Source organism: Engystomops pustulosus, chromosome 3 (genome assembly GCF_040894005.1).
Source record: "Engystomops pustulosus chromosome 3, aEngPut4.maternal, whole genome shotgun sequence".
NCBI classification, from domain to species: Eukaryota; Metazoa; Chordata; class Amphibia; order Anura; family Leptodactylidae; genus Engystomops; species Engystomops pustulosus.
In genome coordinates, this window is record NC_092413.1 from 172258460 (window position 1) to 172770966 (window position 512507).

Consider the following 512507-nt stretch of genomic DNA (forward strand, 5'->3'; position numbering starts at 1 on the left):
GACAAATTTGAATATTTTAAGATTTTTTTTATGGGGATCCTGAACAGAAGGATTTATGACAGAGGCATAATTATCTTATTGAGAACATGACCTAACGGGGGGGTAATTTTATTTTGAGTGATAGATTTTAATCTTTTAATAATAAAAAGGGGATTAACTGGACAACCTTTGAACTCTGATTGAACAAATAGTGTAATAGCATAGAACATTTTATTTAAAAAAATATAATAATTCTGGATATTTAAATGTCCATTTGTTTGACTCAAAAACACCCTCTGCACCCTCTCAAGTCACACTCACACCGTTGGTCCCTCCCTTTTTCTCCTCTTTAGGGTAGCTTTAATCAAATAAGTGATTCACATTCATAAGCTGCCTCTGCCAGGTATGTATGAAATGGAAAAAACAGAAAATGTATAATGCAAATGCGCCAAAGATGCTTTGAAACTGGCACAGAATGTGTTGGAATAAGGGATTTTGTATAACTGTGGTCTGTAGACTATGAAGAATATTTTGTTTGGTTCAATGGTGGTTTTATAAATTGCAGGAACCCACATAGATACAAACCACAGTCTGAGCTTTATTCATTTCATTCTCAGTTTTCCAGTAAACTGACCTAAAACAAACAGTTAAAAAGCGCGATTCAAAAATTAAATGAAAGTAAAATTCACATTTTAAAAACATTCTTGATACTAATATCCAGCTGACGATTTTTGCACACCTTCTTGTTTCACTTTCTTGTATAATACGTCTAGGACTGCCAAACCTCATAAGTTTGTGGGCATTCCTAATTATTGTGGAGTTTTGGTCACAGTTTCTGGAATACATTAAGTGTATCCACAGCTTATTTATTGGCTGTGAGGGGGGAGGGTTTTAACAAATTTACACATTGGTTCTATTTTACATTGAGGTAGATAAAACATTATAATATTGTGGGCAGTTCAGTTGCTGTTATGTCAGGTTCAGATTATATGTGCACTATGCTAAAATTTTACTAGGACAATAGGCACAATATTGCTATATAATTTTATGAGAGGTCATACCATGTCTGTAGCAAGAAACTGTGATTTATTTTTGTGAAGTATTGACAGTACCAGAGTTGGATAAACTTATATGGACAAATAAAGATAATAGAAAGAATGAAGTCTGGAAACTATAGTTACAAATCTTTAAATGGCACAATGTCTGATTCATATTATACTAGCACTGTATTACTCTATAATCAACCATGTCTAGTTGATATCAAATGGACAAGTATAGATACTATGGGTTCCACAGGTAAGCACCAGCTACTGTAGGATGGTTGCCAGCATATCTTGTATTAAATGTATTAAAAATTCACAACTGATGGCATGTCACAATACAATGCACTCACATACACCGGGAAGAAGATGGTGAACACCGGCAGACCTCAGCGGGGAAGCGAAAATGCAAAGTAAGACACCTTCAACAGATTTGTGCATAGAGTGTATGTTATAGGATCAATATAAAGTATTGGAGACTGGAGACATTAGAAAGGTCTGTCTTCCTCTAATGAGCATAAAGGTTGAGATTATAGTTAGCTATTACTTTCCATTATAGCTACAGTATAAATAGGTATGCAGATCCTTATGGCATTTCATTACTGAATTGTAGTCCCTCAGAGACATCACTTTTAGAATTAAATAGACTTATAATATGGCATCTAATGAAGCATACTCCTATTTATATGTAGAAAATCTGTATGCCTGTAATGAACAGTGGTTGTTTCACCCTGAGCTACACTTAAGTGCGCCATTCCAGTGATTTGGTGGTTTTCACAGTTACACCTTTGTATGTGGATGTGAACTTAACAGGCACTACCTTTGGGAGCAACCATACGCAGTAGGAAATGCTAATGAGCAAAGCCAAGAGGCAGTACAATTAGTTTTGATCAGACCCGAACTGCAATGTTTGGGTTCTTGCCAAACATTGTGGGTTTAGATCCCAGAACCCACAATTCAGCCAAAAGTTCAGGATCGGGTTTGGCTTTGAGTCTTAATCCAAACCTCTGCCCGATGACATTACTGATCACAAGTGTTGCCGGAGGACGAAGCGTTTAGGTCTGAGTTTAAGTAACCAAAAATTTGTTCAGGATTTCGCCAAACTCAGCGCACTCAAACCTTCTCTTGTCTCCTCAGCAATAATTAAACCATCTAAAGTAAAGGCACAGGGGAGCCTTCTATGTATAAACCCCATATCACTGTTTTATAGGCAATACTGTACTAGTATAAACCCATGTTCCTATTGTTACTGCAATAAACTGGACTAACAAATATTCTTAGTAAAGTTTTATTCTGTATATATTATATATGCAGTAGAATAATAATATATGCAAAGTGTGTATTTTTTTACTGCGACCTTCAGTTTCTGACCATTCAGGTTGGATAATACAATCCATGAAGGAGTATACATTATGAAATTATTCATCAGCTATTTATATAGTGGATTTATCTAAATATAATAATTTTACACTACAATACAATCATTTTACACTACACGACAATAGTTTTAGTTTTTTTATGAATCAAAATTAGGATTTATTTATGATTTGTAGTTAAAGTGAACCTTTCACCAGGAGACCCATTTTTAGCACTCCCCCAGTCCCCACAGAGCATAGTACATACACTGCCAAAGTGTTTTTGTATAAAAAATAGGTTTTACAGAAAAAAAGATATGTTATATTGTACCTTTTATTAGCATCTGCTGAGTGACTAGGAAGTTGCCAATTGGGAGGGGCTGGAAAGAAGCAGTTCCCCCCCACCCTTGGGAAACATGTGACCTTTTCAAATATATGAATAACTCCCCTCACTCGGGATTGGCTGTAGAGGAGCAGGGGGCGTCGCTAAGCCCAGTGATGGGTGTTTTCAGTTATTTGAAAAGGTCACGTGGAGGAGCTGTTTCCCAAGGGTGGGGGGAACTGCTCCTTTCCAGCCCCTCCCAATAGGCAACTGCCTAGTCATACAGCAAATGCTAATGAAAGGTACAATACAGTATAACATATCTTTTTTTCTGTAAAACCAATTTTTAACACAAAAACACTTTGGCAGTGTATGTACTATGCTCTTTGGGGGCTGGGGGAGTGCTAAAAATGGGTCTCCTGGTGACAGGTTCCCTTTAAAATACTATGGAATCCCATATTTCCCACAATATTTAGTTGGATTGTGAATCAGAAATCCTTATTTCATTAAATATTATGCGTTTAACTGCATTTATATTTGTAAATAACATAGTTAAGATTACATAAGGCATTGATATGTTCTAAGGTCTGCTGTTATTACATAGTCCCACTAAAAAAACAGGGGGTTTTGTCAGGATTTCTGTACCACAGAAACAGCTGCTATTCATGAAGGCTCTGCAATGTTTAATAGACTGTAATGTGTTATTGAGGTTTTATAAACCCTAGTACTCTCTAAATAATGGAGGAATTTGCCATTGTGTAACTTTTAACCTTAACCCCATGTTTTTCCATTTTTGCCTTCTGATTTTTTACTTCTCTCCACCTAAATGCCACAATGCTTTTGATTTACCATTTACAGAGATGTTTCTGTAAAACAAATTGTACTTACTAGTGGTGCAGTTTAATGTAGTGCAATGTACTGGAAAGCTGGGGAAAAAAATACTTCCAACCCTGGTGAAATTGACAAAATAAAATGTATTTGCACAATTTTACTGGCTTCTGTTTACCACTGTACAGTCCAAATGACACCTTGACTTTGTTCTTGGCATAATCATGGAGACACCAATCTCATCTAGTTCTTATTAAAATACAAAAATTTGGCATTCTTCAGCGTATGGAATCTTGGAAGGTTTGCTGTGATTCAGGAATTTGGATATTTTTTGGTTACAAGGTTTAACATATGGGATGATCATGTTTATGTTTTGTTAGAGTGCTCATTTTGAGATTCAGGAATATGTAACATGTTCATTATTATCTTTGCTTCTCATCCACTTTTGAAAAAAGAGGATGTTGCAAATGCCTTATTCTAAGGCTCCTTGCCCTTAGTAGATATCTGTTATGGGGAGCATTAGGGTGAGATTTTGCCTTGGCAATATTTGGAAATCAATGGCAATTATGCAACATAATCCATAACAAATGCATGTTTTTTTTAACTGCACACTTCCATTGGAACCACTGCACAGAAGATCATTTTAGTTCCAAGGGATCACAAATGTATGGTGGCTTCAATGGTTTGCTCCAACTCTATACTCATACTACATGTGAGAATTATCTGGGACTTAGACCAAAGCTGGGACTTAGACTTAAGCAAAATTTGTTTAAAAATTGCATCGTTTCAATTAAAAGAAGGCAGTTTTATTTTTTATTTTGACTTATTTTAATCAGCAATATCACCATTGATACCACAACTGATGGTGGCTTGTAGATGAGTCTTATTGATTCCAACTTGGACCATGTGCAAACTTCATTCTCGCTTTTATCTGCAAATACAAGGGGAAGGATGGTTAAATCTAAAACACGATGGGGCAGATTTACTTACCTGGTCCCATTGCGATCCTGCGGTGCATTATCCGACGAGGATTCGGGTCCGGCACGATTCACTAAGATCGTGCGTCCAAGTTCCTGCATGTGTTGCTGCTGCGCCGAGGTACGCTGGAGATCACCTGCTTCTTCCTGGAGCATGTGAGTGCTTGATCTTGCAATATGAAACGTCTTTTAAATTCCGCGGTTTGTCCGAATCCTTCCGGTTGTCCGACGACCACGCCCCCTGATTTCTGTCATATGAAAGCCAGCACCGATGCGCCACAATCCGATTGCGTGCACCAAAATGCTTCATTTGTGGCACAATATGGGTCACGGGCCCACCCGTGCCCCTCGCCCCCCACAGGCGCAGCACCACACACCTGTCCTCGCTCCCGAGTCCAGGCCTCGCCCCATGCGAGATGCTCCAGCTGTCTTCCAGGAATGTTGTGGTCTACTTGGGCAACATCTTTGTCTTCTCCCCGGACCTTAAGTCCCACCAGCCTTATGTTCAGCAAGTTCTTGGCTGTCTACAGGATAATCACCTCTACGCCAAGCTCGAGAAGTGTCTGTTCCACCAATGAAGCCTACCTTTCCTCGGTTACGTCATCTCCGACAAAGGTCGCCAGATGGAACCAGCCAAACTTTCGGCATTTCTGCAGTGGCTGCATCCAGAAGGTCTTCGAGCCATCTAGAGGTTCCTGGGCTTCGCAAACTACTACCGGAAGTTTATCCCCCATTTCTCTACTCTGGTCTCCCCCATCGTGGCACTCACCAAGAAGGGCGCTAACCCGTGCCTCTGGCCTTCGGCGGATTAAGAAGCCTTCACAAAGTTAAACTCTACCTTTGCCACGGCTCCTGTTCTCTCTAGACCCGATACTGAGAGGCCATTTATACTGGAGGTGGATGCATCTTCTGTAGGTGCAGGGGCGGTGCTCACCCAGAAGGGGCCTAAGGGCCCAACGCTCACGTATGGCTTCTTTTCCAAAGCCTTTTCTCCTGCAGAGGAATTTCTCTATAGGGGATTTAGAACTTTTGACCATCAAAAACCACAGATCATAAGAACCTCTCGAACCTCCAGACAGCTCAACGTCTTAAACCTAGGCAAGCCCGTTTGTCACTCTTCTTCTCCCTCTTCAACCTGATGATCCACTTCCGACCTGCAGAGAAGAATATCAAGGCAGATGCCCTTTCCGATGCCTCAGATGTAGTTGGAGAAGAGCCGGTTCCTCAGTATAACATCTCTCCGGAACAGTTGGTTGCTGCCGCTCCGGTGGATCTTCGGCGGCTTCCACATGGCAAAACATATATCAGACCTGCTCTGTGGAAGAGGATTTTGTTGGGGACCTTTTTCATGCCTGGTTGGGCACCCTGGGGTGCAACGTTCCGTGGCCCTCATCTCCCGCTACTACTGCTGGCCTGACTTGGTCAAGGATGTTCGGAACTTTGTGGGATCCTGCACCTCCTGTGCCCATAATAAGCCTTCCCGTCTTAAACTGGCTGGTCTCTTGCTTCTGTTGCCAATACCCAGTCGTTCAGTCGGTCTACCTCTACACATCGTCTCTGATCGGGGAGTTCAGTTTTTTTCCCACTTCTGGCATTCTTTCTGCAGCCAACTGCAGGTAAAGTTGGATTTCTCCTCAGCTTACCACCCTCAGTCCAATGGACAAGTGGAGAGGGTTAACCAGACTCTGGGATGTTACCTCCGCCATTTTGTTTCTGCCTGTCAAGACGACTGGTCAGCTCTGTTGCTATTGGCGGAATTATCGTATAATTCCCTAATCTTCTGGCTCCACTCCTTTCTTCATTGTCTATGGACAGCATCCATGACCTCCTCTTCCTCTGCCTGTGTCCTCGGATTTCCCTGCTGTTGAGGAGTTGGTACGAGATCTGAGATCTTTCGAAGTCCTGGCTCGCATTGTCCTACACAATGTGCCTTCCTCCCACCTTGTGCATCCCTAACTCCTTCCATGTCTTCCTACTCAAGACTGTCATCCTGAACCACTTTTCCCGGCAAGTATCTCCTCCACCCGTGACTGACTCTTCTGACATCTATGAAGTAAAGGAGATCCTCGATATGAAGACGGTGAAGGGTAAGCTGTTATTTTTGGTTGACTGTAAGGGGTTCGGGCCAGAGGAGAGATCTTGGGAGCCTGAGGACAACATCCTGGACCATGATCTTCTGCAGAGATTTCTTCAGCCCAAGAGGAGGGGGAGACCGAAGGGGATGGTGGTGCCACGGGTGTCGGCTAGTACCACCTCCCGCATTGTCCAGTGGATCCATGCATCTCCAACTCTGACAATTTGTATCCATGCCTGATGAAGGGGCCTGTGTGCCCTGAAAGCTTGCAACAAATATAATTTTTCGGGTTAACCAATAAAGGTATCATATTGCACACAAACATATTTTCATCAGATTTTTTATTTTTCCTGGCTAACACGGTACTTCTATAATTTTCCCATTATACAGGCGGTCCCCTACTTAAGAACACTCGACTTACATACGACCCCTAGTTACAAACGGACCACTGGATATGGGCAATTTATTGTACTTTAGTCCTAGGCTACAATGAAGAGCTATAACAGTTATCACAGGTGTCTGTAATGAAGCTTTATTGTTAATATTGATTCTTATGACAACCCAACATTTTTAAAATCCAATTGTCACAGAGACCAAAAAAGTTCTGGCTGGGATTACAATGATAAAATATATAGTTCGGACTTACATACAAATTCAACTTAAGAACAAACTTACAGACCCTATCTTGTATGTAACCCGGGGACTGCCTGTACTATGACATTAGACAGGCAGTGACTCTGGTATGAGACAGTTTGAGATTAAATATGCAGTCAAAGTCCCTGTCTGTCCCTGTCTCCAGCAGCAGCCACCTTCCCTCTCTGTCTTCTCTCTGTAATGTGGCTGGGACATGTGACCCTAACTCTTAAACAATAGGGTCACATGTCCTGCCTGGCCAATCACAGCTATGTACAGTATGGGCATGCCTCTGGTTGCTAGGGGCTAAAAGCTAGCTGATTGGTTGCTCAGAAGCCAACCAGCTTTTTTACCGTGTTACCCAGAACTCCTATCCTGGACCCGAATATCTGACTGAGGTTCATGTTCAGGTCTGTAAACCCAAACCTGCTTGACCAGTTCTTCATTCAATTCCAATCAGCTGGTAAATAGCCATCATTGAGGTCCCAAAGAAGTGACAGGAGCTCTGGTGGAATATGAGCACAATATGAGCCCATTACTGGGTGTCTCACCAGTCTATCCCATCATTCCCTATACTATGGGATTAGAACACGTGTATATAGTGGGAAAAGCTCTCCGAGGTTATCACTAACAATATAGGGACACTGTCATGGACTGTATCTGGACATTGCTATTTATTACTTCACAGATTAGGATTAAAATGACAGAATGTAACAACACGGTGTAATAGTCAGTACATTTTCTGCTGCTGGCGCGGTGGACTGCTGTACTAGAAGCTCTGCCCAGACTGTGTGTTATACGCCGGCGGTCATAACGTTATAATCAGCTTATAGGATCTGGAAGTGATAAAACAAAACCATATTTGCAGCATTTTTGCTGAATTTGAGACGTGACTGGTGGGTCTTACTGTAGATTGTTAAAAGCATTTTCTGTCAGGAACATTTTATCCAAACCCAACCTGGGTAAAGCATCATCTCTGAATGTGCGTTTTCCATGTACTCGCCGTGTACGGATAATCAGAGCGGGCTCTTGTTTCACCGCAGACTGGGAATATTTACTAAACTCACTGACTAGACTCCCTCAATGTCACCATCCGGCTCGCCTCACCAGGATGTGTCGCATACACTTTCATCACAGCGCACTTTACAGCTTTTTCTTATTTTTTTTCACATTTCTCAAAACATTCTTCATTTCTAATATCACAAATGTAAAATATGCAAGTCATACAAACTAAATTCCTGTTCTGACATGAAGTGGATTGTAGCTTCACCTTTATTTATCTTGAAAGGGGTTGTCCATCTCAACTGCTTTAATGTAACATAGTGTTAAAATAAGTAAAAAATAAATACTTGACAGCATGTGCCATATGCGGTCAGATCACCTCTACTCAGGGCCGATGCACGCATTGGGCATACCCGGCTCAGTGCTAGGGCTGCTAGGGGGCCCACATAAGAATGTACTTAAGAAATCCATGGGGGGAGGGGGCCTTATATATAAATAAACATGTGGCGGCTGTTTGGTATGATAAACTAGGGAATATTTTAGGGTACAGGAGACTGTTTCAGTTTCTGAATTTTTTATGTTACCATGTGAGTTCACTGCAAAGGGGCCTACTGAGGCTCTGTCGCCCAGGGGCCTACTGATACCTGGAGCCAACCCTGCCTTTACTGGTAATAATTCATCTCAATAGACATCATGTCACTGCTGAAGTCAACCCATTAAGTCACAGCTGAGACCAGTGATTGGCTGAATGGGGGAAAAAACGTCCCTTTTGCCTATAGAAACCAATAACAGCACAATTTTTATTACAACTCTGCTGTGATTGGTTAATCTGAGCAACAACAGTTTAAAAATCCATGTGTGTCTATTGTTACATAAATTTGTGTATTTTTAGAGCAAAGGAGAAGACACACAGGTGGCGGGGACATTTCTCCTAGAAATAACCAGACATGTGTCAGTATATTTTATTATGTCATGCCTGGAATACTCATAGACCGCCATCACTGGTCTAGGCAGGTGTTCAGTTTCAGTGAATGGAAATGGTCCTAAATATGGACTGGACCAACGGAAGGACACTTTCATTGATAAATGGCCAGAATGTCACCAGAGGGACTAGTTTCCTTTGTTGATTTTGACACATATCATACATCCCATAGTAAAGTAATTTTCAGTACACAGAGCATATGCTTGCTATTATATTCTATAGATATATCCTCTAGAGTGGGGGACATTTAACATTGTATAGTCATGAGATCAGACGATAGAAGAAGATGAAGAGTCAATTCTTAAGTATCTGCCACTAAAGATTTCTGAGCAATGACCGCACCGCAGTCCCATGTGCAAAGATAGTTTGGGCAATAAACAACCTCAGTGGTATCTTGAGTATTCTTGTAAATTGGTGTCAGCTACACAATTCAATGAAAATGATTCGACCCTTCACTATAATAAAATAGATATTTTAAAACAATAAACTGAAAAGATGTCGGAACACAATGCTACTGCGTTTTTCTCTCTGCCGTGACAAGGTGACCTACGATATTGCACATGTACAAGGGGAGACTTGTTTCTTTATTTAAAGAAAACAGACTAAATAAGTAAAATAAGGTCCCATTGTTATTTTTTTACCGCCCCATTAGAGATAAATACAACAAAAAATTATGCTAATCACAAATTAAGTGATTATGTAATGGTGATTATACACACTGTAACTTAATACCAAATTTTGTGAACAAAGATAGGGAATAACCAAAAATTTACTTCAAAATACCTATATCCTGATGTTTACCTATATTGGGACGGCCTAACCAGTTACTCAATTCCCAAATTAACACCAACCCCTTGGTTTATTTGATGCAATATAATGCCTAATGTATCCCATGAATGGGAAAATGAAGCTCACCCATGTCACTGGCGATGGCACCCATGTCCCGTCTGGGGATGAAGGCTATTCTAAGCCAAAACGTGCATCCGGGACACAGTTACCCTCGATACCCAAGTGCCATCGCCAGTGACATGGGTGAGCTTTACCTCATTTAGGTTTAAACTATAGTGAAGAGTTTTGTGTCTCTTTTTTATGCACATGCATCTTGGTACTGTTTCCATATATGGTGCTGATCACTTTACCTTTATTTGGACTGCAATAGAGACTCATGTATGAAAACATTTTGTTGTATGTTATTACTGCATTTTGTGGCCATCATTGGGGGGTATTACCATCTGCTATTTTAATGTTTTTTAAATAAAATAAATACTAAGATTGTTATACTACCGTAATTTATTGTCCGTTGGCTTTAATAGGCATTACGCTGTAACTAAACCAGAATGTCCGAGTAAAGACTCTCAATTGCGACTTATCCAAGACACAGAACAGAGTTAAAAGGAAAACCAACAATAACAACACTTATGTTGATAAAATGTAATCTTTATTCAACAAAAGTACGGCTTACTTACGGGATAGGTAGGTTTGTTCTTAAGTTGAATGTGAATGTAAGTCAGAACTATATACTTCATAATTGTAACCCCAGTCCAAAAAATTATTTTGGTCTCTCTGACAATTGGATTTTAAAAATGTTGGATTGTCATAAGAACCATAATTAACAATAAAGCTTAATTGCAGACACATGTGATAACTGTTTATTGTAGCCTAAGGCTAAAATACAGTAAATTACCAACATCCAGAGGGCCATTTGTAACTAGGGGTCGTCTGTAGGTCAGGTGTTTTTAAGTAGGGGAATAAAAAAAGATACATCCACACAATACATGACATCAGGTCCTACTTTAGTTTGCGCACTCCATGGCATTCAGTCAGCGTTGCAGTGTCAGTGGCAGCTTAGACTCCACTACAAGAAACAAGAATACCTTTACACACATTTACAAGTCTTCAGGTTTGTCTAGGCAGCTATACACTGTATGCAAATTGTCATTTAGAGTTCCTTATTAATAGCAACCAGATGGACATTCCCTCTAATAAATTTGTGCTGAAGTAGACAAGTTTGGAGTAGTTACTATTCATTATACACAGACTTTAATACCATCTGTAATCGGTGGTTCTTAAATGAAAACATTTAAGAACTTTCAGAATTGGCAGCGAAGATTTTTGGCATTTCCAATTCTTTAAAAAATATCAGGCTAAATTTCGGGAATAATGGCAGAATAGCTCTGCCTGCTGCTTATAACACAATTAACTTATAACTGAATAAACTCTGTTACTGATTTTCGACTTCCCTGCAATGTGCCCTCCATATACAAAACCAAAAGATAGACAAGAGGGACAAAGGCATAGCTGGTGAATAGCAGTGGCAATAGTGGTTGTTTTTAGATTAGGCCTTGACCCATTTTTCATTTTTACCCATATTTACATTCTGTACACAGGGCTTCCATCTGAAACTTTGAGGTCTCACACATCATCCCAGAAAATTCCAGTGTACCATGTAAAGGATATATCATTTTTCTTATACACTAGAACAGTGATGGCAAACCTTTTGGAGATAGAGTGCCCAAAGTACAACCAAAAGCCACTTATATGTTGCAAAGTGCCAACATGACACTATAAGCAGTAACTTATTGATCCCTGCTGTATCTCAGGTTTCAATCGTATTGTGTCCTGAGTTCACCAATACAATAGAAAGATGATGGAGAACTTGGATTCAGCGTTCCCTGAAGAGGAACAATCAGGGTTCCTAGAGCAGGCGCTCCAACAATAATCTCTGTCCACACTTTCTTGTTCCTCCTGTAGCCCTGGCAGCGAAGGATGTTGTTTTAAAATGGTCATAGCACATTGTGGGCTGTATTGGCCTGCAGTCCTGTCTGGCAAATTCTATGTTGGGGTTAAGGCCTGGGTGCCCACAGACATCGCTCTGAGTGCCACCTCTGGCACCCGTGCCATAGGTTCGCCACCACTGCACTAGAAGATTAGTAATCAACCAATTTATAGATCTAGCAACCTACAGGCAGAGCCACCATTGAGTGGGGGAACACTGGTTTTCGATTAACTGATAGTTAAAATGACAGCCCCTGTAGCCATAGTGGCTAATGTGTAAACATTGTTACTAGATCTAGGGGGCTCTGTGACTATATTGGCTACAGTAGGGCCATAATATTGATCTCTATGGGAGCAAAAGAATGATAATGCACAATAATAAATATATTTATTCACCCCGCCCCTCACACCACAATGATTATGTATTTAGTGCCCCATTGTGAATTATAATTTATTTGTAGTTTCCCCATTATAATTTGAGAATACCCTATGTAGTGAACTATAAAATGTTAGATTGTTATCAGTAATGAATTATATGTACAGTAACCACCCAACTAGTAATAATTAGATACATTGCCCATATGGACCGATCTTCAGCATCTTCCAGACAGAATTTTGGTAGAAGCCGTCATTCAAAAGAAGGGACAGCTCCCTTCGGTAGCAGACTATTATATCAATTCCAAGTTGAGATGCATTGCATTGGTGATATTATATCTTTAGCAAGTTTGGAAAAACCCTAGGGAGTTGGGGCAGGAGAGGGCAGTGGGCCTCCCCTGTTATTTGAATTGAATTTATTATAGTAATTGGGGCACCTTTTTACTCCTACTTCATTGGTATTGATCAAAAGTTAAGTTTTAGATTTGGTTTCTAATATTTTGGTGGAATAGTCCATATAGAATAAGAATTATCTAGAATGAACTGGACGGCTGAGAACAAATACAGAAGAAGAACATGACTACCATACAGAATATTCCTCGAGCTTGTGATCTTGCTCATAATGTAGGTTATTTTACTTGTGTTGTACCAACGCTGGCAGTGTTCTCGGTATTGATGGTAAGAAACATCTGTAGTGCCAAAGGTCACCACTTTATGCTTTATACTGACCAAGTACTTAAAGCAAAGAAAAATTGTTTGATGGCGCATGTACAAAGGCGTCTTTTAGAGAAAAACCTGCATATATTACGCTGTGGGGAGCAAACAAAGCTCACTTCCATGATTAAAATAGCTTGGTATGCAACGGGAAAAAGCCATATGTGGAACCATAAAAAAGCTTTTTAAACCCACATCAAACGCGAGGACAGTCTTTACTACATTGTAAGTGTCACTTTTGTCAGAATATTATAAGCTGGATGGCTCCCTATATCCCAGGATGAAAGCACACGACTTATCCAAAGAACCCAATTTTTTCTCCATAAAAATGTTCACACTCTGCTTAAATATTCGTATAAACCAGTGGATGTTTAAGTGAATGTTTTAGTTTTATATCTGATATGTGTATTTGCTTCATAAATATAGCATGTCTAATAAGAGGCAGATTGCAGACGGATACAGAATTAGACTGAACAAGATGAACGGCTCCTATCCTCCCAGTTGAAAGTGTCAGTGTTCTCCTCCTTATGCTGTGCAAAGAATTACAAGCAGAAATTTAGAAGAGTTCCCCAACCAGGATGTTTTTTTCGAATTTTTAACAAAATCACAGGATTTAGCATTTCTGGGGACCCAAGGAAAGTGATGTCATTATACATACCGGTATGTATACTATACAGAATTGTGTGAAGATAATTTTTCATAAATGTAGTGATATGGTCCCTTAGAAACAAGACTGTGTTCTCAGATACGGCCACCTCTGCTGGAGGGATTGCACAAAGAAGCAAAAGGTTTTTGTATATGAAATGTCTGGGAGTTACTACATATAACATAGCCATCCTGTGGTAATGAACCCTGATTCCAGCTGGTCAGACAGGGCTCAATAGTGCATGTCTGGCCACTGCTGACAGAGTGTCTAAGGGACAACATGGCTACATTTATGAGAAATTATCACAGGATTTTTTTTTTTAATAACAACCAATGTAACAAATGTTTTCATATGGCAAATAATTTAAATGAAATGTGAATGCCCATATGGGAATACCCCTTTAAGTCAGATACACAGAATAGCAACAAGGCAATGGCACTACATGTAGCAAAGAGAAGCCTATAGGGATTGGCCAGAATATAAAGGGAGTAATGGACACTACCAGCACTGACTGGTTCAGCCGTCCATCACTCAAGCCACAGCTGCAGCCATAACAAGATCCAACACACACCCAGCTTTCCCAAGGAAAGATCCTGAAAGAGAGCTGACAATCACAGGCAGCTCTGGGTCTGGTTCTCAAGCACAGAAGCCTGAAATCTGATCCCATTTGGAACAATTTACAAGTTCTGACATGTGTGATATATATATATATATATATGTATATACAGACAATCCCCGGGTAATATCTAAGATAGGTTCCGTAGGTGTGCTCTTAAGCTGAATTTGTATATAAGTCGAAACTGTATATTTTATAATTGTAAAAAAAAAAATTTGCCCCAGTGACAATTGGAGTTTTAAAACTTTTAGCTGTAATTGAACAAAGGATTATCAATAAAGCTTCATTAAAGACACCTTACAGCTGATTATTGCAGTCTGGGACTATAGTAACATCCAGAGAGCTTCACCTGAGGTCACAGTGGGCAGAGGGGCCCGTCTTTAACTAGGGGCCATCTGTAGTCAGGTGTCCTTAAGTATATATATATGAGTATAATATCATCATAAAAAGTAAAAAAAAAACAACAACAACATCATCTTACAGTTTTATGAAACAGAAGTTTCATGTCAGTGTTAGCTTTTAGCATAATGGTGTAATATGTGAAATTAGTTTCTTAAAAACTGTAACAGGAAAGATGTTTCAGCTGCTCGATAGGAAAATGATTGTTTCTTCACATCTAGTGAATTTTTTTCACTTGTTTATTAATCCAGATAATTAGAAACATTTAAACTTTTTAAAAAAGCACATGCAACACTTTAAAAAGCCTACTTCTGCCATGGCTATTGTCTCTGTCACAAGCTTAGCTCACATGTTCCACACACTATTATATGTTAGTTGTATAAAATACCAATATCAAATAGAATCAAATATAAATATTTATCCTATGAGAAACATTCACATAAGAGTATTGGAGAATACATTTGGGCACATTTACTTACCCGTCCCATTGACGCAGCTGATCCAGAATGTCCGACGAGGATTCGGGTCTGCCGCGAATCACTAAGATCGTGCGTCCAATTTCCTTCATGTGTCGCTTCCCGCTGAGGTCCGCCGGAGTTCACCATCTTCTTCCCGGTGCATGTGTGTGCATGGCTTGCGACACAATTTGCGCAGTTTGTCCGAATCAGTCAGATTGTCCATGCCCCCTGATTTGTGTCACATGCAAGCCGGCATGCAAGCAGGGCAATTCAGGGCAAATCTGAAAAAAATTGCGAAACCCAACGAAAATGCGGTAATTGGTAAATGTGCCACATTATGTCCAATAGTGTATAAATAAATATGATAATGGGACATCACAAATACAACATTTTGGAATAAAAGCCTATGTAAGTCCGTAAAAAAGATTTGAAAGGAATGTATCACCGTAAAATAATTTATTTTGTATATTCAGATTTTAAGTTAAAAAATAATTTTTACACTATTTACATTTATGAAAAAGAACTATCAGGCACCGGGGGTAGTGAACCCACTGGACCACTGCGGACGATGATGTAAACCGACACCTGGGACCGAAGTGTAAGTGGTACCTCATTTTTACCAGAACAGGTTGGACTTGTTGCAGTGTGGTACCACCAGGTCGCTCGTACAGCGAAGTACAGAATCAGGGACAGGCAGGAGTTTAAGACAGGCAGCACAGGATCAGAGTGGGAGACGCAGCGGTAGGTCAGGACAGGCAGCACGGGATAAGAACCAGGAATGGAATCAAGGTCACAATGGGAAATCAGTATAATTGCAAAAGACATGGAACAAAGCTTTCTCTCAGGCATAGAAGCACAACGATCCGGCAGGGGACACAGGGGCTGGGAATTTTTCAGGGCAGGTGGCCGGCCAGCACCAAGTATTGGCCCACGGGAGCCGCTACTGGGGCCAGTAAGGTACCGTGTAGGCTGGATCCGGGGGCACAGGGAGGAACATGGATGGGCCTGCGACCCAGGATATGGGTCGCAAGAGCACCCGTCCCCGTGACAAGTACTATATCATAGTTACATAGTTTATACAATAGAAAAAAGACATAGGGGCACATGTATCATAGTTTCAGCTAGGCAAATTGTCTTTTTTTTTGCGACTTTTCCTTGTTTTTGCAACTTTTTTTGCAACTTTTGTTGGCGCCCTTCAAATGCACCTCGGTCTGCACCTTTTGCAGTGTGCCTCATGTATCTTAACTTTCGAGATGTTCCGTGCGACTTTTCACTTTTTTGCGACCTTTGCAAGTGCAAAGGAAGGTTTTTTTTCGTGGACCCGATTTTAACTTGAAATTATTGTAAATTGGAATTATTTCACATGCTTTAACTGTTTAACATTTTGCACAGTAACCTCTTTCGTCAAAATTCTTAATTTTTTTTTTTTATTGGTTACTTCTAAGGGTGAGGTCACACTTAGCGATTTAATTGCACTTTTTAATGCATTTTGAAACTAATTACAACAGCGGAGGAGAGGTGATTTGCCTTATTTCATTAATGTTAACATTTGTTTTTACAAAACGCAATATAAACGCTACGTTAATGCTTGTGTTAACATAGCGTTTACTATGCGTTTTGTAAATTCAAATGTTAAAAGTAATGAAATAAGGCAAATCAACTCCTCAGCTGTTGTAATTATTTTCAAAATGCATTAAAAATTAAACGTGTTAAATCCCAAATTAACAGTAGTGTCCACTCCTGTATATAACCCCCTCACATTGCTTGTGTCCATGTGGATTTGAGACATTTGCAACAAAAGTCTCAAAAAGAAGCCAAAATTTGCACATGCCAGGATAGGAAAAACTGAAAATGTATCACAAGTAAAAAGACAGGATCATACATAAGGTGCAAAAACTAGCTGCCAAAAGTCTCTAAAATTCACTTCAGAGAGACAAAACTATGATATGTGCCCCATAGTGCCTTGTGGAAGTATTCGGCCCCCTTGAACTTTTCTACCTTTTGCCACATTTCAGGCATCAAACATTTCAGGCATTTTTTTTGTAGAAGAATTAACAACATGTGGGACATAGTTGTGAAGTGGAACAAAATTTATTGGATATTTTAAACTTTTGTAGAAAATAATAAACTGAAAAGAGCGGCATGAAATATTATTCAGCCACTTTACTTTCAGTGCAGCAAACTTTCAGTTCAGTCTCTGATCTCTGAATGATCCAATGTTGTCCTAAATGACTGATGATGATAAATATAATCCACCTGTGTGTTATGAAGTCCCTGTATAAATCCACCTGCTCTGTGATAGTCTCAGGATTCTGCATCATGAAGACCCAGGAACACACCAGGCAGGTCCAAGATAATGTTGTGGAGAAGTTTAAAGATGGATTTGGATACAAAACTTTATTTTATAATTTTACATACTTTAAACATCCCAAGGAGCCCTGTGCAAGACATCATATTGTAATGGAAGGAGTATCAGACCACTGCAAATCTACTAAGACCCGGACGTCCCTCTAAACTCAAACAAGGAGAAGACTGATAACTCTGGATGAACTGCTGATCTACAGCTCAGGTGGGAGAGTCTGTCCATAGGACAACAATCAGTCCTACACTGCACAAATCTGCCCTTTATGGAAGAGTAGCAAGAAGAAAAAGCCATTTCTCATAGATATTCATAAAAGTCTTGTTTAAAGTTTCCCACAAGACACCTGGGAGACACCAAGCATGTGGAAGAAGGTGCTCTGGTCAGATGAAACCAAAATCAAACATTTTGGCCACAATGCCAAATGTTATGTTTGACGTAAAAGCAACACAGCTCATCCCCCTGAATACACCATCCCCATTGTCACACATGGTGGAGGCACCATCTCCATTGTCACACATGGTGGTGACAGCATTGGGCTTTAGGCTTTTCATCAGCAGGGACAGGGAATATGGTTAAAATTGATGGGACGATAGATGGAGCCAAATACAGGACCATTCTGGAAAAAAACCTGTGGGAGTCTGCAAAAGACCTGAGACTGGGTCAAAGTCAAAGTCCAGAGCTGAATCCAATCAAGAATCTGTGGAGAGAGACGAAAACTGCTGTTCACAAACACTTTCCATGCAACCTCCCTGAGCAAACAATTTACACTCTAGATGCTAAACTTATTGATAGACTTACACTTCTGCATGGATTTTTATTGCAGCAGTCACTTCATTTACATTATTGGAAAGACTTTACGATAGAAGATTGCAACTCTATAGAAAACACCATAATTTCATCCACTACTGACAAGAGCTGATGCCACATCTTATCTCTGCATAGAACATGCCTAGAAAACTCTCCATAGTCCTACATGTGTCTGGTCCACACCACTGCGATCAGTGTCACTGGTTTCAATAAGTAAAAAAGAACTTTCTAATGGACTTTTTTCGGTTGTTTCTTCTCCATCATTGTAACATTACTCTGAATATTTACTGTACAAGTACTTCTTGTTCTGCTTCTGGTTATAGCTGCAAGTGCATGTACTCTAATCAAGTGGAGAAGGATGGAACCCGGAAAAGTGGGTCAATGGCTGGTTATGGTCAATCAGATTATTTACATGGAATATCTAACATCCTTGCTCACATATACTTATGACAATGGTTTCTTAAGACCTGGTATTCCTGAAAATTGGCCCATCTGACCTGCTGTGGTTGGGGTCTTCTGTACAGTTGTCCCTTGCTCCCTTACCTCCCTTCCTTTTAACCAAACCTTTTTGTTGTCTGTCATACACCTTCTTCCATTATCCTATTTACTGTACATCTTTTTTCATCTTTCCCCCACCTTTTCTCCATATTAGTTATGACCCTAGTGCATTGCCATGTTACCTAAAGTTACTGTTCAACATCTAGATCTGAGCTGTGCACCGATGTTGTTTAGTTATTTTACAGAAGTTTTATTTGTAATTTCTTAGACAAAAAAATCTAATTAGCTTCCAATAAGCTACTAACTAAGCCAGTTCAGCCGTGCCATGTGTGTAGAGGTACCTCCCATCTAGAGTCTTGGTAAGGAATGTAGGAAACAATAAAATAGTATTTTTTCCTGCATATGGTTCCTGTGCACATACATGGCTAGCTGTAATGGAATTGATGGTGGGACCATACACATGCATAAAGTGATGTCTCCAAAACAAATAAATATGTAGACTCATCTCTGTCCCTAGAGAACTGGAAGACATGATGGTTCCTGTGCATGTGGATGGCATCTGGATTGGGTCAGCGGTCACACAATGCAGGACAACAAACAATGGTGTTATTATTAGCACTGGAAAAAACTTCCACATCAGCAGATCCCTTCATCTGAAGAAGAATCCAGAAGGCAGAAGTGGCTTTCTGTGTATGCTGAAATAATGTGAATGTTGAACTTTACATGATCTATTCATATGATAACTCTATAAACATATACACTAGGTATATAATGATGTATATGATCAGTTACAGTAATGTCCCTTTTCACTGTAACCATCATGGATACATGATACACTGGGCTGTATACTTTATGAATAATGCATATGGTATAATGGGCAAATGCACATATAATGACCAGCATACCCTAGTATAGGGCTATACAATATAGGATTAGCATTATATAGGTTAGTATTTCTAACTTTCATATGAGCTTTAATAACTTATGACTAGACTCTATAGTAAGGAATGTTGAATATTCATATGTCTTATTCATGTAGTAAGTAAATGTCTAAAAAAACACAACTACCTCTTTAAAAATAGCTGTCCCCCATGATCCGCTGTACAGCCTGAGTCTGAGCTTTCCAACCCTGATGATCATTTGTTATCACCAGAGTTCTGTTAATCTGGCCATAGAGTTTTCTTATATTTCAAATTATATGAAAACCATTCTGGAGAAATGGTGACCAAATAATTCAGTATATGGTTAATTTGGGTCCATCAGAGCAAAAGCAATGACTCAAAATAGTCATTGTCTGTATGACTGTATCAGTCTCGCACATCGTTCTAGGGGAATTTTGGTCCATTCTTCTTTATATTGTTCCTTTAGGTGATAGAGATTGATGGCCATTCCTTTTATGCACAGTTGAAGTCAGGGTTTAGACTGGACCGTTGTAACACCATGATTCTTTTTCTTTTCAGCCATCTGCTATGGATCTGCTGGTGTGCTGGAGACCATTTGTAGTATAATGAGCCCCAATGCCCCTTAATCATAACTATTTTACATTTTTTCTCGGCATTGGACAGCCTGAACTTCGGACTATTTATTTCAATGAACATTCCTGGTTAGATTGTTATCTGCCGTGAATGTTTTTCACTTGTTAACAATCTGTTTTACTGTAGAATGTATGGAAATTGATTTATAACCCTTCACAGATTAATGGACAGCAACAATCGCAATCATTGCTGATGTTGGCATTGTCTTCACACAAGTCTCAATTCCATAATCCAGCAGACTGCAGTCTGCTTTTCTAGAGGTAGTCACATTCTGATGATCAATTAATCAATAATCAATCATTATCATTTATCAGCACCTAGTTGCTACCTACATACAATAGCAATAACATACATATGTTTGTCACACACCATGCTTCTACATTTTGGCATAGTTTTGCTTCTCATGAATGTTCTTGAACTATACTAAACATTACAGTTACTAATAATAATAATAATAATAATAATAATAATAATATTAATAATATTTATATAGCACCTTCATATTCTATAGTGATTTACAAATCATAGAGGACATATACAAATAAAAGATATAGGGGCACATTTACTTACCCAGTCCTGCGCGTTTCCCCCGGAGTGTTCGGCGAGAATGCACTGTGCCGCGATTCACTTACATTGTGCGCCCGATATCCTGCATGTGTCGCTTCCCCGCTCAGGTCTGCTGGAGTTCACCTTCTTCTTCCCAGTGCGTGTAAGTTCTTGGCTTGAGACACAAGTTAAATCTTGCGGTTTCTCCAAATCCGTCAGATTGTTCAACGGCCCGCCCCACACAATGCCCTTCTAAATCCCTGTCCGGGTGTTGCAATCTCCGAAAAGTCGGAAAACCCGAAAATGTGGCCAAGGGACCCTTAGTAAATAAGCCCCCTAGAGTACAAACAGTCATATGGAACAACAGGAGTGAGGGCCCTGCTCCCAAGAGCTTACAGTTTATGAGGATGAAGGGGGTGAAAGAAGAGGTAAAAGAGGTTGTATAATGATCCAGACATTCTTTATAAGGGAACAGAATAAAATAATTTAACAAATAAAAATTGCTACTGCTTATATACAGTCCAAAGTCAATTAGACTGCAGTGAAACCTGGAGCTTGGTCTTTGGTGTTTGTCGGATAACAGACGGGAGGAGCGCAGTTGAAGTTGAACAGAAAGTTGAAGTTTCATGCAGTTATGGAATGTGATAGTGTAAAAATAGGGGTTTTAAGAGCATGTTTAAAGCGTTGGAGGTTGGGGATTATTCTGTTAGTGCATTCCATAGAATTAGTGCAGCTCAGGAGAAGTCCACGAGACATAAATGAAACGTTTGAATTAAGGAGGATAAAAATCTAAGATTACTGGTAGATTAAAGAGCAGGGGTTGGGCGATAGACTGAAATAATAGAGGAGAGGTAGGGAGGTGCAGCATTGTTCAGACCTTTGTAGATAAGGGTCATTTACTAAAGGCCCGATTCGCGATTTCCCGAAGTGTTACCCGAATATTTCTGATTTGCGACGATTTTTCCTGAATTGCCCCGGGTTTTTGGCGCACACGATCGGATTGTGGCGCATCGGCGCCGGCATGCATGTGACGGAAATCGGGAGGCGTGGCCGCACGAAATCCGGACGGATTCGGAGAAACCGCCGTATTTTTTTTTAAAAAAAGGGCCGCTGGACACGCGCTTACCTTCACCCAGCAATGGATCGTGGAAGAAGACGGGCAAACAGTGTAGTGACTGGCACAGACTGGTGGCATCCATGTAGCGTTTTGTCTGAAAGACAAGCCTGGCAGCTGCCTTAAAAAGAGGAGAGGGGAGAGTTTAGTGAGTGGAAGACCGATTAGTAGGGGTTACAGTAGTCTAGTCGAAAGTGAATCAGACAATTAGACAATTAGCATTTTAGGTTTCAATTGTAAAAAATGGCGGATTCTAGAGATGCATCTGAAATGCATGTGGCAAAAGCAAGGAAGAGATTGAACTTGTGATGCAAAGGAGAAGTCAGAGTCCAGCACAACCCTGAAACATCAGGCCTGCTGCCTCAGGGTTATAGTGATCCCACAGACAGAGATGGAAAGGTCAGGGTTGTGTCATTAAGTAGATGGTAAAATGACAAGAACTTCAGTTTTACAAAGATTACTTTTCAAGAAGAGAGAGGACATGATGCTAGAGACAGCAGAGAGGCAGTCAATAGTGTTCTGAATTAAGGCAGGGGTGATGTTAAAGAAGTTATCCGAGAGTTATGAAAAAAATAATGCGGCCGGGAGGGGGCTGCTTAAAAAAATAAAGATGTACCTACCTTCCAACGGTGTCCCGCGCTGCTGTCGCTCCGGTCTACGCACAAACTGTAAACAAACATGCCCGGCGGAGCAGTGCTGGATTCAGCTTCCGGCCGGAACCCGACAACCTTCTGGCCCGCATACACAGTGCGGTGAATAGGGACGGATAGGCATGGGCAGCTATGTCCGACCAGAAGCTGAATCCAGCACTGCTCCAGCGGCCATGTTTGTTTACATAGTGCGCAGACCGGAGCGACAGCAGCGCGGGACACAGTCGGAAGGTAAGTACATCTTTATTTTTTTAAGCAGCCTCCTCCCGGCCACTTTTTTTTTTTTTCATAACTCTCGGACAACCCATTTAAGTGCAGAAGTATATAATTGGGTGTAATCAGTAAAGAGATGATACTGGAAACCATATCTGCTGATAGGACTGAACCCAGAGGAACCCCGACAGTGAGTGGAAGAGGAGAAGAGAGAGATGCAGAAAAAGAGACACTGAAAGTGCAGACAGACATACAGACAGGAAATTGTCACTTCTGCTATTAAAGTGCACATAACAATAAATGGACCTGCAAAAGCTTGCAAGAAACCTCTAGACAAGATAAAGACTTTCTTTTCAAACCAACTTGGTTAGTGGGGGCATTTTAGAATGTCTAGATTAACATGTAAGATGTCATTATCTCAACCCACAACCAATCTCTAACCTTGGAGGCAAATATACAGCAATTCGAGAAGCTGAAGAACCCAAGAATATTTTCTTGAGGATTTCTAAAGTATCAATTAATGCTGGAGCTGTGGTCAGTGTGTTATGACAACAGATTGTGGACAGTTTAACCCAGATCATGATGGACAGAAACATAAAATACAATAACCAATAAAAGGGCAGTGAACCTGACATTGTCATACTTCTATGAGTTTTGTTGCTTTAAGGCCCATGCACACAATCATATGGGGGCCCATAATCCGCTACACAATTTGTGGCCAGATTATGGCCACCATAGAGGTCTATGGCACCAGATCACAGTATAGTAAGCTCACAGTGTCTCAACATGACCGAGCCGACCGCTTGGCTTTCAATGGAGAAGGAAGGACCACTCATTCCCCCTCCCTTCTCCACCCGGCTGTGTTATAAGCCCAAAATCTGGTTGAACACATGCCCTCGTGAAGGACTTTTAAGTATGACAAAAACTACAGGACATGACATATTCGGAAAAATTTACTAATAAAAGTATTTACTAAGATTTACAGTAACTGTCTATCTACAAAGCAAATAAATGTGGCAGGACTCCAAGCTCCAGTTAAAAACATGGTGTAGTGGTTTATTCACCGGTGACCACACAATGGGGCAGATTTATCAAGCTGTCTGAAAGTCAGAATATTTCTAGTTGCCCATGGCAACCAATCACAGCTCAGCTTTCATTTTACCATTGCTCATGAATATTTTAAAGGGGAGCTGTGATTGGTTGCCATGGGCAACTAGAAATATTCTGACTTTCAGACAGCTTGATAAATCTGCCCAAATGTTTCAGCTCCTGTGTGTGTGTGCCATAACATGGCTCTGGTCACCTGTGAATAAACCAGTACACCATGTTTTCAACTGGAGTGCTGCCTCTTTTTTTTGCTTTGTATCTGGAGGGTTTTTGGCATGTGTATTTGATCAACACTGCTTTTTCTTTTTCCTTTTCATCCATTACTCTATCTCTTATCTGTCATCTATGGCTTATCTATCATCTCCAGTTGTCTTCCATCCATTTTGATCTTTTATTAACCCTCTGAGTTGCAGAGTATTTCTGAATATTTGCTGATGTTCCCTGTCTGCGGGGATTGAGCTGGTTTAGCACATTCTTTACACCAGTCATTACAGGAGTTAGCAGCCATTATCACACTCAAGATCATTACACAGCTTGTTAGTGATTTATGGCCTGCTGAGGGGGGCCGAGACCACCAGGTGGATAGTGACTGCTATTTCCTCTGCCACCCTTACTGGGAATGTGACTACAAAACACAGCTCATCATGAACAGGTCACAGGCGGACATCCATAGATCATAGGACTCTGACCAGACTTAAACCAATTTAGCAATAAGATTTTAGGATGGCTTTTCAGTTATTAATCGACATACTGCATTTCACGTGGTTTTCAAATGAAAGGAACTCAAAATCCTTATTTTTTCAATAGCCACACACCAAAGCTTGGGACATTACTGCTCTTTGTGCCATTTCACAAGCTCCAACATACATTGATTAAAAATTACAGGGCTTTCTAATTGCTTTATCTGAAAACCACGGTGACTTCCATTTTTGTAATGTATCTGTCCCAATGCTGGTGGCCCATTGCAGGCTCCTAACTGTTGTCAGATATCATGCTGTTTGCATCTAACCCCAGCAATGACCTCTAGACCCAGGGCACATAACTTACTGACCTCAGCAGTCACCTGAAAACAGGAGCCATAGAGGCAGGCTATTATTTAAGAAATTATTATTATTAAGAAATCTATAAAATATTGTTAAAATTCCGTCTGAAGTCATTTGGGGGGGCTATGATTCTAGGGCATTATCTTGACTCCCACCAGACTTACGATCCACCCACCGCCCCATTCAGACCACTGATACCAACATCACTCTTGTCTGTTTCCCCAAAATTATTCAGACTGATTTCATACATTAATAGCGTATAGATTTCTAAATCTTTGAGTTTAAATAAGACTACCCCTTTAACATTGCATTAAGAAGTCATAAACTCTGCAGTAGCAGGCCAAAACTCTTATTTTATCAGTCCTAATGTTTTACTCTGTCAACACAGTGGGGCTCATTTACTAAGGGTCACGCGCTGCACTTTTGTTGGACCGCGCACCTTCTTCATGGCTAAAACGGCTTTTACAGGTATTTAAGAAGTGTCTGCGCTGGGATTGTGTGACACATGACCCTTTTGTGGCGCAGCTGCCCTGGCCTCCATACGACACAAATTAGGTGTCGTGCCGCCTGGCGATCCGACTGATTCAGACTGTGCGCCGTATTTAACTTTCAAATTGTGTTGCACGCCCAATGTTAAAGTGCACCACAAAAATGATGGTGAACTCTGTCGGACCAGTGCTGGGAAGCACCAGATTCATGATTTCTGGTGCACAATCTTAGTGAATCACCTCACTCAGAATTATAGATGGGCAATGCACTATTAGTGAATTCGGGTGAACTTGTAAGTAAGTGTGCCCCTAAATCTGTAGAAGAAAATTTATATTTAGAACTTAAGCAGAGAAGACTCATCCTCTTATAAGAATTGTATCATGTTTGGAGGTAGCAAACGCAAAGCTTTCTTTTGTGCACCATGGTATATCATTATAGGCCTTCCACATGGGGCATTATCATGTACAGACGACCCATAGTTACAAATTTACTGTAACAGCTGTAACAGTTATTAAAGGTGTCTGTAATGAAGCTTTATTGTTAATCTTGGTATTTATGACAAATCCATTTGTCACAGAGACCAAAAAAATTTGACTGGAGTTACAATTATAAAGTATACAGTTCCGACTTACATACAAATTCAATTTTTGTCCACAGTGACTTCATAAACCCAAGCACTCTTTCCTATTTTCATTCTTTATGACATCCTGAAAATTTCATTTGTCAGCATTATATCCTTTCATGTAACCATCTGCCAGTCATTAGCAGACAAGAAAGGGAAAAGAAGGAGTAACAAGTGACCTCAAAACTAACCAACCTTCCCAAAAAAATCCATACAATTCTTATATTCTTATATATAATAATACATTTTTATTATTATATCACCAACATATTCCACATCAATGTCTTTCAAATGCCAACAGTTGATTATATGTTATAGGACATTGCTATTTATCTGGAAAATCACAGCTTGGCTGATACTGTACACCATGACATGGTTTGCATTATCCGGAGAGAAATCCTTGGAAAAAGCGAAATATTTATCATGACATAAGGGAAATGTAACATGAAGAGGAGAATAGCTGGACTGGTCACCTGCAAAGGAGATCAGTTGGAGGGTTATCATTATCCTACAAAACGAAATCCTACAAGATGATTGTTGGTGACTTATTCCTTCACTGATACACAAACACTTTTATTCTGGATTGACTGTAACGCCTTGAGCTGACATTTAGAAGGATGCACATACATTGTGTTACCAAAAATACAGGGGCATATCGGGTGTCAGTGACATCAGATGCTGTGCATACCCTGTGCTCACACTGCTGTGCGCTCCTAGCATGGGATGCTGTGCAGCAGCTCCACTCTCTCCAGCTCACAGGGAGACTCCAGGGGGCAGAGAGGAGACACAGACAGATGACTCAAGAAAGGAATTCCAAAACTATATGAAGAGATAGAAGGACAACTACTGCCTTTACAGGGAACAGATGGAGAGAGACCAGTGAGGAGCAGAACTTGTGCAAGCTCTAGACAGGACCCAGAAGATCCCACAGGTTGGATGCAGATTTATCCCAAGGAAACAAATAAGAGGCAGAAGTGAAGTCTGTGCTGCATGTAACACAATGCCTGGAGGAGCCTTCCCTGCACATGTCTCTGGGTCATTATGGAGATGTTTAGAGCCATAAAAGCAAAGAAACCCCACTGACATCTGGAGGGGATAACAGCATCATTAACCTGTCTTATTGGGGTGGACAACTACCTGCCAGGGTCAGTTCATCACAAGAGGGAATCCTGCAACATCCAAGTACCAGGTACTGATCTCACTCAATGCATGTGCATGTAATCACTTATATCTGGATATCACTGGAATCACTAGTTTATCCATCACTTACACTTATAATAGGGAATTCATATATACTGGAGGTGAAGATATAGCCCAAGTCGCAATTCCCTAATATATTCTAATAGATTAGTGTTATGCAATTATTACGAGTGTGGAGGATAATCTGTGGTTTGTTGATGAATTGAAAGGGAATGCACATGGGTTATCCCCTGCAGGATAGTCACAGAGCTCCTTCTAATAACAGTATTTACTATTAATAATAGTAGTTACTAGTATCCTTGATTTGTGTGGATGGGTTTGATGCCAGTTTCACAAATTTCTATAGTTGTGTGAGAACATAACTATACTGTATATATATATTCTGTATATATATATATATATATATATATATATATATATATATATATATATAGTAATGTTTTACTGAATAACAAAGATTGTAACGCTCCCTTTTCATCCAGTCGTGTTGTGGCTTATAAAGGCAGGTATAGAATACTGATTGTGTATATTCACAGTCTGAACGTGGCCATAAGTTGTGGTTCGCCGACTGTATCAGGGGGAGGGGCACATACATTAGAGAAAACATGCCAGAACACTGTATAAGCCCCTCGCTATCCACACGATTAAGGGTCTTAAGCAGAGATGGTCATAATAGAAAGGCACTGTTAAGCATATATTCACATATTACAGATTTGTTGCATAAACTGCTCCTTACCAAAACCACTTCCATTTACCTAAAAGGATTTTCCTCATTAAATTAATTGATCCTGAATCCAATGGGACCACTGGGACAAATGGAGAACTGATCAGCTCTATTGATTTCTAAAGGACCTTTGGGATGGTTGTATAGGATGGCCAATCCCAAAAAGTCCTTATGGAGCAGGTCAGATGGAATTGTGGTCATTGTGGAAGATGGAACACCGCAACTAGACATTTATCTCTTGTCCTGTTTGTGATGGTTGATGATAGGTCAAAATATGCTAATTTTTCCTAACCTGGATAAATGTGACTGCATAGTAGGGATCCCATGTGTATATATGATTGATATTCCTCTTCTTCTAGTCATCAAAATTAGGCAGATCCTATAGTTTTTTGGACAATATATTACTTTTGCCTTGCTGTTCTAAAACCTCTATACACTATGTGGTCAGTTGCCAATCATCCAGCCGATCCCATCCCTAACTCCATCAGTAAACCTCTATATACGCAAAGGTTTCAGGTTTCATTTACAAGACAGAATAGTGACTTGAACCCACGTTCTGCAGAGGAGGGGAGGAGAAAGTCAATGAAATGATATCAGCATATTTGGAACCCTACCTTGCCAGGGTTATCCGTCTTCTCCTTACAGTTAGTTTTCCTTGGAATGCTTGCTTGGCAACCAGGAAGCTGACGTGTTCTCTGGCACCGCTCTGTGCACAGACAATTTCAGATTGTTGTTAATGGATGAAACATGTTTAAATACTACAAGTGTTGGGGTTACTCTGGTTCGATTTTCATCACAGCATTTATTCAAGTGACATTTACCCAAAGTTACATATTTTACTTATGTCTCAATAGTGCAACCAATAACACTGCTGCCCACCATATTCACGGTAACGATGTTGGATGGTTGACTATTGTAGCCCTACACCTGCTGGTTTCAAGGGTTGTTAGATCTGTTCATCTCAATGCAACTTCAATGGGAATAAATGGGGGTCATTTATCTTATCTCTGTTGGTTTTGGCTAGTTTTTGCCTGTCGTTTTTCTGTCTGCTTCTTTGGTAATTTATGAAAATCACTTTTGCCTTGTGTTAAATGGGGTTTTTTTCAGATCTTTTTTTGAGACATTTGTTACAAATGTCGCACAAATGTCGCAAGTAATTTCTTTCCATGATCTAAGTTTTCCTTAAGTATAGTTTTGTGTGGAGTTTGTTACTTCAAATTTTTTTTAAAAAATTTTAGACAATTTAAATGATAAATGTCATTTGTGACATTGAGCATAGAAGATAGAAGATAAATGTGTCTTACTGACGAAAAACAAACGCCTGGCGGATATTTCAAAATGTCCCCAAAAAGGCACAAAAAATTGCAATGCGCCAAGAAATGTCTCAAAAAGACAGAAAAAGCAGGAAGAAAAATAAAGATAAATGACCCCCAATGAGTCTAAAACCTCAAACTGAACACCCACTGAGTATGAACAGGAGAGAGGACAAGTTGTAGAATTCCACCATTGCGACCCCCAACAATCATGAAAATAGCTGTGCCTTGTCCCTATGTGTGAATGGAGCTACACTTAGTGTAGTGACAGCCAAGCACGTCACATGCTATCTTTGGCTGTCTCATATGAATAAAGCCAGTAGTTGTATGTCTGCTCCATTCAGATGGTAGGAGCTTGGACCCCACTTCATGTAATCAGTGGCGGTATAAACACTCCCCACATAAATGGTTCTGCCTATAGATGGTAGTTGTATTACTGGGAAAACTCATTTTATGTCCTTCATGTGATTTCTAAGAGCACAGGAAGATGATGAGTAGAAAGTTTGAACTGCATGACCGAAGAAGTCATGTTTTATTTGTAAAAAAAGTCTAAAAAAAGATGCATTATTTACTCTTACTTTGTCTTATAACTTCTCTCCATTATCAATACATTAATTTAGGGAATGTTTTCATAAGAAACAAATTTCCTACCAATACATATTAAGTGGCCATAACCTCAATAACCTTGAAGCTAAAAGCCAAAGTTTGCTAATAATTTCCAAGCAGGATTTGCAGTAATATTGAATGAGCCCTTAGACTTTTTGTTACTTATATTAAAACCGACACTTCATTTTGGATTTTGGGGTATTTGAATTTGTCAGTTGATGAAGAACATATTTTCTGTGGTATGTAGCTTGAGAGGCTGCAGAAATTGTGGTCACACCCCGGCTAGAAGGCCTATATGGTATCGCTTCCCAATATGAAACACCACACCAGTTCTATAGATGAGAAATCATTGTTAAGGGGTTTGGTCCAGATTGTGCATTGGGGCTCACCAGTTTTAATGTATTCCTATGATGATTTTCTTTCCTTCTTTTCTCCCCAGGGTGATGCTGCTCTAGCATAACCATCAGAATGCAACCAATAGAAAGACGTCATACAAGTCTACCCGGCTGTTTCATTCTCCTTTGGCTTGCTCTACTTCCTACACATGGCATGGCATGTCCCCAACCCTGCGCCTGTTATGTCAAGACAGAAGTCCACTGCACTTTCAGATATCTCAATGTCATCCCTAAACATATCCAACCACACGTGGAACGCATCAATTTAGGGTATGTCCCATTTGGTCAAAAACAAAACATATACAAATACACATCTGAAGTATCTCCAATTAAATTTAGTTTAATTAGGGCTTTATCATTTGGATTTCCATATGTATACAAAATAAAATGATACATATATCTATGGTCCTTACAATGTGGAAACATAATTGTAAGCTGATTTACAGGTGTAGTAGTGCTAAATGAGTATCCCTCCCCATCAGTAGTTACATTTTGGGATATTGTGGGTTCCACTACTGGGACACCCTCTGGCCCCCAGTAATGAGTAAGGGTATGTTTAAAAAGCTTTATGTGGTCTGTGGGAGTCCATAGTATTATACATTTATTACAGTTCAGTGGATACATCATGTTATCTCTTTGGCTTGTTTGTGCAGTGTGGGAGCTGTATAGATAGAAAGCTTCTCTGGGAAACGGTTATCTATACTGAAAACATATCAGGGTCCTACTGCGGTCATGACTGGTTTTATCTGTAACTAGCCTCTATATATTCTAGAGAATGTCTGCACAAACTGTAATTACATATTGTAAAAATCTCAACTTTGCTGTAGATCACTGTATAATCTAGTGTTTAGTTCCTTTAAACAGGTCACTTTAAAGTATATAAATTCATTGATGAATTATTTGGTGCTGATAGTGTGGGTCCATCAATGGAGGTCTTTAGTCAGGTCCCCCCCCCCCATCATACTAAGGTTACATTCAGATGGCCAGGTGCTTGCCCGGACCGGGGGAGCATAGGACTGGAAGGAGGAGGTGGGAGCGCTCTTCACCACTCCTCCCTCCATAGGCAGACAAGCAGCTGTGGTAACTTGGTGACGGTGCAGTGACACACCGTGTGTAACTTGGAGCCATAGAAGACTATGGGGGTCATAAATTGGTCGCATATCATGCAAAACAGATCAAATGAGCTCTAACATCCACCATATGTATGGATCTGTAAACATGGCACGGCAGAAATCCCTAACCAAAATTAAAACTATAATAAGAATACTAGTAGTTTTATAGTTATTAAAATCTGACCATCAGGCCATGCCTCAGGCATGAAACAATAGCCAGAAGCTCATGAGCCTTAGGATCCTCTGTCATAGTAAAGCATCAAGAACCCATAGTGGTAAAGAGGAAATACACATTTGCCCTCAATCAAACATCTTTAAAGGGGTTATCCACTTTGAGCAAATAATTGATATGGTTTGTGTAGGGAAAAGTTATACAATTTTCCAATATACTTATCAATTCCTCAGTTTTCTAGATCTCTGCTTGCTGTCCTGCTATAGAAAGCTTTTATGTTTACTTCCAGTGGATAGAAACCTGTCCATGGTCACACAGGTGCACTGGAAGTAAATAAAGAAGCTTTCTATTGCAGGAAAGCAAGCTTAGCTTTTGAAAACAGTGAGGAATTGATATAGAAAGTATATTAAAAAATTGTATAACTTTTCCATCAATTATTTGCTGAAAGTGGACAACCCCTTTAATATTTCATCCTACACCACAACATCTATAGTGTTGTGCAATCAGCAACCAATTACTGTGGTCTCTGATCAGCTCTGACTTTCTGAAGAAGGAAAGAAGGATACATTTTTCCCCATTTTTATAATGCCCCTTTTTTTGTCTCCTATTTGTTCTAGAAAATGAACAACCTAAAACACACCTCTCCATGCAAATGCCAAAAGAGTTTAAAAAAACTGCTACCAAAGCACGTCTAGTAATAGACTGAGCCAAACGGCAGCAACTCCACTGTAATGTAATGTATTGCACATATATAGTGGCTTACCCTTTGGTGAACTGGCCAGTGTGACTTTGCTAGAGCTCCCTTCTTCTGTTCCCATAACACCAGACATAGTCAATTACCACTAATCACAAACAATTCATTAGCACAGGTGTCAGGAATTTCCTGCCCGGCCTCCGTTATGTATCATAGCTCTCTGTTCCTAACCTCAGACCACTATGCACATACTCCACCGAGCTGCCACCATGCTTTTCTCGTGATCATGAACCATAGCGATTAACCACGCTATTTATTTTCTTACCCACTCGCAAAGAGAATTTCAAATGCACATGGGAGAGAATGTTTATGAGCGCACTATGGGGCCGCTGCTACTTTAATAACATGAAAGACAACCTCCTCCGGAGAAAGAAATAAATAAATGTCTCACTATGAGGGAAATCGATTTGTAAGCGAACAGAGGAAAGCTAAGAGGGGATAATCATCTCCAGATGTCCACATTTCCCTTTCCCTTGAGCGCAGAAATAATATTGGTCTGCCAGTGATACTCTAGTACCTGTCTAATGTACATACAGTAGTATAAGGCTAACTATGTACCAGTTGTAAAAACACAAAAGCACCTACAAATACTCACCTCCATTCCTTTTCATCTTGATGCCGGAGCTGTCCTCTGCTAGTCACCTAGAAAAGAAACTTCTAATTAGCAACACGGAGCACGGGGACGAGATGTCCGGTACTGCAAGCTGCTAATTATGGACACCCTCGCACCTCTCTCTCCCAAACTGAGAGCACTGGAGAGTAACGTGATGTCACACGCCCTTCACGTGACATCACCTCCCTTTCCTAGCATGGGAGAGGGAGTGTCACAGTCTATGGGGATTAGTCCCCTAGGACTAAGTAAGTGGACTCCCTGGACCACCGCAGGAGATATCAACCTTAGACGCACCTGGGAACGGAGTCTAAGTTAACTCCTGGGCTTCGCCAGAGCCCGCCGCAAAGCGGGATGGTCTTGCTGCGGCGGGGAGTTACCAGGTTGCTCTGCGGGTGCGACTAGGGAATGCTGGGAATCGCCAGGCTATATAGCAGAGCCTTGATGCCAGCACCAATAAGGTAAACGCTGGCCCTTTAAATTCCTGAAGAGCCGGGCACGCGCACCCTAGCATCGGGAGCGCGCGGCCTCGGCAGGAAGCAGGAGCGCGGCCTCGGAGGAAGCCGGCCTGGGACCTGTATGGGATCGTCGTGGAGTCCGAAGCCAGGTGAGTTGAGTATGGACCTCGGGGAGTGGGGACCCCGGCAGCACAGCGGGACATGGGTGCCCCCGCGATCCGAGACATGGATCGCCTGTATGGCACTACACAGTGGCTCTTATGGGTAGAAGTTGCACCCCAACTTGTTTCTGAGTAGTGTAACATTTGTGGCCCAAGGGTTATCCAAAGTAGCCAATTAGTTACTACTTTCCAACATTGCTAAATAAGACATCAACTCTCTTCATTATTTGACCATATCTATATTCATAAAGCCATTTTGTGTACATGTATATTTTCCTGACTGTAGCTTTTCAGTATGTAGAAATATCACAGCGCCCCAGACTAAGTTATTGTTAAGCGATAAAACTGGTGGAAAGAATCCAGCAAATAAGAAAAAACACTTGTAAAATGGGATGTAGCATGCACGATTTCCAAGAAAATTAAGTTATTTTCTAGGCAAGAAATCTCTCTGAGGTATTCTTTATACTGTAGATGATCTCATACTCCTGGAGACAGACACCCTGTAAAATCCAGAATATTATTTTATTTCCATGGATTTCTATGTACATAACATGCTGACTGCTGTTCTCTATCATCCCTTGAATGATAACAGGTACAATAGCCTGAGCAAGCTGACAGAGACCGACTTCACCGGCCTGAAGAAACTAGAACTTCTGATGTTACACAGTAATGAAATCCAGACCATCCATGAAAATGCTTTCCAGGACTTATCTTCATTGCAGGTATGAGCAGCCGTATACAGCGCACAGGAAGAGGAGGTCACTGAGCAAGACAGGAGCTGAGACATATATTTACAGTGGATAGTGTACAGGTGGATCCTATCACAATATACTGCTCCTAAATATACTTGTCGTGAAAACAGATTATGGAAATAATACTTATAGTTTATGTAGGGTCACCAGGGTCAATTTTATTAAAATGTCATACATGGTATAATAACCATGGTGATGGTAAGATAACGGAGAAATGTCCATCCTCTGATTAAAAAGATGGAATAACTTTGGCCAAATTAAAAAAAAAAATAGAACAATGTTCCCGACACTAAGACCCCTCTTATAAAAGTTCCTTTACCATTTGGTATGGTTAAAAGAACCTTCACCACTGTGCACCTTAGTGCAACTTAGACGGTCTTAGCCCTCATGCACACAAATGTGCTAGCTGCTGTTTCTATGGGCTCGTACACATGGCCTTGCAGTCCTATTCCTGCTCATCTTTGTGGCTGAGCAGGGCTTTTCAATTATCACTGGAAGGGTGACAACAATGACATTTGTACATGTTCATCTAACCTGACATGATATGAGATAAGATTAAAAGAATTTTTAGTCTGACCTTCTGCTACGGGAGACATTTATCAAAGCCGTTGCTGTGTGCGCATGGCGTATGATAAAGCCCCCGTTCACCGGAACCGATACACCATGAGGCTTCGGCCAAGTGTGGATTAAGGCTGCTGTTGGGCGTACCCCCTCCACGCCCACATGGCAAAGAAATTGTGATTATTTCAGTTTATGGCGTAGAAGCACTGATAAAGCACTCATAAGGGGGGATTTTTTGTGCTCAGTGTTGCATTTTTAACCACATCCCTGTCACCAGTAAACCCATTTCTACTTAACTGCACTTTCCTTTCAGATGAGGCGGAACATGTATCTGAAACAATTAATGTTTTTACAGTAAGACATGTACAGTTTTTGGCATAAGCTACTCCAAAGCTGTTACTCATTTTCATTAGTACCTCAGCTGGTTTTGTTCAGACGGTCCTTCTTTAGTATGTTATCTTTTATCCCATGCCCTAAGTGTAACAGGTTTTACGATATGCCCTCATTTCACCTTTTTCTGAAACTATTAACACCTCATGTAATGTGTTCAATAGGAAATGTATTTTCTATTTTTACTTTAATGTTTTGGGTCTTTTGCCATGAAGATTTTCAACATGTTGTAATTTTTATTGTAGGTATTGAAAATGAGTTACAATAAAGTAAAAACCCTCCACAAGAATACATTCCGTGGTCTGAAGAGTATGGTCAGACTACACATGGATCATAATAAACTGGAATTCCTATCCCCAGATTCATTTTATGGGCTCACTTCCCTAAAACTGGTGCACTTAGAAGGAAACGAACTGCGGCAGCTACACACAGACACCTTTGTCACTTTAAGGTTTATACAAATATTTAAGACGTCATCTATCAAACTCATCAATCTGTCAGATAATCGGTTATCATCATTGCCAAAAGAGATGTTCTTATACTTGAATGAACTGGAAGGACTTTACCTACATGGAAACCCTTGGTCCTGTGACTGTAACCTTCAGTGGCTCACAGAACTAGGACAGGAATCTAAAGGTAATTTACATTGTTCATCATAGTAAATAAGGCTGAATAAGGTTGCAGGAGGCAGACTACAGTATAACAGCATAACTACAACTACTATATGTATTGTCAGGTCAAGATTAATGCTTCTAATGTAGGTGAAATATAGATTATTGGCATAATTAAAAGTTGTTGGTTTTACAGATTTTCAGTTTTCTAGCAGTAACAATTAAACCAAAATTAAAAGTATTGTTCACTTAGGACAATCACCTTGTGTTGAGCATGCCACCCTTCAATAACCCTTTAATATGATTTTAAGGTTTTCCATTTAAATTACCTCCAAAAGTCAGCTGTAATCGGTGCAGAAATTAAGTATCCAGTGCTCAATTTCCCTGCAGCTCCCCCACAGGTTAATTGAGGCATTGTCCATGTTATGCACAAATGTTCTTTGTGGCTGCTCTATCTTCTGATTAGAGGCTACAGATTTAGAGCACAAGTTTACAGATTCTGAAATTTTTTGTAGGATATTTAGAAATTATTATCTATAAATAATTTTACCTAACAATTTAAACTTTAGAACATAAGAAACCATGTCCAAATTCCATTTATTCTGCACACTATGTACAGTGGTAAAACCAGATATTAATCCTTTCTGAGACACATGTTTAAAATATTGACAGAGGTACTAGTACAAAACAAATCTGACTTTTTTGTTTATGAAAAGTGTAATCGGAGTTTAGAGTTTTATAAATTTGCCTTTTTTATTATTTGTTAAAACCAAAATTGCTGGACACTGAGCCCAGACTTCTGGCTCAAATTTACTTTTGTGGCGTCAAAAAAACAATGCTTCAACATTTTGTAAGGATCAGATAGCTAAAGGACCTCTTATCCAGTGCTGCATGGTCTGTTCCTTGGGGCTGAACAACTGTTCTGTCAGTCATGTGACTATTCAGCCAATTATTGCTTATATAAGTCCAGTAAATAGTGGTCATTTTAGGTACTACTTTAGCGGGAAACCCTGACCTTGTATATTTTTTCAGTATTCATAATTCAAAAAATCCCTTTGAATGCACTCAAATATTTTAATAATATCTAAATTATATTTATTTAAGCACAGCCTTTAAAGGAAACCTACCATGAAGAATATACCATCAGAAATAGACTTGATGGTAGATTCCTCCTACCAGTCTCTGCCCTAATCTCTGCAATATAATTATCCTGGAACCTAACTTGTTACAAACTTTATTTTAGTAAACTGTAAATTAACTGCAGAGGCTACTGGGGCGTGTATAGATTCCTCATGGTAGGTTTCCTTTAACGTTCATGTCACATGGGCAACTCAGTGAATAAGCTAAATATTCAAACAGTGCATCATTCTAATTTAGTTCTTTAATTTATACAACATTAAACATTGTAAAGAACATTACAGAAAATGTGGTTATGAGAACTGACTTTACAATCCTTTTTAACTTTTTTTCTCATAGACTTGATCAAATGCAAGAGAGATCGCTCAGGAACTCAATGCCCTCTATGTTCAAGCCCAAGAAAGAATCAAGGGAAATCATTAAATGAAATATCATCTCAAGATCTTACATGTGTTAAACCTACTATAGAGAACATCTACAAGTTCAAAAACATCTCCACCCCAGATGAAGGAAGCTATACTGCTATATCAGCCAAAGACTTTGTAGCTCCAATGGGAACTCTAATTATAAACATGACAGACCAGGCCGGGAATGAAGCAAATCTGGCTTGTACTGTTCAAAGACCAACCAAAATGTCTCAGATAACATTGGACAAACAGGAAGAATACACAGTCATGAAGACTACATTTTCATCATTCCTGGTATGCAACATCGACTATGATCACATTCAGAAGTTATGGGGAATATTAGCAATGTATAGTGATTCTGCAATGAAACTTAAAAGAGAACTCTTGCTGACTAAGACACCTTTTATCAGCTATAAATATAAGCAAGTGGGTTCTGGTGAAGATGTGTTCACTGATATTGATGCAGAAATTCGAGCAGAACCAAACTGGTTGATGCAGGACGTGGTGACTTTACAACTCGATAGGACAGCTACAACTCTCAGCACATTGCACATTCGCTACTTGACACATATCCATATGACAATTCCCAATTCCATAGAATACCCTTCAAGAAACAGTTGGTCTATGATCATCAAGAGCAACCAGACAAAGACAGAATATTCTGCTGTATTAGGAGGGACAGTAGAGATGGATTGCCAAGTTATGGGTGATCCAATACCAAATATTGAGTGGCTTCTTCCTGATGGAACTAAAATTAGAGCACCGTATACGAGTGAAGAAGGAAGGATAACTCTTACAAAAAATGGAAAGTTTACATTGAAGGCAGCTGATAGCTTTGACAATGGGGTTTACCACTGCATTGCTACAAATTATTTGGATGCTGATGTACTTCCATTTAGAATTACTGTGGTAAGTAGTGATGTCGAAGAAGAAGCTGTAAATGGGATTGAGCTATCAGTCAATAATGGAGATGCGCTATATCTTCCTTGTGGTTCACATGGAGTTCCTGATGCATCTGTAAACTGGATTTTACCAGATCACACTATTCTCCATGAAACCTCAAAGAACAAGATTATATTCTCTAATGGCACATTAAAAATCCAAGAGACAACACAAAGAGACAGAGGTCATTTCAGATGTCTAGCAGCAAATCATTATGGCCTTGACATGCTAACACACAGAGTGTTGGTGAAAGATAGAAAAAGCAACAAACTCATGAAAAAAATACAACTGGACCAAAAAGAAGATGAAAACAATGAAGGATCAGGCACTGAAGACATTAAGGAAAACCTTCAGCCTGGTAAAGGTAAAGCCATTGAACATAAAAGATACCCAAATAGACGTTTACCCGTCAAACCTGATGGGCAACAGAACAGAAATACATCACCAAGAAGAAACAGAATAAACCATAGATATAGAGGACATAGGAGACAATTTAGTAAAAACACAAGGAAGATTGATCCCCAACGTTGGACAGAGATATTACAAAAAACAAAACAAAATTCAATTAGTAGCAAATCAATAAAAGAAGTCATGACAACACCCAAGGAAGAAAATGATATAGAAAGTATATCAGGGGACGGAGAACAACCATCTGGTGAAGAATTCATTCCAGTGAAGGAAAATTTTTTAATAGTAACAGAAAAATATTCAGGTGGAAGCACCATATATGCTGAGCCAACAGTGTCCTTGATTCATTCTGATAATATTAAATTGAGTGCAAATAAAATATCTACAACACCAACCACAGAAAAGTTCACAGAAATTCCAGAGATACATAGTTACATCACATCGAGTGGTCAGGTATCAAGCACAACACAGTCTTTAACCTCAGGAGAAAACCCAACTATAACCAACAATTATGAGGAACAACCTACAACAATAAGCATTTTAAACACATCGGTGCTGGCAATATCAGATCCCCCACCATTTACAAGTGATTTGGACAGGTTACCAACAGATGCTACAACCAATCTAGTGCCGAAACCTACTCCTCTTACTAAATATGGAAGTCTTGAAACTGATAATATTTTTGTGACTACAATAAAATCATTAACTTCAACCCCGCAATACGGTATTGTAAGTCCAAAAACTTCTGACAGCGATCTTCATGACGATTACCAAGAAAATATGACTCCTTCATTTACTACAGAAACAGATTTACATTCTACCTTCACCAATGATATTTCTAACCCTATTCTTCTGGAAAATGGACTGCAAACAACAACTTGGTATGATTATTCCAATGCATTTACTACATCTGGTTATCTGAACAGCATGTCTGAAAATGTGGCTACTATCCCCACACTAGAAGAAAATTCTATTAGTAGTTCACCTCCAAACTTCATAACTAACTCCACGGCAACATCATATGAGTCCCCTGCATCACAAAATATATTTAGGGATCAAACAACTACATTTAGCTATTTTCCTGTAACTCCTATGAATTCTCTTAGTAGGCCACCACTGCTTGAACAAATATCTGCTCCACCAACCAGTTCAAGTACAGGAAATTCTATCATTTCTGCAACCTTTGAAGAAGGTACTAAGCCATCTATCATAAATTATATCACAAATCCTCCAACATCTCATAAGAAATTTATTGTAAATTCAAAAACAACATCTTTACCAACTACTACTACCCAGTCAACTGTTGTTTCCAGGACTGAAGACACTACAAAGAGTTATTCTCCAAGTAAGTTACAGACAACATCCGACAATTTACATTCATCTACGTCAAAGATTCACACTTCAAGGATTCAACATTATTCTGAAGCAAAGCATGTGGAAGAGGAAGTTGATACCTCAACCAAGTCAAATGCTAAGTTGTTCCTCTCACAAACGGACATTGGACCCATCTACTTTCATAGCACTCAAAAGATTATTACTCCACGGCTTCCAGCTGGGTCCACTATCATCACTCATCAACAGATCCAGATAGGTAAAGATGTGACACCATTTGTGCCAACTTTAAGAAGGTATGGTCGCAGAAGAATCCCAGGAAGAAGGCGCATTGTGAGGCCAGATCGTATTCCAATTAGAACTCATCCATTTAAATTTGGAAAACTAGAAAACATTAATGATATTACTGAAAGCACAACAGCATACACCACGACGTCTGAAATTGTTAAAGATAAGCAGATTGTATATAGCACAATACCATCAATGACAAATAGTCCATTAACAACTGAGCAATCCTCTATAACAGCTCCAGAAACAGAAATTGGAGAGTCTACTACTCTGAGAACTGCACCTTTCGAAAATGTTGTTAGCACTGATAGATTAACTAACACCTATATTACACCATCACAGTATGTAAGTGATAACATTCCAAAAACAAGCAGCATAGACATGTCTATTTTGGAGAAGCTTACAGTTGGATTAAGTTTTACTCAAGGTGCAATGACACTTATTCCAACAACAATGTCTGTAGTTGGAAACAAAAATGTGCTAGTGTCCACTTCTCCCCAGCCCTCCACCAAACCCATGGTAGCCTCCAAAATAATTAGAAGAAAAATTCCCTGGCATAGACTGTTTGGAAACAATCCAAATATTCAAAGAGAGATCCTTAAAAAACTCCGAAAAAATTACCATCTAACTTCTACAATTACTCCTCCACTTTCAACATCAAATCCAATTGTTACAAAAAGTCCTAGAACCACAATTCCATACACTCAATCAACAATAGATAATTTACAGGCAGTGACTAAAGTACTTTATACAAAGGAAGAGAGTACAGTAAGTGGAAATCCAAGTAGCTCTACTGTAACTACAGTAGATTACCCTATGAGTGTTGAAGCTACATCTCAGAAACTTCATAAAAGTAGTGAAAAAGCAACAATAAAACATTCAACAACTGATACAGTTGAATCTACAACTGTTCCTACAACCACTTTTAAAAAAGAAACAACTACCAAAAAGACAACAATAACCACAGCTACAGTACCTGCAACTGTACAGGTTCCAACCACACCAAATTATGCTGTAACTAAAGTTCAGCCGACAAGTTCTAAAGCTGAAAATACTGAAGTTTACTCAGTGAATACTCCTGGGATAAATGCTTTCAGAGAGGTGACTGTTATCCCTACTCCATTTTCTACATTAGCTCCCAAAACATCTGCTTTTGCCTACAACAGGCACAGGTCTCTAAGAAGAAAACGACCGAGAAAAAAGAATTTCTTTAATGGCTCCGGCTATACTCATAAGCCATCAACGACTATCAACTTGTCAACTACTGAAGATACTACAACTTTTACTAGAATTATGTCAACACCTAAATATTCAGTTACTGTTACTACAAGACCACCAACAACATTATCAACTTCAGTAAATGATATACCTCTAAAAATGGTGACCAAATCCTTTAGGGCTAATTTGGCAAAGGATGATAAATCCACACAACCATCACTTAATACCTTAACTACTCCATACTTAAAACCATCAGATAGAAATGATATAACCACATCTGATCAAGCTCTCAACAAAAATACTCCACATGAACATTCATTTGTCAAATCAAGTCCTACAACTACCACAGCTTCACCACTATCAGTAACATCTAATGTTATCAACAGCTTTACTAGCCCTGCAACCTTAAGGCCACCAAGCACCACTCAACCATCATTTGGCCTAGGAAAAGAAAACATGGGGTTCCCCAAAACATCTCAAAAAAATCTGCACACAACAGCACATGCTTCAACTATTCCAAGGACCCCTTCACGATATAACTTTTCCTCCACAATAATACAACAAACTGAAAAGAAAGCAACTTCTCATAAGACTGGGGAAATTACATTTAATAATGTTCGCTCAAAACCTCGCATTTTGGGGGGTAAAGCTGCAAGTTTCACTGTCCTCGCTAATTCAGATGCCTTCATTCCATGTGAAGCAACTGGAGATCCAACACCCACCATATTATGGACAAAAGTAGCTTCAGGTGAGGATAATATTTTCCACTTTGACCAGACATTTCTATGCAAAATATTTTTATATTTCAATTTTTTTTATACTAATTAGTGATTAGCAGACCTGTAAAAATTCATCTTTACCCAAATTTTAATAATCTGTTTTGATCCGGGCACTGAACCCCGACCCCCAACAATGACACCCGCGGTTGGTGCTGGCATTGATCATGGGTGTTAACAGATGAAATGCTGCTGGCAAAGTCTTTGCACGCTGCCATTTTGGGAAGGGTTGCCCTCCCAATAATGTCATGGCATGCTAGTGGCAACTTTTCAGCAGCATTTAAAGAGTTTTCAGGGGGTTACTTTGCTGAACCTGGACCTGAACTTTGCGGTTAGGGTCCGCTAAACAATAATACTGATAAACTTTATTAATGATATGTGAGGTTTAACATACACAAAGCTTATCCTCTATACAAACCAAAAGTGTGAAAGATTAACCCTACAATTGCAATGACAAAGGGGGAAATATTTACCTCCTTTTGCTATCTCCGTGCCAAGTTGGTGTGGAGAGGCGTGAGGGGTGTTGTGTAGGGATGCAGAGACTATTGTGTAAATCTATGGCAGGTGCCGCCAAGCAGCACAGCCAATCGCTGGATTTTTAATGAGGCTGAAGCCTCCTGATAGTTCTGGGTAAATCCCCCTATGTCCTAAATCTATAGCTGAGTCTTTAGAAAGTCATATTGTTTTTGTCTTTGTTGGTTCTTTACACATTTTATAGCATGTTATTACCATAAAACATATACATTTGCAATAAGATGCATATGTTTTTAGGCATTATATTTGGTACAGTCACACTTAGTACAGTACGGTATTCATTCAAAATGAGGTGGAACAAGAAATTCCACTGTTAAGTTTTCATCTATTAACTGAAGTCATGTTTGAACACTTTTTATATTTCTCACTAAAGAAATCATTGCTTCCTTACCAGGAACTTTCGTGTCAAAGACAAGAAGGGGAAACAGGATGGAAGTCTTTCCAAATGGAACACTCTCTATTTCAAGTGTAAGCATCCAGGACCGTGGGCAGTATCTTTGTGTTGCTAATAACCAGTATGGCTCAGACCGGCTGCTTGTTACACTTTCCGTTATTACATATCCTCCAAGGATTATACAGGGAAGATCAAGAGAGATCACAGTGCACTCTGGGAGTACAGTAAGTATAAAGTGCCAAGCAGAAGGCCGACCATTCCCTACCATCACCTGGATCCTCGCCAATGAGACCATTGCATCTGAAAAATCTGACAATAGTGAAAAAGTATTTGTTCTGTCTGATGGGACTCTTACAATTAGAGAAGTAACAATTTATGACCGAGGAATTTATAAATGTTTTGCTACCAATATTGCTGGATCAGATACATTCACTGTAAAAGTTCAAGTGATTGCTGCCCCTCCAGTGATTTATGAAGACAAAAGACAAACAGTACTTGCACTTCCAGGAGAGAATGTAAAACTTCATTGCACAGCAAAAGGAAACCCTCAGCCAAGCGTTCACTGGGTGGCGTTTGATGGTACAAAGGTGAAACCATTACATTATGTAAATGCAAAGTTGTTCCTATTCTCCAATGGAACACTCTACATAAGGAATGCAGCAACATCTGACAATGGAAACTATGAGTGTATAGCAACCAGCTCTACAGGCTCTGAAAGAAGGGTCGTTACTCTCAGGGTGGAACAAAATGACATTGTCCCAAGGATTATCCATGCATCTCCAAAATCCAATGAAATAAGTTTTGGGGAAAAATTGGTGCTACATTGTAGTGCAAATGGAGAACCAAGGCCAAGAATAATATGGAGGCTTCCATCAAAAGCTGTGGTAGATCAATGGCACAGGTAAGAAAATATTTTTGTTGCATTGTTGTATACTAAGACATTAATTTCTGCCAAAATATTTAGGTTTACTAAAAGAACCAAAAGTGATATCTGCCAATCAAAATGTAACCTTAACTTCCGAAAATTTTGCTCTAAACTTAAGGAAATTGAGAGTTTAATATTACATTTTGGTGCATGCTTGACTGCTGCTCAGTATTGTCTTCACTGCAATGCTGCTCAGCATTCTCCATCCCATTTCTATCTCGATTCTAGTGAATTGTGGGAAGTCCAATAACACTTTGGGGCACATTTACTAAGGACTGCATCAGTCAGACTTTGCGCTTTAGTTTTAGTGCAAACTGCTTGCCCAGGTATTTAAGAAGTGTCTGCACCACATTTGTGTCGCACGCGAACTGCTTGCCCAGGTATCTAAGAAGTGTCTGCACCACATTTGTGTCGCAACCCTTTTGTGGCGCGGCTGCACTAGGCATCATGTAACAAAAATTTGGGGATATGCCTTTGCCAGATATAACATGCAAAGTCCAACAGAATTGTGTCGCATGCCCCATGTTAAAAGTGCACCAAAAAAAAGTGCACTCTGTCGGGGCAGTGCAGGGAGGGCCAGATTTATGAAGAACTTGCACCACATATAATGAATCTGGCGCCCCCTGTACTAAACACAAGCAAACCGCATTTAGTGCAGTTTGCACTGTTGTTAGTAAATATGCCCCTTTGTCTGGTTTCTTGTGCTTCTTTTAGAGACTTTTGCTGTAGGTGAGGTATTTTTTTGGTCTCGGTTCAGACTTTTTAGCATAAGAAACTGGGAAACATCGATTCTGTGGATAGTTTTGCAGTATTGTAAATATCATTGATCACGTCCTAAAAAATTGCCCTATTCTGCATGTAGTCCTATACATTTTTGTTGCCTCCTTTACCCTTCAGGAGTAACATTTACTCCAGTCTCTCTTGAGCTTTCTCCTTGGTTTAAATATTTACTTTTCTTCTAATCCTCTACATTTCCTTCTACTGGATTCAAGTGAAGGAAAATAAGCTAACATGCATCTCTTTCCTGCAAGAAAGGAGCCTTTGTAGTTTTTGGGAATATATGATTAAAAGTTTCCAAAAGTCAATAGGAGTTCAGATATTTGGATGAATATATTTTACGTAGGAAGTGTTTTTTCTTCTACCTCTCATTATGAAATCGGTGCAGGTTACATAAATAATTATGGTTTAATAAGCGCATAATTGACCCAAACCTTGCTCCATGCTTTTCAAGCATAGTTTTTGACTTGTTTGCACAGGGTTTTTATTCCTATAAATATATAAAAATGTGTTCTGTAGTGTAGCGCATATTGTACACAGTCGTGTGCACTGTACAGGGAAGGGACTATTCATAGAGCGGCTTATGCTGTGTAGGTGCATGAAAATAGTTACTATTACTGTGGACAGAATGGACAAAAATTCATTTAGATGGGCTCAAAGGGAATTTTTTAAATGTAAAACAAAAAGAGCTGCTATCACTACACTTTGAGGACCAATAGAAATCTCCTTGGTGTACAGTGCAGAACTTTGTAACATACCACTGCTCGTTAACATTTTGAATATCTCTCCATATTTCCTGCAGAAATCCAATGCGTTTACTTTAAATGAAGTAAAAGGGGATGAACCAATAATAAGAAAGTATGTGTAGTTACTCTTAAAGGCATCCCTTCTTTGTGCAATCGACCTTCATCCTATACATGTGTGAGGCTGTGCTTCCGGTGCTACCATTGTTAGTCAATGTCCAACCTATCAAATAAGGCTTGCAGAAAGCTTTTTGGGTTGTTGCCCCTAATAAGTGTAGAGCAAAGTAGTGGTTGGTGGTGGTTCAGCCTGTGCATTTTTACTCCTTACACCCATTTGCAGAGTAATACATCCCAAATACACAAAAGGGTAAATCAAGCTCTGTTAATTAGATTTATGTCTTAATGTGTTCATGCAAAAATTGTAAAAGTGAAATAAATTATTTTAATACATTTTCTTTTTTAGAATGGGAAGTCGAATACAAGTTCATCCGAATGGCACGTTGGTTGTCCTTTCTGTAAATGAAAAAGATGCTGGAGAATATTTGTGTGTTGCAAGGAATAAATTGGGAGATGATGTTATTATGATGAAAGTCACCCTAAGCATGAAACCAGCTAAAATAGTTCAAAAACAGCAACTAACAAAGCAAGTTCCATTTGGCAAAGATTTCAAAGTTGATTGTAAGGCCTCGGGATCTCCAATACCAGAAATATCATGGAGTTTACCAGATGGTACAGTGATAAACAACGTTCTACAAGCGGATGACAGTGGCAGGAGAACTCGGAGATATGTTCTCTTTGACAATGGTACATTATACCTTAACAAAGTAGGGATGTCTGAAGAAGGGGATTATACATGTTATGCTGAAAATACATTGGGAAAAGATGAGATGAAAGTACATATCAGTGTTGTAGCTGCTGCTCCACGTATTAAGTTGAATCCTAAAACAAAGTTTGAAGCAAGAGCTGGATCTCGCACAGTTCTCGATTGTGAAGCCATTGGAGAACCAAAACCAAAGATATTCTGGCTGCTTCCATCCAGTGATATGATTGCAACTTCGCATGACCGATATATATTGCATGAAAACGGATCTTTGTCTATCAACCAAATCAAATTATTAGATGCTGGAGAATACGTATGTGTGGCACGCAATCCAGCAGGAGATGACACAAGACTTCTCAAATTAGATGTTCTTTCAACTCCACCAATTATTAATGGTTTATATACAAATAAGACTATAATTAAAGATTCTGCTCTGAAACACTCTAGAAAACTAATTCACTGCAGTGCACAAGGGACACCTCCTCTTCAAATAATGTGGATCATGCCTGACAACATATATCTGACTGCACCATACCACGGAAGCAGGATTATGGTACACAAGAATGGGACATTGGAAATTCGGAATGTGAGGCCCTCTGATACAGCTGAATTTACTTGTGTTGCTCGTAATGATGGGGGTGAAAGTATGTTAGTGGTCCAATTGGAAGTTCATGATGTCCTTCGAAGACCTATGTTTAAAAATCCTTTCAATGAAAGGGTTATTGCTAAACCAGGCAAAATGGCAATACTCAATTGCTTTGCAGATGGTAATCCCCTTCCAGAAATAACATGGCTTTTACCAAATGGTTCCAGATTTGTAAATGGGCAAAAGTTTTCAAAATATCATGCAGGAACAAATGGAACCTTTATAATATATAGCCCCACCAAAGATGATGCAGGAAAATATCGGTGTGCAGCCAGGAATAAGGTAGGCTACATTGAAAAGTTGATTATTTTGGAAGTAGGTCAGAAACCTGCTATTCTTACACATCCAAAGGGTACGATAAAGAGCTTAATAGGTGAGACGTTATCTCTTCATTGTCTTTCTGATGGAATACCACGACCCAGTGTTACATGGATCCTTCCAAGTGGATACATAATAGATAGACCTCAGGAGCATGGAAAATACTCATTACTGGAGAATGGCACATTGGTCCTTCATGAAACAACCATACATGATCGTGGAAACTATTTGTGCAAAGTTAAAAATAATGCTGGAGAAGCGGCTATTAGTGTCGCCGTCATGATTGTAGCCTATCCTCCAAGGATTACAAATAAGCCACCTCATAACATTCACACAAGAGCAGGTTCTCCAGTTCATCTCAGTTGCACGGCTATTGGGATACCAAAACCAGAGATATCTTGGGAGTTGCCAGACTTAACCATATTAACAACGGCTAGTAAAGGACGAACAATGGGGACCGAGCTTCTTCATCCACAAGGGACACTAGTTGTGCAGAATCCAAGAACTTCAGATTCTGGAATGTATCGGTGCATTGCCAAGAACCCTCTAGGGACAGATAGCAGCACCACATATTTAAAAGTCATCTAAAGACATAAATGTTACAGTATAAAACTTTAACTTAAAAGGTTAAAAAGGGAAGAGACTTCTGATCAGTTTTACAATTGTTCCGTAAAATATATTGGATATTTATCAGCAATTGCTTTCTTCAAGGCACCTTTCTGCAAGCTCCTTTCCATACTTAAACTGTGAACAGATATTGCATTATATATATAAAAAAATATATATTTTTATTCAGAATTATACGACGGACAATTATTTTTCTGTTATATTTCTTTACAAACCAATGTGCTGTTTTTTTAAAGATCATCAATAAAATAGAAAGAAATGAATTTCTTTTTTACTTACTTTTCTATGTCCTATTTTGTTTGATGTTGTTTGTCTTTGTAAATAACAGAATCGCATGAGATATTTTGGAAATCATTTTTACCGTTTTATTGACATACTGCTCCAGCAGCAGCAACATGGCAGTACAAGCATTATTATTGAGGAATTGTCTAAAATTACAAGATTTCTCTAACACATTAGTTCCATATTGTATCGGTCTAAAAAGAGCTGTCTGCTAAACTTTTCCATTGGTCGAAGATTTATAGAAACAATAAAAATGAAATAAAGTTTATGCTTGAAGCATGAAATCCGAGAATATGTTGTTTAATGGAATGTGTATCGCAAACACTGAATTGTTCAATACCAATATCCAAGGATGTGTATGGGAAATATCTTTTTTTGTTATTTTCACAGCAAGTTCTAATGATCTCAGAGGAAATGTATGAATTTTATCCCATTTCCAGAAACCAATGTTTGTGTAGGTTGTGCTGTACTGTACACGCTATTGTTATAGCTATATTTTATGATCAGAATATTGGAAGCCCAACGTAAGGGCTTGTTCAGACTGCCATATTTGATCCAGGAAACCTGGTCTGTATGAAAGATGAATAGACCAACCATGGCTTGGATAAAGTGAACACGCTGAATCAGTAATTTATATGGCTGTGAATTCCATCCCAACTTCAGCTCTACCATCCCACACTCAGCCGATATTGTGTTTATAGGCTGAAACTCACAGCATTACAAATGATGATTTTGTGTGTTTAGCTCATCTGAACTTTGGTCAGCCCAGGAAATGCAAAAACTATGTAAATTGTCTCCTGGTCTAAACATGGGAACCTGAATTGCCCTTTAGTATATAGGCCACCAAATTCAGAAAGACTGGGTGCAACTCTCAGCAACCCCAAATATGCAGCTTACAGGTGGACGCACCAATGAAGGGGTGTCAAGAATTTCCAATTTGGCCATGAGTATACTGATCCTAAAAATAGTTTGTCTATGTGTGATGTTGCTTTGGCACAGTTTTTGTGTAATTGCTGCTTTGTGACTTTCAATTACACCAAATGAACATAGGACAGTGACAGTCACTTTGACATAAACCCTCTTACGCCAAATTTATTAAACTTCCATAGCCCCAAGTTTTCACAGCAGGACTGGATTCATGTTTTGCGACTTTCCATTTGGGCTCAAGTGGAATCCAGTCTGCCCCTTAGTCTATGTGCTACAACTTTTTATGTGACTGTCACAAACAACCCACATAGCAGAAGAACACTGCAGACAGATTTATCAAGGGCCAAAAGTCACTGAAATGAATCTGAAGGCCAGAGAGCTCCAAAAACAGACATAGATCTGTTGCAAAAAGCTGGATCCATGTATGCAAAGAGAGACACGCGAAGTGTTCGGGTATGGCCATTCACACAGCAGGCAGTACGGGACAAATTGCAGCCAAAAAACAAAAGTAAAACTTGGCATGCACTAATTTATTTTTAAATTCTGTGAAAGAAGACTCCCGTAACTAAAGAGGATTCTCATAGAGCCGCAATTTGAATAATGGGAATTTCTCATTTACGACAATCACTTTCTTTTTAGCCATTTTGTGTTACTAGAAGAACGGCCTATTGTGGATGTAAAATGACTAGACATAGGCAACATGTTAGGTGGACCTATCCATTTTGAAGGAATTTTTTCCATCAAAATTGTAGGGAGACCAGGTGAAAATTAAAAAAAAAAAAAGTTGGAATTCTGAATTCTGAAACAAAACTACTGAATTTTGACATAACCAAGTAAAGCTTGATTTTGTTACATAATTTACACTTTTTTTGCTTACATTTTTGTCTCAGAATTGTGCTTTTTTGTCAATGTTTTCATGAACACGTGAGGTGGTCTATAAAGGATGAATGAGAATAATTACAATCTGTAGTACTAGGTTTGGTTGCATCAGATAGGGTTTGCACTGTGCTTTTCCTGTACTTTGTGCATATGTGGTCAGCTCATAATGGGCATAACCTTCACAAGGTAATGTGAAATGTCTAAACCAACAGAGTGACAACCTGTAAATGTATCGGCATTAACAGCCATGTCTATTAACATTACATCTCTCAGTTAACATTACAATGGAGATTTTACAGCAACAAGTGAAGAATTTTGTAATAATTAAGAGCATGAACCCTGAATCCTTAGGTTAAAGGGATGTTCTCCTCATCAGCAAACATGGCAGAGAAGAGAATAAGAAGAGAATAAAAGTTCCATAACTTCCATAGAGGTAAACAGGAATTACAAAAATAATGTTGTAGATCGAGCAGGGAGTTACAGAAACTGTGAAGCTCATGTGCTTTGTGGAAGCCATTTATGCAGGCAAAGTCAGGTATTAGACATTTGGGGGAAACAGTAATATCTTTTTCAATCTATTTCTAGTTTAAGCTTCAAAAACTACAGTAGAGGCCTGAACATGTGTCCTCCAGCATGAAGAGTGTTGATTGCTTTTCTGTAAATGGTGTTCAATTGATGGTGATCATGTTAGAACCAATCTCCATAATAGTTTATTTTGCTGCTTCTAAGTTTTCCTCCACAGGACAGTAAAACTCCTAATTGAGCCTTGTAATGGATTGGTGACCCTGCAGGAGGGCTAATCCTTTCTAAGGTTTTATGATGTTACATGACCCCTCTAACGATTTTCTGTGAAGCCGTAGACAAAGGATAGAAGGCAATCAATACACACCCTGAAATGTACATCCAGATAACCCTAAAAGGCAAACGATTTCTATAAAATTAGGAAGATAAGCAGATGTCAAACAAGCCACTGCTTTGGGCAGGGGTTAAAAAGATATCACAGGGAGAAAAAGAATCAGACTTTCCTAGTTTTTTACTTCTAGGATATGCCAGTGGACCATAATGTGCATCAAATAGGTATTTCAAGGATGAAACTAATGTGTGGACATTTAAGTTGACTTAAACGGTAAGTGGGTTTGTGAATAGAAGCAAGTAACACATCATTGGTGTCTGACTACATACAGGGTCAGTTTGTAGTCAGCCTTGACAACACTTGATTTTGTTGTTTGTTGTGTAGATCTATTTTAGATTTATTAGAATATTACAGAATTGTTGGAAATAACTTGTAAAGAGTAGCTCTTCCTAAATTTTAAGGTAATATTTCATCTAACAGCAAAATGATCTCATATTAGTTAGTATGTTAATAACTGTTTAAGGTGGACCTTTGTTTGCAGTTTTTTTGGATGTATCAATCCATTTTGCAGGCTCTGGGATCAACTACGTGTGTAAATCACTTTCAGTTGCATGCATGCAATGTATTATGGGTATTATTGAGTCAGCACAGGCAGTGTTGTACAGGGTTAAAATATAGGAACTGGGGTCCCAATAAAAAAAGGGCCAATCTTGACCATTGACTATGTCTGGTATTATACTGAACCCAATTAACTATAATGGGCCTTAGTTGCACTACCAAGCACAGCCAGTGGGAAAGAGTGGCGCTGTTTCTGGTAAAATGTAGAGTCTTGTATAAACATAACAGCATTACTACAACTACATAGATGCATTTTGTGCAATAATTATATGTATGAGAATGTGAAATGATCCCTGAGACAAAGACAGTATAAGCAGTAAAGCAATATATTGCATTACCATTTCCAGGAAGCGCACATTTAACAGTATAAAGTATTGGCTTCAGCACAGCATTGTTATCTATGCACAATATACTACTCCAATGAATCTGAACAGCAGAATGCAGAATATGAGCAACGCTATGAGAAAAAAACAAAAGCATAACACGTAAAAGCTCAAAGGAAACATCTATGGGCTATCATAGGAAGGTACAATAAAGTCTACCACTACATACAGCATAGGAGCCCATATTGTGTTAAAAATCCAAGAACTTTTCAGTTCAGTAGTTTGGTCTTTATCATGTATTGTACATTGTACATTCACATTCACAATGTCCTTATTTTTACAGCAGCAAAATGAATATTAGAAAACACAGACTACTGTTCTTAGTTCTCCAAGGAAAACATTAGCAAATTCCAAAAACATCCTCTTTTGAGCCTAACACACAAAATCCCCCCCCAAAAATCATTATAATGTGGAATTTCAAAAATGCACATTGTGGAGAACACAAGAAGTCTATAGTTCAGGTCTTCATGCTTAGAAACTGGAAGGCTCTCCATATAAATTCACTGTTTGTTGTGGCTGGTTACCTAAACGATAAAAACATAAGGGAAGATGCGTCATTTATACAGAAACATATGCACATACCTAATCACTTAGAGTTCTAAATCTCGAATATGAATCCTTACTGAAATATAAGTACAGATTCCTTTTTTCTTTTATAAAATGTATTGTAACTTAAAGGGTTTCTCCATCATGGCACCCTTTCAGTTCATTCTGCATACACATAACCAGGCTGATTGTTCTGCTCATTATGTCCAAGTAATGTGCAAGGGAATAGGTGACCACAGGATTGAGAGGTCAACAAGTCATAAAAGGGGTTGTCCGCTGCCAGCCATAATAATCCACCACCAACACCCCCTCCCCCACCAACAGTTTATCAAGTCATTCACTGTATTGAGATTGGTAACATGAAGTAGAAAGCAAAGAGGATGTAGTAGGGATTAAAACAGCCCTGCATTATTTTAGGGGAAAAAGTACCCTACTAGACTTTACTAATTTTCACACAATTCACTTCAGGTTGGGGGGGGGGGTTCAATTTATCAGAAGAATCTAAGAACAGAACTGTTCTAGATGACCATGGCAACCAATCAGAGCTCAGTTTTCAGCTCACAGCTGTTTATAAAGATGATCTCTGACTGGTAGTAAATCACATTGGCCCACATTTATCAAAAACAGTGCAAATTGCACTAGGTGCAGGGTGCGCCAGATTCAGGAATTGTGGTGCACATTCTTGTGGTGCCACTGGTGCAGAGGCTTTAATAAATGTGGGTCAGTGTATTCATCCATGTACGCTTTGAATTGTGGGAACAAACATGCAAAAATAGGAAGAACATACAAATTCCATGCAGATTATATGCTCATTTGGATTCAAACCCAGAACATCAGTTCTGCCAGTCCACACTGCCAACCATTACAGCATAAAAGCAATATAGAGAGAACATTGTTCTCCCTTCTATTTGAACATGTAAAATGATAACAGTTTTGGACACTTTATAATTAAACTAAAAAGGAGTCTTATTTAAAGAAACATTGTCAATTTTTATTTCCAAAGTAATTATCACAATTTTACACAATACTTATGATCTCAGAATAATACATAATGGGGAGAAAGGGGCCCAAGATGGAAGGGGCCAAAAATGCATGTGTCTAGAATTATGGACCAATGTCCATAAATCGTAAATAGTATAAAAAGGCAACAAAGCTTGAACAATGTGACAAAAACAGTCCGGATGTACCCTCCAGCACATACAGGTATAGAATAAATCATAACACAAGCTTACCTGTAGGCATTATATAAAATACAAGGACAGAGCAAGGGAGTTCAAAGGAAAACAAGCCCGACGCGCATTTCACACTCACTGCTTCGTCAGGAGGAACATTTTTATGGAATAAGACATCCCCTTTTTACTTTAAATATATTTTGATCAGGTTTTTTTTGGTGTTTTTGGTATTTAGGGATAATTGGCCATTTTGTTTATTTTCTATTGGACACTTTATAAACCCACTATCTATATAACCCCTAAAATGGACAGTTACCTGCTTGTAAAACTAAAGGAGAGTATTGGTGTGAATGTTGGCTTTCTATTTGTCACGTAGTGTAAATCACTACTGGTCATAATTGAAGTTATAATGGGGCTCATTTACATATGCGTCCGCTGGAGTTGTCCAACGATAATGCACTGTGCAGAAATTCAATAAGATTGTGCGCCGGATATCCTGCATGTGTCGCTTCCCCACTCAGGTCTGACAGAGTTCACATTCTTCTCCGTGGTGCATGTAAGTGCATTGTCTTTCGACACAATTTGAAAGTTAAATCCAGCGCTCAGTCTGAATCAGATCGTCAAGCGTCACGCCCCTCGATTTGTGTCTCATGAAAGATGAAAAACTATTGCGTATGCCAATCCCAGTTCAGACACCTGTTAAATACCTGTCCAAGCCATGCAATCCCCGATAACGGTGCATAGTTGGACTAAAGTGCGATTTGCGACCCTTACTAAATGAGCCCCAATGGGCAAGTTTAGCAATTATACTACAGCAGTGATAAAGTAGCTGTATTAAATCAGTATATAGAAAATACAGAATATCTTAATGTCTCATTTTATTGTAAAATAATTCTGACGATTATTGACCAATCAGATGAGCACACCACGTTCAGCTGTAATACTGAAGTCTGAGGTAAGAGAGCAGTAAAGTGGTAAATAAACACATTTACAAGAAGGAGCTGTGTCTTCACATGGAAAACTATGTGTATACGTTCCAAGCAAAATAACACACATCGAACAAACTCACACAGGCCTGTTACATAACTAACTTAAAGAGAGTCTGTGGTTTTCTGTCCGCTGGTAGTATTGAACTTTCCTATAGTATCCTTCACTAAGGTTTCTGCAATGTCTACTGTAGCGGGTAGCTGCCACTGCAGCAGATGTGTGTGCTAATTGGGGGAATTCATTAAGACTGGCGCCCTGACCTGCAGAGCTTTCTGCTATAGTCTCTGACAGTTTTCTAATGGAGACAATAGTAAACCCGGCAAGCTCCGCTCCGACCAATGGTGGATCCTCTTGTAGGTATGGGCGGGCACCTGGGCCCTATATGAAGATCCGCCACAAGTCTTTAAAAAAAATCTGCTGTGGATATTTCATTTAAGGGTGGCATCTGCTATGGACTTTTCATTAAAGGGGCATCTCCTGTGGACATTTTTTTAAAGGGGACATCTGCTGTGGAATTTTCATTAAAGAGGGGATCTGTTGTGGACACTTCATTAAATGAGGCATCTCGTCAGCACATGGTGAGGTAAAGAACCTCTGTTTAGTGCCGGAGAGGTCTAGGATTTATTTTTCTTTATTCATATTACTGCTAAATATAACTGGGTGAGCTCTGTTACACCGAAGTCGCATAGTGTGGACCATTACTTATGTGCTGGTGAATTGTGCCTGTCTAGCACAGGAGACGAGGTTCCCAGACCTGATCCCTTACACAACTTATAAGATTTTATAACAGAAGATCACCATCTCACAGATTTATGCAAGCCCACTCATCGGAGCAATGCAGAGAAAGGTGGTCCCACTTTTCGTAATGGGTGGAGCAGTCAGACTAAAATGTGTCCTGTGGCTCTATTCAAATGTGTGTCCGTGTTGGAAACTGCCAAGCACAGTCTGCTGTCTATAGTACTACCATTTACTATGTGATGACAGAGATCGGTGAGTGCTGTATTCTGCACTTTTTGATACTCCCATAGTATTGAATAGAGCTGCAGGATTTATTTGTCACCTGCCACCCATTGATGAAGATAGAACCCCTCTTCTCCAGATCACTGGGGGCACAGCAGTTGGACCCTCACCGATCATCTTGTTATCACCTATCTGCAACCACTTTAACTAGTCATGGGGGCGATGAGCAGCTTAATCTATGGAAACACTCATTACACTATATCCAATGATATTTATCTGGCAGTCAAAGAGCACATCAGGCTGATGTCAGACCAGGAGAGACATGAAGATAATCCCTCACTGGGTGTGATATAGTGGAACGACAACTTAAATATATGAAGCTGTTACCTGCCCATGTGACTAATTGCAGTACATTTGCATATGCCAATGTAAGATTTTGAAAGCTTATAACAGGGGGACACCCTAAATCTAACTCTACACATTCTGGAGTCAGTGCAGGAAAGAACACCCAAGAATTTCCTTTTAAGAAACATCAGATGTAATAACCTAGATAAGAGAAATTTAAATAGCCTTTCACAGGAATGAGAATGATAAATGAGCACTGTTAGAAGCCAGGAATCTCCGCGTATGCCCTAACAGACAGATTTTATTTTTTTTCTTACTTAAGCAATTAGACAGATCTCAGTTCATTCACATTTTTCTGGATGCACTGTAAGAAAAAACCTTCACCCAATGGAAAGTTTCCATGAACTCTGTGTGTTTTTGCCAAAATACACAGAATGAGGAATCTTAAGACAAACCTCATGTCCTAGTTTTAAGTCAAGCCACTTGATATTCTCTTCAATAGCAAAAACAATCTAAAATATAGAAATTAACAAGATATAACTAGAGAGAAAAAAACATATCCATGAGACTGATAAACTAAAATGAGGGTCATTTTCTGCTTTTTGTACTGGTTTCATATATGACTACAGTCCCTGGGTTACATACTGTATATTTTATCATTGTAATCCCAGCCAGAACTTTTTTGGTCTTTTTGTGACAATTGCATTTTTAAAATGTTGGGTTGTCATAAGAATCAATATCAACACTAAAGCTTCATTACAGACACATTTGGTAACTGTTACAGCTGATCATTGTAGCCTAGGACTAAAGTACAATAAATTACCAATATCCAGAGGTCCGTTTGTAACTAGGGGTCGTATGTAAGTTGAGTGTTCTTAAGTAGGGGACCGCCTGTAATAGCAATATAGGCAAAATGTAACACTTTCATATAAATATCTGGAAAACTTTTGGTTATTCTCAAAATGGATCCAATTCTCTTCTTCATCTAAGAATGGTGAATACATTCTAAAAAAAGTTATATTAGGCAAATGAAACGCTGGAAAAACAGCCCGGATTACACCTTCTTTATAATATCAAAAACTTTACAAGCATTGGCAGAGAGGTTTCCCAAAATATTTTGTAAAATCTTTGCAGTCTAAAAGCTAAAAATGAGAAGTAACTTAACCTTCTAACATAATTACAACCCAAAATGTATATTCAGCAAATGAAAAAGATCAAAAAGATTTCAAAAACACCTTTAATATTTCTGTCCATTATGCCCTCGCCAAGAAACTCCCATTTTAATCTGTATGCTAATAAGGCAGTTGGTGCATCCAAAGAACTACTTTTCATTATTTTAAATGTTTATTTTAGCAATTTTCAATATAAAACAGAACAAACACACACAGGACACAGGACAGAACACAATCAGAGAGCAATAATGAGACTGAAATTCAGCATTTCTTTAAAGCTGAAATATGTGTTCTACCACCAGAATCAAGGATTATAAACCAAGCACACTGACATACTGATGTGTGTCCCCTCTGGCAGGATCCATTCATCTTTTAACTTCTTAGCTTCCCTGGTGTTTAGAAAAAAATGCCTTACATATTATGCAAATGAGCCCACAGGGCTCTGGGCTCCATAGGTGTTCACTGACCCTGAAGCCCCTTAGGCTCGTTTACATAATTATTAAAGCCTTTTCCTTTAAAAACAAGGGGATAAGAAGCTTAAAGAAGAGCAGATCCTGCCAGTGGGAGCACACAGCGGTATATCAGTGTGCTTGGTTTATAACCCTTGATCCTGGTGGTAGAGGTCCTTTAAGGGCTGCACAGATATGTGTGGTAAGAGATAACTGACATTTTAAAGATGGTATTACTTCAGGATTTGTGTCAATAAGTGATTGCCTATAGCTGTTCATGTGCAGCTAAAATACAGAAGTTTAGGGATTTTGGTTGCATTTTGAACATTATAGCTGAGCTGAGGATGGACTCATGCATACATGGACATATTTAAGGTGACGTAACTCTGGTAAAACAAGTTGTCAAGGAAGTAGTGCATTAATATTGATGCTAAATTTTGTAAATAAGTTACAGTAAAGAAATTATGGGATTCCATTTCATAACATTGTGGCCAGGGGCCTAACTTGAGGGGGTGCAGAGGTTGCGGTCGCACCTGGGCCCAAGAGCTTTAGGGGGCCCTTATGGTGTCACTTTCCCATATGAAAAGACTATTACTATAAACCATACATTATAGTCGGGGCCTGGCACAGACTTTGTACTGGGGCCCATCAGCTTCTAGTTACGCCACTAATTGGGCGTACTAGTCTCCTTATGATTGGTAATCACACATGTGCCCTAGTGCCCCATTTAAAGTTGATGGGACTGAGGTAGAAAAGGGCTATCCTTGGATATCACTCTCTCTTCAAAACAAGTTAAATGTTACATCAGGGCAGGACCGGGCTTCATTCAAACAGAAGAATCAGGGACCACTGTTCTTATGAGGGTCCCAGCTGTAGGATCCTCATTGATCAATTAAGCTGTTGTTTTGGTAAAACCCTTTAATGACAAAGATGCATTATCCCATTGTTTGTATCACATAACAAGGAAAATAAACAGAAAATGACAAATGAACAATTGCCATGTGAACAGGGATCTGGAATAGATACAATGAAGTCATGTACTCACTTGAAAGCTGTTTCTGTAGCTGCCTGACTAGGGCTGCCGTTTGCTGCTGTTGCTGAGTCTGCTGTAAACCTTGTCTTGGGAACTGGAAAATAGATTTTCCAAAACAGTTTTACTATGTGATGTATGAGATGTGGTATTTGCATTACATTTCTTATGTACATGAATCAATATTTGTAGAAATAAAAAACCAAGGAAGTATTTAACGTGAAATGGAGAATGCACTCGTCTAAAATTACAGAAAAACAATCATAATGACTCATGTTTGGTTTTAGAATGGAGTTAGAGAGGAGTTTAAGCAGTTAGAAGGAAACATTCTTCATTCAGATACATAAACAGTATGTTTTTAAGTGTTTTTTCTGTTAAGACAACTAAATACAGGAGACTCGATAGACAGACAGACAGAAAAAAAGCATTTTGGGCATTGGAAAATGCAGAAGAAAAACACTGTAAGGCCCTATTCACACGAACGTATTTGTGGGCGTCATCTGGCCTCACAATTTGTTGCCAGATCACGGCCATCATTGACTTTGATGACACCCGGTGAGGATGCAGCTGTGTCTTCATAAATAGGGTTACGGTAGGTCCCTTTCCTGACACGAGGCTTACAATGGAGAGGGGAGGGGTGAGGAGCACTCACCCCATCCTCTTCCTATCATGGCCATATGCTTTTCCGGAAGATTTTGGGACTTTCTGCAGATTTTCAGTATTCACTATATATCTTATAGAATAGTGGCAGCTTTTTGTAGAGGATTTCAACTATTTCAATGCACCCTGTACAAAACAATGATGTATTTGGTATCTTAGATTTCAAACATTAGGAAAAACCAGAAAGATTTGAGTACAAAAATAAAAATAAAAACAAAACTGCAGTACTCATCAACCTTTAGGTTTCCTAGTTCCAGTGTCAGCTCTTTGTTCTGTAGTGCCTCCTCTCCAATCAGGGCAGAAGTGGTGACATCTCGTTCATTCTGCTTATGGTAAGTGAGCAAATCATTGGTCTCAGCAGTTGTATGTGCATGAACAGCTGAAGTACATTGGGGCCAGTGAATGGCTAAGCCATCACATACATAATGAACATGATATCTACACTTCCAGCTTGAGCCAACTAGAACCATAGATACTAAATAGGGGGATACTGGAATTATGGACCTGCAGAGAGGTATGTGGGATTTTACAAAATATAGGTTGGATTTGCTCCCAAAACTGGGCCACAAACTAGGACAAGGAGTTCCAAGTAGCCTTTAGCAGGGGAACCTATTCAAGGGATGAACCTGGAAGCATAAGTATCCGCAGTATGGCAGCTTTGCTGGGTACTGAAGTCCCTACTCACATGGGGATAATAATCGTTTATGGGTGCTGAGGGTGCATAATGGGTTTTGTGCATGTCCTAGGCACCTCCACAATGTATACAGACTAGTACACAGACACTGGAAACACAGTATAGGTGGGCCTACGGATTCTGATGTATTTTCTAGGTTTACTTTTGGGAACCAGTCTTGTACATGATCATGGTGAACTACTATACACATATTCACACTAAAATATTTCATGAAGATATGGATATTCCATATTTTACTCTACGTATGAACTTGGTCTATACACAAATACTGTTGAATGTCAGGATAAAAAGGCTGAATTATTATTGTGCTTAAGGGGAAAATGCAGGGGAAGCGGAATGATCAGATGTAACATGACATCCATAAACCTGTTACAGGAAAGATTTATTGCTCACTCCATCTATTATGTATTAATATGGATAATAGTCATGAAAATGAAGCCATTACTTTATATAGAAATATAGATTTGTGGACAAATTATACTTTGCTTAATGCAGTAACTTTCTATGGCAGATAATATTTTATTAAAATTTACCATTGCAGTGCTGCGGTGTGTCACTGCATAACTAGCATACACATAAGAGTCTGTTTTAGCAAATATGTAAAATAAAGAAAGGAGAAATATACAAAACTAGCAATTCTGGACAAATTGTAGAACTTGCCTAATGTCATTCATGCTGACATTGTATCATCAGCTCTGTCAATGGCAGGTTATTTGGGATTTAACTTCTTGACATGGGAAATAGTTACACCTAGTTGTAAATATATTCAAACTCCATCCTCCATCTTATCCATCAATTTCCAGGAAGACTTTTGGTCATTAGGAAAACCATTTTATTAACTTTCTTAATGGTCTAGTCCAGTTCGTCTTGTAGAATAAGAAGCTGACTTAAAGGGATCTCTTGGAGATGGGATTTTGTAGTACTGGAATGATGACATGATGATGAATAGATGGCACCGGGGAATGAAAGAAGAAACTGTTACCCTGTCAGGGACCCCTCTTAGTAATGACTCCTGCAATATGTTACTTTAAATCATCTCCTTCCATTTCTAGGGTGAATGTGACACCCGCTCATTAGTTATGTCACACTAAGCATAACTGACGTAAAACAATGCAATCCAAATATTTGACTTTCCTTTTACCTAATTGCAGTTTATCTCAGTAATATGGAACAGGTTACACATTTTCCTGGGGTTAGAAAAGGGTCTCAAGGACTTCATGAGGGAAAGGACTCTAGAAACGGCAACTTCTTACTAAACTTGTGTTCCTTCTAAATTTCACATCGAGTTATTAGATATCACATGTCCATCTAATTATACACAAGGGGAAGATTCATTTGCCTTGTACAAACATAACATTGGTATGCAGTCTATCTGCTAGCAAACTGTAAATCTCACTACCTGCAAGGAAGCTTTCACAACATCCATTATTGTCAGCAAAATCTCTTACCTAAGGAAAAAGTACTGGATTTCTTAGTTTTACCTTCCATACATTAACCACTTGTCTACACTTAAAAGGGCCCTCAAGGAATATTCACTTGGCAAAGCCCAACCCTAAGTGCACAGCAAGACGTGAAATATAAGTCATGGAGAAGTCTGAAAGACCCAGACTGAAAGAAAGCACAAAGTACAGACGTACACATACATGACGGCCGCCGTGCTCATCTGGTGAGGGGTGATCGAAATGATAAATTACAGGCAAAACCATCAGGACAGGAAAGCTGTGAACACATTATTCTGTGCAATGTAGGAAACTATGGGTAATTCATTGGGACTTCAGAAAGAAATTATATGTTTTCCTTCCTCCCTTTTATGTTTTCAGGTGACTGTAAAATTTAAATTTTTTTTTCTAGGAAGACTTATGTATTTTTAAGTGATATGGTGAGGCAGAGATTGAGGGGGGATAAGAGCCCTTAAAGGGAACCTGTCACCGCTGTTTCAAAAAAATGAAACTAAGACAGGTTCCCATAGAGCCCTTTAGTCCTAAGGGCACCCATTTATCAACTAACCCTGGCGATGCATAGAAAAGCAAAAAATCACATTTTATTCTGTACCTGGTAACCAGGGAGAACCCAGCGAGTCCACGTGGGAGGATCACCACGGCTCGAGTCCTCGCCCTCCTCTGTGCACATCAGCCAGCGCACGCCTCCTGTATGATTTTTTCCACATCGCACAGCCGAGTTCCCACGCACGCGCACTGGTTGCTCTCAGCTGTGTCAATGCTTATCAGCGAGCAGGAAGCCAGGGAGCCGCATGACGTAGGAAAGATGGAGGTGTGCGCTGGCTTATGTGCACAGAAGAGGGCGAGGACTCGAGCCGCGGTGATCTTCCCACGTGGACTCACTGGGTTCTCCCTGGTTACCAGGTACAGAATAAAATGTGATTTTTTGCTTTTCTATGCATCGCCAGTGTTAGTTGATAAATGGATGCCCTTAGGACTAAAGGGCTCTATGGGAATCTGTCTTAGTTTCATTTTTTTGGAACAGCGGTGACAGGTTCCCTTTAACAACCACAACTTTCTAACAGGTTCTTGTCCAGTATACAGCTCTGTTTTTATGGGGTGTGGCTAAGTGGTACCAGTGGGCAGGGTTTATCCAGCAGGGGGGGCCATCTTATCTACAGAACTACACTTTTAGGGCACATTTAAGCGGCCGTCAGTGGGGATGTGTATGCGGCTGCAAATTTGCAATGGCAACCCGGTGGCAGTACATGCAAGCTCCATTTTTCCCCGTATGTATGGGCAGTGTGCTGCTTTCCTCCTCCTCTCCAGTGCACACCCAGCCCCCCTCCGCTGTGTGTACCCTAACAAGTATTCTTAGAAGTGTGACCAAATTTGGTCTGCATGATATTTGTATAGTGTGATGATTTTTGTGTATGCCTTGTATATATGCTGTCCCCACGAGCTTTCTGAAAATTGAAGTTATAAGATTTTTAAACCTTTTTGTATATTGTCATATGCAAAAATACCTTAAAGGAGTTTCCCCAGGGATATGGGGCAACAAAAGAAAGAACAGAAGAGATACCCTGCTACAGCTCAAGGGTCCTGCTTTGCCCTAAGTACTTCAAGACCTAAAGTTTTGTAACACAGGGCATCACTTCCGTTTTCCAGCAGAACTGTGATTTACCCTGAGGAGGCCACTCCTTGGATGAAGCAGGTTTTGTGATTCCTTGGAACTTCCAAATGGATGCAGGGGCCAAAACCAGAAGTAATAAAGCAATGTTGGATCTCGGAGCCAGAGGGGGAGCACCATGGGTTGGTATACATACATGTACATTACTTCCAGGGCATGATGTAGAGCCATGACTTGATGAAGCCGTTGTGATTAAAGGAGTTTTGTTTTATGGAAAAGTAAAGAGTCACATCCTCTAGTCATGCAGTTATTGCTCATGTCCTGAGAATGATAAACTCAGTCAACTCAGTCCTTAAAACTTGACTTTTCAAAAACAGAAAGCTTAGTAAGGGGTAGAGGTCAGTTTGTGATGTTACACATGCCACAGTCTTTATGGGGTGGGAAATCTAACTCACAGGTTCAGTTTAAATACTCAGAAACACTGGTCTAGGGAACTCACAGTAAAAAACGTGCCAACCATATTAATACAGAGCTTTAACAAGAAAACTCGAACTTTGAGTAGATTTTCACATGGTTTATACACAGATCATGGCCCTACTTTGGAGGATTTGTATTTTTTTAGTACTGTACTATTATACTTACCAATGGCTGCTGTGCTTGCATTGCCTGGAGGCCCATGGCTTGCTGATTTTGCTGTTGTTGTAGCTGTAATACACAATATATCCGCAATTGTAGGATTATATCTACACGGGACGTATTTACTGCAGTTTATCGTTCGTTTAATCATGAGAGCAAAATCTGTAGCATTTACAGTATCAGCAAAGTATATGAGAATACAAAAAATGACAAAAAGAGAATAAAAATAAAATTTTTTATAAAAAATTGACCTATATGAGAATTATACAAATCTCATTCACGCGATACCAAACATCCAACACACAATTCAATCTACCCCTTAGGGTGGAATGTTGGGTAAATAAGCAGAAAACATGAACATTTACATGAAATCTGTAACAAAAATTTTTTTCTTTGTCTCATCTGGTCAATGTTATCACATAAAATTTTGCTTCAGATGTGAATTAGACAGTGATCTGTAAACCATACGGATTTTGTGAGGCTCTGTGACTTTTCTGCTATGGATGGATCATTTGCTGTTACTTTGTATACTTGACGTGTTAACAATCTGTCAGTTTATCGTTTCTACCTGTACAAGTCTCTGCTGACGAATTTGCTGCTGTCTATGTCTCAGCTGCTCAGGGTTCAGCTGTACAGAACTAATATTTGTATGTAGAACTTGCGCGGCTAGTGGCTCCAGACCTCCTCCGATCAAGGGATTCTGCTGCAATGGCTGATGAGGAAACCTGAAGGAGAAAAACATGTCTTGTAAATATGTGAAGAGAGACTTGCTCTAGGTAGCTTTCAGCAGAATTTATGTAGGTTGGTGTAGAACATGTCCTGAGACCATACTGCAAGACATTTCCTGGAAAGTTCTCCCTCACTTTCCACATTGTGTGTAAAAGAAATGTTGTCCAAGAATATAATACTGTACAATGGATCCCACTTTTTAGGTAGGTATTGTGCTTACCAAGAAAGCTTGGGTGTCTAGGGTGCACTTACATTAAAGGACAGTTACCATCATCAAAAGACTGCAGTGTGCCCCCGAGTTCCATAGGTTTTAATGGAGCCCGGAGCCCCTCAGGCTTATTTGCATACTTTTTAAAGCCTTTTATTCTTAAAAACAAGGGCATAAGAAACTTAAAGAGATGTGGATCCCGCCAGATGGTACACACACCAATATGTCAGTGTGCTTGGTTTACAATGCTTCATCCTGGTGGTAGATGTCCTTTAAGGTCCAGGAGCACTAGTAGACCTATACTGAGTGTTTACCAGTATGAATGCACCAGTACCAAAAGCAATGCATTATAGTTAGAGGGTCTGGTTTGCATTTGGTGTAGTCTCCATTCATGTCTCCGGCTATAATCATGCATTGTAGGGACCTAATTATAAGATATTCTTAGGAGCATAGTATACAGAGCTCCCTCAGCCTTAAAGAGTAAAGGTTTTTTTTTCCACAAATCAATAGCTTTTGGGATGTAAAACAACTTTGCCTATTTTCTTTGTTAACTATATTCAGTAGTTTATTTGCTATACCCCCTCAGATTACCTCAGAGCTGCAGTAGCTGCTTCCTCTCCATGTGCTTATAAGCCCTACGAGTCCACAGATTTGTTTATCTGATGTTTATCAGATGGTTTCATGGTAAGGGAGGGGCTGCTGCTCCTTACTCACAGATGAGATGGTCATGTGACAGACTATGAAGCAGAGCTTGATGTGTCAATGCAGATGTCTCTTGCACAAAATAGTGAGGTACAAGATCTCCCTGTTACCTATCAGTCCTTCCTTCCCAGTTCTGTGATTCTAAAGAACTTTCTTTGTCTCTCTCTGCACCTTATGATGCCCCCCCTCCCCACCTTGTCATCAGCTGTATCAGCTCTTTGCAGATAATCTATTAACCATTAGTGCTCACACAGCACAGGTTATAGAATTCATGTACTGATGATTTCTACCACTTATTACATGTTCCCTCATCCTGCATGTGATGGAAGCTGCCATGCTGTCACCATGTACATCCTGTATGTGCACTGTGCAGTGTTCGGTGGATTTACCACTTCACCTCTAGAATGAGCAGCACAAAGTAGGCATTTTTCTGCTTGTTTTCAAAGGGGGAGTCACATATAATAATTTGGGAAAATCACTATAGCGTTACAGTTACGCTTTAAAGGAAATCTAGGCAGTAGCTCCCATTCCTCTGCTGGTGACACGCCTGCAGCGGGGGAGCTCCCTCTGTGCATGGACAGAGCTCCCCTTCTACCTGCAACTCACCTGAAGAACAGAAGAAAACAAGCAGGTAGGAAGATCTGCAGGGACTACTGGGGACGGAGAGTAGCCTTCTCCCTTGTAGCGCGCTGCAGTTATTTTGACTATCAATATAATTAACATATACCTGGTTAAAGCTAAATAAAATAACTATATAAAAAGGGTTTAGGGTTAATGCAGGGAGGGAGAATCTACCTTGGGCGCTAGTTCAGAAAGTAGATTCCTGATGGTAGATTTCCTATCAAGCAGTCAAGCAAAAAAATGCTTTGAGCTAGTATAAAAACATACACTTTTCAATACACTTTATCACAGTATATCAGTTTTCAAGATCTCTGCTTGCATTTATTGAATAGTAAGTGTCATTTTGTACTTCAATTGCAGGTAATGCATTTTAAGCCAAACTCACCGTGGATTACTTGCCATTGGCTGTATGAAGGAAGCTCCTTGTTGCATATATCCGGAGGGCTGTTGCTGGATCTGCCGCAGCCGTTCTATAAGAGCAGCACTAGGATGGGCTGCAGCGCTTGCCCTTGGGTTATAGCTAGGGGTAAGCAATACACTTCCACTATGATGCTGCTGGACAGGCTCCTGAGTACCGTACATTGTATAACCATGAGGAACCGGCTGTAACAAGAAGAAGCCATTAAGAAGAATATCAATTTTATATTCCTGCTGGGGTTTTTTTGCCTCCTGTATAAAGCCGAATTCACACGACCGTGTGGGGGATGTATGTACGTACGTACAGGACATACCTTGAGGAACCCATAGGGAGCATATTTGAGGTTTCAGTAAGGAACTAGTGAATGAGAATGTGATAATGACGGTTCATAGTGTCAGGTAAGTCTGTTGTATGTGCTCAGAGCAGCAGTGGTAGCTACAGAGCACCAGGCGCCACAGCAGGTTCATTAGCATAATTGTGAACCCCTTTTTCTTCATAAAAACAAAGGGCATATGAAGCTAAAAGAAAAGTGAATCCTACTAGAGGGGACAAACACCAGTATGTAATTGTGCTTGGTCTACAATCCTGCATCCTGGTGGTAGATGTCCTTTAAGGCACTAAAAGTATTGGCTGATCAGTTTGAGCAGAAAGTAGAACCCCTGAGAACGGACTGAGTGATGGACAAAGTGAACCACAAGTTGTGATATAAAATAGATATCCTTGTTGGATAATGGAATGCCTAACAATAATATTTCAGTAAGCGATCCTTGTACACGCAGTTATATTTTAGAGACAAGAGCAATGGCGATACCTGTGCTTGCTGGATGCCAGGGTATGCTTGGGAAGGTCGTATTTGCTGAGAAAATAGAGCAGTCTGTTCTATTGCATGACCCTAAACACAAAAACAAAAGATGTTTTTAGTCATAAGTCAAAATTTTACAACCCCTGGTCTATTTTCTCTTAAATTCTCGGTATTTCATCATTTGAGGAATATTGTAACAAGACACTTGGATCTATTAAACATGTCTATTATGAAATAATATAATTAGTATTTTAAGTGCCATAGAAGACCATATACACTCTAAGGCAGTGATGGCGAACCTTTAAGAGCCTGAGTGCCCAAACTTCAACCAAAAGCCACTTATTTATTGCAAAGTGCCAGCACAGCAATTTAAGCAGTAATTTATTTCTCCTTGTTCTTTGACAAATTTCAATCGTTCAGCCTCCTAAAGACACCAACGCTGAAAGGAGGAGGGCAAATTCGCCTATCATTGTAGGAAGATTCTTTGAGTCCTGTCTAGTGAACTTCATGCTGGAGTGATAGCCTGGGTGCCCACAGAGAGGGCTCCGAGTGCCGCCTCTGGCACCAGTGCCATAGGTTCGCCACCACTGCTCTAAGGCATTCTATGTTTATATAAAATATGTAACTGCTACAATTTCACGATTTTCTGAGACCAGTCCCACCACTGAGTCACCACCATTCATGAGATCTGGGTTCTTGTGTCTCCTATTTGAGATGACTTTGACTAAAGTGGTTGTATGGTCATTGCTCCATTTAAACCAGGAACATGGGACTTTTCTGAAATAGCCTAAAAGCAGGGGCGTAACTACAGGGGTAGCAGCCATAGCAGCTGCTATGGGGCACACAGTGTCAGGGGGCCACGGCATCTGGGGTATTGGATTTTTTCTTTGCTCTAAATGTGTATGCTTATGTGATGTGTATGTACTGTATGTCTGTGTATATTTTGCATGGGTGTATATGGAACTGTATGTATATATGTATATTTGTGGGGCCCCATTCAGAAGTTTGCTATGGGGCCCTGTCTCTCCTAGTTACGCCACTGCCTAGAAGAAGTAGGGACCTGTATAGTTGGGGGTTTACCTGGACTAGGATTATGAGTCCTATCCTAGACTGATCAGATCATTTTGATGGGTAGGGCTGAGGGATGGAGAAAATTGTGAACTGATAGGAACCAAAAAAAAACACATTGTGGTTCCACTGTCTGTGCTTATGATGTATGTGTGGCCACTCATTAGTAATGTGATTTGTAGCCTGTCAAGGATTTGTTGCAACATTGTATTTAATTCATTTCTTGAGAAATTAAAGACTTTAACCAAATTCCCTATAAGTTAAACATGGACACAGGTCTCTATTCTATGAATCATGCAGATTTATGATGCTGTCAGAGCTGCGGTGCTGTGCCCTTACCCAGAAATTCTTTCCCCTTTTCTGTTATCCTCCACCTGCTTATCTCGCCTCTAATAACAATCCAATTTTTACTACACAATAAATCCCATATTTTTGTCTCGCATAGAATAAAGACTTAGTTAACTGCTGTGAAGTGAACTGTGGAGTTGTTCCCTATATATTCCAGCACAATAACACGACCAGCGACATTCTTGTGCCTGTATATTGTCAGTCTCGTGGGAAAGAAACCTCCTGCTCCAGGGAAACCTCCATGTTGTGTGAGGTTGTTTTTAGCAGCAGACACGTGGTTTGGGAATGCAGACTGCAACTGAGATAATACCATGGTCCTGCTGCTTCAGTGACTGCTATGTTATCTGTCAGCTATGTTGGTGGCTGCTACCCTCTACTCACGGTAGTAACACATGCTTGGCCGCACAATCTTGCTGAGAATTCCTCAAGTGATGCTTTCCTAAAGACCAAGGACCCGCCTGACACTTATTTTCATGATAACACCTACTGAGTCCTAGGAAAATAATGGAAGCAGTCTATCGAAGAAAAATGCATAGACTACTCCTGTCCAAATAAAATAGTGGAGACAGTCAGCAAGGAGAATCACAAGGCCATAAGTCAGACTGTCATAATATTTTCTTATTTTCCGAGGAAAGGGGAATGAATTATTTTATATGAGTGTTATGAAAACAGAGCTCTTTGTGTCTTACATGATGAAATGTTTTCACAGTTTGTCTTGCTAGACGTGACATCTGGATTCTATGTCCTCGCACACAGCTTTAGGTTTGATGTCGGTTATGAAGCAGTACAAACATTGTCATTATTACTGTTTACCAAGCCGTAAAATGCATAGGGGTCACTTCATGTCACACATGTCCATATATTTATGTAGCTTGTCCCCTCTTGTGTATAGCCTTCAATGGAGGCAACTACAGCTAGTTTGGGGTTGACAGAAGTTCAGAGGTTAGCATTAGTCCCAGGAGAAATTAACGAGGCGCGTAACAAATTAACGCAATGTATTTGTGCTAAAGGAATAGTATGATCATTCCAAAAAAGATTTAAGATATAATAGCACAGACGTTTCTGATCTGATTTTTTCTGTATTACAAGATAAATTAATATTTTCCCTGGACAAATACTGATAATTCATGTCGGGGGGTAAGAATCCTGCCCTCACTAACCTCATTCAAATTTTCATATAAAAATTTACAATGCAGAAAAGGCTTTTATTGTTGCAAATTTTTAATGCAGTTTTTGATCTTTTGTAAGGACAAAAGCCAGGCCAGCCACACACAAATTATAGCTGAAAGCTATGGTGGAAATTCTAAAGTGGACCAAACCTGTTTATCCCAGGCAATACGTAGTTTACCTAAAAGGGAGGCACATGGCCCTTCAGAGCTTATAGAGGTTGTTCCATGTTTGATTTTGATCCCCTATCCAAAGGATAGGTGATAACAATATGATGTAAGAGAGTGATCACAAGAAGAGGACCCCAGCAATCAGTATAATGGGGGTCCCATTCTCACTAACTGATCCAGTAGCAGGTAGGGAATGGGTCCTTCCACCCTATTCATTGCTATGTAAGCATTTTAAATTGCTGAGCACAGGGCTCGGCTATCTCTGACACTCCCATTCACTGTCTATGAGTGGCATAGATAACCAAGCAACATGCTCTGCTATTTTCATTGCTCCCATAGTAATGAATGAAGTGACAAAATGCTGAACCTGCTGCTCCTCCTATAAGTGATCAGCGAGGTCCATTCTTGTGACCAGACGTAATCTCAGCAATTTGACCCTCAATTATTTTTATTCCTTATCCTGTGGACAGAGAATAACAATTAAACATTGTACAACCCATTAAATAAATGACAAGATACCAAATCACAACTACTGTCACTTTCACTGATTTATAGCGATTTATGCTACAGTACTACTGTACTACAGTACAGCGCTCCTGTTGATGTGTCATAGCTTTATAATTGAGTAGCAGGGTATATGCTTGACTGCTGCTGTGGTCTGGTGTGCCGGCAACCCCCACTGCTAGGTCATAACTCCACTGACTTAACTATTGAGTGAGTAGGTGATAAATCCATCTGGATGCTATTCTGCTTTAATTACTCTTAATACTGGATGAGACACATCTGCATCTAATAAAATAACCTCATTATAATGACTATAGGATGGCAGCAAGGCCATAAATGACTGGGGAGTAGGTAAAGCAGCTGTTGTGGGCTCCCATTGGAACACGTAGTGATGATAGTGAAAATGCTTTATCATTGATATCTATCACTCTTCTAATGTATCAATTCACATTATCCTGTGACATCACTGCATTATTGCAAGACAGTGTCATCATTATTTTCAAACAATATACATGGTCTTCATTATTTGTAATTTTAGAGTTATGTTCCACTGTGTACATTATCCTTGCACTATTAAAATACTTTGTGCTTTATTCATGAAATTACAATAGAGCCACATGATGCTGACTATAATTAAATTACATTTATTTAAATGGAGTGCAAGGGTCACTTGCTTTCCCTGGAAGATCTATGGATGTACATTGCTGTGCAGAAGTTTTTTTTGCTGTGGGAAGAATTGCCGCAAAGTAAGAATACTCTTCAAAAAAACGGGACGTGATAAATATCTAAAGACCCACAGAATACAGTCAATGCTATTAAGAAGAATATTCAGCTGCAAGAAGAGCAAGGAGTCTCAGAGTGCTCCCATTGATTACAACATCATCTAGTCTCTCTGAGATGATGTGAAAATTATAAAAACACATGATGCTCCGTACTCCACTAATGTGTAGAACTGTCCAAAAGATGCTTATGTGTTAATCACCAATTACTGGTGGGAAAGTAGCAAAGACAAAAAAACGACAGCGCTCATTGAGTAGTAGTCCAAGATCAGGTGTGTGGTGTCATTGGTTGGTGCTCACCTGCTGGAGTTGTGCACAATTCTAGTTAGAACGTGTGGGGTAGTGGTCAGGGGTGCAGGTTGAGTTGGTGCACTACCACAAAGGGCTGATCACAGAAGTTAAGGGTAACGGTCAGTTCATTGATTAAAGATGGACAGCCCGTTTCGAGCTCCCTTTCTCAGGTCCAGTTATATACACACAGTGGAGCAGATGCATCATTGTTCTATTTGTCTATTTTTGGCTTTGAGAATTTCCATTGAGCAAAATGAACTGGGGAAAGTCACTTTGACACAGACCCTGCTTCACCAATTCATTAAACTTCGGAAGTCAAGATTTCACAATAGGACTCGATTTCTGAATTGTAATTTCCATTTATGCACAAGTTTTGGAGCAAATTGACTCCAGTCCCAATCATGGTCTATGTTCTGCGACTTTTGATGTTTTTTGTGACTTTTTATGTTTCTGGCGCAAACCCACATAGCATACACTGCCAACACACTGCCAACATCAAGGGCCAAAAGCAACTTTAATAAATAAATCTGGCAGCAGCAGAGCTTCCAAGACAGAGCCTGCCTAATGATACATTTCCCCCAGTGTGTCCAAGTAAAATAGAGTGACTTCCGATGGTAGGGGAGATGCTCTTTAATGAATAAAGGGAGGCGGTTCCAGAGTCTGGTGTACACAGAGCGCCGGATAACATGAAATAGACAAAAGGATTTAATGAAAATGCACTGTATGGAACAACCTTCCAGCTGTGCACAAGTGTGGCTAGAAGAATTGATGCTATTTTGAAGTTTCTCTTTAGTTTATTGATACAAATAAACTGCTAACACTTCTATTTATGAAGGCATTCTTACTTTCCATTTTTTGTCCACTCATGGCTAAACTTTTTCCCCATACTGTACATGATAATAACAAAAAGCAGCATGTCTCTATGGCTTATAGCTATTATGGCTATAGCTATTTGGGCATTGTGTCAAGGATGATTGTATACTGTTTATACTGTATACTTTAAAATGATTGTAGAGGCAAAGTACTATAAAAACAAATTAGAAATAGAACTCTAGTATCTTTATTGTATCTCTCAGCTCATACTAGTTTTAATAAAGATAATAAGACAAAAAATCTCACAGGGGAAGTCTATAGGGACTACAGTCCTTTTCAATATTCTACTTTCTTACAATAATTTTTATTTTATGGCCTGTTGTTACTAAGTACAGGAGTAAGATGTATTATTTTAGCTAAATTTAATGTTTGTCACAGACAGATGCAATATAATAATGTATATATGTGAATTTAATTAGGTTCTAGACTGTAACATCATATAAGCCATAAAAGCACATTAAATCTCCATTACCACGATGACATGTGTACAAACACCACTGGAGTTATTGTTCCTCTAAACATCCAATTTGTTCTGCCCATTAAGAAAGAGCACAACACATGTGGAGAGGGGATTAGGTAAGAATGTACCCTGTGTCTTATCATCTGGAAACATGTGGATAACATCCCCCATGGTGGGGTCATCCTGGTTTTTATGCATCACTCATAAAGGAACAAAGCCGAAACACTGGTACTATATGGGGAGGGCTATTCCCGTGTACCTGCTGAAGCGTTCTAGCTTGCACATGCTGCCGAAGAAGCCTCTGCTGCTGCTGCTGTTGCAATAGTTTTAGCTGTAATAACTGCTGCTGGGGAGCGATGACGTGCATGGAGGGCGGCTGCATCACTGTTCCCGAACGTCTCTGGAGCATGTTTGTCAGGGCCTGCTTTGTGTTTGTAGGAAGAAATTGACCCGCTGGATCCAGTCTGGAACCGGCTATGGTAGAAGAAAGATTAATATGTTAGATGCAGCTATTTATCTGTTTATTTTGGGCTTAAGTGGCCAAGCCATCTGCACTCACCGATCTCTGTCAGCTCCATAGAGATTAATGGAGCAGAACGGTTATGCGCGGATGTCTGCTCCATTACTCTAATGTAGCGACAAGGGGTCCAACGGAAGTACGTGGGATACCATAGGACACCTCGTTTTCGTGATCTGTAGGGTCTCATCTCTGAGACCCCCACTGATGAGCAAGTTAGGCCCTATCCTGTGGGAAATTCGTGGGAAAACCCCTTTAACTGATATGTAACATACAGTTACATTACAGAAAATCTTCTATTGTATTCTGAATACCAGCATATGTTTATGAAGAGATTTCCTCTAGTACTTTAATTATAAAAACAACTTTTATTTGTTGGTGTCACCATCCGGGGCATCTCTGGCACTTACTCTGCCCCCCTAAAGCCCTTGTAGATGCCTCCCTGCTCCCTTGGCGCTTCTCATGATAGCACAGAGTAGTAGGAGTTTTATTCATGGTAGATTTTGAATACAAATTATCTTAAATCTCCGGGTTAAAACGATTACGGCAATACCAAGTCAAATTTTTTTTTATAGTTTATGTATTATAAATTTGTTTCTGTGTTATCCCCTTCTGAAACTGAGGCAACAAAGCTTGTAAGATCTTGTTTGTTGCAGTAGGAGTTGTTCATTTTATTGGCTCCTATTGCGATTGTGGGTTTCCAATAAGAGCAGAGATAGATCCCTCTCCCTAATAAGGCATGTAGATGCTGATGTCATCATAAACTGAAAGGTTAAACAGTCCAGATCCTATCATCCTGAGACCCAGACTGTTAAAGAAGGTTCCCAGCTGTCAAGACCGTCAAGCAACTCCTCTGTTTGATCCCCATTGACCTCCACCAATTTGATATTGGTGATATATTCTGGAACATCCCTTTTGGCCGGGATAATGGCTTGGCTAACCAATTAAATATTGTGTGCCAAAACTGTTCTGGTGATGAAGAAAAGTACCTTCAGTTGCTATACAAACCTGATATAAGGGATGAATTCTGCAAGTAAAAGTTTGCCTGCTGCTGTCCTGCCATGTTGTAATTCCATGAAGTAACTGGGGTGGGATGTAACATTTGAGATGACAGGGGTGAAAAATTAGGTGGCGCCCGATACATATTTTGAGGATATTCCTATGGAAAACAAAAATATGAAGACATTTTTACATGTGTTGTTTATTTAGTGTGATATTTTTATTATAAATTGAAGGGTCACATGAAAAGAATTGTTCAAAGTTACGTTGTTCTTCCCTATCCATGGGAGATAACAATTGTACCTGGGGGTGGGGGTACTGATCATTATATAAGAAAATAATAGTTCATAGGACTTGTACTGTTCCCAGGCTACGCACTTTCATCACTCATATAGCACATTGCACATTAAAGGATTCTTTAGCTGAAAAATGGAATTCACTGAAATGAAAATGTTATACTGTACTCAGCGCCTCCTGAATAAATGGGCAGGTGGTGCTGAGATGTTGTGATAGCCGTGCACAAGAAACACATTAAAACCCTGCAGGCACATAGCTGTATCCACACATGTAATGTTATACGTAGAGGTTTTGTCTGTTCATACAATACCACAGCACACAGAGTAACCACATCTTGTGTTGGCTCAGTTACACTACATGTGTTCGAGCATGTGCTGTTCTTTCATCCATGGTCTACCTTTGCAGTCTATGGGGGTCATTGATCTTAAGAGTTTCTCTTTATTCCTCTTATATTTGCAACTGTTTTGGCAAATTTGTATATTCGACTTTTCCACTCGCCTACCAAAAATAATAATAATTTGGAGCAAATCCTATTTTAATGGTTGCAAATAAACTCCAGTCACAATCTGGAGTAGAAAAAACTTTAGAAGGGATTGCAGAATGCAATCTTGTCTGAAGCCCTTGAAGGGTCATTTGATTGTGTTAAATAGCAACTCATCCACAAATATAGACCACCTGTGTGGAATCTGTATTTTATACTTTTCCGTAGACTTCTATGGGAAGATCTGAGCCACAAACATGGGCAAGAAGAGGACCTATTCTGAGTAGACTAGACTAATAGCAAAATATGAATATACAATCTGAAAACGTGTACCATCACATCTCTGTGCAGTGCTAAAGAATATGTAAGTGCTATAGAAGCAAATTAAATAAATACTTATAGAGCGCCTTTCACCACCTTATTTGGGGATAAACATACATTAATGTAGGGGCTGCTACACACCGATTCAGGAGCACTTTGAATTTTCTTTCTAGCCCCCACTGTTGCTGAAGTATCAATCCCAGCATCTAATCATTGTAATCATGTCCACTGTCAGAGAGGAGGTGCTGGAGCAGAGAAGGGGGTGTGTCTCAATGTTTATCATAGCACCCCTTTTCTGTAGCACCTCCTCTCTGACAGTAGAGAAGATTACATTAGTCAGATACTGGGACTGATATCTCAACAACTGTGGGGGCTGAAAAAAATACAAAGTGCCCCTGAAACCATAAAGCAACAGCCAAATCATGGTATGTGACAATGATATGTTACCAGTATGTGAGGTGGTGAAAGGTCCTCTTTTGACAAATAAATGAGTCCATTTATTAAAATATCAGGAGAATGGACAAACTGTCTATAAAATAATAATCTGCCATTTCCATTACTGTCCTCCAGCTATGAAAACAGACATGCGGCCACCACAGGCAATCGCTGGCCATAGTACCCACCGCTAAACTTACTGGGAAAAAAATGGAACTACAAGTCATTCCCCATTTAAGAACTCATGACTTACAGACAACTCCTAGTTACAAATAAACCCACTGTGACCTCTGGATATAGATAATTGACCTTTAGTCCCAGCTTTATTGATAATCCTTGTTCCCTTGTAAACCCACATTTTTAAATATACATTTGTCACAGGGACCAAAAAGGTAATTTGGCTGGAAATACCTGTTCTGACTTACATACAAATTCAAGTAAAAACACACCTCCAGAACCTATCTTGTATGTAACCCGGGGCCTGATGTACTGGATAATCCCTTTAACTCATCACAGACCTGCTTTCTTCTCTCTATGCATCTTCTTCGTTAACAGTTCGGCATGAAGAGCTAACAAGGATCAGATGAGGCACAGACTGGTAGTCTATGTATCATAATACCAGGCTTGTTACCTGCCAGTACCTGGAGGATTGTAGAGGAGTATGTAACCCCTATCCCTGTTTCCTATTAAGAAGAACTGATTTCAAGATTTGTCTGTGGAAAAAGATTTGTGGGTTTTTCATTCCTGGTGTCCCCTTTCACCTCTAGCCTGGGGAAGCAGAGATGTCTATGTGGTTGTAGGGAGTTTAGAGTCAGTGGAGGGGAGTAATGTGATACATGTGTCAGCCTGAGATCTTACAGTATAATTGGCATCTTCTTGCTTCTCACTAAATGCACATGTATGAACATTGCAAAAAAATGTGCTCAGATATTTCACAACTGTTATTCATTTTAATGTCCTGCCGTCTCATCCACATTCACTTCACATCGCCAGTCACTGACTTTCAGGGACTTGTTCATCTAAATCTGACAGAAAGAGGTATAACAAGGAAACATGCGACCCCAGGGGAGTGGTCCGAAACCACCTGGAACACCAGAAACAGCAAGTCCAGGTTATGAAAAGCTTATAATTGTCTTAGTTTTACTTGTGTCTTTTAATGAGGCATGTCACAGGTGCTCCTGCGAACCATATCTCAGGTCGCAGGAACACTCGTGGACCCCCTGTGTACCTCATCTCAACAGCCGCAGGAATACTCACCCAACCACGCGGCAGCGACAGCTCCTGTGGTCCGGCATGAGCGCCTCCACCCCCTAGAGCACGTGCGTGCTGGCTGGTTAAAATTTAAAGGGCCAGCGCGCCCTGGCCGGTGTCCGCCTATATAGGCTGCCTCTTTTTTTGACCCCTGCTGGATCTTTGTGCCTCAATGCCTAAAAGAAAGCTTCTTTTGAGGCTCTTGCAGCTATCTTTTGTGACCTCTGTTTCAGTTCCTGACTTCGATTTCCTGCTGCCTGTCCTGACCTGACTACGACTCTTATTCTGCCTGCCATTTCTATACCTCGCCTTGGCCACTACCATGAGCAAAGTTGCGCCTGTGGAGCATGGACGTCCCTCTTCTCCCTGTGTATGCTTTGTCAGGATCGGTGGTGGTGGGCCCACTGAACCACCACAAGAGATGAGGTAAGGCAATACCTGGAAGTTGAGTCTAAGTGGCACCCGTCATTCACCAGAGCCCACCGCAAAGTGGGTTGCACTTGCTGTAGCTGGCTCTGGTGAATACCGGGTGCCACTTAGACTCTGCTCCCACGTATTGGCTTACGTCATTGCTCGTGGTGGTTCAGTGGGTCCCCTACCACCAATCTTGACAAGGTATACACAGGCAGAAGAGGGACATTGATGAAGAGTGTATGACCCCCTCAATGGCGTAATTACAAGCTGATGGGCCCAAGTGCAAAGTCTGTGCCCGGACTATATTGTATGGTTTATGGTAATAGTCTTCTCATATGGGAAAAAGACACCATAAGGGCCCCCTAAACCTCTTGGGCCACAACCTCTGCACCCCCTCAAGTTACGCCCCTGGACCCGCTCCTCTCTATCAGTGTAGAGCAAATGCTTTTTAACATTCCCAATCAAGGTACTGGAACGCAAAGAAGTTATTGGAAACAAGATTAATATAAAACACACATTTCTGGGGAAAAAAATTGTGAAAAAATATTTAAATGAATTGTGATCAAATCAAGCAGAGACACTTGCTCCTAGATCCAGGCACCGTGACTGTGGTAATCTTCTTTTATTTGTTATTCATGGCCTACTTCCTTCTAAAATAATCAACTTTTAAAATTATTCTAATGAACCTGAAGAGCTCTCACTGCAGCAGAATAGGTTTCTTCACACAGTCGTATGGGGTGGGGGGCTCCTGCACTGTGTAACAGTCTTTGAAGCTGCAGCACAGAGGGGCTATGGTAACATCCCCAGGAGATCTGCAGGCTCATTAGCAAGATTTTAAAAATTGATTTTATAATGAAAGAAGGCAATGGATAACAAATATAAGAAGATTACCACAGTGCTCGGTGCCTGGATCTATGAGTGAGGGTCCCTGGTTTATCATGACGGATTTTGATGGTAGATTCCCTTTAAGTCTTATTGATCAGACAAAACTGTGTGCAATTCATAGCCTCCCTATACAATTTGGTCCATGTAAATTGCATCATTTATGCAGCCTAACAATCCCCAAACTAGCAGTGCAGGGTTCTTTAGTTGGTCAGGATGAACATAGTTATCATAACTGGAATTTGATTTGTGAAGTGTTGCAGAATATGATTGCCTTACAAAAATAAAGATATTATTTACCTCTTTAACCGAGGACCTCTGTCTCTTCTCTGGAGCTCCGGCAGTAAGCTGGGAGTTAGGCCTCATTCAGACGGCTGTGTGTGGGGATGTATATGGGATGTATATGCATATACGTCTCCATAGATGGCAGTGGTGGCACGTGTCTGCGGGGAAAGATAGAGTCTGCGGTATGCCCGCCTGTGAATGTACCCTTATTTTGTATGTGCGGAGACTTCAGAGTTTACAGGGGTGTGGAGTAGCCTTAGTTCCCGGAGCTTACCCGCACTACTCGACGCCCCAGTAGCCTCTGAAGTTCATTTACATAAATAAAAGCTAAAGTTTTTAGTTAAGGGAAAAAGATTATATAAAGACAGTGTAGGGCTTGGAAGAGAGAAAGGAATCTACCATCAGGAATACCTCAATTAGTGGATTTCTGCTGTTAGGTTTCCTTTAATTTTGTCGTTAAAGGAACTAAAATAACTGGGGAATAGTTGGTCGGAGTTCAATGATGGAGAATCATTTCATCTGTTTGGCTTGTGAATATATCTCAGTTGCACACATGGGTTCTATGTTTCAAGCATATAATTAATTTGGCTATAAATGTATTAAATGTTGCGCTTCCCACTTTGTAGTCTAGTTTTTTCATGTTCGATCTTGATGAACTGCTCATCAAAGGACATAAAGTACACGAAAACAGCTTTTGATAGAGCAAACAAAGGCAAAAATAACTCAAAGAACTATGGTCAAAATCTGGAACTTGGAAGAGCTACAAATTACAAGCACACAAGGAAATAAATGGTAACATACATCTGTTCGCTGGTTGGCCTTGCTCTTGCGCTTTCTGCTTTTGGATTTCTTTTCTTCATCAGTTACTGATTTACCAGCATCGGAAAAGTCTGTTGCCTTCCCCTCTGGGTCTGCAGACACTGGAGTAGCAGCTTCTTCTTCTTCATCATCGTCTTCTGGAGGAAGGGGCAAAGGTTCAAGGTAGTAACTTGGAGGTTTGGGCTTTGGGTGTGTGTGGTAGAGAAGAAGGTGATGCTGCTCTTCATATTTTATAGCTTTTCTATCTACACGGACAGTTCCAAACCAGGCCCAGGAAAGAGGAGATGGGTTTTTGTGACCCTCAAACAAGTCCCAAGGAGAGACCTTCTGTTTAGTTGAAACCTGAAGGCCCTATATAAGAAAGTAAAGACTTCAATTACTTCAATAAAACACAACAATACTACTAATAATAATATTAATAATACAATGTGGTCATAAAGTGCTCAGCCTTGCCTGTTTCTTGTCTATAGAGTCGAATCCAGCTATTTTGTTTCCCTTTGTATCAATGAGAGATCCCATTGGTTCACAGGTAATGATATCACAGGTCTGCTTTGGCAATGGCAAAAGTTGGCGAACCTTATCAATGCTCTCCGACTGTTTATCACCAAGTTCTTTCTGAATGGAGATAGAATATAGTGTCCATCACATGACAAGACACGTTTGGCCTCACCATAGCAAATGTATATCAAGATGATAAACCTTTACAATGACATTTGTCTTTGAGACCGATTTACTTACGTTGTATCATAGTGTATATTATACATACATTGTTATATACTTTATTAAAGTGCATCTACCACTATATGCATCTACCACTACATTCAGATGAGCCTGAGGGGCACAGGCTCCATAGGTTTATAATGGAGCCTGGAGTCTATACAGTTCTTCCTCCTGGTGGTAGATGTCCTTTAACGGATATCTACCTTGAAAATCAAGCATGGATATAGTAGTAACACTCAGAGACCATGGGGGGTGTTACCTGAGCCACTCCATGCTTTGGTTTCACAGGCTATTACACTGAGCAGGAGCACTTATCCCCTTCCAACGTGTGCTGAAACATCCTCTGCTGCTGTGAGATTGCATCAGACAGAGGAAGGGGGAAGTGCCTAAGGAGCAGAGGGAAGGGTGAGACATGGATAACAAATATAAGAAGAATACTATGATCTATGATCAAGTGTCCCTGGTTTATTTTAAGTAAAGAAGCTTTTCTGTGCCTTGTTTCTCCTGTAGTGAGCAGTGTATCTGAAAACATTCTGGGGACCATCCGCTTCAGATGGATAAACTTTTTTTTATATGTAGAAAATTTATGATACAGCTATGTAGGGATATAGCAATATCCAGGGGCTGTTTGTAAAGAGTGAAGACATTAGTTAAAGAAAATCTACCATTTGATTTGATGCATTATGAACCAAACATTCCTATATATACCTACATAAAATTCAGCATAATGGGGCAGATTTACTTAACCGGTCCTGTCACGATCCCGCGGTGCGTTGTCCAATGAGGATTTGGGTCTACCGTGATTCACTAAGATCATGCGCCCGAGTTCCTGCATCCGTTGCTTCTGCGCCGAGGTCCGCCAGAGTTCACCTGCTTCTTCCTGGTGCTTGTAAGTGCGTGTCTTGCGACACAATTCTATATATCTTAAATCCCTCGCATTGTCCGAATCCGTCGGGTTGTCTGATGGCAATAGATAGATAGATAGATGGATAGATAGATATGAGATGGATAGATGATAGAAAGATAGATATGAGATGGATAGATGATAGATAGATAGATAGATAGGATAGATACAGTAAGAAAAAAATCCAAGCAGCACTATCAAAACACAGTGGGGGACATTAATCATAGTCTGTTAGACTGTTTTGAGCGTCTTTTAGCGCAAAAATCTGGCGCATCTCGTTTGGTGCATTTTCTGGCGCACGGCAAAGTCCGGCACTTAGTTGTTTTGAGTTCCTGCGCCTTATCTGACATAGTGAGTGTGTCCTATACAGATGTTTTTTTCACGGGATCTATCACTAATTTGCACCTAAAAAGGCGCAAAATAGGCGCCAAAATGCACCTACTCTGAGCAGGTGCACTTCCAAAAAACTTCCCTTTTCATTACTAAAAACATACATTTTAGGTTCCCAAATGAAGAATAACCTCTATGCAACATGGAAAATACTTCGGAGCAGTTTTAAAATGTAAAATTTCTCCAGTAACGACTTCATCACTTTCTATGGCAGTGATGGCTAACCTATGGCACGGGTGCCAGAGGTGGCACTCAGAGCCCTTTCTGTGGGCACTCAGGCCATCACCAGAGATGACTCCAGGTATCTTCCTGCAGTTCCAGACAGCCCAGGACTTGCTGCGCACAGAGGTATTTTAAAGCGACAGCACTACCTGGGACTACTGGAGGAGTGGGAAGGTGTGGACAGATGTTTGTGGGACCCTGGAGGGAAGCTGCAATGATCATCCAAATTTCTTCTATTTTCTGCTTTATTGTTGTCCTCAGGGGGCTGGTATCAATCACAAATTACATTTCTGTGTTGGCACTTTGCGATAAATAAGTGGGTCTTGGTTGTAGTTTGGGCACTCGGTCTCTAAAAGGTTCGCCATCACTGTTCTATGGGATCATCTCTGGGAGTGATTATTGTCTTATTGTACAGATCTGAGAATATTATCAGGCTCCATTTCATGTAAATTACAATAAAAAAGGAAAAGACTCATTTCAGCAAGAATTTTTGTAACTTTTAGTCCCTGCATTTGCATCATAATGATAGTTTTTTTGTGCAGAGATGAAGCCCTGAACGTTCTGTCATCTTTTCTAAGTCTCCTTTCATTATTGCTCACAAATGAGATCTAACAATTTGCGCCAAATTTGGCGCTAATTTAGGCGCAAATGAATCGGACATGCGACAATTCCAAATTTACTAAGGCATAACTAGATCCATCATAGATCTCAAGCCAAAAAGAAGAGCAAACCAGGCACAAAAATAGGCGAACCTGAGACCCACTATAATTAATGTCCCCCAATTTTTTTCCCTTTGTCTAGATAGATAGATAGATAGATAGGAGATAGATAGATAGATAGATAGATAGATAGATAGATAGATAGATAGATAGATAGATAGATAGATAGATATGTGATAGATAGATAGATATGTGATTGATAGATAGATAGATATGTGATAGATAGATAGATAGATAGATAGATAGATAGATAGATAGATAGATAGATAGATAGATATGTGATAGATAGATAGATAGATAGATAGATAGATAGATAGATGGATATGTGATAGATAGATAGATAGATAGATAGATAGATAGATAGATAGGAGATAGATAGATAGATAGATAATAAATAGATAGATAGATAGATAGATAGATAGATACTCAATGAAACACAGCCTAAGACCTTGGATCATTAGTACTGTAATTTAGGACATTTTAGTTCTTAACCCTGTAAGTCATGTTACTAACATAGACCACATACAAGGCATTTAGAGCTGTTCTACTCTTTCTGTGGATAATAAATGCAGATAACTCACTTTATACATAGATGAATCTTCCTGTCAGTAAAAGCACTTTCACATGTCTGACACTTGTCTCACTTTCATTTATCACGTTTGAAGCAACAGCTTAGAAATCCTACAGTAACTGCAGCTCATGTCATGTCAGTGCTGCTGAGTTAGCAAGAAAATGGGAATGAGCACGGCTCAGTTCTCAGCTGACTCCATTGTAAATTCCACCAAAAACAATGGATAACTGTGTGGGACAAGACTCCCTGATGGGACCTGTTCTGAATATTAGAATGTGCACCTAAACTCTACAAATAATACATGGAAGCTGGATATGTTACATCTCGATTGCATGCTAAAACTCCAAAGTGGAGCTAAATGAGAAAGACGTGTTATCATTAGAGATGAGCGAACATACTCGTCCAAGCTTGATGCTCGTTCGAGCATTAGCGTACTCGAAACTGCTCGTTGCTCGGACGAATACTTCGCCCGCTCGAGAAAATGGCATCTCCCGCCGTTTTGCTTTTTGGCGGCCAGAAACAGAGCCAATCACAAGCCAGGAGACTCTGCACTCCACCCAGCATGACGTGGTACCCTTACACGTAGATAGCAGTGGTTGGCTGGCCAGATCAGGTGACCCTGGAATAGACTAGCCCCTGCCCGCGCTGCTCGGATCATTCTGTGTCTGGATGCCGCTAGGGAGAGAGCTTAGTGACACACATATCCACCTCAAACACCAAAGTGGGACAATTTATTAGGGGTTTGAGTAGAATTAGGCAGTCTGCTGATTTTTTTTTTTTTTTAGCTGTATTTCATTTTATAGCTCAAACTCATCTTGCAAAGCAGTGTGCTCTCATTGTAGGCTACAAAATAGCCATAGGAGAACCCCAACGGCTTACTTAGGCCTACAATAGCGTTATAATTTCCTTTTTTTTGTCTGCTTGTGGCTGGGCTTGCTGGCACTAGTAGTGCAGCTAGTACCATACTGTGAGGAATTTGCTGGGAGACCTGCGACCGTTGTGTTTAGCTCTTAGTGACACACATATCCACCTCAAACACCAAAGTGGGACAATTTATTAGGGGTTTGAGTAGAATTAGGCAGAGTCTGCTGATTTTTTTTTTTTTTTTACCTTTATTTCATTTTATAGCTCAAACTCATCTCGCAAACCACAAAATCCAGTTGTGTGCTGTCAGTGTAGGTTAAAAAAACTAAAAAAAAATAAACACAACATTTTTTTTTTTTCAAGTTTACACTTTAATTTGGAAAATGTTTAACCCGAGGGCTAGGGGTAGAGGACGAGGGCGTGGACGTGGGGGTCCAACTACTGCAGGGGTCAGAGGCCGTGGTCCTGGGCGGGGTGAGACACCACCTGCTGATGGGGGAGCAGGGGAACGCCGCAGAGGTACACTCCCTAGGTTCATCATGTCTCAAGTTACTGGGACTCGTGGTAGAGCACTGTTGAGGCCAGAACAGTGCGAAGAGGTGATGTCGTGGATTGCGGACAATGCTTCTAGCCATTTGTCCACCAGTCAGTCTTCCACGCAGTCCACCCATGTCACCGAAATCGGCACTCCTCCAGCTCCTCCACCTCAGCCTCCTTCCCCCCAGTCTGCCCCCTCCCAGCAAAATTTGGCATTTGAACCGGCATACTCTGAGGAACTGTTTTCTGGACCCTTCCCACAGTCACAAACCACTTGTCCTGCTGCTGCTGAGCTATTTTCCGATGCCCAGGTTTTCCACCAGTCGCAGTCTGTGGGTGATGATGACATTATTCACGTAGTGGAAGAAGTGTGTAAAGAGGTGTCGGACGATGAGGAGACACAGTTGTCAGACAGTGGTGAAATTGTTGTCAGGGCAGGAAGTCCGAGGGGGAGCAGACTGAGGGATCGGAGGATGATGAGGTGACAGACCCAAGCTGTGTTGATAGGCCGGGTGAACACAGTGCTTCTGAGACGGAGGCGAGTCCTATAGCAGAACAGGTTGGAAGAGGCAGTGGTGGGGCCAGACGGAGAGGCGGGGCCAGAGCTGGTGCATCAGCGCCAAATGTTGCCCGTAGTCAAGCTCCCGTGGCGAGGGCTAGATTTTCAGAAGTCTGGAGGTTCTTTAAGGAAACACCGGATGACCGACGGACTGTGGTGTGCAACCTTTGCCAAACCAGGATCAGCAGGGGTTCCACCACTACTAGCTTAACTACCACCAGTATGCGCAGGCATCTGAATGCTAAACACCCCACTCAATGGCACCAAGCCCGTTCACCTCCGGCCGGGCACACCACTGCTCCTTCCCCTGTATCATCTGCTAGTCAGCCCCCTGCCCAGGACCCCGGCCCAAACACCTCCCGTGCGAAAACCCCATCTTCGCCTCCACGATCCTCCACAGCATCCACCAGCGTTCAGCTCTCCATACCCTAGATGCTGGAGCGCAAAAGGAGGTATAGCGCAACCCACCCACACGCCCAAGCCCTCAACGTCCACATCTCCAAGTTGCTTAGCCTGGAGATGCTGCCCTATAGGCTGGTAGAGACCGAGGCCTTTCACAACCTCATGGCGGCGGCCGCCCCTCGGTATTCGGTCCCCAGCCGCCACTACTTTTCCCGATGTGCCGTCCCAGCCCTGCACAAGCACGTGTCAGAGAACATCCTCCGTGCCCTGACCAACGCCGTTTCTGACAAGGTCCACCTGACCACGGACACGTGGACGAGTGCTGCCGGGCAGGGCCACTATATATTGCTGACGGCACATTGGGTTAACTTGGTGGAGGCTGGGACCGAGTCTGACCCTGGGGCTGGTCATATACTGCCGACGCCGAGGATTGCGGGGCCTACCTCGGTCCAGGTCTCAAAGGCCTACTATGCCTCCTCCTCCTCCCACCCCTCCTCCACCTCCTCCTCTGAATTACCATTCGTGGGCATGGCGCCATCAGTCGGTAGCTCTAGGCATAGCAGCAGTGCCATCCCTAAGCGACAGAAGGCGGTGCTCAAACTGCTGAGCCTAGGCGATAAAAGGCACACCGCCCAAGAGTTATTACAGGGCATCACGGCGCAGACTGATCTGTGGCTGGCACCGCTGAACCTGAAGCCAGGCATGGTTGTGTGTGACAACGCCGTAACCTGGTGGCAGCTCTGCAACTCGGCAGACTGACACATGTGCCATGCCTGGCCCATGTGTTAAATCTCATAGTTCAGCGTTTCCTCAAGACATACCCCAATCTGTCTGATTTGCTCAAGAAGGTGCGCCGCATCTGTGCGCATTTCAGGAAGTCCAGCACAGATGCTGCCACTCTCAGGGCAGCGCAGCGCCGCCTCCAACTGCCCGCTCACCGACTGTTGTGCGACGTGCCCACGAGGTGGAATTCAACACTAACCATGTTATCCAGAGTTTACCAGCAGCGCAGAGCGATTGTAGACTGCCAGATGTCAACTTCCACCAGAACTGGTAGTCAGGTCAGTCAGCTTCCTCAAGTCTACAATGAGGAGTGGACGTGGATGTCTGATATCTGTCAGGTGCTGAGTAACTTTGAGGAGTCAACACAGATGGTCAGTGGTGATGCCGCCATCATCAGCCTCACCATCCCGCTGCTTGGCCTGTTGAAAAACTCTCTGGTCAGCATGAAGTCGGAAGCTTTGCGCTCGTCACAAGAGATGGGGGAAGAAGATTCCCTTGTTGATAGCCAAAGCACCCTTAGGTCTGTTTCTCAGCGCATATCGGAGAAGTTGGAGGAGGATGAGGAGGAAGAGGAGGAGAATGTTGGCGAGACAGAAGAGGGGACCATTGTTCAGTCCTTCACTGTTCAGCGTGTATGGGCAGAAGAAGAGGAGTTGGAGGAGTTGGAGGAGGAGGAAATGGACAGTCAGGCCAGTGAGGGGAGTGAATTCTTGCGCGTTGGGACTCTGGCGCATATGGCAGATTTCTTGCTAAGCTGCCTATCCCGTGACCCTCGCGTTCAAAGAATTTATTCCAGCACCGATTACTGGGTATTCACTCTCCTGGACCCACGTTACAAGCAAAATCTTTCCACTCTCATCCCTGGAGAGGAAAGGAGTGTGAGAATGCATGAATACCAGCAGGCCCTGGTGCACAAGCTGAAACAGTATTTCCCTTCTGACAGCGCTAGCGGCAGAGGGCGTACTTCTGCGGGACAAGTAGCGAGGGAGAGTAGGTGACCAGGCAGCTTGTCCAGCACTGGCAGGGGTACGCTTTACAAGGCCTTTGCCAGTTTTATGTCACCCCAGCAAGACACTGTCACCTGTCCCCAGTCTCGGCAGAGTAGGGCTGATCTTTACAGAAAGATGGTGAGGGAGTACGTAGCTGACCATACCATCGTCCTAAATGATCACACAGCTCCCTACAACTACTGGGTTTCAAAGCTGGACATGTGGCACGAACTGGCGCTGTACGCCTTGGAGGTTCTTGCCTGCCCTGCCGCTAGCGTGTTTTCCGAGCGGGTTTTCAGTGCAGCTGGTGGCATCATCACCGATAAGCGTACACGCCTGTCGACTGACAGCGCTGACAGGCTGACGCTTATCAAGATGAATAAAGCCTGGATTTCTCCGCATTTCCATTCTCCACCAGGTGAAAGAAGCTGAGCCTGAATAATGTATGCACTCCTCCTCCTCATTGTCCTCCTTCTCCTCCTCTTTGTACACTTAAGCAGAGGAAACTGGCTATTTTTTTGCCAGGGCCAACTGGCTTAGGCTATAGTACTCTATGTATTTAATTTTTCTGGAGGGCCAACTACCCTGTCCTCTGTTTTAAACAATTTTGGGGAGTGCCACATACAAGCACTCAATCTATGTAATTTTTCTGGAGGACCAGCTCCCTGCTCCTCTGGTTTGAAAACTTTTTTGGACTGCCACATACAGGCACTATCCAAATTAAATTGTCTCCATAGCAGCCTCCACACGTCGTCTTTTTAGTTGCCTTCACACGTTGTCTCCATTGCTACCTCCACACGTCATCGCCATAGCTGCCTCCAAAAGTAGTCCATATAGCTGCCTCCATACATGGTCCCCTTATCAAATGAGCTGTGTCAGGCAGAATTTTGGATTGTTTTCATGGCTTCCATGTTAACTTTGTCGCCACCCTGCTGTGTAATCCACAAAATATACTAGCAAACTTTTATCATTTACCAATATTATTTCAGCGCTTCTTGCGCATCTGTTTACATTCCCCTCACCCGCCAGAACCCAAACTTATAAGAACGCTACTACACTTGATCTTATACAAAAGGTTCTTAGAAGTGCTGTTTGGGGAGTAGCCTAGAGACAGGGGCTTGGATTGGCGAAAGCTCGCCTGGCAGCGGAGAGCCAGCTCCATCCCAAGATCCAGCTAACATAGTTTTAACTGCAGCACCTTTAATCTACTACTAGTTCACTGCCTCCATACATGGTCTCCTTATCAAACGAGCTGTGTCAGGCAGAATTTTGGGTTGTTTTCATGGCTTCCACATCAAACTTGTTAACTTTGTCGCCACCCTGCTGTGTAATTCATAAAAAATATACTGGCAAACTTTTATCATGTACCGATATTATTTGAGCGCTTCTTGCTCACCTCCTTTGGTTCCTCTCTGCCACCCATTGGTTTGAAGCCTGAGTCCATTTAGGGTATGTCGCCATGCCACTCTCTAGCCTGCCGCTGCTGCCGCTGCCTCTGCATAGTCCCCTATAGTGTCAGGGTCAATTATTGGATGTTTTAGATGCTATCTAGCATCATTCGGTCACTCTGTCATTGCAATGCTGTTGCCCATACTTTTGGCATAATGGTGCATTTAAGCAGCCTCAGAGGCATCCATGCATGCTGCCCCTGCTGTTTCCTGTCCATTTCCGTGGTGTTTCCATCCTTTTCTGAGGTTCCCAGGTGCTTGGTCAAGCTTCCCTGTGCAGAGTCTCCCATTGACTTCAATGGGGCTCGTTATTCGAGACGAGCACTCGAGCATCGGGAAAAGTTCGTCTCGAATAACGAGTACCCGAGCATCTCTAGTTATCATTATCAGCATAGAATCTGCATGGAGAAGCTGATCATGAAGTAACTTGTAATTCCATAGAACAGATCTACCTACGTAACCCATCAGCTATGGATTTCCACACATTTCTTTTTCATTTTTTTTTCATACTTAGGACCATCCTCATGACACTAAGGGGGTCGTTTATCTTATCTCTGTTTCTTTTGGCTAGTTTTTGCCTATTATTTTTTGGCTGCTTCTTTTGTACTTAACACTTTTTCCTTGTGTTAAATGGGGGATTTTTTGAGACATTTGTTACAAATGTCGCAAATTTTCACACAAATGTCGCAAGTCACATCTTACCAAGTTTTCCTTAAGTATGGTTTAGTCTGGAGTTTTTTGTGCCCAAAAAATGACAAATTTTAGACAATTTGAAATGATAAATGTCATTTGCGACATTTAGCACAGCTGGAATAGAAGATAAATGTGTCTTACTGACGATAAACAAATGTCCGGCCGGCATTTCAAAATGTCCCCAAAATGGCTCAAAAATTGCAATGTGCCAAAAATTGTCTAAAAAAAAGACAGAAAAAAACTAAGCAAAAATAAAGATAAATGACCCCCTATGACTGTTTCTATCAGTTATTCCCAACCCTCCATGTGTGGCTGTGTGTAAAGAGAAAGCTGTCAATCACCATAAGAACTGCCCCCATAACTACTGCTCAGAAAAACCAAAGATATAAATAAATGGCAAAATATACCTACTGTTGTCCTACTTCACTACAGTATATAGCAATCAACTCATCTACTCCTACTCTATAAAATGTTGTCTGCAGATAGGACACTATGTACAGCCTGCCCGGCTGCTTCTGCTCTATAACAATTATGGAAGAAGATTACATGAACAATCTGGTGTCTTTATTCACTTTATCATGTGACATCAAGGAGTCTTTATCATGCATAATCATACCCTTAATAAAGACTGCCTTGGCGGTCAAAATGCTGCATGATGGATGAATAAAGACACCAGATTGTACATATAATCTTGTGCTGTGTTGCTGTCTTTCTGCTCTATAACATGATGACTGCATGTATAACACTACGTAAAACCTGTTCTGCTCCTTCAGCTTTAGAACATGCAGCTTGCAAATAGAACATTATGCAAAATATTTTCATCCCCTCTACTCTATAACATGCTGCCTGCAGATAGGATACTATGAACAATCTGCCCAGCTCCTCCTGCTCTATAACATGCTGCCTGCAGATAGGATACTATGAACAATCTGCCCAGCTCCTTCTGCTATATAACATGCTGCCTGCAGATAGGATACTATGAACAATCTGCCCAGCTCCTTCTGCTATATAACATGCTGCCTGCAGATAGGATACTATGAACAATCTGCCCAGCTCCTTCTGCTCTATAACATGCTGCTTTTAGATAGGACAATGTGCAATCTACTTTTCTCCTCTTGCTTTATAATATGTTTTCTGGAGATAGGGAATTAAATAATGTACAATATGCTCAGCTCTGTTCTATAACATTCTACCTAAAGATACAACATTGGGGCATATTTACTAAGGGCTTTGACGGCTTTGACTACAAGTTCTTGTAGGCTAAAACGGCTTGCACAGGTATTTAAGAAGTGTCTGCGTCGCACACGTATCACACGCAACCTTTTGTGTCACATGCTGCGCTTGCCTCCATGTGACACAGACTAGGGGCGTGCAGGCGGTCGGTCCGACTGATTCGGACCGTGCACCATATTTAACATGCAAATTGTGTCCCACACCCTATGTAAGTGCATCACAAAAAAGTTGGTGAACTCTGTCGGGCCATTGTGGGGAAGCAACACAATAGCGGCACAGACACTTCTTAAAGGGAATTTGTCACCAGGGACCTCATTTTCACTAAAGACAGGTCGCAGAAGCCCATTACACCTGCAGTAGCAAAATGCCTCTCTGCCTTTTATAAGCATTTCCATTACAATATAATTGTGTGTTATAACTTACCATGCACCCTGACAAAATCCTGGGGTAGTCACTGGGGCTGGGCTTTGCTTTGAATGCATTTCAAAACACAACATGTAGCTTGTCTGTGCTGCAGACTGCTCAGATCTTAGCCCCCATCCTTGTGCTTCTGTATAGTTCCTCCCTCCCCCACTGATGTCATCTCACCAGGCTGTGAGCTCTGTGAAGGAGCAGGAAGGAGGAGCTGTACAGGAGCACAAAGGTGGGGGATAAGATCTGAGGAGTGAGTAACACAAACAAGTCACATGTTGTTTTTTGAAATGCATCCAAACCAAAGCCCAACCCCTGTGACTACCCCAGGAGTTTATCAGGGTGCAAGGTAAGTTATGACACACATATTTATTGTAATGCAAATGTTCATAAAAGACAGAGAGGCATTTTTTCACTGCAGCTGTAATGGGCTTCTGAACCCTGTCTTTAGTGAAAATGAGGTCCCTGGTGACAGGTTCCCTTCAAATACCTGTGCAAGCCATTTTAGCCTACAAGAATGTGCAAAAAAAGTGCACCGCACAACCCTTAGTAAATGTGCTCCCATGTCTCCAGATGGGACACATGTATAAAATTTTAGGCTTGCGTTTTTCTTTAATTTTTGAGACTTTTCTGAGCTCATTTGTGTTTATGCTTGTGCTCATTTGACTTTTTTCTCCCTTTGAAGTTCGCGATTGTCCAGTTTTCTGCAGTGTTCCCTGAGTTATCACCTAAATACAGATGTGAAAGCTGCAACTTTCTTAAAAAACCACAAATTTTGGCGTAAAATCTAAGGCTGCCCCGACCAGGTGTAGAAACTAGGATACTATGTAGAAATTGCTCAGACCCTCAGCTGCCTACAGATAGTACACTACACTTTATACAATTTGTCCAGCTCCTCTTGCTTCATTCGTACTACCCACAGATTAAATTGCATTTTTATGGTGACAGGTTCAAATCCAAATAAAGATGGATCTTGCATGACACTTTCACTAAAAAAGGACCTATTAAGTGTCCCTCATGATTCTGTTTTTTTTTTTTTCAAAAACCAATAGATCCGAGGTTGTGACTCCAGCCTCGATGCCAACGTGTATAATGATGCAGTCCCATGTAAGTATTGAGAAATAAGCCTATGTTTTCCATTAAAGCACATATTTTACTTTCCTTCTGGATACTGTCAGCGGCACGGTAGGACCCAGCATGCAATAATACCTTCAGCTTTTTCACCAGGTTCATATAAGCCCTTTTGTTCTCCTCTGAACTTCCCTGACAGACACTGGAGAGATCAGAGGCAAGGCTTCCATTTATAAGGACACCCAGCATATCAAGAACAGTTGTGAATAATTCACTGTGAAAGGAAGAAAAGACACATGAGCTTTTTTCATCACTCTGAAACAAAATAGTAACAAGTGTGCTTTGTGTTACGCCTGTCCTGCCCACGGGGAAATCATCAGGCAGAAAATTGGAAATTCTACTCAAAATATGAGTTAATTGTTTAGTTATTGAACTGGTTCCAGATGTTCCAAGCCTCAAATTTGTTTATTTAATCCTAAATTTTGATCAAGTTTGATTGGTTTCGCAAATAGATTTTAGGCTGATACTATTCACGTGGATCACATAACAGTACAATGGTACAGTACAGTCTGATACAGGACAGTCATACACAATGCAAGTCTTCTAAAGACCACCCTGCCCATTCATACCCACAGTATATAAACCTCCATTGTATAAAATGAAAGAGATCACAGAGCAGAATCTGTACACAAATAGAGACACTGACAAAACTTAAAGGGGTTGTTCAGAATCAGATTTTTTTTTTATTCGCCCCAAGCAGGTAAAAGTATTAAAGAACTTACCCTGGTCTTTATGTCCAGTCCAGTACAGGGACTCAGCATTGACACCACGTGGAGTGCATGAAAACCACTGCAACCCTATACAGGCCGCTGCTGCAGGCTGTAGTGGGTGTGGGGGTGACTGTGACATTACTGCTGAGAATCAGTGTAACCTCAGATTCCAGGGGTGACTGGAGATAAGGACCAAGTTAAGTATATGTCTTTTTTTTTTTTTACACCACTTGGGTCCAATAAAAAAATTCTTATCCCAGACAACTCCTTTAAACTAATACTAGATCACACAAATAATTGCAGAATAAGACCCCCAACCAAATAAAACCTTAACCACAACTCATTAATATAGACCGCAAATAAGATTTCCTAAATGCAGATTCCAGACCACATCCCTAGAAATAAACAGAGACCTCAAATTAGATCCTGTAAACAAATTTAGAGCCGGACTCAATATATTAAACTAAAATGGACCAAAACACCCTAAGGGGTCACCAGATTTTATAACACTATGTATAATATTTTATTATAAAACTACAAGTCCCCTCAGCTAGGGTATGAATTTCCTTTTTAGAATTCCCTCTTTTATGTTAACTTTCACACCTTTAACTAAATAAAAAACTCTTTCAAGGTCATATGCAAATGAGCAGAGAAGAGTCACTTTTAGATACTAGAGGGTGGGCAAAATGGGGTGCCCCTCATTGGTCATAATATACACATAACCATGTTTTGGTGTCATATTAAAGGGGTAGTCCCATTTCAGAATATACATATTGCTGTTTGTATATCCAAATTAGAAAAATGGAAGCAGCACTCCTGAAAAAGATGAAGTTTATTCACCCAAAGTACAGGTGCAACGTTTCAATCTCCAAATGGAGCTATTTTCAAGCATATTATAAGGTGTTACAGGGAGGGCATATATATCTCCAGGATGTGACATCATCAATTACATCATTGTTCAAAGTTACAGAAGTGCAAAAGTTTACTTATATAAATGTTCAGGTCTTGCAAGGACTACGTTGACTACGTGCAATACAGTTATGAAGTGAATAAAATAAGTATAATTCACAAAATAAACATATAAAATATTGGTAAACTAGTCTACATGCCGATTGTTTATTTTTGAAGTTAGATGCTACATTGTTTATGGTGGTATCCAAGCAACTAATTGATGCATGCACAATCATTATTCAGCACCCAAATCATGATGAGTGTTAGATAAGATAAGATAATCCTCTATTAGTCCCACAGGGGGGAAATTCACAAGCCCATATTTAATGTGTTTATTTTGTGAATTATACTAATTTACTATTTACATAGGACTTTGACAGCTATTTTGTGTAGGTTAATTGTCGATTTCACATGAAAAGGGGAATTTAGGAAAGGACATTTCTTGCCCTACCTGAGAGGGCTGTATGTATCAATGCACTTGATGTGCGCCTAAGGTGAGATACAAAAAGTTGCAAAACTGTTCATTTATAATAGGTAAGTAGTTAAGTTGCAAAAGATGAAATTTACTGTTCAAACAAAGGAAACTGCTTTAAAAATGTTAATGGAAATAAAAAGGAGGACTTGTGTGTTTCTTCATGTAGAATATACTCATGCTAGAAGCACAGCCAGTAAGTAGTTAGAGAAACTTTGCACCTGGTAGTAAAAATTATCATCAGAGTCTCATCTTTCCCGGTTTGGCAATGCACCAAAAATAATATTTCCTAGCATATTTTGTGCATGAGACACTGTAACCCTTTAGTGACATCTGCTATGTGTATAGTGGTTGTATAATGGGACAATATGACAGAAGCTCAGGAGCTTAGTCTACTACATAAGCAGCAGGTGGCAATATAACAGTATTTCAGTATATTGTAAAGTCGATCAACTGATCACATTTCAAGTACTTGAAAATAGAGGTGATCGTAGCACATCCAACGGTGTATAAGTAGGCACATTACACCATGAGTAAGGCTTAGACAAGCTGAAACGCGTAGGTTTTTATGTGCCTACTTATACACCGATGTATGTTTTTTAAGAATGAAGAATAAAGTGTTTTAACTTCGTTGGGTGTGCTACGATCTCCTCTATTTTCAAGTATCTACAAGTTCAAGCCAGAATCATGTGTGCACTCCATGCATCTAACTTCCACCACCATTGGGACATGGTGGGTACGTGAAACTTTTTCTTATATGGTTTTTTTCTCTGCTTTTCCTGATCACATTTCAAGTTGTGTATTAAAAATGTTAAAAAAATTTGAAATTGAAAAATATTGTATCCTCAACATTGCATTTTCAGAAAGCAATTTTTGTTACCTTGCTTCCCAAAAAATGTATTAGTTATTCATCTTGTTAATTAATTCTTTACACTACCAATAACCCCCCTTCCTTTTCCACCCCCACCATTTCTGTAGCTTGTTGCCTTTTTTTTCCTCTAATACATTTTTTACATTTCCTCATTAGAAAAAATCCTTTTAACTATTGGTAACCAATATGTTCTCCGTATATCTGGATTACCTATGTTATACACTTTATTTCTATCATCCCAGTCCATAAAAGAATATCTTTCTACTGCCTTCTAATCTGGATCAATGTCAGAAGATGTGCACACAGCCATTCTTCCATTAACACTTTTTTTTACTGCAAGCATCTATCAATGTAAAAAATCTTGAATTTGTTAAAAATGGTCAAAGTATTATGTGTCTCAAAATAAAATAGAAAGACGTGACATTAAAGTGACACAAAATAACAAAAACCTCTTTGGGGTATCAAAACATGGATTTATAAAGAAATGTTTTACATTATTTGTAATAGTAAACCATTACATACATTTCACAAATGGCCTCTTTACATCATGTTTTCTGTAATGTATGGAGGGCAGGATATTAGGTAATTTACTAATCTGTCAATTAAACGTTCTGCATTACTTTCCTAATATGTAAAGTGAAGCCCCCGGTTCAGGCATATCTTTCATCTCATCAGCTGTCCTTCCTGTCCAAAAAAGCAGATGGAGGGTCATGTGATCCTGAGTGTCCATGTCCAATCTGTACATGCTCTTCCTTTGGGTTTCCAACGGGTCCTCCGGTTTCATCCCATATTCCAAAAAAGAACATACTGGTAGGTTGTTTAGATTATGAGCCCCATTGGGGACAGGGACCAATTTGGCAAGCTTTGTGCAGCACTGCATAATATGTAAGCACTATGTAAATAAAGAATTATTATTATTACCTTCCAGGACCTTAATGTAAGATAGTATTCAGTTTTGCTACTGTCATCACCCCATACGGCAGAAAAGGAACACCCTTTGATTTAGTTTATCAACTCACTTCTCCCTTCACAGCTGAGCCTGTTACTGTCTTAGTGCAGTACATGAGAGTGACAGTAATGAGACTGAGTCCTCCCATAAGGTCCTGGAAGGTATAGCATGCACATACACATTTGGGATCACACGACAAAAATGGAAGGCTATTGAGGTAAAAGACATTTCTGAACCAGGGGCTTCTCTTTATATCAAAAGAAAGCGGTGCAAAACTTTTAATACTTTTTATATTGCTACGTTACCTTATATTCTACCACTAACTTACATTACCATTACAAAAACATGAGAGGTAAATTGGACATCTTTAATGTTTCATCTTCAGCACAAAGTAAAAACTGTAATCATAAAAAAAAAATACTATGGTAGAATACAAATACATATATAAGAGAAAAGGAAAAAAAAAGTTATGGGTATATACGTTTATAAGCTGTACGTGAAAAAATAAAGAACTGGTTGTGTCCTTGTAGCTATCTCCAGTAGTCTTGTGAGGAATTAATATAGAACCATTGCATGTGATTGACCTGCTGCTTCATGGAGGCGGTAGTTCAGGACCCGTTTCTCATGATCAGATGAGATCCAAGTACACAGCCAATCACTGATCAGCAAGTTGTTTCTGATTTTGGAAATATAGATAATTGCTCAGAACTTACGTATTTTTCTGTATGTCCACTGTCCCTGAAGTAATAATCTGAAGAAGCAAAACAGCCCAGTCAGCAGTCCATTGTGTGCTTCTCTGCACGGTGTCGAACATCCCACCGACCTATGGTCAAGAGAGCAGACTACATCATAAGCTAGAACAAGATTCTCCGCTGTATTGATGTACCCTGAATATTAAGCTTTGCTCAAGTTTTATACAACCCAAGATAAGAAAATGTTAGTTGAAAATATATCAAAGTTCCATAGTTTTTCAAGATGTATCATTCCTATAATCTCCTCTATATTAAAGGGAACCAGGAGACCCATTTTTAGCACTCCCCCAGTCCCCACAGAGCATAGTACATACACTGCCAAAGTATTTTTGTATAAAAAATTGGTTTTACAGAAAAAAAGATATGTTATATTGTACCTTTCATTAGCATCTGCTGTGTGACTAGGCAGTTGCCAATTGGGAGGGGCTGGAAAGGAGTAGCTCCCCCCTACCCTTGGGAAACATGTGACCTTTTAAAATATATGAATAACTCTCCACACTCGGGATTGGCTGTAGAGGAGCAGGGGGCGTTGCTAAGCCAAGTGATGGGTGTTTTCATATATTTTAAAAGGTCACATGAGGAAGCTGTTTCCCAATAGTGTGGGGGAAACTGGTCCTTTCCACCTCCTCCCAATAGGCAACTGCCTAGTCACACAGCACATGCTAATGAAAGGTACAATATAACATATCTTTTTTTCTGTAAAACCAATTTTTAATACAAAAACATTTTGGCAGTGTATGTACTATGCTCTGTGGGGACTGGGGGAGTGGTAAAAATGGGTCTCCTGGTGACAGGTTCCCTTTAAACACAGCTCCCTATGTTACTAAGATTTCCATATAAAAGTTAATTTGCTAAATATAGATTGTCGTCATATATCATGACCTTCATCTCTATTGATCTTGACATGACACCAGTGCTATTTCAAGTTATAAGAAAGGAAAGGTTGAAATAGTTAAGTGGTAGAGCTGGGCACCATAGACTTCCTATGATGCCACTTGCTGTGTACTGTAAAATGTGGCAAAACTGGCTTACATGGATGGTAGACAATAAGAGACAAGACAAAGAGGTTAATGTAGTCTTAAAAAAATGTAGTAGGGAGCATAGTACATATCACTGTCTCTCTTACTAATGCAGAGCTGAACACAAGCAAGATGTACTATAAGAATATTGCACATACTAAGGATCTCAAACTATAAGTACAATCAACTTTTCCTTTAAAGGGAACCTATCACTACAATCCCCATTTTTCACCATGCACATGTTCCCAAAGCTTAGAACATGACAATTGTATAGTTGCTTGTCATGTTTGAGTAGTATAGGTTCACTATAATCATGTAGTGTATTTGACCTGGCTTTTTTTCCCACGCCGAGTTCTGGGGGCAGGAATTAAAAATTAAAAAGGGACACAAGCCCCTAAATCTTTTCCCAAGCCCACACGTTTTGGTCTGTCCCTCTGATGTCACAGATGGGCGGGAGCTAGGAAGCAGGCAGGACGCTGGTTCGTAACTGTAGCCCAGAGACATCAGAGGGATGGACTGAAGCGTGTGGGCTTGGAAAAAGATTCAGGAGCTGAGGATTGATTTTGAATTCCTGCCCTAGCAGGAGCTTAGCGTGGGAGTCAGGTAAAATACATTATATGATTAAAGCAAACCTATACTACTAACAAACATGACAAAAGCAACTATGCAATTGTCATGTTATAAGCTTTGGGAACATGTGCATGGTTAAATGGGGGTTGTGGTGACGGGTTCCCTCTAGCTAAATGGATCTACAATGGTTATTATAGTTTTCAAATTAACGATCTAGTGTCCAACCTGTATGTAGAGCAAATGAATATACTGGCACAAAAAGTCATGAAAAAAGCTGTTACCAAATTAAGCCGTAACTGAAGAGCTTCGTGCATCATCTGCCGGGCTTTCACATCATCCTGGTATTTCTCTTCTCTCCAGTTACTTAGAATCTAAGTTTGAAATGAAGCACAAATAGTTACAGAAGTCCTCAGAAAACAATGGAACAAAGACCTACTGTAGGCAGATATTGGAGACGTTACACAAATTGAAGTCAGGTTCTGTTGTCGCTGTATATATATTGTATGTGCATGGTTATATCCAATATATACTATAGAGAAATGGAAAGCAAAACTAGTCTGGTGTACACCACCAATATGAGATGCAGTTTATCTACAAGCAGAAGAAAGGGAAAGATGAAAAAAAATAAAACTTTATTAAATATTTAGTATATTAAAATAGAGATTTGTCTTTTACATAAGGTTTTTTTTTATTATTTTTCACAACACTCGTACAACACCCATCTTTCCCCTTCTAAACATACGCGATTATTTCCTACGCAATTTTACCCCTATTTTATGTATGTGTAATTCCTTGTTGTACTTTATGTGTGTTTGTGTACGCATGTCCTGGATCTGCCTCAGGCCTCAGCGTCTGCACCCCCCAAATTGTGTTGCATGAAAGCCAGTGCAGCTGCGCCAAAAAAAGGGTTGTGTGGGCACAATCGCAACGCACTCTTTTCTTAAATACCTGTGCATTTTACCATTGAAGAACGGGCACAGTCCTTGTAGCTAAGCGGCACAAATCCTTAGTAAACGTGCCCTATTATCTGAACATTGGTAATGTATTGTTATACCCAGACCCCGGGTCTGCAGATGACTAGTTGTTGGTGTGTGGCAGGTCAGGCAAACACAAAGTTGAATATGTGATTGCTGAAATACTTTCTGATTTACTGTGGCCCTTTAATAATGCCGTTTCCTTCCTTGTGATATCTCCATACACCTTTTGGCCCTTCCTGACTTCACAATGCTCAGGCCTGTAACCCGCTGCTGATGTTACAGTATTGCAAAGGGCTAGGTGAGGTTTGGTTATGATCCTTAGACTGGTTTTGGGGAGATGATCTCAGAGGTGTGGAGACTTTTGTAGATGAACCTCTCCTGCTCTTCCAGATGATGACAGAGCTGCTTAGTTGCTGCCCGGACCAGACTGTCTCCAACTGAAGAGACTTACATGCTGACTGCTGACTTACATGGTCCTCATATAACTTACAACCCCTCATAAGTGCTAGAACTTTCCACTTGTATTCTCTGTATACTGTGTTTACTAATCATCTTTGCAGGTTTTTCGCTTAAAGAAACTTTTAATTACAAATGCCAGTGCAGGCAGTCCTCGGGTTACATACCCAATAGGTTCCATAGGTGTGTTCTTAAGTTGAATTTGTATGCAAGTCAAAACTGTATAGTTTATAATGGTAATTTCAGACAAAATTTTTTTTTTGCCCGAGTGATAATTGGAGTTTCAAAATTTTTTGTTGAAATGGGACCAAGGATTATCAATAAAGCCTCATTGCAGACACGTTACAGCTGATCAGTGCAGTCTGGGACTATAGTAACATCCAGAGAGCTTCACCAGAGGTCACAGGGGGCAGAGAGGGATATCTATAACTAGGGGTCTACTGTAAGTTGGGTGTCCTAAAGTAGGGGACTGCCTTTACATTGTCCAGTATAAAGTAAAATTCCAATTATTTAACATTATAAAACAGCATAAATCCAGAAATATGGCACAGAAGAGCAGCGGGGGAGAATACGGCACTACTCTAAGGGGCTGCAACATAGCAGTTGGGCTCCGGAGACCAGTGACCATAAAAATGGAGTGGATGGAGGTATCTACACCATTAATAGATATCATGCAGGACAGAGAGGAAAAATGATATATGACACACTACAAACTGAGTGGCCCTGAGACTATAGAGCTGAGTGAATACTAAGTCAGGTGTAAGTCAGGGGTGTATAGCTGCACCCTGGGAACAGTAACTATTACTGTAACAGACATGGAAACACAGTTTTGGTGTATTTGTAGGTGTGTGCATGTGTTTTACACAGGCATTGGCCAAAAACTGCTTCAGGCACATTTGTTTTAAGCTAAACCTTGTCTTGTATTGTTTAGGCTTGTTCATGCTTCTAAGGGATAGCACATGAGCTTTTCACTGTCTGATAGCAGATAACTGGACTAAACCAGGAATAACTCTGCATTAAGCAATGGTCCTTATATCCATAACCCCCATTTTTATGCCGTTTGTATATTTTGTAAATGTACAGTATGAGCTTAATGCAATTTATATAAATTCTAATTAGTATGGATTAACTATAAGCGGCGGAGAGTTTTCACTGTACGTATCAGTACAGGCGGTCCCCTACTTAAGGACACCCGACTTACAGACAACCCATAGTTACAGACGGACCCCTCTGCCCACTGTGACCTCTGGTGAAGTTCTCTGGATGCTTTAAAATAGTCCCAGATTGCAATAATCAGCTTAAAATTGTCTGCAATGAAGCTTTATTGATAATTCTTGGTCCTATTACAGCAAAAAAATTTGAAACTCCAATTGTCACTGGGGCAAAAGAAAAAAAATTGTCGGGAACTACAATGATAAAATATACAGTTTCGACTTACATACAAATTCAACTTAAGAACAAACCTACAGTCCCTATCTTGTATGTAACCCGGGGACTGCCTGTATTTCTAGTAACGATACATTGGCTTTATTCCATTATTTCAGTAGCTTTCATAGAATGTGCTGTGATGGTATCTGTAGGAGAGGAAACAGCTGGCGCCTGCTTGAAATATTTGTCTAATTCTGTACAAACCGTAATGTGACGTATATACACAGTGCCACCTACTGGCCACATTGTAGAATACACAGAATTATTTTATTTTGAAAAATAAAGTACTAAAAAGAAACGGGCGAGAAGCTAGCTGCTATTTTACAAATCAATAATCAGAGCCCCCCCAAGTACTGTAGGTGGGCTGACTGTTTGTGCTGCAAATTGTTTGCTATCTGCAAAGTGCACATGTCTGTGTGTATGAGGACTTAGATATGTAGTGCACGATTTTTTTAAATCATGATTTTGTGATATTCTTTTACAAGGTGTCTGTTTTATATGTTTGTATATGTACAATTGCTTGTGGCCTATCAAACATTTTACTAATATACTTTGTTACTTGGATGAATTGGTTACATTTGAAATCCTTACCAAATTAAAGATAAGGTGAGATATGGGCACATCTGTATAAAGAAGACAACTCTGTTCTCTCTGTAGTGACCTGGTCACTGCAGATCCGCTTGCATTTACTTGAATGGGAGCTGAGCCGGTTTCCTCAGCTTGGCTACCACACAGAGAAGTGTGATGGGGGTGGGGTGACCTAGGATGGCAGGGGTGTGGAGTCAGTCAGAGGGGATTGAAGCGAGTCCATGTAATGAGCCATAACCAGGTGCAATATTGAGGCCTTGTGTCAGTGACTGGAAGGTCATCATTAGCTTGAACTCCCAGGCTGTCCTTTTTCTGTTATCCTGAGGGTACATTCAGACGCCCGTCCATGGGGACGTATATGCGGCCGCAAGTTTGCAGCTGTTCTGTTAGTTGTCTCTCCTGTATTGGCTTTGCACACTGGAGTCGATCTCAGACTCTTTATTCATCAAGTTGCCATTACACATGTCACAATACTAGTGTCTGACTACCAACAAGTCTGACTACATGCTTTACTGTACACACACAGAAGTAGTGAGGCCCCTAGAGGCCAGAACAGCACATAACATATTGCTACATACTTTGTCTTTTAAATGGAACAATAAATTATAAGAAAACTGTTAAACATGAAACAATTAAAAAAAACGTAATCAGCCTATTTAGGTATAATACTTGAGGTGGGCTGGCTTTTTTTTTATCATCCTGCCAGCTCGTGTATGCCAGAACAGAATATAATATATTGCTATAGCGGCCGCATATACATCCCCATAGACGGTAATGGCGGGCCGGAGGCAGTACGGTGCCACACATGTGCCATATACCGGGAAAAGATAGAGCCTACTCTATCTTTTAGCAAGTGTGTGTCCGTGCACCTCCTCCTCTCCAGTGCATGGCGGTATGCCCGCCGTGTGAATACACCCTTAAAGACACCGTTCAGTATTAGGACCATTAATTCTTTCTCGCTGTGGCCTGGTCTAGAAAAGTGCTTTCCCACAGGTTTGTCCATCCCCTCGCTTATGGTGTGTCTGTGAGAATTCATCCTGCTCAGAAGTTTTTGTTGAGTCTCCCCAATGTATATGTTATTTGTGTGACGCCTCATGCACATTATCAAGTACACAACATTGGAGGATCTACAGGAGAATGTTTCCTGGATTTTATAGTCCTGCTGTGTCTTTGGGATGTTAACTGTACTTGATGATAGAAACTCGGCACAAGTCTTCCATTTTTTGTTGTTGCAGGGAAAGAGCGCGTCTGTGTTGGTGGTGAGAGGGCACTTCTAACCAGAAGATACCACATACTTGGTGGCTATGTGTAGGCAAGGAACGGTAGGTCTGTGGGAATATGTCCTTATGGCATAGAGATCTGTTGCAATATTCTTCAAGATTTTCATTTGTGGGTTGTACATGACCACTAGGGGCACTCTGCACTTGTCCTCTTCTTGTTTGAAATCCAGGAGGCTGCTACTTGGAATCCTTCTAGCTCTGTGGATCTGTGTATCTATAACCAGTGGGTGATACCCCTGTTGTAAGAATGTTCTTCTTAGTGATAGAAGGTGTTGTTCTCTATCCTAACTCTCTGAGCAGATCCGGATGTATCTCAGAGCTTGGCTGTAAACAATGGATTTCTTGATATGTTTTGGATGAAAACTGTTTCACTTTTGACATGTGGGTTTTTGATAAATTGTAGTTTATATGATATTGTCCTTAATGCATATGGTTGTGTCCAGAAAATCTACCTTAGATTTAGAGAAGTCCAGGGAGAGTTTTATGTTAGGATAGAATTTTTTAAAACTTCTGTGGAAAGAACAGTTCATCCTCAGATCCTGACCAGATAATAGGAAGGTCATCAATGTAGCGGAAGTATGCTAGAGGTTTAGTGGTGCAGGTTGTTAGAAACGCATCCTATAATTTGGCCATGAACAGGTTGGGACATTCTGCTCCCCATGGCACTCCACATACATTGCAAGTAAATGTCCTCACCAAAGGATAAATATTTGTGATCTACTACAAACCGGATAAGCTGTAGGAGAGGTTCTGTGTAGTATTTTTCATCCCCAACACACAAAATAAGTATAAAATCCCGGGCACATTCTCCTGTAGATCCTCCAATCTTGTGTACTTGATAATGTGCATGAGGTGTCGCAAAAATAATATATACATTGGGAAGACTCAACAAAAACTTCAGAGCAGGATGAATTCTTCTAGACACACCATAAGTGAGGGGATGGACACCCCTGTGGGAAAACACTTTTCTAGACCAGTCCACAGCAAAAAGGTCCTAATACTGAAAGGTGACTTTAAGGATAACAGAGAAAGGAAAACCTGGGGGTTCAAGCTGATGATGACCTTCCAGTCACTGACACAAGGCCTCAATATTGCACCTGGGCTTAAGGCTCATTACATGGACTGACTTCAATCCCCACAAGAGACTGACTCCAGACCACTGCCATACTAGGCCACCCCTCCCCCATCACCCTTCTTTGTGTAACATAACCTCCAGTTTTATTGCCCGGCTGATCTTAATTGTGTCTCACCATATGTACTTATCATCTTAGTGTAACATCCCTCAAATGTGTTTTTCTCTCAGTGCTACATTTGTATCCATGCCTGAAGAAGGGGCCTGTGTGCCCTGAAAGCTTGCACCAAATTTTTCTGGTTAGCCAATAAAGGTATCATTCCTTAAGCACTTTTGTAGTTTTTGCACAAAACTATTTATATCAGATGTCTGAGCAGTGAGGAGAGTGAGAGACTCCATCTTAGAGCACATGTCAGCTCCAGTGAACAGAGGAGTGAGTAGCTCCTGCATATCTGGCAGTGTATAACCTTCCAGTGGACCAGCTCTCCATAACTCAAACTGATTTGCACAACATTCCCTCGGTATAATCCCTGCATCACTACCACGGGCTTCCCCATCCATCACCAAGGGATTCATCCTACAGATACTCAGGGTTGCCCCAGGGAGAACCAGTACATCAGCCTCTCCCTCCTTATTTCTTTCACACACCACCTGCTGGAGACCTGCCAGGCTATAGGACAGCCCTCCGGTCCCCATACCAAGCACCGTGACCACAGCGTGCCCAAGGCCGCACTAGCCAGCCACTCCGGTATTCTGGGCCCGGCTGCCTCCAGGCCCCAAGAAAAGGCTAGGCCCCGGTGATGTTGCAGATGGTAGAAGCGTTTTTTTAATATAAATTCCCAGGATAACCGACCTGATTGACTTGGTTCTGCAGAGATGTAAGTAGTCCTTCCCTCTGTTCATCTTGTCCTTTTAAGCAGGTGAGCACCAATGATAGGAATGGATGCTGGCTTAGCAAAGACATGCTTCATGGAAGATACAAAAGAGTTATTCAATATGCCTTATTAATATTCTGTATCTGTACAGTACAGAAATTAAGGAAACATTGCATGCAATATGTAGATCAAAGGAAAATATTTTAACCTTTATTGCCAGGAGAGCTTACAATCGATTACATTACTATGATGAATTCAAAAATAAGGTTCACATGAACCAGCTATTTATTTATCTTCAGTGTCTGTGTTCTTATATCACACATAATACAACAATTCTCACGGCATCTCCGTACATCAGGATAGAAAAGAGAATGTCAGGGCTACTTACCTTTTTTGCTTTTGCCGATCTCGTTCTTTCTTTGAAGATGACCCCAAGTGCTGTCCCTTCTCCAGCTCTTCCCCTGCTGCCTTCAGCACTCTGCCTTGGACTGAGGTAGGTAATTTAGCAATTAAAGGTGCCACAAGCCAGACACCCCTACGTTCAGAAGAGCTGCAGCCAAAAAGTAACATAACATCACTTATTCAAACCCGTAATCCATGATAAAATGTATTATTCAAGTTGATGAATTTACAGATTCTTTATCTAAGTCTGGTTAGATTCATTTATATTCCACGCGTCACTGTCCTGCTTACTGAGTAAATGTCTTTTTTCCAGTCCTTTGGCTATATCTGATAAGTCACAGTTCCATTTATGTCTGGGATTATTGCGCATATAATCACAATTGAAAAAAAACACCAGCAATTGTGACAACTCTGAGACAGTCCAAAAGATATCAAATAGGAGAATAAGGGAGAACTACTGTTACACCAACAACAGGAGTCCTTCTGCTTTTCTCTTTTGGGTTATCGCTGGAATCCGTGGAACCAGGACCAACAGGTGTCGTGGTATCAGGATGTTGTTACATCATTTACTGGAATTCAGATCAGGGATTAAAGCAGCAGCCACTGTGGTATCATAAAATGCCCCTGTAATCTGTAATCTGTGATATAATCCTAAAAAGAAAGAAGCTAATTTCTCAAAACTTCTATTTGATCATTTGACTTTTTTTTAAATTTGCCATGGAATTGGCACATTTCTTATGGTAAGACTGGAAGATTGTGGAAGTTCTATCCGACCTCCATGAGTCCTTTCTTCCATGGTCTGACACGGAAGCTCTAAAAGATTAGCTGCCCTACTGGAAGCCCTGACTCAGTCAGGGGTGAACTGGATCCTTTAGCACCCAGACTTCCAGAAGGGGATATGCTCATTGAGAACTGCAGCCCCGGCTCTCCACAAATGGGAGGACCCAGTTCCCCCAGACCGATTCAGGAATGCTGGGGGAGTCTCCTCACACTGCTGTCCTCATAGTGCTCTGCATTAAATTTTTCCACTTTCCTTCTTTTGCTCTGAATTTTCTAGAGAGTTATAGGTTTAAAACTACAGCAGTAACTCATAGCGTTACGACATCACCAAAATGGAAAACACTTTAACAAATAAAAAACACGTTCTCTTGTAACATTATTAAAATATAATTAAAATATATGAAAACACTATTACAACATAATTACAAATATGACACGGTAGATGACATTATTTTATGTTTTAACATCACTTATAAAACAACTTAAGAAACAGCTATTTCTTATGGCTGGATCTCTGCAATGTAACTGCACCACCTGTATCACGGAGAGATTTCTCTGCTGCGCCCCTCTCCAAATCAGTGATACAATATCTGTGTCTAAAGGCTTTTGTCAGGTCTTTACTTTTGGTGGGTCGTCACTAGCGAATCAGTATTGCTGAAGCTTCACTGAATTTTTCTCAACCTATTCAGTCCAAACCAATGTTGCTTTAATCGGCCCTGAAAATTGGCACATGACATCCTCTAGTTCTCTTAAAGATGGAATTTTTTTATTGGAAAATTTATTGTTAATTTTCAGAAAAACACTAATAACAGAGCCTTGAAATCATCCACTGATATCGATGAACATTTTTTGTGGATTCATTAGACTTCTATCATCAAAATATATACAAGATTTGTCCAAAGCAAATCACTGAACTGTACTGAATCCATAAATCAAAAAATCGATTTTCTCATCTTTAATCCATACATATGGGGTAGAAACCATACCTTTTGGACGACATTCAAAAAATTTTAATGGACCAATGATATAAAAGAAAAAAAATGGACCTGAGGTTCTGTGCACATTATAAAGCCATGGTCCATTGTTTTCTGCCTGTGTGTCGTCCCGAGAGAGGTCGGTCTGCACCTCATGGGCAGTAATAGGACCTGCAATTTCTGCGGTTGTGGCTCACAAGCAACAGTAAAATCTGTTTGCATGAGGCCTAAAAATTGTACAATTCCCTGTAAGACCACAACTTACCTGAGGAAGGCTGACTTCACACTATGCCTTGTGTTGTTTGTCTCCGCATGTGCTGCACAGCTTGCATTGAAGAGACCCCCGGCAGGATTACTGGGGCTGCTGTTCAGATCGGCGGACTGCTGGAAAACTTCTATGGTGGCCTTTGCAATATTATCCAGAAGTGCATTCATCTCCGTCACCGAGCTGGAGGCCTGGAAATGCATGACAAGAATGGTTTAATAATGCTGCTTTCTGAAAAATCTAAGTAATAAAAAGTCATGATCTCTATTACATACAATGTTATGTGGAGTCTAGAGATAAAGTACTAACAGGTTCCTTCATGCATTGCTTGATCATCAGCTGAATCTCCAGCCACGACTGCCTGAGCGTCCACTGGTCGAGGTTCTAGTAAATGGAGAAGACACAAACCATTATTCGCAGTGCAGACTGTGATGTAATATACCAATCCCCACACAGTTAGTAGTTGTAGCTTGTGTATTACTTTTCCATATTGGAATTGGTAGCATTACACTGCATGTTGGATCCAATCAATGGGCATCTATGGGGAATCTATGTGTGGATAACTTTTGAACTACAAGAGATATAAAAAATCTGCTTGCAGAAATTGACTACCGACCAAATTCTGCTTTTCTATGATATACTACATCACCATCTTCCCATTGGGTAAACTGGCGGCCATGTTCTGAACATAGCCTAAAAGATTACTCTCTCGCCTATTAGTTGTTGGGGTATTAAGATGTAATTTTCCCTTTAATATCTGAAATAAAAGGGTGTCCTGGGACTTTTGATTTGTCTTGTATAATATCAACACAAAATCTCATCTATATGGTGCAAAAGATGCGGCTTTCAACCTTTCAGCCATTAAAGGAGATGAGTAGCTAATCCTTAACGATTACATGTCATTAATATTACTGGTCACTTCAAATAGGACAGAAGAGATAGCTCCTGCACATCCACCACTGTAATACCTGTAAGATATGCTTAATATGGAGCCTCTGGATGTTGTCTCCCTCAACTGAATTATTTACACCATGCGGATAACAGATCAATTGTAGAAGTTTCCGGGCTTGTTTATTTGAGAGGACGGGGTCCAAGATCAGGTCTTTATCAGTACAAAGTCTTTCCGGTTCCTTCAAACAGTGGTCTCCAACCCATTCCTACACCACAAGGAAAGATAAATGGTCACAATCTAGGGGAATCGTTCTCAGCTCCAAAAGATGCAGGGATTAGAAGTTTTGGTTTCCATGTACCTGTTGGCATATCGTTCTCAGCACATACTTGGCATATTCGCTCAGACTCGCTGTCTCAATAACAATTGGTTTTCCAGATGATTGTGGAGTTGATTGAGACTCCGGCATCGTTTCCTCTGATGCTTGTTCTGTTATATCAGCCTTAATGTGTCTGGAAGAGCTGATATTACTATTACCAATGTCAGCGTCTCCTACAAAATAAAATGGAATTAAGACAAACGAGTTTACATATAACCACTAGATGGCAGCTTGTACATTCATTATGGCTCTCCTGCAGCGTAGGAAGACCACACTGTGTTGTCCTACAAGGTCCGTGGTCCATTGTGCACTAAGAGGTTATGTCAGTGATGGCTACGTAAATAACTACTGAAGAAGACAGACTTTACCTTCTGCTGTATCGTATGCACATCGCTATTGTGTTGTGCCAAACATATTCCTACAGTCAAAAGCATATAAAAATACAGAACCAAAGGTCCAATTAGTCTATGTAAAAGGGGTTGTCCACTTTCAGCTAAATAATTTAGTTATATAATTTTGCAGTATACTTTCTGTATCAATTCCTCACAGTTTTCTAGATCTCTGCTTATTGATAGAATTAGCTGATTCTAGAGGAAGCTTCATTGTTTACTTCCTGTGGACACAAAAACGGTCTCTGGTCATGTGATGTCACACAGGTGCACAGCTCATCATAATACTGTACAATGAAAATCCCAAATGTCTTGAATACTGACTGGGTTTATTCTAATTTTAACAGACAAAATTGCAAACGGGCATATTTAAAATGATTTCTGTCTGATTACTCTCTGTGTTATAACGAGCTGTGCACCTCTGTGACATCATATAACCAGGAATAGTTTTTTGTCCACAGGTAGTAAACAATAAATCTTCCTATGGGATGACAACAAGAGGAGATCTAGAAAACACTTGGGAATTCATAAAGAATGTATATTGGAAAATTGTATAAGTCATTATGCAAATAATATCAATTATTTCCTGAAAGTGGGCAATTCCTTTAAATGTCCGACTATAGCTCTGTACTGAAGTCATAAAATGGACTTTTACAATTTTGTTGATCAACATGTAAACTGTTAATATACAAATGTACAAATATTTTGGTGTTTAAAGGTAACTAGTTATTTATTTCATAGCATCACATTTCAGAAGTGAACAGAGCCTATTCACTGGTTATAATGTGAATATTATAATACCCTCAAGTACAATATAACTTGATACAACATATTGTAACTAGCAACCATTGTAAATTATATAGGGAAATGCCTTATTAGAACATACCCAGCATTAAGATGGCTTTGAGGACTGCAAACACAGCTCCCACTTCAATGCTGTTCTGGGCAGCTGCCAAAAGATGTCTGTCACATGAAGAGCATAATCCAGGTGCTAGTTTCTCTACAAAGAAAAACTATTTTCAGGAAAACACGTTGTGGGAGATTTATAAAAAAAAAATAGTTTGATTAGACAGTCTAATACAACCACAGATGTATCACTGTATCAAATGCTGGATGATAAGTCTATCATATTATTTGAGATTACACCAGGAAACTACATTATTTTTGGTGAACAGGCTTTTTCCAGGAAAGTCTGATAACAGTCAGACTCCCTCATCAAATGTGGCACAATTTTTTTGGGCCCAAATTTCTACAAAATTCTATTGTAGACAGCTTGATAAATTTCCCTGTTACTTCCATCAACCATAGAAGGTCACTTAATTTGTTGTCTCCAGGTCCTAGGAGGCGCTTATAGGCAAACGTGTTTTTCTAATCCCCCAGAACTTCTGGCTTGGTGCCATGCCGAAAACCTGAAGTACTGGAGTTGTGAGACATGGGAACTGCAGAAGGATATGTACAGTGGGGCACATTTACTAAGAAGGACAGAAACTGCACTAAAAGTTCTCTTTCCCTGTATAATGCTGGGTGCGACCGAATCATTAAGAACGTGCGCCAGAAATCAGGAATCTGTCGCTTACCCGCAGTGTTCTGACAGAGTTCACAAACTTTTTTCGGTGCACCTTTAACATAGGTATTGCAACACAATTTGCATGTTAAATATGGCGCTTGGCGAGACTTAGGGTCACAAGGTCCAACAGATATGCGGGGGAAAGCCCTTAGCAAAATGTGCCCCAGTATGTTTTCTTTTGTTCCCCTTCCATGCCCTTTCACCTAGGCTTTTCCCAGATTACTGATAAACCCCATTAAGGGGGTCTGTTAGGGGATAATAGTATATGAATAATGCAGATGGAACTTATTCACCTCGTTATGTCACATTGGGGCACATTTACTAAGTGTCCGAACGCCGCACTTTCATCAGGTTTCGCGATTATTTCCGTTTTATTATTTCCGGCTTGCATGCGACAGAAATCGGGGGGCGCGGATGTCGGACAACCGCAGAATTTAAAAACGGAATTGTGCACCAGGAAGGAGCAGGTGAACTCCGGCGGACCTTGGCGCAGAAGCGACGGATGCAGGAACTCGGGCACACGATCTTAGTGAATCGCAACAGACCCGAATCCTCGGGTCGGGATCGCAACAGGACAGGGTAAGTAAATCTGCCCCATTATGTTGGGAAATCACCACATACGTATGAGCGAAATTAAAGAACTACTCCAGTCAATACGAATTCTATGAATAATACACGGTACAGGGTCTGTTTTATGGGGTCTGTTCTCGGTTTACAGGAGAACTTCTATCTTGTTTGGTGCACATGACCTCGCACCCATAGTGCACTGAAATGCTCATTTACATATAAATTAAATGAGGATCACTCTTCACTCAGGGTACGGATTTTCACAAGAAAGGCATAGTTATGATTCAGAACACTTCACCTGCAAGACCACATTGGAGAACATGGGAAGGTCATTCAGGTCCCTTCTCAGAAGCATCAGCTCTTTTATTAGAAGCAGGCACATGCCTTAGGGCTCCTAAGTGTGCAAAAACATAAAAGCAACTAGTGTGCTGCTGCCCTGGAGCCGAGTTTAGGAAAACTAATTACAATTACAAATAGAGCCTGTAGAGACGGAAATCTGCCAAAACAGATGATAAAGGCGACATTGTTGTCCAAAATGCTGGCACTTCTCAAGCGCATACATGGAATGATTTCTCGTGAAAGTTCTTCTCCAATAATAGATAAAAAGTTGGCAACCAGGCATAGACTTAACAAGAGAAATTATTATCAAATGCACCTTGAATTAATTAATTTTAAAATAAAATCATAGGGCTTTTTCAAACCGGCGCACCATTTTTGCAACTAAGCGCCAAACTAGCCATGCAGCAAAAATAACCATGTTTCCCCCATTTATCTTACCAATCTAGATGTTTTGCTGCGCCTAATAATATTCATCACTTGCAACTTTTCATTCAGGCGCAAAAACACTCCAGCCCGAAGGTGGCGTTAACTGAGAAGTAAGCACTGAGCCCCTGTGCAGAGCAACTTATCCCCAGCAGCAGAGCTCAGCCAGACACTGCAGACAGGAGCTGCAGAATCTATTTACAGTTCATTACCTTCTATTTACAAAACATTCTGCTAAATCCTCAGCTCACACCAAGAGAGAAGAGAAGTTTGCAGAATTTTGCAGATACTACAGACAAGTGTCCCCTGTGTAGCAGGATGATCAGCACCAAGTTCCAGGAGAACCCACGGCTGAGGAGGTAACTGGGTGCTGGGTGTCACACACCTGGGTGCTGCTGTGAGTATTTTCTTCATTCTGGGTGTGGGAGAGAAGCAGAGAGGAGCTTGTAGGAGGGTCACATGTAAGAGCCCAAATCTAACATTGCACCTATATTGCGCCTAAACTGCACCTAAACTGTGTTAAAGTACAGAGATTAATAAGAGGCAGGAACTTATCCTATCACAGATGGTAGTAGATTGTGATAATTCTGGCACAACAGTGCACCAGAATTTAGGTACAACTACTACACTACTACACATGTATCACAAAAGTGATACATGTGGATCATAGTCTTTAATGGGTCAAATTTGCTTTTCAATAATACGCCATGGAGGTGTAATTGAACTAAGATTTGGAGACTCTGGTAGGCTAGCCATTCCATCATGGCTCGGAGGTTTATCTTCTTTAGAAAGTTTTAATAGTTTCAGGCGAGGGACATCTGTACAATGACTAATTTTTATGCTATTGGCATTATACATCAGCTATACTTAGGGATTCACCCAACCCCCTGACATTTCAAAATTGGAAAGTGTCAGCATCATAAGGGGAAGATAAGTGGAAAAACTACAGGAGATGTCAGTGTGCAAAGCACATATTATATATTGCTATACCTAGTACAGACATCATAATAAAAACCTGTACAATCTGTCTCATACATGTGAGGGCCATGACAAGTGGAAAAGATAAATGTGGCTCCTGATCATACACCTGTCCACTGCTCTCAGGTTTGTCTCCATCGTTTCAAGTCATAAAAAACCTACTAAACATGTCGTGAGCCTGAAACATTAACTACCATCTAACACAAGTGCATTTTATTTTACTGGGGATGTCATAAAATAGAAAAATCGACAGCAATAGAAAAGTATAACTTGTCACTTGCACATATACAGACGTCTCCATGATAAGTGAAGTTCTTTCCTTTCAGTAATGCACATGTTTGGGACTAAATCTCTTAAAGGGAATGTGTCATTATATTTGGGGCCAATAAACCAGCAGCATTGTGTTTATGCAACTGGGACTAAGAACCTCAAAACTACTGACTCCAGTCCTGTATTCTGCAGAGGTTAATTATTTTAATCTGCCAGGGAACCGTCACAACTTCAGTACAGGGATAGAGCGAGAAATGTAAACCTTCCCCAGCAATAAGAGCACACGGCACAAGTCAGGGAGGAGGCATGACTCGTCTTTGGAACAATAAACTTTGTAAATCCATAAAAAACTCCCATGGATGAGCTCTGCTGATGTAAGCACTGCTTTATGGGCTCTTAAACTGGTAAAGGTTTCCCTTTAAACAACATGAGTAAAACTGTTAAATAGAGATGTGCTAATCTATTTGTCGATTCATATATTTGGTCCGAATTTGGTGATTTTTAGGCACCAAATTGAATCTGAATATTTTCAGAATAATTTCAGTCTTGTATATATGATAAAAAACAGAAGTCTGATCTATCCATTAAAATATCCATTGGTTTCTAGTTCGGCTTCCGTTATTATTGTTTAAGCGACAAATGAAAACATTTATTAAATATTTCTGAGAGGAGATGGGATTATTTGAATTTAATTTTGAAAAACCTGTGTTTTAGAGGACTAAAGGGAATTATATACCAATTATCAGAACAGTTAAAGCAGCATCAGTTCATACCAAATAGTTGGGGACCTGAATCGAATCTTTAAAAAAATTTTGCAAAGCTTCAGCAAAGATGCATCACTGCAGTGGAGGGGGGTCAATTGACATGGTCGTATCTTTGGCTCTATAGTGCCTAGAGATATATTTCTAGAAAAGAAAAGACTCTGATCTTTCAAGACTGCATTAGGATTGTAGTTCTGAGAGCCAGATATATAGACAGTGAAAGTGAAATCTGAGTTTGAAATAAAAAATCCTGCCCTTTTCTTTAACTGCAATTCTTATTTTTTATAAACATGTTTCTGGGTACTACAGAACACATGATCTGGAGTGACATTTACCCTTCAGCCTCTACACTCTCAATCTCAAAAAAATCACCGGCCACTTTATTAGGTACACCTGTCCAACTGCTCGTTAACACTTAATTTCTAATCAGCCAATCACATGGCGGCAATCAGTGCATTTAGGCATGTGGACATGGTCAAGACAATCTCCTACAGTTCAAACCGAGCATCAGTATGGGGAAGAAAGGTGATTTGAGTTCCTTTGAACGTGGCATGGTTGTTGGTGCCAGAAGGGCTGGTCTGAGTATTTCAGAAACTGCTGATCTACTGGGATTTTCACGCACAACCATCTCTAGGGTTTACAGAGAATGATCCGAAAAAGAAAAAACATCCAGTGAGCGGCAGTTCTGTGGGCGGAAATGCCTTGTTGATGCCAGAGGTCAGAGGAGAATGGGCAGACTGGTTTGAGCTAATAGAAAGGCAACAGTGACTCAAATCGCCACCCGTTACAACCAAGGTAGGCAGAAGAGCATCTCTGAACGCACATTACGTCGAACTTTGAGGCAGATGGGCTACAGCAGCAGAAGATCACACCGGGTGCCACTCCTTTCAGCTAAGAACAGGAAACTGAGGCTACAATTTGCACAAGCTCATCGAAATTGGACAGTAGAAGATTGGAAAAATGTTGCCTGGTCTGATGAGTCTCGATTTCTGCTGAGACATTCGGATGGTAGGGTCAGAATTTGGCGTCAACAACATGAAAGCATGGATCCATCCTGCCTTGTATCAACGGTTCAGGCTGGTGGTGGTGGTGTCATGGTGTGGGGAATATTTTCTTGGCACTCTTTGGGCCCCTTGGTACCAATTGAGCATCGTTGCAACGCCACAGTCCACCTGAGTATTGTTGCTGACCATGTCCATCCCTTTATGACCACAATGTACCCAACATCTGATGGCTACTTTCAGCAGGATAACGCGCCATGTCATAAAGCTGGAATCATCTCAGACTGGTTTCTTGAACATGACAATGAGTTCACTGTACTCAAATGGCCTCCACAGTCACCAGATCTCAATCCAATAGAGCATCTTTGGAATGTGGTGGAACGGGAGATTCGCATCATGGATGTGCAGCCGAAAAATCTGCGGCAACTGTGTGATGCCATCATGTCAATATGGACCAAAATCTCTGAGGAATGCTTCCAGAACCTTGTTGAATCTATGCCACGAAGAATTGAGGCAGTTCTGAAGGCAAAAGGGGGTCCAACCCGTTACTAGCATGGTGTACCTAAAAAAGTGGCCGGTGAGTGTAGATATATATATAAAAAATGGGTGAGAGTTTACAAACAAGAAGTAATGCTAAAAATGATTTTCTTCCCTACCTGAGGATGCTGCTAGTTTAGTCGTGTAAAACCCAATTACACTGTCCTTTTAATACTTTTAAATTAATCTACCAGCTTTTCCAGAGAGGCAGAAAATTGACAGATGAACATGTGACTGGTATGTATAATATAATGGCATGTATAATGTGCCGCAGTTCTCTTAGAGGTAGGAAAAAGTCTGTAATATATGTATGTATTTTCGATAACAGTTCTACTATACTAAAAGAATTTGTAAAACCCAATAATATTTACCACCTGTGGCTCCACATGTGCTGATTTGTGGGGTTCTCAGGAGATGTAAAAGGAGGCGGCAGGTCATTCTGGCACCAGGTTCAGCATCTGGGTCCCCACAGGCTATAATAATAATAATAATAATAAAACATAAAGCTATAATTAGGAATGTTAGTATTCTACTAAGGTGATCATCAATAGCAATGTATCATTTTACCAATAAGTCGATAGTACAGAATAAATCTCATTATGTATATAGAGTCGTTTACATATTTGGATGTATTTTTATGGAAGTTTGGTAAATATTACTCTCTTCTGGTAAGCACAGCAACATGTAACCACTTAGTATATTACAAGATTAATAGCAGCATTAAAGAGTGTGTGGTTTTTGTGGGGGAAAGTGACCTTTACACACACAGCTGCTGGAACTGAGTTGTCTAAAATACATGGATAAAATTAAAGTGATAAAGCTTGTGATATAACTTATTTCATATGCTGCATAGTAAATAGGGTACAGTTACTTATGTCATTTTCTGCTGTAAATAACATCTAAAATTTTGATAGTCTCCCCACATAAAAAGTGTAGGGGGCATGTGCTTTGCACAGGATGAAGAAAGGGGTTAGACTTTTTGGAATAATAATTTAGTACATAATACTGCCATTGTTTTGTGTTCTGCCACACAGACAGCTAGCGATGCATCATAGTTATTAGGATGCACACACCTCATAATTGTGGACTATCTGATACCTAGAGAGGACCGCCACATGAAATGCCCCAGCAGAGTATTATGCACCTACAAGAAAGATTGAGCACATGCGCGGAGAGCTGTGAAGAACATATACTGGACTGTTGACCATTTATAGTAAAATTATTTAATGTAAAACTTAACAAATATATAAACTTATGGGGGCCTCCAATTTTCATGCAGCCCAGGCCCCCGGCAGCCTTAATCTGCCCCTGTGAAGATTATTCTGTTTATAGATTGTGGTGTCATCAACCTTAAGCCCAGATGCTACCTGCAGCCAGTAGAGATGGAAGAGCAACATGCTGGACCACGTCCTCCAGTGAAAAGCAATGCCGTGCTATTAGAACAGCCACAAAAGTGGCCAAAGAATCATGGAATGAGAGGTCACTAACCTAGAAGAGAAGAGCAAAGTCAGGATGGAGAGGAATTCCAAATGGATTTTTATCACTGAAAAATCAAGAATAACAGGGCTACAATGATCATGTATGGTAAATACTCTCATATGATTGTTAGCATAAAATAGAACTTAAAGGGTTCGCCCACTTTTCCTCAAGTTTTTTGTAATGTGTGTATATATGTTGGGGCAGGATATGAGGTAATTTACCATTATACATCTATTAATAGTCCTGCTCCGCTTTCTTGATATGTGAAGTGAAACCTCCTGTCTTTTACCTCATCAGCCGGACATTCCTGATCATAATATGTCTGCAGATGGAGGGTCATATGATCTCTAACTGTCCATGAACAATGGTCCTGCCCAGACCTATATCTTATATTCATAATGAGATCACATGATGAGATCACACGATCCTCCATCTGTGGCCATTTTTTGGACAGGAATGTCCGGCTGATGAGGTAAAAGACAGGAGGCTTCACTTCACATATAAAGAAAGCGGAGCAGAACTATTAATTTTTTATTATAATTACAATAATTTAAATTTTTTTTAATTTTCCTAAATTACCTGATATCTTGCCCCCCACACTTACACACACATTACAAAAAATCATAAGGTGAAGTGGCCAACACCTTAAACTTTACAAAGAAACAATCGATGGATCTGGGGTCATAAACTGACATAACCACTTGCTCTTAAGATCTTCTTATTAAAGTAAATGCATATGCTTTTTGAATGCATTTCAATATATAAAAGGGCACAGTGGGGCACTTTTATATAATCGTAAATGCTAGCTTATTGATAGCACTTGCGATTATTTAGCTTAATCCTCCACCTTCACACCAATGAGGCGTGAAAGAGGTGAAGGGTGGGCGCAGCGGGCCATGTGGAGGGCGCGGCCGGCGACTTTTCACATGTGCAGGGCCTGGCATAGAAATAAACACTGTGCAAGACCCCGCTGGATACATCAAGAGGCTGTGCAAGAGCAGCGACAGGGCCATCATACCGGCACACTTATGATATTTGCCCCAGTATCTCTATGACTGAACAACCCTTGTTATCCACCTATTACTTTCACTCTTACAACTTAAGTTAAATATTTATCTTTTTCTTCAACAGATTTACTGAATTTACTGTGGTTTATGTTTAAGAAGAAAACATTAAAGGGAACCTGTCACCAGAATGTTCATTTTCTAACACTGCCAGGTTCCCAAATTTTCCCATGCTTTACAGTGAGCATAGCTCTCAGTGCAAGCGCAAGGAATTTCGTGAGTTGACATCAGCAGGAGATGGGATCAGGAGAGAGCCTGTGGGAGAGAGACGGAGGGCCTGGAGCGTGTAAGAAGGGAGGAGGTATCCAGGAGACGATGGATGTTTAGGTTTGAAATGCCTCCCTTCCCCGGCAGTCGATTCTGGCAGGGAGCCAGGTAAGTTTAAGTAATTTATTATAAAAGAACTATACTATTTTGAAACTTGACAAAAGCAGCTTTAGAATTATTATTATTATTATTATTATTATTGAGGTGTATAAACTACTTACTCCTACATGAAAAAGTGTAAAATACAGTTCCTCAGTATTACAGCAAAGTGGACCCAGGCTATGCCTTTATTATATGTTATTTGGACTCTGTCTGAATATGCTTTTGCAAGTTAAAGGGTTTTTAACCCTTTACTTCACAATTTTACTCAGTTTTATTGCTGTTTTAGCTCCTATCACTCAGTGATGGTCAGTGTAAGATTCCAGGGTGTGGGCGGGGACTCTCTTAGCAGACACATTATGCTCCATCTAGTTCTGTGAGCTGACAATGTGGTTAGGTTATCAGGGTAAAATGTTTATATTTACTTTAATTTACCTTCTGAACATTGTACTAGTATCTGACACATAGAAAGAGAGATGAGAAAGATGTTGAGATCCATGAGATTCCTATTACACACAATGACAGTCAGCTCTCCAAAATCTATTCCACAGACAAGTTTCTTATATGTACTCAGGATAACAAAATAACACATTCTCTAATTCACTGTTATTAACAAAAATACAGCATTTCACAGATATAAGTCAAACCTGTCACTATCAGTCCTGGTGTACACAATTTCATTGCCCCCTAGACATGATCCTGTAACTTCTGACTTAGGGTCGGGGAAGCCATCTTGGCTTTCTGTGTGATGGCCTGTAGGTAAGTCTCTCTTTCTCTCACAACTCTCTTCTCTTTGCTCTCACAACTCTAGCCCCACCCCCTGCAGTCCATTACAGAGCTCACTCACTAACACATACACTGAGGTTCTGCCAATAGTGATGGGAATTCTTCTTAGTGAGCCAGCTCTTCTGGCTCCTGAAGGGCTCTCTATTACATGTATAACAGGGAGCTGCTGGCCAGTCAGTCACACCACACCACTTTTAACCCAATTTTATCAGGGTAAAGGGGGTGTGGTGAACGATTTAAGGGCAAGGTTTAGTGAGCTATCGGCTCACTGAGGTAATCCGGCTCACGTTGTTTATGCAAATGACTCACTTATTTGTGCTGGCTCATTCATGAATGACCCATCACTATTGCCCACAGCAGCAGCATGAGGAGAACTACAAGCTACAGACACATCAGTTCTTTGTATGGGGAGGAAGGCACAGCAGATCTATGTGTTGTGGAATACCAGAGAGGTAGGAGAGCTGACTGTGTGTAATATGCATCTCAAGTATCTCATAATCTCTGATCTGTCTCATCTCTCTTTCTATGTGTCAGATACTAGTACAATGTTCACAAGGTAAATGAAAGTGTATATAAACCTGTACCCTCATAATCTAACCACATTGTCAGCACACAGTACTAGATGGCTCATAATGGGGCTTATTTGCTAAGGGTCCCGCAGCCGCATTTCCATCAGGTTTTCCAACTTACAATGACCATCACTGAGTAATAGGAGCTAAAACAGCAATAAAACTGAGTAAACTTGTGAAGTAAAGGGTTAAAAATAATCTTTATTGTAATAACATCACCAGGGGATTACTAGGAACTTATATGTTATGGTTTTTATTAGGCAATCACATGGGGTGGTAAAGATGTTTCACCCAATGGATGGAGATGGAGGCAGACAGCTCCAGCCATAGTGTTGTGGCCATCCTGACTCACTGCAGTGAGCAAGGACTGGAAATACACAGTGGATGGAGTTTTCCATGTTGCAGTGATATACCAGTACCTTAGCTTATCAGTCTACATAGTTGATTACTTCTGCCCTAGTAGAAGTGGTAATATGATTTCAGATTGGGATGTGGGAAGACAATACATTAGTAAAATGACACTTACATCCACACTGCAGAGTAAATCATTGAAGCCCCATACATGATTGGAGGAACAGCATAGGGCCTTCAGCACTCCCAGCCATTCTGAGCTCAATATTGTACAGCAGGCGGTAAGCTCAGCACACAGATTAGATATATCATTGATCCTATAGAGATAAGACTTTACATTAGCGCTTACTGGACAATAGGCAGCAGGAAATTGATTTCACAAATCAATGTTATAGGAAGGTCACTTATTAACAGAACAGTGTAAGAGCATATTCACAACACATTAAATAGGGAATAATTGGGGCATTGAGTTCAATGGGTGACAAATAGAAAAAAAAATTTGCAGGCGAGATCCGGTCTAACTCTACAACTATAAGAGCCTGCATTGTACTTATCTGAACATACAGGTTTTTAGCTTATCTTATTTTTGGAACTGTTTCTTGCCAAGTATTATTGGATTCAATGCCTAAGATACAAGCTGAGTTAATAAGATCACTTTTCCTGGAATGAAACACAATAAATTCATTGAGAATTCTGGCAAGATGAACCCAAATCAGGCACAGGCCAGTATCTGAGTGCTGTTTATAATTAACTCTATAATGTAGGGTGTCACCTATTCACATACAGGTGCATCTAGTTTCTTATGATATGTAATATCTGTGCTGGCATCATCCTCAGTCCAATAAGTATGGCTGAGGATGTAGAAGTGTCACGTTGTTCCATTCTGTGTGAGCTAGTCTGAACACTTGTGTACTCCTTTCCTAGCAGTTAATCTGTTTTATGGACAGAATGTCTCTCTATTGTCATTTTTGGAAGAAAAGAATATGATTGGAAGAACTGTTCCAATCATATTCTGGACCTGGGGTCTGGCATCTCATAAAAGGGGTTGTGGACTCTAGTTCTTGGCATGATATAGTCTGGTACTGCATTCTACAGTATACAGTAGGGTATCTGACCCTTTTCCTGATTCTTTGGGTTCTGTCCCATATTTCACAAATCACAACTATTCATCGTTGTATCGTCTTGTCTTGGTCACTGTATTTGCACTTTAGCGCAGGAAGGGAAGGTCGAGTAGTTGTCTCCTACCACTTAGAGAAGTAAGGGAAATTAAGCAGGTACAGCTGGGAAGGTGCTTTAGTCTTAGGGCTAACTATTTGTCTTTATTTCACCATAACATGGTAATTAACTGCTATAAACCGGAAATGACATTACACAGCATTTTATTTTCCCTACCATGATACTATCGTGGGATTTATTTTCAACAGTGAGTGTGATCATCTCCTGGATGCAAGTTGAAAAGGGAGATCTTCAACTCTTTATTGGCAATGCACCACGGGAAGCGCTAACCATGTGTTTTGTAGTGTAACATTATGTGATTGATAAGATATTTGGAAACCTAAATAAAGAACTGTAGGGTTTCACTATTATTTTTCAAAAAGTTTGCACAGAAACACTTGCTGAAAAAAAACGGGGAACCTGCTATAGTATACCAATGGACAAACAGTAGTCAGATTATAGGGAATTGTTTGATCTCTTCCTTCTGTATTAAAAACTGATAGCGACATGAAGAAAAAAGGAACTATGAAAATCCGAGTGCCGATTTTGAGTGCAGCTCATGTACTCAAAGAGTAACTGTTGGGGAACATATGTAGAATAACTAGGGTAGAAAAGTGTATCTATTCTTTCTAATAAATCACTTGTTACACATTCTATCCTTTTATTTCGAGAACTGGGCACAGAGCTTACCTCTCTGCATCTTGGTGCCCCATACAAACATTCATGAGGACATTACAGACAAAACTGTAGCGATTTGCTGCATTTTCACTGAGGATCTTTCCGAGCATCAGGTGATTAATATTATGAACAGAGGGGTTCTCTATAAAGTCTGCCATGAAGTCTGGATCCCACAGGACATTAGAGTTGGAGGGCTGCACGCTGCTGTAGATTGTCTGCTTTACCTTGGAACAAGCGCTACTGGAGAGGAAGAAACAATGTGAATGGGAGGTTACTTCTGTTAGAATGAATTATTCTATTAATAGGAAGGAACTGATTGTTCTGTTTACATAAGTAATAACATTGTGTCAAGGTGATCCCTGAACCTGGCATAAGGCACAGTGACCATGAATGATAGCTCACAGCGGAAACACAAATATGAAGAGATAGTAAGTAGCTGGCTGGAATCACATTAATGTATTGATTTATGTTTATGGAACAGGTGACCATACAATTTAGCTTAACATCGGCCAAAACCAACACCCAAATATTGGGGCAAGATGGATCTGCACGTTAGACTTCAACATGCATAATCTTTCATTTCACGTGAGATTTGCCACCACCAAATGTACTGATAAGCATTCACAAAGGGGGAGGTCAGGGGTCGCTGAATTCACTTTCTTTTATAATGATATGCTCCTCTATTTGAAATCCTCCAAACCATACGTAGACCTTCCTTACAGTATGCCAGTCTACATGTGGCAGATCCCAGTAAGCGGACTATATTTTTTCAGTATAGCCGCTAATGTGTGTGATACCAGTATTTGTGTTTTTTAAGGCTCTTAGTTTGCTGGGTACAGCATGTCAGTACAGAAGTGAAACCATTGGGTGGCTCAGTGGTCAGCACTATAGCCTTGCAGTACTGAGTTCAAGTCCCATTTAGGTCAACATCTGCAAAGAGTTTCTGTGTTCTCTCCATGTTTGGGTGGGTTTCCTCCGGTTTCCTCTCACACTCCAAAACATTCTGGTAGGTTGATAGATTGTGAGCCCTATTGGGGACAGGAACTGATTTGGCAAGCTCTGTGCAGCGCTGTGTAATCTGTGTGCACTATATAAATAATTATTATTATTGCTGCTGATTTTTGCATTTGAGGGACCGAAAGTATTGATCAATGTCAAAAGTTATGTTATTTCAAACAAAACAGCAAATTCCAGACTGAGCTAAGTTCAGTTAAGGACATTTGCTTGTGGTGAATGTAAATCTGTTATTAGGATTTACTAAACAGCTGGAGATGCTTTACACAATGATTTGCTTTTACCAGGTATTATGGCAACAGCAAATATAGTAAAGCACAAAAATGTCGGAAGGTGTTTAATTAAGATCTGTAAAGCATGATATCAGGATGGAAATGCATGTCTGCTTGGCACAAAATGGAAACATCCCCCTTACTGGCATCAACGGCAAGTGTCAAGTACATACATATAGTAAGAAAAGGACTGTGTAGATTAATCAGTTGTACATCTACTTTTACATAACATGATTCAAAAAAGGACAGTAGTCTGCAAACAGTGACTCAAGCAAACAAACATAGTACAGTTTATAGTGCAACTATAGAGGGAGGTGAATATGAAATCTCATGCAGAGGTACACAAAAACACAAACTAAACATTCCTTGTTATATTAAAATTTCACAGTGGCTGAGTGGGTAGCACTTCTGCCCTGCAGCACTGGGGTCCTGGGTCCGAGTCCCACCCAGGTCAACGTCTGCAAAGAGTTTGTATGTTCTCTCTGTGTTTGTGTGGGTTTCCTCTGGTTTCCTCCCACACTCCAAAACATACTGGTAGGTTGATTAGATTGTGAGCCCCATGGGGACAGGGACCAATCTGGCAAGATCTGTGCAGCGCTGCGTAATCTGTGTGCGCTATATAAATAAAGAATTATTTATATATATATATATTTATTTATACTTTCATACTTCTACTCTCTATGGCACGAGTGCCAGAGGAGCCCCTCAGGGCCCTCTCTGTCGGCACCCAGGATGTCACCACAGCACAGATATCCACAGACAGAAATCAAGGCTTCCTCCTGCAGTCCTAGGATGCCCAGGACATGTTGTGCTGAGTACTATTTTTTAAAGTGACATGTACTTAACTGCCTGAGACTACAGGAGGAGCGAGAAGGTGTGCACTGAGCTGGATTATCATTGGATCTTCTGCTCTGGGTCCTTTATTCTTCCCATTAAGGGGACCCTGAATATAAGCTGCAATGATCAGCCACATTTCTCCTTCTGCTTTCTTGTTTTCCTCAGGATGCCAATATGATTAAAAGTATAATTTAAACAATAATTTACTGCTTAAATTGCCAAGTTGACACTTTCCCATAAATAAGTGGGTTTTGATTGTAGTGTGCATTTGGTCTCTAAAAGGATCACCATTAGTCCTCTATGTAGTGACTCCTTACCCACTGGAAAGGAGACTGCTACTATGGAAAATTTAGGGAAAATTTGCAAAACCTAGATTTTCATCAAGACATCATAAAGATTTTTTAAGAAACGTAATTGAAGTCATTTGCTGCCCCAAAAAATGATATGAGACCTGCATAATGTATATTAGATTAGCAAAATCTTGTTGACATAAATTGTATTGTATGTACTGCAGGTTTTCTGCCAGAAAATTCATACAGAATAGGGACTCTAAGGGCATTTACCCTTACATAACCTAATATCAGAAAAACACTGATTGTGATGGATTACTGGGCATAGTCCTACAGACACAGGTCTCTATCCAGGTAAGTTCTGTCACTCCCTATGCTGGTGATGACACTGGCGCCGTGAGAAAAAACAAGTTTCGAATCTAACTGATTCTTAGTCGTAATGTAAATACCTTGGATGGCGTTCATGTATAAAAAGTCCGTCAGAGTCACATCATCCAGTACAATCACATGTGTCACAAATACTTGTGGTAAGTAGAAAAATGTTCATATATATATATATATATATATATATATATATATCCTTTTAGCTTCTTATGCCCTTGTCTTTGCAAAAAAAAAAAAGGTTTTAAAAAGCATTCCAGTATGGGGGGCACACACCAGTATGTCAGTGTTCTTGGCTTACAATCCTTCATCCTGGTGGTAGATGGCCTTGAGTAAATCTGCATTAGGTTAGATCATTGCTATAGTTGAGTCCCTGAGGTATGTGTGTATACAGAGTTAAGATCCAGAAAGTTTCTCTGGATCGTAACTTACATGTCCAATCCCCACCTCTTTTTGGTTTAGAGACTCGTTCAGTGGGAATAACAGACATAGAATTGATGATGCCCCAATGTGTTTCCCTGAAATATCTGGAAGCACCCGATAGGTTGCTGCAGACAGTCAAAGAAGACGTAGCTCCGGTGATATGTTCTGCATTACAGAGTGCGAAGTGAAAAAATATTTTTATGCATCTTGTGCATCTGAGGAGGAAAATTGTTTAGTGATCTCTATATATTTAGACCTCTACATTCAAAACTACCTTTTGTATGGAGCCACATAGGTTTATTATCTGTGACAGACTAAGGAGATAATATGGAACCTAAAGATTTAGCATTTCTGGAGATGGATCAACAACCATTGTTCAGAATCCCAGAAAGAACAGTGTCCTGAAATAAAATAGGTCAATGTCTTTGGGTTATTTTAATGATGTCATTGCACTTCCAATTCTTTTAGAGAAAAATACATTTTACTCTAGCCAGAGCTCCCAAAATACTTTTTATCCAATCTCTTGTACTATTCAGTCTCTGTGTGCCAATGCATCGCACCAGTTTAGACAGATCCTTCTGACAAAGTTATGGCCCAACTGCAGACTTGTCCCGCTACTAATGTTGATAAGCCCCTTTTAACTTTTTACCTTGTGAGTATGATGAATTAAATAAATGTTAAACCTGTTTGAACATACTACACCTTTGGCTGGCATATTCCTTCCAGCAATATTGTCCTATAAGAACAATTAGAGGAAGATGGTGAATAACGCGATGGTGCTGGTCTGAATTGGGACATACCGTATATACTCGAGTATAAGCCGACCCAAGTATAAGCCGAGGCCCCTAATTTTACCACAAAAACTTGGTAAAACCTACATTTTTTTTTACTCGAGTACAAGCCGAGTTTGGGTTTTCAGCACATTTTTTGTACTAAAAAACTAGGCTTATACTTGAGTATATATGGTAACTTTATCAGAAGGATCTGTCTAAACTGGTGCGATGCATTTTACTCCGACTAGAGTAAAATGTATTTTTCTCTAAAAGAATTGGACTTACATTAAGACTTTGTGGACCGGTCTTGTTCTGTGAGTAGCTCCATAGGGGCGAATTGTGCACCACAAATAACTGTTTTTATTTAATTGTACTGTCTGCAAAATAAGTGTGGGGGCAAAAAGATCTTTAGTGTGTGAACATCATTAGGGGTTTATAATTTGAGAATCATCTGTGTAAATAAGAAGTGTCTTTGGACATTTACAATGCCTTGATGCTGCTGTGTTCCAATCACCTATAAAGACAGCTTGCTACCTTATCCCATCCTATTTTATTTGGCAAGCTTTCCGCACGTTTCCAGGTTTCCTGGCGCCGGTCCATTACATTTAGTTTGGAATTACTGTTGATTACACAATTATAAATAACTATTTACTTGTGTAAACACTTAATTGGACATGGTTTTCAGGACCGCTGCATGCAAGCAAAACACTTTGACTCGGTTGCTTAGTCAGTCAATTAGTGAGAAAATCCAACAGGGCTTAAGGAGAAAAGGGTGGAGGTCTCTCCTAGTAGTTACCGGCTATTGATCGGAACTATGGATTGCCAAGTGGGAGGGAAATGTCAAACACTCCATCCTGGAACTGGAAAGAAATGAGATGCTCAACATAGATCTACAGAGGAAGGCTACACAAAGGGGAATGAAGGTATTGTCTCACCATATTTACTACTTTGGATCAGGGGGAGGTTTATTTAAATTAGTTTTTTCTCTATATACTTTGGTGTGAAGTTTTTTTATATACACAGTTTGTAGTTACCTGAATAGATCTCCAAATTTACTCCGTAAGTGACTACTTGATACGTAGAGGTCGTACAAATAGGCCAAAATACAGCGTTCTGCGGAGGAGCATTCTGATGGATTGACTACATGTTTGACCACACCGCACAAACTGTAAAACAAAGCAAACTGTACTATTCACATGATACTATATAATAACCTTTATAGATTCAGGGTATTAATGTTCCATCTTTTTTTTGTTCATGTACCTAATGGATTTCGGTCAAATAAATATGGTTTATATATGTAAATATGCGTAAATTGGTAATTTCCAAAGAATCTTTATAAACACTCTATGAGAATTCAGATAATACTGATACAGAGAGCATTTCATGTTTCAAACAGGTTGAATAAAAGGTAACATTAGCATCTACATACAAATGTCATCCATGTGCTGGGTTCCAATTTTTACAAAATGTGACTCTTGTAATATGCAGTAGCTGCAGGAGTATAGCCACAAGGGCAGCGGTACCTGGTGCTCAAGTAAAGTCTTTGCCTCTGCTACAAATTACACATGTTAATGAGGGGACTTTAATGTAAAGATATTGACTGGAAGCCCAGGAGTGTCAATAGTATAATTGCTGCTGAATAATGTATGTGCACATTCAGTAGCAACAGGAACACTATATATATTCTATAGAAACTACTTCAGACTGGTTACTGCCTAAAAGATTTATAATATAGCATAAAACATGGGCATATATTTACATTATCTTTTGATGGGACAAAGAGATAAATCCAAAAACAGCTTTAAGCTTAAGTGTTATGTGGATCTTCAGCATAAAAAAGGACTCATTTTTATGATATCTTGTTTTTTTTGGAAAGGATGGACACTGAAAGCTGCTCGATGTAGTGTCACATAGGGATCCAAGGATAATGTACTGTTTGTCCAGATGTTGCCAACTACTTGTAAACATGTGTGAATTAAAGCATATCTTCCATCAGATTTACTGACTGCCCAAACTGACATGCTCATTATGTCTGCCAGGGGATGGCACCATTTTTCTTAAAGAGGACCTGTCACTCAATTTTTCGGCACTAGGAGCTGCTTACTAAAGTAAGCAGCTCCTAGTGCTCGATCAAACGCCGCAGTGTTAGAGTGATAGCGTTACCTGAAACCTTTGGTAACGCTATTTAACACTGTGGCGGGCTACAGTGTAATTGTCGGACCGCTCGCAAAGCTGTCCGACGTATTCATGAGGGGGCGGGGTTGGGGCATGGCTAGGGGCGGTGACTGCCGCCTAGCACGCGGCAGTCACTGCCGGCCTATGCGAACTGTCCGATGATTACATTGTACTCTGCCGCAGTGTTTGATAGCGTTACCGGAGGTTTCCGGTAACGCTATCACTCTAACACTGCGGCGTTTGTTCAAGCACTAGGAGCTGCTTACTTTAGTAAGCAGCTCCTGGTGCCAAAAATTTACTTGACAGGTCCTCTTTAAGGCCAGGAATAGGCGGATTCTTCTAAAAAAGACATTATAAGTATGGAAATGAGCCGGAGGTGCTCCTGCCTATGCCACCAGAGCACCTCTTGTCTCTACTGTCTAATCATATATACACCTCCCACTGTCTAAATTTTAGCTTGGTCCCACCTGTTGATCGTGACATCACCAGCAGTCTACGGACCAGGCTAAAATTAAGAAAGAGGGGGTGTACATACATGATCGGACAGCGGAGCCAAGAGGTGCTTCAGTGACTTAGAGTGGAGCGGCTACGGTTCATTTCCATATTTTTTTTTTTTTTTTTTTTAGAAGACCTAAGAAAAACAGGCATGTATGGTTGTGAAGTCTACCATCAGTAAATATCATGGTTGATGTCCATTAAGTTTTACTATGTTTACAACTTTAAAGAGGTTGAAAAACATTTAGTCTCCAGATCATGGGTAGTGTGCTGAAATCACCTCTATACAGATGAGCTACAATTCCACCACTGACCATGGTCAAGTGTGGCACTGTTTTTGAAGTTGTGAAGTCAGAATAGAAAGTCTTATCATTCAGCATTGACAAATCTAAAGTAGTTTAGCGCTCTCCGATCTATAACTATTAGTAAATCTGCCCAAAAGTAGGATGCAGTATCTCCAGCCATATGGCTTCAGGGCCTTGCTATGTACATCACAATTCATTGCTTTAGCTGTAGGTTTAAAGAATATGTTACAAACCCTTCAAAAACTTGTGCCGTTTGCTCAGTATTTAAAATTAGACAAGCATGATAGCGCCGCAGCACTGCCACAATGTACAGACAGAGACGAGTTGTGTAACTTCCTGCCAGGCTGGATGATTTCAACAGTAACTCCGCTTCCACCACGCTGAGTTCATTTAGGAGCTGAAAAACATGAGATGCCCTGGTTAAGTGCATATCACAGCAAATAGCCAGATGTTCAACTTTATGTGTCGGACTTCCGCACTTGGGTAGGTAGAGTTGCCAGGTTGCACTTCCTCAAAACATTTATATTTGAACCAAGGACCTTCTTCCCCAAACCAGAAATATATTTCATGTGAATAAATAAAAGTTTCCGTAAGCAATTTCAAGTGCATTATGGTAATATTCTGCCCAAACCACAGTGATACAGGAGCAATGTAGTGTTTACACCACACCACACCACAAGAAACACCAAGTATATACAAGACTGTAGATAAGCTTCACATACTCTTCCCATACATTTTGTCATGTCCATTGCAGAGCCCACATTTATTCATCAGTTTATGGTCTATCATATGTCGCCCCATCCCTTAACCGGGGCTGTGAAGTTGGAATCGTGAAGTCGTAGACTATTTTGCTGCAGTCTGATAAAATAGTCCTGATAAAAATGGACCAACTCCAATTTCACAAATATCTAATAAATTATTTTAAAATGTATGACATTTTCTTTTAAATGACTGTTCTGTTCCTGATCTTAGGATTTAGGCCAGTGGTGAGCAACATTTGTTGGTCCATGAAACATATTTTCATACTGCTCAAGTTTAAGGAGCTACATCGGCCATCCAATACCCGAGATGCACCAACAAAATGCCATCCCAGAAATTACAAATATCACAGTACAGCAATAGATACTACCCCAGAAACCAAATACTGCATTCAAAGCAGACAATCATAGTGTAGGACCTCAGAGCAAATAATAATACTTAAGACCCCCTAAGCAGACAATTATGAATACTGGACACCCCCAGAGCAGATAAAAATTAATAATCCTGGCTCACACTGTTCTCTGCTCCAAACTGTAGCTTCTCCTCTCCTCCACTTAGCTCTGTGTCCCCTGTTGAATGTATGCACTGCCGTCAGGACCATTCCTGAGTCCATTCTAGGACCATTCCTGGGCCTGAGACCCATGAGAACATCTCAGCTCCACCAACCGCTACCCAGCCTCATGCACCAATAAACACTTCAATAAGTTATGGAAGTGCTCATTGGAATATGACATTCAGCAAGGTGCAGGATGCAACCCCAGACTTGACAGGCCACATGTGACTTGTTAGCTGCAGGTTGTCCACCCCTGTTCCAGGCTTTTAGTTGAGATAAATGTGTGCTGCACTTTATGTACATGCTCAGTATTGAAGCTCCTCTGCTACAGATCAAAGAAAAAAGACACTGGGAAGGAATGCCTCCTGTCATGTTAGAACTGCTTGTGATCCGGAAAACAAGGTTATGGAGTCAGAGTCATGAACTCGGTGACCGTTTTGGTGGAGCTGGAGTCAAAGTCGTAGTTAGGGAAATGTTGGAGCTGGAGTCAGAGGTTTGGTTTTATATCTCCACAGTTCTGCCCTTATTAAGTGACTTATTAGGTTCCTGCTGCAACCATTCTCACACAAGCACAAGTGGTAACATTTAGGAATGGAAAGATTTTGATCCTGGTTGTACAGCCCTTTAAACACTGCTGTCAACACGGACCATGGTGTCTTAGTGGCTTCAGAGGGAGGGGGCTCCCTTTGTCACCACCAGCCTCTTCAGGGATTGAGAGATGCTAATGGCCTCCCAATGCACCTGGGGTCTATTAACCCCTTAAGGACGCTTTTGTGTTTTCATTTTTCACTCCCCACCTTAAAAATTCTATAACTATTTTATTTTTCCATGTAAAGAGCTGTGTTTGGGCTTGTTTTCTGCATAACAAATTTCACTTCATAGTGGCAGTATTTATTATTCCATGCCATGTACTGGGAAGCCGGAGAAAAATTCTGAATGCAGTGAAAATTATGAAAAAACGCATTTGCGCCATATATTTGTGGACTTGGATTATATAGCTTTCACTGAGTGCCCCAAATGACAAGTCTACTTAATTCTTTGGTTTAATTCTTCTGTAAAAAGAAAAAATTATTTTTCTTTGCCATGTTCTGGTGCTAATAACTTTTTCATATTCCAGTGTACGGAGCTGCAGGTGGTGTCATTTTTGGGACTTTTGATGATATTTTTAATGATATCAATTTGATGACTTTTGATCACTTTTTATAGAATTTCGCAGCACAAGGACGATATAGTTCTTCTTCGCTTGCGAATGTGTTATAAAGGACCTTCTGGGGGTCATTTATCTTATCTCTATTTGTTTTGGCTAGTTTTTGTCTTTTTTCCGTCAGCTTTTTTGGTAATTTATCAATCTCACTTTTACAAATGTCTCAAAAAAGTTGCAAAAATGTCTCAAGTTTTCCTAAAGTATGGTTTTGGCTGGAGACAATTTGCATTGATAAATCTCATTTGTGACATTTAGCACATCTGGAACAGAAGATAAATGTGTCTTACTGGCGATAAACAAATTTCAAAATGTCCCCAAAAAGGCGCAAAAATGGCAATTCGCCCAAAAAAAAGTCTAAAAAGAAAAGACAGAAAAAAATTAAATAAATATGAATGACCCTCTGTGTCTTCCATTGGCACATTTCTATTAGGTCATGCCAGAGACAAAAAGCAGCTTGGTCATTAGGGTAAAAAATAGGTGCGGTAATAAGGGGTTAATTTTAAGGGTTAATAAGGGGGCCTCATTTTGCAGAACAAAAATCCTTAATGCATGATGACTGATAGGCTAAAATGAAGTGCCACATAATGTTTCATATAAAACTATTAATGCCAAAAAAACTAAATGTACGGTACCTCGTCATCTTATCTCACCCTATACCTCACCCTAGTGAATCAGTGTAGTTTCTTAAAGGGTTAAAACCTCTAGATAATCTAATCTATGAAATATACATCCCTGACAAAACCTTAGTAGTGAAAAAGGGAAACCTGTCAGTACAAAAGACAATTGTGTTGAAACACACATATGAAAAAAGGTAGACTCCATTTCATGAAATTATCTTTAAATCATTTATATCTTTCATCAACATGTCCTTTGTTTATTCTCTCCTTTATGATCCCAGAGCCGCCAGGTTAATGATTTACCAAGACTAAAACTGGGCATAACATGATTTATATGTCTACGGGCTGTAGTCTCCAGCAGCTTTTAACTAAATGGAAGTTTCTATTACATTATAGGGGCACATCTGCATCATTCCTCACATCCTTACTCTTTTCTGCCTGGCAAACTTATTTGCATATTGCTTACCCTGAATTCCCAGTGGAGGGTGCACAGCCTGTAAGTTCAAATAAAAAGGTACATGGCACTTCACCTTAAGAAAATAGTTCCTAATATTGTCTGTAGAGGTATATATTGCTTTGGAAAATACTTACTAGTTTGGCTATTATCCTACAGTAGGTCACTATAGCACTATCCCCCCCCCCCCTGGAAAACTAAGGTGACGGAATGCGCGGGGCATCACGACCCCCTGGCTGTCTCTGGTGTTGTGGTCCAGTAAACTGCTATGATTCTACTTGTATATGGGCTATATGCAGCGTTCTATACTTTATGATTATTGTTACATAGGAGAGTTTACTGTGCCATTGTGATAGTATGCACTTTATGTAGCTGATTCCTTTTGGAGCTCTTATTGTATTTACCTATTGACACCAGAAATTATTCATTGCAGTCAGGGTGGTTTCCTTGGGATGATCCTACAACTTTCATCCCATTGAGTCTTTTTGTGTCTGTGTACCTGTTACACGTTTTAAGTGTTTTTAAACTGGTCAGTGTTTGTCAAAATGTTTGGTATGTGTAAATAAAGTTTGATATTTTGCTTATAGTTTGTTTGTCTTGACACGCTTTTTCTTGTACATATTTGATGGTATTTTGTGTCTATAAAGCAACCCGTATATATTTGCTGTGCAGGACCCACACCTTTTTGTCGTAGATTAATATAAGAAGATTACCACAGTCACAGTGTCTGGATCTATGAGGAAGTGTCGGATAATGACGGATTTTGATGTTAGGTTTCCTTTAAAGGGAACCTACCACCACAAATCTACCTATAAAGGTAGATCGGGTGGTAGGTTGATCAATGGGACGTGAGGAGAGCCCTTTTAAGGGCTAATCCTCACGTCCCCGCACTTTTTTGTTAACTTTTATTAGACATATATTCAAATTTACTTATGCGGCTACTGGGGCGTGGAGTAGCCGCATCTGAGGTTACACGAGGCGGCTACTCCACGCCCCGGTAGCCACTTTACCCCTCCTACTCACCATCTTCGGCGCACAGCTGCTCGTAGCTGCGTGCCCTCGTCCGACGATCCTACAGTCTGCGCATGTGCAGAACAGCAGGCCCGCGCCTGTGCAGCCCCGGCTTCAGAGCAGTGACCGCGCAGGCACGGGTCTGCTGTTCTGCGCATGCGCAGACTGCAGGATCGCCGAAGATGGTGAGTAGGAGGGGTAAAGTGGCTACCGGGGCGTGGAGTAACCGCCTCGTGTAACCTCAGATGCGGCTACTCCACGCCCCAGTAGCCGCATAAGAAAATTAGCATAAAAGTCAAATAAAAGTTACTAAAAAAGTGCGGGGACGTGAGGATTAGCCCTTAAAAGGGCTATCCTCACGTCCCATTGATCCACCTACCACCCGATCTACCTTTATAGGTAGATTTGTGGTGGTAGGTTCCCTTTAAAGAGGACTTGACATCCCCACCAAAAGATCCCCATCAAATATGCCCCCCTTTCAATGTATACCATTTTTAAAATAATTTATGTTGGCCATATTCATGAGGTGGCCGGCCGACACACCCCCACCACGCCCCTGTCGGGGACCTGTAAGAATAGCCGGCAGCAGCGCATATATTGTGCAATCGCTGCAGGCGCTGTGAATAAGCATGGTGCGGCCGCTTTCAGTGCGGCCGCATCGGAAAGAGCTGGCAGAGATTGTACAATATATGAGCTGCTGCCGGCTATTCTTACGGGTCCACGCGAGAGGGGTGTGGTGGGGAGTGTCGGCCAGCCCCCTCATGAATACGGCCGACTTCAGCGCCCAGGAGACGAGGATCCAACTTCATATTTTGTAAGAGGTAGGATCAATTAAAGGAAACCTACCACTTGAAGTGGCAGGTTTCCGATGGCAATACCGAGCACCAGCTCAGGGTGAGCTGGTGCCGGAGCCTATTTTAGTTAGTGTTTTAAACCGCAGTATCGCGGTTTAAAACACTTTTTAAACTTTATGGCCGGCGCAGGCAGGTACGCGCTCGGCGCTTACCATGCGCACGGCTCTCCTTCACTTCCTATGTAGCCGCGCGCACGGTAAGCGCCGAGCGCGTACCTGCCTGCGCCGGCTATAAAGTTAAAAAGTGTTTTAAACCGCGATACCGCGGTTTAAAACACTAGCTAAAATAGGCTCCGGCACCAGCTCACCCTGAGCTGGTGCCCGGTATTGCCATCGGAAACCTGCCACTTCAAGTGGTAGGTTTCCTTTAAAACCAAGTTCACCAACATAAATAGAAAGGGGCTGGGGGGAGGATTATGGGGGCATAGTTGGTGGGGGTCTTTTGGTGGGGTGACAGGTCTATAAGTACCAATTACTTTACTAAACCAAGTTATTAAAGGGGTTCATCAGCTCAGTAGATTTCCTTTTAGATGCCAGAAAAGGTGTCAATTTGTCAATAGGGGGAATGAATCCCTTCCTGAACTTTTCAGAACAGAAACATTCAGGTTAATGAATCTGCAGATTTAATCTGTAAAAGTATCTTCATTTTTTGTCTGTAGCTTTTCTTGAGTGCTTGTGTTTTGCTCTTTTTTCGGACGGTATGTATCATTTGGCTATGGATATCCCCTTTTGCTTTGCAATGATACATTAGGAACACTACAACACACACATCAGAAAATATCAGAAAATATTCAGGTGTAGGCACAAAAAAATGTGTGAATGCTCCTGGAAAGGTGGAAAATAACAAAAAATGTGTAGAAAGAAAAGAAGAAAACAAGCCAAAATAAAGATACATGTCCCCCAATGATTGGAATCTGTCATAATCTCCACCTGTCATGTATTTCAGAGTCTTCAATTTTGTGAATAGACTTCTCTAATTCACTTATTTAGATATTTTTGGTACCAGTTCAACTAAAATGTCTTGTTCAGACAAATGCTTATGATAGTTGGATGACAGGATTTGAGTTGCTTTTCATGGATGCAGTAAATAGCGCTAATCCGTTTTCATGGTTGTTCAGAATGGCCATGGACACTAATGGAGCATATAATCAGTTCAATGAGACTACAATTAAAATGTTCTTAATGATTTTGCTTAAGAATATAAGAAGCAACAATGAATAATATATTTTCATATCAGAATTCATCAACAATTGTTACCAGTATGTATACAAATACAGTGGAGGCTTCTATGTTTTTGTAGTTTTAGACTGTATTTATTTCATTTGTAGCCACTTTTATTTGGAAACATATATAAATACTCATATACTGAATTAGAAAAACAAAATTTAAAAACACATGAAATCCTTATATGAGTAAGGCTTCTTGCACACAAGGCTTCTTGTAGCGGTTAGGACCCGGGCTTAGCACATATTCTTCTGGAGAGGAGGAGGGATGAACGCTGCTCACCCCATCTTCATACAGAGATGGGCTTTGCTGCATATTGCAGCAAAGACCCATGACTATCACCCGTGGTTGGTGCTTGCACCAATTGCAGGTGTTAACCTCTTGTATGCCACCGCCAAAAACACCGGCGGCACTTAAAACGTGGTGGCACATGGGCGCCACCATCTTTCTTCAGATCATCGCTCCTCCGAACGTCATTGCTCCGTACAAGATGGCAATTTTCTTTTTCTTTTTTGTACACATTCGTTTACATTTTGAAAATGTATTAAAACACAATTAAACCTACATAAATTTGGTATCACCGTGATTGAATCAAACCAAAGAAAAAGGTAGAGGTGTTTTTGGAGCGAAGAGTGAAAGTCATAAAAACTGAGCCCATAAGAACAAGACGCACATGCATTTTTTAAAATTTTTTGCACATTTGTAATTTTTTTCCAGCTTCCCAGTACATGGCAGGGAATAATAAATAACATCACGGGAAAGTAACATTCGTTACACACAAAATAAGCCCTCACACAGCTCTGTACACGTAAAAATGAAAAAGTTATGGATTTTTGAAGGTGGACAGCAAGAAATGAGAGGAAAAACCCTGCGTCCTTAAGGGGTTAATAATAGTAAGTTATACCAAAACCATACATAACTAAGGTGTCCTCTTAGTTAATACAGGCGTGAGACTAATGTAGGCCTATTCCTGGGACAATTTCCTACATATACCCACTTTGAGGTAATCACCCTTACTCATATGAGGATTCCATGTATTAAAAAAGTTACATTTTATTGTTATGATATGGGAACAATTGATTGCTCTCACAGTCTTTTGGTGTGAATTAATTTTTCAAAGCCCCTACCAAACAGCCCCTGGTCCACTTTTCTGTAGTGTTATGGTGTAGTATAGTTATTAGTACTTAAAGGGCACCTACCACCACAAATCTACCTATAAAGGTAGATTGGGTGGTAGGTGGATCATTGGGACGTGAGGATAGCCCTTTTAAGGGCTAATCCTCACGTCCCTGCACTTTTTTGAGAACTTTAATTTGATATTTATTCAAATGTACTTATGTGGCTACCGGGGCGTGGAGTAGCCGCTTATGAGATTACACGAGGCGGCTACTCCACGCCCCGGTAGCCACTTTACTCCTCCTACTCACCCATCTTCGGCGCGCCGCTCTGCGTAGCTGCGCGCCCTCGTCCGGCGAGCCTGCCGTCTGCGCATGCGCAGAAGAGCAGGCCCGCGCCTGCGCGGTCACAACTCCGAAACAGGCGCGGGCCTGCTCTTCTGCGCATGCGCAGACGGCAGGCTCGCCGGACGAGGGCGCGCAGCTACGCGGAGCTGCGCGCCGAAGATGGGTGAGTAGGAGGAGTAAAGTGGCTACCGGGGCGTGGAGTAGCCGCCTCGTGTAATCTCATAAGCGGCTACTCCACGCCCCGGTAGCCACATAAGTACATTTGAATAAATATCAAATTAAAGTTCTCAAAAAAGTGCAGGGACGTGAGGATTAGCCCTTAAAAGGGCTATCCTCACGTCCCAATGATCCACCTACCACCCAATCTACCTTTATAGGTAGATTTGTGGTGGTAGGTTCCCTTTAAAGAAAATCTACCATCAAAATCCATCCTGATAAACCAGAGACACTTACTTATAGATCCAGGCACCGTGACTGTGGTAATGTTATATTTGTTATCCATTGCCTGCTTCATTCTAAAAATCAACTTTTATATTTATGCTAATGAGTCTTTAAGGCTCTGGGGATATTAACAGAGCATCTACGTTCTTCAGCTTCAAAGCTGGTTACATTATACTGCCTCCCCCTCTACCTCCTCAGCACTTCCCCCTCCATCGCTTCATGTAATCTCACTGCAGCAGAGGACCTTTAAGCACTAAGTGGGAGGGGGAAGTGCTCGTTGCACACTGTAAAGGCCTGTGAAGCTGAACAACAGAGGGGCTCCGGTAGAAACCCCTACCCCCTTCCCAGAGCCCTTCTGGCTCATTAGCATGATTATATAGGTTGATTTTAGAAGGAAGGAGGCCATGGATTACCACAGTCACAGTGCCTAGAACTATGAGTTTATGAGCCGTTTTTCATGCTTGATTATGGTAGATTTCCTTTTATCTAATCATATAAATCATACTATATTATGTGCTTTCAAAGATCTGCAAGACAATCATGTAATGTGAAAGTTAATATGGTAAACTACAGTATTAAAGCTGCTACAAGCAGGGGGGCAGGTGTAAATATTTTATAATGTATTACATAACAATATTTCATAGCTTTTTGTATTATTGACTACAATACTCATAGAACTACATGGACTTGTACCTTTATATTTTTGACATGGTCTTTAATAATGTATGGTGCCTGCACAGTATATCATGTGCAGCATCAAAGAGAAAATACAGGCATATACTAAGCTATATACAGCATCAGTAATTGTTTTACCCCATGTCCATGAAAAGGACCAGAGCAGTTATTAGGAGCCAGATATCTGACTGTCTCCTTGACTGAGCAGTATATCTAAGAGAACACAGAATTGGTATAGAACTGCTCTATTTGCATGGTAACACAATGAGATTAATGTCTGGCTCCAGGCACAGTCTGTTTAATAAGACAATCTCCAGTGCTAGGCTGCTATTATTTACTGCCCTGGAACAACACAGCTTTCCGGTATCTCCATTCACCCAAGAACAACATTCGCCTGAGAGAAGTCTCTGTTGTTACCTGGACGGCAAAATCAATGAGACCATTGATGTTGAGGGCAGGTTCCATTAAGTCAAATATAAATTGGACATGATGAGCCAAAGGAAGGTGGTAAGAAGTCCCAGAAGCGAAGCTTGTAATTTGTTCCAGCACATTACAAGATATCTGTGAAGAAAGTCCAGAAGAGTCATTCATCAACAGCTAGTGATATCCCAGGATCACACATCCTCTCTAAGTAAGTATCGCTCCTCTAACTATGGGCAATTATCTTACCATTTAATATTTGGTATTAAAACTTTTACTCCTTTGCATATTGGTGATAACTATTCAGTTACAATCTGTTGTATATTTGGTGGCTGAGTTTCTAAATTACCTTTAGAAGACTTTTTATCCTTACTTATATGACATACAGTGTGTTATTTGACTCATATTTTAGATTGCAATATCATTATTAACTGTATGTATTATGCTGTATATGGTCTAAACATAGGATAGGTAGATTGTCTTGCAAGTATATAAGTCCTGAAGTTCTTTGTTATCAGTGGCTTAGATTATACAAGTTCTTGTGCATGTTATATTGTGTAGATTAGAGATAAACACATTAAAGGACATCTTCCACTAGGATAAAGGATTGTAAACTAAGCACACTGACATAATGGTGTGCGCCCCCCTCTGGCCGGAGCCACTGTTCTTTTAGCTTATAATTCCTTTAAAAAAATTATTTTAAAATTATGCAAATGAGTCTGAGGGGCTCCAGGCTCCATAGCTTTTTAGGTTTAATTTGCATATTTGTTTAAGCTTTTTATTGTTAAAAACAAAAGCATTAAGAAGCTTAGACTTAGAGTAAAGTGGATCCGGCCAGAGGGGTCACCCACCTGCATGTCAGTGTGCTTGGTTTACAATCTTTCATCCTGGTGATAGATGTATTTTATTGTGTACATTTTCATTTTAAAAGGGTTTAGCAGCAATGAATCTACAATGTACTGCATGCAATATGTATCTTGGTGCCATCCTTCAAGAGCACTGCATTACTTATATATTACTTATATTTGCAGTGCAGTAAGGAAGAATCATTTTTATGAGTTTACGCATGACTGCACGGTGCAAACATCCTAAAACCATAAGACTAAATGTAAATAAACCTTATAGTGCACCAAAGTCTCTTAAAAACAACAACAAAACAACTAAATAGAGAAATGAGAAATAACTGAAAGTGATTTTTTTTAGATTGTTAGTCTGAAAAAAAATCTTCACTCCACCAAATTGTGACCCAACATCAAACAGGGATACAAAAACAGATCTAGCATGACTTCCAATGGATATAGACCCACATGTAGATTATATGTGGATGCAAGATGTTTGGTACAGTTACAGACAAATAAATGTATAACATAAGACAATATTTAACATATAACATAAGATAATAGCTTAAAATATGGATGTCCCCCTTATACTGTATAAATACTGTATAAATCTCTGGTGGATATTCTCAATAGGTTGAAACCAATGGCAACTACACAACATTTTTAAAATCCAATTGTCAAAGAGACCAAAAAAGTTCTGGCTGGGATTACAATGATAATCTATACAGTTCCGACTTACATACAAATTCAACTTAAGAACAAACCTACAGACCCTATCTTGTATGTAACCCGGGGACTGCCTGTACTCCCCTGATTTATACCTGTCCTGTCTGCAATACAACCCTGCAGACTTCTCTCTGTCTAGTAAACATACACTCCAGCTAAGGTTATGTATGATTTTAATGGGGTTAGAGGAGAAAGCTGCTATTAGACAACTCTTGCTGTGATTGATCTCCACTAACAAGATTTTGGAATTAAAATTAAAATGGACACAGTCATTTCAACAAGTCTACTGTATACTCATATGACCACCTATGTAATTACTTTATCTAATTTAAATTACATGCCCCATAAATTGCTCTAAGGTGTCATTTATTAGGGTCTACCTTCCCTTTAACTTGCTGTCAAGTGAAATCCATCTCCAGCCGCATTGAGCTGAATTCCAGGAAGTAGGTGGGTCTCTGGCTGCCATGCATTAGCTAGACCACATAAATCCTCTGATTGTCTTCTTCATATCACATCATGTTCTAAGAGCTCTTCTGACATGTAAGTCTCTTTTCCAATTACTTATTCTAGATGTGCACTGGACATAAACAATACAGGCGGTCCCCTACTTAAGAACACTCGACTTACATACGACCCATAGTTACAAATGGACCTCTGGATGTTGGTAATTCACTGTACTTTAGCCTTAGGCTACAATAAACAGCTCTAACAGTTATCACTGGTGTCTACAATGAAGCTTCATTGGTACTCCTGGTTCTTATGACAATCCAACATTTTTAAAATCCAATTGTCAAAGAGACCAAAAAAGTTCTGGCTGGGATTACAATGATAATCTATACAGTTCCGACTTACATACAAATTCAACTTAAGAACAAACCTACAGACCCTATCTTGTATGTAACCCGGGGACTGCCTGTACTCCCCTGATTTATACCTGTCCTGTCTGCAATACAACCCTGCAGACTTCTCTCTGTCTAGTAAACATAAAGGGCATCTAATTGTTTGACAAAGCTTGCCGAAATCAGTAATCCAGTGTGTGTGTATGAGGAATTGATTCTGGTCATCAAGAAACGTGTAATCTTGATTTTCTATTAGCTCTCATTTCTGCAGTATCTGTCTCTGAGTTTACTGTGCACTTTGCTCACTTCTCCCCCTTCCACCTCCATAGAGCATCAATGTAATCTGATACCTCTGGGACCTTCTGTCTTGCTGCTTGCAAGAGGGAATTCACTGAATTCAGGTAAGGAGGAAAGATGGAGGATGTAAGAGGATTGCTCTGATTATTACAAAGTTTTTTTGTATTCAGTTGCACTCCTGATTTGAGTAAAGTTTATAGAAAAGTTAGTGACTTGTTCAAGATGTCAAGTACGTGCAGCAATAGGTCTCCAAAGTTTTTATGGATGGCTTTGTAACCCTTGTGTATAATGTTTAAGTGTTTTTTTCTGAGGACTGGAGGTGGTAAAGGTAATAGAATAAGAGTGGATACTGGATGGTGCAGGTGACTGCAAGTAAGGAAAAGGATGTGGCAGTATGTAGAGTTAACACATTGTCAAAAACACTATTGATATAGTTAGTTGATCCTATGAATACAGTCAGCCTTTACAGTATGGGTATGGGAGTGTTACTGGTCAGATAACTGGTCAGATGGGAGTGTTACTGGTCAGATGACAGATAACCTGTCATCAGAGATTGGTCCAATAAACCACTACCAGTATGTTGTCATGCACTTCAACAGCTTCCCGATCATGTTTCTCTCAAGCATCATAATGGCATCATCCAGAAAATCAACTTTGAAGTGAGATGAAAGTTAGATGTATAGTCAGGGAGGCAGAGAGTTTAACACTGAAGTCAAGCTCTCCCTGCCTATAAACACCTCCTCAAGCACCGGACTTCAGGAGATCATCAATTACAGTGAAGTGAGCGTTCTGGGACAGGGAAAGTTTAACTTCAGTGTTAAACTTTCCGCCCTCACACCAGGCAATAAATGAAACATGATCTAGAGGCTGCTAAACTGTTTGACAACATATTACTACTGGTTTATCAGATCAATTTCTTATGACAGGTTCCCTTAAAACAAATTCTTCTTTTATTCTTGGTGTATTGGCCATATAAAAGAGTTCCTCAATACTGTAAATAACACAAATACATTGGCAAAGTTTTTCTCTGTACGCATCTACTTGTCCTGTAATATGTACATATATAATAGTAATACCTGGGATGTTACATGATGTTGGTCAAAATAGGACAAGTGCTGCAGCCTGGAAAATGTGCTTTCTAAAGAAGGAAATGTTTCCTGCTTGGGCTTTCTCATCCGTTGTCCATCTTCTCCAATGAAAAAGAAAAGAGATAATAATTTATTCATTGTGCAAATTGCTAATCCCTAAAATATAACTTTACCCTAAAGCATTCACATTGTTACATTGGCTTTTAAAAGAAGTTGTTGAGGCCTGTGATCCCACACATTGCCCCATGTACACATGACTGGTGATTGAACAAAACTAGAAATTTGTTGGGACTTCATTTCCTTGTGCAAAGTATTTGAATGGGGTCAGAATGGAGGATTATACATCAATCATTGGTCAATCATTTGTCTAATCAATTGAAAGTCTATCTGAATAATCCACACTTAAAGTATCCTGATATGATATTTTTCACTCTTATCCACTATCCAGAAAGGAAAGGAGATACAAATGTTTGTTCACTGAAGGTTCAAGGGAGAACAAGGGACTAACAGTCCCCTACTGAATAAAGTGCAAGAGCGCACGCTCAACCTTCACTTCATTCCTCTCAGAGAGCAATCCAAGAGGGTGCTTAGGGTCCATTCTTCTGATTGGATCCTAGTGGTTTGGCACCAAGTAATCAGACATGTTTCCCCTATTTTGTTGATGGGGGGAATTTGTTTAATAGGGTAGAACCTCTTTAGAAATCAACCATATTCATCCACTGTTGGATGTTTTTCTTCAGTGGAGAAGATTTCCAAGCATTTCTTGGGTAGCTCTGGTGATTTGCACTATGGGAAGTGTAGTCTGAACACATGGCACAAGACAGCAAAGTGATAGAGAAAAAAAAATATTTCTCTCACTGAATTATAAACTTTTGACAAAGCTGATGTAAATATTACCCATGATAAACTTATTTGGGGCTCTGATATGTACTAAATGCAAAACATACGTTTTCCATATAATACATGCTCCCCTTTTAAAGATCTCCAAGACTTTTGATTTTGAACATACAATTTGGAACACTATAGGTACAATCTTAAGTTTCTTCTTCGTAGAGTGGGTGCTCCATGCTCTAATCTATCTTAGAGGAAATCAATTACATGGATTTTGTGGTTTTAACCCAAGCATACTTACACACTGTCATGTGGCCCCTGACACAGGCTTCATTTAGCTGTTAATGACTTATATCTAAAAGAGCCTCAGGGGCTAAGTCACAAGCCCTTTCCAGAGAGTCGGTCAAAATCGTCAGTGCCAGAAGGGCTTCTGTGACCTACACAGGAGCACCTGAGGCTTATTTGATTATTTTCAAAAGTCCTTTTTTGTCAGGAAGCCATTAACAGCTCAATGTGGAACTGCTAAATGTTTCAGGTGGAAAATGTCAGTGTGTAAGTATGCTTGGGTTAAAACCCTTAAATCCACATGGTTGATTTCCTTAATGTAGACAGTGCAGAATTTTAGGTTACAGTCATTTTAGGTTATGTCTTTACCCTATATGGACTTTTATGTCACTTCGGAGCGCACCACCAAGTGAATTTGCAGACTTAGCATTTGTCCTGGTGTACCATTAGTGTGAAAGAGACATAGTTGCCTGCTAACTTTTCCCTTCACTGTGTTTTAGGGTACAGTCACTATCTAAAATTACTTTTGTTCCTGTATTCCAGTTATGTACAGAAAAGTGTCATTCTAATTGAAGTTTTCGCATGTATCCATAGTCAGCAGTAATTTAATGTCACTTTTTACTTCTTATCATTTCCTAATATATTCTCTATTGCTGTAGATGGATTCCATATCTGTGATTGACAGATGGAGCACCTAACCTTATTACATCAGTACAATAATGGGATATTTTGAATAATAATCATTAGAAAACAGATGGCTAATTGTAATTTGTGTACCCGATCTGGATTAATTTCAGGATGCTCCATGATTAGTTGCTGCTCTATAGAGTAATATCATTATCCTCTATAGTACATTCATCTTAAGACAACAGTGCACTGTAAAAGACTAATTTTACCATAAAAAGGACATCTGTTCTCCATGATGTCACTAATGTTCTGTAAATGCTCTAGTAGGAAAGACATGTCAGACGTGACAGTCCAAAGATGGGTGATAAGAACAGAGTTAAGATTGCCAGGTCAATACCAACATAAGCAAGGATATTATAGATAATGACCAAAATTAGTACATTATCTTCTTTGATCATAACATTAGCAATTTGTTTATTTAAAGTGAAATGATATGAGGTTTTTCCTGGTTTTGACCAGAGCCCACCGCAAAGCAGGTTGGACTTGCAGCGGAATGGTATCACCAGGTCCCTCCACAGTTGCGACTTTGTCTGCGGTGGTGGCCAAGACGAAGTACAGAATCTTGAGGCAGAGACGGAGTCGTGGGACAGGCAGGAGGTCAGGACAGGCAGCACAGTATAAGAGTTAGGGACATAGAGGAAGGTCAGGACAGGCAGCACAGGAGCGAAGTCAGGAATGGAATCAAGGTCGCAACAGGAAATCACTATAAACGCCCAGGACATAGGGAACAAGGCACGAGGCTCAAAGATACGGTGGGTGAAAAAGGAAGAGGCCGGGAATTTATCAGGGAAGGCAGTCGGCCAGCACTAATCCGTGGTGCACTGGCCCTTTAAATTTTAGATGGCAAAGCGTGTGCCCTAGGAGTCAGACGCGCATGCCGGAGTGAGGAGACCGTTGCTGGAGCACGGCAAAGTAAGTGAACCTGCTGCTGGCTTCAGGGGGCACAGGGAGGCCCACTGGTCCACCTGTGACCCAGGACATGGGTTGCAAGAGCACCCGTGACACATACTAAGGAAAACTTATCATACAGAAGCCACATTTTCACTAAAATTAATGGAAAATACAAAAATCTACTTATAAGGTGAGTAATAAAAAAGGGTTGTCCACTTCCAGCAAATAATTGATATAGTTTGTGTAATGAATAGTTCTACAGTTTGCAATATACTTTCTGTATGAATTCTTCCTAGACCTCTGCTTGCTGCCTTTCAACAGGAAGCTTTGTTGTTTACTTCCTGTGGATAACAACCAGTCCCTGGTCAAATGATATCACACAGGTGCACGGCTTGTTATATCACAAAGCTATAATTTCTCTCTGTGATATAATGAGCCGTGCACCTGTGTGATAGCACGTGACCAGGAAGTATTTTTTTTCCACAGGTTTCCTATAGAAGGACAGCAAGCAGAGATCTATAAGACAGTGAGGAATTGATATAGAAAGTATATTGGAAAATTGTTTAACTTTTATTTTAATATACATTTTATTAGTTTTTAACATATAACATGCAATACAAGTCCCACAATCTAGCCTGGCGGGCTTTGTTACAATATTAGTCATTACTAATGCATGCAGTATCAATTATTTGCTGGAAGCGCACAGCCCCTTAAGGAAGTCAAATAGTATAAAAAGGTTCGGGGAGTTGAATTCCAACTTGTCTGGACCTTATATTCCCTGAAAGTCAGAAATGTCAGGAGGCCCCATAAACATTAGATAGTCGCCAAATTCACAAAAATCTTAGTATTTGGCGTTTCTTTTTCTAATGTAAATGGGGGAATGGTAAAGTTTGGTTGAGTAAAAACAACTAAGCAGAAGGTTTTAGATCCTTCTAATTTATGTCAAATTATGTTTTTGGAGTAAAATTTTAGCAGTAACTTTACCATTGAGTTAGTAAAGTTAGTGATACAGTAGGTTGTTTATGAGGCTTACAGGAAATCACCGCTCTTAACAATCTCTGTTTAACCCCTGGCTTCATGTCACATTGCATTTATTGCCCGATACATTAGCCTTAAACATGCTTATATAGCTATATTGCTGTCAGTATTCTTAATGGGTATGGAAGTATTGAACTAATTTATGGGTAAAGTACTGTGTTTTCTGTGCAATTTATAATCACAATTGTAAAGCATGAGTATATGGCTGGTAAGGGCATCTACAACAAGTAGATCATTGACTTGAATAATGGAAAAATATGGATGACTTAAATATCAATTCCCATTAACTGTAATGTGTGTGTTTCTCAGTTAATAAGGAAAAAAAAAAACTTAAGGTTAATGTATTTGTAATGTAATAAAAACCAGATTGGCATTGGTTATCAATATACAAGTACAAAGAAGGTTACAGAGTGCAAAAGGTTACAAGTTATTGTAGATGTACCCTCATATGGGTTATATATATCATGTCTCCAAAGGGGAACTTACACTGTTCTCAGTCTACTTTTTAAATAATTTTCTGAAATTTTACAAAATTAGGTTCAAAGCTTAAGGAAAGGACCTCCAATATTATTCTCTGGAATTCTACCAGTGCCATGCGCTACACAGAGCAGACAGCAGGAGCTCAGGGAGGTTACAAAACAATAGTGAGGATATATGTGCCAGTAAGATTACTATAAATTAAATAAATAACTATGGAAAATTAAAGTGTATTGCAGGCAAAATTGATTGAACTTTAGGCTCTGGTATTAGAGGAACAGTTAGATGTTGTAGCGGAGACATGCGTCGATGCATCGCATGATTGGGGCATTAATATTCAAGGTTTTACACTCTTTCGGAAAGACAGGGCAAATAGGAGGGGAGGTGGTATATGTGATAAGCGAGAAGGTGGTGTATCTCTGTATGTCAGAATAGACTTAAATGAAACCTACCATTTGATTTGATCCATATGAAACAAGCATACCTTGAGAATGCTGTAGCTACACTGATGCAGGATCATATCTTGGTTAATCCCTGAGTTGAGTGGTTTTGCTGAAAAAACACACATTCAGGACCTTGGGAAAGCTGGATCAAGCTGGCTGACATAAACACATTACACACGGGAGCTTGTAATTACAAATGAAGGTTAATCAAAACATGAATAATCAACCTGAGCTGGCCTTCAGGCTCAACCCAGTGATTACGTCATCCTCTCCTGCAGAGAAAAACTCATGTGCTAGGAGAAATGCTGAACCAAGCACTGAAGGAGCCATAGAAGGGACAGAGCTTCATTATCAAAATGTTTTATCTATTTTATCAGCAAAACCACTCAGATCAGGGATTAAGATATGATCCTGCATCAGTGTAGCTACAGCATTCTCAAGGTGTGTTTGCTTCATAATGCATCAAATCAAATGGCAGGTTTCCTCTAAAAGTCCTTTTAATGAGACAGTGGTCTCAGAGGAGTGTGAGGAGGCTGAAACTTTGCAGGTTGCCAGGAGAGCTTTGAGAAAATTATTCTTGGTGTATATTTGAGATCATGGGAGAACTTAACTTTCCAAAAATAAATTGGGGTCAGGGTGCTTCTTCTCTGTGAAGGGGAAACATTTAATCAACTTTCTGCAGGATAATTTTATGCAGCAGTAAGCTGAATACATCAGCTCCTCACACCATAGCACTTTTGGTCTGATGAAGGGCACTGTCCTCAAACATGTCACCATACCATTGGATTGTTTACCATTTTAACTATATTTCACAAATAAAAAAGAGGTGGTCCAATTGATGTATCAATCTCTTAAAGACTCCCCTACTATATCAGGTTACAAGCGCACCCATTAAGCCCCACCTTTTTCCTCTCTCATTCTATACTGATGGCCAAGGCAGAGCCTGAGCATGGTCGTGATAAATAAGTAGCATTCCTTATGGACAGGCCCGCTTCTGATTAAGATGTAACTACTCCTGGTACATAATACTGATGTTCTCAATAACAGAACTTACCAGCAGATTCACTTGAGCCATTTGTATTCAGGATCTTTAGGAGATCTTTAGTAAGTTTTCGGAGTTGGTGTCGGGCCTCATCTCGCTCTCTTCCTACTCCATATAGTAGAACCATTCTCTGGTTACATTCATGACTTGAAGATGCCTCCTAAAAGTTAAAATAGAGTTAAATTAGCACAGTAATCATAGTCGTTTCTATAGTTATAGTTATGGGTTATCATTTCTTACAAACCTGACTGTGAAAAGCATAATTAACCAGAACATATCAAATGTGGACTGGTCAGGACACTCTTATCCGTGAGATTTTGCTGGTACTGACAGTCAACCTCATTTGCTTGACATATCAAGAGGCAGATATTCACTCCTGTGAACATTGTTTCTACAAATCTACATTCTACTAATTGATATTGAGCCAAGAAAATCGCTCCATGCGTAGGAGGGATGTCCCGAACCTCGTATCACTGGACCGAGATGACATGTTGAATCCAGTCTAGTAATACTAGGGTCAATCAGGGAAATCCCTCAAGTGCATGGATCGTTTTTTCTTGACTCCACTCATTTTTACTCAAGTGGCCTTAAAGCGGTCCTACAGCCTGCCGGGTTGCTTTCACATTTCTCATTATGTATCACACATTGTACAAGAAATGCAAATGTTTAATCAATTCTTAGAATGGAAACAGGTTTCTTGTAATTGTATTTTGACAGCACAACATTCCAACACATTTTGCAGCTGAATAGACTGAAGTATTAAAAAGTTACAAGTATTAGAATATGGTGATCCACAGAAAATGTTTTTATTCTTTAATAGTATTAAAACATAATAAACAAAACAATAAACAATATAAATTTGATATCCCTGTGTTTGTACCCTCATACAGCTCTGAAAACATAAAAAATAAAATAGTTCAAGCTTTTAAAAGGATAGAAGTAAAAAAATAGTAAAGGCAAAAAACCAAAGGGACTTTAATGTGAAGTGCTTAGATGAACCATGACTGAAAAAACAATTTCACTTGCCCAATGGACCATTGAATGTGAAAGGAGTATCCCAACTATTTTACCCTCTTAATGATGAGGCTTACAAAGGGATTCGTGATCAGGCAGTTTTAGCTACATTTCGGACATGTTGGTTTAACTGCCATTTTTCACTTTTTCACTCAGTTTTATTTGGGTTCAAAGTAACAGTAACAGAAAGTGGAAAAACTATTATTTGCAATGTACAGAACTTTTTTAGAAAATTTTAAATTGACTGAACGTGACCATTAAAACTGTAAACCATTAAATAAACCCGGTCTCAAGAAAATGCAGCAACTATGGCAATATTCCATATTTCATTATATATATATATACTATGTTATAGAAAAATATTAATATGTATTTTTATTTATACATATAGTGTGTGTTTTCTTACTGCATATGTTCCTTATATGGTTTCTTTAGATTTTTCTTTCTTTTTACGTTTTCCACTGTAACAGTGGAAAGAGTTGTTACAGGGAAAACCAGCTCTCTGAGTCCTCTGATATTTGGGACATAGCTGTACTTGATTCTATTGGACCCATCAGGTCTGTTTACTCTTTCCGACCCATCGATCATGTGACCACAGGGTCTATAGAGCCAACAACAGTGTTGGCTTCTGTATTCACTGCATAGCACTACTTTAGTGCTACACTTTTTGCAAAGTGATTGGGCAGTCAGCATTGAGTTAAAATTCATGCTCACAGAAGACAAGTCAAAGAGTAAGCAAAAGAAAATCATTAGTTCCCCAAAATATTTGATGTTACCCATGATTTAACAATTAGATTCCCTTTTCTAGGTTAAAGGATATTGCACAACATATGTAGAGTTATTTCAACTACTTTCTTGCTGTTGGTGCACATAATAAATATGGAGAAGTGATGGATGAAGAAAATGTTTTTTAGGGCAGCTTGTTAGGGAATAGTGTGTAAGTGTGGGGGGCAGGATATTAGGTAATTTACCAATATAGCTAATTTACCAAGCTTCTTGTTTTTACCTCATCAGACAGACATTTCTGGCCATAAAATGGCCTAATTTGGAGGGTCATGTGACCTCTATCTGTCCATGAACAATCGCCCTGCCAGGACCTTATGATAGTATTCATGCATAGTACAGCGATTTGTGGACAGTTAGAGATCACATGACCCTCCATCTGCAAACATTTTATGGACAGGAATTTCTGGCTTATGGCGTAAAAGACAGGAGGCTTCACTATACATATGAAGCAAGCGGAGCAGAACTTTTAATAAACCTATATTGGTAAATTACCTATCATCTTCCCCCACACATGTTCCTGCCATACGGTAGCACTGTGGGCACACGTCGGCACCGGGAGTGGAGGAGGAGGTGAGTGCCCTCACCACAGGGATATATGATGCACAGTGCCGTATGCCGAGAAAAGATAGTACCGCTCCCGTACGGTGCCGCGTGCCTGTTGGGGTCTATGGGGCCTATACGTCGCTGTATATACGCCCCCTATACGGTCGTCTGAATGTAGCCTAACTCACACATTGCCAAAAAACATAAGGTAAAGTGGCCAACCACTTAAGGACAGACAACTTACAGAAGACTCCTAGTTACAGATTGACCTATGCATGTTGGCAATTTATTATACTTTAGCCTCAGGCTGCTGTAAGAGTTATCAAAGGTGTCTGCAATTAATGTGAGAATCCTGGTCTTTATGACAACCCAAAAGTTAGAAAATCCAATTGTCACATATACCAAAAAATTCTGTCTGGAGTTACACTTACAAAATATACTCACATAGAAATTCACAAATAAACCTAAATGACCTATCTTGTTTGTATGCTGAGAACTGCCTGTATAACAAATCCACCTTATTTAGTTAAAATTAATCTTCTAATAATTGCCTTTATGATACTTTATGTGACTTCATGTTATTATATCCAGGGAAGGAAGAAATCGAATGTTTTTCAGAAGGGATAATGTTAGCTTTCACACCAGAATGGTGCTGCATAAAACAGGAGTCAACAGCACCCTAGCTAGTATCTATTTGTCCAGCAGCAATAAAGCAACACTTGAGCTGACATTATAACCCATTGTTAGGCCTGAGTAATTCATGATTGTTGTTGAATGCCTATTTTCAAAGATAAGAAAAGCCTATTTGTGTATCGTGTAAGCCAGTAGATATTACTGATAAGAGATGATCGTATTCCTTCATTGCTGCCTTTATTGATGCTTCAGTCATTTACAAGGGGTTAAATTTGCAGACCGTGTACTGTAGCCGCCCAGGAAGGTTGTGATTTAGAGCACTCTGGTGCTCTGGTGTAGGAGATTTCTTCAATGCACATAACCCTACACCTCTGCTATAAGTCACTGCACTTCTTCCCATCCAATTCCCCTCTGCTTTGAGGGCTGTTGTGGCTTCTGTTTGACTACTACAGCAGTTACTTAGGAGGGAAAGGTTATGCTGTGTTTAATAAAGAGACCAATGCGCCCCAGTGCTCTATGTCCGCCTACAATCCTGCAATATAAATGCATTTTTTGACAATCCTTTTGCTACACAAAAATGTATTGTTATATCAATTTCCAGGGCCAATAAATAAGCCTGTTTGAAGCTTTGTATGGGCAATTACATGTAACTGGAAAGATGGTAACAATAGTGAGCATGTGAGACCCATTACCATGCCTAAAGAAGAGATACAACTGATATTTGAGAGGCCACACAAGACAGAACCTGTCACTTCTGACATTCTGAAGACTTCTCCCTTAAAAAATATACATATTTATACACTCACACACATTTACATTTATACACAAACATATTCATAGCATAAACATACATAAAGTAAATACACACCATATATACACACCTACATATGCACTCATGCTGCAATTACACAGACATACAGCATATACCCATCACATATGTACCCACATACAGCAAATATACACAAATATGCAATATCATATACAGACATACAGTATATACACACACATACAGTTTATACATACCTTACACATATACAGCATATACACACCCAGTACCCCAGATGCTGAGGTCCCGCTGACTCTACGGGTGCTCTAACAGCTGTTATTGTTGCTGCCACTGTAGTGTCCATGCTGGAGTATCTCATTGGAGCATTATGTTGTCACTCTTTACTCCCTTTCTCGCGAGAGTTATAACAAATGGATAACTGGTTATTGCCTTTCCTCCTCAAGCATGTGCACATCTTCTTAACAGGTTTCTCTAATAATCTTCTGTTACAAAGACCAAATACTGATGAGTAAAAGGAAACCCTTTCATTACCAACAACTCCCATAGATTTGTTCACATCTTCCATTATTTAAACATGACAAATAACACTGTATCCCACAGTATTTAATCTTTTATATGATCTTCAAAACAGAAGGGCAGAAAAGAAACCAGTTAATAGATACATAAAGCAGAGGAAACATCTCACACGCAAATGTATTGATACATTTCTAGGAAGAGTAATATAAGAAAGACACAACATTAAAATCTTCGCATTCTAATACATGAGTAATACTCCCTGAAGATGGCAGCCAGGTTTAAAGCAGAAGTTTTGAAGTCATATTATATGCACATGCTCAGCCGTTACCTCATTAGTGGAGTAAAAGAATAAAAAAGAAAAAATAAAATCCCTCTATGTATAAGATACCAGACTCCAATGGTGCCCCAAATACCCTACTGACCATAATGGGGTCCATTGAATTTATTTCCGGGTGTCTGTATGAAATAAATCTTGCATTCTTAATAGAATCTTCAACAGAACTTGGATTTTACATTACAACATGAAATCATTAGAACACAGCACTGTTGAATAAATTGTTTGATTTTAGAAGAATATTAATAAGAAAAAAGCCTTACGAATTGACACCCATAAGACAACCATATGTATGAATATTTATATAAACGGGATTATGGCATAATTTGCTCAGTTGAATTTCTCTTCCAAAGTAAACACATGCAGCCTAAGTATGTAAACACAGGCCAATAGCATCTGCAATTAACTCTTCTGTAGCCTGGGGTGTCATTCTATAATGAAGTATTGTGCTTTATTTGGCTAGAACAGAGGAGCAGAAAGTACTTGCAATGCAGTCTACATTCCCAATAATAAGTATAAAATATGACAAAGCGTCCAAGTGCAAAGACGGCAATCGGAAAACTATAGCCTGTTCATTGTAAGACTTTTATGATCTAATGATACCTGACAATGTTTATCTCTGTATTTAAGTATTACGAGCACACATATATCTTTCAGTAATTACCATCACATTACTACTACTACTACCCTACCGTATGGTAGCTGCTGGGACTATTTAGTACATAATACAGAAGACAATTTTTTATTCATCAGGATATTATGACTGCATCATTGCATACATGTAAGTATATGCTCACTAGAGATGATTAGATGTGCTATACAGGGAGTCCCCGGGTGACGTACAAGATAAGTCCTTTAGGTTTGAACTGAAGTTAATTTTGTATGTAAGTTATAATTGCAACTTCAGAAAGACATATTTTTGTTGCTGTGACAAATGGAGTTTTGTGCTGTCATGAGGACAAGGATTATCAACAAAGCTTCATTACAGACACTTAACAGCTAATCATTGCAGCCTGGGATCCAGAGAGCTTCACCAGTGGTTACAGTGGGCAGAGAGGTCCGTTGGTAACTAATGGTCGTCAGTAAGTCAAGTGTCCTTAAGTCGGGGACTCCCTGTAGTATATTACTACAGGGTTTGTGCATTGGCTTATTTATACAGTTTGTCAAGCAACTGATTGTGATCAGTTAGAACTTAATATTCCTTGGTCTGTTGTTAAAAAGATTGTCTATAGATGTAAACCCTTTTATTCTGGACCTTCCTCATATGTTCCAGAATTAAAAGAAGTTCCTGCACATCCAAGCCTGACATGGATGTCATGTAATGCTATTATTCCCGCACAGTAAGAGAGGAAATGTATGGTTACCCATGACTTTGCTCCGGCAAAAAAAAACTCAATAGGAATGGCAAATGTGATTTTTGAACGTGTTCTATTCATTATCGCCATAGTTGTTGGAGCAAATTAGCTGTAACAAGTGAATTTGTCTTGATACGTTATATGGTTTGATTCCACTTCTATCACTTCACAAAACAGGGGATCCTTGTCTTACTATCGGGGTCAGACCATCTAGAATCTCATATCATTTTAATGCTCGTCTACGAGTCCTTTAAAACAATAATATGCAAACCAGTGGACATTGATAAGTCCATCAGCTTTGATGGGATAAGTAGTAAGTGTTATAAGTTTATTCTGCATAAGCCAATGGCATAAAGAGGAACAAGGAGTCCTGGAAGTGATGATATGACCCCCACTCAGCCTTATCTTAATATTATAAAGACTATCTGAGATTGCATGAAGAGACTGGAGGATTTCAGCACGCCTATAATGGATGATCTTTGGTTAATTATCCAAAATGTCTGGAACAACCCTCCTACTGAGTTCCTTGAAAAACTATATGCAGGTGTACCTAAAAATGTTTTATTTGTGTAAGAACAGTTTACTGATTTCTAGATTTATCTTTTGTTTCAGTTTTGCATTTTTATTGCTAATATTAGTCATTAACACTTTTGTTTTTCAAAACATTCTTACATATCAGAATTTTTGCTTGCAGAGTACTGTAACAGTTATATTCCTAACCATTGGAATGTAATAATAGCAGCTGTAAGGAAGATGATGCAATGGTTGTGGTGCTGGTACTTTTGTTTTAACAGTGGTTTCCTTCTAAGGTCTTTATGTGCAAAAGTATACAATTTTTAAGGAGACATGTTTGCCTCTTTCTTACTGGTGTCAGCTCTTTTTTTTATAGATAAAGGTCACAAAGTCAACCAGATATCACTACTACTTTTACCATGGGTCTTCTGGTATTTTTAATCAAGTTTTTTTTTTTATATAAAAGGGAACCTCGACCAGAGGGCCATATTTACTTGGGGACAGGTTCCCACAGAAACAGTACAGTATATTGCATAGATGTTTTTAAAATAGCTGTGTGTTACATGGTTAGTGAAATAAACAATAAATAAACCACATGAAAATCTACCTGGCTCCCTGCCAGATTCCTAATCCAAGTCCCATGAAGGGGGGAATTTAAAACCCTAATATTCAACTGCTCCAGAATCCCCCGCTGGGACTCAGATAATGAATCTGGCAGGGAGCCAGGTAAAGTTTAGTATTGTTTATTTCATTAACCATATAGCACATAGATATTTTAAAAACATGTATGCAATATACTGTGCACTTTCTGTGAGAACCTGTCACAGCTAAAAATGACCCTCTGGTGACAGATTCCCTCTAATGAACAGTATGTGACTTCTCCGTTCACAAGACTTTTCCCTTTGCAGTGATTACAAAAGCGCATTTGATGTTCACAACATTCCGGAACTTATTGTACTTTCTCAGGTTTTTTTGCAGTTGTGTAAGTAAAGCAGAAGTATTTATGTCTTCATCTTGAACAGGAACGTTAAAGTAACACTCATCCCTATGCTTTTTTATAGGGTACATACCTAATCTGAAGCCGAAGTTCTGTGTTTAAGAGTCTGAACCCTATGGATAACTCGTTCTACTATCTTCACTTTATGGATATTTGGATTAAAACTGATGGGAAAATCCTGACCCTATGACCAACATATAAACCTAGCACAAAGTGAAACCATGGAATATTCAGGTAAGATGTTTTGGTCTAAAGTTCCATATATTCATTTCTAAAACAGCTACATTATCCCTTGGTATTACTCTTTATGATATTTAAATAGGTTTATACTCTAGTAGTTTAAAATCTGTTTATTCAATTGTAACCAAAGGTATAAAACATTATAGAAGATAATATTAAACATTCAAGAGGAAACAAAATTATTTATCTGTATTGTAATTGGCTATAGAGCACTTGTGTCCTAACCCTATAAATATACTCTCATGTGAGGAGTTAAGATTTTCTTTCTATATATAGCTATAATTGTTTGGCTCTTTCAAATGATTGTACATCCAAGTTTCACTTTGGCGAGTTGTCGTAAAACTAAAAGGGGTTGCATTTTTATTATCATTTTTATGAAGCTTCCTCTTATTTTCATGGCAGACCATATGGGTTACAGTAATAGTAGCATCTATACAGAGCATTATTATATTCATTACTGGCTAATTAAGAATGTCACAGCTTATCTCCTCCCTTTACAATGATCTCTATATAGATAACACTGACCCATCGTTACATCACTACTGACAATAGATGATGTCACAGCTTATCTCCTCCCTTTACTATGATCTCTATATAGATAACACTGACCCATCATTACATCACTACTGACAACAGATGATGTCACAGCTTATCTCCTCCCCCTCCCTGTACAATGACCTCTATAAAGATAACACTGACCCATCATTACATCACTACTGACAATAGATTATGTCACAGCTTATTTCCTCCCCCCCTGTACAATGACCTCTATATAGATAACACTGACCAATCATTACATCACTACTGACAATAGGTGATGTCACAACTTATCTCCTCCCCCTCCCTATACAATGACCTCTATATAGATAACACTGACCCATCATTACATCACTACTGACAACAGATGATGCCAAAGCTTATCTCCTCCCCCTTCCTGCAAAATGACCTCTGTATAGAAAACTCTGCCATCTCTCCGGTCCGTGTAAACAAACAGGAGTATGTAAGTGGAATCCAGAGCAGCTTCCATGACCATGTTTGTTTACATGGGGCATGGACTGGAGAGATGGCAGAGCAGGACACCGGGAGGGACCACAGTGGTAAGTAAATGTTTATTTTTTTAACCAATCCCTCATATCCCCATAAATCTACTTTATGCTATCTTACCTGGCATCAAAGGGGGCATTTTCTGCTCAGCTAGCCCTCCCATCCACTCCTTCCTATGTCCCATGCCTCTTCTCAGCATACAGCACTTGTCATGTGACCAGAGTGATGACATCTAAGGTCCTTTACCCAGTAACATTTGCAATGTCTACCCCATATATGTATCTGCTCACATAAAACATAACAGCATGCCTCCATGGATTTCTACTCCTTCCCATCCTCCATTGACTTCTACTTCTCACCCTCCAAGAAGGCTGCTGTGATTTCATGTGATCAGATACATACATGGTGTACACCTTGCCAATGTAACTGGGTGCCACCCTGGTCACTTGACACAAAGTGCCCAATGAGGTAACAGAGCTCTCTCTCAATGCTCCATACAGTGGCATGTCCTAGCAGTGAGACCTGCCAATCAGCAATAGGAAGGCAAGGCTGTGCAAGTAAAATTCAATATGCAGAACTCAGGTGAGTTTCAAATAAACGTAGAAACTGACTTTTGTAACATCGAAGGCGTGCAAATAAACCGCTGATATAAAGACAATGCTTTTTAATCATAGTTGTTAATGAAGTATTTATTTTGGGTGGGTTGACTTAAATGTCAGGTTCTCTTTAACCACATCAGATTTCTATTTCTGCTTTCTAAAATAATCTCTGAAAAGTACCTTCAATCTTTTGATAATAAAGGATTGTAAACCAAGCACACTTTCATGCTGGTGTGTGCCCCCTCTGGCAGGATCTGATTTCCTTTAGGCTTCTTATGCACTGAATTTAACAAAAAAAGATTAACAAATTATGCAAATGTACCTGAGAGCCTCTCAATCTCATTTGCATAATTCTAAAAAACTTTTTTTGTAAAAATCAGGGCATGAGTAGCTAAAAGAAGAGCAAATCCTGTCACAGGGGGCACACACCAGCATGAAAGTGTGCTTGGTTTACAATCCTTCATCTTCGTGGTAGATGTCCTTTAAAGAAGAAGAAACAAAACTCCATGGCCATGCATGCTCTGTTGGGGATTCTGTTAATAAATTATGCAAATATGTCTTCCGGGGTGGGTCAGTGCTCTCTTAAACAGCAGCCCCCTTTAAATCAAGCATGACTTACACTAAACTCAGTGTCATCTGTGTTACCATAACTTTGTAAGTGTTAGAAGCAGCAGGGCTGTGAATAGTGAATTTATACTCCAGGATTGCTGGACTTGGATGAGTCCCCTCAGACTGCTATATTATTTTATCTCTGCATACACGGTCAGCTCCAGGTTTCATTAGGCCCCAGGGCGACAGAGCCTCAGTTGGCCCCTTTGCAGTGAACTCACCTGGTGGCATTAAAAATTCAGAAACTAAAACATTGTTCATGTTCCTTAAAATATTTCCTAGTTTATCATCCCAAACAGCCCCCTCATAGTTATTTTATATAAAGCCCCCTCATGGTTTTTTTATATAAAGCCCCCCTTGCTCCATATAGATTTATTAGATTCAGACCCCCTCACCCCCATGAATTCCTTATGTACAGTTTTATGTGGGCCCCAGCACTTGCTCAGGTGTGTCCAGTGCTAGCGCCAGCCCTGGCTGCATACCAACTCATACCCAGCTTCTGCCGTCTGCTGCAGTATTTAATAATTCCTTTATTTATATAAAGCTCACAGATTACGCAGCACAATGCAGAGCTTGCCAGATAATTAACAAGAAGCCTGATACTGCTCTTACTCAGAGCATAGGAAAGGGCTGTTTTATGTTTAGTAAAGAGTGAAACCCAGAGCTCCAAGTCCAGCTACAAACCTGGAAAATTATTGTAACAGCACACACCACACAGCTTTCTAGATCTTCTAACTAACATCATGCAGATTTGTATGTTTAAAACAGCTGGTCGGTTTAAGGTGCTATTTTGAGGATGTGCCCTTCCCTGAAAGTGGCCTTTGTCACTGTATAAGCTGCACATATGGTCTGTTAGAGCTGTCCTGGGAATTTCATGATTAAAAGAAAGGATGGAGTATTCTGAAATCAATATTTTCAATCATAGACAAAAGGAAACAATTGTATTTGTCATTTTTCTCAAAATTTCTGATAATTCATTGATGTACTATTTTCTTTTAGGATTTGGAGAACTGGCAACGACCATTAAGCAAACCAATATTACTAGCAATGGCAGTAATATCACATGCTCAAGGGACAGTCGGATCAACCAAATTCTCTTCCCTGTGGCTTACTCCATTCTATTCATTGCTGGATCGCTGATGAATGGCTTAGCAATTACTGTGTTTTTCCAGTTACCAAGTAAATCTAATTTCATCATTTTTCTGAAAAACTCTGTCATTTCGGATACTCTAATGATCATGACATTTCCATTCAAGATTCTCGGAGATGCAAAACTTGGACTTTGGCCACTGAAAGGGTTCGCTTGTCGATTCACCTCTGTGGTGTTTTATTTCACCATGTACATAAGTATTATTTTTCTTGGCCTCATCACCATAGACCGATACAAGAAAACTGTGAAACCTTTTGACAACTCATGTTCCAAAAACCTACTTTCAGCCAAGATCTTGTCAGCTTGTATATGGATCATCATGTTTCTCCTTTCATTACCCAATATGATTTTAACTAACAAGCCATTGACACCTAAAAGTGTTCGGAGCTGTGCACATCTTAAGTCTAAATTTGGACTGATTTGGCATGAGATTGTGAGCTACACATGTCTGATCATCTTTTGGGTAACATTTGCTGTCATAGTAATCTGTTACCTCCTGATCACCAAAAAGCTATTCCAGTCATATAAAAGGACTAGACGGGAGCCAACACAAAGCCGAAAACGGGTAAACATGAAGGTGTTCATAATTATTGGGGTGTTCTTTATTTCTTTTGTTCCATATCACTTTGCAAGGATTCCATATACACTAAGCCAAACTCGGGACGGATTCCGTTGTGTCTCTCAATATACTCTTTTCTATGTCAAAGAGAGCACTTTGTTCCTGTCGTCTATGAATGCCTGCTTGGACCCCTTTATCTACTTTTTTCTCTGCAGATCATTCCGAAATTCTTTGATAACCATGTGGAAGAAAAAACAGGCGTGTCTTTCAGCATACACAAGAAGGAGGGCATCTAAACGATATAACATAAGTAATACTGAAACAAAGATATAAACTATCAAGCCATGAACTTTGCAGCTTTATAGGGTAGAACTCTAAGAATGAATAAAATACTAGTTTTCTGTAAAGCAATGCAATTTTATGCATGAATAAATAGGTACACGTCCAATTATTTTTGTTTTCAAACATATTGGGGTCAAAATTACAAGAGATAATATACCGTAATCTAAATATAAAAGATATTTTCCTGAGAATTGCCTCTTGCAAGGGCCCCCCATGACTCCAGTAATACATCTTAGTTTTCTGGGGCTTCCTATCCCATGGGACTGGAAGCCAATCCCTGGCCACCACAGTCTTGTGCTGTTTATTGAGATGGGGCAGCACTTCTGGTTCAACAGGGCAAAAGCAAAAAGATTATCTGTTGGAGATGTGGGAAGAGGACCCTATTGAAAGGTGAACAGTATGAGCAGTTTTTTTTCTTTCTATTTTTATACAAAACGAGGCCCTCTAGGGTTTTCCCAAATTGTATGGACAATTATAGAGAGCATACCCATGACTATGATTAGCCAGAGGTGTCACGTTGGCCAATGACAGCCATGTTTAATTGCTAGGGGCCTTAATTTGCCAGATTGGCTGTCTTGCAGCCAATCCATTAATAGGTTGCCCAACCCAGTCTGGTAAGTGCAGGGCGCACCAAAACCAAATCGGGAAGTACGGATCCACTCATCCCTAATAACTACTCCTATTCTTTGGTCCTCCATGACGTTGTTACTTATAAGGATGAACAACTGACTGATATGGGAACAGAAACTCTTCTTCTTTGAGATCAGTTTATTTGAGTTATTTATAGTGTGCATAGTAGCTGTGAAAACTGACATACAGTATTTAGCTGTGTGATTCAGGGGCCTGCTGGGACTACAAAAAAGTCATATAATGGCCAAATGTTATGCTACTGACACAATCTATCCTTAAAGAGGACCTGTCACCCATAAAAAAGCACTAGGAGCTGCTTACTAAAGTAAGCAGCTTCTAGCGCTATCTCCGATGCAGCAGTGTTACAGTGCTAGCGTATCAGAAACCTCCGATTACGCTAGCAAACACTGCTGTGGAGTACAATAGAAACACTGGAACGCTCACAAAGAGTATTCATAAGGGGGGGCAATCCGAGGCACTGTGTCTTCCTTGGACCACTCCGCCCACTCCATAGGGCAGCGGTGAGTGACACATGAAGCTCTGCAGTCACTGCCGGCCTATGGAGTGGGCGGGGTGGTCATTAATATGCCAGACTGCGCTCAAAGTGTTTCTATTGTACTCCGCAGCAGTGTTTGCTAGCATTATCAGAGGGTTCCCATAACACTAGCAGGGTAACACTGCTGCATCGGAGATAGCGCTAGGAGCTGCTTACTTTAGTCAGACAGGTCCTCTTTAAAGGACACCTGTCATCAGGTCTGTGTCACTAGTCCTGTCACCACTACCTGTTGGAGCAGCTCACAAGGATCCCATCCCAGCCTTTATCTAGTTATTTCATACATTAATCATTGTAAAATCATCTATTCTTTATCATGTAAATGAGGCTGGTCACATGGTCAGAGGCAGTGATGTCACCCCTGTTTCCCCTCTCCTCTTCTCCCCCTGTTCATGTCGGTGTGTAATGTATAGTAAAGCATGGCTAGTGTGTGCTGCATCTGCTGACATGCTGCATCCTCCTAATATACATGTGAGAGACACAGACATCAGCTACACATGAATCTGACATGTTCTGCTGTAACATGGCTGCCTGGAGCTGCTGTATCTCTCTTAAACACACACACATGCACACACAGGCTGCAGGGGGCGCCAGCACCAGGAAGCACATCATTATACAGCCTCACATCATTATACAGGCTGTCAGTCATGCACTGGGGGTGTGGCTGTGCCTCCCACTCATGAATAGAGTGGACAGCTTGAATATGCTAATGCTTCATTGGACATTTCACAGGTCATTTGCATACAGCTTTAGGACCTCATTGCTTAGGTTTACAGGCATGTAGAGGGACAATGAAGGGATAGAGGCAATGCTCTCTAATGGCAGTTTATGAAAATATATTTAGTTTAGGGGGTTATTTTGCATGACGGGTTCTCTTTAAAGAGAACTTGTCTGTAGGACATTCATTTTCCCCAAATGACAGGTTCCCATAATTTTTTTTAATACTTATAATAATAATAATTGTTTATTTATATAGCACACAAAGATTATGCAGCGCTACACAGAACTTGCCAAATTGGTCACTATCCTAATACTTATTTAAATGCTTGTTTTTTAAAATTAACATTACTGGTTACACTTATTTTTAAGAGTATACTAAAGTACAGCAAACAGCATTGAGTCATGGGGCATCAATGTCCATATGTCATCATCATTATCTCCTCACAGCTCTCCTAGCACTAGTAGCTTTCCCTCCTTCTCCTTCCGTCATGCAGACATGAGCTGACCCCATGTTGCAAGCAAATCTCTGTCAACTCACATCAGCAGGGGGAGGAGTGAGAGCTGTGAGGAGATAATGATGATGACACAGGGATTTGTAGTCTTGCAACAACCCCCCTTCCCCCCAGACTTAATCCAGTTTGCTGTCACGGAGCCAGGTATACTTGTATTCACTGTTAAAGGATAAAAATGTTAATTATAAGAGCAGATTGGGAATTAGTATGAAAAATGCTATGGAACATATCATTAGGTAAAAATATGAAATTCTCATGACAGGTTCTCTTTCAAAGTAGCTAAAAAAATCAGGTACAATTCTAAAGCAAAATCCATTTTAAATGCAGAGAACTTTGCAACCATGGTCTCTTTTCTCTTTTCTTTCTTTTATCATGGTTAAATTTTAGTATTTTCTACTTTGTGGATTTTATCTGCACTGATTTTGCTTATATGATGCCTGGTCATGTGGTTTGTTTCCCTCCTGCTTATCAATCAGATCTATGCAGGGTTCTTTTCTGTAATTAAAGAACTTCTTTCCATTGGAAAATCAATCCTTTACACGAGAGTCGACAATCAATTGCATTTTCCATTAGAAGAAAAAATACATACCATCTGCTACAATGTGATCAATTTGCAACACTGAGCTACTGTAACTCATCAATCTAATGTTACTCATCAAAATAAAATACAAAAAACAAGGGGCTTCTGGTGATACTTTTCTTTAAGTCAACCAAGCATTTTATTTCATTCATTCATATATCTTTGGCTTACAAATCTGGCTCCATTGTGCCACATCTATCACTACTATTGTTAACCGATTGACAGAAAACCTGGAACAGCACTCCAGTACTAGATGCACTGAAAGGGTTCTACCCCTGATAGACCGTTAGGAAATCTAGGCACACTTGAAATGATTTATACAAAAATGTTATTGCTTATGCTGCAAAATAAAATTTCTGTGCAACATTTCGGCAATCTCTCGCCTTTGTCAAGCACAAACACCGCTATGCAAGGAGGAAAGGAGATAGTGGATATCAGAGTACCATATTTTTCGGACTATAAGGTGCACTGGACTATAAGGCGCACCTTTGATTTCTGAGAAAATCAAAGGATTTTTTGTGCGCCTTAAAGTCCGAAAAATACAGTAATTGGATTCAGTGCTCGGTGATGTGCACATCTGTGTTAGTTGAATCACGCTCAACTCACGTGCGAGTCTGTGACGAACATTGCAGGTTTCGGTACCTGAACTCAGACTTCAGCAGGCTCCCCGCTGCCCAGAACACCGGGCATTGACCCTAGATATGCCATTCAATGGCACTTAAATGCATGCACACTACCACACAGCGGTATTTAAAAGCCGGGGGCTTGCAGGTAAACGTGCATTTTGATTAAAATGGTGTGTGGATGAATTTGCAACCACCTAAAATGTCACCTTCAACAGTTTTTCATTCAACAAAACATGTAATTTTACAGGACCACCAACAATGCAGGGGCAATAAGGTTCGCTATATATTGGACAGAGAGATTCTTGTACTTGCATATTTTCAACTGCAGAAAACACTTTAACCTAAATATAAGAATGTAAACTCGTGATAATTTAATGTGTACTTGGAAGTCAGTGGCTACCAAACCTGATCCGGTACTTTGGATGCCTTTTGATGATGGGTGGCTTTAATTATTTATGTATGATATGCAAAATAACAACAAAAAGAAACATCAATTTAAAGAGGCTGCCCACCTATAACAACCTTTATATGGCTCAGGGAAAGGGAATGGGGTTGTCAGAATAAACATATACAGCTGATACTCACCTTATTCAGCGAGTGCACTGCCCGCCATTGAGAAGGCTCACAGATTTTGATGTGACATCACAGCTGTATAATAAGGGAGGAAGTGCTGGATATTGGATAAGCACTGCTTCCTCCCGCTTAATTATACTGTAGCCTCTCGTCCATCTTTCTATACAGAATTTCCCTATACTGCCTCCCCTCTATGCAGAGCAAAGCCTTTACAGTGCTCCCAACCTCTATACAAATCTCCTCTATATAGTGCTGTATAGAGTGCTGTTTTTAGGTGTGGCTGGAGGGACTGCTGTATGAAAGAATGTGTTGTATAGAAGGGAGAGTAGGGGCACTGTATAGGAGAAGGGACTGCTGTAGTTGGGGGTACCCTATATACATTTATGAGGGGGAACTGTATATTGTGTTGCAGTATAGCAGGAAGGAGCTGTATATAAAGGAATAAGAATTGCAAAAATGAAGAAAATAAGGGTACTCCCACTGTCCTAGATACGAATCCAATGCAAACTCAGACAGGAACTATGCAACAATAGTTGCTACAACATGTGATGTCCAAATGAGGTGATGGGGGTGATGTAAATCCAGTCATGTAGTGCAATATAGTGTCACACTAGTGGCATGTAACATAAAGAAGAGAAAAAACAGATGGGACTCGCCGATCTTCCAAATAGAAAATTTTCTTCTTTTATTGTGTGAATAGATATACATATTCACATATAGGAACAGGGTACAAGTGGGAGGGAGGATGTGCAGGTATCCCCAAATTTAAATGCCTCTGATGCGCTCTGCACTGCCCTGGCAGAGTGCATGTCTAAAGCCGGTTAGGCTGAAACGCGGAGATACATGTGACAGAGGGATCTATGTTGTATGCCTTAAGATGTCTTTTATTCAAGTTTAAATAAAGAAAATATTGGGACACATTTACTTACCCGGTCCTGTTGCAATCCCCGAGGTGCATTGTCCGACAAGGAAGAAGTCCGGCGCAAATCACTAAGATCAGGCGCCGATATCCTGCATGTGTCCCTTCCTCACTCAGGTCCGCCGGAGTTCACCCTCTTCTTCCCGGTGTACGTAAGTGCATGGCTTGCGACACAATTTGAATTTTAAAACCTGCACTTCGTCTGATTTGCATGAAAGTTGGCGCGATTGCGCCAAAATCAGATCACATGCACCAAAAACCCCTGTTAAATGCGGCGCAAATCAGAAATAGTCTGGGAACTCGACGGAAATGCAGTGTGCGGACCCTTAGTAAATGTGCTCCAATATGTTATAACCCACTGAAGATTTTGCTGGATCGTTGCTTTTTTGCCCTGGCAGAGTGCACCAACTGTTAAACAATGTTAAATCCGGCGCACGGTCCGACTAATCACCAAAATGCCCCCCTAATTTGTTTCGCAATGTGGTGCAGCCAGTTCTTAAATACCTGTGCAAGCATTTTGCATCTAAAAGAATGTGCAAAGTCCGACAGAAAAGCAATGCAAGTGCCTTAGTAAATGTGCCCCAATATGTTATCTCAGACATCCTCAGGGGCATAACTAGGAGAGGCCGGCCCCAAAGCAGATTTTTGAATGGGCCATCTTCCCCCTGAAAACAATATACATACATGTATATGTGTATGTACACTTTTACATACAGTATATACACTTTAAATATTATATATATATATAAGCCGTACATAGATCCAGGCAAAAAAGATCCTCCAAATAATAAACGATGAAAAGGCTACACACAAAAAAAATTAAGTTGAAAAACAGTGTTTTTTAAAATCCTTAATAGGCGACATTTTGGCTCTTACAAACACGAGCCTGTGTGCTGCCTTTTCATCGTTTTAAATATATATATATATATATATATATATATATATATATATATATATATATATATATATATATATATAAATATATATACACTCACCGGCCACTTTATTAGGTACACCTGTCCAACTGCTCGTTAACACTTAATTTCTAATCAACCAATCACATGGCGGCAACTCAGTGCATTTAGGCATGTAGACATGGTCAAGACAATCTCCTGCAGTTCAAACCGAGCATCAGTATGGGGAAGAAAGGTGATTTGAGTGCCTTTGAACGTGGCATGGTTGTTGGTGCCAGAAGGGCTGGTCTGAGTATTTCAGAAACTGCTGATCTACTGGGATTTTCACGCACAACCATCTCTAGGGTTTACAGAGAATGGTCCGAAAAAGAAAAAACATCCAGTGAGCGGCAGTTCTGTGGGCGGAAATGCCTTGTTGATGCCAGAGGTCAGAGGAGAATGGGCAGACTCGTTCGAGCTGATAGAAAGGCAACAGTGACTCAAATCGCCACCCGTTACAACCAAGGTAGGCAGAAGAGCATCTCTGAATGCACAGTCGAACTTTGAGGCAGATGGGCTACAGCAGCAGAAGACCACACCGGGTGCCACTCCTTTCAGCTAAGAACAGGAAACTGAGGCTACAATTTGCACAAGCTCATCAAAATTGGACAGTAGAAGATTGGAAAAACGTTGCCTGGTCTGATGAGTCTCGATTTCTGCTGCAACATTCGGATGGTAGGGTCAGAATTTGGCGTCAACAACATGAAAGCATGGATCCATCCTGCCTTGTATCAACGGTTCAGGCTGGTGGTGGTGGTGTCATGGTGTGGGCAATATTTTCTTGGCACTCTTTGGGCCCCTTGGTACCAATTGAGCATCGTTGCAACGCCACAGTCTACCTGAGTATTGTTGCTGACCATGTCCATCCCTTTATGACCACAATGTACCCAACATCTGATGGCTACTTTCAGCAGGATAATGCGCCATGTCATAAAGCTGGAATCATCTCAGACTGGTTTCTTGAACATGACAATGAGTTCACTGTACTCAAATGGCCTCCACAGTCACCAGATCTCAATCCAATAGAGCATCTTTGGGATGTGGTGGAACCAGAGATTCGCATCATGGATGTGCAGCCGACAAATCTGCGGCAACTGTGTGATGCCATCATGTCAATATGGACCAAAATCTCTGAGGAATGCTTCCAACACCTTGTTGAATCTATGTCACGAAGAATTGAGGCAGTTCTGAAGGCAAAAGGGGGTCCAACTGTTACTAGCATGGTGTACCTAATAAAGTGGCCGGTGAGTGTATATATATATATATATATATATATATATATATATATATATATATATATATATATATATACACACACACACACACACACATCATATTATTACACTTGCAGTATATACATACTATATATACACACATACAGTACCATATACAGAAATACAGCATATGAACCCACATACAATATATACACCCCACCCACCATATACAGCATAGACATACTTTCATCTTATACACTCTGTATATGCACACATACAGAATATGGACACATCCATACAGTACCATATACACACATAAAGCATATACACATCATATAAAAAAGACATACACATATTCACACACATATGGGGCATAAACTCATCAGATATACACACAAGCAGGACTGTCAAGGGATAGCGTCTGAAGAACTGTTGAGATGTTGGTTGCGAGTTAGACCTGGCGGGTTGCTAGGACTTTTAACGTTATGTTTTGGAGTACGTGTGTGGGGATGCAATGCTGAATGAGACACTCCTATAGGGTATTTTGTTTAGTGAGTGGGCGGAGGGCTGGACCTGCAGCTCAGTTTTGGTCCAGCAGCAGTTAAACTTCTGTGATGGACAGACCTCTGCTCCAGTCATCTGGAGTTGAGGCTCTCTGGTCACCTATATAGATCTTGTTCACGCGCGACCCGGACAAGATCGGGTTGCCAAACACACAATCCGGCAAATTAACGCCCCTAGTAAATAAACATGGTTATGATTGGCCAAGCATGTTCCCTCACACTTCTCACACGCCAATCACACTCATGGCTACAAGCTAGTGGTGTAAATTCATCCAGTTTGGTAGCCAATCCGGCAATATGTCCTGATTGAGGGGGGCACACCCGAAGGGGAAGATCAGATCCTCTCATAGCTGATGCTATCTTTGTTTTTCAAATTAGAAAAACAAACATACAATAATTTTCCAACATATTTTCCAGAACATAAATTAACCAAAGTTTGGTACCCTAGTGTCTACTTTTGGCTTCCACCTGGATCCTGTAACTTTTAACAAAAGGGGATCCTCCAGTTTCTATTATTTTTACATTGTGTTCAATTTGTATTCCATTAGAAACAACTGCAATATACTTTGGCACTAAATAAACAAAAGCTTCTTCTAGAAACAATAGTTTAATAGATGAGACTGAAGCAAATGAGAGACTGTGCCAAGTTCTAGATAAACCGTCTCCATTCTACAAATGTCTGATTCTTCTTTTCTACTTTGCTGTATTGATGTGTTATGTGTACACATATGATGTGTGTTCTGAAAACAATGCACTAGTTCTTTGAATTTAGTTTTGTACCACGGGAAAGTAATTCGTAGAATGGTGTCTCTGCATTCCAGGTAACAGTATATTAAAGTGGATCTGCCAAAAGCAAACAACACTTCTCAGCATTAAAAAAAAATAAGTAACCACTTGTGTTACAATATACCTAGTAGAAAGATGAATGTATTGTTTTTTTGCATTCATCCCATGCTTTGAGCTGCTTCTTACCCCTACCGAACCTATGGCAGAGGTGCCGGAGGTGGCACTCAGAACCCTCTCTATGGGCACCCATATCTACACCCCAGCGCAGAATTTGCCAAACAGGGCTCAAGGCCTCTTGCAGACCCTGGAAGGAAGCTACCATGATAAAACAAACGTATCCTTCTTTCTACTGTATTGGTGTCCTCAGGTACCTATACGATTTAAACCTGTGACATAGCAGGGAGTACTAAGTTACTGCCTAAATTATTGCTTTGGCACTTTGCAAAAAAATATGTGGGTTTTGATTGTAGTTTGGACACTCCGTTTCTTAAAGGTTTGTCATCACTGCCCTACACTGTGCTATGTGATGTCTGTTAGCTGCTATAGTCTAACACATAGGCTACCACTACAGAAGATCTTTCCTACACTGTACTGTGTTGTCAGCTTTTGATATGTTTACCCATAATGTGTTCTTCACTTATTTTGCTGCTATAAATGATCTTCCATATACATTGAATTGTCCGTGTGCTTTTGTAAAGTATATTACCCCTCCATTGTGTTGTTATCTGGCCAACCAGTGATCTCACAAATAATTAATATAAGGGGCAATCACATGAGAGGAGCTATAGTCTAACCTGGCAGGGAACTTTGATGAAATATTCTGCGTAGAAAGAAAGTAAGAAGTTTCTATCCATGGTAAAATATACAAGCTACAGAAGAGATTAGTAAAGTAAAAGAAAAGTAGTACATTGGCCACAGAAACCCTTAGGCTGTGTCCACACGTGGCATTTACATTCAATTTTGAAACGCAATATAAAAGCTCTAAGGAGAGGAGATTCACCTAATTACATTGCTGTTAACATTTACATTTACAAAATGTAATCTTAACCCCTTAAGGACGCAGCCAGTATAAAGATTAAGGCTCAGCCCCATTTTTTGTAGTTTGACGTGTCACTTTTGAACACTTTAACTTACCAAAGTGATTTTGAGACAGTTTTTTATCATCGGTTGAACTAAATATTGGGGCACATTTACTAAGGGTCCATGGACCGCATTTCCGTCGGGTTTCCCGACTATTTCCATTTTGAGTTGCATTTAACAGGGGTTTTTGGCGCACTTGATTGGATTTTGGAGCAATCGCGACAACTTTCATGCAACACAAATCGGGGGGCATGGCTGTTGAACAACCCGACTAATTCGAACTAAGCGCGGGATTTAATATTCAAATTGTGTTGCAAGACATGCATTCACATACACCGGGAAGATGAACTCTGGTGGACCTGAGCAGGGAAGCGACACATGCAGGATATCGGCGCCTGATCTTAGTGATTTGCGCCGGACTTCATCCTCGTCGGACAACGCACCTCGGGGATCGTGACAGGACCGGGTAAGTAAATGTGCCCCAGTGAGATTATTTATTTAAAAAAATTCTAAAATGTCTGGATATTTTATTTTGATGTCACGCAGCTACAAATCGAACATTGGTTTTCTGTATTTTCAAGGAGATTTAAAAACTGACTTTTTTGGGCAACATTATTGTTTGTAATGAGATTTGAAATACATACAGGCGGTCCCCTACTTAAGGATACCCAGCTTACAGACGACCCATAGTTAAAGACGGATCCCTCTGCCCACTGTGACCTCTGGTGAAGCTCTCTGAATGCTTTACTATAGTCCTAGACTGCAATAATCAGCTGTAAGGAGCCTGTAATGAAGCTTTATTGGTAATCCTTGGTCCCACTACAGCAAACAAATTTTGAAACTCCAATTGTCTCTGTGGCAAAATTTTTTTTTATCTGGATCTACCATTATAAAATATACAGTTCCGCCTTACATACAAATTCAACTTAAGAACAAACCTACGGACCCTATCTTGTATGTAACCCGGGGACTGCCTGTAAAATTAAAAACCCCCTAAAGATCACTCCATTTTCAAATCTGCACCCCTCAAACTAGTAGAAACAGCTTTCAGGAAGCTTGTTAACCCTTTTAGATCTTCATAGCAATTAAAACAAAATAGACGTGAAATTTAGAATGGTCCAGTTTTGTTAGTAATGCGTCCATTCATCCCTAAAAGTACAAAAAAGATAAAAAGAGAAAATCCATCTTAAAATTTGTTAGGCAATACTACATATCTCAGCTTATTTCTTGCCTGTGCTTTTTATTGATATTCTATTGCTTATCCTGGTTATCTGATCTTGGCTATTGTATGCTCAACTATCCCTTCTGGACTCCAATTCTGTACTATACTTGCTATCTCATTGTGACCTTGATTCCTGTGTTTTTCGCTGTTGGTCTTTTTTTAATTTCTGCACTGTGGCTTAAGTTGGGCTTGTCATTGAGGTTGTCCTGCATCACATAGAACAGTGGTGGCAAACCTATGGCACGGGTGCCAGAGGTGGCAATCGGAGCCCTTTCTATGGGTACTCAGGCCATCAGCCTAGGACAGAATTCACCAATCACTGAATCTTTCTGCAGTCAAAGGCAAATTGGGAGCTACTGCTTTCAGTGCTATTTGACACTTTGTTGGCTGTTTGGAGCTGAGGGAAAAGTGAGAAGGTTTTGACAAAACTGCATTATCTTTGGAGGTCCTCCTGCTGGACCAACCATTCTTCCTCTACAGAGAGACCCTGGAGAGAAGCTACAATGATAATCTGAATTTGCCCTTCTTTTAGCTGGTGGCCTCAGACCGCCAATACAGTTGAAAGATGTGAAAGAACAGGTAGCAGTAAGTTACTGCTTAAAATTTCATGTTGGCACTTCATGGTGAATAAGTGGATTTCGATTGTAGTTTGGGCACTCAGTCTCTAAAAGGTTCGCCATCACTGACCTAGGACAATGGAGGCAAGTAGGTAGGTGACAGTTTTGGGAGGCTCAGTTTAGGGCTTTCTGTCCTCCAATGTACCCCTTCTTACAAATACCCTGCAATACTGATGCACTGATTCTGTGTCTTGATTGACTGAGCTACTTTTGCCCTCAATGCTCTGGCCTCACTGACCTTAGCTAATGTCACCAACAAACAGGGCCGGTTCTAGACAAAGTGGGGCCCTGGGCAAAAGTAAAAGTGGGGCCCCAAAATAAAGCTATTTTATGACCAATCACAGTCAGCAAGAGGCTCCCTTTAGTATGGTAAAACAAACTGTAATATGGGAGAATTTTATAGGAGATAGATAGATGATAGGGAGATTGATGGGCAGCACGGTGGCTCAGTGGTTAGCACTACAACCTGGCAGCGGTGGTCAACATCTACAAAGAGTTTGCATGTTCTCTCGGTGGGACAGGGACTGATTTGACAAACTCTGTGCAGTGCTGCATAATCTGTGTGCGCTTTATAAATAAAGAATTATTAATTATAATTATTATGATAGAAGATAAATATGAAAGATGAAGAGTTTTGATTCAAACTGAAACATTTTATAAAAAATACCTAAAATTTGACTTTGATGGTAATATCTGCTTTTCAGCTAGAAATTTTAAGACAGTCCCAACCTGGAAAATATAGCAATAAAACAGATTAAAAAGTAAAGGCGCCATAAAACCTATAGAATTTTGAAAGCAGACAACCAGACGATGCATTTGGCAATTAACATTTAAAATTTCCTCTAAAATATTTACAAATCCAGAATACTTATATAACGAAAATATATTTTCCAAAAACAGTAAGATGCAAGGAGAGGATACAGACCCCACATGTGTATATTCACCAAAATATGCAGCAAAGCGAACGTTAGATCCACAGGAGACACCAAACACAGATCTATCATTGTATCTCCCTTACACAATGGTCATCCAAATAAATAACTATATATCCATAACCCAAGCTAATGAGATAATAAAAGTCACGTTTAGATGTCGTCATTGTATTAGCAGCACAATAACAGATCCCTCCGCGCTTCATAAGAATGAGAACCTCATAACATAGTTGTAAATAATGGAGGATGGTGTTAAATAAAAAGTTAATTACAGAACATTTGTGTGTTTTGGTGTAACACATATCTTTATGGACATGTTTTGGGTCGCGGTGTTAATATATAATAGCGACATTAGGCGAAGAGGATCAAATGTGCTTCATATAAGTCAATTTTTGCAAAATAAAAAACTAGAGAATGTGTGTTCTTAGATAGTTCTGCATATAGAAGGCTTAAAAACATGAATATTAGTTGATATTATACATTCTCAAAATGTAGTAACATATAAAGTGAATATTTCCATTATTTGTGAGGTGCAGCAGCTCTTGTGTGCAGCAGATTCTCCCTGTAGCCTGATGGCTAAGAATCTGGAGGGGGGGGGGGTAGCACAGTTCAGGGGGCTGTATCTCTGGCTCTGTGACACATAGAACCTCAATCCTTTTTTCATATGAAAGAAGAGAGTCTCCTCTTTTATATAAATTCAAAAATAGTTTTTCTAAGTGTCAGGAAAACAGAGATATTAACTGTTAAACTGCTGTCGGGAGTGATTTTTATATATAAAAATGGCTCCTGATATTCTCATTTTAAACCTGAATATCTCTGGATCCCTGACACCTAGAAACAAAATTCAAGTCTTATTGGAAAGAAGAGATTGCCCACTTTGCCTACCCATAGCGCCGGCCCTGCCAACAAAAAGTCTCACCCACTTCAGGAAAAGCTGAGAGGATTTTATAACCTCATGTATCTATTACCCCTACATCTCAGGATAGGAAGAAGCCAGTAGCATAATATAGGTATCATTGGAATTGATGTAAGAGACTCTCTCCAGCTGTGTAAAAACATGTTTTGTGTGTCAAGAAACTTTATATTTACGATTTAAAATTGATGATTGCTGTTTTTGGTCATCTTATCTCTAAAATAATGAAATATAAGGTGTTTACAATGTAGCATATACCTCTGAAAGGTACCAATGAAATCACAAAAACACAAGCCCTCAACGCTATTGATAAAGAAATATAAAAGACGATGCTTTTCTAACAAACAAATCACACATATGACACAAACAATGTTTACTTAGTAGCAGTGTATATATTAGTAAACAATTTTAAGCCAATTATTTCAGTTAATACCATGTTTACCTATCAAAAATGCTTAAATTATTTCATGTTGAGTAAAAAATTATGAGATGCTGTAAGTTCACATTTGTGTCCGATGGAAATTCTGAATTCTGAATTTGGAAAGCCCTGACACAGATGTAAACTGGGTTTTATAATTCACACTTCTAAAACAAATACCTCTACAAGTGCAAATAATGAAGAAAATATGGTAAATTAGGAAAATAAGAACACATGGAGGCGCATTAATAATAGCTACATAGAAGAAGTAGCTGAATGTTGCCCGATAACAATGATGTTGCTTCATTCTCAGAACATATAGATAGATGTCACAATGTTTCAAGGATACACATATCACATATAATAAATACAATATTCCTTTATCTCGACTTTTACTGTAATAACGAACAGATTTTTCAAAATAATTTGCCAGCTTCCTCCTAATGAAACACATGTCCTCATTGTTCTATGATTACATCTTATTGTTGGCTCCAATTTAAGTTTTTGTTCCAAACATTTGATGCCTTTGGTGAATACGCCAAAGTCTATCACTGACCTATTACTTAAAACTTACAGCAGGGTTTAGGATGGGATAGAGTGTCAAAATTCATTCCACAAATGAAAGTTTATTTTTTCTAATAAACAACTTTGCTATGTGTTTTTAATAATATTCTAACAGCAGATGTTTTATTGTTTTCTTGTGCTTTGACTCCAGTGTTGACAATGATCAGCAGAGCTGTAAGGGCACATGATGATTGTCAAGATGGGTGGTAGTGGATCCTCTGGACCACCGGGGACGATGACGTAAGCCAAAACCTGTGAACGGAGTCTAAAGGGTACCCGGTTTTCAGCAGACCCCGCTGAAAAGAGGGTTGGACTTGCTGCGGCATTGTACCACCAGGTCGTTACACAGGTGCGACTTTGTCCGAGTCGGGCACGTAGCTGTAGGTCAGGGCAGGCAGCACAGGATCAGAGTCGGGGACGTAGCAATAGGTCAGGACAGGAAGCATGGGACCGGAGTCAGGAATGGAATCAAGGTCATAAACGGGAAAACAGGAGAAGCACATAGGGCATGGAACAAAGTTTTCTCTTAGGCACAAAGATCCAGCAGGGTGTACAGGGAGAGGCAGGTTTATATACATAATTATGGGAAATGACGCGTGCCCTAGGAGACAGGGAAGCACGGCCGAAGGAGGAGAAAAAGGAGTGGGGACAGGAAGAATTGCGGGTGCCGCGCTAGCAAACACGGCGAGGCACGGGTGAGCCCACGAAATATATCTCGCGGGAGCACCCGTGACAATGATTCTTAAAGTGTAACTAAACATTTTAATAAACTTTTGTAAGTGAATAGTTACCATTGTAATATACTTTAGTACAGAAATAAGTTCTTGTCTCTTTTCTTTTATTCCTTATTTAAGCAATTTGTGTTAATCAACTTTCTGTCCTTTATCCACTGACAGCTGAGGACCTGATAGAGTGTCTAAAGATGTCACTCTTTACAGACAGTCCCTGGATAGTCTAATCTTGTTAGAGATCTAAATCATCAAGGGGAATATTCTCTAGGTATGGAAAGAGTTAATCATTAGCCTCCTTATCTGTCTGAAATGGATAGACCTCAAAAGGCTTTCAGAAACACGAAAAAATTTTAATATTTCACTGCAGAAATAGGCAGAAACAAGATACAGATATGCTGCTTTACTTAAAGGAAAGCTACCATTAAAGCAAAGCACACTTTCTGATACATCCAGGCAATATGACTGTGATAGTCTTCATATATTTGTCATCCATGGCCTCCTTCCTTCTAATATCAACAGTTAAAGTTGAGCTAATGAGCCTGAAGGACTCTGGGGGTTGTTTTAGAGACTTTCACTATATACAAGTAAATGGTATATACTACAAATTTGTGATCGATGTTAATATGGTACAGTATATGAGATGGCTTTTTGCTATTGGACCAGGGATAACACATCTGATTTACACTCTGCTGTATCATTGGTATTAACCAAGTAATGGACACATTGGGGCAGATTTACTTACCTGGCGCGATTCTTCAAGATCGTGTGTCCATTTTCCTGCATGTATTGCTTCCCCGCTGAGGTCCGCCGGAGTTCATCTTCTTCTTCCTGGTGTGAGTGCATTGCCTTGCAATACAATTTGAATTGTAAATCCTGTGCTTAGTCCGAATCAGTCGGGTTGTCTGTCTGCCATGCCCCCGATTTGTGTCACATGCAAGTCAGCGCCAGAATTTGATCGCATGTGCCAAAAACCCCACTTAAATGCGGCACAAATTGGAATAGTCGGGATACCCGGCGAAAATGGCGGAAACCCGGCGAAAACCCGGCGTAAATGTGCCCCATTGTTAGCCATTTACTCCTTTACATACTGGAAGAACCTGAAAGCTTCATCTCTAATCATTATTCTTAACCAGTTACAACATTTCAGACCACAAAAAAATCATATATTTTTCTAGTCTTTCACCTTGAAAGAACAACCGATAAAATGTAGTATCCTAGGTATCTTGGCAAAATGAACTCATAATAACTATGTTTTTCATAGAATAAAAGAAGAACAATATTTTACACAGACAAAACTCGCACTTATTATATAAACTTGGCAATACTAAAATGATAAAATGTTCTACAATGCCAACATTTTCTGCAGGAACAATAAAATATCTGGCAAGCAATGTGTGGCAGCGGGTCAAATCACTGGCAGGTGATTTGTTTTTATTACCACATTAAATATGCAGGTTTTTTTCAAGGAAACTTTATAGGTATAATTGTGCACATGTTGTCATTTCATGTACTCTTTGTCCTGTGTCATTATATAGTGTTACCAAGCTATACACACAACTAATACCCCTATTCAGTACACGGAAATAACACTGCTTTCAGGTGACAAAGAAAACACAGTAGATTTTCAAGCAGATTTTCCAATCCAATTCTAATCTTGAAGCTCCGCCTATGACATCTGTAACACCGGACCTTGCAGCCACAACCAAATAATAATAATAATAATTATTATTCCTTTATTTTTATAGCACACACAAATCAGTTCACCAAGATGATCATTTGCATATCATGTAAAGATAAATTAAGACTTCACTTCTCTTAAAAGGTCAAATGCTTAGCATATACCGTATATACTCAAGTATAAGCTGACCCAAGTATAAACCGAGACCCCTAATTTTACCACAAAAACCAGGGAAAACCTATTGACTCGAGTATAAGCCAAGGGTGGGAAATGCATTGGTCACAGCCTCCCCAGTATATAGCCTGCCAGACCCTGCCCCATAGTATATAGCCAGCACCTGCCCCCCAGTATATAGCCTGCCAGCCCATATCCCCCAGTATATAGCCAGCCCCCTGCCCCAGTATGTAGCAAGCCCCCTGCCCCAGTATATAGCCAGCAGCAGGGGAAGCCAGAAAGGTGAGTTTTGATATTTTTTTTACTCGAGTATAAGCCGAGTTTGGGTTTTCAGCACATTTTTAGTGCTGAAAAACTAGGCTTATACTCGAGTATATATAGTATGTTACTGGAATATGACAGAATCCCTATGACATGGTTAAAATCAGGTGTAAGACTCCAATATATTATTAAACCAATTTGATACAACACCAGAAAAATGCAGAACCCTTGAAATGATACAATTCAAATGGCAGAAACTGTAAAAAATAGATTTTTCAGGACCTTTGATGAGCATGTGTATAGGGTAAGTTTATGGTATCATGTGTCTATATACAGTATGTGTTTATCCCGTTTATGTCTATATGTGCATTGCAAAGCACTACTACATATAACTTTATATAATAGCACTGCATTGTACTGTTACTTCTACAGGCAGTCCCCGGGTTACGTACAAGATGGGGTCCGGAGGTTTGTTCTTAAGTTGAATTTGTATGTAAGTCGAAACTGTATATTTTATAATTGTAGATTCAGACAAAAAAAATTTTGGCCCAGGTGACAATTGGAGTTTAAACATTTTTTGCTGTAATGGGACCAAGAATTATCAATAAAGCTTCATTACAGACACTTTACAGCTGATCATTGCAGTCTGGGACTATAATAAAGCATTCAGAAAGCTTCACCAGAGGTCAGAGGGGTCTGTCTGTAACTATGGGTTGTCTGTAAGTCGGGTGTCCTTAAGTAGGGGACCGCCTGTATACTGTATATTTGGAGGAAGCACAGCAATATAACTTACATCTTGTTTATATATGCTCAGAGTACTACTACTCCAGTTTGATTATAAAGGACATTGCATAGCACAGAAAAGGCAATCCCCGACTTACAGACAACCCCTAGTTACAGACGGACCCCTCTACTCACCCCTGGTGAAGCTCTCTGGATACTTTATTTTAGTCCCAGACTGCAATGATCATCTGTAAGGTGTCTGTAATGAAGCTTTATTGTTAATCCTTGTTTCTTTGACGTTACAACAATCCAATTCCAATCCAAATCCAATCCAGCGACAAAAAACATTTTTTTTCTGTATTAATTTCGACTTACATAAAATTCAATTAAATTACAAACCTAAAGAACCTATTTTGTACGTAACTGCCTGTACAACTACTCGTATCCTGTATATATGGGCATAGCACATTACTTCTACGCTTTTTCTTTATACATGGACATGGACTACTCTCTTATCCTACTCTTACACACCTTTAAGGCTGGAGCTTCCCTTGGTTTGACACCTAAAGCTGTATCTATACAATCATGATACTTTGCAGCCATCTATTGCCCAAAGAGAGTATTTGTACAATTATGTTTTGCTGTGCCGTTATTAATGGGTAAAATTATTTTGTTTATCTTATGCCTGAGGTTTATGTAACTTTTCTGCAGCAACATAGGTGATTGGTTGTCAGCTAAGAAGGCTTTGGAATAAGCTCTACAAGAATCAAATAGGTGCTAAATTCCAAGGTTCTGGGTCTTTGTCTGTTCTTTTTTGTGATGGTTAATATATTTGTCCGACCACTGGTCCTAGGCTGAGGCACTTTCCAAATTCCTGTTCCACAATGGAACCATCACCACAGAGAACCAATACACCGCTTTATGTGGCTGCGGGAAGAACCATTACCAATTTTGTAACTTTCTGTGCTTTGGGTTGTGTCTGCCCTAAATAAAAACTGTGAGTTTCCTGCTGTCCAGTGTGATCCCTGGCCTGCTGCTAACATCATGTGTCTCCCCTTCACCATCTGCGCATGCACACACCTATGTTGCGGCCTCCCCCTCTTCTTGTTTCAGGTGTGGACAGAGCCTGTTCCTGTGGCCTGATGAAGAGCGCCAGAAATTTGTTGCCATAATCTCATGAAGTGGATGTCCATGATGTCTACTCATTAAGGAAAGAAATGGACTTTGAGGAGACAAGGGAGGATTATGCTGTCTGTTCCCTGTCCTGATTGCCAGACCGTGACGTCTGAGGTCAGATCCTGGCTCCCGGCATGAGATGAGGATAGGCTGGAACAACTTTAAAGCTATCTGATTACAATTAAATTACAGGAAAATATAATTTACTGCAATAACTACAAAGTTACGCCCATAGTTTTGCTGTAATTACTTAGTAAAGTCACAATAGGAATAGCCAGCCTTAAAAAACGCACATCGGCTTCTGATATATAAAGTTGGGGTGTTCTGTGATAACTGTAAACACATTTTTTTTAAATTGGGGTAAATATGTGATATGCAAAACTAGGCTTTTCCAGTATTGCAGTCTCCTGTCTGCAATAAGGTTACAGGGCAGCACGGAACAGGGAGAGCTCCCGCATCAGCCTCACAGAGTATGAGTCCTTGCTGCTACACTCAATGTCCTAATGCAGCCTAATAGTGAGACCTCCTGTGCAGAGCCTAAGGAGCGGACCCAGATCTCTGCAGCCTGGATTTGTTACAGGAAGGCTGCTGCCTCAACTACCTGGCACTGTCCGGCTTCAGTGCCCTGCCGATAGACTGTGGGGCTCATTTACTAAGGGCTCTGCGGCCGCACTTTTGTCTGGTTACCCGTATTTTTCCGACGGAATTTGGCGCAAGCGTTCGGATCTTGGCGCAATCGCGTTGGCTTTCACGCGACAGAAATCAGGGGTGTGGATGTAGGACAACCCAACGTATTCGGAAAATCTGCGGAATTTAAAAAGCGAAATGTGTCGCAAGATCAAGCATTTACATGTACCGGGAAAAAGAAGGTGAACTCCGGCGGACCTTGGCGCAACAGCGACACCTACTGGATATCGGGCGCACAACCTTAGTGAATCCCAGCAGAACCTGAATCCTCGCCGGAGAACACGCCGCGGGATCGCGACTGGACCGGTAAGTAAATGAGCCCCTGTATGTCCCTCTTTTTCATCCAAGCTCAGTTTTCGTCACTTCACCACTCATAATTGACATCTAGTGCTGTGCTGTACTGATGAAGACAGTGCTAGAGGAGGGTGTCTTGTCAAACCCCCCACCCACCACCACCGCCAAGCCAAAGCCCTAGGCAATTACCCACCTCTGCCTACCTCTTGTCCTGGTACAAAGACATCCATTCATTTAAAAAAAGAGGAAACTTTTATAACTGTACTACATTTTTTACATCTAAAAAGCTGCCATTGCATATTTTTGGGCTACATAAAGACAAATACAGTAATTCATCCCAGCACACATTACGGTTTACTATAGTGTACCATAGCACATACATATACATCAATAGAAGGTTAGTCACTGATCACACATGGGTAGAAGTGGCATCCATCAACTTTCTGGTGACAATTCTTTTCTATCAGGTACAGGACTTCTTGACAACTTCTTCTGGCTGTAAATTATGGCTGCAGAATTCGACCCACGATACCTTTGACTCCTTGTATTATATCTCCACACTGAGCACCTAATACCCGAGTGACTTAGAGTAAAATGTTTGTTAAATAACAACACCATGCTCCTAAATAATATACAGGTACAACACAACTCACCCCTGTGTGCCCCCTGCATATACATTGTGCCGGTGATGCCTGTCTGGCTGTGATCAGGCTCCTCGTGGCAGTAAGTACTTATGTTAGTGCTCTTATGGTGGTACCGACTTACTATATAGAATATTAACTTCTGGTTTGTGTTCATTTTGTGCATTTAGTTTTTTTTCCAGTAGAGGGAGCTCCTTGGAAACCAATGTAGTCAATCTACCATAGCAACAACCTAGCAAAGAATATCATGGCATATACATTGTTCAGACATTGGTAAGAGAAGCTAATGCCCCTGAATTTTAATCTCCAAAACCGTATTGTACATTACATCTTATACATTCTTATATAGAATCCATGGAACAGGATTATACTGTAGTTTATAACATAAGTATAATCAAACAATGTTAGTGACACTCCTATTACGTATCTTTCAGTCTCCTCTCTAATCTGATAAGCTTTTGCTACTTTCAATTTTACTTTTCAATCCTTGACATTATGTGACATTTACAATTCCCCAGTCATTTTCAGAAGATTAAGTGGTAGAATTATGATCTCACGTTGTTCAATTACTTGTTTACTGTAAATTAAAGGGTATTATTGAAGACAGGATTATGGGTAAGTGTTTCATAAATTAATGCTCGTTACATTGTATTCTGGTATAGGAGGTGGGAGATAACATTTAGAATTGTAATTATTGTGAATTTTTAACACCTGAACACTCCATGACATACATTACCTGTAGAAAACATAAAAAACTGTTATTCCCAGGAGTGAACCCTGTAACAGGAAATAGCACCTAAATGCCCAAAATGGCAATTTTTTTGCCATTTTGCAGGACAATTGGAATTAAAAGTGATCAAAACTTTGCCCTGAATATGCAAGCAAAGGTTATCTTGCCCCACAAAAAATGACATAGGTCTTAACATTGAATTTTAAAAAGTTTAATATGGGAGAGGGAGAGAAAGAGAGGGAGAGAGGGAGAGAGAGAGAGAGCTCTGTTTTAACAGCTTTCACTGTGTGCTCCAAATGACCCATCTCCTTTATTCTTTGGGTCAGTACAATCACGGGAATACCATATTTATATAGGTTTTATTGTGTTTAAGTACATTTCAAAAAATAAAAACTTTGTCCAAAAAAATTTTTTTTTTTTCACCATATTCTGACACAGATAACTTTTTCATACTACAGCGTATTGAACTGTACAAGTTGTCATTTTTTGCAGGATGAACTGATGTTTTCCTTGCTACCATTTTGGGGACAGTGTAACCCTTTGATCACTTTTATGTGTTGTGAAAAATTGATGTTTCGGTCATTTGGCTGCTATTTTCTGTTACATGGTTCACCACCAGGAATAACCGTTTTAATATCTTGATTGATCAGGAATTTTGGGAACAGCGATACCTAACATGTTTAGGATTTTATTTATTTTTTATGGCTGCTAGGGAAAGGGCGAGATTTGAACTTTTAGGTGTTTTATTTTTTTTTAACTTTTTCTAAATGTTATTTTAATACTGAATTGCAGTATGTGGAGAATTTGCTATAGATCAGTAAAAATGTGACGCGAACACACTGTTACAGATCCTACGCAATCATCGTTCATGGTAAAGACTCTAGACCAGTGATGGCGAACCTTTTATAGCCTGAGTGCCCAAACTTCAACTAAAAGCCACTTAATTATTGCAAAGTGCCAGCACAGCAAATTAAGCAGTATTTTTTTCTCCTTTTTCTTTGACAATTTTCAATCATTCAGTCTCCTAAGGACACCAACACAGTTGAAAGGAGGAGGGCAAATTCTCCAATCATTGTAGGAAGATTCTTCAGGAAGATTCTTTGAGTTCTGTCTGGTGAACTTCCTTCTGGGGTGATGGCCTTGGTGGCCACAGAGAGGGCTCCGAGTGCCGCCTCTGGCACCAGAGCCATAGGTTCGCCACCACGGCTCTAGACTGTCATTGTTGCTCCCTGATGATGTAACAGGGAGCGACAATACAATCAAATATGCTTGCCTCCAATGAAATGGTTAACACTAGAGTTGAGCCCGTTCAAGAAAATGTCATCTCGCGGCGTTTAGATTTTTGGCGGCCAGAAACAGAGCCAATCACAAGCCAGGAGACTCTGCAGTACACCCAGCATCACATGATACACTTACATGTCGATAGCAGTGGTTGGCTGGCCAGATCAGGTGACCTTGGAATAGACTAGCCCCTGCCCGCGCTGCTCAGATCATTCTCTGTTTGGATGCCTTTAGAAAGAGAGCTGCTGCTGGTCAGGGATTGCATTAGGGTGCTAGTAGATTACTGTTAGGCAGGAGTGATTCTCCAAGAACCTTACTGCTAGGCAGGAGTGATTCTCCAAGAGCCTTACTGTTAGGCAGGAGTGATTCTCCAAGAACCCAACAGCCCTTGTGTTTTTCAAAAGTTAAAGTGACACACTCAGTCACAGCACAAAATCCTTTTGTGTGCTGTCAGTGTAGGTTAGAAACTAGCCATAGCAATCATCTTCTGTGGTTGCTGTCTGATTTCTTCTGCACGTTTTGTTCTATTATTATTGGGTGTTTTAGATGGGAAAAGTTTGACTCGAGTAACGAGCACTCGAGCATTTTAGTGCTCGCTCATCTCTAGTTAACACCAAGCGATCAATACCAGCACTAATTGTGGGTGTTACCTGTGGGTGTTTGCTGCAAATTTATATAGGTTTGATTATGTTTGTACAAAAAAAGTTTTTCATTCTGCCATATAAAAAGGTTACATTTTTTGTGAGATGAGATGACATTTTTAATGATACCACTGTGGGCACTGTAACACATTTTCATCACTTTTTATTAAACTTTTTATGTGTTGCACAATGGCGAAAAGTGGCAATTAGGACATTTGGGCGTTATTTTCTGTTACAGGGTTCACCTGGGAATAACTGTTTTGTAGTTTGATAGATCCGGTACTTTGTGATGCAAAGATACCTAACATGTTTATGATTTTATTTGTTAATTTATTTATTTCTATATCAGTTCTAAGGAAAATGGGGTGATTTCAGATTTTAGGTTTTTATTAAAAATTACTGTATTGCAGTATTTTCTTACTTATCTACAATAGTGTACCAATGTGTTGGGTGACAGGACTGGGAATCTCTCATCGACTTCCGGCTGTCACGTTATCTATTGTCGACCCTGATGCCATCACGGTGCTGGAAACCTCAGGATAAGCAGATGATGATGATCCCAGATATGTTGACCAAAAATCTAAAAATTGGATTTATGACCAGGTTTTTTTTTAAGTATTTTGTCATGTTCTTAATTAGCCATTTTAAGACACATGGCTGAAGCATAATGGACTTGGAGCCACCAAGTATATACAAATCACAAAAGGTAATAAGGCAATAGGCAACTTCCTCTGGAAAAGAAGGGGTGTCATAACCCATAATTTATTACAGAATAAAAATCTGGTTTCTGTTGCAGATTTATTTTTCACATTGTGGGGCTTATTTACTAAGGGTCCCGTGGCCGCACTTACCTTGGATATTCCGACATCTTCGGGGATTGAGCTGATGGGAAAGGTATTTAGAAGGGGATTTTGGCGCACACGATCGGATTTTGGAGCAATCGCGCCAACTTTCATGCAACATAAATTGTGGGGTGGGCTGTCGGATGATCCGACAGATTCGGACTGCGCGTGGGATTTAACTTTAAAATTGTAAGACAATGCACTTGAGTACACTGGGAAGAAGAAGGTGAACTCAGGTGGACCTGAGCGGGGGATACAATCAGGAAATCGGGCGCACAATCTTATTGAATCGCAGCACAGTGCATTGTTGTTGGACAATGCACTTTCGGGAAATCCTCCGAACAGGGTAAGTAGATGTGCCCCTGTGTCTTAAGACACTTTTTAAGACACTTTTTTCAGATCAGGTCAGATGCAGTGAGGGTAAACAAAGATTTTATAGCTAATTTACCAATGGGTCCCATGGATCGGGGTACAGGAGGGAGTCTGCAGGGTGGGATTTAATGGGTGCAAATTAAAAAGGACTCATGCCTCAGTTATTGGCAGATTTAGTGTCCAATTGGTCCTGGGCTGTTGCATTGAATTTTAAATGGTGGGACCAGTATACCGTATATACTCGTGTATAAGCCGAGTTTTTCAGCACAAAAAATGTGCTGAAAAACTTCACTTCGGCTTATACACGAGTCAAGAAAAAAATAAAAACCGTAATAATACTCACCCTCCGGTGTCCCGATCTTCAGCGCGGGTCCCGATCTTCAGCGCGAGGCTCCCGATCCTCGGCGCGGTACCAGGCGGTGGCGGGTCCTCTTCTCTCTTCTGTAGTCGGCAGATTGCGTCCATGTGATCTGCCAGCGGGCGCACAATAAGATGCAGCGGTGTCGCGGCTGATGACGTCATCAGCCGCGACACCGCGGTATCCTAGTGCGCGTCCGCCGGGAGATCACATGGACGTGATCTGCCGGCTACAGAAGAGAGAAGAGGAGCCACCGTCACCGCCTGGTACCGGGCCGAGGAACGGGAGCCTCGCGCTGAAGATCGGGACACCGGAGGGTGAGTATTACGTTTTTTATTTTTTTATTCGCTGGGCAGGGGGCAGGCTGTATACTCTATGGGGGCAGGCTGTATACTCTATGGGGGCAGGCTGTATTCTCTATGGGGGCAGGCTGTATACTCTATGGGGGCAGGCTGTATACTCTAAGGGGGCAGGCTGTATACTTTATGGGGGCAGGCTGTATACTCTATGGGGGCAGGCTGTATACTACATTGGGACTGGCTGTATACTACATTGGGACTGGCTGTATACTACATTGGGACTGGCTGTATACTACACGGAGACTGGCTGTATACTACACCCTCGGCTTATACTCAAGTCAATAGGTTTTCCCAGTTTTTGGTGGTAAAATGAGGGGTCTCGGCTTATACTCGGGTCGGCTTATACTCGAGTATATACGGTATACCACAGATAGCAAGCTATCATATAGCTCTGTAAATGGAAAAAATAAAAAAGAGTTATGGCTTTTAGAATGCAGAAAGTTAAAAATGGAAAACAGCCCAGTCCTGAAACTGATAACTACCTGCTATCATGGAGTTTTGCTGAAAATGTGGCATAAAGTGGTTCAGGCAGCAAACAGCATGTGACATAATGGGGCACATTTACTTACTAGGTCACTGGAGTTCACTGAAAGTGCATTGTCCATGTTTAATGCTGCGTGTGGCGATTCACTAAGATTGTGCGCCCGATATCCTGCATGTGTCGCTTCCCCGCTCAGGTCCGACAGAGTTCACCATCTTTTTTGTGGTGTATTTTAAACATAGGGTGTGCGACACAATTTAAAAGTTAAATACCGCACTCAGTCGGACCGTACGCTGCCACGCCCCCTAATTTATGTCACATGGAAGCCAACACAGCTGCGCCACAACAATGGTCGCTTGCTCCTCAATCCCAGCACACACACTTCTCAATTACCTATGCAAGCCGTTTAAGCCCACAAAAAGGTGCACAGTCCGACAAAAGTGTGCACCTTACTAAATGAGCCCCAATATGGCTAGGACCCGATTCATTTCAGCAGGTGGTCTTCCAGGCACCAGGATAGTCCAGTGAACTATTCTGTGAATTCATTCAATCCCCATGTCAACATCCCGATTACTAGATCTGCTGTAGACAAGTTATGTGCTAGGGATTTTATGTGGTAGCAGCAGTGCCACTGACTGGTAAAACGAAGTAATCTGTGCCACGGATGAACACATTTTTGTAACGGGGGTTTGGGCAGCCATGGGCCCCCAGGAATCAGGGGCCCCAGGTGACCACCAATATGAAGATTCACTATTAGCTGTAGCTCTTGCTCGTATGATGTGCAGGCAGCAGCTTAGATTCCAACCCCACCCTTGCAAAAACAACTTAATTCACAGTCACTGACCTGATGGGGCACAGAGGCCTCGTATATTTCCTCTCTCCTCCAAATGTAGGGGAATAATTATTGGTGTGTTATGAAACCTGCTGCAGTAGTGGATGATCATAAAGGGGGTTTGGATGGTAGCCCATGGCCCAAGTATTTTACGGGTCCCATGGTCACCCTTGGTGAGAAAGGTTATGGGAGCCCATGGTCACAAAAGTAACAACACCTGCTGCTTCTTCCCTGAGCTTCTGCACAGGATGACAGAGTAGACTGTTACCAGTAGTGGATCACTTTATAGGCAATATGGGCGGTAGCCCAGGGCCCGAGCCGTTTAGGGGGCCCATGGTCACCCAAACCACCAACCAAATATTATACTGAGAAGGACCTTCACCAAAGAAATCCTCATACATCTGTTCCAACTCTCAATACACATGTACCCAAGAACTATTACATGACTTTTGAAGGTCCTCCAAAGGTCCTGAAACCACATATAAAAAGCAGGCAGAAGGGACGCATCCTCCATTGCCCAAGAAGATTGATTCTAGTACCATATGTGGACAGGAAATTTCAGACTTCTAGGGACTATGATACTCATACAGCCCAGGGCCCAGTCTTAATCCATGCCTGACTGTAACAATCCACTGTGTTCTGCTGCAGTGGTAGCTATTTCAGCCACAGGTCTCTGGCTTATGCAGGTTCAGCAGGATTATTAGATTATATTATAATCTGCAGCTATGTTTGAGGCCCCCCTGTCTCTAAAGTGGTGTGATCCCTAGTGTGATCCCTAGTCCCATGGGAGTGGCCAGTGAGGAGCGGTTCCCCCTACCAACCTACGGAAACTGCTCTGTCATGCATCAATTTCAAATAAAAATAATCTCCCATGTTCCCCATATCTCCTCCCTCCTCACACTCTGCACTGGCCACTTCCATGGGATTAGGGACAAAGCTCTATATACAGAAAGGTAAACTTTGATCTAACAGTTTTACTATAAATGCTTTGACAGTGTACTGTTCTCTACGGGGTCATGGGGGAGCTCCTGATGACAAGTTCCCTTTAAGAATACTGTATGTTACTCAAATGGTGACTACTGATATAAATCTACAGGATGTTTCTGGCTAGAGGCTGCTTGTGACATTGGCTTTTGTTAGGGTATGAGAAACACATTAGATAAGCTGTGGTATATTGATAAGAAATGTTACAGGTTTATTAAAGTTACAATGCACAGGTAAATACAATTCATACACAAACTAAAAGAGGACAAAACAGCCCTAATAAATTATTATGAAGGAAGGGTGTAAGGCTAGGATGGAAGGATGAAAAGCTGGGCCACATGCATAGGTGGTGTTTTGGATGCATTAGTAAATGCAATGGAAACGCAATGGGGCACATTTACTTACCCAGTCCTGTCGCGATCCCGCGGCACGTTGTCCGACGAGGATTCGGGTCTGCCGGGATTCACTAAGGTCGTGCGCCCGATATCCAGCCGGTGCCGCTGCTGCGCCAAGTTCCGCCGGAGTTCACCTTCCTCTTCCTGGTCCACGTAAGTGCGAGATCTTGTGACAAAAATAGTTTTTTAAATTCCGTGATTTTTCCAAATCCGTCGGGTTGTCCTACGGCCACATCCCCCCCATTTCTGTCACGTGAAAGCCGGCGCAAATGGGCCACAATCTGATTGCATGTGTCAAAATCCCAGGGCAATTCGGCGCAAAACGGAAATATTCGGGAAACCGGACAAGCCCCAATGTCTCAAAATGCAATCAAAAAGCCGTGTGTGAACGCAGCCTCTGAAACTGTGACCTGTACAAACATCACAGGTATTTGCTGTATTTTACTGCAGACACCTGTGTCTCTAACAGCTACAGTTGATCCCTGCCCTGATTATGGCTGTTAACCCCTTAAATGCCATTGTCTTCTGCACTTGAGGCAGGGGCATTGAAATTTTGGTGCTTATCACTTCCCAGAATGTCTTTGCTTTCTAATATATTTTATGGAACATTGAATGCTGCAACTAGACCATCCGATAACAAGCGCTCATAAGGCTCTATAAACAAAAATAATAAGACAAGGAGTAAAACAATTGATGTTACTGATGAAAGATGGAAGACTATCCTGAAGCGTCCTACAAAAGTTCATAGATGAATAACTCAAAAGCCATGGTTTGGTCTTGAATTTAGTCGGCAATGCACTGTATGTAACCTCTTACACATAGTTACATACATCTGTGTAACAAGAACATGCAGACTGCTTGCACATGTATTTATAAAGTGTCTGCGGCAGTTTTTTGTCGCAGCTGCACTGTGTCCGACAAGACATAAAAAATGTTCACCTAGAGGGGTGTGTTACTGTTTAGTCGGACCATGTGGAATAATTCTGTGCGATGTGCGCCACAATTCTGTCTGCACCACAATTATGCAGCATGAACAAAGTGCTCCAAAAAAAAAAAGGTGCATTCTGTTGGAGCAGTGCAAAGGGCGCCAGATTCATGAAGAACGTGTTTGTGCCAGTTTTCTTTCCGACTTTGCACTGAAAAGTTCTTGCAAACTGCATGCTGCGGACTTTACAAGAAAACTGCATATAGTACAGACTAGTTTTGATAAATGTGGGCTAATGGGGCTCATTTACTAAGGTGCACTTTAGTCGGACTGTTCCTGTTCTTCATGGCTAAAACGGCTTGCACAGAATTTTAAGAAGTGTGTGCACTGCGATTGTGTCGCACTCGATCCTTTTGTGGCGCAGCTGCACTAGCCTCCATGCAACACAAATTATGGGGCATGCCATTAGAAGGTCCGGCTGAGCGTCGTATTTAACTTTCAAATTGTGTCAAAAGCCCTATGTTAAAGGTTCACCACAAAAAAGATGGTGAACTCTGTCGTACATGTGCAGGGAAGCGACAGATTCATGATTTTTGGCGCACAATCTTAGTGAATCGCTACACGTAGCATTATAAATGGACAATGCACTATTAGTGAACTCGACTGACCTTGTAAGTAAATGTGCCCCAATGTGCCCTCAAGATACCTCAACGATTCAACTAGAACACTTCACAAATAAAGGGATCCACAAAACGTTCATATTCAGATAAGCCAAAACTCCAGAGTACAGTAGTTCCAAATGCCTGAATGTGTGACCTCTGGTGATGACAGTCAGAAAGCAACTCGATTTTCTTCTCCTTAATTTTAATGGTTACTGGATTATTGGACAATGTTTTAGGGACACTGAATCCTATGCTGCCTGAATAATTGGAGGCCTCACAGCAAGTTGTCAGTGATACAAGTGACTAGCAGAGCTCTTATGTAATCCATCCCGTGCCCGATCATTGGAAGGATGGTTCAATTGTAGTCATCTAAAATATTCCCAAAATTACAGCTGACACATAGGCTGCAGCATTGTTTTGTATCGGTGCTATCTTTTTAAAGATACATATTGATACATAAAGATTAAAGATAAATAAAGAAACATATTTTTTAGGGGATAGGTTACATCTGAAAAAAGGAAGCAGTGAAATGAAGAAGTGTAAGATTTCAGAGAGAAAGACCACAGAGGACATTACCGTGAGTGTGACCACACAAGAAGGTATGTACCCTGCATGCCACAGAGAATTATTATAGATGGATGAAATGTTATGTACACTGTCATTATATCATTTATGTAATATAATTATATATAACTTTTATAGCCATTGAATGTGATAGACACAATCTTATCTTATCTCTGTAAGAAATCAATTTTGCTTTTTGTAAAGCTTTGTTGAAAACAAAATCATCGATGTTGCTATTAAAAGATTATTATTAATGCAATCAATGGGAGCAGAATTGAAACGGTGCTGCAATTGTTTCATCATTTTTCTGCTAAGTTGTAGAGCAAAGAAAAGACAAATAGAGACATTTATACGTAGACAATGTATATTTCCTACAGTTATGGGCCACAATAAAACCACTAGGTTATTATCATTGCTTAGCTCTCTAATATAATATATCAGTCTACAGGTAGTCGCAGGGTTACATGATACATGATTCTTTAGGCTTGTTCTTAAGTTGAATTTATTTATATGTATGTTGGAACAGGTTTATTTTTTCATCGTAACTCCAGGCAAAATGTTTTTCATCCAAGTGACATTTGGATTTTTAAAATTTTGTCATGGGAACAAGGATTATCAAGGAAACTTCATTGCAGACACTTTACAGCTGATCCTTGCAGCCTGGGACTAAAGTAAAGCATCCAGAGAGCTTCACCAGAGGTCACAGTGGTCAGAGAGGGATATCTATAACTAGGGGTCGTCTGTAAGTCGGGTGTACTTAAAAGGGTTGTCCGCTTTCAGCAAATAATTGCTATGTTTTGTGTGAGGAATAGTTATATAGTTTTCCAATATGCTTTCTGTATTAATTTCTCATGGTTTTCTAGATCTCTGTTTTGTTGATTGATATCCCCCCAGAGAAAGCCTTTATATTTACTTGCAGTGGATAGAAATCTGTCCGTGGTCATGTGATGGACATGCACAAGTCGCTAGTATCACAGAGAATAATCAGAAATGTGCGATACTAATGGCTTGTGCACCTGTGTGCCCATCACGTGACCTTGGACAGATTTTTATCCACTGGAAGTGCAGGAAAGCAAGCGGAGATCTAGAAAACCATGATGAATTGATACAGAAGGTATAGTGTAAAACTTTTCCTTACACATACTCATTGGGGCAGATTTACTTACCAGTCCCTGCGCCATCCCAGAGATGCACCCGATATCCTGCATCTGTCGCTTCCCCGATCAGGTCTGCTGGAGTTCACCTTCTTCTTCCCAGTGCTTGGCTTGTAACACAATTTAAATGTTAAATCCTGCCTCCCAATTTCTGTCACATGAAAGCCGGTGCCGATTTGCCAAAATCCGATTGCGTGCGACACAATCCTCGGCACGTTCCCCGAAAAGTTAGGAAACCCAGCGAAAATGCGGCCACGGGACCCTTAGTAAATAATCCCCAAAATATCAATTATTTCTAAAGAGTGTACAAACCCTTTAAGTTGGGGACCACCTGTAATCGGCTAAAAACCCTTCATTCACTACTACAAGGCAAAATTTCTGGTATTAGTGACCATTGTCTCTCTAAATAACATAGTCAAAGCTTTTCCTCTCATTTTACCTCTCTTCAAGTCTTCCATGGAATAAATGGAAGGAAGTCTCTTTATCAGTCTTTTAGATCAATGAAGAACACTATGGCTCTCAGGGTCATCTTAAATGAAAATATAAAATAAAAATTCTGGTTTAACCACCGTCAATCTCACAAAAAAACTCCTGAGAGGGCTGAGATCTAAAGGATTCTGTTGTCACCTCTTTTCCGCACCATCTTCTAGCTACAAGTCATGTTCCTATATCTTAGGGTTGATGGGAGATGTACTTCAGTCCCCTGCTGGTTTATTGTAAAGCAGAGAGCTAACCAATAAAGTATTCAGTCTTCTATCAATTGTTCATGTTATGACTCCTCTTAGGCTGCATTCACACTTTGTTTCTTTATAATATACATGTACTAGCAGGTGGAGGCCTAGTTTACGGTGAAGGCACAGGAAGCCGCATTTTTCCATCTGACTCCCTCCTGCTTAATGACATATATACGCTCAGCGGAGGCCATAGAAGTCAATGGGGGTTGGATGCAGAAGTACTGCTCTACCCCTGGTCTCTGCTGAGCGTATGAGTGACATCTTTAGATAAACACCCTGAACATCGGCAGCAGCCAATCACTGCTCACTCCCGATTTTCAATCCTCCTCCCACAGTAAAAGGGGAGGAGCAGGTACTGGGTGACACACAGGTAATTTTTCCAAGGTGTCCTTACAATGTAGAGAAAAAACTAGGTGAATCTAGCCTTATTATTATGCCCGTTGTTGCTTGGCATGTGTGAAGTTGATAGCAACACTTATATTTAACATTTTTAGAAGCTTAAGGTTCTATGTTTCCTCAGAGAAAGTAGGTGGGGAAAAACTGCTATGATACTGTGTCTTGTACAGAGAAGATTAGAATCTGCTGATCTTACTCTGTCTCTATACTCAGAAGCATCAGCAGGGTCAGATAGGAGATTATAGAGAAGAACTGCTGTGAGTATAGTATTTGGAGGTTGATACAAAACTTGCAACACATATTATCTTATATCCTCCTGTACTACAGATTTACATAAAGTTTGGAGAACATAAAGCAGGCTCTCTACTGCCTTGCCCTGACCACTGGGACCACTAATCAGGGGGGTCTCCGATTCTAAATGTGTGGTATTGTAGCTGTGATGGCCTCCCACAACTCTCACACTAAAAAATTGTAAGTATTTCTATTTATTTTATAACTCTGGTATCTTTCAATCTACATAACAAAAATGTAGATTAGAACATATTTACTCATTAGTTGTTTTTGATCTATTTTAAAGTTATCACATGTCTATTTTGCTTTTTTTGCTCTATATTAAAAAAAATATAAAATGCGCTTACTCTATGACAAAATGTATGTAATGGAATGTACTGTAAGTAATGAACAACAGACGTTCAATTTATTCAAATTTGAAACTTTAAAAAGTGCCTGGTCAGGAAAAACTGCTTCTGGTCAGTCCATTCTTGGTCAGTAATTTGTTTTCTTCTCAAATACCATATATACTCAAGTATAAGCGGACCCGAGTATAAGCCAAGACCCCCAATTTAAACACAAAAAACTGGAAAAACGTATTGACTCAAGTATAAGCCGAGGGTGGGGAATGCATTGGTCACAGCCTTCCCAGTATATAGACAGCAAGCCCCCTGTAGTATATAACCTGCCAGCCCCCTGTATTATAGAGCCTGCTAGCCCCCTGTGGTATAGATCCTGCCAGCCCCCTGTAGTATATAGCCTGTCAGCCCCTTGTAGTATATAAGCTGCCAGACCCCTCTAGTATATAGCCTGCCAGCCCCCTCTAGTATATAGTCTGCCAGCCCCCTCTAGTATAAAGCCTGCCAGCCCCTCTAGTATATAGCCTGTCAGCCCCTGTAGTTTGTAGCCTGTCAACCCCTGTAGTATATAGCCAGCACCTGTAGTATACAGCCACCAGACCCCTGCAGTATATAGCTTGTCAGCCCCCTGTACTATATAGCCTGCCAGCCCCCTCTAGTATATAGCCTGCCAACTCCCTGTAGTATATATCCTGCCAGTCCCCTGTAGTGTATAGCCTGCCAGCCCCCTGTAGTATATAGCTTGCCAGCCGCCTGTAGTATACAGTGTCAAGTCCCCGATAATATATAGCCTGCCAGACCCCTGTAATATGTAGCCTGCGAGCCCCCTCTAGCATATAACAAGCCAGACCCCTAGTATCACGATGCCTGTGAGGGGCAGGGACACAGAGCCGATGCCGGTCATTTGCTCACAGTCCGTTCTATACCAGTCTGAGAATTTTTTCAGCTGTAACTGTCCCTCCAGGCTAGTGCCTTGCCTACAGAAGATAAACCACCCTGGTAAGGGTGAACCCACTATTGGGAACCTGTTAACAGACCCTGAGAGACCATGCTAGGTGAAAGGTAAAAACTGACTTTGTCTGGTAGCTAGTGAATGGTAAAGTAGACAGGCAACAGGGAGTCATAGTTTCATAGTTTCTACGGTTGAAAAAAGACACTTGTCCATCAAGTTCAACCAAGGAAGGGAAGGGATTTGATGAGGAAGGGATTTAGGGGAAACAATTCTATATAACATAACCATCTATGTTATTTAGGTGTAAAAAGGCATCTAGACCCTTCTTGAAGCTATCCGCTGTCCCTGCTGTGACCAGCGCCTGAGGCAGGCTATTCCACAGATTGACCGTTCTCATAGTAAAAAAGCCCTGTCGCCTCCGGTGATTAAACCTTGATTTCTCCAGACGGAGACAGTGCCCCCTCGTCTTTTGATTTGATCTAATCTGAAACAACTTCCCACCATATTTTTTGTATGGACCATTCATATATTTAAATAAATTAATCATGTCCCCTCGTAGTCGTCTCTTTTCCAGACTAAATAAATCTAGTTGTTTTAATCTTTCCTCATAACTGAGACCCTCCATACCCCTTATCATTTTTGTGGCTCTACGTTGAACCCTCTCCAGCTCCAGGGCATCCTTTTTATGGACCGGTGCCCAGAACTGGACAGCATATTCCAGGTGTGGCCGAACCAGTGCCTTGTATAGTGGTAATATTACATCCCTATCACGAGAGTCCATACCACTTTTGATACATGACAAGATCCTACTGGCTTTAGAGGCAGCTGATTGACATTGCATGCTGTTATTCAATTTATGATCTACTAGTACCCCCAGGTCCTTCTCAACAAGGGACTCACCCAGATTTACTCCCCCAAGGACATATTTTGCCTTTGGATTATTGGCCCCCAGGTGCATAACCTTACATTTATCCACATTAAACCTCATTTGCCAAGTGGATGACCAAACATTCAGTTTGTCCAAGTCACCCTGCAGCCTATGAACATCCTCCATAGACTGTATTACACTACACAGTTTGGTGTCATCTGCAAAAATAGACACAGTGCTATTAATTCCTACCTCTATATCATTAATAAATATATTAAATAGTAGTGGGCCAAGCACAGAACCCTGAGGTACACCACTTATAACTGGTGACCATTCCGAGTAGGAATCATTGACCACAACTCTCTGGATACGATCCTTCAGCCAGTTTTCAATCCAATTGCAAATGATTTCTGCCAAACCAATAGCCCTAATTTTACCCATCAGGCGTCTATGAGGGACAGTGTCAAATGCCTTTGCAAAGTCCAAGAACACAATATCCACAGCTGCTCCTCCATCCAGGCATCTGCTAACCTCTTCATAAAAGCAGATAAGGTTAGTTTGACAACTTCTATTCTTAGTAAACCCATGCTGGCTGTCACTTATTATACTATTTGATGTCACATACTCCAGTATGTAGTCTTTTACTAACCCTTCCAATACTTTCCCCACAATGGAAGTTAAGCTTACAGGCCTGTAATTGCCAGGCAAAGTTCTAGAGCCCTTTTTATATATTGGCACCACATTTGCCTTGCGCCAGTCACTTGGCACCACACCAGACATTACAGAATCCCTGAAGATTTTAGCCAGCGGTACAACAATAACAGAACTGAGTTCTTTAAGAACTCTGGGGTGTAACCCATCTGGTCCAGGAGCTTTGTACACATTGATTTTATTGAGCTTAGATTGGATAATGTCTACATTTAGCCAGCCTAGTATATCACAGGATCCATGACCCGCACTGACACCACCCAAGTCAGAAGTTCTCTCTTCTATTGTATAAACGGAGCTAAAAAACCTATTAAGTATCTCCGCCTTCTCCTGGTCTCCAGTCACCGATGCCCCATTTTCAGAATAAAGGAGTCCAACCTGTTGTGACCCATTTTTTTTTTGCATTGATATACCTAAAAAATTTCTTGGGATTTGTTTTGCTATCTTTAGCTACCTGTCTTTCATTTTGTATTTTGGCTGATTTGATTTCTTTTTTACAGATTTTGGTAAGTTTTTTGTAAGTATTGAAAGCCTCAGGTGACCCGTCAGATTTATATTTTTTAAATGCCCTCTTTTTCTCATTAATTGCCCTTTTAACTGTAGCTGTAAGCCACGCGGGGTGTAATCTAGCCCGTCTATACTTGTTACCTATTGGAATAAATTTAGAAGTATAAAAACCCAGGATAGATTTGAATTTCTCCCATTTAACATTAGTATCACCATGTGACAGTATCTGATCCCAGTCTATATCCTGTATTGCAGCCCTGAATTTTTGGAAATTAGCCCTCTTAAAATTCAAAGTTTTCGATTTTCCCACCTGTTTCTGCTTTTTAAAGTTTAAGAGGAAAATAATTATATTATGATCGCTGTTTCCAAGGGGTTCCCTGATACTGACATTTTGGACAATCTCCTCACTGTTAGAAATCACAAGGTCCAACAATGCGTCACCTCTTGTGGGATCTTCTACAAGCTGCACCATAAAATTATCCTGCAGAAAGTTGATAAAATGTCTCCCCTTCATAGATGAAGACGAGCCCTGACCCCAATTTATATTTGGAAAGTTAAAGTCTCCCATTATCACTACGGTCCCCTCCTGTGCAGCCCGCTCCATCTGTTTATATAGGTGACCCTCTATTTCCTCAGAGATGTTAGGGGGTCTATAAATTACACCAAAAATAATTTTCTCAAAGCTCTCTTGGCTTTGAATTTCAACCCACAAAGTTTCTGCCTCCTCACACTCTGAGACCACTGACTCATTCACAATCGCTTTTAAGTCTCTTCTGACATACAGACATACACCACCTCCCCTCCTATTTGCCCTGTCTTTCCGAAAGAGTGTAAAACCTTGAATATTAACAACCCAATCATGCGATGCATCGAGCCATGTCTCTGCTACACCAACAACATCTAACTGTTCCTCTAATATCAGAGCCTCAAGCTCGCCCATTTTGCCTGAGATACTTCTGGCATTTGTGAACATACACTTTAATTTTCCACAGTTATTTATCTGATTTAAAGTAATTTTACTGGCACATATATCCTCACCACTGTTCTGCAACTTGTGGATCTCCTTATCCACTGCCTTAGGCCCCCATACACAGCCCACATCACCACCCACCAACATAACCTGCCCCCTCTCTGACCTGTCTACCCCTTCAGTGTCTTCCTTTTCCTCCTCCCCCGAGCCTAGTTTAAATACTCCGCCACCCCTGCTAGGATCTTCTCCCCCAGCACAGTAGCCCCCCTGACATTTAGGTGCAAGTTATCTGTGGAAAACAGCTTGTACCCCAATGAAAAGTCAGCCCAATGCTCTAGGAACCCAAATCCCTCTGCTCTACACCAGGATCTGAGCCATGCATTTAACTCCCTGAGCTCCCGCTGTCTGCTCTGTGTAGCGCATGGCACAGGTAGGATTCCGGAGAATACTACCTTGGAGGTCCTTTCCTTAAGCTTTGAACCTAGTTCTTTAAAATTATTCTTCAGGCTCCTCCACCTACCATCTATTCTGTCATTGGTACCAACATGGACCACGACAGCTGGGTCATCCCCAGCCCCTCCCAGTAATTTATCCACCCTTTCCACCACATGCCGAACCCTGGCACCAGGGAGACAGCAAACCATTCGGTTGAGGCGGTCTTGGCGACAAATTATTCTATCCGTCTTCCTGATTATAGAGTCCCCTACAACCACTAGCTGCCTTGGCTTACCTGCACTCCCATCCACCCTACTACTAGCTGGTCTGCTCCCCCGGCTGTGAGGGAGAGCAGGATCCGCTAGGGCTGCCATTTCTGACACTGACGTCCTTACATCATTGCACAATTTTGCAATTTTGCTTGGATGTTCAGAGTCAGAGTTGGCCTTCCTTTTCTTTGACCCCTTCCTACCCCCTCTAGTTACAGTAACCCAGCTACCCACCTGGCCCTGCTGGCTTTCCTCTCCACCCTCCACTTCTACCCCGCTTATTGCTTGCTCAGTGAGCAGCATACTCCTCTCAAGATTGTCATTTGCTCGCAGCCGTGCAATATCTTCCTCCAGATCTCTAACACGAGCTTCCAGTAGAAAAATATGGGCACATCTGTCACAGTGGTATTCACCCTGGAACTCCTGCTCCAGCAGTGTATACATGCGGCAGAGTGTGCACTGGAGCATACCACCAATCTTGCTAGCCATATCCTAGTAACAAAACAGTGATAAGTATATAAATCAAGAGATATAAAATGTAGGTTACTTACAGTTCTGTGGACTTCTCTTTTTCAAACTCCGCTTTTTTCAACTCACTTAAGTTCACTAGCCACTTAGAATCACAAGCCAAAACTGAGCGAGCTCAAAAGTGAGTTGCTAGACCTTAACTTATCAGGTGTGAACACTAATCCCTCCTCCCAATTAGCAGACCAGGCAAAGAAAGGAAAAAAAAAAAAAAAAAAATCTATTTAAATTGTGACACTAAGAAAAGTGCTATTACCTATATACTCAGTCCACAATCACCCAAACAACAGATTCACTCTTAACACACACAAACTCCGCTTTTTTCAACTCACTTAAGTTCACTAGCCACTTAGAATCACAAGCCAAAACTGAGCGAGCTCAAAAGTGAGTTGCTAGACCTTAACTTATCAGGTGTGAACACTAATCCCTCCTCCCAATTAGCAGACCAGGCAAAGAAAGGAAAAAAAAAAAAAAAAAAATCTATTTAAATTGTGACACTAAGAAAAGTGCTATTACCTATATACTCAGTCCACAATCACCCAAACAACAGATTCACTCTTAACACACACAAACTCTGCTTTTTTCAACTCACTTAAGTTCACTAGCCACTTAGAATCACAAGCCAAAAGAAAGTCAGATACAGACCAGTGTATACAGACCACACTATAACACAGAAAGGCAATAATCAAACACAAGTCTGAGTCAGGGAAAGGGGGGTTACATTGGGAGTGACAAGACATTGGTGGCGAACAACAGATAATAGACAAGCAAAGTCAGACAGAATGGGTCAAATGTAGGATGTGGGCGAGGCACAGAATCGAATAACAAAAAATTGGTTGTATAAATGTAGCTGAGGTGAGACACATAGGGGCACATTTACTAGGGGTCCAAACACCGCATTTTCATCAGGTTTTGCGATTTTTTCCATTTTGCCCTGAATTGTCCTAGGCTTTTGGCGCACGCGATCAGATTGTGTCGAATCGGCGCCGGCTTGCATACGACACAAATCGGGAGGCGTAGACGTCAGACAACCCGCCTGATTTGGACAAACCGCAGAATTTAAAAAGCAAATTGTGTCGGCACTCACATGCACCATAAAGAAGAAGGTGAACTCCGGCGGACCTGAACAGGGAAGCGAGGCGCACAATCTTAGTGAATCGCGGCAAACCCGAATCCTCGTCGGACAACGCACAGCAGGGATCGCGACGGGACGGGTAAGTAAATGTGCCCCAAAGAGTAGCAATCAAAGAAGTAGCACAAGATATAGACAAAATAAAAAGACTGTATAACCAGCAACCTCTGATGGAACTGGGCAAAATGAAAAGGGAATAAGGGACACATTACTCAAGCCACAGCTGCACACAAAACAAACTCAATCTCACACCCAGCTTTCCCTAAAGAAAAGTTTCTGAAAGTCAGCTGTCAATCAATTGCAGACCTGGGTGTGGTTTTCAAGCACAGAAGCCAGAAACCTGATCCTATTTAGAGTAATTAGAGTATCATAGAGGTCAGAAGAGTCAGAATGGTCAGAAGGTCAGAATGTCCGGCAGCAATTTTTCCCCCCAAAGTTATACTTAATACGGCTATATTTCTTAACTTTAACATGTGACAAATAAACTTTACATCATTCAGTTTTTTCAGAAGTCATAGACTCCGTTATTACTTGATAAAAAAAGGGTTGAAAAAAATGTAACTAATTTATTAGTATTTTCTGGGGATACTGACCATGTTTAAACAAGAGTATTACGGTATCTTTATAAAGCAAAGAACCAATTACTGACACTTGCCATCCTGGGTCTTCTAAGATAACCTTATAATTAGTGATGACCAGGTCAATCAAAACTCAGGTTTGGATGAATTTAAACAATCCACCCAAATGCACAATCATTGCTGGCGCCGATCCTGGGAGTTAGCTGTTTAAATTTTGTTGGGAACGATCCTCCCCAAAATGTATTTCACCCTCTGCGTGCATGGCCAAAGTGATTCACACTTTGCCAGAGTTAACACCGGGATCAGTTCCACAATCAGTCGAAAAGATTAATAGTAAATAAGGAGAAGGAGCAGTTTCTTATGGTATTTTATAATGTGCCTATTACATCTGAGCATCACTTCACAAGCTACTAAAGCTTGAGGTCTCAGGAAAATTCTGCAATATTCTTTGTGTTTTCACTGTAATCTCTAGATCTGATGCAGACATCACTTATGATCTGTGATGGGATACTTGGGTTTGATGTTTCAGTATTATGAAAGGTTGTTGTGTAGCCCTGAAGTTAGGAAACTATTTCCTCTTCCATAGAATGGCTGGACTTAAAAAGTTCTTTTGGCCCCATGGTTATTCTTTTGCTTTTCTGAAGTGGCCCTGATTATTTGTTGTAGGTTTTATATTGTAAATCGCTTAATACATTGTGAAAACCATAGAGCCATATTTTCTGCTTTCTTTGCCCTATTTAATGATGATTTAATGAATACACTTATATTTATCAAGTGGTCATCATGTATCAATTACTCCTGTGTCCTTTATTATCTGTGCTCTTAGCTGTACATATTGTGCGCATGACTAAGGGTATTTTGACCATTTCAAGGTGTTTGTTATAATGTTATAATATGTTTGTTATTGCTTTAAAATGGTTTCAATTCTGGCTGGATGGCACTTCTGATTTTAAAATACTTAGTTCCTTCCCCATTGAGGAGATGGTGAGCCATCGCCACACGAGGTGCTTGTGACACCTCCATAGGGCCGGTTACATCAACACTCAGCACTTCCTCCACATCCTTCCAAATGGACCCCACAGCGACAGGGTGAAGTTCTGTTTCTATATTCTCCTTTCATCTATGTAAACTGAAGCACTGCCAATGCTATCTTACACTTAATTGGGCTTAAAATAGCCCAATAAAACATTTTGTATTTTTTATTCTTGTGGTGTGTGAGGCATTTGTCAATCCCCTACCTCCTGAATGTGATTTGATTGTCAGTTTGGCAGTAAGGAAGGGGCCCAAATTTTTTTGAGATTTATACCTACTGGTTTTGCCCACAAACCATTGCTTTGGGCAACACTAAGGCCTAAGGAGATGAAAAAGTTTCAGGATTTGTCTTATAATGAAGGATTCCATTAGATTTCATAAATATTTCAGTTTATTCCCTGCAGATAAACAGTGTAATGTGATGCTTTGATGCAGTGTTACTTACTGCTTTGTCAATTACTGTATACAAACCTCAATTCTAATTAATGGCTTCCATTGCTTCAATGCTAAAACGACACAGACAACATCCAGGAAATCGGGTTAAATAAATTTGATTTTGAGCAACTTTGGGTGAATCTAGTAACACTACATATTATACATTTATATGTTTGAAATGGCATCTTTGGCTTTACTTCACATTTTTTAATTACTTTAGGAGTGATAGGATTCGATGAGAAAATCCCATCTGTAACACGTGTAGTAGCAGCATGGAGCACAAGGAGTGCAGCAACATACATAGCAAACCTGTGGAACACTGACTGTAGGATGGAAAATAATATCCTGCCTCTCTGAAAACACAAATCAAATCAAAAGAGCAAAGAAAAGAAGATAGTCAACAGAAAATACTACTGATAAAGGGCAATCCGGTGATGGTAAGAACGAGTTTAATATCTGTGTGATGATCCATATTTGACTTTATAAAATTTTCTGTTAACCTTCACTTGTAGATATAATCATAACGTAGAAATAATTTCAGTGGTATAATGTTCTGTAGTTCTATAAAAAGTAAAATTACCTATAAAGCATATTTCTATATTCTAAACATATTAGACCGGGTCTCCTTTCTTCACCTGTGCATCTTGTATTCACTCTTAGTTATATTAACACTTTATTCACTCTTGTTCCTTTTTGCTGCTGAATAAACACTCTACCAACCCTGCTCAAAGATAATGTCCAACTTGTTATTATCACCTATCAAGCATCATACACTGGAAAGCACAATCGGCCAGAGGTCAAAAATACTTCACCGGTCATGCAGATGAAACTGTACCAATCATACGTTCCTCTAGGGTAGTTCCAAATCTTATTTTAGCAAACAGACCCCAAAGAAATTGTGCTGAGAGTAGAAACAGACTAGGAACATACACTTTGGGCATGATACCATGTCACTGTATGGGGAGAAAAGCAGTATGATAGGTAGATCTAGCCTGCAAATAAAGTACACCTCTTCATTCCAATGAACACATAAGGAGCCATGTTGCTTTTTCTATTTCTTGGAGTGTTTTGGGTCCTGGCAAAATGGACTTAAGTCTATGTGCAATGGGATCATTATAATGGACCGTACAGGGTAATATTGGGAGAGCTGTCTGAAAGATGTTGTAAATGGACTGGTGGCCATTTATTTCTCTCCTGTACCATCTTGATTTATTGACAGAGTAATTAATAACCCTATATCTCAATTAAGAGTCTACAATATTGCTAGCCTGTGCCCTCATCATCACCCACTGTGACTACTGCAACATCCTTCTCTGTGATCTACCAGCAAACTCTGTGATCCATCTGTCTCCCTGCTTCACCCAAAACCTGAAAACCCACCTGTCCAAGATCGTCTACAATAATACACAATAACGGCCCATCTCTGCTCCCTCACCTCATGTCTACCTTCCCACATAGATTTAGAGCCCTCACGGGCAGGATCCACTGGTTTCCTGATCTCTGTAGTTTTGTATTTTGTACTTGTCTTAATGTAATGTATGTGAACCCAGTACTGATTGTATAGCAGCATGGAATTAATGGTGCTCTATAAATAAATAATAATAATGATGCATTCCTACACTGCGGTTCTGTAGTTATAGTTAAGCTCCATTGACTTACAATTCAACGCGGTAAATAGAGTCTGTGGTGTGCTAATGGATGTGATAAGGAACAATTAACAAATGCAGCCATGAAAGGCAGGAAAAGGGTGAAAGCACAAAATTAAGTTAGATATGGAAATATTATAGCAATAAGTTAAAAGCAACATGATGCTCAATTATTCTGCCAATGTGATAGTGATATGAAGGAAGGCAGACTGCTACGCATACAGTAAGTGTGGAAGTTTTGGAATGTCATTTTTATTTTACAGTCTTTAAATGGTTCCTGGGCAAAAAATAGATGAGCACTAATATCTAAAAAATGTAGAATTTCAATTGCTGGAATGTATGTACACATGTTGACATGTTGTATACAGTAAAGTATTTTTTTATTACAGGTATGGGATCAGAAAATCCAAATATGACCTCCGTAAATTGCACTGATGTTTCGACAATCACAGGAATAGTCTTCCCTATTTTATATGCTGTCGTATTTTGTCCAGGAATTCTAATGAACTTTATATGTGCATGGATATTTTTTAAAGTGCCAAGCAAAAGTGTTTTTATTGTTTACCTAAAAAACACAGTTGTGGCGGACATCATTATGACCTTGACGTTACCCTTCAAGATCTTCACCGAGTCAGACCGAGCACCATGGCAGATGAAAAGTTTTTTTTGTCGCTATTCCGCAGTCATATTTTTTGAAACCATGTACATAAATATTATACTACTGTGGCTCATTGGGCTGGACCGTTTTTTCAAGATTGTTAAACCATTCGGTAGATACTGGATGGGCAGTGTGGGTCTGGCGAAGAAGATTTCTGTCGTGGTCTGGATAGTTATCTTCCTACTATCTCTACCAAATAGTATTCTGAGCAGTGAGGCCGTAATGATACAAAGTACTCAGGAATGTGGCCGTATGAAGTCAGCCCTCGGGAAAAAGTGGCATGCAGCCATTATCTACATCAATATGATCATTTTTTGGGTTGTCTTCATTTCTATGACTTTGTTTTATACAATAATCAGCAAGAAGATTTATGACTCCTACATGACATCCAAGACTAAATTCAGAGCTTCAAGAAAGAATACTAGGTATAAGGTTTTTCTTGTGGTTGCTGTGTTTTTCCTATGTTTTGCCCCCTACCACTTTTTGAGGTTGCCCTATACATTAAGTCAGGTAGGAATCATAACAGACTGTCAGCTGAAAAACAGGCTATATCTGGCTAAAGAAATCACTCTATGGATCACAGCCACCAATGTGTTAATGGACCCACTTATCTACGTCATGCTCTGCAAGCCCTTCAGAAAGATGATGCCAGGATTTAAAAGTTCTAGTTCTTCCCTAGTTCCAACATAAATAAGGATCAAGTGCAGCATCCATAAACTTCACATTCATATTAGTTGGAGGATATACTGCATTGGAGCTGGAGGATATACTGCATTGGAGTTGGACAATAGGGTATGACTAGATGTAAATGAATTGGTAAAAACAAAAAAAGCTTGCGAGACAATAATGCTTTCTGCGTCCCACAAGCTGTTGTTGTATGTTTATATATTAGAATCATATTCATAGCGACTCTGCATAGTAGGAATATAGTTTTACCTATGACAAACTATGGGTGTGATATTGATGGGGATATTGGATACTTATACAGAGATGATGGGAGAATATAAGTATGCAAATTAGCCTATGTTAGCCAAAAACAATGATTTTTCTAAATGGAAGGAAGACAGACTCATCTGTAGACCAATTTGTACACCCCTCCAAACACGGTATGGTATAAGAAATGTTCTTATTACTCTCTGTTATATGATAACATGTATATATATATATATATATATATATATATATATATATACACGTAATATGTTTACGTATGTTATGATCTATCCGTGATTGTTTTAGACGCATGTAAACTGATTCTTATGTACCTTCATTTTATATCATGTACTTGCTTTTATGATATTGGCATAATAAAGAAATGATTAATGTTTAAGATCAGTGCATGTTTTTTGTAGGCGTATTAGTCCTGCATGGATATCTAAGTTCTACTTTGCTAAATGCTATATTCTTCATCTTTGGTAGCTAGATTTTAAAAAATGTAAATCTTCATTACGAAACAAAATTTCTTTATTAGAGTCAGAATATGGTCAAATAAACTTTGCAGGGTTAATGCTCACGATTATTGTTATCGATCGATGAACACCCAGTCTGTATGGAGTAGGCTCAGCCCGTTAGTGGCCCTGTGATGTACTATTATGTTACAGTTCGTGGTTAAGAGTCAAGTTTGGTGGAGAAATTGAAAGGTCTACTTTAAATGGTACAGATACACCAAGGTTAAAGTTTCTGGCAGAATTACAATAGTTTAGTAGCTTTTATACATTTTACATTTCTTTTAAGGGAAATATACAGAAAAAGAAAAACAGCATAAGGCTACATTCACACTGCCGCATGGGGACGTATATACGGCCTAAGTATATATGGTCGATATTCGTCCCCCACAGACGGCAATGGGCACATGGCGCCCTGCGGGAGCATGTCCTATCTTCTCCCTTATTACGGCGCCGTGCGCCATATATCCCTATGGAGAGCGGCGGGGGTGAGAAGTGCTCAACTCCTCCTCCTCTCCCTGTGCGCTGCTGTGTGCCCACCGTGTTACGGTACGGCGGGCAATGCAGTGTGACTCTAGCCTAACAGTGAGATTGTGTCCAAGGTGTCTTATGGTCCTTTCCTAAACCTTCTGTACCTTTATAGGTGTAAAAATAAGATATCTTTTATCACTTGCTCTACCTGTTATTAATGGGATTACATTAACCTTTTGTATTTAAATATCCAGAATCCAAGGGGTTCCTGTGACTGCTTCTACTCTCACTAGCCCAAAGTGCTGCATATACTGTAGCGGCCATACAAACCAGTGTTGCAGAAAAACAGTGTGGCAGCGAGTGGGCTGCAGGAGAAGCAGCTGCTCTCCAGTTTTACTTTTCCAACTGTACTTGAAAAAGCGCTTTACAGCACCAAATGCGGCCTATAATCTTTGGATTATAACGTTTCCTACTTCATGGATAAGATAAGATTGTCTAGATAAACTTTCATGCAAACCCAGAACAGTAGTGGCCCATATTCTAATTACCAAATTATCAGTAATAACAAATATAGGATGTTACCCACATCCCCATCATGTACAAGAAGTAATTGGCTAATCAACACCAATTGGACTTATGAGAGAGCTGTATGCTTAAAACAGGGACAGTTTTCAAAATATTCAACCCAATGGGCCATCTGGATTAATATACTCAGGGTACCAAAATAACACATTCTCTAATTCATTGTTATTAACAAAAATATAGCATTTTACAGATTTAATTTCAACCCGTCTCTATCAGCCCTGGTGTATAAAATCTCAGTTTCCCTGGTATCCAACTGTAAATTTTCTGACTTAGGGTCGGCATAGTAGATTCATCTCATGAATAGCTTCTCCTTTCTGCTTGCTGCAGTGTCTCTCTGCATCAGCCCCTCACCCCATGCATTCCAAGACAAGCTCACACTGATACACTTCCTGTCAGCAAACAGCAGTGTGAGGAGACTAAATCTACAAGCTACAAATCTACAAGCTACGGACAAGATCTTTATAGCACGGAAAGAGGTATAGCAGCGCTAACAGTGTTTGTTATAGCTCAGATGTAGCAGAGCTGAAGTCATTGTGCTGTATATCCATCTCATGGATTTCATCATCTCTCATGACTTTGATCTTCTCATCTCTCTTTGTTTGAGCAAATCGCACATTGTAATTGATGGTGTAAAACCAGACAACCTAGGGTCTTTGCTTGACCCACGGCTATCATAATAACAGTTGACCTCACAGTGGGGCGGTGATAGAATCCAATATGGCACCTCCTGGATTTAAATGACTCAGGTGTATAACCCATTCAGGGACGCAAAGTAATGGAAGATGGAATTGAAAGATTGCATATTTTGAATATTATCAGAAAATAGAATATAAAATAAGTGAGCTATGGGAATACATATGCCTTCCTTTTAAATAAATATTTGAACCTTCAACCTTTTTTCCATTGCTTCAATGCATATACAATTCTGCGAACGGAGCAGAATATAAATATCTGGAGACATTTTTGGGTCTAGCCGCATGTAGTTTTAAATCTCCAAGGATATAGATTTAACACATCAGGCAGTTTTAGAAATAGTTACAGAAAGATAGTTGCTCAGTATCTTAAGCCCCCAAAATATCTGTCACATTACTAGACTGCCTATTCTAACTTTACATCTGTAATTTTATTTTTTCAGCTCTCTGCGACGCAACTGCAGGGTGCTAAAAGAACGTCAAAATTAAATGCTAAAAATACTTATATTCATTTTCAACAATAAAATTGTAAGTATAATTGTAATTGCAGGGTACAAAATGACCTGAACTACAAAATGATATTATAAAAAACCCTACAAGGTTAAATGGTGTATAATAAACTAAATACACACAATAGGAGTATTTATCATATGCAGTTGCTCCTGCACTGGCATATAATAGCCCAGGTTCCCCTCTGGCACATCCGGATACATGAAGAGGCTTAGGCCTCTTGATGTATCCAGCGACTGGCTGCACAGCTTTTTATTTCTAAGCCAGGTGCCACCAGGTCCATGTATGAAAAGTTGCTGGCTAAAGCGAGTGTGCCAGTGTGGGGACAGGAACCCCCACGCTGGACTACTTCCCTGCCAGTCGCACCCAGTCTTTTGCTGGCCACGCCCCCTTCACAACCATTCACGCACCCCTGGCGTGGAGGTGACAAAAATTGGAAAATATTCGCAAGTGCTAGCAATACAGTATTATTTCAGGGCTTTTATGCCCCCCTATAAATATCCCCCTATGTCATAATTACTTTTTCCTTTCAAAAGAATCATGAAAATATGTCATACATCATGTATCACCAAATCACCAAAATTAAAACAGTAAAAGCAACAGCTCTTTCTGCAAGAAACAAACAAAGCCAGAAACATGCCTTGAAACTTTTGGAAAGTCTCATAGTTACTCCATTCCCTTGCTGGTGTATGTGACTTTTTATGTATTTTGAGAGTTTTTTGGGACTTTTTGAAAAAAAAAAATCTCAGACAGATAATAGACCATGAGGCAAAGCCACTTTAACCGGTTCACGACCGGGTCGCGCTGTATGGAGAGCGCTCACGGGCTGAGCCCTCTCCATAGCCGGTAAGTCTTTGCTGCATATTGCAGCAAAGGCTTACCTGTAACACCCGCGATTGGTGCTAGTGTTATCACAGCGATGGCTGCCGGCAAAGCTGCCGGCAGCCTCAAAAAGATAGCGGCGCACGGGGCCCGTGACTTCATCGGGGAGTGGCGATCCGTCTCTATGGTAGCACATTGTAATGAATGAGGAGGAAAATCCCCATACACTGCCATACTTAGTATGGCAGTATGTGATAGGATAGATCAGACAACCTAGGGTTAAAGTACCCTAGGGAGTCTGAAAAATAATAAAAATAAAAAAAAGTAAAAAAAAAAATTATAATAAAAAAACCAAAAATTTCAAATCACCCCTCTTTCCATAGAACTGACATAAATATAAATAAACAGTAAAAATCATGAACTCATTAGGTATTGACGCGTCCGAAAATGCCCGATCTATCAAAATATGATAACGGTTTTTCAATACGATTAACCCCGTACCGGAAAATAGCGCCCAAAGTCGAAAATGGCACTTTTTGCCATTTTGAAAAATATAAAAAAATCTATGAAAAGTGATCAAAAGGTCGTACAGTCCTAAAAATTATATCATTGAAAATATTATCAAATTTCTGCAAAAAATGACACCACCCACAGCTCCGTACACGAAAGTATAAAAAAGTTATTAGCGCCAAAATCAAAAAAATAATTTTTGTACAGGAGGTTTTAATTTTTGCAAATGTATGAAAACATTATAAAACCTATACAAATTTGGTATCCCCTTAATCGTACCGACCCAAAGAATAAAGTAGACATGTCATTTGGGGCGCTCAGTGAAAGACGTAATATCCAAGCCCACAAGAAAATGGCACAAATGCGTTTTTTCACCATTTTCACTGCATTTGGAATTTTTTTCCCACTTCCGAGTACATGGCATGGAATATTTAATACCATCTCTATGAAGTGCAATTTGTTACGCAGAAAACAAGCCGTCACACAGCTCTTTACGTGTAAAAATAAAAAAGTTATAGATCTTTGAAGGTGGGGAGTGAAAAATGGACATGAAAAAACAGGAAAGGAATCTGATGGGCGTCGGAGCTCCAAAAATAGACATAGGGGATATTTATCAGGACCTCTGCGCACCGCCATTGGCGCAGAGGCCCTGAAATAATCGCAAATGCTAGCTTATTGCTAGCCTTTGCGATTATTTTCCCCAATCCGCCACCTTCACGCCAGTGGGGCGTGAAGGGGCGTAAAGGTGAGGGGGGGGGGGGGCGGCCGAGCGGAGGGTGCGGCCGGCCGTGAGTGGGCCAACGCGGGGCGTTTTACGTGAAAAGTCGCCGGCAGCCTGGCGTAGGATAAACGCTGCGCTGCTGGCAGCCCGATACATCAAGAGGCGGAAGCCTCTTCATGTATCGGGCTGCAAATTTGCAGCGGCGGGGCGATCATGAGCGCCAGCGTATGATAAATATCCCCTATAGAACGGTCCTAATGAGCCGCCTTATAATAAATAACCCCCTTTATGTATAGCATTATACAATGTTTTGACTATGTTCACATATGTGAGATTTGTTACAGAAATGCAGGAGTCCAAACACACGTCCCTACTCAAATGTATGGTAGGGATTTTCAGTTGCAGAAATATTTTTAATAAATCTCTCTATCCATATAGAATAAATAATATGGGAAGATTAATCAGTCATTCTACTTAAAGTTTTCTGCAAGAAATTGCAGTTATTTTTGCACCTATGGCACCTCCATGTCACCACCTCCACGACTGTGAAAGGAGTGGGCTGGCACGGGGTGTTCCTGCCCAATGTCTGCATAAATTCTAAAAACATTAGTTTGCAGGTTTTTGCACAAAACTAAGTCAAGTCGGACCTGGCATAGCTTTTTCTGGCGGCACGGCTGCCTGGTAGATACATCAAGAGGTCTATGCCAACGGGGGCAAGACCTTTATCATACCCCCAAAGTATTTTTACTCTGCAAAATTAGTAAATCATTGTATCCCATAAAAGTACTGAGCCATAGGAAAAAGGTAACATTGTGCTTATTTTGAAGGTTACTAGCTCAAAAATAACAGTATAACAATGAAAAAATAGCATTTTTATCCCAAGCCCAGCCCCCCCCCCCTTTCTTAAAAAGGTTAATCATATAATTTTTGTTCTAGGATGTTAAAAATGACCATGTGATTAGATCCATTAAAATGTATCAGCTGTAATGTAGCTGTGTGATCTCACAGCATACAGTCATATATATACATATATATGGTGAGTGTGCACATTAGATACAAGGGTGAGCTGGCTAGTTACTCTTCTGCTCAAACCCTGAAACTAATTTTCCACATTAGTAAAGATGAAAAATAAGAACCATTGACAGAATTAAATAGCAAACATATTAACCTGCTGGAGAGAATGAAAGTAGATTGTAGCTTTCCACTGTCTACTCTTCTCCACACATGGCCACCCACAAATCTCACTTATTATTAAGGATGACACTCCCATACAAAATATAGGCTATGTTGCCAGTGAATTCAAACATGTTAATGATAACTGCAGTAACTTGATGTAGAGCCAACTGCAAGAGCTGATATAAAGTAGAGCCTCCAAACAATGGAGTGACTGCTACATGTGTAGAACTATTGTATAAGTTAACAAGATAGGTTTGAGATGATTAAAAGTGGATATCGTCACCAGGGTCAGCTCCAGGTTTCAGTAGGCCCCTGGGTGACAGAGCCTCAGTAGGCCCCTTGGCAGTGAACACACCTGGAAGCTTTCAAAATTTAGAAACTAAAACAGTCTCCTGTTCCCTAAAATATTCCCTAGTTTATCATACCAAAAAGCCCCCTCAAGGTTATTTTATATGATCCCCCCTCACACCCTATGGATTCATTAAATACAGTCCCATTTACCCACGTGGATTCCTTATGTACAGTCTCACTATACTTTTTCATATATTCAGAATATGTGAATCCACTGGACCACCGCGGGAGGTGGTACTAGCCAACAACTGGGACCGAAGTCTTAGTGGCACTGGGTCTTCAACAGAGCCCGCCGCAAAGCGGGATGGACTTGCTGCGGCGGGGTACCATCAGGTCGTTCCACAGGTGCGACCTGCAATATTTGCTAAACATTTATATTTATTGAGGCATATAAAGTGAAAGAATAAAAATCATTAGAATAAATAGCATAAACCTGGTGTAAAACCAGACCTGGGGAACATAGTTGTGGGATGGATGCAATAAGTGTGACAAACACGGTCACATGTGACAGACAGGCCACAATAACTGGTCAGGAAGCAACAAGAAGAACAAGTTGTTTGAAAAGAGTGCAACCATAGAAAGAAGAAAGAGAAAAAAGCATAGAATGGAAACCGAAGAGAGAAAAGGAGGGTAATGGAGAAGCTTTGTATTCCTGTGCAGTAAAATATGACAATGGTATCTAGAGGGAGAAGAGAGAGGCTGCACTGCAGGAGGAGGCAGAGTCCCAACACGGGGCCCAAATCACAAGAAGTGTATCATTATTTAAAAAGGCGTCACCTTTTCATTGACTAGTTCAGCCAATGCTTAAGGGGTGTTCTCTTTATTTCTCAAATAAATGTTATTGTTTGTGCAACATCCCCCACCGGGGCCTAGCCTTTTCTCGGGGCCTGGAGTCAGCTGGCGGTTGCGGCCCAGGCACGCTAGTGTCACGGTGCTTGGTATGGGGAACCGGAGGGCTGTCCTACATCCTGGCAGGTCTCCAGCAGGGTGGTGTTGGCAAGAAATGATGAGGGAGAGGCTGCTATAGCGGATCTCCCTAGGGCAACCCTTTGGTGTCTAGAGTATGAGTCTCTGTGTAGTAGACAGGGTGCCTGTGATGAGGGCAGCCGTAGTAGCAGGGACCAGATGGAGGCAGAGGTTGAACGAAAACAACTTACAGTTCTTTATTGGAACCGACAGGAACCGCAGCAACGTGCCTTTAACAGAATGGTGGAGTACTGAGATGCAGTTGGAGGAAGCCACAGGAGGTAGATCGCCAGCCTGGATGCAGAGGGCAGGCTGGGAGGTAGCTGTGTCCTAATAGGAAGCTTCAGCTTGTCCTGGAGTGCTTCAGGTATCACCCTTGAAGGTAGGATGATACCCCTTTCCTCACTAACTCTTATCTATTCGCTCCACTCTTCAGGCAGGGGCTAGGCTCTTCCTGCTCTGGTATGGTATGCTGGCTGAATAGAGTCTGGACTGGGACAACCCAGGCTGCTTCTTCTGATCTGAGCTAGGCTAAAACTAAACTCTTCTGGTGTCCTGCAGACCCTCAGGTCTGACTAGAACTGAGCTCTTCTCCCTCCAGGGAGAGACTGCTCTCTAGAACAATCCTGGCCAGGGGTTTTGTAACTCCTCTGGTCAGGTGGTGGCTGCTCCTCCAATTACATCTCAGCTTACATTAGACAGAATGCAATACAAGTGATTGGATGACAGATCTTGAATCATACAAAACACTTAACTCCAGCCAGGCAGGAGCTACCACTGCAATGTCCCCTGTGTGATGTGATGACATGCTGTGGGACGTATTCGCAAGCACTCCTTCGCCATTGCATCGGCGAGGGTGTTGCATTTGTATAATAAAAAGTTATACAATTTTCAACTATACTTTTTGTTTCAATTTCTCATGGTTTTCTAGATCTTTGTCATTCTATAGGAAGCTTCTATGTTTACTTCCAGTGGACAGAAATCTGACCATGGTCGCACAGGTGCACAACTTGTTATATCACACGGCTCTGATTACTCTCTGTGATACTAACGAGCCGTGCAATGAGGGGGACATAAAGAGCTGGACAATAATGAGTGGGGACAGTGAAAAGGGGCAGGGGAAAATGAGGGGGAAATAATGAGCTGGAGAGTAATGAGGGGGGACATAATGAGAGGGGGCAAAGGGCATAATGTGCAGGGACATAATGAGAGGGGGCCATAATGTGCAGGGACATAATGAGAGGGGGACATAATGTGCAGGGACATAATGAGAGGGGGACATAATGAGAGGGGGACATAATGAGAGGAAGCAAGGACATTATGAGACTGGCCATAAGCCAGGCAAAAGAAATAATTTCTTAACCCCTTAACAACCTGGGACATATTAGTGTGTCACAATTCTATTTAGGGAACACAAATGCGGTGCGGACACTTCTTAAATACATGTGCAAGCAGTTTGCAATGAAAAAAACATGCAAAGTCAGACAAAAAATATTTAATAAAAGTGGGCCAGTGTATTTGTGTGTATATTATTGCTGTGAAAACCATTGAAACAAACCACGGCATGTATTGCTGCGCCACTAATTGGTAATCTAATTTGCATTATACATAAATTTGTGCATATTCCTAGTATTACAGCTGTTCTCTGTTCTGTTTCTCTTAGTATTCAGTTCAATCTATGCATTTGACCTTATAATGTAAGGTGCAGAAACTTAACCCAGTAGGTGAACAATACACTGCAATATATTGTAGACACCATACCCATTGCTAATATGCAGGGTAAATAAAACAGCACATAAACTAAATAAGAGATAATATGTTATAATTGGAATAACTGATGATATAATATAATTAGTGCAAAAATTACCATATTAGGATGCTGCCATCATTACCAATAGAAGCTAGGGATAATTTAATCATACATGGAAACCTGGCACCATGCATGAGACCATGCAGTCCATAATATAGTAGAGTGGCTAAACATAACATGTCTATTCAGACCAATCAAATAAAAACTGAAGCTGGCAGAGTAAGTATGGGGATGTCTAAACCGACTGTTTCTTTCCCATAGGTTCATTTTAGATATGAAGATAAGGAGTTATCAAATTTGTTTTGCAGATGCTCCAATTACTACAATTATTAAAATTTGAATTCTACATAATTTTTGGTTTATATATGATTCCCATATACCGTGGGTACGGTACACTCTGCACCCAATCTTGACAGAAAAAACAGAAATGTAGATATTTTGCTTATTTATTAAACAAGAAAAACTGAAGTATCACATGGTCATAAGTATTCAGACTATTGCTCAGTATTGAGTAGAAGCAGCTTTTGAGCTAGTACAGCTATGAATTTTCTTGGGAATGATGCAGTAAATTTAGATCCTCTCCAGGTTCCGCAGATGGAAGGGTGAACGTTGGGGGAAGCCATTTTGAAGTCTCTCCAGAGATGCTCAATTGGGTTCGGATTAGGACTCTGGCTTAGCCAGTCAGGAATGGTCACAGAATTGTTCTGTAGCCACTGCTTTGTTATTTTAGCTTCTTAGGGTCATTGTCTTATTGGAAGGTGAACTTTTGGCCCAGTCTGAGGTCCAGAGCACTCTGGAACTCTGGAAATGACATGCATTGTGAGCTGTGAGGTCTTATATAAACAGGTGTGTGCCTTTCCTAGTCAAGTCCAATCAGTTTAATTAAACACGGCTGGACTTCAATGAAGGAGTAGAACCATCTTAAGAAGGATGAGAAGAAAAAGGATAACTTGGCACTCCTAAATGTATTGGTAAATCTCCTTTATTATAATATCATAATAGCAATATACAGAAATAATGTGATGTTTTGGTCGATTAGACCTTCTCCATTCACAGGATTGAAGAGGTGAAGGTAAAGTACAGACAGTCCCTGTGAGGCTGTAGGCGCAAATGAGTAGTGGCAAACACTGCTGGAGATTGGCGCACATTTCCAGAGATGTGCAGGGTGCATCAGATAATTGAAGACCCTGCGCCAGTATTCAATAATATGAGGCACCCTGCACATTCGTGAAGCAAACTGCACTTAGTACTTTTGATAAATCTGGCCCCGTTTATGTTAAGATCCAAGGCCACAAACCATAAATTATTAAACCTGTAACTCTTATGATGCAGTTACATCCATTATATTAGTGCTTGTGGCTGGCGTATGATATAGGCCAAGCTCCCGCATCCTGGCAGATACATCAAGAAGCTTAGGCCATGGAGGATCTTCATATAGGCAGTACGGGTGGGCCCTATATGAAGATCCGCCATCAGCATAAAAGAAAAGAAAATCTATACTCACCTTCTGGCTTCTTCTCCCCTGCCCCGTGGCACTGTCTTCTGCTCTTCCAGCCTGGGCGCATCACTCTGCTTATTTGACAGTATTTGCAGTATGAGGAGGAGTTCAGATACAGGGCACACAGAGGCCGGGCCAAGGGCAGCATCCACATCTCCTACACTGTCTGGTCTGGACAGTAGTCGAGTGGAGGGTTTCTTGCAGTTAGGGAATGTGATTGGCTTTCCAGATAAATGGGTTATAAGAGCAGGTTTGAAGTTCATCATTAAATTACTTTTATGAACAGTACAAGATTAAGGATATAGAGTACATAGAGGATATAGAGTACAGTAGTTTTAACATGCGAGCACATGTTGGTTTGGATGCTGGTGGGGTCCTAGTCATGTGAACAGCCCAAGTTCTATGGAACACTTAATCCAACACGGAGCTTAGGCCTCTTGATGCATCTGTCAGGCGACTTTGCCACCAGGCAAAACTGTACAAGGTCCGACCTGGATTCGTTTTGTGAAAAAAAACTTGCAAACCAATGTTTTTAGAATGTATGCAGGCATGGGACAGGAACGCCTTGTGCCAGCCCACTCTTCTGGCGGCCACATCTACATGACGTGAAGGTGGCATAGGTGCATATCTGCAATTTCTTGCAGAAAACTGGCATAGAATCACAGATCTCCCCCATTGTATCTATCCTTTATAGATAAACAGAGGTTTATTACAAAAGTTTCTGCAACTGAAACCCTGGCCACACATAGAATCTTAATGAAATCTTGCCAGTGCACAGTCCATCCTATAGTTACATAACTATATATTATTAGTGATAGTAAATCAGTTCCACATTGAGATAATTGCCGACACCCAGCACCCCTACTGAACAATTTCCAGCTAACCCAGAGCATGGTGTTGGAGCACAGCTCTATTCGCTGTGTAGTTGTAGTGCTGTAACACTGCCGCTAAGCTCGCAATTGTACTGTTGGCTATTGTAAATAGCTAACTTGTTGGGTTGCCAATTATTAGACCTTGACTGATCTCATATCAATGGGTCTGCAATTACTTTTATCAGAAAACCCCTTTAAGCACTACACATCTGGTAACCACTGAAGTTGTACGCCTATTGCCTTTATTGTGCACTGAAAGTTGGCAAAAGATGTTGGTTTTTGGAAGGATTTGACAAAGTAAAGACAAGTCACAAAACATTTCTAAAGACAGATCTGAAGCCATTATTCTATGCACATCCGCCCCATTAAATGACAAACACACCTTTCTAGGCTGTTTAGTTTAAGAGGAGATGTTGAGACTTGAATAAGCTATTAATTTCTAGGTCTCCTTTACACTTCCCAGTGAGTCACTGTCATTAATGAGAGATGCAGGTTCTTTATGGATAAAAAGATTTTAGACTCTCCCAGCAGGTGCCCAACACGGTTTAATCTCATCTCCTCCGTTCTGCTTCAGATGTAAAAGATTTGACTCTTTTAATCATATGCCATCAACCAACATTATGGGCTTGGGTACACCTTCAGAGGTATCTACAGCAGGTTGCCTCTGCATGGAACAACCAGAGATGTGCTCCATAGAACAAGGTAAAGTTATGAAGTGTGTGGTACACTGTTACAGTATCTTGTTTATTAGTTTTGGAGAACATTTGTTTAGTCTGCCCTTCTCCATTGTATTAGCAATTGTAATTTATTAGTATTGTTATTGGTATATAGTATTTTTTATTATTTGCAATCTTTTATATTATTAACTATATTTTCAGAGAGATTTTAGTCTAAATGGTTAGGTTTGGTCTCTGTGTCAGAGCGAGAAATCTGGGCCTATAATCCAGAAACTCCTCTGAGACTGACCCACCACAGTTCCAGAGGTTCCTACCCCTTTTATACCCCAGGAGTCCAAATTTCAATTTTGAGGCTGTTTTTCATACTGGTTGATGGAGGACTCCCAGGATAGTTGTATCTGATGGGCCCAAGGGACCACAGTCCAACAATGCACAAATGTGATTCTGTCTTAATCTTATCAATTTCCCACAGAGGTTCTGCATAGTACATGTATATGTTATGTAACCAATACCGTCCACCTCCTGTGCTAAGAATGCACAGTCATAGGGACTGTGATGATCACTGAATGTACATACATCATTGCTGTATCACTATTTTCCTATCCAGTCCATGTGCAGGGTCCCTAAATGCAATTCCTCCAGGGGAAACAGTTCTATAAAATGATGTTAACATCAGGGGAGTTAGTGGGCCTGCCCGTTTGATTACAATTGAAGCCCTCCTAAGGTGCACTTTGGTTATGCAGTGTTATACCATTGGGTCAAACCAGAAGAGTTTCACCAGGTCTACTATTTCTGCTCTTTCCATATGTGATGTATGTATCACATGATGTATATGCTGGTAGTACTAGTCTATGCACAGCAGAATTCATGTGGAGTCATAATATATCCATGTTCATGAGCACTAGGAATACAGCCAGAATTTATTTTACCTGTACTGTCTTGTACTGAAGAAACATTTACTCCAATGTGTATGTTGTATGATATCATTTGCACATGAATAGTTATAGCTGTTTTTGGCTTTGATCATTGGCTATCATTATCATTGAGGTAATATTAAGATTCCATTAATAACGTGTTCAGCTTTTCCCATGAATTTGATGATTATAGATGATTTTGCGTTGTGCAGAGTTTTGCTGTTAGACAAGTTCAGTCATCTTTAATTCATTGGTCTGCAGACTCAATGTCTGTTGTTTTCTCATCTACTGTAATAACAGAAGATTTTCATGAGCTCATGCTTTTCGGTGGGAGCACATATAATTCAGCTATTTATCTTTAAGTTCCTACATCCCATTATCTTGTAACATCCCATGGCCGGGCATGTCTTTCAGACTTATCCTGCTGCCTTCATGTTTAAACCCGTAACTGTAGACTTGTTGGGAACACAAAAGATGTACAAACAATTGGGAGCTATACATTTGCTCCGCTCCAATGGATTTCTATGTATGTAATTGCTACTACGTCATGTAAATACATTGTATTTTCTCTCATATTAGACACTGCTGCATACTGAGCTTTAAAGGCATCTCCATGCAGAAGGTAAAGGTAGGTATTTTTCTATTTTCACTTATTTATGAAGCTTTGTGCATATTATAAAGCACATTAGATGTACATCCGGTTAATGTGTAAGCCTGGATTTTATAGCATTTCCCCTGTCTGTAAATATTATATGCTATTCATTGCATTAAGTATATAACGTAGCTTGTGGTGTCTGTAAATATCCTCTAAAGGTAGGAGGTTTTTTTTTTCCTGTATTTTAGTAACGGTAATAGTCAAGTCCTTTATAGGAATTGAAGTGGTATTAATATCTTTTTGACTACACAGCAATGTGCCTAAGGAAGTTTCTGCAGCACTCAGAACGACAAGTATTGATGTTCCAGTCTCAGTATAATTACTGTATGCACAGAATTAAGATGTAAGGGACCATTTATAACATGATGTATCTTTTATTCATCATGTAGATGTAAATATGATAAGAATGGATTGCAGCAGCACAATGTAGGATGCAACCACAACCAAACAAATTCTCAAACACCAGATAACATTTGCAGAAGTTATTTCATTGTCATATCGGTTCCAGTAAGACTGACGCTTCATATTCTTCATAGCTGACATCTAGTCACAGAGGTAGCAAAGTTTAGTTTGACCCTGAGAGAAAGTTGCTGCAAACTTTTTGTTGTTTAATATCACTGGAGCATGATAACAGATTGAAGTCCTAGTCTACTTATTTCTGCCACAAGTCTTGATTCTAGTTTTATGTAAAAAGATGAACTTATCAGTAAGAAAAGAATTGCATGGAGTCCTATTAGATGGTAATTACTAGATGGGTCACTGTACATAAACACTCCTTAACACACACAATGGGGCAGATTTTCGCGATCCAAGCTGTGCGTTGTCCGACGAGGATTCGGAGCTGCCGCGATTCACTAAGGTCGTGCGTCCAATTTCCTTCAAGTGCCACTTCCCTGCTGAGGTCCGCCGGAGTTCACCTTCTTCTTCCCGGTGCATGTAAGTGATTAATCTTGAGACACAATTTCTGTTTTAAATTCCGCGGCTTGTCCGAATGAGTCGGGTTGTCTGACGGCACACTCCCCAATTTCTGTCACATTCAAGCCGGCGCCAATGCGCCACAATCCGATCACGTGTGCCAAAAACCTGGGGCAATTCAGCCCAAAAAGGAAATATTCGGAAATGCGTCCGACGGACCCTTATAAATGTGCCCCAATGTCACCTATTGATTAGTGATGAGTGGCCCTGTAAGAATTAAAAAAAAAAACCTGTTGAAGAATTTAAAAAAACCTGTTCGGGTCCAGGTTTGGTTAACAAACCAGGACCCCAACCGGTAATATCCGCGATCGTGGGTGATAATTGTTTAAATGTTGCTGAGAAAATCACTAGCGATATTTAAATGGCTGCAATATTTAAACAAGCGCTCTTTAAATGGTGCTAACTTTTTAAATTGAAAATGTTTCAAAATTTTAGTGTTTGCGATTGGTACAAGCAACTATTGTGGGCATTAACGTGGGGGGGGGGGGTTGAGCTGAACTCAGCTTAACTCAAATGTTAAGTTTTGAGTCTGTTTAAGACTACTATTGATGGAGCCCTTATGAAAACAAACATTGTCTTTGTCCGTGTGCTATCCTTTGATCCATCATATAACATATAGACAAACGCATTTCTATAAGCTCACACACAACTGCGGTCTCAGCAGCCCCGTATGTGAGTCAAAGCCTCAAAACTCAACGTAGATCTGATTTAAGGCCATGTTTGAAGCTTGGCCAGCCTTTGTTGCCCTCATTGGTTAATGGACCTTATTTGCCAATGACACATGGGTAGCAAACAGCGGTTCCGTCGTTTGCAGTCCATAAGAGTAAACAGTTTGTGTGTATGAGGGTTAATAGTAAGAGTAACCCAGTGGCCCTTGAAGTCAATACCAAGGGTAAATAACCTGTGTCCACAGGTAAGTAGAGTTTTGGATATGTGGCAGCCAGATCACATGGTCTTACCCTAATAATTTTTGATTTCACGGATGTATCTGCATTTTGCAGCCACAGGGAAAATGAATCATCCCCTGCCAATTTCTTTATTTTTCCAATTTGCTAGGACATGTTTATAAGCAAGAGGGGGAGGGGATATTTCGGATAAAAAAATATTTAATACGAGAAACTTGTAAAGCAATTACTTAATATATCATCATAAAAAGTGTAATATGTTATTTGACTCTAATTGTAACAAATACATGTCATTCTAGAGCTGACAGTCCGCACACACAGTATTAAATGCTTCAAGTGTATTGTGGAATCCTGCAAGCACAATGGATGCAAACCTGCATGTGAACACGCCAGGTAAGACTATGGGATAATAGTAATGTAAGTGAGACACCGTTCTGTGCATATACATTCATTGCTTATTCTCAAATTCCTGGATTCACAACCTTTGCAATAATTTGGAAAATCAAACAGCAACTTTTTATAAAAAAAAAACTCCCCATGGCCGCTGTTCTTAGTGGAATACACAGTTATCATTTACAGATGTAGTGTTCTTAGAGCATGTCATGTCTTAAAGGGGGTTACCAAGTTAGCAAGTTATCTCCTATCCACTGAATAGTGGATAATAACTTGATTGGTGAGGATCTGACTGCTGGGAATCTGATTCTCACTAATGTGTGGAACAGCAGGTCAACTATGGATCCTGCCACTCCATTATTAGTATAAAAATTAGGGAAATAGACAAGCTCAGCTATCTTCGAAACTCAAGACAGCTCCTCCCATTAGTGAGAACAGGGCCACCGTTCTTCAGATTTCAGTGGGGGTCCCAGCATACAGCCCCATAACACTCAGTTTGTTATAGGGGATAACTTTCTAACTTGATACAGCCTCTTTAAGTGACTCTATTCTGTCTCATGTGAACACTTATCTCAATGAAACATTGGATAGGATAGAAGGAAAAAACATATTCTTTTTTCTATGATTTGGCTTGATACTGTAAATTGTCTACTGCAATATTTTCATACACATCTTTTCAGGAAATAAACATGGAACTACCAATTAAGCCTCTGTTCTTTACCTCCAAAAAAAGTAGAGAACGGAGGCTTAGCAAATCAGTTAAAAATCCTATTGACATCAATGTGAATTTTATGTCATCCGTTCTGCATATGTATTTTGGACAGAAAAACGTATGGTGACTTCAGTCATTTTTTTCCGTTTGCATGTAGAGCTATGATGTTATAATTATTATTAATTTGTGGGGATCAATTTAGAATATCCGAATTCAAAAACAAGGGTAAAAAAGATAGATCTTTATCACATATCTGTTTTGATGTAAATCTTCTTTGTCTCTTCTGGAGACTGGCTACTGGAGATTCATGTATAAAATTTGCCAATTGGCAATAAATGTACCTAATTTCTTTTTTTCATATTTAAATTTTTATTAATTTTTTAATAACAAAATAACAAAAAAGTGCGAAAAGGGAGGGAGGAGGAAAAGGGGTAAGCACTTAAAGTCAAAGAAAGTACCATAAAAGCAGATGGCACATTGGCACATTAAGTTTAATGGATCCGTACACATGAATGTTTTTTTTCATGGATCCAAGTTGAGATTGCAGAAAACTCCGATGAGATTCTATTCCTGTCTGTATTTTCAGCTCAACCTTCATATAGAATTCTATGGGGATTTGATAAATACAGATCCCACACGGATGACGCATGTCATATTGGTCTACAACATTCTAGGGACTGTAACACAATCATGTGACCCTTCAAAAGCTTAGGACCAGCTAGTGACATCTACCAGTCTTCTTTTTTTTATAGTGTGAATCTGCTAAAACAGTTTTTACAGTCATTTGCCTTTCCAATAGATTACACACTGATGACACAGACCGCAAAAACGGAGCACTGATCTGTTGACTGAGGCCATACAGAGCAATGTATTCACAGGAAATGTAAAGGCCCGTTCATTGTGTTTAAAAAATAAATATACAGGTGTCCTGGGGGCTACACTAAAAATGTAATTATACATTTAAAAAAAAAATTCCATAATTACAAACTAGCAAATACAAAAGTTGGCAGCCCTGGCATACACTCCTCCAGGTATCGGTTACATAGGATTTAAGCTGACAATATTTCAACATTACCCAATGTCAGCAACAGAAAAAAGCCACCTACGTTTTTCAGTAATGTAAAAGAGGAACGCCCTGATGGGTTGCAACATGATTTCCACTGTAGAAGAAATGACTTCAAGGCATCGGGGCTTAGCTGCCTTTCAAATCTCTGAGCGTAGAGTAAATGATATAATCCTTAATAAAGTCTTATATCCCTAAGATAAGGCGATAACAGCAGGGAAGTATAATTATCAAGGAATTATTTCATCAGTCACAGTGAGGATTTGTGACCAAGGTAAATGACTTCCTTACAGCACAATGTCTGGACATGCTCAAGAGGGTAATGGGCAGTATAAATAAATGTAACAGAACCCAGACACCACCGTATTAACCTGCCGATACAGTATCACAATCTCCGAGAAAAACTCCTAGAAATAACAGTTGGGCTAGGTTCACATGGTGTTTATGTGATTTGCTCAGTTTATATGCCAGAAAGCTCCTGAGGTATACACTAACATGTACTGGAAGACAGAGGTATAATTTTTGGATACATTAAGCAAGTCATTGTAGGCAATGGGGGATGGATGCAAAGTATTACATCCCTCCCCTGGCCTACGCTGAGTGTGTATGTCGCTCAGCAGGAGGAAGCAGGAGCAACCAATCACCAGTTGCTGATATTCACTATACTAACTAGAGTCCATTGGTCCCCGCATCCTAATGTATGTCATTGTCTATAAGACAGAAGGGGTAGTAGTATTGGCGGTGGTAACGGTTATTGAGGAGGGGGCCCCACTAACTGAGATCACCGCCAATACTATTATCCCTTTCTGTAATGAAATTGTGTGGATGGGGGGGTGCAAAAGGTGGGTAATATTTTTTTATTAAAATGCCTATCTTTAAGCTGATGTTGAAAAAGCGGTCCCTCACTTTGTGAGGTGCACCCATCTGTCTATTACCTAAATTTGACAGATGCTGGTAAACCCCCAAACCCCCCATAAAAAAATATACCTACTGCACACATAAAACATATACACACATATTTCATACACATGTATCCACCATACGCACACATATAATATATACTCAGATTACAAATAAATCTATTGTGCACAATGAACATTACTCATACATGCGGTACATATACTTCACACATTATATATCTATATATGTATGGCACACATTCCTGAAATAACATACTGGAAATACACAGACATACAGTTATTGGGGGACATTATCTGTAGGATATAAGCCCCACCTCCCAGCATGAGTTGGATATAGCAGGAGATCCTGGTGGGTGGGTTTGGTGGGAGGCTGTGCTTGTCGACTTGGCAAAGAATTGACTTTTCTGCACAGACTACACCTAGTATTCAGACTGCATTGCATCATATTGGTCCACTTTGCTCATGGCCAAAGACACAGAAACCCAGAAATAATCCCAATGCCTTGCGAACCACGAGGCAATGCAATTATTCCATGTGAAGAGAGTGTAGGGGGCGCAGCCAGGGAACCTTTACTTTTACTAAAAGTTTGCAGCCTGCAGCATATATTGTATGCCAAGTAGGACTTTTTTTTACTATTCATTTATTTTTATATCAGTTCAAGGGCAAGGGGGTGATTTGAACTTTTAGGGTTTTTGGATTTTTTTTTTTTAAATGTAACTTTTAAAATGTTACTGTATCAGGGGGTCTGATCACTTATACAATATACTGCACAACTACAGTACTGCAGTATGTTGTAAATTCACGGGATCAGTAAGAGAGGCTGCTGACAGCAGGATCCTGTACAGATCCTGCTATGTTAGGGTCATGGCTATATTAGCAACCAACTGCTGCCTACCATTGACATCAGTGGGGGGCGCCATCGAGATCCGAAATTGCACGTTTCATGGTGGCACTTAAAGGGGTTTGCCCATGAAAGAAAATTCTCAAATCTCAAACCCCTAGTGACGTTTACACAATAAAGATCATTGTTAATCCTTTCCTTTACAATTTTACTCAGTGTTATTGCTGTGTTAGCTCCTATCATTCAGTGATGGTCAGTGTAAAATATCGGAGTGTGGGTGTAGACTCTCTAAGCAGACACTTCCTGTCCCATCTAGTTCTGTGAGCTGACAAAGTGGTTATATTATCAGGGTCCAGGTTTATATACACTTTCATTTACCTTCTGAACATCATACTAGTATCTGACATAGATACATAGAAAGAGAGAGGAGACAGATCAGAGATGATGAGATCCATGAGATGCCTCTTGCTACATGTAAGATCTACTGTGCCTGTCTCCCCTCCACGCATAAAGAACTTATCTACCTGAAGCATCTAGTTCTCCTTGCGCTATGTACATTGTGATGTGTCATTCGCGAACAAGCCAGCTCTAAGAGACGGCTATTTTATGTGAACGAAGGGAAGCCGAATCCCCTCAGTGAGCCACTGGCTTACTTTACCCCACCTCTAACCCACTACAATTGGGTTAAGAGTGGTGTGGAGTGAGGTGACTGGCTGGACTGCAGCTCCCTATTAAACATGCAATACGGAGCCGTTCAGGAGCCAGAAGAGCCGGCTCTTCTTAGTGAGCGAAGCTTAATGATCCAGCTCACTAAGAAGAGCCGTAATTGCCATCACTAGTGCACATGCTGGCAGGAAGTCAGTAAATGTGAATCAGTTAGAGCTCTGTCCTGTAATGCAGGGGAGGGGCTACAGTGCAGGGGGCAGGGCTAGAGTGCATGGAGCAGAGAGAGAGACAAGCTCCCTGAAGCCTCAGACAAGATGGCAGCTCACCCTAAAGTCAGAAGATCCAGGGTTATGTCCAGGGGCAACTGAAATTGTGTAAACCATGACTGATAGAAACATTTTGGACTTATATCTGTGTAATGCTGTATTTTTGTTAATAACAGTGAATTAGACAATGTGTTATTTTGTTATCCTGAGTACATCTAAAAAAAAACTTGTCTTTGTGGGAATACCACTTTAAGGGATTAACACCCGGGGGTGTCATCATTATGCAGCTAACACCCCTGTGTTTTGGGCTCAACCCTTGAGCCTGTTCCATACATCCTTAACCACGTCACATGTCATTAAGAGGTTAATATCTGTGTAAAGACGTTCAAAAACACTTCTCACTGCTGGAGAGGAAAAATTATCCTAGAGTCAAGTGTGAATTATTCTAAACTATGGACCTATTGTCACGGCAGGGATTAAATGACCACTTTTTGCATACATACATCCGCTCTAGGCAGCGCAAGATTACCCATATCCGGACAACCAACGTGATTATAAAACGTCACTTTTATTCATGTAATTATTTAAAAAGTAGTAGTAGTGCGACTACTGATTGCTCAATCTGAGAAAAGGAAAATATTAAAACCACAGGTGCCTCAGGTTAGAAAGCAGTGTAGGAGAACCACTAATGTTTGTGGTATACTGAAGCTGTAGCTATGGGCCCTTGATCCATCGGTTAGTGAGTCAGGACTGCAGGGTATAAGACTTAGTGGTTGTCTGGTAGTATGTATTCCCAGGCAAATAGGTATATGATAAAGTGTATCGCGTCAAAGAGCAGAGACCAGAGTCAAGGAGTCTATGCAGGCAGAGTGACTATGTGGTATGCCTGGAAAGTAATGCAAAGGGTTATTATCATCTAAACCCAGTGCATTGGGTACTGTGATCGGAGATCAGACACGATCCCAGTTGTACACAGTCCCTATCCAATGTGTGATGCAGAAGGTTATTATCATCTAAACCCATTGCATAAGGCACTGTGATCAGAGATCAGACACGATCTCGATTGTACACAGTCCCTGTCACTCTGTTCATAGTATAGATGGATATGCACTTGTTGCTGTGTGAAAGATCATGTGAGTCATGTGTAGAGCCAGCTGCACAGTAAGGTGTTCAGCCTGTGGTGACAGACCTGCACCATATAGTGTACAGTATATGGCAGTGGTGGCGTACCTATGGCACGGGTGCCAGAGGTGGCACTCAGAGCCCTCTATATGGGCACCCTTGCCATCACCCCAGGGTAGAGTTTGCCAGACAGGACTCAAGGCCTCTTGCAGTCCCAGGCAGCCCAGGAACCTACAAGGAAGCTACAATGATAATCCAAACTTCTTCTCTTTCTTTCTACTGTATTGGTGTCCTCAGGAGCCTATACAATTTAAACCAGTGAAAGAGCCGGCAGTAATAAGTTACTGCTTACATTGTCGCATTGGCACTTTGCAAAAAATACATGAGTTTTGGTTGTAGTTTGGGCACTCGGTGTCTAAAAGGTTTGCCATCACTGGTATATGGTAACTGGTAAGCTACATCCTTAGAGAACCCTCCCATAGAGTAACTAATGACTCCCTCATCAGATAAAAAAAACTGGGTGTTAGCATAATCTAAATGAGTTGTAGCAGAACATAGCCATCCTACCAATTTCTTCAGATATGCCCAGATATAGAAATCAAAATAATTATTATCACTATTACTACTACTTAGTGTATCAGTGTCATACTTTGTATCATGCAGCTCTGTTATTATATAACCAGGACCTTTACAATGGAATGCTGACGTATACATTAGCGTGTTACAATTGTGGAAGTCCTATGAAACACAACATAATACATATTTTGTGTCTCTAGTATAAATGGATTGTTCCACTAAAACTTGAGATTTAATTTTTAGATAAAGTTTGTTCGTTTCTATAGTTTACTTCTCAAATTAGCAGGGGAAGTGGTTTTCATCAATAATAAAATTTGAAACCCCTATGGACTCAGCAATATGGAGGGAAGGAGAAACTTTTTACATTAAAAAGAATACTCTATTTTTATACAATTAGATCCATTTAAAAGCTTCTCTATTTATATCTACCACCATGATAAAGGATTGTAAACCAAGCACACTGACATACTGGTGTGTGCCCCCTCTGGCAGGATCCTCCCTACTTTTAGTTTCTTATTCCTTTAAAAAAAAAAAAAGACTTTAAAAATTATGCAAATGAGACAGAGGGGCTCCAGGCTCCATAGTGGTTAATGGAGCACCTGCATACTTTTTAAAGCCTTTTTCTGTAAAAACAAAGGCATAAGAACTTAAAATTAGAATGGATCCTGTCAGAGGGCGCATGTACCAGTGTCAGTGTGCTTGGTTTACAATCCTTCATCCTGGTGGTAGATTTCCTTTAATACCACAATAGTTTGTAAATGTTGGTAACAATGCAACTACTTGTGCAGCAAACGTCACATGTTCCTGATTTGCGATAATGCTTTTAGTATATTTCAAAGTAGAGGAGCAGTATGAGAAAGGAGCGATCACATGAAGGAGCCTGCTGAGCAGCCAGAAACTCGCTGCCTAACTACTTTCAGATGTTCTCATTCCCAGTATGTAACACTGCCAAGACCCAAAATAATTTCACATGGTGGCTTGTCGCCTTAGAGAGTGAAACTCATGAAATTGGTATATTATTATTGAACGACTTATGACATTTGAGTATCAGTTTAAAGTATAAGTTTATGTGGGTCGCAACAGTTAAAGGGGTTGTCCAGAATGAAAGAAAATATCCAAAATCTAATCAAATACTAAGAAATAAATCATCCGGTTAATCCCCCACCACTTCAGTGCTGCTGTTCTCTATTACCTGTAGGGTTGTTTCACATCACAGAGTGCGGTTCCTAGAACATGGGCAATGTGCTGGCCACAGGGCTGGGACAAGGGGTAGACAATCGCCTATGGTGCAACATCGGGTGTGGAGTAGTGAAAAATGGGGGTTCTGCTCTGTAAAGAGAAAGAAAACCTGAAGATGCCGACTATGTAAGGAGAAGGTGGACATATGGGTGCCTGCTGTCTGATGAGTAATATGAGAGTAGGATGCTGGCTGTATAAAAGGAGGGAGGCCTGGGAGCACTGGATGTGTGGTGAGGAGCAGTGGCATAACTAGAAGTTGATGGGCCCCAGTGCAAAGTCTGTGCCAGGCCCCCGACTATAATGTATGGTTTATAGAAATAGTCTTCTCATATGGGAAAGTGACACCATAAGGGCCCCTAAACCTCTTGGGCCCTGGTGCAACCACAACCTCTCCACCCCCTCAAGTTACGCCCCTGGTGAGGAGGATGATAAGAGGGTGCTGGCTGTAGGAATAGGAGGGGCTATGAAGAGAACAAAGACATAGGAATGAAGGCCATATGAGAATGAGGGGGACAGACTGTTTAAGAAGGTTGTGGGAGAAGACTGGGGTTAATATAGAGGATTCCTATTTTCAGACCCAGCAGATCATATCTCAGAGTTAGGCTACATTCACACTAACGTATGGAGGACGTATATACGGCCGATATACGTCCTCCATAGACGGCACTGGGCGCACGGCACCCTACGGGAGCGGTACGGTGCAGCACACACCGTGCGCAATTACTTCCTATGGAGAGGGGCGGGGGTGAGCTGCGCTCACCTCCTCCTCCTCTCTCCGTGCACTGCCATTGCCCGCTACGGTACGGTACGGGCGGGCAACGGCAGTGTGAATGTAGCCTTAGTAGTAATAATGAGGAGTTGATCCGTATTTCATGTTGATTTTAGTTAGAGAACCATTATACTGCTATACAGAAAAGGAATTTTGCTGCTCACTGTTAGGGGCGTGCAGGTGCTCTGGAAACAGATACAATCCCTTAGTCCTTGTAAAGTTATAATTCCAGTCACTATTCTTTTGAATTGCAAAATTTATTGGAATTTTTTAGTAAACACCATGTGACATTTTGGTCTGGGTTTTGGACCTTCTTCAGACACAGTTTGCTAGGAGAATACAGCATAAACTATCACACTATCATAAAAGGTACTTTGTGCCGACCCGGTAAAGCAAAACTGCTGACAACCACTAGAGCGGAAACACTAAATTGATTAAATGAATAATGATATTTTTATATATTATACTTTATATCATACATAATTCTCTACTGAATTCTTTGGATGATATCTTATGATAGTTTAGAAGTGGAACAGAATGGGAAACAAAAATTAGATTATGGTGGACCTCTCTGTTGGTATTGGAGACTTTTCTATATAAAAGAGTGGTATAAACTCCTTCCTTCCAAGCTGGAGTCATACTGCACAACATAAACAGTCTATCCCTTAGAGGGACATTTCAGATAAAATTAGAAAAGGGGAAAATCTGTGACTGAGGCAGTTTAAGGACTTTAAGGCTATTTATAATAATAAAACACAGAACTTTTATGTATAAATAGTAAAATGAAATTAGTATTTGGAAATATATTTTGAAGACATTTGGCTTTCTGTGTATTTAGCATTTGTTCTGCATAGAAGGCGAATTTTCATGTCTCTGAGACTTCTGTAAATGAGGTGGTACAACTGATAAATATGTCAAAATATGACAATATTACCCCCACATTTTGGGGGGATAAAATATTGTTGATAACCTATCCGAAAGAGGGGGTCCAAACCCAGAACCGGAAAGATCAACTGTTCTAAGTTCAGGCGGTCCCCTACTTAAGAACACCTGGCTTACAGACGACCCCAAGTTACAAACAGACCTCTGGCAATTGGTAACTTACTGTACTCTAGTCCTGGGCTACAAGAAACAGCTATAACAGTTATCATAGGTGTCTGCAACTAAGCGTTATTGTAAATCCTGATTCTTATGACAATCTAATATTTTTAAATTCCAATTGTCACATACACTAAAAAAAAAATTGGCCGCGGTTACAATGATAAAATATACAGTTCTGCCTTACATACAAATTCAACTTAAGAACAAACCTACAGAACCCATCTTGTACGTAACTGCCTGTATCTGAAACAGAGAACGGAACAGGAAGTGGACAGCTCTGTTCTCTGTATGGTGGTTTAACCAGGTCGCGGTATTCTGCAATGAATGCCCAATAAACAGAGATTTACCAACTATAACTTTGCTTATCTCACAATAATATTCCAAAACCCTAAGGAAAGAAATAGTACAAACTATTGCAAACATTAATCTTACAACTGGAAAAAAGGAAAACACAAAGGGGCAGATTTATCAAACTATTTGTGACAGAATTCTGTCACAATTTGCACCAAAAATATGTCTAAGGCACCTTGCAGCAGATTTATCAAAAGGACAGTTTTAAGACACTTTTGTGACTAGTGTGGATAATGGGTTATCTTCTGGATGGAACGGCAATATTAAGGAGATGTGGCCTTAGTTTCAACAAAAATGTGGATCTGCGTCAGTGTCTACAGCATTCTCAAAGTATGTTTGGTTCACAATGCATAAAAGCAAATGGTAGATTCCCTTTAAGGGGTTGCAGAGTGAAATCTGCTATGAATCTGAAGCACCATTAAGACTATATACAGTACATCTCACACTAAATAAATCCACGTTTGTTAGCCTCTCTTTAGAACCGAGACCTCCCATACCACATCTGAAATTTTGGTCTCTCGTGTCTCTCTCCAGCCCTCTGACTCGTATTCTGTGGTCTCACTAGCATTTTATAGAGTAGTAATGCTAATGAACAGTTTAGCATGTCAGTGTTTAGATGAAATGGCAATGACTGTCATAGAATCTTATTATCTTGTAATAAATCTTGTACTCTTGCAATAAAAATCCTGTTCAGCCAGGTATTTACCCTGCTGTCTAGTTGCATCACAACAAACATGATATGTCAGATGGGAGTTTCCAGCACTTGACTATATCCTGTTTGCTACTATAAGTGGCTGTCCAGTGGTCATTTCTGCAGGTTTATGCTAGGGGTATGCTAGGCATCATTGAACTGGGTTTCTAAAAAAATTAAAACCTTAAATCCAAATCCAACCTAGGGCTAAGTTCACCCAGGTTCCATTACACTGTCATTTATTTATAATAGAATAATAGTGCAGACCGTTTTCTCTCCGCTATAAGTAAGGATATGAAATATGGGCAGCATGGTCGCCCCGTGGTTAGCACTACAGCCTTGTAGCACTGGGGTCCTGGTTTCTAGTTCCACCCAGGTCAACATCTGCAAAGAGTTGGTATGTTCTCTCCGTTTTTGCGTGGGTTTCCTCCGGTTTCTTCCCACACTCCAAAAACGTACTGGTAGGTTGACTAGATTGTGAGCCCAATGGAAACAGGAACTGATTTGGCAAACTCTGTGTAGCACTGCATAATATATATGAATTATTATTATTAATGGAAGGTAACAGACAATACACTGGAGTCTATGGGAAACAGACGGTGAATAGAAGACCTTCCTCTCACATTCCATTTTTTGTTTCAGTTGCACTTTATTTTAACCCCAATACAGGTTTAAACTGGGACTACGTTAAAAGGAAGTTCTATAGAAAGAGATAAGGGGAGAGAAAAAGGGTGCTCCTATAGTGTAGTATATTAAAAAGTGCGATGGTTAGTAATGATGCATAAAGCTGCTAACCTGACAAGGTTGTGCAATGAGGCACAACACCCGTAGTCGTATGTCTTTAGTTCCTTGTCCTCCTACTGCCAATGCTCTTGTGGTAGTTCCTTCTCCGGGATATGGAGAACTTGTCACAAGCGAAGAATCCTGGATCTGTCCGTTGGACTTGAAATTGAGCATTTTTGGGCCGGCGCTGGATGACTTCAATGCTTAAAACTTTTCTTTAAAAAATGATTTTGTTACCATAAATTAAAATATTCATATATGAATATTTTTATTTATGGAAATAAAACCATTTTTTAAAGAAAAGTTTTAAGCATTGAAGTCATCCAGCGCTTGCCCAAAAACGCTCAATTTCCAGTCCAACGGACAGATCCAAAAGGAAGTTCTATTCATTTAAAGGCAAATTGATGATCAGTGGGGATCGATGACCATCCACAGTTGATTCCAACACTCACTGAGAATAAATAGAGAGCTTGCATTCATGAACAGTGGCTGCCTTTGTTTGGAAGTATAAGGGAACTGTTTTGTATAAGGGAATTGTCATCAGTGCCAGTATAAAAAGTCAGAACCCCAACAATCAATAACTTATCCTGCATTCTGTGGATAGATGATAACTTTGAATTACGTGGTTAGACACATCTGTACCATCCTTGTAGTATCCTTGTCTGTTATCAGCTATGTAGGTCTATGTCAATATTATGGAAAAGTGGTTCTTTGTGCAGAAACCTTTACCAAGCGACCTGTCATTTTTTTAAATAATTTCTCTTTTGTTTTGCACAGAATACATAAGTGATGGCTTTCACAGTAACATCACAAATCATGGAGGAAATGCTACAACTATAGCAGATTTACTAAGGATCATCTTCCCTGTGTTATATCTCGTCATCTTCCTTGGAAGTGTCATGCTCAATGGTCTCGCTGTCTGGATTTTCTTTCAAATCAGAAGCAAAACAAGTTTTATTGTATATCTGAAGAACATAATGGGCGCTGACCTCCTCATGACAGCATCCTTCCCATTTAAAATAATACAGACTTCTGGGATTGCACAATGGAATTTCAACTTTTACCACTGTCGGTACTCCAGCATTTTATTCTTCACAAGTATGTACATTAGTATCATCTTTCTAGGACTTATTAGTATCGATAGATATCTAAAAGTGGTAAAACCATTTGGAAGTTCAAAAATGTACAGCATAAAGTTCACAAAGTTGGTGTCAATGGGTGTTTGGGTGCTCATGTCTGTACTTGCTTTGCCAAATGTGATCTTGACAAATGCCGAACCAACTAAAGACAATGTCAACGACTGCATGAAACTCAAGAACTCCCTTGGAGTTGCGTGGCAAACAGCTATTTCATATCTTGATATGTTCCTATTTTTTACTGTGATGATTGTACTTATTGCATGTTACATTTCAATATCTCGACACATACAGAAATCCAGCAAACCCTTTGTCAGTTGTTCCAGTCGGACAAGAAGACATAACCAAAGTATCCGTGTAGTTGTGGCTGTATTTTTCACATGTTTTTTGCCCTATCATCTGTGTGAATTGCCCTTCTTGTTCAGACACTTGGACTCACTCCTGGAGCAAAATATGTACGTTATTCTACAGTACTGTAAGGAAGGTACTCTGATTCTCGCTGCCTGCAATGTCTGCTTGGATCCTATCATCTATTTCTTCATGTGTAGATCCTTCTCGCACAGGCTGTTTAACAGATCGAGCATCAGATCTAGAAGTGAAAGTATACGATCCCTACAAAGTGTGAAGAAGTCTGACGTGCGGATATATTGTGACTATACAGAGGTATGAAAATGTTATTGAAGATGACTGTACATATTAATAATAAAACTGTAAAACCAACCATATGTTTTGTGTTATTGATTCCCTATGGTGGTAGACCGTTAGGGTTCATGCACACAGATATATTTAGGATGCATATCACCTATATCTGAAATGATGGCGACCATAGTCTTGTATGGACCATAATGTACTTCTCTATATAGGTGGTCCCCTACTTAAGAACACCCGACCCCCCAGTTACAAACGGACCTCTGGATTTTGATAATTTACTATACTTTACCTCTACAATAACAATAGCTACATTAAATAGCTATAACAGTTATCACAGGTGTCTGCAATTAATCTTTATTGTTAATCCTGGTACTTATGACAACCCAACATTTTTGAAATCCAATTGTCACAAAGACCAAAAAATATTTGTCTGGGGTTACAATATAAAATATATAGTTCCGACTTTCATACAAATTTAACTTAAGAACAAGCCTACAGTACCAATCTTGTACGTAATGTGTGGACTGCCTGTATATCATTTTGAAAAAAGTGTTAAACAATCCATAAGAAACAATACATATTCTCCCCTAAAATCATTGCTTCAAGTGGAGAATATACTTCCTCATAGAGATACTGCATATCAGCATTAAGAGTGCAATACTGACACATGGATTCAAAGAACTCCCTGCACTGAGCAAAAGAGTGTACATCTCTTCCTTAAGGCATGGCTAAACCTTTCAAGCACTTTTTCTGCTTATTTCTCTTGTAGTGAGCAGTGTATCTCATGGCCTTTTGAGCTCCATCCACTTCAGGCAGATAAGGAGGTTAATGATTAACTCTTTCCATACCTAGAGATTGTTTTCACTTAATCATACAACTCTCTGTTGAGATTAGATCATCCAGAGACTGTCTGCAAAGAATGATGTCAGTAGACACTTTATCAAATTCCTTTATCTCTCCGCTGTCAGAAAGATGATTCATATAAAAAGTTTGAACAAAGAAAAAAGGCAAGAAAAAAAAACAGATTTGTTTAATAAAGTATATCACAAAATGTACTTTTTTCATCTCCACAAAAAGTTGTATAAAGGGGATATAAAATATATGTATGTTTTATTATGTTTTAATAGATATAAAAAGTTAAAAACCTTTTGTGGGCCATATTCTGAAGCTAAGAACATTTTCATGCTAGAACATATGGAGCAATGAAAGGTGTACTTTTTTGTGGGAGCAGATGAAGTTTTAATTGCTACCATTGTGGGGACTAATCATTTTTATATGTGTTTAACTGTATAAAACTCTTCTTGTTCTGTTCTTTGGAGAAAAGGGGTTTGGGTTTCCCACACTCAATTATTATGTTTTAATAGATATATTAAGTTAAAAACCTTTTGTAGGAATTTTTTTCTTTGTTTTTCCATATTCTGAAGCTAAGAACATTTTCATACTTCAGCATATGGAGATATGAAAGGTATAATTTTTTTGTGGGAGCAGATGAAGTTTTGATTGCTACTCACTTATTGTGGGGACTACTCACTTACTACATTTTATACGTGTTAAACGGTGTAAAACTTTCCTTGTTATGTTGTTCTATGGAGAAAGGGGGTTTGGGTGTCCCACATTTTTTTAAAATATTTTATTTCAGCATAGATGGCATATGTGGCCTCAAGGAGAAATTGTAGCGCCTTTGAGAGATGAATCGAGTTAAGTGTTGGAGAAAAGGATTCTATCTTTATGCTTTTGGAAAGTGTGGAACTTGCATAATAATTGTAGAAAATTGGTGTCAGACTCCAAGGGTAGTGGACCCACTGGACCACCACAGACGATGACAAAGCCGACGCCTGGGACTGGAGTCTAAGTGGCACCCAGTTTTCACCAGAGCCCGCCACAAAGCAGGTTAGACTTGCTTTGGGGTGGTACCACCAGGCCGTTCCACAGATGTGACTGTGTCTGCAGTGGCGGCCAAGGCGAGGTAAAGAAACAGAAGGCAGGTTTGTGGTCGGGGACAGACAGGAGATCAAGACAGGCGGCAAAGGTTCCTGGTCAGAGGCAGAGCAGAAAGTCAGGTCTGGCGGAGGAGGAGCGTAAATGGGAACAGGTCCGGGGTCACAACTGGAAATCACACTAATGGCAAAGGTCATGGGAAAACAAGCTTTTTCTAAGGCTGTGAGGCACAAAGACCAGCAGGGTGTGCGGGGAGAGGCTGGGTTAAATAAAATTCTGGGTAAGTGCAATAACAATTAGCGGCGTGCTGGCCTTTAGATCTTGTGAATGCATGCACCCTAGGACACGGGGATGGCGTGCGCATGGTGTACATAATCGTGTGTACATAATCACTAGTTCAAAGTGAGGGCATCTATGAGGGTATAGTCAAGCAAATAGCATTGGCTTCTATCTGGATTCCCACAGGCATGATGAGAGGAAGCCATGCGGGAGCTAGAGACATCTGACCTTAGGATAGTTGTGGGTCACATTTATGATCCCATAAATTTACCATGAATATATAAGATGATCCCATAAATGTACCATGAATATGTAAAATGGGATTACCCTATTATTCCTAAGAAAATTGGCTAAATGTTAAAATATTACATGACACAAGATCTCCAGGACCCTGCTAGCCCTAGTAATCCTGAAACATGAATCTATACCTCTATCCTGTCATTCACATTATAGTATATTATAGTATAATTTTTCTCTTTTGTACTCCATAAATATTGTTCTTTCGCAGTCATCTGGTCACACACATGATTCTTGAACTCTTACAAAGCTGCCACTTTGCGGGTACAAAATCTGTCAACATTTGCTTTCATTTCCTTTTCCTTCCATAAATGTGTCTCTCTAGACATGCTGAGCTAAAGACTTCATGGTAGATGTCTCCAGTTTGTAAAATGCAGCTTCATCTAAAATAAGACAAAATAAAACCTGGAGGAAAGGGCTATATGTATACATTTTCTATCTTCTGTCCACCTATGACATATGGCTATTCTTATACTGACATCATATATACATCTGGAGATGTGACTATTATACAAGATTTTGAATGCATTTGGATGGTAACCAGTTCCCCTAAAGCAGTGGTGGCTAACCTATGGCATGGGAGCCAGAGGTGGCACTCAGAGCCCTTTCTGTGGGCACTCGGGCCATCACCAGAGATGACTCCAGGTATCTTCCTGCAGTCCCAGACAGCCCAGGACTTGCTGTGCACAGAGCTATTTTAAAGTGGGACTACTGGAGGAGAGGGAAGGTGTGGACAGATCTGGATTATCAGTGTAGCTCCTGTTCCGGCCCCGACAATTCTTCCTGTTTAGGGGACCCTGGAGGGAAGCTACAATGATCATCCAAATTTCTTCTATTTACTGCTTTATTGGTGTCCTCAGGGTGCCGGTATCAATGAAAGCTGTGACAGAGAATGGAGTATAAATCACAAATTACATTTCTGGGTTGGCACTTTGCGATAAATAAGTGGGTCTTGGTTGTAGTTTGGGCACTCGGTCTGCCATAAAGAATAAAACCTGTAATTTATCCATTTATACTGTATTTCTGCTCTGTGTTGAAAAGAGTGCATAGGTATGCTCATTTCCTCCTGCTCTACATTTTACCTGCAGATAGGACACTTTGTACAATTTCTCCAGCTCCTTCTGCTCTATAACATGCTTTCTGCACATATGACATCATGTATAATCTGCTCAGCTCCTCATGGTCTATAATATTACGCCTGCAGATAGGACACTTTTTACAATCTGTTCAACTCCACCTGCTCTATAACATGCTCCCTTTAAATTGTACTACATTCTTAATATGACCGGCTCCCTCTTCAGGCATAAATAATGCATGGTGATGTTACTATATATGTTATATTGTACTACATATTAAAATTAAATGTAAATAATAAAAACTGAGCAATATGTTGCAAATAAGGATTACACAGCACTTACAATAATATATATATATATATATATATATATATATATATATATATATATATATAGCAAATTTAAATGGGGCTATGGCTATAACTATATTTTCCTAGTCAGTGCTTTCAAGAGCAATAGCCTTTATTGCTCAGTGGAAAACATCATATGTTGTGCAGCAGTGAGGCCCCTCCGTCTCTATGTATTCTGTGCGCTCAGCTGCAGAGTATAGTAAGAAGAACTGGTAGTTTCCAGATAAAGCTAATAGTTTAACCAATTCAATGCGTCCATGATAACATTATAATGTCCTTATCAGCAAATGAATTTATGGTTACTCAGAACAGAGATGACTTAAACATGGCACAAAGAAACCAACAAAGAAACATGGCAATAAAAGGCTGTCATATAACAGGCACATAATATAAACTGATACATGTACAATGCCCCATAGAAATACATATAGCATATTTAATATATGGGGGCACTAAAAACAGCTGTGGGGGTAGCATAAGGAAACAAGCACTATAAACACCTATTTTGGGGAGGCATTAGAGCTCTTGTGGGTGCAGGCACAATAAATATTATGGGGCACTATTTTAAAGATACAGTGGGCACTTTAATAAAAATCAGTGTCTGGGCTAAATTTAAAAATTAAAATATTAAAGAATGGATTTCATGTACAGGTGTAGAACTAGTATTTACCACTGTATAGAGGATATATCTGCATTTGCATAGTAGATGCTCATTAGCATGCTAGTATTATTCAGCCTCTATGGAGCGACAGTGGTGCTGGTCATCGTGTGACGATAGTATTTACACCGTGTACAATGGTATTACTAGTAATATTGTTTGGTGCATGGTGGTTCTGGATTCAAAATCACTTTAATTACTGTGTGGAGGTAATATAATGTATAGAGATAATTGATAGAGAGATTTGGTTGACTTTTTTGAACAGACATCTATGTAAAATGAAAAACAATGTAAAGTCTTAGTTTTTCTCAAAATAAGTCAGTAAACATGGTAAGCAGTACTGTATCTATGTATTTAAGCTGGCTCAGGAGCAAGTAAGCCTTGCTATGGTGCTGTATTTATGTAAACTTGGTAGTTGGTTCTTGTAACATATATAGGTGATAGGCTTAGTTTTGGTAGAGTATGTAGTAATTTTGGTATTAGTACTAATATATATATATATATATATATATATATATCACCAAAAAATAGGCAGCACTCCAAGATTGTAGTCCAAAAAACGAGCATGCTTGATAAAGGTGGATTAAACCACCGAAACGTTGCCATGGAATAAAGTTTCACCCTCGTTTTTTGGGCTACAATCTTGGAGTGCTGCGTAGTTTTTGGTGATATTTACAAAGGACTGCTTGCCACGGAACTTATGGCTTTGCACCACCTTACCATTTAACCAGTAGTGCTGCTCTGGACTTTTTCTTTAACTAATATATATATATATATTTTTTTTTTTTGTAAGCTTGGTACTGATAGTATATCTATGTAATAAGATTGGTTCTTGTCCCATCTCTATAAGGTAAGTTGTGTTCAAGGTACAGTATTTATGCTTGTTTCTAGTACTTTGTCAATGCAGTTGCCTTGGTTTTGGCTTCCTTTCTATGTACATAACTTGATTCTCGTACTGATTCTATACAGAAACTGATTCTTGTACTATTTATATGTATTTATCTTGCCTCTGACATATAGTTGAAAAAGACATATCCATTAAGGACACCCAAGCTACTGGTTCTAGTACTTTTTCTTTGTAGTAAGCCTGATTCTGGTACCATATCTATGCAGTAATCTTGTTCTACTCCTGTATCTGTGAAAACATTTTGATTGTGGTACTGTATTTGTGTAGTAAGGTTGGTACTGGAACAGTATTCTTTTACTACTCTTAGTTCTTGCATTCTATGTAGCAAGCTTGGTTCTGTTACCATATCTATGTAGTAAGCTTGATTCTGATACACTATCTAGTTAGTGAGCTTGGTTCTGGTATTGTATCTATGTAGTAAACTCAATTCTATCACTGTTTCATTTATTTAGCCAAGAACTGATGTTGCCTTTATATCAGTTAGGTTCTGGAACAGTGTGAAATTTTCATGTTTTATATCATTTGAGGAAACCCAGACTGTAGAAGTTTTGTGCTCCTAGCAACGCCCCTGCTCCTATTACAGGACAGGATAATGATAGCCTCCACATAGTTTTAATCAAGCTAAATATGTCAAAATATTGTTGAAAAGCTGAAAAAATGTTGACTTCTTTTCCGATTCAGTTTAAAGTCTTCTAATTTCCCTTTGGATTTTACGTGACATTGGAACATTGCATCTTTGGATATTACAAATAACAGTACATGTAACGAGTGCCAATGATATTTTAACATTGAAAGGCATGAAACCAGCACTGTGAAACTAGGAAGTAATTTGCATTGTTTTAATATCTTGGATTTCCCTACATGAGGAAACAAGTGAATACACATTTAAGAACACAGCACTTGTTATTTATGAAACCAAAACAAATAAATGAATCAATTTCAGTTCTGTATCATATCATATGTTACCGTAAATGTATCAATGTGAAAGCAGCATGTCACAGAATACAGTCAACCTATCACAGAAACAATATTTATGTGAAATATACCTTATCTCAGCTATAGACCACAAATGTAAAGAGTTAAATCTTGATCTGATACCTGTGTAGGTCTAAAGCTTATAATAGAAAATAGTCATGTTTCTAATTCTCTTGTCATTGTTTGCCAAGCAATAATATTTCTAGCTGAGTTCATCACCGCAGATTTTGGATGATCTACAAACGATTTTTATTGGACTGATAGTTAAACACCAAGAACAGATTTGTATCATGTAGCTACACCAGCATTAAGCAAAAGGGGAGGACCCAGGCTTCAGACTGTTCTGTATCTGGACTGCACCGCTGAGTTTCCTCTTGTGATCATGAAGGGGTGGCTAAACATCAGTATAGAGGATCACACAGTGCTAGAACAGGTAAAACACTCTATTTTCTCTTATTTTAGTGTATGACGCTTCTGTAATATTGCTATCTGATAGCTGTGATTGCTAAGGAAGCTCTAAATGTATGTTAATAATTTTAATGAATTCTTACAGCTGAGTTTTCCTATGAACTTATTCAATTCTAGAACATTATTGAAAGCATAAGTATAAATACATCTGTTTCAAGTTTATTGCTGAAGTTTATTGCTGAAAAAACTACTTACGAACAATAATTTTTACTAATAGAATAGGAAGGCATTTGAATAATTCTATTTGTGTGCCATCTAGTGGTATTATATCACTATAAATCTGGTAAAATGTATTGTGTACTTATAATAAAGGAATAAATGAGATGTGACCAATATAAAAGCTGGATGAGAGTCAGATGCAGACTTCCTCATCTGTATGTGTACTATATGATCATGTACAGGCAGTCCCCGGGTAACGTACAAGATAGGTTTGTTCTTAAATTTAATTTGCATGTAACTCGGAACTGTATGATTTCTAATTGTAACCCCAGACAGAATTCTTTCAGTCTCTGTGACAATTGGATTTTAAAAATGTTGGCTTGTCATAAGAACCAGGATTAACAATAAAGCATAATTGTAGACACCTGTGATAACTATTATAGCTGTTTATTGTAGCCTTAGGCTAAAGTACCGTAAATTACTAACATCCAGAGGTCCGTTTGTAACTAGGGGTTGTCTGTAAGTCAGGTGTTCTTAAGTAGGGGACTGCCTGTAATATTGTAGATGTCACAAAAATCACAATATAGAGTAGAATCACTCAGCTATACCTACAACATATTAAAAAGTATCTCCCATAAAACTGGTTAAACCTGAAACTTGTTTCCCGATTTTAAAGCCAAGTAAATAGGGCAATGTTAATCTGTAAATACCATATTTAATTACCTTGGAACATCCCCAATATGTACAGTGTAGACTAACACCTCAGATTTACTACTGTAACAGCTGCCTGTTGGGGTTAAAGACAAAGGATGGTAAAAGCATCAAACTAAGTGCTTCTTAACTAGGCTATAGCCATCAGAGTCTGGTGTATGTGACTAAGATGGCAAGCTGTCTGCTGCCACTTCCTTTAAACTAGACGTGGTAAACCAAGACTGAGCTCTTCCAGAATGTATCATTTTATCTTGTATAATATGAGTAAGCAACATCCTTACTGAGTAAGTAGTTCGCTTCACAAGTCATTTGGGTAAAATTGACCCCCATTCTCATGATCCATGGTGGTCCAATCACCAACCCCCCCCCCCCCCCACCCGATCAGCAAATTATTTAATATCCTGTGGATAAGGGTTACCTAGCTATGACTGGACAATCCTTGTTAATTGATAAGGGTAGGAACCCATTGAGGGCCAACTCCACATGTCCACATGAAACCAGAACCACACAGTGGAGGACATATCATTGGCTTCTCCTACACAGGGTCCCAGTACATAATATGAACCACTGTCACCCTAAAGCCGAAAGCCATTTCCTACTCACTAGTAGATTGTATGTACATGTCTCAGCTAATATATATATATCATTGATATGGTGCCTTATTGTAGAAAATTAAAAAATAACAAGATCTGCTCTGGTAAATGGTGTTGGTGTTGCGGGAGAGGGGGGGGGGTTGAAAGAGCTTGTTGATTGGTCAAAAGATTTTGTCAAAATACTGCTTATTCCCTAAGAAATGGGCAAATGATTAACATTACTCCTAATACTTTCTGTAGCTTTATGTGTAAAGATACTGTATTACGACAAATCATGCATCTGATCTTGCTATATTAGATTCCAGCCCATCGGATATAGGTGGGGTTTCAGCACTGCATGTTCTTTATGTACATATTAATTGTGGAAAAAACCCTTTCATTAATAGTAGTTATCTGAATCACATTGAAATTTCCCTCTGACATATCAGGTCACATGGGCAGAAAAGACCCGACATTGTGCAACTGATGAATTATACGGAAAGCTGAACAGAAGTGCAGCATACAATGTGTGTAACTGGCAGTGGTAGTGGTAACCCCTGGTCTGAGCCTAAGGGGACATAAAAGAAGACTATTACTATAGGTGATGCAATATTTGAGGGGCCCTGCTACAGATTTTGCATTGAAGTCTAAAAGCTTCCACCTGTGAATGTTATACAGTGTGCGGCTAATATCAAAATCTGGATTTTATATTCTGAAAATAAAAAAGAATCCTAAAAAAGGGAAATTGTTTCAACTTATTTTCATTGTTTTCAAAACTGGATCACAGATGAAACACTTTGGGTCACTGTCTTGCAGAGAAGGCGTATATAGAGCCTTATCTCTGGCTGTTTCTGCCCCACAAGCCACTTTTGGCATCATGGGGCGGGGAGCATGCGGTGGTGTGAACGCCCCCGCCCGCCGTGTCTACCCGTGTATCTTCACATGACTGCCAGAGGCGATTAATTATATGCATGGGTGTGAATTCACATGCCAAGAACTATTTCTGACTATGCAGGACAGTGCTAATCTGTGTAAAGATGACCTTTTCTGCTTATACAAACTCCCTTTAAGCAAACCTGTATATACACACCACATATATACAGCACTATATACACATTACATATGCACACACATAAAGAGCATATACACATCACCATTTGCATAAATACAGAATGTACACACAAATACAGTATAAACATACCCAATACCCCAGGTACTTGGGCCCCCTGACACTGTGGGCCCTATAGTAGCTGCTATGGCTGCATCCCTGTAGTTACAGCCCTGGGTGTTGCAGCATGACTCAGCTCAGCTCATGAGCACCCGGCTGACTCAATTCACAGCATTACATTGCAGAGTGCAGGGTTTATTTTATACTTCACAGGAGCCACTGACTCATTTCAATGTTATCATGCAGAGCAACTCAATACAGTAAATGAGGTAGGACCTCCGTATTGGGGGCTAGATGTGCCTGACAGGTACCCCTTATGAACACTGCTTATATTACTATGATTAGTGAGGCACCTATGTAACTATATGGAAATGGTGTGGCTACAGTGGGGCTGCTTGATAAGGGAACAAAAATCCTAAAAATGAGTAAAATTGATTTTTGATCATATTTATGGTAGATGCTGAAGTTTTCACTTTTGATACAATGGAACAGGGGGCCCTATTGTGGATATGGACCAAACGAGGGCAGTTGGAGTGTATTGGTTCAGGAAATGTGTAAAGAAGCATTTCCTAGTAAACAATAGAAAAGAAAAAAAACTGCATCAGTTCAATGAGAACAATTTTGCTAAACATCTGGCTTCTAACAGTAAACCACAGGTATGCAACTCCATTTTAAAAAGCTCCAAAACATGTGTGCCCCAAACCTGATGATATAAATCTGGTTCTGTATTCTGGAATGTATCTTCTGTACACCAGCTGCTCCAAAACCTACAGAAGTTCCTGTAGTCGTCGACATGAAACCCATCTGATCAAAAGCTTCTTATCCCTCTATAGGCGTATACCTTTTGGTAGTGAGGTGTTAGTATCACCTATCCACAGGATTTGTGATACGTGTCTGATTATTGGTCAGGGTCCAACCACTGGGATCTCCTGGGATCATGAGAATAAGGATACCATAGACCAATAAATGGAACAGCAGTCTAGTAGAGATGAATAGAACAATAGTGTGTATACTCAAATGGAGAACTAGCAGTGTGAGTGCTCGACTGCCAGTCGGCTACCAGTCAGCTGTTACTCATGTACTGTAGCCTGTGGATAAGTTTACAACTTGGTACAACCCGTCTTCAAAATAAGAATCTGCAGAACGCCTTCAAAAAGGAAGATGTTTTTTTTTTCTTTATAGCTGTTTATAGGTTATTTGTGTTCAACATATCTGATTTCTAGGAGCAGGATTAGTATATGTCATAAACCAGTGGGACAGATGGAGTTGTATCACTCAATAAAAGATAATGGAATTCACTGTACATAAAAGAACCAGAATAAAACACTAGATAGCACCTAGAGGTCTCGTCCAGGGCTTCTGCTATCTATATGTCATTAATTAGAGTCTTTCAGATTTATAAACTCCAAATAAACTTTTCCTCTTCCATGTTTTAAAACCTCCGTAAAAAAATGAAGAAATTATGTGTACATTCCTGTTTTGATATGATAAATTAAAAATGATCCTTTCTTAAAATGAGGCCAGCGTGGCAACCAGAGTCTCACCATGAGTCTAGCTTATTTTATTACCAGTGGTTAATGTGGGAGAAGCCATGTCTAGACCAATATGGCGGACAATGCCTGGCAATGTAGATATGGAAGAATAATGGACGCTCTTTCATATGGGTTCTCTATTCTCTATTCTTTTGAGAGGATTCGAAGCCCTTGTTGATGACCTTAATATTCCCTGAATTATGCCTATGAGACACATTTTCTAGACAGACAAAAATTTTGTTGTATATAGAATATTTTTTTGCAAATCCTTTAGGGAAGGCTTAAGACTTCTTATAGGTCTGTGTTATAGTTTTTGGGCCACCCAGTCGATACTATATCATTAAAGAAAATCTACCATAATGCATGATAACATTGATGATGATAAACATGATAAAACAGGGACACTTACTCATAGATCCAGGCACCGTGACTGTGGTAATCTTCTGATATTTGTTATCCATGGCCTCCTTCCTTCTAAAATCAACTTTTAAATTATGCTAATGGACCAGAAGAGCTCTGGGGGTGTTTCAAGCGCCCCTCCATGATGCAGCCTCACAGCCTGTCATACTGTGCAGGAGCACTCCCACTCTCTATTTCCCCACTGTGTCCTGTATGTTGCGGGATTTGAGGGGGAGGGGAGACAGTGTAATACTCCATTTAGATGAAAACCCATAGGAACCCTTTGGCTCATTAGTATATTTTTAAAAGTTGATTTTAGAAGGAAAGAGGCCATGGATGACAAATATAAGAAGATTGCCACAGTCATTGGGGAGGATGTATTAATGCACTTGCGCCACAATTGTGGTGATTTTGCGCCTAAAACACAGTGTGAAAAGCCTTACACCACATTTATCAAGGCTTTTTAGACGTGTATTTAGCCATTTTCCGACTTGTCCGACTGAGTTGGCGTGGCCTTTGAAAATGGGTTTGGTCTAAAAGGGGCGTGGCCTACTTGGCAAAAATCTGGCCAAAAATTGTGGCGCAGAGTTTAGACCGCTTTAAAGTAGGTCTTAACTGGAAACTGACAGTCTTTTCCTGCACATGATTCATTAACACAGTGATAAATCTGGCGCAGAAAATGACTAGGGTTTTCCTCCACTAAATTCCTCCTTCAATTAATACACTTTATGACTTGAGGGGATCTATGTTATATAATTTATATATAAGTTATATATAAGCTATATAATTGTAAACAATTAGGAGTGGGGATGCTTTATATAATAGAATTCATTTTGGAAGTCCTGTATATATTGTAATGCATTTATCTAAGGGGAATGTCATGGATTTTAATCTGTCCAGAGGTATTAATGTATTTTTTTTTATATGAAGGGAGTATTGTTGATTTTTTTATATATACTTTTCAACAGAATGATCGGTCATGAGTTGTATTATTTGTTTTCTTTTTTTTAGGAGCACAGTGTGGAGCATGGTTTTTACTCAGGAGATACTGTAGCTGTTAGCAAAAGCAAATATAATTTTTTATAAATCTATAAGTTTAAAACAGACAAGAACTAGAATATCAACAGTATTAAAGTTGGCAAACATAAGTCATTTCTCTTTTCTGTCTGGAATGGGTATTAGTATAGATGTAAAGAGAATTTATATTCCTATAACTGCTAAGGAAGTTCACAGCCTGATAATAATGTTCCTTTTGTGAAACCTACCCACTCATATACAGCAGCTTCTGCTTTTATGGCAAGAGCATTTATGTGTGTAAATAGCAAACGTTGCCTATCTGTTTGCTTTCTATTTCTTTGTACACTTTATTGTGTCATTTAAGGTTAAGGTATAAAGTAATACAACCAATTCTAAAAGCATTTAACTAGTTAACTTGACTGAAAGGGTCTTAATTTAATAAGTTATCACACAAAAAGGATGGTACCCTGTAGTTACCAACACTACTGACTGTGATAGATCATCCAATGTCTAGTTTATGTTTACACCAACAAACCGATTAGACAAGATTTGTAAATCTCTGAATTTGAGGGAATCTTTCATCAGTTTTGATCATGCAAAACAGTCCAGGAGATGTGTGTAATCGTAACTTTGTGTATGTTGTTAGTAGCGGCAGGACATTGAAAATTATTTACTGTATATGCCAGGATTGTAGCTGGACTTGAAGCATATCTCTTCCCCCCATCCCTGAGTAACTGCTGTAGTATTCAAACATAGGCCTTCCCCTATAGTGACTCATAAAAGAGGGGAGGGCTAAGCTATAATATTAGATAACATTCGATCCTAGTATAGAATTTACTTTCAAGATTCTCCTTTTAGAACTTGTTGATAGTCGCTTTAGCTCTTTAAACATTGAACCATTCCTGTAGTGGTCCATAATGAAATATTTAATTTTTATGCAGTGGGAGGAATTGTCATTTCCCAAATTTATTAAATGGTTGTTATGAAAAAATCCAGACTCCCAATATCATTAAATACAGATGACTAGCTTAACCAGACATAATGACTCATAATAACTCTTCTACCCAGACAAAATGTTAGGTAAAACAAAGAATTGCCCTTTTTGTAAGTAAACAAAATAATTCATGCACTTTAGTTTTTTAGACCACTGAGACATTTGTACAATGACTGTCATGAAACAATTCTCTCTGATAGCAAATACAAGCCGACAGACACAACTCAGCTGCTGAACAGTAGATAGACCCCTCTTAACATGAAGGCAGATGACTCCATCTCTATACTGTTGCCAGATGTCTTCTTAAGAATTCTTAGAGTGAAAATAAAATCTAAATTTTACTTTTCTGGAAAATGAACAGATCTGACAAAGACTTAATTTGCCATAAATCTCAAATTGTGTAATACACATGAAAAGCTATTAATACCCTTTTGGCATGTGGAGACGTGTTTCCTGCATAGAATGATCATTTCCATTCTTTGGATATAGAAGACATACTGTATGTTAATGTAAACAAGGGGATTTCCATATTTCTTAGAACTTCCTGTAATTTGATATAAAACTGTATATGAGAAAGGTAATAGAACGCTGTATATAAAAGCAGTTCCCACTGCTTATCTCAGCTGATCCATTATATATACTTTTTATCCTGTATTCTCAGCCTATGCAAGATGTACCTAGTAGATACATACCAAGTGCTTGCATGTATCTTCTGCATATTGCTATATTACTGTCATCTCATCAAATAATTCTAAACAATTTTCACATTTTCATCTATTATTCTGCATTCTTTTATCCCCAGAAATAATGTTCTTATTGCGCCACCTGCTGTTTCTATCTGACAGCCTTTCTGTGTCCACCGCAGTGACTACGTGAGTGTGATATACTCGAGAAGTCTTACTGCACTGAATCTATAGAGGATCCTTACTTGTTGTGAAACACCAGCCACTTCTGAAGCTGTAAAGTGTTATTTGCTTCTTAATGGAGATGCTAAGCAAGTACAGTAAAAATAAAGTGGCAGTAATACGGTCACTGAAGCTTCAGGACCAAACTTAGGATTCCTCTGCATATGCTAAGAATCATGTCACATGTAGTAAAGTGGACACACAAATAGATATTCATACAACAGGTAGTGTTTTTCTAATATACCATATACACTTGAGTATAAGCCTAGTTTTTCAGCACAAAAAAATGTGCTTGGGTTATACTTTGGTCGTCTTATACTCGAGTATATACAGTATTCCCGAGATATCTGCCAATACATGGGAAGAGCCTCTATTGAAAATTCCATGAAAAAATCAGACACAAAAAATCCAGACATGGAAAATGATGGAGATTTGTGAATTTCTGGCTTGGTTGGTGTCATATTGATCATCCATCACCCCATTATCTACTCACATAGATTATAATGAATTTGGATGGCCACCCTGGGCCACTTTGTTCTCTACCATTAAAAGTGCTACTAGTGGCCAAAATGGCAGAAAAAGGCACAAATACAATACCGTGTGCCAGAAATTGTGACTGCTTCATGGCCTGCACAGCTGAAAACTGGCATTTAAGACATGATATATATTGTCATTGTTACGTTTTTGTATTATAAGCCTTTAATGTGAATTAATGACCACTACTTCGAGAGCAATTCTATTTCATTTTTTAATCCACTAACCAATGCTGCATTAGGTTTTTACAGCACCCCTACAGCCTTAAGCTACATTCACACGACCGTATAGAGGACATATATATGGCATATATACATCCCCCATACACTTCTATGGCCTCACGGCGCCGTACGGGAGCAGTACAATATTGGGCACACATGTGGGGTGTCTCCGTACTGAAGAGAAATTGCATTACAAATTTTACAAGGGTTTTCTCTTTATCTTTTTTAGAAAAGTGTACATTTTAGGGCTAAATGAATGTATTACCGACAAAATTAGACCATTCAAAATTTTATCTCCATTTTGTTTTAATTACTATGCAATGCTAAAAGGTTTAAAAATCTTCCGAAAATCTGTTTTTAATAGATTGAAGGGTGTACTTTTAAAAATGGAGGGATTCATAGGAGGATTCTAATAATTTGATATTTCAAGTTCTTTTAAAGCAAAAATGATTGCAAAAATTTAAATGTAGAGATTTTGGGGGGAAAAAATGCTAAACTCTGTTTTATTTGTAAGCTGTTTAATGGGAACATGGGAAATGTTCCCATGGGAAATGTTAGCAAGTAACTTATTTGGGTGGTAAAACTGCCTCAAAAGCAGATAATTTCAAATTTTGAAACTTAGAAATAATTGAATAAATTTAGCAAATTTTAGGTTTTTTTTTTAATAAATAAAAGCAAACCATATAAACCAAAATTTACAACTAACATGAAGTAGAATGTGTCATGAAAAAACTATCTCAAAATAATTTTGGTATGTTAAAGCGACACATGCCAGATTACAAAAAAAGAGTCCTAACATACAAACTGCCTGCGTCTTAAAGGGGTTAAAAAACTTTTTAAATCCCATGTTTGTAAAAAGGAAATTCAGGTATTTGCGCAAAAAATAATCGCTCACGCAGCTACACTGACAAAATTTCCAAATGTTATGGCTCATTGAAAGTCACAATGCATAAAGATTTTTTTTCCTCCAAAAAGATTTCATTTGAATTAATGTCATTTAAAGAGAACCCGTCATGCAAAATAACCCCCCTAAATATATTTTCATAAACTGTCATTAGAGAGCATTGCCTCTATCCCTTCATTGTCCCTCTACATGCCTGTAAACCTAAGCAATGAGGTCCTAAAGCTGTATGCAAATGACCTGTGAAATGTCCAATGAAGCATAAGCATATTCAAGCTGTCCACTCTATTCATGAGTGGGAGGCACAGCCACACCCCAGTGCATGACTGACAGCCTGTATAATGATGTGAGGCTGTATAATGATGTGCTTCCTGGTGCTGGTGGCCACGCCCCCTGCAGCCTGTGTGTGTATATAGGAGAGATACAGCAGCTCCAGGCAGCCATGTTACAGCAGAACATGTCAGATTCATGTGTAGCACACACACTAGCCATGCTTTACTATACATTACACACAGACATGAGCAGGGGGAGGAGAGGGGAGGGGTAACAGGGGTGACATCACTGCCTCTGACCATGTGACCAGCCTCATTTACATGATAAAGAATAGATGATTTTACAATGAATAATGTATGAAATAACTAGATAAAGGCTGGGATGGGATCCTTGTGAGCTGCTCCAACAGGTAGTAGTGACAGGACAAGTTACACAGACCTGATGACAGGTGTCCTTTAAAAACAAACAATAAATTAGGTATTGTTGTATGTGTATTGGCCCAGACAAAAATATATTATGCTATTTCTATTGCATGATAAATGCAGCTATTTTGTGTTAGAAAAAAAATACTTCTAATTGTTCAGAAGCCTATAAAGAATTCCCACCCACAACTATTTCATTTTTATGGTGTCCTTATGTTGCTTTGTGTATTGTGTCATTTGCTTTGTGAACTGAGGAAAATTATTTCTTGTCAACATGAAAACAAATCACTACAAAGTGATCTACAAAACTCATAGGAGGAATTGTACCTTAAACACAACCACCTACTGGAAAATCTCCAACTATTTGGAATGCTATTGAGATCACTTAAAGAACATCTACCACCAGGATGAAGGATTGTAAACCAAGCACATTGACATACTGGTGTGTGGCCCCTCTGGCAGGATCTGCTCTTCTTTCAGCTTCTTATGCCCTTGTTTTTAAGAAAAAAGGCTTTAAAAATTATGCAGATGAACCTGAGGGGCTCGGTGCTTCATAGGTGTTTATGGAGACTGGAGCCCCTCAGGCTCATTTGCATAGTTTAAACACCTTTTTTCTTAAAAATAAGGGCATAAGAAGGTAATAGAAGAGCAGATCCTGCCAGTCAGAGGTGACCAATGTTGTCATCTCAGAAGCAGGGACCACGTTGACAATGTTCTATTAAGTGGCACTAACCAAACAACAACTTTTTCGTAATAGGTGCCATCTGGTACCTGCTATATCCAGAAAAGGCATATTAAGATGTATGTGTAATTGCAGAACCTCAGAAGTGTTTCATTTGCTCAATTTCTGGATTTGGAAGCAGTAATGCATAAACTTTATGTGCATTATTAAATACCACTGGCTATTAGAAGATGGAATACTTCTATCAGGAAGATGTTATCTATGTCCAGCTGTGGATCGCTGTAAATGTACTGAAGTACAGATATGGCCAACACTTATCTCCTGCTCTAAGTGCTGTTTGTTTGTATTCTGGTTAGAAACTGGAAGTGGTACAAAAATGCTTTTGTTAACAATCTTCCCGCTTGGGGATTTACATTGCTATGTATGGGCAGCGCGTCTCAGAGTTTATAAAATAACTGCAGAATAGTAATTCAAGTATTGCGTATGTGCCCAAATTACCAAAAATATAGTCAAATACTGGCAGACGGGGGCATCAGTTTGTCCGGTATACATTGCATATTTTGGGAAACGCAGGATGGATAGATGTAGCAAGCTGCATCCTTTAATACTGCTCCCAAATGCTGAATGTATACGCTCAGCGGAGGCCATTGGAGCCTATGGAGGATGGAAAATATTGCATCCCTCCCTGGCCTCTGCTGAGCATTGCACAGCAGGAGGGGAGTCCCAAGTGAGGTCACTGTCCATATGAGAAAACACCCTGAACATCGGAAGCATCCAATCACTGGCTACTACCTATGTTTGCTCCTCCTCCCTTTCTCAAGGGGGAGGGGGAAGAACAGGACATCTTATTGCACTGTATGTGCCTACAGTGGAAATGGTCTTTGCCCTTTGTTATATGGACACAACAGGAATCTGACAAACATATCCTTAAAACAGAGGACAAAAACGCTAAATGCAGCCTTACTCAAAGAGAGGTAAAGATTAGGCAGGACTCTCAGGCCAGCAATGCACATAGTCACATCAGAATCTAATTGAAGAAATACATTTCCTGTTCTTGGTTCAACATATTTCAAGAAGTATAATGTAAGATGACCAGCACTTTAAAAGGACATGATATTGTGATACTATGGAGATTTACTGTGTCTTCTCTGCTGGTTTTCTGGGGGAGAACACATGCAAATCTCTCAATCTCCTACTGATCGGGTGCTTTTCCACGCGGCCCGCCATATTTACTATAGTATTCACCAGAAAATTGATGGAAACTATAGCTGAAGTCTCCACCGTTGGATGGCGCATGCGCATCTACTAAGAGCCCGGAGGCTCCAGGGGGGAATATTAAGACTAGCGTTTTAAACCCTCTGTCTCTAAACTTCTATCCTATGAGTGTGTAATGTGGGCACAGATGTGGTTTGGATGGAGGATAATATGTATAGAATGGTGCACATCCTCCATTCTTTAGTGTGTCAGGTCAGATGCCAGGGTCCCCTGACACCGTGGGCCCCATAGCAGCCACTATGGCTTCTACCGCTGTAGTTACGCCCCTAACTTTTTGCTGTGAGATATATTACACTTATATAATTCTATATTCCTATTTATTGCATTTTAGACTCAATTATACTGTAAATTTTTTTCACTTTCAATTTTGCTGAACTCTCCTCCAGTTGTTTGCTGGAAATCTAAGAAAGTCATGGGAATGGCATCTCTGCTATCAAGTGTTGATTTTTCAAAATGCTTGATAGTGAGGCCAGACATTTTTAATCAAGTGTTTTAGCATAAACATTCAAAAGATTTCCTCCAAATGGGAGCATCGAGAGCTGGCACTAGGCTGCTGGAACTAAAACTAATAGTAAGGATGAATTTACCTGCCCTATATTATTCCCAGACCAGGAACACGCAGGGCACATTCACCAGCAATAGCACACAGAGATTTACACTTCCAGCAAATACAAATCCCATCCTTATACTGCAAAGAAAAACTTTACAGCTAAAAATCTGAATTTCTGCTTTGGAAAAGAAAAACTGAGATTTAAAAATTGGGTGTAACCTCCTGTTGCTGCAAAATCTAAACTTAAAGGGAATTTGTTGGCAGTGTTTGCAAAGCTGCAGATAGTTTTAGCCATTGTCCCTGCAAATGTATGTAATAATACCTTTGTGTGTGTGTTGATAGTACCAGCAGGATTGTAAAAACTTTATATTCTAGAATTGTAGCTGCACTACTGGTACATTGTGTGTTTGAGATCTCTTCACTAAACACAGTAAAGCACCTCCTCTCAGAGTCACTAGTGTAGCAGGCTTCTGTTTGAACATCACACACACCAGTGCAGCAGAGTGCTCTAAATCCAGCTACAATTCTATAATTAATGCATTGTTCACAGTCCTGCTGCTACTAACAACACACACACAAAGGCATAGTTACTCAGATCCCCAGGATCAATACCTAATACCTGACACCTAATTGCTGATAGATTTTCCTTAAAGTCGGATTAGAAACCTGCTGTTTTTTCTGGTTTCCACTGCAATTGTTTGTCGCCTAAGACGACTTTGTGCATAACTGGGGTAACCACTTTAAGTGTTCATCTCTTTCCTCTTTTTTACTAGTGGAGACCTCTGTCAATCCAATATGTGTAATCTCATTGTAATATGCGTGGCTTATTGTTTTCTATCACTTGTGTGTTTTTATTGTTTTATGCTTCTTTTTATATGAAGCTTCCATTTTGGGCTTATTATTCCAACCGAAACCCAAACTTAAAATCTTATTCAGTTTAAAATAACAACATTTATTTATCAGCCACTAAGGAAAAACACAAGAACAGTTTGAGTGAAGTCAGGTCACATGAGACTAAACAGCTTAGGAGTTCACAGCAGTCTCTTGGCCCATATAAAACGAATCACTTTGTTCAGATTGAATGGAAAATCCCAAAAATGATCAAAATTCAATAAGAAACTTTATAACTAACAGCGAGCCCTCTAACATGTTGCCAGTATTTTATGGTTGATACAGAAAAGCCAACCAGATCCAATATTAAAAAAATCATTTATTTAATTAGGTAAAATGATTATACTGTAGCCATATCTATTTTTTGCCATATTTGGCTTTTATGTTTTTTATAACCATATATAACTAGGGCTGTAATAAAATCTTAGTTTTGAGTAATATTCAGTCAGCTGTACCATTATTGCCAAAATTTCAAGCAATTGTTTTGCACCACATGCAGTCTCTAATAGCTACATAATAAACTTAAAGGGAACCTGTCACCAGGGACCTCATTTTCACTAAAGACAGGTTGCAGAAGCTCATTACAGCTGCAGTGCAAATATGTCTTTGTGCCTTCTCTCAGCACTTGCATTACAATACAATTGTGTGTTTTAACTTACCTGGTGTCCCGTCAGGATACTCTGGTAAGTCACAGGGGCTGGGCTTTGGTTTGGATGCATTAAAAAAAAAAAAAAAACATGTGACTTGTCTGTGCTGCAGACTCCTCAGCTCTTGGCCCCACCTTTGTACTCCTGTACAACTCCTCCATCCTGCTCCGTCACTCAGGAGGAGCTATACAGGAAGCAGAAAGGTGGGGGCTGATAGATGAGGAGTGAGTGAGCAGCACAAACAAGTCACATGTTTTTTATTAAATGCATCAAAACCAAAGCAAACCCCAGGATTCAGCACAAGATTCTGGCAGGAAGCCAGGTAAGTTAAAACACACAATTATATTGTAATGCAAATGCTGAGAGAAGGCACAAAGGCAGATTTGCACTGCAGCTGTAATGAGCTTCTTCAACCTGTCTTTAGCAAAAATTAGGTCCCTGGTGACAGGTTCCCTTCCCATTTCAGTAAATAAATGTTATTGTTTATATAATAAAAGTGATACAATTTTCCAATATACTCTCATGGTTTTCTAGATAACTGCTTGCTTCTTATTGAAGCTTCTATGTTTACTTACAGTGGATAGCAATCTGTCCCAGGTCATGTGATGGCACACAGGTGCCCGGCTTGTTATAACACACAGCTCTAATCTCTATGATGAGCCGTGCACTTGTGTGACATCGTATGAGCATGGAGAGATTTCTAACAATTGTAAGGCTGGGTTTACATCACTTTTACAGTATATGTACACCATATAAGTCGGGAAAGCTCCCAATGTATATGCTAAGTGTACCCATTGGCAGACGGAGACGTAGTTGATACCTCCGTCTGTTCACTCCTCTCCTCACATGCAAGTCACAGGGCGACATATCCCACTGTAGTCTGTGCCATACATTGTAAGGAGATGTCGGGAATCCGCTCCATGTATCCTTAAAACGTATGGTAAAAATGTGTGTAAAAAATGTGAACCAAGCCTAAGTCAATATCTAGAGGTTTCATGTATGACATAATGACAATAAGCAGATCTCTACGATAATCCAGGATAATCTTTGAATTATATAAAAATAAAATTACTATTTTGTCACCTATTATTGAATGCAGGTAAGTTTATACTCGAGTTTTGTTTAGTAAAATTTATGCTAAAGAAATATTAGATTATGAGGGATGAAATTGTGGACAGAAATCTGGACTTCTGTAGAAGTTACTATGTGATGCAGAACATGTGAGATAAGGTCATGAAGAGAAGTGACCACAGAAGCAGAAGGAAGGAGCTGAAGCGACAGGAAGGCAGACCGTCCTACATGTTATTTCAGAACAGAAACCTTTACCACTTTTTTAGTCTATAACCACAGTCTGCTGACTGGACCATCTACACATACTGTGCAATTCTGAAAGCCAGGAACACATGGGGCTGGACTACTGTAGGCTGGTGGTTTCTGAGCATTCATAGCACTGTGCCTATTCTGGCTATTCAGTGCACTAGACCTGCATTAGTAGGAATAGGTGCATTGTAAGGAAGGAATTCTGCTGTCTATTTACATCACTATATTATATCACAAATATTGTACGGATGAGTTGAGAAAAATGTACTTAGTTAAAGGATAATGTAATCCTGTCCTAATCAGCACAACAAAAACTGGTGCACAACAAGATTATATAAAAGTCAGCCACATGTCCTGGTTTCGTGACCATAGTACATACAAGTATATAACTAAGGCATTGACTATAATTAGTTCATTTGTGCCATTGCAAAAAGCAAAGCCTTTCCATGACAAAATCAGAACCATCATTGCAATGCACAAAGCAGTCAGGTCTGCCAAGTACAGTATCACTCGCTTTCTTAAAACCATTTCTCCTGCATGAAGAGGAAAAAGCATTAACAGACGGATGTTAAATAAGATCTGATAGAACACTGTATTACACTAGCAGTGAGGGAGAAGACCGCATCCTCCAATGTGATCTGTGGTTAGTTAGGAAGTCAATTCAACAGAAGTGTAGAGGTCAAGAGCAGACATGGGAAAGAGATTCTACATTTTGCTTCTTTCAAGGCTTGTGGGCTGAACCGTTGGACTTATCTTCACTATAAACCCAACACAGGACCCACGCACCCAACGCCTCTCGCACATCTGTAGTAGTTGACATTTAAGACACTACTTGGCAGACGTTTCCAAAAGACTCTCTTTTTAATCACGCAGATTATTAACTGCTGGAGTATTCGGAAGACGTCCTCCTGCTAAGTCCTAAGAGAGGAAACGGAGCTTCATGGATGTGTGGATTACATGAGAAGTGCTCACATGTTCCAGGGGGTTCAGGTTAGTAGCAAAGTAGTAACTTTCCTCTTAAAGACTACATTGTGCTTTATGCCTGGTGGCTTCCACCTCTCTGTTTAATACTTTTTTTTTATCATAGCTTTCATTCGTGACGGCTACTTGTGTACAGTAAATTTGTATTTCCAAAATAATTGCCTAACTAAGAAGGCAGCGACCTGAAACACTGCAATTGCTTCCATATCAGATGAAGGATTGGTAGGTATTTGCTAAATATACAGGCTATTCCTGCTGCAAAAAACGCTGACTCATCACTTGTATTTCTGTATTGCATATTGTTAAATGCAGTTTAAAAGTTCTTAAATCACAGCACAGATATAACCAGCGTTGTGCATACTCTTCCTGCTTTCTAGTGATCTGACATTTTTGCTTACAATGAAGCAGTCATCAGTATGGGAAATGCACTTCAATGCCTTTCTGTCACTCTTCCAGACTCTCTATATCTGTTACAACCTGCTGATCAAAACTATGCAGAGGAAAGAAAAAATTGTAGGACAGTGCTTCATGTAATACAGAAGGAGAGGGTTCAGCTATATGATGACCAAGACACAATGTCGGGGGAAATTCAATAATAATTATCCCCCAAAGGGAAACTGCTCACCTGTAAGATAGTAAACTATCACATATCATAGATACTGAGGGTAGCAGCCCTTCATCATCTCTAGTATGGAGGATTCCCAATGGCAGTAAAAGTATTACATAAAGAGGATAAAAAATCAGCTGGTACAACACTGCCAAGAGTGACAAAGGGTTCTTGTTTAAAATTTGTTAACATTGTGTTTTCTTGGGTATTTAACAGTTTTCAAAATAAAGCCTAGATTTATCAAAAGTAGTGCAAACTGTACTATGTGCAGTTTGCCCAACTAATGTTCAGGGAGCACCAGATTATTGAATACTGGTGCACAGTCTTCATTAATTTGGCACACCCTGCACTGCTTGGGGTGAGTGCACCAACTTTTTTGGTGCACCTTTAACATAGAGAGTGTGACACAATTCTGTTAAGTCGCAGTAATAAATGTGGTACACAGTCCGAAATGGAACAGAGCACCTCTTTAATTGCAGAATTTCGTGGAGTGATGGACACAGTGCACATAACTGGCACAAACACTTCATAAATACATGTGCAAGCAATTTGCAGGTTCTTTTCAGTGCAAAGTCAGACAAAAAACTGGCACAAACACATTAATAAATGTAGGTCAATTTTAACTGACTGTTAACACAACATATACATATTTTGGGAGAGATGTATTTAGCCGTTTTTTCCAAGCTTCTTGTGTAACAGTTTAGACCAACTGCGCCAGTTGGTATAGGTTAGGTATAAACTGCGCCAGTATTGAACGTTAAAGTGATGTACCTGGTACAGCAAAAAACTAGTGATATCTGACTTATCACTGCCCCACCCTGCGGCCCATTGATACATCTCCCCAATCACGTTTACATTGTGTTTTGTAAACACTAATGTTAACGCAATTTAATAGGCAAATCTTCATTCCGCAACTGTTGTATTGCGTTTCCAAACTACATGTAAGGGTACATTCGCATGGCCGTGGCCGAGTGAGCACAGGCCTGGTAGAAGGAGGGAGAAGTGTAAGTGCTCTTTACCCCTCCTACCTCCATAAACAGATGCCAGATCACAGACCCTCTAAAGGCCGTGTGAATGAGCCCAGATGAATGCAACCTTACGACATGTTGATCAACTGTTGGGTGTCATCTTTGTCTTATGATGTGCAACATCCTCCACCGATGCCTAGCCTTTTCTTGTGACATGGAGGCAGCCGGAGCCCAGAATATCGGAGTGGTTGGCTAGTGCGGCCTTGGGCATGCTGTTGTCACGGTCCTTGTTATGGGGACTGGAGAGCTGACCTACAGCCTGGCAAGTCTCCAGCAGGTGGTGTGTGCAAGAAATATAGAGGGAGAGGCTAAAGCAATGGTTTCTCCCTGGGGCAACCCCTGAGGTGTACATAGGATGAATCTCTGGGTGATGGATGGGGAGCCCGTGATGGTAATCAGCGTTATTCAGGGATTAGACATCGGCAACGTTGTACAAATCCACTTATAGTTCTTTATTCAACTTTAAACAACAGTCAACGGTCAAACAGTAGAAGCAGATTCAGCAAGCTGGGGAGATGATGGGAGATAGTTGGTCCACAGGAAGGTTGTTCAAAGCCTGGCAGTAGCTTCAGGCTAGGCTTGTAGAGATGGAGCCAAGTCCAGATGGTGGACCTCTTCTCTGGGTCTTAAGTCTCCTGACTTGCCCTAAGGTATCAGGCAGCAGCCTGAGGTACCTCTTCTTCCTGGTAGTGGGTCTGGAGGGCAGCTCGGAATGAGCTGCACACTGGACCTTATAGAATCCAAGACCAGGTGCTCTCACACGGCAGGGGATTTTATACTCCCTTGGTCAGGTGGTAGCACCTCTCCAATCAGCTTCCAGCTTGCTTTACAATATCACAAGACATATCATTGGAAAAGAATATTTCACAGTGTTAACTCTTACCAGGCAGTGGCTACAGCTGCAATTACAAAGTTTACTTAGCAGTAGCTTCTGGATGAGTTCTGCAGGCTCACCAGATAGATCCTGACAAGGAGAGGGCACTATTCGCAACAATCACCTTGCCTATGCATTGGCAGGGGTGTTGCAGATGTCAAACATCTGTTGTATATTTTGCCGTTAAACTTCTTGTTAGAGAACAGAAAGTTGTGCAAGAAGTCATGAAACATTTAACAGTTGGACAAGTGCATTAAACAATTTAGAGAAGATCACAGTAAGTTCACCTGTAAAAGCTACAGTGCATTTTAGGGCAATCCTGAAATATCACCCACAAGCCAAATATCCCTAATATTTTGTAAGTAGTATATATCTGGAAAGCTTATAAAGTACCCTACACCATGCTAGTTGTACTTTTGGGGCGATTTTGAAACAGGTAGACTCACTTGTTTCTGGGAATATAAATGAAATAGCTGACAGACAATATAGAAAAGTCATGTATTACAATACCTGTACCTATAATATTCTGATACTGCATTGTGCACTTTTCAATATTAGTCAGTACAGAAAAAAAGCAGCTTGACCACATTTTGTTACTATTTCTAGCCAATTTTGTTTTTGTTGGATAAGCAAATGTATCCACATCCTGTTGTACGTTTCCAGAAGCTACATATACATTCACAGGCAACCAAAATAGAAGTATACAAATTCCTACAAATATAGTTGCAAAGAACTGTAGAGTGTTCCCCGGCCTGATAATAATCACCCCTATACTGAGATCTGGGAAAATAATATACAAACTAAGTTAAAGTGGGAGTCTTAGCAAACTAAGATGTCTTTATGTAACTGATGTAGTAGAAATTATATTTCCCATAGGAAAAAAAAAATCTTGCTTATATTTCCGCAATTGTGCAGCTCCACTGTTATTCTAGAAATGTATGAACTAATTGCAAGATAGAAATCTAATAATAGATGTTCCAAAATTATCTCATGGGAAATATAATTATTTACTATAAGACATATATGGAGTGGTGACATACAATTTTATGATATTTGTATCAGCTACTCTTGTTTTTTTTGGGAGGATGAAAGATGTTCAGGTCATGAGATGATCATGCAGAGGAAAAGCTCCGTACAGTTACAGGGCCGCTCTCATTACAACCCCTTGACAGCCAAGATGTATTTAGGTACATTCATTCTTAATTGCTATTATTTCATATTACAAATTATGATTTAAAAGAGAAACCTTTTAGGGAATGCATAATAGAAATCCAGGACTGAGTGATCACTGGGACACATGACATTCATCCTAAAAGGAAGTTGCTGAATAAAATCGACCCGCCATGGGATTACTACTGAACTGTAATATGGCAGCCTATGTTATTTAAAGGGTAGACCAGGAACAATGCAATGTGATAAAACTTTTCTATAAAAAGTGCAGTTTCAGTTTCATCGCTACTTCTTCATTTCCACTTGTTGGGTTCCTGTTTCTCCTCGGTTTACTTGATGACATAATATTGTGACATCCTTGGGGAGAACATGTCATATGGTCTGCTCTGGTGACATCACTATGGACAATGCATCAATGAGTGGCCTATAGGACTGGCAGGAAAACCAGCAACAGGGGAGTCATGGGACTGGCAGGAAAACCAGCAACAGGGGAGTCATGGGAAACCTATCTCTATTTAACTCTTAAAAATCTCTGCAATGACCGTTCAGTGTTGTCAAAAAGCCCCAGGACACCCTTTTATTTCAGTAGCAAAAAGGGAATATTACATATCTGAATAACCCAGCAAGTAGTGGGTTTTCTATAAAGCTATGTCCAGAAGATCACCACCATCTTGAAAGTTTCCATATTGTATCAATGTAGTATATCAAAGACCAGTATTGTATCAGAAATCAATTGCCCCAATCAGATTTACAATATATTTTGTTTTTCAAAAAATATAAGCAACAGAGATTCTCCATAGCTTCTCATGTGTCCAAAACAATTGGATCCTTCATATTTGTGTCCATGAGCATGGACAACACACCAAATAGCTGTGCATCAAAGGGAATATTCCTGTTGTTGTTGCAATTTTCTGTGTTGATATAATACATAACCGCTTCACATGGGAAAAAAAAGGTATTTCAAGATGGTGGCCATGTTTCGGTCATAATTGAAAAGATATACCCCTTCACTCTTTGGCTGTTGGAATCCTTCAGTAATTTGCACTTAAAATGCTGACATTTTTTGTGGGTTTTAGCCCATTTTTCCAACTTGTCTGGCGATGGCCATGTCCTCTGCTTAAAAAGGTGTGTGGCCCTGCAGAAGGTAGCCCGTCCCCAAGAAAATTCAACTAATGGGAGGTGCAAAGTACAACTCACCAGTCTTGTACTACACCAGATTATTCACCCAGCATCAGACACAATGATTGATCTGATGGAGCAGAGAACTGTCTAGAAGACTGACACATTACTAAATCTCCCCCAATGTATTTCCCCTAATGTGTCAAAAATAAAAGGGTGGTCTGCTCCCTGGACTTATAAGCAGTGAACAGTATTTTCTGAGAGATTTTAAGGAAACTATACCTCGACTATACTCTGAATGGAGCAAAGTGTAAAATACAAATTCTGTCCTCTAAATCTGCAGTTCTTGCTTTTAATTGTCTTTTAATTTAATTTAAGTACTAATCCAAAAAAAGAGGAAAAAACAAAAAAGAGGAAAAACAAAAACACATGGCATTAGTCTGTGCATAATATGTAATATAGCAGCATGAGCCAAAGTAAATGGTTTCTGTTTGTTGAGATATTTTGTGGTATTTTATGATATTTAAAGGAATTTATGGCACGGATGCTGGACCTTAACATTTTATTCGCAATATTCCTCTGAGAATCATCATATGAAACACACTGTAACCATTTCAATCAAAGAAAAGACTTTCGTGATGGGAACTTTCAGAGGGCTGCTGTATTATAGTAGGCTAGTCACCTCTCCTGACTTGTCAGTATTGGTAAATACTTGTGTTCTCTATAATAAAAATAATTCTCTTAATAATTATTTTCAGGGGTGTAACTCGAGGGTGTGCGGTCGCAACTGGACCCAGAGGCTTAGGGGGCCCATAAGGTGTCACTTTCTAAAATGAGAAGATTTGTCTATAAACCATAGATTATTGTTGGGGGCCTGGCACAGACTCCCTTTATTCTTGATGTGATATCTGTTTTCTCCTATGTACATCCCAATCCAGTGCTAAATGCATTAACTTGTTTTGTGCTTTCAACATGCATAATGTCCAGATATACTTTAGAAATGTGATTGGATCACAGCAGTAGAAAAGAGAAGTGCCCCTTGTTTTTAGTTGACATAGTGGCTGGATTCAATAACATCATTGATACTAGGGTATAATAATAGTACTATTATCACTATCTGTACAATGGTTGCTTAGCTTATTGGACACCAGCTGATACAAAGTAATTGCTGCTGATAAAAGGTCATTGCTGCATGTGTCACATGTAATGTACATTTTATCTGTGTAGCAGTTCAGTTGCAAGGGACATTATGTACATACTGTACTGGCAACATCATTTTATTATATACAACTGCTGTTTCATGACCTTTTTGTAGATCTATGTTCCCCATACACGTTAGAAAAGTAGGATAGGTGGAGGTTCAACCCTAAATCCTGAAAATGTTCTTTTTCTGTGTAGAGGTGTCTTCACATTTATGCTCATTTTACTTAAATATCTGGGGAGCGATGGAAACTACCTGCTTTTAATAACTGAAAACTTGACACTCATCAATCTGACTCTAAAGAAAGACACAATTTAAAATAGTTTATATGGGAAGGTTCCTGCTCTGCCACTACTGTGTGCACACTTCATGTATAATCGTAATATTTACATGGCAGCTGTAGTAGATAGTGGCTGACTGTCTCTGTAACACAATTATGACTATGACTTATGAACAAGGCTTATAAAAGCTTCCGCGGGAGACCAGTCAGCAGATCACACTGGGGAAGTTTAGGATTTCACCACTAATTTACTTAATGAAAAGATAGAAGACTCCCGGGAGATGACCCTTGGCACCGCTCAGAGATCTCTGCTGGGCATCGCACAAAATGCAGAGAGGAGGCATGGGATCTGATCTGATCATTCTAAGCAAAGGGACAGTAAAATGCGTTTTATTTGAGCAATTTGCAAGATTTTTAGTAATTGAAACAAAGCAATACAAGATGGCATGAAGTCACACAATATAAATGTAATAATGACAGGCTACTCCAATTCAAGTTATATTTGTCAATGTGGTCAATGTGTGACCTACAAGGTTCTGTAACTACAACCAGAGGTCCAACATAATTGCAGCCCTGCTGGATTATCCGTGCAACTGTCTTGATTGGCTGCATGGCAGCATGACCTCTTAGATCTAAAGTGGTCATCTCCTATCCAAATGAACGATTATTATCATATTGTAGATGTTAGACACTAGGGACCCCCCATTAATTCAGCTGATCAGCTCTGTTCTCTGTGTAGTGGCTGGAACTGAGCACTGTAGCACAAGTTCTGGTCCAGTAGACAGGGCTAAGCTGTAGTTTTTGAGGCCTCCCCTACACAAAGAGCAAAGCTAGGCATCTGAGACCATTCTTTGTGTTAGTTTTGGTTCCAGAAAACAACTCTTCTTTAAGAAATCAGTAATAACTATCTATGTAATCTTGATAAGATCCATGAAATATTATTGCAGATTTCATACATAAAGTATAACTTATACCCTGATGTACAAATTAGAGTCTATAAGGTACTATACATTGTACTATATAAATAACTATATAAACTGAACTTCTATCTACAGCTGTCTTTTCACTGGAAGCATCGCGGAATCTACAAGTGGGCGAGAAAGATTGACCTGGAGAATGATTTAGCCCATGAGGGAGTGAATGGAGTTCATTAAAGTAAAGATCCAATGTAAACACCTGACAAAAAAGTTATCTAAGCAATTCCAAACATCAAGAAAGAAACTTTTGTTCCATGTAGCGATGGTTATGGATAATTGCTTCAAAAAACAACAAAAATGGATTTTCTGAGGAGTTTCGCTCTATAAAAAAACAAATCAAAACAAGGCTAAATTACCGTCACTTCCACTTTGCTGCTGTGTTTCCCGTTAGCTGCACCTTTGCAAGTGAAAGCTTACAAATTAGATTGCAATCCATTAACAGGAGACATCGACACCCCTAATCCTGTCTCGGGATCTTGTAATTGCTGTAATAAAAATAGTCAATTATACAACGCACTCATCCAAAAATTAAAAATGAGTAATCTGACTGGAGAGATGAAGGAGAATCACTCTGAATGTGTACCCAACGCGGAGGTGGTCACCAAAGTTCTGCCTACTATGTATTCACTTGTCTTCATCGTGGGACTTCTTTTAAATGGACTAAATTTATGGATTTTTTGCTTCATTCCCAGTAAAAGGAGCTTCATTGTCTACCTGAAGAACATAGTGATTGCTGATCTTTTAATGATCCTCACTTTTCCGATGAAGATAGTTAGTGATGCAGGATTTGGGAATGAACAATTGCGTGTGTTTGTGTGCCGCTTCTCCGCTGTGGTTTTTTATCTGAACATGTACATCGGAATCATATTCTTGGGCATTCTGGGATTCGATAGATACTTCAAAATTGTGAGACCATTGAATGCTTCTACCTCTCTTCAGAGTGTCTTCTATAGTAAGCTCATATCTGCACTGGTATGGACACTTATGGCCTTGATTTCTATTCCTAATATGATCCTAACTGACCAAGAATACGACACAACGAAAAAGGTATCATGTGCCAAACTGAAGAGCGAGCTAGGCGTAAAATGGCACAAGGCATCAAATTATATCTGCATAGGAATATTTGTACTTGTGTTCTCCTTGTTGATCATATTTTATGTGTCTATCTCACGGAAAATATACCAATCCCACCAGAAGTTTAGAAGGGGCTCAAATGCCGGCAGAAAGTCCACCCGCAACATATATAGCATTTTGATCGTATTCTTTGTCTGTTTTGTTCCATATCATCTATGTAGAATTCCATACACAATAAGTCAGACTGGAAATGGTTACTCTTGTCAATACAGAAAAAACTTGTTCTATGTCAAAGAGGTGACTTTGCTTCTGTCGGCTGCAAATGTCTGTCTTGATCCTATCATTTATTTCTTTATGTGTCAACCCTTCCGGCAAATGTTATTTAGTAAGTTGGGTATTGCGGACAAGCATCCAGAAACCGAAAAAGTATCATGTAAAGTGTCATCCTCACAACCTGCTTTTATTTAAGGTACAAGTAAAGTATAAAAATCCTATAGAAGATAAAACCATCCATTATATTCATAGTTTATATGGCCTTAATCCAGTAAATTTATAGCGCATCAACTGATCGGTGCGGTTCTCAATGATGGGACCCCCACAGATTAGGAGAACAGGGGTCCAATCGGGTCTCATGTAACCCGTGGATAAGGCCTTAATTGCTTTGTGGGAAAACTCCTTTAAGACCTTTAGTGTCTATGGTTCCATAATATGGAGCTATATAATTCAACTATACATGTGCGACCATATTTAGTGGCATGGCTGGTGGGGAACAATGGCATGTGGCCTGGGTGCTGACGATTGAGGATGCCAGCATGTAATGAGTATGCAAATAGGATAGTCTAACCTTTGCCATGGGTTCAGAAAGCCTAGCTGAACTGTATTGTTTGATATTTAAAAATAGTCTTAGTAGGGGTAGATTCAGACATTTTCACTGAATTGGTAATGTCCCCATAGGAAAATATATCTTATTTCCCCCAAAAGCTAAAAAATAAGATGTTGTGGCTACCATATATAGATATTAAAGTTTCAAAAATCTGTCCTCTTCTGTATAGGAGCCTCAACAGCAAGAGGTACCCAGTATACCCTTGAATTTTTATGGGTGCAATATCATAGATTCATAAAACATGGGCATTGAATATAGCTATGAGTATCTGAGCTAATACCTTACTATAAAGATATAAAAGAAGAGCCTCAACAGCAAGTCTGTGTTGTAGTCTGTGATGTAATATACTTAAAATGTGATAACATAAATGTATTATAAAACTGTTTGCTTTTTGAAGGGCTATAAGTGTTTATTCGCTGTGCTCCACGGTTTTAAGTGGTCATCATTTCTGATTCTAAAAGGTGTACATTCAGCACATAGAAAGTGTAACATGCACTTTGCCTAAATATCAGATGCCGCTCTGTGGGTTTGACCACTATTCCCTGGAATGGGATGCTGGCTGTAACCAATAAACATAATGGGGCATATTCATCAGGGCCTCTGCGCCACGTTAGTGAAGTAGTGAAATAATCGCAAATGCTAGCTTATTGCTAGCACTTGTGCTTATTTTCCCTAATCCGGCACCTTCACAACAGGGAGTGGACCGGTGCAGGTCGTCACTGTTCCTACAACTGCGCAATCGCTGCAGTCAGCGACTTTTCACATGTAAAAGGTCGCCGGTTGCGTTTATATATCGGACTGCGAGTAGAAGCGCCGGCATATGATAAATATCCCCCAATGTTTTTATTTTTGTTTTAATAGTTCAATGATTAAAAGTTTGATTGAAACTTTTTAAAAAAAAATAAAAACACTATTGAGCTGTGGTTACTTGTGAAATTGTGTAAATTGCTATTTTTAAATTAAAAGTAACTTTCTGTCCACCAGCTAATCTCAAGGATAGATGTCATTACATTGTTCAATATTTAAGGGGACTTCTCTGTAAGCAAAAAGAATCTTTTTAAGCTATGGGGGGATTGTATAACACAAAAAACTATAGGGGGAATTCAATGGGCCTTTTCCACCAGTTTTCAACTGGACAAGACATAAAAGCCCCAAATCCAGGAAAGGGGAGTCAAAGAAAACCAGACTATAGATGAAATCTCTGCCAGACATGGTCTCAACTGCTTTAAGAGCATTGCAGGAGAGGGAAATATTTACCACCTATGTACTTATCTGTTTTCATCCTGGTGTTCCAACACCACTGCTCTGCGGCTTCCAGCTGATAGTTGTCTACACATAACAATACATGACTCCCCCAGCCAATCACTAGGTAAACTATCACCAGTGTTTGAGAACCAGATATCTCTTTTTCCATTTCTCATTTACATAATGGGCAAAGATGAAACAAAGAAAAAAATCCCACTAGTCATAAGATATGAAAGTTTATAAATTATACTAGCCAAGAGGGTAGTAACCTTGTATTGTCTCTGTGGGTCTCTATGTGCTGATGAAAATAAAAATACCACATTTATCATCAGGCGCACAATGGCAATGAAACAGTGATGCTGGCATTGGAGCCAAGTTTGGGCTGGAACTTTCAAAAATCACTATATTGTAGTGATATTTACTCAGCCAAACCAGAGCTGTGTCCATCACATAGACTAAACATACTGACCCTCATTTACTGAAAACAGTGCAAACTGCACTATGTACAGATTGCCTGTGTAGTCCTTCTTCATGAATCTGGTGCTCCCTGCACTGCTCTGACAGAGTGCAAACTTTTTTGGTGCACCTTTAACATAGGGTGACTGACAGAATTCTGTTGGACTTTGCATGATAAAGCACCAAGACACCCCTTCAGAGCAGAAATTTGTGTTGCATGAAGAATAGTGCAACTGCGCCACAAAATGGTTGCATGAGCCACGAATGTGGTGCAGACACTTCTTAAATACCCATGCACGTAGTTTGCACTCAAAAGAGCGTGCAAAGTTCGACAGAAAACTGGCGCAAGCACCTTAGTAAATGTGGGCCAATGTATATTCCTTCAACTTATGGTAGATTCACACGCCGATATGTCCGCTGGCCGGGCATACCGCCATGCGCTGGAGAGGATGAGGAGGTGACCCCTCCATAGAAACTGCAGTGCATGGCCGCACACACAGGTAAAGATAGAGCAGATATACGCTGCCGCATATACATCCCCACACACGGCCCTCTGAATGAGGCCTTAAAAATGCGTCCATCTGCTCTTCAGATGCAGGCCACATGATAAAAAAAGATAAAAGAGTTTACATACTAAATATTCACAGATATTGTTCTGTATGTTAAAAGCACAAAGGTCCCTGAATGAATATTGCCACTAACTAGCATAGCAGGAAGGGAAAACGTAAGTACATAGAGAATTTCTATATAACTATTAGTATAGAGAAGAACAAAAACAATTACAGCTGAGGTTAGTAAAGTTGTCACTGGATGTTATGGGCAACTCACTGGGGGAATTCATCTTTACAATTTGTCTTTGACTTCAATTTTCAATTCCCTTTTTTTTATCTGAATTGATCAAGCAATCTATGTATGTTGTTGCATTTTTTTTCTTAGTTTGTCTCTTTCTTTTTTTTGTCGCATGTCCCTCTAAAGAGCAGCTAGTCTTGATAAATTTGGTAGAGGATTTTGTCCTATTTCTATGCCGGGAGTCATTTTGCGCCCAATAATGCGCCTAATAAATCATGTTTATGTCCATAAAAAATTTGCGGTAAATCGCAAATCATAAATTTAGTTCTGTATTGTGAAATGTAGTCTAAGTAAATAATGAATTTGATGAATTTTAAAGTGACTTTACACAGTCCTATGTTCATTTGGCGCAATGGAAGGTTGCGAAACAGGATTTGTACCACAACTGATCCAAAGCAACGCCAAACATAGAAAAAAAGACAATGATGAATCCCCACCCCCCCACCCCCACTGTTTTGACTCTGATATAGATCCCTGTGTTCTTTACACAGTAAATCCACTATTAGTTCTTCAGTTTAGGAAATAATGATACCTAGAGCGTGAAGTGAGGCAGCGTCAACCTTCCATTGTCTGCGGTGTAAATGAGAGGGGTAATTTACAGGTAAACACCCGCTGCGTGGAGAAGCTTTTCTAGTAGCAGCAAGGAGTGTTTTGTTTTGTAGGGTTATGCTCTTCTTTGGTCTTTGGCTTCATGAAAAAGAAGCAGGTCCAGAGCAAACACAGCTGCGAGGACACAAAGCTGGCTGCTCCGCTCATTGTAGGGAGAACATGATGGGGAGTTACGGTTTTCTACTTCTGACTGAATTATGAGGCCAACAAGAACAAAGAAAATGTGATGAAATAAGAATAAGCATTGATGGTTACTGCCTGGCTGACAGTACTAGAAAATACATATACACATAAGCAGCAATGATACGTATGCAGTATATTATACATACAGCAGGGTAAGAAGTCCAGCACATTCCTCAAGGTGCTGCTTGAGAAGAAGTGTCTGAGTAGATTGGTCACAGTATCACACTACTAAGAACAGTTTTTCAAAGAAGTGCAACGTTTTTGATATATAGGGCTCTTTCACAATGGCGTTGTTTTTCACGTCTGTGGTTCAGTGATTTCCACAGATGCCTCACAAAGTAGGTTGAGTTCTATTGGTGTTTTCACATTGGTTTGTATTTTCACTGATCCATTGATGGTGGAAAAAATGATGAAACATGTCCTATTTTTTTCACTGATGCGGATCATGGAAGGCAATAGAAGTCTATGGGTCCGCAAGAAATATCACATGAAACATCTGTAATTATTTTTACTGATGAGGCTGAAAAACCCGGAGTGATTTTGCGGGCACAGGGACAAAACGGATGCATCATGGAGACAAAATGGAAAAAAAAAGTAGAGACCGCAGTGGATGCACAAATGAAGCTGAGCACCAACGCAAATGTGAAAGAGCCCTAAATCAGGGTTCAGCTCTAGATTAAGAGAGATTTACTCATGAATATATTAAAAGTAAGTGACATTCTCATAGAAAGATGATTAGGTGCTTTGTATGCTGTGACACTGACTGCAGACAAAACTAAGCTGATGATATAGCATCGAAGGTTAAAACAGCATCAAGAGCCAAATGATCACTAGATGAGATACAATTAATAGAAGACCACCAACAGCTCCCGTCCAGATGTGCTGGTGGTCATCCTCTGACCACACAGCAGGCTACATTACATTATAACCCTCAAGTATTGTGGAATTCCAGATGAAAAGCTCAGGGTGTGTGTGGGAAGAAAGGGTCAAGGTAACTAGCAATCCAAATGTATGGATAGACTGGATAATAATCTCATTGTCCAGCCTCAGAGATGACAGCAAAATCTGGCTGTATAGTTTTCTCTATTAATATAGCGAAACAATATTAATACAATTCTGCAATGTTTCTGGGAACATTTTCACCTCCTAAGCTTAAGGAGTGTTTGGATAAGAACAGGCAGGGCCACAAGGAATGTTAAAATTCCCAAGGCTGCACTGCACATCTAGAGAAACAGATATTGCAAAAACATAATTCACCAAAACCCACACACCAATCTACTGCAAAAAAGCCAGGCACAGATGGCTCAGTTCTCTGTATAGTGGCAATGCACTGTAACTGCAGGCTTGGCTTTTACTTAACGGGGTTGTGCCAAGCTTGAAAGTTATCCCCTACCTACAGGACAAGTTTTTGGGGGACGGTTCGACTGCTGGGACACCTACCATTGAAAAGAACCCGATCCCCAGCTATCCCCAGCTGTACTCACTTATGGATGTATTGGCAGTGTCCTTTAGCTCCATTCAGTAATATTGGAGTATTGGAAAGTTCCATGTACAGTAATCAGCTTTCCCAGTCACTAAGAAAATTCCAGAGATAGCCGAGTAATATCAACCTACTCAACCTGCCATGAGTGAGACAGAATCCAGATTCTCTTGATTGGTGGGGGCCCAGCAGATACTTATCAATCAGTGTGTTATCAATAAGGAATAACGTGCAAACTAAACACAACCAATTTAGATAAATAGGAGCAGGAGTATGATGCCTGATCACCACACAGAACTTGGTCCCTTCTATGCACTGTTTTGCAGCTGATTGGTGCAAGGAGTCAGGTGTCTGTTCCCACTGATCAGATACAGATAATCTTTTCCATTAATAGATTTTTGGACAAACCCTTTAATTTTAGATCTAAACCAAAAAGAAAACATTATGTTTGACGCAAAATATATTTGTAACATTACTCAACTTTTTGTGTGGGTATTAAGTTGTTGTGAGTCTGATGCTTGTATTTACTGCCCTTCAATTGGATTACATAACTGTATATGGATGACATTTCCTCTTCTATTTTTGCACGTTGCTATTTGTGTGAGGAGTGTGGCGTGTACATATTGTATGTTATATTGTATACAATGAGCCGTACTAAATTATTCATACAGTATAAAGATGGATGAAGAGATTTTCAATAACCTGTGACTTTATGTAAAGGCTAAGCTTATTTTTTTTACTGTAACATATTTATAAATGTTGTAAAAAACGTTTCATTTACTATTAGATGCATGTTACAATGTGATATAATGTAAATAGTTTATGTATAAAATTACAATTCTGATTTAATGTCTTGTTGTATCATTGTCTGCTTTTACAAGTGGGTGTATTACAGGTTCCCTTCATAAAATGCTTCAAGTTTTTTTTTTTTTAGAAGAGTTGGAAATCAACAAGGGTTTCCACAAAATACATTTATCCCTTATTAACACAGGTGGTGCAGTGGTGTGAAGTTGATGGACCCCGACTATAATGTATGGTTTATATTAATAGACTTGTCATATGGGAAAGTTACAACTTATGGGCCCCATAAGCCTCTTGGGCCCAGTTGCGACTGCACCCCCTCAAGTTACACCCCTAACGTTCAGTTGATACATGTATGATAGAGGAGGACTCCATAAATTCAATCCCCCACAGATGCAAAAGTGCATTCACAATAATGTGCACTTGCCCAGCCATAGCCCGGGCGAGCACACGTCGCCAGACTGGAGAGGTGGAGGTGAGCCCTGCTCACATATCCCCTCTTCATAGAAAATAGTGCAGCATGGGGAAAGATAGAGCATGTACGGTGCCGAACAGTGACACGGCCATCCAAATGAGGCCTAGTAGAGTTAGGGAGTAGCTGTAATAGACATTGCAACATTGCTCCTTTTCAAGTCCATGATTCTGGAAGTAACAGTCTTTGACATGTGGGCACTGTAATTTCTTTTTCATTTTTTTTCTTGTTCATGATTTATCAAAGCTGTATAAGGCTAACTGCACATCCTAATAACAAAGGGTGAAAAAGGGCACAGTGAAAAAGGGATCCAGACCCAAAAGACCTGACCCAAAGAACACTAAAAATAATCCAACCAAACTCCAGCAATATTTTGGTAGTAAAGTTTCTTTTTTTAGCCATAAAAAAGATACAATGGTTCAGCACAAATTGGAGCAATTTCCCATTTTCTTCATTTTTCTTTCTTGTTCATAATCTATCTGCGCATTATGGGAAGGTTACACAGTGGCTATTACACAGCCATTCAGCAAGCATCAGAAAATAATTTTTATGCCACGTTTTTTCAGCAGGATGGGAAAAGTGACATGATGCTAATTATACTCCGATGCTGCAATTCATTTCCTCTGCAGATTGTTTAGGTAGTGTGTGTATGGGATTTGGATAAATCCTACTCAATACTATTATATTCCATATAGATGTTGGTGCATAATGCATAGCAGACCTAAGGGTTTTCAGCTAGCTGAGCTGCAATTTGGATAGGCAATACCCAGGCATTTCTGATCCCACTTTGAGAAAATGTTGGCTGACATATGAAGTATACATATACAACAAAAACTGCAACGTTTTTTGGCTCTCAACAAAGTATCTTGAAGATTTTCGCATTCCATAGACAGCATACCTACTTTTCACTTAATTTTGTCAAATGAAACAATTTGCAAAAACAATGTCTGCAGTTCATGCTAAAAACTGCTGCAAACTACTTAAAGGGAACCTGTCACCAGGGACCTCATTTTTCACTAAAGACAGGTTGCAGAAGCGTATTACACCTGCAGTGCAAATCTGCCTTTCTGCCTTTTCTATGCATTTGCATTACAATATAATTGTGAGTTGTAACTTACCTTGCTCCATGACAAAATCCTGGGGTAGTCACAGGGGCTGGACTTTGGTTTGGATGCATTTCAAAAAACAACACGTGACTTGTCTGTGTTACTCCTCAGAGCTTGGGCCCCACCTTTGTGCTCCTGTACATCTCCACCTCCTGCTCCTTCTCAGAATGCACAGCCTGATCAGCCTGACATCAGTGAGGGAGGGACAAGCTGTACAGGAGCACAAACATGGAGACAGCCTGCAGCTCAGACAAGTCACATGTTGTTTTTTGAAATGCATCCAAACCAAAGTCCAGCCCCTGTGATTACCCCAGGATTTTGTCAGGATGCAAGAGTAAGTTATAACACACAATTATATTGTAATGCAAATGCTTAGAAAAGGCAGAGAGGCATACGTACACTGCAGGTGTGATGGGCTTTTACAATCTGTCTTTAGTGAAAAATGAGGTCCCTGGTGACAGGTTCCCTTTAAGAAAGAAAAGTCTTTAAAGGAAATCTACCATCAGAATGAAGCATGATAAACCATAGATCCAGACACCGTGACTATATTTGTTATCCATGGCCTCCTTCCCTCTAAAATCAAATTATACAATTATGCTAATGAGCCAGAAGTGCTCCGGGATGCATTACCAGTAGCCCTTTATGCTGTAGCTTTAAAAGATAGGTTACATTGTTTCCCACTCCCCCTTGCTCACTCTGCCCTCCCCCCCCCCGTGACCCATCCCTGCAGCAGAGGAATCTTCAGAACAAAATGGGAGGAGAGGAGTTCTCCTGCATAGTGTAACAGCCTGTGAAGCTACAGCATGAAGGGGCTCTGTTAATACCATCAGCATACTTTTAAAATTAGATTTTTAAAAGGAATGAGGCCATGGATAATACATGTAAGTAGATGACCACAGTCACAGTGTCTGGACCTATGAGAAAGTGTCCCTGGTTTATCATGTTTGCTTTTGATGGTAAATTTTCTTTAAACAGAATCCCTCACATGCCTATTTTTTCAAAAACTTCAAGAAATATCAATCTTTAGCAACCTCTCCATTTACATGTATACAATTGATTAGCAAAGAGTTGCAGGCAAAGATAGGTCTGTGAAAACTGCCTGCGCACACTCTATGATGTCATTAGGTGATGCCAACACCGCATCATACAGTGTACCTGGATAGAGGGGCTCTGTGTCTGCTGCACATTTTATTAATGAGGGGAGACTGCAGCCAGACATTTCAATAATGTAGAGAGGATGCTGTTAGACATTTTAATAATGAGGGGAAGCTGCTGGACATTTCATTAATGAGAGAAGGCTATTGGAAATTGTATTACTGAGGGGAGGCTGCTGCTGGATATTTAATTAATGAGGGGATGGTGCTGGACATTTCAATAATGAGGGGGACTGCTGGACTTTTCATAAATGAGGGGATGCTTCTGGACATATTATTATTGTGGGAAGGCTGATGGACATTTCATTAGTCCAGGCTGCTGTCAAAATTTTTTAATGAGAGGAGAATGCTGAATTTCATAAATGACGGAAGGCTGTTGCTTTAAATTTAATCAATTAAGGGAGTTTGCTGGACAATATATTATTGAGGGGAGGGTGCTGCTGGAAATTTCATGGATGAGGGAAGCTACCGGACAGTATATTTTTAAAGAGAGACAGCTGCTAGACAGAGACAGTATGTTAATAGGGATTTTGGAGAAAGTAGAAGGGGAGCTGTTGTTTGACAGTAAGGGGGCTGCTAGTGGACAGAATATATATGGTATATGAGTATGGTGCTGTGTGTGTATACAGTGCCTTGCAAAAGTTTTTGGCCCTCTTGAACTTTTCTACCTTTAGCCACATTTCAGGTTTCAAACATAAAGATACAATTGTATTTTTTTGTTAAAGAATCAACAAGTGGGACACAATTGTGACATGGAACAAAATTTATTTAATATTTTTAACTTTTGAAATAAATAATAAACTTAAAAGTGGGGCATGCAATATTATTCACCCTACTTAAGTTAATACTTTGTAGTGCCACCTTTTGCTGCGATTACAGCTGCACGTTGCTTGGGGTATCAGGTCTCTATCAGTTTTGCACATCGAAAGACTGAGATTCTTGCCCATTCTTCCTTGGAAAACAGCTGGAGGTCAGTGAGGTTGGATGAAGCGTTTGTGAACAGCAGTTTTCGTCTCTTTCCACAGATTCTCGATTGGATTCAGGTCTGGACTGTGACTTGGCATTTATAACACCTGGATACGTTTATTTGTGAACCTTCCATTGTAGACTTTGCTTTATGTTTGGGATCATTGTCTTGTTGGAAGATAAATCTCAGTCCCAGTCTCAGGTCTTTTGGAGACTACAACAGCTTTTCTTCCAGAATGGTCCTGTATTTGGCTTAAAATATCCAATAAATTTGGTTTCACTTCACAATTGTGTCCCACTTGTTGTTGATTCTTCAGCAAAAAATTACAATTTTGTTTATGTTTGAAGCCTTAAATGTGGCAAAAGGTAGAAAAGTTCAAGGGGGCCGAATACTTTCACAAGGCACTGTAGCTGGTATGCCATGATGTAGTTAAATACCTCATTCTCCTTTATACATCTTCTGTTTTCTATTATCAGTTGGTGGAGCTATTCTCCCCCTTGTTTTGGAGAGAGATGTATTTTTCAGAATACACCGCTTGTTGTCTCTTAAGGTGATAAGGCCATATTCACATTACCTGGGTCACTGTGTACATTTCTATGTAAATTGATCACAGTATGATCAGGTATTTTTATTTTAAAATGTATGCACTTTTATGCATTTAAGAATACTTATTGAAGTTATACTAGTGCTGCTATGCCATTATCATTATGTTGACTCCATTATTAGGCATATACACTTTATTTATCCAGGTTGCAATTGTCCTATGAGAAATAGTATATATTTTTTAGAATATGGTATTTTTAACATCTTTTAAGGTCATCCTCTTTACACAATGATATGCATCTGCCTATTTGTTGTGATCTGTAGAATTTCATGTTCATGTTTAACATGTCAGTCATGTTGTGGTGCTTTTCAAGCTAGCAAAAAAGGCATTGTTTTCCTTGTCCCATCCTGGAAAACATATTTGCATATTTCCCACTAACAGAGCAGACATGATATTAGACAGCAATACCATAACATGTCCACTAGATGGCGCACAAAAACAGCCACAGCTTATACATTAATATAACTGCAAAGAACTTTTGAACGTTTGCATTCTAAAATAAAACGCATATAAAAGCTGTATCTGTGATTTGGTCCTAACTAGAGATGAGCGAGCACTAAAATGCTCGGTTGCTCTTTATTCGAGACAAACTTTTCCAAATGCTCGAGTGCTCGTCTCGAATAACGAGCCCCATTGAAGTCAATGGGAGACCCAAGCATTTTTTTTGCTAAAACACAACAGTAAAAGAACAGTGCTTAATTAAATATTCTAGATGTTTCCTGATGTTTTGCTTGTAAGAACACATTGAAATAACACTATTCTTCACTTTACAGATGTGCACGCGTGTCTCCCGCTAAGTTAGGAGATGTTCGGAACATCTGGAATGTGAAGAATATTGTTCTTTCAATGTGTTCTGCACTTAAATGGTCCTGTATTCACTGTTTTTAATGTTTTAATTCTATTCTTCACTTTGCAGATGTGCGCGCGTATCTCCGAACCTATCGGAAGACGCGCGCGCACGTCTGCAAAGTGAAGAATAGAATTAAAACATTAAAAACAGTGAATACAGGACCATTTAAGTGCAGAACACATTCAAAGAACAATATTATTCACATTCCAGATGTTCCAAACATCTCCTAACTTAGCGGGAAACACACGCGCACACCTGGAAAGTGAAGAATATTGTTATTTCAATGTGTTCTTACAAGCAGAACATCAGGAAACATCTGTAATATTTTATTAAACAATAAAAACACTGTTCTTCACTTAATTTAATGCTCGATCGCGAGCAGGGGAAATACTCGTCGGAGCAGTATACTCGGACGAGTATACTCGCTCATCTCTAGTCCTAACATTTTAGTGACTTCTGTTATTTTTACACACATCCACTACAAATTATATACATTCCTGCACTTTGGAGAGAGTAAGTTCTATGGTTGCCAGAACAAAGTTGCAGAACTGCACTGCAAAAATGTGTTACCAGCACTGGCACTTCACTCAAGCCTTTTAGTGTATATGGGCGCCAACACCGCCAGTTCAGTTCTGTAGATCAGGCCTTAATTTTTTTTCATAGTCTCCACCGGTTTCCCCAAATTATTTTTCAAGTATATAAACGGCAAGAAACTAAAAACGGAGAGTTTGGGCCCTCTACTGAAAGTTTGGGGTCATGGTGGAAGGAGATGAGGAAAGGGCCAATCTACTGAATGTCACCTTCTTGACTGTCTTTACCCAGGAAAATCCCCTGGAGGAAGAAATGATGAGGAATGATGTAAATTCTCTTTTGAATGTCAACAGTTTAACCCAGGAAGAGGTACGGCGCCGCCTCGCAACAACTAAGATAGAAAAATCACCGGGGCCAGATGGCATACACCCCCGGGTTCTGCATGAACTATGTACGGTGATAGACAGATCGTTATTTTTAATATTTGAAGAGTCACTAAGGACTGGTTATGTCCCACAGGACCTTATAACCCAGCATCACCATGAGTTTATGAGGGATCGGTCCTGTCAGACTAATCTGATTGGATTCTACACAAAGGTAAGTTCTAGTCTGGATCTGGGGGACGCTGTGGATGTTGTATATGTGGACTTTTCAAAGGCATTTGACACTGTGCCGCATGGGACTGCTGGGACTAGGGGAAAATCTGTGTTAGTAAGTGGCCTAGTGGTAGAAAACAGAGGTTCGTCATTAATGGCACATTCTCAGATTGGGTTGACATTACCAAAGAGTACCACAGGGGTCAGTATTGGGGCCACTTCTTTGTAATATTTTTTATTAATGACCTCATAGAGGGTTTACACAGTGAAGTTTCCATATTTGCAGATGATACTAAGCTGTGTAAAGTAAAGATTCGAGTCAAAAAGTATAATATTACAAAGAGTCTTGTGTAAGCTGAAGAAATCAGAGGCCGTAGTAGACATCCCTGCAACTTCCCACCAAGGTCAGAACGACAATGCTTAGTGAAAATACTAAAACCTAAGAGGTCTTAGACACTACAGGCCTCAGTTAGTTTGTTATATTATCAAGTTCATGACAGAACATTATGAAAAATAAAAATGGATATAGCTTGTTTATAAGGATTTCCAAAAGAAAGTTTATTCATTGCCGGACCTTATTCCCATTGAAATATTTTGTTGCGATCTTGTAAGAGTTGTACATAAGCAATTCCCCAAAAGCCATAAGCCCTTCCCAACAGATCCACGTAAATATGGAAGATAAATGTTAAGGGTGTATGGAGTGGGCCCAAGGGCTGAGCCTTCTCCATGCAGGGCAGGTGTCTGCTGTAGTATTCCACAGACAGCTGCCATCAACTGAAAAGGTTAATTAATTAAAGCTTATTGTAAATTAATATCAGCCAAAATTCCTACAGAACAATTTGAGAGACTGAGAAAGTCATACAGAGTATTATTACTACTTATTATTGTAGGTTGAGGTGGTTTTACAGCTATTGAAGTATGGTCTGGGGTCTCAGTCGTTCCCATATTGCTGGTTCCATTTTGACAAGGTGGTATTTGTGAGGTCATATTTACTTACATTTAGGAGTTTAAATGTTTTTTTTTAATTATGTTCCGATACTTTAACCATATATATCAAAGAAGTTGTACTTTTCTTTTTCTTAAGATTGTTTGTACATGATGTATGTAGAGTGGGGTTTTACATGAACTATCCATATGGTCCGCTGCTTTGTGATTGTATGTATGTTTAGTTTCCGGCTGTAATATTTTTTATGTGGTTTTCGACTAATGCAGAGGTTTTCAGTTCCTCCTGCGGCAATGACGTTGCTAACAGCCCGTCTACCAGTTCACCTCTGTTATACTAGCTAGCAGCTCCTGCCGTCATGTTCTCATGATGTTTGTTGTACCTCACTACCTCTGAACAAGACATCAAAGGAAACCGGTAAGTGACCATCCCTTTTATTATCACACATTATATTGACATGCCATCACATCACTGATGTTATATATGGATCTGTAGATGATAGATGAAATGTTACTTGGACACTTTTACTCATATCTGGATTAATAATATCACCGATATGTAACATTTTAACCACTTGTTGTAAGTGACACAGATATGACTGCCTTTACTTTTTCTCCTGTTTAGAAATGTACCACGATAAGTGGCAGAAAATGGCATGGTCATGTCAATATAGCTAACTCCACTGAGATAAGGTCACTCTAGGACAATTATTCAAGGCTCTGAAACAATCAGTGTAGTTGAGTAAGAAACTAATTTACTTATTCATTTATTTACTAATTTTACTTAATGGTCCACATTATATTGGTTGAATGCCATGTAACATATTCAATAAATTGAAACATACAATTGCTTCCCTTACCCAAGCTCTAGTTTGGTTAATGATTTGGGTAAGGTCTCCAATTCAATACAATAGAGCAACACGCTAACAATACTCTGGAAAGGCTGCAACAACAGAACCCCAGGGTTATCACATCTGGATACATCTATCACTTTCAGACACAATAATACAGCCAAACACAGGTATGACAGATATCGGGGTCCTGCCTTTCAGAACATTGCTATAAAATTATAATTAGTGATAAAGGCTAATAGAAATGAAACACAAGCTTTAAATCAGACATTAGTAGAGTAAATGTTGCAGAGCTAATCGTTGGGGACTGTTTTCACAATCCCCAGAGAAAAAAATGGAAAAACTTTTTTTTCTAGCTGTAGTTTCATCTACGTCAATAGACATGCTGAAGTTAAACCACTAAGACCACAAAGCTGCATGTTACTTTCAAAAGGGGGAAAAGGGGGGGGAGGGTGTATGAGAAAATAGGATGACTAGTGCAGTGCAACCTTATCAGACACCCTAGTAGGGCAGTCGCCCCAGCCATTGCCACTTATACCTGCTGGCTGCAGGAGCACAGAGGTCACTTTGTTCAAGAAAAATGATCTGTTCTGCTTGTTTCAAGCTTTATTTCACAGTATGAGACATATTATAAACAGCGGCTTAAAGAAACAAGCTTATGGGGCTCATTTATCATTAGGCGGCTCCTTGGGACTGTTCTATGTCTATTTTTGTAGCTCCACTGCCCATCATATTCATTAAAGTGTCTTTGGCCCTTTAATAAATGTTCTTATGCTCTATTTTCTGTCTGGGATTTTTTTTTCAAAAAGTCTCAAAATGCATAAAAAGTCTCAGCACATAGACCAGCAGGGGACTGGAGTGACTTTATTTTTGTTGAACTAGCAGTAGTTCTATGTTTAGGCCAGATTAATGAAGAGATGTATATAGTCCTGTGAGACTTTTTAGCAGTGAAAAGTCTCAAAAATCCTCAATAGGACCACTTTGAGACTTTTTTATGCCAAAAAAGCCCAGGAAAATCAATGATAAATAACCCCCAATAAGCCTATAAGTAATCAGAATATCAGAAGTTTGGGTCTCCTTTGAAACTGATTGATACAGACACATAGATCACAGTGGAAATGAAGCCTTTTCATATAGCTATGCATAAATCAATAGTAATGTGTGATTACATATCTGGCCATGGTGTCTTTCTGCATTGGTCTGGTGGGTGGAGACTAGCTGCTACAATGGGGGATATTTATCATACGCTGGCGCTCGTGCGATAACCCCGCCGCTGCAAATTCGCAGCCCGATACATCGGGGCTGATTGCAGCGCAGCGTTTATCCTACGCCAGTCAGGGCCTGGCGTAGAAGAAACCGCAGCCGGCGACTTTTCACGTATGAAAAGTCACCAGCAGCAGCAAGTGTGCAGGCGCGGGGACAGGCGCTTGGCCGGCCGTGCTCCCCCTTCACGCCCCTTTACGCCCCACTGGCGTGAAGGTGGCGGATCGGGGCAAATAATCGCAAAAGCTAGCAATAAGCTAGCATTTGCGATTATTTCAGGGCCTCTGCGCCACTGGCGGTGCGCAGAGGTCCTGATAAATATCCCCCAATGTCTCCCTTGCACTGCACACAGAAATTATAGGAGATTTTTCTTATCTTGTTTAGAAGCATCAGAACTGTTCTTTAAGTCATTAAACAAAAGTACTAAAAAGATAAACTTGGGGTAGGAGGGGTATTAGACGCCTTTCTAATTTACTGTTTCCAGCTGAAGTCATTCCAGTGAATGTGTGGGAAGAGGGAAGATTAAGAAAGGAATTTGTGAAGTGGAGAAAAAGTCAGGTTTCTATGTTAAGAAATATAATAAAGTTTCTTGTAGCCATTTTTACTTGACTTATGCAAACTTTGTTAAAAAGTTTGTGACTTTTTAGATCCTACAAGTTGCCCTACCAAACCTTCATATTCAGGTATGATAAATAAGGGCTTGGTATTGGATGTGATGTTACATATAAAGATACTATTCTGTTTTTACTTCTGTTCCTTAGGTTCTATTCCCAGCTGACCACAGGTCTCTTTCACAATGATGGACACCAGTAACAGTAGTACCGGTACTCACTTTACTTGTGAAGTTAACAAAGACTTGGAACCATTCACATATATCTATTGGTTGATATTTATGGTTGGATTTTGTGGAAGTTGCTTTGCATTGTGGGCCTTTACTTGGAAAGACAACAATCAGAAATGTTTAAGCGTGTACCTCATTAACCTGTTAATAGCTGACTTCCTTCTGACATTGGCCTTACCATTTAAGATAGTCGTAGACATGGGATATGCATCTTGGAACCTAAAGATCTTCCACTGTCAGGTAACAGCTTGTATCATTTATATCAATATGTATCTTTCAATCATATTCCTGGGATTTGTGAGCATGGACCGCTGTTTGCAGACTATACAGAGCGCTAAATTGTATCAAATTCAGAAACGTGGATTCGCAAGAATGTTGTCAATAGTGGTCTGGGCTCTTGTTCTGTCCATAATGTTACCAAACATGCTGATACCCACAAAAGACATCCCAGAGAGAGAACATGTGGGGTGTATTGACTTCAAAACACAGATCGGAAGAGATTGGCACGTTCTCAGCAACTTCATCAGTATTGCTATCTTTTTCAACTGCTCTGCTATTATTTTAATCTCCAATTGCATTACTATTAAGAAACTTTACAGCAATAAGGATGGCGAAGAAGCCAGCAACATCAAAGCAGCTTTGATAAAGATCTTTCTTGTAACAGCAGGATACATTATATGTTTCCTTCCTTACCATAGCGTTCGAGTCCCGTATACCTTGAGTCAAAATGATGTTATCACGGACTGCAGCCTGAAGCAAGTGCTCTTCCATGCAAAGGAGTCCACCCTTTTACTCTCAGTATCTAATCTTTGTTTTGACCCTATTGTGTACTACTACTTTTCTAACAACTTCAGGTCTAAAATAAGTAAAACATTTTCATTAAAGAGACACGAAACCGTCGTGATTGACAAAGAAAATGCTACTGAGACAGCAGTATAACACAATGAACTATAACATGACAAGACTTTATCTTTGGCATAATAAAAGATATGTTTGTATCAAGTTCTGTTGTCAAGTACAAGTAATGAATTGCTAGAACATAAAGTCATCTATTTATGTCTATAAATGAAAGACTGTATTTTATGTGAGAATAAAAGTACATAAATAAAACTATGACATCCCAGTAAAGCAAAGATGCAAGAGACAATTTCTAGTTGAATGATGTAGTACAAAAAGACCACTTAATAAATCTTTTAGCAGTTTTAGGCAAGGTTCACATTATGTTTCAGATCTATGGTGTAAGGATACGATGGGAGGATTCCTTAGGTGTCCTTACAATGGATAGCAAAGACATATCCCACTTTATACTGCGATACACACTCTTGTTCCACCCCTTTACGCAGGGGAAAAATCTAGCCTCTCTGTTGCCAAAGGCAAACCATTAAAAAACATGTCCCCCGTCCCCCTCCTGGTCTAATAACTCAAACCATTTGTACAAATTCTTCATTTTGCCAGATTCAGACACCAATAACTTTTTCAAAATACTTCAGTGTATGGACCTGCGTAAGGATTGCAGAATGAGATGACATTTTCATTGCTACCATTTTGGGGACTGTATGACCTTTTGATTACTTTTGGACATTTGGTCTTTAATTTCCGTTAAAGGGTTCACCACCAGGATTAACTGTTTTTTATATTTTTATAGATTTGGACTTTTAGGAGGGGATATCTAACATGTTTAGGATTATTTGTTTATTTATTTTTATATCAGTTCTAGGGAACGGAAGCAATATGGATTTTTAGGGTTTTTAAATTTTTTTACTATTTTTTAGAACCCCCCAAGGGTACTTTAACTCTTGAGGTTCCTACCATATACTGTAGTACTACAGTATTGCCATATATGCAGAATATGCTTGGGATCTATAACACTGTGCCACTGGTACACTGTTATAAATCCTGCCAAATGACAAGCAGACTCCAGCAGATTAAGCAGAGCTAAAGGTCAGATGTAGCAGTGCTGGAGGGAGACAACCTGTCCACCTGAACTTGCTACATCTGTCCCCCTCAGTTCTGCTTCAGTTACATCTGTAGGGGAGAGAATGTAACAGATTGAGGTGAAGAGATGTAGCAAGGTGAGGTGGACACTTCATCTCTACACCAAGATGTAAACCTCTCAGAATTGCTACATTTTCTCGCTCTCTGCACTGCTACATGATCTACAGTGTAACAGGGTTGAGGGGGCAGATCATGCAGGCAGTGCTGATGGGGCCAAATGTAGCATAGCTGAAGTTCATACCTCAGCTCTGGCATTACATTATCAGCTCCAGTGCAGATTTAAAGAACTGGTTGTGCTGAGCCTGATTCTCACGGAGCAAGGGACAAGCCGTGAAAAATGCACTTTGGGCTGGCTGGACGGGGATACCGACTCTCTGCGCTGACACACATGCTCATGTGACCCATCAACATCAAAAGGTAGGCACCAGTGGGCAAGCACTTTGCGAGACTGTACTGTGCAGCAGCATATGCTACGAATTTAGCGCTGTTTGGACAGCACAGTTGGCAGTCATTACGCCTAGCCAGGACATGGTTATTTTAACTTGACATTACTGGCCTCAGAATCTTGCATAATGCCGGCATGCCACCCCCAATTGTCCACGAGGCGAGATTCTCAGCTCGTCTCATGGGTGGAAAAAGTTGCATCTGTAAAGCGGCTTTCCATTATGGCTCATTGATGATGATCCAAAAAAAGGGTAGCTCCTAATGTTCACATGTCCTAATATAGAAAAAAAACACTTTCACAATTTTGCCCACAAACACCTTTGTTCCAACAAACTCGCTCCATGTGCAATGGGATTTCCTGGACCAAACGTACAGCTGCTTATCTGAGCTCAGCCTCTCAGCTTAGTTCAGTGATGTTGGTAAATCCTGCATGAAAAGATCATGTTTGTCAGGTCAAAATTGCTTGAGAGCAAAAGGATAGGGGATAACTACCTAATCGTTCCGACAGCTGAGACCCCCACTTAACATGAGAATGGGACACCTCAACAATCAGAATAACAGGGATCCCACTCTCACTATTGAGTGGAGTGTCAGGCATGCATCCCCCTGCTCCATTCAGATCTATGGGAGCAGAAATAGATAGTTTCCATCAACTTCCATCAACTTCCAACCCATCACCCTAAAAAAAAACTCTGTAGGAGTTGCTTACTAGAGAAAGCTGCTCCTAGCCCTACCTCAGTAATAGCAGTGCTAAACTGCTACCTTTTCTGAACCTTCCGATAAAGCAAACACTGCACTACATAGCGCTCCAATGCCGGACCAAGCTCCCAGCATTCTCAGGGTATGGCAGTGCAGTGTTTGCTAGCTTCCGAAAAGGTAGCAGTTTTCTTACTAAAGTAAGCAGTGTGGTAGTGTTAGGAGCTGCTTACTTTAGTTTTAGTGTTTTTTTAGGATGACAGGTCCTCTTTGTGTACATTTTTTCTGAAAAATATATTGGGTCTATGCTGAAATATGCAGCAGAATAAAATGTGCTTGTCGTCTCCTCTGGAATGTCTTTCAAGAAAATACTTGTATAACTCATGAAATAACGATTCTAGAAAATATTTACTTAGGACCACACAGAGACCAGGACCATTCACAGGGTGGACTCCAGAAAGCAGGAATTAGACGCCTTCTAAATGAATGACAGCTGCCAGTTGCTTCTGATCCATTTCACTGTCTGGGCTCTGAACAGCTGATCAGTGTGCGGCCCTGGTGTCTTCACCCCACCAAACTTCTAGTCTAACTTGTGGGCATGGAGCAATTAACTTACATATGTATACTCTGTGGAGCATTGGAAGGACAAGTTTTAGGTTTCAAGAAGCAGTAGACTCGGATGTTCGAGGGGTAAGGAGAAATATAGGACAAAAGCAAGGTGCTAGTGATGCTGGGAACACAAACACTATCATTGCAGTTTACTATATGCATATGCCGGTTAGGCCAGACTTGTTCAGTCGTTCTGATAAGTGGGATCCTCACACACCTTCACATAATATGCGCATCTGCTACTGTGGCTTTATTTGGCTACTTGCCGCTGGTTGCTAAGACAATTGTATCCTGTGGCTGTCTTATAACCATCCACATCATTCATATTCCCTAGTTGGTACACAAGCAAATACATTGTAACTAAACTGACTATTATCAATAGGACATCTCCATTAGTTAAAGGAGTCCAACTAAGGCACAAAAACAGACAAAAAGTGATTTTTAAAGCATTCCGTAGTCCCTTAGTGAGACGCATCCGATGAAACTGTTCTCACCAGAATAGCACATGGTGTCAAAAAGTTGCAGAAAAGGGTATTTGAGACTTTTATGCTAATCATAAGAAATTTTGAGCTGATGTACGCTTGATCCATTTAATGTGTTAAAGCAAATTAAAAAAAGTAAAGGTTAACACTATTCAATGGCTAAATAAAATGTAGCCTTAAGAAATAATAGAGATATATCACTGGCCATAAATGAGTAACAAAGGCAGAATATGTCTTTTAGCTTAATCTGAAACAAGGGTGTTACCACAATTCAGGGTCGCACAGCAGGGATGGGCCCCCACCACACACTTGAAAGAAAACAAACTACAACAATATACATAGCAGCATAACTATTCTTCCTTTAGCAGCAGGAGATGTGTAAAAGTCAGAAGAAAGCCACCACCTTGTATTCACCCACAACAATAGAATTCTACCTGTACCTGAGTTCCCTCCTAACTATCATAGAAATCGATAACAAACACCAAATTTCATAAAGTCTTCTCTAAGCTTGACAAAACAGGATCACCTAGGAAAAAGTGGGGATGTGATGTCCAGCCATCCGAGCTGCTAATTATGCACATCACTCTCGCGTGACATGCAGAATTATCAGTCTTTTTTCTTTGTGATTCTGACATGTCAAGCTTAGAGAAGACAAGCACTGGGATCAAGATGAAGAGGAGGACAAGTGAGCATCTGTAGGGTTTTTTTTACTTTTTGGTAAAGGTAGATTTCCTTTAAAGAGATTTCCTCTCTAATGTCACTAATTCTGTATTCTACAACATAGGGAACACGTGTTTAATTATTGGGGGTCTTCCATGGAAGTAAATAGTATGCTGGTCGAGCATGAAGAACTGGAGCACCTGAGGTTCATCAGCCAGGACTCAGTGCCTCCTCCTGTATTCACAGGTCAGGGCAGCCCAGGATAGGCCATGCTGAGTGCTATTTTAAAGGGAACCTACCACCCCGATTCTACCTATAAAGGTAGAAGGGGTGGTAGGTGGATGAATGGGACGTGAGGATAGCCATTTTTTGGGCTAATCCTCACGTCCCCGGTGTCTTTTAGAAAACTTTATTGCAGGAATATGTAAATTTTTTTATGCGGCTACTGGGGCGTGGAGTAGCCGGACATGAGGCTACTAGTCGCGGCTACTCCACGCCCCAGTAGCCACGTTACTCCGCCTACCATTTAATCTTCGAGTCCCCCGGCATCTGCGGCCTTCTGCGCATGCGCAGTAGCTCCAACCCCAGAGCCGCGGCCGCGCAGCCGGAGGCCTGCGTTCTGCGCATGCGCCGAAGATTAAATGGTAGGCGGAGTAACGTGACTACGCCCCAGTAGCCGCATAAAACAATGTACATATTCCTGCAATAAAGTTTTCTAAAAGACACCCGGGACGTGAGGATTAGCCCAAAAAAGGGCTATCCTCACATCCCATTCATCCACCTACCACCCTTTCTACCTTTATAGGTAGAATCGGGGTGGTAGGTTCCCTTCAAAGCAACACCTCCTGGACCTGCAGGAGGAGCAAGGAGGTACAGATAGCATTAGATTATCAATAGAGCTCCTATTCCAGCCAGCACAATTCTTTCTGTTTTGAGGGCCCTATAGAGGCACTACCATGAGAATCCAAACTTTCATTACTTCATTCAACCACATTAGTGTCCCTGGACATCAACATAGTTGAAAGCTGCGGCAGCACAGGAAGCAGTAGGTTACTACTTAAATTTCTGTTTTGGCATTTTGGCTTAAGTGGGTTTTGGGTTGCACTTTGAGCATCACTTCATATACAATAGTATGACCAGTAAATTTTGCTCTGCTTATGAAGTGCACTGAGAAAAAGATTTAGATATTGTTCAGTAAAGTCTACAGTTCTGTATCTCATAAAAAAAAAAAAGTGGTAAAAATTAGTCAACACTTAGAGAAGGGCTGCAAAGATCCACTGCAGTAGCTGTATGACTAAGCAATGAGAACATCTGAAAGCTAAGAAAAAAAGGGCTTGACATTTAATAAAAAAACATTTATGACGGTATAGAAGAAAATGCCGGTGTAGGAAGAAACAAATATTACCTACAGGCAAATGTCCTCCCACTGACAGCATATCAAAGCACTTACCAGAGGAATGGGAAAGTGTGTTGCATACTGTAAATGGCGCACAAGCTCGTAAGTAGAAGGAAAAATTATTTCACGTTTTACTGATTTTTCACTGGAAGCAGAAACTCTTCTATGAAGTGATGGAGAATGGTTATGATGGCAGTCTCCAGACACCGGCGAAAATATCTAAGTAATAAGACACATATAGACAAGTTATAAAATAGTTTAGAAGCCTTGATCACCTCCATTGCAAACCAATTCACCTTTATCAAGATCTTATCACAAGAATATTTTATTTGTGTGTTGTGGTTTTCATATTATTTCTATACATACATGCAGGCGGTCCCCTACTTAAGAACACCTGACTTACAGACAACCCCTTGTTACAAATGGACTTCTGGATGTTGGTAATTTACTGAACTTTAGCCCCAAAATACAATAATCAGCTGTAACTGTTATCAAAGATGTCTGCAATTAAGATTTATTGAAAATCCTGGTTCTTATAAAAACCCAACACGTTTAAAATCTAATTGTCACAGAGACTAAATTTTTTTTAGCTGGGGTTAAATTAATAAGATACACAGTTCCAACTTACATACAAATTCAACTTAAGAACAAACCTACAGAACCTATCTTGTACGTAACTCAGGAACTGCCTGTATAATGTCTCCTTTCTTAGCTTAACAATGTACTGTGTATCAGTACAGGAAAGGAGGCACTGATGAAACTTTACTAAATGTGGTCACACATATTAGAATACTGCTTGAATCTAGTCCTTTTGGAGGTGGTGGCCATCCAAATATTATGTATGATGTTCTCCTAGCTCTCCCTGTACAGTATAGTATATATTGTGAGTTTCAAGCAAGTTTTATTTGTTCTCAGAAAGATAAGCTGCATAACCCTCACCCCATCCAAAGCACATGGGTGCTTAGACAATCCAAGTGTGCATGTGTATGGGGGCATTGAGTGAGATAGTCTACTGCTATCTAATGTGTATGGTTGGCCAATTGTTCTCCCTCCGTTAGTGCTTCTATCTTACTTGAGATCTAACATCCCATAAATCCTGTGGAGTCTATTTAACAAGACTCGAAAACTGGATATAAACAATCTATATCATTTTATCTGAGCAGTCATGAGACATTTACAGAAATTAAGAGCAGTTATTTTACTGTACATGGTCATACAGTCATATAACACTGTATACACAATAACTTTTACACAGATTAATTTGTGATTTTACAGATAAACCTACTGGAAACTCTGAGCCAAAGTCTGGTTTAAAGTCATTTTTCTCAATGTCGTCAAAGAGGTGGGCTGTTCCTGAGTCAATCTCCATTTGGTCTCCCAAGCCTTGTTCCTAGGGATAACATCAGTGTATATGATTAACTTACCATATCTATAAAAGCATGATACAAAATGACAAGAAAATTGAAAATCTGGACTGTTATAAGTGAACAGAAGTTCTTAGTTCTATTCTGTCACTTACCTCTAGCTTGACACTGAGTTCTTTAGGGTAATGATCATCTAAAGCTTCTAAACTCGGTGAAAGAGATCGGTTACTGGACGACAAATCTCCACGTGATATCAGAGTGCACATGTAGGCATCGTGAGAAAATATATCATGGCGAATGAACTCGCAGAAAAGGAAAACCAAATTAAGAAATTCTGTTTTTTCATGTTCATTGTACGGGTCACCTACAAAATAAGTTTGATGTAAATCATCATGAATTAAAGTCAAGAAAGTTCAAGATACATAGAAAAGTCATTACTTGTGCTTGGTTGGTTTTATCACTCAAAAACCCTCACACGTTAATCTTTAACTACATGCCAAGCACATCGCTATACCGTATACTGAAAAGCTCCCAGGTTTGGTCATTTGAAAGGGAATGGTCTTCAAAAATGTAATTTGACCAATTGATGTCACTGAAGCGGAAGCGTTGCTCACTATAGTATCACTGCTGCTTAAAATGGTCAATTGTTGGACACCCACCTCCAAAAAAGAATATCAATGACCTATCAATATCAATAAGTTATAATAAACTGTGAATATTTTATTTCCAGAAAATCGAATGCATAATTGGAAAAAGCGTACAATTTATACAGCCACTGGTGATGAATATATAGAAGAATATATGTAGGGCAGTGCATTACACATGTAACCACTATTCCTCACCTCCCCGAGCCTTATCCTGAATACATGCTGGATAGTTAAGATAATTAACTCCAGCGAGGTGCAAGTCATTTTACACATTGAGTAAACTCAATGGCATCAAGAATCTTCATAGAATTCCCTCCGGAACTACAAAAATAGCACATGGGCAACAAATTCATGTGTCAGTTATAGAATTATGGGCCACCACAGCCAGATACCAAATACATTTCTGGGATTGGGGCACCGGGGCAAATATGTACCGAGTACTCAGTCTATTCCAGGGACTTCGGATGAGGAGATAAGCAGAACTCTCCAAGGTTCTTGGAGCTGATCCAAGTAGGAGGAATACTGCACTCCTCTAAGGGGGGAGGCGTTGTTTACACAACCGATAAAAGCAAATTGTCCTGGGGAATAATTACAACACAAGATCACATCAAAAAGCCAGGAAGAATCAGAAACTGCCAGCCATCCTTCCCCATTGGGACAGCAAAAGGTAATTCACTTTTATTGAATTGCTTTTATTATATTTTTGAATCCCCATGTCTGTGTCTCAGTTACGCTACCTGAGTTGACTTCTGGCCAGTTATAATCCTGTTAAGAACCAGGCTTATATCTAACGAGAGTTGGTGGCAGACTACTGTACTGATAAGTCTGTTTCAATGAGGCAACTGAAAGTCGTGTGCCATACTGTAGGTTGTGTGGACAACTCTCACTTCCTGTGCCTCCTGAAAGCTGTGGGGCAGATTTACTTACCCGGCCCATTCGCAATCCAGCGGCGCGTTCTCTGAACAGGATTCGGGTCCGGACGGGATTTATGAAGGTAGTTCCTCCGCCGTCCACCAGGTGGCGCTGCTGCGCTGAAAATCAACTGAACGCACCGGAATACACCGAGCTGGACCAGGTGAAGGTAAGCGCGTCCCAAGCGACACAATTTCGGTTTTTAAATGCTGCGTTTTTTCCGAATACGTCGGGTTTTCGTTCGGGCCCGCCCCCCGATTTCTGTCGCGTGCATGCCAGCGCCGATGCGCCACAATGCGATCGTGTGCGCCAAAATCCCGGGGCAATTCAGGTACAATCAGCGCAAATCAGAAATATTCGGGTAACACGTCGGGAAAACGCGAATCGGGCCCTTAGTAAATGACCCCCTGTGTGTTCAGGGAACGGTGGCTGTGAAAAACAATAACCAAGTGACACTAGCCCTTAAAAAGAACATAAAATCTCCCATTATAGGTTTTTTGGACTAGTTGTAATAAAAATAAATGGATACTTTATATGTACGTTTATTTTTGAAATTATGCATTGTATTTCGTTTTTTAAAACTATTTATTCAATATAATAATACATAGAGGCTGACTGGACTGAACTCACTGAGAAATGGAGCTTGTGAATCCAAAAATCGCAGTAGGATATTTTGGAAGATGGGCAAACTGGATCCAGCAAGAGAAGTAGAAGATATAGATTCCTTTTCATCCAAGACCTCAGACTCACTGCATCGCTGTAGAAATTCACAAAAAAGCCATTTAAAGAAGAGCAACCCAATGTTTAGGAGACAAGTGATACGTTGAAAGCCACTCTAGAAATTCATATAGTACAATTATCCAAGGACTTCCCTTCCTAACATCTTGCAGAAAAGGACTTATTGTGGGGTATTTACCAAGGCTTGTATGCCAGTTTTTCTCTCACTATACCACCTCTATTCCATGTAAATGGAGAGTGGGTGGGGAGTATTGGGGAGCATAGAGGTTCCTGGTGCAGGTTTAAAGGAAATCAACCACTTAAAAAAACAACAAAAGGCTAACAGTAGTCACCTCTGCACTTAGCATGGGAGAGCTACAGGGGCGTGCATAATTAGCAGCCCAGAGAGCTGGACATCTTTTCCCCGTTCTTCGGGCTGCTAATTATAAGTTTCTTTTCTAGGTAATCCTGGCAGGTCAAGCCTGGCGAAGACAAGACCTGAGCCTCTTAGTACATCCAGCGCGAATGGGTGTAGATGCACCAGATCTTGAAAAATTCCTTTCATGGAGTTCTAGTTAACAATGTCTTACTAGTTTTGGCACTGCAGCTGTACCAGGAATTGTGCATACAGCATAACAATGGGTAACCACACTAGAGACTTGGAGAATAAAATAGGGAGGCATTAACTATGACTTGTCCGTCAGCTTTGTTGGAATTCCAACTCTCTCATGCCACTTTGGGTGTAGTGGGGTGGGTAGGAGGTGTACAAAGGCGTGAATGGCACATGGAATTTTTTTTGATCTAACATTTTTATTAAAACATTTTTTCATCTTTTGAGACATAGTAGGCACAAGACAGAAAACACATTCCATGTACATAAAATAGACATAATTTGCCTCCCCTCCACTCCCCCCAATTGTGCAGGTAGAGCGAAATAGCAGGATATACATGCATATGTACAGTTTGGTTCTGAATTTTGACATAAGAATGACAGTGCTTGCGAGCATACATTCATATATAGTAATTTGGTTTTTTTCCCAGAACACAAGGGTGACCATTTACTGCCCTAAAGCCGACAGACGATAGCTAAGACTTAAACGCAAATCTAGAAATACCATACCTGCTAGGTCTGGCGTATCCAGCCATCTGCCCCACCATTTTTCAAACTTTTTGGGGCATTTTCGTTTTAAATACACACCCCATTCAGGTCTAATGATGTTATTAACCTTTTGTACAAATTCCCTTTTGGTTGGAGGCAAACTCTGCATCCACCTGCCCGCTATAGCCTTATGGGCCAGATATAATAGTTTTAATATGCATTGTGTAGTCACCTTGTCCACCTCCTCCAATTCAATAATGCCTAGTAGGCATCTGGCTCAAGATCAACAGATAGGACTGTTCTAATTACCTGCAGTACCTCCCTCCAGAATCTGCCCAACCTCCCACATTCCCACATCGTGTAAAACAGATTGGCCTCTGGGATGGAACAGCAGTTGGAATCTGAACGAACTCCTATTCTATTAAGCAAACTTAATTGAAGCAATTAATTAAGCAATTTATATACTCTATGTAAAAAGCCTCCGATGGGGATAACAAGGGGACATTCTCCAAAATGTCTTCCCACTGCTCCTCCCAGCCCACAGTATTTACTATAAAGTTTTAATAAGTTATAAAGAAGCTAAAGGAACCTGCCATTCTCTTTATTATAACACAAGCGCTGACAGATTCTCTTTAGACTCATACACACACACCAAACAGAGGATCTCATTTGCTATTCTTTAATAAAAGCTTATGTATTTTAAATATAAAATATAGGCAAAGTTATTTTCTAAGAATTAACTCGTCTGCCCAAAATACTCTACGTGACATTGGATTATAAATATAGACTTCAAGGCTCACACACTAGAATTAAATTATGTTTATTTTAGAACTAAGGTCTCTAAGTCACCCCAAGAAGACCTCTCTATGGCTTCCTGTATTACAAACAATGATTTCAACACAATTGTTAGGAATAAAGTGACATATGGGATTCTTTGCTCAGCAAAGCAGTAAAAACAAACTCCTACTAGAAGTCCCATTACAACAATAATAGTACACTGGTATCTAATGGGTTTGAAACAGGAAATCTCCAACAATATTTTATGTTTGGTAAATACTATGCCCAGATTTTCCATAAATGAGGAAAACTGTACTGTGTGCACTAATGTGCTTCAGATTATTGAAGACATGTTTTAAGCGAGTGCACCAGTTTTTTTCTGGTGCACTCAGTTTAACAAGCATGCAGCACAATTACCATATTTTTGGACTATAAGGCGCAATAAAAAATCCTTTCATTTTGTCAGAAATCAATGCGCCTTATATATGAACCGTACTTACAAACAACACATACTTTATAACGTTTAAGAGCTCCGGGCCAGCAATATCCTGCACCAGCTCACACTGTACACCGGGCAGAATACCCCACACTGGCACGGCCGGCAGTACTACCAACTCCATAGTGCCGACCATGCACCAATCCTAACCGGCCGCCTGAGTAATCAATTTTACCCCTAAATCTGCCAGCCCTGCAACAGGGGAAAGAGAGGGAGCCACAGGGAACCCCACAGGACTAACACCCTGCCTAAGGGGGGAAAGGGAAGACAGAGGGAGACAGCTTAACCCCTGCAGCATCACCCTTGCAACATTAACCTGTAACAGCCCATAGCTCTGAGATCTGAGCTCTGTGCACTGGAGACACGTTTCCCTGGAACTGAAGCTGCCTTGAATTGTGCACAGGTCTGCCACCTGGTGGTCATATATCCTTATAATCAGGTGAGCCTTATAATTCGGTGCGCCTTATATATGAACCTAGACGTTTTAGCAGGCATCTATAATAAAATATATAGTATATGTGTATGGAGGAATATATATATATATATATATATATATATATATATATATATATATACTATAGTACCGTATGTACAATCTATTCAGCTGCTCCTACTTTATAATATTCTAACCATAACTTATGATGTGACTGAATTATTCTATGATTGGTTTGGATGTCTAGGGATATACAACTGCTGCATTACTACAAGTACATGGATAAACCACTCACCTCAGCCTCTATTTCCAGCTGCTTCTTTTCAAGAAGTTTAGCCACTACCATGGCTCTGTGTTTTCCAGTTCGCTTGCAGCTAACAGCCCACTCACAAAGTAAAGAGACCACTGCTTCATCACTGGGAGGCACCTATTCAAAGATAAAAATATAAAACATACACAATTAACATCAACATATATAAATACTAAAACAAGAAAACAAGGATGCAACATTTACTAGATCACAACCACTTCCAGGTATGGCTGCTGTAACTATGAACTAGATATTTCAATAGACACCACCTACTAAAGATATGAGATGGCTCCAGGGTCAAGGTCCTTCTAGAACTTAATAGTATTTGGAGCCATCAAAAGCTAAAAGCTATATACGTGGTAATGAAGATTCAAGAGTGGCTTCTAATCCATTAGTCGGGGATAACAGTGTTGACAAAGGAATTGGTTTCCATTATAAATATGTTTAACACTTCTGTGGATTATGTCTTATACTCTATTGAGAGTAAAAGAGAAGTTTTTTTTGAGTGGCCATTGGAGATAACCTAAAAACCTGATACAAAAAAAATGTAACTTTCTGCCCTTCCTTTGTGTTTTAATGCCCTGGATCTTAAATTTTAGCTCCCAATGCACTTGTCCTGTTGCCAATATCCACTTCACATGTACAATTTTAATGCTACAAATCTTCTGCTGAAATGAAAAGCATTAATATGCATCGAAGTGGGAATAAAGGACAAAAGTAGGACAAACTAAATATTTTCAGTCATTGACTTGATTGATGCAACCACTTTAACATTAGTAAATAACATATTAAGTAACAATGTTATTTTTTATATGGTTAGAATCTTATTATTTCATTAAATGACAATGCAGAAGGGTGGGGGAAATCCCCTGTGTGAGACATTTCTGTATTTTGTAATACACAAAATTCAGTCATTGCAGTGACTCATACGTAACCGGCATAAGTAGGTCATGTAGAAGAGAAAGTGAGGACCAGTGTACCAATGTACAATGGCTAGAGATTCCTTGTAGATCAAAATCTTGTAATGTGACAGCAAGACAGCAAGCTCCAGCCCCTCTGTATGCAGCCTACAAAATGTGTTTCCTTGTGATATCAAACAGTAGAACAGCTACAGGTATAAAGACATTTATTCAAGCTAAAACATTCTACTAGATAAGAAGTCTTCAAGGGGGATGTATCTTTCAGAAGTCTTTTTCCAAAATCAGTGTGTCTCTGGACCACCGCGGGAGATGGTACTAGCCAACACCTGGGGCCGGAGTCTAAGTGACTTCTGGCCTTCACTAGAGCCCGCTGCAAGGCGGGATGGTCTTGCTGCGGTGGGGTACCACCAGGTCGTTCCACTGGTGCGACTAGCCCACGGTGGTAGCTAAGGTAGAGATGCAGGAGACAGTAGGACTCATGTCAGGAATCTGGAGCTGGCACCCAGAGCAGGAACACAGGACGGGTGGAGACACAGGACCGGTGGAGAATAAGGGACCGGTGGAGAATAAGGGACACGGAGGAACACTGGTAACGCTGGATTCACAAGAACACAGAGGAACACTGGTAATGCTGGAGACACAGGAACACGGAGGAACACTAGTAACGCTGGAGACACATGAACACAGAGGAACACTGGTAACACTGTAGACACAGGAACACGGAGGAACCCTGGGGCTTCTCTTCACAGGAATGGTTTGAAGATCCGGCAAGGGTCACAGGAAGAAGCAGTAACTTATGGCAGGCCAGCACCAATTATCAGCGCGCTGGCCCTTTAAATCTTTGTGAGTCGGTGTGCGCACGCCCTAGGAGAGGAGGACGCGCGCACCGAGCCGCGGTAGCATGTGAAACAAACCCGACCAACAGTATTAGACACTTTTGTGACTAGTACGAGAAAAGGGCATGGTCTTATGAAAGGGCATGGTCAAAATATTTTGCAAATACTCCAACATTTTGATGCATAAACCCAGCCAACTAAAAAGAGACAATAGCCTAGACTAGATTTATTATCTTTGGACACTTTGATAAATCAGTTGTAGTAGAAAACTAAGGAATAAAATTATCAAAATTGTTGCAGGATAAGTTGGTGCAGAGTTTGGCCAGACAATCTGTGCCAGATTTATCAAAGTATCTGATGCTGGACAAAAAGGCTGGTGTAGTATAAGACCATCTAGTTGTACTTTGTACCTTCTATTAGTAGGCTTTGTTCACGACCAACGCTTTGTGCTTTTCTCGTGGATAAATCTGTCCAACACTGCACTGTTTCTTATCCTTTCTAGTGCTAAATTTAGAAAAGTATCTCGTACGATGTAACCAACTTTGCTTACATATCTGTCAAATGGGATCATCATTTTTCTGGCTTATGGTATGCCTAGAAAGTGTCACACATACACTGATAAATCTTCCCCTTTCTGTCCAACTTGGAAGTGTCTAACTTTTAGAAACTTTTAAGAAATGTGCACCCAATGTGTGATGACAGCCCACGGTAGCCCCAATTACACATTTTGTATTGGTGCCGAGGAACTTTACATTACAAAACTGGTAATCTAACTATAGTTTATGTTAACCTGTTTTAGGAATTTAGACACACATCACCAAGCTGCATGGTAAAAGGATCACAATGATGTCCCTCTATGTGAGATTCAGCAGTACACAGAATGGAAATGATAATAAGGAAATAATATCCTAGGGAAGAAGACATCATAAACCACCCTCAGTAGCTGAAATCCAGCAGTTGACATGGGATTATGTACCTAAGCTAGTATCCCAGTATGACTCTTCTCCACCATTATGATTCTATATAGGCCATTTAAAGGAAATGCATCATGAAGAAAACATACCTTGAGAATGCTGTAGCTACACTGATGCAGGATCATCCTTGAGCTGAGTGGTTTTGCTGAAAATTATAACTTTCAGGACCTTGGGCAAGCTGGGTCAGGCTGGCTGACCAGATCAACACATTGAGCTTGTAATTACAAATGGAGGTAAGTCAAGCATGACTAATCAACCCGAGCTGGATCACTCATACACAGTAGCTGGAGGATGGTACAGCAATTGCTTGTTGTCCCCAACCTAGGGATAATATCACCCTCTCCTGCAGAGAAAAACTCACATTCTAGGAGAAGCACTTAACCAGCCAGAGAAGGGACAGAGCTTCATTATCATAATATTATATCTGTTTTATCAGCAAAACCACTCAGCACAGGGGTTAACCAAGATATGATCCTACATCAGTGTAGCTACAACATTCTCAAGGTATGTTTGCTTCATAATGCATCAAATCAAACGGTAGGTTTCTTTTAAACAGAAATCACAGATTTTTTTTCTCTGTGAATTTCCCTGGATAATAGGTTGTGGGCCTATATCCTTATGATAGGTTTCCTTTAAATAATAGACATATAATCATGTATGAAGAATCTTTCACAGGAAGATTGAATGGGGCTGCATTAACCTTCAACTTGGTTGAGTATTTATGACGATCTTCTACTGATTGGGTTCCCGGAATTACACTGTTGTTTATTTTTTCTGAAAACAGAACAAGTATGGCACATCTGCTGAGATGAACTGGTGGGAATTGTTTCCCTAGCAGACAGATGCAATGATGGGCCATAATGCTCAGGAAGGGGTAGTCCTTCGCTGGAAAACAAGAGAAATGTGGAGTTTGCCTTGTAGTTAGAATGAATCTATATTTCACACAGATGAACTGTACATGAAGTTAAGAATTACAAAGCATTAACTTTAATTATCCGGGGGATTAGGGTTGACCTCTAAATCTGGCTACCAGCACTGACATCACAAATATTCCATATAAACATACAACCTGCGTTACATTATGTTCTTTAGCATCCATAAATTATAGCTCAAATTACTATAAACTTGTTTAGACTGGATGTACACAGTAGGGCAGTGATGGCTAACCTATGGCACTGGTGCCATTGGTGGCACTCAGAGCCCTTTCTGTGGGCACTCAGGCCATCACCAGAGATGACTCCAGGTATCTTCCTGCAGTCCCAGACAGTTCAGGACTTGCTGTGCACAGAGCTATTTTAAAGTGACAGCTCTACCTGGGACTAATTCTGCTTTATTGGTGTCCTCAGGTGCCGGTATCAATGAAAGCTGTGACAGAGAAGGGAGTATAAATCACAAATTAAATTTCTGTGTTGGCACTTTGCGATAAATAAGCGGCCCTTTGTTGTAGTTTGGGCACTCGGTATCTAAAAGGTTTGCCATCACTGCAGTAGGGGATATGTATTGAGCGGAATTTAATTTCTTACAGTTTCATCTTGTAGGCTGTTAGAACAGCGATGTAGCAGAGCTGACAGTGTAAAAGTCTGTCAGCCACTGTCTGTCATGTGTAATAGGTATCTCATCATCACCACTCTGTCTAATCTTTCTTTCTATGGGTCAGTGTGTAAGTACAATGTCAGAAGCCAGATGAAAGTGTATATACACCTGTACCCTGATCTTTTGACGGAGCCACGGATCTCCTGGATTATCTGCCCCGCTGCCCGGGAGATTCCTTCACTCTCTCATCACAATCTGTGTCCCCTGCAGGACCTAGCCACAGGCTGAAGGACCTGTGATGATGTCATGATCACATGACCTGCCGGAAAGCAGTGCACAGAGCTGCATCAGTGAGGTGAGGGGGGCTGTGTGAGGACATTACTTACTGGGGGACTGTGTGGGGGCACATTACTTACTGGGGGACTGTGTGGGGGCACATTACTTACTTGGGGGCTATGGGGGCACATTACTTACTGGGGGCTATGGGGGCACATTACTTACTGGGGGGCTGTGTTTGGGCACATTACTTACTGGGGGGCTGTGTGGGGCACATTACTTACTGGGGGACTGTGTGGGCACATTACTTACTGGGGGACTGTGTGGGCACATTACTTACTGGGGGGCTGTGTGAGGACATTACTTACTGGGGGGCTGTGTGGGCACATTACTTACTGGGGGGCTGTGTGAGGACATTGCTTACTGGGGGACTGTGTGAGGCACATTACTTACTGGGGGGCTGTGTGAGGCACATTACTTACTGGGGGACTGTGTGGGCACATTACTTACTGGGGGGCTGTGTGAGGACATTACTTACTGGGGGACTGTGTGGGGGCACATTACCTACTGGGGGGCTATGGGGCACATTACTTACTGGGGGGCTATGGGGGCACATTACTTACTGGGGGGCTGTGTGGGCACATTACTTACTTGGGGGCTGTGTTTGGGCACATTACTTACTGGGGGGCTGTGTGGGCACATTAGTTACTGGGGGGCTGTGTAGGCACATTACTTACTGGGGGCTGTGGGGGCACATTACTTACTGGGGGCTGTGTGGGCACATTACTTACTGGGGGGGGCAGTGTGGGCACATTACTTACTGGGGGCTGTGGGGGCACATTACTTACTGGGGGCTGTGGGGGCACATTACTTACTGGGGGCTGTGTGGGGGCACATTACTTACTGGGGGGCTGTGTGGGGGCACATTACTTACTGGGGGGCTGTGGGGGCACATTAATAACTGGGGGGCTGTGTGAGGCACATTACTTACTGGGGGGCTGTGTGGGGGACATTACTTACTGGGGGACTGTGTGGGCACATTATTTACTGGGGGGATGTGGGGGCACATTACTTACTGGGGGGCTGTGTGGGGGCACATTACTTACTGGGGGGCTATGGGGGCACATTACTTACTGGGGGGCTGTGTGGGCACATTACTTACTGGGGGGCTGTGTTTGGGCACATTACTTACTGGGGGGCTAAGGGGCACATTACTTACTGGGGGACTGTGTGGGCACATTACTTACTGGGGGCTGTGGGGGCACATTACTTAGTGGGGGCTGTGTGGGCACATTACTTACTGGGGGGCAGTGTGGGCACATTACTTACTGGGGGGTGCGTGGGCACATTACTTACTGGGGGCTGTGGGGGCACATTACTTTCTGGGGGCTGTGTGGGGGCACATTACTAACTGGGGGGCTGTGTGGGGGCACATTACTTACTGGGGGGCTGTGGGGGCACATTAATAACTGGGGGGCTGTGTGAGGCACATTACTTACTGGGGGGCTGTGTGAGGCACATTACTTACTGGGGGGCTGTGTGGGGGACATTACTTACTGGGGGACTGTGTGGGCACATTATTTACTGGGGGGATGTGGGGGCACATTACTTACTGGGGGGCTGTGTGGGGGCACATTACTTACAGGGGGGCTGTGGGGGCACATTACTTACTGGGGGGCTGTGTGAGGCACATTACTTACTGGGGGGCTGTGTGGGCACATTACTTACTGGGGGGATGTGGGGGCACATTACTTACTGGGGGCTGTGTGGGAACATTACTTACTAGGGGGCTGTGCGGGCACATTACTAACTGGAAGCTGTGTGGGGGACATTACCTACTGGGGGGGCTGTGTTGGGGATATTACTTACTGGGGGACTGTGTGGACACATTACTTACTGGGGGACTGTGTGGACATATTACTTACTGGGGGGTTGTGTGGGCACATTACTTACTGGCAGGGCCGGCTCCAGGTTTTAGTGGGCGACAGGGCCCTAGTGGGTCCCTTTATGCGCCGCCCTCCAGTGGTCACACTGCCCCCCCCCCCATCCCCGTGTACACATTCCTCCCCTCTTCCTGTATACACACTGCCCCCCTCCCCCTGTATACACACTGCCCCCCTCCTCCTGTATACACACTGCCCCTCTCCTCCTGTATACACACTGCCCCCCTCCCCCTGTATACACACTGCCCCCCTCCTCCTGTATACACACTGCCCCTCTCCTCCTGTATACACACTGCCCCTCTCCTCCTGTATACACACTGCTCCCCCTCCTCCTGTATACACACTGCCCCCCTCCTCCTGTATACACACTGCCCCCCTCCTCCTGTATACAGACTACCCCCCCTCCTCCTATATACACACTGCCCCCTCCCCCTGTATACACACTGCCCCTGTATACACACTACCCCCCTCCTGTATACACACTGCCGCCCCTCCTGTATACACACTGACCCCCTGTATACACACTGCCCCCCCTCCTGTATACACACTGCCCCCCTCCTCCAGTATACACACTGCCCCTCTTCTGTATACACACTGCCCCCCCTGTATACACACTGCCCCCCTCCTGTATACACAATGCCCCCCTCCCCCTGTATACACACTGACCCCCTGTATACACACTGCCCCCCCTCCTGTATACACACTGACCCCCTGTATACACACTGCCCCCCTCCTCCTGTATACACACTGCCCCCCTCCTCCTGTATACAGACTACCGCCCTCCTCCTATATACACACTGCCCCCTCCCCCTGTATACACACTGCCCCTGTATACACACTACCCCCCTCCTGTATACACACTGCCGCCCCTCCTGTATACACACTGACCCCCTGTATACACACTGCCCCCCCTCCTGTATACACACTGACCCCCCTCCTGTATACACACTGCCCCCCTCCTCCAGTATACACACTGCCCCTCTTCTGTATACACACTGCCCCCCCTGTATACACACTGCCCCCCTCCTGTATACACACTGCCCCCCTCCCCCTGTATACACACTGCCGCCCCTCCTGTATACACACTGCCCCCCCTCCTGTATACACACTGACCCCCCTCCTGTATACACACTGCCCCCCTCCTCCAGTATACACACTGCCCCTCTTCTGTATACACACTGCCCCCCCTGTATACACACTGCCCCCCTCCTGTATACACACTGCCCCCCTCCTCCTGTATACACACTGCCCCCCGTCCTGCATACACACTGACCCCCTGTATACACACTTCCCCCCTCCTCCTGTATACACTGCCCCCTGGATACACACTGCCCCCCTCCTCCTGTATACACACAGTCCCCCTCCCCCTGTATAGACACTGCCCCCCCTCTTCCTGTATACACATTGCCCCCCTCCTCCTGTACGCACATGGCCCCCCTCCTGTATACACACTGCCCCCCTCCCCCTGTATACACACTGCCCCCTCCCCTGTATACACACTGCTCCCCACCCCTGTATACACACTGCCCCCCTCCTGTATACACACTGTCCCCCCTCCTGTATACACACTGCCCCCCTCCTGTATACACATAGTCCCCCTCCCCCTGTATACACACTGCCGCCCCTCCTGTATACACACTGACCCCCTGTATACACACTGCCCCCCCTCCTGTATACACACTGACCCCCCTCCTGTATACACACTGCCCCCCTCCTCCAGTATACACACTGCCCCTCTTCTGTATACACACTGCCCCCCCTGTATACACACTGCCCCCCTCCTGTATACACACTGCCCCCCTCCCCCTGTATACACACTGCCGCCCCTCCTGTATACACACTGCCCCCCCTCCTGTATACACACTGACCCCCCTCCTGTATACACACTGCCCCCCTCCTCCAGTATACACACTGCCCCTCTTCTGTATACACACTGCCCCCCCTGTATACACACTGCCCCCCTCCTGTATACACACTGCCCCCCTCCTCCTGTATACACACTGCCCCCCGTCCTGCATACACACTGACCCCCTGTATACACACTTCCCCCCTCCTCCTGTATACACTGCCCCCTGGATACACACTGCCCCCCTCCTCCTGTATACACACAGTCCCCCTCCCCCTGTATAGACACTGCCCCCCCTCTTCCTGTATACACATTGCCCCCCTCCTCCTGTACGCACATGGCCCCCCTCCTGTATACACACTGCCCCCCTCCCCCTGTATACACACTGCCCCCTCCCCTGTATACACACTGCTCCCCACCCCTGTATACACACTGCCCCCCTCCTGTATACACACTGTCCCCCCTCCTGTATACACACTGCCCCCCTCCTGTATACACATAGTCCCCCTCCCCCTGTATACACACTGCCGCCCCTCCTGTATACACACTGACCCCCTGTATACACACTGCCCACCCTCCTGTATACACACTGACCCCCCTCCTGTATACACACTGCCCCCCTCCTCCAGTATACACACTGCCCCTCTTCTGTATACACACTGCCCCCCCTGTATACACACTGCCCCCCTCCTGTATACACACTGCCCCCCTCCCCCTGTATACACACTGCCGCCCCTCCTGTATACACACTGCCCCCCCTCCTGTATACACACTGACCCCCCTCCTGTATACACACTGCCCCCCTCCTCCAGTATACACACTGCCCCTCTTCTGTATACACACTGCCCCCCCTGTATACACACTGCCCCCCTCCTGTATACACACTGCCCCCCTCCTCCTGTATACACACTGCCCCCCGTCCTGCATACACACTGACCCCCTGTATACACACTTCCCCCCTCCTCCTGTATACACTGCCCCCTGGATACACACTGCCCCCCTCCTCCTGTATACACACAGCCCCCCTCCCCCTGTATAGACACTGCCCCCCCTCTTCCTGTATACACATTGCCCCCCTCCTCCTGTACGCACATGGCCCCCCTCCTGTATACACACTGCCCCCCTCCCCCTGTATACACACTGCCCCCTCCCCTGTATACACACTGCTCCCCACCCCTGTATACACACTGCCCCCCTCCTGTATACACACTGTCCCCCCTCCTGTATACACACTGCCGCCCTCCTGTATACACATAGTCCCCCTCCCCCTGTATACACACTGCCCCCCTCCTGTATACACATAGTCCCCCTCCCCCTGTATACACACTGCCCCCCTCCTGTATACACACTGACCCCCCCTCCTGTATACACACTGCCCCCCTCCTCCTGTATACACACTGCCCCCCCTCCTGTATACACACTGCCCCCTCCTCCTCCTGTATACACACTGCCCCCCCTCCTGTATACACACTGCCCCCCTCCTGTATACACACTGCCCCCCTCCTCCTGTATACACACTGCCCCCCCTCCTGTATACACACTGCCCCACCCTGTATACACACTGCCCCCCCCTGTATACACACTGCTCCCCCCTCCTGTATACACACTGACCCCCCACCTCCTGTATACACACTGTCCCCTCTTCCTCCTGTATACACACTGCCCACTATATACACACTGACCCCCCCCCCTCCTGTATACACACTGTCCCCTCCTCCTCCTGTATACACACTGCCCCCTGTATACACACTGCTCCCCCCTCCTGTATACACACTGCCCCCTCCTCCTCCTGTATACACACTGCCCCCCTCCTGTATACACACTGGCCCCCCCTCCTGTATACACACTGTCCCCTCCTCCTCCTGTATACACACTGCCCCCCTCCTCCTGTATACACACAGCCCCCCTCCCCCTTCCCTGTCATGTCTCTCCCTCCCTGATGCAGCTCTCTCTGTGTGGTCACTGCTTTTCCCTGCAGGTCATGTGACCATGACATCATCACAGGTCCTTAAGCCTTCAGCCTCTGGGGAAAGCAGTACGTTCAAATGTTCTCATTCTCTCATCACAGATCGTGATGAGAGAGGGAAGTACAGGCGGTCCCCTACTTAAGAACACTCGACTTACATACAACCCCTAGTTACAAACGGACCTCTGGATATTGGTAATTTATTGTACTTTAGTCCTAGGCTACAATGATCAGCTGTAGCAGTTATCACAGGTGTCTGTAATGAAGCTTTAGTGATAATATTGATTCTTGCGACAACCCAACATTTTTAAAATGCAATTGTCACAGAGACCAAAAAAGTTCTGGGTGGGATTACAATGATAAAGTATACAGTTCCGACTTACATACAAATTCAACTTAAGAACAAACTTACAGACCCTATCTTGTATGTAACCCGGGGACTGCCTGTAATCTCCCAGGCAGCGGGGCCCTGGCACTTGCCCGGATTAGCCGGGTGCTGGCGCCGGGCCTGCTTACTGGGGGGGCTGTGTGGGCACATTACTTACTGGGGGGGCTGTGTGGACACATTACTTACTGGGGATCTGTGTGAGGCACATTCCTGGAGGGCTGTATGGGCACATTACTCATTGTAGGGCACATTACTGGGGGTGATGTGTGGGGCACATTTCTTGGGATATGTTTACACATGGCACTAGGACAGGCCTCAGTTTGATGCAAAATAAACGTGTGAACACAGACTTGCAGTATTTGGGCAGAGTGTTAGGGGCAGCAGCAGGATAACACTTCCAGGGAACCAAGATGTAGGGACAATGAGGAACATAAGATGTATAATGGAGAAGATGGAGGACACGTCACCTGCAGGCACTGGATGTAACCTGTAGGGATTCTTCCGGTGCTTCTGTAGCTGTATATACCAGAAGTAACCTTGTTATTTGCACAACCTCATGTGAGGGCGATATGTACAGGAGGGGGCATTACTGAAAGTGCGATACATGTGCATTGGGGCCCGTGCCCCGAATCTTTTACCACCCTAGCAACGCCCCCTGACCCTGATAATCTAACCACACTGTTAGCTTACAGAGAGATCTACCAGCACAGCCAGACTTTATTCCCTACACCCTTCATCCAAACCTTCCTGGTCACACTTGCAAGAGCACTATAAATGTCAGGTTGTCACCTTGTACAGCCAAGTTAGCTGTTATGGTTTGTTTAACAAAACTTACAATCAGTATTAGGCTAGATTCACATCACGTTATTTCCCTCCATTGCAAGGGAGGATTCCCTAAGTATCCTTACAACAAAGGGCTTAACCATATCCCACTACATCCTCATAAAGTGTGATACATCCTCTGGTTCAACTACTGCCCCCTGAAAAACTGAGGAAGAGTGAACATCAGCATCAGCCAGTCATTGGCTGCTGCAGATATTCAGAGGGTCTCCCAAATGTCCTTATTTGGACAGTACAGTACTGGGGACTTCCAGATTGTGTGCTCACTGTTGGCTGTTGGCTATTATGGCCTCCTCTGAGCATATACTATGCTTTCCAGCAGAAAAAGAATGGACAAACGCAGCTCAGATAGAAGCAAAAGGACGCCTCTCTGTCAGTATAAGTCTATGGACACTTTAGCAAGTTTGTTGGGGACTTTTCTGGCATACACACTAATTGTGTGCAATAATCATAATGGGGCTCATTTATTAAGGGTCCGAAAGCAGCACTTTCATCGGGTTTCCCGAATATTTCCAATTTGCGCCGAATTGCCCCGGAATTTTGGCGCACGCGAACGGATTGTGGCGCATTGGCGCCGGCTTTCACATGACAGAAATCGGGGGCTGTGGCCGTCAGACAACGCCACGGATTTGGAAAAAACGCGGAATTTAAAAAAAGAATTGTGTCGCAAGATCAGCACTCACATACACCGGGAAGAAGAAGGTGAACTCCGGCGCATGATATCAATGAATGCCGGCAGACCCGAATCCTCATTAGACAACGTGCCGCGGGATCGCAACAGGACTGGGTAAGTAAATGAGCCCCGATGTGTACCCTGCCATACTAAAAGTCACAGAGGCACATTTACTAAAAAACAGTGCAAACTACATTATGTGAATTTTGCCTGTGTAGTGAGCAGAAAGTTCCAGATTCATAAAACTGTGGCTCCCATTCTGCATGAATCTGGCGCTTCCTGCACTGCTCTGATATCGTGCACCACTTTTCTGGTCCATGTTTAACCTTGGCTTTGCGACACTCTTCTGTTGGACTTTGCATGTTAAATGTTGCACCCAGGCCGACTGTGCACCAGAACGCCAATTTTAATGATGAAATTTGTGTCGCCGCAACACAAAAGGATTGGTCGCGACACATATGTGGTGCAGAAACTTCTTAGATACCTGTGCAAGCAGTTTGCACGTGCAAGAATGTGCAAAGTCCACCAGAAATCTGGCGCAAGGTCCTTAGTAAATGTGCCTCGCAGTGTACAAAATTTGCACACATTGGGGCACATTTACTTACCTAGTCCGAGGAGTTCACAGAGGTGCATTGTCCAAAGATAATGGACTAAGCCACGATTCACTAAGATTCTGCGCCCGATATCCTGCATGTGTCGCTTCCCTGCTCAGGTCCGACAGAGTTCACCTTCTTCTTCCTGGTGCATGTGCTTTGTCTTGCAACACAATTTTACACTTAAATCCTGCGCTCAGTCCGAATCAGTCGGATCGTCCAATGGCACGCCCCCTGATCTCTGTTGCATCAAAGCCAGTGCAGCTGCGCCACAATCCGATCGCGTGCAACACAATCCCACCACAAACCCCTGTTAAATACCTGTCTAAGCTGGGCAAATCCCGAAAACAGTGAACAAACAGACGAAAGTGCGAACTGCGACCCTTAGTAAATAAGCCCGGTAAAAGCCCTCCTGATTTAGGAGATGCAGAAGTAGAGAACAATCTGTGCACAATATTATTATCTATGTAGGTTTATAGTCTGCATGGGTAGATTACCTCCTGGCTGTCCTTATTTTGATTTGTGCAGAATATCTTATGGTACAAAGAATCCAAAGAATTACTAGAATCCAATCTGTCGAAGCAATGGCGATCTAAAACCTCCAGTGTGTGCAAAACTCTGCTAATAGTAACACCTGAAAAAGAAAGAAGAATAGGTTAAGGCTCTAAATAAATAACATATACAAATATTGCAATAAGTGATAAAGCATGACAGATCTTCTATACTCCTCAATGTAAGGCAGCACTGGAGGAAGGGCTCGGCTGATGTTGGCTGTATTCAGTAATTTATCCTTCACAGTGTTTGATCTTTCTACTAAATGGATTAATGGATGCAGTTATTTATTCTAGATTTGTACATGCACTGCCGAATTCACACTGATGTATCCCTGCACGACTACGGCCAGGTTGGCATATGTCCGGCGCACTGGAACAGAGGAGGGGTGACTCCTCCCCTCTCCATAGAAGTGTACAACCCGACATGAACTATCTTCTCCCTGTGTACAGTGGTACAGTTGTTGACGGTCTATGGAGGAGGTATGTATGGCTGCAAGCTTATATACAGTATTTTTCGGACTATAAGGCGCACCGGAGTATAAGGCGCACCATCAATTAATGCCTGCTAAAACGTCTAGGTTCATATATAAGGCGCACCGGATTATAAGGCGCACCTGATTATAAGTGAATGACCAGCAGGTGGCAGACCTGTGCACTGTTCAAGGAAGCTGTTGTCTGTAAGTACGGTACATATATAGGGCGCACTGCACTGTGAGGTGCACCTTTGATTTCTGAGAAAATTAAAGGATTTTTTGTGCGCCTTATAGTCCGAAAAATATGGTATTTAATTGATGCTTTTCTTATATGCTATTAAGGTCCACCATATTTTTTACCTAGCTGTTACATAAATTTTACCTGCAGATACAGTTTATTAGGTTGTGTGAATGGGGCCTTAGTTTGGTTGGAGAAAAAGTGATTTTCAAAACTACACAAAAATACATGATGTCAACCACGCATATGTGTAATTTCTGACAAATCAACTGACAGTTTACACTCACCGGCCACTTTATTAGGTACACCATGCTAGTAACGGGTTGGACCCCCTTTTGCCTTCAGAACTGCCTCAATTCTTCGTGGCATAGATACAACAAGGTGCTGGAGATTTTGGTCCATATTGACATGATGGCATCACACAGTTGCCGCAGATTTGTCGGCTGCACATCCATGATGCGAATCTCCCGTTCCACCACATCCCAAAGATGCTCTATTGGATTGAGATCTGGTGACTGTGGAGGCCATTTGAGTACAGTGAACTCATTGTCATGTTCAAGAAACCAGTCTGAGATGATTCCAGCTTTATGACATGGTGCATTATCCTGCTGAAAGTAGCCATCAGATGTTGGGTACATTGTACTCATAAAGGGATGGACATGATCAGCAACAATACTCAGGTAGGCTGTGGCGTTGCAACGATGCTCAATTGGTACCAAGGGGCCCAAAGAGTGCCAAGAAAATATTCCCCACTCCATGACACCACCACCACCAGCCTGAACCGTTGATACAAGGCAGGATGGATCCATGCTTTCATGTTGTTGACGCCAAATTCTGACCCTACCATCCGAATGTCGCAGCAGAAATCGAGACTCATCAGACCAGGCAACGTTTTTCCAATCTTCTACTGTCCAATTTCGATGAGCTTGTGCAAATTGTATCCTCAGTTTCCTGTTCTTATCTGAAAGGAGTGGCACCCGGTGTGGTCTTCTGCTGCTGTAGCCTATCTGCCTCAAAGTTGGACGTACTGTGCGTTCAGAGATGCTCTTCTGCCTACCTTGGTTGTAACGGGTGGCGATTTGAGTCACTGTTGCCTTTCTTTCAGCTCGAACCAGTCTGCCCATTCTCCTCTGACCTCTGGCATCAACAAGGCATTTCCGCCCACAGAACTGCCGCTCACAGGATGTTTTTTCTTTTTCGGACCATTCTCTGTAAACCCTAGAGATGGTTGTGCGTGAAAATCCCAGTAGATCAGCAGTTTCTGAAATACTCAGACCAGCCCTTCTGGCACCAACAACCATGCCACGTTCAAAGGCACTCAAATCACCTTTCTTCCCCATACTGATGCTCGGTTTGAACTGCAGGAGATTGTCTTGACCATGTCTACATGCCTAAATGCACTGAGTTTCCGCCATGTGATTGGCTGATTAGAAATTAAGTGTTAACGAGCAGTTCGACAGGTGTACCTAATAAAGTGGCCGGTGAGTGTATATTACCATTATCTTAAAATCATTTTCTGTCTCCATCATTTGCTATTGACACTTTATTGCAGCAGGCAATTACTTTATGGTCACTCGTCCAATGTAGAATAAAATTACCTACCTGCTAGATCTCCCTATTACTTCTAGATTTCTTTATTCCTAAAATCATTCCATTGCCCTTCAGTCCTGTCAGTGGTCAATTCCTTGACCTGCACATACTCTCTGGAATACTATGTAATAGCCTAACCAACCATGCAATGTTAACAGATTTAGGCCTATTTCCCACAGTTCATGATCAGCCTGTAAACGTCCAGAGTCCTGTGTCACGTGTTGCCCTCACTACTGGGTACAGGATTCATTGCATCATATTGTTTTGTGATACAAGGAGTCCCTGCTAAACAGCATTACCAGCACTGTACCTGTACTGTTGCTTTGCAGAAAATTGGGGACTCCTTGAATCATAGATGGGTAAGATGCAAGGAATCCTCTGTCCAGGAGCCTGGTCAGCCTGAGAAACAGGACCCTGCACGGTCCATGATTACAGGTTGCTCACAGTCCGTGTGAAATAGCTCTTAAAGGTGAGCTATTAAACATATATTTAATTGAGGCTTTTCTTGTATGCTTTTTAAGGTCCACCATATTTTGACCTAGCTGTTACATACATTTTATTTGCAGATACAGTTTATTAGGTCATACGTTCTTGTTTTGGTGGTTTCACAGAAAACCTAGGTACGTGTTTGCATTATTGTCCCCCAAGATGTAGAATGTATGAAGTGTATATTGTGTAATTTTATACATTTTACAGAACAGGTGACTGTTTATCTGTTAAGTTGTGGAATGGGAGCCTGCGGAGCTGGGCGGAGAGCGGGCATGACCGGCTTGGCAGGGAGGGACGTATAAAACGTGGGTGGCTTTCTATTGGGGGAGGAAAATAACAGCGTTAGGGATAGGGGGATTTATAGTGGTGGGAGGAGTTAGATGGTATTTAGGTAGCTGGCAGGAAGGGGTGGCCTCATTCTGGCCAGAAAAAAACACACGTGTGTTTTTTGGGGGAGTAGGGATACAAGTAGAAAAGATTCTTTGACAGGTGGGGTTTAGGTCAGGAAGTTAGGCAGCATGGTTTGTAAGGTGGGGGGTTCTTGGCAACAGCCAGTGGTGCATTTAAAGTGTGGTTACAAATAAGATAGCCACGAATTATCAGTAAGGTGATGTTATTGAAGTGAGGTGTTGGTGGTTTTTTCCCTTGGATCATTATCCAGGTGGAATGGTTGTTTTCATTGTCTCAGAGTTGGTTGGTCTAGGGCCACATCTTCGTTCGCCATTTTGCTAGGAGGTTGGCAGCAAAGTGGAGCTGTGGGTGTGGTTCTCGTGCGCTGACCGTGCAATTTATGGTTTATGGAGACAATAAGGAAAACGGTGGTTTGGTTATGGTTTAATTTCATGCCAATTAGGGTTGTTGCCAAGAACTTTGCTGTCATTATATGTTTATGTATCTTATTGTTATGTTAATAAATGTTTCTTGTTTTTCAGATTTACATCCAATTTGCAATAAAGAGCTGTTTCCAATCAATAAATGTGTCTGTGTTTTATTTGTAGTTAGGTGGTGGTCAGGCTAGGGGGTATTGTGGGTCCTTCCCTGGGTGCCGAACTCGGCCATTGCCTGGTCATGCACTTTTTTCTTATTTAGTACCAATAGCATCGAATAACATCATCAAAGGTAAGCCAATGTGCCGTACACTTACTCCAAAGCACTATACATGTCTTCCACAAAAAAATCCCATATAAAATTGTATAACTAATAATTAGGAAGGAATTAGAGGTTATTATAGGGGTTGTCTAATAAAAGGTGTTATCCTAATCAGTCTTGGCAGAACGACACTCATTGCTGTGTAATATAATGCTTCCTTTTCCCTGCAGAGAAAATGATAGTGCTTACACAGAGATTCCCACAGCAATAAGAGCTGAGCCTGTAAATTACTATTAACCCCATCTCTGATTGTCTGGTTTATTTTACATTTACAAGGTGTTGCCTAAAAAATGTCTACAAATCCATATAGAATACAAAAATGCTATTTATGATGTCATATAAGACAATGTTTACCTGCAGCCGATTCTTGGCACTTATCAAATGACCACCGGACCTCCACAGCCTGGCCCCTTTGTTTAATTTGTTGTTCAACTTCATAAATTTTAGCTCGGACCTGAAACAAATTCCATATTTTTGGTTGGAAATTTCAAGAATAATAATTAGTATGTTATGACCTTCTAGAATAATGATTTCTGCTTCACTTGTAATATGTAGTTCCCAAAAGTGACCAGAAATATTTCTAAACATAAAAGGGAATACATGCAACAAATTCGGGTAGCAGAACAATGGCAAAAGCTAAAAAAAGGTTAAAGGGGTGTTCCCATTACAGCAAATAGATGTTATTGTTTGTATATACATTTTTCCAATATACTTTCTGTATCAATTCCTCTTAGTTTTCTAGATCTCTGCTTGCTGTCATTCTGTAGAAAGTTTCTATGTTTACTTCCAACAGACATAAATCTGACCCTAGTCACACAGGTGCGTGGCTCATTATAACACAGAGAGTAATCAGAGCTGTGTGATCTGACATGGTCACACAAGTATATTGGAAACTATATTGAAAACTTTTTTAAATAAAAACAACATTAAAGAACAACTACCACCAGGATGAAGAATTGTAAACCAAGTACACTAACATACTGGCCTGTGCCCCCCACCCCCAACAGCATCTGCTCTTCTTTAAGCTTATTATGCCCTTGATTTTAAGTAAAAAGGCTTTAGACATTATGCAAATGAGCATGAGGGGCTCAAGACTTCGATTAACATATATGGAGCCTGGAGTCTCTTGGGCTCTTTTGCACAAGCTTTTTCTTTGTAGAAACTAGTGAATAAGAAGATAAAAGAAGAGCAGATCCTGTTAGAGGGGGCACACACCAGTATGTCAGTGTACTTGTTTTACAATTCTTCATCCTGGTGGTGGATTGCCTTTAATTTGCTGTAAAGGGAACACCCTTTACAAAACATGTTGAAGGAATTGCTGGGGATTCATACTGTATTGTGTGCCAGCACCTGATGTTAACCCTGCCTGCAGGTTGTGCTGGATATACATGGTATAAGAGGCTCCAGCCCTGCCTGGCATAAAAGTGCACTATAATCAGGCTATAGCATCCCCACCCTGTGCCATCCCACTCTACAACCTAGCAAAGCCCACAACATGCTCCTCCATGCTCACTTGGCATGAAGGCGGCATAAGGGGGAAATAGCTGCAGTTCCTTTACGTGCAGCAGGAATTGCATTTTTATCAAGGCTTGTATGCCAGGAGGAATTGCAATCGGCAAGATACGTCTTACATTGACTCATACCTGTTGATTAAATGGTGAGTTTCCACCAGGCATAGGCAGGCTGGATGGGGCGACCTGAAGGAGATCCAGTGGAGAACCTGGATTTGTGTTTTTACTTTCATTTGTGGAATAATTCCACACCAAGGCACTTGGGCAGCAAAGAGTGATAGTCTGCAGAAAGTAACACAATAGTGAAATTAAGAAAGGCCATCAACATAATAATTGACATCAACATTAAAGTCCTGAAACAGGCTTTTAATTGAGTTAAATGTCCTTGTAGGTAATGATAACATGTCTGCTTGGAGGCTGCTGGGAGGTTTCACGCCAGCATGACTCTTCTCTGATACTGTGACGATTTACATGTCATTTATATAAAGCAATTAAAGTTCTATTTTTGCATAATGTGGAATCTCCTAGGACAGTGATGGCGAACATATGGCACAGGTGCCAGAGGTGGCACTCGGAGCCCTTTCAGTAGGCACCCAGGCTGCCACCCCAGGACAGAGCTCACCAGACAGGACTCGAATCTATCTTCAGTTCCAGGCATCTTGAGATGCTGCTCTCAATGCTTTTTTGAGGTGACACATCCTTGACTGATTGGAACTGCAGGAAAAGTGAGAAGGTATAAACAGGGCCAGATTATCTTCCCCTTACTGGCCCCATGATTCTTCCTGTACAGAGAGAACCTGGAGAGAACCTTGTGCTTAAAATTGTGTTGGTGCCCTCAGGGGGACAAAACAATCTAATGTGGAAGAACGGGGAGCAAAAGGTTACGGTTTAAATTGTCATGTTGGCACTTGATGGTAAAATAGTTGGACTTGGTTGTAGTTTGGACACTTCGTCTCTAAAAGGTTCGCCATCACTGTCCTAGGACATTAATATAATACGGCCTCTGGTTACAGGTTGGTTACGACTTGTGGTCTCAAATCCACACGACTGGTTCCCTTTAACTTGTTATCAACTATCATCAATTATGATACTTTGATAAGTAGTCACACAGAGGAAAGAGAATTCATACTCTTACCCACACAGCACCCACAACATTAACGCAGGGTCTGATCATGGCCTCTAAGTCTACCAACTATGGAAGCCTGTTAGGCCAAGCCTTGACTAAGAAAATATTAAGTTACTGAACTGAAACTTTGAAGGGCATTAAAAAGAAGAATGAAATACTATGCCTACTATGCCAAAATTGCCATTATAGTTCTTCCAGCCTCCCAAAAAGTGTACAATAATAAAAATTAAATTAAAAAAGGTACAGCTCACATATGTGGTGTCACATAAAGGAATTCATTTTTAAAAAGGTGTTTTTTTGTGGCAAAGTGGTAAGATATTTGATAACTCCTTAAACACACTAACCCGTACTACCCTACAGAATCATTTCCGCATAATTTTTTTATACTGTAGAGTAAACTAAGTAAAAAATGTTATTAAAAAACAAGTGGCGGAACAGTAGTTTTATTCAATTTATTACTATGATAGTTTTAATTGGAAAATAGGTATGAAAAAAATGCTTTGCTAAAAACCCAAATAGTGCTCAATTGGTTAAAGATAAAGAGAAATTCTGCTTTGAGCCGCAAAGACTGTATTAGCCACTTTTATTAATTTTGTTGTTTGAGTTTACAGCAGTGAGAGCTGTGAATGGACTACTGCTGCACACAAGCCTCTTCATTATCATACACAGCATTACATTACACCTATAGAAAGTGTCACCTACTTGTAGCATGCAGCTGAGACCATATACTAATGGCCGGTGCTGGGGACACGCTTGGAAGTCAGCACAGGGCAGATGGACAGAACTGACAACTGGTCCGGTAGTATTAGGACTTGCAACAGAAATAGGGGGGTTGTTCGGTCCCATCATCACAATGGGCGTATGTGCAGTGGCAGGACTAGCGCAATCACTCAGCAGCGCAGAAAGGCGTCTGGAACAGAAGTATGCAAGGCGTCGTGACAAGTACGCTGATTGTACGAATTCCTCAGAGTGCTGAAAAAAATATGAAAAAAATGATAAACCATTATTACTGTATTTTCCTTTATATATTCATAATAGACATAGAGGGCACCAGATTCCTGATTTGTGGCACCCGTTCTTCATGAATCTGCCACTCCCGGACCTGCACCGATAGAGTGCACAAACTTTTTTTGGGGTACCTTTAACATTGGGTGTGCTACACAATTCTGTCCTACACTGCATGATAAATGTGTTGATTGACTGTGCATCGAAATGCGCCCCTTTCACTGCAGAATTTTGTGTCGCATCAGGTATAGTGCAGCTCCGACACATATGTGGTGCGGACATTTCTTAAATACATGTAAAAGCAGTTTGCACATAAAAGAATGTGCAAAGTCCTGCAGAAGACTGGCACAGGGGCTTTTAAAAATGTGGGCCTCTGTCAGGGGCGTGGCTAGGTCAAAAGATCCGGGGCCCATGCCCCGGATCTTTTGTCCTGTGCCCCGGATGTCTGTGGATCATTAGGACACTTCTGCTGTCAGCAGCTTTCTACATTCTCAACTTTATCTATGCATTCTGGACACAGACAGAGGTGAGTAGTCAGGGCCAGCGTTAAGGACTAAGCTGATAATAGGGATAACAGGGTCAGGGAGTCCATTTGTGCATCTTAGCAGCATGTGAAAGCCAGCTGCAGCTTACTGCTTCCAGCGGAAGACGCTTTCACTTAGCAGCTCTGTGTAGCCTCTGTGCTGCACTGTTCTGCTATTAACTCCAGCTCCTTCTATAACTGTATACCCCCATCCCCCACCACTGCTCCCTGTGCCATCTAGCCCCCACCACAGCATCAGCTAATCACTAGCCGGCACTTGCTGTGATTCATTATCAGATTGTCGGGACAGAGAGACTGGGGAGGATACATACAGCAAGTGTGAGTCTCCATGTCCTGCTTACTGATTCCTCTGAAGTTACAGGCTTACCAAGCAACTGAGTTGTGTGAAGAATGTATAGAATCTTTTGCAATGTACATGGATAAACACATGCTATGAAAGTGCTAAGGTGTGTTTATATGTATATTTGAGCAGGATGTTTACCTGTGTATATTGTACACTTTTACACTGACCATTAAGTGTCATGATTCTCTCACTCAAGAACTATTATTCATCTGTGAACTGACAAAAATCAGTAATAAATCCAAATATGTACTGAACATTGCACTTGAATTATTTCACTGCTATAAAGTTGGTGCTGTGCTCACAATGTTATTACTTCTATTGTTCTGATGCCTCAGATAATTACAACAGACATTGAAGTCAGGCTGCATTCACATTAGGCTCGCATACAATGGCGCACTGGAGAGTAGAAGGGGTGAGCAGCTCTCCATAGGAAATGGCGCAGCCCAGCCATACACACGGGGAGAGATAGAGGATGTTCCATCTTTTTCCCATGTACAGTGGGCGTGTGGCACAGTACCACTTCCGGGTTGCCATGGCTGTCGAATATCCAGTCGCAAAACTGTGAATGCAGCCTTTCTTTCAGGACCAGGTTTTTACAGGATTTAGGATCCTTACTACATATTTTTTTAGATTTTTCTGTATACATAACTCTATGGGGGCTTGTTATCTGTTGGACACATATTATACTCTACTGAAATCATTTATATTCTATGTCGTACTGGGAACTGGAAAAACTATACAGAAAAAAGGTTTGTTTTCACTGTACGGTCCAAATGACACCTCCCTTTCATTCATTGACTTAGTACAATCACAGAGATATTACATTTATATCGTTTTGTTACGTTATGACATTCACATTTTCATGGGTGGGAAAATTGTGAAGAAGAGCCAATTTGAAAATGTATTCTTCTTTTCTGTCCCAGCATTCATCATTGAGGGGCTATTAGGTGGTTGACACTTTGAGGGGCCAGAGGAAATAGGTAGCAATCTCCTTTGTGGTTTCTGTAGCTGTATATGATAAGTACTGTTGTTATTAGCACAAGCACATGTGAATTGGGGCCCGTGCCCCGAATCTTTTATCTTTGCAAATGATTGGTCAGAATAAGGCCACTCCCAGGTCTGATGACAGGCAGCCACTCCTTCTTAAGGGATACAACAAAGAATCTGTAGAGTAACAAGGAGTATAACTTAACACTATGGGGGTCATTTACTAAGGGCCCGCATCACGTTTTTCCGGCGGGTTACTCGAATTTTTCGGTTTTGCACTGATCTTCCCTGAATTGCCCCGGGATCTTGGTGCACGCGATCGGATTGAGGCGCATCGGCGCCGGCACGCACACGATGGAAATCAGGGGGCGTGACCTACGAAAACCCGACGGATTCGGAAAAACCCTGCATTTAAAAAAAAAAGTGTCGCTGGACACGCGCTTACCTGCACTCGGTCCGGCTTGGTGAAGTTCAGTGCATTCCGAGGAACTTCAGCGCAGTAGCAACACCTGTGGACGTCGGAGGAACTACCTTAGTGAATCGCCGGAAGACCCGAATCCTCTGCAGAGAACGCGCCGCTGGATCGCGAAAGGTCCAGCTAAGTAAATCTGCCCCTATATTCTATATTTCATTCTACTGTGCCTTTTGGGGACCCTATCGCTTTTAGGCCCAGGTGTGTCTGCAAGCTTTGCACCAACTCAAACTATACACCTGAATGCAATATGGGGGTATAGGATCCCAGAATACTAGAATGAGGGTAAAATGTGTACATTATAACAGGATTTGAATATTTCTCTTTTTTCAGACTTCCAGTAGCATCCTACATCACCATAAACAACTTCAAACAATCTTCATTATTAATTGTCATTATAAAAAAAATGCAACTTACAAAAAATCTACAAATTTACAATATTATGCATTAAGGAGAATAATAATAGAAAAAAAAGTCAAATCTCCCTTTAAAGAGTCATATGATAGGAAACAGCTGTCTTCCTGTTTGATCTATAGTGTACTCTTCAGAGACAACAGGCGAAAACTATATGTGTTTAGAAATAAATCTTCACAACAGTTTGTAGATTCCTGCCACAGAATGAGTTAGTAAATTCATATTATAGAAATAATTTGGGATACAATTTTATGTACTGTGCCAGGTTTTCTATAGATCCAAAAGAGTAATAAATTCCAGTATATAAATTCTAAATAAGTTCAGAATTATTCCATACAACATTATGTTAGTTTATAAAGGGATGCTAGTCTCTTAAAGGGGTTATCTGGAAAAGGCGTTGGGACAATACAAAACAACAAAAAGAGATTATACTTACCTTTCTCCTCCCATGCAGTCCAGCATGGGAGCTTCCATCATCCCAAATCCCTGTATACAGAGGCTAAAGCCTATTACTGCTGCCTATCAATGGACTCAACTGTGTTCAGATGGGAGCTGCAGGACTGGACTGCAGAAAAATTATAAACTCACTTGTTATTTCAGCTAATAAAATGCCCAATAATTTTAAAATTCTGACCACCACTAAATGTAGAATTATAGTATCTCCATTAGTTAAACCATAACTAAACCTTTGATGTTTGATCGTTTCAGTAATGTGGCAGGGGTTAATACTAAACTTTGTAATATACTTCAATTGGTAAAGCATATTCTCCGGGGTACCTGTATCAAACTTTTGCCTTGCCTTTTTCTTCAATTTTTGAGACCTTTCATGATGCTTTTGCTCATTTGCAACATTTTTTCTTCCTAAAACTGTCTCCTTTCAAAGTTCGCCATTATCTGGTTTTCTGCAATATTCCCTGAGTTATGTGAAAGCTGTGACATAAAAAAAAGAACTTTCAAATCACAAATTTTGGCGCAAATCTATGACTGCTCTTGACCAGGCATTAGGTTTGAACTGATTGCGACTTTCGTAGACTTTTTTGTTTTAAAAAGTTGCAAATTCACTAAAGACCAGACGCCACATGTATCAATATGGAAAAACCACAAAGATACATCTGAACAGCAGAAAAGACAAGAAAAGTCCTAAGAAACACAAGGACAAAGCTGGACTTATGATACATGTGCCTCTTTGGGTCTTTTTCTGCTGTTGCTCCTTCATGGAGCAGTATATTTGAAAGCACTGAGCGCTCTGAGGAGATTAGACTATCCAGGGATTGTCTGTATAATGTTAAAACATAGGGAATATTATAATTCCTTTATCTCTCAGCTGTCGGTGGATGCAGGACAGAAAGCTGATTTACACAAAGTGCTTAAAGTGTAACTGTAAAGCTATAGTGATTTTACCAAATTTTTATATGCGATTCCCTCTTTAAAAACAAGAAGAACAATGCCTACTTTGCCTTTTCTCTCCAAAGTTATGGCATTTTCTGTTCTGAAAATTTTTGACAAAAATCTTTCTTACCAGAAGTGAAGTGGGCGGAGACTAATGTCTGTCAGTCTATGCCTTCAGGCTGAGGCCAGTTAACTTGCCCACATACCCCATGATGCCCTGTGTTCTCTCTCAAAGTAATTTAGCATTAAATCCATTTAGTTTCCCACAAGTAAATCCACTGAACACTGCTTAGTACACATAAAGTATATATATGGTGACTCACAGCTTTCCGACACATGGAAGAGCAGAAAACATGTACAGTGCACATAAAGAATGTATATGGTGACAAGCCTGGCAGCTTCCATCACTTGGAGGAGCAGGGAACATGTAATAAGTGAAAAAACATAAATAAAACAGTTACATGAAGTCTATGCTTCAGCCTGTGCTGTGTGAGTACTAAGGGTTAATAGCTTATCTGCACAGAGCTGATACTGCCGATAACAAGGTGGGATAAGGGAGCAGCATAAGGAGAGGAAAGAGACAAAGAAAGTTCTGTCTGTAGAATCACAGACTGGGGACTGATAGGGAACAGGGAGATCTTGTACTTCACTATTCTTTGCAGGAGGCATCTGCATTCACACATCCAGCTCTGCTACATTCACTACATGACCTCTTTCCCTGTGAGCAGGAAGCAGCAGCTCTTTCCTTCCCATGAAACCGACCGAGAAACAAAGTACGGATTCACAGGGCTGATCAGAACATGGAGATGAAGCAGCCATTGCAGCTCTGAGGTAATCTAAGGGGGATAGCAAATAAACTTCTAGATTTAGGTAGCAAAGATAATAGGCAAAGTTGTTTTGCATCCTAATAGCTATTGATTTGTGGAAAAAACCTTTACAGTTACTCTTTAAATAAGGACAAAAGGCAAAGGACATAGGAATATGTTTCTTTCATAAAGTATATTACAAAGTCTACTATTATCATATGCACATTGATTTAATGAATTTTGCTGGTTTAAGAAGTTGTTGACAATGTCCTCCCGATAAGCTACAGCCACTACTCAACTTGTTTTGGAAAGATGGTTGTGGATGGTGCAGAAACAAAAATGTTGTGACTTTGTATTTGCCACTGTATATACAGGCGGTCCCCTACTAGAACACCCAACTTACAAATTCAACTTAAGAACAAACCTATGGAACCTATCTTTTATGTAACCTAGGGACTGCCTAATCCACGTTTACACCACACTAAATTGATGATAGATATGTCCAAAGTAGGTTTCTTTTTTCTAGTAGTTTGGAAGGGTCTTGCACTGGACCTTAAGAAAATGACATGCTAGAATTATATTTCAAAGTCCTGATAAATAATTTCTATGTACCGGTTTCCTATATTTATATTCATCATGCCCAGCACCCATCTGGTAGTTTACTTCCTGCTCATAATTTTCAGAGGTGAAGGTCGTGGCTTTTGTCATGTACATTCCCTTTAGATGATTAATTACTAAAACAAAAAAAAATTGAAACCCGATAAAACGTCTCTTTGAAAGACATGTTTATATGGTGTATTGGCAAGAAATGAAACAACATTCCCATCAAGCAACAAATGTGCGAAATTCATGAGAAATTCAACCACTCTGTGTAAACATCCTGCAAACAGTAGCTCATATTTATTTGAGATCCTCTAACAGTAAGGAAGCTTTGAGCAGCATATTTGTAGAGCATTGTAAGAAGCACAAAAATGGACTGTGGATAGTGACTTACTGTCAGCCAAGACCTTCACAGCTATGGTGGTAACTTTTTGAGCTAGTACAGGCATGAGTCTTCTTGGGAATGATGCAACAAATTTTCACACCTGGATTTGGGAATCCTCTGACATTCTTCCTTGCAGATCCTCTACAGTTCCCTCAAGTTGGATGGTGAACGTTGGTGGACACCATTTTCAAGTCTCTCCAGAGATGCTCAATTAGGTTTAGTTCATGGCTCTGGGTGGGACAGTTTACAATGGTCACAGAGTTGTACTGAAGCTACCGCTTTGTTATTTTAGCTGTGTGCTTAGGGTCATTGTGTTGTTGGAAGGTGAACCTTCGTCCCAGTCTGAGGTCCAGAGAACTCTGGAAGAGTTTTTCATCCAGGATATCTCTATACTTGGCCGCATTCATCTTTTCTTCTTCATCTTTCCAGTGAATCTTATTTGTCATAGTCTGGGAGTCCTTCATGTGTTATTTTGCAAACTGTATGCGGTTTTCATATATCTTGCACTGAGGAGAAGCTTCCATCAGTGCAAGCTGCCATAAAGCCCCGACTGGTGGAGGGCTGCAGTGATAGTTGACTTTGTGGAACTTTCTCCCATTTTCTTACTGCATCTCTGGAGCTCAACCACAGTGATCTTTGAGTTTTTCTTTACCTCTTTCACCAAGGCTCTTTTCCCACTATTGCTTAGATGGCCAGGTTAAAGAAGAGTTGTGGCCGTCCCAAACTTATTCCATTGAAGAATTATGGAGGCTCAGAAATTCTTTTAGAATCCCAGCCATATCTGTGCCCTGCAAAAATTTTGTCTCTGAGCTCCTTGGGCAGTTCCTTAGACCTCATTATTCTCATGTGCTCTGACATACACTGTGAGCTGTGAGGTCTTATATAGACCGGTGTGTGCCTTGAGTCCAATGGGTTTAATAAAACACAGCTGGAATACAATGAAGGAGAAGAACTATCTCAAGTAGGATCAGAAGGAAATTGACAGCATATGAGTTAAATATGAGTGTCACAGCAAAGGGTCTGAATACTTAAGACCATTTGATATTTCAGTTTTTAAAGCTTTTTCTGTCTAGATGGGGTACAGAGTGTACATAAATGAGCAAAAAAAAAACACTTTTTTGATGTTAATGATTGGCTGCAATGAAACAAAGAATGAAAATTTTAAAGGGGCCTGAATACTTTCCATATCCACTGCAGGTTGGGTCATGGTGGTTGAGGTGATGTGGCAGTTCAAAAGTGTCTACAAGTAAAACACAGCCAAGTCAGACGAGACGTCTTATGTTGCGCCAGATTTAATAAAGTGGATACTGGATAAAAAAATTGTCTCCTTGATAAATGCGGTGCAGGAAATTCTGGTGTAAATTATGAAAATTCTATAATTAACAGATTGATAAATATGTCCCATTATATGTACCTTTATTATTATTTTTTTAGAAAAAGGATTTTGTTAGGAAAACAGTGATATATTTTTTTTAACTGCATATTTTTTTTAACAATTTATTGAAATTTTTAACAAGTCTTCTACATGTGATCGTTTACTTCTATAATGCACTGCAATACTTCTGCATTGCAGTGAATCCTATTATACCCCTCCTCTGACCCTTCCTGAGGCCATTGTAAGACCTCTGGCTTCTAAACAAACTATTAACACTATATTGCCACTGTATCTCTTATACTGAAAGGGTGACAGAGAGATGCCCATCTCTCAGAAACCACTTAGATGCCACAATAATCACTGATAGTTGCATCTTAGAGGTTAAAAATTCTGAATTACATCTTCACAAGACAGCCAACAAACCAAACCAATCATAGGCTTAGAAAGTAACAAAGGGGTTGACATCGAATTGTTATTTAATACATAATATCATAATCATTATAATATAAAATATCAGAATTTATTAATTTCAATACATTTTGCAAACTTAAAATGCATCTCTCCATGTAGGTTATTCAGTCTTTGCAGTCAGTGCTCAGTCACTGGGCATATACAGTAGGTAGTATACATTCTACAAGTAAAAGAACCATATGTAGAACAAGTTATAAAATCTGACCACAAACCTCATTAACTCAAAACAATGAAAAGACATGCTTGTGCTAGCATACCAGGAAATTGAGGTGTTACTTTAAGATTGTCAGCTGATTTCTTAAAATGACCAATAACCATAATTCCTGTAAAAAAAATAATATTCTATGGGGTTTTGTGAAATGTGTGTAAAACCACAATAGAAAAAAACTGAAATCCTACATTTTTACATCACTGAGGCTTTAACTTGAAAGACACTTCTGGGCTCTCTTCAGGAGCTAATTATTATGTCATCTTGGGGGCTACCTGTATAGTGAGACTGTAGGGATCATACCTCTTAATATGTTAAAAGACTACAAGTACAGCCATGAAAAAGTCGCAATTCCTGACGCACGGTCAGGAATTGTGACTTTATTTCATACTACATACTATACTAATTGTAGGCCTACAATTAGTTGTAGACCTCCTGTCAGTTGGGGTAATGTATCAAGGTGATGTACTACTTCCATTGCCATGCCACTTCAAGTAAAATGTCCAGTTCTTTGAACTGAAAGCTCCTCTGCCTCTCCCCTCTGCTCTATGTCTCTGGACACTTACAGCAAGCCGGCGGTGCTATGGAGCTTTCAATACCGATGGCCTCGGTCACTGCACATGGGGGGATTACCTCCTAGGCCAGTGATGGCTACCCGATGGCACACATCAGTGATGACACAACAAGATGTTTGCTAATACGCAGCGAGCTGACAGCATTCGGAGGTGGCGCAACTCGCCAGCTGTGAGTGTGACACAATGCCCGTCACTAATAGAGGTAAGATCGCCAATGTTTGTGCCACACGCTCAGCAGGAGAGTTGCTCTGCCTTTGGATGCTGACGCTGTCTTCTTGCTGCTCTGGCTCCACTACTGACAGTGTCAGTATCCGGAAACAGGGCAATTCTACTGCTGAGATTGTGGTACAAACGGCAGCCATCTTAACTCTGTTAGTGATAGTTAGTAAGGCAGTGAAGCCAGAGCTCCAACTCACACTAAATTTATTGTGGACTAGAACTATGAACCACAGTTGTCCTGTCAATGGCAGATAGCTGGACCAAGGTCCATTCCAATGTCTACTGGGGTTTGGGGAGAGTCATCTGAGGCATGTGGGCTGCTTACACCCTGACCGTTATCTTAAAGCAGCTACCGAAATATCACCTTGCTGCCTGTGTAACCACCACAGTTACCGCTCAGCAATACTAATCAGAGACAGTTAACAATGCCAAGACCACTCTGCAGCCACTGTACCCCTAACACAGTTACTGCCCAGAAATTCTTATATTTTAAAATATAACATTTTCATTAGAGCTACAAAATATCACAAAATTATGGATTTTTCTAGAAGTGACACACCACCTGGGTTATGCTTGTTTTTGTTGTTTGTTTTTTTACAAATTTTAAAACACCAAGCCCTAAAGGTTGGCAATTACAGTCCTAGGCACTTAGCATCACAAGCTGGGGGTATTCAACCATGGATGTCTTGGTCAAGCAATCTATATCATGTGCAACACCCCTGCCAATACATGGACAGAGAACTAGTAGCAGACAGCGCCCTCTCCAGGTTAGGTGCTGTCTGAAGTCATGAACCTTTTAGTAAGTTCTAACACTGGGTTATTATGTAATCAGCAGCTGTAGATTCTGCCTGAAGAGGCAAGGGTTAAGTGGATGCAATTCTGTCTACCAATTGTATTGCGGCATGTACACTGGAGTGTGATTGGAGAGTAAGCCCTCCGGTCCCCATATCAAGCACCATGACACAGCGGGCCTAGCCTGAACCGCCAGTATTCTGGGCCCCGGCTGCCTCAAGGCCCCAAGGAAAAAGTCAGGCCCCGGTGGGGGATGTTGCACATGCATCTCATATGACCATAAGCCGCAGTATATTTGCACTTCTTTTCCCGTACAATACACTGGAAGCCCTGTCAGCAGTTATGAGCAATCAATGCTGCTGACAGTGGTTAATAATCACTTGTGAACTTCCTCTGAACCTACAATAGTTGCACGTTATAATCAAAGCATTTCTCCTAGCTGGACTCTTACCAGAAAACATGTCTTGTTTCTCAAACTTACACTTAATTTAAAGAACATTAATCCACCCTAAAATCAGTTTCATGATTTTATTCATTATGGTGTATATGTATATTCAGAATACTGTATACTTGGACCTGTCTAGTTTCTGTAAATTAACATAGTGATTGTGTGAAAATATAAGAGGAACTTATATATTTTAGCATCGACCATTGAACAAAAACTAAACAAACTCTCATTTCCTTCTTTGGCCTGAATAACTGATACGTACGAGTCTGCCCTTCTTTAGCAATAGGTCCTTAGTGTATTTATAATTCTCTCTACCTTGTAGTTTACTACCATATCTACAGATATTATTCTCAAATTAGGAGAAGAAAGGAGAAAGTGGTCCAAAGGGTAACATTTAATGATACAACATCACAATCTTGAGTACTGTGAATTGCACTACAAGACAGACCACTGTAGAGGCCACTGATACCAAGCATATCCAAGACACGTGAAACCAACCTAAGTTAACAGTGCAAATTCACCAGCACCATTGAGATTCAGTGGTTTAGTAGATTTCCATCTATAATCCATTGGGACTCCTTGAGCAACAATCTGGTATCCCAATTATATAATGTAGGAGAGGGACAGGTTCCTTTAATCTTACCCCATGACACCCTCATACATCACAAGCTTTTCTTCAAGTTATCAGGAACACAACACCTTGTACCTTGCAATTTAAGTGGTTGTCTCTATTTAGGAAGCTAAGAATAGGGTATAACCTCCTAGTTGTTGTGGTTCCAACGGTTGACCCCACTGATCATGAGAACAGGACCCACCAGCTATTAGGAGGACAGGGAGAGGCTTGCTGCTCCACCTCTTAGTAAGAACAGGAATCCCATTCTCCTAATAGCTGGGGGTCTCACTTTTAATGATTGATGGGGATCCTAGCTGTTGGACCCCCACAAATTAGGAAGTTGTCTTTTATCCTGTGTAAAGAAACCCCTATTGGTATAATTGTATGAACCACATAAGGCACTATGGGGGAATTTATCAAAAGTGCCTGAGAGCAGAACTGTTCTAAACAGCTGCGGTAAAATAAAAGCTGAGCTCCGATTGGTTGCCATGGACAACTTGAACAGTTCCGCTCCCAGACACTTATGATAAATTTCCCCCTATATTTTTACATTTCCATGTGTAAAAGTACAGGATTTGTAAAAGGCAGTCACAAAGTCTCCAACCCTTTCTACGGGTCAGAAATTGAGGGATATGAATATGGTAATCCATCTTAGACTAGCACAGTATGCTCTACACCCTTTTACAAATGGGTTATTGTATAGATGCCAGTAGTTGCATCTTATGGCTATTATCTTGCTTAGGTTGATGCAATTGCCTCTGAACCTCTTGTGGAATCTCCCTATAATTTTCTTACCCTGAATTTCTTGGAGAAAGCAGACACTTCGCTGACATGAAAATTGTCCATTTAGGTAACTTTTTTACATGGGTTTTCAGGGAAGAAAATTTAGCACATTTTAGTACAGAAAAAGAAAGCCACTTTACATTGGTAATGTGTCTTTTTGCTCATTTATGTGCGGATTTCTGCTTGTCTAACTGGTTACAACCTCTGTGATGTAGAGAACCTGGGAGGGGTGAAGGAGACCAAAGAAATCCGTCAGCGACTCCTTGCATCTATCACATAGCTGTCCACATCACAGGCTGGGCAGGGGTGGACTGGAGCAATGCAGAGAGAACAGGGGGCTCTGAAATAATTCGCTTCCCAGACTGTCTATCATTGATCTGCAAAGTGGCAGAATAAGCAGATGACATTGACTGAAGCAGTGACCCAGTGTGTGGTGATCCTGCTTGTAAATTGGGCAGGTAAAACTGCTGGTAAATTGCAAGAAAAATGTATATTCCTTGATTGGTTTGTAATGCAAAGCTTAGGGGGTAGGAATAAGTACAAGGTAATAGTTTTGTTTTCTAGTAATGGTCTAGACGTGTCTTTTAAAGAGGACCAATCACCCTAAAAAAACGCTCTAGGAGCTAGCAGTGTTAAACTGCTAGATTTATCAGAACCTTCCGAAAAAGCTAGCAAACTCTGCACTGCCATACCCTGAGAACGCCGGACCAAGCTTACAGCGGTCCAGTGTATTCATGAAGGGGCAGTCCGAGGCGCTGCTTCTTTCCCGGTTCGCCAATCACACACCGGAGGTCGGTAGTGACTGCCAGGCTTCATGTGGCAGTCACCATCTACGTTCCGTCCACTCATTATTATGCTGGACCGCTGTAAGCTTGGTCCAGCTTTCTCAGGGTATGGCACTGCATTAAACTGGTGTATGCAAGCTTTATCGGGAGGTTCCGATAAAGTTAGCAGTTTAATACTTCTACATCTGGGGAAGTAAGCTGCTTTAGTAAGCAGCTCCTAGAACGTTTTGTCAGGGTGACAGGTCCTCTTTAGGACATGATAAGGTGACTTTTAAAGTTTTCTTCCCTAAAAGGAACCCATCACCAACTTTTACTTCACCCTCACCTTATCACAGATAAGAGCCATCTTTTGCTTAATAATATTAATAATTTCTTTATTTATATAGCTCACACAGATTATGTGCTGCTACACAGAACTTGTCAAATCGGCTCCTGTCCCCGATCGGGCTCACAATCAACCTACCAATATGTTTTGGAGTGTGGACGGAAACTGGAAGACCCGGAGGAAACCCACGTAATCACACAGAGAACATACGGACTCTTTGCAGATGTTGACCCTGGGACTTGAACCAAGGTACCCAGCACTACTAGGCTGTAGTGCTTACCACTGAGCCACTGTGCTGCTTTAGAAGAAGCTCTCATTTATGCCCCTGTCTTGGGCTACATAAGCCCTAGAAGCTAAATAACACAGTTTTAGGTATAAAGCATGTCTTTTTAACAAGGAACAAAATACTACAATGGATATTTGATACAATACCTAAGGGTACTAGTAGTTTAGTGGAAAGTGCCCCTTTAAGTAATACTTCAGAAAACCCACAAGTAAAATGAAGTAGAGTGTACAAAACCATTGTCCCATTGAAATTACTGTGCAATAATCTGGTTTGACAAAAATGTCACACAGGTAAACTTGCTAAACATTTGGAAATCACATTGCTTTTAGCCCGTACTTTTCTGTGACTGCTGAGAGCAGTTAAGTATACATACATACCTGCAGAACAAGGGGTAACAGTATTTTCAAAAGCTCATCATCCAGTGGGTGGACTTTTTCCAAAACCTCCAGCATCCATGTTAAATATTCATGTCTTTCTAGTAAACCTTCCTGGAAAAATAAAACAGTTTTCAGTTTTTTCCCCAATGTGCACTGCCCCCTTGTGGTACGTGTTTGGGACACTTTGCGGAAAAACACTAATTCGAGAACCACTGATATATTTCACCTTAGAGATTCTGCAGAATACTGAATCCAGAGGTTATTTGAAAAATATATAAAATGCAATGTTTTTATATTTGAAGTCTCTATATGACTCTTTTGTATGTTTTTTACGGACAATTATGAGATTTACACTTTTGTTATTGATAGCGGAAAAAAATAGCACAGTATTCCACGTAATTTTTTTCCTCCTATAAATTACGGAATTCAAAAAATTTAAAAATTTTAGTGGGAAAAATGAATAAAAGATTTCTTTTCACTTTTTTAGTTGTAATTATGAACATAAACATGTGATGAAGCTAGTGTATCAAGTAAAAAGTGTTATGTAATATAAAGTTTGCAGTTATATGTAGTATAGAACTGCAAAATAAAACCTTAATATTCAGGTACCAATGACCATTGTCTTGAAAGGGTTAAACAACACCCGCCTATTAGTCATACAGTCTTAACTATGTTGTGTTGTACCATTACCGTGGTAAAGGCCTTTTCACAAAAGCGTTTTTCATGCACATATTCTGAGATTTGCATTGAAGTCTAATCGATTTGGGAGCAGTTATCATAAGTTTGGAGCTTAGTGCTAAGTGTGCCAGTGTATTATGTTGCTCCCAGTACCTGAACTGGCGTAGAACAAAGGCAGCGTGAAGGAATGCCCGTGCCAGCCCACTCAGCCACCGGTTGCACCCCCTTCACAACTCTCCATGTTCACTTGCCTCTATTTCAGGGCTTGTACACCCGTTTTCATACTAGCCTATAAATGTGCTCTATTGTATTCAAGGGGTTTGTCAGACACAAACTTTTTAACACGCATGAAATTGCTTGTCGAAGGGTTAGGGTTCGCACTGTAACACTAATGTGAAAGGGCCTACGGTAAGTGTTTAAATCAAAAATACAAATTTAAAGGAATTGTCCACCTGCAATAGGGAAACTATGTAATTTGTCACCAACCTGAAACATGTAAAATGCCAATTTTTCATTGTATTCCCAGTGTTTTACGGCCTGTTCCATATCTTGTGTTACCACCAACGGATTGTTGCATTGGCTAGAATTTGCATGGTAAAAATCTGCAATCTTCACCAATTGATCTCGGAGATATTTTGTTAATATTTGAGTCCATTCTGCAAAAAGGCATTAAAAAGACAATATGAATAAATTTTAAAGGTGGCTGTCGTTTTCTGAGTGGGTGTTACAGGGTGTTTGTTTTAGTGTCTGGGTCAATAATTTGTCAACCCATCATATCTTATACAGATACAGAACAGATATGGTGACACAGGTTCACATATGGTTTAAAATTGGCACGGATATATGGCCAAATACGGCACTGAAATACATGACTGAAAAAGCATATGTTCATTTGAATGGAACCTTACAATCTTGGGCCTTAAGCACACGAACATATGTTTCTGTCAGTATTCTACCCGTAGACGAGGATTCGGGTCTGGCGTGATTCACTAAGATCGTGCGTCCGAGTTCCTGCATGTGTCTGTGTTGAGGTCCGTCGGCGTTCACCTGTTTCTTCCTGGTGCATGTGAGTGCTTGATCTTGCAACACATTTCCTTTTTGAAATTCCGCTATTTTTGTCCGAATCCGTCGGGTTGTCCGGCCATTCCCCCCGGTTTCTGTCGCATGCAAGCCGGTGCCGATGCGCCAAAATCCGATTGCGTGCGCCAAAAACCCGGGGCAACTCAGGGCAAAAGAGAAATATTCGGAAGATTTGGGAAGTTTCCTTATGTCAAGGGGATAGAATACTCTTCCTAAGGTCTGACAAAACAATTGGGCCCAGCTGCAACCGGCCTCATGAAGTCCATCCCATTTTTGCATTTCTTTGCAATATGATCTTTCATGATGTTTATTATTGGATATGATATTTAATATACAATAGTGGACATACTCTTTTGTTATTCAGTGACCGCATTCTTATATATGAATATATTTGATATAATATAGCAAAAAACTATTCAAAATAACAGGTAAGAGACTAGACAAAAATTCCATAATGGAGCACATGGAAAGCTTTATTTTTACTTGATGGTTTCTCTATTCATTAATATCTTACCTATATTTGGATCAGTTGACTGCCGTTTCTTTATTTTAGCTTCTGAAATAGCAGCATAATATGCACAGGTCGTCTTCACCAGCCAGGTAGCCCGTAGAAGTGGTACTGAGTATTTGGCCAAGTAGCCAAATATATCTTCTTTCTTACTGAGTATAGGTACCTACAGTACAAAGAAATAGAATGTTAGTGGTGAGATATTATAAGTGATTCCTTCTAAATCACTATATGCCCTAATCTGCATGATTGCATTGCATGAATGTATGTTGCTATTTTTCTATTGTGGTGTCTAGGCTCAATACATGTTGACACGTGGTTGGTCTTGAAGGAATACTGGTTCTGTATGGTATCCTGTGGCACATTGGCCCACAGATATCGGAGCTGGACTTGTTGATCCTGCACAGTCAGAGATTGCTGAAACTGATGTCCCCAGACCATTGTACCATCAGTTAAGGGAAAATGTCACTCAGCAGCACTGGCAGAATTGAAGCACATTCAGGAGGTCTCCATACCTAAACCCAGCCCTTATTAGATCATAAGCAGGCCCTGAAATTCTCACTATAGACAGTATGGTTTCAATCCGCAACAGGCCATGTTTTTGTTCACTATACCACTGGACACAAAGTGATGGTATCTAGATGACAGTGGCAGGACTTTCCTTCTGCTTACTGCCTTGAAATGATTGGAGCACAGATAGGGGTGTGATGACAACGACACCTGCATCTGGATGGTGGCCAACAAAATTGTACTTGATGTTAATGCTTGCTAATAGATCAAAGAGTCTTCTCTCTTGGTGCAGTATCCTACCCATTCCTGTTCACAGTGTGTGTACATTACCCAAAAGTAGCTTCTGACATCTTTTAAATAGAGCCCCCTATTGTGGCAAGACTCAGTGTATATGTGTATATACAGGCAGTACCCTACTTAAGAACACCGACTTACAGATGACCCCTAGTTAAAGACGGACCCCTCTGCCCATGTGACCTATGGTGAAGCTCTCTGGATGCTTTACTATAGTCCCAGGCTGCAATGATCAGCTGTAAGGGGTCTGTAATGAAGCTTTATTGATAATCCTTGATCCCATGACCGTACAACATTTTTGAATTAAAATTTTTTTGTCTGGAGCTACAATTATAAAATATACAGTTCAGACTTACATACAAATTCAACTTAAAAACAAACCTAAAGAACCTATCTTGTATATAACCGATATACATATTTGTCACGAGTGGTCCCGCGACCCATATCACGGGTTGCAGGCTCACTTGTGTGCCCCCGCTCTGCGGCCAATGCAATTACCCCTCCTGCTTCTGGGTCCTCGAGCGTGTACGCACGTCCCGCATCCTAGGGCGCGTGCCGGCTTCTCAAGATTTAAAGGGCCAGAGCTCCGTTAATTGGCACAAGACTTACCCAGAATTCTATTTAATCCACCCTCTCCCCACACACCCTGTGTGCCTCGTGCCTTAGAGAAAGCTGTGTCTTATGCATTGTGCTGTTATTGAGATTTCCAGTTGTGACCAGGTTCCTGACTCGCTGCCTCCTGCCCTGACCTGTTGCTACGTGCCCGACTCTGATTCTGTGCTGCCTGTCCTGACCTCCTGCCTGTCCCCGACTACGAGATTGTTCCTGTACCTCGACCTTGCCTGCCAGTCCAACTGGCTTTACTCTGGTGGAAACCGGGTAGCACTTAGACTCCGATCCAAGGTGTTGGCTTGCGTCATTGTGCGTGGTGGTCCAGAGAATCCACTACTTCTGAGCCTGACAATATTCTTGGTTATAAGGTTAATTCATTTCCAATTTGATTAAACATTTTTGTGACTGACCTTTTTAGCTAAAACAGTCAGGTGCTTGTTACCCGCTAGCTCTGTAAACCAGCTGTGAATAGCCCCCTGAGAACGAGCCGTCACCAGCCAGTAATTGTCTTTGGCATTTATTTGTGGCTTTTTCTTCCCAGTGTCTTGAAAAGTGTTGAGTTTTAACTTTTCAGCAAGAATACTACTGAAGTATGCTCCAATCTAGAAAAACATAAGACATATATAGTAAATGAGTGTAAACAGTATAGTAAAATGAGAAAATCATCAGATAAACCCTGGAAACACTCATCTCCTGTCTAATGCTTAGTGCAGCAGTACACAAGTATGAAGAGAATTTTGTCAACATGGATGCTGTCAATTCTAGAACTAGCCCATGACCCTAAAAAAGAAAGATAGCCCTCAGGCACTACTCTAGGTAAGACCTCATGCAAACAACCATATATGGGGCTGTGAACCAGCCACACAAATTGTGACTAGGTCATGGCCTCCATAGAAGTCTGTTGGGCATAATCACGGTAAGGTCAGCCAGCCATGTATCACCACTCCACGGTAGCCTCTGATATCCTCACAGCGCCTCCCCTCCATACATTTGCAACATCCCCCACCAGGGCCTAAGCTTTCTTCAGTGGCTGTAGACAGCCAGGGCCCTGAATACCAGAGTGGCTGGCTAGTGCAGCCTTGGGCACACTATGGTGACGGTGTATGGTATTGCAACTGGATCATGGGCCTACAGCCTGACAGGTCTCCAGCAGGTGAAGTGTGCAAGAAAAGTACCAGCTTTCCAGCAGGCTGGAAAGCTGATAGGAGATAGCTGGTCTGGATGAAGGGTTGCTCACAGCCTGGTTGTAGCTTCAGACTGGGCTGTTAGATAGAGCCAAGTCCGGACAGTGGACCTCTTCTCTGGGGCGTAGTCTCCTGACTGCCCTGAGGTGTCAGGCAGCTGGCCTGAGGCACCTCTGCTTCCTAGCAATGTGACGCACTCTCCTGTCTTCTGCTTCGACTGGAGACCATGTGCTCCCACCCACAAGGGGTTTTATACTCCCCTAGTGAGATGGCAGCACTCTCCAACCAGCTTCCAGCTTGCTTCACAATAAGAACACAGGATATATTTGGTTATAGACAAATATGGTTCCAGCTGCAATTACAAAGTTCCCCACTTTTGGAGACCTCCTTGCGGTCTGGTGGTCAGTCTCCCTTGGCAGCTCCTAACATGGAGAGGGCGCTATTCGCAACAACTACCTACCCTATGCATTGGCAGGGTTGCTGCACATTTGTCTCCAGCAGTCAGTATAATGTCACAAGGAATGTAAGCACAACTATCTTCTTACCTTGGATGGATTTATGACAATGTTCCTGGCTGACCCATACTCATCTCCAGAAAAAGCTGGTTGATTACTGAATCCTTGTTTTACATTTATTGCAGTTAGTTCATCCTGTAATGAGTTAAGAAAAAGCAATTAAAAGCTATAAATGCTAAATCACACAATGCAAAACTTCAAAAAGCAAGATATGCCAATGTATATACCTTATAAATTGTTTGCAAACTTTTTAAAGAAAATCTACTTTCTGAGTGATTCTCTATGGTAGATTCCCCTTCCGGGCAGCAGCTGCATCCCCTTTTTTACCAATTCAGGGATTCAGCTGCTGCAGAAGTAAAGTTTAATGCTTCAATATGCAACTTAATTTGTAAGGCCAGTATTGACCCGCATCTCCCCCGCATCTCCCCCCTCCGGCATCCGTTGAGCTCTGCGCAGAATCTCCCATTCATCTGCTTGCAGCATGCCGCAGCGAGCTACTGTATTTGACCAGAGCTCAAATGATGACGGAATGGGTAGATGCATCAATCAAAATGTTTGTTTCGCTGTATGCACCAGAGAAGATGGTGGTCTGGGATGGTGGTAAGCAGTCATTTTTAACTTTTCTTTTTTTAATGGTTTATGTGCAGAGTTCGCACAATACAGAGTTTATGAGGGGATACATCCTGCCACCGTTAATAAGGCGGTACTGCTAATGAGGGACGTTAAAATAGGTAAAATTTAATTTTAGATATACAGGGATCCAATACTCACACTGATCGATTCCTTTATTTATATAGCGCAAACAGATTATGCAGCACTGCACAGAGCTGCCAGATCAGCCCCCGTCCCCATGGGGCTTACAATCTAATCAACCTACCAGTATGTTTTGGAGTGTGGGAGGAAAACCAGAGGAAACCCACGCAAACACAGAGAGAACATACAAACTCTTTACAGATGTTGAACTGGATTGGACTTGAACCCAGGACCCCAGCGCTGCAAGGTTGTAGTGCTAACCACCAAGCCGCCGTGATCATACTGTTAACCCTGATCCATGGGAAAGGGGTAACAATATTACATATAGGGAACCTGTCAGCAGTTTGATGTAAATTTGTTTTATAAAGTCATGGCGGCCAAGAGATAAGCACTGGTGTCAAGCTCCCCCCAACTCATAAAGCCCCCATGGCTGTTATTTAAATATTTTCCAAGACTTCTGATGATCCAGCCAAGATGTTTCTGTACTTGGTGCCGTCTGTTACGGTGAAGTGGCCATTCTTAGGCAGAGAGAGCTTGACTTCACTTATAAAATCTCCATCCACATGACTTTATAGAACCATCTCACTTAGATTTTCTGGATGATGCCCCCACATTAGGTTTTTAAGGAAATATGCTCTGAAAAGTATTAACCTGCATGAAAATATACTGGTAGTGGCTTATTAGGTCAATTTCTGCTGCCAGGTTCCCTTAAATACAACCCAGTGATGCAATTTTAGGAATATTTTAAAATAAAATGCCAAATATAAAAATATCATTAAAATGCATATTACATATACCGTAATTAATCATAAATTATTTACATTCATTTTAATATATCAGTACATAGAAGGTGCCATTATACTATCAGATATGCTGTTTAGGACAGTTTGTAACATTTCCCTGCCAACATCATAAGGGGAATATGCGTAGAACTGGTAGGCTTGTATTCCAATTCACAATGCTGCTACTTAGCCCAACAAACAAATCCTCGTCATTCAAGGTGTAGGATGGCTGATTCCTGTACATACATACTAATACCATTAACTGTCAATGGATGGGAATATTAGACATCTGATGGCGGAACTTCTGGGATGTTCCTAGCATGTAATGGTTAAAACTAGTGATGAGCGAGTATACTCGTCCGAGCTTGATGCTCGGTCGATTATTAGCATACTCGGACCGGCGCGTTGCTCAGACGATTATTTGCCCTGCTCGATAACGAGCATTTAATTTAAAAAAAAAGTGGCAACATCTGCAAGTTGTTCTCTACACATATTGTTCTTCAAATACTATTGCGGAGAACACCGTTCTGCGCGCGTGTCTCCGGAGCAGATGGCAGATGTTCCGGAGACACGCATGCAGAACGGTGTTCTCCGCAATAGTATTTGAAGAACAATATGTGTGAAGAACAACTTGCAGATGTTGCCAAACATCTGCAAGTTGTTCTTCACACATATTGTTCTTCAAATACTATTGCGGAGAACACCGTTCTGCATGTGTGTCTCTGGAACAGATCGCAGATGTTCGCGAACATCTGCAATCTGTTCTGCAGTGTTCTTTCACTGTGTTCTTTCAGTGAAAACATCTGCACTGAACAGTGCTCGTTCAGTTTGTAATTTTTCACATTCCTCTCCATCCCATATAAGGAATAAATCGTCTATGTATCTTTTGTAATATTTGATGTTCGCAGACCAATCAAGTAGCTAAACACAATAGTACTGCTTCAAAAAACGGGGCAGGAGGGCCGGTAGGAAACACCGGACAAGAAAAGGAAGAGAGAATGAAGACGAGACGCGGAGCCACATCTCAACCGAAGAAGCGGACCTAAACTCCCCAGTTCTGAACCTCTCAAGTTACATCATCCCGGAGGATCACATGAAGGTTTTGAGCAAAGGTTTCAACTTTTCCCCCTCCACGGACTTTGATCTGTACAGGACATTATTAGACGTCAACAAATTCGTAAGGAATCTAACAGTGAAAAATCACTTCATAAATAAAATGACCAGTCCTTCGGGGGATGAACCTATTGGGGAAATTGATATTTCGCCCGCGAGTGTCGCTCCAGAGATCATTTATACCCAGAATTCAGAGACTGATATTGGGGTAGTGGATTTTAGGGATCAAATGAATATTTTCAATCTTGAACTTTTGGTGAATGAACCGTCTGTAATCAATGATCACATTGCTAAATCATTCAAAACTAACAACCCAACTTTTTACCCCTTAATGTCTAGGTGTGATTACATGGATAAATTCCAGGATCTCGTGGAGAGAGAGCTGACCGAACTCAAGTCTAAAGGCAATAGCACACCTAAAAGACATAATCTTACTAGTTCGGAGAGACTCTCCCTACGAGATCTTCGGAACAATAGGGATTTGACAATAAAGAGTGCGGACAAAGGTGGTTCCATCGTCCTTATGAATGCATCTTTATATAAAAAGATAAATGAGGAGCTTTTGAATGACCCTACGACATACCGTAGACTTTCCTCCAATCCAACAAAAAGTTGTCAGATTAGCATGATGAAACATCTGGAGGAAGGTATAGCACTTGGGGTGTTGAACGAAAAACTCAAGGATTTCTTATTTGTCAGGTTCCCGGTCATGCCTATCTTCCACTCTCTCCCCAAGGTCCACAAAGGGGATTTCCCCCCGCCATGTCGACCGATTGTCACGGGCATTGGGGGCCTTGGGGAGAGACTGGGGGATTGGCTTGACCATTATTTGCAACCGTTAACCTGGGTTACACCCAGTTACCTTCGGGACACTAAGCACCTACTCCAAAAAATTGAAGCGTTTAAGTGGAAGAGCTCTTATGGTTGGACGTCTTGTGTGCTTTATATTCATCAATTCCCCACAAAAAAGCTCTCATTTATTTAGCTAAACATCTAAACGAATTTAGTTCATATTCCCCAGAACTAAAAGAATATATCCTAATGACAACGGAGTTTCTCCTGGCAAACAATTTTTTTATGTTCAATTCCCATTATTATTTGCAAGTGGAGGGGGCTCCTATGGGGGCGAAATTTTCCCCCTCCCTTGCGAACATTTACATGATACAATGGGAGAAACACTACATCTTCTCTGACGGTAATCCATGCAGGTCGTCTATAGAGTGGTTTGGCCGCTATATAGACGACCTGTTATGGATTTGGAATGACACCCCACTAGAATTTGAGAAGTTTATGTTCTACTTGAACTCAAACGATATGAACTTAAAGTTCACTCATCATTTTGGAGGTACAAGCATAGATTTCTTGGACGTCACCCTAAAAGGGAAAGGTGACACGATTATAGTGTCCCCTTTTCGGAAACAAATATCGGGAAATACCATTCTGCTGTCCACGTCGTGTCACCCTAAACACGTCGTGGATAACATCCCTTTTGGGGAACTTATTCGTATCCGCAGGAACAGCTCCACAGATATTGTATTTAACCAACACAAAGGGAACAAAGGTTAAAAGAGAGGAGGTACAGACCTAAAATTTTGTCCTCAGCTAAAAAGAGAATGAGCAACATACAGAGATCCACCCTTTTGGTAGATAAACAACATAATATCCCACAAACAGGGGGGGATGATCTAACTCCCATTTCCTTTGTCACGACTTATAGTAATCAATTTCATCAGATCAAAAAGATTGTAAATAAATACCTGCCTATTTTAGAGCAGGACAATGATTTGAAAACTTGCCTTAAGCGAGGTGTACGTTTCATCTCTAGAAAAGCCCCGACTATTGGGTCTATGGTGTCCCCTAGTCTCTTCACATATACTGAAAAAGACACTAACAATTATTCCTGGCTGCATCATGTGGGTAACCACAAATGTGGCCATACAAGATGTTTAACATGTAGCTTCCTATCTACAATGAACACTTTTTCATCATGTACAACGAACATAAGCTACAAGATACAAACATATATCAACTGTAACACCGCTTATGTCGTATACCTCATCACATGCACCCTTTGTAATAAACAATATGTAGGATGCACCACGAACCCACTTAAAGTAAGGATCAGAAAACATCTTTCAGATATTAGGAACATCAACCTTACAAATTTATCTGCGGCTTCTAAACATTTCCGGGAAACACACCATGGTGATACTAGCTCCTTCAAATGGATGGGAATAGAAAAAGTAAAAAAACCAACTAGGGGTGGCGACCATAAGAAAAAACTGATGAATAGGGAAACCTATTGGATGTTTACTTTAAAAACTACACAACCATTTGGCTTGAACCTCAGACAGGATTTAATTCTGTGCTATTAAGTATCTAGGTAATAAGCGAATTATAATTTCTGTATTGATGTTTACCCTAGATTATTTATGGCTGTTTATAAACACACTACTATTCATAAAATATTATGTTCCTTGCAGTAAAGCTACTAGATCTGGGCATTAACAGCTTTTTGTCGGGATATGTATTGTTATACTTTATATGTGAGATCGTTACAGACATATATCACTATTTACCTATGTATATTCCCCTTTGGGGGTGTTTGCCATCTGGTTGTTTTTTGTAGGTCCTTCAGCACTGTTGGACCATATTCACAATTGTCCCCTGTATGCAGTTTTCCCGGCATTTGATCTAAAGGGTTAACTACATACATCTGTATATACCACTCTCGTATCTTGGTTACCAAACTCTAAGGGTTAAAGTGCCGTGCATATATATCTTTTTGATGATTCAAACACGATTAGTGATTATATCTAGCCATTAACACTGTTCTAACATAATTGCACTTTATTGTCTCCTCCCATGTAGTCCTTTCTAGATTGTTTTTAAATAATGAGAATATGTTTTTGACTCACTGCGGTTTTTCTCCTGTTAGGGGGTGTGGCTGTCTCGATCATGTGGTCCAGACGCGTGACCGCTGTTAGGTCATGTGTCCCGAACACGTGGTCGTGACGTCACACGCCCAGGAGCAGCGCGGAGTTTAAATAGAGGTAAGCTCTTCTTGTATATGTATCCATGACTAAGCTCACCTGAGCGAAACGCGTTGGACCTACCCCGTGTATCCTTTGTCTGTGCACACTGCCGTGATCTATGTTTTTAAAGAGGATCGAATAAAGAAAATTTTCGTATTTTTACACCACAACTGTTTCCTGAAGCGCTGGTCTTTCTTCAAATTCGCAGACCAATTGTGTTGAGAATAAATGAATAGGGACTCGAACCTCCCCATAATAAGCATAACTGGGGGCGGTTCGAGTCCCCATTGCGGTCCCCCGTTTTTGGAGGTAAAAGACATCTTCAAATAGAAACAGATTGTGTTCCAATATAAATTTTAAACTGTTGATCAAAAAAGAGATTTGGTTATCAGGTAGGGACGTCTGGTTCTTTAGATACCAGTCAGAGGCCTCTAACCCCAAGTGATGTTGAATATTCGAATATAGAGAAGTTATGTCTAGGGTCAAAAAATATAGATTGTCTTTCCGTTGGAAGTTATGTAGATCATTGATCAGAGAGGAGGAGTCACGTAAGTAAGACAGTAGGTCGGTGACAATTGGTTGAAGGTACAGATCCAAGAAGTGTGATAAATTGCAAGTGAGTGAGTCTATACCAGATATTATTGGACAGCCAGGTGGATTTGTGAGATTTTTATGAATCTTCGGTAAGTGGTAAAAGATTGGTATTGCAGGATTATCCACCGACAGGAAGTTTTTTTCTTTTTTATTCAATATTTTCTGGTCAAATGCTTCCTTGATTAGGGTATTACCTGTGCCTCTGATTATGTCATATACCTGATTAACTGCGCATGCAGGCTACAATATGTGGGTGGCACCATCTGAACCCTAAGGGTAAGGATGAACGGCCATAGACATAAGACCAAGATTGGATTCCTGAAACAAAGCCTGTCTAAACACCTTACACTGGAAAATAATTGTACTTTTGAGAAACTGACCCTTACCCCCATTGAGCAAATATCTGAAGAATGTAATAACAGAATGAAAACCCTCAACAGACGTGAATCCTATTGGATTTTTAAACTAGGGACATTACATCCAAACGGTCTAAATGCCATGTTAGAATCCACCTAAACTCTCATATATACGCCACCCTTTCTAATTAATTCATCTATTGCATATATTTTCACAACTTACCTACTTTTCCTCCCGATCCTGATAGACTCTGGAAATACGAGCGTCCTTGTCTCTAACATCGCGCTGTATAAGCTCCGTTTGAAGTTTGGCCCCTCCAGGCTTCCGTAGAACTCCCACATCACACCAAGCGTCTAGTGTCACTTAGCAACCCGCTGTCAACCACAACAGTGTACTCTGGACAGATCGACTTCCCGCTTTTACGGTCCCCGTTCTGACTCCCCGGTGAGATCTCGAACTTCAGTTTATAAATACTACATTTAAATACATGACAATACCTAGTTAGAACCTCATTGGTGTATGTTCCCCTGTTTTCTATGTATTTTGATTATTGATTTCTGTTGTTTAAATTGGTTACATAAGCTTGTGACGTAATTGTCTGTGTTTTTTCCCGGGATTACCCCGGTGTACTCATTATCATCCATCAGTCTTTGTATATAAACCTGTCATCCACCATGCAAATTCATACCTGACGAAGGCTCATGTACTGAGCCGAAATGCGTTGTATAAACCATTTTTATTATTGTTTTTTAATTTTCATTTTATATGACAAAATAAAAAACCTTACTTTTTGGAACTAAAACCCGTCGGTTGCTAGAGGTTTTTTTGCCTTTCTCCCCAAGCGCCGGATCCACTCCTGCCTTCCACTTGGGAATCCTATTATACTGCTTTTACAAGCCCGTACTCTGGCCCGGTGATTGCATACCATCAGGGGATCGTCGGCTGTTACATGGGACTATATATGCCCTCTCTATCTGGAACAGGGTGAGAGCAACCTTTCATCATCATTGACCATTAAATCCATTACATATTTCCCGAGGTCAGCACCTCTTGTCTCTCCCTCTGCCCTCTCTATATCCTTCTGGCTCAGCGGACTAGCTCCGACAGACCAGCGACATAGAGACTCTCCAGACTTTCTCTGCATAGAACCTAACACAGGTAGTTAAAGGAAAGATTCCCTTCATTGCCTACCAAGGCTCATTAATGCAGACAGCGAAGAAATCTGGTCACATGGAAGAGATATTAATACAAATTTCCATAAAGGTTACTTTTGGCAATGAAAGAAAGGTGTTAAATACAGAGTATCATAGCTTAGCTTACTAATAAATCTTACAGCATTGTCACATTTCTCATCCTGACCTCTGTCCACTGCCAAAAGTGTCTACTCAGAACAACAGAAATGGCCCATATGAAATGGAAAAAGTTGGGGGGTTTTTCTGTCATGGCAATGGCGGGATACCTGTGGATACCGTGATGCTTCAGACTTCTGGAAAATCTTTAGTCCTGACATACTTGGATGTTGCTTTGATACTTACCACATACATGAACATTGTTGTAGAATAATTACAACACAGTAATATTCCCTAATCAGCAGGACAATGCCTGCCACATTGCAAACATTGTTCAATTAGCTGCTGTTCTTCTCCATAATACGTCTGATGTTCTCTGACCCGTACCGGCAGTTAAGCCTCTACTTATATCTACTTTTGGAAACGCAGGACTCATGCGGAGGCATGCCAGACTGACTGATATTTAACCACAATTCAACCATGGGATGCAATGCACTATAATTCTAAGGACACATTGCAAAGCCTTAAAACCTTGCAGTGGTATTTTCACTGCAACATGGAAGTTAGTACCCAAAACGAAGAAAAAGGGATGAAGTAGTTTAAGTTCCAAACAGCAAAATGCAGGACTAGATAGTGTCCATATTTTATAAGTGGGCTATGACCCAGTTTTAAACTGTTTCGAAGAAACCAAAAGGTGATGGAACTGTGATATACCAGATCTACCAGATACCGGATAACCATTCCATAAACGGGGCCAAAGGACAAAAGCTGGGTGGAGATGGGGGGTGAGTGCTTCTCACCCCTCCCATCTCCACAGAAAGGCGAGAGGCTTGGTACTGGTGCAGTGAGACACATTGGGGCACATTAATTAAACTGGTTGCGCCCGGTTTCGCACCGGTTTCCACATGTGATATGGACTACATATAACGCCAAATGTTGCACTTCTATGAGGTAGCCCACAGAAAATAAGTAGCTAGTAGTAAAGTACTTTACCACACTGGTCAAAATCTAAATTCTGTCCAAATATTCTTCCCACTTACTAATGGCTATGGAATGTTTTAATAAATGTTGTTTATCTCCAGAACACCCGTAGAGAAATGGTAAACTTGTCAGGTCAGTATGTACAATGCAGAAGAGACTGCTGATTCACACACACCACAGTACAGATGCTTAAATGCCCACCCGGGACCTGGCAGTGGTGAAGGTATTAACAAAACATAATATTACCTGAGGAATCTGCATGTTCCCAAGAGCTTGTAATTATGGTGTTGGTTTCCAGGGAGCTATCTTTATTCATTGTACTTATTCCTATTGGCCCACTACCTCCTGGGGGGCTTCCCCTTTAAGCCTACCTAAAAGATGCAGTTCTATAGGTGGTAGCATGTGAGAGCAGGTGATGAAAAAAATAATCAGATCCCCCGTCACTTGTAGTGTGTGACAATTATACATCCAGCCTGTAATTAGACACAGCACTGCCAAGAGTCTATGCTTTACTGAGCCAAAACTGTCATGTGTCCACAACAGAACTATCTTTTTATTTTACTTTCTCATTAGTTAAATATTTATTTAATCATCTAAAATAATTCTTTTGTTCCAGGCTGTTTTCTGCAGACTGTTTTTAGCGCAGGTTGTTATATATCGGATAAAGCTGGTGGAAGTGGAAAAGCTGGATATTTTCCTTTAGAACTCAATTAATAAGCAATTATTATCCACCAGATGATGGTCAGGTAATGTAGGAGCCTCTATGCTTAGTTAGTGCTGGAGAGGTGTAAGAGTTTATTTTTCTTGTTTTATTTTACTTTTAAGTAGTCGTGTTAATAAAACAGACTGGGCTCAGTTGCCTCACAGTGTGGACTGTGAAGTTACCTTTTGCTTGTCTACTGAGGAAAATCAGCATTTTTGGGTAGCCCCTTGAGAAAGCGACCGCGAAATGAGCGTCAGAGTTCAGTGGTGGTGTGGTGGCACCTCTGGTCCAATTCCTCATGCAGTCTGGTTGGTATGCTGTATGAATATGTATATGCATTTATATCTTTGATACTGTGTTATTTTGGAGTTACCAAGCGATGATCTTTATATTGATGTTGATCTCTTATGTGGTGATAGTAGATACTTTATGACTGTATGCTGGAGCATGATGTGCAACACATTGGGACACATTTACTTGCCCGGTCCCCCGGAGTTCCAAAAAGTGCATTGTCTGACGACATTGCACTGTGCCGCGATTTACTAAGATCATGCGCCCGGTATCCTGCATGTGTCGCTTTCCCGCTCAGGTCTGACGGTGTATGTAAGTGCATTGGTTGCGACACAATTTTAATCTTAAATCCTGCGCTCAGTCCGAATCAGTCGGATCATCCGACGGCCCGCCGCACAAACTGTGTTGCATGAAAGCCGGGGGCAAATCCATAAAAACCATGAACAGTCTGACGGAAGTGTGATCCGCAGACCCTTAGTTAATATCCCCATTGTCTTTACCTTTTGTGATACTGTTTTTAACGGGTGTTTTGAAGTCATGGTGACTTTGAAATTGTTTGTAAACATAATAAAATATACATATTTTGGAGTGAATTAGTACTGATTCTGTTGTATTTTTTGGTATGAAAAAGTGCATAGTCTACTTGTAGGTATTTATTTCATGATTTTTGTAGGCCTTGCTTAGGTAATTTAGTATCTGGTTTGTAGGTATTTATCTAAACATTCAGCTTGTCCAAATGGGGATTGTGTTGCCAGAGGTCATGAGTACCGCACACTAAGTGGACAGATGTACTTTATAAATGGGTAACTAATCTCAACTCAAGCACACAACTCAAGCACACAACCGTAGCTGTAAATTGGCCCCACAAACTGCTCATGGCCGCCATTGACTTGCATTATGCACGGCCACAGTGCTTACATTGTAGCAACATCACATTTAGGCAATGTCTCCAGCAAAGCCCCCACTATGGAGCCTCCCACCAATGTTCCCAGTAGTGCTTCCCCCAATGCAATGTCCCCAGAAGTAGTCTCCCATAAATGAAATGTCCCCAGCAGAGCCCCGCCAAATGAAATGTCCACAGCAGAGCCCCCCAAATGAAATGTCCCCAACGATGGCCCAATAAAAAAAAAAGAATTTTCAAAACTAAATCAATGAGGGACATTGTGCTATATCCTGCGACCATTCAGGCCTGAACTGTTGCAGGCTATAGTGAATGCGCAGGTGCAGGGCAGGAACGCCCCCTCTTCACACCTCTCCATGCCCACTTGGAAGAAAGGGGTAAATAATCACAATTCCTGTTGGTACGCAAGAAATTATGATTATTTCAGTGCCTAAACTAAAAACTTCTGTGTTGACTCTGTGATCATAGTATCACAGAAAACTAGTGTACACAACCTAATAAACGTCTCGATTAACCTGATTGATTGCTGCTCTGTTTTGACATTTGCTAACAGTTTTCTGACATTACTCTTATTACTCAGAGAAGTTGTTTCTGTCATGTGCTTCTTTTCATATGATAGATCTTAACTTGTTTCTTTCTTCATCTGAGGTCCCTAAAGATGGCCAGAACTTGTACCCCTGAATCAGTGGAATGGCTGCTCACACATAGGCAGTGCTGTTGCATTCACATCTATGGGTCTAATGAAAATAGCTGAATACAACATTTGTGCTATTTCAAACTTTCCATCAGAGAATCATTGCAGTGGCTGTGCATATTTGGGGGTCCCCATTCCACCAATGTGATACCCACTGGAATCCCCAACAATCATAAAGTTATGGGTTATGGGTTAACTCGATTCAGTAATTATCCTTCAAGTCACCAAGATTTACATAAAAACATCTTTACCTCTTTCTGCTTAGGGTCCTGTGGGTAAACATCAGGAGGTCCAAGTCGAGGTCTTTTAAGAGGTCTTTGCTCATAGCTAAGAATTCCCAAAGCAGCCATGATCTTTCATGATAACCTGCTGCAATGAGACAGAGATACAGAGCCAGAAGACTGGACAGTTCCTTACCAAATCTGAAACAAAAGAAGACAAACAGGTTATCACCTGCACTGCCATTCATACCATAGTAAAGTATTTGCCAGAAGTTTACTATAAAAATATATATTTAACATCATTCTAGATCAAGATTCATCATCTTAGTGAATATTTCTCACCATGATGTGGTGGAAACTTTTATAGAGGAGCATTTGTACTAACATTGGAGAAAAGCCACTTTCAACCTGATGTTCCACATGAATTTCATCTTTGTGAGCCTTTTTCTTATTGTTGGATGATGAAGTATGGCATTAGCTGTATTCAGGAGTTCTTCGGATGTTCTTTGGATGTTCTTTGTGATTTCCTGGAGTTGTCACTGTGCCCTTAAGCAATTTTGGCAGACAGGTAACAGTGTTACATCTGAAAATAATGGCTTTCATTGTGGTTCAGTGGAGTCCCTGAACCTGATTAGCAACTTTGTAGCACCTTCTAGGCAGAGATATTTGACAAACTTTTTTATGAATTTGCTATTTGCTAAATTAATGTGAAACTGCAGAAATTCTGACCAAAATAGTCAAGTCACTACTGCAACTGAAGTATGAACAGACCAGAGGGCAAAAAGTAAGTGGACAGCAGCGGATTCATCAGGTGAGTTTGGGTATTTTATATTACTATGCCAGCTCAGTCTGGGTCCCATTGCAGATTTCCAAATAGAGTCTCCCTTCCTCTTAAAGGGGTTGTCCAGTGAAAACAAGTAAGCCAAGATCATGGCTAGCTTGCTGATCGGTGGGGGTCTCAGTGATGGGAGGTCCGTTGTACCCCATATACGCCAGATGAACAGAGCAGCCAGTTGTGCATGTGCCAGCTGCTCTATTCGTCTTTTTGATGCTGAAGGAGTCAGCAATCAATCAACCCAAGAGATCTCTCTGTTCAAGGGACATACAGCAGGTACCAGACTGTGTGTAACACTGGCCCTGTTTCAGTGATCTTCAGGACGAGTATGTTCATCCTGATGTCCTAAAAGGGTTGGATATAAGGTAACGTAACAACATACATCTATTCTGATGGCAGTTCTGATGGCAGCAAATGGAGGGTCATTTGATCTCTGTCCATGACTAACTGCCCTGTCAGGACCATATAATAGTTTTCATAAACATAAGATTAAGGCAGGGTGATTGCTCATGGACACATAGAGTTCACATGGGGTATAAGATAACAACAATTTATAATCAGTTGAATGGAGTATGTTAAAAGGTTGGATCTGCAAATTGCAACAGGCAAGTTAAAAACTCAATTTCTTTAATTGCAGGTTATTAAAAAAATATTCCTGTTTGATGATAATTTCCCTTAAATGTAGCCATGTTCTCCCTTAGAAACAATATAGCTGTCCCTGGATACACACTCTGTCAGCAGTGGTCATACATGCGTTATTGATGATTGCATGATCACCCTGATTAAGTGTTCATTAACACAGAATGGCTGCGGGACATGCAGTAACTCCCTGCAGTAATTTCATATGCAGAAATTATTTGTTTCTTTGTGTAATCACTCCAGCAAGGATGGATGGTCGTATCCAAGGACATATATGGAAAATTATCTTAACACAGGAACAGTTATAATAACATTCAATTAAAGCAATGTATCTGTATGGCAGATTAATTAAGTTAAATGTGAATGCCAAGATGAGAATACCCCTTTAAGGTTTTAGGTCTCTACAAATTCTATGCCTCCCTATGTAAACAGAGTTACCTGTATTCATTAACAGTAAATCGAACAGATGGTATAAATACAGAGGAATTAAAACAAGTGCATACAATACCATTATTAAGATTTAATATAATGACTCCGCATCACCAGTGCTTCTCTGTTGGCAAACAGTGATGGGAGGCACCCCACTGAACCGGAACCAGAGAAAGGTGAGTATAGCTTGTTTTTGTTCAAACCTTCTACCACTCTGCGCCCATATAAGAAAAAAACCCAGCATTAATAGTTATGTCCCTGCTTGTGACATTGTATTGTGAAATCATGTTGTATCTAAAAGCTGATCATCTTGTGACCCACATATGTGGCCTTAAAGGAATGGTACAGGAGGACACATCGATGTTGCTTAAGCTGTTTAATTTGATACTTGATTTAGTCTTCACATGCAGCCTGTGATTTGTAGAGTGCTGTGGAATATGTAAGCGTTACTTTTACTATTTTTAGTGTTGTACTACAGCAAAAGTTCCAATGGCAGGTAAGGACACATGACGGCCTAGAGCAGTGCCATGTCTAAAGGTAATTATGGAAAAAAGCATCTTCTCCCAGGAAAACAGACATTAATTGCCTACATATATATGACATAATAATCCTTGATATTTAGACTAATATGAAATGGCCTAATTTTGCAATCAGGAAATTGCAGCATTTTGTCTTATCTATACGTCTGAATGGATAAACGATTTCAGCTCAGCTAATGCAATGACAGGGTTAATAATAGAGCGCTACTTCACAGCTTTATTATTCTCTGGCCTTATTGTAGTAGTTTTTTGACTGCAGTTGCTAAGCAGAATTTTAACTTAATTTTATGCAGCCGGCTGCTGGATTGTGTGTGTGCACTTTTACTTGCCTTGGCCTCAGGCTATGGAGAACCGGTATCCGGCCCGTTGGTGGTGTGAAGACCTCCTAGGCAGGCTTCTTGTAGGTGTCACCGGTGATATGGTACATGGCGGGGATGCTGGCACTCCTGGACTGCTATTGCTTTCATCAGGGGCAGCGAGAGAGATGACAATGCTTGCAGCTGATACTCAGAACAGGTCAGTGAGTAGAGCTGTGCTGCAGGTTCTGGGAGGGATCCAGTGAGTGGTGCAGTGCCGGTCCTGACTCGTCTCATAATCACAGCACCACCATGCACTTGCTCCTCCAGCTGCACAGGCTGACGTCTGTCAGGCTGCCGGCTTCCAACCCACATCACAGCTGGCCACGTCACAGGGATATTAAAGGGAAAGGACGCTGATTTGTGTCGGCGAAGCTCAATCAACGATTCCCATGGGAATGTACAGTAATTATTCTGCTCTCTCTTTGTGGTGAGATGAATGTCATAGATGCTGGGTAAATCTATTCACCATGCCGAGATTCATTTAACCTCTTAAGCACCCAGCTCCTTTTCAACTTCACATTTTTCAAATCTGTCATGTGTCACTATATGCAATTATAACTTTAGCTTTAACTTACCAAGGTGATTTTCAGGCTGCTTTTTGTGACGTGTTGTACTTCGGCCTTAGTGGTATATTTTGGTTGAGATTTATTATATGCAAAAATAAAAAAATTGGTGAAAAGTTTGAGAAATGTGTGATTTTCAGATTTTTAATCGTTATGCTTACAATACAGTTATTATAACCTCCCAAATAGGTTACAAACCAACATTAACCATATGTCTCTATGTTGCAGTAAATTTTTTTATGTTATTTTATTATGTTAGGAGCATTTTTCCAGATTTTACAAAAATTTAAGATGCCTGTTCATATTTATAGGGGTTTTAAATGTTTTATCATACACTCCCCACAAAGCCCCAAATTTGTAAATTGCACCCCTCAAACTATTCAACCCTCAAACAACCTCAAACCCCTTAGCACTCTGTGTCCAATACATCGGATGCAGAGCGCTGGGCTTTAACACTCAGTGTCCGATATATTGGACGCAGAACTGATGACGTCCCAGCTCGAGATCGAAGCTAAGCAGACATCGGGATACACGGGGTGCCGGCTGTAACTAACAGCCAACACCCCAGTGTAACACCCGTGGTCAGAGTGGGCTCCAATTGCGGCAATTAAGCTGCCTGTAAGGGATCTCTGCCCCACAATCGCATCCGAGCACCATCTTCGGCGGGCGCTGATCATTCCCATGACGGACCCCAGGGCTGTCCACAGGCAGTGCCTGTAAGGTGGCATCTGTGATGTCATCTTAAAGGCGCAGCGTCAGCCTATGACTGCTAATACCCTGCAACACATCAGTATTACAGAGTATTATTATGAGATCATGAGATGATTGCTTGTTCATGTCCCATGGTGGAAGTAATAAAAAAGTAAAATAAAAAAAAAAGTTGTTCAATAAAAAATAATTAATTAATTAATGAAAATGCCCATAAGCACCAAAACATATAAAGAGACATATAATGCACAAAAAAGTCAAAATAAAAATCATAACACAAACTCCACATATATAGTATCACCGCGTCCGTAACAATAATTAAATAATGATTGAACCTGCATGATGAACGTAAATATAACTGCTAACAACATGCCACAATTTATCATTTTTGCGTATTTAATCCCACAAAACATGCAATAAAAAGTGATAAAAAACATATGTACTCCAGAATTATATTGTTGCAAAGTACAGCATGTCCCGTAAAAATCAAGCCATCAACCAGCTCCATAGCCAAAAAAGTAAAATTTTGTGCCACTTGGAAGACGGCAATGCAAAAATGATAGATTTTTCCCCACATTAGGGTTTTATTTGGCGAATTTAGTAAAACATAAGATGAAATATTCAAGTCTGGTATCCCCGTAATCGTATCGACCCATAGAATAAAGATAACATGTTTATTAGGCTATACAGTTAAAAAAAAACAGTACAGAATTGATGCTTTTCTACTCCTGCCCTCAAAAAAAAGTTCATAATTTTTCAACAATTGGGGATCCCAATCCCAAAATGTAACATGGCCCCACTAACGAAAAACCAAAAATTTTATAGCCTACGAAAGGGGCCAATGAGAAAACTAAAATCCTGGCAGCTACAGGTCCCACCCCTTCCGCACCTTGGTGTGCGCCCATAAAAACTAGTAACGGCCACATGTGGGGGGACTCTGTACTAGGGAGAAATTGCAGAACAAATTCTAATTCCTCCATTTTGATGTAATTACTAAGGGGTTAACATTCTTCCTAATAGCTGTTTCTGATAGTTTAAGGGGTGAAGATTTGAAAATGGGATGATATATAGGTTTTTTTTAATGTTAAATATTTTAAATTTCATTCAAAACAGTAATTATCCACAAAATAGTCAATTCTGAAAATATGGAAAAGCGGTATGCGTGACATCAAAATAAATTATCCAGACATTTCAAAAATTATGAGCATTGCAAAACTTATCAGCCAAAATTTACCACTAAAATGAAGTACAACATGTGGGGAAAAACAATCTCAGAATCGCTTTGATAAGTAACAGTGTTCAAAAGTTATAACCATATTCAGTGTCGCATGTAAGAATACAAAAAATGGGGCTGAGCCTTAAAGGGGTTTTCCCATAAACAAAATGTAGGCCCTATCCACGGGATAGGGCCTAACTTGCTGATCAGGTGGGGTCTCAGTGCTGAAATCACAAAAATGAAGGATCCAATGGGGTCCCACGTAACTCTGTCTGACCCCTTCCCCCCCCCCGGTTGCTCAGCCGTGCATGACCGTTCCCTATGGAGCTGATGTTGGCATTTTTTGTTAGGTTGGATGCGCAAAATCCTAACTTTTGGTGTGTTTTTTTTAATAATTTTTTTAGTCCCCCTGTCTGTAGTAGGGCAGGAAATGCTTATATATTGTTAGTGGGGGAGGGGTTTTGTGTGTTGTGAGTGGTAAAGGGGGCTTCTATGTTGTGAGTAGGGCAGGAGTGCTTGTATGTTGTGAGTAGGGCAGGAGTGCTTGTATGTTGTGAGTAGGGCAGGAGTGCTTGTATGTTGTGAGTAGGGCAGGAGTGCTTGTATACTGTGAGTGGGGTAGGGAGGCTTGTGTGTTGTGAGTGGGGGAGAGGGACGGTCGAACTCTATGAGACCATAATTGTTGCGCAGCTGCCCCTGCATTTTGGGGATGGGTTTTTAAACTTATGCAACAGAATGCATGCGTTTTACATGTTACCATGTATTTGGCTGCTTTGAACATTATAGCAAGTGTAATGTGTGGGACGATGTGGAAGTGCAAATTTAGGTATATGGGGCCCCAAACCAAAGTTTGCATCAGAGCCCACTGGTGTCTCGATACACCACCTTCGGAGGGGAGCTTGTTTGTGTTGTGAGTGGGGAAGGGGAGGCTTACATGTTGTCTATGGTGGAAGAGAGTGTGTGAATCGGCAGTGGGGGAGGAGAGGCTTATGTGTTCCATTAAACTCATGCAATTGGTAATAAGCATTCAGTTAAATGCAAGACACTGGATGCTGGTTACCAATCACATGAATTTTATATGGAATTTAAATTTTTTTCCAGGGCCATTTTAAATTCCCAGTCCGCCCCTGATAGCAGAGTATTAAAGCAGCCAGCCTATGCATGTTATGCATAGTGACCGACAGGAACTGTCATTGTGCTGCTGATAGCAGCTCTGAGGTCCCCGTCTGGACCCCTGGGCTACCATGGAGTCGGAAACTGGTGTGTGTGTGGGAAGGGGGGGGTCGATCATGGCGGGGCACATGCAGAAACCCTTTATACATGGGAAGTCATGTTTGAATGTGGTGTCTAAAACGTGGGATTGTAGCTATCAAAATCCCAGCTGTTACTGCGGGAGTCCGACTATTGCATTCAGGCGAGTGCCATGAACCATACACTCAGGGAGTACCATGGGCCTTGGGCTGTATTAATATTATAGCCCCTACAAGTCTGACCTGACATAGTTTTGCATAAAAATCACATCCCTATTAGGGCTCCTAATCTCTAGTCACACTGTTCATTTGGGATTTGCATACGCAGAGCCTTATAGTCAGACATTGTGACTTTTGTGGGTTCCCTTTTTATTGATACATGTTATTTCGGCAGGTATAATTAAAGACGACACCCGCCTTCATTGTACTTGTGGGTCCTCTCTTACTATCCAGGTCTTTAGCAGGGCCAGGTATGCAAGGGAGAGGTACCTGAGGGGATGGCAGCCTTATAGGGCTGCGGCCCTTTTAGAGACTTAGGGCATACCAGTCTCCGTTTTGGGAGAAAGAGCAGAAACAGGAATCATCAGCATAGTCCTCCAGTGATTCCCTTAAACATCTGCTGTTACTTACTCTGCTCCTAAACGCTGCACTTTCGTCGGGTTTCCCGAATATTTCCATTTTGCGCCGTATTGCCCCGGGATTTTGGCGCATGCAAACAGATTGTGGCGCATTAGCGTCAGCTTTCACACGACAGAAATCGGGGGTATGGTCGTCGGACAACCCGATGGATTCAGAAAAAACACGGAATTTAATAAACGAAATTGTGTCGCAAGATCAGCACTTACATGCATCGGGAAGAAGAAGGTGAACTCCGGTGGACCTCGGCACAGCAGCTGTTGGATATTGGGAGCATAATCTTAGTGAATCCCAGCAGACCCGAATCCTCGTCGAACAACGCGCCGCAGGATTGCGACTGGACTGGGTAAGTAAATGTGCCCCTATGTCTTTTCTCTGTGAATCCTCTTAACATAAGTTAACATTTGAGTCTGAAGTAGTTTTTTTTTACCTCATGACTTATCCAGTCAGGGAAAATTATGACGAGAGACACATTGGGGGACATTTACTAAGAACAGTGCAAAGTGTACTAAATGCAGTTTTCCTGTGTAGTGGGCAGGGAGTGCTAGATTCAGGATTTCAGGTGCGCGTTTTTCATGCATCTGGCCCTCTGTGCACTGTGCCGACAGAGTGCACCAACTTTCAGGCTGTGTAACACACTTCTGTCGGACTTTGCATGTTAAATCTGGTGCACAGTCTGACTAATTTGTGTTGCATGATGCTTAGTGCAGCTGCGCCACAAAAGGGTCACCTTTTTTTGGTGCAGACACTTCTTGAATACCTGTGCAAGCAGTTCGCACCTAAAAGTCTGATGGAAAACTGGTGTAAGGACCTTGGTAAATGTGCCCCATTGCACGTAGTTTATTTTGAGTTTTAATGGAAATGCAGGTGGTCCCCTACTTAAGGACACCCAACTTACAGACGACCCCTAGTTACATACAGACCTCTATGTCCACTCAAATTTTGCTGTATGCTTTACTTACAGGCTGTAATGATCAGCTGTAATGTGTCTGTAATGAAGCTTTATTGATAATCCTTCGTCCCATTTTAGCAGAAAATTTAGAAAATCCAATTGTCACTGGGACAAAAAAAATTGGTCTGGAGCTTCAATTATAAAATATACAGGTCCGACTTACATACAAATTCAACTTAAGAACAAACCTATGTAACATATCTTGTATGTAACCCGGGGACTGCCTGTACCTTAAATAGGTATGGGATTATTTTTATTTTGTACTAAAAAAAAAATGATATACACATAATATAAATTAATATTAACATAACATAAACCTTCAAATTACCAGCTCCACTGTCTTAGCTTTAATTAAGCTAATCCAATTAAAAAATACAGTTATATGTTGGAAAATTTTATATAAAATATAATTATATATAGAATTTAGATTTTATTCATATGAAATCCGAACAGACAAACAGAAGTTAAATCAAGATAAAATACAATCAATATTAAAAGAAATTATTAACATAAATGCATCAATAAGTCACTGATAATGCATGGTCTGGGGTGAGGGTGAGGACCCTTGTGGTGTTTGACACAAACAGCAGATGTCAATTGTACCCAATTCCTTAGGGTCTCATATCTAATATTTTACAGTTTAGTACATGTCCCCATGAGGGCTTAAAAGGGTTTGTCCATAAAAGAAAATTCTCACATTTCAACCGCTAGTGATGTTTACACAATAAAGAACATTTTTCACCCCTTTTTATTGTAGTTTTAGCTCCTATTACTTGGTGATGTTTGGTGTACTTTCTAAGCAGACACTTTGGGGCACATTTACTAACAACAGTGCAAACTGCACTAAATTCTGGCGCACGTTCTGCATGCTCTCTGCACTGCTCCAACAGAGTGCACCACTTTATTTTTGGTGCACCTTTAACATGGGGCGTGCAACACACTTCTGTTGGACTTTGCATGATAAATCTGGCACACGGTCCGACTGAGCACCAGAACACCCCCTAATTTGTGTCGCATGATGCCTAGTGCAGCTCCACCACAAAAGCACATGTTTTTGGTGCAGCCGCTTCTTAAATACCTGTGCAAGCAGTTTGCACTAAAAAGAATGTGCAAAGTCCAACAGAAAACTGTCGCAAGACCCTTAGTAAATGTGCCCCATTATGATCTGTTTAGTTCTGTGTGCTGACAATGTGGTAAGATTATCAGGGTCCAGGGTTTAACTACACTTTCATTTATTTACCTTCTGAACATTCACTAGTATCTGACACATAGAAAGAGAGATGAGACAGATCAGAGATGAAAGATGATGAGATCCATTAAATGCATATTACATATAATTACATTCTCAGCTCTACTATTACGGACAAAACATAGACAGCTGTGCTGGATCTCACCAATAACACATACTGTCAGATCTGCTATGCTTCCCCCTCACCTGGATACAGATCTTATCAGTTATCAGTCTGTAGCTTTGCTGGTCGGAAGTCAGTGTGTGAGCTGGCCCTGGAATACAGGGTGGGTTCTAGAGGGAGGGAGCACCTCATTGCAGAGTCAGACAGGATAACAATATGTCTGCCAACCCTAAACTCAGAAGATACAAGGTATGGTCTAAGGGCAACCAAAATTGTAAACACCTGGACTGATAGAGACAGGTTGGAATTATATCTGTGAAATCTGTATTTTTGTAACAGTGAATTAAAGAATGTTTTAATTTGTTATTTTAAGTACATTTGAGAAACTTGTCTTAGAGTGTCCCTTATAATACTGAACCATCCACAATTAAATTAACCAGTGACTTTGCTAAACAACGAACATGAAAGTTTGGACAGTCTTCCCTCCGTAAATCTAGTAGATGTCCTTTATAGTAAAAAGGATGCATTTACACAATTTGGCCAATAGGTGGCGCAGAGAGAGAAGAGGCACAATTATAAGTTTATGAGTTCCTCCTGCTAAATATTGGAGGACAAATAAGCAGCATTATACCTCTCTTATTTTTTTTTATAAACATTAATGTTTTCTATTTTTTACAGGTTTTGAGACCCTTTGGATTATTTTTCAACAAGAGGATTTTATAACATATAATAAAATGTCAATCAGGGGTCTGGGGGAGTTTTCATTTCAATCAAATATTTTTTCACTTTATATGAGTTTTTTTTTTATTTTTACCACATTGAAGACTTCGTAATGTTCACTATTTTATAGGCAGCGACCATTACTAAGGCTGGGGCTTAGTGCTAGCACCAACCCCCAAATAATCACCCTGGCACCCAGTGCCATCAGGGGTGTCAGGAAGAGCCGGGTACCCACACTGAAGGCTGTACATCTACACCGAAGGCTGTACATACGTCCTCCATACGTTTGTAAATCTTGCATGCTTAACCCATAATACTGGTGCTCTAAGGGTTAACAAAGGCAGCAGTGAAGATCCCTGCCCCACTGAATATGCCTTCCTGTCACAGGCACCTTCAGTAGGGCAGAGATAACCACTCCTGCCTTTGATAACCCTTAGAGCACCAGGGTTAACCATGCAAGATTGGCATGCGCTAAGGCTGCATTTACGCAAATGTATGGGGGAACCGCGGCCATTAAGCTGTGCAACTATAAGATATAATGCCGCGGCCATAAAGGGGTGCAGGTATGCAGCCGGGCAGAGGCTTGCGGCGGCAGCACCGAATTAACTATAGTGGAGGGAGCAGCAAGGTGAATGATGATTCACCTGTGTGCCGCCCCTTAAGGGAAAAGACATCTGCCACCTGACGCAAGATTCTCATTGCGCCTCATGGCAAATGCAGCCCTGATTACACCTTTTAAGCTGGGATGTCTTCTTTGGCGTTATCCTATGTTTTTCTTAAAGTGTGTTAGGGCAGCACGGTGGCTGTTTGGGTAGCACTTCTGCCTTGAAGCGCTCAAGTCCCACCCAGGTCAACATCTGCAAAGAGTTTTTATGTTCTCTCCATGTTTGCATGGGTTTCCTCCAGGTCCTCCAGTTTCCTCCCACACTCCAAAACATACTGGTAGGTTGTGTAGATTGTCAGCCCCATGGGGACAGGGACAAATTTGGCAAGCTCTGTGCAGCGCTGCGTAATCTGTAGGCGCTATATAAATAAAGAATTATTGTTATTATTAATGTGCAATTAAAGAGTAGATAGAGCACTTTTGTCTGCGGTTTAACCCTTTAAGGACACAGACCTTTTTCATTTTTGCATTTTTTTATTTTTCACTATCCACTTTCAAAAATCCATAACCTTTTTATTTTTTATTATAAAGAGCTGTATGTGGGCTTATTTTCTGTGTAACAGTGGTACTTACTAGTGATGCTTTTAATGTTCCGGGCCATGTACTGGGAAGCTGAAAAAAAATTCCAAATGTGGTGAAATTGACTGAAAAACACATTTGCACCATTTTCTTTTGGGACCCGTAATTACGACTTTTATTAAGTGGTCCAATTGACACCTCTCTTTTATTCTTTGGGTCTATACGATCACGGAAATGCCAGATTTGTATAGCCTTAATTAGTTTTTAGTAGATTTAAAAAGATTTAAACTTTTTGTACAAAGACAAAAATTTTCATTTTGCCATATTCTATTAAACATCAGTGTATGGAGCTGTGTAAGATGTAATTTTTTTGCGGTTACATTGATATAATTTTGGAGACAGTATGACCTTATTCTTCGCTTTATATTAAAAATAATATTTTAAAATGGCAAAAAAGTGGCGTTTCAGACATTTGAGTGCTATTCTCCGTAACAGGTTTTACCATTTTTATATTAATAGAGCGTGACTTTTAGGAAATGGCAATACCTAACATGTATAGGATTTTTATTATTTACTTATTTTTACAACAGTTCTAGGTTGGGCGCCACAGTCGCTTAGTGGTTACCACTACAGCCTTGCAGCGCTGGGGTCCTGGGTTCAAGTCACATCCAGGTCAACATCTGCAAAGAGTTTGTATGTTCTCTCTGTGTTTGCGTGGGTTTCCTCCCACACTCCAAAATATACTGGTAGGTTGATTAGATTGTGAGCCCCAATGGGACCGATTTGGCAAGCTTTGTGCAGCTCTGCGTAATTTCTGCTCTATATAAATAAAGAAGGGAAAGGGAAAGTGTGTTTTTTTTTTTGCTATGTTTTAGTCGTCCTAGGGTACTTTTAACTCTAGGTTGTCTGGTCCTACCATACACTGCTATACAAAAGTATAGCAGTATATGGTTTATAAAGAACCCCCCTGAATGAAGAGGGCTCAGTCCATGCGATGGAACTTATTGGTGAGGCATTCAAAGATTCTATGAATCACTGTGTAATATCCCTTACCCGGCAGAATCCTTGCCCCCTGAAACTAAAACTAGATTTTGATTTATTGCAATCCTGCCTGGAAGCAGCTGAGACTCTACTTGCTCGATTCATAGAGGAGAAGTTTGACAAATTACCTTCTAGTATCTCCTCGGGAAAAAATCCCGGCCTGGATGGCTTTCCCATTTCCTATTACAGTGATGGCTAATCTATGGCACTGGTGCCAGAGGTGGCACTCAGAGCCCTTTCTGTGGGCACTCAGGCCATCACCAGAGATGACTCCAGGTATCTTCCTGCAGTCCCAGACAGCCCAGGACTTGCTGTGCACAGAGGTATTTTAAAGTGACAGCTCTACCTGGGACTATTTTCTGCTATATTGGTGTTCTCAGGGTGCTGGTATCAATGAAAACTGTGACAGTTTTGCGATAAATAAGCGGGTCTTTGTTGTAGTTTGGGCACTCGGTCTCTAAAAGGTTTGCCATCACTGTCCTATTATAAAATATTTCAAAATATAGTGATACCCCACTTTATGGGCCTTTCTACCTATTTGCTACATGGAGGGTTCCTATCTAAGCAGGCACAAAAAGGCCCACATAACCTTCAACAGGGTGAATTGGAAATTCCTCTATGCTACGCTTTCCGGATTTTGGATCCCATTACCTTACATACATGCCATTTCAATGCTCTACCATCCCCCCAATGCAAGGGAGAGGATTAATGGGTCCCTGTTGGGCTCATTTTCTATAAAAAAAATGACAGAGGTGGGCCACCCCTTTGAATGGGCACATGAACTTGTGCAGTCGAGCTGCATACACGGATCCTCCTTTATTGTAGTAACATCACATATACAAGACAATTGTGACGTGCACCCTCAGCCGACGCGTTTCAGATGGTGTCATGGCATGACAATTTTCACAATTGTCTTGGATATGGGATGTTACTACAATAAAGGAGGATGCATGTTTGCAGCTTGGCTGGACCATGAATTTATTTTCCTGCACTAGACAGGGGTCCCCGCTTTCCCCTCGCTCTTCATGCTAGTGATGAAAACATGTGGCATAGAGAGGGACCACCATTGAGGTTGTCCCAGATCATTTAGGATATGCAGAGGCAAGCAGACAGTGTATTTGGGGGGGCTGGAGATTAGGGCTCCATGTCCTGCCTTGTCTGTCCTCCCTCAATCCAACCCATCAACTATCATGCAATATTTATGGAAAGAAATGTTCTGGTCCTACATATATATTTACATAAGTTGTATTAAGACCCACAACATTTTAAAAAATCCCTTAGAAGCTAGCCAATCGTATTATGGACTACTGATGGGGATTTATGTTTGGAAGGAGACTCAATTTTGTTTTTAAAATGGCTATTAAAATCAAGTTCTGATCCATGGACACGAGTGCTGGATCTACTCTTGAATTTTAGTCTATCCTGTTGCTGGCTTGCCCTTTTCAGACCTGCATAACTATGACAAAACCTATTAGGCTCCCAAGCCACAAAATAAAGACTACATCTGGTGTAATGATGGGGACTTGTCTATGAATATTTTTTTTTTGGAATATACCTAATTACCTATGAACCAAATTTAATATCTAAGAACCAGATTTTTTTTTTATCCTAAAACAGGGCATAAAATTTAAAGATGGTGCACATTTCCTTCTAATGGCCTCATATGATTGAGTTTATTCTATTAAGTGATTTCACAAGAAATTGTTGTGTATAACCAGCTGTCGAATGAAGAACCTTCATGTCCATATAAAACAAACCAATTAAGCCAAGATATATTGTGTAGATCAGTGCAGACACCAGGCACTGAGGAGATGCATGAGGCTGCAGATCCTGTAAACTTGAGATGAGTGTGTACAGAATCATTTCCATAAAGATTTATGGATCTCCTGGGAAGCTGGAGAAAGATTTCTCCATTTTCCAATAGAGGGTGGATTAAAATGGGAATGTTGCCCATTTCTGGAATTTCATCTCCGCCAATTAGACAGAATGCGTTGACTTGGAGAGGAAGCATCTATCAGGTTACACAGAGGATCCATCTGCTGCCTGACTCATCAACTCAAAGGAAGAAATAAGGAATAGCACTTTGTTCTTTCTGCTCGCTCAGAGGATGTGATGTTCATAGATAAATCCTGGTACCTGTGGAGAATATCCTACTTTCTACAGTGAATGATCTATATGGCTTGCTTGTATCTTCGGTGAATTCAATCCTCCTCCATGCCCTCCAGAGATAACTGAAGACTCTTGGTGCAGCCATGCCTAAACTGCAGAAGAAAGTTCTCTTTTGTCTGGCTGGTACACTTAGCTTTGCCTGTGCCCTGGCAATTGCAGCAGCATTAGGTGTTCAGCTCTGGGTAAAAGGAACAGTTTTGTGTAAGACAGGAGCCTTGTTAGTCAATGCTACAGGAGACGAGCTGCAAAAGTTTATTGGGGAGATTGAGTATGGCCTGTTCTATGGACAGCGTGTAAAGCAGTGTGGACTTGGTGGGAGACCTACAAAATTTTCATGTAAGTACCTTACATTGATTGCTTGTTTGTTTTTTAATTATATTATTTTAGTTTTTAGCTGATTGCACATTTGCCCACTTCTCCATTCATCTCTATGGTGCTGACGGAAGTAGCAGAAAACCGCGCTTGCCCATATAAGCCAGGACCATGAAGATGGATAGAGAAGTGGGGGCATATGTGACCTGGTGTTCTATTTATTTGAGGGTATAGCGGACCACCCATTCTCTTATTTCATGGTGGTCTCACCACCGGGACCCCTTAGAACAGTGGTTCTCAACCTGCGGGTCGGGACCCCAGCGGGGGTCGAACAGCCAAAACCGGGGGTCGCCTAAAGCCATCGGAGCCGCAATTTTACTGTGTTTTTACTGCGAGTTGCATGGTTTGGGGTCACCACAGCATGAGGACCTGTATTGCGGGGTCACAGCATTAGAAAGGTTGAGAACCACTGCCTTAGAACAACAAGTTATTTCCTATTTTGTGGATATGGGGTAACTTCATATAACTGGATACGTTTATGGTGGATACGTTTTGCATTGTCTTATTATAGAGCCACTGTAATAGATACATTAACTTATTTTATTTGTGCACTAATGTGTGTTTATTAAATGTGAAATCTTAATGTTCCCATATACCTCTGTTCACATTAGTTCTGGGACTTTTGCCAAAATGCTGATCCAGAGAGCACCCAACAGACTTTATTCAATAAGGTCCTTTGACATGTATGCTGACAGCAAGAATAGTGTTGCATGCTACATTACTGTACTACACATCTCCATTGTACATATCGCCCTATAACACTATGGAAGCTGGGATCAATGCACACAGAGAATAGGCTGCTTTCTCAGCACAGGAGAATCGAACAGTAAAGACAACCCCTTACTGAAGAATATTGATCCAAAAAGGAATTGCAAATTGTTGTTAAATTGGTCATTGACCGCTTGTTGAGAGCTTTTATGTGAAAAACTGGACCAGTTCTTACATCCCAGTCATGAATGTTTCTTTTCTATTTCATTTATATATTATTCTCTGTGGTAGGATGAATATCACGTATGTAGCACCTACCTTTACTCATTACTTATTAAGCGTTCCCGAGGTTATGCAATGCTAGTTATCTATAGACTAGGAGCTGGGTCTCCTGTAATAGGATATGGCTTAATGAAACTTTATTCAGTATATAAACTGGAGGTGATATAGTAGATCGTTTTTCATTAACCCATTATTTTTATTTTTACAGAATAGTTATCTGTCATTTTAGTGAACCTAAATAGCTACAGGCTTTGCATTGTTATTACTTTATGTACAGTACATGAGTGTAACACTACATGTGTAACATACATTGATACAACAGAACCCAAGAACCTTTTATTTTGTAAGTTGTATTACAGCCAATAATGTGTCTGTACACAAACATAATATGATTATATGTGATGTAGTTACTTTTAAAATTATGCTTATAAGGAGTCTATAAGAGAAGGACTCTGGAAGGATATTACCAGAGCCCCTCTGTGTTGCAGATTCACATGCTGTTATACTGTCTTAACCTCCTCCCGAAGTACTTCTTGTTTTCCTCTACCTAATGCACGCTTACACAGTGGGAGGGGGAAGTGCTTTTTGCACTTTTTAAAATTTTAAAAGTTTATTTGAGAAGTAAGGAGGTCATGTATAACAAAATAAGAATATTACAACAGTCAGGGTGCCTGTCTCTATAAGTAAGTGTCCCTGGTTTATCTTGCTTCATTTTGATGGTAAATTTCTTTTAAGGAAGAGAATTACATAATTCTACATGCAGTATATACATATTTAATATGCGGAAAAGGGCCTTCTGACTCTACCCTAATGTCAGGCAGAGAGGAATTGAACTGTAAAATTTCAAAACGCCTTAACCTTTTGTTCTTTGAGATAAGCCACTTGCAGAGAAGTATGGCATCAGCTTCTCCCTTTGTCATATTTACAACTTTTACTCACTTGGTTAAGCCAATTCTGATTGCCTGTTAGGGGGTTAGAAATAGACAGCCTATAAGAGGTCTAGCCTGTTCTGATTGATGTCCAGGGAAATTATTAACAAAACAAACTGTTTGCATCATATTTTTTGTCAATACCAAAAATTGTACAGGCTATATTATTCTAATCTATCAATGAAAACAAAAAAAAACAGGACACATAGTAAATAAAGTTAAAAAAAGACCACTATCGACTAAGTTCAACCAACGAAGTAATGAAAATGGGCTGAAGGGACGGGATGTAAGGGAACACAGTTCTGTATTATAATATAACCATCATTGTGATTTTGATGTAATTTAGTTTTTTATATTTTTGAAGCTATCTGCTGTCCCTGCTCTGACCATCCACAGATTCACAGTGTAACGGCCCGCCCAATGCTGGCCATCATCAAATGCTGTCCTATTAGATTACATGTGTCTCATAGAGCCTGATCACCTCTGTGTGCCATCTACTGTCTATATTTGGTATTGCAGCCACATAACACCTGCATGGGAAGGAAATGTGCACATGTTGACCAATAGGATGCCATTTTTATTGATTGTTAATACTATATTGTAAAAAGGTCCCTGGTTGGATAATGGAACTTGCCACCTCCCAGCGTGTTGTGCACCATTGTGGGGGTTATTACTGTACTGTCTGTTAATTGATTATAAAAGGAAGAATAACCAAGGAAAAAAAACACTGTATATTCCTGGTATAGCTAAATCTTCCCAAGTGGCAAATGACTTTATACTTTGTACATTATACACTTGTTGAAGCAGACATACACATATTCAATTGCCTATATGTAGGACATATTAGTACCATACGTTATCATAGATGTATACTTCATGTTTAGGTTAGATGATTCAGTTATGCTTTTACATATAGTAATGATGCAGCGGTGTTATTACATCTCTCCCATTAACCAATCTATCTCTCTTAATTATCCAGGAATTTGCTTGTCCTGTAAGCCTGATTGTTGTGGGGAAAACCCATCTGCCTCAGCTACTCCGGCAAAGTGCCATCAATTTCTGGGTCATCAGTTTATTTTCACAAAGGTCATTGACATTCGCACACATAAGACAATTATTCATTATTTTTTCTGCTGCACTCATTTTTTTTCCTGGCGGATCATCGGAGTCACATGTAAAATTTTAATGATGTCTTTGCTGAACTGCCAATAAAATGTCACTCTGTGCCACATAAATAAAGGAATCCAATTTGCAATCCTACACCAAGCATGTGGCTGCTACTGACTGTAAATGGGAGAATCAGAATTATTTCTTAGAGTGGCATAAAAACAGCAGCAGAGTGGGGCGATGTATAAGCTGTAAAGGGGGAATTCACGCTCACCGATAACAGTGATATCATAGTATAGGAGGAGTTTACCACAAATGGAACTGTTACCCTCATAAAATTGTTACAACCAAATATTAGCCCTTTCTTTTTATACAAATATTATTCACTGTACTTTTAATTCAATGTGCAAACAACTTAAAAAAAAACATAAAAATACAGTGTTAAAGAGTAAGTGTAAAGGTTTTTTTCACAAATAACTAGCTCTTGGGATATAAAGCAACTTTGCCTATGATCTTTGTTACCTATATGCAGCAGTTTCTTTGTTCTCCCTCTCAGATTACCTCAGTGCTGCAATGGCTGCTTCCTCTCCATGTGCTGATAAGCCCTGTGAGACAGTATCTTGTTTACACTTTGTTTCTGGTCAGATTCATGGGAGGGGAGGCGCTGCTGCTCTGCAGCACTCTGGCTGCACTCTGGACTGCAATTATTTATGCAATCTCGCACCTCCCTCTCCCATGCTGGATTCACGCCTCCAGCAGGATAGATGCCTCCTTATCTTATGTTGGAGAAGGAGGTAGCATGAATAATTAGCCCACCCTGCGGCCTGCTTTTTAAAAGTGTTTTTTTAGGTGATCCTGGCATGTCAAGATTAGTGAACACCACCGCTGGGATCAAGATGAAGAGGAGAGTAGGTGAGTATTTTAGATATTCCTATCGGAAAAACTTGGCCTTATTCCACTGTGAAGGTTTTAGAGATGGTGGTCATTAAAAATAATTTTGTACCCAGGTGGGTGGAGTAACCATGCAATACAGTTTACTCCAATTTTATTACTGAGCTAACCTGGTTTTCATGGTGCTGTTTATTCACCGATGTTCTCTTACAAACCTCTGATGCCTTTACAAAATAGTTGTAGTTATAGTGAAAATTAATTGCATGCAGATATACTCTAATTACAAATCAGGAGACTTTATATGGCAATTGGATTTTATCCAAACACAGGTTTCTGAATGCATACTGTATAGAGGCCACACTTTTAATTGGTAAACATTTAAAGAAACACACATAATTTTTACACACTTGATACATTGGGGCAGATTTACTTACCCGGTCCATTCGCGATCCAGCGGCGCGCTCTCTGCGCTGGATTCGGGTCCGGCCGGGATTTATTAAGGTAGTTCTTCCGACGTCCACCAGGTGGCGCTGCTGCGCTGAAAAGCATCGGAACGCGCTGGAGTTCACCGGCTCGGGCTGAGTGAAGGTAAGTGCAAGCTCCGCGACAGATTTTTTGTTTTAAATGTGGTGGTTTTTCCGAATCCGTTGGGTTTTTGTTCGGCCACACCCCCCCGATTTCCGTCGCGTGCATGCCAGCGCCGATGCGCCACAATCTGATCGCGTGCGCCAAAATCCGGGGCCAATTCAGGGAGAAATTGGAAATATTTGGGTAACACGTCAGGAAAACGCAATGACCCCCATTGTGTTGCTCTATCACATAGAATATCAATAAAATATATTTAAGTTTATTGCAGTAACAGTTTAATAGGAGAAAAAGTTCAAGGAATATGAAAAAATGTGCAACCAACTGTATAAAGCAATACAGGGAAACAATTCTATGTTGCGCTGTATACTATTTCATTACCTGGCCCGCTGCCAGCAGCATGGGGTGAGTCCCGAGGGATACTGTCCCATGCCTGCTCAATTCACATGACAAAAAATGTGGAGGGAGCTGGATGAGAGGAGGCACAAATGTGCATCTAATCATGACTTACTGGATGCTGGCAGGAAGCTAGGTAATGTGAAGAAACGTTTCATAAAGCACTGAAACTATTTAGAATCCTGAAACATCATCATAGGCTATTGGAACTTGCTAAACCAGCTAAAATGACATTCCTGGTGATAGGTTTGCTTTAAGTGTAGATGTTGGCTGCATACTAAGCTTTTCATCTGATTTTTTTAGGTGATTTTGAGTAAATTTGCAGAGGTATCAGATATGATAAAATAATTTGTCTTTCCATCTGACACATCACAAATATTTTTTCTCTTTTCAGTTTTCCCGACCTTACTGAATGCCATCCCTGCTAGCGTGCATGTCAGTGTGGTGATATTCACTACAGCACTCATTGTGTTTGCTCTGGTGGGAACTGGCTTCTTCATGTTCAACGCCTTTGGAAAACCATATGAAACTCTACATGGCCCGGTAGGACTATATCTCTGGTGCTTCATTTCATGTAAGTGATTCTATAAACCTTGCATTTACCTAGATTAAAGACTTACAATACTATTATTCAATAAGAAGTTAAGGTTTATAGTTGGGGAGTAAACGCGTACATGTAGAGGTCCTTTTTAATGAGATCAGATGGAATACATGGTACTGTATGTAGGAAGGAACCATCATTTATATGATCATACACCCTATACACACATATGCTGATGACAAATGGTGATGTGTGATGTGTACATACAAGAAACAATCAAGCAATTGCTACTTTAATAGTATTGGCAGATATATTTACATGGGGCAATGATTCATAATGAAAGTTAATGCCAGTGATAACTTGGGTGATCAAGTCTAAAAATTACAACTTGTGAGTAGAAATAAAAAAGAAAACACGGTGTGTTCATAGAGCAGTAACATCTGTTACTTGTACTTGTGCTTGTATGCCCACCTTGTGCTGAGGGCACAAATCCGATAAAGAGTGTCTTAAAAGGAATCTGTCAGCAGAAATTGACCTAATAAACCATTACCAATATAATGTGAATAACACATTCCAGATCATGTTTCTTCCATGACTCAGTGTGGTGGCATCATCCAGAAAATTTACTTTGAAGTGAGATGTAAATTAGTGGTATAAAGTCAAAACCCCCCTTCACTGTAATTGATGGTCCTGCATCCAGACACATCACTAACCAGATCTCCTGAAGTCCGATGCAGGATGTCAATCACAGTGGAGGAGGTGTTCATAGCTCTCCACCTTGACTTAAGTGTTATACTCTCCGCCTCCTTGACTTTACACAACAAACTTACATCTCACTTCAAAGTTGATTTCATGGATGATGTCACCACCATGGTCCATGAAAGAAACAAAAACTAGAAGGTATCACGCTGCTTGACAATATACTTGTAGTGGTTTAATAGGCCAATTGCTGATGACAGGTTCCCTTTAACCCCTTAAGGACGCAGGGTATTTTCGCTGATTTCTCGCTCTCCATCTTCAAAAATCCATAACTTTTTCATTTTTCCGTGTACAGAGCTGTGTGAGGGCTTATTTTGTGCGTAACAAATTTTTCTTTCCCATGATGTTATTTATTATTCCATGCCATGTAGTGGGAAGCCGCAAAAAAATTCCAAATGTGGAAAAATTGAAAAAAACTGCATGTGCGTCATGTTCTTGTGGGCTCAGTTTTTACGACTTTCACTCTGCGCTCCAAATAACATGCCTACTTTATTCTTTGGTTTGGTACGATCGCGGTGATACCAAATTTATATAGGTTTTATTGCGTTTTAATAAATTTTCAAAAATTAAACGAATGTGTACAAAAAAGAAAAAAAAATTTTTGCCATCTTCTGACGCTAATAACTTTTTCATACTTTGGCGCATGGAGATGTGTGAGTGGTCATTTTTTGCGAAATGAGCCGACGTTCTCATTGCTACCATTTTGAGGACTGTGCGACATTTGGATCATTTTTTATTACATTTTTTATGTCATCTAAAAAGGTGTAAAAGTCGCATTTTGGACATTTGGGCGCCATTTGCCGTTCCGGAGGTCACCGCTGCCCGTAACCGTTTTTATATTTTGATAGATCGGGCATTTTGGGACGCGGCGATACCTAATGTGTCTGTGATTTTTACTATTTATTATATTTTATATCAGTTCTAGGGAAAGGGGGTGATTTGAACTTTTAATATTTTATTATTTTTTTACATTTTTTAAACTTTTTTTTTTCTCTTTTTTTCCACTGTTTCTTAGACCCTCTAGGGTACATTAACCCTAGATGGTCTGATCGCTCCTGCCATATACTGCAATACTACTGTATCGCAGTATATGGCATTTCTGCACACTATACATTACAATGAGCCACAGGCTCATTGTAATGCATGTGCAGAAGCCATGTATCCTCGGGTCAAACGAAGACCCGAGGCTACCATGGCAACCGATCGCCGCCCCCCGATGACGTTCGGGGGAGCGGCGATCGGAGGTAAGATGGCGGCGCCCGCGGGTGATAGCAAGCACCGACCGCGGGTGATAGCGATGGGTCTTTGCTGCGATATGCAGCAAAGCCCATCACTGTATGAAGAAGGCTCAGCCCGTGAGCCTTCTTCATACAACCTTCACAGCTCCGTGGCGGATATATCCGTCACGGAGCGTGAAGGGGTTAAAGGTGGTATGCTGCATTCCCTGTGGTCTTGTTATAGGTAGGCCAGACATACAGAGATTTCCGGAGTAGGACAAAAAACACAAGAAGTTTAAGTACTTTTTATTAATCCAGTCATGGGGGTTATGAAGCATAGATAGGTTTATCAAAGGACTGAACGTTTCAGAAGTTTACCGTCCTCTTCCTCAGGTCTAACTTATCAGGGCTCCTTCAGTGCTATTGGTTCTGCACTCTGAGCAGTCCTTCCAGGAGCTGGACCTGTCCCCAAAATGAGATGTGAACACAACCTAAAACAGACATGTTAGTAGTGATTTTTCAGCCACTATAAGACATGAAGATTGATGAGCCCATCTCTCTTTGTCCAACTACTGAAAGGAGTGAGAACATGGCTCCATTCAAGGGAATAGCTATTTGATGCATTTTAGTAGGACTGTCTCATAAACCAGGATGCAAAAAGTACATTTCCAAATCTTTTATTAAAAAGCACCTCCAGTGTTGTAAGGGGTATAGCCAGGTGCTGGGATGGGATGTCATTTTTAAATGTCAAATGTGATTAAAATGTTAGTAAGACTGGTGGAAAAAATGCCTTAAAAGAGCAAAGTGCTCATGCACACAAATGTTGTTTTTGGAAATCCCTATGTACTTCTTTAGACTCATACACATGGCTATGATTTCCATGGCCGACTGTCCCAGCAGTCTTTTCTCCTGTCATCGACATACAAGAGGATCTCACACGCCAATGTCACATCGGCTGCAAACAACAGACTACAGGACAGTTGTTTGCAGCCTGTTATATGTGTGCATGAGGACCTACTATGTGAATACTAAGCCATCATGCACATAAGTGTGAGGTTCCTTGGGCAGCTTACAATGGTCCACGGAACCGGGGACAATAGAAAAAGACTGTCCGAGTCAGGAATAAGACCTGCTCTATCTTTTGTGGCTTGCACGGTCGGCTCACGCACAGGGCCATGGAATAAGCACGTAGAAGTAAATGTGTGCATGTGCTAGCCGCTAAAAAGTGCCGCCTAACACTTCATTTATACACATGTTCTTCTATTCCAGGTTCCTGTGGCTGTCTTGTCCTAATCCTCTTCTCCTCTGAAGTGAAGATGCATAATTTATCCGAAAAGATAGCTAATTACAAAGAAGGAGCATTTCTTTTTAAGACTCACACCGAACACTTTGGGACTTCATTTTGGATTGTCCTGGTTTGCACTCTGATACACTTTTTAAACATGCTTCTAATTCGATTAGCTGGTTTTGATTTTCCCTTCTCAAAATCAAAGGAGCTTGATACAAGTTCTGGAGCTATTGATTTGATGTACTGAGATTAGTTCTGCATAAAACAGGAGGACAACACACATTGGTATAATGCGGAGAACATAACTACAGATATTCAAATGAAACATTCCATGTATCAGAACCGAGTTCTGATCCCTGCCACCATTCTGAAGGATAATCTCCAATGCCGTCAGTAGCAGGAGAGCATTAAAAGAGAATGTAAAAAGCACAGCGGAGATGGATTATACAGTGTGGTGAGAGTATAAACTTTTTTTTACTTTTTAAGCCATCCATTGCAGAAGAATTAAAAGCATGCAAACAGCAATTTTCCAGTTCTGTAAAAGGAGATGCCTCCTTGATGAAAATATAGAGAACAAATTATGTGATTTCACAGTCTATTCTGGGACTTTGGTTGGAAAACTTAAACTATAGCTGCCAAGAATAGGAGACTATATGATATTCCCATCAAGAGTTAGCCTTAGTAGACACTCAGCGCTTAGGGTGAATACCAGTGATTTTAAAGTAGTTTTAGACCCTCCCACACCATATGCCGGCGGTGACTGCCAGGCTTCATGCAACAGTCACCGCCTCCTCAGACCGCCCCCCCCTCCCCCCAATGAATAAGCCGGACCACTGTAAACTTGGTCCAGCGTTTGGAGGGCTATGTACGGCAGTGTTTGCTAGCTTTGTCAGTATGTTCAGATAAAGCTAGCAGTTTAACACTGCTATTACTAGGGTAGGGCTAGGGAGCTGCTTATTTTACTTACTTTAGTAAGCAGCTCCTAAAGGGTTTAGTCGGGTGGCAGGTCCTCTTTAAGAAAAAGCTAAAGAGAAACTAAATATTTGAAGTTGTTTTGCCTTCAGAAATGAATAGAGCAGGTGATAATTGTTGTTCATAATGTGATTCATTCTCAGTGCTTTATTTTTGCTTATTCTCCTTCAGTGAGCAGTGTATCTGTAATCATCCATCCACCTTAAACAGATAAGAAAACTAATGATTAACTCTTTCTATAACTAAAGCATATCTCCCTTAATAATTCAGTTCTCTGCAGTGATTGGACTATCCAGGGGCCATCTGTAAAGAGTAGAGTTTATGGAAACATTATCAGGTTCTTTTATCTCTCAGCTGTCAGTGGATACAGAACAGAAAGCTGATTTACAGTAACTGCTTGAATAGGGAAAAAAGCTGGAGAAAAGAAGGACACAAACATATTTATTTAATAAAGTATATAACAAAGTTTATTATCATCTGCACTGTTGAATTACTAAATGTTACTGAACATTTAGATACACTTTAAATTTCAAGCACAATGAATAATGGTCATATATTATTAATACATTCAGAGCCACATCTTGAATCCACTAAAGCATTTGTCTCACATTACTAGGTCTTTTTAATACATAAAGGTTACAATCAACTACCACTTCTACCCTGCGGTCAGACGTTTTGGCCGGGGGTATTCACAACCAAGCATAAATCATCCCTTCGTACATAAATCTATTCATAGAAATAGCGGATTGGAGAATACATGGATGGATCAAATCAATGTCTGACATCAACATGTATTGGAAGGGCACATATATAAGCAGCCATCGTCTTGGTTCTTGCTTTGGTAGTAACATGTCACTATCACTTTCAATCGTCAACATTTCCTGTTTGCAAAAATGGTAGACATAAAAGAAGTAAAAACATTTTTTTTCTGAATATTTACTAAATTCTGATTCTCACCCTTACTTCTGATACATTCAGACATGCAACTGTAAGCTACATTTCCTCAATATAAGCCATCAATATTAGATTGGTCGGGTGACAACACCTGGTTCTCGGACCAATCGGCACAACACAGAGCACGGAATTGGAAGCAACGTGTAGTGGCTGTAACTACTGAGAGTAGGCCTTCAATATAAAAGGGGACAACCCCTTAAGGTGACAAATGGAAATTAAATTTTAGTCTCCTTATGTTGCTGATAATGATAATGACTGTGCCAAACATTTTGGTAATAAGCATGTTTAGATACCTGGTGACCAGCATGTTGATTTATTAGATGAGCACAAAATGTAATAATAAAGACAATAAATATTTTAACATATGTTCGCTTTTTTGTGATTTTTCTGCACTCTTCTATTGAAGAATGATACCTATGACTATCTAGGTCCAGTCTTAAAAAACCTAATGTCACGGTTCTCTGCTATAATGCAAAATTTGTAATACTTTGATAATACTGTCCGATAATACTGTTGTCTTCTTATGTGTAAAGGGTGCCCTTGGGTTCTTTGGTGACAGGGATCTCGGCGCCTTACTCATTAAAACAATCTTCTAATCCTACTGGAAAAAATAGTTTTAAATAAACAAAAGAAGGGCATTACATCTATTGGATATTGCTGGTGTATTACGCAAGAATATAAAAAAACACCAAAGAGATAAGCTCTTTGCCACGCACCATGCTGTCCCTTGGGTCCTTTCTGGAGTTTTCCTTTAAAGCTTCACTCAAAAACAAAAAAATTCCATATTTGTAATTGACATGGAATAATTAGATGTCCAGCCAATCTTCTTGGTGAGCTATCATGCTCAGTTCTGTTCCTATTGTCCTTATCCATGTCACCACACTGTGAATTTCTGAATCATAAAGCTTCATCACTGCCTCTATACAGTCTCAATAACTTCTGGCAATATGGTTGATATACCGTATTTTTCATACTATAAGGCACACTGGATTATAAGGCATACCATCAATAAATGCCTGCTAAAACATCTAGGTTCATATATAAGGCGCACCTGATTATAAGGATGAATGACCAGAAGGTGGCAGACCTGTGAACAGTTCAAGGTGTCAGGCTTGCAGGTGTGGATCCTCTGGACCACTGCAGACGATGACGTAAGCCAATACCTGGGACCGGAGTCTAAGTGGTACCCGGTCTTCACCAGAGCCTGCCACGGGTTAGACAAGCTGCGGCGTGGTACCACCAGGTCGTTCCTCAGGCGTGACTTGTCTGCAGTGGCGGCCAAGGTCGAAGTACAGAGACAGCAGACAATCTCGTGGTCGAAGTCCAGGGCAGGCGGCAGAGGTGCAACGTCAGAGTCAGGTCCAGAGTCAGCAACAGGAGGTCCAAGCAGGAGGTTACGGGAACACAGCACACAGGACAGCAGCACGGAGGAACACTGGTACACGGGAACACGGAGGAGCTCAGGTAACACAGGAACATGGAGGAGCTCAGGAAACACTGGAACACGGAGGAGGTCAGGTAACACTGGAACACGGAGGAGGTCAGGTAACACTGGAACACGGAGGAGGTCAGGTACACAGGAGAAACAGGAACGCAGAAGACACAGGAACGCAGGAATCGCAGGCAAATCGCAGAATAGCTTTCTCTCAGGCTGTGAGGCACAATGATCCGGCAAGGGCTTGCAGGAAGAGGCAGGCTTATATAGAATTAGCTAAATGGCCAGCGCCAATTAATGGTGCACTGGCCCCTTAAATCTTAGCGAGCCGCAGGAGCAGCAGAGGACGCCACGGGAGCCGGGGAAGGTAAGAGATGCCGGCCACCGGACCCCGGGGAGGCACGGGTGCACCCGCGATCCGAGACAGGGATCGCGGGAGCACCCGTGACACAAGGCAGCTGTTGTCTGTATGTACGGTTCATATATAAGGCGCACTGGACTATAAGGCGCACCTTTGATTTCTAAGAAAATCAAAGGATTTTTTGTGCGTCCTATAGTCCGAAAAATACGGTAACTGTTGTCTGGGATGACATCCAATTCCATAGGGAATGGATGTTAATGGAGGCCTCAGGCTCATTTGCATGTTTTCTAAAGCCTTTCTTTTTTTAAATCAAGGGCATATGAAGCTTAAAGAAGAGTGGATCCTGCCAGATTGGGGAACACACCAGTATGTCAGTGTGCTTGGTTTACAATCCTTTACCCTGGTGGTAGATGTCATTTAAGAAGGCACACAATGGCTTGCCAAAATTGTCTACCGTTGGTGCCGCAATCTTGGATGGCCGATCGGCACCCCTGTGATAATATCGGAGTCTGCTAATTGGTTGCCATGGCAGCCTACAGTCTCATAGAGACTCGTATAACTGCCATGAATAGTTATCTCAAAAAGCCTTAAAAAAATTAAAATCAACCCCTTTTTCCTAGAACACATATAAAATTAAAAAAACAGTACAAATTACAAACATGTTAGGTATCACCACGTCCCTAAATGGCAAATATGCAAATTACATCAAATGTTACTAGGGAGTGGAGTACCCGCGCTGGGGAGCAGAACTCAACTCCACTCCCCAGTAGCCTCTTTGTAGTCCTCCTACCCTATCTTCAACTCGCAGCTTGATGAAGCTGTGCACACACGTCCGAAAAGCCGATGGGTCTGCACATGCACAGAGCACACGCTCAAGGCTGCATGGCCTCAGCTCCAAAGCCGCGGCTACTGGGTATGCACAGACCCATCGGCTTCTTGGACAAGTTGAAGATAGGGTAGGAGGGCTACAAAGAAACTACTGGGGTGTGGAGTTCTGCTCTATCAGTAGCCTCTTCATGTACTTTTCCTATATACAGGATAAACTTTTTATCAAGATATCGGCCACTCAAGATTTTGAAATAAAAAGTATAGGACTTGTTCCTAGTAATGGAACCTGCCATCGGATCTTACTTATTAGGTAGATCCATGATGGTAGGTTTCCTTTAAATTGTGCCACTAAAAAGTAAAAATTGTCCTGCAGATAACAAGCCCACGTACATTTCTGTTAACAAAGATATAGCTTTTGGAATGAGGGGAGCAAACGACGGCTGAGCGTTGAAAGGGAAAAACAGCACCCTTTTAAATGGGGGGCCTACAATATTAATAAAGCTCACGGTGTTAATTAACCCCATGTTGTCCTTGTGTCATCAGTGCTCCATTCACTTCCAAGAGGCTGGAAAATGGTGATTTTTAGGAGCCCTGTAGAAATAAATGGGGTCATGTATCTTTATTTCTGCCAGTTTTTTTCTTTTTGTCACTTTTCACTGCATACTCTGTTGTTTTTCATGTACACCTTTGTCTGCACGTTGTGCAGTGTCTTATGTATCTTTATTTTCCAAATGTACCCTGCGACCTTTCAATTTTTTTTGCTTATTTTTGCGACTTTTTAGGCCCAAAGCTGCACATTTTAACATGTAAATTGGAATTTTTTTCACATGCTTCAAATGTTTACAATTTTTCTCATAAACCTGTTGGGCACTGAAAGTTTGGGCAGTTTTTTTTTATATAAACATTTTTGCATTAAAATTTTATTGAAATGTATTAATTACTTCTAAGGGTGCAGTAACACGTGGCATTAACACAGTTGAGAAGAGCAGATTTGCGTTACTGCATGTGTTTTGTAAATGCCATGTTTACAGCCATGTAGACATGCATGTTAACACTGCGATAACACACATTCTGTTAACATGTCGTTAACACATGCATTTTGTAATCACAATGTTGACAGCAATATAATTAGGCAAATCTCCTCTTCTCAACTGTAATGATGTGTTTGTAAACGCATGCGTTAACACCACCTCAAATGACTGCAGCCTCAAATATCAGCATCTCCCTGCGGTGTGACTAGTGTGCTTAAAATGCAGGCCATGGCCTTAAATCCAAAATTTACAGTGGTGTCCACTCCTGTATATAACCACCCTCCCCTCTTGCATGAATTGTGCCCATGTGGATTTGAGACTAAACATGTATCACAAGAAAAAAGACATGATCATACATCAGGCGCAAAAAAGACCTGCCAAAAGTCTCAATTTTGCACCTTAGAAAAAAAACATGGCCCCCAATGAGTTATCAGTCAGATTTTAGTCAACCCATTCTGATTACTGAAGGTCCCAGACAACAGACCCAAAGGGATCTGTGACTTAGGGTGATGGCACACGAGGCATTTTGAACGCGTTTTTGCAGTCCGTCAATAAACGCATGCGTTTTTGACCAGTTTCAATTAAGATTATTGGTCAAATCAGTCAAAAAAGCATGCTTATCCTGTGAATACCGAATGAGATGCATTTGGGGTGGGGGCATAGCCGGCGCCAGCACCCGGCTTACCCGGTCTCAGAGGGGCCCACAACACACATCGGTAAGATAAGAACACTCATCGGCATGCTTATTGCTGATGTAATTGAGAGATGCGCCTCATTCACACTGCCGGCGCGGCTGACAGGGGGCGGCACCGCAAGTGGACCCCCGCAGAACATAATTGCATCGGCGTCGCCGATGTATTTCTGCCGCACAGCGCCTATTGCTGTGCAGGACGCTGGACGTGATGACTTCACGCAGCCAGCGTCCCTGGTGCTGCACAGTAGACGCTGTGCTGAAGATGTAGCAGAAGAGCGGCGAGCCCCAGAAGAGATGAAGAAGAAATCGCATGCAGCCCTTGAGGTAAGTTAGCGTTTATTTTTTTTCCTGGCCACTAATAATGTGTATTTAATTAGTTAATGGAGCCTGGGGGGGGGGTGTATATTAATTACTGAATGGATCCCGGGGGGTATATATTAATTAATGGAGCCTAAAGGGGATGTATATTAATTAATGAATGGAGCCTGGGGGGTATACATCAATGAATGGAGCCTGGGGGGTATATATTAATTAATGAATGGAGCCTGGGGGGTATATATTAATTAATGAATGGAGCCTGGGGGTATATATTAATGAATGGAGCCTGAGGGGTGTATATTAATGAATGGATCCTGGGGGGGTGTATATTAATTAATTAATGGAGCCTAGGGGGTATATATTAATGAATGGATCCTGGGGGGTGTATATTAATTTATTAATGGAGCCTGGGGGGGTATATATTAATTAATGAATGGAGCCTGGGGCGTATATATTAATGAATGGAGCCTGGGGGTGTATATTAATTAATTCATGGAGCCTGGGGGATATATATCAATGAATGGAGCCTGGGGGGTATATATTAATTAATTCATGGAGCATGGGGTGGGTTTATATTAATTATTTAACGGAGCCTGGGGGGGTATATATTAATTAATAGAGCCTGGCGGGGTATATATTGATTAATGGACACTGGGGGGGTATATATTAATTAATAGAGCCTGGCGGGGTATATATTGATTAATGGACACTGGGGGGGTATATATTAATTAATGGAGCCTGGAGGGTCTATATTAATTCATGGAGCCTGGAGGGTGTATATTAATTAATGGAGCCTGGAGGGTCTATATTAATTCATGGAGCCTGGAGGGTGTATATTAATTCATGGAGCCTGGAGGGTGTATATTAATTAATAAATAAAGCCTGGGGTGCTGTGTAATGAAGCAGTGGGGGGGGGGGGGTAGCTGTATATTAATATCTTAAGATTCTGCGTTTTTAATGCCACCACATTTCACTGCTAAGGGGCCCACTGAGGCTCTGTCGCCCAGGGGCCCACTGAAACCTGGAGCCGGCCCAGGGTGGGGGAATGACTTTGAGCTAAAGTTACCTCTAACCTATGTGGCACAGGACTTCCAAAAGTTTTGTTAAATTCATCATCTGCTCTTTGGGGGTTAACATTTGTCCTTAAAGATGAAACTAGTCGGAACCACTGATTCTATATATCGGAGGCTGCTCAGTCACGTCCTTGAAAGAGTTCAGTGCTCACGTTTTGTCATGTTTCATGATTCATAGCAGAACAAAGACAAACTAATAGCTGAAGCATTTGTGTATCCATAGTGACAGTGGGAGGGACACGTTTCAATTCACTAACATATACTGCGACATTAACTCCAAAGTCACTCCATAACCCATTGTATTCCATGGGAAGGAACATATGTGAACTCCACACAAGATCAAGCCTTCCTATACCCACAGAAGCGCTGATGATGAAAACAATTGTCTCCTAACCTACACAGTGTCACATCCAAACCTGCAGAAAGTGTAAGTTAAATGTTATCATGTATAATGTCCTTGGCTGCAATCCTTCTCTGTGTATGTAAATGTAACGTGCAAACGTGAAGGAATAAAGCATTGTCATAGTAAGAATGTTACATGCGAATACATATCACAGCCCGGTCATTCTTATAAAGAAGCAGCATTCCATAGTATAGTATAGTATAGTAATGTATCAAAAGGCAGACTGACAGCAGAATAATCAGACATAAAACATACAAGAGATTTTTGGTATGTTTCATCTGTTATGGACAGTATCTCAGGAAACCATGTCTATATGGACACAATGCAGTGGATATAACCTAAGGAAATATAACCACAAATACCAAGAAAATACTAAGCAACCATATCAATAAAAAATTGTATTCAGGTGATCACATTTGAGGGACATTAATTGATTTTACTAAGAGGAAGAATGATATTAAATAAATATTAATTATCAATTGTACTACATGAGAAGCTAAAAAGTAAAACATTTATACAATAACCACTGTCCATGAAGAATGGAGGCAAAAGGTCTTTCAATTGTATGTAGATGGAGAGATAAGCAGACAGAGAAAGTGAGGTAAAGACATGAGGATGTTGGTAGATCTTTGTCTGCCTAGGCCTGTGGCAAGGACAAGGGGGTATCCTCTACGCCTAGAGGAGAGGTGGTTCTACTATCACCATAGACAGGGGGCATCCTCTACACTCGGAAGAGAGGTGGTTCTACCATTACTATAGACAGGGGGCATCCTCTACACCTAGACGAGAGGTGATTCTACCATCACCATAGACAGGGGGCATCCTCTACACCTAGAGGAGAGGTGGTTCTACCATCTCTATAGACATGGGAAATCCTCTACACCTGGGAGAGAGGTGTTTCTACCATTACTATAGACAGGGGGCATCCTCTATGCCTAGAGGAGAGGTGATTCTACCATCTCCATAGACAGGGGCATCCTCTATGCCTATAGGAGAGGCAGTTCTTCCACCGCTGTAGACATGGGGCATCCTCTACACCTAGAGGAGAGATGGTTCTTCCATCGCCATAGATATGGACATCCTCTACACCTAGAGGAGAGGTGGTTCTACCATCACCATGGACATTGATCATCTGCTCTGCCTAGAGGAGAGGCAGTTCGTGGGTCTGTGTCTCTCGCCCTATTTTTTGCTGCACCCTGTACCGGATTCACTTCTCATACCATGCATTGATTTTTTATAGGGGCAGTATATGGTAATGGCCACTTGGACTGAACTTCATTCATCGTTTTACCTACTTTGCACCATATGTCCTTGATTTAGGTCTAGTATTTTGATTTATAGCTCATTGTTTACATTGGCTTGCACTGTATAGGATGGGTTCTGGGCTTAGCTCTGTGATTATCCACACAGTCACATCTGTGCCTTTTTTAAGTGTTTCTTCATGTGCCCTTATATAGATAATATTATTAATAAAGATTACTGGTTTATCCGCATCCACCTGATTCTTCTGTTTCTTGCATATGGTTTTTAGATGCGTTGACCACCATACTTTTTGTAGTGCCTTCCTCCCCCCCTTTTTTCGTAGGCAGTTCTACCATCACCATAGACATTGGGCATCCTCTATGACTAGTTTAAAGGCAGTTCTACTATCACCATAGACTTGGGCATCCTCTATGCCTAGTGGAGAGGCAGTTCTACTATCACCATAGACATTGGGCATCCTCTATGCCTAGTGGAGAGGCGGTTCTACCATCACTATAGACAGGGGGCATCCTCTACACCTAGAGGAGAGGGGGTTCTATCATCACTATAGACAGGGGGCATCCTGTACACCTAGAGGAGAGGCGGTTCTACTATCACCATAGACAGGGGGCATCCTCTACACCTAGAGGAGAGGTGATTCTACCATCACCATACACAGGGGGCATCCTCTACACCTAGAGGAGAGGCGATTCTACCATCACCATACACAGGGGGCATCCTCTATGCCTAGTGGAGAGGCAGTTCTACCATCACCATAGACAAAGGTTCTTTACTGTTAGAGACGTGAGACTATGAAAATCTCTGCCACAAGATGTTGTTATGGCAGATACTTTGTACATGCTCAAGAGAGGCCAAGATGTCTTTCTTTAGAGCAAAAATATCACAGGTTATGGGACAAAAAGCTATTTGTAATTAGGTGATGTTGATCCAGGGAGTTATTGCGATTGCACTTGGGGTGGGTGGGAAAGGCGCTTTCCATATTTTAAGCTAATTGTACGGTGCTTTTGGCTTCCTCTGCATCTACACAGGATTTATGGGTAGGACTTGATGAACTGCTGTCTATTTAAAAAAAAATGATACCCTATGTGTCGCAAAACTGTAGTACTACAATGCCATTGTAATGCAAGGCCTAAAATTGCTGCCTTTTTAATATTTATTTTAATTGTCCGCTACCTACATAGCAAATAATGGCAAACCTTGAATATAAACTCTGTTTGTAGCTGCTGTAACAATGTGAAACATTGCATGCACAGCGTGTTAATTATTTAATGCAGTATCCTGTATTTGCAAGTTGGATACTTTGTTACTTGCTTCTTTGTTTCCTAGTAACAGAAATCTTTGTTGAAATCTAATACATTTGGGCAGCCTGAGTACGGCCAACAATGTGTCCATGAATGAAGAACTGAGCTTTAGACGCTATTTATGTGTAATACGACTATAACAGCCGATAACTTCTTCAATATGGATCATTCGGAAGAAATGTGACAACAGCAAGCTCCCTAGGTTCTTGTTAAAATATCCTCCACAACATTGCATTATGTAGAAAAACAAACTATTAAAAAAGATATAAACTCTACCCTTCAATAATAAGCAGCAATTACCCCCGCTGTCTACTAAGAGACACGAGCCTCCGGGATCTTAAAGCTTGTCTGACCTAGTGGAGATTTTATCTATAGTTGCCACTAGTTTGCTGGCAGAGACTATAGTAAATACAGCACGCCATATAAATACTCTTGCCTGGCATATGGAAAAGCCTTAAAACACACAGGAATGGGGTGTGTTATATGCCTAATCTGCCAAAATAACTGCCCCACTATTTGCAATCTTCTCCTGCTCAAGAACATGCTCCTAGCAGCTAGGACACTATGCAAAATCTTCTCAGCTTCTCCTGCTCTATAACATGCTGTGTACAGTTAAGACACTGGCCCACATTTATTAAAGCCCCTGCACCAGTTTTTTGCCTGACTTTGCACGTTCTTTTCAGTGTAAACTGCACATCAGATTCATTACAGTGGCTTTGGCTCAAAGAATTTATTTTTAAAAAGTCCTAAAAAAGTCTCATAATGCATAAAAAGTCTCAGCATATAGACCAGCAGGGGACTGGAGTAACTATGGAGTAAAAATGTTTTATGAAACATTTTGCCAAAGTCCCAAGTCATGAATCTGGCTTTGCACGGTGTAGCACTAGCAGTAGTTCTATTTTTAGGCCAGATTAGTGATGTGACTTTTTAGCAGTGAAAAGTCTCAAAAACCCTCAATGTGACTACTTTGAGACTTTTTTACACCAAAAAAGCCCAGGAAAACCAATGTTAATTGATGCACTCTGTGGGAGAAGTGCACAGGGCGCCAGAATAGTAAAGAACGTGTGCCACAATTCCTGAATCTGACGCACCATGCACCCTTCACCGGCAAACTGTACCTAATGCAAGTGAATAGCAATAGTAGTACACAGGACCACATTAACCAAAGATCACAATACATGAAACAATAAAATACAATACGCACATTTTATTCCCACAAGGTAACCAAAAAGGACAAGACAATTTAAAAACATCACCTAAGATACACAACAACAAACACACATAAGCGGTGGTGGTCAATTAATTCACAAATCCACCTCAGTAGGTATAGGAGTAAATATAGAGAGCACAATGCATATATTTGTATAGATACCAAAGCCCAATGGTCAATTTGCCCAAATGAGAAAAGAGGGTGTTACATGTATAAGTGCCTACCACTCTAACACAGGGCTCTCAAGACCACCACCGCAGCACCCCGATGTACGTTTCGCCGTCGCTTCCTCAAGGGGATGTGGATGCAGTTTGCACTGTTTTTGATAAATATGGTCCACTTTGTAATTTTTCTCAATAGAATTCACACAAGACACTAACTATGTACGATCTGCTGAGTTCCTCCTGCTCTATAACAGGCTACCTGCAGATACGACATGCCCCATGTTAAGGGTGCACCAAAAAAAAGTTGGTGCACTGTGTTGGAGCAGTGCAGGGAGCACCGGATTCATGAAGAACATGCGCCACATTTCATGAATCTGGCTCAACCTGCACTATACAAAAGCAAACTGCCCATATAGTATAGTTTGCACTGTTTTAAATAATAATAATTCTTTATGTATATAGCGCACACAGATTACGCAGCGCTGCACAAAGCATGTCAAATTGGTCCGGAGGACCTGGAGGAAACCCACGCAAACACGGAGAGAACATACAAACTCTTTGCAGATGTTGACCTGGGTGAGATTCAAGCCCAGGACCCCAGTGCTGCAAGGTAAAAGTGCTACCCACTCAGCCACCATGCCGCCCTAGTAAATATGCACCACTGTGTACGGTATATTCTCAGCAAATCCTGCCCATGCCATTCTTCCTGCATATAGGACAATGGGGGTCATTTACTAAGGGCCTAAATCCCTATTTGTCGCCGTGTTTCCCAAAAATTACCATTTTGCGCCAAATTGCCCCAGGTTTTTGGCGCATGCACTCGGATTGTGGCACATCGGCGCCGGCATGCACGTAACGGAAATCGGTGGTGTGGCTGTTGGAAAAACCGCCGCATTTTTGAAAAAAAATGTGTCGCTTGACACACGCTTACCTGAACCCAGCAACGGATGGTGAACTCCAGTGTACTCCGGCGGACTTCAGCGGAGCAGCGACACCTGGTGGACATCGGGCGCACTACCTTAGTGAATCCTGGCCGGACCCGAATCAGCGCCGGAGAACCCGCCACTGGATTGCGACTGGACCGGGTAAGTAAATGTGCCCCAATATGTACAATATGCTCCGCCTTTCCTGCTCTATAACATGGTGTCTGCAGACAGGAAGTTATGTACAATCTGCCAAACTCCTCTTGCTCTATAACATGCTGCCTGCATATACAACACTATGAACAATCAACTCAGCTCCTTCTTTTTAACAAGCAAACTGCATTTTCATGATAGAAGGGTCACTTTAAATTGTATTGATATTTTTCAGGCATATCTACTTCTGTGATTCTTAAACTTCTTTTTGATTTTACATTTATGATAAAGTGGTCATTTTGTCATCAATTTCAGCCTTTTCTGTCCTAAAGGTTTTTGATCTTTTGAAGAACGCTATGATTTTCTTTTCACAGAGGATGTTATTCTTGTCTTTTCATCCATCATTTATATGACTAATTGAAAATGAACTCTGGTTCAAGGGTCTTTCCAGTATTACATGTCTTACATTGTGTGCACCCCCCTATGGGATAATCATTAACATCTGCAGGTAGTATTGGGCTTATAAGTCTTCTGGTCTTTTCATGGTGTTTAGTTTGTTCCTGTGGTTTCTCCTTGATTTTTGGGCCCTGGGTGCAGGTAAATTCTGCTTGCTGCTACAGTACATGTGTATTACCAAACTACAATATTGTGTAACAACATATATCAAGATGCATAATACAGTAAGCATTATGGAGCTACAACACAGGCAAATAAAGACAGCCAGGGCCCTGTGAAATTTGTTTTGGTGTCATATAACTAAATATTCAGAAGCTTTCACAATATGTTGAAAGATAACAGAGAAGAGGAAGTGCAATATGAGAAGCCATTCGTGTGCAGACCTTTGTTAATCTGCTTTTGTCCTCTGGCATTATCACAGCTATGACAGACCTGAATACAAGCAGGGCTAAAGGTTTTAACTGTAGCAGATGCCACCAGGGAGCCAAACATTCCTGAGAACCTGTGTTACATTGCCATGGCAGGAAGACTTACCTTCACCAGGTTCTAAACAAATCCACCTATAGTTCACCCTTATGCGGATGGGCCCCTTTCATCACTTGCTTATCTAAAACACAATAAATTCACTAAATATTCACTTGTCTTCTGTCATGTAATAAACAAGTCATTAGCATTATCAAATGCTATAATATGTTTTCATTCCACATATAATGCTTGCGACTGTGCAATTCCTTTCATTATTTAGATTCCATTTGCCTGTATTATATTCAAGCATTATGCACAGAGTAACCAACCATTATACCGTGCTGCCTCTGGCAGGGTGTCATGGGGACCTTAAAGGAGTGTTCCCATTTCAGCAAATTAATGTTATTGTTTGTATTATAAAAAGTTATACAATTTTCCAATATACTTTCTGTATCAATTCCTTACAGTTTTCTAGATCTCTGCTTGCTGTCATTCTATAGAAAGCTTCATTGCTTACTTCCAGTGGATAGAAATCTGCCCATGGTCACACAGGTGCACTGCTCGTTATATCACACAGCTCTGATTACTCTCTGTGTTATACTGAGCCGAGCACTTGTGTGACCCTGGTCAGGTTTCTGTCCACTAGTAGTAAACATAGAAACTTTCTATAGCAGGACAGCAAGCAGAGATATAAGAAAACCATGAGGAATTAATACAGAAAGTATATTGGAAAATTATTTATATTTTTATAATACAAACAATAACATTAATTTGCTGAATTGAAAACACCCCTTTAACATGGCAGGCCTGTGAGCCTTGGAAATGCTTCTGGCTATTGTGGCAATTGATCACTGCACAGGCCTGCCCCACCTTGGCAACGCTGGTGGGGAGCAACAGCGCATGCTATACCTGTATGCTTTGCATCAGTAAAAAGTTAAACCAGCACTATTACTCAAATCAATCAATGATTTTGGAATTCATATCAACTTGATATAATATATTAAAAGGAATCCTTCATCAGTTTTGACCCGAAAGTGCTTTGTGACCATACCTTTGTACATGTTGTTAGTAGCAGCAGGACTGTGAAATTGCCTTTATATTCTATGATTGTAGCTGGACTTAAAGCACTCCACTGCACTGCTGTTTGTGATCTCTTCACTGACCACAGCACAGTCCCTTCACTGTGTTCTGAGTCACTACTGGAGTACATACAGAAGACAGCTACAGCAGCTCCTCGTAGCAGGGAAGGGCAGTGCTGTGGAGCACCAGAGTGCTCCAGTCCAGCTACCATCCTGGAATATAAATACATTTTTCTCAGTTCTGCCTCTAAACTAACATCACACAAAAAATTGCAGTCACACTGATCTCCATAGCTGATGCCTAACACCATTTGCTTCTTTGTATGGTGATAACTTCAACAGATTTCCTTATCACATTTACTTTACCACAACATATTGTGCATATTGTGCTATCATCTGATTTCATTCGATTATAGTGTAGGTGTATTAAGGTCACAACGGATCAATCTTCATTTTCATTTTGTAATGGTGAAATGGAACTCAATAAGACATAAATAATCTCTTCTGTGAGCACAATTCACACATTTAAATTATTCAGATCCAGAGGAAACAGATATTTAGTCCCAGACAAAATTAAACCTGTGTTTTGTTAAAAAAAATAGGTTGATGCTCTATATTTGTAGTGTGAGGGAAAAGAACAGACAAGTACGTCCATCTCTGATAAAAGTTTAATCATGAGGTGTCGGTGTGAGCTTACATCCCTCTCTCAATGCTGACACTTTGTCAGTAGCTTTCTCTGGCTGGCTTTTGTTGGGGATGCAATATCAACCTTTTTTGTCCATTATAAAAGAAGCACCCACTTATTCTGCTTCTCTATGTTCCTACCAGCTTCACATGGAGCGGAGACCATTGGGCAGAGAACGCAACTTGAAACCTATGGAACTGGAAGAAATTGCAACCAAAATTTCTGCACTGGACAAATGGAGAGCAATATTTAGTTCTCAAGGGTGAGGTGATCCGTCCTGTTTGGAGGGTAAATGACGCAGCTTCTGATTTGCTGTTCCAAGAACACTTTGCAATATGTTTGATAGGTTTTTTTTTGTTGTTGTTTACAGGTTGAAGATCCAAAATCCAGGATTTCAGGTAAATCAAGTCAATTTTTGTGGCAATCTTTATTTCTGCAGATTTGGTGACAAAAATGTATAACTTGTAAGATGTTCAGCAGTCATATCTGTTTATGTGATCTAATCTTTGGTAACGCAGATTTTTATCTAAAAATCTATACATCTATGCATTCATAGCATAATATATAAGCAGATATATCTAGCCCATAAATTTAGAGGAGTCTCCTTTTCCGGTACATAAACAATGGATGTGTTTGTGTAATACAGGCAATCCCCGGGTTACATACAAGATAGGTTCTGCAGGTCTGTTCTTAAGTTGAATTTGTATGTAAGTCGGCACCGTATATTTTATAATTGTGACCCCAGCCATAATTTTCTGGTCTCTGTGACAATTGGATTTTAAAAATTTTGGATTGTCATAAGAACCAGGATTAACAATAAAGCTTCATTACAGACACATTTGATAACTGTTAGAGCTGTTTAATGTAGCCTTAGGGCTAAAGTACAGTAAATTACCAATATCCAGAGGCCCGTTTGTAACTAGGGGTCGTCTGTAAGTCAAGTGTTCTTAAGTAGGGGACCGCCTGTATTATACAATATAATGTTACAATAACACGATGTGAATATATTCTATCAGTTTAGACTAAGACAATGCTATGTGACCGATATCTATAATATGTTGTCCCTAACATTCATTTGACAAATATTTTATCTTCACATACCAAAAATTTTCCCTGATGGCACAGATAGGCTTTACCTAATAGAGGTGATTGCATGCCATGCTACAAAAATATACCTCATTAGAAGCAGTGCCAGACGACAGGGTACAAAGGCCTATATAGATCTCTATAATAAAATTTTGTACTAGAAATTGTATACACAGAAAACAAGAGCATTTTAACAAAAAGAACCCGGAGAAGGGTTTCCAAATGATTCATCAGTGATTCCAAGATGCTGTAGAACGGATAGAATTGATAGTAGGGTTATTATTATTATTAGCTGAATATACAGCGAATAAAGAATTAAATTCCCCCCCATTGTCTTGAATATGAATGAACTCATAGAATTAACACAGTAAGATCATATTTTCCTTTACATAGCAATCCCACGAGATCCTTCTATATTATTTACATGAGTTCTGGGCAATGCATATTAGTAACTAATGACAAATGAGCATGGGACAATTCCCATCACTATCTGGGAATCTGCTTGTAACATTTTCACAGCAGGACATTGTGCAGAGAAGCATAACTTATAATAACAGATGTCTGCTTCACACAGAAGTTACAAATGGAAAGATGAAAAGAGAAGCCAGCCCAATGTTTCCGAATGTAATTACATCTGCTTTCAGGCTTTGTCCGTTCCCTGCCAATATTCAGCGATGCTTTCTCACCAATTACCAAACATAGCTCAATGTTCTTGAAGAGAGATGCGGATCTTGAAACTTAAAAAGCAAAAGTTATAGGCTCATGAATGGATTTTCAGCTTTCTATAGATGAAATTGTTTGGCTGACAGTAACTGCACAATTCTGAATGGTGCTGGAACCTAATTCTTCCAATGCCATTTGCAAAGTAATTTAAATTATCGGCAGCTGCTGGCATCGGCACCAACCAGCTGGCGGTGCAGGGTGCTGCCATATTGGGGAGGATCGCCACTACCCAATGACCTTACCCAAAATGGCGGTGTGCAATGCTGTCAGCTTTTAAACAGCTAACAACCAACAACACTTCTGAATTTCAACGGGTTCACTCATCACTGATAATTAGTATTAAAGGGTTTTTTTTCCAAAAAACAAGTTAGGTCCTAATTTGCTGATCAGTGGGGGTTTCAGTGATGAGACCCCCACAGATCACAATAATGAGGGGGTCTATGGTACCTCTGTCGGACGCAAGTCCGTTCTGCTCCATTAATCTCTATGGAACTGACGGAGACTGACGAACACTGCAATAAAAGTGGCATGTGATTTGTCAACATCTGCAGTGGATTTGCAACTTTTTTTTTGGAAAAGTCACACGAAAGTTGCAAATTTTGATACAACTAGTTTCTCGGTAGCTGACTTAACTACAATGATACATTCCCTTGTTTAGTCAAAGATGATCTCCTCTGATGTCCGTAATTTACCATGATCTATAACAACAACCACACCCACAGAAAAAGAAAAAAATCAAGGTGTTACATTAGCCCAGTCACAGTTCCCACCTCAATCCAATAGTGTGATCTAAAATGGTTTGGCCACTCTTTTACCTAGGTTGCCCAAGTGCATTTACTACCTTAATAATAATCCGTGAATATTCATCAAGTGATTCAGCAGTCCAGAATACTTTGGTGCTGTCTGTAAACTCTCCATGGATCTCTGTTTAATTGTCTGAACACTGATGAAAAGGAGGGGCTGAAGGATAAGATTATGACTCATTCTGCTCACCCCCATCCCCTCTCCCTGTGTCTGTCAGTGAGATAGACTATAAGAGAGAGAGGCACAGTGGGTGACGCCATGAGGACAGGCTGTAGCACTGAGAGACTGGAAGTTATACATGCAGAGGGCAGCATGGTGAGAACAGAGAAAGGCTAAAGCCAACACATTTCAGAGAAGTGCGCATAAATGTAAGCACAAATAGCTTGTTGTTAAGTAGAGAGAACTAAACATTTCTATTAAACCATGTGAGAGATTGATTTTATCATACAGAATACAATGACAAGTTATTGCTGGTAAATGTGGTTCTTCAAGCTAGCAGTTTCAAGAAGCAGTTACTTGATCACAAAAAACACAGTTTACAGAGCTGCAATGTGTGTTTTGTTCTTCATTGCTTGCAATAATCTTTAAGATCAGTGTAGAGGAGGAAGGAGATGCTGAGCCTTGTGCATTGTTTTTTTGGAGTAAGTTGGCACCAGGTATTAGTTTGCCCCTTTAGAACAAAAGAACTGCTTTTGTGAATCCCTGCGGTTCCCTAGACCATTGGGGATGTAGACATAGCCCTCTTCCCTCCCCAAGACCATCAGTTTGACATTGTTTACACTTTCTATATCTAAACAAGCACACATAATAATATTAAACAATTCAATATACAAGGTTACCTAAGATGCTCATGCTAAACCATTAAAGCGTAAATTACCTCTTAGATGATTTTTGATATATTTCATTAAGAAATTCTCTTTAGTTTGTAAAGAAACAGGCTGCAACATGCCCCTTAGTTACATACAGTGCTATGGCAAATCTGCCTGCAGGATTGAAGACAGGTCTCTCTCCCCTCTTGAGTTTGTTACACAGCTGTAACTGTTAACCATTTCTGCTCTCTTCCAGGCAGTAGTATGCTATGAGCAGAATTTTCAAATATCAAGTTGAAAGTGAAGGGGCTAATTTTCACTTCTCAGAGCTGTTTAGCCAAACACAGGGAGATTAGGTGTGAGCTAACGCAGCCTCCATGAACAAACACGGTAGCGGATGGAATATGCATCTCCATGGGAAGGAGTAGCTGAATTTTTTTAGTAAATGAGGTATATTATAAAAATGTTCCCCACATCCCTCCACCTTAGCTATTAAGATCACCAGGCTTGCAAACAAACTCCTAACTGTTAGAATATGGGCAGTGTAAAGAAGTTTTGTAGACAGCCTATGTAGCAGCACCTAGATATCTGTATACATGGGAATGCAAATTGTTATACAAAAGACAAAACTGTGAAAAAAACACACTTTTTTACATCATAATGAAATCAAAAATGAAATCTTTGAGGCATAAAAGTTCAGTTTTGCATTCCCTGATTTATCAGCATTCCTTTGGTGATTTGAGTTTGGAGCTGCATGAAGCAGTCTTGTTAAATACACCTGCATCCATGGCTCAGCTTATCCATTCAACAAGGTTGAAAGTGTCCTGTTATCTGGTAATCGAGAAGAGTCGGGAAGGCAGTATCTTGGCAGGCACTGGGAGAACAGCCATAGTTTCACTATCAGTCATCACCAGTGCTTCCATCTGTGACTTCTTCTGTTACACTGTTATTATGAATATTTGTGCAAAGGTCCACCTGAATGGAGACACCTCAAAGTTAAGTTACATTGAATTACTGCAGGAAGACATCAGGAAGAAACCAATTGTAAGTGACAGCTCACGGTATGAGCAGGTTAGTATTCATTCAGGTTCAAGCTAAGTAAATGTATGGGTTTTCTTGCAATGCAATTTAAAATGTCTATAAGGATTGTGAGGGTTTTGCTTATAGATTATTGTAATTGCACTTCATTCCAATAAATATATTTAACATGTATGAAATTAGTTTGTCTGAGGAACAGGAACAGGAACATTTAGCTATTATATTACATTTTTTGTTATTCCAAATTGCTCCCTTGAAAAGACTTGAACGTTATCACCGGGACTGTAATATGAAATTGAACAAGGAAAATGTGTCCCAAATGCAAACACATTTATTATCTCTATTGTTTTATGTTTTGATCCTTGCTGTCTCTATCACTACTAGACTTTGTCTGAATATTTGCATAGTAACATTTCATATATTGATTCAAATAATCTGTTTATATTTATATCAATATATGATTTACAAATTAAAACAAATACAATGTCACTAGATCTGATGACATCATAGTTACAAGTAAACCAAAGGGAATGCTTTTGAAGAGTAGATAGCATGGAAGTGATCGCAAGTCAAAATTGTAGCAGTTTCCAATGTGATGTTCCCCCTTTGCTTGGGATTTATTTAACTTTAAAATGACTACAACAGATTAATGAGAGGTTTCTGGGTAAAAAATTTAAGAATGTGCTAATTGACTAGATACCAATATTGGATTTTGAGAGTATAACACTTCTCAAAAGCTGACAAATATGGAGAGGAACAGGAAGCAGACATCCCTGTCCTCTTCGCAGTGGACAGACAGAGTTACTGTAGATCAGCTCCCATTTCTTTGAAAGGGAGATTAGCTGCAATGACTCAGTTCAGCCACTGCACAGGAAACAGAGTTGTTAGCTTCCATTACACCTGGGGGAAGGTACTCGGTGTTGGACCCCCAAAAGTTGACACAAATTACAAATCTTCATCACCTATAAAGTCATCAATATTTTAAGCCCAGAAATCTCCTTTAAATGGATCCTCCCACAAACCCCATACAGTTAATTTTATAAGTCTTTTTTATCTGAACGCCATTTTTCTCTGCAATGTAAGGGAATGCGGTCCCAATGAAACCTTATGATGGCACCCTTGTGGGTGCCATATTCAGTCACTAAAGATAGTTAGTGGTCTCAGTTTATTTTGGAACTCAGAGTCACAGTAATTGCAGCTTCATGGAAACAATGTCATCATTTTGTAATAAACAAAGTCATTGTTATGTCTGGGTCTTATACAGTCCGTACTGTCAAGCTGAGTAGACACTGAATTCTATCTGGTTCTTTTTAGTCAGCAGTCTGAATAGTGCTCTTTGGCAGGACTTCTGAGTGAATCTACTTTGTAGACTTTTCTCTGAACCAGCAAGCGTTAACTCTCTCATTCTCAGAGCACTGTCCCTCTCACCTGGTGAAGAGTTCCTAAACTAATAAATTCCATTTGTGAGCTATCCTAATGGCTTGTAAAAGATTTTCTTGCTAGCTCACTTGTCTTTGCTTGCTATACATTTTTTGATTTTTGGCTTACGTTCTTGACTGTTCTTCTGTGTATAAGCTTTTGTACTTGTTATGTGTTCACACTTTGGTGCAGGAAGAGACCGTCTTCGTGGTTGTCCCACATCATCTAGGATATGCAAAGACCAGCAGGCAGAGCTGTTGCGTAGCTGAAGTTTTAGGGTTCATTGTCCTGTCTGTTATCCATGAGCCCATTGTCTTCATTACACTCACCATGTATCTCTAGCCCTAACCTATAGGGGACGCAGCTATTTTTTCCATTGTTGATATCAAGGTACAAATGATGCCATTTAATTTTAATTTGAGATGTTAAACATATATGTACTGTATGTTATAAATAACATTATGCTTTTACTCTTAAGTTCTGTACTATTCCAGCAATGCCTAATTTAGATATACAGTATGTTAAACAATAAAAACACTTTTCATTAAAGGAAATCAAAATCCACAATGATAAACCAGGGGCACTTCCTCATAGATCCAGACACCATGACTCTGTAATCTCCTTATATTTGTTATCCGTGGTCTTCTTCTGTGTAAAATTAACACTTAAAATTATGCAAATGAGCCTAACAGGCTACCCTAGCCCCTCTGTAATCTGCCTTTATAGGCTGTTACACTGTCTCACTCTCCCTCCCGCTTCCTCAGCACTGAGATTACAGCAGGAAGTGTACAAGTGCTGATGGAACAAGGGGAAGGGTGAGACAGTGTAACAGTCCGTAAAGCCAGATCACATAGGGACTAGGGTAAAAGTTGATTTTATCAGGAAAGAGGCCAAGGATAACAAATATAAGAAGATTAGCACAGTCACAGTGCCTGGACCTATGAGTTAGTGTCCCTGGTTTATCATAATGGATTCTGATTATATAATTTTTTATTTAAAAATTATTCTCTTTTGCATTTTATTGCATCTTAACGTTGCTATTTTAGTTAGACAGAGCAAGTTGAGGGCTTTTTTTTACAGGAGGATCTGTACTTCTTAATGGTAGCATTTGAGCGTATATGCAACTTTTTATTCCCTTTTTATTAAGTTGGGAAGATGGGAATGTTAATGATGGGAGGAGATCTTAAGTATTGGGAAGTAGAGAGGAATTTAAAAAGCTACGGCCTGGGAATGATGGGGGTTAGTGGCTTGGTTGAGAGAAAAATGAGAGAAGAATATGATGAGAGTGTTGTGGTGAATAGAAAAAAAGTTTCTTTAACTTACTGCAGTATACTATTGTTAGAATTATATAATTATGGTATATGCTAAATATGTGAACAAGTTAGTGATTACTTAATGTTTTATTCTTAAAGACAAACCAAGATCACTACCATGCAGATGAGGAAAGTGAGGAGAGGGCAGAAACGTCAAGCAGCAAGACACATGGGACTTTTCCTGGTAGTATTTTCTATTCGATTCCAAGAGAGTTGATAATAGCATCAGACCTCGGAGGTCAACCCATCTCAGTAGAAATGGCCATGGTAAGCAGAGCTTGTCAGTAAAGCAACAGATGAAATCTAAGTCAGGACCAACAAAGAACCTGAGAAATACTATCTGTTGCACCAGAGCAAGCAGAATGTTATTACTGCAAGCAAGTCAGTGGGAGGTTGTACAGAGAAAGACTAAAGGAGCATTACATATTCATGATGTGGTGTAAACACTTGTCGTACAGTTAACATTCCTATATCAAGGTGTCCACCTGCTCCTTATATCTGTACTACAGTCACCGGCCACTTTATTAGGTACACCATGCTAGTAACGGGTTAGACCCCCTTTTGCCTTCAGAACTACCTCAATTCTTCGTGGCATAGATTCAACAAGGTGCTGGAAGCATTCCTCAGAGATTTTGGTCCATATTGACATGATGGCATTACACAGTTGCCGCAGATTTGTCGGCTGCGCATCCATGATGCGAATCTCCCATTCCACCACATCCCAAAGATGCTCTATTGGATTGAGATCTGGTGACTGTGGAGGCCATTTGAGTACAGTGAACTCATTGTCATGTTCAAGAAACCAGTCAGAGATGATTCCAGCTTTATGACATGGCGCATTATCCTGCTGAAAGTAGCCATCAGATGTTGGGTACATTGTGCTCATAAAGGGATGGACATGGTCAGCAACAATACTCAGGTAGACTGTGGCGTTGCAACGATGCTCAATTGGTACCAAGGGGCCCAAAGAGTGCCAAGAAAATATTCCCCACACCATGACACCACCACCACCAGCCTGAACCGTTGATACAAGGCAGGATGGATCCATGCTTTCATGTTGTTGACGCCAAATTCTGACCCTACCATCTGAATGTCGCAGCAGAAATCGAGACTCATCAGACCAGGCAACGTTTTTCCAATCTTCTACTGTCCAATTTTGATGAGCTTGTGCAAATTGTAGTCTCAGTTTCCTGTTCTTAGCTGAAAGGAGTGGCACCCGCTGTGGTCTTCTGCTGCTGTAGCCCATCTGCCTCAAAGTTCGACGTACTGTGCGTTCAGAGATGCTCTTCTGCCTACCTTGGTTGTAACGGGTGGCGATTTGAGTCACTGTTGCCTTTCTATCAGCTTGAACCAGTCTGCCCATTCTCCTGTGACCTCTGGTATCAACAAGGCATTTCCACCCACAGAACTGCCGCTCACTGGATGTTTTTTCTTTTTCGAACCATTCTCTGTAAACCCTAGAGATGGTTGTGCGTGAAAATCCCAGTAGATCAGCAGTTTCTGAAATACTCAGACCAGCCCTTCTGGCACCAACAACCATGCCACGTTCAAAGGCTCTCAAATCACCTTTCTTCCCCATACTGATGCTCGGTTTGAACTGCAGGAGATTGTCTTGACCATGTCTACATGCCTAAATGCACTGAGTTGCCGCCATGTGATTGGCTGATTAGAAATTAAGTGTTAACGAGCAGTTGGACAGGTGTACCTAATAAAGTGGCCGGTGAGTGTAGTTGCCAATGGAATGAATATTTATGTAAAGTTCTGTTCCGGCAAGTTCCTATATAATAAGTTCCATTTAGGAACATAGACATCGTAGATAAGTGTCCTCTACTTGTGCCACCTCTATGAGCTGGAGTGGAGGGTGTCTACAAGGAAAGGAACCAGCTGTTATCCTTACTCCACTGCAGCCATTGTTGTATGGAAACATGTGCATTTCCCAGGGATTATAGCAGATTATCTGGTAAACTAACAGTGGTAAGAATGAAGACAGGATATAAAAAAGGGAATTGTCCATGGTAAACTTTTTTAGATTATGATTTATGTGATTTTTATACAAATATTATTGGATATTTTAAGGCACTGAGGAAAATCCTGTTTGGAAACACCTTTCAAACATTCAACTATGAATGGAAAAAGTCGTTTTTCAAGTTCAGGGAGGCTTTTTCAGAACTGGCTTACGCTATTGAAGCAGAGAAGGTAAGTGGTTTGTTAAAAGACATCTACCATCAAAATCAAACATGATCGGTAAATTAGGTAAATGTTATAGTAAAGATGGTCACAGTTTAAAGGAAATCTAACCTCAAAATCAAGCAAGATAACACAGGGATACTTACTCACAGATGCATGCACCATGGGTGTGGTAATCTTTATATATTTGTTATCCATGGCTTCTTTCCATCTAAATTCAACATTTAAAAATATATTAATGAGCCAATCCCACTTACCAGAGCCCCTCCATGCTGTAGCTTCACAGGCTTTTACACTGTGCAGGAGAGTGTATCTTCCCCCATGGTTCCTCAGGATTTCACCCCTTCTTCTGCGTGCTGTAATATCACAGCAGCAGGTAGTGTTAGCACATGGTGGGAAGACTATACATGGCACAAGAAGATTTTCAGAGTTTTAAGTGGCGCTGCATACACATCATATGGATTAAAAACGATGGGGCTCATTTACTAAGGACTCCGTTTTGTTTTGCGCCGAATTCCGTCGGGATTTTGGCGGACACGATCTGATTTCGGCGCAATCGCAGCGGCAGCTCTGGCAGTGGATCTAACGTCCAGCAGCATACCGAGACATTTCTCGATAAAACCAAAAGTCAGTTCGTCTTCACGATCAGGTGAGCCTAATATATACGTTGATATAAGTCCAATTGCATTGAAGATACCCATTGAATTGGGTGTGTTTGTCCTTCTTTTGTTTCCCTTCTGCCTGAGCTTGTCTCTCTCGAGCCTGAGAGAAGATTGTTCAGTAGTTTCTAGCTCCTTTGAACATAGTGGGAAGAGGAAGTGCTACTGAACAGTGTAACAGTCTGTGTAGCTACAGCAGAGAGAGGCTGTATTTTATATCATTTAAAGGCTAACAATATTATCTCGGAAATAACAATATGAGAAATTTATATTTTTAAGGGTGGAACAAGAGCCATTCAACTGGTGGTCCAAGCGCACATCATAAAGTACTTGTTGTTTACAAGGAATAAGCATGAATACACTTCTATAAAGAGGTAAGACATAAGGAGAAAATGTATAAATGTTCATTTCATATAGAAAATTATTGGGACGGATTTATGATACAGTTTTGTTCCTTGCAAGCTATAATACCCTAACTTATGACAAGATTTTATCTTCTGAGACAGCTTCATAATGTTCCCCATCTCAGACAGTCATATGTTTTATTACAAAATTCCTGATATTGTGGATTCCTGAGCCCTGCTTCACCACCATGTGAAAAAGGGATGTGCACACACATACATGCGTCTTGTTATTCAAGTCTATGGAACTACTGAAAATTGCTACAGACTCCCATAGACTTCAATGGAGAAGAGCGGTTTTGTGCAGCCACATTCTTCAATCTCACCATAGATGTGAGTCCCAGTGGTGGATATGTTGTAAAAACAGATTTTTTTGAAAAGAGTAAGTATATGGCGCCCATTAAATCGTATTAACAGTGGAAAAAGTTGTAATGTTCTTCCTTGATAGTTATTACTAACATTTTGATAGTAGTTGTGCTACTCCCAGAGAAATGAGCAAAACTTCCTTTGTTGCAAATTTAAAGAAGATTCCTTGTTTGGAGAAACTTGGCAGTAAATTGATTGAGTTACTGCCGAGTAGCTTTAAAGGTGATTGAGAGACTTTACCATCAAAGACTTTTATCTAAATGACCCACTGACTCACTTTGGCTGATGCTCTTGTATTTCACATACATAAATAGTATTAAAATTAGTGTTTCTCTTTTAGTTTATCAGAATTAAGCCAAAAGCAACAAGAAAGGGCCCTGGCAGCATCCATTGCGGATATCCTTTGGACAACTGGAGAGATGAAGAGAGCCACAATCTGCCTCATCACCAGTGACTCTTACTTTACTGAGAGCCCTGACTATAAGACTGATAATTTTACAGAAAGAGTATGTATGAGCGACACCTGCAACAACCACAGTGGTAGCAGCCAAAGCAGCTGCTATGGGGCCCGCGGTGTCAGGGGGCCCCATCATTTGACCTGACACATTAAAGAATGGAGGCTGTGCACCATTTTTTATATATTATGTTTCACATTTGTACAGCATAATACTGTATGTACATAACATATTATGTGATGTATTTATACAGCATATGTCTGTGATGTGTATATGCTCTATATATGTGCACATGAGTGCATAAGTGAAGAGGTGTATGCATATATATATATATATATATATATATATATATATATATCAATCAGTGTATAAATGTGTATGATTGTAACTTGCATGTGTGAGTATAAAAATATGTATAGTAGTTACGCCACTGGACACCTGTAAAAGTATTCATTATTTACTGTTGCACATAACAGGGCCTGCACAGAAATAATGTAGGGCTTGTAAGACGATGACTATTCAATTACAAATGTGTCATATACTCAAGCTATTCTCAGGCCATTTTTAAAAGAATCTGACTGCTCTGTTCAGAACCTGCATTTTCTGTTTAGCTTCTTGCTTTTAAACACCTAACACATAATGCTTTTGTCCATTACATGAATATTCCACTGTTTTATTTGGAAAGGTGCTATTCATATGCCGTGGGTGCATAAATCATGGGGAAATGAGTCTTACAGTATATGGTTTAATAACTACTCAACAAAGAAATACGTTTCAGAATATTGCTGCTAATTTTCTTCTCCTCTTAACAGCTCCAGTTATTTGAGTTTGAGGAAAAAGACAAACTGGAGACATTCCTTTGTTCGCACATACACTGTGTAAGTATTATTAATATTACTGTAGTAGTATCGTTATTATTGCTGCTACTAATACTCTTATTACTATTATTATTATTATTATTATTATTTTTGTTTAATATGAGAAAAATCTCAACTTGCAGCCTCACTGTAAGTCTTTGGAGCTTGCCTATGTTTATAAGAAGTGTTTGCGCCAGTTTTGTGTGGCAGGTGCACTGTGCCAACAAGACAGAAAAATTGTGCACATAAAGTAGTGTGTTAGTGCTTAATCGGAGTTTGCTACACATTTATTTACAGCATTGTGTCGCACGCTGGGGCAGATGTATTATAGTATATGTGCCAAAAAAGTGTCGGGAACTCACATTTTTTTAGGTGCAAAAGTGTTGCGGATCATTTATAATGTGTTTGCGCCAGAAAGAATAGATGTTTCCGACTATCCTGACTCGTCCATCTTTTGTTGGCATAAGTGGGTGTGGCCTATATGTTCCCTATCATCCGCCACATTTATGTGGAGTTTGTCGGCATTTTTAGGCACAATTTTTGGCGCAAAACAGACCAGGAAAAAATGCTCTGAAATCAAAAGAAAAAGATAAACAGGCGCAGCCCATGTAAGATTTTGGCGCACATCTCATTTGTGTCGGCATTTTTATGGCGCCCGACTGATTAGTTCCATCTGCGCATTCATTACTTACAGCCGTGCGCTACTTCAATACATCGGGCTGTGCTTTCCGTAGTCTGATCTCAGATGCTGACTGTCGAGGTTGCACTTAGTGCAGTTTTCCTAACGATTGATAAATCTGGGCCATTGAGAAGATTTATCAGGGTGTAGGCTTTCTGCCGTAAAACCCCTGAAATATTACCAGTTACTTGCACATAATCAGTAATCTATACGAATATTTCTTTAAATTTTATGCCACCTCCTCAACAAGTGGACATAAGGGGGTGTAAAGCAAGGTGTGACCGGCCCTGGCACCTGCTTACTCTCTATGGTCTGTGAACTTTAAGGACTGAATGTTTGCAGGTTTTACCACAAGTGCCAGTCGCCTGCCAGATACAATACATCAAACGCGTCACAGTATGATAAATCCCCTCAATTGTTGTTGATGATGCCTCTAAATTTATGTTTTAAGGTTTCATTTCCATTTGCACATTGTGGCATCTTCCAGAAGTCCATTATGTGGGGAGCTGTTACTACAGCTACTGGGTAGCTACTATAGATAGCTTTGTCACTTTTTGGTATTTTTAGAGGTAATTACTTTTAAGTTTAGAACCGACTCTAACAACATGGCTACTCTTGAGCAGTACTGCCACCTGATGGACAAAAATGAAAATGAACTGTGATGCATTCAAAGCAGTAAAGTTAATGTTGTTGTTTCCTTTTTTGGTATTTTAATATTAGTTTAAGGATGAGGGGAGCCATGGAGTGATATTGTTTCTGTACAGTTTACTCTTCTCCAGGACAATTACAAGGTGAGATGACATTTTTGGTTTGGTTTTAACGAACTGTGATTTACAGAATTGCCCAATTACATTTTTATACTACTTTTGTTTCTTTAGAATTCAACATGACTTGGATCATACAACAGCTCAACTCTTACACTTTTGTCTAGGAAACTACACAGTCCGACAGGTGACTTTGCAAAGTTTCTCCTTTCTATTTTTAAGTCTAACGTTTTAAAGAAGTTCCATGTATTTAAAATTCCTTTTTAGTGCAGGTGATAATAAGTAAACTTATTTGTTAATTAATATTTAATGATCTAATATCAATATCTGATGATAATGATCAATATATAGTGATTATTTTTTTCCATACCTAAAGAATATTTCAACAAAAAAATCCACGGATTGCAATTACTTTATTTGGTGCAAAAATAAAAGCGTGGGAATATGTACATGGTTGAAATATCGCCAATACTTTCCTGGCACTTGGAGTTCCCTTTATCATGGTAAAAGAATATTTCTCTCCCAATTAATCTATTTAAGGAGATAAATGTATCCAGCGACTGTCTGTAGAGTTATGTTTTTCAGCTGTGTCTAGAGGAGGGAACACTGATTTGGACACATTGCTGAAAGCAGGAAAAAAAGATTAGAAAAAAAATAGTACAAAGAAATATTTTTCCTTTAATAAAATATATTACAAAGTTGACTACTATTTCTGTGCTATTGATTTGTGAGATATTTAGCTTAAAAGTGAACAGGACAAGTAGATAAAGTTATGCAAACATTGAAAATTTAGCAATGTTCACACACGTGAATGAGCCATTTCTTCAAGCAGAATAAAAAGTAAAAAAAATATATATACCGTATATTCCGGCGTATAAGACGACCTGGTGTATAAGACGACCCCCCTACTTTCCTGTTAAAATATAGAGTTTAAGATATATTCGCCATATAAGACTACCCCTTTTCCAAACGCATACAAAACACCAGTAAAAATTTTTAAAAAATCAGATTTGAATTTAACATGGTCCTTTTTTAATTTAAATTCTTATGACATGCAGGTATATAGCAGGAAAACTGTCGCTCATAAACATAAGGCATACAACAACAACATTACCATCGTCCATTTTACTGTAAATGTTACCATACTGTACTATAATACTGCCCCTTATGTACAGGAATATAACTACTATGCCATATACCACCGCCAGCCTCCCCAGTATATATCTAGCCCTCCCCTGTATATAGCCAAACAACCACCCCAGTATACAGTCAGCCCCCCCTATATATTGCCAGCCAGTCCCCCCCAGTATACAGCCAGCTCCCCCTGTATTTTGCCAGCCAGTCCCCCCAGTATACAGCCAGCCCTCTGTATATAGCCAAACTGACCCCCCCCCCCCTAGTATACAGCACATTCCAAACATCTGAATTGTCATCCAGGGATTTTTTTTTGTAATATTTATAATAATGTTCCCCCCCACTCTTTCCTCTCTAATTTTTCTCTAGAGCTTCTCACCTTTCCCGCGATCCACCGAAGCTCCACTGCTACACTCTGGCCGGCGGTGACAGCTCATTGAGCGCTAGCGGCTCACAGAATATGACGTCAGCCGCGTGCCGACATCATATTCTCTGCGACGCCGGCACCCACGTAGCTGTCACCGGTGGCCGGAGTGTAGCAGCGGAGCTTCGGTGGATCGCGAGAAAGGTGAGAAACATCACCGGCGTATAAGACGACCCCAGACCAGACAGAAGATTTTTCAGTCTTCAAAAGTCGTCATATACGCTGGAATATACGGTACATAAGGTGAGAAAGATGCACAAAATGATTACCAGGGGTTCAATGAGCCAAACTCACATTCATAAATAATTAGAAGGTATTATAGGACTTAATAAGACAATTCCTAATAAGCACTGATATTAATATCATATCATATTTTTTATATAGCTCAAACACATTCCATGGCTAGGGGTATAACCTTGAAGGAGTGCAGTGGGTGCAGTTACACAGGGGCACATAAGGAGGCTAGTATTATTAATGATACATTACAGCTGGGACTCATGGTACATACTTTACACTGTGGACCAATACTATTAAGTTATGCCCCTCTGTACAGCACTTTAGAAATCAAAGGGTTCATTGTTCACTTTTGTTGAATCTATGAGTAAACCGGGGTGTCATATGTTCTTGCTAGTTACATGGTCCAGCCATCTTTTATCTATGTACTGCCTGTAAAGATAATGGGGCAAATTTACTTACCCGGTCCAGTCGCGATCCCGCGGCGCGTTCTCCGACGCTGATTCGGGTTCTGGTAAGGTCGTGCACCCGATGTCCACTAGGTGTCGCTGCTGCATTGAAGTCCGCTGGCAATGCGCCACAATCCGATCGCATGTGCCAAAATCCCGGGGCAATTCGACGCAAATTGGAAAAATTTGGAAAAACCCGGCAGAAAACGGGATTCGGACCCTTAGTAAATGTGCCCCATAAAATTAATTTCAATACATGTGTGGAGTTAGCGTACATACAGTAATAAGTAATATTGCTGAATGTAGGGGGCAAAGAGAAAAGAGTAAGTTTAGGTGGAGAATGATGTTGTGATGTAGTTGGGTTGTGTTCTGATGGCTCATTTAAAGCTGTGGAAGTTTGGTATTACAGTGTATTTTTGCTATGTGTAGTATGGTACACAGAGATGATGGAGAAGGGGTAGGGTGGTGCAGCACTATGGAGAGGTTTGTGGGTAAGTGTCATGAGTATATGTTGGATTCTGACATGGATAGGCAGCCAGTGCAATGACATAGAGTTACGGCATTGGTTTAGCATTAAGCCATAAAGATGAGCATGACAGCTGCCTTCAGGACAAGTTGAAGAGGGACATAGGAGTGAGACATAGGAGTGAGAAACATTAAGGGTTCCGTTGTATTAAAATCTGGTGAATTCTATAGATATTCACATAACAGTTGTCATGCAATTACCGTATTATCACATATTGGAACATAAATATTGGGAATAACAACTTCTTTTTTTACAAACCTATTGATATATTATTTAGTGTCTATTGTCTTTCATTTTCTTTTATCATTAAATATTTGCTGCAATGCAATACTAAATACAACAAGCTGAATAAACTTTTTTTGGGGGGGGTTTTTGTTTTTGAGTAAAGTTTGTTTTATTTTCAGGCAGTTTTGAATCTGATGCTAACAGGTAGAGCAAGTCCACATGTCTTTAATGGTGACCAGGCTCTGGATGATCAGAATTTGGAGCAGATGTACCATGGGGTCCTGGCACGCAGTGAAGTAGGTTACTTACATTGGAGTAAAGAGGAAATGGAGCAGGACAGACTTCCCAGGGTAAGAGAAGACTTTGGAATTCAGAAGGGATCTGTTATTTTCCCTCTGGGATTAGCACTACTCTCATTCATGGGCTGTGCCTTACATTGTAACTCAGTACTATTCTTCTATACAATCCAGAAACAAACATTGTGCTGTTTTTAGAAAAACACAACTATTTGAGTTTTTTTTGTTCACTGTAGGTTGACAGTCTTTGCAGCACAAATCCAAGTCTGGCCGTGAAATAAAAGGAAATCTACCGGCAGAATGACCTAATATTAAGTAGTATCACTTCATAGGTAGTAGGACATGTGGGCATCCTCCGTCCGTATCTGCTTTTCATTTTCTTTTTAACAGCTATTTTTATGTAAAATGGACTTTTAAAAATATGCTAATGAGATGGAGGAGCCATCTAGAGGCCATCACTAGAGCCCCCCTGGGGTCCGTCCGACTAATACATGGCGGATCAGCCCCTATTCCCCTGCTCCTTTGTCCTTCAGCCCTGCCAGATAGCCAATGATGTGATCCTGCTCTCACCAATTCCGCACAAAAAACAAAGCCATTAAAAAGAAAGTGAAAAGCTGGTGCAAAGGGTGCTCACAGGACCTTGTAAGTGGCACTACTTTCTTATAGTTTTTTCTGCTGGTATCAAAATCAATCGGAGATAAACCCCCGAGGAACCGTGACTATTGTTATCCATGGATTCTTTCCTTCTTAAATCAACTTTTAGAATTATGCTAATGAGCCAGAAGAGCTCCTGGGGGAATTACTAGTGATGTTGCCATCTGCTGATTCACAGGCTGTTACACTGTCTCACTCTACACCTGTTCCTTAAGCACTTCCTCTGCTGCAGTGAGATGATATCAGGCCGAGGGAGGAGGAAAGTGCTGAGGGAGCAGTTAGAGGAGGATGAGACAGTATAACAGGAAAGGAGAGGAGAGGAAAGTCTAAGCTATTTCTGGTGATTATCAAGAGAAGGTGAAAACTCAAGTTTCCAATATTTATTATGTAGGAATGATTCTAATCTATTATTTTGTAATGTATTTTTTACATCTGTGTATGTAGTGCACATTGGCAGTCTGAACAGAACTGCTGGCTCACTGAAACCCTTACTCTAATCCAGCGAGGGTTAACATTCTCACAACGTCAGAGTTCTGCCCCTCTCACTTGAAGCATGCCTTATACCCAGGGCCGGCTCCAGGTTTTAGGAGGCCCCTGGCCGACAGAGCCTTAGTGGGCCCCTTCGTGGGCTTCCCTCCAGTAGCCACACTGACCTACTTCGCGTAGCCACACTGCCCCCCTCCTCCTATAGCCACACTGCCCCGCTCCCCCTGTAGCCACATTGCTCCCCCTCCCCCTGTAGCCACACTGCCCTCCTCCGGGAATGAAAAAAAAAATCACTTTTCCTGGTTTCCCCGTAGCAGCGTCAGCAGGCACCTTCTTTCTTCAGCATGTGCCTGATGTATGCACCGGCTCTGAAGCCAGCACACCTGATGTGATGACATCATGATGTGCACCGGGTTCGGAGCCGTCGCATACAGTGCACAGAGCCCCTCGGGGAAATGAGGAAAGGTGAGTTTTGGATTCTGCCTCTATGCTGCTCTCCCGACGAGCAAAGCATAGAGGCAGAAAAGTACACAAGCCGGATGGTGATCATTTCTACCAGTGTCTTAAAGCAGCACTGGTACAATTCATCCGGGGGCCTGGGTGGGCTCCTCCAGTACCCTTGGGCCCCAGCACTTGCCTGGGTTAGCCGGGTGCTGGTGCCGGGCCTGCTCATTCCCTAATAAAAACATTGTGTTTGTTACCCTCCATTGCTTGTTAAAAGATTGTCATTCTAGCTGTCTTACCATGCTTGCTTTCTGTGCTTTGCTTGCAATTTGTTTGTACTTCAGTTTTTTTTTTAATTTGGCTTACGTTCTTGACTATTCTCCTTTGTGTATGATTCTGTACTTTAAATGCTAGCTAAGTTGTGACAATGATTGTCAACCTACCCTCTGTGTTATTTGCTTTTCTGTCTTGTTATATGTTCACATGTCCACACTTTGGCATAGGGAGGTACTGTCTTTGTGGATATCCTGTATCACCTAGTATAGTTACAGTATTAAGGTGCATTATCCCGTCTATCATCCTTGGGTCCATTATCCCAGTACAGTATTTAATAAAAAATCGGGTAATATGTAGTGTCTATACTATAGAACAATCATTCACAGGATGAGAAAACCTGTGCACATTTGCAGGTATTTATTCTCTGTTAGTTCCCATGAACTCTATCCCTAAGATCTAAGATATCATTTGAAGTGTGCTTTTTAATCTATTCTGTTTCTTGTGCATATTCTATGAATAAAGCAATGTTCTATAAATTCATGAATTGGATGCAGCCATTTTCATCTTCTCTTCATCATGCAATGATATGTCCTTGAAAATTGGTAAAAGGAGCACATAAGCACAGATGGAAAATTAGAGCATGCTATATTATGTATAAAATATTTTAAGAAATTTGCATATTAACATCATATAAATTTGTGACAGGTGGGCAGCATGCTAAAAACGCCAAAGTATCCTATCTGGCTTTGCAGTATTAACGGAGCCTATAGTGTCCTTTTTGGAACAAATACGTCTTTGTTATGTGACTGGAAAATGGAACATATTTTTGACCTTTATTTCTACAGTGGGCAGCCTTCTCAAAAGAAAACAGCACATCTGACAGTCGGTAAGGGTCTATCACATAATCATTGTCTGGCTTAGCTGTCACAGATGTCAAATTTTACAGTCCACCTTATGGATATAAATAAGAAATGGCGATATCCCACTGAAAATAGGCTTGAGCTCCATGACAACTAATGCAACACAACTAAGTAGTTTTATGGCATATTTTATTTCCCTCTAAACAATTTGTGGGACACCAATTTCTCCATAGGTGATTATTATGTACATGTCTAGTGCCAAGTCTAGTATAGATTGACAATCCACAGGTAGATAGAATTTGCCCCTATATTTCATATTATGTACAACAGGGGCATAGCTACAGGGGTAGCAACTGCAAAGGGGTCCATAGTGTCAGGGGGCACCAGCATCTTGGTAATGGGTATGTATATGCTGTATGTCTATATGTGGTATGGTATGTATGTGTGTATTTGATGTATGTGTGTGTATATTTGATGTGCACATGTTCTATATGTGTGTATATGGTGTGGATATGTTGTATGTTTCTGTATATGATGCATGAGTGTATACAGTACTGTTTGTATGTGTGTATATCCTATATCCTGTATGATGTGTATGTACTGTATGTAATCAGAATGCAACAAAGGTTATCCGTAAGTAGGGTGTTGATAAGTCAGGGACAACCTGTATTTTACTTGATTTTTTGTTGTTGTTTTTTTTTCAGATACCCATTCACATCATTGGGAGGAATCCTATAAAATAGATGAAAGTGATCATGAAAAGAAATTCCCATCACTGGAAATGGTTATTAGAACCAAATGGGAAGGAGCCGCTATAAATTGGCATGGGACTGTGCCATTTTTTTAAGCATGTATATATTGTAAAGAAAACAAGTTTTGTTATATGAAAATAATCAACACTGAACACTTTTTTTGTTTCTGGAACTTGACCACCAGCCATTGGATGGTTAATATCTTCCCATATTATTCTTGCTGGTTTGGACATATTTTTGGATGTCTATGAAAAATTAAACTCATTCGAAAGAAGTGCTCAAAGCAGGAGACAATTTCTGCAATCATGTTAAATGATCATTTGTATAGATATTTAAGGTAAAATAAAACAAATATAATAGTCTCTGTTGCATATAGCATTGAAGATGAAAAAAGGATAAAGGTTGTGCCCAAAAAGTATACCCTGAGAGCCATGATATTAATATGAGAAGCTTCCTCCTGATAATAATAATACATCTTTATTTATATAGCGCCATCATATTCCACAGTGCTGTACAGAACATGAGGGTCGTATACAAAAACAACAAGTCATTTTAGAGTAACAACATAATCAGATGAAACAATAGGAATAAGGGTCCTACTCACAAGAGCTTACAGTCTATGCGGATGAACGGGGGCAAAGAAAGTGATTTGTAAAAAGAGCGATGAGTGATTACCTATACAGGAGGATAAATCAGGATAAACAAAAAGAAAGTGAAAGGGTGAAAAATTGTTTCACTTACATCCACATAAATCACATTTTATCTTATATTACCTGGCATTGGAGAGGAGCGTGTCCTGCTCGGCCGCCCCCTCACCCCCCTCCATCTAATCCTCCTCATGCCTTATGCCTCTTTACTGGTCACAGTTCATGTCATGTGACTATAATAGCAAACTGTATCGCATGCATGTATCTGACCACATGAAGTCACAGCAGGCACCATGGACTTCTACTCCTCTCCATCCTTCATACAGGAGGTACAGTTTGCTATTCTTAGACCTGCGATGATATCACTGGTCACATGTCATGAATGCAACACAAGGCACAGAGTAAAAAAATTTACACAATGGGGCACATTTACTTACCTGTCCAAGTCGCGATCCTCGAGGTACGTTCCCCGACAATGATGCACTGTGCCGCGATCCACATAGATCCTGCACCCGATATCCTGCAGGTCCGCCAGAGTTCACCTTCTTCTTACCGGTGCATGTAACTGCTTGGCTTGCGACATAAATTTGAATGTTAAATTGACATTGTTAGTCAGGGGGGTCTAAATCTGGTGACAGGTCCTCTTTAAAAATTATCTTTATTGTGTAAACATTACTGGGGGATTAAAATTTGAGAACCTTCCTTCATGGGAACCCCATTTAAGGAAGAAAGTAGCCTTCTATCAGTGGAGGAATGAAGAGCACAGAGAGGTAGGGAGGTGCAACATTGTGCAGAGCTTTGTGGATGAGGCTTATTTATTTGAATACGGAAGGTGATGGACAGACAATGCTGTGACTTACACAGAGTCAAGACATCTGTATAGAGTTGGGACTGATAGACCATTCTGGCTGCTGCATTAAGAATAGATTGTAGAAGACAGAGTTCATTGAGTGTCAGACCCATTAGTAAGGAGTTAAAGTAGTCTAGATGAGAGTGAATCAGTTTTGATATAGTTCATAGGTAGCAGCAATACTACGTCCATAGACAATTTGAGATTTTCCTCCTGTTTTTCCGGACAGGACCTAGAATGAACTGAATGGACATGTTGGGGCTCATTTACTGAGGGTCCGCAGACCGTATTATTGTCGGATATTCCGACGATTTCCGTTTTGCGCCGTATTTAGCAGGGGGTTTTTTTGCCCACAAGATCGGATTGTGTCGCAATTGCTTTGGGTTTCACAAATCGTGGGGTGGGCTGTCGGACGATCCGACCGATTCTGACAAACCACGGGATTTAACTTTAAATTTGTGCCGCAAGATCAAGCACTTACATGCAACGGGTAGAAGAAGGTGAACTCCGGCGGACCTGATCAGGGATGCGACACATGTAGGATATCGGGTGCACGCTCGTAGTGAATCGCGGTAGCTGTGCATTCTCGTCGGGGAACATACCTCAGGGATCGCGCAGGGACGGGTAAGTATATCTGCCCCGTTGAGTTCAAGTTTGGTCGGGTAAATCCCAAAAGTGCACAGAGCGAGTTTTGCAGACAAACTTGCTTGTGAGAAATGGAATTTAGAGGAGGGGTGAACCCTTATTAGCCTTATTAGTACTACAAGTTGTGTATTTGGGTCCCTTATGTGGATTGTATAATAATTCAGTAACAGGTGTTATATCTGATATGAGGCAAGGAATTCTGGTGGGATTTATGCCAAATGGCTGTCCTACATGGTTTCCAGTACCATAGCATGCACAGCTAGGGTCATCATGGACTCATTGAAGCCAACAACATCACAAGGGCCAGCTAAGGCCATTGATTGACCTCAGTGTTGCCAGGACTGCTGATATATTTCCAGGATATTACCAATAATTTAGAGGTGGATTAAACATCTTGGAATTAAGGCTACCTGCACACAAACATGTGTAATATCAGACTGTGGTCCATGTATCGTCCGCTAACAAAACAAAAACAGTAGAAATGGCCTGAGCCAGAAACACGGATAGGAAAAGATTTTGCTGCTTGGGCAGTCAACTCACATACAGGGCTGTGGGAACCATAGGAGACATTTATCAGGTCTACTCCGCCAGAAAGCGGCAGTTTCGCAAGGAATTGCATTTATTATCCCCTTTATGCCAGCCTCACGCCAAGAAAATGTGGAGGGGTCTGCAGAGGGTCTGCCCCACTCCTGCGCACAACCTAGATCAGTGGTGGCGGACCTATGGCACTCAGAGACCTCTCTGTGGGCACACGGGCTGTCTCCCAGGCACAGAGTTTGCCAGACATGGCATCTTCCTGCAGTCTGAGGCAGTCCAAGTAGTGCCCTGCTTTAAAGTGACCCATCCTGTGCTGCTTGGTCCTATCCGAAGAGTGAAAAGGTGTGGACAGGGTCGGATTTAAGCTCAAATGGTTCACATGGTTTTTGCACAAAACTATGCCAGTAGGAGCAGCAATGTGTGATAATTCTCCCCTTATGTGTGTGAGCCCATTGAAATACAAGGGGCCCTGTAAAATATTGGCTAGCACACAGTCAAAAATGTTCGTGTGCATAAAGCCTAGTACAGCTTGACCTTTGGCTCTCATACTTTGGAACTTTTTTCCTGTTTCCAATATCAGAATCAATAACTGAATGTTCACTTTGCCTGTTTTTCTGCTTCTAACACATCAAGTAGTGACTGTTCACTAGCTGGATAATATACCTGCATACCTACCTTGACAGGTAGCATTGCAATTAAATAATGAGTAATATTCACTTCACTGTCAGTTATGATATAATTGCTGATTGATGCATGTATTTCAACTAATATGTGTAAAATATTTCCAGGAAAGGGTTTTTTTCCCTATAAATCTAGGTCATTTATCCATTTCTATAGCAACAGCTGGCAACATAATTCTCCCCATATAATACTGACTTCCCTACAGAATGACTCACATTGTTAGGTATTTCTTATGTAGGTAAGGAATTTCAAGTGTTAAAGGGAAATATTCCATATTGTTATAGTGGAGAACACATGAAGAGGAGCTTTTATATTAGCTGCATCTATCTATTCAGGAATTTAGGGAGACATTACATATTATGAGCCATATATAAGATGATATATCTTCGCCCAAAACCTATAGCTTGCTCTATTTATTCAAGCAACTGTAGTTCTTTAAAGTGTGATTGGGGACAGAAAGGTTTAGCATTTCATCATGTACAGGCGGCAACATTGGTTTTTTTTTCTTAAAACCATTGTGGACACCTTCTGCTATTCTGCAATCATGTATTATATTTAAGTGGTTGCCCCAAGTTAAGAAGTTATGCCCAATCTCCAAGATAGGGGATGATTTTCTAATCAGTGAGGGTCTGACATTTGTGATAACCCCCAATCATTAAAATGGGGATCCCAGCAATTAGGAGGACAGGGATCCCAGTCTCACTAATGGGTGAAGTGTCAAGGTAAATTCAGATCTATGGGATCAGACAGAGATAGGTATCTTAATATTGGTAGGGGTCCTAGCTGTTGGACCCTCACCGATTAGTAAGTTATCCCCATCCTGTGGATTGGGAATAACTTCCTAAAATGGGACAACCTTTTTAATATGAATTGGTGCCAGGTCCTACTACATGAACTGTTGCTCAGGGGCGTAACTACAGGGGTAGCAGCCATAGCAGCTGCTATGGGGACCCCATCATCTGGGGTTTTGGGTCTGTATATGCTGTATGTCTGTATGCGTGTGTATTTGATGTTGTAATGGGTGCTCCCGCGATCCATGTCACAGATCGAGGGCACATGCCCTCCGTGGCACTACCCTTTCCCCCGGCCTGCACTTACCTCTCCACGATCCGGCTCCCGCCCCGGCTAGGGCGCGCCCTGGGGTGCACACTCTGGCACTCGATGTAAGATTTAAATGGCCAGCGCACCGCTGATTGGCGCTGGCCACTTCCAGGTTTCCATAAAAACCTGCGGCTCTCATCATTCTGAGCCGGATCTTTGAGCTTCATGTCATTGTGAAAGTCTCCCAATATTCCTGTTCCCATGCTCCTGTGTGTTCCCGTGTTCCCGTTCCCATCTGTTGTTGTCTCCGGATTTGGACTTTGACCTTGCACCTCTGCTGCCTGCCCTGACTGCCCGCTGGAGCCTGACCATGAGACTGTCTCCTGCAAAGGCACCTCAACCTTGGCTGCCAGCGCGGACTAGTCGCACGTGTGGAAGCACCTGGTGGTACCCCGCCGCAGCAAGACCATCCCGCTTTGTGGCGGGCTCGGGTGAAGACCAGGTGCCACTTAGATTCTGGTCCCAGGTGTCGGCTAGTATCAACTTCCGCGGTGGTCCACTGACCCTGAACCCTGAACTATGTGCGTAAATGTGATGTGGACATGCTCTATGTGTGTATATGGTGTGCATACGCTGTATGTTTGTGTAAATGATGCATAAGTGTATATGGTACAGTATGTATGTGTGTATATGCTGTATGTATATATTTATGGTGTGTGCCCACTGTATGTAATTATCTCAAAAAATGTCAATAAAAATGTCACACTTTCCTGTGTAGAATGAATGCAATGGTCAGGAAGATCCTTCAAACTCCTTGTAAACATCTTTTGTAAAAAGACCAAAAACTGCAAACACACACACTAGTGCAAAACCTTCATGAATCATAAGTGCATCATAAGACAAAAAAAGTCCTTCAAATAACAAAGTAACATTCCACACAAACATTTGTGGGCAGAAACATCACCTCGTGGAGAGGAGCTGCGTGTACCATCACTCACTACGTTTCGAGGGAACCTTCCCTTCTCTTAAGCATGCACGTAATCCATGGCTATGTATCTGTATCTGAGGGGGCATTGAATGTTGTTTTATTTGTACATTGGTTTGTATTGTGCACAACAATCTGTAAGAGGTGTGCAACATTTTGACCCAATTTTATACATGTCTCAAGCTAAACAAGGGAAAGTTGCAATAGCTTTAAAAGAGAACCTGTCACCAGAGGCTGAACAAACCATGCACAGAACCGTTTAGATGTCTTTATACATGCCCCATTGATGCTTCTGTGCTTGGAATTAGAGCCACTATTCTTCTAAAAAAAGACCTTTATTTATGACCTCTGTTAAAGTCATGGAGGGGGGAGCTGCAGTATACAGTCAAGCTACTCCTCCCTCCTCACTGACACTGCTAATCCAGCTGAAGAGTATTCCTGAGGGAGGGGTGAAGAGCAAGGTTGATTTCTCTTCTAAACCCTCACCTTCCTGAGTGATGTAGCAGAGCCAGTCACACACAACCACTGTCTCTCTCTCTCTCTCACGTACTCCTCACCCTCAGGAATTCTCTTCAGCCACACAGAGGTGAGCAGGGGAAAGTATATTTCTGCAATTGAATATTAGCAGACTGCCCCTAAGTACTATAGCAGCAGCATGGTGATAGCATCAAGTCCTGTCAATCAGGAACAGAGTGCAGGGAACTATGAATATGCAGAACTCTTACTGTGATTGGACTCAGGTTGCATATAGCTTTAGAAAATGTTTTTTTTACATTGCAGCCATGGAAAAAACCATTTGGGGATTAGGAAGTATTTAATCTCGGTGGGTTCTTTTAAATGGCAGGTTCCCTTCGAGGTCCCAAGCACATGGCAAATAGTTTTATACAAGACGCATACAACAGTCCTGAGATCCCTTCTTTGCGTTCTGTGTGTCATCTGGAAGTGCGTGCCACACACCGCCTATGTCAATTCTAAAACTTTGTCCACTTCTGTATGGGCTGTGTAATCCATGGCCAAGTGCATGAGCCTATAGAACAATATGGAGACATGTGCTAGTTGTAAAAAAAATACAACTAGCACTTGTCTGTTACACGTTATAGTGTGCATGAGCCCTAATGAACCAGTACCTACGGCTGTAATATATTGTCAGGATGTGCAACCGTAGTGTATAAAGAGTCCCATACATGAACAGTACTTATGAGCATACCTCCCAACCGTCCCAGATTCCGCAGTACAGTCCAGTTTTTTGGGCTCTATCCTGCCATCACGAGAGGCTGGGAGAATGTCCCGCGTTCCCCCTGCCTCCTCCTAAGGAGCAGACGGGATCAGACCCTGCTACCTCCACACATGATGTCTGCACGAGTCATGTAAGGAGGTAGCTCTGCCCAGGCTTGCCTGCCCCCTCCGCAAGTTGGTCGGAGCCCGGGTGAAGAAAGAGTGACTTTGGGGGAAACGAGGTAAGGTAAGTTACGGGATTTTTTTTGTTTAATACCAGGAGACAGGGAGCCACAATGAGAGTGGGCCGGAGGCCAGGAGGAGGATAGAGGATGGGGGGTGGTGGACAGGAGGAGGCTGGAGGACAGGGGGCCACAATAAGAGGAGGCTGGAGGACAGTAAACTAGTATCATAGTATATAAGGCTGGAAAAAGACGCAAGTCCGTCAAGTCCAACCTTTAAGAATTAAATAAATGTTTTATCCCCATAACCCGTGATATTTTTGCTCTCCAGAAAGGCATCCAGGCCTCTCTTGAACATGTACATAGAGTCGGCCATAACAACCTCCTGCGGCAGAGAGTTGCATAGTCTCACTGCTCTTACAGTAAAGAACCTTTGTCTATGGTGATGGTAGAACCTCCTCTCCTCTAGGCGTAGAGGATGCCCCCTTGTCCTGGTCACAGACCTAGGTATAAAAAGATCTTTGGAGAGATCCTTGTACTGTCCGTTCAGGTATTTGTACATTGTAATGAGGTCTCCCCTCAGTCGTCTTTTTTCTAAACTGAATAATCCCAAATTTTGTAATCTGTCATTGTATTCTAGTCCCCCCAGTCCCCTAATAATCCTGGTTGCTCTCCTCTGCACCCGTTCCAGCTCTACTATATCCATTTTATACACTGGTGCCCAAAACTGTACACAATATTCCATGTGTGGTCTGACCAGCGATTTGTATAAGGGCAAAACTATGTCTTTATCATGAGAATCTATTCCTCTCTTGATACATCCCATAATTTTATTTGCTTTGGCAGCAGCCGCCTGGCTCTGGTCACTAAAACTAAGTTTACCATCCACCAATACCCCCAAGTCCTTTTCAGCTCCAGTTTTACCAAGTAATTGACCAGTTTTACCAAGTAATTGACCTAGAGGAGGAGGACAGGGGGCTGGAGGACAGGAGGAGGCTGGGGGGCAGGAGGAGGATAGAGGACAGGGAGCTGCTGAAGGACAGGAGGAGGCTGAGGACTAGAGGCTACAGAACGAGGTTGGAGGACTAGAGGCTACAGGTGGAGGCTGGAGGACTGGAGGCTACAGGAGGAGGCTGGAGGCTATGGGGCCACAATAAGAGGAGACTGGAGGAAAGGAGACTACAGGAAGAGGCTGGAGGATGGGAGGAGGCTGAAGGACAGGCGGCCACATAAATAGGCTGGAGGACAGGGAGCAAAAGGAGGAGGCTGAAGGACAGGAGGAGGCTGGGGGTAGGGGGGCAACAGGAGGAGGCTGGAGTACAGGAGGCCACAAAAAGAGGAGGCTGGAGGACAGGAGGAGGCTGAAGGCTATGGGGCCACAATTAGAGGAGGCTTGAGGAAAGGAGACTAAAGGAGGAAGCTGGAAGACAGGAGGCTACAGCAGGTGGCTGAAGGACAGGAGGCCACAAAAAGAGGAGGCTGGAGGAAAGGAGGAGGCTTGAGGACAGGGGCCACAATAAGAGGAGGCTGGAGGAAAGGAGACTACAGGAAGAGGCTGGAGGACAGGTGGCTACAGGAGGAGACTGGAGGACAGGAGGCCATAGAAAGAGGATGGAGGACAGGTGGAGGCTGGAGGAAAGGAGACTTCAGCAAAAGGGTGGAGGAGATGGGGCTACAGGAGAAGACTGGAGGACAGGATGCCACAGGAAGAAGCTGGAGTACAGGAGGAGGCTATGGGGCAGGGAGCAACAGGAGGAGACTGCAGCACAGGAGGGCACAGGAGGAGGCTGGGGGACAGGGGGCAATAGGAGGAGGCTGGAAGACATGAGGCTACAGGTAGAGGAAGATAGAGTACATGGACCACACCATCTAAAAGTGACTTCGGGAAACGAGGTAAGGTAAGTTTCAGGGTTTTTTGTTTAATACCTGGGGACAGGGGGCCACAATGAGAGGAGAATGGAAGCCAGGAGGAGGATAGAGAAAGGGGGGATGGAGGACAGAAGGAGGCTGGGGGACAGGAGGACGATAGAGGACAGGAGGAGGCTGGGGGACTGGAGTACGATAGAGGACAGGGAGCTGCTGGAGGACAGGAGGAGGCTACAGAAGGAGGTTGGAGGACTAGAGGCTACAGGTGGAGGCTGGAGGATTGGAGGCTACAGGAGAAGGGGAATGCTACAGGGGGAGGCTGGAGGACAGGAGGCTTCAGGAGCAGGCTGGAGGACAAGGGGCCACAATAAGAGGAGGCTGGAGGACAGGAGACTACAGGAGGAGGCTGGAGGACAAGAGGCCACAATAAGAGGAGGCTGGTGGCCGTGGGGCCACAAAATGAAGAGGCTGGAGGAAAGGAGACTACAGGAAGAGGCTGGAGGACAGGAAGCCACAAGAGGAGGTGGAAGGACAGGAGGCCACATGAAGAGGCTGGGGGACAGGGGCAACAGGAGGATTCTGGAGGACAGGCAGAGGGTGGAGGACAGGAGGAGGGTGGAGGACAGCCGGTCACAATAAGAGGAGGCTGGAGGACAGGAGGCTACATGAGGATGCCACATGAAGAGGCTGTAGGACAGGGGGCAATTGGAGGAGGCTGGAGGACAGGAGGCCACAACAATAGGAGGCTTGAAGAAAGGAGACTACAAAAGGAGACTAGAGGCTACAGAGAACAGGGACCACACCATGTAAGGAGGTATGAGTTCAGATAGTATTATGTGTAAGTTTGGGGTGATAAATTAAAAAAACAAATGTAAAGGGAGGATAAAATTAGAGAGGGGCTTTATATATTGCAGAATTGCATTAGGGGGTATTTTACGTGTCCGTAGGGGGGGGGGGCAAAGTAAGGGGGAATTGTACTATGTCCATTAAAGTGAGTCCATTAAAGTCCATTAAAGTGAACCTACCACCCCGATTCTACCTATAAAGGTAGAAGGGGTGGTAGGTGGATGGATGGGACGTGAGGATAGCATGTATATGCAAATTTTTTTTATGCGGCTACTGGGGTGTGGAGAAGCCAGACATGAGGCTACTAGTCACGGCTACTCCACGTCCCAGTAGCCACGTTTCTCCGCCTACCAGGTAATCTTCGGTGCGCAGCTCCTGGTAGCTGCGCGCCCTCGTCCGGGTCCCCTGCGTTCTGCGCATGCAAAAAAAATTTGCATATACATGCAATAAAGTTTTCTAAAAGACACCCGAGAAGTGAGGATTAGCCAAAAAAGGGCTCTCCTCACGTCCCATTCATCCACCTACCACCCCTTCTACCTTTATAGGTAGAATCGGGGTGGTAGGTGCCCTTTAAGGTCCATATTACACTAGGCTTGTGAGAGAAACAATGGGCGTTGTTTAGAAAAAAGGGGGAGGAGTTCTTGTCCCTGGGAGGTATGGCCCCGGGACTGCTGGATAACTATACTGCACTGTATTATGTCCCTCACTGCCACAGTCTGCGCTGAGGAGGGGAGTCATGTGACCGCTGTACGTCACGTGACTCGTCGCTCCAGAGAAGACCTGTCACTTTCCCCGCCACAGGATCATGTGACCGCGGTTTGGTGACGCCCCCTCCCTGCCTTCAGCACCTCTCACACATGGCGGCTGTGACGTCAGTGCTGATGACGTGTGACAATGTTCCAGAAGGTAGGCAGAGCCGTGGGCCGTCTCGGCCGTGTATCCGCTGTCAGCGCTGGAGGGGGCGGACTGTTGTGGAGCGGAGTGACGGATCCCGCTGTGTGTGGATGGGTTCCCGCTGCGGCTGTTGAGTCGTCCGTTTCCTGTGCGGAAGTTTCCTCTCCGCGTCTTTGAAGCGGCTCCGCCAAGTTCCATGGTTGATTGGGACCGTCATGAGCCGCCCGTCCTCCGCCGGACCGTGTGCTAGCAAGCCCTGCGGGAAACAGAAGCAGCAGCAGCCGCCTCCTCCCCCGCCGCCGCCGCACACTCCATCCCCTGCGGTGACCAGCGCCACGATCTCCGCTGCCTCCGGCCCTGCCGCCCCTCCACCCTCCCCGGCGGCAGCGGCGGCGGCGATCCCGGGAGCGGGCTCCCAGCAGCAGCAGCACCACGAGCTGACGTCGCTGTTCGAGTGTCCGGTATGCTTTGACTACGTGCTGCCCCCCATCCTGCAGTGCCAGGCCGGCCACCTGGTGTGTAACCAATGCCGCCAGAAGCTGAGCTGCTGCCCCTCGTGTAGGGCGTCCCTCACCCCCAGCATCCGGAACCTGGCGATGGAGAAGGTGGCATCCGCTGTCCTCTTCCCGTGCAAGGTGGGTGCTGCCCCCTGTCCTGCCCCTGTCACACACAGCACATGCCCCTTCTGCCCTCCTGTATAGGTAGGCACATCACACACAGGACATGCCCCTTCTGTCCTCCTGTATAGGCAGGCACATCACACACAGCACATGCCCCTTCTGTCCTCCTGTATAGGCAGGCACATCACACACAGCACATGCCCCTTCTGCCCTCCTGTGTTGGTAGGCACATCTCATCCAGTGCCCCCTGTCCTGCCCCTCACACACAGCACATGCCCCTTCTGCCCTCCTGTATAGGCAGGCACATCTCATCCAGTGCCCCCTGTCCTGCCCCTCACACACAGCACATGCCCCTTCTGCCCTCCTGTGTAGTTAGGCACATCTGATCCAGTGCCCCCTGTCCTGCCCATCACACACAGCACATGCCCCTTCTGCCCTCCTGTGTAGTTAGGCACATCTCATCCAGTGCCCCCTGTCACACACAGCACATGCCCCTTCTGCCCTCCTGTATAGGCAGGCACATCTCATCCAGTGCCCCCTGTCCTGCCCCTCACACACAGCACATGCCCCTTCTGCCCTCCTGTGTAGGTAGGCACATCTGATCCAGTGCCCCTAGTCCTGCCCCTCACACACAGCACATGCCCCTTCTGCCCTCCTGTGTAGTTAGGCACATCTGATCCAGTGCCCCCTGTCCTGCCCATCACACACAGCACATGCCCCTTCTGCCCTCCTGTGTAGGTAGGCACATCTCATCCAGTGCCCCCTTACTTAGGAGTCCAGAGGTCCCATGCCCATCAGTGTGGACTGGCAGAACTTGGCTCTGCATATCTGTCCTATAGTATCAGCGGTGGTCCCATTGTTCAGACCCGGACGAATCTTGGTGCTAACATTATAATAAGTTGTCATATCACGTGACCTTACTTAGGGTGTGTTCACACGTTGAGGTTTTCAGATGCACTTTTTGATGTCTAAACTAGGATTGAAAACTGAGGCGGAACAACTTCTCTCTGTGATAAGTTCTCACCCGTTGTGATCCACACCTGCTTTTCAGAAACTGAACGTGTGAACCCTTAGATTGTGGTCACTACATTTCTGTATATATCTGCCTTGTACGGGGAACTGCCTGCATATTCCTGAGCTGGCTGTTTACAGACTAGAAAGTACAGTGCTCTACCTTAAAACAGCGCCACTGTAGTTTATTGGCCGTGTCTGGTATTACACCTTGAGCCAAGCGCTTGCACATGGCTGAGCTGTGATACTAGATATTGTGGTTTTAATGAGAGACTAGAAAGCGCCTCTAGCTAGCGTGCGCTGCGTAACTATTGTTACCACAACTGATGAAAGTTATTAAGTGATAATTAGGATATTATGGCAATGGAGTCGGCCTGTTTTACAGATTTACCAACTGGGGCCCCTTTCCCCCAAACATACAATCTCTCCGGTCCTGTATCACTATGCTGTATAGATCCGTATATTCGTGATGTTTTCACTTTTATGTGCATGTATCCTTACCATGTCCATATAAAATCTATGGGTGATCGCTGGCAGACTATTGTCTGGCTGCATGCACCTCCCACTGGTTCTGTTCTTCCTGGATACTGTACGTATATACAGCAGCATACGGTGCGCAATTGTATGCAGCACCCTAGCAATCCGTGTTTTATATGTTCCCATAGACTTCTATGGGGCATACGGAAGAGAAATACTGGAGGAAATAGGACATGCTCTAAATTTTTTTTCATGTCTCGCTCGGGGTACGGTATAGTACAGTGCACAATATGGCCATGTAAATGGAGGGGCGTATTGCCCATTGGAATGAATGTGGTTGTATGCTACCCGGTATGGTACACCTAGCTTGCGGCTGTTTTCATACGTGTGTGAGAATGGGGCCCATTGTGTTTTTGTTGTGTTTTTAAACGCATCCAAAACGAAAGTGGGAGGGGGTTTGGAAAAACACATATAGGTTTGCAATGAAACGCATGTGTTTCTGGTAGACCCCCCTCCCACTTGCGGTTTGGATGCGTTTAAAACCGTGACAAAAGCGCCACGTGGGAGGCTGCCCTCAGGGTGCATTCAGCACAGGGCCTGGAGAAGGAGCGCTCTTCACCCCCCTTCCTCCAGAGGCAGACGAGCAGCCGACTAACTCATTGTGGTGAGACACCGCGTCATGACCAGGAGCCATACACTTCTAATGTGGCTGTGATCTGGCCTCAATTATGGCCATCCAAACGATCCCTAATGTCTATGAGGCAGGCAATGGCTATAAATGTGAGTCCCAAGTATAGAGTTGACCTTTGGCACTGATGATAGAAATTTGGGACTTGTTAGAATCTCTCAATCTCATAAATATTGTATCTATCGAGTCTAATAATCGAAGAATCTAAAACATCCCTGGAAAAACTAGTAGAGACGGGGAAAAAAGAACATAATAGACCCATTGGGGTTACTTGGCAAATTCAGTTTTTATAGTACATAACTGATGCATTTCAGATATAAAAGTTCTTTGGAGTAGACTTTTTTTTTTCTCACCCTATCCACCCAATCTCTATACAGCTTATCCATTATATGTGCTCCAAAATGGTGTTATTATATGTGCTCCAAAAAGTGCAGCTCAACCCACAAAAACTGAACACCTATAACAACCGCAGTGTTAGGACATGCATATATTGTATAAGAGCAGCGGACACGAGACAGACAGACCACTAGGATAGGAGCAGTCATGGCCCTCCTTGCATGACCCCACATTCCCTTGGACTTGGGTCTCTTCCTATCTCTGTTTTGTGCTATAACTCTCTAATGCTAATACTCCTTTAAGACTCCTCTATTCCAGACTTGCCAAGAACAAGAAGCTATTTTTGTTTTTATATCCGTTCATCTTTCACTTACCCTAAATGGTGTGATTTTCAGGAAAAAAAAAATAACCCTGCCACATTCTTGCCTATTTATAAGTGATTAAAAATAAAGCGAGGCAGAAGATACTCGAGTCCCTGTATGAGGATGAGTGTCATACCCAGCACCCATAGAACTGGACTACCTGCTGTCCGCTCTGTGTATTGGGTGATAGACGCATGAGGTCATACATGGACACACCTTATGTGCTCCCCTCTGACACACGAACAAGTCACGGCCGTGCCCCGCAGCTATTGTACTGTACTGGTACTGTACTGACATATAATTATGCCTTGCTTTCCATGCAGTCATCACACAACTTTATATAGACCTGGACAGATACAAGTGTCACAGTGTCTCTTAGGGTTGTAGGTAAAGTAGGGCGCATAAATGTAACCTTTATTCATGCCATTCTTTAACGTGTTTTGTCACAATTGTTTATATATGAGAACATTCACATCTGACACTGAATTTTAACACCTATATATTAGAATTGTGAGAACACATGTTAAAGAATTTAATGGATAAAAATTAAATTTTATGCACCCGATTTTACCCCATTACCCCTCCTCAATTAGAACTTTTACAATAAGGCGGTGTACACATGTGGGTGCAGGAACTTTAGGAGATTGACGGATCTAATTTTTACAATCTTTTAGTTTTCTATGCTATTTTTTTTTCCCAGATTTACCATCAACATCAAGCCTGATAAACCAGAAACACATGGTCATAGATGCCGGCAATGTGACTGGTAATCTGCTTATATTTGTTATCCATGGCCTCCTTCCTGCTTAAATCAGTGTTTTAAATTATGCTAATGAACCAAATGGGCTCTGAGAGGTGTTACCAAAGCCCCTCCGTGCTGTAGCGTTACAGACTCGAGGAACACTTTCTCCCACTGTGTCTTGAAACTTCCTTAGCTGTAGTGAAATTACATCAGGGAGGGGGAAGTGCTGAGGGAGCAGGAGAGGAGACGGTTTAATAGCTTGTAAAGCAGCAGCTTGGAGGGGCTCTGATAACATCCCCAGAGCCCTCTGGACGCATTAGCATAATTTTAAAAGTTGATTTTAGAAGGAAGTTGCCCATGGATAGCAAATATAAGAAGATTGCCACAGAATGTATGATCTAGGATCTGGTTTATCATGCCTGATTTTGATGGTAGATTTCCTTTAAAGGATTTTTCCATTACTATTATATTGATGAGCCATCCTTGCGATGGGTCATGTATCACAGATTGGTGATGGTCTGACCCCCAGCATTACAATAAGTTCAGCACTATACATTGTACGGTGGTTGTTTTCATTATTACGCCTCGGCTTTGGCTAAATCCTCGAGTGACCTTGTACCCTGAACTTGTTTTGCTTGTCTTCAAGAAAACCAGCATAGCTGAGGGTAAAAAGGGATTGAGAGGCTCCCAAAACACATTACAGGCGGTCCCCTACTTAAGAACTCCTGACTTGCATACGACCCCTAGTTACAAATGGACCTCTGGATTTTGGTAATTTGCTGTACTTTAGTCCTAGGTTACAATAGCTATAACAGTTATCACAGGTGTCTGTAATGAAGCTTTAGTGTTAATCCTGGTTCTTATGACAACCCAACATTTTTAAAATCCAATTGTCACAGAGACCAAAAAAAGTTTGACTAGGGTTGCAATAATAAAGTATACAGTTCCGACTTACATACAAACTCAACTTAAGAACAAACCTACAGACCCTATCTTGTACGTAACCCGGGGGCTGCCTGTACAAGTTAAACCGTACAGTGTGTGGACACAAACATCACTGGGTGCACAAGAAATTACGGTACGGGGCGGTACTTTTGCTGCCGAGAAGAGGGTTTGGGGCGGCACTGTGGAGGATTGGCTGCCCGGTTGTAGGTTTTTGGCTGTGGCACTTTGGATAACGGGAAGGGGGGGAAGGTTTTGGGTGAGGCAGCTGGTGGGGGGATTTTGGCTGTCTGCATTTTTATGGGGTCAGTTCTTTGTGTTCATTCCATCTCCTGAATCAGCAGATCAGCGGGTGTCCCGGGTTTTGGACTCCACCAATCTGATACTGATGACCTATTGACAGGTCATTCAGACTCACAAGCTGCAAATCATTAGATGAACACTGGTCTAATTCTTCAGCAAATACCTAGGGAAATGTCTTTTGCTGGATTCAGTTTCCAGTAAAGGTATTTTGGGTATGTAGGGCATCTCGTGATTGAGGCAGATTCTGACTGCACAGTGATGTCCTTTGTGTGCTTGACTTTTTAGAACTAAAAACAGACTTCTCTCTGTGGCTTCATGACTGCATATGAATATTACTTCTCCTTGTGCTGAGCCGGTCACACCACAGCTTCATCTATAGATGGCACAAGCAAGGGGTTAAAAGTGTATTCATGGCATTGTATCATTGAGACATTAATGGTCAATAGGCTACATATATGATCATGGCGCCCCAGCAGTTGGGTATCCACACTTCAGACCATTCTATATAGGTTTGGTTGTAGAACTTCATGTACAGCATTAAAGACCACTGTGGAAATTTAAGGTCCCACTGAACAGGTTTTAAAAGCAGGATCCAAGGTCCAGTGCTTCATAGCAGGGACTTGATAGCATGGGGTTAGCACAAGATGTCGCTAATAAACTTCTTATTCCATCATATATAATTCATACTGGCCATATAAAGACTACATTTTGATGCAAAGTTTCATTGTTTATAACAACTTGCAGTATATCAGTTTGCTGTGTATATACCACCCCCCAATCAGTCTGGTGATTGCAGGATTAAAGGAAATCAAAATCAGGCTGAACCAGGAAAATGTACTCATGTCTTGCTCTGGTTCGATGCAGCTGGCCAGTCATAGCCATGGCTAGTGCTAGGGGCGTCAATATACTGGATTGCCTTATTGGGCTCAAATCCAGCAATATCTGGGTCATGCGGCCAATACGCGAATGTCAGGTCCACACAGATCCAGGCACTGTGACTGAGCTAATCTGTATTTGTTATCCTTGGCCTCCTTCCTTCTAAAATCAACTTTTAAAAGTATGCTAAATGAGCGGGTACACAATGTCAACCGCTAACCCTCTGTATACCAACAGGGAATGGTGGTGATGGGAGGTGCTGCGCTGCACCAGAGGTAAGTATCACTTGTTTGGTTTTTTTTATTTTTATATACATATTAAAAAGAAAAAAAGCATAATCTTGGGCAACCCTATAAGTCAGGCTGACATATAGCTGACATATAGCTGATTTGCTTTTATAATTCACATTCTTGTGAGCATAATAAACCTTTTATTACTGTGAATTGTTGTCCACAGAATGAGCCGTTCTAAAAGGATTTTAATTAAAGTTTGTTAATGCTAAGGAAGAAGCCCACACGTCTTATATTGCTACTTTTACTGGGCAGTCAATGTTTAGGTTATAATTTCTTATCAATAAATATGTGTTAATAGTTTTTTATTTATTTTCTCTTCCAGTATGCTTCTACCGGATGCTCTCTGTCTCTCCATCACACTGAAAAACCTGAACACGAGGACATCTGTGAATACCGACCCTACTCGTGCCCCTGTCCTGGAGCGTCCTGTAAATGGCAAGGTTCCCTTGAAGCGGTCATGCCCCACCTCACACACGCTCACAAAAGCATCACCACCCTTCAAGGAGAAGACATAGTCTTCCTTGCTACCGACATTAACCTGCCAGGCGCTGTAGACTGGGTCATGATGCAGTTCTGTTTCAGCCATCACTTTATGTTGGTACTAGAGAAACAGGAGAAGTACGAGGGACACCAGCAGTTTTTTGCCATCGTTCTCTTGATAGGAACGCGAAAACAGGCCGAAAACTTTGCCTACAGACTTGAACTGAATGGAAACCGTAGGCGCCTGACCTGGGAAGCCACGCCGAGATCCATCCATGATGGGGTCGCAGCTGCCATCATGAACAGTGATTGTTTGGTTTTCGATACAGCAATTGCACATCTTTTTGCTGATAACGGGAACCTGGGCATCAACGTGACCATTTCCACTTGTTGTCCGTGATCATGTGGGTTTTTTGTCTGGTAGAGATCTCTGTGGCCCATTTGGAATAGTGCTGCCTGCATTTTATATTTTATTAAAGTGAACTCACTTTTTCCAAAAGTCATTGCCAACATTTTATAGACTTTATGTAGTTGCATACAATGACTGCGGCAGTGAATTGTTACCTGAAGAGCTAAATGATACAGATTTTATTCCTTTCTTAAATTATTTCCCATGAAAAGTGACTGTCCCCTTTTTTGATTCTTGAAGAAAGAGGACATTTTTAGCAGGAGAAACCTAAGCGATGTTGCATGGTGTCTATGTGTCATAAATTAGGTCACGTTTTGTATGTGCAAAATCCCGTTCAGCAGAACATTGCTGTGTAATGTTTTGTGGGCGATGTATAGACCAAATTTTCTATGTGCCAGAGATCTGTTCTTTGTTATTTCTTGTCTTTATATTAAAGCACACACTTTGCAATGTTTCATCCAGAAACCTCAGCCTACTTTGCCTTCAGATTTGTTTAGTTCTATCAGTGACCATCTGTCTAATAAAACCAAGCACAGTCTGGCCAAAAACATTGATTATCTGATTGGATTGTGTGGGAATTTTACCATTTGGGATATGCAGTTGGATTGGAGTATCCAATCTTTAAAGGGATTGTGCTAAATCAGCCACCCTCATCCACACATTTATGTGATGTATACGTTACTATCTATCCATCAACATAAATATGCTTTGTCTTTATTATATTTATTGGTTATTTTTAATCTTCTGAGGGTTTTGGAATTAAGGGGTTGTCCATGAATTAAAAATAAGATTAACCACTGCACGTGCATCTCTTTAGCCCAGAGATGTAAGCTCCATGCCCCGTGTAGTGGCTGTAAGACATACTACAGTAGTTTCCCATTCTATGCAATGCAAGACATGGATGTACAGCTTGTAGCCACTACACACGACCATGAGACAACTACTTTCAGCTCTGTGCCCTATGATTTTTATAAGCAAAACATCTGACCAGTTATTGATTCTGCAGATTGGCCATCAATTATAATTCTTCGGCAGCTCTTTTAAGATTAGAGCCAGTTCATCTCTGTTGTTTTATCTGGTTCTATTCCATTAAGGAGGACCTGTCTGGTTGATTTGGGACCCTAAGGCTCCTTTCACACTTGCGTTTTTGACGCGCAGAACTTGCATTGCACTTTGACCCATTGTAATCAATGTTTTTTTTCAGACTTGAATTTTTTTTTCACGCGCACACGTATTTATTGAAATTTTTTTTTTAACGTAAATCTCGGCATGCTCTACTTTTGCAAGTCACGCGTGTGAAAACTCACCATACAAGTCTATGGAGATGCATCAGAAACGCATTGCATTCTGAGACGCATGCCATAGAAAAGATAGAGATCAGTTCTGAGTCTTTTTCACGTGCGTTATCTGCATGTGAAAAACACATTGAAAACACAAAAAAAGTGCATGATAAACTGACACAGGACAAACTGATTGAACTCTGATGCAAAATGTCAGTTTTTCACTGACCAAACCCTGATCGCACCCTGACATGATCTGCAACGCAAGTGTGAAAGAGGCCTAAACCAACTACAAGCCCTTTATGGACTTTTAGTTTAGGGTCCCAAATCAATCTATATGTTAGTAAAAAAAAAAAAAATTATACTTGCATAATCTGCGCCAGCGGCTCCTCAACACGTCTCGACAAGAGAAGCCAGGTGTAGTGCGCCGGCCTTACCTGCCACAACGTGCATGCGCCAGGAACTCTGGACTGAGGTAGGTATGAATTTAACTTTTTTTTCTTTTAATGCGACCACATAACAGACGATTTGGGACACTAAAACACTGGTCCATAAGGATCTGTTGGCTTAGTGTCTTAAATCACCCTGATAGGTTACTTTAAGCCTGAATGCAGAATTTGTCCATGTGCTGATCTGTTGATGCAACACGTACCACACAGCTTTTCTATCGGTTCCCACAGCCCTTTGTATGTGATGCCTCAAATTTTAGAAAATGTCCTATTAATGCTCCTGCCTGCGTTTGTGGCTCGACTAGTCTTTTACGCAGATGACGCACACAAAGGACCAGAGATCCCTGTTTTCTGCCCAAGACGGCACATGCTCATGTGGAGGTAGTGTAATTGTGAGCTATAGTCGGGAATGGCTGAACATACAGGACAGGTGCAAATCTTTCCATTATTTCTATTCTGTGATCTCTATAACTGGTTTTGATTAAAAAACAACTGATGCAAAAAAGAAAAACTGATGAAATGACCTGGCACTAAGTTGTAGACTTTGACCTGTAAGCAGTCACATTCCCTGCAGTGCCACTTTTGAAAACCTTTAAAGGGGTTTTCCCACAAACAAAAGTTAGGCCCTATCCCTAAATTGTTGATCAATGGGGGTCTCAGTGCTGAGACCCCCATAAATAAGGAAAACAAAAGGGTCTGTCTATGGAGCTCAGCAATTTCCGTCAGCTCCATAGAGATTAATAGAGCAGAATGGTCATGCGCAGCCGTCTGCTCCATTAGTCTGACGGAGCGACGTGGGTCCCCATTGGACCCCTTGTTTTTGTAATCTGTGGGGGTCTCATCACTGAGGGCCTAACGTTTGTTTGTGGGAAAATCCCTTTAAGCTTTACGCACAAGTTACCTGTAGTACTGTATGTGTGCGGATGAACAATGCCTATTTGTATAGCTTAAAGGGGTTGTCCGAGTTTAAGATGTGGCCGGGAGCGGGCTGCCTAAAATAATAAAGATGTACTTACCTCCGGTCGTGGCCGGGTACGCCTATCCGTCCCTATACACAGCATTGTGTATGGGGGCCGGAAGGTTGTCGGGTCTGGCCGGAAGCTGAATTCAGGATACGGGAGGGCATCGGGAGGTAAGTACAGCTTTATTGTTTTAGTCAGCCCGCTCCCGGCCACATATAGTTTTTTTTGAAAACTCGGACAACCCCTTTAAGATTCTCTAAATGAGCACAAAAAACTTTAAGGTGCCAAAGTTACAAGTAAAGCAACCTGTAGCAAAATCACATTTATTATTTCCGTACATCCATCCTTACAGCCTGTGTAACCATAGTCCTGTTACATCACAGTACAATAGTTCTCTGTGTACAGGGATTTATTGAGACATGTGCATTCAACATTAGGTGCCAAAAGTTGACATGACTTATGTTGAATCTTGGATCTCTGCTATGAATATTTGGTTTGATATACCAGGCATCAGCCCTTGGGTTAGAACCATGTGCCTTGTCATTTTATTTACCGTGTTCTATGTACCTATTTCTGTAGTTATTCTGATTCCACCAAAATAAAGCCAGCACCACAAAAGGCTGTGATTGGTCTAGATTTCACAACCACAACACAGTGCAGAGGACAGGACAGGCAGAGTAGTGATTAATGATTCTTTATGAGTCCCTTCTTCTACGAAGTACGGCAGTGCTGAGCTGTAATACTGTACACCCTCCTCGTATTATATATCACTATGATGCTCATGATGCTCAAAGTTTCAAAATTCCCACAAAGACAAGTTTCTTATATGTAACAAAATAACACATTTTCTAATTCACTGTTAACAAAAATACAGCATCTCACAGATATATTTCCAACCTGTCTCTATCAGTCCTGCTGTACATAATTTCCGTTGCCCCCTAGACGCGACCCTGTAACTTCTGAATTGGGGGTTGGACCGCCATCTTGGTTTTCTGTGTGAGATCGTGCATATAAGATTTCTGTCTCTCTGCTGTGTGGCTGTAGCTATGCCCTCTGCACACAGCTCACAGATACTCACTGATTACTTCCTGCCAGGAGATGGTGAGCAGAAAGAGATAGGCTGCAAACTACAAACAGATAAGTGATCCGGGGGAAGGGGGAGACAGGCACTTATCTGTGAGATGTAGCAGAGCTAAAAGTCTGTCTGTGTGTAATCTCATGCATCTCTGATCTGTCTCATATCTCTATGTGTCAGTGTGTTAGTACAATGTCAGAAACCAGATGAAAGTGCATATACACTTGTACCCTGATAATCTAACTACATTGTCATCCCACAGAACTAGGTGGATTATAATGTCTCCTTAGAGAGTTCCCACCCACAACCTTGGGATTGTGCACTGAGCAGCTGAGGGAGTGATAGGAGGTAAAACAGTAATCACACTAAGTTACATTGTAAAGTAAGGGGTTAATATGATCTTTATTGTGTTAACATCACCAGGGGATTGAAATGTGAGAATTTTCTTTTGTGGGTAAACCCCTTAAAAGAAAACCTACCATTGTGAATAATAGACATAGATCACATGGAAGTCTCTTCCTGCTTTCCTGTTCATTTTAGTTAAACGTTATCTTGGATGTATGCAAATTAACTTGAAAGGCCACTGGGGCGCACTGCCTTCTTACACATCCCCATGGCACTCCTGATCCAGCTCGCATATGCCCACAAGCTCCAGCCATGCTGCTGACTTCTCTGGAGCAGTGTGCATGCACAGTAGTAGTAGCTCCACTCTAGTGCCGACTTCAACGAGATGCGCATGTGCGCTCTGCACAGATTGGTTCCTAAGCAGATCATCACGTGCTTCATTATCCTCTCTGCTTGTGCGCACGTGCGAGCCAATCAGAAGTGCAAGGGGAACACACAAGAAGGCGGCACTCCGGAGGCTCCAGTGCTCAGAGAGGTTACTCTACACCCCAGAAGCCTTTCATTTTTATTAAAATTGGGGAGTTTCAATGACTACCATCGGAACTACATCGCACAATGTAAGATTTCCTTTAATGTAGCCTGAAAACACAGGTCCATAGATCAAGGGCCATTGGAGGCTGAATAGCATGTAAGGAGTCTCTTCTACCCTATGGAACAGCAACAGCAGTGAGATGTGAAATGGTTGTATAACGTCAGGGAGGAAGAGAGTCAATCTCTCCTCACCTGAGAACATCCCCTGTGTAGTCATTGACGTCATGCACAAGACTTCTGGAGAGATGGTTAGTGATGTGACTGAATGCAAGACCATCAATAACAGCAGAGGGGACGTTCTGCGGAGGGGAGAGCTTATCTTCGGTGCTTAACCAATTTACATCTGACTTTAAAGTTGATTTTCTGGATGATGCCACCACACTGGGTCATGAAAGAGACATGATCTGGAAGTGGATAATCTGCATGACAACATACTGCTAGGGGTTTATTAGATCAGCTTCTGCTGACAGGTTCTCATGTCCTCTGCACATGAACATGCAGTGGCAATAGACCCATCTGCTGGAGTCCATGTCTGCCGACACTATCACAGACGTTACGGTGTCAGCACTGCTGTGTGGCCGGAGACAGGGACCCATTGCATCATAAATTACTCTAATACAAAGGCTCTTGTCCACGGCACTGTGCTCAGTCAATGGGATGCCAGCTGCACTTTATACTCAGAAAACCTGGACTGGTTCACTTTAAAGAGGACCAGGTTGGCTTGTGCCCATATTGATTTTTGTCTGGGTGCTCATTGCCCTGGAGCCCTTTCACATCATTTCTTTTTCTGTTACCAGTAATATTCACCACCTGATAAACACGCACCCTTCAAGCACACACATTTCCATTACAGTCTCAAATACAGCTGCTTAACAAGATGTTCAATATTTGCATTTATGAGGCATATGTGGGATAATTATCATGACAAGCATATGCATGGCTGAGCTTCCCACGGTTACAATTCACAATCTGATTGCTAAGATTTTTTTGCAGTCTGCTGCACCATATTTATCAAGAAAAACAAGGCCAAAAATATTGGGAGCAGATTGTCGGATTGTAATACTGCTGTTTTTGTTATTGAATGAAGACTTTTCTCACCCTTTAGATCGCTATTAATACTATACCTGATATCCATACCTTTGTTTTTACTGCTAAGACAGCAGGAAATAATAATTACAACACATTACCAATTACCAGTTTGCTTTGAACACACTCCTGGTTATTTCATCATAAGTGACTGGTGACTTAAAGGGAACCTGTCACCAGGGACCTCATTTTAACTAAAGACAGTCTGCAGAAGCCCATCACACCTGCAGTGCAAATATGTCTTTCTGCTTTCTCTAAGCATTTGCATTACAATATAATTGTGTGTTATAACTTGCCTGGCTTCCTGACAAAATCCTCTGTGTAGTCCCAAGGGTTGGGCTTTGGTTTGGATGCATTTTAAAAAACATTATGTGCCTTGTCTGTGCTGCTCAATGCTCAGCTTTCAACCCCCACCTTGGTGCTCCTGTACAGCTCCTCCCTCCCTCCATGATTTCAGCTCACCAGGCTGTGATCTCTGGTCCTGTGCACAGGACAGGAGTACAATGGTGGGGGCTAGTGATGGGAATTAGTAAGCTGACTCATTAGGCTCTGCTCACTAAGAACAGCGGGCTCTTCTGGCTCCTTAACTACTCCATATAAAATATATTGTATGGGGTTAAAGGGAGCATGGTGAGCCATTTAGGGGCAGGGTTTAGCAAGCCACTGAAGGAAGCCGACCCCATCATTCACTTGAATGAGCCTGCTCTTTGTGCCGGCTCATTCGCAAACGACCCATCACTAGTGGAGGCTGAGAGCTGAGCAGTGGGAAGCACAGGCAAGTCACGTGTTGTTTTTTTAAATCCATCCAACCGAAGCCAATCCCTGGGACTAAAAAGAGGGTTTTAACAGGAGTTACAGGTAAGTTACAACACACAATTATATTGTAATACAAATGCTTAGAGAAGCATAAAGGCGAATGATGCGAGTGTCACACATCCCAATTTATCCCAAGATGTTTTCAAAAATTGGAACCAGATTGATAAATTTGGGCCAATATGTATACTCTGCACCTCCTGCCCTATAACATGTGCAACACCCCTGCCAATTCATGGTCAGAGGGGTAGTTGCGAACAGTGCCCTTTACAGGTTAGGAGCTGACAAAGGGAGTCGCGATCCCTCCAGTAAGGTTCTAGACCTGGTCATCAGGGGTTAACAGCAGTAGATCCTGCCTGAACAGGCAAGAGTTAACTATACAATTGTATTCCTTTATGTGAACTGGAGTGTGATTGGAGAGTGAGCCACCACCTGACCAGGGGATAATAAAACCCCTGGACAGGAAGGGGCAAGGCCTCTTAGTCCCCAGCTCCTGAGACAGTAGCACACCTCTTGGAATTCAGCTCTCTTAACAGAGAGACCTTAGAGCACATGCTCTTGCTACAGGCCTCTTAGGCCTCAGCTCTGAATATAGAGTTCACAGACTGTCAGTGACAAGAGAGATAGTGTGACACACCTCTAGTGCTACACAAAGAACACCCAGGACAAAGCCGCAGCTTCCATATTTGGACACGGCTACATCCCAGCCTGCACCTACTACCAGGCTGGTGAATCTACTCCTGCAGATCACTTTCCATGACCACTCCAGTAATCCGGAATCTCCAACAATCCGGCATCTGTAGCCAGATCGTTTGGCTTGTTGCCTGCAGTTGTTCGAATAAAGAACCGTGAGTTATTTTTGCACAACGTTACCTCCGTCTGTTCCTTGAATATGGCTATAACACCAAGGGCACCCCTTCCATTACCCAGGGACTCATACTATGGACATTAAAGGGGTTGCCCCAGGGAGATTCAAGTACATCAGCCTCTCACTCTACATTTTCTTGCACACACCACCTGCTGGAGACCTACCAGGCTGTAGGACAGCCCTCCGGTCCCCATACCAAGCACCGTGACCACAGCGTGCCTAGGCCGCAACCACCAGCCACTCCGGTATTCTCCGCGCCAGCTGCCTCCAGGCCCCAAGAAAAGGCTAGGCCTCGGTGGGGGATGTTGCACATGTTGCCTGCAGGTAGGATTCCATGTATATAACCTGCTCAGTCCCTCTGCCTCTTTTACATTCTGTCCGGAGATAAGCCTCTATACAATCTGATCAGCTCCTCCTGCTCTATAACATGTTGCCTGCAGTTAAGACTATGTACAATCTACTCAGCTCCTGCTGTTTTATAACACACTGCCTGTAGATTATACTCTATTTTTACCACAACAGGTTCCTTTTCATAATCGGTCACATTTTTCATAATATAAAGCTATATTTTATAGTTGTCAGCAGCAAAAATTGAAGCAATGCCAGAGGATGTGAATAGGAAATAACCATAACATAATGAAAAAAGGTACCTGGTTCTTTTGTGATTTCTTACTAGGGGGCATGCCTACATTATAGTAAAACAAAAGGATTACCTCTCTAAATCAAAATCTGGATACCTATAGGTATTACGATAATGTATGTATGTGCTTCTTCTCAGACTGCATTTCCATTCAAGCACCTTTTCTTGGGTTCCCATTTCCATGCTATTTTGGTTGGTTTATACTCTGTTTTTGCTGCAAGCAAATACTATGCAAACAAGTATCTGTAGGTGTCATCAGATGAGTATGATGGCAGCGCAGGAGGCAGTCACCTGTGCAGGCGTGTGATCATGGTGCTGGAGCTGAGCGAAACATCGTCATAAGGTAGAGAAAAAGAGAGAAAACAGGAAGTCATAGACTGAGGGAAAAGCACCGAGCAGTCATGTGAAGTTCCTGCTGCACTGATGTGGCCAGATAATTAAGTAAATGCTCTTATTCATCCAATATTGGTCATATATTAGCAGCCAGCAAAAATGCATAAGATATTGGAATACCATGTAATAGCCGAGCCTTGTGCAGCTCAACAGAAGTCAACAGAATATGTTGTTTCAGCTTTTAAGTATATTAAAGGGGTTGTCCGATAGTTTTTTAAATTCTGGAGGCAGGCTGGGGGGGGGATTTTTAAAAACAACAATGCTGCACTCAGTCGCTCCAGGTAACCCTCACGCCACTGCCTTGCCCGTCCATGCCCTTGTTTGTTTACAGGGGCATGGAAGCTGTGCTGAGTTCGGCCGAAATACCCAGCCAATCTTGCCTGTCCCTATTCACAGCGATGTAACATGTGCTGAGATATGGGGTCAGGTGGGCATGGCGGACACCCAGCTGCCCATGCACAATGCATGTCCAAGGCGACCATGAGCTAGCTGCTATCAGTCTTTGGGGCTAGCTCACTGTCACTATCTGCGGACGTGTGCATGGAGCCTAAAAGTCTATGAAGCTGTGAAAAATACTGATGCCACACTGATGCCAGCAGAGCCTGAGGCAGGCTCTGCTGTGACCAGAGCCTGCCTCAGGCGCTGGTCACAGCAGGGACAGTAGAGAGCTTCAAGAAGGGTCTAGATGCCTTTTTAAACCTAAATAACATTGATGGTTATTTTATATAGAATTGTTTCCCCTAAATCCCTTCCTCATCCAATCCCTTCCCTTCCTTGGTTGAACTTGATGGACAAGTGTCTTTTTTTAACCATATAAACTATGAAACTATGAAGGTGTCATCCATATGCTGTCTGTATTTGTGGATCTGTTGGCAGGTAACACATACCGGCATTTGATGTGTTGTTTTCAGCACGTATAAAACTATGTGCTGTTTGCATGTAGCCTCACAGCGGGTTATACTACATATGGCATCCAAGAGGTTAAGGCGTCAAATTAGTGGCCTGCACTCTAGGGAACTGGAATTATCAGCTCTTTATTAAAAATAATAAATCATTGTGCGCAAAATCTATAGCATAGTATCAATTCTATTCAATGTAAAATGAACCACAGAGATCACTTGTGCTCAGGCATTATGGCTACTGTATATACAGTATAAGCCAAATTATTCAGTACACAGATAGGAGAAGAGGAAGCCAGGGGTGTGCGCCAGAGGTTAGTACTAGGTTTATTATTTTTAATAGGGCCTGTGCTGCTGGACAATTAGGGGGGGGTGGGGGGCTCTTCTGTTGGACATTTAGGGGTTCTGCTGCTCGGCATTTCAGTAGCTACAGTTTCAGTTTACCACGTTTTCCACCCTTGGATTATACTCAGGTAAAGTTTTCCCATTTTATTGTGGTAAAATTAGGTGCCTCGGCTTATCCTCTGGTCATCTTATACTCAAATACATACAGTACTTTGTGAGTCAGCAAAAGCTGACATGTTTGGTATCGTTATACATTTTAGCGTGAGGGGATTTTGCTCTGCTACAAAGTTTTCTTTTTGTCAAAAGTAATCATTATAAATTCTAAAACCCTCAACTGAGTTGCAAAAAAGTGGGAAAACAGTATAAAACAAGCTTACAACATGTCACACTTAAAGGTAAGAGTTTGTTGTGGTTATAAGAAGACCTTGGTCAAAGGGTTATTTCTAATGATTATCACAAAGATGATAAAAAGAGGCTCCATTGAGAAAAGAGAGAACAGAGCTTTTTAGGCCAAATAAACCAAAACAGTGGTGGACTTCACTGCTGGATAGTCAGTAAATCTTAAACTTTCACTATACTGTATGCCTCCCTGTATATATTAAAGCTGTATTCCCATCTCGGCATTGCCATTTAATTTAATTGATATTTCTTCAATTGGATGTTTTAAAACAAAGGTTCCTGAGTGAAGATAGTTTCTCATAAATGTCACATTGTTGTCCCTTAGAAATAAGATAGTTGTTGGATACGACCACCGCTGCTGGAAAAATTGCAGAAGCAAATAGCTTTTGCATATGAAATGTCCGGGAGTTACTACATGTCCCACAGCCGTCCTATGGTAATGATCAGTGAATCCAGGTGGTTGGGCAGGCATCAATAGCGCATGTCTGGCCACCGCTGGAAGAGTGTGGTGGTGGTGGTCGTATCCAAGGAAAACTATCTACTTTCTAAGGACCATATGACTGCATTCTTGGGAAATCTTCAAATTTATAGTTGCACATCAAGTGATGTTGGGTGCTGCAGATTAGGGTTCCTGCCCTGGTATAATGTGATCGTAGAATCCAAGAACACCAGTATGCAAATAAAAGTAGTATTTATTTTTCGCCAAGTTTCATATAAAGCGGGGTGTTTCAGATGTCACAGCAGCCTTTGTCAAACACTGAAACAAATATAAAATAAATATAAATATATGCTTCAGTGGTATGCTTCAGTGCGCCAGACCTCCAAATGCATCCTCAGCATACAAACATTCAAATAGTCAACCTGACCTTTGGATTTAGCAGTGAGGAGATAATTGGAGACTTTAGAAAGAGCAGTATCAATGAAGTTCAAAGAGCGGAAACCAGATTGTAGGGGATCAAGGAGGGAGTTAGCTGGTTAATCTAGAATAGTCCAAGAATTCCAGGAGTTTGGAGTTTGAAAGGGAGGATTAGAGATAGGGAAAATTCATGACTCCTCTAGTTTTGTGTGTTGACAATGTGGTTAGATTATCAGGGTACAGGTTTATATACACTTTCATTTAGCTTCTGAAGATTCACTAGTATCTGACACTTGGAAAGAGAGATGAGACAGATCAGATATGGGAGATGATGAGATCCATGAGATGCATATTAGACACAATTACATTCTCAGCTCTACTATAACAGCCATTACATACACAACACTGATATATTACTCACTCTTTCTCCCCTGGATAAATATCTTATCTTGTAGTTTTACTCCCCTCACGGCGCTGGCAGGAAGTCAGTGTGTGTCTGTGTAAGCTCGTTTTGGAGTGCTTTGGCTGGAGGCAGAGAGGAGCTCAAGCCAAAGTGCAGGAGTGCAGCGTCAGACAGAAGAGCAATATGTCTGCCGACCCTAAACTCAGAAGACCCAGGGTTGTCTCGAGGGGCAACCAAAATTGTTTACACCTGGACTGATAGACACAGGTTGGAATTATATCTTTGAAATGCTGTCTTTTTGGTAATAACAGTGAATTAGAGAATGTGTTATTTTGTTATCCTGAGTACATTCTAGAACCTTGTCTTCACGGGAATACCCATTTAAGTGAAGGTCTATCATTTGTCCCCACTGGTTGCACCGATGAGTGACACTAATTCCACAAGGAAAGGGATTTAAAAGCTAGCAGGGAGCTTTGCATTCCTGTTGATCTTTTAGTGGATGTTGGCTATTTGGTCTAGATAATGATAATGTGATATTAGGAAAAGGTCCATTTACCTCTTTCAAAAATAAAATCACACACTTACCTCCCTTAGGTGATGCTTCATCTTCCGCGGGATTGCGGAAGAAACGCGTTGGGACAATTTCCTGCTATGGGACCATCTGATAAGGTGGGGCTCAACAGTAAGGGCTAGTTACACGTTAGGGACAGCAGTGGACCGTCCTTGTTAGGACGGAAGTTTATGGACGAAAATAGGTGACATATCAGTATGTAAGGGTTACTTAGGTTCTTCATTATCTGTATGAATCTGATGGTCGGAATCCTGCGCCCAGGATTGGTAGGAAATTTCCTTTTTTTCCCCTTTACATACTGCTATTATTGTTGTAGCATACACCTTTTCCCCCCATGCATTGGGTTCATACGAATACAAGCCAGTTTAAGTATATCTAGGATCGATTGTCACTTACCTGTCCTCAACCAGTGCATATATTTGAGCTGTCCGTTCATGATAAATTGCGTGTACATACTGTTTATATTTGTCTATATTTTTTTCCAATAGTTATCTATCTTTGGGGATTCCCCCTGTTATCAGTGGTAATGGTGGCACCTCTTTGTGTGCCTTGGTACTAAAGTACTTATTCTTTGCCAGTACAATACAGTGGCTAATAGGTGTTGGTGTTGGTGCAATATTTGTGGTAATAGTGGTTTTTATAAATTTTATTAATGAAATAAATGTTAAGTTTTACATTATTCACCTTGCGATGCTATATTGATTTAAGTAGGTGATTGGTACAGTCCCTTACGGACACAATTGTGGATCCATAGTGTGAACAAAGGGCAAGTCTTGATGCTTCATCTTCATCTAATGTATTTCTTAATTTAGTAAGGGAAGAACTTCATCAATTTTATCCACCGTATGTGTCATATAATCTGAACAAACAAGAGCTGGATGCTCTCAACAGTATTGAAAATGATAAGTCCTCATAATTAAGCTCTCTGACAAGGGGAGAAAGTTGTGACTATGTGTATTATGATCATGCGTGTGGACCTTCTTAAAGATAGTGACTTCATACTGTTCTTACTTCTAATCCACAGTCCAGGTTCTTTGGGGAATTGAAAATGATCCTTGATGAAGCAAAGGGCAGGGAACTTATCAGTGAGTTTGTTCTGTCCTTACCATCATACACCAAAGACACCCTAGATCTTCTCTAGACTCGAAGGGGTGACCATTGGTGCAGGCTACTTTGTAGCAAGTGGCTCTGTACTGCTCCATCTGTCTGATGACAGTTTCACATTTTCTCCAAACAAGGGGCTATAGTACTGAGGCCTCTCGATGTATCTGGCGGCGGCGTGGCCGGCAAGCAAAATTATGCTAGGTCAGACCTGGCATAGTTTTGCGTAAAAACCAGCGAATGAATGTTTGCTGGTTTTGCATAAAAACGCAGGCTCACATGGAGTGGAGGTGGCGTATTTGCGATTATTCCACTACTTCTACACCAGAAAATGACCATAGAAGCAGTGATAAATCCCCCCCTATGTGTGTATCTGCTGTATGAGTGTTTATGTATATTTTGTATGACTGTATACGGTGAGTATGTATATATGTGTATATTTGCTGTATGTATACGCAGTATGCATGTAGATGCTGTATAAACTGTATGTATATGCTGTGTGTATGGGGGATATTTATCAGGGCTTCTGTGCCACATCGGTTCCTGTCCCAGTGCCTACCCACACGCTTCAAATTTGCCGTCTGCATTCATATCTACGCCAGGCAGGACCTGGCATGGAAATAAACACTGCGCCGGACCCTGCCGGATGCATCAGGAGGTCGTAGCAGTAGCTGGGCTATCATACGTCGGCACACAAGCAATCCCTTGGGTACTGCCATGCGGCACTATTTCCTATGGAGAGGGCAGGGGTGAGCAGCACACGCCCCTCCTACTACTTTCCAGGGCGCCGCTGGGTGATTATGCATTAGGGTGGATACACCGTAAAATGAATCCTTTTTCACGTACCTTTGTGTAATAATTTTAATCTACATAAGGCTACATTCACACGGTCGTATAGGGGACGTATATACGGCCTGCATATATATGCCACAGATGACAAAGGGCGCACGGTACTGTAAGGTGCCGCACAAGTGTGGCACTATACCGTCCCGTAGCCGGGAGAAAGATAGGGTACCATACATCGCTATGTAGAGGGGCGGGGGATAACAGCGCTCACCCCCTCCTCCTCTCCCCGTCGCCCATGTATGCCCACAGTGCTACACTATGGCGAACACAACGTTGTGTGAATGTAGCCTAATAGTCATCAACCTGCTGCTCTTTATGTGTAACAATCACTCCCACTATGTCGCCTGCTGTGATACTTTCCCTACACTGGACTGTTTACCATGCATACTGATGTAGAGAAGAGAGCATTACTAAGAATTTCCTTTATTTATTTGATAAACAAAATGAAATCACCTAAACAAAATTGAAGACAATTGAGTTACCTTTTGTTTTTATCATTATTTATTATGACAAATTATCCATCTCATTTCTTCTATCTCTTCTATCCATTCCTATCCATCTGCAGTGGGGATGGAAAGTATTCAGACCCCTTTACATTTTTCTCTCTTTGTTTCATTGCAGCCAATATATATATATATATATATATATATATATATATATATATATATATATATATATATATATATATTTCTTTGCTCAGTAATTTACACTCTGCTCCCTATCTTGACAGAAAGAAAAACAGAAATGTAGGGTTTTTTTTGCTAATTTTTTAGAAAGAAAAACTGAAATATCACATGGTCATAAGTATTAAGACCCTTTTCTGTGACACTCATATTCAATTCACTAAAAAAATGTTAAGTGGTCTTTCTGTACCCTATCTATCTATCTATCTATCTATCTATCTATCTATCTATCTCCTATCTATCTATCTATCTATCTATCTATCTCCTATCTATCTCCTATCTATCTATCTATCTATCTAGCCATCTATATATGTATCTATCTATCTATCTATCTATCTATCTATCTATCTATCTATCTCCTATCTATCTATACATCTTCAAAAAGGCTTGAGAAAGGATCCTGTGGGTCTGAAACATTGCACTTGGGTGAATAAAGTACCCACCTTCTTTTACTTTAGAAGTGCAGCCTCATTTTTTGAAGTTTGATTAACTTGCTTTGTCAAGACCATAGGGGCATGCACCCTACGTGACAATCCTGCTACTATGGTGCTGCTGGATTTTTTTATTTTTTTTTATCTATCTGACAAGAGTTTTGCTAACACCCTCAGATGTTTCTGTCATCTATCACCTATATATCTATCTCTCACACATTTTTCTATAATCTATCACCCATTTGTCTATATATGTATAGATTAATTATTTATATCTATCTATTCCTACGCCTATCGAAAAAAAAAAAATGTATGCAATACTGATCCGTCTCCCACCCTCCCATTGCCCAGGCGATGTCTGTACCCTGCATCCCACACTAGGAACATAAAGTGACTACTTCCTGCTCCTTCACTCAGACAGAAGTTTGTTTAACACAACCATGGCAACCGGAGGTGCGTCCCTCTCCCCTCACTAACTCCAATGCTGGGATCACACAGCTCAGCATATCCTGGTAGTCCACTCCACTCACATTTGTAAGTGTTTTCTGACCCATGGACAGCACCCCCTGTGTCCTATACTGCTAGATGCCTACAGCTTATGTGCCCCTAAAGCTACAACTTCCTTCTGATGAGACTCCATTTAAAGTAGAAACACATAAGGGAGGTGCAGGTTCCTATAGTTATCTGGACTTGTCTGTGGCGCTGCCCTTATAAGTGCGGGAGCTATTTGGCGAATTAGGGTTACGTTAGCCTTAAAGCAATCCTACCTGCGACTCCCCCACTCTCGTGTTACTGTATATCCCTGGACCCCCCGGAGGACAGACCGGTAAGATTCGTCATTTTGTCTCTTTTTTGATCTATAGGCGATAATAAGGTGTATTATGGGTTGAGAAGAGATATCTGACTGCTCTACAGACAAGAGGTTATTAGTATTCCAGTTTTGGGGAGTCTTCCCTGCAGCTGGAAGCCAATGTTATTGCCATCACCCCCTGTGCCTGGGCACCACTGTACCCATTGTCATATAACCACTTGTTATAAGATTAGGTGTGTTAGGGAGGCATGTGGGGTGTTATATATGTTTTTTATGTTAAATATATATGTTGTATATATTTACAGGACAGTACAGCAGACGGGACACGTCTCCAAGTTAGAGCGCTGACAACGCACCGTGCGAGCTGTGTTGTCATAGAGACTGGGCGACAACAAAGCGTGGACGCAGTGTGGAGGGAATGGAGGGGATCCGGGAGCCAGGTAAGTTCTCCACAATCCTGGACCCGGTGATGTCTGGCAGTACCACACAGAGATTACACTGGGTAGACACCAGCTGATGATGACCGCACACTGGATCATGCGTCACATAACTGATCAGAACATCTTATCAGAACTTATCAGGGCATCTCTCTTCTTTGTAGTGTATGCTATAGGTATATAGTGCAGATTCCTAAACTGAGCAATATAGTAGTAGATAGGAAGACACCAATATATGGCAGATTTATGAAGCATGTGCAACTTCTTACCTTTTATTGTTGGCTTTAATCTATTTTTCCTCTTTGTATACATTTTTTATCATTTTTGTTTCAGCAAAAAAAAAAATGCATCCTTGTCACCACCAGTTTTTATGCTTATTATTAATTTATTAGGGAATTTGGGGCTGTGGCGTCAGTAAGCCAGAGCCAACATGAGAGCAGGTATTCTCTCACAGTAACTTTTTGAGCTGATCTGTGGTGGAGTTTCATTACTGAGCATGTACATAAAATGCAGTACATATTCATCTCAACTAAAATCCTAGAACAAGGTTGCACATCCCATGACCAACGGGCCATTGAGTTGTATCCCGCACCTTGCTGACAGTCCAATGGCTGCTTCCTAATGGAATCGTTTATTAGTGCAGGAGTCCAGGGCAGCTGAGAAGTTCTCACGTCTCCCGGGCCATCTCCTGCCACTCCGCTCTGTGTACTTACTGCTAATGCTGATATCATGACATCAGCTGCCCCAGGAGCAGGAGAAAACCTAGGAGCAGTAAGTACTTGTCAGCTGTTATGTTATTAGTTGTCTTCTCTGGGGGTCTCCAGTATTATTTTTTACTGCATAATGATCAGGTACATACCTGAAACGCCTCTCCTTTTTAAGCTATCAGAGGTTCTACTCCATAATCCTATGATTAATCATTTTGTTGACCTCTTTTTTAACCTTTTATGTATAGATTATTTTTTACAAATAAAAAGCACCCGTAGAGACATTCTTTTTTATCACTTGGTCTCTGCACCACCTTTACTTAGTGGCTGTAATAGTGGCTGCGTTTATGGGTATAGATGTAGTGAACCAAGGCCTAGTAACTGGACATGGTGCATCCTTAGGAGAAAGAGTTACTGGATTTTTACCCTGAACGTGGTAAATCCGAACAGGTTAAAAGAGTAACAATATTTTGGCCCTTTCCTTTAAAGTGCATTCACAACCAGGATGAAGGATTGTAACCAAGCACTGACATACTAGTGTCTTATACCCTGGTTTAAAGAAATGAAGGCTTTTAAGATTATGTAAATTAGCCTGCGGGGATTCAGGCTGCATAAGTTTTAATGGAGCCTGGATCCCCTCAGGCTCATTTGCATAATTTTTTTAATTTATTTTTTCTTAAAATCAAGGGCAAAGGAAGCTTAAAGAAGAAAAGATGCTGCCATCCTTGTTTTAAAATAATTCATCCTGGTGGTAGATTTCCTTTAACCCCTTCCCGACGCGCGCCGTACTAGTACGGCGCGCGCCGGGTCCCGGTGCATGGAGATGGCTCGCGGGCCGAGCCCTCTCCATAGCCGGTAAGTCTTTGCTGCATATTGCACCGATCGCGGGTGCTTTCACGGCGATCGCCGCCGGCAATGCTGCCGGAGGCTCCAAAAAGATGGCCGCCATCTTGCCGCGGATCGCCGCTCCCCGATGACGTCACGGGGAGCGGTGATCCGTTGCCATGACAGCTTCGGGTCTCACGAAGGCCCGAAGCAGTCTCGTTTTAACCCATTCATTACAATGTGCTATCAGCACATTGTAATGAATGAGGATTAAAGTCCCCATATACTGCCATATTGCAGTATGGCAGTATATGGTAGGATCGATCAGACAACCTAGGGTTAAAGTACCCTAGGGAGTCTGAAAAATAGTAAAAGTAAAAGTAAAAAAAAGTTTAAAAAAAAAAAATTATAATAAAAAAACCTAAAAATTCAAATCACCCCCTTTCCCTAGAACTGATATTAATATTAATAAACAGTAAAAATCATAAACACATTAGGTATCGCCGCGTCCGAAAATGTCAGATCTATCAAAATATAATTACGGTTTTTCACTGCGTTTAACCTCGTAACGGAAAATAGCGTCCAAAGTCAAAAATGACATTTTTTTGCCATTTTGAAAAATATAAAAAAATGTATAAAAAGTGATCAAAAGGTCACACAGTCCTAAAAATGATAGCAATGAAAACGCCATCAAAAGTAGCAAAAAATGACACCACCCACAGCTCCGTACACCAAAGTATGAAAAAGTTATTGCCGCCAGAAGATGGCAAAATCAAAAAAAAAAAATTTGTACAGGAGGTTTTAATTTTTTTAAATGTATGAAAACATTATAAAACCTATACAAATTTGGTATCCCCTTAATTGTACCGACCCAAAGAATAAATTAGACATGTCATTTGTGGCGCACAGTGAAAGCTGTAAAATCCAAGCCCACAAGAAAGTGTCGCAAATGTGTTTTTTCACCATTTGCACTGCATTTGGAATTTTTTTCCCGCTTCCCAGTACGCGCCATGGAATATTGAATACCGTCACTACAAAGTGCAATTTGTTATGCAGAAAATAAGCCATAACAGAGCTCTTTATGTGGAAAAATAAAAAAGTTATAGATTTTTGAAGGTGGGGAGTGAAAAATGGAAGTGAAAAAACTAAAAAAGGCCAAGTCGTTAAGGGGTTAAATATGCTTGAGCAAAACAGCAATTGATAATTCTTGACTGCTGTTTTTTAAATTTGGACAGAGAACTCATACAGAAGAGCTACCATCAGCCAAATAGAGAGTTCAAATATACAAGTGAATCTTTGCACTTTATTATTAGCACTTTATATAAATATTTTTGCACTTATGTATATAAATTTATATTATATTATATTTTTATAGTATTTATTGGTTTCTTGCACTTTATATGAGATATAGATAAATAGTCACAGAAAAATATATTTATAAAAATTTGTGACTCCACTTTGGGCTACTTATACCTTCTAACATGTTTTACCTTGTATGTATATATGTATATATGTATGTAAAATGCTACTTGTTTCCTCATTATTATTAATTCTTCCGCGGCCCTCTTTTTTCCTCCCTTCTTTTATTCCCCCTCTCTTTTTTCCCCCGTTTCTCTTTCCTCATTATATTGGCAGCCTCCCAGATGAATTGACGCATGCGCGGTAGATGTCTCTGGCATCCCCCTGCGACGTCCTTGGGCGCACCGCGCATGACCGGAGATCCGATAGCGCTGTCGGACTCCGAGCGTGCGAACTAGCTCATGGGCGCCGGAAGTGGGGCATGTCGGCATGCCGGAGAATTGTTCAATGCGCATGTGCCAGTGACGTTGATCCGGTTAGGTAAATATATCAGTTCCGGCTCCCCGGAGTTTGTTTCGTACCCCCTGAGGAAGCGTGGGCGAAACGCGCGTTGGGGTGTCCGAGAGCTTCTCCTGCCACACCCATTATGGGTGAGACACTGGTCTTCTACTCTTATTTCCACCAAATGTATTAACTTTAGTTATTAGGTGCATCCCAATTGGGATCTTTGCACATTGGAGATTACATAAAGACAACAATTGTGCTAGGTGTTACCTTTTTGGTGGATATACCCCTTTTGTGCTAGTGAGGTGGGCAGCTAACTCGGACCATTTTATTGGAATTCTTCTATTAACATCCATTGTAATTAATTTTGTTTTAATATGCTAATTGAATAAAAATTTCTATTTAATTTTATATTTGAGAACTGATTGGCTCATTTTTTTCTTATATGGTATTGAATATGTTTGGGAGTAGTTCCGTATTTTGAGGGTGGAGGGCTTGACGCCCAGTCCCATTATGTAGCAAGATAAGGATGTCTGATGTCTGATGTCTATACTATATGTATTGGGTACGTACACCTTATGTCAACCTTGACCTAAGGGGTCATGTTTGGATCTATTTTTAGATATATGTGGCTCTACATACATCCTATGCTCATCCACACAAAAAAGTGATAAATTAACCCCTTTAAGTGACAGATCGTAATTCTGTATACTTGTATGGCTGGAATTAGGCCGGCACACTGCATCAGATACAGAAGGAGCGACAAGATTGGTAAACAATAGGGAAGGCCATTTCAGAGCATTTCATTTCATTACATTTCTTTTTCAGAAGCTTCGCTTTTTCCGAGAGCGTTGATGAAAGTAAGAAGAGAGGAACAATCTTCATCTATGGAGAAGAAAACACCTCAATTTGAGTAAGACATAAAGGGGAATTTGTCTAATCATTTGTGTCCCCTTTCTCCTTTTTTTTTTCAAATCAGCAAAAAAAAGTTTGGGTCGACTTAGCAGATTTTCTGTGTGTATTTTTGTGCAGGAAATCCACAGCATAATATAGTACAATTACGTTCAATAAGAAATGTGCAATGTAGACTTGAATGTAAACCCCTAATGAATCTCAATCAATGAGAGAAACACTCTACATATTTACATGAATTCATGTATTTGTTTGAGTTACATTGTTTTTCGTTGAACTCTCTCTATTTATCTTGATAAATTTAGATTGTGATATTTGGCATTGTTGTACAGTGGGTTCAGAAAGTATTCAGAGCTCTTTACATTTTTTACTCTTTGTTTTATTGCAGCCAATTAGTAAGATGCAAAAAGTTCTTTTTTTTGCTCATCCCATCTTGACAGAAAAAAAAAATACAGAAATATAGATATTTTTGCTAATTTATTAAAGGGCATCTTCCACCAGGATCGAGGTTTGTAAACCAAGCACACTGACATACTGGTGCGTGCCCCCTCTGGCAGGATCCCTTCTTCTTTAAGCTATTTGTCAGTGTGCTTGGTTTACAATCCTTGATCCTGGTGGTAGATTTATTAAGCAAGAAAAACTGAAATATCACATGGTCATAAGTATTCAGACCCTTTGTTCAGTATTGAGTAGAAGCAGCTTTTGAGCTAGTACAGCCAGGAGTCTTCTGTCAATGATCCTCTGCCATTCTTCCTTGCCACTCCAGTTCCCTCAGGTTGGATGGTGCATGTTGATGGAAGGCATTTTCAAGTCTCTCAGACGCTCAATTGGGTTTAGGTCAGAGCTCTTTCTGGGCCAGTCAATGGTCACAGAGTTGTGTGCTTAGAGTCATTGGGGGAAATTTATCATACGCTGGCGCTCGTGCGCCAGCATATGATAGCCCCGCCGCTACAAATTCGCAGCCCGATACATGAAGAGGCTTCCGTTTAGAATTAACACCAAAAAGTTCTATATTTGTTTCATCAGACCAGAGAATCTTAGTCTAGGAGTCCTTCATGTTTTTTTTTTCGAACGTTATGCAGCTTTCATATGTCCTGCACTGAGGAGATGCTTCTGTCGGCAAACTCTGCCATAAAGCCCCGACTGGTGGAGGGCTGCAGTAATAGTTGACTTTGTGGTACTTTCTTCCATCTCGCTACTGCATCTCTGGAGCTCAACCACAGTGATCTCAGGGTTCTTCTTTACCTTTCTCACCAGGTTGAGGAAGAATTGTGGTCATCCTAAACCTTCCACTTAAGGCCACTGTGCTCTTAGGAATCTTGAGTACTGTAGCAATTCTTTTGTAACTTCGGCAAGTATATAGATAGGTGTGGGTCTTTTCCATTTAATTAAACACTTCAACAAAGAAGTAGATCTCAAATAAGATCAGAAAGAAATGGACAGCATGTGTGTTAAATATAAGTCACAGAAAAGGGTCTGAATATTTGTAAAATTTCAGTTTTCTTCTTTAATAAATTAGCAAAATATCTACATTTCAGTTTTTTTCTGTCAAGATTTGTTTTGATCTTACAAATTGGCTGCAGTGAAACAAAAGTAAAAAAATATGGGTCTGAATACTTTTTGTACCCACTGTATGTTATAAGTAGTATTACTTCAATTAAAGCGGACCCATCACCAGGAATATAATTTTTAACTGTAGAAAGGTTCGAAGAGCCTATGCTATGCTGATTTTAAAAATGCCTTTGTCAGTATTCTGAATCATTTCAGTAGTTAATATTAGTTTAATACACATAACCTGGATCCCTGTCTTTCTCTCCTCCACCTCCTCCTCAGGTTATAATGGCAATTTGCATTTGCAACTTTTTCCCCCAAAACAAATTTCACCTTCATTACAGGCCTGCCTTAAAATAGCAGCTAACATCATTTCAGTGATTGCTCCAGTAACACAGGTGTGGCTGTTGATGAGGAAAGGGCTGGAGATCAATCTGTCATGATTAAGTAAGAATCACACCATTGGACAATTTAAAAGGAGGCTGGTGCTTGGCATCATTGTTTCTCTTCTGTTAACCATGGTTATCTCTAAAGAAACATGTGCAGTCATCATTGCACTGCACAAACTGGCCTAACAGGGAAGAGTATTGCAGCTAGAAAGATGGCACCTCAGTCAACTATCGCATCATCACGGAATTCAAGGAGAGAGGTTCCATTGTTGCCAAAAAGGCTCCAGGGCGCCCAAGAAGAACCAGCAAGCCCCAGGACCATCTCTTAAAAGTGTTTCAGCTTGGGGATCGGGCTCCCGGCAGTGCAGAGCTTGTTCAGGAATGGCAGCAGGTAGGTGTGAGTGCATCTGCACACACTGTGAGGCGGAGACTCTTGGAGCAAGGCCTGGTGTCAAGGAGGGCAGCAAAGAAGCCACTTCTCTCCAGAAAAAACATCAGGGACAGATTGATATTCTGCAAAAGGTATAGGGAGTGGACTGCTGAGGACTGGGGTAAAGTCAGTTTCTCTGATGAATCCCCTTTCCGATCTGGAAAACAGCTTGTTCGGAGAAGACAAGGTGAGCGATACCACCAGTCTTGTCTCATGCCAACTGTAAAGTATCCTGCAGCCATTCATGTGTGGGGTTGCTTCTCAGCCAAGGGAATCTGCTCTCTCAGTCTTGCCTAAAAACACATCCATGAATAAAGAATGGGACCAGAATGTCCTCCAAGAGCAACTTCTCCCAACCGTCCAAGAGCAGTTTGGTGATCAACAATGCCTTTTCCAGCATGATGGAGCACCTTGCCATAAAGCAAAGGTGATAACTTAATGGCTCAGGAAACAAAACCTAGAGATTTTGGGTCCATGGCCTGGAAACTCCCCAGATCTTAATCCCATTGAGAACTTGTGGTCAATCATCAAGAGATGGGGGGATAAACAAAAACCAACAAATTGTGACAAAATGCAAGCATTGATTGTGCAGGAATGGACAGTCAGGATTTGGTCCAGAAGTTGATTGAGAGCTGCCAGGGAGAATTGCAGAGGTCCTGAAGAAGAAGGGTCAACACTGCAAATATTGACTTGCTGCATTAACTCATTCTAACTGACAATAAAAGCTTTTGTTACTCATAATATGATTGCACTTGTATTTCTGTATGTGATAAAAACATCTGACAAACACAAATAAAAAACAGAGGGCAACAGATCATGTGAAAATATAATATTTGTGCCATTCTCAAATCTTATTGCCATGACTGTAGAGGAGAGGAGACTGAGACACAGGCCAACACAGGATGCAGCTTTCCCACCCCCGTAGACTCACCAGAGGAAGCCAGGTAATGTGAATTAAACTTACATAAACTACTGAAATTATTTAGAATTATGACAAAGACATTTTTAAAATTAGCATTGCATAGGCTTTAGGAACCTGCCACCAGCTAAAAATGACATTTCTGGTGATAGGTGACAAGTACTTCTGAGACTTAAAGGTCATTTTGTCATCTGTCTAGCAGTAAAATCAGGGAGTTGCACAACCCCTAGCTCTACTACACCTGAGCTTTCTTGTCTTGTTACATTTTGTAGATATGTGGATTGTTATTTTAATATTTATGTGTTAAAGCCTCTATAAATTCTTTGCTACTCAGGGCTCTTTCACATTGGCCTTTTTTCCAAGTTCATGGTTCAGTGATTTCAATGGATGCCTCATGAAGCCATTGATTTCTATGGGCGTTTTCACAATTGCTTTTATGAAACATGTTTTTCATGGATGTGGATCATGGAAGGCAATAGATGTCTACGGATCTACAAAAAAAAGGATGAAACATGTTTTTTTATCACTGATGAGGCTGAAAAACAAGGTGTGATGTTTTCAAAGCAATGTTAAACCGTCTGTTTTTATTTGCGGACACGGATGCATCGCCGTGACAAAACGGAAGAAAAACGGAGACAAAACGCAACAGATGCGGAACTGAAGCTAAACATCTACACCAATGTGAAAGAGCCCTTAATTTGGGTTTTCATGAAGCTTTCCCCACTAATGTGCATTTTTGGTTTGAGTTACATATTTATTATTCTTTTTCCTAAGTTCATGTAAGTATAAATAAGGAATAATATACTATATATCTTGATCATATCAAATTCACGTGTCTGCAAAGTGATTGAATACACTCCCAGAGCCCTGCAGTCATATAGAAACAAGAAATGAATGTCCACATCTATAAGAGATGACCTGATTCTTCTAATTTTTTTACAGTTAGTTATCGACCATTAAATTGATAGAAATTAGCCACCAATTCTTTTCTTCTGATCGCTATTATAAAAGTGTCGTGACTCACATATACAATTATTTCAGTGGCCAGGAAGGATAAACTAGCGATGTGACAATAATAACTGCAATATTCTCTGATCCTGAAAACAAAGTCAGGACATAAACACATCTATTAGCATCAATTTAAAAGAGTGTTTACTTCATTGTATACAGGAACACCTCTATGACTTCCGAGAAATTTGTTACAGGGAACATGGAGGTTGACCTTATGAGCTCCATGGTTTACGCAGATGAATGTATACAGAATGCACTGTATGCAGCCTCTCGTACAGGTGCATGTGCTAATAGACCTCTTGAGCTAATTGGATATTAATATCTCCTATGAAGTTGCTATTATGTTTTTTTCCTATGTACTGCCTGTACAATGAGCTTCACATACTCTAGTGACTATAATACTCTGTTATGTTGTTCAGGATAAAAAAGGATGGTCGGATCAGACTCCATCTTTTGCTGCCAGCTAAAAAAACAAAACAAATATTACCTATATAAAGTGCCAGCTGAAAGCCCAAAATAGATCCCTAGGGTTGTTTTGTAAGAATTACCAACATGACTAAATAGGCTGAAAATAAGAAAGAAGAAACATTTTTATAATAATAATTGTAAAAAATAAAACACTACAAAGTAAAACATTTACAAATTTGTTATCATCAAGACCCTAGCAACTATACGGTGATGTTATGTATGAGTAAGATAAGAATATTGATGTTGTTGGCCATCAGATTCTCAAAACCTCTACCCATGAGTCATGTGAAGGACACTCAGCCTTCTGCCTTTTCATTGTCACATTAGTCTGTAAGCCTGAGCATTAAATGTCATAGAGTAGGAGGAGCTGAGTACATTGTACATTGTTAATCGGTTCAGTTCCTCTTGCTCTATAATACTCTGTACACACTGGCAGTAGGCAGTATTATCGTATTGTTGCGTATCATTTATAATGAGTTTGCCCCAGAAAGAGCAGATTTTTCCGACTATCCCAACTCCTCCGGGTTTTTCGGGCGCAATTATGTGTATTATGTTGGCATTTATAGGTGCAATTTTTGGCACACAATAGACCAGGAAAAAAATGGTCAGAGAGCAAAATTAAGGCGCAGTCCATGTAAGATGTTGGCGCACATCTCATTTTTAATACATCGGGCTGTGCTTTCAGGAGACTGATCTCCGATTCCGGCCAGAATTAGTAAATCCCCACCCAGTATGTTAGTGCAAGGTGAGCTGAGAAGATTACACATAGGGGGCATTTATTATGGAATTTTAAAGAGAAAACTGGCGGAAATTTATTTTTGCCCTTGCTGCGTCTTTGCTCCTTATTTATGAAGTGTCAGTGACACAATTTTGGTGGTTTTCCAACACTCACGTGCTTTTGGGCACAAAATTCTGTCACTGCTTGTGAATCCGACACTTTTCTGGAGCTTCTATTTTTCAGACTGGTTTTGTGGCGCACAAAAAGAACAGCTAAAAGCTAGTCTAGGGAGTTCTATTTCACCTCCATGAATGTGGAGGCAATTCTAATGATTTTGTACATGCACCAAAGCTGTGTAGATTGTAGAGTGTATTATTTGCAGGCAGCATGTTATAAATATAAAATCTGCTCAGCGCAGATTGTAAATAGTGTCCTATCTGCCGTAATATTGTTATAGAGCAGGATCTGAGCAAATTCATTCATAGGCTTGTGAGTAACGATTTAGGAAAACATGTATTTTGTGTAAATTTTGTATAAGGTTTACTTTCAAGACTATATATATCAACCTTCCCAGCTTTATTACAGCTCTAACAAACACTCCCTACAACAAATGTGACTACAGAAAATAAAAATGACATTCCATGAGGTTTTTGCTTCCATTCTGTACAAGAAAACATTTTCATATTGATTTTCTTTTCTACTTGTGAAGAAATCTCATGAAAAGATAACAATTCATGTCAAGTGACCTGCAACATTAGACCTGACACATTCATTTTTGTCCCAGGCAGTTGACCTTCAGTCTCGGATATATTAATTCATCTAAAAAATGTCATGAAAGTCACCTGATCGTGGGTGGTCAGGTTACTAGCAGCTCTACATAAAGGGCTCTACATTTACTCTGCAATATTTGGCCAGAATGACTCATACATTTAAAATGAAATCTACCATCAAAATCTAACATGATAAACCAGAGACTTTGATTATGGTGACCATTTTACATTTGTTATCCATGGCCTCTTTCCTTCTAAAATAATCTTTTGAAATTATGCTAATTATCCTGAGTTCCCCCTCTTACTGTGTGCGGAAACTCCCTCTTCTTCAGATAGATTAGGCAGAGGAAATGCTGAGAAAGGGAGGGGAGACAGTGTATCAGCCTGTGAAGCTGCAGCATAGAGAGGTTGATAAAAGGGGTTGATAAGGATCATATATAAATAAAACCTCTTGTCATCAGTTGTTGCTTTAAGGGATTATAGGGGCTTTCAAGTTATCCCTAATCACAAGATAAGGGATAACAACCTAATAGGTGATGTCCAACTGCTGAGATCTCCCCCCGCCTTACCCACTTGATCATAAGAATGGAACCCCAGAAATCCGGAGGTTCCATTTTCACTAAATGAATGAGTGGGAGAGATAGCTGGGTGTGCTCTGCAATTTCTGACACTTGTTGCTCGGGATTGCTGGGGGTCCCATCTTTGTGATCAATGTAGGTCCCAGCAGTCAGTCTCTCACTATCGGCTTGCTGTCCCCTATGATATAAATTATGTCCAAGCTTGGTACAACCCCTTTAAGCTCTCTGTTTATAAGATTTAGGCCTCATTCACCCAGACCAGATCTCAGGCACAGTACACGACCGCATGGAGAAGGGGGGAATGCTCCTTATCCCTTCCTACTCCTTCAAAAGCCGAGTGACCACACCGCAAGTTCGACAAAGTATAGAAGAAGTCCTATATTTTGTGGCAGAGCCGCCCGACTAGGTCATGGTGCGGTGAGATGTATTCACGTTTTTGCACCACTTTCGTGGTGTGTGGTGTGTGGTGTGTTGCGGCTGCTCTTAGTCTCTAAATGTGTATGTATATGTGATGTGTATATGCTGTATGTCTGCATATACGATGCATGGGTGTATATGGGACTGTATGTCTGTGTGTATAGGCTGTATGTATGTATATATTGTTTGTATATAATGTATGTATATTTTTTAAGGGGAAGTGGAACTCCATATAGAAGTCCACTATGGGGCCCTGCCTCTCGTTATGCCACTGGGTTTATATATGATCCTGATCAACTCTACAGGATACGGGATAACTTGCAATCTTGATACAACCACCTTAACAGCAATACCAAATCTTATTGAAATAAATAAAGCTAAGGTACCTGACACAACCCTTGAACTTGCGAGTTTGTCTAATCCTGTATTGCCCCATGTGTAAATGAGGCCAGGGTCGGCTCCAGCTTTCAGTAGGCCGCTGGGCGACAGAGCCTCAGTAGGCCCCTTTGCAATAAACTCACATGGCGGCATTAAAAAGTCACAGTCTCCTGTTCCATAAAATATTCCCTATTTTATCATACCAAACAACCCCCTCATGGTTAATGTATATACAACCTGATTATTTTATAAAGTATAAAGCCCCCTCACCCCTATGGATTAATTAGATACAGCCCCCTCACCTTTATGAATTCTTTATGTACAGCCTTATGTGGGCCCCCCCAGGACCCCAGGAGCCCTGACATTTCCCCAGGTATGCCCCGTGCTGGCGCCGGCCCTGATTGAGGCCTAAATGTTATGTAATGGTTGGAGGTTCCTGACGATAATATGTTTTTTTTTACCATAGTTCTAAAACAAGCCACACAATTGTGAAACAAGAGTACAGTCCTGAGAAAAATGGTAAGTTATAATTTAATTTGACACTGATTTTCTTTTTTGGAAAAAAAAACAGTGTTAAGAGATAAATAATTCTTAATACTTGGCACCCCAGCACTGACGCATCCTTAGTTTCTCTGTACATTGTTGGCCCTAAAATTTTGGGGCATAGCGACCTGAGACAATTGCAACCAAACATTGGCCGCAGCATGGAAAAATTGGATAGAAAATAACTTTACAGTGGAGGAGTTGTACTTTATTGATTAAGAGAAAAAGAGAAAGGAAATAAGGGAAGGTCTTGGTGGGGAGATCTGGGGTGGAAGAGAGAGAGAGATGGGGTTGTTTTTTTGTTTTTGTTTCTTTCTTTGTTTTCTTTTTTTGGGGGGGGTTGGGGGGGATAAAAATAAATAAATAAATAAATAAATAAATAAAGTATTATATGACAAATAGAGTAGGAAAGTAGGAGAAAGACTTTTGTATACTGTGCTTAAGATTGCGGCCAGTGTAGTGTAGAATTATTTGTAATTGTAACTGTAAAATTGTTTAGAAAAGAAACATTGTGATACGTGCATTGATAGGAATTCTTTACCTCTTTCTAATCTTTTGTTAATTTTTGTAATTTAATTAAAAAAAAAAAAAACATTGGCCGCAGCAGAACATATATAGTGACTTCACCACCATGTTCCTGTAGTATGTATCAGTATAATGTATAATTTGGCTAAAAATGTGAACGTTAAGAAATTGATTTTTATGCAATGTTCATATAGATTTGTTTAAATAGGTGCAGATTGCTTCCCTTAAATAGAACTGGATGAAGTAACACAGGTTTCTTAAGTCACCGCGATACCTGAACAGATTTTTCTTATGGAAGTAAATGTTGACAGTGGCTTCTTAACAGCGATGTCGGCAGGATATCTGCTTTGTGTCACACAGACTACGTATAAGCCATATCTTCTATGTCCTGACATGTTATTAATGGTCCATTGATTGTAGAAAGGAGTCAAAGAGATATGGAAATCTCTTAGCTTAAAGACAAAGTTACAAAACACTGTGAGAACAGAGGCCTAGTTGTCGGTAAAGGATCCTATTTTATGGTCCCTACTGTCATGCACCTGTGCCATAGTAAATGGGATTTTGTTATGATTTTAATACTGATGGCATCTAGTGCGTGGTTGTTATAAATTTGACATTGGACCTAGAAACCAAGTTACACCCCTGACTACAAATGCCTACAGTATATTATAACACTGTCTTGGCATATTTTAATGAAATACTGCAGCTGTACCATACTTTATGTCCAAATTACTGTGACTCAACGTGGTGGACTCTGTGATAAGTCATTTGCAACATCCCCCATCGGGGCCTAGCCTTTTCTTGGGGCCTGAAGGCAGCCGGGGCCCAGAATACTGGAGTGGCTGGTGGTTGCGCCCTAGGGCGCGCTGTGGTCACGGTGTTTAATATGGGGACCGGAGGGCTGTCCAGAAGGTGGTGTGTGCAAGAAATAAGGAGGGAGAGGCTGATGTACTGGATCTCCCTGGGGCAACCCCTGAGTATGTGTAGGATGAGTCCCTGGGTAATGGATGGGGAAGACCGTGGTGGTAAACAGCCGTATCCAGAGATCAGGCGGAGGCAATGTTGTGGAAATCTTCACACGGTTCCTAATTGAAAAGCAGATAGCCAGGAAACGGGCCAGAATGGTCAAACAGCAGATTCAGACTCTGGTACTGGAGTGGTCGTGGAGAACTGGTCCTCAGGAATAGTGCACCAGCCTGGTAGTAGATGCAGGCTGGGATAATTGAGGTGGTAGAGCTGTGTCCAAACTCTAGAAGCTGGAAGGACTCAGTTCTGGATTGGTATCTGTGACAGCACTGTCTCCTCACTCCCTAGGATAGCCCAGCAAAGACCATGTGCTCCCCCTGAACAGGGGTTTTATACTCCCCCTGGCCAGGTAGAAGCACCGCTCCAATCACGCTCCAGTTTACAATACAGCCACATAATTGGATAACTACTTAACCCCATTTAACTATTGCCTTTGCAGGCAGAAGGCTACAGCTGAATTTACCTAAGTTCTCCTGGCATTATCCTCTGGGTTAGTTGCGCAGGCTCACTAGGGAGAGGGCGCTGTTTGCAACTACCACCTTCCTTATACGTTGGCAGGGGTGTTGCACATTTGTTAGTTTTTTCTTTAAGAAGCTCCTCCTACTTTGCACTGCTTACCTCTATTAAATGCACCTGTTTAATTACTGTAATGAAGGGACTAGGTTTATGGAAGACAAACAGGGCAGTGAGGCCTCACAATGAACCCCCCCAAACAAGCTCTATCTGCTCACTCGATCCACCCTAAAGGGTGGCCAGTAACTAGGCAACAGCCCCTTAGCTATGCTAAAATGCAAACACATAAAAAGACAAACAACACAGAGAAGAATAGTTGACGAGTCAGGTCACAACAGAGATAGCAGAGAAGAACCAAACATGTAGATGGAGTAGTCTGAACAGAACCGAAATCAGAACTACGCTACTGAGTTCTCACCGGGTGTTTGTGCAGGTAGGAGTGGAGACATGAGAGCTGTCTCCACTTAATCCGTGAGAAGAAGAAACAGGTTTGGGGGGCAAGGAGTGAATGGGAGGAGGGAGGTATTTTACAAAGTTATGGATGAGGATCTGGCAGGGAGCCAGTTAAACTATAATATAACATATCATTTTAACCACAAATGGTAAAGTTGGTGGATATGCTCTTTATTGTATCCGAAGACATGGGGAGGCTGAAAAAGGGTGTTTGGTGACAGGTTCCCTTTAAAGACCTATTGTGGCCACATTGAGTTCTAAAGTTATGGATTGCAGTGCTAAGGTAAAAGGCCTTTATCCTTAGTGCTGTGATGGGCCCCCCATGGAAAGTACCACCAGTACTGCCTTGATGGATACCTGGGTGGTATAGTTATTTATATAGGACCCAGAGGAAGATAACTGGATCTCACAGTCTTCTCTGCAACCCTTTTGTAGGTTTGCTCTTCTTTATAGTACAGTATATATCACATTATCCTTAAAGGGGTATTCCGGGAATATGAACGTCTGACACAAAAACCCTAGATGATATAAATAAATGAATCCAACAATACTCAATGTCATTAGTCACAAAACGGAGCTAAAATAATATCATTTTATGATTTACAAAATGTATGGCCTCTCTAAAGTAGGTGGAGTTATCACTAAGATGGCCGCCACTGTAAACTACAAGTTCCATGATCCTTTAGTTCTCAGTAACTCCTCCTACCACTTATGCTCTGCTCCAGGTGATGATGTAACAGGTTTTCTTGCTCTGTTACCATAGTAATGATGTGTAACTGCCATCACCACAACACAGGCCATAATGGATGCACTGCAACCAACCGACTACAGCCAAACCTAGTGTTGATCACATGACCCTGCCCAGGCAGGTACAGGACATGTGATGTGGACATGTGACCAGCAGCCATCTTCTTTTCTGCGACGGACCGCGCGGAGGAAATTAACGGACTGATTAAAGGGCCAGTAGCATTTTAATTCTGCATTACAGTCTATGTCTCCAGCATTTTCTGCTAAGGGGAGCAAAATTTTAAATAACAACTAATTACACATTGGCTTATATTTTGAGTGCCCACTTGTATATGAATTATGCTGATTCCTGGAATACCCCTTTAAGTATATTTTCCATTTTAGGTGCAGAATATTCTCAAACTGAACAAGAGGATGGTAAGTTTCAAATGGAATTACTCTAGTATAAAAGGGGTTGGCCACTTATAGATATCTGTAACAGGGTATGTATAAGACCCTAATGTGGTCACCCTTATCATTCTTACCCTTATAAAGCTACCCATTCACCTCTGGTAGCCGTCACATGACCCATCCGAGCAGCAGGACTCGGAACTTCCTTCCTTATATTTTCCCTGTTATCATTTTCTATACGTGTCCATCCCCTTTAACTGTTAACATCTTGCTTTACTTGCAGACATGTACTCTTCATTATCAGACGACCTAAGTGAGCTAAGCATTCTCTGTGACATGGAGGTAATGTGGATTTGTCTTTTTTTACTTCTTCTATATCATGAAACAAGCAGTACATAAATGTATTGTTTTCTTGTAGTTTTCTCACGATTACAGGACATATTTTGAGAAACACCTGAAAACTCTGCCTAGTGTTGGCCCCCCAACTATCCTGGCATACAAAAGAGAATCCTCAGAAGACAACCGGCTACTGGCAATCATGAAGGTACTAATTTAGTTATGTCTTATAGAAATTTAAGAAGGTCATGAGTGTACTAGGGCTGCAGAACCATCCTCACCGGAATAAGGTTATAGAAAATCCTATTACAACATTTCGGTAGTTCTGTGGCATTTTATTCCCAATGCATATTATACATTGGCCCACATTTATTATAGTGTTTGCACCAGTTTTCTGTCTGACTTTGCACTGAAAAGAACATGCAAACCGCTTGCATATATATTTATAAAGTGTCTGTCTGCGCCAGTATTGTGTTGCGGCTGCTCTGTGCCACAAAATTCTGCACATAAAGGGGCGTTACGGTGCAGAGTCACATTTAATACAGCAACTCAACAGTTATGCTGTATGTTAAAGGTGCTTAAAAAAATAGTTGATGTACACTTCCTGGTCTGTGCAGGGAGCGCCAAATTAATGAAGACCTGGCGCCACTTTTGACTCACTCTGAACACTCCACAGGCAAACTACACCTAGTGAAATTTGCGCTACTTTTGATAAATGTGGGCCATTGAGTGTAAAATTGTCACACTTATTCTGTGGAATTTTCTTCTCTTCTGATGTAGATCCTAAGGGAACAGTCTGGAAAGGAACTATGTGAATTCTGTGGAAAACCGTTAGAGCCATTTCCTCTAGAATACACCACAGACACAGCATTTTCCGAGGAGGTAAATCTCTTCTATTGTTGAAGTATGAAAATAGTTAAAAGTATTTCGTAGCTCTAAAGATTTCTAAAGAAGGTTCTGAAACCAAACATGTTTTTTTTTTTTTCAATCAGTAGAGATACGCATTTTAGAAGTTGCTTGTAACACCTTAAAGGGGTTTTTTGAGTCACCACTTAAAAAGATGGAAATCACATCATCATGCCTTAGCTGCTGTGTTTAGACCACGTCTGGAAAAAAATATGTTATTTATCTGTTTCTATGTTCCTGCACACTGTGTTTATTCCCTGTAGTTTTTGTTTTAAGACTACAATGCTCATTAACCGCCATAATCCATCACTGAGCTGATGCCGATTCAGCTCGTCATCAGAGCTGAGCAGCCATCAAGAAGCATGGGGTGTCATTCAATTGCCTCCCCCCTTACCACTTTAGGAGTCGGTAGTTGCTAACGCAGTCCCGGGGCTTGATCAGAACTCCAGTGCTGTCCATAGTCATTGCCTGTAAGATCGTGTCACACGGACAGGTTATTAAATGCACATATCAGTATTGCAGGGTATTATTACGAACAAGCAATCGGACTAATAATAAAGTTTAAAAAAGTTACATATAAATCGGAAAAAAGTAAAAAAAAATCATCACACAAACCCAACACATATGGTATTGATTGTCAAATCTGTAAGGACCCGTACAATGAAACTGGTCACCTATCTCGTCCCACATAGAAATGCAATAAAAAGTGATCAAATAAAATGTATGTTCTCCAGAATGTTCAGCTTGTCCTGCAAAAAATAAGCCATCAACCAGCTCTGTTGACAAAAAAACAAAAGTGCTATCAAAGTGTTAGATGGTGATAATCCCCCCCCCCCCATTAGGTTTCATTCTGCAAAAAAATGAAAGAAAAAATATGGAAATATGGAATCACCATAATTGTACTAATTTAAGATAACATATTGTGGATAAGATAAGATAACAGATTTGTGGGTTTTAACTCAAATGGTAGCCTTCAGAGGAGCACCGGGCACCAGTTTTCAGATGAACAGTCGTCTTTATGGCCGGCAAAACAAAACATTTAGGGGCACATTTACTAACCCGGTCAAAGAAAGTGCGGTCCGTGGGGTCCTTAGTAAATAAGACCCTTAATCGATGTCATTAACCCTTAATCCAGTCCTGAGACTTCCCCACACAGCAAGGCCCAGCTATATACTGGGGCAAGGGCTGGCAGGCTATATACTGGGGCAGGGGCTGGCAGGCTATATACTGGGGCAGGGGCTGGCAGGCTATATACTACAGGGGGCTGGCAGGCTATATACTACAGGGGGCTGGCAGGCTATATACTACAGGGGGCTGGCAGGCTGTATACTACAGGGGGCAGGCAGGCTATATACTGGGGAAGGGGCTTGCAGGCTATATACTGGGGGGGGGGGGGCTGTGAGTATCTACTCAGTGGGGCACATTTACTTACCCGGTCCTGTTGCGATCCCCGATTCGGACTGTCTGACGAAGATGAAGTCCAGCGCGATTCACCAAGATAGTACGCCCGAGATCCTGCATGTGTCGCTTCCCCGCTGAGGTCTGCCAGAGTTTACCTTCTTCTTCCTGGTTCTTGTAAGTGCGTGTCTTTACGATGTTAAATCCTCTGCCATGGCCCGCCCCCCATTTGTGTCATGTGAAAGCTGGGCCGATGCCGCATGCGCCAAAAACCCCTGTTAAATGCGGCGCAACACGGAAATGCACTCCGCGGACCCTTAGTAAATGAGCCCCAATATGTAGTATATGATCTCAACAGTGGATCTCTGAAGCGATCCTATTTACAGCCTCAACCATGTCACTTTAAAAGACAACAAACACAAGCCCCCCCCCCCCCCCGACATGTTTCGTCTGAACACCAGCGTCATCAGGGTATGGGGGCTACACTTTTCACCACTCCTCTTCACCCAGCAGCGGTCTCCAACCGCGGCTCAGATCTAATCTCTCCTCAGGTTCCGGGCAGAGGCACTTCTTTGCCTTCTGTCGGTGCGCACCCCCTATGATGTATTCAGATGTGCCTCTGTCCGGAACCTGAGGAGAGATTCGATCTGAACCGCGGTTGGAGACCGCCGCTGTAAGATACAGGCTTACAGGTGTCTTAGATGGTATTCTGGCATCTGCAGAGTGCAACGAGTGCTGTTGGCTTTCACATCCTACCATGCAGTGGCTGGACTTGGTAATGCAGCTTAGCCCCATTCACTTAAAGGAAAGCTTCAGTCAAAATGAATTAATTAAATAATGAAGGTGCAGGGCCTGAAGGGAGGAGCATTTTATTCCTAGAACCTAGTACAATTCAATGAATTAGTTTTGACTGTAGTGTTCCTTTAAATAGGACTAATCAGCAAATAGACCACATGATAAATGGATGTCACTTCAATGGCCTATGGAGTGTGTCAGGCTCCAGGCATAGTGGACCCGCTGGACCATCGCGGATGATGACGTAAGCTGACACTTGGGACCGGAATCTAAGTGGCACCTGATTTTCACCAGAGCCACCGCAAAGCGGGATGAACTTGCTGTGGCGTGGTAGAACCACCGGTCTTTCCATAGGTGCGACTTTGTCCGCCGTGGCAGCCAAGGCGAGGTACACAGATGTTAGGCAGAATCATAGTCGGGGACAGGCAGGAGGTCAGGATGGGCAGCACAGGACCGGAGTAGGGGGATGTAGCAATAAGTCAAGGCAGTTGGAACAGGATCAAAGTCAAAAGGAGATCCAAGGTCACAACGGAAATACAGAACAAGCATGAGGCATACAACAAGCTTTTTCTAAGGCTGTGAGGCACAAAGATCCGGCAGGGTATGCAGGGAGAAGCCGGTTTATAAAGGATTGTGGGAAATGACCAGCGCCAATTAACGGCACGCTGGCCCTTTAAAACTTAATCCGGCGCACACATGCCTTAGGAGACAGGGACAAGCACATGTCCAACTGACTGGAGTCCGGAGTGGGGACAGATAAGTTACAGCCACGGGGCGTCGAGGCACAGAGAGGGGCACAGGTGAGCCCGCAACCTGAGACATGGGTCGTGGGAGCACCCGTGACCCCCATGGCAGAGTGGAAGCTGCAGTTACAGGGAAACTAAGATTTTAAGTAGATTATTGATCATCTATTGTAAGGATAAGTGATCAATGTTTAAACTTGAAATATCCCTTTAAGTCCAACTCATTAAAATGAGTTCTATCCTAGCGAGATGGCTTTGAGAAAAACAAATAAAAAACTGCAGAATATCAGTATAAATACAGATAAAAACTAGTATATTAAAAGATAATCATGAACATATTGTGGCCACTGTGTTGACCTAACACAAAATACCTATTAGAGAGGCTCAGTAGAGCAGTAGCATGAATACTGTAAAGATTTACATTGTACATTGTGGAGATAAAGGCGTAATAAGCCGCGCAAAGCAGCAGGGGACAAAGCATTCAGAAGCCATTGAGATCAACTGGGAAACATGTTTTGATGGATTTGAAAGGATCAGCTGTGATTTAGAAGTTATTCATCCATCTCGCTGGTCTTCAGACCCCGGCTAGCGATGCATATATTAACTCTAGAAATATGGGAAACAAATAACAAATAAAACTAACTTGAGATATTTTCAGATTTTTTGCTGCAGGCAGTTTAGAAACATGTTCCAATATCTGTTCAAAGAAGAGAAGCGGCTGCTTCATAAAGATGAAATTGAGTTAATCTCAGTTGCCCCCCATGGACCTTATGGAAGTGAAGTTGAGAGACAAAAAGCAAAGGAAAAAACTGCCCAGAGGTGAGATCCTATTTCCTCAGCTCTTTCCCACATATTCTTCTCGGAGCTTCTGAAACCTAGTAGACTAATGATGAAACATTGTTTATATGGAAATACATGTCATGACAAAAAACTCACTTCTAGAGGGATATATAAATAAAATGACCTGGAACTTTTCTAGATGACATTTTATTTATAAAATATTTATTTCCTATCAAAAGTCATGTTAACTCTTTCAAGCCATAACCTCAGGTAGTGATAGATGACATCTATCCCTAATCTGTGAGATGATAAAGGCTTATCGCTAGTAATAAACTGTGCTCCAGCAGTTTTTATGGCATTGACGTATGAAATTCAAGTAGCCACCTTATATGTGAATACTCTTTTTGGACTGCTTATGTTCATTGCAACATTTCTATCATCTTATGTAAATTTCCTTTGGGTAAATCATGGTTTTTTGTTTGGTTGGTTTTCTGTGCAGTGACTACTATTACAGCCTTTGCTTATGCTGTATAATGTGCAAATAACAATCCCATAAGGTGCACAAATAACACTGCTAATATATTGTATAAAACATTGTGCAATACAGGCAGTCCCTGAATTACGTGCAAACAACCTCTAGAACTCTAGAATCTTATTAGTCTACGGATAACTTGCGCTTGTAAGATCCCAATTCATGTAGGTTCTCTTTCTTTCTTTTTCCCATCAGCACAAGCGTTCTTGGTTACCTGCGATCAGAGATGGCAGAAGCTTGCAGGAGGAAACACAAGCCTCTGCGCATGAGAATGAGAATATCTTTCATATCTCAGATTGCGGGCTACCTAGGACGCTTGTGAGATCTCACCACGATGAGGAACTGACAAGGCTCAATGCAATGTGGCCACAGCAGTGCAGTCTTGGCCAGAACTAGTGATGTGTCGTTCGCGAACAAGCCAGCTCTAAGAGCCGACTCTTGTTTGTGAATGACATTAGCCTATGGCTCACTTAAGATCGCCCCTAACTGGCTCACCACGCCCCCTTTAACTCGATACAATGGGGTTAAAAGTGGAGTAGCGTTGGGTGATTGACTGGCTAGCGGCTCCCTATTGTACACTCACCGGCCACTTTATTAGGTACACCATGCTAGTAACGGGTTGGACCCCCTTTTGCCTTCAGAACTGCCTCAATTCTTCGTGGCATAGATTCAACAAGGTGCTGGAAGCATTCCTCAGAGATTTTGGTGCATATTGATATGATGGCATCACACAGTTGCCGCAGATTTGTCGGCTGCACATCCATGATGCGAATCTCCCGTTCCACCACATCCCAAAGATGCTCTATTGGATTGAGATCTGGTGACTGTGGAGGCCATTTGAGTACAGTGAACTCATTGTCATGTTCAAGAAACCAGTCTGAGATGATTCCAGCTTTATGACATGGCATTATCCTGCTGAAAGTAGCCATCAGATGTTGGGTACATTGTGGTCATAAAGGGATGGACATGGTCAGCAACAATACTCAGGTAGGCTATGGCGTTGCAACGATGCTCAATTGGTACCAAGGGGCCCAAAGAGTGGCAAGAAAATATTCCCCACACCATGACACCACCACCACCAGCCTGAACCGTTGATACAAGGCAGGATGGATCCATGCTTTCATGTTGTTGACGCCAAATTCTGACCCTACCATCCGAATGTCGCAGCAGAAATCGAGACTCATCAGACCAGGCAACGTTTTTCCAATCTTCTACTGTCCAATTTCGATGAGCTTGTGCAAATTGTAGCCTCAGTTTCCTGTTCTTAGCTGAAAGGAGTGGCACCCGGTGTGGTCTTCTGCTGCTGTAGCCCATCTGCCTCAAAGTTTGACGTACTGTGCGTTCAGAGATGCTCTTCTGCCTACCTTGGTTGTAACGGGTGGCGATTTGAGTCACTGTTGCCTTTCTATCAGCTCGAACCAGTCTGCCCATTCTCCTCTGACCTCTGGCATCAACAAGGCATTTCCACACACAGAACTGCCGCTCACTGGATGTTTTTTCTTTTTCGGACCATTCTCTGTAAACCCTAGAGATGGTTGTGCATGAAAATCCCAGTAGATCAGCAGTTTCTGAAACACTCAGACCAGCCCTTCTGGCACCAACAACCATGCCACGTTCAAAGGCACTCAAATCACCTTTCTTCCCCATACTGATGCTCGGTTTGAACTGCAGGAGATTGTCTTGACCATGTCTACATGCCTAAATGCACTGAGTTGCCGCCATGTGATTGGCTGATTAGAAATTAAGTGTTAACAAGCAGTTGGACAGGTGTACCTAATAAAGTGGCCGGTGAGTGCATATTTAATAGGGAGCCGTTCAAGAGTCAGAAGAGCCGGCTCTTCCTAGTGAGTGGAGCCTAATAAGCCAGCTCACTAAGAAGAGCCGTAATTCCCATAACTAGGCAGAACTAAGTGAAGCACAATTGGTACCGTGCGGCTGGTGGGCTGAAGTACTGGGGCTCGCTGTATCACAGATGTCAGCTATCGCCGCAAGGGACAGGCTGACAGGCAGGATAAAGCAAGCCGCCCAACTGACAGGAGTATTCTGGAACAACAAGTTCTCTTTCTTCCAGCTCAGCAGCTTGTGTTTCCTCCTGCAAGCTGCTGCTATCTACAATCAGCGGTGTCCAAGGATGCTTGTGCTGGTGAGATTATGCAAGTGTCTGCCAGTTCCAACTTACATACAAATTGGACTTAAAGGAAACCTACCACTTGAAGTGGCAGGTGTAAGAAGGACATACCGAGCACCAGCTCAGGGTGAGCTGGTGCCGGAGCTTATTTTTGTTAGTGTTTTAAACCGCAGTATCGTGGTTTAAAACACTTTTTAAACTTTATGGCCGAAGCTGCTTCGGCGCAGGGAGGTACGCGCTCGGCGCTTGCCATGCGCGCTACCGTGTGCGCGGCTACATAGGAAGTGAAGGAGAGCCACGCGCATGGTAAGCGCCGAGCGCGTACCTCCCTGCGCCGAAGCAGCTTCGGCCATAAAGTTTAAAAAGTGTTTTAAACCGCGATACAGCGGTTTAAAACACTAACAAAAATAAGCTCCGGCACCAGCTCACCCTGAGCTGGTGCTCGGTATTTTCTTCTTATACCTACCACTTCAAGTGATAGGTTCTGTAGGTTTGTTCTTAAAGGAAACCTATCTTGTACATAACACAAAACCAAAGAATACCCCTATATTCAGCCTCTCCAACAATATACTCAAAATGCCAAAAAAGAACCGGAGCGGCAAAAGATTTCAATATATAAAAATATGTAATATTCTTTATTGAAAGTACATAGATATAACATATATAACCCTCAAATGGGAAAAAAAAAAAAAAAGAAATTTGTAAATACAGTATACAGGGGACACAATTAGCCCCAGATGGAAAAAGGGCAGCACAGGAGACCAGTGGCTACCCCTGTTAGTCCAGAGTCCAAATAGTATAGTAAAAAATAGACATAATATGGTCAAAATATTAGACTCAAATGCATTGGGCAGAAAGTGGCAGTAGTGCAGTAGGAAATATGTAAACAATTGTCCATTATGTTTTCGGGTGAGTGTGCAATAGTTTTTTGACATATCTATTACTAACACTGGACGGTACCTCCAGTGTTGTGTATGGTTTACATATTTCCTACTGCACTACTGCCACTTTCTGCCCAATGCATTTGAGTCTAATACTTTGACCATATTATGTCTATTTTTTACTATACTATTTGGACTCTGGACTAACAGGGGTAGCCACTGGTCTCCTGTGCTGCCCTTTTTCCATCTGGGGCTACTTGTGTCCCCTGTATACTGTATTTACAAATTTCTTTTTTTTTTCCCATTTGAGGGTTATATATGTTATATCTATGTACTTTCAATAAAGAATATTACATATTTTTATATATTGAAATCTTTTGCCGCTCCGGTTCTTTTTTGGCCTATCTTGTACATAACCTGGGGACTGCCTGTAAATACTGAAGCAGTGATCCGTTTAGCTATGTTTCCAATGGTTAGCAGCATATTGTTAGTAGTAATGGAACACTTCTAGAACAACAGATTTCTCAATGACCATACTTTGTGTGTAGTTAAAGTGGTTGGCATCATATGCTAAACTTTGAAAGAGCAAGTGTAAGACCTTAATATGGTCACCCATATTATACTGGCTGTATCCAGGGAGCACTGTCTGCACTCCCCCATCATAACCGCTCTCATATCAGTGATTGTAGATATTACTGATATAAAAGTGGTTAAGGAGGGGGCATGCTATAGAAATGACTGCACAGCCCTCCCCATCTGCCAGAAGCTAGAAGGACACAGGAAGGCCCAAGTCCTGCTACCTTGGGGTCACATCAATCATGGCTCCTGGTAAACTTTAAGAGGGTCAGTGTATCTGTGACCTTAGTACTTCCACTTACCTTGATAACGTTTAGTATAAGTGGCCAGCCCCTTTATACACAGTATATACATATATACACACAGATAAATACATATGTATATATTTACCTTTTAGGATGTTTGGCGGCTGTATGGGTGACCACCCGGCCGTGGCGTTAGGCGGGTGTCCAAGTGGGTGTGGGGGTCATATGGGTGGGTGCATGTTTGAGGGGGGGGGGGCGGTTGTCGACGATGCCGTAGGGTGGGGAGGAGGGGCATCCATCCCCTCTGTGAGCAGCCGGCTGTGCCGCCATGCAGGGGGATTGGCGGTCGGTCGTCACCTGTGCCGGCGGGTGGGTCAGGGAGGTGGCGAGAGGTCGGGTCAGGGAGGTGGCGGATGGGCGGGTCAGGGACGTTGGCGGGCGGTCGGGTCAGGGAGGTGGCGGGCGGGGTCAGGGAGGTGGCGGATGGGCGGGTCAGGGACGTTGGCGGGCGGTCGGGTCAGGGAGGTGCCGGTCGGGTCAGGGAGGTGGCGGGCGGGTCAGGGAGGTGGCGGATGGGTGGGTCAGGGACGTTGGCGGGCGTGCGGGTCAGGGAGGTGGCGGACGGGCGAGTCAGGGAGGTGGTGGGCAGGTAAGGGAGTTCCAGGAGAGACGTGGGCGGGCCAGGTTTCAGAGAGCGGTTCCCGGGACAAAGAGGGAGGAGCCTGGGGGCTTAATCCTGGACAACTGCAATGACACAGGAACCTTTCATCCCCGGGCCCCTTAACCTCATAGGCCCTTAGCAGCCAATACGGCTGCTATGGCAGTAGTTATGCCACTGCCCAGTCTGACTAATGCAATCCTGTGTACTGCAAGAGAGGAGGTGCTGGAGCAGAGACAGGGTCATGTGTTATGCTAATCTTCTCAGTGTCTCATGCCCTCTGCGGCAGCACCTCCTTCCTGACAGTGGAGAGAATTACAATGGTCAGGTATCTGGACTGATATCTCAGAAACTGTGGGGACCAGAAAAAGAATTTGGAGTGCCCCTGAATCTAAGTAGCAGCCCCTACAGAATGGTATGGTTATCTTCATGTGTGTGAGGTGGGGAAAGGTCCTCTTTAGATTACAATTGAACAAATGTTATTAGTAATCAATAAAAATATTGAAATTTGAAGGGTTTTTTTCAAGACTGAAAATGAATACAGTTGTGAAACAATTCAATTCTTGCATGTTTTACTTTTTGTTACTTGATTTACTAGTTTTAAATGACTAAATATTATATTTCCTTCCTTAGGCTGAGAGAAAGACATATAGCAAAAGTCTTTGAATCATTTGTAGCAGAGCCAACTACTTATAATGAATGTAAGATATGCTTTTTTTATTTTAATATTTCATTATGCCAATATATTATTTTTAACATATAATGTTTTCTTTAATGTGCAACACCCCTGCCAATGATGGGTAGGTGTTGCGTAAACGTAAACCTTCTTCATGCCAGTAGCTACCTGGTGAGATTGATGATTTCACTAGAAGGTCTGCAACATGGAAAACTTTGTAATTGCAGCTGTGAGTCACTGCCTGGTAAGGCAAGAGTTAAAAGGAGAAATATTATGAACCAATGAGGTCCTTTGTACTATTGTAAAGCAAGCTGGAAGCTCATTTGAGAGTACTGCCACCTCACTGGGGGAGTATAAAAACCCCTTGTGGATGGGAGCACATGGTCTTGGATCTCAGTCAGAGCAGAGAGCCAGACCTCATGGTCTGAAGTTCTTGTACATTCAGGGGCGGACTGGGAAATTAAAATGGCCCTGGAAAAAGTTTTAAAAGTGGCCCCAAATTCTCAGAAGGTGGAGTCAGCAAAAAGGGGCGGGTTCAGAATACAAACCATAGCCATGTTTGTTGAAGGTTTGCTTATGCAAAAATGCAATTATGACAGTCCTTTGATATAAATAATATATTCTGCAGCAGCTGAGGTGTGTATTATGACGTTCTGCAGCAGCTGAGCTGTGTATTATGAGGTTCTGCAGTAGCTGAGGTGTGTTATATGATGATCTACAGCAGCTGATATGTGTATTATGAGGTTCTGCAGTAGCTCAGGTGCGTATTATGAGGTTCTGCAGCAGCTGAGGTGCGTATTATGAGGTTCTGCAGCAGCTGAGGTGAGTATTACGAGGTTCTGCAGCAGCTGAGGCGAGTATTACGAGGTTCTGCAGCAGTTGAGGTGTGTTATATAATGATCTACAGCAGCTGAGGTGTGTATTATGAGGTTCTGCAGCAGCTGAGATGTGTATTATGAGGTTCTTCAGCATCTGAGGTGATTATTATGATGTTCTGCAGCAGCTGAGGGGCGTATTATGATGCTTTCCAGCAACTGAGGTGTGTATAATTAGGTTCTGCAGCAGCCGAGGAGTGTGTTTATGAGGTTATGTTGAAACTGAGGTGTGTATTAGGATGTTCTGCAGCAGCTGAGGTGTGTATTAGGAGGTTCTGCAGCAGCTGAGGTGTGTATTAGGAGGTTCTGCAGCAGCTGATGTGTGTTAAATTGTTGTAAGTGTAACCAGCACCCGGTGTCTTGTATTGTCTAAACGCAAGACGCCAGGTGCAGGTTACCGATCACATGCGATTGGCCATAGGGGCCCCAGTGCGCTTTGATTTGGTTTCTAAACTGAATCAAAATGCTAATGTGTGACCGCACCCTAAGGGTGATGCCACACATGGCGTTTTGAACCTGTTTTTTGGTCCGTTTTTAAGCAGTGCGTTTTTGACAGATTTTACCAATTATCTTAATTAAAACTGGTCAAAAACGGATGCGTTTTTGGATGGACTGATTTAAAAACGGACCAAAAACAAGTTCAAAACGTCATGTGTGGCATCACCCTAAGGGTGATGCCACACGATGCGTTTTGGGCCGTTTTAACACATGCGTTTTTGTATGTTTTCAATGCGTTTGGCTGCTTTGAACCTGTTTTATCTTCATTTCTAGAAATGTAGGCAGCTGTGCAACAGATTAAAACCAGCCATGGTAAACATGCAAAAACGCATGCGTTAAAACGGTCCAAAAGCGCAACATGTGGCATCACCCTAAGAGCCAAAACTTCTTTTTTTGGGAAATACTTTAAAAACTTTTACAGCATTTTTTTCATGACAAGTAAGGATAGTTAAAAATGAAAACATCTTAAAACATCCCCAGTTACAGAGGAAAATTACGCCATGTGGGGGTAAATGTCTTAGGCAGAGCTGTACTGGACCTGATTAGATCCAGCAACTCTACTTAACCCTTGCAACCTGGCAATCATGCAACCACCCTGCCTACAGAGTAAAAAGCAGCGCTGACTCTGGTATTCACTGCATAGCGCTACTTTACCGCTATGCATTGAAGAAAGGAGCAGGCAGAAGCTGTAATAAACCGCTTTTACCTCGTCCCGAGCCAGACAGCCGGAGAAGCTGCTGCAATGTGGAAAGATTATGGGGCTTATTTACTAAGGGTTGTGCTGCTCACTTTCGTAAGACTGTTCCCTGTGTTTGTGATTTGTACAGCTTTGACAGGTATTCAACGGGGATCTGCACAGGAATTGTGTCACATGCGATTGGATTGTGGCGCAGCTGCGCTGACTTCCATGCGACAGAAATTTGGGGGGGTGCCATCCGACTGATTTGGACAGAGCGCGGGATTTAAGATTCAATTTGTGCTGCAAGACAATGCACTTACATGCACCGGGAAGAAGAAGGTGAACTCCGGGGACCTGAGCGGGGAAGCGACACATGCAGGATATCAGGTGCAGGCTCTTAGTGACTCCCCGCACAGCGAATTATACACGGAAATTGCACTTACATGCACCAGGAAGAAGAAGGTGAACTCCAGGGACCTGAGCGGGGAAGTGACACATGCAGGATATCGGGCGCACAATCTTAGTAAATCGCAGATGTGCATTATACACGGACAATGCACTGTGAACTCCAAGCCACGGGTAAGTAAATGTGCTCCAATATTTTTACAGTCCATCTCTGGAGTGCTGCAAGCTTTATGGTTAAGATTGAAAGATAGAGAGAAAGATATAGGAAAGATAGATTATAGATGGATAGAAAGCTAGGAAGAAAGAAGATAGAAGTTATACAAGTAGACAGAGTTACAATAGCTAGATATGTACCTCTTATAGGCAGCAGCCCAGACTTTCTCAGCTTTATTATGGCACTCACAGGCAGGAAGCATTTAGCAGCTGCACACTGTGCTCGGATCTTCTGTTCCTGCTGTTTTTGTGTTCCCCTCCCCTCAGCCAAATCCCGACTGGCCAGGACTAAGGTATTTCTGCTTTGCTCTCACAAAGCAGAGCAGCTTCTCCTGCACAGGATGCCCCTTCAAAGTTACTGCAGTATTTGTTTGGTCTATGGTGGAGAGCAGCAGCAAGAACACAGACCCCTGCTGCTGCTGCTACCACCAATCAGCCAGGGCTTTGCACGGGGGGGCGGGGCTCTTCTCCCCCTGCCATGCTGCCGGCCCGATGTGTGTGATTCGGCCCCAGAGGGGACCGCCCCACCGGGAACTTTCCCGGCAGAATGTATTGCCAGTCCGCCCCTGTGTACATTCCAGGAGCAGGGTTAGAAGCAGTTCCAGTGTGCAGCTCCAACAGCGCTGCCATCCAGACACACTACCAGGAAGCAGAGGTGTCTCAGAGCTGCCTGACACCTTAGGGCAGTCAGGAGACTAAGCCCCAGAGCAGAGGTTCACTGTCCGGACTCAGCTCCATCTACCAGCCCAACCTGAAGCTAGTACCAAACGGTAAGCAACCCTTCCTGCGGACCAGCTATCTCCTACCAGCTTCCCAGCCTGCTGAACCTGCTTCTGTTGCTGTTTAAGGCCATTGCCTTGATTTGCACAACATGCCTCCGCGTGATCCCTGGATGAGGCTGCTTCACCATCCGGCATCACCGAGGGGTCCCTATGTACACCACAAAGGTTGTTGCCTCTCTCTCTACTTTTCTTACACACACCACCTGCTGGAGACATGCCAGGCTGCAGGCCTGTCCTCCGGTCCCAATACCAAGCACCGTGACCACAGCGTGCCCAAGACCGCATAAGCCAGCAACTCCGGTATTCTAGACCCTGGCTGTCTAGAATAAAGGCTAGGCCCCGGTGGGGGATGTTGCACCTGTATTTATGTATCTGGTGTTTATCTGTAAATACCTGTAAGTGACCGATTTATATAGATGCAGAACTTTTATATTTTACATAATAGGATTTCAGGTCAGTATGGACTGGCTTACACATAGCCCATTGTTGATACAGCGATAAATGTCTTGTGAAGCTCTAAAATTAGACATGTTTTAAGCTATAACATGGCCAGAAGCAGTGTGTGCCCAGCTGTAGCTGTATTTACACGCGGCCTCTATTTCAGACTATAAAAAGGCTTTATCCTTATGATTACGATACTATTACAAGTAGGGTCTGGGTATAATGGACTGTAGCCTGCAATGTTTGTTTTGTTTGGATGGCTGATAAATTGCTCTGCTGATACAGGTAAATGAGGTAGAGACAGCGCTTTATTAGTAGCAGAATGCACTTATTTACCTTGTATTGTTTTTATTGTACATTATAGAAGCAGCTCCTCAGTTCTGATTTATTTTTCTATGAATATACTATAACCAGCCTATTTAGAACATTAGTCACTCTATCCCCTTAAAAATGTAGTAGTTACTGGAGATTACCGATACCAATGTATTTAAAAGGGGGCTCTGGGATTATGTTTTTGATGATGACCTTTCCATACGGTTTATCATCAGCGTTTACAATACACCAATAAACTGTTGTTTGAAGACAGCACAGCCTGTTCCATTTCCTCCTAGTTCGCTGATATCTTAGTACAGCTCACTCCTGTGCAAGGAAATCAGAATGAGCTGCAATACCAATCACAACCACTATACAATGTATTGAAGATCCACGAGGTACTCGAGGTACTGTCCCGCTCCTATGGGCGCTGCTGTACTCAGTCAGTAGATAGACTTGTGATCATAAAATATTTATTAATAATAGGAAACACTACGCGTTTCGGCTCCGGTCGGGAGCCTTCGTCAGGTATGTTACATAGGTATGTAACTTCTCACTTGACGAAGGCTCCAGACCGGAGCCGAAACGGGCAGTGTCCGGAGCCGAAACGCGTAGTGTTTTCTATTATTAATAAATATTTTATGATCACAAGTCTATCTACTCACTGAGTACAGCAGCGCCCATAGGAGTGGGACAGTACCTCGAGTGGATTTCCACACCTATGCACCCAACGTTAGCATTTTGACTATACAATGTATGGCACTGTGCATGGTGGATAGTAAAGGGGTAGCAGTCCTGTAAGAATGCTGCAGCCTCCTTTAAAGATGATCAGAAGGATGCCAGATGTCGGACCCCAACCACTCTCGATAACTAGTGTCATAGCACCTCAATATCCCATTATTTCAGATATGCAATGCTTTAGTACGAATAGTCATATCAACACATAACATTTAGAAGCAAATTTGTCAATGTAAATGCTGTTGATGACTTACTCACCTAAACCAGTTCCCTACAATGTACTGAAGAGATGCAGCCACATTAAAACTACTGTCTACAATTGGGAATCTGTTCCTTATGGAATACATTGACTGGTTTGGCTTTGAAGGGAACCTGTCACCACCTTTTTCATAAAAAATGGGCATTGACAGGTTCTCATAGAGCCTTTATACCACAAGGGTATCTGGTTTTTATCCAAAAAAATCTCTCCTGACGGAGAGAAGTTAGTAAGATATAGTTCAATTCCCTACCTGGTATCCAGGCAGCTCCTCCTCACCTCATCAGTAATCCCACACCTACGTACTAGCCTCTCTTGGCTGTCATGCGCAGTGAGCGTCAGAGTAGGTCTGCGTCCTCCGCCCAATCACTGTTCATGCACGGCATCCTGCTCACTGCTCAATCAAACTACAGTTTACCAACTTGTGAGATCTTTTTAGTTAAGAGAGATTTTTTTTTAGTTAAAAAGAGGATGTCCTTGTAGTATAAGGGCTCTTTGGGAACCTGTCAATACCCATTTTTATGAAAAAGTTGTGACAGGTTCCCATGATTTTCCACATCATGTTATTTGACTTCCAGAAAGTCATGCTTGATGCTTTACAAGGTAGCTAAAGAGGAATTTGTTTCCTTATCCCATCCTGCAAAACATGTTTGCATATTTCCCAGAATCCCCTGGGGGAACATCAATGGCTGGAAGTCTCCACATGTCTGCAAGTCTCCGAAAGGAGAACTCTTAATTCCTGACCCTGGTCAAAAGTCTCTTACTCAGCTAAACCAGTTCACTACACTCTACTAGAGAGAATAAATCACACCAAAACAATCCTGTCTACAGTTGGGAATAAGTTTCTTTTGGAATAGATATACTGGTTTGTCTTTAATCTCGCACAATGTCATTATGCTTCCTCAAAGTGATGCTTGATGTTAAGGGGGCTGGCTTACAAGGTAGCTGAAAAGGCATTATTTTCCTTTTCCCATCCTGGAATATGGATTTGTATATTTTCCAGAATCCTCTAGTGGAGTATTAATAGCTATAAGTCTTCACACACCTGCAAGGCGGAATTAATTGGCAATGACGACAGCTCTAACTTCTCATAGAGAGTGAGACTCAGTTTCACCATTTGGTCACTGACAGCTGTGTATTTTGAGCAATAGATAGTGAAACATCTACATGTAAAACTTGACATTTCATAGTGAATTCAATAGAGAAATGTTGTTAGTGTTCATAGTATTTGAGAAACATGACCTAACATCACCCTGGAACCTCTTTGTATGTTATATTGGGAAATTGCGTTAACAGTGTCAGTATCTGGGGGTACAAGTGGTCGAAAATGGTGCAGACTCAAAGGTTGTCAGTCCATGTGCTATTCAACTGCAGCAGATAAACATAAAATAAACACCTGCCTGTCTGGGCGCTTATTAAGCAGAAATTGGTTATGTCACCTACAATGGCAATAAACCATTCACACCATACAGATAAGTCCATACATCAGTCTATACAGTCAACATAGACTCCAGCAGCAAAGACCACCTTTGTTCAACTTCTTATTCCTCACTAATGAGGACAATCCCAGTCATCAGAGTTTCCCCAGGGGAGTCCACAAGGAGTGGACTGGAGGGAATGGGAATGGCAAATCCCACTACCATCTTAGCTGCCATTCTCTAAAATCCAGCCCATTGCATAGTACATAAACAATGCCCAGCATGCCCAGTACATCTGGGTGAGGTGTACATCCCCTCCAGTATCTGACCATACATTGGAGGTTATCTTGATGCTATGACAATTAATTATCTGCTATATGTCTACAGAGAAAACTATGCTGTACAATATGTGTAAGGTATCCGAACCATACCATACTGCTATGATAGAGCTTTATATGTAAAGAATTTAAAGTAAATCTGTCACATCTCTTATGCTTGTCTATCATTGTCAGCCTAGCAGATAGAGGATCCGAATGCTGTCCTAGTCTACATTAGACAGCACTTCGACAGAACTCTGAGTCATATTGTACTATTTACATGTCAGATGTTTTTCACAGTCCATTGATCTAATCCAATCCTATCAGAGGAAAACACAGCATGCACAACTCTCATACGAGATGTGTGTGAAACTCGTCTATTGCAGACAGGGGGGAAAAAACGATGGTTGGATAGCACTAGGATAGCACTCAGACCAAAATCTGACCAAACTGCGTTTGTTTTGTCCTATTTTTGTCTACATGTTTTTAATTTGGTATAGGAATACAAAAGTCGACCAGTTGTTACCTACCGCTTAGGGTAGGGTGGGTAATTAGGTAGGAATATCTAGGAGAGTCTAGCTTTAGGGTTTATTTTCTTTTTTTTTACCTTTCCATCTTTAAACACATTCAAAGAGGAAAAGCAGCCAATAGCATCCACTTTGTGACCATGTTCATTTCAACATGGACTTTGTTGGGCCTCGATTATACCTGAGCAATAATTAGCATGTGATCAAATAACCATGATTTGTCAATTTATATGTACACGTCCTTATGTTATATCAGAGTGACTGCAGATTTCACAGTATTTGATTTTCTACCTCTGAATGGCAGATGGGAAACCGATGAAAACCATTTCCTACCAGCTGTCCACTGCCCCTCCTGGAGAAGATAGTTGGACAATTCTTCCAGACAATATAGATGCAAAATCTGAGGAAGAGTCTTTTGATGAAGAACCAACGCTGTATGACTTTACGAGTGATATGGTAATCCTTTCAGTCTGCAGCAGTGTTTATAAAATTTGTCCATCACTGCTATTACTAAAGTTAGGAATGATGCCTTTTCATTTCTTATCTGCTGAAGCAAAAAAGCCACCAGATCCTATAACCTTCATGGCTGTCTAGCATTTCAAGTATATTGGAGTTACTCTAGTGCCCAATTATTGTTAATAGATGAAACAGAGATAACCACTCGAGAACATCCACTCCATCAAAGATCTGTTTTGTAGAATCTTTGTTAAATTTTTGAAAATATTCATTACATGTCCAAATCTATTTTGTCCAAACTCCTAATTTGTTTCATTCATTTTCTATGTATTTGTTTTCATTTTCCCTTAAAACCTATGGTAAAACTTTGTGTTTAATTATCTTTTACATAACATCCAACCGTTCCCTTCCAAAATGTATTAAATTCTGAACAATATCCACTCTCATAGTGGTAAATATAAATATTATAAGATGTGGGGGTGTATAACATAAGGCATTGAAATTGTGATACTATGTATTACTGTTCCTCTCAACCTGCAGGAATCATAATTAATAATAATTAATATTAAAGCAATTGAACTAATGTATTATTAAGACCTCAATGTGCAGTAATGACACCATGTTACTGCTACATGCTTTATTTCAGATGATGTCAGAGAGATTTGTCGAAAAATACTACAGGACAGGAAGGAAATTCCTCACAGTTTTTCCAGATGGAACTGCACAGATTTTGTATCCTTTGTACTCTAAACTTTCCATTCTTTATCATGACAGATGTCTTGTTAGTGTGTAGACACTGGACAATCTCTCTGGTATGTCTTATAATGGGCATTAGCATGCAAGGTGAAGTGGAAAAGTAAGATTTGGCTGGGCTCCCATAGGACGCAGTTTCAGTGGTTTAGCTACTGCTGACTTGCCAGTTACTAATCTATTTTGATGTGTAGTGGCAGCAGAATAGTTAATTTGAGCAAATTGTATCCACATTCTGCAAATATTGCAAACAAAATAGTAATAGTACCCACACAGGAGCAAATATAGCCATGATACCCCGACAGTCGCCAAGATAGTAACAGTGCCACCGCAGTAGCAAATATACTCATGGTGGCCCCACAGTAGCCAATATAGTAAAGGTGTCCCCACAGTAGACAGGATAATAATAGTGCCACCAATATAGCAACAATGCCCCACAGTAGTCAATATTATAGCATTGCCCCCAATGTAGTCACTGAATGCCCCACAGTAGCTTATATAGTAACAGTGCACCCACATTAAACACTATAATAACAGTCCCCCAATAGTAGCTAATATAGACACAAATCCCCCTACTGTGGCCAAGATAGTAATAGTACCACCAAAGTAGCCATTATAATTGCAGGGGCCCCAAAGTAGCCCATATAGTCCCAGGTGTCTTACAGTAGCTAAGGTCAGGTGCCCCCCACAACCCCCACAATCCTCAATACAGTAGCCAGTATTCACATTGCCCCACAGTAGCCATTTCACAGTGCCCCCCACATTAGTCAAGTCACAGTGCCCCCACAGTAGCCAAGTCGCAGTTGCCTCCACAGTAGTTACATCAAATCATCCCTAACAATAGACAGGTTAACAGCAGATTGAGCAGATTGCTTCCCACTTCATTAAAGGGGTTTTCCCATCTGGGCATATACATTTAATTGAATTCATTTGCCATATGTAAACATTTCTTCAATTTGATGTTATTAAAAAAATGTTCCTGTGTAAAGATAATTTCTCATATATGTAGTCATGTTGTCCCTTAGAAACGAGAGAGCTTACACGGATGCGGGCACCTCTGCTGGAGTGATTGCACAAAGAAACAAATAGTTTTTGTATATGACATGTCCAGGAGTTACTGCATGTCCCACATCCGTCCTGTGGTAATGATCACTGAATCCAGGAGGTGCATCTCTAGCCACCGCTGCCTAAATTTGAGGTGGTCGTATCCGAGGAAGCCATCTATGGCTACATTTATGAGAAATTATCTTCACACAGGAACATTTTTTTTAATAACATCCAATTGAAGAAATGTTTACATATGGAAAATGAATTAAATTAAATGTAAATACCCAGATGGGAAAACCCCTTTAAGTCACAGTGACCAACAGTAGTCAAGTAGCATTGTCCAGAATAGCCAAGTCACAATGGCCCACAGAAGCCAAGTCACAGCGACCTACAGTAGGCAGGTCACAGTGCCTCCCACTTAACCAAGTTACAGTTGCCCCCACAATAGACAGTCACAGTGCCCCCAGTAATAGCAGAGCCCCCTAGTTTTATATAATTACCACCACCTCTGTTCCTCTTAACACCTTCTTACTTCATGAGCTGTAGGAAATGCGGCACAGGCAACATTTGATGATGCGACCGCCTGTGTTGGGACATCTCCAACCATAGGACATAGCATCACCTGCACTGTACCTAGTCCATCTTACAGACAGTATCCGGCCTGTGAGATGGAGAGCAGTAGAGCAGGGAGCTGAAAGTGTATATGCTCTGCTGCTGAAACTAGAAATCTGTCCATAAATTGATGGTTATGTATAAAAATGAGGCAGTTAAAAAATATTACCTTTGCAATTCAAAGTATCTTGTTTTTCTTTCTGGTATATTTTTTCTAAATGTACATAAAAATAGCATGTGAAACCAGTCTCACTATTGCGGTGCATAAAAGTTCTGTTTAGTTAATTATATTCCTATTATGACATTTACTCGTCTCTGGGAGCTTACATGGGAAACACAAATCAAGGTCAAATTAGCTACAGCCACTTAGTCTGCTTCTAAAGATGATATGCAACTGTAAGAAGTGAGCAATCTGCTCTGTCCTCCACATATGTGAGAAGATGAAGTCTGTGACCTTGGATTGTCACTGATAAATAGATAAACAGGCTTTTATCTAGCACAAAACACCTTTGATTATGCGTCTGATATCTTACAAGCTGACACAACACCTATCTGTCATTGATCAGAATGCGCCTTTGCTTGCAATGCTATGTTAGATTTTTATTAGTAGGAAGATCTGAGCATTTCCTCAGGGAATAAGCTCCTTATAGGGGAATTGGTTTTCAAGAATGATTATTTTATTCTCCTATTACAGGCCATTGACATCTATGGAGGTTTTTATGTAAAGGTTTCATTGTATTGGTTTTAGTCTCAATGGGACACATTTACTAAGGGTCCACAGAGTGCATTTTCATCGTGTCTCCCAACAATTTCCGTTTTTGCAACGAATTGCCCCAGGATTTTGGCGCACACAATCGGGGGCATTGGCTCCGGCTTGCACGCAACAGAAATGGGGGAGGGGCGGTCGGACAACCCGATGGATTCGGACAAACCGCGGGATTTAATATTTAGAATTGTGTCACAAGACACACACTTACAATCACCAGGAAGAAGAAGGTGAACTCCGGCGGACCTCGGCGTGGAAGCGACACTTGCAGGAACTCGGGCGCACGATCTTAGACCCGCATCCTCGTTGGACAATGCACCACAGGATCGCGACAGGACCGGGTAAGTAAATCTGCCCCAATAACTTTATTACAACTTTTTTCCATGTTTGTCTTCTGTAGTCTATTAGTTATTGTATTTATTGAAATCCATCAGATGAGTTGTCTAACAGCTCAATCAATGGGTGATATTTAAAACCCCGGCCCTCCTGTGCCACCGGATAAATCAGTAGCACAAGCTTTGATAAATGTTTCCCTATATTTCCTATGGGCACCAACTTTTTTTTCTCTAAAACTCACCTAAGCAATCAGTGCTGATAGTTTGGCATCCAGTATGTTTATTAGGATCTCTACTGTCAGGTGGCTGGCATTGTGATTAATTAAACTGTCTGGCACCACCCACCTGACAATAAATGCTGTGAAGCAGTGTTCCTCTCAGCCCATGTCTGCTAGCAGGTATGAAAGGGGGTGATGAAGGACATGCCAGCAGACATAAGCTGAGAGATAAATTAATGACGCATAAATAACACACACCCTTGTGACTCACTGCTCCTTCTGCCAGGGTGCCAGGTAGGCTTACAAAGTTCATTTTCTGGGGATAGGAAATATGCATTTTTTGCTAAAAACTTTGTGGGCAAGAGTTAGTAAAGTGCTATGGGAGCCTGTCATTGGCTTTCTTAGTGGAAATCTGGTGACAGATTCTCTTTTATGTGTTTATGATCCCTTAAGAGAATAGAGTTAAGGGTTAGCAAACAAGCAGTCAGACAGCTTCTTCGTCTGATAGGGCAGAGCAGGCGACACCTATTAGAAAACCTTTTATTTAACCCCAAAATAGAAACAATCATAATAATCTTATCTGTAGTCATCCTTCCTTTTCCTTAAGTTTTCTCCCAGAAGGTACAAGACAGATCACTGACAATAACCTAGTAAACTGTTGGGAATATAAAATGTAACTAAACACTAAAATGTCTTTAACGCATAGAAAATGAATTTAATACTTTCATGTCTGAAATGCGTATGGAGTTCTTCCCCTTTCCTCCGTGTCACTAACAAGTTTGAAGGGAGCAGTCTGTCCATCTATGACACAGCTTTGTATGGGCTTCTGTATGTGACAGATCTCGACAGCTGTGACAACTCATCATTGGGTGGATGGATATACAGATGTAACAGATGTCATTCAGGAAATACAATAGGAATGAACTGTTGAATCAGGAGGTTAAATGTTCAGGATCAATCCCCACATTTGCAGTAGGGAAGGTGTGGTGTGAAGTTTCTCTTCAGAATATATTAGGGAAAACTATATGTAAGTATTATCTATGCACAAATCTGTATCAATAGAGATATTGGTTATTGGCCTTATCTAACAGCTATCCCTCCGGTAACCTGGCAATTATTATTATCCCAAATAAATTAAAAGAATCTATTTGTATTGTTCAAGAAGATGTAGAGCACAACGCAGACATCCTAGCAGTATTCGGATCTTCTGGGAGAGCTACCTGCTACCATCCAAACCAGAATGTATGGTATGTAACTATTCTTTTAGTTTATATAGTCTGCGTTTTGGCTGATGACCCTGCAGTATCCTATGGGCTTTGTGATTCCTATCAGTGCAATAAGGCATGTTGTTATCAAAGTCATTAGAGCTGTGTTCTAACGCTTAATCACTTAGATATTGATAGGCGCTGGCTGCTGCAGATCAGCACATTCACAGCATTCGCCTGCTTCCAGCACTGCTAATATTAACTCACCTGGCAGCCTTCCAAAGCCTAGAGCGTGCGTTAACTATAGCTATAGCTTCTCTGGCCAGAAGATTGTGGAGTGTTGTTGATGATCACTAAAATAACATTTCTTGGAAGTGAACAAAACATTAACAATAAAAAACATACATTAATACTTATTAATATATAGTATGTACACACACACAGGTAACACCAATTGTAAGTTATTGAATGAGATTATAGCATCATTTTCTATAGTCTGGAGACAGGGCTTGTCTAATCTTTATATAAGAAATCTAGAATCTAGAATAAGAATCTAGAAAACAGTGTCTGACAAAAATAAATCCTGCTTACTATAAGTTCTATCTATACAAGAAGCTGTTTAACAATACCTGGGTAACTCTGCATGGCACTGGAGGATGATTGGGGTGAGGGCAGATATTCTGGTGTTCATTGTTCACTGACCTTTTAGATAAAACATCCAAGAAACACAGACAAGCACAGTGAATTCACACTCTATACGTGCTACAAGAGAATTTAAGAGAATCTTTACCGCCCTAACCAACTCCAACTGTGTCTGTAAATAGGCGTTACTCCACTGATTCTCAACTAGTATGAACTGTGTCTCTAGTCTGTAGAATTCCCTAGCAATGCCAGCATTTTCTATACTGTCAGATGGGTGGAGCCAGACCACCAGATCCCTGAGTTTCAAGGAAGGAAGCAAGAAGCTGCACCCTAGAAGGAATGACATCACTTGCTTCTTCTCTCTATAGCAGGGGTGCACAACCAACTTCAATGGGGTGCACTAGTAACCAGAACCCTAGATGTGCCAAAAACGAATGTACTGCACATACGGTACCCTAGAAACCAAATACTGCATGTGTACAGTAACTAATATAGACCCTATAGCAGACTAAAAGTACAGAGCAGAAATAGAGGATAATACGTCTGAGACCCCATCCTCAGAGCAGACCCCAATACAGAGCTATAATACAGGAAACCATTAGAGCAGAACTATAATACAGGAGACCCCCAGAGCAGATGTACAATACTAGAGACCCCCAGAGCAGGCACTAATACTGGAGACCCCCAGAGCAGACGTATAATACTGGAGTCCCGCAGAGCAGACACTATTTCTGGAAACTCCCAGAGAATATATATGATACTGGCCAGAGCAGACCTTTAATAATGGAGACCCCCAGAGAAGCTACTTATAGTGAAAGACCCTCTGAGTCAGACAAATGTAAAAAAATCAAAATGGTTGTCACTAGATGCTCTTCTCCTTCCTACTGCACTGCTCAGGATCCTGACTCTGGTTCTATGTGCCGGCATTAGAACCCAGGGAAGTGCAACACCTGGAGCAGGAGAGGACCCGACTGGTGAGTATAGAACTGTTGATATGCTGTTTGCTTGCAAGGAGTCATGCAAGGAGTCATGCATATATATAACCATGTAGGAGCATGCTGCACAAAAGTCAATTTTTGGGCAGATAATGCTGAAATTAATAAGACTGATTGCTGGGGATTGCAAAGGGTAATGGATGGAAAACCAGGGAACAAAATTACAAAATTGTTACTGTAAAAACTTGAAGTACCACTTTTCTGACCAGGGCCGATTCTATTCATTTTTATGCGTGAGGCGACAATTATCCGCTCCCTTTCCCACCCCACCCCCCCTGCCAATGATACACCTACAACACTAGCAACATTCATAGTTCCCCTATATATAACAGCCCCCATATACATACTCCCAAATTAAATTATACACATTACTCCACCAGCAGCACACAGCCTCCCCCTCAGTATACACAGCCTCTCCCCAGTATACACAGCCTGCCCCTAGTATATACAGCCCCCCCAGTATATACAGCTCCCCCAGTATATACAGCCCCCCCCCCCAGTATACACAGCCTGCCCCAGTATACACAGCCTGCCCCAGTATACACAGCCTGTCCCAGTATACACAGCCTCCCCCCAGTATACACAGCCACTCCCCAGTATACACCCCCCCCAGTATACACAGCCACTCCCCAGTATACACCCCCCAGTATACGCAGCCTCCCCCTCAGTATACACAGCCCCACAGTATACACAGCCTGTCCCAGTATACACAGCCTGTCCCAGTATACACAGCCTCCCCCTAATATACACAGCCTCTTCCCAGTATACACAGCCTCCCCCTACTATACACAGCCTCCCCCAGTATACACACAGCCTCCCCCTAGTATACACAGCCTCTCCCCAGTATACACACCCCCCCTTATACACAACCCCCCATATACACAGCCTCCCCCCAGTATACACAGCCTCCCCCAGTATACACAGCCTCCCCCAGTATACACAGCCTCCCCCAGTATACACAGCCTCCCCGTCCTATACACAGCCTCCCCCAGTATACACAGCCTCCCCGCCCTATACACAGCCTCCCCCAGTATACACAGCCCCCCATATACACAACCCCCCATATACACAGCCTCCCCCCAGTATACACAGCCTCCCCCCAGTATACACAGCCTCCCCCAGTATACACAGTCTCCCCCTAGCATACACAGCCTCCCCGAGTATACACAGCCTCCGCGTCCTATACACAGCCTCCCCCAGTATACATAGCCTCCCCCAGTATACACAGCCTCCCCCTACTATACACAACCTCTTCTCAGTATACACAGCCTCCCCCTACTATACACAGTCTCTTTCCAGTATACACAGTCCCCCCTAGTATACACAGTCTCTTTCCAGTATACACAGCCCCCCCTAGTATACACAGCCTCTCCCCAGTATACACAGCCCCCCATATACAAAGCCCCCCATATACACAGCCTCCCCCTCGGTATACACAGCCTCCCCCCAGTATACACAGCCTCCCCCAGTATACACAGCCTCCCCCCAGTATACACAGCCTCCCCCAGTATACACAGTCTCCCCCTAGTATACACAGCCTCCCCGAGTATAGACAGCCTCCCCGTCCTATACACAGTCTCCCCCAGTATACATAGCCTCCCCCCAGTATACACCACCTCCCTGAGTATACACAGCCTCCCCCCAGTATACACCGCCTCCCCGAGTATACACAGACTCCCCCCAGTATACACAGCCCCCCCCCCTACTATATACACAGCCTCCCCCTAGTATACACAGCCTCTCCCCTAGTAAAATATACAACCATGACACCCACAAAAATAATAAACTTGGTACTTACCTCCAGCCTCAGCTCTCCCCCTCTTCGTTCTCTTCTCCCGCTGGCGCCAGCAGCTACGCAGTCTGTAGTGACACACACCGACCTGTGTCCTGTCCTGCAGAGCGGTGCACACAGGAGCTCTGTGCTGTTCCGATCACTATGTCAATTACATTGGCACTTCAGCATTGTCTTAGACCAACCTAACAGCAAGTTACATGTGAGATCCAAAGAACACCCAGCACATAAGAAGTCCTCAGCCAATAGTTTTACAATATGTCTTAAGAGTGAAATTAACCTGTGACACTTAAGACATATACAGTATTTAGTGGCATTATACAGTAAAATAGAAGATTGTATAAAGTCATTTCTGGCAATCTATGATGATTGTTGAACACTGGAGGTTGAAGTATCCGGTACACCTGATGCTGCTATGATAGAGCCTCTAGTATGTAGCTCTGCGTTTACTGCTCCCTGAGCGGCAGAAATGTAATTTTGTATCTATGTAATATAGAAACAGTCAGTCATCTGTCATCTGCAGAATTTCTCCTTAATACTAATATCATTTTACAGTATTTTTAGAAAAGATTGATAATCAGGTCTTCTATCATTTGCAGGAATAACCTAATATATATAAAATATTGTATATCTGCCTCAGTAGATTGAAGTTGTGTGATGCATTCCTTATGAACACAACCCTGCCAAAGCCACAAACACTTGTAAATTCACACACGTCTCTGTGTAAAGAGCATTATCATGAGCCTTCATATTACAATTTGATGACTTCTGAATTAACATCTTAATGAAAGCATCAATCTAAACCATAGCATTGAAGGTTATTGTATACTACCGACTAATATCATTTTTACAATATTATTAATGGAAAGTCTTGTATAAAGTATACTTAGCTTTGGTGTACACTTAAGGTTTTGTAGATCAGTGCTCCTTGCTTGCTATAGTCTTGCACATGGCCAGCTGTGTTTATTCTGTCATCTGTATCTTTGACCCTTTTGCCTGTATCTTGGACTATCTGTTTACCTAGGGATTTTGTACTGCATTGTCCTCTTGGTTCTGACCTATATTTGGCGAGTATGCCTCTCGGTTTGTATTGTATTGTCTATGTCTGTGTGTTTGCACTTTGGCACATGAAGAGAATGATGGTTTAAGTACCCTAAGCTGGCCTAGGAAGGGAACATCAACTGCTTAGGGTAGGTAGGGCAATTAGGGAGGGACAGCTGGGATAGGTATTTAGTCAGACATTCCCTGCAGAACAGAGTGATTCTTTCTTAAGTGTTCAGGGCCTTATAGCATAACTAAACCTTTGAAACTATTTTTTGTTAGAGAAATGAATAGAGCAGATGATAATAGTAAGCATTGTAATATACTTCATTAAAAGGTCTCGTTGTTGGACCACCCGCAATTGGCAGATCCTGAGTTGTTGGATTTCCCTCAAATTCTCTTCTCTGCTCCGTAAATCACATGAGACTTATGGTTTTATGTTGCGCTGCATGGCAATCCGGAGTCCAATAGAAGACAGTATAGCACAGGATAGTACTCCATACAACTTCTATGGGACTTCCGGTCGTTTAGTTGGGTGGACCAAACCTTGAAGTCCAAAGCAGAAAACCCCCAATCTTCCAATTTCCGAGACCCTGGTGATAGGGGATATTGTAGTTAATGACACAACTCCTTTAAGGTATGCATCATTTTAAACTATTGAAGAAAAAATAAAACCCCTGAAAGCAGGCAGTAAGAAAAAGTATACAGTATATCCCTGTTATTGCAGTCAGTAGAGAAAGCCAAAGCTGGAACCAAAGCCAGTGAAATAAAGTGGTATTGTATAGAAAATGGGGCAGATTTACTTACCCGGTCCTGTCGCAATCCAGCGGTGCGTTCTCAGTGGAGCATTCGGCGATTCAGTAAAGTAGTGCGCTCGATGTCCACTAATTGTTGCTGCTGCGCTGAATTCCGTCGGAGTTCACTGAAGTTCACTGTCCTACCCTGGGTGCAGGTAAGTGCGTGTCAAGCGTCACTTTTTTTTTTAAAATACGGCGTTTTTTCCGAATCCGTCGGTTTTTTTTACGGCCACGCCCCCGATTTCTGTTGCGTGCAGGCCTGCGCCGATGGGCCACAATCCGATCGGGTGCGACAAAATCCGGGGGCAATTCAGGGAAAATCGGCACAAATCGGAAATATTCTGGTAACGTGACTGAAAAACGTGATTCGGGCCCTTAGTAAATGACCCCCAATGTCTTCTGTGCCTGAGCTATGAACACTTCCATACATTGCATCTGATGACCCAGGACATGTACTTACAGAAAAGCTTTAAGAAAATGCTATTGTGATTATAAAGGAACAAGGAAGGGTAGCATGCTTGAAAAGTAACAATGATGCCTTCTAATGTTCTTTTTCAGCTATAATTGTATAACCAGCACTGACACATGCACGCATAGAAGGATATCTCATTAGGATATGCTCCATGAGGTAAAATAAATACCTCTCTGTTTTTCACTACCTCTGAGGAGTGCTACCTAATTTTATATTTTCTACTACAGGTCTTTCTTTAAAGGGCATCTACCATCTGGATCAAGGATTATAAACCAAACACACTTACACGCTGGTGTGTTTTCCCTCTAGCAGGATCCACTCTTCTTTTAGATTTTTATACCCTTGTTTTTTTAAAAACAAAAAAGCTTTAGAAGTTATGCAAATGAGCCTAAGAGGGCACACACCAGCATGTAAGTGTGCTTGGTTTACAATCCTTCATCCCGGCGGTAGATGTACTTTAACCCCATAGCGCAATAAGACGTACCCTTACGTCTTACTGCGCATGGGGGAGTATGAAGAGGGCTCACAGGCTGAGCCCTCTTCATACTCACCGGGCATTTGCTTCATAATGAAGCAAACGCCCGTCGCTAACACCCGCGATCGGTGCTTGCACCGATCACGGGTGTTAACCCTTTGATTGCCGCCGGCAAAGCTGCCGGCGGCATTAAAGAGCCGGCGGCGCGTGGGCGCCGCCATCTTGGCTCCGATCGTCACTCCCCGTGACGTCACCGGGGAGCGGCGATCCGTTGCCATGACAGCCTGGGATCACACAAAGATCCCAGGCTGTCATGATCGAGGCTATCTATTATAATGTGCGATCTGCACATTATAATAGATGGTATGCAAAATCCCCATATACTGCCATACTGTAGTATGGCAGTATATGGTAGGATCAATCAGACAACCTAGGGTTAAAGTACCCTAGGGAGTCTGTAAAATAGTAAAAAAAATAAATTAAAAAAAGTAAAAAAAAAAAAATTATATAAAAAAAACATAAAAATTCAAATCACCCCCCTTTCCCTAGAACTGATATAAATATAAATAAACAGTAAAAATCATAAACACAATAGGTATCGCCGCGTCCGAAAATGCCCGATCTATCAAAATATAATAACCGTTTTTCACTGCGTTAAACCCCGTAGCGGAAAATAGCGCCCAAAGTCGCAAATGGCATTTTTTTGCCATTTTGAAAAATAGAAAAAATTCTATAAAAAGTGATCAAAATGTCGAACAGTCCTAAAAATAGAAGCATTGAAAACGTCATCAGAAGTCGCAAAAAATGACACCACCCACAGCTCCATACACCAAAGTATGAAAAAGTTATTAGCGCAAGAACACGGCAAAATGAAGAATTTTTTTTCTGTACAGGAGGTTTTAATTTTTGTAAATGTATAAAACCTATACAAATTTGGTATCCCCGTGATCGTATTGACCCAATGAATGAAATAGACATGTCATTTAGGGTGCACAGTGAAAGCTGTAAAAACCAAGGCCACAAGAAATGGCGCAAATGTGTTTTTTCATCATTTTCACTGCATTTAGAATTTTTTTCCCGCTTCCCAGTACACGGCATGGAATATTTAATACCATCACTACGAAGTGCAATTTGTTACGCAGAAAATAAGCCATCACACAGCTCTGTACATGGAAAAATAAAAAAGTTATAGATTTTTGAAGGTGGGGAGTGAAAAATAAAAACGCAAAAATGAAAAAGGGCCTGGTCCTTAAGGGGTTAAAGGGGTTTTCCCATCTGGGCATTTACATTTAATTGAATTCATATGCCATATATAAACATTTCTTCAAATGGATGTTATTAAAAAAAAATGTTCCTGTGTGCAGATAATTTCTCATAAATGTAGTGATATAGTCCCTTAGAAACAAGACTGTGTCCCTGGATACGGCCACCTCTGCTGGAGGAATTGCATAAATAAACAAAAGGTTTTTGTATATGAAATGTCCAGGAGTTACTACATGTCGCACAGCCGTCCTGTAGCAGTGATTGCTGAATCCTGGTGGTCCCGCAGGACTCTATAGCGCAAGTCTGGCCACTGCTGCCTAAATGTGAAGTGGTCGTATCCGGGGAAACTATCTCGTTTCTAAAGGACAGAATGACTACATTTATGAGAAATTATCTTAACACAGGAACATTTTTTTTAATAACATCCAATTGAAGAAATGTTTATTTATGGCAAATGAATTCAATTAAATGCAAATGCCAAGAATACCCTTTTAAGTGGGACATACATCGGATGGATGGAGCGGGACATACAAGTACACATACACAGTTTTGTGGTTGCCATCAAATGGCTGATTTTTTAAAAACAGGGCCGGATAATAGGGGGGGGGGGCTCCCGGGGCGCGTGCCAGGGGGCCCCCACTGCTTTGCCCTTAAAGGGGCCCCCACCAAATGTGGGAGATTCGGGCCGAATCTCACCAATGTGCCTGCCTTTCATCTATGGCAGAGTGAGGGAACAATAAGTTCCAGGGTGCCGCCATCTTTGTTTACATCCAATATCTACCCTGACACCGCGAGGGAAGTTGAGGACAGCGTGCATCGGGGGACTGATGGAAGGTGAGTACAATTTTAGTATTTTATCTAGGTCTGTATATAGTTATTAAATGGGTATTGTATATATTTATTAGGGGGGGTGTATATAGCAATAATAGGAGTCTGCATATACTTATTTATTATAGGGAGTCTGTATATAGTTATTATAGGGGCTGTATATAGTTATGATAGGGGGTGTATATAGTTATTTTAGGGGGTGTATATAGTTATTATAGGGGGACTGTATATAGTTATTATAGGGAGGCTGTATATAGTTATTATAGGGGGACTGTATATAGTTATTTAAGTGGAACTGTATATAGTTATTATAGAGGCACGGTATATAGTTATTATAGGAGGCTGTATATAGTTATTATAGGGGGCTGTATATAGTTATTATAGGGGCCTGTGTATAGTTAATGCTGTGGGCTATATATAGTGATCACTGGGAGCTTTATAAAGTGATTGCTGGGGAAGCTGTATACAGTGATTGCTGGGGGAACTGTATACAGCGATGTCTGGGGAAGCTGTATACAGTGATGTCTCGGGGCTGTATATAGTGATGTCTCGGGGCTGTATATAGTGATGTCTGGGGTTGTATATAGTGATTGCTGGGGAGGCCGTATATAGTTATTGCTGGAGAGTGGTATATAGCGATTGCTGTTCCCTGTCTGGACTCCATTCAGTGGGGGCCCCCACCATATTTTGCACCCAGGGGCCCCCACTAACCTTAATCCCGCCCTGGCTGATTGTAATGGTAATGCTGTATATATGTAACTATTAAACAGCCCACAAAACACTTGGCTTGTGAACGGCCCCCGTCCTGGCTACAGTACTCCTAAACCTTTTATACTGCATTTATGTGTATATATGGTCAGTGTATACTGTATGTGTGTGTATATATATATATATATATATATATATATTATATCTATATAATGTGTATACAGTATGTGTGATGTGTATATACGGTATGAGTTTGTATGTACTCAGTATATTAGTGTATGAATGTGTATGAGAGCATAAATGTGTGTGTATATGTGTATACTTGTATGTATATGGGTGCAAGTATATGAGTGTAGAACTTTATGTGTGTGTATATAAGTATATAAAGATGTGTATATATCAGTGTATAAATCTGTGTAATAGTATAAACATGTCAATAGTATAAACATGTCTGTATAAGGGTACATTCACAAGAAAGTATGGGGGACGTATATCTGGACCCAAATTTGCTGCTGGATATACTTCCCCCATATGCGTCTATAGCGCCTGGGCTCGGTACGGTGAGCACTACGAGTACTCACTATTTCGAGCCGTGGCCGCAAAAGAGATAGCGACTGCTTTATCTTTGGCCGTAAGAATGACCATGCGGCTCCATTCTCTATGGAGAGAGGAGGGGTGAGCCGCGATCACCTCTCTTCCTCTCCAGTGCGCCAGACATGTGCCTGCCAGGCTATAGCCGTGCCACCACACATTTATGTGAATGCAGCCTACATATGTATATATTTTTTAAGGGGAAGGGGGCCCCATGAAATCTGCTATGGGGCCCAGCCTCTCCGAGTAACACCCCTAATATACATAAAAGAAAAATATATACTGCTCATGAAATATTGTTAGGAACATTTCCTATTAAATAGATATTAAAGTAAAGATTAAAGTAAAGTACAACTAATAAGAAAAGACAAATACAGTCACAAAATGACAAGGTAATCTGTATGAAGCAGGAATAGGAATGCAGTGCTTTGTACAAAAGTCAAAGATTGGTCCCCAAAGAGCAATGCATGGAGGTCAGCAAAAGTCAGAGCTGACCAAAACAAGAAACGATGCGTGACAGACCTCCATTTAGTTGGGCTCTCCCACCTCCTGGACTACTAAATGTAGGTCTGTCACGCATCTTTTCTTGTTTTGGTCAGCTCTGACTTTTGCTGACCTCCATGCATTGCTCTTTGGGGACCAATTTTGGATTTTTGTACAAAGCACATTATTTTATGGTGTGCACAGATATGGTCTTGTGCCTTCTGCTTTTTACATGATCATGTATCTTGAATAGGACCTTGTAGCAATCAGACACATCTTTGTTGGTTTCTACAAATCTAAGGGTCCATAAGTCCCATACATTAATTCCTCCACTGACAGTATGGACTTTATACCATCCATAAATATGATACCCGAACCTGCTACATGTGGATTTCTCTTCTTGCATTAGTCTCTTCTGGTGGCAGACTGCTGATCATGTAAAAGCGTTTTTTCGCCCATTCCATCCAGCCTCTACATCCACAGATGCCTAGAATTCTCAGCCAGGTTCTAGGATAGGAAAAATTAGTCATTTGATTAATCTGCTGGTTCCAAGAGTGGAGTGTGCTGGAAGTGTGAGATTATTGCATTATACCTCCGTAAGGTCTTGAACATGAATAGTTAAATTTGATTATTCTTGCATGATTTTTTACCATTTTATAGAATATTAATATATTGTATATGCTGCATTTATATATAGAAAATACTATAATAGAATGACACTGGTGACAAGATGTTACCCTTTACCCTCATTAGGTCTATGTTACTGTCCTTTTAACACTCATCTTGATCTCCATGAAATGCGGTTCTGTCTTATATCCAGGATAAATGTGAATCCGGTGGGAGGACAGTGCTTGGACAGCACAGGCAGGAGAGTACGGCGATGGCAGTGGAGGAGTCCTGACATTCTCAAACCTTCTGCTCCGTTCAAACCAATATTTATGGCCTTGAATCATCAAGTTGGAATCCGAATTTTCGGAAAAGACCGGATGTATGTCACATTTCTGGCAATGGGGCAGCAAGCAAAATTCAATGTAGGAGGCACAAAAATGACATCTCAGGTAAATGATTGTGAACCTCATTGCAAAGCAAGGAAATACTGATTAGATGCAAATGGGTAATTTAAAGGCAACCTGTCATCAGGAGCCCTTTTTCTGGCCATTGAGAATAGTGAGCACAGTGCCAAAGAGTTTTTATAGTAAAACTTGTTTTTTTTTGGGAAAAAAACATAAGTAAGATGAAACCTTCTGTATGCAGAGCTGTGTACCTAGTCCCATGCGAGCGGCCAATGAGGAGTGGGGCCAACATGTATGATGTCCTGGGGGGGGGGGAAAGCTACAAGGGGAGGAGATATGGAGAACATGGGAGGGTGGTGGGGGAAACTCCCATGGGACTAGGGACACAGCTCTGCATACAGAAAGGTAAACTTTGATCTAACTTATCTTTTTTATGGAAAAAGACAGTTTTACTAAAACAAAAAACTCTTTAGCAATATGTACACTATTCTCTATGGGGAGATGGGGTGCTAGAAAATGTGCTCCTGATGACAGGTTCCCTTTACGGTGACCCTCATAATTGTATAACATACTGTACACAAGACAGAGTCTCTTCTAAAGGTGGCCATACACATTACAGGAACATAAGCTGAAATGGCCAATGTTGGTAGGGACTTGGTAACCATCTGAACACAAGTATTATCCTTCTTGTGGCTACCTCATATGCTACATCAGAAAAGGAGGAAAGGGGCAGCATGTTATAAGCAATCAGTCACATTGCACAGTGCTTCTGGTCTTTGCACTCCTATAATGTCTTCACCACCTTGTCACAGCACAGAAATGTGTGCAGGTCCTATCTCCTGCCCTATTTTCTATTGCAGAACAGCACGGCCACATATTTAAAGGAGATTTCAAGGACTTTAATGCTGCACACCTTTCCTTGGGATAGATCATTAGTATTAGATCGATGGGTTCTGACACCAGGCTCCATTAGATGTTTTTATAGACTGTGGGAGAACTATGGTCTCCTCACTGCTCACCAGGAACAGCACCATACATGGTATTGACATCTATAGGACTGAGCTGCAGTAAGGCCATTAAATTCATGGTTGTGACACCACAGGCCTGGAAAGAGGAGTTCCTTAACTCAAACAGCGAATCGGTGGGGTTGTCACCATCAGACCGCTATAACTAGTCTTATATAGATGATCTATGGATAGGTTGTCAATATTTATATCCTTGAAAATCTGCCTGTGGCTTCTGTTACTACAGTACTATACTGCAATACATTTATCTGATATTTAGGAAACCCAACGTTGTTTATTTGTCATCCTAATTGACCTATAACATTTTGCACTAATTTATATTACTATATTTATTTTCTACCCAAAAGTTATACAAGCCTAGGTCTATGGGCTAGCTTTGCATGAAAAACCTCCAAAATATTTATAGGAAAAGGGTTTCCACAAGTGAAATATGTAATTCAGACCAGAACACCTGTAACCCCCCACCCACAATACAAAGAAATGTGAAACAGTTGCATTTCGCTTATCAGCACTAGTGGTCTATAATAATCCATGGAACTGCTATCACATTTGTACCTATATGTTACTGAGAACATAACCAAAGTGTAAGGAACAGGAGAAACAATGTTTTTGGTTGAGAGCAGATGTGTTTTTCTGCTCCTGTACAACTCCTCAAAGCGAATGGCCACTTTATCTCATTTTATTTGTTAGTGTGGGGCAGGATATGAGGTAATTTACCAATATACATCTATTAATAGTTCTGCTCCGCTTTCTTCGTAGGTAAAGTGAAGCCTCCTGTCGTTTACCTCATCATCCAGACATGTGATCTCTAACTGTCCATGAACAATGGTCCTGCCCAGACCTATATCTTATATTCATAAATACCATGATAAGGTTCTGAAAGGCAACTGGACAAATTTGCCTGCACAGTTATAGATCACATCTGCAGCCATTTTATGGTCAGGAATGTCTGACTGATGAGGTAAAAGACACTTTACATATCAAGAAAGGGGAGCAGGATTTTTAATAGATGTGCACACACATTACAAAAAACATGAGGTAAAGTAACCAACCACTTTAACATAAAAAAGAAGAGATAGTCATAAAAAATTACAAAGACAAAAATAGAATCATATCTTTTGTATAAAATAGATTATTCAATTCTAAACAGCAAAAAAAAACCTTAGTCAAGTCTAAGTATATACCGTAGTTCCTATTGGACTCCTGCTATGGTGGAGTATAATAAAAACCAAATACTGATGACAGACGGTCGCCTCTGCTTCTGTTATGCTCTTCCATAATGGGTAATTTAATGGAAAGATGTGAAGTGGTAGCAAAAAATAACAAGATTTGACTTTTTGAAAAAAAATTATCCTGCTTTTTAAGTAAAATAAAAATATGGTTTTAGTTAAATCTCAGGTTGCCAGACATGTGAAGAACAAAATTTAGGCTAATGAAGAAACAAAATCCTATTATTGCTTTATATCAACATTTTACTATCACCTTAAATTGGAAGGTGGAGGGAAAGGATGGTGATCTTCAGAAGGAATCGACGGAAGGTGAATTAATGCTGTTTGCCATCAAGATCAAGTTCCTGAGCTTACTGAACAAGTGTCACGAATGCCTGAATTTCCCAACTAGAAAGCAGTGGGACAGAGTCAAGCCGCCATTATTTCTGGTGTCTCAGGCACAGAAGCTCCTCTACCTGTGCAGTGTTTGTGACATTAACAAGGATGTCCGCTCATCAATCCAGGATATCCTAAGTAATTATGTGTCATGTCAGCTTGTCAATTAGAAAGAGAATTTTACATTACAGTCACACACTGGATACCTAACATATGTAATAAAGCCCAATGTACATGAAATAACTGCGGCTTTATAACCTTTCCTCATAAGATGCTGCTAGTACTTATAAACACTGTATCCCTTTATTTGCTTTTATATATATATATATATATATATATATATATATATATATATGCATAAAAGATCCCACATACAATTCTCAATGTAGTCTCCTTCATAAAGTGGGGAGACTTGTCTGGATCCTGCTGTGAAGTGGGGTTTTTTCCTGTCCTTGTTCAGGAATAATGTACTGCCTTGTGATACAGGTTGTGCAACACCCCTGCCAATGCATAGGGTGTTAGCTAGCTGTTGCAAAACTCAGTCCTCTCCATGCCAGGAGTTTCTCATTAAGTCGGATGATCTCGCTAGTGGTTTCCAGCATGGAAATATAGTAATGCAGCTGTAAGTCTCTGTCTGTGATGCAGGGGTTAACTCTGCTCACCAATCAGTGTTCGTGTGTTACTGTAATGGTAGGAGCATGCTGGCTGGATGAAAGGGCTTGCCACCTCACAAAGGGAGGTTATAAAACCCCTTGTGGTTGGGAGCTCAGGGGGTCTGTCTGTCAGTCAGACCAGGAGAATCAAGGATGCAGGGGTGTCTGTGGCATGCTACCCTGACACCTTGGCTTGTCAGGAGACCAGGTCCACCCATCACACCACAAGGACTCTGCTCCAACCCTCCTAGCCCAGACTGAAGCTATTTACCAGGCTGTGCACACTTTCCTGATGACCTGAACTCCAACCAGCTACCTCCATCCAGCTGAAGTTTTGCTGCTGTAATGGCCGGTGCCTGTTGCCAATAAATAACTGTGAATTATGCTTCATCAACGTGCCTCTGAGTGATCCCTAGATCCGGCTGTATACCACAAAGTGCACCCCATCCTCCATCACCAGGGATCCCTATCTACACATCGGGGTTGGCCCAGGGGGAAACCTACACGTTCAGCCTCTCCCTCCATTTTCTTGCACACACCACCTGCTGGAGACCTGCCAGGCTGTGGACGAGGCCTCCGTTCCTGACACCAAGCCCCATGATCATCGCCATGCACTAGGCCACACTAGGCAGCCACTCAACTAATCAGGACCCCGGCTTCCTCCAGCCACCGAATAAGGCTAGACCCTGGTGGGGGACGTTGCAGTTTTAATCTTTCATTTTTTGCCTAAAATTTTGCAGGCTGTCTTGTGTAAAGTTTGGTTAAATAGGGAGTCGGTACTTTGTTGAGTTAACTTAGTGTCACTCTCCTACTACTAGCCACTCCTGGTTACAGATGAACCTCTCTGCCCCCTGTGACCTCTGGGGAAGCTCTCTGAATGCTTTATTTTAGTCCCAGGCTGCAATGATCAGCTGTAAGGTGTCTGTAATGAAGCTTTATTCATAATCCCTGTTCCAATGACAGCAATAAAAATTTTGAAAACCCAATTGTCACTGGTTACACATAGAAAATATACCTGTTCTGACTTCACTTCCACTCCACTCCTTGGATGATGTTCTCACAGCAATTACATTGAGCTTCTGCTCATAGTCAGTCTAAGACCAGTGTCACAGAAATCTCATTATTCCACAATATTATATGAAAGAGAACAGGAGTGCACATGAAAGCAGATGTTACACTTTGCTGTATGTGAACCTAAAACCACAAGTTTTAGGCCAGGTAAATGGACTTGAAAAGTTAGGAGTTTTGAGCAGCAAAACTACAGAAGTTTATTAATATCTTAAAAACTATACAGATTATAGTTAATAGTAATCCATATTAAAGTGGTTTTCGCAGAAACACTTTTCTTCAATCCACACGATAGGGAATCAGTAGGGAATCCTACTGCTTGGATTCCATCAACCCATGAGTATGGGAGTCCTGTGTTCCCCTCATTTCAATGGAGCATTGCATGTCTGCTGTCACTTAGGAAAGACAACCACAATCAGATCTGATACCCATGTCTATCACCTGTTTAAAGTGTTACACTGCGCCATCTGAAGTACTTGGTTCAAGTTATATTTTTGAAAGAATAATAGTTATATGATTTTTATAAAAATAAGCTATTTCTTAACTCTGGAAATGTGCCATATCAAAAATGGCATTCAGTCCTAGATATTAGAAGGAAAGCTGTATCAATGGTTTGTAGGTAAGAAGTTAATAATTCTGAACTGGAGATCTTCAACAAAAAGATATATCCTCCCATTGGTATGATTTTTATTCTTGCTCCTACAGGGCTACATGGGTTGGTAACATGTGATGGTCTCTTTTTAAAGGCAAAAATATCAAAATATAAGGCATACTGCTCCTCCAGCACCAGCAGCCACCACTCCTGAAGCTTCTGATTGGCTGTTATCGAATGACACAATGGGGCACATTTACTAAGGGTCCACGCACCACATTTCCATCAGGTTTCCCGACTATTTCCCGACTATTTAGCAGGGGTTTTTGGCGCACGCGACCAGATTATGACGCAATTGCGATGACTTTCATGCGACACAAATCGGGGGCCATGGCGGACTGATTCGGACTAAGGGCGGGATTTAAAATTCAAATTGTGTCGCAAAACAATGCACTCACATACACCGGGAAGAAGAAGGTGAACTCCAGCGGACCTCAGCGTGGAAGCAACACATGCAGGATATCGGGCGCACAATCTTAGTGAATCGCGACGGACTTCATCCTCGTTGGACAACGCACCTCCGGGATCGCAACAGGACTGGGTAAGTAAATGTGCCCCGCTGTCTTTAGTAGGTCAACCCTGTAGCCGATCACTGGTCTGGTCTCACTGGTAAATGTGAATGGGAATATGGTAAGGCTATTGTGATAAGTGGACCACCCCTTTAGGTAGTATGTTGGTAAAGAGATCAAAGAAAGTAAGTTCTTAGCGATTTACTTAGGGATCCAATGTGTTTTTTATTGAACAGTTCTTAAATTGTATTAGTTGCACCTTTTTCACATAAGCTTACAATAATCTCTCTTGCTAGTGATGTTTTGTTAATGTGACTAAGCCACAGTATCAGTCCATGTTCCTTATAAATCTATGGGATTCATAACAAAGCTCATGATTGTCTTTGCTTGTGTAATATACAGATCTGCAGCGATCCTTCACTATTCATTTTACATAATTGAAAATTAATCAGTACAAATGAATCAGTGTTCAATAGTTCTCTCATCCACTTATTAATAAATCGATCAGTTACCAATACATTTATTAGTGAAATAAATCATTGAGACTGGTCATAATGGATCTATGTTCATACATAACCATCTGTAACAGATCACTTACTGCAAATATATGTTCATAGTAGCTTGGAATAGAAATTAAGACATTGTAATTTCCATTGCTACATCATATAACAAATATAAAAAATATCATCTGCTATTAGGAGAAACGTTGTTAGTAAGTGAGATGTCATATTAAATTGTCATACATTAATATGGAAATAGGACAGAAAATACAAAGCTTTCCAAGTGATACTGGTGTCATCTGTCAAATGTGTATTTCACAGATGCACAGAATAAAAATTACACACAATATTTTACATGTTTTATGTACAAGAACAATAAATCAAAACATATAATGACATTGAATGTAACTTGAATGTAACAATCAATAGAAAAGTTATCTACATCTCAAAAAACATGCAGCTGCTCAATAGTCTGCATGGAATTACTAAAGCTGTGAATTCAACTGTATGTAAAATGGTGATTCTTATCAATGCAATCCAGAATTGTTAGAATGTAATAAACATCCTGAGATTTTACAGCTGCCATGCCTTGGATATAGCTGCAGCATCAACTCTGTAATATGTATTTGTGCTTAAAAATACCTAAAATGTTCACACAAATCCACTTCTACTGCATTGAGGAAAGGTAAAACCCTGAATACAATAAGTCCATAGCACCAGCATTAATGCAGAGGTAGGAAACTGTGGCTCTCCAGGTGTAAGACTGGATACAGTATTACAGAAAGGGAATGGTATATTGCCTGAGCCAGCAGTATTGCAGTAGTCATATCAAGTCTTGGAGATAGTAGTGCAGAATCTTGTGCTTTCAGAGGAAAGTCAGCAGATTGACCAGACTCTGGCCAGAGAAAAGCTCTGTTATTATGTCCTATGCTTCAAGATGTGCTCTTACAGTATCCTCCATTACCTATGAAAATGGACAGGTTCTGGCCAGTGTCACCAGATGTCTGGGCCATTGTAGAGTCTTCATGTATGGCTGCTTCTCCAATATTGGCAAACTGGACTAATGCTAGCCCCTGGGGCTTCACCTTCCTCCTTCTGCAGATGATATGCTTGTATAGGTAGCTTCTTATGTCTCTGCAGGAAAAGGTATAGATGATAGGATTCAAGAGGGAATTTGCTTCTCCAAGTACAAATAAGATATCCTTTAGTAAGTCCACAAGCTTGCAGGAGGTGCAGGTGGCTTGGATGATTCCAGTGATGTAGTAAGGTCCCCATGATAGGGTAAAGCAGACAATGACTATAAGAACGGTCCTGGCTGCCTTAAAATGGGATGAATGTGATGGGTGGTTGTTAGGAAGTGCACCAATAGCCCTGGTCCTTTGGATCCTTCTATGATGGACATAGGCAATCCTTCCAACAGCAGTGTGAAGACACACTATAGTCACTAAGGCTGGAAGGAAGATGACAAAGCACAGAATGTACAGATAGTCACTCTTGGCTGCATAGAAGAGTCCACAGATCCCTGTGTAATTGTTGTGCTGCAGTGAAGGGGTTATCAAGGGAATGTGGCCAACAAAGAAGGAGAGCACCCAGAGAATTGCCAGAGAAATACCAACACACTTACTATTCATGATCTTGATGTAATACAGAGGCATCCTCACAGCCAGGTATCTGTCCAGGGAGATCAGGAGGAGGGTTAACATTGATCCAATGCAAGGAGTAACTGTGAAGCACAACCTCAACAAGCAGAAGAATAAGTTCCTATCAAAGTCTCCATCAAAGATATCATCCAGGGCTTCCATGATGCACATGAGCCCCACCAGGAGGTCTGCAGCAGCCAGGTTCAGGATGAAGATGTAACTCTTGCAGCGCTTCTTCTTCAGCAGTTTGGACAAGATGACAATGACCAGGACGTTGGCAGCTGGGATGAGGACACTGAGGACAATGTGGAGAGCAGCATAGATGGCGCTGGACATCTTCTGGGACTGGTCACCTGCAGACTCTACAAGTACTTTCCATGTCATATCCTCAGGTAAATCCCACCTCACCCTTCAGGGGTTGATTTTCTTGATGCATCTTTCTGTAGTGGTGTAGGGGTCACCACCACGAGGAGCTTGTGATATGATAGAGGGGGCTGTGTCTGCCTCCATTCCTTAGATGCTGTGCACTACGGCTGGTCTAGGTGAGCTGTGTCCCCTTACACTGGAGTAGCTGGTTATAGTCAGAGGAGAGGAGTGGCTGCGGGGGAGTGCTGCTTCCTCATCCAGGAGATGGAGAGAGCCTGCAGAGAAACACTTATTAATCCTTCTGGAAGAGAGTCCTGCCTCCTATGGACTATTCACTTCAGCACCGAGGACAGAGCTCTGTCATCTCACATGTGTCAGGTCCATAGGATGATCTATACAATATCACTGCATCCTTATCTGAGCCTGGACTTCTCACACTGTACCCCTGTGTACCATGTATAGTTCAGACACTAGGTAAATTATAAATCCTAAAACTGATGCCCCCACTTCTCTTTAACGTAAAAGGATTTACCCCATTTAATTACCACCCCCGTCATGTGAAATCTCATTTGAAAATGAGCAAAAAAAGAGTTATATTTTGCCCAAGATGAGTCAAGTTTAGAGGCAGCAGGAAGAGCTTCACTTTCTTCACTTTTATACTGTGTTTCCCTGAAAATAGGACATGTCCTGAAAATAAGACCTACTGCCGTTTTTAGTAGGTTTGTAAATATAAGTCCTCCCCTGAAAGTAAGACCTAGCGACAGTCAGATAGCGTAGCCACCTCTGAAGTGCCTCTGTAGCGATAGCTGCCGATGACTGCCAGCAGTAGTAACCCAAGTGACTGCCCATGAAAATTGAACTGCTGGCAGTTCTACTGTCACCGGCTGCCACGACTGTTGCGGGCAGACGCCATGTGGGAGCAGCTCCCGTTACAGAGTGCCACTGGACGGGGGAAAAAGCATTGCCGGCAGTCCTCCGGGACCGCCGGGCCAGTGATCTGTGCAGCAGCTCCAGCCACCAGGTTCAGCGTGGGGGCAGTGGGAGGTGATTTATCGCTAATAAATGTTAATTTTTGTTCAACAAGAAATGTCAATTCTTGTTCATGGAAAAATAAGACATCCCCTGAAAATAAGACCTAATGCCTCTTAGGAGCAAAAATTAATACAAGACACTGTGTCGCCTTCACGCGACACAAATCAGGCGGTGGGCCGACGGACAATCCGACGCAATCGGACTACGCATGGGATTTATCATTTAAATTTGTGTTGCACCCACTGCACTTACATACACCAGGAGGAAGAAGGTGAACTCCGGCGGACCTGAGCAGGAAAGCGACACATGCAGGATATCAGGCGCACAATCTTCATGAATCGCGGCAGGGTTCATCCTCGTCAGACATTGTTAGATGGTGACAGGTTCCAGCAGCCTGAATTTTAAAAAAAACAGTTGTCAGCATTCTGAATAATTTCAATACTTTATAAAGGTTTATTTTGCATGATCTGGCTCTCTGTCAGCAGCAAGTTGTGAGTCAGTGAGAGGAAGGGGGGCAGCCACAGCAGCCTGTGACTCAGTCACTTCCACTGCCTACCAAATGCACCTGATAGAGAAGGGGGAGAGCGCTGGAGGAGAGGTGACTGAGACGTCTATGCAGGCTGTTGCGGCGGCCCTTCACCCTTCCAGGACTCACCACACGCTGCTGGCAGGGACATAGGTAATGTGAAATAAACTTTTATAAAGTTCTGTAATTATTTGGAATGCTGACAAAGACATTTTTAAAATTAGCATAGCATAGAATGAAATAGAAAAAAAGATATGTATATTCTCAGCTCACCTCTTTCATTTGTGATTTCTCATGTGGTGTGAACGGTGCCCGGATCACAAGTGGTATCCTGTGCTGACTCATATCCAGCAAAAATGTAGGTGGAACATTAAAATTCCATATTTTATTTGTTCAACCCCATAGTGACGCTGCCTGGAAAGGCTCTAGTGACCGGGCATTTTTAGCAAATTTTCTTAAATGCTGGTTTAAGGGCCATAACTTTTTTTGGCATGCTACCTTAAATTTTTTTGCTGTATTTTTTTTTAGGATACATAGCTAGTTAAAAAGGTAATAAAAGTTTAAGCATTTTATTCCATTTTTATTTTTATTTGGGGTTAAAAGTGGAAAAAAAGTATTATAGTACTTTTTTCAAATTAACTCAAAATGAACATTATTAATGAACTCCCTATTTTGTTTCAGTTGTTTTGATATATAATATGTATAGTATCGGGCAAAAAGGGGCGACTATGGAGGTTGTGTTTTGTAGTGTAGCAGGGTATTTTTTTATTATATGGGCAAATGGTATTGTATTTTATTAATATTTACTTTATTAATATTTATAAAAAAAAATTTTTATACAAGTTTTCCCCTGTAACTGAGGCATGTATAAGAGCCTCAGTTACAGGGGAAATGACCACCTGTCACTGGGGATTCTGATCAGAGCTGGACTGGGTCTTATTAGACCCAGCAGCTCTGGTTAACCCCTTTATACCCAGCGGTCACGTGATCACCGAGTCTATGGAGCCGGCAGCTGCGCCGGCTCTACTCACGTATGCATCGTGCTCATTCAGTGAGATGTTGTGAGGAGTGGAGAAGGGAGAAGCCGTAACAATACGCATCTCCCTTCTCCCTAGGGTGTTTGGGTGCCTCTGACTCTGGCTAGCGCAGGAACAGTATAAAACTGCAGCAATGTCTAAAGTCAGCGGGCGAGTAGAGAGGAGTTAATCCATTAAAAAAACCAAAAAAATACAAAAAAATGTGCATTAAAATCTTAAAGCAGACCTATGTGTTTCAGGCATTGACATAGTGTCATCCTTAGTCATGGTCTATCTGCTAATAATAAAAAAGACCTTTTAATCTTATCCATGTCTATGACGTACCAGGATATGCATGCGCAGTAGCAGAAATCACAAAGGCAATGAGTTATACAACATAAGGATAAGACAGTTTTATACACTCTTAATAAAAATACAGTGAGGGAGATTTATCATCAAGTTTCTGAGGTAAAATTGTTCTAGTTGCCCATGGAAACCAATTAGAGCTCAGCTTTCATTTTATAAACAGCTGTGGGAAAATGATAGCTGAGCTCTGATTGGCTGCTCTATGAGAATTATGATAAATCTCCCCTAGTTTATCTGATCTATTATTTAGGCCATGTGGTGCCCAAGTATCTAATTTGAGAATCCAATATATTTCCCACTTTCTGAGTTTATATATTTTGTCTCCACCTCTTTTGGGGGTGGAGACTGGGATTTGTAAATTAGAAACATCACCTTTGTGTAGGTATAAAAAATGTTTGGATAAATATGAAATACATTTATTTATTGTGGTGTCCATTTTGATTGCATCTCTAATGTGTTCTGCTAATCTAGTTTTCATTGTGTTATTGTACTGCCCACATATTGTACACAGCATTGTGCGCAATCCATAAAGTAGACCACGTAGCAGCTGTTGTGGATTGCGCACAATGCTGTGTACAATATGTGGGCAGTACGATAAAACCGTTAAAACAAGACTAGCAGAACACATAGGGGGTGCAACCAAAATGGACACTACAATAAATAAAGGAGGAGTGGAGACATTCAGCACAAACCGCGACAAAACAATCTCCCATACACTTACATCGCGTCCCCATGAAAATTTATGGGAATGACACAACAAGTTTCTAAAAAGGTCAACAAGTTTTCAGCAGCTGCCATTCTAAAGGTTTATCAGCTTTTCTTTAGTTTGAAATAAAGGGGCAAATTTACTTACCCGGTCCTGTCGCGATCCCCGATTCGGATGGTACAACGAAGATGAAGTCCTGCGATTCATGAAGCTCTGCGCCCGAGTTCCTGCATCCATCGCTTCCCTGCCGAGGTCCGCCGGAGTTCAGCTTCTTCTTCCCGGTGCTTGTAAGTGCGTGTCTTGCGACACAATTCGAAATGTTACACCCCACGCGTTATCCGACAGCCCACCCCCGATTTGCGCAAGGCGGTGCCGATGCGCGAAAATCTGATCCCCTGTTGAATGCGGCGCAAAACGGAAATCATCAGGGAACCCAACGAAAATGTGTTCCGCGGACCGTTAGTAAATGAGCCCCATAATTCAGAAATGTCTCTGAAAAGTCATTAACCCTTTATACAGTTTTCTACAGTACAAATACAAAGAATGTATATCTTATACAGCTCATGCAGTATAAACTAATCTAAGCTAATCCTGTATGTGAAATAAAAGTAAGAAGTTGCTGACTTTGTACAAAATGACCACAAATGTACAAAGTTTAATGTCCCCCCATTCCAGGGCACTTCACTATCATTGAATGATCATAAATACACTTGATTTTCATCCATTTGAGGATGAAGGATAGACACAAAGATTGGTTGTTACCTAGGAGAAATACAAAAGTGATCATCTAAAGCTAAATGAAGTTAGAATAGAAATGAAACATAGCATCATTCTCATAACAACATGTCGGACCGTTTCTAGCTAATAGAGCAGTAATTTGTTGTGGAAGAGCTAGTAGCAGGTAAGTTATGTCTATATCTGACCACAACGAGAGTGGAGAATGAAAAACAGCAGCCTGAGGAAGACAAAGTACACATCATGGAAACACGGCACAGCACTTAAGTCAGAGGCCGATAGATGCCATGGTAATAGCTGAGAAACAACTGATGGCAGGGAGGCACATATATATTAAAGTAACAACATGAAAGAGACAGATGTATATATAGGAAGTGAGACAGGAAGGACATGTGGAAAAAAGGATGTAATTATGCCTGATGAAAGGGCTTATCGTCTAATGCACACTGTGGTGCGGTATACCTAATACATGGGCTGGGTATAGGAGGAAGATAATCAAGAGTCAATTTCTCCTAGTGATATCTGTGACTACCCAGCTACCTGCTCCCCTCATCAGATACCTCCTCTAGTTATCTCCTTTCTTATTGTCAGGATTCTCCTCCCTCTGCTGCCCATCCTGCAGAGTGCACATGCACTAGGTAAAATTGACCAAAGATGCAGTTGCACCATTTTTTTGCAGGCTTTGTTTTTATGGCTTTTACTGTATGAACTAAATGATGCATCTCCTTTATTCTTTGGGTTTGTATGATCAAGTTTGTTCAAGTGTTCTCATCACATTTCAACAGTCACAACATTGTTAACTCACGTAGCCTCATGAGGTCTTATTTTTTTGTGGAGTGAATCATATTTGTTTGTTTAAAGAGTAACTAAAGTATGAAGTAACTTAAATAGAACAGAACAAAATAGTAAACACTGTAATATACGTCAACAAGCAGATTTTCTCTAATATATATATATATATATAATGTATGTATATAATTTTTTTAAAATAATTATTTGTAAAATATGCTACCACCAGAGATATTTGTCAGGGGCCTCTTCTACGCTCTCCATTAAACATTTATGCCCAACTGAGCCACATGTGAATGTTTATTGAGGTAATTGGGGATTATCTATCAAACTGACTGATTCGGACTGAGCGTGGGATTTAACTTTCAAATTGTGTCATAAGATCAAGCACTTACATGCACCAGGAAAAAGATGGTGAACTCCGGCGGACCTGAGCAGGGAAGCGACACATGCAGGATATCGGGAGCACGATCTTACTGAATCGCGGCAGAGTGCATTATAGTCGGACAGTGCACTTTCGTGAACTCCGCAGGACCTGGTAAGTAAATGTGCCTCATAAAGTCTGTGAATGTGTATGTGTTCATGTATAGAATTTGTATGTATGTGTAAACTCTATGGGGGTCATTTACTAAGGGCCTGATTCGCGTTTTCCCGATGTGTTACCCGAATATTTCCGTTTTGCACTGATTTTCCCTGAATTGCCCCGGGATTTTGGCGCACGCGATCAAATTGTGTCACATCGGCGCCGGCATGCACGCAACAGAAATCGGGGGGCGTGGCCGAACGAAAACCCGTCGGATTCGGAGAAACCGCCGCATTTAAAAAAAGAAAGTGTCACTGGACTTGCGCTTACCTTCACTCGGACTGGCTTGGTGTACTTCAGTGCATTCAGTGCAGCAGCGACACCTGGTGGACGTCGGAGGAACTGCCTAAGTGAATCCCAGCCGGACCCGAATTCACCGCAGAAAACGCGCCACTGGATCGCGAATGGACCGGGTAAGTAAATCTGCCCCTATGTGCATGATGTCTATGTATCCATGTTTATGTAGTTTGGTGCACACCAAGGGGGCTCATTTTTTAAACTGTTTTCCGGTGCAGTTTAAATATATGTGCAAACTGCTTTCACGTGTATTTATGAATTGTTTGTGCCAGTTTTGTGTCACGGCTGCACTATGAGCACCGCAACACAAAACTGTGTACCTAAAGAGGTGTTCCGGTGCAGAAGTCCTGGCATAATTACGGCTCATGCCCGTTAAACTGAGTGCACCAGAATAAAAATGGTGCACACAGTCTAAACGCGTTTGGTGCAGACAGGGTGCGCCAGTAAATTGAAGTATATTTTTCAATAATCTGGCGCACTCTGCACTTGCAGTTTGTCTCACTAATGATAAATTTGGGCCATTATGTCACGTTTCAAACACAAGGGGGGAGATTTTTCTGAAGTGTCTGAGAGAAGAAGTGTTTTAATTGCCCACGGCAACCAATCATTTTCCTAAAGCTGTTTATAAAAAGAAAGCTGAGCTCTGATTGGTTTCCATGGGCAACTAAAAGAGTTTTACCTTAGACACTTCAGATAAATCTACCATTGTTTTTTTTTCTATTGACGTGGGTGATGTTCACTGAGAGATGCATTATACATGTACAGAATGCTTGTGATGTGCATTGTGATTGATGTATGAGTACAAGCTACAGCTAATAAAGTAAATACATGGACTTTTCCCTATTTGTGTGTTAACATGTTTTGACAGAGAACCTATTTTCTTGGAAATACTTTCTTTATATTGGTTATAAATATAAGTATGGAAATATATGTGATTTTGTGTTGAATGGGTGTTTGGCAATGAAGGATGCACACCTGTGCTCCACTCAGGCCACCGGCTCTTATCCATAAACCTTTATATGGTTGATTCAGTTACGTGAAATTATGGGAAGTCTGCTAGGGAGGCCGCTGAGCTAATCCATGGTTGCAGACATGACCCACCTTAACAAGTGGCATCCCCTAGTGCAGTGGTGGCTAACCTATGGCACGGGTGCCAGAGGTGGCACTCAGAGCCCTTTCTGTGGGCACCCAGGCCATCACCAGAGATGACTCCAGGTATCTCCCTGCAGTCCCAGACAGCCCAGGACTTGCTGTACACAGAGCTATTTTAAAGTGACAGCTCTGCCTGGGACTACTGGATCAGTGGGAAGGTGTGGACAGATCTGGATTATCAGTGTAGCTCCTACTCCGGCCCTGACAATTCTTCCTGTTTATGGGACCCTGGAGGGAAGCTACAATGATCATCCAGATTTCTTCTATTTTCTGATTTATTGGTGTCCTCAGGTGCTGGTATCAATGAAAGCTGTTACACAGAAGGGAATATAAATCACAAATAAAATTTCTGTGTTGGCACTTTGCGACTTTGGGACTTGGTTGTAGTTTGCGCACTCAGTCTCTTAAAGGTTCACCATCACTGCCCTAGTGTTTCCTGTAGTATGTAAAGAACCATGGGGTCAGGGAGTGGTGCTACTCAATCGGCAACTGAGTTTTAAGTACACTTTTACTATTATCCATTTTCACAATAATTTACTTTAGTGGATTGTGTGATGTAAAGAGAACACATGGCTCAGTTCATGCGTAACCAATATACTCAGCAGATAAATGTCAGATACATGGTTATAAACTTGAAATATGGGTTTGTATGAAAATTTTTAAGTTTGGTACGACTTAAACCAAACTTGAACCTGAATCCATTGATCCCTATTGAAATAAATGGAGGTTGAACTTAAAGACCCCATAATTGCTATAAAATAGGCTAAGGGTTACAAGGGCAGCAAAAAACAACAGGACAATAGGGATCGGAAAGGACTTAAAATAATAACAGACAATAAAATAAAAAATAAAATAAAGAAATTGAAAAAGGTAAATGCTGTTAATGTCACTGTGCTATAAGGTAATATCCAGAGGTAGTTAATTGAGCTATAAGACACTATCAGGGCAATTGCCCTGCAAAAAAATGGGCTAGGGAAAGTACTTAAAATAATAACAAAATAAAAAATAATGAAAACAAATAACATAAATATAGAGAAGATTAGTACTAACACTAACAACGCAAAGTAGTAGAGTATGAGTAAATAGGTGAAACTGGATATAGGTGAAACTGGCGCTGTAGTATTATGAGTATACAGTATAGGTCAAATTTGTGCTATCTCTGGCACTGTCATATTCTATGAGTATATAGCTGAAATTAATATCACTGGCACTGTAGTTCTCTATGAGGAACTAACACTGGTGCTGCAATATAGTACCCTATGAGGATTGAGATGAAATTGATAATAACACTGGCACTGCAATGTAGTACCGCTTGAGTATATCGGTGAAATCAGCACTATCACTGAAACTGCAGTTCTCTATGATGATATAGATGACATTATCATTATCACTTACACTGTAGTCCTGTAGGAGGATATAGATGACATTATTACTATCAGTGATAGTAGAAATGTAGGAGGATATAGATGAAATTAGTGCTATTACTGACACTGTAGTACTGTAGGACTATATAGATGACCTGAGCAGCAGCCTATCCCTAGCCCTGTCTTCTGGCATAGGGACATATGATCTTGTCTTGTATATAGCAGGGACACATATCCTGCCTGGCCAATCACAGGCCATCACCCAGCTTTTTCCATTGCTGTCTAACACCCAAATCCAGACTTTCAGAAGAGGTCTAGGTTGGGACCCGTGAACCCAAACCTGCCATGTTCGGGATGGACCCAGAATTGGGGGTCAGAGTTGACTCAATTTAGGTTAATTGTTGTATTTAGAAGTTGCAGTTTTGCTTTGAATACAATTTGTTGCTTTAAAAACATAGATAGCCATGTGCATACAAGGAGGGAATTTTGTTGTGCTGGTTGTAATATTAGTGTGTATATTGGTTTATGTGTTACAATAAAGAAATGAGGAAATATCACTGAACATGATTGATAACAAATCTATAAATGTAAGAGTGAGTAATGAGTCTATATGTGCAAGGTTATAATGTTATAAACTACATATTGACCCTGATCACTTTTCCCATTGTCTCTATTTGTGAAGAGATTCCCTTCAAAATAACATTTATTTTTTTCTCTTTTATTATTCATCCTTTTTCCTCTTCAATGATGCTTACCCTTGGTCCAGATTGATAAGAAAGAAAGATTCATAATCATAATCTATTCTTGACTGGGAGTCATTGCACTGAATTACTTTGCTCTTATTGACCTTAAGAGGTCTACAGATCCATCTGTTTATTACATTCCCCATAGCCGCCTCTCCAATATTCTTTCCTCGAAAAACGGGAGCTATGTCTTTATTAGAATTGGATCATAACCAGCCTTCATTGCGGCATTCTAGCAGTGTGATGCATTAGGTTGACATTAGCATGTAGGGCGACTGCTATTCAATGTTCATTCTCTATCCTTCTATGTAAAGCACAAGACAATGTAATCTAATATAGATAACGTCACTACATGAACTCTCTAAAAAGTCCAATAAACCTAATCGACATGAGCCTGGACGGCATCCTTCTACTTGTGCATTGTTTCCTAGAATAATGAATGCAATGACCCTGGTAGTAGGCAGAGCTTCCACACACTGAAGTTACATTATGTTTTCAAGCAGACTTTATTAGTTTTAATAATTGCTTTGTGCTGTTATCTATTGAAGGTGACAAGAAGACGTAAATGTCAAGAATTTAATTTTTCACATACATGCAGTCGATAGAGATTTATAACCTAGCAACCCTGCAAGGAGACAAGGAGCAATAAAGTAGCTGATTACAGATGCCCCATCTATGGCTACGGTGACAACATTACATCGTATTTTGACGCTATGAGATAAAGAGAATAAATGATTTTTTGTGCAATCATTTGACTTCACCAAGAGATGAAAATCATTTTTTCATAATAAATGCTTTATGCTAAGTCTGGGCTTCAGATATAGACAAATGGAATTGGTTGATATTATTTTTTTGTCCCATTGTTTATGGCAGCACATCACTCCTCCAGCATTACACATATTTTGATGGATTCTATATCTTCCTATATGTTATATTGCTAGTCAGAAAGAAATCATACTTTGTGTTTATCACTGATAAGTTTTAACTTTTAGAAATCACTACAAAGTTTAGTTCTGCAGCCGGCAGCACTGTGTGTCATCTGTATCGATTCATCCTGTGCCACTACCTGCAACATGGGAAAGAGGTCGGATAAGTACTTTTGTTTATTTTGGGTGCATGGGATTTGACACTGTTCTATCATATGTCATTGCTTGTGCGCTAGGGTCCGATAGAGGCCAGGTCCCTCAATGTCCCGCCAGAGAAAGTGTAAGCCTCTTGATGTATCCAATAGGCGGAGCGAACACCGGGTAATACTACGCCAGGTCCAACTTGGCATAGTTTTGCGTAAAAACCTGCAAACCAAAGTTCACTAGTTTTCAAAAAGTACTCAGGCACGTGGTGTGAACACCTCGTGTCCGTCCATCAGCAACCGTGCCCCACTACGAGCCCTCCACATACACATGGCGTGCAGATTGGCGTAGTCGCATAATAATAGCAAATTCTTGCAATGGTGAAGATAAAAAGAACAGAATCACAACGAAGTACAAAGTTGCTTGTATAAAATTTCACTCTTTTTAAAGTTTTCTACCTGTGATATAGGGGAAGACTTTCCATACTAAAAATTAGCAAATTTTGCCTACAAATTTTCTGCAATACGCAGCATGATAGGTTAGCTTCTTTGTATTGGAACATTTATTAGTTTGTCCTCCTAACAACATGTGGTTATGAGCTATTGATCTGGTTTTATAGAGGTTATTTCCTCAAATTATTCTGAATAGAAATGACGTGAGGTAAAAATATAAAGCAAGGGAGAAATGTTTATCAGATTTGTCAACAACCTGATCTGACTGGGGTTTGGGGTAAAAGAATAAGCATCCAACAAGTTGGAGATTTTGTAGTTTTTCTAACTTAGGTTCACTAGGTGCAGTTTGCCTGTAGACTGTGCAGGGTGCGCCTGATTCATGAATTGTGGCGCCCGTTCTTCATGTATCTTACGCTCCCTGCTCCGGCAGAGCACACCAACTTTTCTTGGTGCACCTTTAACATAGGGCGTGCTACACAATTCTGTTGGACACTGCATGATAAATGTGGTGCACGCTCAGACTGAGGTGGGAATACCCCTGTAAACCTTGTCAGGTTCAAGGAATACAATGAAAATGAGTCCTGCGCCTTTCTTCAGTCCCTGCACTGCACTACATTGAATTTTCTGTGACTGGAGTGTTTCTTTAAAGATGGCGGTGTGTGCAGCCACCCAGGTCGGAAAAAGCTGAGTACATAGAGAGCCCTGAGTAAATATACTCTGTCCATAGTAATGAGGATGGGAATCAACTTTATCCCGTAATAACCCTAATGGCTTCTCTATAAGTCATCTTGTTGTGGTGGAAACTACTGTGATAATTGCATATTGAGAGTATTGGGTGATGGTGACTTGTTATCTTCCTTCTTTCTGGATTCCCATTGCTGTCCCAGTAGTTGCACACGATCTCAGAGTGTTTGCAGCTAAAACAAGTCCCTACACTTTGGTATAATAGCACCATAGGCTTTTGAGTGCCATATTACAGTACCATACCATTGTATATTTGGGTTTTTATTAAATAAGAACACTGCCTGAGCTGTAATCCCACCTCTTTACGGTGTACACTGCAGTCCCCATGATGCTTAATCATCACCAAACAAAGACAATAAGAACAGGTTCCCAGTGAAGAAGACTACATGAGGCTGAGGATAAAGCTGCGGCTAGTAATGTGCTCATGCCCTCTGCTGGAGATAAAGGAATATATGCAGAAAGCTCAAGATTGTAGAAATACCTGAAGAATATTTTCAACTTCATATTATGCATTGGTTGTCATCACACAAATACCTAGGTCACACGGAGATGGCATAGGAAAAAGGGGTTTAACTGCGTGCATTGGGGGACAGTTCTTAGACTATCCACAGAGCTCAGCTGTTCTTCTGCTTTTCCTTTTGCAACTATTTTTTATAATAATAATTCTTTATATAGCGCACACAGATTACGCAGTGCTTCCAAAATGTCCCTGTCCCCAATGGGGCTCACAATCTAATTAACCTACCAGTATGTTTTGGAGTGTGGCCAAAAGCCACTGATTTACAAATGATAAATTCCCCCCATGGAGCTTAGATTTGATGACTAGGTGCCAACTATTTGATCATGGCTGTCTGTCTTTAAGGTGAACCTATCACCATAGAAATACGGTTCCCACAGGAGTGAGATAAAGTATTTTGGTGCCCTAGGAAGACATGACAGACATCAGCTGCTTCCTGATCTTCATCCTGACGACTCCTGACAAGTGACAATTCTTCTCCATACGGTACACAGCATCATGAGGAAAGGGCCATGACTTGTTGCACTTGTGACTTCAGCTTTTGGATGGCCCCACTGTGTCCCTGAAAACAGGGCTGCTATCAGTGGGGGAATACTGGTACTCCAGTCACGAGTCTGGCAAGAGTCATAATATTCCCCCCATCAATTGCACCTGTGTCTCCTCAAGACACACCATGGCAGCACATATCTACTGTATACACTGCCATTCACCACTGCATGTAAGGCGATGGCATAACACCTCTTTCCATGCACCTGGGGCGGCCTTGTGAACAGCACAATGATGTCATTGTGCCGCAACAAGATCTGGGATGAAGGCTGCAAGAATAGAGAAGTGAAGAGTTTTCGGGTTACTGAGCCACTGTGCTGGTCACTATATCTATGCGCTATCAAGGGTTGGGGTTGGCACTGCTGTTGTGGGACCCCCAAGATTAATATAGAGCTAATATATTCAAGCACATTTACTTACCTGTCCGCTGAGTTTACCCGAAGGACATTGTCTGATGATAATGCACTGTGCCGCGATTCACTAGGATTGCGCTCCCGATATCCTGCATGTGTCACTTCCCCGCTGAGGTCCGCCGGAGTTCACCTTCTTCTTCTTCCTGCTGTATGTAAGAGCATCCTGGTGTACCAATGCCGTGCAACAGAATACGAGCGCAGACACCTGTTAACTACCTGTCAAAGTTGCGCAAATCACGAAAACGACACACAGTATGACAAAAGTGTGATCTGCAACCCTTAGTAAATAAGCCCCATTGGCTAT

General features: G+C 41.0%; 12 protein-coding genes and 1 long non-coding RNA gene across 28 annotated transcripts; 10 read left to right on the top strand and 3 right to left on the bottom strand.

Annotated features, from left to right (window-relative positions):
• Positions 1-26450: 26450 nt before the first annotated feature.
• Positions 26451-30636, bottom strand: LOC140122296 (uncharacterized). Its single transcript, XR_011854305.1, has 3 exons — positions 30394-30636; positions 28700-28791; positions 26451-26560 (listed from the first exon to the last, which is right to left on the bottom strand). It is a non-coding gene; the product is annotated as an uncharacterized lncRNA (long non-coding RNA).
• Positions 26889-48794, top strand: IGSF10 (immunoglobulin superfamily member 10). Its single transcript, XM_072142989.1, has 7 exons — positions 26889-27350; positions 30444-30669; positions 34259-34388; positions 35615-36005; positions 37457-42460; positions 43417-44317; positions 46325-48794. Exons 2-7 carry the CDS (start codon positions 30473-30475, stop codon positions 48231-48233), a joined length of 8532 nt encoding a protein of 2843 aa, XP_071999090.1. The 5' UTR covers positions 26889-27350; positions 30444-30472; the 3' UTR covers positions 48234-48794.
• On the bottom strand, positions 48612-349603 carry MED12L (mediator complex subunit 12L). Of its 5 annotated transcripts, XM_072142994.1 has the most exons (46): positions 349264-349603; positions 346523-346693; positions 334809-334913; positions 333490-333681; positions 331670-331829; positions 330562-330731; positions 329398-329508; positions 315898-316167; positions 314202-314351; positions 312913-313012; positions 308563-308699; positions 295263-295394; positions 292076-292202; positions 290042-290250; positions 289808-289912; positions 288577-288741; positions 148488-148635; positions 142770-142882; positions 138990-139133; positions 129552-129715; positions 127375-127506; positions 122363-122590; positions 120633-120774; positions 117210-117330; positions 116214-116315; positions 110286-110399; positions 108993-109183; positions 108711-108899; positions 108052-108126; positions 107743-107933; positions 105710-105871; positions 105300-105411; positions 98927-99016; positions 97018-97127; positions 92430-92565; positions 80229-80390; positions 79758-80126; positions 74600-74750; positions 73334-73548; positions 67424-67504; positions 66580-66797; positions 64503-64659; positions 63941-64003; positions 58891-58972; positions 57048-57115; positions 48612-52738 (listed from the first exon to the last, which is right to left on the bottom strand). In XM_072142994.1, exons 2-45 carry the CDS (start codon positions 346619-346621, stop codon positions 57072-57074), a joined length of 6438 nt encoding a protein of 2145 aa, XP_071999095.1. In that variant the 5' UTR covers positions 346622-346693; positions 349264-349603; the 3' UTR covers positions 48612-52738; positions 57048-57071. The 5 variants fall into 5 exon arrangements, with proteins under 5 accessions (XP_071999095.1, XP_071999093.1, XP_071999094.1 ...); XM_072142992.1 differs by lacking the exon at positions 57048-57115 and having other exon boundaries at positions 48613-52738; positions 142770-142879; XM_072142993.1 differs by lacking the exon at positions 57048-57115 and having other exon boundaries at positions 48613-52738; positions 122363-122587.
• On the top strand, positions 138885-160602 carry P2RY12 (purinergic receptor P2Y12). Of its 3 annotated transcripts, XM_072143001.1 has the most exons (4): positions 138885-139203; positions 140961-141097; positions 156018-156187; positions 159445-160602. In XM_072143001.1, the coding sequence occupies exons 3-4, from the start codon at positions 156175-156177 to the stop codon at positions 160485-160487; spliced, it is 1056 nt and encodes a 351-aa protein (XP_071999102.1). In that variant the 5' UTR covers positions 138885-139203; positions 140961-141097; positions 156018-156174; the 3' UTR covers positions 160488-160602. The 3 variants fall into 3 exon arrangements, with proteins under 3 accessions (XP_071999102.1, XP_071999101.1, XP_071999100.1); XM_072143000.1 differs by lacking the exon at positions 140961-141097; XM_072142999.1 differs by lacking the exons at positions 138885-139203; positions 140961-141097 and adding an exon at positions 141677-141797.
• LOC140122295 (P2Y purinoceptor 13-like) lies at positions 190664-205408 on the top strand. 2 transcript variants are annotated; one of them, XM_072143006.1, is made up of 3 exons: positions 190664-190697; positions 202207-202423; positions 204022-205408. In XM_072143006.1, the coding sequence occupies exon 3, from the start codon at positions 204024-204026 to the stop codon at positions 204978-204980; it is 957 nt and encodes a 318-aa protein (XP_071999107.1). In that variant the 5' UTR covers positions 190664-190697; positions 202207-202423; positions 204022-204023; the 3' UTR covers positions 204981-205408. The 2 variants fall into 2 exon arrangements, with proteins under 2 accessions (XP_071999107.1, XP_071999106.1); XM_072143005.1 differs by lacking the exon at positions 190664-190697 and adding an exon at positions 193341-193417.
• On the top strand, positions 217155-234194 carry GPR87 (G protein-coupled receptor 87). Of its 3 annotated transcripts, XM_072142996.1 has the most exons (5): positions 217155-217421; positions 218890-218938; positions 219218-219308; positions 221145-221238; positions 233116-234194. In XM_072142996.1, exons 4-5 carry the CDS (start codon positions 221208-221210, stop codon positions 234141-234143), a joined length of 1059 nt encoding a protein of 352 aa, XP_071999097.1. In that variant the 5' UTR covers positions 217155-217421; positions 218890-218938; positions 219218-219308; positions 221145-221207; the 3' UTR covers positions 234144-234194. The 3 variants fall into 3 exon arrangements, with proteins under 3 accessions (XP_071999097.1, XP_071999096.1, XP_071999098.1); XM_072142995.1 differs by lacking the exon at positions 219218-219308; XM_072142997.1 differs by lacking the exon at positions 219218-219308 and having other exon boundaries at positions 218890-218932.
• On the top strand, positions 239893-266489 carry P2RY14 (purinergic receptor P2Y14). Of its 2 annotated transcripts, XM_072143002.1 has the most exons (3): positions 239893-241038; positions 257120-257236; positions 264562-266489. In XM_072143002.1, the coding sequence occupies exon 3, from the start codon at positions 265018-265020 to the stop codon at positions 266023-266025; it is 1008 nt and encodes a 335-aa protein (XP_071999103.1). In that variant the 5' UTR covers positions 239893-241038; positions 257120-257236; positions 264562-265017; the 3' UTR covers positions 266026-266489. The 2 variants fall into 2 exon arrangements, with proteins under 2 accessions (XP_071999103.1, XP_071999104.1); XM_072143003.1 differs by lacking the exon at positions 257120-257236.
• GPR171 (G protein-coupled receptor 171) lies at positions 278093-283394 on the top strand. Its single transcript, XM_072143004.1, has 3 exons — positions 278093-278344; positions 279556-279703; positions 282047-283394. Exon 3 carries the CDS (start codon positions 282196-282198, stop codon positions 283177-283179), a length of 984 nt encoding a protein of 327 aa, XP_071999105.1. The 5' UTR covers positions 278093-278344; positions 279556-279703; positions 282047-282195; the 3' UTR covers positions 283180-283394.
• A 10972-nt stretch (positions 349604-360575) lies between the features above and the next one.
• Positions 360576-370887, top strand: CLRN1 (clarin 1). The gene is made up of 3 exons (XM_072139583.1): positions 360576-361419; positions 366748-366927; positions 370140-370887. The coding sequence occupies exons 1-3, from the start codon at positions 361167-361169 to the stop codon at positions 370403-370405; spliced, it is 699 nt and encodes a 232-aa protein (XP_071995684.1). The 5' UTR covers positions 360576-361166; the 3' UTR covers positions 370406-370887.
• A 7198-nt stretch (positions 370888-378085) lies between these two features.
• MINDY4B (MINDY family member 4B) lies at positions 378086-406597 on the top strand. Its single transcript, XM_072143028.1, has 13 exons — positions 378086-378251; positions 386070-386188; positions 386297-386324; positions 393218-393385; positions 395195-395314; positions 396244-396338; positions 397072-397237; positions 397999-398064; positions 399443-399513; positions 399601-399673; positions 402658-402828; positions 405340-405520; positions 406199-406597. Exons 2-13 carry the CDS (start codon positions 386076-386078, stop codon positions 406339-406341), a joined length of 1395 nt encoding a protein of 464 aa, XP_071999129.1. The 5' UTR covers positions 378086-378251; positions 386070-386075; the 3' UTR covers positions 406342-406597.
• Positions 406598-416653: 10056 nt separating this feature from the next.
• SIAH2 (siah E3 ubiquitin protein ligase 2) lies at positions 416654-424639 on the top strand. Of its 2 annotated transcripts, none has more exons than XM_072143030.1 (2): positions 416654-417270; positions 423608-424639. In XM_072143030.1, the coding sequence occupies exons 1-2, from the start codon at positions 416851-416853 to the stop codon at positions 424163-424165; spliced, it is 978 nt and encodes a 325-aa protein (XP_071999131.1). In that variant the 5' UTR covers positions 416654-416850; the 3' UTR covers positions 424166-424639. The 2 variants fall into 2 exon arrangements, with proteins under 2 accessions (XP_071999131.1, XP_071999132.1); XM_072143031.1 differs by having other exon boundaries at positions 416654-417096.
• A 12532-nt stretch (positions 424640-437171) lies between these two features.
• On the top strand, positions 437172-495076 carry ERICH6 (glutamate rich 6). Of its 5 annotated transcripts, none has more exons than XM_072143035.1 (15): positions 437172-437234; positions 440327-440461; positions 444622-444706; positions 452801-452853; positions 456526-456558; positions 456815-456873; positions 456950-457075; positions 457648-457749; positions 461368-461528; positions 467143-467210; positions 474951-475102; positions 475749-475834; positions 479922-480077; positions 490943-491180; positions 493656-495076. In XM_072143035.1, the coding sequence occupies exons 2-15, from the start codon at positions 440440-440442 to the stop codon at positions 493932-493934; spliced, it is 1620 nt and encodes a 539-aa protein (XP_071999136.1). In that variant the 5' UTR covers positions 437172-437234; positions 440327-440439; the 3' UTR covers positions 493935-495076. The 5 variants fall into 5 exon arrangements, with proteins under 5 accessions (XP_071999136.1, XP_071999135.1, XP_071999137.1 ...); XM_072143034.1 differs by lacking the exon at positions 437172-437234 and adding an exon at positions 439584-439663; XM_072143036.1 differs by lacking the exons at positions 437172-437234; positions 493656-495076 and adding exons at positions 439605-439744; positions 493548-493641.
• Positions 495077-496812: 1736 nt separating this feature from the next.
• GPR119 (G protein-coupled receptor 119) lies at positions 496813-500572 on the bottom strand. The gene is made up of 2 exons (XM_072139585.1): positions 500437-500572; positions 496813-499427 (listed from the first exon to the last, which is right to left on the bottom strand). The coding sequence occupies exon 2, from the start codon at positions 499168-499170 to the stop codon at positions 498079-498081; it is 1092 nt and encodes a 363-aa protein (XP_071995686.1). The 5' UTR covers positions 499171-499427; positions 500437-500572; the 3' UTR covers positions 496813-498078.
• Between the last annotated feature and the right edge of the window lie 11935 nt (positions 500573-512507).

Coding starts and splice junctions, on each gene's coding strand:
- ERICH6 (XM_072143035.1), top strand. CDS start 440,440: ATGGAGGGGATCCGGGAGCCAG. Junction 457,750..461,367: donor ACACAGCATTTTCCGAGGAG/GTAAATCTCTTC, acceptor AGATATTTTCAG/ATTTTTTGCTGCAGGCAGTT. Junction 480,078..490,942: donor CATCCAAACCAGAATGTATG/GTATGTAACTAT, acceptor TCTTATATCCAG/GATAAATGTGAATCCGGTGG.
- IGSF10 (XM_072142989.1), top strand. CDS start 30,473: ATGCAACCAATAGAAAGACGTCATACAAGTCTACCCGGCTGTTTCATT. Junction 30,670..34,258: donor GTGGAACGCATCAATTTAGG/GTATGTCCCATT, acceptor GAATGATAACAG/GTACAATAGCCTGAGCAAGC. Junction 36,006..37,456: donor ACTAGGACAGGAATCTAAAG/GTAATTTACATT, acceptor TTTTTCTCATAG/ACTTGATCAAATGCAAGAGA.
- GPR171 (XM_072143004.1), top strand. CDS start 282,196: ATGATGGACACCAGTAACAGTAGTACCGGTACTCACTTTACTTGTGAA.
- GPR119 (XM_072139585.1), bottom strand. CDS start 499,170: ATGACATGGAAAGTACTTGTAGAGTCTGCAGGTGACCAGTCCCAGAAG.
- MINDY4B (XM_072143028.1), top strand. CDS start 386,076: ATGGAGCGGAGACCATTGGGCAGAGAACGCAACTTGAAACCTATGGAA. Junction 386,325..393,217: donor TCCAAAATCCAGGATTTCAG/GTAAATCAAGTC, acceptor TTATTCTTAAAG/ACAAACCAAGATCACTACCA. Junction 405,521..406,198: donor AACAGCACATCTGACAGTCG/GTAAGGGTCTAT, acceptor TTTTTTTTTCAG/ATACCCATTCACATCATTGG.
- P2RY14 (XM_072143002.1), top strand. CDS start 265,018: ATGAGTAATCTGACTGGAGAGATGAAGGAGAATCACTCTGAATGTGTA.
- GPR87 (XM_072142996.1), top strand. CDS start 221,208: ATGGATGCAAACCTGCATGTGAACACGCCAG. Junction 221,239..233,115: donor CCTGCATGTGAACACGCCAG/GTAAGACTATGG, acceptor TGTTTTGCACAG/AATACATAAGTGATGGCTTT.
- CLRN1 (XM_072139583.1), top strand. CDS start 361,167: ATGCCTAAACTGCAGAAGAAAGTTCTCTTTTGTCTGGCTGGTACACTT. Junction 361,420..366,747: donor GAGACCTACAAAATTTTCAT/GTAAGTACCTTA, acceptor TTCTCTTTTCAG/TTTTCCCGACCTTACTGAAT. Junction 366,928..370,139: donor TCTCTGGTGCTTCATTTCAT/GTAAGTGATTCT, acceptor CTTCTATTCCAG/GTTCCTGTGGCTGTCTTGTC.
- MED12L (XM_072142990.1), bottom strand. CDS start 346,621: ATGGCTGCTTTGGGAATTCTTAGCTATGAGCAAAGACCTCTTAAAAGA. Junction 107,934..108,051: donor AGCAATGCATGAAGGAACCT/GTTAGTACTTTA, acceptor ATGCATTTCCAG/GCCTCCAGCTCGGTGACGGA. Junction 99,017..105,299: donor TGCAGAACCAAGTCAATCAG/GTCGGTTATCCT, acceptor TTTCAAACTTAG/ATTCTAAGTAACTGGAGAGA.
- SIAH2 (XM_072143030.1), top strand. CDS start 416,851: ATGAGCCGCCCGTCCTCCGCCGGACCGTGTGCTAGCAAGCCCTGCGGG. Junction 417,271..423,607: donor CTGTCCTCTTCCCGTGCAAG/GTGGGTGCTGCC, acceptor TTTCTCTTCCAG/TATGCTTCTACCGGATGCTC.
- LOC140122295 (XM_072143006.1), top strand. CDS start 204,024: ATGGGATCAGAAAATCCAAATATGACCTCCGTAAATTGCACTGATGTT.